General features: G+C 41.6%; 5 protein-coding genes across 15 annotated transcripts in view; 1 reads left to right on the top strand and 4 right to left on the bottom strand.

Annotated features, from left to right (window-relative positions):
* The window catches only part of RASGEF1B (RasGEF domain family member 1B), a 141686-nt gene extending 29773 nt beyond the window's left edge, over nucleotides 1-111913 (bottom strand). The window contains exons 1-4 of one of the 3 annotated variants that reach the window (XM_065837788.2): nucleotides 111480-111913; nucleotides 110333-110406; nucleotides 54421-54508; nucleotides 27670-27750 (exon numbers count right to left, since the gene is read on the bottom strand). In XM_065837788.2, coding sequence (XP_065693860.1) covers nucleotides 27670-27705 — 36 coding nt within the window. In that variant the 5' untranslated portion in view covers nucleotides 27706-27750; nucleotides 54421-54508; nucleotides 110333-110406; nucleotides 111480-111913. Of the gene's footprint in view, nucleotides 1-1528; nucleotides 1657-27669; nucleotides 27751-54420; nucleotides 54509-110332; nucleotides 110407-111479 lie in introns of those variants that run through there. The other 2 variants (XM_071807937.1, XM_065837789.2) reach the window with 2 other exon arrangements.
* Nucleotides 111914-119456: 7543 nt separating this feature from the next.
* Nucleotides 119457-390744, bottom strand: LOC136101433 (cilia- and flagella-associated protein 299). Of its 4 annotated transcripts, XM_071807926.1 has the most exons (8): nucleotides 390635-390744; nucleotides 388528-388649; nucleotides 311430-311520; nucleotides 193825-193967; nucleotides 165741-165870; nucleotides 144679-145207; nucleotides 131679-132589; nucleotides 119457-124220 (listed from the first exon to the last, which is right to left on the bottom strand). In XM_071807926.1, the coding sequence occupies exons 1-8, from the start codon at nucleotides 390725-390727 to the stop codon at nucleotides 124029-124031; spliced, it is 2211 nt and encodes a 736-aa protein (XP_071664027.1). In that variant the 5' UTR covers nucleotides 390728-390744; the 3' UTR covers nucleotides 119457-124028. The 4 variants fall into 4 exon arrangements, with proteins under 4 accessions (XP_071664027.1, XP_071664028.1, XP_065693330.2 ...); XM_071807927.1 differs by lacking the exons at nucleotides 311430-311520; nucleotides 390635-390744 and having other exon boundaries at nucleotides 388528-388737; XM_071807928.1 differs by lacking the exons at nucleotides 119457-124220; nucleotides 131679-132589; nucleotides 144679-145207 and adding an exon at nucleotides 162033-163396.
* Nucleotides 390745-394353: 3609 nt separating this feature from the next.
* Nucleotides 394354-404609, bottom strand: FGF5 (fibroblast growth factor 5). The gene is made up of 3 exons (XM_065837429.2): nucleotides 404281-404609; nucleotides 401332-401435; nucleotides 394354-396606 (listed from the first exon to the last, which is right to left on the bottom strand). The coding sequence occupies exons 1-3, from the start codon at nucleotides 404549-404551 to the stop codon at nucleotides 396265-396267; spliced, it is 717 nt and encodes a 238-aa protein (XP_065693501.1). The 5' UTR covers nucleotides 404552-404609; the 3' UTR covers nucleotides 394354-396264.
* Nucleotides 404610-413082: 8473 nt separating this feature from the next.
* PRDM8 (PR/SET domain 8) lies at nucleotides 413083-418512 on the bottom strand. Of its 3 annotated transcripts, XM_071807924.1 has the most exons (5): nucleotides 417625-417737; nucleotides 416246-416537; nucleotides 415865-416085; nucleotides 415358-415589; nucleotides 413083-415127 (listed from the first exon to the last, which is right to left on the bottom strand). In XM_071807924.1, the coding sequence occupies exons 2-5, from the start codon at nucleotides 416373-416375 to the stop codon at nucleotides 413722-413724; spliced, it is 1989 nt and encodes a 662-aa protein (XP_071664025.1). In that variant the 5' UTR covers nucleotides 416376-416537; nucleotides 417625-417737; the 3' UTR covers nucleotides 413083-413721. The 3 variants fall into 3 exon arrangements, with proteins under 3 accessions (XP_071664025.1, XP_071664026.1, XP_065694049.2); XM_071807925.1 differs by lacking the exons at nucleotides 416246-416537; nucleotides 417625-417737 and adding an exon at nucleotides 418189-418512; XM_065837977.2 differs by lacking the exon at nucleotides 416246-416537 and having other exon boundaries at nucleotides 417625-418131.
* Nucleotides 418513-449034: 30522 nt separating this feature from the next.
* On the top strand, nucleotides 449035-574388 carry ANTXR2 (ANTXR cell adhesion molecule 2). Of its 4 annotated transcripts, XM_071807931.1 has the most exons (18): nucleotides 449036-449428; nucleotides 450327-450398; nucleotides 453466-453537; nucleotides 461897-461978; nucleotides 462988-463095; nucleotides 463198-463266; nucleotides 464127-464207; nucleotides 481378-481438; nucleotides 482445-482540; nucleotides 487964-488033; nucleotides 505629-505707; nucleotides 510440-510535; nucleotides 516377-516418; nucleotides 517439-517534; nucleotides 522135-522302; nucleotides 524184-524264; nucleotides 525171-525172; nucleotides 528180-528252. In XM_071807931.1, the coding sequence occupies exons 1-18, from the start codon at nucleotides 449289-449291 to the stop codon at nucleotides 528235-528237; spliced, it is 1473 nt and encodes a 490-aa protein (XP_071664032.1). In that variant the 5' UTR covers nucleotides 449036-449288; the 3' UTR covers nucleotides 528238-528252. The 4 variants fall into 4 exon arrangements, with proteins under 4 accessions (XP_071664031.1, XP_071664032.1, XP_071664030.1 ...); XM_071807929.1 differs by lacking the exons at nucleotides 525171-525172; nucleotides 528180-528252 and adding an exon at nucleotides 536785-537201 and having other exon boundaries at nucleotides 449037-449428; XM_065836686.2 differs by lacking the exons at nucleotides 525171-525172; nucleotides 528180-528252 and adding an exon at nucleotides 572527-574388 and having other exon boundaries at nucleotides 449041-449428.
* The last annotated feature ends 2328 nt before the right edge of the window (nucleotides 574389-576716 follow it).

The raw sequence follows: 576716 nt of genomic DNA, 5'->3' as shown, positions 1-576716 counted from the left end.
TCACGTTCCTCTACTGATGGGGCTCCAGTGTTGAAACTGTGCCTGTCACTTCCGACAGGTGTGACAGCAGCTCACTCTGCAGACCACAAACAGGTATGGTGACTCACTGCACTCCCCAACGACTGTTTAGGCAACTCATACAACTGAGGCACAGGTAACAACACCCTGTTGTGTCCCCAAAAACCTCAGCAGAAAGAAACTACGAAGAACGTGGACTAAAGGGGATTCATTGTACCATACAAAAATAAGTATTTTAATCAGTGTGTAATACCATTGGGAGCTTAACCTCTACTAAAGCACTACTTTTATATCTCTTTTACAAAGAAGTAACAAAGCCTACAGTGGCTTGTTTCAGTCCTGCCCATTCAAGAGTGATATCAATATTGCTAATCCAAAATTAGAGCTGGGGCTTACCTATCAGGTCTCTCCAGCACAGCTCACTCATTAGCTGCTTGTCTTGAGCACACTTAGCATTAATTTTCTGCTGATTACCAGCTTCTCTCCAAGACATCTCACTTGGAAGCTGCAGGACAAGCCTGAGGGACCCATCCCTTAAATGCTGTTAGCTGCTTTCAAAATCAAGAGACAGGCTAGATACCCGGTCCTGCCTGCCCAGGTCCCCATTTCCCACAGACATCGCATTATCTCAGCCTGCCATGACTATAATCTCACTGAAAGCAATTCCCTCAATACTACTTCTTTAGACGAATAGCTGTCTGTCTGGGATACGTTCTTCCCCTTTGAGAGGAATCGTGCCTCCTCTGCTCTATTCAGGGGAACTCCATCAAAAGAGTTTTTCTCATCCCTCACTGCTATATTTAGTTTTACACACAGGAAGACAGGAAGGCACTGCTTCTTGTTAAGGCTGCCTTAGTTTACAGCCTGACCTAAACACAACACAGTAGACATATCTGACGAGCAACACTTTGAATTTGGGTCATTTAACTGCAGTTACCCTCCTGCTGCCCCTGAACTGCTCCCACTTCACTCAGCACAGGGGCCCCAAGTTTTATCACTGTCACAGGCAGCAGATGCCCAGAAAAAGAGAAGCCCATAAAGACACTTGGATGACACCAACACACCTATCCTGCCCACACACCCATTTTACGCAGCCCCTACAACCACAATCCAACTACTTAGTGCTTTTTCATCCCTCCCATCCAAAAAAGCAGCTATTACTTAAAACGATGGGCTATAGGGAAAACCAGAGAAAGCTTCTCTGAGCATTGTAGCCACAGAAAGATCAAGCTATGCAGTTTTAGGACCCTGTTGCATCTTAACACAAGGAAAGAGACAGGGAGAAGGACCCAACCACCGCACGACCAAGTGGTTTTTCTGCTGACATGAAGTCTCTCTCCGTTCCTCAGTATGCTGACTCCCCCGAAACAAGCAGCTCTGGCTGTGCGGAACTGAATAGCTCGTAAGGAAATAAACACCAGGAGGAAAGAGACCCTTTTGCCGGGACTAGTAAGAAGATGGACGGACGGACAGACGCACACTTCACCCTGCAGAACGCCCCGGACCGTACCTGGAAGTGGTCGCAGGCGGTCCCGGTCCCAGCCGCTGCTTTACTGCCCACAAGCACACATTGTCCCCAGCGCGACTCGGCTGCCCCACACCGCCGTTCCCCGACCAGCCCTTCCCGAGCAGCAGGCAGGCAGCGGGCAGGCAGCGGGCGGCGCCGCTCCCCGGACCCGCCCCCAGCCCGCCCCTGAGCAGCGGGAAGGGCGGCGGGCACGGCCTGTCTTCGGTGCAGAGCTGATGGAGGGGCTGTTGGAGCGGGCCAGCTAAACCCGTTTCGGGTGGCACCAGCGGGCAGATGTCGCAGGCGCTGGAACCAAACCCGGTGTCACCGGACCCGACTGAGGGGGCCCGAGAGCGGCTGCTGCCCAGCACTGTGCCCCTGGCAGAGGGCATCAGCAAGTGCTTGGGGCAGGCAAGAACAGGCCCTGCAAACACAATGCTTCCTCTAAGCAGTCTCCCAGCTGCTATTTTCAGTACAGGGGATTTCCTGAGCCTGGTGCTTGTTCGTCTGTTCAGTGACCTGCAGCAGATCTCTATTCCCAGTATTCACCCAGTTCCCCTTGCAGGCCATCCATGTCCTTTGAAAAGGACTTCCATGGATCCACAATGACTCCTCAGAGAGCCACCATCCTTCATTTCACTTGAACACAACTTACTAGCTTTCATCTGATGTCCCCTTGCTCCTGCACAGAATGCCAGAGCAAACACTTTGGTTCTACACACTCTCTCCATTTCTTGCACAGCATTCTCAGTCACCGCTTTTCCAAGTTGAAAAGCCCTGGTCTACAGAGCCCTTCTAGGCACAGTGTCCAAATCTCTGATGATCTGGTTGCCTTCTACAGACCTTTTGGCAGTACTTGGAAACCTTCTGAGATGACAGAAACAGAGCTGCACATGCACAGCTTGAGGTGCAGCTGAACCTCATATTTAGGGAGCAGTACACCAACTTTTCCTGTTCTCCATCCCCTTGGAGCAGTTCCCAATATATGCTTGATTTTCTTTTTTTGACTGTGACTGTGCACGGAGCAGGAGCCACCCATCAGAACACCCATGATCTTCTAAGTGGCAGCAGTCAGGTCAGAATCCATGCTTTACATGCAGAGCTAGCTACATGCATCAGGTCTTACACTAATTGAAGAAAAACTGTCCCCAGATGTTAAATGTTTGCAGGACAGGTGCCTCTGTCTACTGTTTCTGCACACAAGCATAAAAAGAGCACATAAACCTGAGTTCCTTGAGGCAGGATGATTGTGGAGGCAGTCACAGAATCCTGCCTATCTTCCTTTCCCTTTCTTTAAATTTAGTCTCTAGAAAAAAAATACTTAAAAAAATATTTTTAAAATAATTGAGCTGGCAAGGTAATGAATAGTAAAGGGACCCTAGTACAACTAACTCCCTTCCTGGAACTGAGACTTAAAGCTGCATGTGATCTCACTGCGGATTCCAGAAATTTCTTGCAAGTCTTCCACTTCTGGGTTCACACAAAAGCCTACTCTATCCCTTTGCATAGTGTCACATGTAACATGAAGTATAACAAAATGACATTGCAATGTTATTTCTAAATGAATACGACACATGCCAAGTCAGAGGTCACAGCACTTATACAATGCATCCCAGTCCTTTTCCCACTTTGGTGATTAAGTCAGAGGATGGTGCTACGTATCTTCCTCAGGCTCTGCTCTGTGACAGGTTTCCCAATGCAAGTGACTAGCTTTCTTGATTCCTGTTTACCCCCACAATTCTCTTCCTCAGACAACTCTTGTTGCCACACCTACAAGAAGACTACTAGAAAAATATTTAGACTTCATCCAGGTAAAGGGATGCCCCTCTCAGATTTGAGGACAAACATATATTTTTCCCTCCTCTTCTGTATTTTTGATTAAAGCAGAAATATTTTACTGAAGTAACTCCAGGTACTGACACATTTATGCTGGTTGGTTTTGGTGCAAGTTGACTAGAGCGAAGGCAGCCTGTGGGCTCCCTGGCAGAGGGGACAAGCCCAGAGGAGTGATGGGTGGTGCAGCAGATGCGTGATTCAGCAGTGCTGTGCTGCTGCAAGACCGGTGAATGCTACAGCTCAGTGGGCTGCAGTCAAGTGCCGCGGTTAAGCAAGCGAGGTAATTTGTCTGCTGTGCTTGGCATTGCTCAGGCCTCATTTGCAGTAGTGCAAGCAGCTGTGAATAACTTGGCGAGAATTGAGAGATGAAAAATTGTAAGGAGGTAAAAAGTACAGTTATGCGTCATTTCAAATGCAGAACATGCCCAGTCCGCATTGCTCAGATGCTTTATTTTTTCTTCCTGTTTTTGATATGGTAGTGCTCACAACAGCAACAGAGATTAGGGAATTAAGCACAAACAAAAACTAGATGGGGGCCAACTAAACCAATGAGACCAATGCTCACTAAATAAATTCTGTGTAGGGATGTTCTCCTAAAATCCAGGCCAGGGTCCCATAGCTGGATCTGATGGCATGAAACCCAGCATCTAGGCTGGGCTTTAACGTGTGACTCTCCGTTGTGACAGAAATACAGACTATAGAATGCAGCTGCAAACCAGGCCTCTGCTTTGCCTGGGTATTTGAGTCGTGGAAAATTTAATCAAAAGCCCCATTTTATCTCCATCATTATTACTATAAAAACATATTTTTCACCTGAACATGAAAACTGAATTTGTTACTTCAAAACAAACTGGATTGTAGGAGAGATTTTTGTATCTAGTAGATATCGTAAATCCCTGGGCCCACAGATGCAAATAAATTACAGTTCCAGCTAATTGTAATCAGGCTCCTGGGCTTTCAGACCCACTCCAGGAAAGGCAGGTTAAACCAGCAATGCCAATACCAGCTGCTGAAGAAGCAGAAGTTTAACTCCCAAAATTTCAATACTTACATGAAATGAAAAGATATTTATAAAACAGATTTCTGTTTAGTTTTATGGGCACTATCTGTGCCAATAAGCTTCAAATCAACATATTCATACTATCCAATGTTTCTCCAAGAAATAAGAATTATAAGCTAAAAAGAATGGTGGGGGAAAAAAGGATATTTAATGGCATCAGATGACTTGAGGAAATAAAGCTTTAAAAAAATCACCAAGCCTAGGAGTACTAAGTGTTGTTAATTCTGTGCAACTTCTGTTGTGGACTAGAAATTTTTTGTGGACTAACTTTCATTACGTGGTTGAAAAATCTATCTGCTGATAAAACAATGTACTCTCTGCCTGTTTCAAATTTTCAACTGTTTTTGTCTTACCCATGAAGAAATTGTTTGACATTAAAGAGAAGTCTATAGATACAGTGAAAAATTCTTAATTTCAGTTCAAAAGAAAATCACCTGCAACTCTACACAAGAAAACAACTTAGTTCTGATGTAGCTGCAAAACCACAGTAAGCTTTAGACTCTAGCTTGGCAGGGCTGGTAATATCACTAGCCTTCTCCACTCCTTCTACTTCTAATAGCAAACCTCTCAGCTTTTGTCCTTCCAGTTCCCTAACCATTCATACCCCTGTTTGCCTCACTATGCTGTGGGCAATTCTAGCACTAAAAATATACATCTATCATGTAGGACCTCAGGACTTTTCACTCAATATATGCCCATTTCACACATTTACTACTGCTGGTCTTCTTTGTTTTAATTTAGATCTTCCTACATTAGAAAATAATTACTGATCCTAAGCCATTCATGAGGAATAAGCTAGTAATTTACATTTCAGGTGAGTATATGTAGAGAGCTGAAGCTTCATTTTCATTAATTACTATACATCTGCATTTTGGGTTTATCCTGATCCCACTCAGTGTTGCTTATGCTATGTTCCCCAGCCAAATACTCATTATTTCCAAGTGATAAACCAGAAACCACTTTCCTCAGTTCACACAGTAATTTTTTTACTGGTTAGATCATGCAAGCACAGTCTGTAAAACAGTTAAATGATATTAAATCTTAAGCATAAAGAGAGAACATTCTCTCTGGTTTCAGCAAGTAACTGGATAGTTCTCCATCAGAGCAATACAAAATAATGAGCTAAACTAGCTGCTCACCACCTGTAGCTCTAAATGATCATCAAAAAAGAACAATTAAGAGAAAACATCTAAGACCCATTCTTTTTTCATTTTAATATTTGCTGCTGTGCAAATACATCAACCCTTACCCTGTAGTTTGTAGCACTTCCTCGCAGAAGGACATCAGGTTTCATTTAAGCCCTATGTTTATTCATTTTGAACTTGAACTAGGATCATATTAAAAACAGATTACAAATCATGTAAGAGCTATTTGTGCTTGCCAAAACTAACCTGTGGTTTTAAATAAGAGGAAAGTCAAAGTAAATGAAAAGTAGCATTTAACTCACTGTGGAGGAGTCATATTACATGAAAAGTGTACAACATATTTGGCATTTCAAAAAGTACTCAGCACAATCCAATACGCAGAGAATACTCTTGATAAAAATGGATAAAAGGGAAAGATTCAGAGTTTGAAGTCAATTGCCTGAAATTCAAAAGTAAGCACTAATCTGGCAATATTAGCACACATTTAAACGTGCACAAAACTGCTGAAATCATTGAGACACCTGCATGGGTAGAAGTGTTTGCAGAACCAGATACAAAAACTCTTAATCACATTGAGTTTTCAAAAAATTGCTTGAAATTCAGTTCACACCATAACATTAAGATTTGAGGCATCAGTCTAGCAGAGCATTTAAACCTTATCTTGGCCTCAGGTTTGAAATTAAGCATATACACTTCAGTGATTTGACAAAAAAGGATGCACGAACAGTCTTAATTGTTCACATGGAGTGGTGTGACAGTGGAATGGTTGTGTGTGAAGATCAAGAAATGTACAAGCACTCAGGGCACTTGACTGGTAAGCAGATAGTACTTCCTGTAACATTTTTTTTCTAACAAAACTTTGATTTTAGCTCTTTACAACTTTGTCAGAATTTAAGCAACTGGAGCTGGAAGTGTTGATGACAGGTTCCTTCAGGCTAGGACAAATTTCAAATTATTTATGCTCTTATGAAAAGGTAGCAGACAAAAAAGAAAAATCTACTGTTTTGCTTATGTTTCTGTATTGACTGCAGCTTTTTTGTTACTGTTAGCTACTGAAGGAAAACATTCTGTGACAAAGCCTTGGACAGGAACTTGAAAACTGAAAGAATATGCTGCTCCTTGTAATTTACCTTTAACATTTCTGTGCAAGAACTGCCCGAATTCAGACAAGCTCTTAATTTCTGAAAGCTCTCTCCCTTACAAGCACATGTGAGAATTTATCAGCATAATTCTTACAAACTTTCTCACAACTGACATCATCAATTCCAGGCTTCAGGGGTTGAGTTAGGCTTGCAATGAAGTGACTCCCCCCTTCAGCAGAGCTGAGAAGATGGAGAGAGTCTTCTATATTCTCAGTACCCTCCATGTTAACACCAAGACAGCTTGAAAAGGAGGGGAAAAAATGGAAAAAAATGTGGAAGGATCAAACACTACACACACTGGGGAGAAACAAGATGGGATACAGAAATTGAGTATTGGGATAATTAGTTAGGGAGAAATCTTACAGAAAAAAATAAATCTGCAGGAGGCATCTTTCAAATGGAGCTGTCTGCAATGGAGCTCAATGCCATTTGCAAAGGAGATAAGCACTGCCCAGATGAGCAAAGCAAAGTAGAAAAGTATCAAATCCTGTCTCATCTGGCAAGCCAGCCAGAGGAACATGCGACTCCTGAATCCCTGTCCACAAATCAGTGCTTCGGAAAGTGTGTTTTGAGGGAAGCACCAAGCCATTTAGTCATTCAACATGCCTGAGCTTGACACTTCTGTCCCTTAAGTAGGTGACAATCAACATGTAAAAATGGAGATCAAATCTTTAAAGCCATTCACCTTTGAGAATGGCAAGGCTAAGTACTGACCTGGCTGGGGAAGAGAATGGAAATACCAGACATTCTTGAAGAGTGTGATTTTCTCTCCTAAATGACATAGGAAGCCTATCTGAAGCATCGCTCCTGTGTCCTGAGGCTGTCCCTTTGTAAGGCACCACACAGTCCTGCTTTCATTCCTGGGAAGCTTCTGTGTGAGGCAAGCAGTGAACACGAAAATACCACTGGCTTGTCACAATGTCAATATGAGGAGGATGACCAGCTTCACTCTTTCTTCCCATCTAACTGTGGATTATCTCTACCTTTCCGCAAGTCTGGCCAGTGTGAGAGTGAGGTATGTGTAAGTTACCGAGCCAGATAAGCCTGAAATTATTCTAGAAAAGCATCTTCAAGCTCTCAAAGACAAGCAGCAACTCTTATTTAGGACAGTTTATATGCCACTTCATACCCAAGAGTCTTACTGAATCCTTCAATGTTAATGCAGTGTGGGAACCACTAGCCACAATAAAAAGTGTCAGGATTTGGCCTACCTTAAAAATGTATTTGTACAAGGAGAAAACAGCTCCTCTCTGTCTCCTTTCGAGGGAACATAATTTTGTCAGTACTATTGGGGTACACTGCAAGTTCAAAACCATCAAAACATGTGCAGCTCAGTGCATGATGTTTCATTAGTTCCTGATGTCCCTTACAAGCTGGAAGATACATAAAGTGGCTAAAGTTCATCCCAACTCAGTATGGTTTAATCCAAATTTCCTCTCTAGGAGAAGCTGTTGACTCATTGCAATCACTTGCATTATTAATGGCCTCTATTTAACTGTCCCCAAATGAATAAACTATCCAGAGTGAAATAATTAAGTTTCTCGTTTATTTACATAAAACTTCACTGAAGTATCTTAACTAATCAATCTTTCTACCTACCTGCAAATTTGAAAAATATTCCACCTTGTCTTAAAGACAAAGAAACTGAGGCATTTTCAAAGGCAGATGATGTAGCACATGAACACCTAACACCAAGAACAGAACCGAATCCTGATCCCCACGTCCTCGGGGGCTTGGAAAGCCAGAACCCTGGGGACTGGGACAGACACCTAACCACAGACCAGACCACCCAAAGTCAGTAATATACCTTACAAAATTGCTATGTTTTTAAACTATGGGTAAAAGCTGTCATTTAGGATCTGTCTGATGGTATACATGTGATGTATGAATACAGGAGAAACAGGAGTACTGATGACTGTAACCTGGCTTCTGCTCCCAGTGGATAACTGCAAATGCTACATGCTTTAGGCATTTAGAGCCCCAAACCTCTCCTTTAGTAGCATTATTCCAAAGCCAGATGTTGGAATCTTTCTGTTTAGTTATCGATTTACATTGTCTATTGCTGGAGGCTTCTCCCTTGCCCAAGACAAGGAAACCTTTACAACTTCTCCTCCTCCACACTCCTTTCTTCTTTCAGCCTGACATCCTCTCAAGTGCTACCTGACAGACTGCAGCAATCACCCTCTGAATGGTAAGTAATTTCCTTATTGACAGCCTCCTATTTACTCTGACATCTGCCAGCACTCCCTGACACTTGAATAAGCATTAAGACATTAACAGTCTGGCACAGGTTTAAGGGTCTGAATAATAATGTTCTGTGGACTCACTACACTCACACAGGCAGAAAAAAAAAAAACACCCTTGTGCACTAAACTTTGCCATCCCTGGGGCTGGAAAAGGCTGCTGGAGAAGTGACTGCAGCGACAGATCACCTACACGGATCAGCTCCCACTTTTTGCTATTCCAGGAGGCCTGCTCCCAGGCTAGTGAAGCTTTGAACGTCTTTCCATGTACCGCAATACAGCTGGGATCTGGGCTATGAGAAACAGACTCACTGGTTTGGAAAATAACAGGAAAAAGCAAACAGAAACAAAGGAAATCTTTGAGGGGTATACAACAGCCTCAAATTACAACAAATAAACTAAACCTTCCCAAAGCCAAAACTAATCCTTCCCCTGAATTTTGTAATGTTCATAAACCCTCCCTGAACTGCTGAACTGGAACTGGAGAGCTTTGAACTGCCTTTGGTCTTGTACTGCAAGTACCATGAGGACAACATAGTGTCCATTTTAATGGATTATCAAAATGAGAAAATGATCCTACCATGTTTGCTTGAACTTTATACAAGCACTTGGTTTATTTCTCTTGTGTGCGTGCTCAGCATGTAGCCAGTCTGGCACTCTGGTGCAGTGATCTATTAGCTTGAAAGACATTCTCTTCTGTCACTTCCAGCCTTGCCAACCATGTCAGGCTATGTCATGGAGGAAATTAATCCTTTTAATCTGCAGCAGTGATGGTTCTTAGACAAACCTCAAAGCATTGGTTGTAGTAAGAAGCTTCTGTACCAGATGACTTGCAGAAAACCTGGTCTGCCTCCCAGATGTTTAATAAACTTGACAGTGCCCTCTCAAAGTCTTTGGCTAGAGTTCAGTCATCTTGGCCCACAACCAGTGCACAAAAGATTCAAAGGCTTTACAAACCACAACTTTTGTTTTCAAGTATGGATAAAATATGAACACACATTTCTCTCTGCTTGCTATTTTGTGAAGGGAGCTGGTTTATTTTCCACCATTATGTGCTGCAAGATAGGCTCACAGAATAGTTCAACAGAAAAGAAAAGAAAAACGAAAATATGGCCTGAAAGCTAAGGAAATAATGTCTATAAGTACTTAGTGTTAGTTCTTAGTACTTAGTACTATAGTGTTAGTTCAGTTGCAGGTCAGTGAGGAAAAAAATGAAGGTGTTATAGTTTGACAGCCTATGAGAAAGGAATTTGATGGATGACCTCTGTCAAGCTAAAGAGAATGGATCCACTTTTTCCAAACTGTCACCACAGCATCCAGCAGCTGCATGGGGAATGGCTTTCCCATTCTGCAAGTATTTGTAAGATTTCAAAAATCCCTGCTCAAACAGAACACAGATTTGAAATCACACCTAAAAAAATGCATGTTCATTAACCAACAATCCCAGACATTTCAGACTGCATATTTTACATAGTTTTTAAAAGCTAAAATTTCAAATTCAAAATTTTATATTATTTAAAACCTTAATAAATTAATGAACATGTGAAAACATAGGTTGGCTTAAAAAGAAAACTACAGTTCTTACATTCAGAAATAACTAAGTAGAATATCTGAAAAATTTCAAATCTTCTTCAATTCTTCTCCCTGGAAGAAGGTTATCAGATTGTTTTTGCAAAAAATACCCTTTTCCCTAACAGTTTTGGGGTTTACAAATTTATCTGGTCAAGAGGAGGGAAAAATGTGTCACTGGAAAATTTCCTACTCTCTCCACTTAATTGAAAGGTTGCCTGCTGTATCCCCAGCTGTCCCCTTCCAGCTTGTGGTGGAGAATAAAAACCACAGAATAAAACCTTCCTGGGGCCCTCCCCCCTGCACACACACACACATAACAGAGCGCAACTACTGCACATAAAACAAGAAAAATACCTGGCGCTCAGCCTTCAACCCCTATTTTAGCATCTCTCCAGGCTGCTTGGAACAGCAGCTCGTGAGCTCATAGACTGCAGGAGGTACTGGCCACCAGGCAGGATACACAAGGCAGAAAACACAACTAAGCAAAACAAACCCTTCCCCAGCTACAGGTAGAAGCCCTGGCTATATATCTGTCTCTTTTGATAGGTACCTCACCCTGCAAAAATCTGCTAAGACTTTTCCTTCCTAAAAAAAAAAAAATTGTGGGGTAGAGGGTAGAAACTGTTACTATTGATGTTTTTTCTGCTGTTACTCTGTGTAACTGCAAAGACTTGCCATTGCGTCAATACTTTTGATGGACAGAAAATCAACACGTGTCTCAAAATAAACAAGGCCGGCTCAGTAGCTTATATGGGCACCATTTGATTCTTCTGTGTTTCATTCTATTAAGCAATTAAACTGAAAATTGTTTAAATGATACTTCATGCAACAGAAATGGCTTCAAAACAGTCATTCTTGAAATAGAATAAATAGTGCAAGCTTCAATTCTTGTCTAAATATGGGTTTAGCGCGCATGTTGTTATACCCATGATAGGCTACAACTCTTGTCTGCTGTGTCAGTGCACTGGCCTTCAATGGCAGTTTGCATTTTCCCCCTCTTATAGTATAATAGAAAAGAAAGGCACCCTGCCAGAAACCAAGATTCAGATTCTGCAAACTGTTGTGCACACACTCAGCATTAGCAGGAGCTGACCTGAGAGAGAGTCTCATTAAACATTTACACAGTCCTTCAGACAAAGCACATGAAGAGCACAGTATGTAGGAGGCAGGCTGAAAGAGAGGACATTTACACTAAAGAGGGCAATTTCTTCCTCAGATTTACAATAGTGTTTAAGTATTATTACTTTATTGTTGTCATCCACTTAGCATAGCTGTACTAGTTTATCAGAGCATAATCTCAGACAAGATGTTTCTCATCACCTCCAGGCAATCAGGAGGAATTTATCAAAAAAACAATTTTTTTTTTTTTTTTTTTTTTAAAGAAAGAGGTTTTCAATCTAATTAAAAAAAAAAAAAATCCTGCGTCTTTCTATACGTACAGTGTCAGAATTTAGAAATACCACAGTAGCTAAATGCAGAAGTTATTATCACAGGATCTGAAACCAGGTCTCTGGAAATCAGTTGTGTCACAATTTCCAGTCTTCTGGGTTATTGGGGTAACACTGTACTAAGCCTTCACATTTCAACGAAAGCCAGAATTATCCTATCATTTTTCAGCAATTCAGTTCAATTTCCCAGCTCCAAAGATTTTATCAGAAACGTTACAGCATGAAAATATTTGTTCCCTACAATGAAAGAAATTTTATAAAGCAAAAAAACTCTAAGGTTTCCTTCATTTGGTTTTACCTAAGTTTCATGGCTATAGGAAGAAGCATGTGTAGATGACTCAAATGTATTTTTAAGGCTCAAAAAGGCACGTAAAAATAACCTTATTTTTACATCAAGTTATTTCAGCTCATCTGTCAATTGTTTGGGAAAAAGAAGAGGCAGAGGGGGAGGTTGTAGGTGTTATCCACAATAGCTGTGTACCTCTCACCATCTATGTACGCCTTGTTTTAGGAACAGGAAGGTGCAGCTAGCAGAACACATCTACTGTTGGTTTTTTTGTGGACCATATGGGGAAAAGATTTTGTGATTTATTTTTTTTTAAAGTGATTTCTATTTCACATTTCAAAGTAAATTAAATATTTTCATGAAATAATTTCCATTTGCTTCTAACTAGATAATTTCAATACAACACTGATTTTCACTGATTAGTCAAAGAGTCAAGTATATATCAGCATAGCTCTCTCTATTGCTGCAGAATGAACGTGAATTACTGCATCAAGAGCCTGGCCTGTACCTTCCTTTTTGCAAAGGGGAGAATTTCCCTAAATTCAGATTAAGAGATAAGGAATTAAGAAATAAGTACAGATTACTACGAATAATCTATGTAAGAGAGTCCTCCATCCTGCAAAATTAATAACCATTCCTTGAGGAGAGGATTAATTTAACAGTAGGCTTAGATGCAATTCACAATGCCAAACGAGCAGGTGGCATTCTACATAGTCATGCAGAAGTTTCTGCCTGTCTTGGCAAACACAAATGGTTGATGTGATCAAAGCCAAAAGGGGTTTTGCTTTTGCTCAACAGTCAACACTGGCTCCCATTTCCAAGGTCTCCTCTGTCTGCATACAGGCAAGGACATACAGCCATTGTTTTGTGTTACCCACTTACACAGAGTAGAGGTTATCCTTAAAAGTATTTTAAGGCAGCACAAAGCTCTAAGAAGGTTCCTACTTCTTAAGAAATGCCCTCAAATATTATGCTTTGGAAAAGGGAAGGAGGGAAAGCATTTGGAAATACAAGAGTAGACTGGCTAAAAAATAAGTCCAACCACAAAAGCAACAACAAAACTCCAGGCTGCAGAAGAAAATTGAGGAGGATTGCAGTTCCTATGAGGAAATAATTATGTAGAGTTTTCACTAAACCATTTTATTACAGTTTAAGCTCTGTATAGGTGTTCTGTAATCAAACAGGAAGAACGCCAGCAAGGAACTGTGTGAAAACCATGTGCATGGAAGTCTGCTAAAAGCGTCTGGGTTGTTCACATTGAAAAGCCCCAAGCCTGTACTGAGCAACTTCAAAAGCAAAGGCAGGTAGGTGATTACACACTGTTTTCCTAGAGTATATGACAGATTAGCACACTCCAGTTTTAAAAACTTCATGGGCCTCCTCTACCCTGCAGAGGATGTAAATCAGAACTGCAGAAAAACACAACCAAATGGTATGTGTCTGTCAGGAAACATGGACAAAGAAAAGATGTTTCATGAAACCATGGAGATAATGTTGCCAATGGGTATTGATAGCTCTATTGAACTAGAAAGTAAGGAGCAATGTTCTTTTCCTAGTTCTGTCACTGATGCTTTCTGTGGTTGTACATACATCATTTCCCTTCTATGTCCCGATTTCACTTTTTCCATTTCCTACAGAGTAAGCTCTTCAGGGCAAACCCAGTGTATTTCTATGTAGCTGACAGGTACCCACAGCTCCAAATCAAGAGCATCATCATGCACACTGAGAGTTTGGTGTGCTTTCAAAAAATAGAACCAGAAATTAAAAACACTTCCCAAGGCAGCTTCCAACAGCTAGGAGACCATTTATGAGCATCCTTTACAACTGCAACCACCAACCTTCACAGCATCACAGTGAGCTGCAGATTACTGGTAGGACACAGCCTCTGAAAATAAAAACAATGCTAGCGAAGCAGGGAGGTGATTATACCATCAGTTAATGGTCACCCCAATAGCTTTAATTATTTAACTTGATTAGAAGAGGAACTCGCTCTGGATTCTGGTATTCTATAATGCCATGGAGTTGGAGGTGAAAAAGCAGAGAATTTGTACTTCAAGAAACATAATGGAGAAGAATACAGCATGACTGTAAGATGAACCCACTGGCTTGAGCCCTATGGGATTTCTTTCTAGAAGTGTTTACCAACAGACCTCCTAACCATTCTGCAGAATAGATTCTGCTTTCATCTACCTGCACGCGACCTCTGAGCTACAAAACTTATAGCTTTCCCATCGCCAGTTTTGAAGGCACACAGGTGATGCACATAAATTAGAACTCAATTTGTCCTTCTGTAGTGCTGAATAGCATCATATGGGCCCATCTGGACTGAAATTTCAGTCACTGAAGAGTGACCTCTTGGTAACTCCCATTTTTAGAGGCTATTTCACAGAAGCCACAGGTGTGAAAAATTCCACAAACCTGAAAGCTAGAACCCCTACTAAGATGTAAAGAAACTCAACTGGTGTTAAAACTCATATTATAACTGAGTCCTGGGGCTTGAAAGAATATTCCCTCCTCCTTTGCCTTGCATAATTCTTCTATGCACAAGCATTACCCTGCCTGAGCAGAAAAGATCCTGCAAATGTGAAAACACTGACAAGTAGAAGAGCCATTGCAGGAGCCCATAACTTTATATTTCAGTCAGTGCTTCAGCAAATCACCCATCTGCAGTGTTGACAATACAAAAATTACTGCAGAGCACCAATATTCAGGCTAAAAATACTAATGTGGCTGCCAGAAAGCACTTCTTAAAAATTCATGAGTCCAGCAGCTGGTCCTAGTTACCATGAGACTTCTTCTGTGTTCTTCTATGGAAAGCAGAAAAATCAAAACCATACTCCATGTCTCATCAAAAGAGCTGTGTCTGATTTTAACTAAATTGAACAAGACATCACCACCTGTTACAGAGGTGGCTTTTCCATCCGCTGTGGCTCAGGTGCATCATTCCAATCTGCTCTACTCACAATAGGACCAGGCAGCAATGGGCTTTACACATTATGATCAGACCCAGCAGAAGTAACCCAGAAAGCTTTAGGGGTTTTGTTTCATTCATCCAAAGAAACAAAATCCTTAGCGGGGCACTGCTACTAGTACTGATGTCTTAAAAAAAAAATTCATTAAAAGTTTTTGCTCAACAGTAAGCACTATCTTTACTGGAGAATATAAAAATAATGTCATATGGTGGTATGAAAATAGTTAATTTCTGGTCAAGGCCTTACAAACATTTATTTTTATACTCCTCTGAAGTTGTCAAATTGATCTGCTTTAAAGGGGAAATAAAAATACCCAGGTGAAGCAGGGGGACATAATTTTGCTCTACTCAAACAAGGAGAAATCAGTGATAAAGTTGAATTCAAGTTTAGGTCAGCACATTAACCAGCCCAGCTGTCCAAACATTCTTTAGAGATTACAAGTCACTATTAACACAGTGAGAAACTAACAGCCCATAAGGGGAGTTAAGCCTATAGCTTCCACACCCATCTCCTTTAGGTCCTGGCAGCAGCAGTCACTGAAGGTGCCCAGTTACTTCCTCAGAAACACACTGCTCAAGAGATCAGTGCTCAGTTAAGATGCTCTCTTAGCTGGAGCTCTCAGAACTAGGTATCTGTATCAGGAAAACACCTGTGAATCATTTAAGCATTTTTTAAGCTCTGGTCTTCTAACACTGAGACTAACTTGCTAATGACAAGATCACCTTCCGTTCCAGAGACAACAGAGGGTCACAGACCACAAAAACTGCTGAACACAATAGCTTAGCTCAAGACATGGACCATGAGTTTCTACAACACCACCTGATGACAGGTAACTTATTACTCGCAGAAGGCAGGCAAAATTCCCAGTTTTCCTTCTGCCTCGTATGTATTTCCAAATCCGGCTTGCATCCAGTGTGAGAGTTTACCACACTGCCTTGGATAGCATGACTCTCTTCACACACCTCCCTGTCCCTCCTTTCCTCACCACCACATGTTACTATTGCACATCTGTACAACAGCTAATGGTGCATTTCTGGGGGGGAAAAAAAAAAAGAAAAAAAAAGAAAAAGCAAAACAAAAAACCCCACTTTCCTGCCATTTTATTGGAAAGTGCAGCTGAAGCAGAAAGAAAAGTGAGGCAAGACAACAGGATGGCTCTTAATTTTCAATTCAGTAGCTGGCAGGTCAGAAAAGTTGCTTAGATCAGTAGGGGTATCCTGGCTGAGAACTGGTTCCTGCCTGGAAGTGTTGCCAGAGTACAGCAGGGCTGGAAGACTAGGATGGCTTTGTTTTGCCCTCCCAAACCACCCTTTTCACTCTGCAGATCTCATGTGCCTTTTTAATAAGAAAGATTTGTAATCTGTGGAGAACAATTTACTCCTGTTTACACCAGCATTAAAATTCAAGTAGACAGACACTTTCAGAGAAGGCTTGCTATAATTACAAGATTGCTTTCTCCCACTCCAGTTTGTGGCATTGCTGCAACAATAGCTATTACTGTTAATACTGAGCTACTGAACAATAAACAGAGATTTCCTGTCTCTAGAAGTGCTTTCAGCTGATATAATGCACTCGTGTAAAGAACTTACTACGCTGGGATTTAGAAAAGAACACGGGAAAAGAAAACATCCTTTTAATTGACATTTTACCGTTTGTTAAGTAGCTATGCTGATCAGAGATTCAGCATAATAGTTTTGGTTATTATTTTCCTGATGTCAGTGGTACTGATTTTTAGGACTTTGGTGGTCATCCAGCTACTATTTCAGAAACAAGAAAATCTTGTTATTCTGTAGAAAATATATAAAACTACATCTGGTGGACTTCCTATGGAGTTATTTTCATTGAAATATGACAGCTAATTCAAACGCATTTGAAAAAAAAAACAAACAACACACCTAATCTGCTGGCTGGAATTTTTCAAAGCTTTCTTTAATTGACTGTAACTTAAAAACATTTTCATTTGTAGTAATTTTTTTGTGTGTCAAAATGGTATTAAGGACAATGAGATTTCAAGTTACATAGACATTTCTGATCTTAAAATTCATGCAGCACATGAAAAAAATGAGACTTTTCAAACTGTGCAAGAATAATAGAAGCAACTTCAAAAACTGCCATCTTTTCCTATGTAGTTCTTCTCAGTAGCTCTAAATGGAACTAATTGGTTTTCTGTGGCATATGCAACTAAGCAAAGAGAGGCGCAGGGGCTCATAAAATGCAGTATTTGTTGGGATATATTTTTCATTGATATACACCAATATAAAATTTGTTCTCTACTCCACTGTGAATCAGCAAAGTGAGTTAGGTAGCATTTCTCTTGAGAAGGCTCCACAGTGAAACCCAAGTCCCAACCCTCCTCTGCCTCATGTCTTGCAAAGTCATTACTGCCTTTGCAAAGCAGACAGACAAACCATTCCTTAAGCACAAAAAGTTGCAGACTGGAGTTCTGAAGCTACCACAACAAGTCACATTGCCTTGTACAACTATAGTGCACACTGCAACAGAATGCCAGGTCCTCCACGTACAACTGCCTCCCATGTGCAGGAAAGGAACTCAGGAATTCCTGGCTAAAATTGTACCACAGAACAGAAAAGGTCATTGCTTTGCTTTCAATGGGATCACTGTCTCTAGCTATTTCCTGAGACCATGTGTAGCCATGCAGAAGTAATGAGAGATAAAAAACAAGAAAAGGCAACAAAAAGAAATCACTGAATCCTGACTGTGAGGTGTTTACATTTGGTGGCCTGTAGTCTGCAGAACGCACTGGGGAAGGTTTCTGTCTAAGGGATTACATGAAGGCTTCCAAGCAGTTAGAGGGAGTTCCTTGAGAGATGAAGCTGAATTCCTGCTTCTGAGGGATGAGGATCTGTGTGAAAGTCACACTGGGTCTCCCTAATGCTGCAGCTCAGTCTGCCCATACTTGAGCAGATTTCTTTCTCTTACTCTCTGTTGTGACATGTGAATCCAATCAGTGTCCTGATCCCTTCTGGATATCACATACTTGCTTTGCTTCAGTTTTACCACCCGACCACACACTTCCTTTGAAAGCCTGCCTCCTCCATCGCTTACTTCCTTTCGTGTAATAGTTCCCAAACTCTGACTGTGTTCTGGGCATACAGGCAAAGCTTTATTCCTGCAACCCAGATCCAGACTGAACGGCACACTGTGATGCTACAGCACCAGTTGGCTCCCAGGATGCAAGATGTGGTGCGGTTTAATGCCTCTAAGCCCCGTCATTAATGTTTTATAGACTTTGTACTCAATCTTGGGCATGACTACTGTCCTTTAGCTAATGCCAGAGGGAGATGAACCTGCATCTATAGTAGTAATGCCCAGAACTGTGGGCTCTGACAGGTTCTGTTTTGCTCAGCCTCAACACCTTCCAGTCCTGCTCGGGGGTAGGACATGGCAAGCTGCTCTGCCAGTGACAGTGTGTGTATGTCAGCACCAAGGTGAACTGTGCTTTCCCTCAAGGTACTGGCTCAGTTTCTCTCTGGTCTTCAATCAGCAATTGCCTCCCAATAACCCTGAGAAGTCCTGTGCCAGCTGCCACTGCTATTCATAGCAAAAAGAGGAACTCATGAAAGAACACATTGGTTAGCAAATACACTTACACCATAGAAAGCAACGGAAAAATTTGCTAGACGGCATGAAGGCAACTTTCAGAATTTTACTGGGCACGTCCCCCCCTCTCCCATGCAACAATTTCATTTCCGCCTGCGAGCTTAGATCTACATCTGCCAACATATGGGCTGGATACAGATTGTCGCATGTAGGCTTAAGGTGCTTTAGCAAACTCTCCAGCTCAGACCAGGTGCTTCTTTCTAATGCCCCTTCAAGTAACATATGGGCTTCCAAGAAAATCCAGCTGGGTTTGCAGACCTCACTCTTGAAGTTATGTCAAGTCAGACCCTGTAACAAAACCCATCTGTACCAGCTCCCAAGTTCCCTTTGTTTTGTATTGCAACTACTGTCATGACAGTAACTACCACAGTGCAGACTAGAGCTCCCATTTTGAAGTAGATATAGGCTCCATCTACCCCTAGGACTCCCAGGATATAAGAAGGTTTCCAGAAATTTTAAGAGTAAATTCAGGAGTTAATTGCTTTGCATATGTCTAAGACTCTCCAATGCTGTTTAGAATTGAAGGACAACAATTTCTTGTCACACTCTTTACTCCTCACCTTATTTTCCAGAGTTCAACTACAACAGCTAACTGGATTTAGCAAAAACACACATAAGTGTCTGAGAAGGCTTCAGAAATCTTGTCATGATGTGTAAGTTGATGGCAGTTGGATTGTGGATCCCCACCATGCAAACTGGGAAAGCACAAACTGGAAAATTAAATTCAGACTTACAGACTATCTGATCCTGTCAGATCCATCTGGCTTACAGGCATGTAAATTCAGTGATCAAATCAAAATACCCAGCCTAGAAGGACTACTCTTTAGTTCTCATTCCTACTATACTTACTGGTTCCCAGGCTCCCCATCTTCACACATCTGCTGGGCAGGCATTCTTTTTCATCTAGTTATTATTCCAAAGGTAGGTGCCCCTTTTCCCAGAGATAAGGAGTTTGTTTTACTCGCCTCCAAGCAGAAACCACTAAACAGAAAGTAAATAATGCTAAGTTTATCAGAAATCAAATTTAATCAAAATTGAGTGGTCTAAACTCCAAAATAAACTAAGCTATATCACTCAAAAAAATTATGTGCTGCATCCTTACCACACTGATATTTTTTGTGTTCTGTCATTGGAGAGCTTCTCTACCTATACAGTCCCTTGCTGTCCATATTTTCTTTCTCGAGTAGACTTGTGTAAATCTGGCAATCAGTGAGTTCCCTGGAGTGAGTTCACTCCACTAATTTCAGAGGCAAAAGTCCTAGATGAGTTTCCTCATCAGGAATATATATTGAGTTTCCTAGATGAGTTTCCTCATCAATATATATTGAACGAGCAGATAAAAGACAGTACTGAAAGACTTTATCTCTGTAGTTCATATCACCAAAGTGCGATGAAAACATCTCGCTCAGGAGGGTAAATGAACTGTAAGTCACACAGAACTTCCTGCAAACAGTCACTGTGGGAGTGTGCTCACATATTAAGGAGATGTCATGCAGTCTCCTCTGCTGAGATTTAGCTGAAGTGGCTTGAACAACTGCTAAAAAAATCCAGTAGGCAACAGGAGATCAACGCAACTTATGAAATGGGATCTTCAAGAGCACACACCACCAGCCCATCTTGATGGTAACAGAGTCAATGAAAGCATCACTACAGTAAGGCTATCTACCTATTTCCAAAAGTCCTAAGCACAACACTTACCTTCCTAACCATGCTAATTCAAATACAGCACAAGGTGTTGGGAAGCTCAGGTGGCTTGTAATGAGTTGAGTGCATTTCAGCACATCACTGAGATGCTGTGGTGAAAAGGTTGTGTGTGACATGAGACGTTTTCAGGATTCATCTAAGACGTCTCAGAGGTAAAAAACCAAAGGTATCAGTTAACAATATGCTTCAAAGGTTTGCATGTGAGGGGCTACTCACAAACACCACTATAAACACACTTTTCAAAGTCATCTATTTGTCCTTAAAGGTATTTTTAACAACACAGCATTAGCCAAAGTTATCCACAGATAGTAAATTTTCGAGAGTTGACCTTGGTGGCAGCGTTCTTATTTTGCACACCACCACCGAGCTGCATAGAGTGGTCATATTCCCACTGCACAGGTATCCCAGGGGACAGCAGTGACCAGCCTTCAAACTTTTTTCTATCAGTAGGCCTGTTAGGATCCTCTGGATCAAGCAAAGCTTTTTTTTTTTCCCTGCATGGCAAGAGTGGAGCCAGAGGCCATGCTCAATGCGGCACTGCAATAAGGACAAATTGTACATCTGCTAATAATTCAGTTCCACAAAATCATTCAGTGAGAGTGCCTTGGAAATGTCAGGTTTTCAAGTAATTCCACAGCATCCATCCCTTCTTTCAATGTTTGCCCCTCTTAGCTGCTGAACTATGAGTCAGAACAACTTGAACACCAGAGGAGACAAAAGGTTACTCTGAATTTCACTGCAAATAGATGCAGTGACAAAATAAACAAACTATCATTCAAGCTCTGCTTTCAGTTCTGCCACTGAAAATTAGTAAAGATAAAACAAATTTAGAATGGTGTCAATTGAAAGCCATTTTTCCACTTTGATCCTTTTGCATAAACATAGAGTTGATCCATCAGATAATCTGGTGGTAGCCAAGAGACTCAAGAATTCCATTTTGAGGAAGTCCCAGAGAAAGGCTGTTGCATGAATAGGGGTAATGCTCTCTTTCACTTCAAATCAAGTCTGGTGCTCAGATTTTGGGTTAGGTTTTCTGTGTCTTGTAAGTTACCTTACTTCAGCAACCACTGGACCTGATGCTGATGGCAGGGCAATCTCAGAGTTGGACATTTTAGAATCAAACCACTGGAAATGTTTTGTCAGTTGTTCACATTTCTGACACTTAAATGCAAAGAGAAGTCAAGGAGCTGGTTTAACATAGCCTTCACCTTTCAGAGCAGCACCTTATTACTAATTTTCTTCGATTAGATTTTAATGATTGACCTCTTCAAGCATAGAATTTGGCAGGGACTTCTGCAGCGGCCAAAATGAAGGAGAGTATTCCAAATGTATCAGTGTTTCCACATGAATTTTGACCCAAGCCTCTAAAGACACTCTTGCTAGCTTTCATGGAACAGGGATATGATACATCCTTTTGCATTTCAAAGAGAAGCTAAATGTTTACCAGAAAGTTCTAATAAGTTTTGAATTTAATAACATCCAGAACTGTATTGCAACAAATAAACACAGACTATCAAGCAATCTTCACATTGCTCAGAGCATTGTCCTTGCAGTAGACATTCTCGTGCGTGTATGAGGAAAACATACTGTCAAGTAAGACAGCCTGCAGCATTCTCCACTTGTTATTTCACAAGAATACCTGTGGACATAAGGAGCTTTACATCAGCCTCCACGCTCAGGAGATTTTGGAGATCAGAACTTTGAGATAACCAGCAAGCCTAGCTGTATGCAACGCTTGTGGAAAAACAGATTTGGAAACTCCTTGGAGTATTAAACACTAAACTGAACACACAAATACTAATCATGAGCAGGTCTTGCTGCTCAAATCCTGAATCTGGGAGGCTCTCCTTGTTTATTTACACTTGCTTCAGAGAGCTCAGGATTAAGTTTCTGAAGGGAATCCATTTGCATAGGTATGCTCTGAATATATCTTCAGAGCCTGAAAAACAGATAACATTTCATACAAGGAGAATAATACACCCTTTGCTATGAGGCATCTGGCAAATAAGGCAGAGTTTCTCAGGGACAATGAGGCCTTTTCACAAAGGAAGCACAGCTGCATGGAGCACTGGAGAGCTGCAGTAATGCCTGTACCAAAGACTTCCAGTATAGGCTTGTTAGAGGGAAGAAAAGACTTGATACAGGGGCTATAATCTAATTTATCTGAACACATTCTTGAAACATTGCAACCTCGGTTAGGTGGGATGCAACCCATCATGGACCTGAAAGCCATGTGAGATTGCAGTGTGGGTGCAAATACCAAAACTCAAATAGCTAATGAGACAGAGGCAAGTACAAGAGCTCCTTTCAGCAGTTGATCTAGCTAAATAAACTGAGTTTTGCTCTCCAGCCGTTGAGCTGTCTTCAGCTAATACAAATTCACATAGCTTTGTGGAAGTCAATAGAAAGGCTGCAATTACAATCTTGTGCATAAGAATTACCAAATTTCAAAGTATTCAGCAAGATTATTCATAAATCAAAACATAACTGCATGTACCCCTGTCCTGCATCTCAACTTCCCGGCCACCTCCCCCTCCCATCGTCCCCCGGCCACACACACACAAGCTTCACCTTCGGAATCCCCTCCTATCAAAGAACTAATAATCCTGCACTCGTCAAAAAGTTTTGGAGAGGGATGTCTTGAGGATTATTTCCTAATTATTTCTGCCAACAAGTAAGACTCAGTTCTGAGGAATCCTTGAAGAGTTGAAAGAAAGCTTGGAGGAAGAGGAACTGAAAAGAAAAGGAGATTCTGAGAAATATAAAAGCATCACAGGCTGAAAGTTATGACAAGCTGTCACTGAAACAACAATGCCAAATGCCTTAGAGAAAGAGAGCTAAAACCAGCCAAAATGTTCCTTGGTACAAGAAAGCTAGAACTAGAACATTTCTACCTTTAACCAGTCAAAAACAATAAGCAATATTGTCAGAAAACAGAAGCTGGAGCCCAATAAAAAAAAAAAAAAAAATTCTGTTTCATTTCCTTACAAATCCATTTTTTAAATACATCTAGTCACCTTAGTGTTTTTGAGGCTTGCTAGCCAGTAGTTTGGAGACTTTAAATGCCTTTGCTGCTTCAGAAAAACAAAGCAAAAATGTAAACTAAGATTCTCATGTAAGTTTATAATTTCAGAAGATAAGATTTCCAGAAAAATAACAGTTAACAGGAAACATGAATTGAAGTCAATAGAGCATGCATTGCCTCATCATCAAGGCAAAGAATTGAGGCCAGAGTAGAAACCCAGAGGACCAGAATCTGGTTTTCTTCTTGTCCCCTCAACTATCTGACAAAGAAATTCTTGCCTTCAGATGAACTGAATGAAAACGTACAGGCTGCTTTGCTAAGCCTCCCACATTACAGCTTGTGAGCCATATAAACAAATTACCTTCTACAGTTAAAGGTACAAGGGGAGAACTAAGCTCTGCAGAGCACTTCTCAGAAAACAACTCTACCTGACACGGTCTCAAATTGCCCAGTCCTCATTCCTGCAGCGGCAGTAGCTCTTCTCCCCTAATAACACCACCAGAATTTGGGCAGGAGAGCGTCAGTTAGGCAGGAGTTTGCACAGAATCAGTGTCCCTTAAACTCTGCAGACTTAGTCTGAATCAGTCCAGATCCTATTAATTTGACAATTTTCAGTAAGTGTCCATGGGTGTTGGGGAAAAGTACTGAAGTTTTTCTGCTTTTGCCCAGAAAAAACATATAAACACATTCTTAATGCTAGAATGGGAAAAAAATACATATTTCTGCTCAGTATCCTTCTTTGGTTATTTTCACAAATAATAATGATCTTTCTTCTTGGCAGGCATGCTATTTTTATGCTTGGAAGTCTGTCTCTTTCAAAAGGAAGGATTTTCTTTAACAACATATAAAGAAGCAAAAAGACTGAAGAGAAAACACATGGCTCACTGGGATCGATACTGACATAAGCCTTCAAATGAACTTTGTCTTAGGGTTGTTTAATCCTTTATACAGGAAATTTAGTTCTATTTTTCCAAAAGTGTCTTTGGGCAACTACACAAATCCCATTCCTTTAGTGCAATTGTACTAATTTTAATCACAAGCAGCTTGAAATCACTGAAATACCTTCTGACTAAAACTATTAAAGCATTTGACAGTGATGCATGCAAAACAGCATCCTGTGTTTAGGTTGTATCATTAGTGGGAGATGTTTTACCTCATATGATGATTAAATCTTGACAGTTGGTATCACATTTACCACAGCTGTTTGACCATCATTACTCACACAGATGACAGCAAATCTGCACTCATTCAGCTGAGGTCAATGGTAGTCTAGCACAGAAATACTGTAAATAATAGAACAAGCAGCCTTTTATTTGTGCACTTGGAGCAGATACAGAGGAAAGAAACCCATCTTGAAACTCATGAAAAGAGCCGAGAGCCTTGTTGCCACAGCCATTTTTCTGAATGCAAATACCAGTTCACAGCATTCCCAGCTCATCCCCGGCCTGCAGCTGTACCAGTACAGCTTGTCTGGGAAAGCGGTGGCAGGAACACTGCTTGGGCATGGAAAGAACTGACAAGAAAACTTCTGGGTCAGCCTCCCAATCCATTTCATCCATTCGTCTCACCAATAGTCATACTGTTTGCCACAACTGAAGATGAACACCTAGCCTGAAGCCACTTAGGTGGCAGATCCACTGAGAGGTCCAGAGCTATGAGCCTTTTGGCAGCAGCATATACATCTAGACTAATATACGGCAGCCACAAAATCACATCTTTAAAGTGATGGCAGGGATGTGAGGACAAGTTGTTCTGAGCATGTACACTCTGATGTTCAGTAAGCTGCTAACTGCCATTTACATCTCCCTAATGTCTGGCCAGCATCCTGGTATAGTTGGCTATTCTAAATATCTCTGCCAATACAGCCAAATCACAAAGGCTGTGTGGTGGTGACATCCACACTAAGCCAAAAAGAAGCCTTTATTTAGGCACAGTTATACTGGCATAAGATGAGTTTTAGAAGCACAGACTGCACTGGTAGAGGATGGAGTAAATCAAATTTGTTCAAAGCACAGATTTGCTTTCCTCTGAGTGTACCAGTCTTGTCAAAGCACTTCGTTAAATTTCCATTACGTACATGGCACGCAACCACAGCATGAGCAGGATTTTTCCCTCAAAACCATAAGCTGTGGCACAAGGAACTGCTAAGTCCATTCCCACTGTGAAGCAACTGTGATTTGAGAAGATTTTTGTATCATCAACTTATTTTGAGGAAGTAACATACAGCCAAAAGGTCTCTACAGGCAACTCCACTGCATGTGCTGTGCAGAGATTAAAGAGTTGTAATTCTGGAGGATGCAGATATCAACAGGTAGATGACAGTTATCCTGTTTATTTGCACTCAGCAGAAACTTTCAGCTATATGTATCACCCCATAAACTTCCCCTCCCCCGAAGTAATACCTTAGCAGAAGCATCCAACCAACAGTAAACTTCAGGCATATTTTGGTCTTAGGGGTTTGATGTGAAGAGTAATGTAACACGATCACAACCACCATCCCTGAATTAAAGGTATACCAAGATCCTGAGAAGATCACTATAGGCAGGTCAGTCTCCTCAAACCCCTTGTCATGTTAAAGCAACTAGTTCCATTTGGTTTCAGCCATGAGACAACATTGAGCGAAAAACACTTATTCAATTCAGACATTTACACCGAGTATGTTAAAGTGCAGGCTGACAATATTTACTCACCCAGAAAGTCCTCACTTCCTCCTTTTCACTCAGTCTCCAGCATCCCTCTGTCCATTGCTGAGATCACCAGCAGTTTATTGAAAAAAAATGCATTAAAAAAAAAAATCTTTATTCCATCCTGATTCAACTTGCAGTTGTGATTCTGCCTTTTCTCTATGCACATAAATAAAACAAGCCAACACTTTATCCTCCAAGTCATTCAGCATTCAAGCTTCACTCCAGCCAAGGTTATCCCTCTAACCTAGGAGTACAGTTTCTGTCTGTAATGAAGTTTCTTGGGTATTTTGTGTGTTCCTGGACTATTTTGATGGATGGAGGCCAGAATGTCCAGCACCTGGCAAGACTAATCCTGACACAACCATTCCAGGGCAATGGCTCCTTTTGCCTGGTCAGATGTCTGCACCTCAGTGAAGATCACCAAGTTGCCTCAAGTATACTCACAGAAAAGACGGCCTATCCCATTCATTTCAGCCCAACAACAGCATCAAAGCTGATTTGTATTGAACACCAAATATTCAAAATAAACAACCAAAGTGCATTTTCTGTTGCAGAAACTTTCTAAATAGTCAGAAAACAGCATAGCACCAGAGAAGAGAGGGAAAGAAAAAAACCAGCAACTGCTTCATGTTCTTGTGAAACAAGGTTTTGGGTTGCTCTTTGCTTTTCTTTGCTCAAGGGGTGATATAATAAGGATATTTTACTACCACTTCCAAGCACAGAAATGCTAGTTAAATCATCAAGTTAAATATCCAGGAGGTAGAGAGGGAACGTAACCAAACAGGTGTTTTCCACTACATGCTATGGTTCAGTTATAACCCTGAAATTCAGTCCCGTTTCAGTGAAACTGCCTCAAAATCTGAGCCCTATTTCCCATGAATGTTTACTGAGTTTCAGAAGAACCGTAATGCTTTTGGTTCAAAACCATGGGAAATATGTTAACTTCATATGATCAAACCACATAAAGGATGAAAATGAGCAGTGTAATTTGAGCTTTGTTCTGAAAGGTTTGGTTTCATTCAAACACAAAGCACAACCCAGCTAGTGGGAGTTCACATGATGCAGAAACAGAAATATAAAATACACAAAGCCCCTCAGAAATGAAAACTAGTATTTTACACAGTGGTCCCACTTCCCTTCAAGTGTTCCTAAGCAGAAGTTATAGTATTGTGCACTGTTTTCTGTGCTTCTTTTTCCACGTTTATACATGAAAACTCAGGTCTATCTCAAACACTACACCTCTGCTGAGATATCATGGTGAACAAGCATTGGTTTGAGTTTATATATTTTTTGCTTGTGTGTTTTGTTAGGGTTTTTCAATTTGAAAAAGTAAACACTACAAATGTTTGCTTTGCAATTGGAATGACTGTTTTTGGCAAATTCAAGTTGAACATTGAATACACCATGCCAATCTTACCACAACCAATATTCCTGATCATAAGACAGGAAACGGTGATCTGGTTCCCACTGCTTGTACACACAATCTGCAACACAAGCAAAACAATGTGGATGCTCATGTTATACACAGTGCTACAAATCCTACACCCATGACATAACAAAGTGCCACATTTAGAGGAAGAACACACTTCTGGATTTAAAAATACAGCCCCCAAGGCAGACTGTGAGAGGCTCCCTTTGCCCAAGCTGTAAGTCAAGTGGAAATTTGATCATTATCACGTTTTACCATATCAAAGTCTCAGAAATAAGCGCCATTAACTCATTCTTACTTCTGGCTGGTTGCATTTAGTCTTATAACTGATATAAATATTGATAGAAACATATGACACACTGTATTCTCCAGGAGAGAAGGTGTATGGAGTGAAACAGAAGAGAGAAAGTTTGATCCCTTGTTAAGTCAGAAACTTCTTAATACATACAGAAAATGATAGATGATATTTCAGTGAAATAGTTAGATTTCCGAGGAGGTGTCATAGCCCTCAGCAGCCAGAAAAGAACAAGGTCTACAGAAAAAGGATGGAATATGAATGGAGCCTCTGGAAAATTTTCAAAAGACAGAAGGACTACAAAGCAAATACGCTGCACCAGTAAACAGTCTTTTGTGAGAACTCTAATTATACTACAGCTAGGCCATCAGCTTCCAGGGATGCAGGGCCAGAAAGCACTTGCAAGACAACAACCAAACACAGAAGGGACATTTTTTTAGGTGTTATTCTGGTATAAGCAGATAGAACTCTTTTTTTTTTTTTTTTCCCCCTCCCCGTGGGATTTGTATTTTCTACACTTGAAATAAATACTTTTATTTGTATTTAATCTAGTTTGAATTAAGACTCATTGCAAGGTCAATAGTAACATCAAAACATTACACAAAGGTAACACCTTGAACTACATCTGTGAGTAGGGCTGGCTGAAAGCTCCTGAAATGCTGCACTTTAAAACAGCCAAGGAGTAACAGGACATGGCATCACACCAACTGCACAAGACTGGCAGGGAGCTAGTGCTGTTGGAGTTGGGCTAAGAAGAAATGTTTCCACAGAGGCCAGTAATTAGCAGAGATCTCTGGCATACAACCAAGTCTTCAGAACATGCTGAAATCCCAAGGCCCAAAGAAATTTTTGACAGTATACAATCTGCTGTGTGGAGAGTGCCTCTGGAGCTAAACATCTCTTTGGCTGCAATTTCAGTACAAGTTGGGCTGTCCCTGCCTGTTTGCAGCATTTCAAACATTTCCTTGACATCATGTGATGGCCCTATCTACGTAAGCGATCATCTTAAAATTTAGATGCCAAACATGCCTCAGCACTCTTACAAGTCCTTACAGAGATCCAGGCTGAGACCCAGAAGTCCCCTTGGACCCATGTCTGTAACAGAACAAACTGACACTCAAAATCTTCTCAATCTTCAAACATAACTGCTCCACTTCATGCATCTTCTCAGTCATTTCCAGGTGCTGAGCGCAGTGTTACAGCAGGGTTCAGTGAAAAAGCACATTTCAAATGCACACCCATTAGGAGTTATGCCTGATGTCTCCTTTTGCTATGTATTTACTTGACTTTGTAAATATCCAGTGCCCAAGAGTAACCCTCAGCTAATAATAAAACTGACTGACACAGTCAGTACACTCAGGTTTACTGACCCGAGGCTGGAACAGCTCAATGTTGTGGAAAAACAGAAACTAGACACCAGCTAAGCCAGTACTTCCCCCTTCAGAGTCACTTGCTGACATGCAGTATCTTTCACTCAGCAGCCACCAGGGTTTTATAAATAAATTTGCCAAAAAGAACCCCCACTCCTAGAGATTCATTATGCTTCACATTTCCAAGTCAAAATTCGCAGAGACCTTTCACACAGAATGCTATATACTAGAAGTCAATTTACAACAAATGGTGTTACCAAAATCTGTGAAGTTAAAAGCCCATCGTGACACTGAATCATTTTTAAAGCACTCAGGAGACTTTGCAGCTCATTTTGACTGATTTTGTGGCAAAGAGCAAGAGTGCTCTTTTGTTTCAGCCTCTAGGGTAACACAATTTCCCCCCATTATTTCTTCATTTTCATACGGATGGAGGCAAATTTATTTTCACTCTGTTTAGTTGTCTGAGTGGCCTTCTGCTTCATGCAGATGGCCTTTTTATGGAGAAACAAAGGACAAATAGCTCTTCATGTGCTTTTTTTTTTTTTCTCTGCTGAAGGACCTTTCTATTCACCAGTTCATCTTAGCAATCATATGAGGCACACATAAGTTTCTGTCTGACCACCTTCCTTTTTTACACATGCTTGGTCAAAGCTTGCAGCTTCACTTTTAGCCTGTGAGAACTTCCCTGTAATACTCTTTAAATTAGCAGTTCTTTCTGGCTGCAGCTCTTAAGTGGGCTAGTATATCTGCATCAGTGACAGATGACTGCTGCTCCCAGGCCACTTCAGTCACATTTCTTTTGTGTCACAGTTGACACTCTAGGTCAAATGACATGGCAGCTTTAACACTGCAGTGATATTTCACTTCATCTGTCTCTGGGGGTTAGGTTGTTCTTGACTGAGCAGCACGGGGAGAAGAGCCTGCCACACTTCATGCCTTTCTGACTTAGGCGGGATCGAACACCTACCACTCTTGTCCAGTTTATTATTATGCTGGTGTCCCACTATATTACGGATTACTGCTTCTTCCTTTGACGATCAGTGCTATTAAATTCTTAGGACAGAGTTCTCTTGTGCTCTTGGAATCAAAAGCTGTGTTATTTTCTCTAAAGGTCACATACAAACTAGACAGATACATTCCTTTAACTTCAGCCATGGCTAATTTCTCATAAACTATTCTACTGTAATTCTGGCTGACAATCTATTTACTTGCTTGATTTAAACATCCTGTTTGCAGGTTTGATTCAAGACCTTTTGCTTCCTGAAAATCTCTAGCCTGTAGAGAGCAGGTTGTTAGATGTTCCTGGCTTTTCAGGTCAGCTCTCTACATAAGAGCAACAGCATCATTACAAATCTGACGGATAAAATGCAGCCTGTCAAGATGAACAAAATCCATCTTCCTTGTTGGTTTCCATTTAGAGTCCCCTCTAAGCCCACCATTCAGCATTCCTGACATGAACAGCTGAAGTTCATTTGTATTCCATAAATGGTGTTCACTTTTACCACGTCTTTCCCTATCACAATAAGCTGTGACAAATTCGTTATCATGCAACCTCCTTTACACTCTCTAACCCTACTTAGAGAATCTCACAGTTTGTTCCATTCTTCAGGCTGAAGAGCAAACCAGCTGAGAGACATGCCTTCCAGCAATGCACTTTTGTGGCAAGCAATCACAGAATGTTAGGGATTGGAAGGGACCTCAAAAGATCCTCTAGTCCAATCCCCCTGCTGGAGCAGGAACACCTAGATGAGGTTACAAAGGAATGTATCCAGGCGTCTTGAATGTCTCCAGAGTAGGAGACTCCACAACCACCCTGGGCAGCCTGTTCCAGTGTTCTGATACCCTCACTGAGAAGTTGTTTCTTCTCAAATTTTGAGCGGAACCTCCTGTGTTCCAGTTTGAACCCATTACCGCTTGTCCTCTCATTGGTTGTCACTGAGAAGAGCCTGGCTCCATCCTCATGACACTCACCCTTTATATATTTGTAAATATTAATGAGGTCACCCCTAAGTCTCCTTTTCTCCAAACTAAAGAGACCCAGCTCCCTTAGCCTTTCCTCATAAGGCAGATGCTCCACTCCCTTCATCATCTTTGTTTCCCTGCACTGGACTCTTTCCACCAGTTCCCTGTCCTTCTTGAACTGAGAGACCCAGAACTGGACACAATATTCCAGATGTGGTCTCACCAGGGCAGAGTAGAGGGGGAGGAGAACCTCTCTCGACCTACTAACCACCCCCCTTCTAATACACCCCAGAATGCCATTGGCCTTCTTGGCCACAAGGGCACAGTGCTGGCTCATGGTCATCCTGCTGTCCACCAGGACCCCCAGGTCCCTTTCCCCTACGCTGCTCTCTAACAGGTAACTCCCCAACTTATACTGGAACCTGGGGTTGTTCCTACCCAGATGCAATACTCTACACTTGCCCTTGTTATATTTCATGAAATTTTTCCCTGCCCAACTCTCCATCCTGTCGAAGTCTCGCTGGATACATACAACCTTCTGGCGTGTCAGCCACTCCTCCCAGCTTGGTGTCATCAGCAAACTTGCTGATAGTGCACTCTATTCCCTCATCCAGATCACTGATGAATATATTGAATAATACTGATCCCAGTACTGACCCCTGAGGCACTCCACTAGATACAGGCCTCCAGCTACACTCTGCCCCACTGACCACAACTCTCTGGCTTCTTTCTTTCAGCCAGTTCCCAGTCCACCTCACTACCCGATCATCCAGACCACACTCCCTCAGTTTAGCTGTGAGGATGCTGTGGGAGACTCTGTCAAATGCTTTACTCAAGTCAAAGTAGACCACATTCACCACTCTGCCATCATCTATCCACCTCGTTATGTCCTCATAAAAGGCGATGAGGTTGGTCAAACACTACTTCCCCTTGGTGAAGCCATGTTGACTGCCCCTAATGACCCTCTTATCCCTGATATGCTTTGGGATGGCACCAAGAATAGGTAGTTCCATCACTTTCCCAGGGATGGAGGTGAGGTTGACCGGTGTATAATTACCTGGGTTCTCCTTCTTGCCCTTTTTGAAGACTGGAGTGACATTTGCTTTCCTCCAGTCCTCAGGCACCTCTCCCATTTCCCATGACTTAGCAAAGATGATGGAGAGTAGCCTAGCAATGAGTCCAGCCAGCTCCCTCAGCACTCACGGGTGCATCCCACCTGGATCCATGGATCTATGGATGTCCAGATTGCTTAACTGGTCGCTAACCCAGTCGTCATCAACCAAGGCAGACTCCTCCATTGTCTGACTTCCTCTGGGGCCTCAGGGGTACGGGGCTCCTCAGGACAGCCTCCAGCGGTATAGACAGACAAAGAAGGCATTCAGTAACTCTACCTTCTCTGTATCTTCTGTCACCAGGGCACCCACCTCATTCATCAGTGGGCCTACATTGCCTTTGGTGTTAGTTTTATCTGCCATGTATTTGAAGAAGCTCTTTCTATTCTTCTTGACCCCTCTTGCCAGGTTTAATTCTAAAGAAGCCTTCGCTTTCCTAGTTGCCTCCCTAAACCCTCTGACAACAGCCTTATATTCTTCCCAAGTGGCCAGCCCCGCCTTCCATGATCTATAAACTCTCCTCTTCCACTTGAGCTTACCTGGCAGTTCCCTGTTTAACCAAGCAGGTCTCCTGGTTCCCTTCCTTGATTTCCTATGTGTTGGGATGCTCTGATCTTGAGCCTGATAGAAGCAATCCCTGAACGCTAACCAACTATCTTGGGCCTCTTTACCTTCAAGCAGCCTTGCCCATGGGATTGCCCCTAGCAATTGTTTGAAAAGGCCAAAGTTTGCCCTGCTGAAGTCCAGGGTTGCAATTTTGCTTGCTATTCTGTTCCTGCCACAGGAGATCCTGAACTCTACCATCTCATGGTCACTGCAGCCAAGGCAGCCCTCAACCTTTACTGCTTCAACCAGATCCTTCTTGTTAGTGAGGATGAGGTCCAGCAGCACTCTCCTAGTTGGCTCCTCCACCATTTGCATGAGGAAGTCATCATCAATGCACTGGAGGAACCTCCTGGACTGTGGCTGGCTGGCTGAGTAGTCCTTCCAGCAAACATCAGGAAAGTTAAAATCCCCCATGACAACCAGGGCCTGTGACTGTGAGGCTGCTCTCAGCTGCCTGTAGAAGGCCTCATCAACTTCCTCACCCTGATCTGGTGGCCTGTAATAGACACCCACAACAGTATCACCCCTGCCAGCCTGACCCTTAATTCTCACCCACAGACTCTCAACTCGCCCCTCATCCGTGCCTGGACAGTACTCAGTACACATAAGAGCACATAAGTCTCACATCAAGAGCAACTCTATCACCACGCCTGGCTGGCCTGTCTTTCCTGAGAAGGACATAGCCATCTATGATCACATTCCAGTCATGTAAGCTGTCCAACCATGTCTCCGTAATTGCCACCAGATCATAATCCTAACATAGATTTCTAGCTCCTTCTGCTTATTCCCCATGCTGTGTGCATTGGTGTACAAGCATTTCAGAGAGCGAGCTGAGCACACCGATTTCACCCCAGGGGTATGGGAGGCCTCCCAGCCTTCATCAACTCCGGCATGCTGCCCCACTGATGCAAGCCCAGCCACAACCCCATCCCCCTTCAAGTCTAGTTTAAAGCTCTCCAAGTGAGCCCTGCTAATTCCTGTCCCAGCATCCTTTTTCCCCTGCGAGATAAACCTTTCCCACATATCACTGTCTGGACTGGTGTCTTGTAAAACCAGCCGTTATCAAAGAACCCAAAGCCCTGCCTGTAGCACCAGTCTTGTAGCCAATTGTTTATGGACTGAATTTTTCTATTCCATCTCATGTCATCACCCAAAACTGGAAGGACTCTCATCATGATGACACAGATGGTTACATTATGCTGTGTAGCAGAGAATAAATTCCCCCCTGCTCATCACAATTTTTGTTCACTAAAATAAATAAGGTGAAAGTGACCCCACTAACATATGTAAGAACTGATACCTATAGGTAAAGGTTTTTGCCCAGATTTTTGTTTTAGGAACAACAGCTGAAACACAGCATGGCATTTAAAGTCTCCCTTTCTCCCACTGTGGGCCTGCAACTTGAGTAAGGATTCACTTCAAAGTCTTAATTCACTCTCTTCCCACACCTGGCAGCACAACCTTCCATAAAACCATCACCTCTACTAAAGCTGTCCACAGCCCAGAGGGATGCTTGGGGTATGCTATTTTGTAAAACTAAGTTATTTCATATCCTAAATGACAGACAATGCACACCCTTTGTACAGATCTAACAGTACAAGCATAACCATATATAAAACCAAAGATAAAGCAGCACTGCCTGACAGCACAAAACCCATTAAACCACAGAGTTTTTTCACTTGGATTTTAGGAAAAGAAACTTATGCCAATGTAAGATATATTTGTATCTTTGTGCCTAAAGCCTTTCTCAAAAAGCTAATGGAAGCTGCAGCAGGGATGGGGAAATCAGAAATAATTATACCTCTGGAGAAGTTATGGGGAAAGTAGATCTGCTTACGATTTCACAAGTAGGCATCCTACTGTCTGTCTTAGAAAGATTGCTGTCTATCTACTAAGGGGCATTAACAAAGATTTCTGTGTTATATCTGATGGGAACAGCTAGATTAGTAAGCAAGAGCATTTTATCTTTTAGTTAAGGCATCACAAGCTTCAGGAAAGATCCCATAGGATGAACTATTTCCTCTCCATTATACTTGATGGGAGAATCTGGTCTCCTGCTCACTCCACCTTAGCACAAGATACTATCACAGCATCTTTCAAATCTGCTACTCTGCCCTGCAGCCATTCCCAAATGCCACGGACACAACCACATACAAATGGTGCTGAGCTAATGGGACTGTGGCCTTTATAACTTGTGTTACACAAGCTCACTCTTACCAGCCCTCCAGGCAGCGAGACAAACTAAAAGGAAAAATGGGTTTTCAGCTTGACCATTTCTTTTCATTTAACACCAATGACTCAAATCTTTGAGTCCTGTCTTTCCAACAGGACATGCATCCCTATTAGGAAGGGAACTTAAGTGATGTTCTGAAGGAGAGGAAACAGCTGCCATTAAACATCTTTTCCTTTCTATATTGCCATGGGATTAACAGCCACATGCCCAGCTGTGTGTGTGCCCAGTGCTCACTTCCTACTTTCTCTCTGGTGGTTTCTCACTAGATTTTTCTATTCACATTTCAAGAGCTTTCTTCTGTATCAGGAGGAGACGTTTACTTGCCAAAACTTAGGGAGACAGGAAGAGAGAGGAAAGCAAAACACATGTCTGTAGTAAGAAAAGGATAGGCCAATGTCTTCTCTGAACCATCACATTGGGTTATTCTATACAGATAAAAGCTTGAAAGTTGGTTGTTTACAGCTTGCCTTTTTTTTTTTTTCATATGCAAGATGTGAAGCTGCTACCCAAACTTGCCCAAACTAATCTGTTCTGTAAATAGATGCACTTGACTAAGTTAAAATAGCAGAGAGCTATACTGACTAGAGCCAAATACACATGCTGCCTTCAGTTAATATTTATCTTCTGTACTTAATTAAGAAAAGCAATGTATTGAGAATGAAAAACCCATTCAGAAGAACAAAATGCTCCCAAAAAAGCTTCTTCAGCTTCCTCTAAAAGGAAACAACAGCTTTCCAAATTAGAAATTTTTCAACCCGAAGTGATACTCAAGCACAATCTCATGAAACACAATACCTTACAAGTATGTTAAAAGGTTTATCTGGAAAATAGGGACTAAATATGTGATGAATTCAGACCACCTCATTCAGAACAGCAGTGTGCCAAGGTGCAAGTTCAACAACAGCAAATGGCAGGTGCAGTGCCAGGATTTCACAGCAAGGCCTGCCGCACCTCACGCCAGCAAGGAAGTTGCTTTGCAACCACCTTGTTGACACAGGTGTTTACCTGCTTTCTGCTGCAGAAAACTGGGAAAGGAAGAATATTCACCTTATGTCTGGCACCATGATTTGGACAAAGTGACATCTCTCTCACTCCACAGAACTACTGCAAGGATTAGCCAGCACTTGGGTAATTATGTTTAAGAATAGTCCTAGAAACAAGTTGTACTGCATACAGAACGAAAAAGAGACAAAGCAACACTTTCAGTTTACATAACACCATAAAAAAAAAAGTTGATACAATTCAAAACTGAAGAAAACCAAAACAAAACAAATATGACAAGGACATAAATGGCTTCTGGCTACCCCACAACAGTCACCTCAGCATCTTCTGCAGCTTTAATTGTATTTTGGTTCAAAACCTTCAGCAAAACTCAGTAACAAATAAATAAATAATAACAGATGACCACATCTGTGCCTTGGTAAACACAAGAGAAAACCATCTATACAGCACTTTACCTATCATTTCAATAAAATGTTTTGAAGCACAATACATGAAGAAAGGCCATTTAAAAAACAAAGCCAAACCATGGCATTTGAAAACAGAATACACTTCTATTTGGCTGAAGCTTTGTTGTTTTTTTTTCCATGCCTGAAACATTTGTTCTGCGATTTGAAAACATCTCCACTTAAATCTGCTGTACAGCTCCGTGTGTGTATGCACTGTGTGGGTACACGCATACATCCATTTCCTACACCGGGCACATACTTGCCCACGTGGCAGCACATCAGCACATACACACACAGCATCAGTTCTGCTCTCTCAGCCTCTGTTGCAGGCAAATAAGAGAGAGAACAATTGACATTTACTTTAGGAGTCCATCTTATCAGTTAGCACAGAATCTTCCTTTAGAAGGCTTCTCTTTTGAAAACTCATTTCATTCAATACCATTCTAGTTGCTGTTTTTTCAGCTGGGTCTCCTTTCATTTGATCCATTATACACCAAAATAAATTTATGTAAGCCAAAAATTATCTTTTTCAATAGCACTAGTTTCTTTCTGTTTCTGTCTCTTTCTGTAATCAAACATTTGAAATGCCCACTAGCAAAATACAGCTTCTTCTAGGGTTTAACACTGAGTCTTTTTGTACTAAGATGACATAATACCTCTTTTCTTCCACTCCAAATGGCAGAACAGAGAAGTAGTAAATGACAAAAACCAGATTATTAAAATCACTTGGAAGTAGTACAAAATAACTTCTCAAATTCCACTACTACATGCAATATACTCCTCCTACTCTCTTTTCTACTCAAACGATCTGGTTCATTAAAGGGACCCAGAGTATGGAATTGCATCTGTCCAACCCATTCACAGCAATCCTGGCAAAGATTTTCTCAAGTGACTAATATTCTCGTGTTCTTTAGCTTTTGATACTCACTATGTGGTATCTTCCAAAAGATGGTCAGAAAGCATTGTACGGTAACCTCCTTAAATTGAATCCTCTTTGTGGCTTTTCAAGGTGAGCACTCAACATCTGAGCTAGTGAAAAGAGCATGACATTTCTAACTGCCTTGGCCATTTTGTTCAAGGTCTGCCCTTTTGGTGTCATGAAGGTCTCTGAGGTTTAAAACCACAGTACTGAAGAAGGGACCTTCCAAGAGAGAAGCCTCAGTATGCTGTTTGCACATGAGCATAGAGACTATGAAACGCTGTACAAATAACCAAACCATCATCCCAGGAAAAGCAAGAAGAGAATCAGGCATGTCAATCACATAAAGCACTCTGAAGAACTAACTGCCAGCACTACCTCTATTAGACTTCAGTTCCTTTTGAACTGACCTGCACACAGACAGTGTTCGTTTCTGACAACACACACAGTTGTCTCAAGCCTTTAAACTGCCATCTTAAGCTTACATTTGGCCCCAAAATGGCATGTTGAATGCACAAAAAAGGCACTATATAACACTATATAACTTGACCAATGTATTGTCAGCATCCTAAAGTAAAAACTCTTTGAGAAAACTGTTCCTTAACTAGTCACTACAGATATTTATTTCTTACGGGAATTAAAGGGTTTCCTGAGTTGTATGCCCTGTACGTGGCATTTAAACTTGATTAAAATTGACAAGAGCATAAAATGGGTTTTTAAAAATTAAAAGAGGGCTCTACTCAGAAATCTGCGTTTCACATCAACTTTGATTCTCAGCAGTTAGGTTTGAGGTCTACAGAGCAATCTCAGAGGGCTAAGCCACAAATGCCATAGAAGGCTTTTAAATACACAGCTTCCTCACTGATAGTCAGGCTTGCTGAGGATTATACCTTGTCAGCCAGGGTTTCAAAACTGAAGAAAACAAAAAAAATAAAGAGCTTCTGAAATGAGACAAGAACAACTCAGTCCAAGGGGCAGGACTGGAGATTCCTAAGACTGCATATCATTGCTGAAACAAAGTAGGATTCCTCTCACATAACATAAACACTCTCAGTATGAACTCTGTAGCTCATCTTTGAGACTCCCCTGGTCATCCACGGGCAGACATGCACACCTCAGGTGTGAGCCTTTGAAAACAGACTCCTAAAACAGATCACACACCTGGCACCTTAAATGTGCCTCTGCACCTAACACAGGGGCAGTCCAGACACTAGCTAAGATATAGATTGCTCCATTATAGCCACAGAGTATAGGTAAAACGAACCAAGTCTGACTTCCTGCTAAGTTACACCAGTGTATATCAAGAGTAATTTCTGTGAAGTGGCTCATTAATAGAAGAGCTCATTCAAATATCTAACACTGCTTTGAGAAGTTAACCTCTGATAATCATGCCATTTAGATCAAGAAGGGGAAAAATGGTTTCCTATCCAGTTCCACAAAGCCGTTTTTCAGAAACTGATCCCTTTTATTAAGGAAAACTTCAATTACATATTTTAGTTGTAAATTAAAATTGGAGTCTTTCAAACAGGCTTGCCTTTTCATTTCCAAATTCTGTCTTTAATTTACTCCAGGCACTTCCATTCAAAAGCACAAGTACAACCCTGACAGCAAAAATCAAGGGCCTGAGAAGTACTTGCTTTATCTCTTCCTGGTGGGGAAAAATGTGTTTTTTGTTTACCCTGCCTCCAAATTTCCAAAAATCAATTTTAATGTAATCTAATAAGACGACATAAAAAAAAGTCCTCTTGTCTTAATGCTGCTGACCCTGTGGCAGAAAAAACACAGAGGTTTCAGGATAACTCTGATCCATAAAAATTGCATCTCATGTTCCTTCCCAGCAGCCAGATGTATATCCTGCCACAGAAGGGAACTACTAGATATACAACTCTTCTTCATATGATTTCAGTGATACCATCCCTCATTTTTAAATGAGTAAATGAAGTCAGGCAGCAACACTGCACTCAGAGTGCTTTAAGAAAAACAGGTTTCAAGAGTCCATTGACTTCTAACCCTATAATGCAGGAATAGGCTTATTCCTAATCATCATCAGGAGATGAGAGATATATTTAGAATCCTCTGGTAAACAAAACCACAGATGAGGAGAATTAAATTCTTGCAGAAGAGGCTGCCAGCACATTTTGTGCCCTTGCAAGGGCTCTGTTTATGACTTCTCTCAACTCCAGATGATCTATCTGCTTTTTGACACTGCTCTAAGTAAATACTGCAAAGTGCAGACACTCACTGCACAGAGTACAAAAAAACCACCAAGGCAGCTCTGCCATTATGCATGCAAAATGTCAACAGCCCTGACAGGAGAGTGCAAGGGCTTGAGATTTCTCTCTCCCATGGACACATGCATGCACCCACACACACTCCTCCTCTGAAATCCTGGCTCATGCTGTGGCATCTGACAGCAACTCAAACAAGCAAGAAACTCTTCAAAGCAGCCAAGAAGCTCTCATTAGCTTTAACTTATAACGAGGTGTATTGTGAGCAGCAATTCCTGCTGCTGCAACAAACATAATCCATGAAGAAAACAAATGCTTTTTTTTTTTTTTAGTTTTGATAACTTTAGTGAAAATATAAATAAAACCTCAACTATGATTAACAAATATCTCTTCATGTGTTGATCATACAAGTCAACAGGTCTGGAGAAAAACACAAAAACCTTGAGAGGGATGCTGAAAAAGTGTAAGCTGTTTTCGATTTGAGTCTTTCCAGGGATTTCAGGATTTTCAGAATCAATTTTTAAATCCTTGGTCAGAATATATACTCAAAGCGAGTGATCATGACAGCTTAAAGAATACCCTTAAAACAGATGCCAAGGATGCACAGAGCATCTGGGCCAGTCACAATGGGATGCTTTTGCCAGTTTTTCCCAGTTAGGCTCATTTCAGCCTCTACTACAGTCAGTTCCTGAGATCCTTCAGTCACTCAAAAAATACTGATGGATTGTGTTCCTTTATAGTTTGAGGGGATTATCGTGCACTGAGCACCAGTGTCTACCAAAGCTTTGTACTCCTGCGGGTCTGTTGTACCAGGTCATCGTATTCCCATGGTCCAGTAAACTCTGTTGTCCTTCTCCTCCACCTGGCTGGAGGCAGGGCCCCTCTCAATTGTGTTTTGCACAGTCTCTGGGTATGAAGTAGAGGTTCCTTCAAGAGGATCAGAATCTTTTCTGCCCCTTCTGGAAACTGGAGCAGCCATTTTCCCAGGAGTTTTTCCTTTTAACTCATGTACTCGTTCCTGAAGTTGTGAGGTAAGTCTTCCACCCCACCTCCTCATGTTTTCTCCCTGGTCACATAGGAAGAACCACAATGTGCCTCTTTTTGTGGACTGCTTCTGTCCTCTCTTTTAGGGATTGCTATATTTTGCTATAAGCTGAAAAATAGGTTTGTACAGGTCCTGAGTGGAACTTGTTTTCTCTGAATACTTTGATTTCTTGCAACAGCTTTTCAAACCAGTCATCAGATTTTTCACACAGTTTCTCCACAGTTGAGACACAAGCCTGTAGAGAGCCAGCAAGGCTGTCCTCAAAGTCCTGAAGCTGCTTAAACACATCAGAAATGCTTTGCCTACCTCCAGCTGTCCAGGTCATTGCTGCCAATGACTTAGCATATGCAGGTGGTGCGCTTTGTACAAGCCTGCGCCACAAAGGTCGTGTACAATTGATTCTATCTGGGTCTGTCTCCTCTTGGCTGTTTGGCCCAAAATAGATGATCTCCCGCACAGCTAATTCTCTAAGGAACTGGATACCTCTCTCCATAGCATTCCATTTCCCTGGATTACATATAACATCTTCCTTGAAGGGAAACCTTGCCTTCATGGCTGTCAGGAGTTGGCTCCAGAGGGTGGTGGAGTTCTTCTCTCTTGAAATTGCCCTATCAAGAGTGGCATCCCTTGTCAGAGATCCCAGCTGCTTGGCTTGCCCACCTTCTAGTTCCAGACTGTCAGCTCCATTATCCCAGCATTGGAGCAGCCAGGTTACAACATTCTCCCCTTCACAACGACTAAAGTCTTTTCACATATCTCTCAGTTCACTTGGAGAAAAGGATCGAATGGTCACTTCCTCTCCTCCTTGGGTTGATGATGCCCCCTGGCCATCATCTGCAACACAAGTAGTCTTTCTTGTGACTCTCTTAAAGCCAGCAACTGATGCTGATATGGGCTCACCATCTCTTGATTTATTTCCAGAGTCTAAAAGACTGTCACTAGCATTGGCATAATTAGAGTGGCTGTTGTGGTTACAGCAGCAGCAGCAGTGCCCAGTGTGGGGGGGTGCAGTAGCTGCCTTGTCAGTCTTCGAGGCTGAAGAAGCAATAGTATCTGTGGCCAGTGAGGCAGTGACTTTGGTAGCTTCATTCTGCATGGGAGCTGGAACTGCCTTGGCAGTTGCTTGAGAAGCCACAGTGTCTGTGTTGGGGGGGAGGGCATCAGAAGCTACAGGGGCTATAGCTGTAGCTTTTGCTGCCTTGCTCTGTTTGGAGCGAGCAGCTGTGCCTTTTGCCGAGGTTTCAGCAGATGCAACGCAAGTCTCAGGACTCAAAGATGCAATCCTCCTATTTAACCTCATCTCTCTTATCACTAGCACAAACTGACACACATTCAGCAAGCCTGATAATACCAACAAAGTTCTATCAAAGCTCCAAGGATATTCAAAGCTCTCAAAGACATCTGTAATCTGTCTCAATGAAAAAACGAAGGTATCATTAGTAAGCCTTTCTATAGATTCACTTGTCCATTTAACAAACATGTCGCTGCATTTCTCTTTAATCTCTATGGAGGTTTCTCTAAGTACAACAGTGACGAGTATAAATTTGTTATCGGCTGCAGTATAATGAAATAAACTAGTGCCAAACCACACAGTAAAATCATCACCATCGTCCAGTTTCCAGATATAATACAATGCACGAACCTACTAGTGAAATATGCCCAGAATAAATAAGGTACGGTAGAACACACTTTAGAGAGTAACTCATATAACTTACACCATAGCATCTTTAAATCAATGTAATTCAATCTGCTTTAATACTACTAGATTATGTCCAAAGCACACAGACCCATGAGTATCACAACTCTGAGTTGGCACCGTGCCAAGAAAATTGAAAGTATGTCACAGCAGTAAGAAAACAAAAAATTTCCAAATTTTACCCCTTTTTTGTGCCAAATTTTAACACTTTTGAGCCCCACATTGGGCACCAATCAATCTGTCACTGTTTGATTGCAGGGCAACAATAAACCGTGGCAAATGCTTTGTTAACCCTCTCCCCTTCTCCTCGCCCCCCTCCCCACTAAGGAAAGGCAATAGGAGGGCAAAGAGAGGCACAGAGAGAGAGGACTTGCAAGTTGGAAAAAGTTAAAAATGTTTTACTAATGCTACTAATAAAATAGAGAAAATAATACAAAATATACAAAGCAATCTTGAATTTCCTCGCAAAGCTCAGCATTGCTCCACAGCAGCTGCAGGGTAGTCACCCAGAAGTCCTGGGTTGGACTCTGCAGTGAACCGGAACTGGATTCAAGGATGCAGGGTCTGTCACTAGGCCTCAGATCGCAGGGACAGCAGATAGGGTCCTACCCAGATGCTGGCCATAGAAGAATGAGACCCTTGTGATCTCCCACTTTTATACGAAGTATCACGTGGATGGGATGGAATACTTAGTCGGTCTGTTTCAGTCACCTGTTCAGTTCGCTCCTCCTTGCTTACAGGACGTGCATTCTTATCAGTGACCTTGCATACCATTGCTATGTCTACCAAAACATGTATCCAACTTCAGAAAAGTGCAGTTACTAAGAAGAACTCAGCTGAAAGGAAAATTCACTAAAGGAGAAACTGGTCTTGTTTTTAACCAAAACAGGACAGCTTGTTTTTGTTCAAATGAAGACAGCAGAACTGTTACCAGTTCTGCACTTTCCACTGATACAGAAATTAGTCCCTTAGAGTACTGATCCAGCAAATCAATTGATCTACAAACAGCCCCAGCAAAGCATGCTGCTTTCAATTTAAATAGTAGATATAAAGTTAGATTAAGTCAGATTAAAATGGGCTTACGGCTTCAACCCTCTAGCACCTTGAAACACCACAGTACCGACCTGATGCTGAAAAGCTCCATCTTCCCTACAAACCTCATGAGCCCGTCCCTAAATGACAATAACATCCCAAAAGACTGCACTTCGGATGGAGGAAGTGATTGTGCTAGCTTATTTCTTTCAACTTGTTTCCTAAAATCAGTTAAACCTTCCTTGATTGAGTGCCTAAAATAAACCTGTGAAACAAGTGTGTATAATTCTCCTTTCAAGGGAAAAAGTCTCTCTTTCTTTGTCCACCCCATCACAGGAGAAACAGCATCAACTGCATCAGGTACATATGCCTTGGGAGGCTTGTGTATATTCTCCACAGCCCAGTTCCTTGCAACTAGGGTGAATATTGGAAAGCATAACCGTGGGCATGGGTTTGGGAGGAGAATGATTAAAAAAAAAAATCCTCCTGTTATTTTCATTAAACAACATATTTTAATGACTATGCATTGCAGCACATTTGTTTTAAACGAAACACTCTTGAAGTCCTTGGGTAAATTGAGACTAAATGAAGCATCCATTTAAGAATGCTTATTTATTTATTCAAACTTCTTTACATTCAGGAAAAACAAACAACCACCAACCACCCAGCATATTTCCTGTATTGGCTGGGTAACAAGAGTCTGAGAGGGTCACACACATTCAAAGCTGCTCCTTAAAATAGGAAAGCATCAGCCTTGCCCAAAGCTTTCTGTGCATTTTTGCAAGCAGCAACAAGAAGAAATTATTGTAACTAATAGACATAACAAGCCTGCAAACGGTCTGTGAAAGACAAGAGACTGAAAATATTCACGTGAGGAAACACCACAACAGGAACAACTATACTGCCCTATTAGAAATCTAAAGAAAATACATATGACTTAAGCTGTTTCTGGAAAGATGCCACAAAGTCACTGTGGTGTGCATTGAAAAATCATGAAGCAGTGCCATGAAACCAGTTGTTTCCAATTTGCACGTCTTAAATAGGCAAGTAACTAAAAATGTTTTGCTTTTTCCCCCTCAATCTATTGAGCAGAGTTAGCTCTCATTAGACTACGTGGAAAACCACGCAAGCTTTAGCATCAATGTGAAGTCAGTCCTTTTTTTGCCACTGTACTTCAGCTTTTAGCACTCAGCTCTAATTATTTTAATTGCGTGTTTAGCTGGAATTCATACATACTTTTATCAACTGAGGCATTTAATATTTCCATACTGCAAGTCCCTTGTTGCGTGAACTACACTGTGAAACACATAGTATCATGAAGGGAAATACGAAGTAGACAAAAAGACACTAACTTCAGACCCACATCACTGCTTGAGACCAGATTACATTCCCAACTGCATGGGAGGGAAGATATAATTTTAAATCCGTAGCGACTCTCCCACTGAAGGAAGTAATTGTCTCCTCAAATTAGAGGGTAGAAGATCCTTAGAGAGAGCATTTTCTGCAGAAACTAAAAACACCGTGCTGAAGGTTAAGAATGGGGTGATCATCTTACAGAATAAACATAGCATTTAAAGAAAAGGGCATCTAAGTGCAGGTAAACATTCAGGGCTTGTTCAAAGAGATGCCCAGAGAACCTGAGGGCAGCAGTGTGGAAAAAAACAAACAAACAAACAAACAAACACCACCACCACCACACCAACAAAAAAAAACCCAAACAGACCAAAAAACAATCCATCACTGACTTCTACTGCTGCACTGTTCCACAAAGTCTCAATACTAAGAGGGTGCATAAGCTAGATGTGTGTTGCCTCCCATAAGCCACTGACCACTGCCAGAAAGCACAGAAGAGGAATGGTGCACCTTAAGTCTTACTCCCTACAGTTGCTCTCATGCATCTAGGGTGCGCTGCACTCGTACTACAGGGACACTGATGTGCACTTGTTAGTTTTAAACGATTTTGTTTATGGAAAAACAAAACAAAGTCTATAAGCTATGATGGCTAATGAAAAGCCATGCGCCCGCTTATTTTAAGGCATAGGTGTCAAATTCAATTCACCACAGGCCACATCAGCCTTGCAGTTGCCTTCAAGGGGCCGAATGTCATCTTAGGACTGTAAAAATATAGGAGTAGCTGAGAAGTAGTGAGGCTGATGTGGCCCCTGGTGAAAATGAGTTTGACACCCCTGTTTTAAGGAATACAGCAAGTTCTCTAAAAGGAAGAGAACATGTTTGCCAGAAGCTGGTCACCAAGCAGAATATGCTTTTGCAGGGTTAAGACTATAACTTGGCTAGTCAGAGCAGAAATTAATGTTTGGCTTTGAAGTCGGTAGCAGTCAGAATATTCATGAGTCAAAAGGGCTCTTCCTTCAGAGCCAAACTTGTTTGCTGACATCGGAGCTGAGCAAATTAAGTGAAACAAAAATCAATGACTAAACAAAACTCAGATGGGTTTTAACTCCCAACCCTGAACCATGGTCAAGATCACAACATTTCCACAGAATTGCTACTTACACACTGAAACTGTAAGGTCCTGCACTCAGGGATGTTGCCTTCCCTTGGGATGATTCTACTGCCCCATAAATAACTCAAACAAGAATCAAGCCTAAACAAGCTGATGCTGGGTCTCAAAGCTGTGACTGATCATGCTGCAGGTTTAGGTCCTCCACTCATTTCAAAAACCTCTTGAGGGAACCCAAACATAACTTCTCTGAATTACCTATATATTTGCAAAGACACACCCTCTGAAATCTCACGATGTTCACATATTTTGAAAAACAGGTCAAATGCAAACTACCAACACTAGTCTGACCCAGATCCAACTCCACCATTTTTATTTGGATTTTTTTTTTTTTAATTGCAAGGCCCAAAATACTTGGTGAAAAACTTCATTTTTGTGTGAATTTAATGCATCTCAAATTGGTGGCTCAGTTCTTTACTCAGTGTAGCAACATACTGCATTACTACCCAAACCTATGAAACCAAGCCAGTGTATACCACAAATCAACTTTTCTGTAACCACAACTAAGCACACCTCCATATTCTCTAGGTTAGCACCATTTTCTGTTGTGTTTCACAGGGAAAAGCTGTCTAAGCTACAGGAGCAGAATCTTTTTCTGCATGTCAAAGTTGCCAAAAAAGACACACCACGTCAAACATGGAGAGCACAGAACCCAGGCAGTTTCTCCGTGCTGCCACAGGGGCACTGAACCAGAGACCCCTGGTACTCCATAAGCATGCTAGTGGGGTGTGGGGACTGATACTGCTTGCAAACAGACAAACAGCAGGGGCTCAGCAGCTGGTGGAAAGGAGTACATGGCCTCAGAGCTGATGCCACAATACGCAAAGGCAGTAAGAAGCAAAGCACAGTTAAGAGGAACTGCATTTTCCCTACCAGCCTGAGAGAGAGGAACAGAAAGGTAAGGCTGGCAGAGTGACTGAGCAGCTGTTGTAAAATCTTCTGTAGGGCACAGACTCAGAAAGAAATGTGCCTGGCATGGTGACAACTCCTTATGCCTATGATGGCACTACAGGATGGGAAATACTAAAAGGAAAGGCAAAAGTGGCAGAGGGGGCAACAGGCACTCCCTGTTTCTGTGCCAGTGTCTGTGCTGGTGGGCCATGAAGTAGTGCTCCCATCTTGGTCTCTCTGGTAGAGTTTGTAACTCTACAAGCTGGGTAGGGGGCAGGGAGAGGAGAAGGGGGAAGACGTAGGCAAGGAAACCAAAATGGGCACAGCACTGAATCACTCTTCTGTCACCAGACATTGCATTCTTTCCACAGTCACATGGAGTGATCAGCTGTTTTGGACACGGACACTTGTACTACATGGATGCTCATACCACCTCTCCCACCCCATGCAAGCTGTAAAGACGCTCACACATGGCAATCCCAGAACAGCTATTTCTCTGCAGAACGCACTACCTTCTTGCTTTAAAAGCATCATCTTTAACACAATCACTTCTTATTCTGGTCTGTTAAAACCCTTCAAGTAGCACAGTAGTCCCCTATAAATATACTTTTTGACCTCCCTGTATAGGTTTGTTTATTTGTTTGTTTTATAGCTACTTGAGTTTCTTGTACTGGATTTAGCAATTCTTTTGTTTTTACATAGCTCTTGCAGAAAAAACAAACTGAGGGAAATAACAACACACACACAAAAAAATCACAAAACCAAAAACAAAGTGGAAAAAAAACCAACACCACACACACAAAACCAAACAAACCTCACAAACAACTCACAAACTAAACAAACAAAAAGCTCCCAAACAACAACCAACCAACTCCTTTACAACAGTAGAGTTCAAAAGAAATTAATAATATCCCTGTGATCAGTAGCATTTGGGACTCTTAGAAGTAAATTAAATCCAGCTCACCCACAAAATTTCTTAAGGAAACCTACAGAGTTCTGCAGCTACTAAATACATATTATGCTGCAACACAACCCCCTGCTTTGGTCTCTCCACTTCCTCCTCCTGCTGTCTTTGCTTCAGATTGCTGTTTCCTTTTTATTTTCCCAATCTCGTTAAACCAGAGTGAGGGTTTTCATCACTGTGAATGAGCAATTTTATTTCAAGCCTGTTTTATGGTGCAGGCACTACTGTATTTGGGCAGGCAATGGGCAAACATGTTTGTTGCATTGCAGCCAGCATTCTGCTTTCATGTCTCTGTGGCAGATCCATCACCTGACTAGTTCTTGAGTTTGTCAAGCCAAGTATTCTCTGTAATTCAAGAGCTAGCTAAATTTAGCTCATTCTTCAAACTTAAAATAAAAAGAATAAAAACTTCTTAATTTGCAGACTGTCACCATTTTGGATCTCTCAATGTATCTCTTGAAATGGAATAAGGCAACAGAGTCTACTTGGTCTGATCCCTGATTTGGAGTAACCCCATTTATAGCTGTGCCAGACCAAAGTCCCAAGCTTTCCAATGTACTATCAGGTATGAACTTGATAGTATAAAATTAGGTTTAAGGATTTTCAGCCTCTTTAGTAACCCTTCCCTAGTGCAGCAATCAATTGCAGATGTGCAAAAACCACAGAGCTACATTTCCCAAACAAATAACCCATATTTACCCTGATTTCCACAAGAAAACAGTACTTCTACTTATCAAGGAAGACCAAATACAATTAAGCTGATCTTTGAAAATAATCCCCTCCTAAGACTCCACTATTATCACATCTGTCTATCCAGGACAAACAGCTCTGCCCATCATACCTTATTCCTAGCATGACTCCTCTCAGAAAACTGTCTATGGTCAAATTACAATAACCACCACCTGTGTGAGCTTTCTGTCCACCCTCTCTCCAAACCTCACAGCATCCTAGCAATGCATTGCCTTTTTTTTTTTTCCTTGCACTGCCCATTACTGGTCAGGTGTCTTCATGCTCACGTACACTCACTGTGTCCACCACTCTGTACTCAAGTCTGTGTCACATACACTGTTTAACAAATAAGTCAAAACAAATGACAGCCCAGAGGACTTCAAAGACAGCCTGAAGCCCAGAACTGGCTGATAGCCTGTGTGTACTGGAAAATAAGCATTTTAATTAACCTGACTCTGCTGTAGTTAAGATATATTAGTTATTAATCTGCTACACCCCAACACAGATGCTTTACTCAGTCTTGTGGGATAAGGTGGGCTATGAAATCTAAGAGAAAACTAACTTCTACCAAAGCATGAGATATAAACAGCACAACTTCACCCCTATCTTTGATGAGAAATAATATCACAAGTCCAAGAGGCATTCAGTGACGGGCCCTAGGCCCAGCACAAGCTTGGGGCATAATCAGAAGGTAAACCCACCTATCCTACATGTTATTTCTACTAATGTAGAAAACACAAAACAAAAACAGAAACTCAGAATTGAATGGTCTTCTCAGCCATAGCTTTGCAGAAACAAACTGTCCTTTGAGAGAAGCTGTCCTGCCATGTAATAATGTTAAAAATAAAAAAATTAAAAAAAAAAAATCCAATAAACAAAACCAAACCAAAACAATAAACTCCTTAAGCAGAGAACAAGTAATCCTCTGTGAATTCATTTTGAGAGGCTGTGTTCCCATGGGCATCCTCTGATGTCTAATAATGGGAGATTTCGTACTACAACCTTTCCTTGTGGATTCCCTTCTCTGCTGCTTCATTCATGCGCAACCTGAATTTCCTTAATTCCTCTGTTCTAGATTTTTTTTAAGTTACCTGTTGTTGACAGAGTGAAGAGTCACAAATATATACTAGGCACCAAAAAAGCAACAAATCTCATTTCCCCAGAAAAACAAACTGAAAGGAGACACCATCAGTATTGCTGTTACATAAAACATGTTCAAGTTCGCACACAGTTGCACTCAAATCCAGCAAGTTTTTGAAAGGCTTTTCCTTAATAAAGAGACCAACCAGACATCCTGAAAGAAATCCTCCTAACCAATGGAAGCATTCAGAAAACATTAGAGAAACTTATTTAATTTGAGTCCTCAGAGCAAAGTCCTTCAAAATTATGGAGTGCTGTAGGTAGCAGTCATCTCTCGAAAGATCACCATGTCAAATGATCCATAGTGAACTTGTTTACCGTACCAACCATTTCACAGTTGTCTTAGAGGTCATTCAATCAAACAGAACTGGATATCCCGGTGGAGGCAAGCACCAGAACCTGCGAACTACTACTGTCTCTTGCGTCTGTGCAACTGAAATTTTATTTTAATTTGAGCTTTTATAAGCCACCACGACTATGTCAAAACCAACCACATGTAAATCAGGTACAATCACTTATGTCAGACAACAGCAACTCTAAGACATCTGTCCGCTCATTTGACAAGCTGGAAGACAACCAGTGCCATTCAGGGCTGTCACCAAACTAACACATCCACTGTGAACAGAGGTGGTGCTTTTAGAAACAGAGAGCTGTGACCCAACATCCAAGTCCAAGGGAGTTAATCAATGTCACCAGGGTGAGGCCACTACCAAGACCAATTCTGTAAGAATAAGCATTTCCGGACCATTTTTGTAAAACCCTCTCTCATTCTTGCCTGGAGAGCCTTGCCATCAAAATCTGTAATTTCCACAGTTAATCTCATAACACAGTTCACACATTTTCTGTAACAACTTGTGCACTTTCCAAAGCCAATACGGCACAGACTGTGGGGGTAACCACAGGAAAAGCAACCACAGGCAGAGGAAATAATAATAATGCATATGGTCTCCGCAATTATATGCCTACAGATAAGATCTGATATAGAGGGGTAACTTCATCTGCACTAATCTAGACAATGTTCTTTCCCTAAAGAAGTGAATTAGTACTAGAACTGCAGGGTCAAAGCTATGAGTCAACAACTGTACATTAACTAGACACGAATTTTAATTAGTATAGGAAATATAAGAAAAAAAATGAAAAGCAGATGCATGTGAATTGAGAAAGTCTATTTCCTCTCAGTATAGATTGTCCTTCTGCTACAAAAGCACTAATTCAGAGTTGCAACTAGCATTTCTGAAACTGTCTGCAATTATTCTCCCAGGAACTTGCGCTTAATGTCAGCACAACTGAGGTGGAAAAGGCCTTAACCAGTTAAAGAATGGCTCCTGAGGCTGTTGGCCAGATCAGCCTGTAAACTCTTAGAAGGGTCTCAATACCAGGAGGTATTAGATTCCACTACAAATGCAGTTTTATTAGGCCAAATGCTCAGACAGTGCAACACACAACTACCACTTCAACTTCAGACGAAGCTGACAAGTTCTCCTCACCTGTGAGCATCTGTCCCAAGAGACTGTGGTGGGTTTTTTGTTGTTTTGGAGCAAGGGATCACACACCAAGTAGTGAACATACTGTTTTGTAGTCCTAGTACAGAATCATAACTGACTTGCAGGTATGAAGTTTGGGTAAAATCAGAGATTTAGTATGTACCACACAATGTAGCTTACTCTTTAATTATGAAGAAAGCATCAATCAATACTTTTCTGGGACAGTGGATGCAGGAAAATACCTTTTCACTATTTCTGAATCATTACCTTTCAACATCTACACTGCTTCACTACATCATTTAAACAAATGATCTCTGAATAGTGCTGCCAGTGACCAACAGTGACAAACCCATAAAGCACAAACCAAGGTCCTTTAGAGCATGTACAGCCCACCTTATGTCTGTTAGGCCTGTCTCCTGCTGTTCAGTAAAGACCAGAAACTAAGACCTGCTGAGCACCTTCTGTTCAATTTAGCACAAGACTCAGATGCTTGTCAGCTTTCAGGATTTAGCTCTGAGCTAAACTCTATTTTTTAATCCTTATTAGCACAGAAACTTCCTATCTTTCATGCCAGCAATGCTTTTCATAAGGATATGCCTGATAGTGCTAAAAAATAAAGGTTTGGGAAGGTATTTTGGTTTGTTCATTTTTAATTTCTAACAAAACATGCCTCCTGTTAGAAAAAGGAGTTGTGTCAGAAGTGACCTTTTCTAAGGGAAATTATCTATTCAAGTGGACTTCATCATCTGGAAAAAAACCCAAGTTTTTTAGCTGGCAAAGGTCAGCATTAGTCTCTGTGCCCGAGTCAGCTGCTGCAGTGTTGCCCCCATCAAGCTCACATTATCTCTTGCAGGGCCTGTTCTGTGTGTGGAATGCAAATAACTTGGTGTCTCTCAGCTGACCTGCTATAGTGTATTGTTGAAGGCCACAGTAGGTGATACACCATAGATTGCCTGTACTAAGTCCTTCATTATTTGATCTCAGGATGAGATTTAAGAAAGAATTAATGTTCTGTGCAGCTGCTGCTTTTTCTAGGCTGAAGAGTAAGTGCACAGATGAAACAGAATCACAGAATCATAAAATCACATAATCATTTTGGTTGGAAGAGACCCTCAGGATCATCGAGTCCAACCATAACCTAAACTCTAGCACTAAACCACGTCCCTAAGAACCTCATCTAAACACATTTTAAACCCCTCCAGGGATGGTGACTCCACCACTTCCCTGGGCAGCCTGTTCCAATACCTGACAACCTGTTCTATGAAGAATTTTTTCCTAATATCGAATCTAAACCTCCCCTGGCACAACTTGAGGCCATTTCCTCTTGTCCTATCACTTGCTACTTGGGAGAAGAGACCAACACCCTCCATGCTACAACCTCCTTTCAGGTAGTTGTAGACAGTGATAAGGTCTCCCCTCAGTCTCCTTTTCTCCAGGCTAAACAGCACCCACTTCTCATCAGACTTGTGCTCCAGGCCCCTCACCAGCTTCATCCCCCTCCTCTGCACTCTCTTTAGTATTTCAATGTCCTTCTTACGATGAGGGGCCCAAAACTGAACACAGTATTCAAGGTGCAGCCTCACCAGTGCCTACATATTGTACAGTAGCACAATCATTTCCCTAGTCCTGCTGGCCACACTCTTCCTGATACAAGCCAGGATGCTGTCAGCCTTTGTGGCCACCTGGGCACACTGCTGGTTCATATTCAGCCAGCTGTCATCAACACCCCCAGATTCCCTCTCTGCCAGGCAGCTTTCCAGCCACTCTTCCGTGAGCCTGTAGTGCTGCCTGGGGTTGTTATGACCCAAATGCAGGACCTGGCACTTGGCCTTGTTAAACCTCATACAATGGGCCTCAGCCCAATGATCCAGCCGGTTCCAGATCCCTGTCTATGGCCATCCCACCCTCCAGCAGATTAACACTCCCACTCAATTTGGTGTCATCTGCAAATTTACTAAGGATGCACTCAATCCCCTCTCATCCACATCATTCATAAAAAGATTAAACATAACTGGCCCAATATTGAACCTTGGGGAACACCACTCATGACCAGCCAACAATTGGATTTCGCTCTGTTCACCACAACACTTTGGGCCCAGCCCTCCAGCCAGTTCTTTATCCATTGCAGAGTACACCCATCCAGGCCACGAGCTGCAAAGCTGCTCCAGAAGAATGCTGTGGGATATGGTGTCAAAGGCCTTACTGAAGTCTAAGTACACAACATCCACCTTTCCCTCATCTACTAGTTGGGTCATCTTGTCATAGGAGGAGATCAGGTTGGTCAAACAGGACCTGCCTTTCACAAATCCATGTTGACTGGGCCTGATCATATGGTTCTCTTGTAAGTGCTGTATGATGTTACTCAAGATCATTGGCTCCATAACCTTGCCCAGCACCGAGGTTAGACTGACAGGTATGTAGTTCCCCGGATCGTCCTTCTGGCTCTTCTTGTAGATGAGCGTTACGTTAGCCAACTTCCAGTCAACTGGGACCTCCCCAGTTAGCCAAGATTGCTGGTAGATAATGGAAACTGGCTCAGTGATCACCTCTACCAGCTTCCTCAGTGCCCTTGGGTGTATCCCATTTGGCCCCATAGACTTGTGGGGGTCCAAGTGGTGTAGCAGGTCACTATTTCCCCTTGGATTATTGGGGCTTCAAACTGCTCCCCATCTCTGTCTTCTGGCTCAGGGGGCTGGGTACCTGGAGCACAACTGTTCTGACTGAGGTGAAGAACACTGAGGTGAAGAAGGCATTTAATACCTCACCCTTTACCTCATCCTCTGTCACTCTGTTGCCCTATGCATCCATCAGGGGATGGAGATTTTCCTTAGATTCTCACACACTATGTCATCTTTCTATGCATTTGTACCCTGTGAGAGCAATTCCATCAATCAAAGATAACAGAAATAGTTCTATGCAACAGCTTTCACAAATAGGCAGGCTCCCATCCCTATCCTTAGGAGCATTTGTAAATGCTATAGCTTAATTGCCATGTTAAAACTGTACTGAACCAGCTTCAGCTATGATCTGGGCTAACAAAGAGAGTTTACCTTCAGATTGCTGGTCCACAGTAGTCAACAGGAGGGTTTCCACTCAATGCAGTGTGATTTGGATGACCAGAGAAAGATCCCATATCATCTGGAAAAATGGAGGAAACAAGCTAAAAATCGAGTAACACAGACTTTTTCTCCTCTTACATAATCAAAACATTACACTGTCTGGCTCAGATTGCACGTCACCTACTGATGACAAACTATGTGTTTTGCCCTTTCGGCACTTAAAATGCACATACCCTTCCACCCCAATTACAGCCTCAGTCCTATCAAGGACCGAATATTCTCTCAGATCCTGCTGTTACGCAAATTCCCTTCAAAGCCATCCCTCTTTTTGACTGCAGACATACACAAGACTTGACCTCTCTCCCCAGGGCCCCCGTGAACAGGAAAACATGGCCAGGCAGCGCACTTGAGAAAACAGACCAACTCCCCTTGCCTTTTATCTTATTACAAGGGAGGTTCCAACTAACCAACTCAATCACCACCTTTCAACTACTCAGCCTTGACTGTACACCACACAGTGACACATGTCCCACAGCCCAGAAATCTGGGAACTATCATTTAGTTTATTTAAGAACCTCAGGGAAAAACAAAAAAGCTCCAGCAGCAGCCAACTATGACAGAGGAAATCCAAGACTCCTCCCAGATGACCCAGCCCTCCCACTCACTCTCATTTAAGCAGCAGCATCTCAGCTACAGCATAAATTAACTACCAGAGTGAGTTAGTAGGTTATTAAGCATGGAGAAGCAGTCTAGCCTATTAAGTAGAGAGAGACAGAAACAGAGGCAAAGGAGCAGGTGGAACACAGGCTGTGTTGGGTTGCCAGTGCCCTCCCCAGCTGCAGGGCCACCTTCCTGCCTGGGACCAGCCAGGAAACTGAGCCCTGACTTGCAGAACTCATCAGGGTGTGGTAAGGACATGAACATGGTACAGTCACCAGGGAAACTTTTGCATCAGTGTTCAGTGAAAAGTTACAAAATTTAATTGTCTGCTGAACTCTTATACTGAAATTAGACTTGCTCTTGTGTCTAATAAAAGAATGTCAATATTCACTGTATTTATTGTACAGAGAAATACAGTTCCATTTTACATTTTAAGTTACATTCATAAACTTCTATAATGCTGCTGGTTAAAAATCTATTGTCTTTCTCATCAGAGGTTAAAAAGAATGTCCTGCACACCAAACCAAAACCAACTATGAAGGGTGTGAGATGGTTTAACTGGTTTAATTGAGGCATCTCAATGTTGGAATGAATGCTCACATTGCCCCAGCTTGGCCTATGTCACAGCTGCTGTATCCGTGGGACGTGACAACATAGTTTAATTTAAACCATTTCCAAGTGACTTTCTGAAGATAACGCTCTTTAATACTATGCAAAACTCTGTCAGACAAGGGCATATAAGAAGAAACGAGACAGATAAAATCCCCCAATGCAAAGATGTCTTTCCTAAGTCCTACATTTGAAGTTGCATTTCAAAGCAGTAACAAAGATCAGCAGCAGGTTCTCACACGGTAAAAACTAATGCAGGCTTGAAAATAGTTAGGTGTCAGAAATACATGCTTGACAGGCCAAAGGCTATCAGACTTGGAAAATTTCAGACTTTCACCTTGGTTTGAAACAACCAAAGTGTGATAACTTGTTTGAAAGGCCCTGTTCAGTCCAAATTGAACAAATAACCACTCAAAATACATAGGTAAAGAAAACCTTTGGCATTGTTTGGAAGACAGTAACCTAAAATCAGATTAGAAACTTCTGTTTGTGGATTCAATTGCTGAAATTTCTAGAAAGCACAAAAGTTAAAGCCTAATGTGGAGAGGATTGATCATATACATAGAGCTCCAAAAACTAGGCAGAAAATACATGCATGTGCGTTCTCCAGATGAAGATGGGCTAGAATTGGGAATTAAGGCAGGTACTCAGATGAAGTAAATGAAAAATTAGCAGACCTTCTGTCATTCACACTTTTCTGCTTAATGTCTGTCTGTGGTCTTTTAACATGTTTAGAAAAAAAGATCATGTAGAAACATTGTAAGTACTTTCATCAATTGAAGAGCCAGCAGGAGACTTTATAAGGAGACAGTAAATGGAGCTCATATGGAAGAGTTCGAGAAAAAAGCTTAGCTCAGAGAATCTAAAAGCTCTAAGTATATTCACATGGCTTCATGGTATTCCTTGTCCAATTTCATTTTTTTTTCCACTACAGTTCTCAACGTGACATTAACATCGAGTATGTCACAAGGTGTGTATTTATGATTCCTTTCCACCCCTCAATTAAAAAAAAAAAAATAGCATGACTGCTCCTGTGCCTACAATCTACTTGAGCGAGTCAGGAATGCAGCAGGGAAGGGATAAACAGACCAACAGAAGAAGAAAGGATGAGATTTTTTGTTCCCCTCCTTTCTAACCACTGCAGAATGAGGCTAAAAGAGAAAGGAACTTTCTCTAAGTGCCTGGGGTATCATGCAGATATGAAAAACAGGGCTTCTGACCAATAAAGCAGAGTAAATGTGAAAAGTCATCTGAGAAATACACAGGGCCCAATTCTGACAAACTCTGGAGGAGCTGTGATTTCTCCATGAAATTTATGGTGGGTGCAAGAAACAGTTTTCCTTTTTTTTTTTTTTTTGTCTCAACAGGAGCCATTTCAAGCTGCAGACATGAATGCAAAGTATGAACTTCCTTATCTGCATTCTGCACAGTTAAAATGTTTTGGGGAATCTGAGCCTTGACTACTGCTGCCTGAGGCCTACATGTCTGTGGGAAAACTCAGAACAGAGGAAACCACACCATCCCCAAACAGGTGCCTCTCACCCTGCTTACTGAGCATTCCAAAGAACACTTACTTGACAGCAATTCCTACGCATTTTTCAGCTGTCTTAAGTCTATCCATCCCTCTTTTTTTCCTGGCCAGAAAAACCATTTTCTCACCTTCCCACACAACCCCAACAACATCCCAATAATTCTTGCTTGAACGCAACAAACATAAGTCTATGACTCAAAAAACCCAACATGTGCATATTTACAAGTCTGGATAACAGCCTATTATCTTGTATTTCAGAGTCTTCAGTTTCCAGGAAACTTCTTGAGCTAAATATCCCCATCAATCTTCAATTCAATAAAAGGACAGAATTGCACTGAAGTCCATTCGAAAACACCATTAATTCAGTGACCCCACAGGAGAAACCAAAAAAACTCCAACTTTATATTCCTTACTGTCTTAGTTTAGAGGTCTTGAGATGTTCAAATGAAATTCAAGGCATATGCAGGTGTTAAAAACTAGCAATAATTGCATAGAAATTAAGAAAGCAAATACAGTCTCTTGAGAGGTGCAGCTGTTTCTGGGAACTGAGAGATATTATGCATTTGAAACAACATTAAGAAGTTATTTTACCAAGAGGGGTGATGTTTACGCAACCTATTAGAGAGATCTGAGCACTGGGAAGTTTCCTTTGATGTCAACAGCAGCTGTCAGATGCACCACACCTCTGAAAACAAAGTGCCTGTGATGCTTTGACTTCTGGTGATCTTCCCAAGTGGCCTGTTCAGTTAAAAACTGTCATTTCAGAACAGGAGTTAGTTCCACAGCTGAGTGACTATTCAGATTTTTAGTAGGAACTCTTACATTACAAAACTATTTGTCATGAAATAAAAAGCCAAATTGATTTGTCTGGTATTACTGAGACTAAAATAAGAGACACAGTATGACTGTAGTGCCGTAGCACATATTTGAGCAACTAAAGTATTTTGATTTCGCCACATAATTATGCATTTCATTATGTTGATCACAACAAGGGGTTAAAAGAACTGAATCCTCCAAGAGGTTATTTCTGCGAGTGGTTCACACAAACCCAGTGCTGTTACACCCTCCTCCTCCCTCCACAAAGTGGAAGGTTTCTGTGACTAAGATCCACACTAAGATTGATGAGACTGGATGTTATCTCTTGGATACAGTGAAGAGGTTATGCATGAAGTCAGGAACCACAGATTGGATCCAAAAGCAACACATTCATTTCAGTGAGTCTGAATTGGGCTTTTAGTTAACAACCATCAGAAAGTACAAAGGCCAAGTTCTGCCAAGCCAACACTGAGTGCTACACCTGAATATAAAATGACATTATCAGAGGAGTAAAAAGCTACAACTTTACAGAGATATTTTCAGAAGAGAGCTGCCACATTTACACTGAAATTTCACATCATTGCCACATGTGCAGAATAGAAAAAGATTAAGTATTCAAATGAGATTTTTAGAAAAAAAAAATCAGAAATGCTCATATGGAGTAAAAAGAGTAGTTTGAAGTGAGCCAGAAATGTCTTTAAAGGCTGCTCCTACAAATCCACACAGCTGACTGGACCCTTCCAACATTGCATGCTTCAAGTCACTACATTTATCCTTAGTCTTAAGCAACTGCCCGTTCAGGTTCCTGCATGGAAAACCTGTAAGATTACTGCTATATGAGACAGCAGATGTACAAAATCATAACTAGTTAGAGTGTGACAGTTCACAACCAAGAACTGGCAGACTGTTAATCAAACTACCAGAAGTCAGGTCAAAAAAAATCAACAGGAGAGCATGACGCAGAAGAATACCATAGGGGCTAAAAGCTGACTTGAGTTCAAACGGAGACTGAGCAATGTCATGGAAGATAAATCAATCTCTAGCTGAGGAAAAGCCAGATACTGAAAATACTTCAAAGACTCAAAACTAGCCAGAGCCAGTCTCAGATACGGATACTGTATTTTTACCATTTTCTAGGTGTTTATATATTGGCCACTAAATTGGTTAATGGACAGGTAGCAGACTACAGCCTTCTTGGGTCTTAGCCTGTATGGATAAAGATAATTTTTATTCTTTTTTTTGCACTTACCCATACTCCATACCCATAATAGGCGTTCTGCTCTTCAGAGCTGTTTTTGTCAGCCCATACAATTCTTTCCTATGCTTCCTTAAAATCAATGAAGATTCACATAAAACAAAAGACTGATTTGGACACATGCGAACACCTCAAATTAGTCATAGAACAAAAGGGCTGTGGCAAGGCTTCCCATGTCACCGCACAAACAACATTTACATGTTGCTAAGTAATGGGTTGTGCAAACATAATAAACCCAAACTTCATTTTCCTGGCATTCCTGAGAACACAGACAGATAGCATCTTGAAAGGCAATTTTCACGGTTCACGCATTCCCTGGTGGGCTGGCTTTAGCATGCCCTCAATCACGACAGCTGTTATTTTGCTCACATGGAAAGTGTGTAGGATGCAATAGCTTTGCTACCGAAAACCATTCAGAAATTAGCTAGTGAAAGGAAGCATTCTCTTTCTTTTCACAGCCCACATACAGCAAGAAGACCTCACTGCCATAGAATCAGCATGTAACCAACTTGGAAGTAGTTTGCCTTCACTTTAATAGCAGGAATGCTTTACAGTGCATTTAATATAATCACGCAAATATCTATGTGCAATAATAGAGCCTCAGGACATTCAGAGGGAAAAAATAGGGCCAGTTAAGGAATGCAAATTCCATGCATGAAAGAGTGAAGGACATTGAGTATTAGCAGCCACAGAACTCAAACCCTATATTTGCAAATCAGCTGTGTTTACATGGATCTACAAAGTCAATCAGAAATTACAAAATAAGAATTGTAGCCCAAGTAATGCCACAAAAAGGTTATGAGTTGAACATTTAACCCTTAAGCTATATTCACTCCCTCTGCCTAGGCACTCAAACTGCTATAAAGATAATAACCAAGGTGGCAATCGCACTATAGCTCCTGAAGCTCCTGCTGATGCAGCTACAGGCTGGGAGGGAGCTCATAACTTCAGGATGCAAAGGGTGATAGTAGAAATCTGTGTTATACCAGCACAAATCTGAACATAAACGCTGAATATTTTGCTTTGAAACTTAACAATTAATCCTGGCATTAATTGATGCATCAGCTGAAATGAACATAACAGGAATAAATATAAATTTCCATAACAGCTAGGGGCATAAAACTATGGTATGTGATAAAGAACAGCTGAAATGAAAATGGGGAACATTTTGTGTTACATAAGTGGACCTGAACCCTGGGCTTCTGTACTAACCATTTACCAGTTTCCATTACTAGGTATATCTCTGAATTCAGAGCTTTATACTTCATGCACAGAACGGCCAGCTCCTCAGAAGCACACAACCATGTCTACCTCAAAGCTCTACTAAATGTCTATGTGCCAGAGAGCATGGCACCCTTGCTTGGACTTGGTCTTAAAAGTCCTTGTTTGAAAAGAGTTGGAAGACAGGGAGGGGGGGAAAAAAAAAAAATTAAGGAAAAAAATCAAATTGCCACTCAACAGCCCCTTACCTCTGCACCTTCACAGAAGCTGCCTAGTCTCTGGGGTGGCTGCAGGCCAAGCAGAGCTGTGCTGCAGCAATCTGCAGCTGTTCAAGAGAAGCACAGCAGATGCCATCAAAAAAGCACAGTACCAGTAATACAGCAGAAACTATGATTCCTAAGCAAGCTGGGACTGTTCTTTTAAAAAACCTGCCCTCCGGGTGGGGAAGAGATATCAGAACAGAAAGATAAATCAATGAACACCCACCACTTAAGTGTGGGAGATCAGAAAATCTGTGCTAGTCATCAAGATTGTCTGTCTTTTTGGGAATCTGCCAGTTCATAAAACCAGATGAATGGCAGCCCAGGACACAGCTGAAGCTCAACTGAAAACATGTTGCTTACTAACAGCAACCTGAAAGTTGTATTGAAGGAATTATTTTTTTTCTGTAATGTATCTCAGCTAGATTAGCATCATTAATGTGCATCATCGTGCATTTTACTGGTCACCAGCTTTGACATGGCCTAGATATAGACTGTTTTTTCAGAAGCTACCTTCAAAAACTAGGGGAGGTAGAATCAATAAAGTGAAAATATGCTTAGAAAGGAAAGGATACATGAAAAAAATTAAAAAGAGCTGGAAGAAGAGTGGGAAGAGCGGATTCATGATCAAGTCAAGGCTGGAGCCAAACAGCCACATATTGACTGGGAGATGCACATTAGGATCAAACAAAGCAGCAGGAGAATGCCACAAGAGAAGGGGCTGGATGGGGACATACACTGGTGACACAGAGCAGGTCAGATCAGACAGGTGTGCACGTGGCTAGTGAAGGCAAGTGTGCTGAGAGGGAACAGAGAGAGCACCTGGAGCTGGGCTACTATGAGAGCAGGGCTGAGGAAGGCGGTGGTGGAGACGAGGAGGTCCAGGGTGAAGAACCTGACCGGACAGGGAGCTATGTCAGGTTCTACTTCCACCCAGCCACTGTAGATGGGAATGCCCCAAGCATTCATCTTTCTTTGTCTCTTTCCATGAAGAGGATCACCACAGTACTCTCTAGATAAGAATATAAACTCACATCAAGTATTTGCCACATTTCTAAGTCTTTTACATTTCACATTCCTTATATGTCACTCTTATACATCTTCCCTCTCTGTCCTAAGCCAGCTGCCTCTCTCCCTGTCTCCCGTGCTCCAGTCTGCTAAACTTTTAACACAAACAACCCCTCAGAACTCCATCAATCCTCTCTCCTGTCCCTTATCCCCCTTTCTTAATAGGCTAGGTGTAAAAACTAGGATTTTGTGCCATTAAACCCATGTTGCCGAGCCACACATGTGGAAAAGGATGGTTAGTTAATCTTTGGGAGCAAGAAGCAATTTCACTGTTTACAACACAGTAGCTCATGCTACAAAACACATTAAAAACTCCGTTATTTGAAGCTCTGACCTACATTCCAAGGCCACCTCCTCTTGACAAGTTCAATAAGAATTTCACTCCACACAGAAAATTTCCAAGACAAGATGCAGAAATTTTAGAAGAGTTGTTATTACGAATCCAAAGCAGCAGGAGCATGAGAAATGAATTGCTACTGAAGAGTTAGCTGGAAATAGCCAATCAGTGAAGCAAGACATGAAGTTGGGCAGTGTATGTATTGCCTACATAACTTGTCTACGGGTTGGCCAACAGAAGGATACCAACGTCCTCCACCGCAGAAATTACATAAACTGTCTTCATGCCTTTATTCAAAAACCAAATTTGTTATTGCAACAATTTGGGATGCTGCCATAACCACTGAAGGGAGCACACTGCACTATTTCAGATGAAGCAGCAGAGATTGCCAGCTGTATCAGACTGATTATGCCCCCAATCAGATGACCCTGTACGCATCACATGTGTCAGAGGAATAACCTACCTCACCTGATAAAGCACACCTGGATCCCTAGCAGGATCTCTCTGTCACCACAAACATTAACTGTACAACTCCTTTACTCGTTTCTGTAGTACCCAATACATTGGAATTAGGGACCATCTCATTAACTGTGTAAATATGTAATTCTCTAACCCCTGCTATGCAGTGAACATCTGTTTGCACGGAACTGCCAAATTTAAAACATCACTCTTCTTCCTAGCTGCTCACAATCAAGTTGACCACAGGAGTGCTATAATTCTTACTTCCAACATGCACTACCCAATTTAATCTCATCTGCTACAACTCTTCAAATCTTTGCAGTTCTGTGAGGTACTGCCGATGCACTTCAAACTCTCTTCCAGTTTTCGCTAACATATAATTGTGTGTAACTTGCAAATCCTGCCCCCTTGCTGTTGACTCTGTTAATCAATACATTAGCAGATGAAGAGCAGTTTTTTTTGTTTTGACTTGTAGTCCTAATCTTGACAGCTCATGTCAAAGGAAAAATACTAAGAATTCAGATTTCCTTCCCAGTGCAACAGCAGAACACAAGATAAGCAGGAAATCTGTGACGTGGAAAGACAGACGAGAGATGCAAAAGGCACTGCTTATAAGCATGAAACCAGTAACTACTTGAATTGTCTTCTCTGGTTTAAAAAAAAAAAAAAAAGTAGGTGTGAAAAATATGATAATGATTCATGCTAAAAAGATGGTTAAGTGGAAAATTCTACTAAGCTGCAGAAATGACTCTTGTTGACCAAACAGGCATGACACCTGTTTAATTTAGAAAGATTGTTACAGTTGGTCATTGGGCAAACTGTTGTGAGGGGGGCACTGAGGAAGAAGGAACTCTTCAAACACCAATGAGAAAGAGAGAAGACCCCTAGTGACAACCAACCACGGAGTATGAGTGCAAGAAGGACTAGCCAACGCAATAAAAAGAATTCATCAGAAACCTAAGGTGTGCATGTTGGCAGAGCACAGACTCCCCATGCACCCAGTGCTGTTTTGCGCACCCAGCACTGTTTTGCTTATGCTTTAATGAACACGTTTTTAATGAGCTGTATTAAACGTTGTTACTCATGAGGAAAAAGCCTGAGTTATTTATTTCAGTAGGCAACATACTTTCACCCAGGAACATGCAAGATTAATCAAGGAAAAATAATTTTTAGATTTTTTTAGTGGTTTACTTTCAAATAGCTTTAGTACTTTGCTTATCTTACATTTAAGGAAAGCTTAAATCCTGACTTCTGTGTATGGCACTGACCTTGTCAAAACTAAGCCAGGGATCTCAGGTAATTCCCATAGGTAACACTCCAAACTTCATTAGTATAATCTAGAAGCAAATAAGTGTCAGTGTTTTCAGAGCAGGACCCTCCCATTATTTTCTCAAGGTGAGCAGTCAGAATCCTACAGTTTTATTTTTTCCTTATTACTCACCCAATAATCATTCTCTAAAATACATAATTTAAAAATGGTAGTTAGCAAGCCCCCAGCATAAACCAGCAAGAAAAGGAGACCATTTGAGTTCCTCAGATTTATTCTATGAGTGCGGTACACACAGACCCCAAAACTACACAGAAAGTGGCAGAAACTCCCTCAAGACTGTAGCAGCTTTTCGCAGTCCTTGTTCACTAGAAATACAGAAATTTAGCTTTGGAGGATACCTTAATGTCTAAAACTAGGGAAAAACTCAGCCCAAGTAGGATCTTTATGAAAGTCTGTTGTGGTGGTGTTTTCAAAAATAATATTCACAAGAAGGTATTTGCTTGAATACTATTCCAAAGAATAAACCTCCCCTATTCACAACTTGACAACAATACCTTAGTTTGACAAGGTTATCCTTATTTCTCATATACTAGATCCTGGGATCTTACTACATCCTGGGATGACCTGTGGTAGCTGTTAAGGCCTGTTAAAGCCCAAGAGACAAGCATAAAGAAAAATTACTTTAAAGCAGCAGAGACAGCTTACAAAATCTCACAACACCTCTGAAATTTAAGTGCATTCTCTGGCAGCCATTTAAAGCTGGGGCTTTCAGCAGAGATGCAGCTATCTACCACTAAGCAATTACATTGGAACCTTCTCTGTTTTGTGTCAAAAGTCAGTGGGCCAAGGACTCACACTGGCTCAGAAGGTGTTTACCTGTGAATGTGTCTCACTGGTAATGCTCATGTTGCTGTAGCACTGCAGTTGTTAAGAGCAGCCATTGGTCTTAAGGAATGGAGAAAGCAATCACATCAAAGCATGCTACAGTGGCTTTTAGAAACCACCAGAAATATTATTCTAAGGATAACAAGCTCAAGTCAGTCACATTGGATCCTCTCTCCCACAGGGAAGGGACTGACTACCTAGTGCAGCTCTGAGTGTATTCCCTTCAGCTCTGGTACATCCACGGGGAGGATGCACACTCTAGCCCTAATTAGCTGATGGCTCCCACTGAAGGCTGTGCAGCTAGGACGTCTCATTAGCAATTAGCATCCATTTTAACCTAAAGACAATGGCATCACATATGTTACATAGTCCACCTAGGAAACAAACCATGTTTAAGAAGATAGCAAAGACATGAAATCTTTTTCACTATCAGATTACCTTGATTGGGCCTTTCATACTACACGCTCTCTCAAGTACTTATTGAAAAACTTCATAAAATAAACAACTGTTTTATCCTGTGTGAAGATGTAAGTTCTGTAGGAGCCCTAATTATGGTTTTCCAACAGGTCAGCCAGAACAAGCAGCATTTTTTGTTTGCAGACATTCGCACTTCCTTCCGTGTTTCCAGTTCTGCACAGTGCTATCAGGGAAACAGCAGCTCTGCTCCTTGGAGCAATGTGATGGGTACACCTTCATTACAGGTTCTATATCCCCCTGGGGTCCTCCAGTTTCAGGCTGCAATGGTCCCTCCTGTACCTGGTGGTCAGCACAAAACAAACACTCAGCTGAAAGTTGCAGCCTCCTTTGTCAACACCATGCTAAGCCAAAAGAAACTAAAATATCACACCTAGCACTCACAGTCTCAACCCAAACAAGATATCTACTGGGTAGCACTTGAGAGTGCTGGTAAGCACTCTCAAGAGAGCAGTCTAGCACTGACCACAACTAGGCACTTACAAAAGAAACATGGAAAGTGTATCTAAAACTTCAGGTAGCATTATGCCCACTTCGTGCCTTCCTAACCCAAATGTACATCCTGCTCATTAGCCACAAAGGCAGGACTACCTGCTGTACGCAGGGGAAAAAAAATAATTCTTTCTATTCCATATACACCCATAGTAGTTAATTTAAGTGTCCTACATGCTCCAGTATCACCCATGATTTCTGCTATGATTGCTTTTTCATGCTACTTTTTTAGATACCTTTTCTTGCCTGTCTGCTGGCAGAGTCCATAAAAAGGACAATTTAGCCTTTTCTTCTTCTTTCTCTAGAGACCCACATATACATTTTCTTTGTGGTGGCTTTGGTCACCCCTGATAAAAGTTACTCTGAACTGAAAATATGTACCTTGCTGTACAGCGCTAGATATAACTTTTCAGCGAGATGTCAATGCTTCCTCTAAATGTGATCCAAACAGGATGCATATATAAACTGTAAGGGCATGGCAAGGAGTCAGGTGATGAGTTTTTAATGAGCAAATTACTGTGCTGGATACGAATTCACAAGTCTAGACCTGTCAAGGCATCTGTGCTTTTGCTACACTGACTAAGGTATACAGAAATTGCAAGAGAACTGGTTCCCGAGTTTGACAAACAAAATAAAACCCAGCCTCAGCTTTTGACAACAGTCAGCCAATTCAAAACCAAGTACCATTTCCATATCTATTACAACATATATTTATTGTTCAGTTCACAAGATTAAGGTCTTAGTTTTTAAGGAGCTTTACCTTCAAGGCTTACAATTCTCCTGTCCTTTAGAATGGATTTCTTTCTGTTATGCAAGGCGACAAATTCTATATGCAATAAAGCTGATAATATAATGCACACCAGCACACGTCACAGTAGTTCAGGGGTGCATCCTCATCCTTTTTTCAAACCAAGAACTCCATACAAACTTTTTTGTGTATGAAAAAAAGATCGTCACACACACTCAAAATTTCAAAATCTTTTAACAAATTAATTATACTGTAAAAAAGCTTTTAATAATGTATTTTTAAATCTTAAATACTTGTCCTATGGACAGACTGCTTTAGAAGTCCATTTAATGTATCACACCACCATCTGCATACTACAGATGAGTAACAGCCTCCAAAAAGCAGATGCTTTTCTGTTACAATCCCTGCGGGCACATCACAAAAGCTTTTCCAGGGGGTCACATTTACATAAACATCACATTCCTTGTGTTGTGTTTGAAAACGAAAGCAAAACACTTATGATCCCTCTCAGATTTTTGCCTCTGCCACCCAGAACACCTGAGCAGTCCAAGGAAATACAGCTAATCCAGGAGTTAGATGTGGAATGGAAAAGCTCCTCTTCAGAGGCAAACTGCCCCTGATTTCCAGTGACACAGTCCTATTTCAGGCCTCACCTTCTGCTTATGAGACAAGCTTTCATTTTCATCAGGAGATAAAGACTCTCCCTCTTCCTTCTCTACTTCCTACCTGTCAAGTGACAAAATCACTCACATTTGCAAGTCTGAAGGCAGAGGGATCCAGGATGCGCTTTTTACAGGCTGCTATGTGATTATTGATACTACTTCAATCTGATGGTAAGCTTTACTGTAAATGGATGTGGTTTGGTTTGTACTGAGCCCAGTGAGCCTCAGGTCTCTCCAAAGTATCCCTGCATTAGATCAACGGTCATTCTAGTATTAACATCTTGCATGACCAAGCACTTAGAGGAGATGGTGGAGTTCAGTATCTTGTGTGGCAGAAACAGAATAGCAAGTAGAATTGCAACCCTATACTTTAGCAGGGCTAACTTTGGCCTTTTCAAGCAATTGCTAGGGGAAATCCCAAGGGCAAGACTGCTTGAAAGAAAAGGGGCCCAAGAGAGCTGGATTGCATTCAGAGATTGCTTCTTCCATGCTCAGGATCAGAGCATCCCCACACATAGGAAGTCGAGGAAGGGAGCCAGGAGGCCTGTGTGGTTGAATAGGGATCTGTTGGGTATGCTCAAGCAGAAGAGGAGAGTTTACAGGTCATGGAAGCAGGGGCTGGCCACTTGGGAGGAATATAAGGCTGCTGTTAGAGGATGTGGGAAGGCAGCTAGGATAGCCAAGGCCTCCTTAGAATTACAGCTGGCGAGAGGGATCAAGGACAGCAAAAAGAACTTTTTCAAATACATAGCAGATAAAACTAATACCGGGGCAATGTAGGCCCACTGATGAATGGGGTGAGTGCCCTGGTGGCAGAAGACAGAGAAGGCAGAATTACTGAATGCCTTCTTTGTCTCTGTCTACTCTGCTGGAGGCTGTCCTGGGGAGCCCTGTACCCCCGAGACCCCAGATGAAGCCAGGTCAATGGAGGAGTTTGCTTTAGTCGATGAGGACTGGGTTAGGGAGCAATTAAATAACCTGGACATCCATAAATCCATGGGTCCAGATGGGATGCACCCACGGGTGCTGAGGGAGCTGGCTGAAGTCATTGCTACATCTCTCTCCATCATCTTTGCCAAGTCTTGGGTAATGGGAGAGGTGCCCGAGGATTGGAGGAAAGCAAATGTCACTCCAGTCTTCAAAAAGGGCAAGAAGGAGGACCCGGGTAATTATAGTCCAGTCAGCCTCATCTCTCTTCCTGGGAAAGTAATGGAACAGCTTATCCTTGGTGCCATCTCAAGGCATATCAGGGATAAGAGGGTTATTAGGGGCAGTCAACATGGCTTTACCAAGGGTAAGTCATGCTTGACCAACCTCATAGCCTTTTATGAGAATGTAACAAGGTGGATGGATGATGGCAGGGCGGTGAATGTGGTCTACCTTGACTTCAGTAAAGCATTTGACAGAGTCTCTCACAGCATCCTCACAGCTAAGTTGAGGAGGTGTGGTCTAGACAATAGAGTAGTGAGGTGGGTTGCAAACTGGCTTAAAGAGAGAAGCCAGAGAGTGGTGGTCAATGGTGTGGAGTCTAGTTGGAGGCCAGTATCTAGTGAAGTACCTCAGGGGTCAGTACTGGGGCCAATATTACTCAATATATTCATTAACGATTTGGACGAGGGAACTGAGTGTACTATCAGCAAGTTTGCTGATGACACTAAGCTGGGAGGAGGGGCTGACACGCCAGAAGGCTGTGCTGCCATCCAGCAGGACCTGGACAGGCTGAAGAGTTGGGCAGGGAATAACCTGATGAAATTTAACAAGGGAAAGTGTAGAGTCCTGCATCTGGGTAGGAACAACCCCAGGTTCCAGTATAGGTTGGGAAATTACATATTAGAGAGCAGTGTAGGGGAAAGGGACCTGGGCATCCTGCTGGACAGTGCTGGATGACCATGAGCCAGCACTGTGCCCTCCTTTCCCTCTACTCTGCCCTGGTGAGACCCCATCTGGAATATTGTGTCCAGTTCTGGGCCCCTCAGTTCAAGAAGGACAGGGAACTGCTGGAGAGGGTCCAGCGCAAGGCAACAAAGATGATTAAGGGAGTGGAGCACCTCCCTTATGAAGAAAGGCTGAGGGAGCTGGGGTTCTTTAGTTTGGAGAAGAGGAGACTGAGGGGTGACCTTATTAATGTTTATAAATATATAAAGGGTGAGTGCCACAAGGATGGAGCCAGGCTCTTCTCAGTGGCAAACAATGATAGGACAAGGAGTAATGGGATCAAGCTGGAACACAAGAGGTTCCACTTAAATTTGAGAAGAAACTTCTTCTCAGTGAGGGTAACAGAGCACTGGAACAGGCTGCCCAGGGAGGTTGTGGAGTCTCTTTCCCTGGAGACATTCAAAGCCCGCCTGGACACATTCCTGTGCGACCTCACCTAGGTGTTCCTCCTCCAGCAGGGGGATTGGACTAGATGATCTTTCGAGGTCCCTTCCAATCCCAAACATACTGTGATACTGTGATAATTTGCCCCCAAGGAAGCTTTGCAGCCTTGAAATCCTGCCTCAAGTTAACTGCTTATGCTTTTTAATATTCATTGCACTAATACAAGGAATCCCTTACACCCTTTACTATCAAATCAGTTTATGAATTCTGAGAGTGACAGATAGGTTGGATATTATCTAAGAAACAAGTTTTGAACATTTTTCTATTTAACATGAGAAGACAATCCTGAATCATCCTTGCCTGGACATTAGTGAAACCAAATCCTTTCATTAACTCAAAATGTAGTATAATAAGATTTTAAAGTACAATTTAACCATTATTTAACTAAGATTGCATAAGTTAAGCAACATTTTTCTTAAATTTTCCCCAAAAGGTAAGGTTTGGAGGTTCACTGTTAATTCCCACCCATGCACAGTTACACTGCAGATTTAAGAAGATAAACTCAGTTCACAAAATTTATTTCAAGAGGATGTAACTGAGCTTTCAAAGTGTAGATGCAGGTCAGTTATTTAACCATCTGAATAATCCTCAAAGCTAGCTGCAAAATTCCTGTTGGCATGAAGGAAGCATGTAAAATCCTCAGAATCTGATAATGCGGTTCCTCCTGAAGGGGGAAAAATATTCCTATATAACTTTTCAAATGTGTTAATCTATATATTCTGATTCTTTTATTACTGGAGCTGAATTTTAACACAGCTGATCTTCAGCTGCTAATATTGGAACCTCCCTTCTCCCCAGCCAAGATCCAACTAAGCTCTCTTTCCATTCCAGAAAACTTAAGAATCAGTGCTTCGTAATAAAGTGCCTGCCAGAAAAATGACCAAACATCCACTCCTGTGATGTACAGGGTTGTTATTTACAGTATGCTTTGGAGTTCTGGGCAATGTGGATTTAAATGACTCAAAACACTGGGGCTTCCACTACTTCCCTTGAGAAATTTCACACTTTGTTTTCACCATTACAGGTTTTTTTTTTCCCCTGCCCCATGGATATATCTTTCTCTGCTTGCTCAATTTCATCTTCATTTTAATTCACTGTCCAACAGCAAATATCTTAACTGTTCCAGCTGCTTGTGGAGACCATTCTACATGGTTTCCCATCTACATAATTTGCCAGTTGTTTTCCTCTCCCCAACAAAGTAAACTCTCTCTCCAGTTGTCTTAATCATTTTGTATGCCCCAAAAGATAATGAAAAAGGACAACAATGATCTCCTGTTACCCTGTGTTACAGTTCTTCTGCCTGGACCCTTGGTCATGCTTTAGAATTCACTTCTTTAGCCTCTCTTCATTGTTTGCAGTTTGGATTTTGGTATTCTGTTGTTTAAAGAATACTGTTGGTTTTGATGTGATTACAACCCACAAGAAGCACTGCTGCCTTTACTAGTTTGGCAGTGATATTTTTAGCCCTACATAAGTTTTCCAATTAGCTGAAATAAGGTAATTTTGTCTTGAATGTAAGGGCAGAAAACTGTCCTATGGCAGGTGCTCAGGACTCTCAGAATAAGTCCCTTCAGTTAGCCAATAGGAAAAACAATAAGCAACTTGTATTGATCACACCAGGGCTCTGTGCAGATCTTTACTTGGTCTCCAGGATTGTTAATATGCAGATACTTAGAAGACAACTGAGGCAAATCTATTTGAAAGCCTTCCCAGTAAGGCATTTGGGACATTAGAGTGCACATACAGAGTTTTACCAAGTTAGACAGGGATTTCATGTGTTCAGTAACACTCAATGGATTCCTTTTTGATGAAATTCTACTGGAGGAGAAGTAGGACTGGAAGTGCAAACTTTCACTGTCCAAAGGGAGAAGGAAAGCAGACCTGACCACTTTTATTAGAGAATTATTAATGCTAGGCTGAGCAGTTTCTGTCCTTTTCCACCTCATGCCTGTGGAGTGCCTCTCTCCGAACATTGCCACATGAGGTTGACAGGCACTCAGAACAGTCACCTCAATAAAAAAGAGCTAAGAATTTCTGCTGGGTTTTCTATATCTATAGGTTCCTTTCCATGTACTTCTCAAACCTGAAAATATTAACATCACCTACACTGCTGTTTCATTACAGCTAGTCTTCTCCTCCATGCTAAATAGTCTGAACTCACAGCTAGCTCCAAGGCTTAAGACATGATATATTACAAATATCACTGGGAGGATATGCCCGAGTCAAGTTTACTTTCTCTTATTAATATTTTACACCAAAGATTTTGTTGGTTTTGCTGTGTTAACTACTTCCATTAGTGTCCAGTACCTAAAATATGTACTTACTACATAAACTACTACATCAGTCAATACGGTCTTCCTAGCTTCCAGAAAGCTGTAAGCCCAGCTATACCTTCAGGGCAGGTTCCTTTCAGGCCTTCCATAAGCAGAAGGCAGTACACGAGCCAGGAAAGCTATCATATATTAAAAAAAAAAAAAAAAAAAAAAAACAAACAAACAAACAAAAAACAAACAAAAACAATCAAAAAACCCACAAACAAAAACCACAAACAAAACTAAACACAAAAAAAAAAAAAAAACCACAAACCAAAACCAAGCAAACCACACACCAAACACCCCCCCCCCCCCAAACAAATAAATACCAACCAACCAAAAAAGAAACACAAAACCAGGGATAACATTGGTCCTTTGCTTGGGATATACGAATATCCTGTCAAATGGCACACCTTTTCAACCCATTTATAAAGCACACAGCAGTTATTCTGACTTACAAAAACAGAGCTAAGTGCTGCATATGGCACTGTATTTAGATACAAGGAATAGCATTAATCTGTGGAGGCAAAGAGGAAGCTGTTTTCACTTTTTACACTCTTCTGATGTGCCATGCCTCCACCTTTTAAGAACCTGTTTGGTCTGACTTACCTTGCCTTTGGCACTCAGAAGGCACAGTGCATTCCCATCAAGATAAGAAATGAGATACAGGTATCCTGGCATTCCTTATTTATCTCTTCAGTTTCCAGGTCACCTTGACATGGTTTCTCAGTCAAAAAGCAAGACTTGCAGTCCAGTACTCAGAACAGCAAGTTCAATCTGAGCTTGGAAGTTGAGTACTACCTATTTCTTTCCTGTTCCCATATCAGGATTGGTCACATGCTTGACACTGCACATCTGGCACTCAAAAAGCATGAACATCTTCCTGTCTCAATTCCTTCCTTGCATAGGGGAATATATTAACTAGTTCAGGCTTAGGAACATATCAGCAACCCAGGACATAAGGAGGATCCAGACAGACCTGTTAATTGTTACTGTGCTCTAGGCCTCAGTGTTACTGTGAGGCAGGTACAGGTCTAATGACGTGCTACAATCACAGATGTATTTTTCAAACCTAACTTTAGAGCCATGCCACACAGTCAAGACCCCAAAAAGCAGTTTAGGTGGGCAGGTGCTTCATCCCATGGGGTCTCCAAGCAGAGACAACAGTACTCTGCAAAATCAGGACCTCCAATTTACAATTTATTTGTAGAAATCAAATTACATCTACAATGAGTGTATGTCAAAGGAAGTCATAAATTAGGATCTCAGAAAGAAAGCAGGGATGCAAGCTTAGATTTCTTCAAACCAGGCCATTTGTCAACTCAAATGCAATAAAATATCCTTGCCATGGCTATTAAAGAAACACTGCAGTCTTAACTCACCACTGATGTACCTCACTTTTACAGCAGTATAATATCCTTTGGCAATGAATCAGGCTGCTGTAAAGCTGCCAGTCCAAGCCAAACATCAGCAGAATGCCATCAGAACAAGTAACTGTTGTAGTATCTTATGCTGCTATTTTCTCCTCCAAAATAGTTATTCCCTTTTTAGGAAGTCACTTTCATATCATGTATTTACTTTTCAGTATAAATTAATGAAGTAATTTTTACCATATTCTTAAACCTGGAGTATTGTGTCCAGTTCTGGGCCCCTCAGTTCAAGAAGGACAGGGAACTGCTGGAGAGAGTCCAGCGTAGGGAAACAAAGATGATTAAGGGAGTGGAGCATCTACCTTATGAAGAAAGGCTGAGGGAGCTGGGTCTCTTTAGTTTGGAGAAGAGGAGACTGAGGGGTGACCTTATTAATGTTTATAAATATATAAAGGGTGAGTGCCACAAGGATGGAGCCAGGCTCTTCTCAGTGACAACCAATGGTAGGACAAGGGGTAATGAGTTCAAACTGGAACACAGGAGGTTCCACTTAAATTTGAGAAGAAACTTCTTCTCAGTGAGGGTAACAGAACACTGGAACAGGCTGCCCAGGGAGGTTGTGGAGTCTCCTTCTCTGGAGATATTCAAAGCCCGCCTGGACACATACCAGTGTAGCCTCATGTAGATGTTCCTGCTCCAGCAGGGGGATTGGACTAGATGATCTTTTGAGGTCCCTTCCAATCCCTAACATTCTGTGATTCTGTGAATCCAAGGCACAGGATTTTAAGTGAAAGGGCTGAAGAAAGGCAGGATTTCTGCCCTCAGAGACATGCTGCTATCCATGGGGACAGACACTGGCCACAGGGAACTTGAAACAGAAAATGTTGTCTCAGAGCTCCCCAGTAAGTGAGCTGGCAAGCAACAGTAGTTGGAAGTTCCCATTTGACAGGCTAGAAAGCTCAATGAAGATACCTCTGTTATCAAGCTGAAAGCTGGCAAGTAATTGCTTTTAAGAACTATATACTGTTTCTCTTGGCAAAAGCACTCATTTAATGAACTGGTAAGATGCCCTTCATTTGTTGCTCTGACACCATCAGTACCACAAATTATTTTTAAAAAAGAAGTTTTGTCATTTGCCATTTTAAATAGGTCTTTTTATTATTTCCCCAGATACTCCATCAGAAAAAAACACATGTAGAAGATGACAAGCAAATCCCAAATTGTTGAATTCAGTTACCCATTTCCTCAAGGGGACAATGGGAGCTGCTTTTGCTGCCCTTCAGCACATAAGGCAGTACCTTATTCACCTTGAGCTCAGTGAAGCTCCTGAAAACCCCACTAGCCTCAATACAGACTGTCCAGGACAACTGGGAGAAGCACATTCAGTTCCTCAGGACTGAAATAGTGCTGTCTCCAAACACGTGACCACCCAATACAACCAAACACTGTTAGGTCCTAAGCGCTTTCAATTGTCCTGGTAGTAAAGTTTGCAACATTATTTCCAGAGATGTATAATAGCAACCCGCACAGTATCTCCAGCTGAGAATTTGATCTTCATTCACACAGTATAACTTGATTTGTTTATAAACAGGTTCAATACTAGAGCATTGACTTTTCACCACTTTGGAGGAGTCTGTGCTGTGTTCCCTCCATAGAGAGCACTAAGAAGTCAAGACATACACATGTGAGAAGTTTCTAAAGCTAGCCTAGGGTGACACACAAGAAATAGATCAAACCATCTCCTCTCTCCAGGCTTTCAGTGGTGTTTACACTTCAGTTTTCCACTTCAACACCACTATTACATCAATGACCTTTTTAGGATTGATGATTTCATGCTCCCCACCTACCACAAGACCTCTGGGGTCCACGAAGGTCAGTAAGGTCTGGTTTAGTCTAATTCACATGAATAGTTCCACTGAGACTAATAACAAAAAGGTAGCATATAGTGCTTTGCTGAATCAGGGCCAAAGCCTCCTAAACCATTTTAACCACAAGAGAGACAAAAATCAGAGCCTCAAGCTTTTACTCTTGAGCATTAGATCATATTACAGAGCTCCCAGTTTCCAGATCCCTTCCTTCTGAATTGGAGCCAACAAGCAGATATAGGCTTGCCCAAAAAATAGCAAAATGTATTACTTGTCCAGGGTTTTTCCCATGTCTTGTGCCATTTCACATCCTTCCCTTTGTTTATATGATATTCTGACATTGAAAGATCAGCCCCACTTCCTTCAAGAAAAAAAAAGTAGGAAACCAACACCTTAGCGTCAGCATCAGCAACTTGCCCCATCTACGTCAAGTCAACTATAAATACTTTCTATTTTTTTTTTTTTTTTTTTTTTTAGAGAAGCATTAGCCCATGAACTTCAGTAACCATACTCTCTTCTGACAAAGCATGTCACCAGCCTCTGGTGTCTATTTACACCAGAGAGATCTAAGTGGATTTATAGTGCATACTGAAAGGGATCTGACAATTAAAAGATTATTTCCAAACCTGAGCTCACTCATTCTAACAAGTTACTTCCTCCACACGATTTGTGTTATCTTTAGAACTGAACAGATTTTAAATATGTTTACAAGTAGAGGATCCCTGTCCTACTCTTTTCACTTTTGAACCTGCAGGATTTCCAGGCAAGATTATTATTTCAGGATTTTTCAAACAATAATCACATGAGAAACTGGAGTTTTCAGAACTGTATGTACTTAATAGTTGTATTTTGTCAACATCATTCAGGAGGCTGCTATTGTGTATAAAACCTCACAGTTTTAAGCTATTTTGTAAAAAAGAGAATAAAAAAGTTGCTTGAGTTGACTCTTCAGTGAGAAACATTACTCAAGATAGCAACTCCTGCCCTATTTTCAATGCTCTGATGAGCAGTAATAAAAGCAGGGCTTTAGACAACAATGGGGCAAAGAGGACTCCTGCCATAAGTGATCTTTCAAAGGAATCTCAATTGATAGCAAAAAAACTTAGGCTTTTCCATTGTCTACTACTGGCATCAAAAAGTTGTCCTAGAGACTGTTGGTAAGAATCAACATCAACCACTGAAACACATATGAATCCAGGGATGCACACATGTGGGGAAACAGCCAGTCCCATGAGCCAGAGCCCTCTTCAGCAATAAAACTAGGGTGCAGCACTGTAACAGAAAGCTCAGAAGACTGAAGACACAATTCACTTTCTAACATTCATAGGTGTTGTTTCAGAAAACAAATTCTATGCTTAACTGTAAAAAGACTGTACACTTGAAGGTCAGAGAGAGGTTGTAGCTCTGAGCACAGTCACAATCTCCCTTTTATATCAAGGAGGCTGGCCAGACCCCTCTTTCATTTGCCGCATCATCACTACTCAGACTCCAACTCTGTGTTTCTACACCAGTTTACAAAAGTGGACAAACATGAGGTGTCTGGAACAAGAAAGTGTAAATTGCTCTCCACGTACGGGCTAAAATAAGCCACTTAATACATGGATCCTGCCTGAACCTGGGAACAGATCTTGATGCTCAACCTTAGTGAAGTATTTAGGTACAGAAGTTCTGCTACCTGAAATGCTGCCTAACTGATCCAGTCAGTGATGCTGCACTCTGGCACTTTGGGAAAGGTGGGGTGGAGGAAATCAGAGAGATAAATTACAGCTGGGAAAAAAACAAACACAGGACAACAAGGAACAGAAGACAGAGCAATACAAGTTGCTTACAAAAAAAAAAAAAAAAGTACCTACCCCCTTCCTGCTCATCTGTGGTTCAAAAGCATCATTTCAGTCAAGGGACAGAGGCACAAAGAGATTAACCAGAGGAAGCAAGATATCTGCACACCCCTACTTGCCTCTCCCAGCCCTTCTCATGCAGGCTGCTATATACCTTCCCCTTACACAGAGCAGCAACTCACTCCACAGGTGCTTCCAATGCTCTGCAAACAGCAGCACTTGCAATCAGGTTCTTCAGATTCAGACCTTTCTATCAGGTGCCTGTATTTTCACTGAGCACTTGAAAACAAGTACTTTTATGTGAGACAACAGCCACCACACAGTGAAATCAGCTATATGCTTTGTACTCATCTTGGAAGCAAACCACACACCTGTGGTTCAATGAAGAGGCCACTCATAGTTCAGGACACGTAAGAAGTAAAAATAAGCAACATCCAAATCTAATTCACTGTCTCCAAGAGATAATTACTTTGGCAGGAAGAATACACAAGTTTGAGGAGAGCCATGTTTGTCAGGAACACAGAAACCATGCCAAATTTCCCTTTAGTTTGGCAGCAGTTTTTCAACAGATGACTTGTGGGAATACTGTGCAACACCCTACTGTAAACTAATAAGTAATCAAGCAGAGCCTGTTTCATCATTTGAGGCAAAGATTTAATAATTTTTTTCCAAAAAATAATATATATATAAATATATATAAATATATAAAAATATATATAAAAAATAAAACCCTTCTACATTTCAGGTAATAAATAAGGTTTATATAATGGACCATCTTATTCAGGGAGAAAATGCCTCTCTAATGTCTTCACAGTGAGATGATTTAATAGGTAGCACATACTTTATATAAAACTAATTTCTGCAAAGAGGTACTTTCAATCACCTCTTCAATGAGATCCTCTTTGAATAGCAGTTACAAAGTGGAAAGCTCCAAGTGGCCACATAGGAAGTCCATCCCTGGGCATTTAAAAAGAGTCTGTAGGTTCTTGAAAATCAGGCAAATAACATTGTATTAATTAACACACTGATTTTTAAACTGCTGCCAAAGAGTAACAACAGCGAGCCATTCAGATCATCCAAATTAGCGAACAATTTGATCTCTCTTATTTTTATACATCACTGTTTATTTTGCCACTGCTTCTCAAAGTAAACACCTGTAGCCATTAAACTACAGCCTACTGTCATTTAAATGCATAGATTATGGCAAACCACCTGACACAGGCCCTGTTCTACCACTGAGGCACTTCAGAGAAATGATACTTATAAACTACAATGAATAAGACCAAAGACACAAAGTTAAACTTGAAAATTTAAAGTTAAAAGTTCAAGTTTGAAAATACTAATATTAAGATAATCTGGACATTTAGCAAGGCAAATTTCAGCCTTCAAGTTTGCCAAGTTCAAAGCAACTAAAACCAGCCTCTATAGAATAATGTCATCTTGTCTAAACAGGACTAGATCTCCACTGTGTGTTTGGAAAACATGCCTGATGTCAGTCAGTGTTAATACACACCTATATTATCAAATAAACAAATATACACAGATATAACCAAATAAAAAATAATAAGAAGAATTGGAAAGCCAGTAATAGTGATATTGCATTAACAGTTGTAGAATCACCTGTTACTTGTTCACTGATCCATCTTCTATCACCAAGAGCTCTGGAAAGAAGTGTCTAACATCTATACAAGCCATTTTGGCCATATACACAATGAAACAGCACACAGAACAAAAAATAATTATGTGGAGGTTGGGGGGCGTGTGTGTGTGTTTGTTTTTTCTTCTTCTGTCTTTCCTATTTGGTTCAGTCAGGAAAATTATATACTAAATACTTTCCATAGTGCAACACTATGGATATTTTAAGGTTGCATGCACCACTGACTCACCTAAGAGAACGTAAGTAACACTGGACTCATGTTCTCACCATATATGTGACTGTCCAAGTTTAGGACCTGAACTCATTTCTGAGTCTTACAATCTCACAATTCCCTTTTCACATATACCTTCCCTTATCTCCTTGGGTAATCAAGCAGCATTAATTAAAATAAATGGATGCTGCCAAACGTAACTATTTTTTGAGTAACAGTAGACTACTGACCTCACAAAAGGCAAGTTTTGCATTAATTGGCAATTTATTCCCCCCACTGTAAGAAAATGCTTTGCATCTGATCTTCTTAGCTCCCCTCAACTCCCAGAGAGTTGTCAGAGTACAAGGACAGATTTCTAACTTGTAAGCACACAAGCTTCCAAGCAAGGACAAAAGATCCAGGTAAAAACATACCATAGAAGAGCCTGAAGACAAGGGAAGCAGCTTGAGTGACTCTGGATCTGAACTCCTAACACCCAATGCTTTGAACTTCCAAGTAGAAAACAAAATACACTTCCAGTTTTTCAAACTGAGCAAGAATTTACACTCAGATACTCACACAAACTTAATTTACAAGTTGATTTTTCCAAGCACCAATTCTAATACTGCACATTCAACCAGCTACGATTCAGTGCGCAAATAGATGTAGAAGATCCAGTATTTGTGATTGCTGCTGCAGCATCAGTTCATGATCACAACATGAATTAAATAAAATATGTGATGCATTGAAACCAGATTGTTAAAAACAAACAAAACAAAAGAGCAGGGAACCAAAAGGAAAACTCTTCTGCTCCCACCAATCCTCCCCATTTTACTTGCTGTGAGCGACCCACAGCTTTACCAAGTTTGTGCATTGTTTTTTACAGATATCTTTCAAATACCCCTTCCTCAAAGCAGGAACACAATCAGAAAGAGCTAGTAGAAGGCAAGGCACAAAGTGCTAGTTAGTAGCTAGCTAGGCCAACATGATCTTCTTGTTGGTCTTGCGTTGTTTTGGTTTATTTTATTTTTACCACTAGTCCCTTGCGTTGCTCTCAACCTAAGCAATGAATTGAAAGCTACAGACTGCCTCGCAACAATTACATAGCAAGCAGAAATAGTGCACACCTTTGTAATGTTCCTTTAATATGCCAGAAGCAAATTTTGTTGCTGTCAGTGTAGTACACAAATGGTATTTAACCAGCACATCCATACGTGCAACAAGTGTTCCAGACACAATTAAAAAAAATGAAAATTATAAGGATTGCAGGCTTACTCCCTTTACACATTTTGACAATGTAACATATGTTTAACAGTTCTTGAAGCAGTTCAAGAAAAATCCCCAAATTGTGTAGAATCAAACTGCATAGAGACACGACGTGCATTTCCCTATGCAACCCTGCAACATGAGTCGCTCACTGCAGAAATAGGATCACTGCTACATTTTTGGTAAAATAAACCATTGGCTTCTTACAAGACATAGCAATAACAGCAAAGTGGTCACTTAGAACAGAACCGCATGTGCTTCTGCTCATCAGTCCAAGTACCCAAACCTTCATACCACTGGCCAGGAGACCAATGGTGCATCTGAGTTTGCCCAAGCTACCTCTGTCCAAGTTTTGTCACCACCAAATTCCTTTCTGAACTGTGGAAGCAAGACATACAAATGCCCCAGGCCTAGACTTCACTGCGTTTATAACAGCACAACTTCAAAGTAAAGATAATTAGTTTGAACCACTATGAGCTGAGGACCCAGCCCACCATTATTTCAATGAATTCTAACACTGAAGGATTCATTTTTTGGTTGCTTCTTGTAGTGCTCTGTACATATACCTTTAACCATATAATACTACTGTGACTAGATACACTGTAACAGGGTCTCCTGATTGAACATTTCACATTTCCTGCACTTGTGCAGTTCAACCTGCACAGAAGAACAAATCCCATTCTTCATGAAGAATGTTTGCTCCCAAGCAATAGAAAGGACATCACTGCCAACGCTCTGGAAATATACCAAGGTGACACCGCAATAGATAATTTTTAAGAGCTTGGACAACACATTGAGTATAAAGTACAAATAAATTATTTTATTTTGTATACAAGTATTTTTATGATCTTGGGATGTAAATTATTGAAGCTCTTGCTGTATGTGTGGCTATGGTACAGTCTGGTCTGTCCAGAACTGATGACCATCTAGGGAAGAGATGGCTTTACCTCCCCACATCCTTAGGTTAGTCCTCTGAAAGGGAGGAATGCTGTCTTTTGTCGCATGCTTAAGACTTTGTGACTGCAGTTTCATCATGCCTTTCTGTCAAGGTTTTCCATCTCTTGTCCGAGTGACCAGGTAACACACATGCTGCCCTCCAGGGGTTAAGGCATGTCTTAGAACCAGGCAAGCTCCTCTCCTCCAGGATCTAGTTTTTCACTTCATTTATTTAAGCTTGCACATGTCACATGAGCAATAGTTCACCAGCTCCAGACAAACAGCCTTTTTGCTTTGAAACCAGTCCAACTAGTTCAGAGGCTGGAACTACAGGTAGTCCTGTAAATAACTTTAAATAAAGGTCCCTTCAATAGGAAATTAAATACCAGGACCGTTTAACAATGACTAGCACAGCAAACATGGATTTCACTCCTCTGCCTCCAACACAAAAACAGTGTTCCTACCAAGCACAACTTAAGCAGGATGTGCAGCACTACAAAAATTATTGTTTACAAAAGGATCCTTCCTCCTTGGTCTCTCAAAGAGGAGACTTATGAGTGGCATGATGCATTTTCTCCTGACAAAACAATTGCTCCCAAATGGAGAAACTGCATTAATTCCCTGCAATTATAACCACAGCCATTAACAACCTAACCACATGACAAAGCCTAAGGCACCCACAGACCCTGCACTAAGAAGATCGCCTTTTGAATAGATCAAAGGACCAGATGTTGCTGCTGGCTGAGGGCTGCTCAGCTTGGCTCCTCTGAGCAAAATGCTGAGACAGTGGGAAGCAGGTTGAGTGTATTTTTCCAATCAAGTCCACCAGTCAGGACAGGCATCTGCAGGGAATACTCCATACAGTAACTCCTGTAAGGACAGGGAATAGCTGTCCCCCTCACCTGAGGAACACATTCACTGTCATGGCTGCACCATGGTCATGCACCAAGTCCACCTTCACCATGGCTTAAGACAGGAATATGAAGCCTACTTCAGCTTCTCCTTACCTTCATCAGAAGCTGAACCAATGCATCCTATGATTTTTTTCCCATTTTTCAATTTATGAGAATCACTAGAATAGATTTCAGTCATCTAGACAAAAAATTAAGAGTGCTCACTGAACACAAGGAAAAGAGCTTTTAAAACTTGTTTTCTTCAAAAGCTATATGTTCAAACGATAGTTAAAAAATAATCAAGAGACAGGCTGTCATTTCTGTGTGTACAACTTAACACTTAACTGAAGGCAATATAACATTTTCTTTCATTAACATTTTTATATCTGGTTTGCTCCTCCTGATCTGTCTGTTAGTGCTGCAATCAAGTAATTAAAACACTGAATACTCCTGTCTTCATTTCTATGTATTAAGCTTCACAGAAGCAGCTGTACCATTTCTTTCCCAGAAAATTATTTCCAGATTTCATTCTAGTTACCCATACAGGCTGAGAATTTTTTTTGAGATACAACTGACTCACTGCCTATAACTGACATTTTTCTGGCATAAAGCTGAAAATTAAGAGACTATCTCCTGCCATCTATGATGAAGAAAAATAGGAAGGCCAAACCATCCCACTTCATATCTCACTGTAAAAACAAGCAAAAAAAAATGTTACCTAAGCACTTCTTGAACCTGACATTCTCAGTTCAAGAGGCAGATGCTTGACATCAAACTGCTACATTAAGAATGTCCATTCAGCACTCCTTGCAAGGCATAGAGTTGTAACAAGTAAAATTCAGAACAGACTAAAAAGTTATCAGCAAAACGAAAAAAAGAAAAGAAACTTGCACTGAGAAGCCTTTGCTGTTATTGTCTGTAAATAATCTGGACAATGCCCCAGCCCCGCATTTGAGGACAAGCAATTAGTGATTAGGATTTCACTGCTGCATGCATGCTGTGAGACTGATGGACATAGAGAGAAAGCAACAGATGGAGCTGAAGACTTGGTGAGATTTAACCCTCTTATTTGCAAGCAGGATTATAGATTGAAAGGGACTGCACTTCTCTCCTTCCCTTCACTGCTAGACAGATTAGCATAAAAACGGTATTTCAAACAGTAACAGCACTACAGTTTGTCTGAAGGGTACATATGCAGTGATTATTACAGAGGAATATCGCACAGCTGAGAAGTAGTTGCATTCTACCCTTTATACTGGAAAGATAATGAAAAATGTCTAGCTGTGTAGGTGTGTAGAGAAACTACATCTGCAAGCAATGCCCCAAAGGAAACAATTTTCTAATGAACATAAACAGTGTTGTGACCAGGTTGATTCTTAATGCTCTTTCTCTGACCCTACATTTGTAATTTTAGGTACGCACTTGGGGCAATCAGAGACATTTCAGGATAGCAGCTGCCTTTGAGTTAAACACAACACAAGAATCCATCATGGACTCCCTCGATCAAGACCAGGCCCTACTCTTTTCAGAAGAGGGCAGATTGTGTGAAATAAGGAAGACCCCTCTGTGTCCCTGATACTTGCCCAGAACACTGAAGCAAAACTTTCTCTCCCCTTTTCAATTAAATGGTGTTCTTCAACATCTTTTAAACTTCTAGGCTTCCTGCAGAATCTTCTGGAGAGTCAAACCTGTAAACAGTAAGTTTCAAGTGGGATGGGCAGCATGCACATGCTTATTTTCACAGATCATTTAGAAGCCAACAGACCACCACGTGTTCATAAGTAGGAGACTAAAGCCTGTTTTTCCAGACTGGGATAGCGCAGTGGTGCATTATAAAGTGCTAATAACATGTTTAGGGCTTCACTTGAGTCCGCAAGTTTGCTGTGTAAGAACACTGTCCAAACAGGCATTGCAAACCCTGCAGGTCACCAAGTGAAGGAAGGAGACTTTTTTTACAGCCATGAAGGTGGGAAGAGAAAAGGCTGTGTTCAATTTGGCTTAGTAGCATTGTGTACCTAAATGCCCTGACTTCATGTCCTGGTTTTGTTAAAAAACAAGTTTCTCTTTTAGTGAATTTTTGCCTGTCAGCTAAAGCCTTCATATTAGCTGCATTTTCCTGGAGAACCAGACACATGTTTTGGTAAACATAGCAATGGAATGCAAACTTATTGATAAGCATGGATGGACACCTCGCGAGAGGGGCAACTAGAAACTGGTGACCAAGAAACTGACCAACCGGTGTATAACATTCCATTTACGTGAATACTTCATATAAAAGTGGGAGATCACGAGGATCTCATCCCTTTTTCCTTCCCTTCTGCTTATGGCCGACATTAGGAGAGGACCTTGCTGGTCGTCCCTGCGAACTGAGGCCTAGTGAGAGACTGAATCCAGCTCCGGTTGGCTACAGAGTCTAATCCAGGACTTTGGGTGCTGGCTCTGCAGTTGCTGAGACTTTCAAGATTGATTTTGTATATTTTGTATTATTTTCTCTATTCTTATTAGTAGCATTAGTAAAACATCTTTAATTTCTCCAACTCTCTTCTCTCTGTCCTTCTTTCCCTCCCGATCGCCTGTCCTGAGTGGGAAGGGGGGAGAGGGAGGGGCAAAGGGGGGAAGTGGCGGGGGGAGAGGAGGTTAACAATACATCTGCCAGGGTTTGATTGTCACTCCGCAATCTTAACCCTCGACACTTCAGTAAAGTGTATATCCATGAGACACTGCCATCCTTCTCAGACTGTCCTCCTTCAGATAGCAATCCTCCATTTCCAAAGCCACATTCTCAAGCTGCCTCAGTTGAATTAGCAGTTTTAAAACCAGTTTCCATTCAGCCAAAACCAAATTTATTTAAAACAGCCATCTCTGGTCAATCAAGAAACCAGTTAAACCAGTGAGGCCATGAGGATCCATCAAGGCTTGGCTTTAAGACAAAAAAAAATTTGGGAGTTCTGAGCAACTTGATATCCTCTCTACCGGTGCTTGGAAATGGCAGGTAACAACTAGAAACAGCAATCCATGAAACTTAGCCTGTGTTATCACACCCTTACAAAATAAGTAAATAATATCCCACCAGCTTTCTTTTGTCCATGGGAGACAGCAACAGCACAGTGTTGAGAGCTAAGTCACCATAAAGTAGTGACAGAAATAAAATCCATCTATCTTCCGGCTGTCACTTTCATGTTTCTACCACAAAACCACCCTCATCACAACCACACTGTGTGATGACAGATGATCTGCTGCAGTTCATTCCTGTTTCAGAGCTTCCTTATTACTATTAAAAAAAACCCTAAAATAGCTCTAGACCTATAATGAGCAATTTCCTGTCTTCTCTTGCTCTGCTCTTCCATGCTTCTACCCAAAATGTAATTACTTGCAAGACATCTGTTTAGGGCTATTCTAGTACTTAACTCCACCCACGCCCAAAGGTACCTTCACCTTCCAACTCTGAAGCTGTTATGTTTCCTTCCTCGTATGTGTATCCCTCAACTCCACTTTCCTAAGCCTGACTTCTGTCTCAGCACATTCCCCTTAATTTCAGGCTTATGTAGAGAACTATTCCTTCTTCCTTCTGACAAGCCTTCTCCTCCCCCTGTTATAAAGCTACTAGTTTACATGTTTTTACTGTTCCCTCCTTTCTTCAATAACCATGCCTACCCCAAGAAGGCACTTGACTTGGTATTACAAGATGTTTGATTAAATTAGAACATAAAGTGTTTTCTATGATGCATTAAGAGTGGGATTCAGCTTCCAGGCTACCTTGTCTCCACTTCAATTACAAAATGTATTCAGAATAAGCTCCATTGTCTTAGATCTCCACTGACTATAAGCAGAACCAAGATGGTTGTCTGTAGCTCACATGCCTATACATAGTGCCTTACACTACAACCTGAATCCCATGCAGAGTGTCTTAAACACTAGCTAAGAGAGAGTTCTCAGAACATAATTATGAGCAGTAAATAATCACCAAATGCATTTAATTCCATAGCAGGGGTTCCATAGAGATAAAATTTTGGCCTACAGTTTCAAACACCAAAAAACCCCAAGGAAGCATAAGACTAAGTCATAATAAACTTGCAAACAAGTCAAATAACAGGGAGCCTCATCACTGGCAAAAGATTTGGCAAAGATTATATGGCTTTCTAAACTAAAAATGCTGCTGTAAAAACAAACTTTCCAGATGTTCTAGGGCTCGTGTACTACAGACTAGATTACAGTCTTCTCAGCCTTACAGTGCACAAAGAACTCATGTTACTTCTGAAAGACTTTCCTTAGATTCCCCTCTTCAAACCCCTTCAGTACAGCAAGTATACCTTCACCTGCCTCTGTAATGACCTTCTAAGTAGATTCTCTTTCTACCCCTGTTCCCTCCCTGTCTTGGCACATTTCCTGCCCACTCCAGGGAAGACTCTGCTGAACTGAGTTATCTATTAGCTCTTCCCGCAGCATCATCATCTTCAAACTTATTGTCTTCCCATCCCTCCATTATGAAGCTCCACAAGCCCTCTCACCTGATCACAATCACACAACAGGCTGAACAGAACACTCTTTATGTTGGAAAATTATCTATAAACATCTAGCTTTCTAGCATAGTTGCTTGCAGCATGACTCAAACTGCAGAACTCCCACACAGCAAGAAAATAGCCTTAAGAACAGGATTTATATCTGACACACCTCAGCATTTTCTCAGGCTTTAATTTCTTCAGAACTTCTTTTTGAACATAGCAAGTAAAACAAGCCTCATCATCAGAAATTCTAACACACAGGACTAATTTCTATCTTGTATTTCAGAGTTTTCTTCAGCAATACAACCTATGATGACAATAGCAACCTCTCTCTCCCAAGTCTCTTTGACAAACTTATCCTATATCTTTTTGCCCCCCTTATTTTCTTAACACATCTTCTGTCCTTAAATCTTCTTAGGAAAAGATGTAGTTGAATGACTTGTTAGAAAAATGCTTACTGTTTGATGACAGCAGGCATCCTCAGGAACCTTTATACTTTTCCGCATCAAACAAGATAGCCAAATGATCTTTTCACCATAAACACTGAGTACAGACCTTCAAGAATTACTTTAATTCTAGGGATACTTTTGCACTTTGTGTAGAACATACAAACTCCCTCAAAGTCAAACAGGAAAAAAGCCAGTGCAGGAAAGCCTTCTCTCTGTACCTGGTAGACACAAACCCCAGTCAATTGCACTTGCATGTTGTTTGTTTGGCAAGACATCAGTTGTACTATTGCCATGACTTGCGGGACAGGGTTTCAATAGAAACGTGACCATTTGTCCAGAAATCCACCCCTCTGGCAGCAAGAGAAATATCACTGGTTACAAGACACCTGAGGCTACTGCCAAATCTGTCAGGAAATCACGGCAGTGGGCATGTTTTCTCTGCAGCGTGAGTTATGCTGCAGCATAATTGAACCATTGCCTTTTTAAGGGTACTGATTTTCCACCCGGGCGCAACACAAATGTTAGCTCTTCTTTTGGGCATAGACCTAGAGTGGAAAGAAAACACAAGACAAACATGCGGAATATCAAGGCAGCCTGATGTTTTTACCACAGTAGGGGCTCAGTAAAAACCAGCAAACAGCATTCAGGAAAAGCATTTAAAGAAAGTTCCAGCAGTAAATTTAATAGAGTATGTCCTGCTTAATCCTGATAAACCTCCTGGTAAGAATTTCTGGGGCATTTTTGCTCTCAAGTGTCAAAAAACAGGTTAAAAACAAACGGAGATTAAATACTGACATATGTGCATTTACATTCTTCTACAAGGAAATACTGATATATAATAAATCTATATATGGCAAACTCCCTCCAGCTATGCATAGGTAAGTTGCTATACTGCGGTGTTATTCCAAAACAGAAGTGCTTTATCAAAAAACAGAGGATGATGTTTCAAATAGTCTATTGAGACTTCTCTTTCCTCAAATTTGAATTTGTTTTAGGTATCTCAATGTAGACAAGACAGTAATATTGTATGCAGTTTCCCAGTGTTTGCATCTGAAGCACAGCTAAGTTTGTATTTGGCTGAGGTCCTACAGCAAGGCTGAAAGCGTTCCAAGCCACTATCCTGCAGTAGTTCCAAGAGGCCATTTCTATAAATGTTCTTCCAGGCCTCAGCAGCAATAATGCACTGCTCTACCCTGTGGCACTAACTCAACTATCTGCTCCACGTTAACTGGAAGCTCATTCAAAATTTTCAGACCCATAAAACTTTTAGCTAAAGAACTTAAATGGAAGTTTGACTGTTTCCTACTTGCTTATCTTTCTGCAACCCTCTGTCTTTTCTTCTGTGTCTTGCTTTATTTAACAACTTATTAATGTGATGAGACTAAAAGCGCAAGATAAAGCTTTAACTAGGCATGAAGAGCAGCAATTGTGGTTCAGGGCCTGAGTATTTTATACTCAGAAAAGGGCAGACAACTCACTTTTGGTTCAGCCAATTTAAAACAAAGTTTAACCTTGGAGTATGAAGTGTGTCAGGAAGGCATCCATCCCTTCAAACCTGGGATACTGCTCTAACAGAGGTAAGCACAATCTAGCAGTCAGCATACCCATTGTTCCACTTTTATCCCAGCTTTCCTGTAACTACCCAAACAAGTGTGTCAGCCCCATGCCCTGTGTGCCACCAGAAAACCCCCTTCAAGCACAGCTCTACAGTGCTGAGCTATTTCCTGTTTCTCATCTTATTGGTACAGAGAAAGGACTCCAAAACCACAGACTACACAATACGTTAAAAAAAACCCAACCAAACAAAAAACCAAAAACAACACGTAATCCTTGTGACAATGAACTCACAGCAACTCTGCTATTAGTTCAGTTACCTGCAACATTTAAGATACACTGTGATTGCCAAAAAGGACAACAAAAACTGAATTGTCTGACCTGATACACAAACTATGGGTCCTAAATACTGAGCCAGATCTTCCTACTTTCTCTCAATTACACTTTGGTAGTTTGCTTGTAGATAGCCAGTTTACATCTATATTACAGAAGCTCACTTGGATAGGCTTACCCATCTACCCTTCTTAAAAATCCCACAGAAGTTCAAGTACTGGAGTCTTTATTTTTCTCTCCTATCCACCAATTTCCCAGGGCATATTTTCTCCTATTGAAGCTCCACTAGTACACGTAGTTGTAATTCAGTCAATTTGTCCCTGCAGTCACAAGGCTGGAAAACTCAGTTTACTTGTATCTGTTCTAATCTTGTGACTTAACAGCAGTTACAGCTATAAAATTCTAAATTCTAATTTAGCATTTCAAAACTGGAAATACATAAGCTACCTTCTGAAACAGAAGGAATCAAGCTATGTCAAAGAGGGAAACTATAACCCTCTCTACATAACTGTTCCTCACTTTTGGTAGACATTTGTAGAGAAGATCATGGGTTTTGTTATCACTGTCTTGCCTAAAGAGAAGTCTTGAAGCTTAAAATAAATTGAAGCCTGAAACAAACCCACCAGGCACCAACTGCCAGTGCACTTCTCTGCTATAACACATTTTTCTCTGAAGTGCATCCAGGAAGCTGTCTATAACTGCAAACACCAGAAGAACCACACAAAAGCAACTGACCCCGAGTATTGGCAAAATATACTAAAAGCTTGCAATGAAGAGCTGAATGCTTACAGGCTCAGCCACTCAGAAAGTATATCTGCACCTTGCATCTACCTCTTTACAATATGTAAATGAATGGTTTTCATCAAAACATGTAAGCCATCTTTCAGCAGATTAACTATAGTATTTTAAGAAAAATGACCTCTTTAAAAAAAAAAAAAAAAAAAAAATCCATTTTTCACCTAAATCTGACAGCAGACTGTCACATAACCCAGTATGTGTCAGGCTCAACGTTAACAAGTTCACAAGCAGAACCAAGCAGAAGGAGGATCTTATCTAACAATATGTGCATATTTTTTGAAATAGAAGAATTTCTTTTTGTTGATCTTAGGAAACACCAGTTATATCCCAGGACTGTTTCTAGAAGGTTTAAAGAAAAAAAAAGATTTCATCATAAGTAAAGCCAATTACATATCACAAAGACATGTTTTCAAAAAACTATACACGCTGTTAGGAATATACTTTATCACAAAATTTAAAACAATCAAGCCCTTACAGAAGACAAAACCAAACAACTGATGTTATTTTATGTTGCCAACATCATATGATCATACAAAAACCTGAGCAGCATTTCTGATGGAAATTAGCACTCTGTGCATCAGTCAGACCATAATTATGCCTTTGTTTGAAAATCTGGGAGCATGTCTCAGTTTACACAATTAAACACCCCATGTTTTCCCTTAGGTTAAAACTGAGGTTGACATTTTATGTAAAGGAATCTTGCATGAAAAGATACTGAAGCATCACCAGAGGACGTCTGCTGCTTCAGAGCTCTAGTTTGACACAACTGCCTCTAATGTGTGTCAAGCCCTCTTTTAATTGCTCTGTCCCATACCAAGTCACTCACAGCTGCATCAGGCAAGCAACTAAGAGTTTCCCCACTGGTTTCAGAGGCTGTTCACCTGTCCACATACTCAGGGGGTAGCTTGGGTTTCACTATAGCCTTGGCTTCCTCACACAGGCTGCTGCTTAAAAGGCAGCTTTACGCCTGATGTTTAGGTGATTACAAAGTCAGTCGGTTCAGCTCACTAATCCAATCAAAATTTTTGCCTTCTTCTCACTCATTGCTGTCTGTTAGAGCAATAAATTGTTAGAATTTCCTCACAGCTATGCAAGTCCTATCTCAGATCAAAGAGAGATGAGGGAAATAAAGGAAGAGATAGAAAAAGCACATTTACCCCTTTCAGCAGCAAGATTGGATCAAGGTCATATTATATACCCTCAAAATCATTGGTTACTTTCCAAAGGAAAATTTTGATAGAGTATAAGAGAAGAGGAATGGCAATAGCATACCTCGGCTTTTTTTTTTTTCTTTTGAAGAACATATGTGGCAGGTTCAGAGGCTAAGCGTAAGAGTTGCAGAGTTCTGCCCTGTATGCAAGGGCTGCCTCTGGGCCCATTCCCCCTCTCCCAGCTCTGTTGGCAGCACTTTCATCCACCTTTCTCTGAAGCAGTATGGCCCTTAGTTTTTCAATGAAACAACCTCTCTATACTTATCATATGCAATGCTGTGATGAAGTAAACAGGAGCCAAGCCATCAGTTATGCATCAGACTAGATCCACTTCACCATACTTTAAGATCTTTCATCAGAAACCATAACATTAATGACATTGGGAACTGAAAGCCAATTAAAAAAAAAAAAGAAAAACTGCTTTCAGAGCAGGCAGGCAGTATACACCATTTTGCAGCCCTCTTCTGTGTGGGTAAACAAATCAAAATATGAATGTTTTTGACATTCAATGCTGAATCATTGACTAATATCTAAGTGAAAGGTAACTTGGATCCAGGATGGTTCCTACTGCTACTGTTCCTGACACTGGGATAACATATGCTCCTTCAAAAAAATACACTTTTCAGGCAGATGGGGTCCTCGTTCTTTAAAAGATTTAAAAGGAAAGAAATCATGGCAGCAAAAATAAGTCCTGATGCATTTTTCCTAAATGGAAAAATGACTGTCAAGAAAATAACAAGTACCATTGATCTCACTTGGTGGAATCAGAAAGAGCAAGCTATTTGTTTTTAAGATGTAATAAACACATTGAAACAAAACCTCATTACTGCCTTCCAATGAAGTTGCTACAGACACAGCGAGCTCTTGATCATCACATACAGAGCCTCTCATTTGTATTAATTACCTGCCTATTAAGCTCTTTCAACCAGCAAGTCCTGTTGAGTGAGACAGTTCTTCAAGTGATAATTCCACAAAGAAACCTAGTGATTGTTACTTAAATTAGAACAAATACTGCATTAGCACAAAAGTCCACCAGGTGTCTCAGGCACAGAGGTTAACTCTCCTCATTCGACTCATTCTGCTGCTTGGTGACCTCCTCCTTGCCGTCTCTGGATACACTGGAAAGTGCCAAACCTCACTGCAGTGTTACTGCTCCAAGGTAATGAAAATACTACAGTCTAAATTCATAGCTCTTTCCCCATCTTCACACCAGAGGACACTCCTCTGAGGCAAGAAGCCTTGATTCATTATTGGTGACACTGACAGCTGCAAGGTCAACAAGTCATAATCACTCTAACATGAGTACAGCTATTCATATAGTGAGCAAGTAATTACACTTTTCCCAAAGGGTGCCAATTTAATTATTAACCACTATTTACAATCTGTTATGTCTGATTACCAGAGACCCTTCTTCAGAGAAACTGCAACAATAGCATCAACACTACCATTGCACAAGTTCTCTTTTTATGCTTACACTCTTTAAGGACACATCAACAGTACTTAGTTGAAGAAAAGGTTTCACAAATGCTTCCTGTAAGACTATAAGCACACGAAATTAAGATATCCCCATATTTATGATGAATATTAGTATCAAAATGTAGCTTGTCCATCTTCCAGAACACCAACCTAAGAGATTAAGTGGGATAAAAATCCAAGAACTCACTCGTTGATCACAGTGGTGACTTAACCTTCAGATTCTTCTTCCTAGATTCTTCTGAGTTTCTGTCTCAAGGTAGTAATTAGCCCAGGCTGCCCATCTGTCAATAGCTCTGATCAAATAGCAATCAATTACTCAGAGTAAATTAATTTCCAAGCATTCATTAACACAGAAAATTGACAGAAATAATGGCTCCACAGCATCCCAGTCATTTGAACAGCTAGCCCTTTCCATGCTGGAAGTTTGAAGTTTGTTTCTCATGAGAGGTAGGCACTAAAGCACCTAACAGCTCATCACAGGTGATTAACTGGCTTATAGAGTATTAATGCTTAAGGGATAGATGACTTTTCTGACCAGCCATGCATGGCCAACGTTAATGGTGTTCCATCTTTACCCAGTAGTATAAGATGTCCTGCATTTTCAATGACTACATATTTGGTCTGTATGTTTCCATGCAGGATTTACTCCTTGTGGGGTACAGGACAAGACAAAGAACAATTCAGGAGGCTGGACCTTGGAAAATCTGAGCTGGATCCTGTATTCTCCTACTACATCCTTAGGTCTGCTGGGCAACAAAGGGTATATTAGCACTTTCTATGCCTTTGAGCTCTAAATTGAGAACCCTTAAGGATTTAACTGAGGTGCTTAAGATTTATTCCAAGTTATTGTCACCTGTCCAACCCAAACATAAAACAGTCAGTGGCAGTAGTGAGAGAGAGATGATATTCTGTAGCTCAAGGTCTTTATCCTAGCACAGATCATGGTGTATATAAGAGGGGGCAATGAGAGGGAGAAACTAAATACATAAAGCAGTTCCCTGAAGCAAGAACTTGCCACATGTCAAGTTTTGCTGCTGGGGTTGCTACAGAAACAGTAACCTCTGGCAAGAGCAGAGAACCAGGGACAGTATCACTTTCCACAGCCCCCAGCACATTTTCTTGAAACTTCAAGTCAGAGCCCACAGTTTCTCCTTTGGTAAAAAATACTCCAGAATTTAAGCCTACCAGGCATGCTTGTCCCATTCTGTTTGCAAATACACATTCAGATCAACACATGTTAACAATAAAAGTGATATTGTCTGCCAAGTCCTCTGAAAAAAATCATCCATTGTTTTAAATGCTAAAGAGAACTTATTCAAATGCAATCCAAAGCTCAGCCCTTTTTAAAGGGCAGTGAAAGTTAACACTTAGATGTTATCCATATCTTTGAAGTTCCCCCCTTACATGGTACACTGCATAGGACATCAGTTTGCCTCAAGAGATGAACTGGAATAGCAATTTGACATCTTATTAATGGGAAAAGTTGAAAGAGAGTAAAAAAAAAATCTTGAACTGAAGAACGAAGTCCCTCACCAAAAGAGATCTTTTGAGAGGGCTATGCACCCCTGAATTAGCTAGTAGGGTCAGGCATAGCCAGGAGCCTTTTTTTTTTCCTTCAGTCAATTCCAAGGCACTTACTGCCCAGAAAGGTACTTTCATTTCACTGTGACCACCTATATTTCTATTAGCTGAAGCCAATTATGTCTACCACAGAATTTAATAGTTACGACATGGAATCATGAACAGGGTTCAAAAAAAACCAGAGAATAAGGAAGCATTCTAAGAAAATTACATGAAGACTATCAAGTTTTACTCATTGTCAGTGAAGTCCTTGGTTCTGTTTTCCTCTCCAAAAACTGACATGAATGTCAGGGAAACATTAGGAAAGCAAAATCTTGGAAAGGAACATTATTTAGACAAGCCTTGGCCTGTCAGCACACCAAATGTCAGACCTGTTTCCAGTAAACATAATATAAACATACATATTGAAATTGCCATCTTCCCAAAGGAAACTTGGCAGGCACTTCTTAGTTTCTAGTGCCCTTATGGGTACCATTGCCTAAATAAACTGGCCACTAACCAAGTCACAAGCTGAAACCAGTTGCAGCAGTTTCAAGCTAAAATCAGGCTGACTGCAAACATGCTGTTTTATCTGTCCAAAGTACTCTACCAGGTCACAGCATCAGTACTGCTTTTTACTATTTCCCATAAAACTTAAGACAGCTGAAAAAGCAAAGTAGTTGATGAAGCTCTAAGATTAGGTTGCTTCTCTGTTTTCCCAGACTGTTATGCAGTGTACATAAACTACCAAGCAGCTAGGTGTTTATAGGTGCAAATCCTTAATGCATGCCATTTCTTGTTCTAGAAAAGGTCCTCCACAATCAGCTATTAATAAAATGACAGCTTTCAGGGAGAAACTTTATCCTTGAAAGGTTCACATTACAGAAAAAATAGCATTTAGAGACCCATCCTTGACTATAAGCCACAGTAAACTTCTTCAAGATAGACATGTTTACTGAAATACAGCTTCAGGACTTAGAAGTTTATTAGAAGAACAGAGAGCTCAGAACAGTAGTGAAGGATTGTGTCAAGTATTAGCAGAGTGCACCTTGTGTCAAAAACCCTTTTCTAAGGCTGAAGAGAGAATTTTGAGGCAGAGTTTCCCAGCTACTTAGCACGTCAGTTTATTTCCCACCACCATCATCTCACCTCCAGGTATGTTATTTAAACAAATATTAAAAAAAAAAAAAAAAAAAAACCCAAACACATACTTATTTTAAAACATCTTAGGGAGCCAAAAAGCTTCACTAAGACAAACCTCGTGGCATGCATGAAGGCTCTGGGTCAGCAAGAGAAACATGGATGAATATGTCTCAACACTTCATTTTCATTCAAGGAATAATTATGTGCACATCGCCACTTATTTGCCATTTAGTCGCACACAGCAAGAATCAATTATTTAATACAAGAAGCACATCTGCTCAGTTTTATCTCATCTTCCTGGATATGCAACTGAGTTGTGCTGTCTAAAAGACAAATGTTACTTATCCTGTTGGTAAGCAAAATATTCTCATCCTAGTAATTATCTAAATTCTTACACTTACACTGAGCATGAGTGGCAAGCTGCAAAAACAGGATCTTTCCAAAGGAGACAAAATGAACCGCAACAGAACAAATCCATTGAGAAGGTATCTTAAGTCTATAAAAAACTTCTTTCTAACCCAACAAGAACAATATGGAAGGAAAGGGATATACCAGACCATGACACGAATTCCAGAACATTTGCCACCAGCATGAAGCCAACACCCTACACTGCCACACAGGTAACTCTACACAGAGCAACTTTGACCCCCTCTCCCAAGTAGCATCATGAGGCAGGTCCTCAAAAGCTCGCTGGAGTCACTATCTAGCTGAGTCCTTTACCACAGCGCATCCGTGATTCCCTCCTGTAAACACAATCCAAGCCACCTGCATTTCTGTCGTGGTTGGAAGCAGAAACAGTCCTGCGGTCCTTCCTGCAAAGATCCCGGCGTGGGACGCTGCCACCTCGTGGGTCCTGCGGGTGTGACACCAGAAGCAGAGAACCAAAGACAGTTTAGCGACGGTCCAGGTAAAATGGCAAACCCCGGTTCAGAAGTATTTCGGTTCCTGCATTTATTAAATCAAACAGCATTTCTCTGAAAGCTAAGTCACAGACAAGATTCAAGTAAGGTCAAACAAAATGAATCCTTTCAACTGGAACAGCCACAATTTCTGACAAAAATTGATTCACTAATTCAAGTCTTGGACCGGCTTTCTAAGCAAGACACCACTACGTTTATCATGCAGGCCACGTGAGAAGCTATTCTGGTGCTCTGCAAGATTTTTTCCCGGCCTCCTTGACTGTGTTTGTGACCAGGTACCTGCAAATATGTGGTTAACTGGGAGTCTAGTGGTTAGGATGGGTTGAAAAGATAGCATTTGACTTGCTAAGAAGTTTATCAAACTGATTGCCCTTCTAGTCTTAATTTCTCAGTGTCATTAGCACCTAATTTAAAGGTTAAGTGGACTTGCCGAAACAAAAGCGCTCTTCAAGTCCATTGAACAAAGGTTTACATCACATGTCCCGACAGGATTTCACTCTCCTCTGGAGAGTCAAACTTTATTTGTTTTTATGAAACCCACAAACATAATGTGCTAATTCTTTTTAGAAGTGATAATTTTGCCCTTATTTATTTCTACAAACTGATGAGCTCTCAAATGCATTTTGCACTGTGCTCTTCCTTGCTTTTAATCATAACACAGTGGGAATGACAAATCTGGTCTTGTTTGTTTTGTTATTATATCCACTCAAGAGAAGCACACTACAAGTGATCAGTTTGAGTGCCAGATAGATTTAATGACAAAGGTGTTCTCCCCTCAAGGATCACTACCTCTTCTAAGTACACGGGTTAACAAAAATTTACAGAGAATCCAAATCAGAGCTGAAGAAATTTACAAGACATCAAAATTCTCTTCCCGTTTCTGTTGCTCAATCTTTGTTTCAAAATCCTAGCTACATCACGATACTCACGAGTTTCATGTGCTCATAATGCAGAGGAACCGGGCTTACTATGGAGAGAATCCACACTTAATTTTTACTTACATAGTATACTCAATGAAAACAAGTTATCTGCACCAGGCTGATTTGAGCTGGCTGATTGTTCCTAATGAAATACACCCTTTTCTAAGATTCATGTGCATTCACTTTTAAAAGCTTATTGGAAACCATCTTTTACATTAGAATAACTTTTTAATTTAATCCAGTTTTCTTAGCAGTCAGTGTTGCCACCTTGCCAAAAAGCGAAACACAGGAGGATCTTACAGGCCTATTGACCTCCAGAAGGAGATCAGTTTAATAACTTTTTCACTGCTACTATCAATAGTAATAAAACACATGCTGCGACAAATAGCACATACTTTTCCAATATATGTAACTTTCAGGCCTAACCTAAGTCTGCTTCTTTGCGTTGGAACTGACTTCACTGCAAAGTCAGAAATTCTGCTGCCGTTTACCAGGGCTTGCACAGTAGCTCCTGTATCACAAAATTAATAACAGTACAAGCTGCTCTTTATACTGAGCAACACTGACATGCTAAGAAGACCTGTCAGTAATATTTTGTACAACAGCACCATCTGAATATTCTTATCATAAGCATGTTTGTTACTTACCACACTATTTATCTTTTTTAGTGTGAATGGTTTGCACACTCGTCTTTGTGCTTAACCTGAGTTGAGTTCAAAACCACAGTAACACAGGGCCAAATCATGAGGCAGACCATGATCCATCCATTTATACAGATTGAGCATCTGCCTTGGATTTATTTTTCCTGCCATCCAAGGTGCACTCCCTCCATTTTTCACTTCCTCCACCCAATCATTCAAAGGGTCCAGTGGAAGAAGGAAGAAACCTACCAATATGTAGATTCAAATCTGTAAGGGTACTTGTTTTTGCAACTCAATTGTACCAACTCAGCTACATTGGTAAGTGGAAGCCTATTCCAAAGCCTGGACTCCTGCCTGTTCTTTGGCACAACCTAGCCTGCACCACCTAGGGATAACAAAGACTGAGGTACCATGCTTTAATTGCCAAAACTGCCTACATAATTGCAGCAAGCTGAATTAAACTGTTGCATGGTCAAAGAAGAGGCTTCCAGGCAATGTTGCTTTGCATTCTTACAACACATTACTCTAAATCCTATGCAGCTAGTGATAAAAAGAATGTAGATGTCCAAGTTCCAGGAATCGATACAATTCTAGTAAAATCCCTTCCTTTTCTGCTCCAGGAACTTTAAAGTGAATGTTTCTAAACACCTAATCACATGACTTAGCACTATTGCAGATGTGGCAACCGACTAGAGGCTTAACTGCATCAGAAGACTTGTTTTATTTCCTGTATTTCTAGTTATTCTTTACACAGTTATAATAACAGACTTAGCAGTATTTCTTGTTCCTTCCCTTCCTCTGTGTCTCCTACGTTCTGAAGCACGAAGCCAATAAGTAGCCAAAGGCTGATACTGAAGAGAAGCCGCTAAATTAATGTATACTGCAATTAAGTTATAAAAGACATACCCATCATTAACCAATTGACATGAGACAAATGTTTTCTGACCACCTGCAAAACAAGGGGTATTTTTCAAGGTTTAGATCAGGGACAAGAGGGAGACAGAAGATTAAGTGATACATTAGAAGCAGAGTGCTTAGTTTATATTTAACTAATAATTAATAGATGTATTGTAAGTAATAAACTGCTAAACAATTATAACTAACATCATCCATTATTTCTTAGTATAGATGTATTGTGTGTCAAAATGTTCAAAAAATGTAATGCATATGTAATAATTATGTGAATAGAAGCAATGCAAGAGCATCTAGTCTTTGGAACACATATGGAGGATGATCCCCAGTGTTCCCCAGCACTGATAAAATAAAGAATGCTGCTTAACAGTATAATTGACTCTGCTGTTAAGTTTATTTCTCCATTTCAATACAGTGCAAATGAACCAAAGTAGTAACATGACCTTGGCAGTCATGTGGAAGCAACAGGTACCCCTAGTGTCACACCAAGAGCAGGTTGTGCTGTAAGGACAACCTGCCACAGTCCCAGCCTCTCCAAAGCTTACCAGCTCTGCTTTAAGTCCCAGAGGAAAGTTGAGGGATAAACTGGAAGGAAGAAAGCAGGAAGAAGGCCTGCAATTAACGTTGCCATGAAACAGATTTAGCTTGGAGAGGTCCCCAGCATGTTTAATGTTTTAATCAGAGATGCTTTTGAAGGTTTGTGTATATACTAGAAACTAAGCTGCAATCGGGAAGGTTAGAGCTATGCAGACACAGATGGGATGACCCCAAAGCCTGCTATTTCCAAAGCAGTCTAAACCCTCTCCCTTTCAGGCCACTAACACTGTATCAGGTATCACCCACTGTCAAATCCATGTAATCTCTTCCAATTAAAATTTACAATGAGACTTTCTCCACAGCAATAGAGGTGCAATCATGGGTGGACTGAGAGACCACAGACACCAGGCAAAGCATCGAAGAGCTCATCCCTTCCAGGTCACTGGTCCAAACTCACAGATTAGAAGGGCACAGAAAGCATTACCATCTGCTGTCCCTCTAGCATGCAGTACAGCATGAGCTGGGTAATCCTAGGCCAGATTCTACAAGACAAGTATTCACAAGGATACTAGCATTAAATGCAGGCAATCCAGTACATGTCAGAAATCTTCCACATCACCATGAAGTCCCACTTCAGCAGTAGTAGCAGGTGGCACCTGCCTCTCTCCAGCCAGACTCAGAGCTGAGAATCCACCTGTCATGAGGAGACAGGTCACACCATCAGACATATAGATCCACCTCTGGTCTCAAGTGTCCAGCACACCACAATGCTGGAGGAAATCTCCAAAGCAGAGTAGTCAAAAAGGCCACATGCCATTAATAATAAATGAAATACAACATGAAACTCCAGCATCAAGATGTAGACAGAGGGACAACTACTACTGTGGAAAATGGGAACAGGTATTAAGAAAAATTTACACACACATAAACCAGAACCTCATGAGTGACAGTTTTGTGTACAAGACCCAAGCGACTGAAGATGAAGGAAAAGCAGGAAAATGAGGACACATGGAGAACAGCTTGGGTGTATATCTCAAACCTCTGCCTGGGATGCCTTTGGGATAGACAGAGAATTTCCCCTACTTAAAAAGCAACTTCTCCTTCCAGAACTACCCATCTGGCACCTTTCATCAGAACACAAATTAAAAAGCAACCCAGTGCATTCCCGCAAGCAGCATCACAAAGAGGAAACTGCAGCTTTGTCACAATGCATTCCTGCCAGGAAGGTGCGGGAAAGGAAAAGGTACTATGAAATGCAGTCTTGAGGCAAAACACAACCAAGTCTTCATTGCTCTAAACCCCATTCCATAGTATTTCCCAACAGCCATACAAAATGGCTGCAGCAGAGCCCCAGCACACTGGTAACACCACCAGCTACAGGCTCAGCTGCCAGATTTTCTATGCAACTTACACAATTCATCTGTTCCACACCTTCCTGCTTATTTCACATCTTTAGACATCTTTTCTATAATTGACTCAAACCCAAGAAAAATAAAACAGGCAGCCAAGCACTTGGCTGGAGGCTAGTGGAATTCCATAGCTGAAGGTGGTAAACAGCAGCTGAACAAGAAAAGCTGATGCTGCAAGCAGAGGAACAACAGAGAAGTACAGGCATTTGAGTGTGACAAGAGGGAAAACAGCGAGGAGATGTGGAGAGCAACTGAAAACAGTTTTACTGAAGTAACTATATTTGTGTGGCATAGAAGAGCACAAGATTCAGAGGAGAAGCTGGGACAGTCATGAGGGTTTATCTAAGTGGAGACCAGGCTTCAGCAGGCCTGGGAAAGCAGAAAACAAAATAATAGGAAGAATTTCAAAGCAGCTATTACCTGGGTGCAACTTGAGTCCTGCAGAGGTTCAGAAGAGCATTTTGAAGATCATGTTGTGGTAATACCATAGGTGAGACAGGCACCCAACACCAGCCCTTCACTGCTGCTGGTACTCACTGTGCGGATCCAGAAAGGGAGGAGTACAACAGATAACCAGTAAGCAACAGAGGGCTTGCCAGAGCCCTACAATGCAATTTAACTGCCTGTTCCACACTGAGTACAGGGTCCAGAGACTAACCTAGGGATTAAAGCAACAGCTTTTTTTTTTTAATTTGAGCCATGAACCAAAGAAAAGGGACATCTCAATTTCTTCTGTCTCCCTGAAATAACTAGGACTATAAACAGCAACTAAGATGAACTCCTATACTGCAAGGTTAATCAACAAAAAAGAAATCATGACTTAACTGGATATGGGCATAAGCAGCACAACAAGTGCGTGCCATGGAAGGCAAACCTCTTAAATACCTTAGGAGTCCACACAAATCTATACTTTCTGGCTAGCATCTCAAGCAAACCTGATCACACTGCTGTCCCTGCTATATAAATAACCCATGTGAAAAAGGACGTGATAGGTGCTCCACAGCAGGAATAAAAGTCCATGCATGTTCCTCCTTACTCCCTCCCCAAGGGGATATTGTATAGCAAATATAATGCAAAATAATCTACAAACATATACGAACTACACCTTAAACTCTTACTCCAAAAATGAAAAACATTAAGTCCTGGGCATCACAGAAGTTCTCACTTCTCCCTCACACTCTTCCTGCCTTCTTCCTCATTGTCACATGTCGAGGGTTAAGATTGCGGGGTGACAATCAAACCCTGGCAGATGTATTGTTAACCTCCTCTCCCCCCTACTTCCCCCTTTTGCCCCTCCCTCTCCCCCCTTCCCACTCAGGACAGGCGATCGGGAGGGAAAGAAGGACAGAGAGAAGAGAGTTGGAAAAGTTAAAGATGTTTTACTAATGCTACTAATAAGAATAGAGAAAATAATACAAAATATACAAAACCAATCTTGTAAGTCTCAGCAACTGCAGAGCCAGCACCCAAAGTCCTGGATTAGACTCTGTAGCCAACCGGAGCTGGATTCAGTCTCTCACTAGGCCTCAGTTCGCAGGGACGACCAGCAAAGGTCCTCTCCTAATGTCAGCCATGAGGAAAAAAGGGAAAAAGGGCGAGATCCTCGTGATCTCCCACTTTTATATGAAGTATTCACGTGAATGGAATGTTATACACCATTGGTCAGTCTCTCGGTCATCAGTTTTCTCGTTGCCCCTCTCGTGAGATGTCCATCCGTGCTTATCAATAAGTTTGCATTCCATTGCTACGTTTAACCAAAACATGTGTCGGGTTCTCCAGGAAAATGCAGCTAATATGAAGGCTTTAGCTGACAGGCAAAAATTCACTAAAAGAGAAACTTGTTTTTTAACAAAACCAGGACATCACACTAAACTGCTTTTTTCTAACTCCCATGGCCATCCCAGGCTTGAAAATAATTTTCCCCTCAAACTGAGGAAGTCTGCCCATCTTGGGCATAGACAATGGGGTTAGTGAATAGATGAAGAATTATCTGAGAGAACTTCTAAACAGTGCATTCAGGATGTATCACAAATTTTTATGTACCAAGCACATAACTAAAAAAACCTCCTTCATTTTATGCGACCCTGCAAAAACTCTATTTCATTTCAGCCTGTCAGCTATTTTTTTTTCACCTCTGTTTTGCCAATTTACTACAGTAAAATAAACTGGCACAACACAGTACTTAACATAATATGTTTCTAAGTCCTAGAAGGCTGCTGCTGCTGCAACCACCACCTAGAAGTGTATACAAACAGGTTTGGCTGTCCTATTAACAGACAAATGCTCCTACCAGCTTAAAAAGTTTCACTACATGAACCAGCTGGCAAGAATAGTATGTAAGTACATTTTATAATTTTTTTTCTAAGCCATATTTCTAGTGCAGGATAGTAATTACATAAAACCACCAACACGCTTTGTATGAATAATTTTAACTTCTAGACATTCCTCCTGGGAGTTAACATGTTGTGATTTGTGAGCAATCTCCTCTTCATGGGCCACAGTTCATCACCTAACTGCACAGCAAGATTTTACTACCACGTAGCTATAAAGTTTCTGCTTCTGCTTAATGGGTAGAAAAACAGGATAAGTATTCCACAACAACTGCATAAAGCATTTAAATTCATATTATAATTTTTAGACTTAAGGTTCTGGCAAAAAATCCATGGAGGCTTTTCCCCCCATGAAGCTTTCACCCTCAGGTAAAATGAAGTAGGATGACGAACAACTGTGATTTGAGATCTCCACCTAGAAAGGTTTTACTTCAATATAGTTAGTATTCCATTTAAAACAAATTGTCCATAGCCCCTAAAATTGAAATACGAAGGACAATAAAAACGAAATGGATTATCGTAGCTGTTTCTTAGCAATGTGAACTGCTAGTTTAAAGACCTTCTTGTTTGATTCACCTCACTTCTACCACATTGGAACACCTTCACCTGCCCCTTTAACAGATCATCCTTCCTACTTCATTACTTATCCCTCTGTGACCAGTACATCCAGAGGATTAGTCCTATATATGCTCCCTGCATATGCTCATTATTAAGAGACTGTGTTAAATGCATAATACATGCTGATCAAGTGAACACAAGGGACAAGTTCGGAGATTGAATGAATCATTATGATAATCACCAGCTATTATGCTTCTTTTAAACCAAAGCAGAACAGTAATGATTGCCTCAAGTAACTAACTATCTGATGGGTTCTTAAGATCTAAGCTCTGATGCTAGTGAGGGAAAGCTCATTTGCTACTATCACAGCCACTGTGACAGTTTGACAAGAAATCAATAGTTACACTACCCACTGGATAAAAAGAAGAAAGGCTGGTTTGCTTTCAGTGTGCCAACTTCCTTTCAGGATTAGGACACCGATGGATAGACCTTCCAATTACTTCACTCCGTCTGCTTCAAAACATTTTCATACTTCAGCTCCCCACAGGCTTTCTCTGTTTCAACCACTCCAGATAAATAAGGTGGCACACTTGAGCATTGCAGCTGAAAACTCTCTTCTCCATCCCACAGAATTTTCACCCATAGACATCACACAGGGTCGAAGCATAAGCTCCTCCAAGAGCACCGAACATGCTCCTCCCATGTTTTATTTTTCTTTAAAGGCTGCACAAAAAGTCCTCTCCAGGAAACAGGATGGCAATAAGAGGCAGCTGCTTTTGATGCATTCATCAGGAGACGCAAAATAACACATCTTGTGGTAAATATCTTCACAGAAAAATACCTTCTCAAAAGCTACAAATTAAGAAAGATTCAGCTCATGACAAAAATTACAACTTTTGTTGGAAAGCTTATGATTTTCAGGAACCATTTTCCTTAACTGAAGATACTGCCAGATAAACATATTTAGGGAGAAACACTTAAAAACTGCTCAAATACCCATGTAAGCTATCTCAGGAGGCATACCTGAGCTGAGCACATTCCTCTGAAAGTGGTCTCCTTTCTTTGTATGTGCAATGCCTGATTTCAAGCAAAGAAGTTTAAAAATTGATTTTTTTCTCATCTGTATTAAAATTATGTCCTTTGCTAGGAAAGAGCATCACTTCTGCCCAAGCAGTGTCTGTGACAAACTAGAGGAATACGTTCTCCCTAGCAGGAGAGGCCATAAAGTGAGTAACAGGCCTGAAGAATAAATTGTTTTCACAAGTCAAGAAATCATCAAGTAGTGCAAGCTGTAGGCTCCTTTTAGATTCATACATGTCCAGATTCACAAGTCAAATTCATCTGCTGATCTCAGTGCCATAGGTCTGGTCAGCTTCTTACAGTATCACATTCTGCCTGGTCCTCCTGCCTGCTATTAAATTGTTAGTATTAAAAAACTACATGGAAGAAAACAGTAAACATGCTTCAGTTTTGAATCTCATCATTTGTAACGTTATGTTTTTTCATTACATTCATTTTGCTTAACACTTCACTTTTTGCTTACATCTCACCTCTACAGGTTAAGAGCAACACGAACCTCTTACCACTTCCCCTGTTTACCAGTCATGTTGTACTCCCTTTCATACAGTCAAGAAATCTCCTAAGTAACAAAACAGTTTTGCTACTGATGGGGAAATCTGACAAAGCAGCCTTGATGAGTTCTATAGTCTACTTTCACTGGTGTTGAATTTGTATCTTCTGCATTTGTTCCTAATACAACAGTAATTGCTGGGACTAACGTTCAAAATCCACATGTTATAAGGGGACTGACTCAGCTAAGCCAGACCAGCAAATATTAATATTTCTTTGAAGACAACAGCTCTGAAGAGCTAATTCAGCACCAGGCTCTGCATTATTTAAATCACAAACATGACAGGAGTTGTTACAAGGGAAAGACAAGTTATCTACTTGTTCTTCTCCATAAAAGAATTAAAATAGAGAACATAAAAAATTAAGTATTTAATTTGTGGTCATGTTATGTGCCAATATCCTTATACAGAAAAATACAACAAAAGAAATAGCAAGGCAAAACATGCATTCTAATGGCAGACAGGTCTGATAAAGATTATTATAGAGCTTAGCTGATGACTTCTTTCCCTTTCATTCCCTAAAGCATTTTACTTGCCTTAAGACTGTACAAACAATGCACAAGACACGTGGCATCTTTTCAAAACAGAAGGGAGCTGATCTGTAACAAAATCCATGACAAAACCCTTCAGCAATAATTTCAGCCACAATCTGACCCGACAATCTGACCTGGAATAATTCAAAATAAGTTTAGCTTTATCCAGAAAAAGAAAGCATAGGGACTTTAAGGATTAATTTTACCTCCATGGTTTTCCCCATCTTTTAAGATAACATACTCCCCACTTCTTAACTCCTCTTGATACATATTTATCCTACTCACCTTCCCTTTATCTTCCCTCTAAGTATTCTACATATTATCATCAGCCCTAAAAGTGGACAAGATAAACCTACTTTTACAGATCATATTCACTGATGTAACCATTTGATGAGGGAGATATGGCTAAATAACTCAAACTTAGCTTTCTGTAGTTGCCACTTGAAACTCTGGGGGTTCTTCGCCTTTGAAGAATAGCTTTCTCTCCTGTGTTACAACCCACACATCCCTTGTACTTCTATAGGAATTTGATTCATGAAGGGGAAATGCTAAGTGAGCATCCCAAGTCAGAGGTTGAATACATTTTTTCTAACAAACCTCTGAAGACAAGTTATGGGTACAGATGGTCTTAGAGCAACACAGTGCTAAGGCACACTCAATCTCATCCTTAGCATCAGACACCAGCAATCATATTCTCTTAGCATTTATCTTTTTCGTTCACAAAAATACACTCAATCAACCTTCCACTCCAGAAAACAGAGTGATGGAGTATTTCACTGTTTAGTGTCCTACTCACTTCCATCTTTAGTTTCACACAACATTTTGCTTCAAATACCATTTTGACAGAGAAAAACTTAATTTAAGAAAATGAACATTTCCTGTATATAACTGGCCTTTTCCACAGCAACCTTGAGGCAGAGACTTTTCCGTCATGTAATTAGTCTTATTTTGACATCCAGAAATTCTTTACTATATAGGGCTTCCATCTCTTATGGAACTTTAATTATATGAAGACATTCAACAAAGTTGACTTTAGGCTACCAAAGGCCTATAGAATAAAAGGATCTGCATTTAAAATATCATCTCATATAACATCCAATTCAAGCAGCTTAAGCACAACTGCAGACATTAAGATAAGCAAACTGCTGATGTCTGCTTCCAGTTTTTACAGACCTGTGGTCTTAGGCAAAGTCCTTCATCAACCCTATTTGCTTTGCAGCATTACCTTTGACAAAATGGAATAAGAAACATTTTTTAAGACTTAGTTTATAGCTTATATTGCACACTGGAGCAGGAATGAGCTAGGGACAAGGGTTTATAACATCCTCTGAAACTTTAAAGCACTTACCAGTATTATGAAGATACCTGCAAAACTGTAATTCTTTTTGAAAAAGGCTTTTATATTAGAGACAAGCTACTAGCTTACTCTAAGTATGAAGTAACACTACCACACGACATATTGTATATAATGAGACACACCATAATGTCTATCAAATTAAACAGTCCATTAAGTAATACATCCATTAGAGAGTAATCAGGAATTAAGTGTCAGACATCAAATTACTCAGGCAATGCAAGCTCTGCAGTTTGCTGGATCTCCATAAGCATGCTCAGCTTTACCCTATACCTATTACTATAATTGTGTGTTAGTAATACACACATATATGAGGAAACAGTCTTCTAGATTCAATGAACTGAAGCTGCATAACCAACTTTTACTCTAGGCTCTGCTCATCTAAAAAGTGTAACATTCCCAGTGCTATGCTCAGACAAAGATCAGCTTGTGTGCTGTAATAAAACAGTTCAATGATGAGATAGGCAATTCTCAGATGCCAGTCCTGTTTCCCAACAAGTCTTGTTTCTAACTTCAGTAATTCACTGTTTTAGTCTCCATGAACTCTTTGAAAGTCCCCATTCTCTGTAACACTTCATTTTCTGCTTACTCGTAGCATATTTATCCTGTTAGATTACCTATTTACAAATAAAACAAACAGTTAAACTCCCTTAATGGGCAGAGTAACAACTTTCTAATAGATCTCTAACACAAGAAGATTCTTAAGAAATGGGAACATGGCAGTGAAAGCACTCCACCCCAGCTGAAATCTGAAACTTTTATGACCAATATATTTTCAAGTGAAACATGGCCAAGAAGCAAGTAGCTTCTATTTTCAGTTCTCTGTTGTAAGAAGGTTTACAGTTTCCAGCATAAAAACTTATTGCCCTCCCATGCTTTTAAGCAGGGAAATTGTTATGCTGATGCTGCACCTCAGGTGTGTCTACACTTGGGGGTTAACTTTTAACGGTCCAATGGTACAATGGCCTCTCCAGCTCTGGGGCAGAAAGGAAGCATTGGTCAGGTCCAATTACTTTGTTGGTGGGCACAGATCAATAGTCTAGTTGCTGACATGCATCTTTCGTGTTTTTCCAGTAGTTCTATAACCTGCTGCCTCATTTCTTGAAAGTTTCAACTGCCCTTCCTCTAGTTCTTCCTGTCTCAGGCTAACTACTTACTATACTCTTTCTCACTACTTCAAACTCTCCTTCACTTGGCCTCTACTATTTACAAGCAGGCTGTGAACAGGTGTTCCTTTTCTCCCAGTAGGAGAATATCTCCTAGATCACATCTCTCTCCTAAGCAGTGTATGACTATACATTTGTTCAGGCATTCCTTTTCTCTGAACAGGAAAACATCTAATCAAACATCATGTTTCTCCTCTAACACCCCTGAATCAGGAATTGAGATCTACTCAATGTAACATCACGTACACACGTATTAGCAGTAGACAAAAGAACTAGCAGTCTGTCTCGGAGGTCACTCTTGGTACAGTAGCTAATACTGCAGTAAAGAAACAACGAAAAGGTCACCACTTTCTCTGGGGAAGTAAACTTGACAAGGCATAGCATTTTCAGTTGAGTCCTGCAGGCATGTGAGCACTGTAAAGCAAATAATGAAGCATCTGGAGAGCCTGCAATGGGAGCACTCCAACACTGCAGCTCATTACCAGTCCATTACATTTTCATGAAGCATCACCCGTCAGAACATGGACTGGCTAGTGCCTAGTCTTTGAAAAGAACCAAGTTAATAAGATTAGTAGGTGGGGAACAGAGAAGAAAACCCAGAATTAGAAAGCATAAGGAGATAGTAAAAAAATAAAACCAAGAGTGGTGGTGAGGAAAGTACCACAAAATATAATTTGAAAAATTCCTAATGAGGAAGAAAATACGAGGTCTCAGTACTATATTAAGTCAAGTTCTAGCATTCCCTCCCTCCCTTGGTATCTACCTGACAGTTGGCCAGCACTACCCATGTCTGACTCCAGCTGCTCTCTTGTGGCCAAGAAGACCAATGGCATCCTGGGGTGTATTAGAAGGGAGGTGGTTAGTAGGTCGAGAGAGCTTCTCCTTCCCCTCTACTCTGCCCTGGTGAGACCACGTCTGGAATATTGTGTCCAGTTCTGGGCTCCTCAGTTCAAGAAGGACAGGGAACTGCTGGAGAGAGTCCAACGCAGGGCAACAAAGATGATTAAGGGAGTGGAACATCTCCGTTATGAGGAAAGGCTGAGGAGCTGGGTCTCTTTAGTTTGGAGGAGACTGAGGGGTGACCTTATTAATGTTTACAAATATACAAAGGGTGAGTGTCACGAGGATGGAGCCAGGCTCTTCTCAGCGACAACCAATGGTAGGACAAGGGGTAATTGGTTCAAACTGGAACACAAGCAGTTCCACTCAAAATTTGAGAAGAAACTTCTTCACAGTGAGGGTAACGGAGCACTGGAACAGGCTGCCCAGGGGGGTTGTGGAGTCTTCTACTCTGGAGACATTCAAAACCTGCCTGGACACCTTCCTGTGTAGCCTCATCTAAGTGTTTCTGCTCCAGCAGGGGTATTGGACTAGATGACCATTTGAGGTCCCTTCCAATCCCTAACATTCTGTGATTCTGTGATTAATTTTGTCACTGTAGCTTTGAGCTACCAGCACTTTTTGTCACTCCAAGAACCCTTTATCTAATTCTCATGTGCAGGTACAATATAAACAGCCTGAGGAAGGCACAGAGCCTGTAGCAGGTACAGTTAGGGACAAATTATAGAAGTGACAGAGGAATAGAAATAGAGACAGAAGACAATGCAAAACTAACTAAGGCTCAAGAAACACAATAGAATATCCTCTGTTGACTCTCCCCAGTGTTCAAAAGCCCTCAGCCCCTTCTCATGAGTGGAGACCTTGCCCTAAGCCAAAGGGCACACAAAGAAAATCTCTACCAAAGTCTTTGTTGACTGGTAAGTGAAGAACACTTTATACACAAGCTGTTAAGCACCTTCTCAGGAGCAACTTTGTTTAGCTCACCAGTGAGTCTTCCAAAAGAGAGAGTGGTACAGCCAGCATCCCCTTCCCTACTACACCTGCCTAAACTATTACCTGGATAGCTACAGCTGGGTACTGAGCTGGAGAAAAGTCAGGGAAGAGCCCTTCCTCCAGGCTTCAGAATTCACAGGAGGATGCTCCCCTATGTTGTCAGCTCTGTGGTCCACCCAGGAGGTGGCAGAATTCAGCAGCAGAGAGGACAGGGGAAAAATGGGGAAGGTTTGCTCAAAAACTGTTGATAAACCTTTCTTTTGAGCGGTTTTAACTATCACATACCAAACAAGCCAGAAAGTACTCAAAATCGGTGTCCTGCACAAAAAGGCAGCTTAGTGTTAAAGCAGGTTTGTTTTTTTGGTTGTTGTTTTGGTGGTGGTGGTTTTTGCACACCACTCTTCCCTCTCCCCTCCCCCCCTTTTTTTTTTCTTTTTGCAAAGGGTTTGGGGGTGGCAATAACCAAGTTGCCTAGGACTTGTGCTTTGCTGATGCGTTTGTTGCCCAGAGACTCCTTTGGGGTGTAATCACAAAACCTCAGCCAACTTCACCTTTCATTTGTTGCAACCTTGCAAAATTGGTTTTTTTATATGGGAGTTAACAGGTCAATATTCTGCCAAGTTTTACTACTCACAGTACCAGGTAAGGCTCAAGAGGTGCATGCCCACATTGAAGTAACTTACCTCAAGTTAAGCAGTAAATCAGTGACGGTATCAGAGACTGGGGCATTGTCTTGCTTCCAAGACAGATCATGCCTCTAGGAAAAAGGCAAGTGTTACTCAAGCAATTAACAAATTAGCAAATTACTTTAGCAAATACCATCATGGTTTGTGTACAGAGGAAAAAAAGAAATTTTTTAAAAGTTGTTAAAAAAAAAAAATCAATTGAAGTTACTCGCTTGTTACAGCAGTGAGCTTCATATATCCTTGCATAGTTATGGATTTATCAGAAGAAGCAGTTTCAGATTCTTTCAGTTCCCCCAAACACTTGTGAAAGCCATTGTTCAAAGTCCTTTGCACTTTTCTTGTAAGAATAAAAGTAACCAATGCGTAACCAAATATTTTAGGAAGATTAAGCCAGACGTTTTCTAGGTACAGAGAGCAAATTCTGGAGCTGGGCAGCGCTAAGTTAATTCTCTCCACAAGCCATGTTGCACACTTTTGCCAACACATGCTTGGCATAAATAAAGCAAGTTCCTGATCAAAGACCCTAAGCACTCTCATGCCTTTAATAGTACGGAAACTGGCCAAAGACCTAAAGCTTTAGGCTTCGACTCCACTAGTGGTAGGAAGAAGAATCAAACATCCTCTCCTCAATGAGGTGGGGGGGGAGGGGAGGGGAAAAAACCACTCCTCACACACTCCCCAAATCAAATCAAGAAACAGTCATGCCTTTAGGCATTCTAGAATTGCCATAAGCAATGCTAACCAAAAAGCAGACGCCTGACTTCTGAATTTCAAAGGTACACAGGCTCAAAGTGTCATCTAAATTTTCATATTCTCCATAATGAGGGCCTAGGTCTACAAGGTTGGACTGGGATTCCTCTGAAAAACAGCTCATTTCAAGTGCTTGATGTTCCTGAACATGCCAAGAATGTCATAAACTTAGTACTCTTCTTCACAGCATTTTGTCTCTGATTTTCCGCACCCCACCCCCACTCACCCGCCCTGCCAAATATACCTGGCCAAAAGGTTTTCAAGTAGCCTGAAGCACCGCTATGTGAAAATGATCAGGGAGTGACCTAGATTTGCCAGTCTGAAAAAGTAAAGGATTCCTGACGAGTGCTTCTTTGACATGACCACAGACCACTGGCAGCTTCCCCACAGTTACCTGTGTCACTGTATGTGCCACATTGCTCCGTCAAAGAGCTTTCCAAGACAGCTGACTTGCCAAAATGCTGTGTCTTCAGCAGGACCCAGATGAAGTGTCTTCCACTGTCAGCTCCAGCTTCCCCAGGTCAAAACCTGCCTGTGCTCCAAATCCCTCCCCAGGGAGGGATTTTGTCTTCAAGCAAAATAAGTGGCAAACCCACACCAAGGGTGCATTGGCAGCACCCCACGACGTGACTTGTCACCTCAGGGCCTGGGTTTACTCATGGGCACAGGCACGGGCACCACCACCACCACCTCGTCGCTTTCAGCCGCAGCCCCGAGCGGGCTTCGTTGGCCGCTGCCCCGACAGTGACGTGCGGGCCTGCAGAGACGCCCCGGGCTCTGTGACGGCAAAGAAACGCCTCACGAACCGGCCACTTCACAGAGCAGCGGCTCGCGACCCGCACGTCCCACCCCGCGCCGTGTTCCGCCAAACCCTGGAGCGGCCGTTAAGCCGTCGCGAGAAGGCCCGTACCCCGCCCCGCCGGTGGAGCTCCAAAGGTGGAGCGCGAGCGCCCTCCGTCGGTCAGTCCCAACCACGGACCCGCTTCCTCAGCTCGCGAGCGCCCCGTCCTGGCCGAGCCCGACAGCTGAGCCTGACATTCCGCGCTCTGTCCGCAACCCCCAGCCCCGCTGCGCGGCACCGCCGGGCCAACGGCAGAGCGCACGAGCCACTCCCCGCCTCGCGCTCCGCCACGAAAGCCGGGCCCAACGGCCGCCTGTGAGCGCACGCGGCCACCTTCAGCGGCCGCCCCGCGACTGCCGCGGGCTCTCGGCACATCCTGTCAGCCCGGCACCGCGGCTGGCTGCCGCCCGGCAGGACCCAGCCTCATCGCGGCTGGGACCACAACTGTGGGGTGGGGCACTCGGACGTAGTGGCGGCTCTGACAGGGAGGCTCGGAGCTGCTCATTGCACAGAGGGCCAAGGGGCGCCGGTGACAGCTCTCCACAGTGAGGGGTGCCAAGGTGAGAGGGGACACACATGACAGCGTAGGCCAGAGTCACCAGCTCTTTTGATGGTGAACTGGCAGGAAAACGTTGCAGTTCTTGTTTATGTCCAGGAAGAGCTGATGCATTCCTCAAAGATCTGCTGAATATTACTGCTATCAGTGACAAACACTGAGACATTGGGGACTGAGCAGAAGAGGCTTATGACCTCCAGCTGCTGGCCACATGCAGGGGAGCTCAGGCATGTGGGGCTGCCTCAATGGTTTGTGGCACTGCAGCATACCAGTCTGTGATTTGTGATCTGTGATAGCAGTGTAGGGGAAAGGTTCCTGGGAGTCCTGGTGAACCGCAGGATGACCATGAGCCCTTGTGACCAAGAAGTCCAATGGCACCCTGGGGTGTATTAGAAGCGGGGTGGTTAGCAGGTTGAGAGAGGTTCTCCTTCCCCTCTGCCCTGGTGAGACCACGTCTGGAATATTGTGTCCAGTTCTGGGGCCCTCAGTTCAAGAAGGACAGGGAACTGCTGGAGAGGATTCCAGCATAGAGCAACAAAGATGATTAAGGGAGTGGAGCATGTCCCTTATGAGGAAAGGCTGAGGGAGCTGGGTCTCTTTAGTTTGGAGAAGAGGAGACTGAGGGGTGACCTCATTAATGTTTACAAATATACAAAGGGTGAGTGTCACGAGGATGGAGCCAGGCTCTTCTTAGTGACAACCAATGGTAGGACAAAGGGTAATGGGTGCAAACTGGAACACAAGCAGTTCCACTCAAAATTTGAGAAGAAACTTCTTCTCAGTGAGCGTGACAGAGCACTGGAACAGGCTGCCCAGGGGGGTTGTGGAGTCTCCTACTCTGGAGACATTCAAAACCCACGTGGACACATTCCTGTGTAGCCTCATCCAGGTGTTCCTGCTCCAGCAGGGGTATTGGACTAGATGACCTTCTGAGGTCCCTTCCAATCCCTAACATTCTGTGATTCTGTGATCTGGGGGGCTAGCCGGTGTCTGTTGACCAATGGGTACCCACAACCAGGTGACATGATGTTAGTCACAGCCTGCTAAAAAAAAAACCCTGAAGCATAAGTTGCAAGGTCAATGTATTCCTTGGAAGTGGAGGTATCTGGGCCTGGCCTCCACCTTACCCATGGCTGAGTCAGCAACACACAGTGTGTGACATCCAAAGACCAGGGATCCCTTGTAAACTGGTTTCTGTGTGTAAGGTATCGCATTTGTTGAATTAGCCATGGGAAAGGAGAAGTATACTAAAACAGACAAGTGTAACTGTGTTATATTTTGACACATACTGCTGCATGGGGCAACACTTTGCCTGCAAATAATTTAAATGCTCTGTATGACATTCGGTTGGAGTAAAGGCAGTAGAAGATTTTCCACTGATTTTAATGAAGGCTGCATTGAGCCCGCAGATTAAGACACCACGTGGTTTGCTGGTTTGCTTTTTTTTTCTTTTTTCTTTTTTTTTTTTTTTCCTCCCTGCCTCATTGTAAACAGTTGTGGAACCTTGCGGCTAGCACAGCCTGTACAAACTGATGATAGCCATACACAGCTGAAGAGGGAGCAGATTGCAAAAGCAGACACTCGTGCTTCAGTCTGTCCACTGGAAGCTAATTGTATTTTGCAGCATCAAAGAGTGGATTTTCTTCTCAGGGTTTAGATGAGCATTAAACATTATATATGTGTGTGAGTATATATCTCACACAGGTTTTTGCCATAACCGCCCTCCAAAAAAACCACATTCTATGATATAGACAGTATTTTTCCATTCTATTTATAATTCCTTACATAGGGGTTTAAAATACAGAAATAGCAATATGATAGATTTAATACAGTGAGTAATTAGATGAGTGTATCTTTAGACTGTCAGTCATTTACAAAGTAACCATACACCTTCTTTAACTCACAGTTTAAATAAACAGATTCCCAGTGTGTTATATGTGCATTTTTTCTCAAACATTTTCCTATTTATGCAGGTCCCATGTACTTTGGTTCATTTTTTTTCTGGGCTGTATGCACAGGACTGATTTCCAGAAATAGAAACTGATTCTGTATAGTCTAAAAATTCTCTGAACTAAATCAAACTGTCTTTATTAGATAGCTGTACATTACACACCGCCTCAGAACTAGAGAACTCACACTCTTATAAAAAAGAGGAAAAACAAGGCATTCAGGCTGAGGTGGTTTAGCAGAGTGCTGGAGATGGTTGGAGACTGGAAAGAAACAGCAGGACCTGGACAGGCTGGAGAGTTGGGCGGGAAATAACCTGATGAAATTTAACAAGGGAAAGTATAGAGTCCTGCATCTGGGTAGGAACAACCCCAGGTTCCAGTATAGGTTGGGAAATTACATATTAGAGAGCAGTGTAGGGGAAAGGGACCTGGGGTCCTGGTGGACAGCAGGATGACCATGAGCCAGCACTGTGCCCTTGTGGCCAGGAAGGCTAATGGCATCCTTGGGTGTATTACAAGGGGGGTGGTCAGTAGATCGAGAGAGGTCCTCCTTCCCCTCTACTCCGCCCTGGTGAGACCCCATCTGGAATATTGTGTCCAGTTCTGGGCCCCTCAGTTCAAGAAGGACAGGGAACTGCTGGAGAGGGTCCAGCGTAGGGCAACAAAGATGATTGAGGGAGTGGAACACCTCCCTTATGAAGAAAGGCTGCGGGAGCTGGGTCTCTTTAGTTTGGAGGAGACTGAGGGGTGACCTTATTAATGTTTATAAATATATAAAGGGTGAGTGCCACGAGGATGGAGCCAGGCTCTTCTCAGTGGCAAACAATGATAGGACAAGGGGTAATGGGATCAAGCTGGAACACAAGAGGTTTCACTTAAATTTGAGAAAGAAACTTCTTCTCAGTGAGGGTGACAGAGCCCTGGAACAGGCTGCCCAGGGAGGTTGTGGAGTCTCCTTCCCTGGAGACATTCAAAGCCCGCCTGGACACCTTCCTGTGCGACCTCACCTAGGCGTTCCTGCTCCAGCAGGGGGATTGGACTAGATGATCTTTTGAGGTCCCTTCCAATCCCAAACATACTGTGATACTGTGATACTGTGAAGATGATTAGATTGTGCTTAGTGTTGCAAATTGTGCTATTATTTTTAATTTTGAAGTCTGTAGGAAATAGAATCTGACGTTCATTTTTTGTGTGCTGTGTGAGTTCTCGGCATTCCTGTGTACCATTTTACCTCCATGTCTTGTCAGCTTTGCTTTTGTTTTGTAGCTCTCTGAGAAATCCAGCACTAACTACATCCTCCCTGTCCCTATTGCTAACACATACAGCTCTAACTCTGCCTTTCTGCCCTTTTTTTTTTTTTTTTTTAATGTGCAGGGAAAAGACTGTACTTCTGACGTTAGAGAACATGTCTCAGGAGGCAAGACAGATGATGATTCTTCTGGACAGAGGACAGAAATTAGGAGCAGCCTGCCTGGGCTGAGTAAAGTTGAGTAAAGTGCCTTTCCTCAACTCCCTCATGAGGGCAAGAGATGCAGGTGAGCACTGAGGAGAGGGAAGCAGGCAGAAGCAGCAGGAAAGTTAAAGAGAAAATGCCCAGGTGTACACTACTTACATCTAGTTTTTAGTGCAAGTGATATATTTTCACCACATCCTTGCAGCTGCCCCTTTGGGACTTAGAGAGAAGGGGGAGATGGCCAACTAATGCAGCACAGCTCTGCTCCCCTAAATTGTCGTACTTTTTGGTTGCTGCCCTGATTTGACTGATAGCCCTGGAGTGACTTTGAGGTTTCTGCTGTCTCTTCCTGTCAGCCACAAACCCTGCCTGCATTCATCAGAGTAGTTATTGAATCATGCCCCCTTTTTCATCCCTGGCCATCTTTTCTCAGCTCACTGGCCATTCATTTATCATTGCCAGCACTGATCCTGACTCCATCATGTGGGGAGGTGCAACACCTGTTAGACATAACACCCTGTCTCACCCTGTGACCAGCCAACAGTAAGCTCCTGAAGTATGTGTGGAAGAGACACAAAAGTAACCCAGCACAGGACCTCTGGAAACATCTTATCTAGCCATATTCATGTCAGGGGAGGAAAAAAATGGAAATTACTTAGGAAAAGCTTTTCTTCCTAGGGCCCCATCTGTTTTTAAAACTAGATAAAGCTTTTGGTAAAAGAGGCTGGAAAGTGTACAATATGAAGCTCATTGTTCTTTACAAATTGCTGACTGTGGAAACACCTGTACTGTCTTTGATAAGTGAAAGAGATAAGGGTACCTTTGCACAGTGAATGGGGCTCTCTGATGACTGAGTAATCTGAAACAAAGTAGCTGAATTGCTGAGGCTAATAATATTTACTTTAAAAAATGCATGCAAACTAGTGATAATCAGCATGGTATAAAGTTGCCTGAATCACCTGTTAATCAGTATTGTCTGTAAATAAACAGGGAAAGAAGTAACCTCAGTGCCCCAAATGTCTGAATTCATACAAAAAAGTGTGTGGCAGTGGGGGGATGTGATAATGTGTAAGCCTATAAACTTTTTGTTTTGAATGAGAGGAAACATCCATCATGACATTTAAAGAATCTCTGATTACGGGCAGGTTGGATTCAGCCAGATGCAGATGGCGTATTTTTCTGTCCAACAGGGTCTGTCCATCTTCTTACACTAATAGCTGCTCACCTTCTGGAGGGGCCAGCCATGTCCAGGCAACTTATTCTTGACTGGGGGAAACTGTACCAAGCAGAGGGACAGATGTGCTCTGCAGCAGATGAAATGTGATTTGTTTTCAGGTACACAACCCTTCATTGATTTTTGCCCAGATGTTGGGGTAGTGTGAGAAAACACTGCATCCCTTCCTCCCAGATTAGTCCCCAGCTTTCAAGACAAAGGTCAGGTCTTCATCCTGGAAGGGAAATGGATGGGCTTTTCTGTCTATAAATTGCCAACAACATCAGGAGGAAACTCAGGATTTGACAGGTCTTATTTGTGATGAAAAGCAGCTGAGACCCCTTTCTCCTCCCACTATTCAACAAGCTATCTCTGAACAGACATAGCACTAAAGGTCCCTGCCAACCCAAACTATTCTATGATGCCCCTGCTGTGGTCCTCAAGGACCCTGTGGTGGAGTGGGGAGAAGAATTCTTACCTTTTTTTGACAAAGTGGGAGCTGGAGTCCTGAGAGAGTTAAGCGCATTAGTGATCTTTGAAGGCCCTCAAGAGAGCTGTGGGTAGCTTTGGGTTTAGACACCTCTGACAGTTTGACAGTTTGACTTCCTTGGGATTATGCAGAAGGTGTGGGAAGGAACAGAAGATTAAAGCCAGCCTTCTCAGCTGTAGCGTGGCACACTGCCCTAAATTCATCCTGCCTTCCCATTTTTTGCAAGGCAGCACAAGACTGGTACTCTGTATCCGTTGAGTTTCCTTGTGCTTGAATGTTGTAGCACAGTTATTTTGCTTCCTGGCACAAGTTTGAGCATTTCTAATTGACTTCTTTACTTCTTGATCTAGGGCTGAAAAAACAGGAATAAATTAAGAGATACAGACAGGCGCCTGTTACAAAATGTGTTTCCCAGTTTAATTTCTCACCATTGTAGTGGCTGCATGTCCACACTCAGATAAGTGATTCCTATGGATGTGGTACTCTTAAGTGTCTAAGATCTGTTGAGGTGAAAGGCCAAGGAAAATGGATTTGCACCACATTATGATTAGCATATTTTGTATGTGGTGTAGTTTTAGGGAGAGAGGGGAGGCAGTGCTAAAGAGGTAGAATGCAGCATGAGTAAAACCAGATAATTCCTCCCAAAGGTGGAAAGCAAGGAGAAGGTTGTGGAGAGAGCAGACATGAAGATGTGAAATTAATGAAAAAAATTTGACATTGTGAAAAGCTTAAAAAAGAAATATTCTAAATTAGATCCAGCCCTCTGCTCACTATGATGTTTCCAATTCTCTTGGAAATCAGGATAACCTGGAGCTCACTAAAAAGGCTCATTTATGAGAATGGGATTCTCTGTTCTGTGTTGCAGTAAAGGAACCTTGAAGTGAAATCTGAAACTGAAAAGAAGGAAGCATGTTTTCATAAAGACCTCATGAAAATTCCACATGGCAAGATAAAATGTGCATTTTCTGTGCAAGCTTTGTACACTGAAGTCCTATTTCTTTGCAAGCTTTGTACATTGAAGTCCTATTTCTTTGCATCCTTTGAAACACATGCCAGATAACAAGCCTGAACTTTGCTGAGATGGAGGGTGTTAGTGTTTTTATATGGAAAGTTTGATTTCTGAAGGATTACCAGTAAGCAAGCACTGCTTGGGTCCTCTCAATGCAGCCACGCTTTCTTGTGGCTTTGTGTAGTGACAGAGTTCATATTTACCATGGACTGTAAGCCTCTCTTCGTTAATAACTAACATTGCTTTAACAGGCAGGGATCAAAACACAAGGTAAGCTTGGAGTAGCTCTCCAAGCTGCAAAAGAGGAAAGCACATGCGTAAAACTCAGGAAAAAGTACTAATCATCCAAAGCCTTGAGGATGTTGTGCCCAGCCCACCACCCTCGTTTTGCTAGACCAGAGGGAAATCAGGAGAGCATCCATTCCGTGTTTCAGTTTGTACCAGCGTGCTATATGCAGAAAAACTGCAGGAATAACTTTGCTTCTTGGTTTTAACAAAACAGCCTTGGGTTCCATCCACATCAAGAAAGCCATTAGGGCTGCCTTTGAAATTTCTGCACTATTTTTGTGGACTGAAATGAAAATTCAGTAAAGAAAATGGACAGAAATCCACTGACACCTTGGGCCTTGGGTCAGGTCCAATAACCTTGGTAGCTTATTACTGTCATATAGCTAACCTTTAACTGAATCCATAGTACCCACTCACCAGCCACTATGTACTTTGTTCTATAAACACGATTTCTGTTTGAATTGCCTTTGCAAATGAGCTCTTGAGATGGATGCATTTCCAGAGTACTGAACAGAGAAAGAGTGAAGATTTAATGTTCTTGGAAAGACCTGAATACCACACACAGAAAAAAATGAGTTTTCATGTAACAAATGATTTTATTTTATACTTTTTCCAGAGTTCATAGTAAAAATTTCCCATTATTGAAGGGAAAGAAATACAAATTAGGCAAGCTTATACATCAGTAGTGAAACATGCCCTTCACGGTGTGGCTGTGACCTGTCCTTGTGAACTTGACTATGGTCCTAACATTTCATCTTTGCAATGACAGAGAAAACGGTAGTGTATAAAGAAGAAAACATTAAAAGGACACATTGGGCACAGATATAAAATAAATTAAAAGCATCTGTAAAAGTTTATTTCCATATACAAAATACCTTTTCCTTTTTTTGGGTAATTTAATTTTTTTTTTAAAAATTGACATTGTCTGTACAAACATTAACCTTTCAACAGAAATCATTTACAAAGGCTGTTTTTACAAGGAGAAATGGGTTGCTGAACAAAATATCAGTCTCCTGCAAACTGCTGAGCATCTCCTCAGAGATGAACATTCAAAGGTTTTGGGCCAGCCCTGCAGTGAAGCATCATGATTTGCAACCCCAGGGCTGCTTGGCACCTCATGAAAGGTGCTCTGCTCCTTGCAAGTTTGGGGGCCCTCAGACAAAGGGAAAAACAGAGCCTGCCTTGTAACCCTTTTCAGGGGAAGTGTCATGGCTTCTGGCAGGCAGTTCCCCTGGGTCAAGGTGTTGCACTGCAGGATAAATAAGCTTTATTTTGCACTCTGTGTTTTGCACATTTACCATGAGGTTCCCTATTCAGCCTCAAAGAGTGGGATTTTTCCAGAGCTTTCTGCAGTGGCCTCCTCACAGTCTGCTATTCATTGGGGACTTTGGTCCCAGAAGAGCCTATCTGATGAGAAAGCTTGAGATGTTCTCCTGTCCATCTTTTGAGCCAGCCATAAAAATAATGTGCAGGCATTAGATACTACAGAATTAGATGGGAAGCAGAGCAATTTATCGATTAACACTATATCAAAAACAGAACAGGTGAGAAAAGTCCCCCATGCTGATTTGAGATTAAAATGTTGATTAATAACACTAGTTGGAAATTATTTTGAAGACCCTACTAATACAAAGTTATATACACAAGTCATTATCTATATGATTAATAAATTATTGACACCAGACATGGCTTTACTTAGAAAGTTTCCTTTAAAAATACAAATGCAAAACAAGTTGTGTGCATAAAATGTCCCACTTGTATAACTGACTGGTTAACTGAAGATAACACTCAGTGTAGAGTTGGAAGAGGCAGATCACATTTTACTTGGAAGATTGTACCTATTCTACATGATACAGTCAACAACAAAGTCTGGCTGTATCTCAGTGAAAACCAAGCATAACATATTAATGCTTGGTTTTGAGTGATGCTTTTAAGATCATTTCCAGGGTGTCTCATAACAGCGCTGGAAAGCATTAACTATAGCTTTGAACTCGGCTTCAGTCCCAAAGAGTGACTCAGCGTGGTTGCCCCAGACTGCTGTGCTGGCGAAACACCTATATTTAGCGAGCGCCTCTGTTTTGGAGTGCACAAGTTGGGAAGCTTGGTTGCCAACACCCTATTCTTATCTGGGTAACTCTGCTACCATTCAAGGGGTGGGCCAGGGCACATTTGACCTCTGCATTTTCCTCTGAGGAGCCCTATTTCTGGCACTGCTTGTGGCAGACCCTGTTCACAGACTGAGCTGAGATAGGCTCAGTCTTGGCCTTCTGCCCAAGAGCCAGCCACTCCAGTTCATCTCCAGCAAGCAGGATGCTGGGGCTCAGCATCTCCCCACCTTGCGGGCTCCCAGTTCCCCAGCATTTTCCTGGGGGACTGACTGCCCTTCTCGAAGGCAGCAGTCTTGTTTGCAGTGTGATGAGCCCTCAGTCCTCTCATGGGGAGTTAGAATGCTGTGAGGTATTTTCCACTCTGCACTGTATTCAAGAAGGTGCAGCCTGGTGCTATTCTAAGAAAGGAATATGCTGTAATCCTAACACAGGGTGATGTGGGGAGAAATTTCACCCTTGAGGGCTACTGAGCATCTCCCATCTCTCTACTGAGGATAAGAGGTATGCACCCCAAGAGCATGCAAGATGCTGTAAAGGAAATTACTTTGGTGATGGAGTGTTACTAGTCATCACCAACTAGCTCAGCCTGAACAAAGCAATGGGACGTATTGGCACAAAGCCCAGGTTGTCTTGCCAAGCTCTATGGAATCTATTTTGCAACAAGCCCTTTACAAATTGAAGATTAGATTTAGTTAGGTTTATTGTTTGAGCTTGTGTGGTTTTTAACAGTCGCCACTGCCAGGCCGAATTGTGTAAACAATGGATTTATCTGTGCGCCTCTTACAAAAGACAACTATCTGAAACCACTGCATCTGTTTTTGCTTGCAGAGCCTGATGTCTACTGAAAACCTGAGCCTGCCTCCAGCTTAGCCCAGCAGCATCTCTCACGTGTCCTAATGTCCTAGCAGTGGATCAATGAATTAAAAGGTACTGGCAGCTTGTGCACATCACTACTTCTGACCGTCCTTAAAGCCAAGAGAAAGGCACAGCTTTTTTCCTCCAGTTTTTAAGTCCATCTGATTTCCATACAGTGTCTGACCTCCTGCATACGGAAGTGGATCAACTGATCCTTGATCTAAATATACACAGCTTCACACTTAATACCTGGTTTTGATGGCGGTTCTGCTCCAATATACAATAACGCTGCTACAGAGCTCTTAGAATCCTAACATACAGCCATCAGGTCAGATAGCTGTGCTAATTAGTGTTGTTTAATTGGAACCAATAAAAAAGTATTAAGTTGCACTCTTTGGGGATATGACTGCAAGGGTATGCTGCTCAAGCAGAGCAAGGGATGAGCCGCAAGCGTAACTTGCATTTGGGTCTAATCTGTGTTCTTTTTTCTAAATTAAACTTCTGTCAGCTTCCACTGAGACTTCATGTAGGTTAAAAGTGATTGCTGAAAGGATCCCTTGGGTACCTGTTATACCTCCACACCTCTTAGAGCCTTGCACATGCACATAACTCAGACTGGTAAACACAACAGCACCACTGACCAAATACAAAACCCAAGTGTTTAAATTACAAGTGTTTAAATTAGCCTCAAACAGCTATGAAGCTGCAACAAGGCATTTACATATGAACATTGTTGTCACCCTTAGTAGACTGTGGACTGCTGATTCCAAAGTAGAGAATTCAACTCTCATGACAATGGGGAATTAACCTATTCTTTATGAGTATTTGCCCTTTAACTGCACTATTTCAGAGAGTCAGTTATGTAGATAACTTATGGAAAAAGGTTGTTCAATGTTTACTCTTAGCACAAACTAAAACATTGCTCTTACATACCAGAAGTGCTTTAAAAAACATCATCCTCTGTAGATCGTGTTGCTGGAAATGAAACCAGGTTTCTGTCTGAAGTACTGCTGTGAACATCTACTCCATAACAGAATTAAATTTTGCAGCTGTGTCTGAGATTCATAGATTTTTTTTTTTCCCTGCTTGCAGTTTCTCAAATGAATTTTTCTAGTGGATAAACTAATTGAAAAATGTTTTATGTTTTTATTGTGCAAAACCTGCTGGTAAGAAATCTTAAATTGGCAACATAGGTATAACAAATTTGATTTTCAGAGTAGAAGCAAATTGATAGAAGTCAAAAAAAGCTACTATCTGATTAATGTAACAATCAAAACTCACCAACCAGAGCCAGTTTTGATCAAATAATTACAGTGAAGGCCTACAGATAAGAATTATGCACCAAATAATTTCACGTCAGGAATCAACTACCATAACTTACTCTGATTATCTGCAACTATGTTCTACAATATCTGTTATGAACAGGTCGCTTTGCCACTTCACTAAGAGTGATACCTGCATACCCTTAGCCTGCTGAGTTTCCACAGTGGCATGAAAAGTCTTTCCTTTTGAGATATCACAATTTTGCATGCAGTAGTAATGCATTTTGTGTTCTTCAGACCAATGGCACTAACATCTAATAAGCTGAATTATGAAGAATATGTTAATGAAAATGAATACACACATGCAATCAGTGACATGTCATACCAAGGAAATAGATCTATATCTACGTTGGATTATCTAACACTTTTAGAATGTCAGATTTGTTTTCCTTACTTGCTGCAGTACTCAATAACCTAAGGCAGAAAGCTTAGCTTTAAAATGAATAATAGTACATTTCTAATCTCCCTCTCCATTAAGTCACCATAAGAACAGAGACAAAAATTAACAGCTACTGCTGTTTCCAAAATCTTGTACAAAAATAGAACAGTATGTCCTTCTGGCAGTTTCAAAAATCTTAGAGTCTTCTGTAAATTCCTCTTCCAACTCTCAATTTCAACAGAAACAGTCCCCATTGCCAAGACTTACATCTTGGTTAAATTCAGAGATGAATGAAGTTCATATTCTTTTTCCTTGGAATTGCTATTTAGAATCCATTCCATTTCGATCCTCTTTGTTTCATTTTTTTTTCTTTTTGTCCAAAGGAAATGCATTGGCAGTGCAAACAAAAGGTAGACATGAAAAAAACCTCACAAAACAGCAAGTGATCACTTCAGCATTTCTAAAGGGTCTCCTGAGATGTTATCTGCATGCACAGGATTCCACTGTCATGTTTGGGTACACCTTAAGAACCACATTTTTATTTTCATCGAAGAATAAGATACTAAGAGAAGACATTTTGTCAGGAACGCAGCAAGGCTCAGGAATACCCGGGATGACCCCAACGGCTCTCACTATGCTCTGGATGGTGGCATGGTTGGATGGCTTCAAGGCCTGCATGAGAAAGATAAAGCAGAAAATGTAACTGCACCCATGTTAGCATGGACCTGCATACCCTAGAACAAACTTCTTTCTTGAGGAAGGGCCCACTGGAGACTCCACAGCTGACTAGCTGTAAAAATCTGTCTTCTACTCAACCATTTCCAGCTGTCACCATAGTTGCCCTGAGCCAGCAGCAGGGAAATCTGCAAATCTGGTCCAGCTCTTTTGGCCACTGGATGCCCCCTGTTGCTACACTGCTTTCAGCTAGAGCATCCTGCTGGACACAGGGCCTCAGGCTCTTCATGGGGCGTGCCTTCCAAGGAAGATGCCCAGGTAGCAGACTTTGCAGCAAGATACCTACACATCAAGGTAGTCTCTTCTGACTCTATTAAGTTACATGTGAGCTGCAATCTAGTTTAAAACTTGTATGTCTGGCACTGAAGCAGTCAAAGTGCCATCAGGCTGAGTCATTACAGAAGCAAAATAAACATAACTTGTAGGCTGGGAAGTTTGACTGGTGGCATGTGAGTGCACTGGGAAAAACAAATGTAGATAAAATACGTAGAGATGAGAGAACAGAAGTACTTTACACCATGATGCTAATTGTTCCAGTTTGCTCTCATGCCAGGTTAGGTTGTTTTGCTCATTCTTCCATGACAAATCACTTCTCATCTGTGTCATTCTCATCATTTGTTAAAACCCCCCAATATATTATACATCATCAGTGACATTCTGAATAACTGAGCCCCCAAATCTGATGTCAGTTGTACCTCATATTAAGGTGAAATTTTGCTCCAAAAGACAATGTTTCCTGGATTTATCCTCATGTAAATAGAAACACATTTTGGCTTGATATGAACAAAAAGTGGATCTACCCACTGGGATAACTGTATTTGTTAAAAAACCCCAAAATATATTAGTACATTCACAAAATTTAAAAATGTATTTATAGAAATTAAAAATTAATCTATTACATTTCTCTTCTGAACCCCCCAAACCCTTCCAAATCCAAGTATCTGTATGAAAGACAGCTGAGCATGAAAAATGCAGAAGATACAGTTTTTAGGCAAAGACTTTTGCTTTTGTAAGAGTGAAATTTTAATGATGCTTTTTAGAGTTCTTCTTACACGTAGAACCTGGGAATCACGTAGTTAAATATGCTCAGCCCGATGTCACTGAGAAATATACGCAAAAAGCTCATTTGGGCCAAATTTCCAGTTTGAAGTTTTGCTGCGATGAGAGATTATTTGCTTTTGGAAAAATCAGTCTTATGGGTTAGATATCTAACTACCTGAGGTGTAAGTCTTTGCAAAAAGCACAGGAATAACTCTGAGATTCTGGGCCCTTGTAGCATTTCTGTAGCATGTTAGTACATTTAGGAGTAACCGCTTCCAATTCTGCTGGAAATACACACGGATGTCTAACCTGTCCTTACTTACAGCAACCTAGCTCATGACTAATGCCAACTGTATTTTTCTTCTTCCTCATGGAGACAGCTGTTCCTTGAATTCCAACACATGAATCAGAAAGGACTTTTGCCATATCATGCTATTGAAACTAGTCTCAAGAGAACTGGAACCATTTGACACAACTGAAAAGGATTCACTGGGGAGCATTCAGCTATTCTTTATTTACCTGCTAGACATAACTTGAAAGTTTTTTCTCCATTCAATGAGGAATCTACTTTGCATGCAGGAAGACTGAGCAACAAATGGTGCCAGTCCGGCACATCACTTGCTTCTGTTTATCCTGCAAGAGACTCAGAAATTTCTCAAGTATATTCAGGATCCAAGTCCATTTTAAACACGAATGTTATACAGACCCTGATCTTTTGCCTCAGTTGCTGTTTAAGTTTACAATCGTAGCTTATCAGATGAATGAGATGCAGGGGTGTGGTGATATTCTGTTTAAAATACAAACGCAAAGCTTGTTGCACCATCCTTCTAAGGGCTATAAGTTTCCCAGCATGGTTACAAAGACATTACTCTCAATCTAGGTAGCTGATCTCAAGACAGACATTTCTGTTTGTTTATAATTCAGTGGTACCTATACTCATCAGCAGTAGATCATATGGATTTAAAAAATGTCTTAGATTAGTATACAATCCACATTTCTGTATAACTTCTGCCCACAAAAGGAAGTGAAAGCTCTGGTAGCATCCAGGCTCGTTTCCTTACTACATTGCAGTGCAGCATTCTCCACAAAAACAACTGGGAGACAAATAGATCTCCTAAGCCTGCTGATCAGCCATCAAAAGGTAACTATTGAGACACTGTTTCCCATTGCCAACAGTACTGGAATATTCTGGTCTCAGAATATACCATGTTAAAGTCTCACTGGAAATGCTTCACTTCAGACATGGAATCTGTACTACTAGAAACATTAAATCACTAAATTGTACAGAACTGATTTCAAGTATTGCCTTGGATATCAGTGGGAATAGCCTGGCTACATTCTGTCATTGTATGATAAAAGAATTATCTCTATTTGATAAGAGTATCTTACAATACAGGACATCCTCTGTACTGATTTGAAGTCTGTCTTGAATACAGTCACTGGCCCTTAAGATGCAATTTTGAAGATAACCAGCTTTGGCATAACTCTGCTTCCATCAGTGGAATTTAACTGTGACTGGAGTGAAATCCGAAGGCGTGTGCTTCTCAGAAAACCAAAATCTACCTTGGAGTACTGAACTGGCATAATGCCCTGCACAAGGGGGGTGAGTTAGGTCATTGCCCCAGGCTGCCTATGCTCTGTTAAGCACATGCTAATGAAAAGCAGGCAAAGATTTACTTTTAGGAGGGGAGAAGCAGGGGAGGATGAGAGGAGCAGCAGGAGGGAAAAAATGCTGAGCTAACTCCAAACTGCCAAATCTGTGAATGAGTCCAGCTGTGGCTAAGGCTGCACCTGCTAAGCTGCATGTATCCTTGGGAGATTTGCTGCCCTCTTCAATTTCATTAGAGGTGTATTAGAAACAGGGCAAATGATGTCACTTATGAGCATTCGTTCCTGACCTGCGAGAAGGTCTGCCTGGCCTGTATGCTCTGCGGTATTATGCAAGCTCAACACATGGGTTTGACAGCAGTCAAACCAGTTAATTGAAACCAGGGAAAGGGTAGGGCTAGCAAATTTGGAGGTGGAAAGGGAGGGGGAAGAGGCACATCTGTTCTTAAATTACTCAACACGTCAACTTTAGGAGCTCACCCTCAGCAAGGGAATTTTATATACCCATAGGCACAGATTAGTTTGTTATTGCCTGATGGTTATAGTATCATTTTGCAAACATGGTCTTATTAGTAGCACCAGGTATTATGCATGGCTCAAGAATAACACATGGCTCTACAAAATGCTCGCTTCACCTTTTTATATAATTTAGCTTTTCATTCTCTTCGGAAAACAATATGATTTTGGGTTTTGTGATTAAAAAAGCACACAAAAGCAACAATTTCAATTCAACATGGACAGAAATCTACCGATTCCTTTTAGGGAACCAGACTCATGATGGGTTTCAGTGACCTGCTCTCTTAATAAACTAGTGCTCTCTGCAGTACATGGCAGCAAATAATCAGCTTCACAGTGTCTAACTATAATGCTCTGCTGCCACATTCTTCACCCAACCAAGGTAGTAGGAATTTTTAGAAGAAAACTGGTATCCTGGTTATGGCACTGTAGGCCTGTGCTTAGTTCATAGCAATCAGACCTTCTGCTTCATGTCAAAGTCATCTAAACCCTGTGCTTTATCTGCCTATCAATCCCTTCTGTTTATTTCTCACCTTTTTTCTACTATAAGCTTTTTCCAGGACAGGGACCACTTCTGATTGTGTGTACATTCCTATCCCAGGCAGAACACAGGGCTGAAGAGGAGGAAGAATCATGCTTCTTTCAGATTGCTAGGCTTAGTTACCATGGTAGTAGCCAATACTACAAGTTTAGTTATTTGAGAAGATGAAGCTAAACCACAACGTATTAGAGGCCAATGCTATTATTTGCAGGAAAGCAGAACCTGAATTTGGCAGAAATAAATTTGACTTTATGTTAGAAATTCTTTTGATGCGTAATGTAATACCTCAGGGGAATTAGCTAAAAACAGGAAACTCACAGATAAACTTGGAACTCCGTTTTCACCCAAGCAATACCTGTTAGCTACCCTTCAGCTGTATGCACCATTTGTACCCCCTTGTCATGCCTCGGAGTGTCAAACATAAGTTTAAACTTCAATTAAACTTAATTTTGCCTCTTCAGAACCACTGGTACTAAACTCATATTTTTACATTTTACTTGCAGGAGCATTTGTATGGCACATTGTGTTTCTTTCCAGAAATTCACTCTGGAAAGTATTCTGGGAATTAAGCCCTGAGTTTATGGAGCATGTTAGGGATTTTCCAGGTGCAGGTGCTAACAAAAGCTCTGTGTAAGGAATATGAACCTTTTTTATTACAGTGCTTCTTTATTGTCCCTCTACTTGTGCTTTCTGAAAGTTTCTTTATCTTCAAGAAGATACATTATGCTTTTTGTTAATGGAGAATCCATGTTCTCAAAGTCTCATATTGATTTTTAAAGAGAGACTTGCTTTCTGTCTTAAACTGGGTATTTCCCATCAGCTTTAGGCAGGATTAGGTTTCAGTCAGATTAAGGAGAGACCAGTAACAAGGCTTCTAAAACCACTGCATTCAAAACTATTTTTGAGAAAGCCTTGTTTGCTCTTGAGCATGCACAGTACTGAGCAATTTTAGGTTTGATCCAGACCCTCTTACAGACAAAGGGGGGGTTCTTCCCAGTCTTAAGGCATTGGTTAACCCTGAAATACATGGTATGTATTGACTATTAAAAAGAGCTTTTCTTCAAGCCCTTTCTGCCTCGGAAGGTTAAAACCTATTTTGTACATCTGAGAAATGAAAAAAAAAAAATAGTGAATTTAGTGACTGTTTTGAAATGGTTATTCCCTAGCAAATACTAGATCCTGGGAGTTCATAGAATCATTTTGGTTGGAAGAGACCTTTAAGATCATGGAGCCCAACCATTAACCTAACACTGCCAAGTCGACCACTAAACCATGTCCCCAGGAACCTCACATATACATCTTTTAAACACCTACAGTGTAATTCAACCACCTCCATGGGCAGCCTGTTCCAGGGCTCGACAACCCTTTCCATGAAGAAATTTTTCCTAATATCGAATCTAAACCTCCCCTGGCACAACTTGAGGCCATTTCCTCTTGTCCTATCACGTGTTACCTGGGAGAAGAGACCAACACCCTCCGTGCTACAACCTCCTACCAGGTAGTTGTAGAGAGCAATAAGGTCTTCCCTCAGCCTCCTTTTCTCCAGGCTAAACAGCTCCAGTTCCCTCAACTGCTCCTCATGACACTTGTGCTCCAGGCCCCCCACTAGCTTCACTGCCCTTCTCTGACGTTGCTCTAGCACCTCAATGTCTTTCTTGTACTGAGGGGCTCAAAACTGAACACAGGATTTGAGGTGTGGCCTCAACAGCACCAAGTACAGGGCACAATCACTTCCCTGGTCCTGCTGGCCATAGTAGTTCTGATACAAAACAGGATGCTGTTCGCATTTTGGCCACCTGGGCACACTGCTGGCTCATATTCGGCTGCTGTCCACCAACACTCCCAGGTCCTTTTCCACGAGGGAGCTTTCCAGCCACTCTTCCCCAAGCCTGTAGGGTTGCATGGGTTTGTTGTGACCCAATTTCATACGCATCTCAACTACAATTTATTTCTTTGAGAAACACAAGAGCCAAACACAATAACCTTAGGAAATGGGAACCTAAACTTTTTAGAACTTAAAACAAGACACCCTGAAGCCTTTCTAAGGAGCTGCTACACATTTTTTTTCCCTTATCATTAGAAATACAGAGGAGCTCTCGAGGAATTGTTCTCCAGGAGAACCACTGATTGTCTGATGCATACTTTACTCTTTTCTTTGTTTCTTCTGTAATACTGACAGTAGCCCATAGCAGGCATCTCAATTCAAATGAAGAAATGAAGAATATTTTAGGGGTCAGGATTGGCTGAACTGAAGACACTTTTTCTTTTGACTCCTTTGAACTGAAATACTTTAACTCTTCTGGTTTAACTATCATGTACTGTTTTCTCCTAAATAAAAATCAGAGCAACACTCTTTTATACTTAGAATGAAGTTTTTATAACTAAAGCAGCAAGTGGAAATGCTATCCCAGTCTCAAGCAGAGGGATACAGCAGGATTTTTTATAATTTATGTGTCCTTAAAGGTATAATGGAAGAAGTCCAGGTCCAGCACTTTACAAATTTCTAACCTGTACACGGAATTACTTTTATGAAAGAGCAAAGTTCCATTCAACAATAGAGTAAAAGGCCTAATGCAATTTATTCAAAAGTAATGACTCTATCTCTTCCTGCTCCCTTTCAGTTTTTTCCTTTGATCCAAAACCTGAGAGCCTGCCATTGCAGTTTGAGGTAGTCATGTATCTCCTTCAGAGACTCCTGCCCTCGTCAGATTCCTTGCTTTCACCTCCATCACCTTTGCTACATTTCTCCACGTCATTTTTAAACGGTGACTCCCTTGGATCCCTAAGCCACTGAAATTCCACATTAATTTTGGAACTAACTGCCAAAGCTTGAAGACTCTTGAACACGAGGTAACAGTGAAACCAAAAGCCCTACCTTTACTGAAATTTCCTGTGGGCATTATTTGTGCATAGCCCTCATTTTAGGCCAGCCTTAAATACCACATCCTCTTTTCAGGTTTTGGTAGACTCCAGGGGGGTACATATGCTGCTAATAATGATGTTGGGCATTTGATTTTAAGGCGCTGAGTTCATACACCTAAGTCATGGGGCTAGGAGAACATCACCCTTTCTGGCTACTCAGATGCAACAATCTCATAATAACCAGAGGATATTTCACAAGACAGTTGGTCAGGATCTACTGCTTTTGGATCCACCTGGTCTGTCATAGAAATGAATAATTTGACTCTTTTGCTTCAATTTAGAGCATCCCAACCACTCCTATAGCTCCACAGTGTCTCTCTGTCATTGTGACAGTAATGCTGCCTGAGGCACACATTTTTCCTAGCATGTGATATGTTGACTGACCCCAGTGTGGGTCTGGCTGCAGAGACTCCTTCATGGCATAACAACTACTGTCTAATAAGCAATTTTCTGGGTCTGGCCTGTATTATGTTTATTAAACAGGTTAACAACATGTTCACACATCATTAACACTATTCAGGAAATATTTTACGGCAATTTGGGTTCTGGACAAAAAAACCAATACCATGTAGTATTTTTAAAATTATCTTTACAAGCCTGTCTTTTCAGTAGCTGTTCCAAACCACTACTCCTTGCAGCACAAGACATCACTTATTTACTATGTCCCAATATGTAACAGGTGACCAGCTGTGTTTTACTTATGTAGGAGAGAAAACACATAGCTTACAGTAACATATACAGTGTGAAAGAATCAACAGAGACTGTACCTTTGGAATAGGGAATTGGCATTCCCCTGAGCAGTAATAGGCATCAAAGGATTTTGGGGAAATAATCCATTCGCTCCAGCCAATGTCTGCAAAATCCACCTTGAGATAGCGCCGGGCGCAATACCTTGGTTCATTCCACTGCTTCCTCCTTGCTGCCTTCAGTGTTTGCTCATCAAACTGGAGAGTCTGGCTCTTCCGGTGATGATTCTTCCTCTGCTTTTTCTTACTCTTTGCCCTCTCTGCTAACTGTGGCTGAAAGGTTTTGTAGGGTTTTCTGTCTTCCCATCTCTCCTCCTCATTGTACTGGTACTCGGCTCCTGGTAGCTCATTATTCTGCAATGGCAACAGGACATTTGTGGAGCGTTTTCGCCGTCGCTTCCCAAAGCTGCTCCTCACATGGTTTTGTGGCCTGGGAAAGACCCTTGCCAGAGGATTACGGTGGCCTTGCAAACTAGAGACAACACTCTCTGGTTCTGAAATAGCAGAGTCATTGGCATAAATCAGAATGTAGGGTTCATAGTGAGAAGCTGCCTTTTTCCAAGGGTGATGGCTGGTCAGATCCATTTTGAGGCTGATCAGGAGCTCATTGCTTTCCTTTGCTTCATGTAGCAGCTGAGTGATATCCTTCCACTGCCAGGAAAGGCCATCCTGGTAAGCAGTGGAGACATTTATTAAAAAATGTCCCAGGCTCCGAGTTTCGTTCCCAAAAGAAGGAAAGGTCCAAACTGAAAGATGTATCTGAATTTCAGGTTTCCTGTGCCTGTGATGGGAACAGCCTCTGGTTTGGGAACAGTTCCCCTGAGCATTCAGCAGACCACCAATATAATAATACACCGAAGCTGACAAGATATTTTCAGACTTGGTAAGTGATGTCAAGTTAAAAACATACATCTCCTGGCTTTCAGGGCTCCCTAGAAGAATAAATATTTACATAAGAATATGGAAATTTCAAAATCTTATAGAAACCAAAAGGACCAAGTGCATTGCTTTCCAGATTACACATTAAGTTCATGGAAAATTTTCACCCAGTGCTGTGGGAATAAGTTTAGGCCACTATTTAGAATAATAATCAAATAGGTAAGCTGGTGATTGTAAATCACATGCTTTCAATCTGGTTTCCTTGTACTACCTGTCTCTATACAGAAATATGTATACATTTACTACTACTCCCCTGACTTCAGGAAACAAACTAGGTCACAGGAACACAGCCTGATAAGAGATGCACTAAGGACTGTATCTATCATCCAGAAAATTAAGTAAGATTTTGCTCTTTTGTTTTCCTCTTTTTGTAACATTTCCAAGCCCCCTCCCTCTCAAAATGCACTTAGGTGATTATGGCTGCCCTGTCCTGACTAAAGAATTGTCTTTCTTTGTCCAAGACTATTCAGACATTAACGGAATATCAATGGCACTGAACCATGCCTTAGCTCAGACCTAGCTGAAGCTGGAGAAAGGATCCTATTAGCTTCACTAGACACCGGATTGTCGGTATACTTCCATTATACTGTTGAGTCACAGCCTCAGTCAGAAAACCAAGATTTGTATCCTTACTAGTAGAGGCTCAAAGTGGCAGTGAGTAAGAGGAAAAGCCTGGATTCAAGTGGGACATGATTTTCAGTGTTGCCACAGGCTTTCAAGTGTACTGCCAGTTAAGTCACTTGAGCTCTGATTCCCAAGCTGTTCAATGCAAAAAAAGGCCTGGCTGGTTCCTTTAAACCTTCCACTCTGCTCCACTCTATGATCCAGGTCTCAGCTACAAGACAGGCTTTAGGGCTTGGGTGGAATTTCCTCTTAGCTTCTAAAATTGTCAGAGACTATTAAAGAGGGAGCCAAAACCATTTAACACTTGGTTCAACTACTTATGTACATCAGGATGCAAAACAGGCAAACAAACGTAGAAAGTACTAATTATTTCAAAAGCTACATGAAAAGACAAATTGAAATCTTGTGTTACAAAGGACATTTTCTCTTGATATTAACTGCTCTTCCATTAAAATAAGACCAACCTACTGGCCCCTTTGCATGCGCAACTGGGTCTTCATGACCCAGAGTCCTTCACAACAGCACAGTTAAGAGTTGAGCAAAGAAAAAAATGAATGAAGTTATTGACAACAGTCTTGCACAAAAAGAAGGAATGTGGCTTGCCTCTGAAGACATGGGGAGAAGAAACACCAGGACAGAATCACTGTTTGATCATTTTTAGGGTTTGGATGTCAGCTCTGGAGAAACAGACAATTCACCATAAGCCAAAGACCCACAAGCTTGTCTGACAGTCTTTTGGCTAAAGTCAGACACTAATCACAACAGAAGTTTCCCTCTAGAATAATCAGGTTCAGGACTGGTTCAATTACACTGGATAGATTTAGTCATTCCACCAAGGACATGTCATCAATTTTCATGACAGTCAGAAAGCATTTTCTAATATTGCTGAGGGTAGGTGGGCAGTACTAGAGCAACCCCCAAAAGCAAAAGAAAGCCAACCCAAATGTCATTTTTTGTGGTGGTGGGGGAGTGTGGTGGTGGTGGTGGCAAAATTCAGCAATTTGCCCTGGTGCAGAGGGAAACAAACCAAGGACAATACTTCTGCAAGACTGGGGCATTACTGTATCAGTTTAGGAGGGATGCGGTGGACAGTGGGGTTTCCACAGCTGTGGAATTAGAGAAGTCAACCTAATCACAGGTATCTTGCACAAACACAAAGACACACTCCTAACTCAGGCTGATCTGTGAAAACATATGGCTGACTACTTTAATCCCCTGTAGGGTGCAAGAGAAAGGCTTGGGAGTAAGGTTTATGTTTTGTTTTAAAATTTCCTGGTTGGACTGTAGTTACGCCTGTCCTACAGAGTGGGAAAAATATAGATCCAAGTGCTAGGATGCCACTGAGAGCTATAAAACCGGGCTGTATGGAAAAGTCAAATATATTTAAGCAAAGTTATGTTCTACAGCCCCCGAAAGGGCTGGAAACAACCCAACACATTAGGAGAAAAAGGGAACACAGAGGTAAATGCTTATTTGACATCATGGTATGTCAAAACCCTCTCCTGAGGCTGAAGTTATAGTTTACAGTGGGGATTTTTTGTTGGTTTTAGGTTTTTGTGTGTGTGCTTGTGTTTTTTATTTTTATTTTTTTTTTATTCCAAGCAATGACAAGTATAGACATGCCTGTGGACTAGGGTCAAACAGCCTCCCAGCTTCCACCTTCAAAACCCTGTAATAAGTCCTCCGCCCAAGCAAAAACAAGTTATTTCCAATACTGATCTTTCATGTATTTTGACAGCTTTATGTTCTCAGTGACATTCCGTGCTTCCAGGCACTGATACCACAACTGCTAATGCCATTCAGATAAGTCTGGGTAGGAACAACCCCAGGTTCCAGTATAAGTTGGGGAATGACCTATTAGAGAGCAATGTAAGGGAAAGGGACCTGGGGGTCTTGGTGGACAGCAGGATGACCATGAGTCAGCACTGTGCCCTTGTGGCCAGGAAGGCCAATGGCATCCTGGGGTGTATTAGAAGGGGGGTGGTTAGTAGGTCGAGAGAGGTTCTCCTTCCCCTCTACTCTGCCCTGGTGAGACCACACCTGGAATATTGTGTCCAGTTCTGGGCGCTTCAGTTCAAGAAGGACGGGGAACTGCTGGAGAGAGTTCAGCGCAGAGCAACAAAGATGATTAAGGGAGTAAAGCATCTCCTTTATGAGGAAAGGCTGAGGGAGCTGGGTCTCTGTAGCGTGGAGGAGACTGAGGGGTGACCTCATTAATGTTTATAAATATGTAAAGGGTGAGTGTCACGAGGATGGAGCCAGGCTCTTCTCAGTGACAACCAATGATAGGACAAGGGGCAATGGGTACAAACTGGAACACAGGAGGTTCCACTTAAATATGAGAAGCAGCTTCTTCACAGTGAGGGTGACAGAGCACTGGAACAGGCTGCCCAGGCAGGCTATGGAGTCTCCTTCTCTGGAGACATTCAAGACCCACCTGGACATCTTCCTGTGTAACCTCATCTAGGTGTTCCTGCTCCGGCAGGGGGATTGGACTAGAGGATCTTTCGAGGTCCCTTCCAATCCCTAACATTCTATTATTCTGTGAAGTCCAGCAAAACACTGGACCTTCTGCATCTCCATCCCTACCCCAACAACCTAAGTGTCCTCTTTTTCTAAACTTTTTTTTTTTTTCTAACTTCTATTCTAACCAACACATTAAAAAAGCAGGAATCAGTCTCAGTAGAAAGACAGAACTCTTCTCCCCAATATATTACATGCATTGCTCAATGAAATTAAGGAAAAGACATCATACACTTTTCTCAGCGAAACAGGAGAAAAAAAAAAAAGTGAAATAATTTATGGCAGACACCCTTGTTTACACATTCAGCCTAAGCTGATGGGGGATAACATAGGTTCTGATAGGTAAGGTCTCAACAGCTGAAAACTACTGTATGCAAGCCATCCAATTTCTAGCTATTACTTATGCTTGGGGAACTAGATTTTCTTCAATTTTGATCCTACTTTTAATTCCTCAAGCCAAAACCAGCTATTTATTATGTTTGTACTAAGCACACATAAGGACCTGACCTCTGCTTCGTTCGTAATCACTAATATAATAAAGTTAATATGTAATTTGGCAGAGCAATAAGTACATCAGTTGTAGGAACCAGAATTTATTATGTCTCCTGAGCACCTGTTAAGTAAGTTATTATTTGTATCACTCTTATATGTTGAATGATAGGTTTTGATTTTTATATTTTAGTAAGAATTCCACTTAACAAATACTGACTTTTCTAAACTGCATATTGTAGTGGAACACAAACCAAGCTGCTTTTGTTTATGAAGAAACTCTAGATGGTGTGAAACAGACACAAGAGGAATAGATACTTTAGATTAAAAGCAAAACTCAAGAAGCCACCCTTAGTATTTAACTCTACACCAAAGACAAAGTACTTGCAGTAGGTGGTGCTATTTTCTCACTGAATGACCTCCAAACTCAAACCGCTCAAGGATTTTCAGCTCATTCAGTCTGCAAAATCATCTTGAAACCAGCTGCGAGTGGCCAGCACAGATGTCTATGGATTTGCTGGGTTCTGGCTCAGAAAAACCCAACTGTGTGACTTGGGTTCCTGTCACAACTTACTACACCATGTCAAATACATCCTTTGTGTGACAATAATACCTGACTCTTGGATGCGAGCAATGCACTGAAAGCAGCATTCCTCAGGCTAGCAATTACCCTGAAAAATGACAAACACATAAAGGAAGATTCAGCTTTGAAATGTCTACACACGCACCTTTTCCTTGGGACAATTTAATTCCATTTAAGTGAAACTTTGTCCTTAAGCCCAGAGGACATAACTTGACAAAAATCTGTCCTCACAATAACATAATTTAAACTATTAGCCAAGGTCAGGAGCATAGTTTAAACTTTTAATCAATGTCAGGAGTTATTTAGTAGCATTCAGCAATATTTTATTGTAACGTGGGAAGCTTTCCATGGGCCTCATCCAGCTTGCTCTGCTGACACCAGTGAAGTTTTACTGACTGATGTGAGCTGGGGCTTTAGTCCTTATAATTACTTACACTGATAACTCCTCATATAGACTCTTTGATTGACTGATTTCCCCCCTTGCTAGTCCCAAAGAATCCCAAATAAAAACCCAAGCCAAACCTAGGTATTGCTTTAATACCTTGTCAATATAACTACCTTTAATACTTTGTAGATGTTCATTAAGTGGTATTTCCTAGGATGCTGCTATCAATAGCTCCATTTTAAATACAAGGGAGGAGGGGGCCAGACTGCAGGGTGAAGTCTATCCACAACTGCTTAGCAGCCAGTGGAAAGAGCCAGGCTGACTAAGCCCAGCTAAAGCCTCCAGTCAGTTTGTCCTCTATAAAAAGACCTTTAAAGCCTTAAACATAACAAGATCTACTTGCAACAAAGTCTTCTATTTGGTCTAGAAGTATAACGTCAGCTTTGCAGGTTAAAGGAAGTAAAACACAGGCCCAGAAACCTATGCCCTAGAAGATCAGGGCATCACAATAGCTTTTTTTCTTATACTTCCCATATCAAACAAAATCAGTGAAAACAGCAGCTTTGCAGCAGCTTTCTTTCCACTGGTTGCCTAGACAAGAAATGGCCTGTTGCAAACATATGCAAGTATCTCATATTTCAGCAAATATGACCCCTCAGAGCAATGCTGGATGGGAGTTTGCCCTCTGCCTGGGCTGGCTCTCAGGATACAGCAGCGGTGGGAAGATCTTATGAACCCTGGGTGTCCTTGCACTGCAGGCAGCTGCTGGAGGAAACTCACAGTCAGATCCACCACCTTACTGCCTGGCAAAATTCTGCCTGCTATCCCTGAGCAGCTGTACTTGGTAAACCTCACACTCATTCACAGCAGTATACAAGGCAATTCAATGGCAACTCAGTATTATTTGAACAGCAGTAACTTCCTGGCTCACTGTATGTACTTCCCAGCTCTGTGAGCAGCAGGTTTCTGTCAGAGCACCACTACTTGAAGTAGGCTTTTAGTTGTTTCTTAAAGTGAGTTCTGCTTACTCAGCTTCACTCTTCTAGTAAAAAATAGAAAGTGCAGAAGACACCTCAGCAACAAGGCATGTAAGAAGGAGAAGATTTAAGAGGAAACAAAGGAAAATTACATGGAACAGAACTATATGCAAGGAACACGCTGCTACTTTCCAGATACTCTGAGGCCAGATTTTAATGGCTATCTCTGCTCCCCTTTGTATGTTGCTGCCAGTCTGATGAGGAATTTTAAAGACGAACCTCTGCATGACAGCTCTTTTGAACTGTAATAGCTAAGTCATACCATCACTGCTTTTTTTGTATTTCTCACTTATACAGTGTAGAGCTTTGGTGCAGCAGCCATGAGCTGGACAGAAAGGTACTTCACAGGGAGAACATTTCATTGCTGGTATTCGTGTAGAATATAATTAGGAAGGTACATGCAGTTAAATGGATAGGCTACAGCTTTATTTGCCTCCTCAGCACATCTGCAAGTCATTATTCATCTGTGTGCTTAACTGAATGAAACCCAGACCCCAATAGTACCATGGCAAAGCTTGCACTGGGCCAGTGTCACTTCCCCAGTCTCCTGCACAGGTGACAGCAAAGCTTTCTGGTGCGGGGGAGATGCGAGGCACTCCAGGCCTAAAGCAGAAATGCCTTACTATATCACACAGGTGGTTGTGGCCCAGACACCAAGTCAGGGTGTGCTGTCACTCAAGGTTTGGGGTATTAGAGATGCCAGCTTATTTACTGACAGTTCAGACTGGAAAGCAACCCAGCTCTTAGCACTGCAACTGAAGTACTTGTACTCACTGAATCTCACAGAATCTTCCTTGCCTTCCTGCAATAGCACACAGCTGTATGGATTGCCTGTTACTGGCATTACAAGGATATTTTAAGAAAAAGCAGTAAGTCTGTAGAGACTGACATCATCGGCATGAACATATTCATGTTAAAATGGGCATTTCCAGGCATTAATAAGCTGGAACAAGCCCGCTAACATGTGGTGTTTTTACCTTTATAAAGGATGCACTGACGTTTTTATGGACTGCCAAATCTATCCCATGGGTGAAAAAGGATGCAATAATGAGGACTATTTATAGTCATCATTAGCCATAATTTAAATAAGATATTAAAGGAGAGCCCTTGTGCCACTGCACAGTTAAGAATATATCAATGTTTCTGTTGTAAAACTTTGTATTCACGGGTTCATAGTCCAGCTACTAAAGTTCACTCAGAGCTGGAAACACAAACTAGATCCAGAATGGGAACACGAATTTGGAAGCCAGATGATTTCTTCTTTTCCAAGGCTTTTGCTCTTGACTGCCGCTTCACCCCTTACCAAGTTGAGTATTTTGCAAAGGAAAAATACAGCATCTGGTTCCCTCTTTTTAAAAAGCACAGTACTTGATGCAAAACTGGTTTTATTAATTCTTTTAGCAAAGCAGATAAGGTTATAGCAGCTAGTAACTTGATATGAAAAAGTAAAAATCCACCACCGATTAAAGCTATCAGCTACTTAAATAATAACCCTCAAGAAACAGTGATGGTACATGCTCAGGATCTCAGGATCGCAGGACATGAAAAGCACAAATAAGCACATTGCATATTATAAATGTGCTGCACAGTGGGTAAATGATCTCTCTTCTATATATTTTAAGCAGAAAGATGACAGCAGGTCTGAAAACAAAACATCATTTCAAACCCAAAGCTAGCATAAGCTAACCAAATAAGGAGGTTGCATCACTAAAGTACACAAATCTGAGAAGGGGGACACAAAAAGCTGACTCTTCTCACAATCATGATTAATTCCACTTTAGCTGGTGGCAGTAGGTCGGCTCTGTGAAAACCAACCAACTTGTGCACAGCCTGTCCCCCTTGAGGCCAGAATTCTTCACACAGAAAGACGTGCTATAGAAACTGTGACTGAGGGGGGACTGTGAGTACACAGTTCATCTGCTTGCATGACAGCACAGCAAGACAGGTAGTTACAGAAGCCAGAAAATTAAAGGGCTGTTTCTGATCCTGAGAGGCCAAATCTACAAATCCTGACCCTTTGGCTTAGACAAGGCTTGCAGATTTGGGCCCAGTCTGTCCAAATCATAGCTGAGTGGTTTTCAAGTTCCTTCTGCCTAAAAATTACCAGGATGCTGCTGCTTGCATTTTATTTATAGGGCTACAGGAAAGAAAAACAAACAAAACCCAAATCGAAATCAAACAAAAAAACCCCCAACCAACAACAACAACCCACACTCTCACTGTCTCCTGCCTGAATGCTTTTAAAGCTCTCATTACAAAGGACTTAATGTTGTTACTCGAGCCGAAAAAGGGTAGAATTTGGCCCGTACTGGTTTTCACAGGCTGATGGCGGCTGGTGACTAGCTGGTTTCCCTGTGCAGTACTTGGTTTCCCCTGTTTGCGTGGGCATTTCATACCGCAACAAAGGAAAGAAAGGCATTTTGAAAAGCAGGAGAACATAGTTCTTAAACCACAAGAATTGGCCCAGGGGCAGGTGTAATACCTAAAATTACTGGAGATTCAGTCAATAAAAAAAGAGTTTAAAGAAATTTCTGACCCTATAGCTTTACTATAACATCATTAGAAGGACCTTCCAATTAAAGTTAAGTTCTCTGGATGACTCATTTGGAAGACATGTTCCTTTACCAATAACATGATTAAAAGTATTTTCAAAAGGGAACTGAAAGTTTAGTGTTTGAGGCTTTTATGTTTCCATTCTCTTTTATTTATTCCAGGTTGTATCTTTCTTCCAGATGGAGGGTGTCAGAAGTTGCAGATCAACACACCTCTATGGGAAGCACTGAAGGTAAGTGGCTTTATATCAGCTGGAGGTCTGGTCCTTCAGTGGTTTCACTAACTGGCAAGAGAAAATAATGGTTGTGTGCAGAAACTGATGCACCGACTCAGTTACAGTTTGAGCACGCTTGTCAGAACAGTCAGAGTGTTTGGCTCTAACTCACGCATCATCTGACCTTCTTCCCAGCTTTCTTTTTAGAGTCATAGGGAATGGAAAACCACTCACTGTTCTGGTACCTCCAGGCAAAGAACTGGAAAAGGCACTGTCTTAGGATTTTTACTTAAGTAGGGCTCACTCTGAGACCTGGGCTAAGCCAGACAAGGGCTGCTAGTGTAATCCCAGAAACATCCCGCAGCAATGACCCAGCTATCACAGATATCACAAGCTGAATATCCTTTGACTCAAATATGCAGAAGTAAATTAGAACTGTTATATCAATGAGGGAGAACAGTGCTAGAATGTAACTGGATATATTGTGAATTACATATATCCTTCACTTGGAATGGATTCGGGGCCTGGGGTTCCTTTCAGCTTTGTCACGGGCATTGAAGGTTACTTTTTTTGGGTGACTCAGACTGAACAATTATGTTTTGAGATAATTTAGCAAGATTAATGGAAAAGAAATTTGCCCAAACGGAAGATCACATGAACATTCATCAAAATCAAAGGCCAAAAACCCCAGCCCAAACAACAAACCACTAATAATCCAGCCTAATTGTGAAATCTGGTGTGTGAGATTTCAGGGCAGCGTGGGGCAGAAACTTCAGAGGTGCTCACGCAGGGCTGAAGCTCTCATCCTAACCCTTCACAGCACTGAGCCACAGAAAGAGAAACTTGCATTTAGCAGTTGTTAAGATGCATCTTCTGATGCTTATAGAAGTGAAACTTATAGATACTTATAGAAGTGTCATGTCTTAGTTTTTTCTTGCTGGCTGTCCATTGCAAGACAGCAGCTGCCACATGCAATACTGCTTCTTGGACGAGAAAGAGGGATGAGTTTCACCAAATCCTGCCAGTTCTTGGTCTCATCACACAACACTCTTACAGGGTCCCAAAAATGTGTTGGGTAAGTTAACCAGGAAAGGCCTTTCCCATGTGCTGCAGAACAGCCAGAAGCCCTCCACGGCAAAAGCAAGGACAGAAAGGTTTCACAGTCACATTTGAAAGTGGTGTTTCAGAAAATAAACTGGTCGTCTCCTGGAAATAATATGGTTAAATTGCAAAATGTATGGTTAAACTGCACAGGAAATCACTAAAGATTTCCTTCCTCTTGTTTTAGGTGCAGGAGAAATGGGCAGATTCTCAAGCAAGTTCTGCTCATCACACCTAAAAAGTTGTCTCCTAAAGTGTCTGGCATAAGGAGCTGAAGGAGTAACAGCAACATAATTGATTAATTTAACTGATGCAGTCACATTAAGGACAAGGGGAAGCTGAGGAGTGCAACAGTCAGAGCAGAGGATCTAAAAACAAATCACCTTGAAAGGGAAATACTGTGGATGAGCTGTTCCCATCTCGGGGCTGGCCAGGCAGTCAGGTGCAAGGGAACAGTCAGAAACCAGAGAAAAGCCTTTTCACTGCCCCCACCACATTAAGGAACATTTGATCTAAGGGTTTTATGGAAATACACTTTTCTGCCATCAATAACCACACAAATGAGCTGCTGCCGCCTACAGGGAGAGAAAGACAACAGCTACTTAGTTAAATATTTTGCAGAAATACTTATAGAAGTGTCAAGAAACTTATAACCACTTCCAGTTTATTGCTTTGGCACTTTAACTGTGAAAGTATTGGCAGAAGAGGAAAGGGATTAGTAAACAGTGTGTTTATAGGACTGCTACCACCCAACATCAAGTGACAGTATAAATGTAATAAAAGACCACAGAGATGGGATTTGAACCAAAGGCCTGCTAGGTTTAGAACAATAAGTATCTTTAATCAGATATGCCTAAAGGAGCAAATATCACTCTGCTGGGGTTATAGCTTCCTCCTGCCCTTTTAATTTTAGGATTATGTCTTCTACTCCTTCAGTGAGGGAACTGTTTATTTCAGAACAAAGCAATGTACATTAGACTTCTTATTGAAAAAAAAGGTCACGTTAGAAATATGACAGAGTTCCTCTGTAGGAGTAGCACCTGGGGAGTCCCCACTCTTCATCCTCCCAAACCTGGGCATTTAAGCTTCTAAAGCCTCTCTCATGGACAGAAATACTTGCAGTAACATGTGATGGAGAGTGTTTGTAGGGCTGAATCCTAGCACGTCAAAGCTATTCAATTACTTATGGTATTTGATCTCTGTGCAGAGCTATCCTATAACAGACATGAATCAGAAGTAACAACTCACAAAGAAACCTAAAGGTCTGGCACCCAACTCTTAGTTTTCTGGGAAAGGAACGAACCAACGCAGGTCACAAACTCCCAGACAAAACTCAGTTTAACTGCTAGAGGCTTGTCTCTGAAAAAGCTGCTAGGTAAACCCACTAGTGTGATGAAAAATAAGAGACTGGCAAATCAGGCTGACATGAATGGCACGGTAGCTGTCATACAAGCAGCAAGTTTTTGGGATGCAGTGGACTTGGGAAGCATATTCCCAGTAAGGGTCATGTTTGGGCTCTGGCATTTTTGCTTAACCCTTGCAGAGGTCAGATGCACAAAAAGCAGAACAGTGGAGCTGGGGATGCAGCACTAAGACAGTGCCATCTTCTCTTTCAGCTAGGACACAGTTCTTTTGGGATGCTGCCATGTTAAACACAAGCCTCCTCCCTTTATATAAAACGATTTTACATTTTCATAAATCTACCTGTGCATGCCAGTCTATAATCATGCAGAGATCTAAGTGCCACTGCCAAAGATGCTGAGATGCAATATTTACCATGCACAAATTATGCTTTAACTAAACTCATTTGTCATTGCCCCTAGTTACCAGTACTGTAATCAACATCTCAAAAGGAGTACTCTGTAGATAATCTAAAGGATTGTCAGGTCATGTTATTGCTCACATGCAAATCATCCCTTGGTTTCAACAGAAGCTAAACATGCAAAACAATGATAAAAGGAGACTCCAGAGAGGATATGTTAATTACTCCACTTCCCTCATATGGTGCTCAGATACCATACGGCAGAGACGCTGCATACAGAGTTAAAGAGAGAAACCAGTAATAAAAATACGGGAGGCAATATAAACATTATATCCTAAAATGCAAGACTGCTGCTGCAGGAAGCATAGCCTTGCTTATCCTTTTGTCATCTTTTTTTCCCACATCAAGTTCCCTGGTCAATAACGCAGACCTGCTGAAGGAGAGAGCTGCCGCTCAGGACTGGCACTACTCACAGGCATATCGACAGACCATGACGTTCCTTTTTGTAGAACTGAAGCCTATTTATTTGTCCGCACAGATTCACCTGAAAGCGAGCTGCTTCTGAAATCTCGCTTGGTCTGCACAGCAGCCAAGGTCTCCCAGCCGAGAGCTCTTCCCTCTGTTGCGGAGGCGCACCCGTGGCCGGGTCTACCGGCTCCCGGCCCCGCTGTACCGTCCTTGCACGCCCAAGGCGACACGGGCAATTCTCCGGGCTCCCCGAGGGGCCGCGGTCCCACTCGGCCCCCGCAGCAAGCCCCTCCTCACCCGCATGGCACCCCGCTGCCCACCCCCGCTCCGCCCCGGGACTCACCTGCTCCCAGCGGGCGGAAGCCACGCACCGTGTTGCCCTGGCGCGGGTGCAGCTTGGGCAGCCCCGACGGGTCCTGGGGCCGCGGTGCCGCCGCCCGCCCCTCGCGGCTGCCGCTGTACTGGTCGTAGAGCCGCAGCATGTGCTCCGAGACCTTGTCCCCCGGCTGCAGCCGGTCCTGCTGCTGCCCCAGGCCGTAGTCACCTGCCGCGGCTCTCGCTCGGCCGCCCCGTACTCCTCCCGGGGCAGGGCGACGCTGCAGCCCGACCCAGCGAGCCTTCAATACGTCTCCCGGCGCCAGACACAGGCAGCCCCAGCCCAGGCACAGGCACAGCACCCAGCGGGTCGATGCCGCCATCCTACTTCTTCGACTCCACTGCACGGGCTCCGCAGTCCCTCTCGTCTCGTTTGCCCCGGCCGGCAGGCAGACAAGCGAGACCGAGACCCCCAGCGAAGTTTGCTTCGGCAAGATGCAAACCCCGGCGGCCACGAGTGCAGATGGGGACGCGTTAAAAATCGCAGACGGGGTTTCCTTTTAGGAGAGAGGAAAAAAAAGAAGAAAAAGAAAAAAAAGTGGGTGGAGGAAAGCGCCACGGCATAAACCACCCGTCCTTCCCGGTCCTGGCAGTGAAGGTGTTTATTCCCCTTGCTGCGCAGGTTGTTTTTTGGCAAGAGGTGAAGGTGTTGCTCTCCTTGCAGCTGGATGCTCGTCCCCTGCTTCGACTGGTGCAGGCGCAGCCCGGGTGAGTTTTTGTGGGGTGTGTACGCGAATGTGCGTGTGTGAGCCAGTGGGAGTCCCGGCTCTCGGGGCTGATATGTGGAGTCAGCAGCCAATCACACCGCCTTCTCGTTCTGCTACGGCTGCAAGCAAGAGGCAAAGCGAAGGGGAAACCACCACCCAAAGGAAAGCGCACACACACACGCAGAGGTAGAGGGAGACTTGACCCTGGAAATGCGGACACGGGCACTGACTGCGACCCTGAAGGCAGCCGGGGAATAGGGTGGTGGGATGTTCCCCTTTTCCCACCTCCACCCAGCCTCCAAAGGCATTAAAATAACATGACTGCAATAAAACAAATATCACGACTCAAACTGTGCTCAGCCCTCTGCTACACAAAAATCTCAAGGCTTGGCTGAGGTCACAGCACAGTCTATGGCAGGCAAGTGAAAGGGATGCTAACTGGGCTGTGATGGAGTTCCGACCACCTCTCCCCAGGGCCAGCCAGCCTCAGTGGCACTTTGCTTCCTTCTCTGTTACCCTTAACATGGTCAGGGGTGACAGCAGTGTCCCCAGTAGCCTGGAGACCAAAGGAAGGGACATGCACCATGCCAGGGTGAACGTGCCCTTTAGGCATCGGAACCCTTCTGTGGCCAGTGTGGGATGAGGCTGGGAAATCGTCCACTACAGCAGGGGACAGCAAGGTGTTCCTCATTCAGCCAAGGGGATTTCACATGCCTCCTGCCTTTCTGCTTTTCACCACCAAAAGCACGGGAAGGTCACAGTCGCTCTTGCCAGTGCCATAGCATCAGACAACATCCCACTGGATGTGTTACATTGTTCCTTCCAAAATATGCTTTGCAACACAAAGGGTGCCTTACCTCATACATCTGGGGCGGGAAAACAGAAGGTGGATGAATCACAGAATAACAGAATGTTAGGGATTGGAAGGAACCTCGAAAGATCATCAAGTCCATTCACCCTGCCAGAGTAGGAAAACCTAGATGAGGTTACACAGGAATGTGTCCAGATGGGTTTTGAATGTCTCCAGAGAAGGAGACTCCACAACTCCCCTGGGCAGCCTGTTCCAGTGTTCTGTCACCCTCACCGTGAAGAAGCTTCTTTTCATATTTAAGTGTAATCTCCTATGTTACAGTTTGCACCCATTGCCCCTTGTCTTATCACTGGTTGCCACTGAGAAGAAGCCTGGCTCCATCCTCGTGACACTCACCCTTTACGTATTTATAAACATTAATGAGGTCTCCCTTCAGTCTCCTCTTCCCCAAGCTACAGAGACCCAGCTCCCTCAGCCTTTCCTCATAAGGCAGATGCTCCACTCCCTTAATCATCTTTGTTGCCCTGTGCTGGACTCTCTCCAGCAGTTCCCTGTCCTTCTTGAACTGAGGGGCCCAGAACTGGACACAATATTCCAGATGGGGTCTCACCAGGGCAGAGTAGAGGGGAAGGAGAACCTCTCTCGACCTACTAACCACCCCCCTTCTAATGCACCCCAGGATGCCATTGGCCTTCCTGGCCACAAGGGCACAGTGCTGGCTCATGGTCATCCTGCTGTCCACCAGGACCCCCAGGTCCCTTTCCCCTACACTGCTCTCTAATAGGTCATTTCCCAACTTATACTGGAACCTGGGGTTGTTCCTACCCAGATGTAAGACTCTACGCTTTCCCTTGTTATATTTCATTAAATTTTTCCCCGCCCAAGTCTCCAGCCTGTCCAGGTCTCGCTGGATGGCAGCACAGCCTTCTGGCGTGCCAGCCACTCCTCTCAGCTTGGTGTCATCAGCAAACTTGCTGATAGTGCACTCTATTTCTTCAACCAAGTAATTGATGAATATATTGAATAATTACAGGCCCCAGTACTGACCCTTGAGGTACTCCACTAGATACAGGCCTCCAACTAGACTCCATCCCATTGACCACAACTCTCTGGCTTCTTTCCTTCAGCCAGTTCGCAGTCCACCTCACTACCTGATCGTCCAGACCACACTTCCTCAGTTTAGCTGCGAGGATGCTGTGGCAGATGGTGTCAAATGCTTTACTGAAATCAAGATAGACCACATCCACTGCTTTGCCATCATCTATCCACCTGGTTATGTCTTTATAAAAGGCGATGAGGTTGGTCAAGCATGACTTCACCTTGGTGACAGCGCCACAGATAAGTTGTTCCATCACTTTTCCAGGGATGGAGGTGAAGCTGACCGGTCTATAGTTACCCAGGTCCTCCTTCTTGCCCTTTTTGAAGACTGGAGTGACATCTGCTTTCCTCCAGTCCTCAGGCACCTCTCCCATTTCCCATGACTTAGCAATGAAGATGGAGAGTGGCCTAGCAATGACTTCAGCCAGCTCCCTTGGCACCCGCGGGTGCATCCCATCTGGACCCATGGATCTGCGGATGTCCAGATTGCTTAACTGGTCCCTAACACTGTCGTCATCAACCAAGGCAGACTCCTCCATTGTCCTGACTTCCTCTGGGGCCTCAGGGGTACGGGGCTCCTCAGGACAGCCTCCGACAGAGTAGACAGAGACAAAGAAGGCATTCAGTAACTCTGCCTTCTCTGTATCTTCTGTCACTGGGGCACCCAGCTCGTTCATCAGTGGGCCTGTATTGCCTCTAGTGTTAGTTTTATCCGCAATGTATTTGAAGAAGCTCTTTCTGTTGTCCTTGACCCCTCTCGCCAGGTTTAATTCTAAGGAGGCTTTAGCTTTCCTAGTTGCCTCCCTACATCCCCTGACAACAGCCTTACATCCTTCCAAGTGGCCAGCCCTGCCTTCCATGATCTGTAAACACTCCTCTTCCACTTGAGTTCGCCCAGCAGTTCCCTGTTTAACCAACCAGGTCTCCTGGTTCCCTTCCTTGACTTCCTACGTGTCGGGATGCTCTCATCTTGAGCCTGGCAGAAGCAGTCCCTGAATGCTAACCAGCTATCTTGGGCCCTTTTACTTTCAAGTATCCTTGCCCATGGGATTTCCCCTAGCAATTGCTTGAAAAGGCCAAAGTTGGCCAGGGTTGCAATTCTGCTTGCTATTCTGTTCCTGCCACAGGAGATCCTGAACTCCAGCATTTCACGGTCGCTGCAATCAAGGTAGCCCTCAACCTTTACTGCTTCAACCAGACCCTCCTTGTTAGTGACGATGGGATCCAGCAGCACTCCTCTCCTAGTTGCTCATCCACCATTTGCATGAGGAAGTTACCGTCAATGCACTGGAGGAACCTCCTGGACTGTGGCTGGCTGGCTGAGTACTCCTTCCAGTGAACATCAGGGTCGTTAAAATCCCCCATGACAACCAGGGCCTGTAATTGTGAGGCTGCTCTCAGCTGCCTGTAAAAGGCCTCATCAACTTCCTCACCCTGATCTGGTGGCCTGTAATAGAGTTGCTCTTTACTGAGAGAGCTACTACAATGTATTGAGTACTGTCCAGGGGCAGATGAAGAGCAAGTTGAGAGTCTCTGGGTGAGAGTTAAGGGGCAGGCTGGCAGGGGTGATACTGTTGTGAGAAGCCTTGTTGCATTTTCATGGTGTATAAATATGTTGGTTCATGCTTGGATAATTACTTAGTTTCTAACCTGAAGAAGGGAAATAAGAAAATTAGCTTGCAGATTAGTATATGGAGTTTAGCACACATTATTTCCAGTGTGGAGCATTCACATTTTCAATGGGCTACAGAGAGAGCATCATTATCAAGCACTAAATAAAACACTAAAATACATCACAGATTGGAGAATGAGCTTGCCTTTCAAATTCCACTGAATTTGAGATATGTGTAACAAATACCATTATGCACTTTTAATATGCACCTGTAACTACAAGAAGCAAGTGCCTCCTGGCAGGTAGGAAGAGAAGATTTTCAAAAGCAGACTAATGATTTTTGTATGCTTCTATATTTGAGTGTTCAAATACTCATTTTCAAATAATGTTGAGGCATCCAATTTGCCATATGCATATGAAATCATTATCCATATATGTACAAGCACACACAGTTTCAATATTAATACTAAGTAACTATACTTTCCACTTCTCTATGTAAGAAACTGCAATACAAAAATTGTGCCATTGAACACATGTAATTAAAATATTAAGGCATGATTGGGTTTTTGGACAGAAATAATAAAACCAATGCAGATGTCTGCAGGAAGAAAACAAAAATATTTTAATCGGTAACTAAAAAATTTAGCACAAGAAGCAATCTCGGTCTTGTATCCATGGCAGAACTGTCAATCTGAAAGAAGAATCTTCAGGCAACTGAAATACTGGAATTGCTGTTTCAACTTCAGCTATGTAATTTTCTGCTGGTGAGAGATGTGATTTAAAAAAAAGTATATACCACAACTCTTTAAATAAAACAAGCATAACTGAATCATTTTTTAAACCTACAGTGCAAAAAAATGGCGATAAGAGTGCATATCCAACACATCTTCCAAACTGCAGCCTGAGTCTTGAGATTGGACCAGTGCAAATCAAGAACTTCAGTAAAAAAGAAATACTCGGAGACAGCATGTATCTAACACCATACTCCAGCAAAGGAGGATTAGACCAGAACTAACTTAAGTTCAACATGATATGAAGGACCGTATTGCTAAGCTTTTATTCAAAATCTTTCAAGTGTTAACAGAAAGCAATGTTTATGCAAAATTACTTCAGAATTTGGCTCCCAGAGCCTTGCCCCACTGCTTGACCGCAGTTATTTAAGTTAAGTGGCTAAAATAGAAAGCTAGCCCTATACAATTGTATTGTAGTCAGTAAGAAGAGAGAAAGAGGACACTTGGTGCAAGGCAGAAAGGAAAAGTGACTTCTCAGGGCATTAGGTGTCTTCTCTGAATCCTCCTTTTTAAGATAGTCATTGCAGTTTTTTGAGAACACTGCAGAAGCACCCACTGGGTTTCAAATACACCTTGCTTTATGGATTGTCACTGTGACATGGTGGGACTCTCATCACAGGCAGTTCTGAGGCTCCCAAAGTTAAATAATACCCCTAGCTTGAACTGGACCTGTCATTTTAAAATGCCAGAGCACTGTGGCTGCACAAATCGAACCAAACCCAACTAGTACATGTAAGGAGTTACTCCTCATTAGTAAATAATGGTTGGCAAACTCTCAGACCTGACTTCTGAGATAACAGTGCTTTTGCACCTCTTTTTCTTTTCCATTTCTTCCATGATAGTGCTGCAAATCACTAGCAAGTTTAGCATTGTTCAGAGAACAAAACTTTCTGCGACCCACAGAGCTTACATTTCAACCCCACAGGTTTCAAAAAGAAGAAAGAGGCCCTCTGAAGCCATATATATAACTGTATCGGTACCCATGCTGTGGTGAAGCTGCATTCCTAGCCTTGACAGAGGGACACGGTGCTTCTGTTATAAATACCACAGAGGTAAAGGTGCCCATAGGCTCACCCTCACAACAACAGTTCTGACAGTGACACTTTTTAACTGCAGGTATCAGGGAGTGCCACTGAAAACAGCCTTTCTCCTAACAGATGCAGTATTTCCAACCAGGAGGCACACAGTTTTTCAGCTTTGGAAAAAGAACCTGAAAGATCAAATTCAATGGCTTTTTAAGATAATGGTCAGATTGCAGCTGCTTCTGTGACCCTATAATAACAAGTTTGCATATAGCATTTATGATACAGGACGGGAAGTCGAAAGAAGTCATTCACAAGTGGATTGGGACAGTGATATAACAGGAAAAGGGCATGCTGTGACAAATGTGCAGGCTGCTGAGCTTGCCCAGCACAGTTAGACTGAACACCCAGAGCAAAGGACTGTGCAACCAGTATTGCAAATGTGGGTGTGTTACGCTGTTGCCCTACCAAATCTCAATGGGAAAGGGTGGGAAAAAAACCCAGAACCAGTTAAAACAGATCAAGAACATAAGGAATGAGATGCTGACTTCAATTTAATCTTTCTCTAAATTCTTCATTAGTGAGTGATAGCTCCATGACTTTATCTCTGTGCTTTTTTGGGTGGGGGTAGTAATACATGCGACCTCACTTTACATCTCGCAGTGATGCACCATTCCTAACTTAGAGCAAGGCAGCCCCTGAGTCAGTGTCAGCTTGCAGGGTCTCTGGTAGGAGGAAAGGGGGCTATAAGCTTTACAGCTTCCCACAGCCATCCCAGAGCACAATGCAGACAGCAGGGAAGTACCTTCAGGCACTCTGCAAAACAGGGGAGAAGCTTTGCGCCCCAGCATTGCAGCCCAGTGCTCCCCTCCCCGCAGGTGATCCTCCCTCTCTCAGAGGTGCTCTCATGGGGCACTGGGTGGCAGATGAACCTGCCCTTGTTCCAGCCTTTAGTGACTGTTTTCACAGTGGATGAGATATTTCCTCCTGCAAGATTCCTGTCCCCAGGAAACCCAGCAAGATGGTTTAACACTCACATCAGTATAAGCAGATTCCAAGCTTGCAATTCTATCCTGCTCCCTCATGTGTGCTAAAATTACTCTGTAATTCTACTAATAATAAATATCAGGCTTACCATGCAGCACTTCAGCAATGTTCTACACAAATCTAGAGCTTACGCTGAATTGAAAGGATTATCTATCTTTTTGGGATGGTTTAATCTTCACAACACCTCTTTTTCTCTAAAATTTCTGTGGCTGACCAACAAGAAACCAGCTAATCTCAGTTGTCATGGTCATTTTGCTGGTGTGACTGCCTCAGAACTGGGAACTGTCCCAGTATTACTGACTGACACAGCATTACTGTTTCTGTCAGGACAATGCACACACAGCAAGCGTGCTACGGATATAAGCTTGGACAGTGATGCTGCACTGAAAGGACCCAGCCTACCCACCCTCAGCTTTCACTGTTCTGTGTAAGAGACTATGAATTGTGCAGTCACAGAATCACAGAATCACAGAATGTTAGGGATTGGAAGGGACCTCGAAAGATCATCTAGTCCAATCCCCCTGCTGGAGCAGGAACACCTGGATGAGGTTACACAGGAATGTGTCCAGGCGGATTTTGAATGTCTTCAGAGCAGGAGACTCCACAACCTCCCTGGGCAGCCTGTACCAGTGCTCTGCCACCCTCACTGAGAAGAAGTTTCTTCTCAAATTTAAGTGGAACTGTTTGTGTTCCAGTTTTTACCCATTACCCCTTGTCCTATCATTAGTTGTTGCTGAGAAGAGCCTGGCTCCATCCTCGTGACACCCTTTATATATCTGTAAACATTAATAAGGTCAACCCTCAGTCTCCTCTTCTCCAAGCTAAAGAGACCCAGCTCCCTCAGCCTTTCCTCATAAGGGAGATGCTTCACTCCCTTAATCATCTTTGTTGCTCTATGCTGGACTCTCTCCAGCAGTTCCCTGTCCTTCTTGAACTGAGGCGCCCAGAACTGGACACAATATTCCAGATGTGGTCTCACCAGGGCAGAGTAGAGGGGAAGGAGAACCTCTCTCGACCTACTAACCACCCCCTTTCTAATGCACCCCAGGATGCCATTGGCCTTCCTGGCCACAAGGGCACAGTGCTGGCTCATGGTCATCCTGCTGTCCACCAGGACCCCAGGTCCCTTTCCCCTACACTGCTCTCTAATAGGTCATTTCCCAACTTATACTGGAACCTGGGGTTGTATCTACCCAGATGTAAGACTCTACGCTTTCCCTTGTTATATTTCATTAAATTTTTCCCTGCCCAACTCTCCAGCCTGTCCAGGTCTCGCTGGATGGCAGCACAGCCTTCTGGCGTGTCAGCCACTCCTCCCAGCTTGGTGTCATCAGCAAACTTGCTGATAGTGCACTCTATTCCCTCATCCAAATAATTGATGAATATATTGAATAATATAGCCCCCAGTACTGACCCTTGAGGTACTCCACTAGATACAGGCCTCCAACTAGACTCCATCCCATTGACCACAACTCTCTGGCTTCTTTCCTTCAGCCAGTTCGCAGTCCACCTCACTACCTGATCGTCCAGACCACACTTCCTCAGTTTAGCTGTGAGGGTGCTGTGGGATACTTTGTCAAATGCCTTACTCAAATCAAGGTAGACCACGTCCACCGCTCTGCTATCATCCATCCATCTTGTTTTGTTCTCATAAAAGTCAATGAGGTTGGTCAAACACGACTTCCATTTGGTGAAGCCATGTTGACTGCCCCTAATGACCCTCTTATCCCTGATATGCCTTGAGATGGCACCACTGATATGCCTTGAGATGTCTACTGGTCTTGATCTATTATAGCAAGTGAATAAAATCTGTCAGGAAAAAGCTGTGCTTAAGTGAAACTAAGCAGCTCAGAATCAATGAGGGTGGTTTCCATCCATCTTCTTATTGCTGTTTTTGAAGGATGTATTAAATGATCGCTCAGCACCATGCAGAAAATATTCCTGGCTACAAGCTCGTGTTGCGATTCTTAGTTCACATAGCCAGTACATGGCAAAGATGCAAGGAAGTACCAGCTTTTAAAGTGGAATAAGGTTGTTTTTTTTTTTTTTTTTTTTTTTTGTCCCCAAAACTCCTCTGAAATACTACAGCAGAAGTGCAGGGCCACATGCCGAAATGGGAATCAGTGGACCTGCTCTTCTCAACCACTTCAGGTACTTCTGGAATTCTAACAGAGGGCTACCAAAAGAACTCACTATTATGAATAGTGCATATTTGTGGAGATTAAACCACCTAGCTTTAGGTGTCTATATTCCAGCTGGGTGCCCATGACTCCCTTCTCATCAGTGCAGGGAGAAGGATCCAAAGACCTATTCACCCCACCTGACAGTAGGCTTTTAGCCAACCAGGATGCTGTCCATACAATTGCAAAGGCACTCTTGGAGATGTACTGCTGTGACCTTCAACTCCAAAGGTTGGAACAATATTCCTGAGTTAGACACCGAGCTCCCAGGGTGATTGTGTACCCCTCCTCTTCAGCCATGTAAATACATGGAGAAGAGGCTCTCCAGATTAGTTCCCACTTTCAAAAATAACTATATTGGCATACAAACAGCAGTCTCTGCATCTGAAGAAGTATCTGAATTTGCTGATTGTGGGGAGAAAAATCTTTCATCAGTTGATGAATAGTCATCACTACTGGTTTGAACACTTAATGGCCTTTGATGAGTTGGCAGAAGCAATTCGGCTATTCTGTCAGCCATGGTTTATTTTCTTTCTATCTTATAATGTTTATTGCTAAGATATGGATACATTAAAACATTGTGAGGTAGGCAAGAAGATTTGGCAAAGTGAGAAAATAGTTTCATTTAAAATGAAATATTTTGGTTGAAAAAAATTGTGGTTGGTTAGTTTGCATTCTGACTATGTCCCCAGCCGAAATTCTCCATGGGCATCTTTTCAGCTCAGTTTCTTAAATAACATTTTACAAACAGCAATGAAGGCTATGGAAAGAACCTGTGGTTTGGTTTTCAGTAGATATTTTGACACTGGTGCTACTTCCAGAATGGAAATGTAGTTCTGCAGATTTTCTTTATACACTTTGTGGCCTGAGTCCTGCTCCAAGTGAAGCAGATGGGTGCTCTTGCCTGGAGCACTGATTGGTCAAATATCATGCAGCCAATATACTTAATAACACAATGAAGTCAACATTTACTGATATATTTTCTACTACATTTCATTATCTGAAAAAATGAATATTAATTTTAATTGAGGCAGCAATTTCATGTGTTTCCAGTTTAGTTCTTGGTTAAAAAAGGAACAAGTTAAACATCTATCTTTCAAAAAGCAAATAGTGAACTTCCTTGAAAGAGAGTCTGCTAGTTCTGTTTTGGAAAGGAAGAAATAGGATGGCCATGGTGCTTCTTTGGCATTTAAATATTTTCTACAAAAATGGCCAAATAGCAAGGTCAGATCTGAATCTCTTCCCAGAATAATGGGAACTCCAGACTCAGTTTCACCCAATGTGACCTCCATCTACACAGTAGATCACTGAGTATCAGAAACTACTCACCGTTGCTTATTGGTGTTAAGCTTCTCACTAACAGCTGAACTGTACCCTTGTATAAGAATGACAAGGGACTGTGAGGGCACAGGAGACAAAAGTCTCCTCCACCAGATCTGTCAGAGTTACATTGTCAAGAGGAGGCACACCAACAGCTGAGTACCAGACAGTCTCACTTCAGTCTCCAGAAAAATCATAGAGCATGTCCTCTGAGGACACACTTCTAGGCACATGAGGAAGAAGAAAGTGACTGGGAACAGTCAGCACGGATTTACCAAGGGTGAATCATGTCTGTCCCACCTGATTACTTTTCGTGACAAATTGATTGGACTTGCAGATGAGGGAGACCAGAAGATGACATTTACTTTGACTTTAGCCAGGGTTTTGCCACCATCTCTGACAAAATTATTGTACCCAAGTAAGGACATTACCATCTGGATGGCTGAAAAAACTATTTAAATTATCAGGCTTAGAGGGCTGACATTAATAGGACATATTCCACTTGGAGGCCAGTAATAAGTGTATAACTACAGAAGTCTACCCTACACTTTCCCACTACCCTGTCCTACACTGATACGCCTCTTGGCAACTGACTGATACAAGACAAAAGCCTGTGTTTGCTTTGTATCAATATGCAGTCAATCCTGAGGTCTTTTCTTTGGGCCAAATCCTCAGTGGACACAAACTACAGCGGTTGACTGATTTCAATGCTATATGCACAGCCAAGATTTGCTATATTATAGTATTCATGCTTAAAAGATTGACAGTGTTTTCTTCCACGACTCTTAAGAAGATACTTATTCGGTAAGTAAACTAGCATTACTTTATTGATTTAAGCTGTAATGATTTTCCTGATATAAGCTTTCTGATCTACAAAGTGCAATAATTGTTAACAACAGTTCTTAAATTTAACATCTTGGCTTTTCAGCTGTCAGCAGAATGGATCCCATTTATGCCTGAAGAGAAATGCAGGGGAATGAAACACCGGAACTCCTCCCTGAATGTGGGTCCATCTGGTGACAGATGATGTGCACCCTGATCTGCTTTTTGAGTCTTCTGTTAATAAAGGCAAAACAGGTAATTTAGAAGGCTAAGAAGAGTTAAAGAATATGTTGAGCCCTAATGTTGATGCAAGAGCAGTAAAAATGGTTTGTACAGAATGAGATCTAGTCTGAACTTGGTGCAGAGACACACTACAGATTTTGCATTTTTAATGGAGATGACTAAATGTGGTGTTAGTTTCTTATTTTTCTCCTTTGCTGTTTTTTCTGTCTTAGTTTGCCAAACGTAGCAGCTCAATGGCATAATCATCAAAACAAATGTGGAATAAAAGCTTACCTGCCTTTCCTGTGTTTATAAAAACAAGACAAACATTTCAGTATGATATACTGACAGGCTCCAAATCTCAAAACACTGTCCGACCCCCTAAATCACTTCTCCTGGACTATCCAAATAAACTCATCTGCCTTTCTGCACAGCATACAAATCACTTTGCTATAAATGTACAAATCAGGTCTTAGCCAGTCTGGAGGGCAAGTCTCTACACAAAATAGCTGCAGGGGCATGAAAAGCTACAAAACATGCAGACAGACAAAAAGAATAACCATCACCACATGTGACAAATTCTGCACACACACTGGTGTGATTATGGAGTGACTTCATCCTGTCCAGTACAGTCACTCTAGATCTCCATCTCCAGAGCTGAGATAACCATTTGAACTGTTACAGATAACCTAGTATTTTTTCCTTCCCAGTTCCTCACTTATAAGAAACAGGTAAAGTGCAAATAGGTCAGATAATTCTGCTCTAGAAGTAGGCAGCAAACTCCAACTGGTGCATGCATATGTGTGTGTGTGTGTGTGCAAGCAGCTATTTGAGGTAGAATCAAACTGAAACTATATCTGAAATTCTGGCTAGGCATAAGAGAGCCTTACTGTTCTTTTCCTCTTTAATAATAATACAAAAGTTAATTGCCTTGCAATTGGGCAGGACTGGACTTTCCAAGCTGATCACCCACTTATTCTGTCACAGTACTACAGAAAGAGAGGGTCAGCAGGTACAGCTCATTTGTTCTTGTGTACACCAGTGGGGACAGGTTCTCCACAAACATCACCCTTCCGAGCTACAGCCAGAGCAGCTCCATTCAGGTCTGCAGATCCTGCTCCCTCCCTGCTGGGCCCTGGCAGCTCCTTGCTAGTACAACTCCATTCTGATCCACCAGAGTGTCTCTGGTTTGTGAAGCAACCTTTGTATTCCTTAGCCCCAGGCATACAGTAGGCTTCTATCTTAATTAAGTTTATTTAAATGATGAGCAACTCCTGTGCCACTGTCAGGGTCAGCCTTACCACGCTCCAGCAGTACCTTTCAAAAGAGGTGTTTAAAACGTCCACCAGAAACTTCCGGGTTCCTACTTTTTCAGAGCTTGCCATGTAATGCACATACCTGGTAACTTCACAGTTACTTGTTCCCTCTACACAAGCATTCCGAAGTTCTGGGGAAGAGAAAACCACAAATACTCCTTCTGGGGGAAATGAAATAATTACATATTTGCATAACAAAGTGATATAAGCAAAATCTGTTCAGCATGTGAAGGCCAATCCCGCACTTGCTCCTATTAGTTGCCTGGCTTTTAGGCTTTCCAGAGTTTACTTAGGAAAGCAATCTCTGCTGCTGTGGCTCCTATATCCATTTCTCCTCACTGTCATCTAGTGAATACCCCCTGCAGCCTCACCTGGGCTTGGTTGTACCAGACTTCTGTACCATGTGTTTGCCTGTCTCAGATGGGCTTCTGCATGTTCTGCTGTGGCAGGGCTCCTGCCACCAATTCTTTGGGTCAGTGACACCACGTTTGTTCCCACCAGCATGACTCCAACTCCACAAAGACACTCCCACTCTTACTAGACCCAGAATCTCTGGCTAAGGCATCTCTCTTGCCCAAAAAGCCATCTCTGCAGAGCAACCTTGTCTCTTCTCACTGGATTCAGCCTTGTCACCTAGTCAGCAGAATCCTTCACTGTCACCTGTGACTTGCTTATCCTAAGCCGTATCATTCCCTTACATGCCTTATATGCACACATTCCCATGTACATTACAATGAAGTTCATAACCAGCACAGGAGAACACTAAACAGCACATCAGCCAGCAGTGCTTGGAATCACACTACACAAACCACATCACGCAGAGCTGGCTCTCCCCTTGCTTTTATTGGGGAATGAAGTGGCAGTCGCTCTCTTTAAATCTCCTATTTCTTGGTCTGAGAAATGTGTACAGAAAATAGCCTTTTGCTAGGGAGGGTCGTGGGGAGAAGCTTTTACCAAACTGTTCCTGTGTACAGCCATTACAAATATTCATTACACTTGTTGTTTTATGCTTGCTAGACACGGTGTTTGCTCAGGTGGCCAGCATCAGGCTTCCCGTTGGAGGTGCCTTCTCAGCGTAATTTCTTCTCTAGGGCCCAGAGATCATATGTTTCTCTTGTCACAGAGAACTTGTGCTGTGGGATCTGTAACAACTCTGCTTGGAGTTGAGCTGAAATAAAACATGCTTCAAGCGAACAACAGCCAAATCACAAGAGCGATTTTTTTGGGTGTGTGTGTGTAAAGAGCATATACTGCACACAGGGCTAATCTGCAGGGCTTCAGTACATTCAGCACCTGTGTTTTTGTTTTCTTTGCAGTGGGAACAGTGGCTTGGTCTGCATTGCTTGTCCCTGCCTGCCTTGTAGAGAATTGCCCAAAGGTTTTATTCATTTTTAATCTGATTTCTTTTCTGTATGTGGGCAGTTTGAGTTGATAGAGGATTTTCCCCTACAACCTCTTTCACTGACGGACAAAAGGAGAACACCTAATGACCAAGTTGTATTCTGCCTGGAGGTCTTCTTATTCTTTACGTGAGATAGGCGTCAGCTATTCAGGTGGCGCTACCATCCCCTATTTCCTTCTTTCAGGTTTGGAGATGCAACTAGATTGGTGAGGCTGTTGGTGAAATCATGAACTTGAGAGTTCATTAAGTGCTGCTGTGTTTTCTGAGCCTATACCTTGCTATACGGCTATCAAATTCAAAAGTGAGGCTTACTTACCACAATTGCTTCAGTTCCTCAGACAGCTGGCCTTCCACAAAACTACTTATGTTCAGAGAATGCAAAGCTGCTGATGCTTCTCCATAAAAATCACACTGAACTCACCAGAACTCCTTTTCATGTAATACAAAAAGTTTCAAACTATGTCAAAGCATCCTGTTGTGATAGTTTAAGAACAAAGAACTTCAGATTTTAGTGTAAAATGACTTTTCTTTACAAAGCATTGTGTTTTGTACTAAATAATAACTCTTCCTGTGATTCTGCTTGTGGCTTGGGATGGAGCTGTTCACCACCAATCTTGTGCTACTTTTTAGCTCCACTCTATTATCCAAAATAACAACAGTTCTGAACGTGTAAGCAAGACCAAAGATCCAGACTCCACATAAAAAGAACAAAAGTATGATTTTGGCAAGGGAGATAAAGATATAGAAAAGAATCCAAAACATATACAGGCTAATAAAACCTGTGAACTGCAACTCATGTACATAGTTTAAACATGCTTGAAAAAAAAAAAAACCCACACAGCCCCCCTTGGTGGTAAAATCTAGAGTTCTGGGGATCCTTTGCAAAGATGCACTTTCTCATCAATACCTAAAATCCATTTTCTTACGGCAGTGTGTGAACTCTATACCTGCAGTAAACGTCATGATCAGCAACAATACCAGAGTCTCTTTTCAGAACAGAATGGAGAAATTTCCATTCACCTGACGTTTATAGCAGGCAATAATTTCAGGCTGGACAGTTTGTATTTGTTTCTGCTAAAAAGTCACAGAGCAGAGAAACATATTCAGGGACCTTTCATGTGGTTATCAGTCCTTGGAAAGCTTCTCTCTTGATTACCATATGTTTTGCATGTCCACTTTGCTATATGTCTGTCCAGGACTGAACAGTGACAAGATGCTGGGGAAAAAACACCCCTGACATTTTAGAGAAACGGAGTGTAACAGCAGTTAGTTGCTTTTAGGCACTATCTTGTTTGTACAAGGAAATTAACCTTTTCTTTAAAATGTAAGCCAGATTGCACAAGTATTTAGGGACAGATTTTCACTTACGGTAGATGCTGGATATTCTTCCAGTTGGAAACAACAAAGGACTATGACATATAACTCAGGGGCTTTCATTTATGATAATGCTGTGGTTCTAGCTGTTGTTTGCCAGAAGAGACAGGGCACCAGGATATTAGCTCCTAGGCAATGACGGGTGGGAGGGAATCAAGTAAATTTACTGAGCAGCCAGAAATTCTGTGAAGTACTCAGAGAACACCATTCTTTTATTGCAGATATTACAGTTTACGTTTTGTCACAGATTAAGTCTATCGCATAGACCAAGTCATAAATAGCATTAAGTTACAGCTCCATAGGTGCTCAGCACCAAGTGCAAAAGATGAGACTTCCTACATCTTTACAGCCTTTCAGCTCCCTACCTTTAGGGATATACAGTGCATTGATGTGCTCAGTGACCTGACAACATATAAAGGCCACTTGGATCCAAACTTGCTTCTGTTTTCCTACAGATGTAGACATGGGATGCTCCTAGACTTCAAGCTGTCGTTTAGAATCCAGACCGCTGATTAACAAGATGAAAACAAAGGAAGCATAATTTGTAGAAACAACTTCTGAAGTTGAAAATTTACTTCTATTAAGTTCCACCTCGTGACATTTATTTATTTATTATTATGATTCTGAGATTATGTTCTCCAAACTTCAGGGACCACTTTCTAACTTAGGCTTTTTAACATTACTTTAAAAGCCCATTTGATTGAGAAAGAAAAATGACAATTCATTTGTCAAGAGGAATGAAAACTATAATTCATACCCTTTCTACCAATTGTCCCTTCTACCAGCCTTCATCATGAGGATTTATCCCTCTCTGGTGTTCAAGAGAGGCAAAACCTAATATTTTCAGAATGGCTTGGGAGTTCCAATTTTGTCTTGAAAAAAAATATATCCCAAATGCTAAGCTGTACTGTAAAGACAGTTTGCTTTAATGCTATAGAAACATTTATAAGTTGATCTCTAGCCCTTTCCTTGAGATGCCTCAAGATACAGGGGCAGTAAAGAAAAGCTGAGTCAATCACAGAAGCCTGTTTTTCAGGTAAGATGCAAGGAATGATGGAAACCTTTATGTTTGATTCTGCTAAACGAGGGGAACACCTAGAAGCATCAAGGTCAGGAGAAGCCTGCCCTAGCAGCACAAGGAGATACACATTTCCAACACATGGCCCTCTGCAAAATCAAAGAGTTACCACGGTCTTGGGCATTTGTTCTTTTCCTTAATAGCCCTGGGAAGAGGCATCATTTGTCTTTGCCTGTTGTTCTGAGCAGGCATTTATCTTGGTATTTTCACCTGCTTTGGTGTGAAGGGTGGCCCAGTGGGTGCTGAGCTCCTTCTGCCTGCATCTCTGGGAGACAGGTGCTGCCCAGAGCAGGCAGGGAAACTCCTGCCGGCATTTGCTCCATTTACACTAGAGGGCTCTGCTGACCCAGCTATGGAGGCAGAGGCTTGGTGGTGGAGACCCAAACCCTTGAGCAGCCTTGCCATGCTCTGGGTGCTTCATCTGCAACCTGGCTGCAGTTCAGGGACGAGGAAACTAACCTCCAGTTTGCATATCTGCTGCAAAATTTTCAGGGTTCTATGGGATGGAGTGCTCTATAAAAAAAGCAAGACATTGCAGTAGAATATTTTATTATATTTTGGAAATGGCAAAACTTCATAACATTGAAAGCTTTATGAGAAAGAAAACAAGGCTTCTAAGTCCCTCCCAAATTATTGCAGCTTTGAAGTAACAACTTTCACTTTGTAATTGTTGGAACACTCCCTCTCCTTGCAGTAAAGGGATCTTTAATGCGCCAACTGCTAAGATCGAGGCTCTCAGCCTTTTCCAAAGGGAACATGCTTGTGATGAGGCTGGCAGATAAACCCCACCCTATGGTAAGCCTAGCAGCGTTGCTACCATCTTTTTTTTTTTTGTCTAAGTTACCTCCTTTGTCCTTTTCACAAATTCACAGTACTGAGGCCAGAAAAGATCATTAAATCACTTAAAGAATAAGGTCCAGAGAATTTTACCCAGCTATTTTCTGCCTTGGTTTTCTCTGCCTTCACCTCCACATCCTTTTTCTTTTCTCTGTAACTGCTGCTTTTCTTTCCTGCTCATTCTTTCTGCTGCATAGCTTTGTACCATTTTCCAGTTCTCCAGTAAGCAGACAGCTACACTGGTGGCTATATCATGTAAGTACGGGCAACTTACCCAAGTGCCCTGGGAATGGAAGAGTCCCTTGGGCCACTGAACTGCTGCCTGAACTTCTGGCAAGTTGGTACTAGAACAGCAGCAAGAGCAGGAATCGATGAAAAGTGGCCTTTAAGGAATCACTAATGCCATCAAAGTGCTGCAGATTTCTTTACATTTACCAGTCTATTTACTGCAACTTCTCTCTGCTACTCTGTGAATGGCTTGGTCCATATTAAATGGTGTTAGCTGCTCAACAGAGGTCCAGGCCTACCTGAAAAGTCTCCCAAGAAGATTTTAAAAACATCCTGTTGCTGAGGAACTATGGGACAGTAGTTTCTTCTTTACTCCAGGAAAGAATGCAGCACCTCTGTTTGTCCCAGCCACGCTGCTGCCTTTGGAGTAGTGGGAAAAGTTGGGTCCAAACCTTCTGTCTTCCCTTTAGGTGCTTTTGCAATTCATATACCACACAGACTTCACAGAAGACAATCAAGAGGCCCAGGTAGACGAGGACTTTACAGCAGTATGGGGTCTTCCTTCCACTTTATCTCCCTCAAGGAACCAACTCTAAACCAATATGAAATTCCCCCTTCCTACCCCTGAATACAAGATAAAGATCTTTCAACCGTTTATTTTTCTTCCAGATGACTTTAAAATAGCTAAACAAATCACTGGGAAAAGCACCACACAGATAGACCTTAGGTCCCTCTTCTGATTATATGGTCATAGATAACAACATGGTGATAGAGATCTGTTTCAACAGGTGTCCGTGTTGTGTTGTCTCCTGGGTAGCCCTGAAACACAGGATATTACAGATACCCAGTCAGGAGAGAGAAAAGGCATGGTTTTGATTTCATGAATCTTCTTCTTCCTCCCTTGGAACATCAAGTTTGATAAATGCAACAACTGTGAGGGTGGGGATTTCTCAGTGAAAATTAATGTCCTGACACCAGGGAGTCTATTTCTCCTGCAAGGCTTTTAGCAGGTGCAAAACCAGTAATAGTTCTTTTAGCTAAAGAAAACCAGGAAGAACTCGAATATTGACTTGTAAAAGAGAAGGTTCACTTGCAAAGATCAGGGAGTTGGTACTAAGTCTGTTCAGGCTGAACCCAATGAGAAAGAACTTGTGCTGATTTCAGTTTGGCCCATAGCAAGCACTTCTCAAAAGCTTGTTCTCCATCAGTGAGTGTTACAGAAAAGCCAAAGGCAGATGGATGTCATGGGGCCTCACGGGCCAGTGACCTACAACCTGAGAGTGGACACAATGTACATGCACAAATGCTTCTTAGTATAGCTCTTGGCACACAATAATCTTTCACGTAGACACTAAAGAGCTGGTTATTTGGTACAGATGTTCTGCAGCTGCAAGAAGTTGGATTGATGGTCCACTTTCAATGCAACCAAACACATTTTAGGTATGCATTTTTGAATTTCTAGCAAACCAATGCACTTATTTTGAAATGCATATAATTTGATATTTTGTACTGTTACTATTCATATGCAACCATCTTTCATGGGAAGCACATCAAAGAAACCATCATCCTAGATCAGTTCTGTAGAAACTCAAACAAATTGCCCAACTAAGTTCATGTTGGTTTTGAGAGTAACCAAAGCCTGGGTGTGTTTGTCACATCCAATGTATAGTCCCAGAACTTCAGTTGTAAAGTTTAAAAAGTGCAGCTGGCACCAGAAGAACACTCTTACAGAGGGAAGCTGGCTATAATGTTATTACCCATTTGGCTTTCAATATGAAAGATAAAATACCCATAGCAATTTAATCAACTTTCAACTATGGCTGAAAATAGGGTGTCCGGGTATGACCTGAGCATTTGCTTTGTTTGGATCCAGCTGCTATGTAAATAAATGGCAGAGACCAATCAACTTGAGCAATAATAGGATCAGAGTCATTTTTAGGTGAAAGCAATTGATACATTTGTGCTATCAGTAGTATATAAGAGACACAGAGTCCACAACATTCATCCAGTTCATAGCACTACTGAGGCACAAGTATTTTCCTTTTATTCAACTGTAAATCCTTCTGAACCACTTACTGTGTGCTAGAGAAACACAGTTCTCCACAGGAAGATGCATCTGGTGTCAGATTACTCTTTTGTGAGAGACAGGGTTTAAAATCCAAGTTTGACCCTTATGCCAGTGACATTCTCAATCTGCTGTAAGAACTAAATGATCTTAACTGCTTTCCTAAGGACTTTTCAAGGCTTTTGTATGAAGGAGGCAGAATAAGCATTGCATGCAGTTAGGAAAGGAATTCTGGAGGTTTCAGTTGACCACCACGGAAGTGCAGGGGTAGAAGATGACCCACACTTCAGATACAGGAACTGATTCTGCTTTCTGGATTTGCTGGTGCTCAGCAGGCCTTGACAGGATTTGGGATATTACAGTTCCTGCAAGTTGCAGCTTTTGTTTCAGAGTACCCTAGTAACTCTTCATTTTCATCCAATATTTGTTTATTTTTTATCTAACTGCAGGCACGTTTCATAATAGAGATCTGTTTTCTAAGAGGAGGTGAATACAGGGACCAGCAGCCCCAGGATGCCAACATTTTAGCAATTTTTCCTTTTAGCTAAAGACACGTGTGTCATCCTCTGAGTAAAACACAGTGTCTTTCCACATCAGATGCACCTGCTTATACACTTCCTGCTACAGTCCTCACATCTTCCAGCCAGTCCTGCTTTCCTCCTCAGCCTGTTTACTCTCCCACACATGCCTTTCCTCAACACTTGCAGGTAATTAAATTAATAGGATATAGCCTCAGACTGCAGCCCATCCTGGCAGTAATGGCAACAGTTTCTGGTTCTGGTTGGGAGTGAAAAGGGCATGGTATAAGAAAAACCCTGCTTCAGAGATCTTTCCATTTTATCCGTCAGGTCAACTTCTGATTTCTGTCATGACAAAACAAAGGCCTAGACAGATGCACTCCTAAACTAACTGTGCTAAGTTTATCCTGACAGGGACCAGAGCAGCTCTGTTACCAAGGGAAACAGCATAACTGAGTAAGCCTGAAATATTAGGTGTGTATTAATAAAGACACTATTTGCAATCAGACTCGACAGTTTAGCAGTCAAACTTCAATACATAAAGGAAATTCAGAATATTGAAAAAAAATATGGTATTTACCTTGGGATCCACATTTATTATTTTCCTGTCACTTTTGTTCTTGAAGAGTAGTCCAGAGTCATCTTCTGCAATCACTTCGTAATTTGGGCTGGAATTTGAAGTGCTGACATTTCTATCCCAGTTGTAAAAGCTGTGAAAATGTGAAACAGAAATACTGTACTTTTAATGAATGTCAATCTTCCAGCTTAAGGGGCAGATTCTGACCTCCTTATCCATGCTGAGTAGTTCCACAAAAGCCCCTCTGAAAGCCAGACACATTCACTGAGGAGCAGAATTCTACTAAATATTAGTAAACCTGTCCAAATGTGGTCCCACATATCTGATCTCTGGCAAATCAAGCGTGGCTGTCTTTGTCTTCCATTCAGTATTAGCTTTACTAAAAGAGTCAGCACCTGGGTAATAACTAGTGGGAAGTGGTAGTGCTTTAGAACTACTACTGTGAAGGAAACAGTTCTGGAGACAACTCAAAGCGCTTCCTGGACCACCACAGACCTGCAAACCAGATGCAGGAACTGACAGCTTTCCCTTTGGATCTCACTGGAACTCTCTTGCTGCCTCAGTCTTTTCCTTTCTCTTGTTTTTAATATAATGCTGGTAGCAAGGAGTTTTTGGAAGTCTCCTTGTGGTCCAGATACAGTGGGAGAGACTGAACTCCAGCCCCCCAAGGAAAATCCCAGCTCCCTGAAGAGTTGTATGTGTCAGCCTGGGATTAATTCTAGAGCAAACAGGTCAGTCAGGCTGACTGTGCTCACTAGGTTCCAAAATGTCTGGCACTAAACAAAAAGTCAAAAGGAATCATCAGCCCACTGTGTCGAATACAAAATAGGCATGGAAGGTTTTCAGTCTTTCTCTCAGGACAGAGGGGCTGGAATTCTACCAGATTTCTCACACTGAGTTTCTGAGTTCCTAAACTTTTTATCACCTGACTTAGCCCTTTTGGGCTTTGTACTTGCCACACAGCCAGCTCACAGGCTGAGATTTGCATGCTTGCTGTTTGTATTTGTTTAGAAATCTTTTCAGCTCTGATGTTACTACAAATTGCACGATGTGTGATGACACTGCTACATGTACCTTGTCTGGGATACTCATTCGATTGCTTGAGTGGCACATTGCATTTCTGCTACTGATCAGATCAGTGTATCTGTTGCAAAAGCAGGAGGAGATGGGAAGAAGTCAGGAAATCACTCTGTGTGTAAGAAGCGTTCAAAAATTTAAAAAAATACATTTTCATTCTCTGTCTTCCACAAGGATACTCTGTTACAACTAGATCAATGGTTCTGTTTTTTAAAGTGCCTTGATTTATTCCTCACTTTAAAAGACTGCAAAACAATAGGCCTTACCCTTATATATACTAAATCTTTTTGCATCCTAAACACCTCTGGTAGGAACAGAACAATGCACAATGACTTGGAGATGAATTTACAGTGTCCTTATAGAATTCATCCTGGCATCACTGAAGTCCATGGGTGATCTGCTACTGAAGCTGATAATGTAAAAATGTTGTGCTCAGCACAAAGTTACGTCCATGAACAAGTGAGTTAGTGCAAGCAGAAGCTGCCCTCTGTGCAGCCTGCCACTGGGATGTCTGCAGAAAATGCATGAAAGGTGAGTGGACATAATTCATTCAGCTTAGCAATAGCAATGGCTTTGCTTTGATACACCAGTTAGTCGCATTAATTTGTCATCTACCGAATTATTTAATGCTCCTGAGCACTCATGTTAAGCAGCAAGCAGAAGATTGTTTTCATTCACTGTTTAAGAATAAGAATATGCACAAACTTACACACAAATTAAATACACAGATTCTTTTAACTTCCTGCTTCGTTACCGTATTTCATCCATACAGCTTTTCCCTGTCCCCCAGGACACCTCTTGATTAATGAATCCAATTCCACCAATGGAAAATGTTTCTGCTGGAAAACCAATACCAGATTAGGAAGGATTTACCCTACATTATCTTAGGGGGTGCTGAGGGTGTGTGCCTCTCTCCAAAGACTTCCCCACATCCATTAAAAATAAATTAAACATCCAAAGGCAGAAATAGTCAATTAGCTTCTGGATAATAACTTCCTGTATTTTGCCAAGTTTCCAACCCCACTCCTACCATACTTCACCATTTAAGCCAGTGGGAGCTTTGGATGTCCAGCCAAGACAAGATCACAGCTGACAGGCTTTATGCTGGGAAATCTATGCGTAATGCAAACAGTTTTGTTAGGGATTCTTATACTGCATGACGAATTAATGTCCATCATGTGCTTAGATGTGAAAGATAAACCCAAAGTCCACCAGCAAAATTAAGTGAATACCTCTGAACCCTGTACTGAGGACTAAGAGAACAGCGCAATGCCTTGTGCAGCTCTCCAGCTGCCTTTTCCAAGTTCAAGCCCTACACTTTTTTGGCATTCCCATATTCTCTAAAGTGAAGAGCAGCAGACAGGGAAAAGGCTGCTGCTGTGAGGAAGCCTACATGTCTGGCCACAAAAGGAAATTTCCCCTGCATACCTTTATTCATGTTCTTCACTGAAAACTGATGCAACTGAAGATATCGAGAGATTTGAGTAGGCCTCACAGCCAGCTTCAGCAGGTAGGATGAGAAATGCTGCTGCAGCTTGAAGACAGTGATACTGGGAGGACAAAGTAATATATGCCAGCTGCAAATACTCCTGATACTGCCTAAATAGGCAGGAGGCCAGAAGCACATTCTGCCCAGAGGAGCCAAGGGTTGGAGAAGGCTTCTCTGGAGCAGCTTCTTCCTCTGCCAGTTACTGTTAAGGTGAAACTTGCTCTTTATAATCAATGCATGCTACTACAAGGCTGCTGCAAATAAGAGGAGCCTGGAAATCAAGACCCAGGGAAACCCAGCTCATCCATGTTTCTTTCCCTAGAATAAATACTAAACTAAACTTCAGCAGGAAGTGCTGTTTAGAACTTACTGTAATCCCAGCCTAACCAAACCAATTTTATTAGCAGAATTCCATGTGGCTTTAAATTTTTAAATTATCCTGAGATAAAAACACAATGTCAGATGAACATGATCAAATACCCAAAACAAAATTTGCAGCATACATTTTTTCTATTATTATTTTATTATCACGTGTTTTGGAACAAATATAATAGTTTCAGCACAGCACTTAAGTATGTGGAGCATGAGAGACTTAGTAGTGACCACAGTCCAGCTGCAAGAAGAATGCATCTTAGGTATTCTTAAATTTATTTTGGGGTTTGGGAGGTGTGGTGGTTTGTTTTTGGTGGTGTTTTTTGGGTTTCTTTGTTGTTGTTTTTTGTTTGTTTGTTTTTGGTTAGACAATGACTTGTAGATGCACTGGTTTATAAAAAGTAGCACAGTTTGTTTAGGAATACAGAATAAAATATGTGAGGTGTTTTTTTTTTTCATTCATCAGCTAATTCTGGTCTGAGCAGATTTTCATTCTGCAGGTAGGCAAATACCCTCCCAGAACAAAAACCTGTATTCAGGCTCCTGCGTATCCTTAAAGTTATCCTTCAGGTACCGAGATGGCAGTGCATCAAACCACATGGTACTTACAGAACGTCTTTCATCCAAAAAATCTCTGTCTCCTTTTGTAAACATGCATGAAACCACTTGACTTTCTTGTGAGATGTAAGGCAGGCTTTATTACAGCTTATCAGTGACCGGGGGAGCCAGGGCAGAAAAAATGTTGGAGGTTTTTCCTTAGGATATGTGGGCCAACAGCAGAGCAGTACAGTGTCCCAGTTGCCAGCTCCAGCCACACAGCCAACTTGGGTTGGAGTCCTGTGGCTGCTAACATTTGAGGAGTTGGATAACCCTTTTCCTAGAGGCAAATCCTTGGCAACATTACAAACTGGACTTTGATGTCTCAGTCTGTGATCGTCCCTCTTTTCCCTTATTCTGCAGTGGGAAGTGAGCTGTGATGGAAGAAGGACTCACACACCTTATTCTAGTGGTTGAAACACCACCATGGTGCATCAGGCCTGGATGGACCAGGGAGTGCTTCAGACACCAAACAAACTATGGGTTGCCAATCATGATCTGACCAACAGAAATGAAGGTGTGTATCTGCAGGGTAAGAGCTTTGTTTTCCCAACTTATTATTTACTCTTTAAATCAGCAAAAGCCAGGAGAGAGAACATTTACACAGAGTGTAAAGGTATTTATGTCTGTGTTGGCCCCACCTTTGATCCCATGGGGTTAGATTATACTACCCCATTCTTTCTTCCCCTCAGGATAAGGATTGGTTCCTTGATTCAGTTCTCTACTTTTCTTTTCCCACCCACACATACACAAAGATAAAACCATTCCCTATAGCAGACTGGGACTTCAGTCAAAAACTAATTATAAACAATGATGGCTCAACAGTTTTTTTCAGTTTGTGGTTCTACGAATTTGCGATGCAAACTATCTGGCTTCAGACCCCCTCCTGGTTATTTACAGACCAGCTTTCTTTAGTTGGGCAGCAGCAGAAGGGTGCAGACAAAGGAGACAGGGGATGCAGGACAACAAAAGAGACTAGAAATGGGAATAAAAAGAAGCAGCAGCTCCTTTATCCTGGCATTCTTTTTTTTTCTGCCCTCTGGTAGAAGTGCACTGGTAATCATTCTAATGGGGAGGAAACCGGCATTCTGCATATGCTTGCCAAATATGACAAAGTAGCAACCTATTTGGATGGGATTTTGCCCGTCAGTCCTTCCTCAGCTTTCTGGTGCAAACGAGGTCAATGTCTCAGTGGGACATGACACAATATAATACGGCACACATGCCAGACTCCATGTCAACCACTTTTTCTTAATAACATGCATGTCACAGACCTCTGGTTAAACAGGAACAAGCTACTTTTTTCACCTAAGAGATTACAAGATGCTAAGTTTTCTTCTTCCTCTTGAAGCAGATTTGACTGAAATAATTATATTTATCAAAACAATTGCCAGGGTACGGTAAGATTTGTCACAGCACTTCGGAAAACCAAGGCAGTTTGATTTGTCCACAGCTACTGTGCACAGTAGCTATTTTGGTGATTTTTTCCTGTTTACCTGTGCTATATTGTCACTACTGGATTAAAACCCTATAACACTTACCTAAACTCCCACAGCTGATTATCTTGCAATCTTGTTGTAAACCACGAGTAACTCCAATGGACCCCTGTATAAAACTGGTAGAAATTAATGTCTGGCCCGTAGGACCAGCTCAAGCCTTGACTTCCTACAGGCAGTGGAAAAGCACAGCACTACTTGCTGTGCACGCAGTTCCAAAGCAGGAGTCACCACAGTAAACAGCGAGTGTCTGATACAGCATCTTCATACTCCTGGCACTGGGGGTAATGAGGATGTCTGCCGCTAACCTGTGGCCAAACTTCCTGCTCAGAACTGGCATGGTGAGAGGATGCTTAGCACCGCAGCCAGAATAATCCTTCAGACTGTTTTAGCCTTGCCTTGGCCATTTAGCTGATGTGTTCACTGCATCTCATTACTGAACTTTGGAAACAGCCACATCAGCAGCAGAGTCAGTAACAACATTTCATCACTGCAAGGCAGTTCTACGGATGAACACTGCGCCAGCCGGTGCTGGATGTGTCTGAACCTGGCAAAGATGCAGCTTCTGCCTGGACAGCTCCTGCAGCTGCGCTGTGCAGCCAGCACATTCTCTCTCTCTGCAGTTCCTGAATGCAGCCCTTCCTTTGCATCTCTCCCAAGCAACAGCAGAAACCCTGAAATTTGGCTCAGCAAAAAACAACTGCAGAGCTGCCACTGGTTGCAGGAGTTGCTCACCCAGTATATTCAACAAGCACAGGACAAGAACTAACATATCACTGCTAGTCATTGGGACTACTGCTACCCATGGTAATGAAGCTTGTGAATAGCAAGAGACTGAAAAGCTCTCCTTGAGCTGTTGACTCCTCCTTTTCACTGTATGACTTTAAAACCAATTTTCTTTTCCTTTTCCCTTCCTTCACTTTTTTTTTTTTTTTTAATAAACATAGGTGCTACTTCACAAGAGCAGCTCTGAAAGGAGCACCGTCAGTGCTGACTTGTGTTAGCTTGTGATTCCATAGCAAAAGGAAAACAAGTTCCACACTGTGGAAGGGCCGAGATCCTGACCAGACACCACAAAACAGTGCTGTGAGGATGCACGGACAGCCAAGCCCTCTGCACAGGAGACCTGCCACAAAGACCAGTGATGAACGCTACACACAGTGAGTGCAGGGAGGTGTCCAGTGAGGCAGGGAGACTGGCTTTAGGCCTGCTTGCATACAGCGTTGTCAGTGGTGTGCTGGAGCAGCTCCAAGATCAAAGGGCTTGCAGAGCTCCTCTCAGTACTGTAGCCCCTTTGATCTTACCCTCTCCTCCTGATTTCCCCCACGCCACATGGCTGCTTCACCTCCCGCCTGGGATATGCTGCAATGATAGCCCATTTTTCCCCTACATCAAGGAGGAAAAAGGAGTGTGATGTGCAAAAACGATGAGCACCTGCAGCTTCCATTAATCTGATCTGAAACTGTGCCTGCTCAACAAGCCTCTAAGTCAACTCTGATCATTTTTTGTGGTATCATGAAGGGCAACGCAACGAAAGCAGGTGAAAATAAATGCAAGGTGGCTAATAGGAGTGATACTCTAGCAAGAAGCTTCACCGCATTGCCTGGGAAAAGTACATCTACACTGGACAAAAGCATAACACAAATCTCAGTCTTATGCTATAAGCTAGAAGTGCCTCAAAGATGCTGTGTGTCTGAAGTTTTCCTACTTGTATGCAGCTCTTGGTGAAGCATTGAACTCAAAATGTACCATTTAGTTATCACAGCTTGGCATATTTGTTGGTCAGAATGGCAGCAACACAAAGAGGACTTGGAAAGCAATTCTGTTACACAAGAGAGTTAGAATTTCCACAACGAAAAGATGCTATCATCCTGTGATGTTGTTTTTCACCCTATTTCTTGACAGAATAATAGCAACCTCTAATTTTTGTACAAAACAGTAATATTTATATTTAAAATCATAGTTCTATGTTCTCAGCTACTGCCAGCACACACCTTTCCCGCCTGTACCCATTAACAGTTGCTGTATAGTTCATTTAGTCTACCAGCATCTAAATCAGATTTTCTTCGTCTGTTTCACACACACAGAGCTCTTGAACAATTTGTTGGACAGAGCTTACTCATCAGATAATTCATGACTGGAAGAAAACTTATCTATGAATCAAAGATGATTTCAAATATACATAACACAACGTGCACTCTTATCTACATACACACCCCCACATGAGTATTCTACATGCAGAATGGGATCCAGATGATCTCTCATGCATACATCTTTCAGCTCTCACCAACTGCCTCCTCTCCCGTCTTGTCATCCTGTTCTGTCACAAGCCACTGCACTTCACCTTCCATCAAAGCCAAAGGACTTCAATCGGGCCACATATTTCAGTCCTCATAATCTAGGGATGTGCCTCAAGTTTGCTGCCTCAGCAGGATGTTATTAAAATCACCAAACCCTACATTAGATTTTCCCTTTCATTTCCAAAGTTCAGAATTCTTCCTTCCCAAGCTCTCCTCACCTTTAGCAGAACAGTTCTATATGGGACCTTAACAAACACAAAGAAACATTTGAAAATTCATCCAGGAAAAAAAGCCCAGTACCTTAGCTTCCAGGACAGGAAGGTACAGATTTTATCAGTGTATCATCCTTGATATGACAGTGTATTGTTGACCGAACGTACCTTTGAATGTAAAAGATTTCATTTCCTTTGTTTGGACTGAGAAGTACAAATGGGAAATTAAACAAGAGAATTTAAAAATACTTAGCCCACAAAATCCTTCTGCAAATATCTGCATGCAGAGACTACGTTACTGCCTATCAGGGATGATCTATGTGCATCAGGTGGTGTTTCAGAATTTGGAAATGGTGCTGTTTCCTCAGACTCTGGCAGAACTTTCTATGATATTTATACTATACCTCCAGGCACTGGAGTTTACAGACTGACTTTCTGCTGCTGTATACTGCTGTGTGCTTCTGTGCAAATAGGTACACAGCAAAATGAGTCTTTTATCAGACAGAAAACATGAGGTGAAAGCAAAACTATTACCTGTGTACCTCCATCTCTTAAACTCATTCCCAGTTCTGAGAGTTGTTTATCACAGATGTCCAAGCACTGCCAAAGAGAGGGTTGCAACTACTGGAACATGAATCAGCTGACATCCTTTTCTTAAACATTAACAATGTGGTTTCTACTCACTCTGTGTTCCACTATGCAACATCCCATATCTCTAACCAAATGCTTACAGGCATGCCGTGGGCTCTGGAGCCAGCAGGAAGGCACAGGTGGCAGAATTGTCACAGCTGGACCACATCTGGCATCTGAGTTTACCTGCGCTCATCCTTTTTGTGATGCACCCTGGCTTTCCACCACTGCCAGCACAGGCTGGAGTCTTAAGAGTTCCAACTTGTAGGTCTGTGTCCTTTTGTTTTCAGTGGGTGTTAGCAGACACCCTCAGCACTAGAGCATCTAGAAATGTTTCTCATACCCATGATGTTTTTTTCATAATCTGCTCAGTACTCCCAGCACTGTTTGAACTTCAGCTGAGTACACCTTTTACATTTCAGGATTAAGGCTAAGATTAATAAGGAAAAAAAAAAAAAAGAAATAAAAGCAATAAAAGGAAAAGAAATTAAGTCCTCAGGGTTATAGGCCCAATCCCAAGAAATGATGAAACTACTGTCAGACTCCAAAAGTTGTGCAGTTATCACTCAGAATGTATCACCTCATTAGTTCTCTCCATCTTTAAAAGATTAAAACCACGCAACACAGTAGGATTTATGGCCAATGAAAATAAAAAGTTTTATCTTGAAGCTACAACAACGAAGATAAAAGAGAGGATGTAATTGTTGAAAGAACAACAGGATGAATAGCTTATACATAATGTGCAATTAATAATCACTGAAGGCCTGTTGGTAGTTGCATATTGCTAATAGATCAATGTGCAAAATTAGAGTCCCTGTTCTTTTGCATACCAGGAGCTGGTGAATAAACACCATTTACAAAAACATGCACGCACTGGTGACTGTCCCTGTTCCACACCAAGTGGTGCAGCCAGCCGAGATTCTGAACAACAGTCTCTGATGAACAGGGGACCTCAAATTCATCCACTACGGATTTACTGAAACCAGTTCCTCACCACAGCAGACAAAGAAGTAGGTAATGATCAGCAGCAAGATGGGAGAGATCGCTGAATCTTCCTCCGAAAAGAACCAAGTCTTAAGGTAAGATTAATTATCTGATTATCTGAGGTAAATTTCTAGCAAAGGCCAACCTAGAAATTAAGAATCATGTCACAGCTGAACGTATGTTTGGTTGTCCATACGTTCACTTACTAGCTTTCCTCTTTCACTAATGAAAAGCCAGAATCTGATGAAAAACTGCAGCCCTATGCTATCATTTAACTAATTGCTGCAGGTGCCAAAGATGCAGGTAAGTGCCAAGACACATTTCCAAAGCCTGATGTTTTCTTGTAATAGGCGGGGTGCATTGCAGGGAGCTTCCAAGGGTTTTTGAAAATCCCTCTGGGCACCTGCCTACGCCTTTAACACTTTTAAAAATATGACCTTCAGATGTGTGCCAAAGTTGCCCTGAAAACAATGCTTAGATGCTTTGTTGGATCAGAGTCATAGGAAGACATGATGAGCAGGAAGACCTGGAGGAACTAAATGGCAACCAGACAGGCAGGTGAGTTAGTAAAGGAAATGTTAAAGTATTGTTGCATATTGATTTGGATATGTGTATTTGTAGAGCCAGGCCAGCTTCTCTAGTGTCTTTGCTTTTGAAGGAAGCAGGATTAACATCCATGAATAAATTAGCCTCTTGATCAAAGTTTGATTAAGCATCTGAGATGAAATAATGGACTTTTCTGAAGGCACGTATTCAAAGCATGCTTATTGTGTGCACTTATCCCTTTCTTCCCGTGGTTTCTTTCAAAGGGTCTTCTTCCTTTCCATCCTCCTTAGGCAAAGAGTTGAATCCAGAAAGAGAATTAATCTATGAAGCCATGTGCTCAAACTTCTAATTATCAGCTAAACAGATGAAAAATAATACTTTCATTAATAATGAACACTTTTTTTCCTAGTGTTTTACTCCAGTGTTGTGAGGTAAAACCAGGGGAGACAGCCAACCTTCAAGGCTTGAAAAGCATACTTTGCTCCTTCCCAGACCTCACTAACACAAGTCCTTTCAACTCCTAATGGCTTGTATGCTGAAGGAATGCTCAGAGCAACCAGGCTGCTCAATGATCAAGGCTGCAATTTCCAAGTGACTTGAGGACATTTGGATGCATCTTTCCCACCAGAAATGGAAAACAGCACATTGAAAATCTCAGCCCCTGAGAAAAGCTCAGTTCCCATCACACTTTAGTCTGCAAGACTGTGAAATAGCTGGGCACTACCTCAGGTGCTGTGGACATGAGAGACTGGCCTGTGTTGCTGTTTCTCACAAGCTCTTGCATAACAAGTCTCATATCCTCCAAACTCTGCCAACTATACAAACACTTAGAAGACAAATCTTAAATATTTATGCACATTTTCAAAATATTGCTCTACAGCAGCCTCCTGCCTCACTACTTTTCTGCAATACCCTCAGGATTTCATCTATATCTCAGTGACCTCAGCTATTAAATACAAAAGAATAGGAGAGATTAGAATGCATCAGTGATTTCCATCTTAAGCAACTTCCCTTAAAGTGGCAAAGCTTTTCAGGAAAGGACTACCTTGTCTTGAGGAAAAAGGTCTTCAGCAGAGTTATTCCTAAGCTTTTTAGATCCAAAGGGCTGTTATAAAACACACCGTCAGAGAACCTAGATTAGAGTACTAACTCTAGGTTCAGGATGGAAAATTGCTGCAAAATGGATGTTGCAGTTTCCAGCTTGACAATAGTAGTTAAGAAAAAGATGTATTTTGCTAGGATTTCGTGTGACCAGAGCATCCAGAAGGCTGCAAAAGTCTGGGGAGAATTACTAACAGCTATTATTCTAAAAATAAAATCCTAAAAAGTAACTTACTTAGTTACTTAAAAACAATAGGTGTAACTTCAGGCACCACATCTTGCGAACACTGGCCTTGTTATGATCCATTAGTTTCTTACCGAAACTAAAAGGAAAAGGCAGTGCTTGTTCTCTTTGCTGCTAATAATTTTATATAACCCATTACTACACACATTTCAACTATTGGTGTGACACATAGCAACTTATAGCTTGAATGGTTCAAATCAAGAGAACTATTGAAAACATTTTTTTCTTAATGCTTTCAAATCACAAACATACTACTGATCTGGGAGACTGACATAACTAATTTAAATGTACTTTAGCAACAGAGCAAAGAGATGACAGGGCATCAGGCAGGCAACTTTTCCATTTCAATCCAAACAAGGTGGCAAAGCTGTGATATGAATGAAGAAAATTGGCATACTGAGTATTCACATTCCTTATCTCTTCTCTACAATAGGTTCATAGCTTGTAATCTGACTGCAAAGCTCATGCAGATGAGACACACATGTATAACTAGACAGTCAAACTCTGTCATCTACTTGCACATTAAAATGAGAAACAGTCTGTAACCAGAACCTCTTTGAAATCTGGAGGGATAAAAAGGATGGAGGCCCCAGTTCCTCAAACTACATTAATCACATTGAATACAACAGGGCTACAACAGTGCACTGAAAGCTCTGCATATGCTTGGGTCAAATAAACCATTTCAGGAAGAGGCTGTATCAGTAGGAAGAGGTTGTACATGTTAGAGTAGACAGTAAGAAAAGTAGGAAAAAGACAAGTTGAAGGAGAACTTCATTTGGTTGCAGAGGTGCTGCATATGTGAGAAGCCAGGCCAAGCAGGTTGAAAGCATTTGCTGGGTCTTGCAGGTGAAGACACAGCTCACAGGGATCTGACGTGATGGAGAGAGGATACCAAGAAAAGCTCAGGACGGGAGTGAGTTTGTGAGGTCAATGGTTACTCACACATGAGCTGCAAACAACCTGAGGTTGTTTGAATCACAGGAAGCAAAGTACATGTCCTCACACAGAATGACAGAATCTATTCGATACAGGATAAACTGATACGTAGAACTACTGAGGTTGTACTTACTAAAACTGCTCCAAAACAGACAGTTTAGATAAACAGCTGAAAATGTGAACATTACGGATTTCTGTAAGATTTGAGGAACTGGATATCCACACGGTGTATGCTTCATATGGCAGTTTCAATGACTGTGTGATCTGTAGCCCTATAGACTAATTCAACAAACCAAATTAGCAATATAGGTTTCAGGAGAATCACTCTCCCTGTTTCTTGTCAATATGTAGATGTAAAGAAGATGTTACTGCATACTATAGATAATGAATAACTGCAACAACCTTCTGAACAAGATACAATTTAGATGCCATTTGTTTTAGCTTACGTTCATCAACATTTTATGCCTACTACTCACAGACTGCAAGAGGGGGGAACTTTACTCTTTCTGCATATATGTCCACCAAAATGTACCAATCTGTAGTATCGAGGGTATAACACTGAAAATTTGAAGCTACTTAAATCATCCAATCCAAAAAGAGGCTCGGTGACACTAAATGGCTGAGATGCCCCAATTGTACAGTTTTTATTAGACTTTCCTGTATGATTTTGCTGACTTTCAGAATTTTACATTGCTTAATTTCATTAACTTTCTGATAGAGTATTACTTTGGTGTCTTGAAAATTCACATATTTTCCATGAGATATTAACCCCAGGACAACAGCACAAGATGATAATCACAAATAACATCAAAGAAATAGATTTTGTTACCTGCTTCAAAACCTGCCAAGTCTGATACACCGAGGTGGTTCCTGTTGAAACTGCAAATGTAGTCCCACTGGAATCAGTGGCAGATCTCCCAAGGCTGTTGTGCTGCTCATTAAGGTCTGTCACTCTTTCAAAAGATGATGCAAAGTTCTCTCCTTATATTCTTATGCTTGTTGCTGGGATGTTTACAGTTACTTGAAACAAAATGTTTAGCAGTGTTTGTTAAAAAATAAATTGCCAATCATTTGCATAGACGGTAACACACTCAGGAAAATGACCAGAACAATTAAACTGGTGGGCATAGGAAATAAATGCCAAAAATTTCATTAATGCTACTACAATGGCAAACTGGGTCTGAGGCATCTGGCAGAGACACTGCTTGGGGTCAAACATCAGCGTGGTTAGGAAAACAGATTTGACAGAAGTTATATGCAAGTGCAATGATCAAAAGCCAGAGATGGAAAAAAATACTGAAATAACAATGCCAGTTCTCCACTAACATATAGATGATTTTCACAAGTCAAAAGATAATTTTTATTGTTAGTTCCAAATGAAAGCATTTCAAGTGAGGATCAACAAGCCAATGGTTTGAATTTGTCCAAACCATAACAAGAGAAAAAAAAAACCCAACAGAATACTTACTAGGGAAAACATTACCAAGGTAATACGGAGAAGTAAATCTCCTGTAAAGCCGAAAGAGTAGATGGTGGCTTCCTGGAAACTGGTTCAGTTCCCTCATCAGTTTGACAGTGGAAAAAGGTCTATTGTTTTGAATTTTTGTCCTATGTTTATCACCTTTGCATGTTTTAAGAAATACTTTTAAGGACAGAGTGTATTGGTTTTACAGTATTCATAGAATCATAGCATTGTTTTGATTGGAAAAAACCTTTAAGATCATCAAGTCCAACCGATGGTGTCCAGCACTGCCAAGTCCACCTCTAAACCATGTCCCTACAAACCTCATCTACGTGTCTTTTAAACACCTCCAGGGATGGTGACTCCACCACTTCTCTGGGCAGCCTGTTCCAATGCCTTACAGCCCCTTTTGTGAATAATTTTTTCCTAATATCCAATCTAAACCTGCCCTAGCACAACTTGAGGCCATTTCCTCTCATCCTATCACTTGCTACTTTGGAAAAGAAGGAGTGGATCCCATCTCCTGTGCACCCTCCAATACTAAGATGCTTTGACATTTGAAATAGACTGTGATTCAGGTCCAGGACAAAGCTCCACTGAGAGCAGCCTCACGTGTGGTTTACATATCTGCATATCACACAGGAATAAAGCCCTGTTCCAGAGATGTGAATGCAAAAATTCCCTTTTTATTCCAAGCTGCAGCTTCTTTTTGAAATAAATCATCATTTGCAAATCTTGGGAACTTGTCTCTCATTTAGAAACAATGCAAGAACGTCTCTTATTTAAGTATGTTATGTGTTTCACAGCATAAAACCAGACACAGCAAAGTCTTGTACCTACTTTGTAAAAGAACACATCCATGAAGTTCCTTGAGAGCTACAGCAAGATTATTCTGATTTTAATTAATGGGTAGGTAACAACATCTGTAAGACTTCAAGAAAACACAACAATTGTTGCTTAACAGGAAAGGATTAAGTGACAGGGGACAACCACCTAGCAGGTGCAACAGATAGCAACATTACAAACTGCAATGGACAAAAGATAGAGACCAAAATAGTTACAAAAAAATTTAAAGAAACATCTCTCTTTGAAGACAGTAAATGTGGGGCATACACCAGAAAAAAAATGAAGATTAATTGCTTCCCAAAACATTGAATAGCACAACGGTTTGCCGATGGGAAAATGTGACTTATAGCAGATTAATAACTTTCTAGCAGTTTTAAATTAAAAAAAACATAGATAAATTGTTCCCCTCTCTAATGTTTTGAGCTCGATTCTCAGATATTATGATTTATAACTGATGTAATCATTGTTTTTCCACATGTGCTTAATGTATTTGAATGTTTTAGAGTACTGGAAATAATGGCATGTGTTGTATATAGAACAGAACATTACCATGTCCAACGGTAAGAAAAAGAGATACACTTAACCAAAAGTTAAGAAAACTTACTGGTTCCAGGGCATTCAACTCGAGCTGTATGATACCACAACTCCTACCTCCCATACACTTGTTTTAAAATTTGTCACCTGTCTTCTTCAAGACAACATTTCACGAGTGCAGAACACAATATAAAATGCTGAAGTATAACATGAATTATCATTTTGCAAGAAACACATCAAAAGATGCTTGCCGGCATGTATTGATATTTAAGGGGAAATGTGAACGCAGTGGAAAATCACTGTAGAATTAATGAAGAAAGCCTATCAACACCCATCTATTAAACCTATGCAAATATGCTTTGGCAAAACTGCAGGCACTCTGGGAAAAATCCCAGCCCCTAGGAATGTGAAACTGGTCATCAAATCTGGACTCTCTCAGATGCAGGAATGATGGAACAGATGTTCAGACCAGAGAAATCTTCAGAACATGTGTTATGCATCACCTAGTCTAAAGATTTCAGTAGTGTATTTAGATGTGAGATGTCTTTTGATCATTCTACTGACTGGTACAGTTGAGGCAGCTTTTGTTGTTGGTTTTAGTAACATAAAAGCAATTACTTTGCAAACTTTTTAAAAGCTTCTTTAGGGTGGCAGCCCAGCAGCAGCAGTGGCCTCAGCTGAGTACTGCAGCCAAACCCGTAACACCCCCAAGCTGCCCTCACACCCCTGCTGACAGCATGCTCTGAAGCCAAAGGCTGTCACAGTGCCCCTGACCCGCAGATGGGGGAAGGGATTTAATGGCAAAGGGCCTCCACCAAAACATCCTCCCCATCCTCCCTGTCCCCAGCGAGACAAATACGACATGCTCACGTGGAGACTGTGCCTCTTTCTCTCAAACATGCAGGTCTGAAGCCACACAGGAATTTATACATGAGAACTAGTACTGCCATTCTTTACCCCTGCTTTGGTGCTCAGTGTAGCATTATTTAAACAAGTAATGCAACCTTCATTATCAAAACTTTTTCTATTTACTTGTTTATTTTAGCAGATGTCAGAGGTCAGATTAATCAATTGTGCTTTTATTATTAAAAGTGTCAAATGTGAAAATTCTGACTTCTGTATCAGTTTGGGACTGAAAATGTTGAGATGATATGTTGTAACTTTATAGGATAGGAGGTTGTAGCATGGAGGGTGTTGGTCTCTTCTCCTAAGTAGCAAGTGACAGGACAAGAGTAAATGGCCTCAAGTTGCACCAGGGGAAATTAGGTTGGACATTAGGAAAAAATTCTTCACGGAAAGGGTTGTCAGGCATTGGAACAGGCTGTCCAGGGAAGTGGTGGAGTCACCATCCCTGAAGGGGTTTAAAATGTGTTTAGACGAGGTTCTTAGGGACATGGTTTAGTGCTAGAATTAGGTCAGGTTATGGCTGGACTAGATGATCCTGAGGGTCTCTTTTGACTGAAATGATTCTATTATATATATGGGATTATATGATGTGAGAAATCCTTTGAATGTTCCATTACAAAATAAAACAACCAAACAAAAAAGCAACCAAACAAAACCAACAAAAACATCCCCCACAACCAACACACAACCAACAGTGTTTTCTTCTTACCTAACTAATTCTAGCAAGTGCTTTCAATGGTTCCACTAGCGCCAAAGAGCATTAGGAACAGAATTACTTTTCCTTCCCCACCTTAAATGCTAGTCCGTGTTTCTCCCACCCTTTTTCCTGCTATTCTTCAGGAAATATTTTCAGTGTGGTTACAACATGTGTGATCTGCCTGTGCGCAGAAGACCATAAATCTATACTACCAAATGTTTATCCAAGCTTTTGAACATCTTGGAGAGCGTGGTATCAGTCTCCCACAAACCTCAGGGTACACCAGCACAGGAGAGGGAGCTGGCCAGATACCGTGTCATTACAAAGAACATTTTGATCTGGGGATGTAATGAGAAGCAGAATTGCAGGAAGGTTTCCTCGGTGGCAGCTCCAGGGTGCAGGTGCACTGCCCAGACAGAGTGCTGAAACAATGCATTTCTGGCATAGCGAGGACTCCATCTTGGCTCAACGCTCACAGCTTTCACATCCAAACCTTGTTACTAGATCAGCCTGGAATGTCATTCTAAATCCACAGTCTCCAGGCATTAATCAAGAACGGGGGCCAGCAGAGGGGGGATAGCCTATTGAAAACTCATAGCAAAGGAAAAACATACCCTCCAAAAATGCCCTATCAGTGAAAGGAATTAAGTCACTTTCCTAGCTTGTGGTCATTTTCAGAGACATAATAAAAATAACCTGTGGGACCCATAGAGTACCTGCAGTTAAGTTGTCATCACGTGCAGATGTATGGTATCTTTACTATAGCAGTGCATTACATTATTTCCGTAAATTGATCTCATACTTCAACCCCTGGAAAAACACCAGAAGAATTTACTGGGGCTGCAAGACTCGGATTGTGCTGAACAAGCCCCACTGGGCTCACTTGGAAAAGCATGGGAACTCCCTGCCACTTGACCATTAAGCCTGGGATAAAAGGGAAAATGAAAAGCTACAAGAGTCGCGCTGAGCGGCCACCGCGATGCGAGCTGCAGGCTCTGAACTGGGGAGGGCTGCTCTGATGCTGCTGAAGCAACATCGTGGTACCCCTGGGCAAGAACTGTGTCACTGTCACACCACAGGCTGGCATCAGAGAGCACGTGATGGGGCTTTGACCATAAAAGATTCTTGTTTCCATGAAAAACACAGACACAAAGAATTGTTACGAGGCTTCCCGCAGGAACGTCAAATTTTGTGAGCTCTCAGTAAGCATCTGTGAGAGAAGAAGAGAAGGTGGGGGAATTAAAGAAATTCAGAAACCAAGAAAAGTGGGAAAATATTTAAAACAAAAGTAAAGATGAGGAAAACCAAGTCATACACTTATTTCTCAGAGAAAGAGAAGGGAGGTGTGTGTTGGATGATAGGAAAAACACCCCACAACTGTCAAAATGGACACGATGCTCTTTTTAACATTCACAGGGTTTTTACATCTGAGACACATTATTTCTCCTTGGCACAGGCCTGTTGGCATTAAGCAAGCTGCCATGTCTTGAAGGAGACGAGGCTGAAACACAAACCTCAGGTTTTCTCCTGAAGGCTGACTGACTCATGAACCAGACTTCCATCTGCTCCCCATAAGCGTGGCTGCCTTCAGGTTATTTTCAAAATAAAATCACTATTGTATATCATATAAAGATTTTTCACAAACATAAATATGAACTCTGTAGTGCAAACAAACAAAACAGCCTGTCTCGCCCCCTCCTTTTTTTTTTTTTCTTTTTAATTAATCAGTGGAAGCAGAAAGAAATATAATATTCATCCACACAAAACTCTGCTAGGGGCCAGGAGTTTGGTTTCTTTACCTTCCTGATAGCCCTCAAGACATACAGATTTAAAGCTAATAAGTACTGTGGTACTGTGGCATGAAAAGTGATACAGTCAGTGTGTGTTGCTTATAAAGTGTGTTCCTTTTTAAGAATACTTGTAGAAGGAAACTAAAAATGACTGCAATTATACTAACTTGATTGTGATGAACTATCTTTGACATGACCATTATGTTCAGAAAAGAAGATTCTATAAGATACTGTTGACTTTTATGTACTTACTTTTCACTTATGAGATCTAAGTACGAGCAGTTCAATGATCAGAAGCATAAGATATTTCCATATAAAGAAAGATGAATTTGTATCATGCAGGAGAAAAGAAAAGTACATGGCATCACGATAATAAAAGAATAATAGAACAGAGTATTTTTACTTGGAAAGGATGTACAACCATCATCTTGCCCAACTGCCTGACCAGTTCAGGGCTGACCAAAGGTTAAAGCCTGTTATTAAGGGCACTGTCCAAATGCCTCAAACAGTGACAGGTTTGTGGCATCGACCACCTCTTTAGGAAGGCTGTTCCAGTGTTTGAGCACCCTCTCAGTAAAGAAATGCTTCCTAATGTCGAGCCTAAACCTCCCCTGGAGCAGTTCTGAACCATTCCCACGTGTCCTGTCACTGAGAAGAGCTCAGTACCTCCCTCTCCACGTCCCCTCCTTAGGAAGCTGCAGAGAGCCATGAGGTCACCCCTCAGGCTCCTTTTCTCCAAACTAGCCAAACCCAGAGTCCTTAGATGCTCCTTATAGGACATGCCTTCTGGCTGCTTCACCAGCTTCATTGCCCTCTTCTGGACATTCCCCTGACAAGAGGGTCCAGTCTGCAAATGGGTGCTTCTATTCTGTACAGGAGGGAAACACCAATGACCATAAGCCAGTGTTTTTTCTTCTTGGTGCTGGTCTTAATGCAGGTTTTGTTGCGAGGGGCTGGTCTGTCCAACCTTGGCAAGACGGCTTATGCAAGTTCCTCCTCCCATCATGTGCTTTAGCTACCATACCCAGGGCCTCATACCTATTCTGTATGGATATTTCAGAGGGGAAGAAGGGGTTTCTCTTACCACTCCATGCTGTAACCTTTTTCTACTCCTCCTTATCCCTTGTAAGGCTGCCAGGAAAACAAGAGTGATACTGAAAAAGAACTTTAAACTGGAAATATTTTTTGTACACGATCAAATTACATGCAGACCTCTGCCGCAGCACAGGAGATAAGTAGATTCAGTTTGAGGTATGGAGAAATTTTTCAGCCAAATGTTTATTTCAAGACCCTGATTGCTCAGGTCTCACCAAGAATGTGGGAAATCCAGTTGTGTATCTATCCTTTATCGGATCTTTAATTATTGGCATAGCTCAGACAGGAAAGCTTGCAAAATGCAGCCACAAAAGCCAGTAATCACTGAGTTATCCTGAGCTCATTAGGGGTTATTTTCTGTCTCTCCCCGCTCCTTTCCCCTTCTTGTTTCCCCTTCCACCCCACCCTCTGCCACCCCTGAACATTTTAATCATACTAGGTCTTTTCCAAGTAATAGTTTTGGAAGCTTTAAGGAAAGTTTTTCCAAGGAGTTAAAATGGATCCCTCAGCAAATCCCTCCCTTAGTATTAATTCTGGTTCCTGCAAGATTATCATCAAGAAATAACCTCCTGTCTTTTAGGCTGTGCAAAGGTATGGCCCATGTATCACAGGAGCCGGGGCTTCAACCTGCTCCATGTTGGGAAGACATTCTGTTTATGGCAAGGCATAGCGATTCTCCAGGTAGACTTTATCTACCACAAATGCACAACTTCACTTACAGCAGCTGGCAACCAAAGCAATACTTCTTGCTTATCAAGGCAGTGCAGAAGAATTTTGCTATAATTTTCACTAGGGTATAGCTGGCAACTAAAGAAAGTACTAGTTATTCCATACAACCATCCATTAAAAAATCTGGACATACCAACTTTAGCCACAGCTATTTCCTGGTCTAACTAGAAGGAACAAGTGGTTTCTCAGACACTCATGTGTGGCAAAAATCACACACAGCCTCATGATCACCACGTAGTGCTCTGGCTGACATTTATAGAACAACAAACGGAAAACATGAATTTTCCAGAAAAGTATACAAAACTATACAACACTGCAGCTTCATTATAACCTTCCCTTCGATGGACATTACTAATGAGCAATACCCCGATCAGCCACCACAACGCAAGCTAAAGCTACACTTGCAGAGTCAGGGCAGATTTGTCCAGGTTACCTTGCAATGGCCAGGCCAGCTGCTCAAGGTTGGTGAAATGCCGCACTTGTCTCTGTGCTACCTGAGTATCTCTCCCTCTGCACTTCACACACTCATTCTAACATAAATTTTAAATAAAAAGGGCAAGTAATCATGGTGCATGGCATTTTAACTTAGATGCTTCTTAATATTTTATGTGCAAACACGTTCAGTAATTAAAACTCAAATCCAGGGTCCTTATTCTGTTTTCTTGACTGGAAAAGCATGTAAATGTATGCTTTGAGTGTTTCACTAAATAAGGAACAATTAAGTGAACACCTAATTAGGTCTCCTACTTGGGACCTAATCCATTAGCTGCTACTGTTTCTAATATTATTAATTACCTTGCAGCCATGCCAGGAAGCCTATTTTGGTGGGCATCTTAAAGAGGCCTTTAAAAATGCATCTTGAAAGGGTTTGGCACATTCTCCAAACTGTGATGTGGGCTGAGATGTGGCTGGTTTTGCAGCACATTGACTGACAGATCTTAAACAATGGGACGATTTAGAAGAGCTTGATATAAACCAGTCTGACAGCACCAGCACACATCTATTGTCAGCATTGCAAAAATTATTTCAGTATCATTCTGGTCCATGATAAGAGAGAACTGAGGCTTGTGGGAAGATCCATGGCTAAGTAAGGCATAATAAAGAGTATTTGATCTTGTAACCTGCAGCGCTCCCTTTGAATGAGTGAATGCACACGGAAGAACTGCAAAATACTTCCCTTTATTTTCAGGGAATCAGCAAGAGGAGACAGAGCTATCGTGTTCAGGTCTGATTATTTTATGCACCTGTCTGTACATCATAACACTGTCTTCATGCAAGTAAACAGTCACGAATAATTTCTGCTTCTTAAATTACACACAGAAGCTCCAACCCAAATCACATTCCAGACAAGCGCTTGGCCAACCTGTATTTTCTGAGAGATTTTTCCTCCTGTTCTGTTCTTTCCAGTGACAGCGCGACTGCACTGACAAAGACCGAAAGGCAGCATTTCCCCTACATTACCATTTTGTTCTCTCCTAGGACTTTTAGCAACTTTCCATTTCCTTATTTCAAATGTATACAGTTACCTTGTTCAAAGTTGTAAAAAGCCAACCTTTCCTCTTAAGAGACTTCACCTTTCTTAAGAGATTGAAGTTCGAATTGCAAAAAAAGAGAGAAATTAAACATGGAAAGTAATATTTGCTATATGTAAATACAAGCCAGATGTGGAAATATACATCTCCAACTTAAACATTTACTGAGTTGTCAGCCATGGAATTTTCTACTCACACATGCAAACATCAAGTCTGAATGTACTTTCATTTCTACCTACGCATCTCTCTGCCACTTGCTCTCTGTTGCCTTGCATGCTAAGCTGCGGTTAAAATTATTCCCTCTACTTCTGCACAGCCACTTCTCCTGTTGGCACAATGGCATCATGTCATCTCCCAAAGGTTTAAAGACTATGATGAAAAATCCCAGGTGCTGAACACAAGACAGCAACGTGCCTGAGTAGGAACCTAGCAGGTGACTGATTGAGCCATAAATATCGCTGAAAGCACCAATAGCTGTAGGTACTGAAAATATCTTCAAAAATCAGGCCATGCTGTTTGTAAGTCAGGATACTAAGTCACATATATGATGAATACCATTATACAAGGAAAAGACTCTGGAGTCACAGATAAACAGCAGCTAGAGAAGGGTTCCAGCTGACACACCTGGAGTGACACTGGCCTTCAGTGGCTTCATTCTCATTCCAATTTACTCTATCAGTCATGGCAGAGTCCTTACGAAACTAGGATATCAAACAGAGATATATTTTTCTCAACCCTGAATTTTTTCACACTGTACTATTACTAGTAGTTTGGTACTCCCTGCAAATTAGGGGGTGGATTCTGACTAATCCTCTCCAAGACTGGAGACTGCACATTTTGGAAACTTGGGATGTTTTTCTGTTTCCCTGCAATGAAGTCTGGATTTAACTCAGGGTCTATATCCATAGCATCTGATCACTAGAGACACTAATGAGCTTCTGATGCTCAGGCATTCAACGTAACCGAGAAGCTGACTTCTCTTCCATTAGCTAGGGTAGCCAGTGTGACATGCCAAACAGATTATGAGTAGGGTCAGCAGATGTACACTTGGGACTAAATTACCAAATGATTTCTCTTTCAGAGTCAACTGAAGTAAATGCACCACCAGAGCAACTGGAGAAATGGCTAAGATCCTTGTGTGGATCTTTCAACACAAGGACAACGTCCTGTTATATTTGCAAACCTCCCCTTCTAAGCAACAAAAAAAATCCAGCCTGTTTTCCTCTAAGATCCATTTCACATTCTGCTCTCTGAAAGGTGGAAGGAGATCCATAGTAACAAGTGTCATCAACTATAGGCGCATGCTGCCTCTTGGAGGTGACCTCCTCCTACCTCTGTCTCCTTTAATCAACCCATTTACAGGCAGCTGCAGAGTGTGCCCAGGGAATGGAAGAAGCAATTCCAGAGGCTTCGGGCTGGATTCTGGGATTACCACACCCCTGTCTGTGGGTTGCAGCTCTCGGAGCGCAATTGGGGCTCAACAGGACTCCTCCTGCCTGCTTTTCAAGGGAGAAGTTCTTTGCACATCTTCTGTCAGGCATGGTGAGGCTGCCTATGTTGCAAAGTGGGAAAATGCTACTTGTTCCCTCTCAGTTCTCGCTTGGCTAAGCAGGGTAGTAAATTGCTGTAAATTGCTGTCAGACCTGCAGATTTTGGAGTACAGCAGGGAAAGGAGAAGTTGCCTCATGCCCCATGCTTGGGAACATATTGCTGGCCATGATTTAGCCTACAGGTTTTTACAGATTAACAGTTGGTATCTTAGAATATTACCTGACAATAAAACGGGAGGGAATTCTGACCCAGTTAAAGAATGACTGCCAAATGCTGCGCCCACTTGCAGCCAAAACAGGGTGACTAAACGACAAGAAGGGCAGAACCCAATGGGACACCGTGTCTGAGAGTACCCATGTGTCACGATGCACTTCTGTCACAGACAAGATGTATTATCACAAAGCCCCAGATGCTGGACTTCCCGTGCTCACACTGAGGTGCGCCAGAGCCAAAACCAAAGTTTCACTGCTGATGAGTAAGTGATTTCAGACCATTATTTTAGGGGAAAATCTAGGACCTGTGTTCTACAGTAAATGGCTCCTTACCTGGCTCTGTTTTAGAAAAGACTGTGCACACTAGTAAGACTAAATGAAAACACTGCAAACAGAAGCTAAGTGTGGATATAAAACACTAAAATAGTATCATAAATACTATTATTTAGCACTCCGCCGTAGAAAACTAATGAAAACCCAGGGTAGGAGTTCACACAAAACTGAAATAGTACAGTTCTACTGCAAGACATTAATTTCATCCTCGTTCACCAAGATGTTCAAAGTACAGCTGATGAGACAGAAGGCATTCCAACTTTCATCTTTTGCTGTGCTTCCTCATTCAGAGCACTTTTTGGTATGGTTCCATAGAGTGAACATTCTCCATTTTCTTTGAACAAATTGTATTACACTTGTTTCTCATCAGATTACAAACATTAGCTGAGAGGGAATGGATTAAATTACAGACCAGGTTTCTTAAGAACTTACTGCTTAACACACTCCTTTCATTTAATAAACTGGAACCAAATGAGGATTATATCATATAAATAATACCCCCTTGATAGGTCAATGCAATAAAATGGCAAAAATACTCAGATCAAATACAAGATCCTCTGATATTACCCACCAGATTTGAAGTATGAGCATCACATAAACTTAATTGTTCAGTATTTTTACTTTATATCGTGAACAAGAATCTGATTCAGATGGTACTAAAGCACAAGCTTAATAGCTTCTGACAACCTCAGAAAAAATGTGCTGCAGCAAAGTATAGATTTTCATATTTAAAAGATAATTTGATAGCTTTGTACAAGACACTAACCTCTCCTACAAAATCCAAGATTTACAATATCACAAGTGAATAAGAGTAAATACGACCAAGAGTAAGGGCTTTGCCAAGCTCCGAGTGAGGCAGTTTCCCAAACCGACTTGTTCTTTAAGAAGGAAGGCCGCATTTTGGAACAACTTCAACTGATACACTGACTTTTAGGAATGACCACTGTTGATTCAAAGACTCATCCATTCTTTGGGCTTGCCCTCTACACTAGAACATTTTTTTACCTGCCTAAATGCATAAGTATTCAGGGAAGAAACGTGATAAAAAGACTTAGATTCGGAGCTGAACAAGAGATTCAAAGCTGAAGACACAAATGTATACATACAGTCAAATTACCTCTATTCACAAACAGCATTCTTGACGCATTGTGAAGAAGCTGCATATAAAATGAAGAGGCAGAGTAACAATGCTGCCAAGATAAGGGATGATCACTAAATGTACAGTTAACTGTATGAAAATTCTTTTAGATTACTGAAGAATAGGTGAAGATAGTTTTGATGCCAGCCTATGTAATCATAGCTTGTCTAATCCTAAAGCTGTATTTAATCTGGCGCACAACTACAAATAGAGGATCCAGCAGGTGAAGATCAAATTTAAGACTCCAACCAAGAAACGGGACATTTTTATCTATTCAATAAAAAGGTTATCAGGGGACACAGTTAAGTTCTCTGCCAAAAAGAACCTTCAAATAATGACTGGATACCTTTCAAAACCATTCATTAATTGTCCAGCCATGTGCTACATTCAAGATTTCCTAAATTTTATGGAGTGTGTTCCTCAGGAGACCAGGTTAGGTGGTTCTTGTAGCTCTTCCTCCTGGGCTTAAAATCAAGCAAATTTTAGACAGAGATGAAACTATAGGCAGTGCTATATACTGAATAGATAACACAAGAAAAACAAGACACACAATGAAACCAGAAGTAACTTAATTTTAAAAGAAATATTCCAAGCAAAGAGAAAACACTATTAAGAATGTGTGGAAATAGGAGACACTTCCTTAGAGAGATTTTTACCGGTTTCTTGTAGAGAATGGATATGAATTTAGATCCTGTCTGCTTCTGTTGTGTGGAAAACAATCCAAACTTGGTGTTCGAATTTTAGAGGAACCCAGGTTGGGATGCCCTTTCATTATTACTACTGTGGACAATCTTTAATTTCAAAACCGAGGTCTAGAATTGATCACTTTTTATCTGGGAGGCACAGCACAGTCTAGTGATTGAAAGTACCCTGCGGCACAGAGCTAAAGTTCAGCAAACCACATTAATTTTGTAATTAAACTTTTTCAAGGTCAAGTTACAATTAGAGGCCACCACTTCCTCTGCCCATTGCTTTTCCAAAAGAAAAGCCGCTGGTCACCTAATGGCTAAATGGGTATCACCACACAGATTCCTGCCTTTGCTGACCATCTTTGCCAAAGAGGGATGAAAGAGAAACAAACCATTAGACCAGAGCCCTCAGCCTGCCCATTTCAGCTTACCTCAAGAAAAGCTATCTTTGAAACATCTCTTGTAACAGACTTATTTTGAATAACCAGAAGAACTTTTGTCACATTCACTAACACAGTCACTGCCACGACTCTCCTGGGTTTGTCCACCTGAGCATGCTCCTTAAATACGTGCTGAGCACTGGTACCTATGACAGACCAAGGGCACTTGCAGTGACTTGCAAATGTCTCTGAGAAGGCCTCTGCTTTTGTTAGTTGAATTTATAACTATTAACTAGGGAATAGTGGTTAAAGGGAACCCATCAGTTTCAAATGCCTACAGTACTAGACAAGTGTCTCTTCCTAGGCTTCTTCATACCTGTCCTCCACCTGCCCAATAACATTCCCAGCATTAACTGTGAGAGACATGGTGGGAATGAAAGGTGCTGATCTGAAGACACCTAACTGATGCTAAACAGGATGCTCGACAGCTCCAGTGGAGTACAGGATACATAAATGTGGTTAGTGATGTTCTGTGACATCAGGAGGCTGTTATGAAAAGCCAGTTTGTACATGTAATGCATCAAGAACCACATCATTTAACCATAAAGTGAAGAGTTTTTCTTTAGCCAGTGTACAATCTCACAAGACTTCAGTATATACAGGTATAGTGTTATATATATATATTTATATGTCTGTATATGAACCTAATTAATGACAGTGTGTACATTCATACTTATATTTAAACAGAATAAATTAGCCTTTCTGGCACTGCATATGCTTTATCTGAACTTCCCTTTATGTTCAGCTAGAAAGTTCAAGTACAGTTTTGCATGGGTTACATTCTAGTTATAAATCTCCATGTAAAAGTAATGCTCTATGCTCCCCCGCCCCCCCCTTTTCTTTTTAACAAAGAGGAAAAATTATATATCACCTGAAGTTATAATTCTGCCACTAGAAGGAATGAACATGCTGAACTGTCCAGGAAGACTTTACAGTGTACCCTAGTTTTGATACAAGAGAAGGAAAGAGACATTGAAGCGTACATTAAACACTTTTTTCAACTCAGAATAATTAGGACTAAACACAACTACTGGATACAACAGTGACATTTAGGTATGACAACAATGATCTAAAAGGCATATTTGTGAGCCCTAATAAAATCCTACTATGTAGAAAGGATGTAATAAGCAAAGTAGACACAATGCTATGTTCACTCCTGGTCTTAATTCAGTCATTATTGACATTTGCTGTCTCAGGAATGAGTAAGAAAAAACCATCTGCCCCCTCCAATACTCTTTCTTGCTTTTTCTTTCTGTAACACATACAGGAATTTAACTGAACAGTATTTGCAGCAATTTCTATTAGAGAAAATCACTCTCAGAAAACAGAGAAAATGTGGACATCTTTTTACCAGGAGACAGTAACTGCACAAGATATTGCAGCTAGTTGCTGACCATTCTTACCTTCGAACATGTGGGTGGAGAAGACTCCCCTAGTAATTCACACCACCAGCCCACTGGAAGTTTTACCATTTCTTTGTCCATGTCCAACAGTACCACATCACATACTGCTTAAGTGCTAAGCCCATCCCCAGGCTCCCATCTGACTGCAGGCTTTGCTGCACCAAGCCTCTTGAACTTGGCCTTCATAAAGGCACACAAATACACCTCAAATTTATATCTCTGGGCACTCAGACACAGGATATATTTTAAGGAAAACATGTTCTTCAGTGAAAAATCTCACTGATTATTTTTCTCAGTAGTCACAGGTAACACAACGTCTTATGTGCCAGCAGCAGACCTCTCCACATGGTGCACTTTTAAAGAGTAGCAATCTCCATAGACTCTGCGGAGTGCAGGGAAAACTGGAGATGTTCTGGCATTGCTGACTGTAGCTGTTCCTGACCTGTTGTATCTCCACAAGTACACACTTACCAGTCAAAACATGTTGCTATTTACAGACTCCTCAGGCTAATGAGATGCTCAGACAGGAGATGGTTGAAATGTCCTGGTTAAGTTTTACTCCCTGGACTAAATAAACATCACAGGGTCATTTCTTAGAAGTGTTCTCCACAACTGATTCTGATCTATGGTGCTTGTCTTTCAGCGAAATCCACTTTCATAAGCTGTCTTCCTACTCAAAAACATTTCAATCTTTTTCTATATATTGCCTAAATGCAAGTATATGAAAACCAACTCAAGCTAAATACCTCAGATCAGTGTTCCGAGGTAAAAGCCTTTTCTTCCCACTGAAGTAGACTTCAAAATCATCTGTTGTCAGTCTGTGTGCATAGTCGATGTATGCAGACACCTCCTGGCGATGGGAATTTCGGTCACGAATGAAGATAATGGACTGGAAAACACAAAGACAGTCACAAATGAACAGAAACATACATATGTTCATAGATTTCTGTATAAAAACATTTTTAGAGATTATATAAACATTTTCAATTTCATCTGAACCAGGCTTCTGTCAGGAGTTAAGACACTTAGATTACAGCGTATTTTTAATACAAGCTACACAGCATTTCAGTAAAAATAAACATAAACCCTGCATCATGCAACATGCACTCCTGCACCAATTACAGGACCAAAGCAGGCAGGGTGACAATGCTATTTATTTTGGGATACACCTCTACAGCCAAAGCAAAGCCCATTCAGCTCAATAATCCCAGCACATTTTTAGCTTGTCAGAAAAATGATGGACTGGAAACTGGTTACCATACATCTCTCTATTCTGTGCTATGACTAGAGAACAGAGTAGACTTTGCCAGTCCTCTCTTTCACAAGGCAACTCCTGTACTGTGTCATTCCTGACAGCTAATGAGTTCCAGAGCAAAAATCTGATCATTGAAATACAAGGAAAGAAACAGCAAAACAAAACTGATGCCTAGAAATAAAGCTGACAAAAGCAGGATGGCTACAAGCAGAACACCAACAAGAGGAGAATGACTAGTCCTGAATTTCTGTTCATGTTCTTATAGCTCCATAAATTACGCATTTAGCTTTTGTACCTACATATGTCAGAGGTGACTTGCAGGTGGCAGTGAAGCACCTGGAGGACAGTGACACATTCAGCAGCAGTTCTGGCTGCAAGAGATCACTTTCTGCCTTAGGGCTGGAACACTTGGAAGAATATTGCTGCTGAGGTGCACGTCATGGACAAAGGCACTGATGGGGTGGCTTCCTGTACCACCCATTGCTGGGAAACCCTGTTTGTCATTTACCCTATACTCCTTCTCTGTTTCTTCACCTTTTACTCTGTTTATTTTCCAGCTGAACACAGAACAGGTTGGTAGAAGGCAATTCTTCTGCACACGCTATCACAACACAAAAAGCAAAAGGAACTGGTGGGATGAGGGTGAACTTGCAAGACAGAAGGGTTCTTGCCTCCTGAGACCCCCATAAGAAAAACTAAATGCTGAGTCTAGAGGTTATTAGGTAGGTGAGTTATAACAGTACTTGTTAGCTGTACACGTTTGGTTCTACTCAACTGAAACCAAGCGCTTTTTTTTTTTTTAATTTTTATTATGGGGGAAACGGAAACAATACCACATGGAACACTTTTGAAAAACTTTTTTTTAAATTTTAACAGCAGTAGATTTCTATAGTGTAATGGTTTATCTGGCAATGTTTCCTTTTCCAATTTCACATTTAATTCTATCAAAACATGTGTTACTCATTTGGCAATTTCGTACCATCAACGCTGCTGATAGGAAGAGCCAGAAGAATCTCCTGCAATACATCTGACCATCTTGAAATACACATCTCCTCCCTATCCCCAGCAGACCTTCTTTTGAACACCTGATTTACGTGTCTGAAGAGCCAGGCAATGGTAGATATGAGGCAATGAGAAAAAAAGACTCTCCCTAGCACACAGCAAGGCAATGGCACACTGCACCCACACCTAGATACACGACCAGCTGTTTGTCGTGCGTGTGAAAAAAGGATTCATTGCCTTTCAGAAAAGCTAATTTTAAATAAACACCTTGACTTGTGCAGTATGATCCGATCATTTAAGAAAGCTGGCAGATGTTACAGTATTATTTGCAATGTTAAACAGAGGGCTACCTTTCAAGGCTCTTCTGCTTATAAAATCTATCTCCTAAAATAATGTTCATCTATCATCAGCTATAAATCAACATGGAACTACAAGCAAGGATAGAGACTACCATCAAAATTGCTTTATGAACAATAAGAGAGTAACCAGAATGTCTAAACAAAAACTTTCTATGTTAAAAGTACACTTTCGAGGCCTCCTCCTCGAAACTAAAGGCCTTTGATCTGTCGACATTGTTTCTCTTCTTTGCTCATTTGTGATTAATTTCTAACCACCTGTGAGCATTCATTCATTAAACTATTAATCAGCTTGAATTTTCTTGTTATTCTGAATTTTTTAAATGTGTCACAGCTTACAGAAGACTTGTAAAAAATTGCCCTCTTTTCTCCCAAAATTATAAAGCTTGTGACTTAAAAGTAGCTTGAGGAGAGAATAAAAATACCGTAAAACCCCTGAAAAGGAAAACCTTCTCCTAAAGGTGTCTTCATTTCTCCTCTGATGTGTTTCTAACACAACAAACTCTATTAAGCACAGAGATTGTGCTTTAGGTCCACCTGTAACATTTCAGAAACTCATTACACAGTGAAAGGTGGAGAAACTCTAAGATGGGGTTTGAAAGTTACGCTTACATATAGCTTTGGGGTCTAACAGCTGAACCTACTTACTACTAGGGTAAGTTGACTTATAATTACTACAATTTGGAGTAAAATAGAGTAGAACATTATCCTTCAGTTGGACTAGATCTAGCAACATGGAGTTCCTCCTCCCGCTTTTCTCATCCGATGCTAGAGGCATGCAGAAGTGGGGTTTCATGAAGGACCAAGGAGTTCTTGTAGTTTCAAGGGATTATATCCCAGCAGCAAAGTTGCCTTCAGCACTGGCACACAGACGTGTGAGTTTGCGAAAAGCCACAGAGTTGTGCCTAATCGCTTCAGCCATAAATTAGGTCCATCAAAGTCTGCACATCCCTGCAGAAAACAAGCAGTGATACCGATGCTTTTGAGAGCACCACAGGTAACTCATCTCTCTCGCTGGACATAAAACGCACATTGTACCAGTCAGAAAGTGCACATGAGGACACGTTCCTTCACTATATGCAACAGGGACACAAACTAAGGGATTCAGAAAGCCTTAGATGTACTCAAGGACTGTGACTCACCCAAAAGAATAAGGAATACATATTTTCTTCTGAAATTTAGATACATCTCAAAAATATGGCCACTGTACTTGGAGTGAGGTCAGACATTATGCTCCTTCCAATATTGAGGTGGAGGCATATATGGGGCCAGCGGTTTGAGGACTCTTTGCAGGTGAGAAAGGCTACTGGTAATGCTTTGACAGCCATCAATTACCAGCTAGGGTTTTATGTGGAAGGGGAAGTGAATTTACCTCCTGCAGGTCCAAATTCAAGGAGATGATATGAGAAAAGCTCTAGTTCTTCACAGGTGGCATAAAAGAATGTTTAAATCAACAGAGAAGGGAGATGAAGGATCTATAGGGGAGAAATACAAATCTCTCCACGGCGAAACATCTGAAGAAGTAGATAAAGTTCAAGACGGGAAAACTATGATTTGGAAGAGACTAGGATCCTACACTTCTCTGCCTGTCCTTCTCACTTCCACCTCCAGTGATATGTTTTTATATTAGACAAATACTGTGGGATGCCAATGCTCTGATTATTCCAGACCCATTTGCACTGTCTTCTTCCTATAGACAAAAGTATAAAATGTATAAGAAACTACACTTTGCTCTGCTCGAGATAGAATACTTTCATCAGAAGCCTATGTATGTGAACCTTGGAAAAGACTAATACCTGTCATATTTCAAACCACATTAAAAACCTCTGACAAACCACTCTGAATAACTAATTCATCCAAACATTTATTCATCTCTTAACTACATGGAATATTTGTACAATTCTGTTTCCACCAGTGTTTTCCTTTATTTTGCAGCCTTTCCAGAGTATTCCATTAAGTTTGTCTCTCCCATGCAGTGATCATCAACCCCAAATCTGCATTGACTTTCCTCAGCCTAAAAACGAGTCCTATGCTATCAGTGAGAAACCTTTGAAGTAGGGCAGTTAGATGGGGACGAACATGGAAAGATGAACTTCTGAGTACTTCCAACACAGGGAGAATCTTGAAGCACTAAGGTGTTTGATCGTGAGTTCAATGCCTGTATTCTTCCCCCTGCCCCCAAGTACTACAGGTTCAGTCAAATTGGATGATATTTGGAAAATATTTCTGTACTCAACCTAAACTATAAAACTTTTGCAAGTTGTACACCATGGTAGACATTGCTTCCTATAAATCCATATACTGATAAATATCGTATGTATTGAACGGGCCTTCTTGTTCATGGCTCACACTCAATCAACCATGAAGATCCACACCTGCCTCTGGCATGTGCTTGTACTTCGGACATCAACCTAAGGACTGCTTCATCCAGTCCAATGAAATAGATGTGTCTGATCTTTGTGTCATTAAAGAAAAAAAAAAGAAAACCAGAAAAACTGTTCAGGGCAGGAAAAACACAAACACTGCTGTCCTTTGGCCATCAAGCATGAAGACTGCAGATTTGATTCTCACATATCTTAATGCCATTATATACTGCTCAGAGAATATCAAAAGATTTTAGAAGAGGTACAAATTACATATAGCTCTTGCTTACAGTTTGCTTATATATCACTGGAGTTAAGGTGAGTAAAAAGTCAGGCCCAAAAGTAGACTGATTTTATACTGGGTTTTCCTGGGTGTTGAAGCATGTTCTTCAAACTTTGCTTCAAAAGCTGCTAAAATCATCTGGTTAAAGGACAGCACTGTGCAACCACGAAGGCCTTCCAGCTTTATCTTTTAAGGAAACAAACTATTCTGAGAACAACTACCACGAGAAACCTGAAAAAATATTACCTATTTGAGGTCTAGTTCCATTTGTTAACTTTAAAGTTGTAAAAATCAAAACAAACAACACCAACAAAAACCCAAAACAACAACAAAACACCCCCCCTCCCCAAACAACAACAAACACCAAAAAAACCCCACCCCAACCACCACTTGCCAATGATTCACTCCCATATATGTTACTTCACCCACTGAAGCACGTTTCCTAAATCTGGTTTTGATTCCCAAACGCGACCTTACCATGGACACCGAAATGCCAGGACTTGCCCATCATTTGGAGTATATTTGTATGCATTGTGAGACAGGTTCAGCCTTCAAAGACAAGAAGACTGGTTGCAAGTGACACCAGCGAGCGCTGATCAGACTTGCTGGGTTTGTGGAGAATTTGCATTTTTCCCTATTTTGTTAACATAACCAGAAAAAAAAAAAATAGGCTAAATCTGGCTCTTTGAAATACTCTACACCTGATGGATCATTTCTCTCTGGTTAGAGCACCAGGGTGAGAACCAAGGGTGCTGCTAAACACATCATTCCTCCATGCCTCTTCAAGGAACTGGTATGAGCATTTTCCCTGCATTGCCATACTGTGGGGACAGCCTAACCTGTGGTATTTAGTCTGCTGAGTAACGCTGTTTATGAAAGAAAAGCTATTGATACAGATAAGCCTCCTGAGAAAGACCTCACATTTGTGAGAACTGCCCACATACCAGAAGGATGTCTTCATGTTTTCACAAGGTGAAGCAGCAAATGCTTTTTCCTATGCTAGCAAAGTGTATAGTGAGGGTTAACATTGTTCATAAAGCCAGTTAATATCCCTGGGAGGGGGAATAACAACAGGTACATTTTAGGGATTAAAAGGTGTGGGTGTCAATTATCTTAAGAGAACTTTTAGCTCTCCCCAAACCCTTACCTCGCCTGTATCCTTAGAGCAGAACATTACTACTCTGAAAGAAAAGATCTTAATACAGGGTTTTCTTTCAGCACCTCTTCAGCACAATTTGTGAACACATCCTAAAGATTAATTACAGCAGGTTTTTGACTGCATCCAAGGGTTTTGCTGGACTGGGACCTACACGATGGCAAATTAACTGGAACTTGCCATGATTCAGCTTTCTTTGAAATTCTTGCAACGTGTGTGTGTGTGTTTGTGTGTGTGTGTGTTCAAGTGTGGTGTAGCTGAGGAGACACAATATATAGGGATATAAAGAGACCAGCTCTGCTGTCTGGTGAAAGAGTCTCATAATGCAAGTGCTTTAATAGCATGCCAAACTGAAGGCAGATGACAGGGAAAGTAAAGACAGACAATATTTAGGAATTAATTACAAATTCACAAGGAAGTTCTTTTCATGTGGACAATATCACAGGTGGGGACCCAGGGGAATGAGCACAATTAAGGCTGAAAGGGACAGACGTAAAATACATTACCAGTTGAAATATATTTTTAATGAGTAGCAATTTATTTTTGTTGCATAGTGTTTGGACTTATTTGCCACCTGCAGATCATGTTACATCTAATAGAAATACCAGTGGGCAACAGCAGTCAGAGAGAGAGCCTCACCTCTGTATCTTTAAACCAGGTGCTATTACCATTTCTGCTTTGCAAGTAGAATTAAATCGCTGACCTGTTCTTTTGGCTAGCTGGGAGTGGAAACAGCATAAAACATAGGCTTACAGATTGGGATTTTACCTTCTGCACAATTTGATTTTGGGTGAAGCGGTGGGTACAGCAGAAATATGTTGTCTCTTAGCCAAGAGACTGAACCACCACCAAAGCAAGCCTAGAATGCACTCTGCACACATTCCTGTATTTTCATCTGGAAGTACCATTCTCTTACAGACGGTAACTTTGAAATGTTTCTAAAACTTGCAATACATCTGAAATCACTTCGGTTTCCTTCTCCCGTGCCCAAAAATGCCAAGTGGGCTTTTGGAAAACATGCATCTTTTACCTGACTATTACTGTACAAAAATAAAAAAAAAAGAGTTTGAGAGTAAGCACAGAAGCCTTTAGTCCACTTTGTGGTCTAAAGGTAAATGTAAATTTAAAAAAATAAATAAAAATAAGAAATCCTTACACACAGTCATACGAATAAAAAAATATACATTTGCCTTGTTTTTTTTCCTTACTTAAACTATTTTCAAGCTCTGACCATTCGAGTTAGATAGCCTCTCTTATACACTTCCCATGTTCAGCACCTAAATGCTGCATTCCAGCCCCACAGAGCACTGTCTGGTACTAACCTGGGACACCAGAGCATGCAGAAGTACTCTTGGATATCTTATGTAGTTATGCAGACACAAAAACAATGCCATAATATAAAGCAATATGTACTGTGCCTTGTATCAAACAGTAAAATTCTTCTGTGGTTCACAGAGACCTTGTTCATACTGGTTGCACAGGAATAACATTGAGAGCAAAACACAGAGCTGCTAAAATAATTGCTCAAGGTCCAACACTACAGGTGTGAGATAAGGTAAAGCTTTCACTCAGGTCAACAGAACACTGCTGTGCTGAAGGACTTGAGAATTTTATTAGCGACCTTCTGTACTCTGTGAATTTACATGCCAGCCAAAGGGCATCAGATGCAGCATTCAGGGGATGTTTTCAATGCAGAGGCACTTAGGAAAGGTCTCAGCATGAGGCTGCTCTCACCTGCCCAGTACTCATGTCTAGATTCACCCCTAGTACTGCTATGCACAACCTGTACCTTTTTTATTTCTATTTTTTAAGACTTAAGCAGTGCAAGGATTCAAGAAAAGCAGCCCTCTTATTACAATAATTTAAATAAGCAACTGAGATATGGAAAATGTGGTGCTTTGTCACCAGGGGATAAATTCTTTGAGAAGTCCAGACCATGAGTGTCCAATATTCTCACCTGTCCCCTCCATCTTTACATCTTGTCAGCAATCCCTGGCTGTACAGATTGCCCAGTCTTTTCACAGATGGGTACCCTGTACCCTGTCTCACTGAATTTCCACCTCTGGCCACTACCAGCACTTTCACACCAACAGCACTGCAGAAACAGTTGCGGGAAGTGCAGCCTGTCTGTCATGCTACCTACAGTGACAGCACTTGGGGCTGGCTCTGTGGGACTCCCCAATAGCAGCGGCTTGGGCACGAATCAACAGATCCACAACAAAGTTTGCCTTGTTGAACAGTTCCCCGTATTTCCCCCAGTGTGGTTCTGGGCATATTTCAGAAACACGGGCATCAAGATGCATACACAAACAATAACCTAAGTTTTTGTTCAGAAGAAGTGCTTGTGGGAAAGAATGGCTGGCCAAGATGCAGATGTTCTAGTTTCCAATTCTTCAAGAAAAAAAAAAAAACCCAATCAAAACTGGTTACTCTTCAGAAGAAGAAATGTTTGCTATGTGTGTGAAACACGTGCTTTCCAGTCCTTACTGTTAAGTGTTCAGCAGCTGCTCCCACTGGAAGAAGCTCTATGGACTGTGAATTCGCTTATCTATGTAAACAGGGTCTTGCCTCAGTTTGAAAACAATATTCTGGCTGAGAACAGCCTGCTGAGAGTATGAGGTTAGATTAATTCTGTTAGCATTAAAATAAAGGAGTTTATTAAAACCAGAAATGCACACAGAACCTAAAATTTGCTCTGACAAGACATAAGAAGTCAGCACCAGCAGTGAGAAGGTAGCCACAGCATTTGGCTTCAGCATTTTTCTTGCACAGGAGCATTAGCTCTCTGTGTTGACGAGTAATAGTTCCTGCAGGTAATGCTGTGAACAAAATGAAGAGACATAAGGAGGAAAGAAGCAGAAATATAAAAGCACTTGTGTATGTGTAAGGAAAGGCGTGGAGGGAGTGGGAGGGAGAAGAAAAGCAAAAGAAATTTAAGTGTAGGATTGGGAAGAGAGCGTTTGCTTTTTAATTGAGAACTATCAAAAAAGAGAATTGCAGACACTTCTGGAAATGTATTTGGGCAAAAAAAGCTTTTGTTTAAGCCTACTGAAAACTACAAGCCTTTTAGTAAATTCAGAAACACAAGGTCAAAAATAAAAACCAAATCCACCATGAAAAGAGAAGACTGAGTGAAGAATACCTGAGGCACCCAGCAGAGCTGCCTTCTCTGCCTGTTTACACTCTCTCAAATGAACAAAATCTTTTTGAGTCACATTCTTTGCTTGAGTGCTGGATGCTTTAAGGGAAAAAGCAACTTACTTGAGCCCCGCTGTGCACCACAGCAGGACATTGCATGTCACTGTATGATGACTACCATGGTCCCATAGGAGGCAAAATGAAAAATAGTGGTTTTCTTGCTGCTCAGCAAGACGCTTCATGCCTGCTACAGAAACTGAGTTCCTGGTGCTTCTTACAAATCCCTCTGCCAAGTCCCATCATACAACTTGTCCATGGTGTCTAGTTGGGAGGCAGCACAAAGGATTTAGGGAATGTGGGGCCACCACAGCTCCCTGTTATGGGGAGATGGGGGGAAAAGCACATTTGAGTACCTGTTCCATTGCTACAGCCACAGATGGCCTTGCACAGAATAAGTCTGGGAAACTGACTTCAAAGAACAGAGAAAATATCACAGAAAAGATATTTTGTCTATCAAAACCTTCCACAACATTTTGTTCCTTTAAAATAGCATCCTTGAAACTTATTTTGGTAAAACGAACTGCCTAGCAGGTAAGTCCCTAATGAAACCTACTGAAATGGCCGTATAGTTTCACCGTTTTCTCAGTATTTGCCCCATCGCTGATCTCTGTTTGAGCTCTACTTATTTTAAACTTTCACCAGTTCTTGTCTTCCTCAGTTAAATGCCTTTTTTGGGCATTTCAGTGCCAACATTAGTCTAGCAGTGAAACAAACTAGAAGGAAAAAAGCACCACTAGCTTCTCCTCTCATTTAACTTCAAATACATCAGCTCACGCTGTGTTTGATAGCCACAGATTTTACTGTCAGTAGCAAGTCAGTGGTTCTTGCATGTCAACAAATATATATTCACACATATTCCAAATAATTGTTACAGCTGATGTTCTATCATAATAGTAACTTTGATACGAAACCTCAACTATGCTCAACTGAAAAAAAATGGTCTCAACTCAAAAATCATAGAATGGTTGGGGTTGGAAGGGACCTTAAAGATCATCTACTTCCAGCCCCCCTGCCATGGGCAGGGACACCTTCCACTGGACCAGGTTGCTCAAAGCAGTGTTCAGCCTGGCGCTGAACACTCCCAGGGATGGGGCATCCACAGCTTCTCTGGGCAGCCTGTTCACCACCCTCATGGGGAAGAATTTCTTCCTTATGTCTCATCTAAATCTGACCTCTTTCAGTTTAAAGCCATCACCCTTTGTCTTGTCACTACATGCCCTTGTAATAAATCCCTCTCCAGCTTCCTTGTAGGTCCCCTTTAGATACTGGAAGGCCACAATAAGGTCACCCCAGAGACTTTTCTTCTCCAGGCTAAACAACCTCAACTCTCTCAGCCTGCCTTCATAGAAGAGGTGCTCCATCCCTCTGATCATTTTTGTGGTCTCCTCTGGACTTGCTCCTACAGGTCCATGTCCTTCCTATGCTGGGGGCCCCAAAGCTGGACACAGAACTCCAGGTTGGGACATTACCAGGTCATGGAAGGAATCGCTGGAAGAAAAGCCGACTGACACAATATCTTCCAAGTTTTCTTGAAGACGTATAAGAAAAAGTGTCCTTATTCCTGCGCCTGAAGGAAACCCAGACAGAAATCCTCCCAAGCACATAGTGACAGCAACCAGTAAAATACATCAGCAACCAGCAAACCGCTCCAGCCCCACACTGTGCTGCATGGGGCCAAGGGGCAGTAAGGGATGTTGTTATTAGGACACAAGGCTGTGCAGGAGCCCATGAAAAGCCACAGCAAGACCTAGAGAGACTGAGATAACCCCATTACATGCAAGCAACAGGTGTGGCAAGGGCTACTTGTTTTTAACACAGAGCCCAATTTCTGCAGCTTTTAAGTGAATTCCAATAGCCAGGCCTCATTCAATGAGGCAGGAAAGGCATCTTTCCCAGATCAAGACTACCATAGCCATGACATGTTCACATATACCAGAGAAATTATCTTGTTCTGTACCATGTCTTGATAGAAACCCAGAGGACTGTACAGTAACAGTAAGCACATCCTACCAAGCCTTTACAAGCTCCAGTTCTACAAGCACACGATCCACTCACAACAAGGAGATACAAAGGTAAAACACCACTTGTTAAAGGGCTTTGCTGGCTGATGATAAAAGCAGTGATCTGATCCTGGGAAAACTGTCCATGAGTCACAAAACCAGAAAACTGTCGCTCTAAACTCCACCAAAATCTGTTCTTGTCTCTTCCCTGAAGAGACCAGCAATAGATGCCTGGGAAATTACAGAGGAAGATGGCAGGTGTCTAATGCTGCTTTTCCAATGCAGCATCCTGATCCCCATCAACCTGTAGCTCAAGCATTTCTTGAAACAAGGATTTATAAAACTAGGCTATTAATTTTTGTATTTAAATCTTCCCTGTGAGTTAGACAATGTGCTGTGTGTCAGAGAGCAAAAGCTATTGCCAGCAAACCTGAATAAAAGGTCAGTTCAGAGTTTGAAAAAGTTATCACGGTTTTGCCACTCACCCATTACACAGCAGAAAATGAACATGCAGAAAGAAACATAGAAATGCAAGTCACTTTTCTAGCTGGTTCACTGAAAACATACATTTCTATTCATCCTGCTAAAATGTATAAAAACTGTGCAACTATCATACAGGTAAACCATTAGATAAATTAGGAAAATATTTCAGCCTGGAAAATATGTGAAAAGAAATGCAGCTTTTTTTTTCCCAATAATCTCATCTTTCAAAAGACTATGAATATTGATGAATAAGGGGTTTGGGGTGGTTTTGGTGTTGGATTTTTTTTTTTTCCTTCAGCTTGCTCTCCTGTACATACTCCATCAGAAGGGCATCAAAGTATTTTCCCTGGCAAACACTTGATTTATGAATAAATAAGTAGTGAGGCTTGAGAAACTAGAATAATATAAGTAAGCCTTAAAGTCAGTGAAAGGGACTGCTCAAAACTTGCCCAAATATTGTACCACCTCGATATCTCTGAGCGAGCCTGCCTCCGTGACAACAGGAGTGCTGCATAAAGGCCTCCTTTATTCACATGTTGGTCATCCTTGCTCTTCCTCTGACAGAAAGAAAAAAAAATATTTTTTCTATTAATTGCCCAAGAAACCTTTCAGGGCCCCACAGACCTGTCCTGGTTGACTTTCAGACTGCGTGTGTCTGGGCAGATATCAAGGCAGGAGAAGTCTTTACCCATCGCTCCTGGCCTCACAGGCTCCTGCGGGATGAACAATCTCCCAGTGTTCAGCATGCTGCAGGTGCCTCGGGGTGTCAGCTGCCTTCTATTTATTATTAGTTTGCTGTGTACAGGGAGGCAGGCCAGGCCATCACTAACAACTCTGTGCAAATGGGTCAGGGAAATGAAAATAAAGCCTGTGCAGCAGGAACCTTTAGGGGCTGGGGTTTTGCTGGCAAAGGCCTGGCCTTGTTCCTCTTTAGGTGCTACTTAAAAATTGCTACTTGTTTGACTTGGAAGCGACTTCACATAGCTGAGGCTGCGTGAGATATGTGTAGCAGGGAAACCAGCTGGAGCCAGGTGTGCCACTTTTTTATTTCAAGTTGTACCAGAGGAACACTTCCTCCTGCCCAGTTCTGAGGGGTTTTCTTTTTAGAAGTCTGTTTATATAATTTGTTTTCCAGTGGAGAAAAATTACTGTAAAAATAGTAAAGGATTCACTTGCATGTCTTTGAACTTGGGGGGGCTGTTTTGGCTTTTTTGTTTTCATTTTCTTTTGACAGAAAAAAAAAGAGAAAAGACCTCTTACGATCACATGGAAAAATATAAGCAAGGAACTCAGCAAATTCCAAATATTTTCCTGTTTTCCACTGACCTAAGAGTAAAACACAATCTGTGCTGCCCATTCAGTGCTGATAATGGTTAGAGAATCTCTTGTAGTCACATTTTTTTTTAGTGGGATTATAAAACAGGACTCATGTAGATTTGAAATTAGACAAATAGCTCGACTTCAGCAAACCAGATGTCTCTAAAGCTGCTGTTTAAGACGTGGCTGAGAGAGCGTGCTGGCAGTGCGAACAGAGTGCAGGCAGGCTGGTCACAAGCCTGGGGATTGTAGCTGAGGGAAGGTCACAGAGGCTGTCAAAACAGCCTGGGAAATTAAATGAGGAAAACAGATCTCCCTGCTTATGCTGCTGGATGAGCAGAGGCACCCTAGCGTGTGCGCTTCTATGGGGCTCTAGGTAGGTGTGCATGACACAGTGGAGCAAATCTGAGCGTCTGCTCCCCCCAGGCCAAAATGTCTCTCCACGATCAAGGCTTTGTCTCACAAGATGTGGAGACCATCTCAGCCAGCAAATCTACCAAACTCAGCATTATTTTGTTCTCATCAGACGTAACCTGTGCTTACACCAGGATGTTCCACTGTCTTGGCAAACATATTGTTTTGACAACCTACAGCGCTAGTCATTAAGGCAAACCACAGGGCCAGGGCTACCTTGGACTCTTCTGCTCTTTGGCAACAACCCCCCAGGGTGATCTGTGCTAAGAAACTCTGTTATCTGGGTAAGTCCTCCCCCAATGACATACAGATACACAATTGACAAGGATGTTAGAATGTCCTTATTTTATACCAGACTACCTAGCTACATGAGAATCAATGAATGCCTTAAGAACGCAACAAACTGCATAAAATTTAACAGCCTTCCTCTTGCACAGCAAAGAATGCAATGAATACATCACCCTCTGTGCTCTGGGGTCATCTTTACTTCCATAACAACAACTTCAAGGCAGTGATCCTGCTGACACAAGCAAGTTGTTTGCTTTTCTAATGCCACCCCTTACTAGTCCTTGGTCTTTCAGCCAGCTGGAAAACTGGCTGTGTTTGGCAGGTGCAGAAGGGCTGGACGGTGCAGACATCTACAGCCACTTTCTTTTCCAAAAGGAGCAGAATAAGCTCTTTCCTGACTTTATTCACAAGATACAAATGGGCACAGTTTACTACAACAGATAAAATGTCACTTCTCATGTCGCCAGTTCTGATGGAATCTAGGAGAGACAAGAAAGGCAAAGGAGCAAGCAGAAATCAAAACCGCAAGTGGAATATACTCTGATACAAAACCCAACAGGTTTGAGCTCCAGGTATGATGACAGCGTCTTCTGTCAGCTGCTGTAGGGTTTGCAAACAATCGCTATGCAATCACATACACACTTCAACTCTCCTTAAGTTATGAGACCTGAAGGACCACTGCAAAAATTCCTGCCAGACAGAATAAGCGTTCACCAATGGCTCAAGGCTTATACAATATGATTAAGAACCGACATTACTGGGGCCAGTCAAAACAAAACTAAGACCCTTGGCACAAAATTTAAAAAGCAACTGAAACATCCACCAAAGTCCTCAAGCCTCCGTAAAGTGGTAGGGGAGAGGGGAAGCAAAATGAACAAAAAGATGAAAGACATGAAATGCAATAAAATCAAAGCAAAACTATCTTGCTTTTAATGCACCAAACTTTAGAGATTTTTGATTGCATAGAAGTGTACTCATTTTCTCCTCTCACCAGGCACAGAAGACAGCTGGGCAGTCGATTCTGAAATTCTAATTCAAAACAGGGTTTGATGTACACCTGCCTAACTTGACATGATCTGCACAAGGCGTAAGACTTCCCCAAGGCAGCTCTCTGATTCCCGTGACTTCTCCCCACCTGGAGCACAGGTCAGTCCCAATCTGTGCTGCTGGCTCCTGAGCCCCATTCTGCACACCCATTTCCAGTACTTCCCTTGCAACCACACTGCTTCTCAGAGAAGAGCAGCACTTTTAATCCTAACACTTTTCTCCTTTTTTTTGTTTGTTTGTTTGTTTGTTTTTGTAAGGAGTGACCTTTTAAAACAACCCACCTGTCTAAAGGACACTCTTTCCTGGTATTTGTGAAGGATATTTGAACAGATTTGGCTATAACGAATGTCATGTCCCCAAACACTGAACCGAACTAGGAACTAGCCCTTCCCAGACTTCGTTTTGGTTTTTTGTTTGTTTGTTTTTTATTTTTAAAAATTATGTTTACTGAAACATTGATAAAATTCACTTGGCAACCTCAGGGCTTGAACCTCAGCTGTATACCCTGTGTGTACTTCACACTGGCACTACTGGAAGAGACCAGGAGCATTTTTCACTTTTGCATAGGATCAGTTACTGATTCATTACCCAATTTCTAGGGAGGGGTCCATGGCTTTGCACAAATATAATGGGGGGCAGTGCCAGGCTCTGGAAGGACTCAGGAATTTGCAAACTCATCAGGAAAGGGAGCCTTTACTATCACCTATTGGTAAGCTGCAGAAATTGTTCATGGATTTTTATTAATAAGTACCAAATTCAACACCCAGAGAAACAGTACACAGAGCATCTGGCAGATCTTTCCTGCTGCTTCCCTTGGGCAGAGCAACCTGGTTCACCTCTGCTCAAAGCGATTGCTCAGATGCTCTGAGGAAGGCATCCACAAGCAAAGTTGGCTTTCAGGGAAGTTCATTTCTCTGCTAGTATTCCTGCTAATAAGATTTTTAGTTATGTAAAGCCTGTATTTAAAAAATATATTTTTATTACTTTTAACACCACTGAAATCCACCTGTGTTTGTTGTGGGAGGAGAGAAACCAACCTATCAACCCAAAAAGGCACTGGGAAATGACAGAGGACTTAATTACTCTAGGAGCAGCTTCTCATATGGTGAAAGCAAACCAGGATTCGTCACTGAGCACTTTCTGACTGGTGCAGTGCCATTACTCCCAATTTAAACACATCCTTTAGTCAGTGAGATGCCAGTGTGGCAAATCCATGTGCCCGGTTAACAATGTGACCTGAGACACAGTACAGTGGTTGCAAAGTGGAGAGGATCCGTAAAGGTGATAAATCCTTGAAGTGTAAAGCACCACATAGCAGCAGAGATTGGATCGCCCTCCCATTTCTCAGTTTGTGGATTTGTTTCATCCAATTCCTACTCCAGCCAGGGCTGATGCAAAAACCAGCCCCCCCTCAGAAGAAAGCCTGGCAAGTACCTCTACCAGCAAAATCACAAGCCAGAGAACCCTTCCCATGTAATTACAGGGTGGTGCCACTGTGCAGATGTCTTTATGCAAAGCTTTGGCAGCCCACAATTAACGAGAAGAATCCTGCAGCAAATGTGGTTGGAAGGAAGCGAAAAAGACAAGTTTACCCTAAATTTGACAGAACTGCCTATAAATAGCTATAGGGCCTTGTCAAGCACATCTTGGCTGTAATCTCTCCTAAAATATAATGTCAGTGGGATTTAGTCCCACATGTATATTTTCTATTGGAAAACAGCCTCACTAATACATCTCAAATATGTCTCATTGCTCTCTGCCTAGCATCTGGAAGGTATGCACATGGATTTATAAGGCTTATGTGAAGCATAAGTCAGCGGTTAATCCATTTGATTGTAAATCATGTGACTATGTACTGTGACCACATTAAAACTCTACCATCAACAAAAAAAAAAGGGTAAACTATAGCTAACCTATAATTTCGGTTGACTGGATCAAGCCTATTCCATGGACTCACACGCATTTGGTCCCAGATCTGCCGTACAAAGGAGATGCTTGTCAGTCACATATTTAATGACTTACATGTGCAGCTCATGAGGCTGACAGGCTGGAGATTTTTCTCCCCCTTCAATAGTTATTTATGTGACAGAAGAAAAATAGACAAAACGCAACACTGGCATCACGAAGGGTGCTGAAGTGGGAGAGGCGACTTTTATCACAATTGTGGCACTAGGCTAAAGATGGAGCACTAGAAATAAAGATAAGGCTTAAACATCTTTGGCAAGACTTCTGGCGATTTCATGCCCAGGAGGGCCAATGTCACCCTGAAGATAAATTTCAAGCAAACACTTTGGCCCACAACTTCTACTGTGTGCCAATACTCTCATGCTCATCAACCCTGAAGACTTAAAGAGGCAATCTGATTATCAGTTTTCCTGTAAGCCTCTATAAAGTCAATCTGCCCACTGACCAAGCAAGTGCAAGGTCACCCTTTAAACACAGGCCTCCCAGCTCTCATGTGCAGGATCACAGCTGCTTGATAACCCATGAGAGAAGATGCTGCTGGGATGATTTGCCTTGTACAAGTCAGTAAAGTCCGACGGGCATAACTCACAGCTCCATGCTGTGGCCTGTGCAATGCAGTATTGGCTCTTCCAGAGACCACAGATCATCTGGGATTTGTGTGGGGCTCAGGAGATCAAAGTCCAGTCTTTCCATCTACAGGCCTCAGCTGGACTTTCTCTTCTGTGGCAGACCAGCTTCTTCCAAGTCCTGCTGGTTGACCATTACTGCCTACTGGGCTGGGAAAGCCTGGAGAGGCAACGCAGTGACAAAATTGCTGACAGCAGAATCACATCTTGCTGCCCTTGGAAGGGAAAACTAAGTTTTTATAGGAAACATGCACCACAACTTGCCCCCACCTTCAAAGCTGCTTCTCATCTGAGGTTCTGCAACTGGCACTGACAAACTTGCTTGTCCGGGCTGAGTAGCCTGAAGTGCACCAGAAGCAAAAACTGACATATCTGTCTCATGGTCTTGTAAGTTATTTGCTTTCACAAAGTTCTCCTGCCCCTGTTCAAATTTCAGCACTCCACCTCCCCAGAACATGTATTTCTAGGGAAGCTACAATCAAAAACTGCAGCGTGTCTTGTGTTGCCAACTGGTTTTACTGCAGAAGTAGAAAGTGAATTCCTCTCTGCAAGGGAAGTGAGGAAGGTGGTGGGAAGTCCTCCCCAGAGAACTTGGTTCTGAGGGTTTCCCTTCACATCTTGATGATTTCCTCAGAGGTTCTTCCAAGTACTCCAACATCAAAGCCAGAGAAACCGCACTGCTGTGCTTCTGTTTGGCTCCTTTATCAGAGCAGTAGAGCACTGCAGAATACTCAGAGCCTCACATTAATTAAACGTCAGTGTCACTAGGACGGGAATCATTACCTAAGACTCCATCTATAGAAACACTGTTGTTTCTCCATAGAAAAGATGCACGGCTGGAGAGGGAAGAAAGAGGAGAAGGAGAAGAGATAGCCATTACCCTACATAATAACTTTAAGATTTGTTTCCATGTATTTACATGACTAAAGTCTCACCATCAAATGTCTAGCCTCCATTAGCTGCAAAGAGATGGGCTTCTTAGGGGGAAACAGGCTTTCAAATACACAAAGAAACAGACCCACACCACCCTCTCTCACAAATTACACCACAGCCTTCCTTTTTTATCGCTTTTATGATTCAGTGAAATATGTCCTGATTTTTCAGACTTGATTAATAGTCATCATACATATGGTTGCACTGCCCCAGTGCAAAACAAGGACGGGCCTCTGTCCTGCTGGGCGCCGTATGCATGTGCACAGGAGCAGGAAAGCGTTGCCCTCCTGCCATTTCTTCCAAGTTAATTCACAGATCTGGCCCTTTCTTCCATGCCTCTCCCTCCCTGGAAAATCCCTCGCTCTCCCCTTGTTTCTCTGTTGTGCTGGGGCTCCCTTTCTCTGATGGTAGCTTTTATGTGCATTTCCTAGTCAGCCACATTTTCTAGAGTGCAGGCCCAATTTGCATAGCACTGTTCCCATTTTCTGATGGCTTCTTTCATTTCATGAATTTTCCAGGCTCTTTTTCCAGTCCACTGGAGACCTGGAAGACGATATCATGACGCCAGGTTTCACAATTCTGTGGTGAGGTCTGTGGTACCTTCATGTTGCCCCAGTGCCTACAGCAGTGAGTAATAAAACTCTCAGATTTCACACGAAGAAACCAATAACCTTCGGCCCTGGAAAAGACAGCTTGAAAACTTAAACTCATGTTAGTGGGTTAACAGCTAAACTATGATTAGAAAATATGTCAGTCCCAGGATTTATGAATATTTGGGGTTTGCAATTAAAGCAAATCTCAGACATGCAAAGTAATGGCTCTGATTCTGGAGAAAGGTGTATGTGAAGCAGAGAAATGTTCATTAGCTGTGACAAGCAGACTAAGCATACACATACTTTATCTCTTACAGTGCCATCCTTGCCTGTGATTAGGGCTGCTGTGCCATTTACAACCACATCCCTAAATCATAAAAGAGAAAAACTTCATTGGGACAATGAGTGGAGGGAAGCAAAACTAACTTCTACACAGAAGTTGGACTACAGGACTCTACCACAGCCTTTAACCCCTTGCAAGCATAACATGGAAGAACCCAAAGCTACTGAAAACCAAACGATTCTTCTGTCTCCGAATTTGTCTCATTAGACAAAGCTGTCCACACAAAGCTCCATCTACATGCCTCACCCCTATACTGTTTGCATATATGAAACAATGCATTCAGTCTGTATGAACTCCACACATTTGACATCTTGTTCAGTTGGTTTGTGTGGCCTGTCCCTTATATGGAAGAAAGTATAAGTAGACCATAAATTGTCTCAATAAAACTATCTATCTACATTTCTGCTGAAATCTGACTGGTAACTCCACTTAAGTACACCTTGCTTCCTTATATCAGTAAAACTCCTCAGTCAGTAACCTCAGTGTGAAATGCAGCTTAAAATTAAAAAATACACATCTGAAAAGACAAGCAGACGAAAGATATCCTAAACATCCCAAACTCCAGTGTAAAAAGCTGATTTAATTAGATGTTCCCAAATGTTCCAATAGCTTACAGAAATACATCCGAAACCAAAAAGTTCACTTTTCTCATCTCCCTTTCCCCATTTGTTCCTGAGAGATTTGACTTGGCTTTTATTTTTCACATGAAGTCATAATCCACTTGTCAATTTGTGCAGGCTATTATTTAATGTGAAAAACAGAGTGTTTGAAGTCTCATCTGAAGAATTAGCATACCAAACACTAAATATTCTAGGAGCCCCAAGGAGCAAGCCATGAAAGATTATAAAACTAACCAAGTAGGACAGAGTGGAAAACAGGCATCTATCTCCTGATATTGGGGCTGATATTTGGCCTGATATTTTTCAGAATGGTGGTTATGCTGGAAAAAAGAAAAAAAAAATGGTCTTTTTTTGCAGTTCCAGTTGCCTGATTCTTAAGTATAAACATTCAGAAGAAATGCTGAAATAGCCAGATGGGTCAGAAAACTGTTTGGTTCAAAAATGTTGGGGGCAATCCTGCTGGCCACTGGCACTGGCGTTTCAGGGGGCCGTGTTTTCTCAAGGAAGCTGGGCAGCATGGCTGATCCCCCCGACAGTCCTCCAGGCCCTGGGAGGACATGTCTGTGCACAGACAGCACAGACAAATTCCCCCTCCTCTAGAGGCTTGATGGGTGTGGAACAAACTGGAGGCTAAATGAGTGAGGCAGGATGGGGGTGTCCAGGGTGGGAACCACTTGATGGCAACTGCAGGGAATAGGAAGTACCTCGATGTTCATGGGAGTAGTGAGTTTTGCAGATTTGTCAATAACTACAAGAATCTGCCTGGACAGCTGCTGCAGAAGTTTAACTGGACTGCAAACAGCTGAGTTCACTTCCTTTCTGATGTTTTTTCCGTGCACTCACAACTCTACATTTGGACCTTTAGGGTGCTTCATGCCAGGGACACACAAGCATTCAAGAAGCGGCTTGGTTCCAGCACAAAGGGCACTTGTGCAAAACTGAGCAGCCATCACAACACAGGTACTGCAGGGAGTGCAGGATACAATAAAATAAATGGCTGAGCTGAAATAAAAATATATCAAAACAGAGCTATTGGATCCTGAGCACTTCTTAAAAACTGTCTTTAGGTAGAAGTTAAATTTCCTTAAGCACCACTTCTGATCGTTTGAAAATTGCCCCATGTTGACATTACGAGATGTAGCTCAGAGCAAGCTACCTGATCCTACTTTCCTTTCTTCTTAGAACTTCTTTAGTTCTTTAAAAAGTGCATTAATTGCTGCACCCTGACAGTCATTCCCAGCAGTACAATACAGAAGGCTTAATCTCATAGAGTAACAGCAGGAAATGCCTACTGTGGGATTACACACCCGGATGTTCTTGATGATGTTCTCTGATAGTGCCCTGGCACCTTCTGAATAGATTTTTCACATCAAAGAATCACTAATATAAACACACTTTGTTTACACCGCTCCTCAAAAATCCTTGTTCAACATCTCCTAAACAGCTATAAATCACTGATCAGGCCAACTTCTACAAATTCTAACCCATCTGCATTCCAAGTTCAGAGTTCAAAACACACTGTCCGATTCTAGTTAAATCACTAACTCTTAGATCAATGTAATGCTCCAGCTGTCACACTACTGAAGTTTTTAAAAAGAGTACTATGATAGCTTTAAAAATATTTTAGTGAGGAAAATGCCAAGCAGTTCACCACTCTTTTAGGTTCTGTAGAGAACTTATAGTTCTGTAGCCCTTCAACTTTGAAAAAGATCCTCATAATCTAATGCATTTGATTTAAAAATACGGATGTTTAACTAAATCACATATAAATAAAGATAAAGTATTGCAATGCAGCTACAGTAGGAACACATACCTTTCTGTAACATGGTCACAGAAATAAGGAAAAGAAGCTAATACCTGTGCATCCACCTTTCCATGATAACTACTAAACATTATACCCCACACATTTTGACCCAACGTTGCTTTTTACTCAATAGCTCTTAATAGACAGGATTTTCTTCCTCAAGAAGAGTAGTTGCTTGTGTTGACAGAAGGCACACTGCTGGAAGGTTTTGAGCAGACTACTAATTGTAGAGGACAGAAGAACATCACCTCCGGGAGAGGAACTGAATATATCAGTCATGATAGAATCTGGGTCACAACCACGTAATATACGGTCAGCAATGTATGGTACATGTAGCACAGACACACACACGGTGGGAAAACAGAGGGCCTGCAACTGTTCAAAGATTTATTCCGTGACTAGTTTTGTACAGGAGTGCTTCTCAGTGGTCGAGAGCAATGTATTAATTTCTCATACTTTCAAATATTTAGTTGACTCGACTGAGGGTGCAATAAAGCAAAAGCACATTTTTTTGATGGAAAGTATTTTGTTTCAATATATTGCTGTCCCCCATGACATTGCTGTAGTAAGGTACAGCATGGCTATGGAGAGAGAAGACACTCAGTACACTTCTTCCTTGGTCAGGTGTGCCAGCGTAGTATCCCCAGCCAATCTTACAAACGTATAGGATCCTGAGCTCAGTGAAGAATGTTTTGATTCTGGAAATCAGGCAACTATGCAAAGAAGTTACAATTATAACAGGAACTGTGGCTAAAAAGGAGTCCTTGTCCAAAAGCAAAAAACCCATAAAGCTTACCTACTGGAGGAGTCCTTGTTAAGCTCTCCCTCCAGACAAAGCAAACATACACAGAACCACAGAACATTAGGGATTGGAAGGGACCTCAAAAGATCATCCAGTCCAATCCCCCTGCCGGAGCAGGAACACCTAGATGAGGCTACAAACATACAAACATACACAGAAAATAAAAAGCAAAAAGGCCTCACTGACTGCTCAGCTGGCCTCTTGCTTTCTTATCCACCAGCCATCTGGTTTGAGATTAACGTACAAATGTATTTTGAACTTGTTGTTAATCCAAATCTAAATATGGAATCTTTACCAGGATCATCCATAGTAGAAATTCCATATTCTTGTTGTAATAAATGGTTTTTTTCGAACTTAAGTAGTACAGTGGTAAGTGAAGTGCTATATGTAATTGAGTTCTTGCCCTGAAATCCATGAACGTATAAATGCTGACAGTTTATTTTTTTCCCCCTCATCATTTTACTTTGAAATGAAGTGTGGTTCTTGATCAAGAACACACTTGTACACCTGAGCGTATGTGTGCACAGGCTCATGGGATATGTTAAACACAGTTCAAATAGCTGAAGCATGGGGATTTCCTCTTCACTAACTCTATTAGCCATGTTTGCTTTTTTCAAGCTTGATTTTCCAGAGGAACCAAAATGATTAGGTTGTCACTGAGCATGAAAGCCACTGGTCACACAGCAAATTTAAGGCAACCTTGTCTACAAAAATTTACACTTCATTTTACAGCCAAAAAGCATCTTAAAAATAAACATCAACTGAAAAAGAGACAGCGTAAGTGAAGACAACTGTAGAAATGTCTGACGGTGCCAGCACACTTCCTGGGCACTGCTCAAACAGTAAACCTAGTGATAAAAAGAAGGGTTATTCCTGTTGTCCCTTCCCTAAATGGAACTGCTGGAGGAAGGGGAAGCAACATTCCCACTCAGGAAGGTCAAGTGAAGCAGGTTGAGAGGATTATTTTGTTGGGCAGAAAAAAACCTGCAAAACATTTCCTGCAGCTGTAGTGCTAAAGCTAACGCTGTAGTGCAGGCAAGTGCCATGGCTCGGACTGATACATAGGAGGTACATATGTGGAGAGAGTGGAAGGCAAACATAATCAGAAGAAAAATACCAGTTTTACAATCAAAATGGGGTTTTCTTGCCTGTTGATGAAGTTCATCAACTACAGATAGGATCATTCCCTCAACGTTGACACAAGAATAATCACTTTGAACTGAGAGTTTTCCAATTAAAAAAAAAAAAAACAGAAGTGGTGTTTACTGGCTTTGTTTATTTTGCTTTAGTTTCTAAAAGCGAAAGACTAATCATGTATTTCAAAAGTATGATATAGAAAATGTCATCTGTTATTGTCACCAGTACATGGATTATCCAACTTCTTTCTTTGCATGTTCTATCAGTTTCCCTGCACTGTGGGCAATGAGCTTCCCTTTTCCCTCTTGGAATCACTTTATCAAGTAAAAAATCTGCCTGGCTCTGCTCACTGCATCTGGGCACTTGCTGCAGCAGCATTAGGCTATGAGCAGATGCATATGAAGTTCCTGGCGCAGAGTTCAGCTCTGAAGATCCTTCACTCTCTGCTGACAGCATTCTGGCTGCATCGTGGCCAAGCTCAAATCCCACCCGTGTCTTGCAGGAGCCTTCCAGCAACCCTGCATGTGTCTAAGACTCTGGCGGCCAGCAATGCACAGCCCAAAATATAGAGCTTACAGGCCATCTGAATGCAAATCTGGGTATTTTCCACTTCTTTGCCTGACTACTCCTAGCTGAAACATAACATGCTTCTTAGGGTTGAAAGAGAAACAAATGCTTCATTTCTATATGAAGATGGTGAATGGGAATCAAACTGAAGTGCACAGAGGCTAAATTGAGAGCACAGGTCTAAGTATCTGATAACTGACTGAAGACCAGCTTCTAGTAGTCCAAAACAAAATTGTAAAACCAGTGCCAAACACTTCTCTTGAAAAATTTCATTTAATCTCTGAGATTGATTTCAGCCAGCTGAAACCAAACTGGTAACCTAAACAAGCAACTGTATATGCTAGCATTTATATGCTCATTATTTGGACACAAAATAAAACTTCAAATATAACCTATTCTAGCCCTTTCTTCTAAGAACCTGTTATATGTTCTACACGAGTTTGTCAAAAGGAATCTGAAAGAATTTTCTGTAACGTACAGAAGACTTTGAAATGTCAGTTAAGGACCCCTCAAGAAAAATGCATTACTTCCGTCAATTCCACAAGCATTAATGCACGGTCACCAAAAATTCTGTCAAACATCCATGATCAAACAACTGATTGGAAAAAACTACCCTAACCAGAGCAACTTCCGATTCTGGCAGTCATTTCTGTGCAGGTACGCTGCTCGGGGAGGGGAGCACACGGCTCCTTTCCCTTTGCATGCTTCTGCTTGCATCTTGCCAAATTCATGTTTCCCACAACACCCAGGTGAATGAGGAGCCTCCTGGATGGCTACATGGAAAAAAGACAGAGAATGCATTTCCCAGCCCTGTGCACACAGGCTGTCCTAGCACAGTCCCTTTTCCCTGTGCAGCATCCCACTGCAGGTACTGCTACTGCCTTTGCTAGAAACAGTTTGGAAGGTCAGGGCAGAAGCGCAAGTGTAATGTGCATTCATAGGTTTGTCAGCATCAGCTGAAACTTTCCTTATAAAAAAACCTCATTAGCTCTTTTAAAGTTGGTTAGCTGCTGTACTCAGTCATTCACACCACTATGACAGAGAGGTGTAACCTCTTAAATATCAGCCGGAAGTGCCTACTGTCAAATGAAACATGATGATTTCCTTTGATGATACCCCGCTGTGCGATAAGGTGCATTTTTGCATCAGAGAATTCACACTCATTTCTCTCATACTAACTCCTCGGGCAGATAAGCCCAAGCCCCATTTGCAAAACACAATTCTTGACCTTGAAATCAAGGACTCATTTCAAGGTCATACAGGATCAAACTACTTTTTTCAAAGTAAGAAGTGGGTTCCTCAGTCCCTACCAAACAATGTGGTAATCCTGATTAACAGTATTTTCAAAGTAATTATACTCCTAAAAATGCTCTTAGTAAAAATAACAAGTAGGAGGGTGTCTGGGATAGTTCTGTTGTGCCTCTGTTGAAATTCAAGTAAAAGCTTCTGGAATTCATAGCAGCGCACAGTTTAAAGTTATCTTGAACGTCAGATAAATCAAAGCAAAAATTATTCCCCTGCAGTCTGATCCAATGTCAGTTGATGCAAATGAGCGTTAGTTGAGAGAGTGAATATCTGAGCGCATCCAGCCTTGGTGCCAACATCACACATGGCATAACTTGTTGATGAACGTGCCTGTATGGGTCATCAAGACAAATATTTTCTGCTTCTTTGTAGGAATAACACAGGTCATTTATCTCCCAGAAAAAGTTATCTATTAAACTATGATAGCTACTATGCAGAATTTAATTAATTCTATTTTTTTCTTTTCCAGACATAAGTCACTGTTAGACAAAAGAGCCAGTACCACAGATTTTCTGGGAAAGGCTGCAATTTATTAAGGTGAACATGGCATCCACCATTCATGGTTGCATCACCAGGAATATCTTTTACTCTTTTTTTAATTAAAGATCCCAGGTGACTCAACCTCTTGCTTTAGCAGCCCTCTAAAGAAAGGTGATTTTTGGTTACCTCGAAAGACTCCAATTTTCCTTTAATACATACTTCAGGGAAGGTTGTTTCTTTTAAGTATTCTCTCAAACCTGTTGCACATGTTCCAAGACACCCCAAGTATGGAGTGCCATCTCCATGTGATGGAGAGAACTTACAGTCCTTCCTTCCTTCCTGGGTTTTGGTTTGGTTCTGGGTTTTTTTGTTTTGGTTTTCTTTTGAGTCAAAAACATGGCTCTCTAGCATGGATATGTACCACATGATTCCCCAAGAAACCAAAGCCATGTGCTTTCCTCCCTGGGAACACACTCATCACATGTATACAGGTTTCTTCAGTATTCCAGAAATTCACCTTATCTTTTTGACTAGTCTAAAACTGCACCTGGGATTATGACAAGATGCCTCGATAAGAACCTTTACAACTTGTGATGCCCGTGTGCACGCAATCCCCTGCACATGTGCTCATAGGCACTGAGAGGAGGTAACCGAACAGAGCAGCACTAAGACAGAGGGCAGCCAGATACTTGTTCTCTTTTTCTCCCTGGAGGCAGCCATGTGCACACTGTGTTCATCAGATCGCTCCCTCAAGAGATAAGGTGATAGCAGTCTTGACTGTTTCTGCTCCCTCGACTGTGTGATTCATCCACTGACCCAGCTGCAGATGTGCTGCCTCCTGCAGCCTTCCATTCCCACCGCTTACCCAAAGAAAACATACAAGAACCAGCAAGTCTGAGGCCTCCATCACACAGTGCCCTACCCAGAAGATAAGGCGAGAAGACTGAGGCATCCCTTTGGTATGCTTTGGCTTCTGCTGTTGCCTCAGGAGGAGAGAGCCGGGGCGCAGCTGCACTGTGTGGCCAACAGAGCAGGAGGCAGCGACTATCAGACACTGCGTCAGTATTTGACAAGGGCAAAGATAAGAGAACCAGTGCAAAATGGCAGGGTTGACAGAGAAATGGACTAGATTCTCCTTCACAGGTATAGCATTTACAGAGCGAAGCAGTTACCTCAGACCTGAAACGGTCAACTTTTACATCTAGCTGCAGCAGCTGCCTGAGCCAATTTTTGAGTTTGTGTCTGAAAACCTCTCCCTTTTGTCCCTCCTGTCCTCTTGTTTTGCTACATGCCCTCTCATCCTGGTGTGTTTTTGTATTTACAGCAGTCGTGCAGCTCAAGTGCCTAGAACCTCATTCCTTAGTCTCTTCAGGAATAAAGTTTGGGGACTCGCATATAAGCAGCAAGAAGAATGGGAGGAAGAGGGCGCAGGGGGAGGGAAGTGTTACAGATGAATTTTGTTCACTGTTTTAACTGCCTCATCTGCCATTGGCCTATTGATCATAAGTATAACAACGAACCTACCATGCCAAATCTTTAAAACTAGAAAGATCTGAAACGCTTCTCACCTACTGAATGTCTCCGGAGAGTTTTTCTATGTGCCAAATTATGGTATAGTTTCATGCTCTACAACTTCAGAAAAGCTTCTGAAAATGGCTTAGAAGCCGAGCTAAGATGAGAATATGCTACTAACCATTGCTATAACCGTGGCCCAGCCAAACGCACAAGCCTTTTTGTCTGCTGGCTATGCAACAGCTACAGATTTTGTATTTGTCCATTTTAAGCATTTCAAAACATTTTTGTGAGGAGTCTTGACAATGTTCCAGTAAAAAGCAGCTGTCAAAATGTACCGTAGAATATACTAGCAGATCTCCCCAGCACTGCTGCTATAATTAGGTGGTGTTTTGTTTTGTTTTGTTTTTTATTTTGGCTTTAAAGCAGCTTGATGATAATATAATTTTCAGTTTGACTAAATGTTAAGAGCACATCACGTCCATAATTATATTTCAATTTGAGAATAATGTGTTCAGTTTAAAAGAAAGTAAGCAGCAGAGTTGGTGGTAATTTATTTCACCTTTCACAGCTTCAGAAAGCCAAACCCTCAGAGTAACTACAGCTCACAAAGTGTGCAGGAATTTGGGACCTCCTTCCAAAGACATCCCAGCCATTTCAGGGCAGTACTTTAGAGGTAGAAGGTCTGAAGATTTACCCTCCAACTCTCTTCTGACACTTTCTTGACTTCAGTGAAATAAGAGAATTCAACTCCCCACCCCAATGGACATGACAAATTACAGAGAAAAGGGCACATCTCCTATTAGGGTCTAACTGTTTGTTGTGCTCTTGCAACACAAAACACCAATAAATAAGGTGTAACTGTCTTTCAGGACATTCTGTGTTGATAGAATTATGCTAAAGAGTCAGAGATTACTGGGAACCCTGGCTCCAAAAACATTAGCACATTTTTGACAGCCCTATTTAATAGAGGTTCTTTTTCAAAAGCCTTGGCCTAACATGCTGAAGCCAAAGGTCAGACAGGAGTGAATCTGACTCTGTGCTGCAGTGTCTCACAGCCTGTTTTCAGGCCAAATGGCCACTAGTGTCTTGTGAAGTTTTACCCGAGGCACAAAACAAGCTTCAAAACGCTATTGGTTTTTCAATATTCTTTAGGTGCGATGTACAACTGTGCCTTGCCAGGATCAGGACAAGAACTATACTATGACTTGGAGTTAAAATTTCTCCCACTTACACCCAAAAGAAAGATCTGGGGATTTTGTTTCTTCATTATGTTCCCCCAGTCTCCAGCCCTGAAGGATCCCTGGCTTTTACTTACTCCAGCTTCCCATCTCCCACTCTCTTCCCTTTTTCTCCTCCTATGTTCTCTTACATTTCTCTCATGGTTCAGACAGCTGCTGTCTTACATTATAACTGAAAACACACTAGCTTCTTTCTACTTCCTCCCGTTCACAATTTCTTGCTTTGAAAAATTAAATAAAAGGAAATGAAAGTCATTCATCCTTGAAAATTAAAAAAAATGATTTTTTTTCCACCTGTGATTTTATTTGTTTGTTTGATTTTGGGGTTTTTATCACTCTCTTTCCCTTTCTGGAGCTCTTGAGTGCAAGCCTCTGAAAAACTGCACTGGCAAACTAGAGGTGACATGCTTTTGTAGTAATTTATCAGAGACAGGAGGAGCATGATAAACCATGAGGACCAGCAATATTGCCTTTCTCCATCCAGGCTCTCCTCTTTGTCTCTCTTCCTCCTGTTCAGCCCACCAGATCATTGTTTCCCACTTCTGTACTCTTTAAGCTCTGTTTTTTGCTAGCTTTTGTTTTTTTTTCTCCAACATTAGATCTGTTCAAGGCATTGATTTACTCCTCAGTACCAAGTTTCGGTGCAACTTTCACTGGTTCTTCCACCCATCCATTCCTCCTCATGAGGGGAATATCACAGTTTGTGTGAAAGTTTAATCTCAAAACTTTCAATACCTATCCCACAACATCAGTCTAAGTCTTCACTTACTTTGGACAGAGCCTTTCCTTTGCTGAACCACCCCAGACACTGCTGCTGCTGTCCCAAAATACTTCCTTTGATTATTCAGACTGCTAAACAAAGGACTCATGATTTACATTTGCTTAACAACATTTAACACAAGTGCTCAATGGGACACACACACACACAATATAAGGGTATATTTTCAGACCAGACCAGGAGAAAACCTTACACTGTAGAAAAGCCCAAGAAAGGCCAGGTGCCACATCATTGAGACTGTGAAAAGGGCTTTGAACAGTTTGAGCCAGACTTTTTAGAAAAGCAAAAGGAGAGAGATTTGAAGAACTGATTACGGCACCTCTGACACCAAACGCACCACTTCATAGCCATAGAGAATGTGCAGGTGTTAAATTCTGCAGAAAGCCTTGAACTGGATATGGCTATAGGCTCTACAATCAACTACCTTCACCTCTCCTTTTAACAAGCTAAAAAGGGTCAGCCTTGATGGTAGCGCTTATAGCAACTGATTATTTCTAGTTTTTGGTTTGGTTTGGTTTTTTTTTCCATCTTAAAGAGAGACAAGTGGATGAATAATGCCTCCACCCTCGCTTTTCCAAGGACACACTCTTTTAAGCAGCTGCACCAAAGCAGCGGTATCTGCTCTCTGCATTAATTCTAGCAACAAAACAGTCCAAAACCAAGGAGTCGGAAATGTGAAGGGAAGCTGGCCCCTGTCAGGCTGTTTCACATTGGCAAAGGTGGAAGGTCACTGGTGGAGATAATGGATTTTGACCCAAAAAAGGATGGCTCTTTAGTTAGGATAGAAGAAGAAAAGCAAAAAGAAATGGTTCTCTTCTAATGGAGGAAAGTTTGGGAGTTTTTCAGGGCTCTGTGCTAGGATCTGTGTGATTAAACTCACGCGTAGATGCCCTGGAAGAGGGGGTGATGTGAAGTGCTGATAAAGCCTGCTGGTGAGACCAACTCTACCTTCCTCCAATAAAACACCAGGAGATAAATCACAGATATGAAATGGCTTCTGTACAAGGACTATAAGAGCAGACAAAGATGATGTGGAATAATACAATAAATGGCCTAGAAAAGGTTTTATGTTTCACTACTCCAGGGAAGAACTAGTGACCATTAAATGTGACTGAGAAGTTGAGAGCCAGTAGAGGGAAAGGCTCCTTGTGCAAGGGATAAGGAATCTGTAGCACTCCCTGTCACCACATGTGGACTCCAGAAGTTTACATATATTCAAGAGTCGGCTGGACAAAGTCAGGGAAAATAAAGCCACAGAAATTTACTGAATCTCCTCTGTCTCCCGGAAACCTCTATTTACCATTCAGATAAAACTGGGGACCGGCAATAATAAAAGAATTTAATTCCCTGAGTATCAACTCCAAGTTCTTCTAGCTGGGCAAGAAAGTAAATACAGAAAGAAAAAGAAGAGGACAGTGAACGTCCACCTACAACGTGAAAAAGCCAGCACCAAGCTTATTTTTTTTTCCTAGCCTATTTATTTAAACAAGTTGCCTGAAACAATTAGTAGTTTTGAAAAGATACATAAGAATCTAACCAAAATGAGCTATGTAAACATGTTAAAGCAGTCCACAGCCACTTTGAACCTCAGCGTGATCCTGCATAATATAACAGCACTATATATATTGTACAACTCTCCAATCTTGCCAGGTTTTATTTTTAGGCTGACAAATTGGCATCTAATAAGCTTTCCTTCATACTTAATGAGATAATTTCCCCCTCCATTTCTTCAGTTTATTTTTCATTCTGCATAAAAATATCCCATATATTCACGCTTCAGTTCCTCTGAACTATTCTTACTCTTTCACTAGGCAAAACAGAAAAATCAGTAATGCACTGAGTAAAAGCTTGTTATACACCAGAGCTTTTTTCTTGACAGCAAGTGTGAATCCCTCCTAAGCCAAGATTCCCCATACCTCTGATCCCCACTGCAAAATACAGTCCTGTTTATCAAAGGGTAGTTTGTGAAGTAGATGTGACTTCGATCTTCATTTGGATTCATCACATTTAGTAATTTCTTTCTGACAATAGTATTCAATATCCTCAATACTTTTTATTTACAAATCTGATACAATTTTGAGTTAGATGGCTTCAAAAGTAATTCAAAAGTCCTCAACAACTTTATAATGGCTGTTGTAGGGAGACTCGTGATCTTTTGTCTTGCTCTAGCACATGAATATACAAAATCAATAGAATAAAGTATTTTAGTAGAAAGACAGGGAATTTTCAGGAGATTACAAAAGGCAGGCAGCCTGTCACTTCAGAGAATATGGGGAACATAACTCTTTTCTGGTGGGTTTGGAGTTTTTTTGTCTTTTGGTGGATTTTTTTAGTTTTGTGGTTAGTGGTTTTTGGTTGGCTTTTTTTGGGTTTTATGTTTTTTATTTTAGACAGCCTGAGTACCTACATTGTGTATCTTGAGAGGTGGTCTTGTGACGAAGTGTCACAGTAACATCATAAATAGATTCCCACATTCCAAATCTACAATTCAACTCTCACTTGTCATAGCCAATACATGCCAGTAGTAGCAGCTTCTTAACATAAGCCTTGTAGTCCTCTGATGTGCTGTCTAATCACTTTGATAGTTGACAGAAGCTTGACTCTGTGACATTATGAGCTGCTCTGAGGCATTAGGAAGACCACACAGACCTACAGTCATATATATTTTAGCAAATATTGTAGCATCATTGCTGCCAGAAAGCTTTCCAGTTCAAAATGACCATGATTATTTCTTGTGCACTGCAGGCAAACATGATCACATCAACTCTGACGCATCACTGGTCACTTTGACATTGCTGTTGCTTGCACAGTAATGGCAGAAAGCACGAATAAAGCTACCTCAGAGGCAACACACCACTTTTCACCAGCTGAGTACTTTTTGCACCTCTTATCATTCCAATGGGGTAGTTCTGGAAGTGCAAAACAAATATAATTTGACAGGACGTACTCAGTCTAGTAAGGATTGGTCTAGTGTCCAACAGTGAAGAACCATCAGATTTGCAAATAAAATATGTAAGGTACAAACTGCTACCCTTCGGATAAAATACATGCCTGTTCCTCTCAGCTGAAGCAGATGTGTATCAAAACTGTAAATGCTGTTCAGTAAGAACCTCGAAAAGCCATTCAGAGTTCCCAACCGATTTCACGGCTTATGCCTTTTCATTGGAATAAGATCTGTTTACCATCATGTATTGGTGGATATGCCAGGCATTTCTGATATTTGAATTTCACAAGGAATGTGTTCAGAAAACTAATTGTGATTAGTCACTTTCTTGGTTTTGCTTTTAAAATATAGATATACACATCACTGTAGAACACTCAACAGGGCAAAATATACCTTCACAGTTTTCCTATGAACTGGCTTAGTTCAACCATTTATCCATAAGAACAAGAAACAGCAGCAAATGACACAATTCTTATAATAGAGATTTTTAACTAGGGCCCCATAACAAATTAGTGTATCTTCTGTGTGTAGCCTAATAATTATGCTACATTTATATGATGCCTCATGTATTTTTTTCTTTTAAATTAAAAGTTTTCTTTTGAGGGTGAGGAAAAAATAAGAAACATTTGCTCACTGGTATCAACGAGGAAGGAAAAATAAGTGCTGGCTTCCCATTGAGTATTAACCCAAAACAATATTGGAGTGCACCGTCAAACAATAACTGAGCTGGATTTATACATCTCATGTGCTCCTGAAAGGGATGATAAACAGCCAGGAGGGTCTCACAGCACAGCAGTACTAACAGAAACATCTACTTGATAATTAACTCCCATTTTCCAGGTTCAGCCCTGGAGCTCTTGGACATAAATGTACAGGGAAATTCCTGAGGTCTTTGAATGAGGAAGATAAGAACTTATCTTGGGTTTTCACTAGCATAGCCCTAAAGCTACAGGTATTTTATGCCTATGGAAACTGAACCACATGCAAAGTCTAAAGCACTCCATCTATTTTGACCCCTTCTGGGAACACGATCAAGAAATTGGCACCTGTTTCAAGTGAAGACCTCAGGACTCGTTCCACAGGTGAATATGGCAGATGAGCAGAGCATGAAAATAAAAGGAATTGCATCGTTCACTACCTCATCCCTACAACCAACCGTATGGAGACTAAGGCTGCTGTGGGAACAGAGCTCCTTCAGCACAGACAGGATGCTGCGGATTAGGGGAATATACCCCAGATCACTGCAGGTTCTGGTCAAACATTTCCTATCCTCTTTTCAGGGTGAACATAATCTACACCCTGGTGACCTCATTTGTCACTGGACCAAACCTGTGTTTTTTTTCCCGCCACTAAAACATATTCATTAACTTCAGAAATTTGCAACTGTTGTGCATTCATATGTATCAATATTCCTGCTACGGATTAGTTTGCAAAATAATTAGGGATTGAGTATTAAAGTTTCAGTCGAGTTCCACTGAACCTAATGAGAATTTTACTTGAATAAGGGTGAAACCTACTTGATTTAACATGTGGATTTCACTATGAAAAGCTTGAACTGATGTCCTCCACCTCATTGTGCATGTCCATCATGGCCAGGCCGTGGGCTTCGTGACTTGGGAGTGACTCAGCACAATGCCAGACACAGGCACATCGTGAAGAACAAGCGTCTGGGCAAGTCGATATGGGTCTGCCTGGAGTTAGGAGAGTCCTGTCACACCAGGATCAGCTGTTGTTTTCAAAGACGCTTAGGGTTTAAATGACTTGAGAATTTGCAATTACTGAGCATGAAATCGCATCTTCACGCTTGGCTATTACAAGGATTCCAGTCGGGTTCCAGGAAGCAAATGCTGGAAAGGCAGGGCTGGTTATGATGAGCTTCACATGCCATTTGCAAGGCCAAATTCACCCTTGTTATAATTCCTGCGACTTTACTGCAGCTACACACCAGAGATGACCTTAGTTCAGTGAATTCCACAGATGCATGAGATAAAAAGTGTTTTTATGCAAATGATAGCAATCATGCCCTGTGTCTGACTCTGGGCATTTTCTGAGGCCAGGAATACGTGGCGAAGTCTGCAAGGAGCGTTGCTAATTATGCATGTGGCAGAACACCTTGCCAGATCTCGTATATCCAGAGTGAGAGCAGCAAATGGAGCCCAGGAAGCTGAAATCAGGGAGGCAACAGAGGCTACTGGGTCAATGGTTTCCCTTCTGGTTGCTATTTTTGCACGTTAAAGGGGAGGCAAATCACACATCATCTATAGAATCATAGAATCATTTTGGTTGGAAGAGATACTCAAGATCATCAAGTCCAACCATAACCTAACTGTAGCACTAAACCATGTCCCTAAGAGCCTCATCTAAATACCTTTTAAACACCCCCAGGGATGGTGACTCCACCACTGCCCTGGGCAGTCTGTTCCAGTGCTTCACAACCCCTTCCATGAAGATATGTTTCCTAATATCCAATCTGAACCTCCCCTGGTACAAGTTGAGGCCATTTCCTCTTGTCCTATCACTTGCTACCTGGGAGAAGAGACCAGCACCCTCCATGCTACAACCTCCTTTCAGGTAGCTGTAGATAGCGATAAGGTCTCCCCTCAGGCTCCTTTTCTCCAGGTTAAACAGCCCCAGTTCCCTCAGCCGCTCCTCACCAGACTTGTGCTCCAACACAACAGCATCAACACCTCATCATTGCAACTTCTCTGCCAACTCATTTGTTGCTGCACAAGTGGGAGCAGAGAGAAGATGCATCCACGCTCTGCCAATTCCCCTTCAGGGAGCCTGGGGAACCACTATCCCCTTCTGCACCTACCCAGGGACACCTCTGTGGATCCCGTGACCGACTAGGACCCTTACCACCACCACAGAAACAGCCGGTGTGCTCTGGGTGGTGGGTGGAAGAAGTTAGCTATCGGTAATTCACTTGGCATCATCCTAAATGCATATGAATGCAAATCTTTGACTTACGAGCAAAGCGCAAAGATGGGGAAAGGCAGATTGTATGGATAGAGTTCCTTGGCGTAGAAGTCAGCGAATTGTGTAGTGCACCAGAAGGCTCTAATTATGCAGATCTCTTTCAAGGTCTGGTTTGAAAGCGGACAAAAGCTTATAGGCAATTGGGAGGTATTCTCTTTGTGCAAAAAGTGTTGATAATATCTGAAGCAAGGAAAACATTTGAAATATAAATTAAACCAAAACTGCTAACCCCACAAATTAGGTCTTGTCTTGTCTATTCATTTATTTCTTAATCCCCTCCCGCCCCTTTTTTTTTTTTCCCCTTTGCATCTGCCTCTGACTCACTATTATCGTTTTGCTTCCACAATGCTTTATTGTGTTTCCCCGGAGCTTCTTTCTCCATGATTTTCCTTTATCTATTTTACTCCCTTCAGTTTTTGAAAACAGCATCTCTTTAGCCTGAACTATCTGTTCTTGTTAACATAACTCGGTGTCTTTCCAGATCAGAGGATCTCTTAGTTCTGTCTCCATGTCTCTCCCACTTTCCTAACCACATGCTCATCCAAGCTTCCTTCACTCTGCACCCGATGAAGAGACGGGCCCCGCAGAGCGTGTAGGAGCCAGCGGGCAGCTCAGCTAATGGGGCAGGAATGGGACACTCTTACTGATCAGCTTCAGAAGAGAAACTCCCTTCAACATAATCTCCATCCATCCAAGAAGCCTCGAGTGCAGCTCAGCTTCTCAGGCCACACAGGAGAAGAACAAAGTGTTTTTAGAGCAAAAAGAGAGAAAAACGAAGCTGTTGGAAAGATTGTCATCTTCTCCTTTGCAAGATATCAGCCCTTACCACCACTGTGCCAGGACCTGCCATGGCACCATGATGGGAATTCTTTGACACAGTGTAAAAAACACACCTCAGAAGCTGGGACAGCATCTGTTTCCTATTAGTCCCAATAACAGGAATAAGATGCACTCTCTCCAAACCATCAGGTCCCTTATCTTCCTCTAGAGCAACTGAGACATTTTTATCAGCTCCTACACCCCTCTCCCTACGCACCCCACCCGAGGATTTCCTTATTCAAACCAAACCCAAGTCATGTCTAATGACTTATAGATGTACAAACTATGGCAGTGTTTTGTTTACATGGACTCTATAAGTCAAACATATCCTTCTCATTCAAAAGAACTAACTTCGAGTCTGACTATGGCAATGCTCAGGCCTCAGCTCCAGGTACGTTGCAGCACTTCCTGTTAATTTGAATTTCTAGTATATTGTCATGGAGTGTTGTGGTTGGCAAAAGTAACTTGGCACTGGCAGAAATGGTCTTGACTGCAACATTTAAAAAAATAAAACATCCCCGTCCAGAACCATCCTCTATGCCTACAAGTCACAAATTTTCTCATAGCATGCCAATGTGCTCAGATGGTATAAATTGTAGTACTTATTTTGTTGACTCAGCGTGTTCATAAACTCCAGTCAACTCACTTACTAGAATATTATTGATGTGTTCCAATAATAAAACTGCATATTCAAACCTCTTCTCGCTCTCCTACATTTCTAAGTTACTCAAGCGAGTATGCTTAATTATCAGGAGCAGACACTCAAATTCACCATAGCTTCTACTCCTGCTTATGGGCAAGCCAAAAATCTCTCTTGCAGAATGCGGTGCCAAAGCATTAAGTGCCTGGAGGAAAAGGGAAGCAAGGTAGAGTCATTCCTCATCAGCTAGCTGAGCTCTTTGGAGTCCTGATGCAGAACAACTCACTTAGAAGATTCACAATGATTTCACAAGTCTGCTTCACCTGAATAGAGTGCAGCTACCCAGCCTCACAGGCACTGCCTCTCTGCTCTCTTTTAAAATACAGATATATTGTCATTGGGCATCTGTTCTCTGAGATCAGAGGCCTACTTCTAAATGTCAGCAGACCCGATGGTAACCTTTTTAAATGAGCTACATGAAAACATACAAGAACATTTTTAAACTTAAGTCCGTCCTGGAGGAGATACCATAAGCAGCAGATGTTTTCAAATGTCTTGAAAGAGAGAGAAATGAGCAGTGATTTCCTGGAGGCAAAAGAGCAAAACTCACAGCTTACTAATGTTATTCTGTCCTGATGACTGGGACCAGAGCTATGTTTTCATGAGAACAGTCTAAATAAATATTTGGTTTAGACCTAGTTTCAAAATCCCCTGATAACGAGAGATGAAAGAACATGATAGACCAGGCATAAAATGCAGGTGCTCTTTGGGCTTGCAGACTGGCATGGAAATTCAACAGGAGCAGCCCGCAAGAACGGGAATGGTGGAAGGCAGGATGCCCTTCGTGGAAGGAACACCTCTCATCTGGCTGCATGGAGGCAAGACAAAAAAAGATGGCTTCAGGAATATGTTCATGGTCACCCTTTTACTGGCAAGGCAAAAATGACCCAGCTCGAACATTCCCTGTCCACAATTGCTGCATCTCATGCACTTTTCGAATAGGTTAGTACTCCATGGATGTTAAAAAAAACCCAGGCACCTAATACTCAGGAAAATCAAACATGCTGTAAAATGGCTGTTTAGTGGGTCGCCTGTCTCCAAAAATCACCAAGCAAACTACACAGAAGAACACCAAACTTAGTAGCTACAAAATAAAAGTATCAGTGTGTGAATGACACTCAGTTTTCCATCCATACAGAAGAAACAGAAGCTGGATTTGATGCTTCGGGGTTGAGTTGTGCACATCTGTCCATTTGTTTTCTCCCAGAATGAATCACTATCGGCATGTCAGACAATACCATCTTTTAGCTGTACTATATTCTCATCAAGGATGAACCTCAGAAGTTTAATTCATTGTTATTCATCGTAAGCATAAAGAATGGGTGACTAAGCAAAAGTCTTTTATTTTTCTTTAAAAAAACCCCACATAGATCAGATCTTAGCTAGTGTAAATCAGCTTATCAAAGGCAATGAAAAATCACCTTACACAAGCCGAACACATGATTCTGTTCTTAAAAAGAAGGAAAGAACCATATCTATTAGTATTACAGAAGTGCTTGTTTTTCAAGGTATCTTTCCTACTTTACATTAAACTCACAGACACAGGGTTGGTTGTTCCTGCCCCGCTGGGAGCAATCACAGAAGCATATGAAAAAGAACATGTAACAGACTTCAAAAAGGAAAACCTGCAGGAGGTTATTCCCTTTGTTATGGAAGAGGTCAATGGAGATGAACACAGTTGTCCCTTTTTTACTCAAAACCAAAAAGAACAAAACTGCTCCTGTTTTTTCATAAAAACTCTCCTTTTTCCTCCACATTCACACTGTGCATATTCAAGCTAAAGCAGAGGTAAAAAAATCATGCCTACATCACAGCCATTCACCCTGAATGAAGCTGACATGAATTATGGAGAAATAGGTCTGCAGAGCTGGGAAGAAGCAAGTGAGCTTCATTGCTATGTGCGGGACTTAAGACTTGAGATAGATATCCTTCTGCATTAGGGCAGATTTCCTGTCAAGGAATAACCTGTTTATTCTCAAAATCACCCATCACCAAACCCGCCCTTTATATTCTACAAAGTCATAAAAACTACTAATCTAGTGATAAATATATATATATATTTTTTTTTTTAAATAAACCACCATTTTTCCATGAAGCTAGGACATATTTTCTATCTGAAACACCTTCCCACTTTCACATACTGTACATAATCAGCTTCCCACTTTTTTTTTTATTACCAAACAAGTAATTTTTTCTACAGAGTGGCATCTCATAGCAGGCATGAGCACAGGATCCACAGTGCCATAACTCCTGGTTGACATGCAAGTCATGGGAGTGTTACCAAAGTATGTAATTGTACTGACCATGGTGCCCTGCCTTCCTCTGCTACATCCATTCCCTGCGTTAATTTGTCATTTGCCCATTTCTGATTCAAAAGTAGGCTGCACAGAAGCAGAGCAAAATTTTGCTTTTACTCTTCTTAAAGTAGACATTGTACTTAATCCATGTCTTTTGATTAATCCTCCTAAGTTAACAAGTCCACAGGTTTAAATGAGCATTCATACCAGTCTCAGAGATGCTAGGCCTATAGCTCATAGCACAGCTGCTCAACAGGAGCATCTCCCACGGGGAACTGGGATATATGTTCTATTATTGGTGAGAGGGTTGGTGTTCAACATATGAGTAGCTACACTCCACAATAATTTATGTTTCTGAATGCCTAACTATATGGTGTACAGTTAAATACTGTGAATGCCTGCACAGGACATTAGAGTCATCAACTTTGGAAGAGATGAATAAATAAGTGCTGAAAGATCACATCAAAAGAAAAAAAAAATTCTGTCTTCCCAACAAGAACAGATGGAAAGAAGTGCTTCGGCAGATCTCTTTCATAAGCAACACAAGCTGAGTGAGAGCTCAGATTGTGAACACACATCAAAAGTGGTAAAGCACATCCTCTGTCAAGGGTGGACAGTTAATCCTAACCCGATCTTTTCTCAATATCCCCAGCCTGAACTCATTCAGGATGAAGCATTATGTCAGCTGCAGTCCAGTCTTTTTTCTCATAGACATTGTGTCATTCAGTCTACGGCAGCAGTAGAGATAAAAAAGCAGTAGTATAAAAATAGAGTTCGTTAAAATTTGCAATTAAAGTCTCCTTACCCTTTGAAGACTAGAAAGAAATGAACTAAAATCATGCCCTGAAATGAGAAGATCACAACTTATTAGGCTTATTGCATGCTATTAATACAAACTAGGTACAAGAACAAATTGATCTAGATCTGTCAGGCCCAAAAGTATGCAATACTGATAGGCCCTATAGCCATTCCTCTATCTCAATATGTTACCAGGAGTAACTGCAACTCGAAGAAGAGCAGCACCTCCAAAAACATGGATTTGATGTCACGAGGTCCAGCTCTGAGATTCAGGATCCCTAAACCACAATAGGGACAAGGCAGGTTCACACTATAGCACTCAGGCAGGTCAGAAAGGCAGATCTGGAAGGAGTCATCGATACTTGTGCTATTTTGAACCCAAACAGTAAATGCCATTATGCAATGTGGTTTGGCAAACTTCAAGCATCAATATTTAGGCAGGTTGGATTTTTATTAGAACAATTCACATGGCACTGACCTAAACCAGAGTCTGAGTCTAGGGGCACTGTCATGGTAGAGTTCTCTCTTAAAATTGTCAAGATTTTTCAAAGAACCACCTCTGAATTATCTGTCTGGCAACTTGAGCCTTTTTGGACCTCAACAGTTTTCTTCACATGAAAAATTGTGCTGCAACACTTCCCCCTTCATGGGGACCATTGAGGCGGAGCAAGCACAGAGGGATGTGGCCGCAGCATCTTTTATGAAAGTAACGCTGGCAATACAAGGAACAATCTTGGCTGTTTTACCCTGAAACAAGTTTGGCTCAGCTTATCTTGACAGAAATCAAGTCAGATGGGTAGGGACTGATAAGAAGTAAGAGGCACAATGCAGCATTTTTGTATTTCCTTTCAGTGTTGAAGGATTTAATAACTCATATTTGCCACCCATGCTCAAATTCAGAGCCCTCAGCCCTCACAAGAGGAATGTTACCCTCTTCCTCAAAGTAATTTCTTTTGCTGTTTTGAAACATATCCAAAGTTGTCACTGTAACAAGAGACCAATTTTCTTGTGCTGACCACAGGAAGAGATGGGCAACTGCAGTAAGAGAGTTCAAATGTCTTAACTGCAAACAGGATTCCGTCATATTCTTATTTATATAAGACAGGTCCCACTATATATGTATAAAAACACTCAGTAGTATAGTGACCACCCAGAAGTAAAGAACTGAATTCCAAGAGGTTGCAGGGGGGGAAACACAGTTTAGTTACATACGTGTTCTTGTTTATATACTTTTTTAGAAAAATTAAATTGAGCTTTAAGAAAATAAAATTAAATATTGATGTAAATAAAATACAAGTTTCTAGAACATCTGTGTTGGAGAAGTATAATCATGCTAATCAGAGCACTGGATTAAGCTATAATTATAGTAGTCAGATTTAAACAGAAAGGAGAACACATATATTTTTTTTTTTTCAAAGTGGAAAGCCCTGTAAGACATGTTACACAAAGAAGTAAAATATACTGCTTTTAAGTAAACCAAAACTACAGAGTAGCTTAGTCTGATCTCATCACACCAATCTGCACATGCATTATCATTACTCCATTCAAGACAGTATATTTCCTTTTGTCTGAGAGGAGAACAGTTATTCCCTGTTGTTTGTAGTATGGTGGTGGATTGAAAAGACCTCTTACATACAGATGCTTTTAAAATCTCAGAGACAAAACTGAAAAGGTAAATGTAGCTCATCCCATTTCACACACAGTTACACACTAACATCTATTAAACTGCAATAACTATAAGTGGATCTAAATCCACTGGTTTAATGCAATACTTTCAAATCATATCACCCGAGAAAGTCACTTTAATCAACTGGCCATGAGAGCAGCAAGAAACTGGGAAATGCTGTTAGAAACTAATGGGTGAACCCAGCTATCTGCTGGTGAGGGGATTTAAGTAGCCATCAAGACCATATTTTTATTCCTAATTTGATCTAGTGTGCCGTCAAATTGAATAAGATGCCCACACTTTTTTCTATCAATCATTTGGTCAAATAACAAAAGAAAAAGAAGCCTGCATATGATTTTCCTATGTACTTGAACTCCTTGCACTTGTCTGGAAACAAGTTATCATAGATACCTTTGTTTATCTCATTATCAGAGAAGCTGACAAATTCTTGTACCTTAACTTCTTTATTCTCAGAATCATTCTGGTACAAACTCACTTAAAGTAGACATAGGTTATTAACATCTCATTTTACAGAATAAAGAATATAGCCTAGATTTACGTTCCTAATCCTTTAACCCAGTTTATCATTATGTGACACAAAATACTGGAGAGGGAACTCAGTGCTTTTACATGCTAGGAAATTAAGAAAAAAAAAAGGAAAAAACCCAAGTTTCTATGAAACGTTACTTTGGTAAATGTTACATGCTCTTTTCAGTACTACCCAAGATTAAAGATTAAGACTATGGAGTAATCAATGGCAGAGTGGGTCTGCAATTCTCAGAGCACCAGAAGACTGGTAATAAATGCAAGTTTCATTCACTCTGCAGGTGCTTATCTGGAATTACCTGTGGATGCCCACCTTGGCCCTCAGCATCCTTCCTCTTCCACTCAGCTCTTTGCCCCTCATCAATCCCTCAGACATTTCTATCCTGCTTGTTTTAAGAAGTAAATTAATCCAGTCTAGTGTGTTAACAGCCTGTTCAGTTTTAGCACGGTTTCTTCCTCTCAGCCACACGAACCTGTGTTTTTACAACATACAGCTCTCAAGGGCCCCAGCCCTTGATTCGGTGCCACAGTAACACAAACAAGAAATAAGACACCAGTATTACCAACCCTAAACAGAACCCAACCTGCGATGCTGTCATAACATTCGTACACTTGTCCAACGTCAGAAAAAAAAAAAAAAAAGACATTTACCTAAAAAACGGCACTGGAACACAGAAAACACTTTGTTTTGCAGCAGTCCGTTATTCCCATCAGAGTTTATGAGCTGCTGCTGTAATGGCAATAGTGCAGCCATGGCATCAGGCCTACAGGAGACCACTGAGATTCGGTGTGTGTACACAACTTCTCACTGACGCCTGGAGCAGAAAACAGAACGGTGGTTCTAATCCCACATTCAGGCAACATTCCCATTGACGTCAAACATAAATATTGGAGAGTTCAGCTGTGTAAGCCTTCTGCGGTGTTGAGAACAAGTATATTTTCAGTACTTAAATGCTTGGCATGTTTTTAAAGAGAGTTCAGATGAAGCCTAAAATGCAGGTCCTTCCAAACAAGAACTTGCTGCTATACCAACCTGTCAGCTGAAATGTGTTCCTGCCTGTATCAAGACACCTGACTACTGGGCCAAGGTACGGTACAATGAGCATTTCCTCAGTCATGTAATCCTTCTCTAATCAACTGTGGCATCTCAACTGTTAGCTCTGTGGCACACAGGTGAGTAGTACTTACATACAAAGCCACTGCAGGTATGGAATTAATGATTTTGGGCACTACTGAATGAGTTACCCCTGTCTGCTCCACAGAAGGCATGAATGACTACATGCTCCTCCTCTGTTAATTACATTAACTGTTACATACTTCTATATGTCAGAGAATAAAAGGCAGCCATAAACAAAGTACAGATCTGTCATGTTTATTTGTAAGTTACATACACTGCCAAATTTTAAGCCATGGCACATTCACTGTGCATGGGCAGACCCTGTACCTCTGCCATGTCCCAAGCAGAGTGGACATGCCTGTAACAGCCAAGTAGAAGAAAATACATCCAGGCTCCTTTAGGAGAAGTCAGAACAGACTGTTAAGAGTGCAGGCTCATTTTATACTCCCGCCCCGCCGGCCCGCCCTGCTCACTCCTATTTTCAGGGGCTAAAACCGATAATAGAGAAGGAACAGCTCCATTGCAGCAGGAATCACCACTGCTGATTATATGTGCAGGATGGCAGCGTAGCTCAATTTCTGTCTCTGGTGTAATGCAAGTAGTGGTAGGGTTGCACATGTCTGTTCCAGCCAGGGTAGTTTATATTTATTAGTGCAGAAGTGTAAAAATATTTGATGGTAAAATGAATCCAGTGGATGTTTTTGCTGGCAGAAGCCTCAGAGTGACAACTGTACTACTCATTGTGAAAGAGTAACAGCTGAGCATGTGTTTGGAGTTGCTTCCACATTCACAAAGAGGCATCCAGTACTCTGTGATTAATTGAATTACAGTGGCTTTCCACTTCCCACCCAGATCAACTGGCATTTTAAGTTACTCACTTATCACCCTGGAGGATGAAAGGTTGAAATTAATAACTTCAATAACAGGCCTTTTGCAACTGTTTAAAAGATTTTTCCTCTGCCCTTCCCTGCCATCAGCTCACTGCTTTGCTACATTTTCACAATGCTCAACAATAGCAGTTTTCTTCTTTGGCAAAGCAATCAATTCATATGACACACAATAAAACAGTGGGACACTAATATAAATCTTCCCTCCCCCCCCCCCCCGCCAAGATAAAAGAAAGCAAACATTTAAAACTCTTTGGTTTACGTGAAATCAGAAGGAACGTGCTCAGTGAAACCAATTTCCAGTATAACTTGCAGTAGGATTTCAATGGTGGCATGAAAAACAACACCATGCCACAGGATCAGTCTAAAAAGTTGCCTTCTTAGAAAGATGTTATTCTGCCACTGCTGGGGTGTTTCTTATAAATTTTGAAATTAACAGTAAATGTTTTGATCTTTCTTTTTACTCTTTGCAAGAACTACGTGATCATTTTCAGTAAACCATTTTCCTTGTCATGCCCTGGTCTGGAGCTTACAGTTTGGTACACCTTGTTTGCATTTGAGAGGCCACAGCCATAAAGGGTGAGATCCCAGACAGATATTCCTAGAGTCAAGACAATTCTTCAGAGGCCACACAAGAAGTCCAGGTAAAGAACATACAACCTCTCTGCCTTCACAGGTCCCTATGAGATAAATCAGAACTTGGCCTGTGGTATTTACAGACTTGAAGTAAAGGTAGTAGAAGTTTGATGTTTCTCAGAAGCACAGAAAGAACTTATTTGCGGCACTGAGTCACAGCACAATTCATTCACAAGCCCGAAGCCAAATGGGAACTTCCTTGAGTGAGCTGACAAAATAGACTTTTAAATTATTATTATTTTTTAACTGTAAAGAGGAAAGAAATTGAAGACTAAGTGAGAATAAAGTAGCAGTATCAGATCATCCCATGAAATAAAGTGCATGCTACCAAAATCTTCGTCAAGAAGGCAAATGATTTCTCCTATATTTTATATCACAAAAGCTTTCTACCTCAAAACTGTAAAACACCTACAGTCACCAGGGGACCAGCAATGAAAACTGCTATAAAAATAAGCTAAGTGCTTACTAGTTGCTTTGCTGAGAAGACATTAAACTTTCTAGGTTAATTGTGCATGTCCTTTGCAGATATAAAGTGCTAATGATCATTTTCATAAAACATAATGTTTTGGATAAGCCAATCTTGACAAACACTGTCATTCTGGCATGCCAAAGACTCTGTTTTTCAAATGGTGGTGTCAACAGTCCATTCTGTCTTTTAAATTGTCAGAATGATCAAAGCTGCATTTTATTGGCTTGATCAATGTTTAGCATTACTTACATTGCTGGTGCACAACCCTGTGCTGTCAGCACACAAAAGGCAGCTATCATCAGGCTATCTGAAGAATTAATCTTAGCAGAAGTATTGTTTAGACATCCTCTGTGTTTTCTCTAACCTACTGGTACCACTTGGCTCCACTGAGTGATGAAACCGCAACCTCTTGCCAATGTCATTCACAGAGGAGATTCAGATATTTAACATGACCAAACAAATCACAGGCAAAGCAAAGTCAGCTGTATTATTAGGCTTAACAGTTCCAAACCCACAGAATACAAAAAATAAAGGATGTAATTAATGTTTACTAGGGGTTTTTAATCTTACAGGATAGGTGCTCCCTTTCTGACTCCTACTAATTGTGGCTGGATGCCAAGTGCACAAAGCCACAAGTGGAATCCAACTAATGCACAATTTATGAATCCCAATAACTGAATCAGTGCTTGCTGTTAAAGCAATTAGACAGGTGATGCCAATAATTATCAGTCTCCAGCTGAATATTGTACAAGTAACTAAATGAAGCTAAATGATATGAAGGGCAAGCAGTGCACTCCATCCACCCAAGCTCTGAATAAATCGTGTCCATCCGTTCCTGAATACAACTCAGAGACAGCACCTTAAAACAGCAGGGACCCAAGAGGACAGCAGTGAAAATTCAGAATATGGTTATCTGTCCACAACTTAAATAACGTGTGGCTCTTCAGACAGCTATCTCCACAAAACAATTTGTCATGGAGCTAATGAAAAAGCAAGAGATTTTGTTTACTGCACAAGTTGGAATTATTTTGTCCCATCTTGATGCTCAGACCCACGCTGTTTTGCATCTTGGTTTGACGGATCACAAAGTGACAAAGTTCTCCAGCCAGATACTTATTTTTTTTTCTTTTTTTTTTCCCCAGGAATTAAGTCCTTATACCAGATGCTGAACGAGCAATTTAATCAGATCTCCATGAAAAGTTTAGGCCTCCTATGTTTATTCTTCTCCCTGCAGCAATCACATTTCTGAAAAGCAATGTACCTTAAATTGCAGCTCAAGAAACATCAAGAAATGTACTCCTCAAGACATGACTGACTCTTATCACAAAAGGCAGCCAAAATTAAAGGCATCTCAAACACAACTCTAAGAAACAAGAATATCTGTGCCTGTTCAGTGGTTTGCGAAACACAAAAATCCAATTAATTGCTTCAAAATCCTGAGATGCCACTTGGAATGTGTTCAGCAATGTCAGTACTCCTTCATACACAAAAGCCAGCCCACAAAGTTGAGAACAGGAGAAATAGCAAAGAACTAATTCCCCAGGTGAAAGACTGGAATTGACTGAACATACTTTCCCTCAGCTCAGCTGCAAGTAGATGAACAGGACCCTTCGAAGGCCACAGCACAGGGCACTGCTGCTCCCCATTCCAGCACAGCACATGGTTACCAACTCTCAAGTTAATAATTAATCTCCCAATTACTTTGATATCGTTCAGGAGAAACATCTGGCAGAATAAGTCCTGTATTTTCACAACCTGAAAGAACACAGAGAGCTTTCCAAGTGCAGCACCATTCATGCTCCCTCCAAGCACTCTTAACACAAAAGCCTGAATTCTTGCTCCCATTTCAGTGTGAGTGAACCAGAGAAAAAGGGTAAATGAGCAATACTGACATTCGCCATCAAGTCATAGCTCATCCTCTTACAAAGACAACAGTTCTGAAAAATCCAGCCTTTTCCTGATGGGGGATAATTAGCCCTCTGGACCTGAAAATGACATGCTGGCGTTAGTGTGGTTGCCACAAGGAGTGCATGCCCTTCTCCTGGCTCTGTAATGAGCTGTACACCCACTCATTTTTAATAAAAAACCTTGGCCTCTAATCATATGGCTGTTTTCCTTAAGATCACACCACGCAACTTTATAAAAATCAATCTGAAAACTCAAAATAAATTTCTTGTTCTGAGTCAACTTTATCTACAATTCTATTAACTGAAGGGTCTATGAGGCATGATTTTCCCTAGGAGAAACCATCAGAGTCTGATCCACCTGGAAATACTCAAAAAAATGTTATTCTATACTACTCTACACTTGGTTAGAGGTTTGTTTATTTCTGCCATGCAGCTGAATGGTGCACAACTCCCAGAATTTTTCTGTCTCATGGTTCAAATAAGCCTTGAATAAGCCATTATATAAATGTATTTAAGTTTGTTCATCACTTGTGTTTCTGTTTATGGTCTTTCTAACAGTCTCGTACTTGAATTCATCCACATAATCCCAAAATAGTTCTATCTTCCAGACTCGTATCTAGAAAAAATTAAAATCCATTTATTTTAAAGAAACACGATAGTTCTAGTACAATATTGATCTTAACTGCTTAATCAGGCAAATTTCCATTGACTTACTGGAAGTTTTAGGTTCCATATAAGGACTGGTACATAATTTCACTTAGTGAACTGGATGATGCCTTTGAGTCATAATTGAGCAGGGTGGGACTTTAATTAACTGAAGCTTTTCACCACTGCAAGTTTATACAAGTTGTGGATGAGCTGCCAAGCACTGGAAGTCTAATTCCGGAAATCTGGTCCACTTTCTTGATCACTTCAATATCCTCAAATGTTTCTAAATGACCATTACATCACTTGAGAACCCTGTCATACAATTCAGAAATGCCAAATACACACAATGCTATGCAAAAATTAATCATGTCATGTCACATGTTAGTATTTCAAATCCACCTGCTCAGAAACATTGGCTCTCACAGATAAAGATCATCTGAGCAATAGCTCCTTGATATGCTATTGTTATTTCATGCTGCAAGATGAAGTTTAATTGAAAAGACGTTATCTACCCAGTGCAAAAGCAAACAACAGAGTAAATTAATTATGACAGTATGTGTATTACGAACATTCAGATTTTTTCCACTGAAGAAAAGCAATACTGTTTAAGCATGCCTTTAGCATCTGCTTTACCACAAAGTAAGCTCATTAACCATATATAAACTTTTTTTTTTTTTTGCCTTAGGGATTTCAAACATGAATTCCAACCATATAAATATTTATTTATTTATGAATTATTTTCTTAAGTGAAGTTTAAATTTCAATTGTTTTAAATGATTTTTAAAAATATTAGATTCTTATATATTAATTACATCAAGTAAAATAATTAAACTTAAAGTCCTGGTATAAATCATACACATTGAGCATTTGCAAGATATGTATTAAAATCTGTCATTATTAATAGTTTTTTCTATGTATCTAAACACATGTTATAGATTCACCATTAAGTTGAGATTTATTTCTGTAATGCTTCCCAAAACGGACACTTGGCCTCTAGATTGCACTGTAAATGTACATAACAATACACAAGCTGCTATACTGGATCAGCCAGCAATTTTTCTAATACTGTATTTTTTCTCTTCCTAGAGACATCAAATCATAACCTTTGACCTGTAAATTTACATCTCAGAATACCAATTGCTTTTCCTCCACAAATATTAAACCTTACTACACTTACAGGGCATATTTACATCTTAACACACAAGTGGAGAGCCCATATAAGATATGAATGTTGAAGGGCAAAATAAAGAAGTCACAGATCAGATTTATACCGCAGAGTAACCCGACAAATTAAGGATGCATCTGTAAAAACTGTCAGAGCTTTCCAGGCAAATTAGCAGCTGCTAAGGGAGAGAAGGACCTGACTGTGCACAAGGGAGAAGTGAACATTACAGATGCAATTGCTGAACACGAACACGATGGAAAACATGCTTTCCACATCTAAAGCTGCTCTGAAAGGCAAAAAAGCTCTTTCTGAAGACTGACACATGAAAACCCAGGCCCACAAGCTGGAGCAAGCAGCTCCTGGTTCCCTTTGAGTGTGTTCCCTTCAAGTGTACAGTCAACAAGGTTGTCAAGAAAGCAGTTGTCCATTAAAAAGCAGCCTGATCTTCCCCCATTGTATCCTTAATGGCACACCAGGATGATGGAGAAACCTCTGTGCACTTGGAAAACATCACTCCTTGGCAGTGCCATCCTGTGACAGCCCACAGCTAGGTAAGGAGAGGATGTGAGATGGGGGAAGGCAGCAAAGAGGGACAGAATTCACTGTCCCTTAACCTATACCCCAAATCTGAAATGCAAGGAAGTCCAGTGCAATGACAGCTCTAGTTACTGCTAGGGCTGGACTGGTAGGAAACCTTGACTTTAGTGGTGAGCCTACCTGAGGCTGGGCTGCTCTGTGTCAGCTTACTGCTTTGAGTATCTGGCAGCAAAAGCAATATGCTTCTTTAAAAGTCTGGCTTCAACAAGTAGCATTTATTCACATCAAATTTTTATAATGCAGATGCTGATCTCAGCTACAGTAGTCTTCTGCAAATATATAATTGAAAAGGTGTTTAATACAGCTGAGGTCTTCCCTCATTCTCACAGCAAATCACTGTGAAAACATGCCATATCATGCCACAGGTGGAGTTCAGCCCTTTGGGACAAGCTGTACTCTGTCTGAGACAGCATTTAAAATAATCATCTAAGTAGCAATGCTTCTGTCACTCAAACTAATGGTAAAAGCAAGGTTAAATGTCTGTGTGTGTGTGTGTGTGTGTGTGTGTGTGTGTGTGTGATACAAAGAACAACTTGCTTACTGTCCTGTTTTGTTACTACAAGCTATTATCTGTTGCACTGTTAAAGAGAAGCAATAATCTTTTATAGTAAGGATCTGATAATTTACAAGGAAGTCCATAGCTTGCAGCCAAATAAATATTTCACCACTTCACTGAATAGCTCTATCATTTATACAAAAAACTCCACAAAACCAAAGAATGTTCTGGAAAAGAAACTAGACAAACTCTCCCAGAAACACTTTTCAATGATTTTTGAAGTACAATATCTATACAAACATTCGTATCAAACCATAAACTTTATGGGACACAAAGTCCTCCTCAGTTATCATTAGAGTAGGCCAATCAGTTGCTACAATACAACAGATAAGATGATAAACACTTTTCTCCAAGCACTTACTTGTTTGCTATTGCAGAATTTAATACAGTATTGATAATATGTAACTTACACAGATAATAAAACCTTGATTAAAAAGTGTCTGCTTTAGCACCTGTCCAGCAACAGGGCCTGTGTTGTATGCCCACCTGGCAAGTTAGTGTCACAAGTGATAGTTCAGAGTCAGATCCCACAGCCAGTATACACCCCAGGTGGGAAGGACCAGGCTCTGGGTGCATGGAGACAAAGTCGGAGGAAGCAATCTTCCTCGCACTAACTCTATGGGGACCATAAAATCTCACTGGTTGAAGCAGTCAGGTCAGGCAGAGCTGCTTGCTGGGCAAGGACAGGAAGATGAACAGCCCAAAGCTGGGCCACGCCCATGCTCGTAAAGCCTCTGCCCTGCTGGCCATGGCAACCCCCTTGCTGCCTGGCCATCCAGCCCTCAGGAAGCATCATATGAAGATGCATGGTATCATTAGAAACTGATACCCGAAGGTAAAAAAAAGAGGGAAACGCCAAGAAGAGTCACATAGATACTGAATAATGATAATTATAATCAAATTTCCCCACCCTGACTGAGCACAGAGAATTCAAGAGTCTCAAAGTCTCTTCCACATGCAGTCCCGATTATTTGCCCAAGACATTATCTCACCTTTCTATTATCTGAGTGTGTCATAATCTTCATTTTATATTATGTTTGCAAGACAAGGGTGTGAGGTTGGCGATATTGTACAGGAAGCACAGGGATGCTCAGGGACATGGTAAACTCTACCTAGGCAGTGCTGGAGGTCTGTAAAAAGAAAGAATTTGCCTTTCAAGTCCCACCACTGATTGATACCTCTTTCCTGTCTTCCCTTCTGCCATCTTTATACCTGCATATTTCCCAGCAAAGACTTTAAAATCAGAAAAACAAGCCAACAAAAAACCACCACAAAAGAAACCAACCCCAAAACTTTCCTTATCAAGAATCATGACACAGCTACATAAACAAGGCTGCTCATGACAAATGCAATACCAAGCCCTTTCAAAACACCAACAAAACATCTCAGGAACCAAGTGCAACCAGTTCAGCTCTGGACACTGCCATGTAGCTGCTAACCATTTAGCTGCCAGCAGAACTCCTGGAAAGTGGCATCTACCTGATTTTGTGAGGAAGAACTGCTTATTTTGTGGCTTCAAGGGAATAAATGGCAGGAGACAGCCCGCACCTCTAAAGGGCGTACCTAACGGTACAGCCAAGGTGCCTTGTTCTTTAAGCAAGTTCCTGTGGCAGTTCTCCAAAGTAGCACAAAGATTTATAAGGAAAAATCCTGAAACTGAATCATTTCTTTCAAGTCTTCTGCTTTTTTTGGCTCTTTTCCAATCAGATTAGCCTCCTTCACAACTTCCTGTTCCAAGTGTCTGTGCGCCACACACCACAGAGATACACGGGGCTCTAACAGGCTGACACAGGGACATTCCTAGAAAATCAAAGCATTTTTAGTGAGCATGTTACAAGAAGGAAACATGATGTGGAGGCTCTTTCTGATTAAATATAGCAAGATGCTTGCAAATGGGAGATTTAAAAGTGTAATAATAGAGTGAAATCAATCAGATGTTACCAATTGCACTAACACACACATAACCCGAAAGGATGTTGGCTCACATACAAAAATATGGTTGACAGCACTGAAAAAAAAAAGAACAAAAAAAAATTCAAAAACTTATGTTTAGTTGTCTCTTTTGATTCACCAGGCACAGGAATCTAAAAATACAGCATAATTACCTATCACTGTTTCCTTATTGCAGATCCAGTGATTATTGGTTTTATCACAGCAGCTGTAAAAGATTGGGAGGATGCGGAAGGGAGTTGTCATCTGGAAAAGCCAGTAGTGAATATTTCAAGTCAAACAAAAAGCTTGTCAGAAAAAACCTTAGGCATAAAGACCTTCAAGTTTAGGAATGGTGCACAGGTTACTGATCTGCGATCACTGAAGTCTGAAACCCATTTTTTAAAATCCACTGTCGTTTAAGTCTTATATACACACATCTATGCCCTGGGACATATTCAAGAACCAGTAAACATTTGACTCATGTTTACTTTTTTCTTGTTTACATTCGTAAGAACTTATATTAGTCATGTTCATTTAATCAGTTGCCTTAAGTGCACTTCACTGTGTGGCATGGTTTTTAACAATCAGAGCTATTAAATATTACTTGAAGTACTGAACAGTAAACAGAGTTTAATTATTAAACTCAGGCCTACAATAAACATTGATTTTCACGAGCTAAGTAATTCAGGCATTTCCTCACACATATAAAATCAGGTGCATCTCTTTAAAGAGCACAGACGTGGGGAAAGGCTGACAGATACGGTCAAATTTTGACTTTACAAAGACAAAGAAATTACGAAGCTGGAAAACTGTTCCGTAGGCTGCAATGAATATTTTCAGGTTAACTTAATACAAGTTGCCTCATGTAAGGGAATGCATTTTTCATGTTGACTGTGGTGATCATATTATTACTGTCAATGTTGTAGAACACATTATCTACAATATGGCCTGGTTTTATGCTGAAAACCATGATGCGCCATTTCCAGGGAGCTGGATCTCTGACCAGAATGAGTTCCAGAGGCAAAGGTCAGAGTGGACCCAGCCAAAGCACTTGGTAAAGGATGATGTTTTCAGACACGTTCAGCACTGACTTGCTCTACTCTTGCTGAAGTTAACGAGACCTTAGTGTCAAGGTTTCCAGACTGATGGGTCTTCACAGTGCCCCATCCCGACAGATGCGATGAGGGATGAGTTAATTCTGAACACAACATGCGCCCTGACTCAACAGATGAGACCAGGTGTGAGTTAACTCTGGGTTAATTCTGCATGGTTATGTGAAGTGAATGGCAGACAATCACTCCCAGAGTCCAATTCAATTATGAGTTTTACTAAAAGTATGTGTTGGAATACCAGTTACAGCCAATAGTGACTTGGCAAAAGTATAACAGAACTTATCAATACATTAACAGCAAAAGTCCTCCTACGAGCGAAGTATTGGCAACCATTAGTAGCTATATTATGAAATTTAACCAGAATCAAACAGCAGAGCTTAAAGATAATGTTACCCGTGTATGTTCAAAAGGGAAAGAGAGAAAGAGAGTGGGAGAGAGGGAAGGAAAACTAAAGTATAAGAGAGAGAGAAAGTAATATATCATGGAAGAAGAGACAAAGAAATAGGGATATAGAAAAAAGGAAAGAGGGAAAGAGCAGAGAGAAAGGAAGAAAGAAAAAAGCGAGGGATCCAGTCTTTCTTACAGCCCTGCAGTGTGGATGACAGGACTTGTATGATGATTTGTGGTCTTGGTGTTCCATGGCGAGGATGCTGGGGTTTGCAGTTCAGGAGCGCAACATCCTCTGATGTCTGGTTCAGTTCCTGAGGCGAGGCTGGTGGGCTGAGGGTCCTCAGTGTGATGGATTCCCTAAGAGTGCTGTTTTAGGTGAGCTTTTTTATAGCTCTCCTAGTAAAGTCTGGGGGGGAAAGGGGTGATTGTGAAAGAGCTACAAGTCTGAAAAAGCCCTGGGCCATGTTGAAGGGCCTCAGCTTTTCCCCTTTGTTTGCCAAGCTGGGCATATCAGAAGATGGGGCTATGTGCCCTCCAGCACATCCTTCACCTCCAGTATCGGTCAGCCGGCCTGATCTGTGGCTCCTTAGCTTGTCGTTGATATGTAAACCGCAGTTCCCCCTATACTGAATGTGTTATCTCCTGTGACTGGCTGAACTAGTTTCCCCACAATGTTTCCAGCCATGATCCTTATCAATACACAACACACAGGCCTTTGGTTTTGCTAACACCCTAGCAGTGGGAGACTTCTTCTGGTTTAGTCAGTAGGTCTATTTTTGATACTGCTCTTAAAGTAATATATTGCTCTCTATTTCAGGCAAGCTGCTTCCTAATTTAGCCCACTACAAGCACGAGAAGAATGAGGATCAATGTTTTACTGGAACATTTACTGGAACATAAAGAGAAATTTAACAAGCAAGAGAGAGAGATTTATAAGCACACCAATAATTATAAGAAACTTAGAACATAACTTCAATTACTGAAAACGTATATGACAGCTGTAAGGTCTGCACTGTGCAAGGAAGCAGTGTCTGAATGAACTGAACCAGCTGCAGAACTGGATAAGGATGGTTGTTCTCAACAGTGGCACTTTGAAATCCATGAACAGTTATTTTCCTGGATGCAGCAATATCCTCCTGTAGCAGCAATGCTGTCCCATAGCTCCTGTAGCCCTGTCAGTATTTCTCTGTATATGGCACCGTGCATGATGGATGCACCAGCTTGCTTGCAACCCATGGAGAAAACTGAGCTGGATCCTCTGCAGACACACATGGTAGAAAGTCGTGGTGCACAATCTCTGACAAGTCTTAACCCAGGCAATGGAAAGGGCCTCCCACCTGTAGTGCCCAAAAGCTTAGTAACCTGTCCACGTGCAACACTGGCACCTTGGAATTTTACATTTAAATATCTCATATTTTCTATCATGTTCAGTTTCTCTTTCTCTCCTGTCTTCCTGTCTTTTTTTTTTTTTTTCTGTTAAATAAGGTAACTCAGAAGTCCATGTACGCCATCAGCTACTGATACACTAATAAAATTTGATGCACCTCTCAACATCCTTTGTGCAACACAGGCAAGCCAGTGGTTGTTTTTCACCCATTAGGCTGGCCATGCTCTGGAAGAGACTGTCCAGAAAGCTTGGGCAGAAAGTTTACAAGTCTCAACAGGACAAAGCCCTTAAAGCAAGTAGGTCTGAATCCAGTGTTGAACATGCTAGGAGGTTGGACTGGAGAGCTCCAAGGTGCCTTCCAACCTGAGTGACTGTGATTTTCTAAATCCATATCCCAAGCCGCCTCCTGAAAACAGCTGGAGCAAATGCATACACCTCTTCATGCATTGCAGTCTGGCAGGAGAGGGCAGGATGCCCCAAGAACATGACTTGTAGCATCAAAAATTGTTTGGTTAATTGAACAGAAACCTACAAATACTTCAGACTGACTTACTGCTATTACAGTGAAAGAAAAATATTTCTTAGTAGTGCAGGTTACCTTTTCTTGGGGGATGACCCAAAGCCCAGATGTAGCAGTCCCTTTCCCTTGACTCCATGGAATGTGGCCACAGTCCTCAAATTTCAAGGACAGGTTCCTGGTTGTCTGATCCCAAGCAATGATATGGTTACACAGAAGGTGACATAGTATCAATCCATCATAGTTCTTTGAAGAGCTGAGGGTGATGGGTTCTGCTTTTTAATTGCACAAGGTGAATGCTTTCACAGACTCCAGTTGATACAGTTAGCCTTAAAGATATTTTAGTATTATGGAAAAATACAGGCAAATTACAAAAGTGAACATGAGCCTTGTCAGACCTACAGTACAAACCACGTACTAACTGCTTAACTCAGATAGGATAGAGTCTATACTGGTACATTTTTTTCCTTCATTAATTAATTTATCTTACTCCCTTTTTAATATTCATTCAGCCACGATACTGAACTGGAATGTAGCTTGATTCAATGCAAATTTTGGCTTTTATTTCTCTAGCACTTGTTTGTCCAGCTTTTGCTGAGACAACATCCAAAAATCTAGGGATCCCACCCAACTAATCAAGGTAAGTAAGCATATGGTCAGTTTTGAGAGAACAGTCTCAGAAACATCCATAATTCTGTCTGTACTTCCTAGGTACTTATGCTTAAAGTCCAATAGACAAGTGGGCAAGCTAATTATGTCCACGTGACTTGTAGGAGTAGAACTAAGCCTCAGCCAACCCTCCTTTATACCTATATCCCCATCTGAGCATCAGTTGGCTCACACCAGGTTTGGAGCAATATGCAGACTTGCATTTAGGCTATGCGAACAATCCTGAGGGTTGGGCTGAAGACCAAAAACAACCCAGAAAGGCTAATTTCCCAAAATGCAGTAAAAAAGAGGAAGAAAAAAAAATCCAGTGTAGAAAAGGAACAAAACCATCAGGATACAATGCCTGTGAAGATCTTTTACTGAAGGATTTACAATTTAAAGACTCCATTATCTACAGGTAATACTCAAGCAAAATCTGTCATGTTTTCCCCCTGCTCTTTCTCATTTTTGAGAGAAACTCATAGAATCACAGAATGGTTGGGGTTGAAAGGGACCTCTGGAGACCATCTAGTCCAACCTAACTGCTAAAGCAGGTTCACCTAGAACGGATGCTCCCTCTGTTCTCTTATATCCCTTTACAAAACTCAACATTTTGCCAGGCTTGCAAATATTTTTAAAATTGGAAGCTGCTTTGATGAGTCCTGCCACTAATACTGGGTTCATGACGCCTCCAAGTTTCCAGATATTCCCCATCTGCCAGCATTCATCCATAGCTGATATTCCTTTTCTATGCTTGCAAGGGGTTTTTTTGAGAGTGAAACCACTTTTTCTGTATTCTTGAGTAAAATAGAGTATGCCATTAGCATGCTTTATGGAAAGGCACATAAATATATGACTGAGGATAAACATTCAGAGACAGAGAGAGGAAGGAACTCTCAAGAAAATAAAACTATTTTGCTAACAAAGTTCACTTCCAGAGACGCCTCAAAATCATGCCAATACTATTACTTCAAGGACATTCACACAATCATCAAGGAAAATGAAAGCTTGAAGAGAGCTCTGAAAAAGTCACAGATAAGGGTAGCATGTGCAGTACATCTTTCCAAGTGAAGAGTGTAGCAAGGGACCGACTTAACAAGACTCTCAAAAACATGTATATTAAATCCTGTAATATTCTCAAGTAGCAAGTAAGCACAGAAAAAGCAACCTTATTATCAAAGTGAGCTAGGTCACTCTTAAAGAAGCTTTAAAAATAAGTTATTTTCATCTCCATGAGGGAAAAAATCTCATCACCATAGAGCTAAAACTACAGATGACTAAAACCAGAGGTAAACAATACCTCTGCTATGTTCAGTTTCCAGCAGCAATGCACAGATTTCTCTGAAGAGATCAAGGTTGATTTTTTTTTTCTTACTAGTCAGTGCTGAAACAAAGTTGTTCATTGACAGACAGTAATTTGTGCTTTCTTGTACTAGACTGTCTAACCAGTTAATACAGTAGAGTTTCAAGGATGCCATATCCATAACTTAAAATTTAAACCACTCATGTCCTAATCTCACCTGATCAGGACATCTTCAAAACATTTGCAAGTTTTGGTGCAGTGCCCAGGCATCATGATTATTTCTGAGGAGGAGAAATAGAGATTTATTGAGTAAGACAGGGCAATACCTGGAAAATTATGAATCTTAGGAAAGGTATCCTATTGCTAATGGCATTTCAAAACTTGATGAGAGTCAGCACTGTGGAATGGTGAACTCCAGGCGTATTTTTAATTATGTTTTTGATTACACTCCATTTAAAAGAATCAGCTGTCAACACTGATCATTTCCTTTTGTATAATTCATAAAGTGGTTAATTTCAGAAGCAAAAATATTACGGGTTTGAGTAATTGGCTGTTGAAGCACAGTAGGTACTAGGTCTCCACATCTGGTGACTGGGAGCATGTGCTTAGTCGGCTACATACTCACACAAAAAACGTACCGTGTCAAGGAATGTGCTTCCACACGCAGGCTTTCTGCCTGAAGCAGGAGGAAAGAAAACCTCCCCAGTGAATGCAGAGGCCTCCAAACAAATGTACAGCTCTGCATACAGCAAGTATCATGGTCCTGTCCTCCTCTAGAGGCAATATATCTATTGAGGCTTGGAGCAGAGCACGCAAGGGCGTCATGTTATGGTGAACAAAAATGCACCTCCTTGCAGCGCTCGCGGTTTCTATCTACCACACCACTCAAATGTAATAATGCTCTGTCAAGGGTGTCAATCAACCCTACCTCGTAATACTACAATGTGATGCCATACACAATTCAGAAACTTAGACCTGTGGTCTCTGAAGTACTAGTTTTCAACTTCTTCTGTTTCTGAGAGTCTAAACATTTTTCCAGAGGACATGGAAAATTGACTTCCACTCACAAACTGGTTCTCATTCTCACTACACAGTTTGCAGGTGACGCCATGAGGTCTCAGCCAAGCTGAGCACTGTATTGGCACAAGGCTTCACATCTGTAGGTTATTTTCCCCAATGTCACAGCCAGCACAGAGTGGTGACAAATGCATAACCTATAATAACAGCTGAGTGCTGTGGCAACCAGTGCAGTCTTCTTGCCTTAAAGTCAGGGCGTTCTCTTTGCCAATGACACATAGGGATATCATAACAACACGCCTTCTATATGCCCTATTTTTGCTATTAAAACATAAACACTGATTTTTTGCATTTAACAAGTACGTTTAATAAAACTCTGATTACTGTGGCTGTGGCACTTAGCATTCCTGCTGAAGAGCCAGGCTACATTCTGATGTTTCCATAAATTTCTGATCTTGAGTTCTGAAAGCTCGTGGTGATAAAGCCAGGGGCTATAAACGCACAGAAGTTATTTGTTTTCTCTGACTTGCTGGTGGCACATGACACTGAAAGCCAGAGAACACACGTGAAACAGGCAGATATACATTTAAGAGTAATTTATAAATACACTTTGTGGTTATTTGTTTGGAAGGTGGGTTTTGTAATCACAGTATCTTGATAAAGTTGTAATGTGATTATTTGTGGATTTTTTTGGTATGTGTTTGTATATTTATTCCTCCACAAAGAGAAACACATGATTGAATTCTAAACACAAAGAATCAATACAGTTTAATGAGGATAATCTCTCCTATACAATTCTATGCCTTATACTAAAAAGCAAAAACAACAACAAACCATCCCACAAATCAGGAGTGTAATCTTTCATGTATCTATCTGTTTATATAAGTTATTACAGAAAGGATTGTATTGGTCTTCTGCTAAATCCCTATCCACTAATAATTTACTCAAGGAAAAAGCTTAACAATAAAAGCAAATCTTTTCTCATGCAGCAATGCTCTCACATCTAACGTTCTCCATTTTTCAGTGGGTACTTGTACAACAAACACATTTCCTAGTTACCAACCCTGCATGCCCATCTGGTGGAATCTGAAAATCAAATCGGGCCTTTTTCACTGACCACCAGCAATAGAATTAAAGAAATCAAACTCTTCTCTGTGCAAGTTCAATTGTTTTCAATGGGGTTAAAAGCAACAGTTTATCTTCCAAATGTACTTTAGTTAACAGTTCAGCTGGAGATCTCAGATATGGAATATTTTACAAATCATTTTCTCACAGAATGTCTTCGGATGATTACAAATAAATGTTATTTAAAACTTACTTATGACATGAAACAGATGGAACACCAAGTTTCTTCCTCTGAACTATAAAAAGAAATTCTGCTCTTTCTAGAATGCTTCAGGAACTCCAACTTGATATTTGACTTGATCTCTGGACTCAGGCTCCTCACACACCTTACTTCCCCTGGCAGCACTTTCGCACTGCCCTTAAGTTCCTACTTCAAGCCTAATTTTTGAAGTATTTCATTCCACAAATATGAAGACAGCATTTTTCCTAGCAGTAGGTCTTTGTGGGAGGGAGATAGCCACTTTGTATAAAAAGGTGTAACATCAATATATATACTTTTTCTTCAACTTAAAATGGTGGACTGGGTTTGGGCATTAATTGAAGCGTGCTGTACACTTTCACAACATCAAAATGTACCTATTTTAACCAACAGAAGCATCTAATTAGCCATTGTTTAACTCATTTCTTATTGCTGAATACATCAAAATTGACCACAATTATTAACAAATATCTCAATAGTCCCCGTACCTGTTTATCCAGTTTTTGGTGTTCCTCAGGCAGGCCACACAACTAGAACTCCTGCAAGCCAGTCTTTTTTCAGTCTGTCACAGCTGGAATTCTTCCTTTCCAGCTGCCACAAAACTAAGCAGACATACTGATGTCAAGTAGCAATGTGGGATGCCAAGGTGAGGAGTTTTCTCCACAGAAACACATATTTCTTAGATTTGTCCTGCCATTGTAGGGAGATTTAAGACCATTTGGCTACATCCTCATCTTTTCATACACTACCATTCCGTGCCATCCATTCCCTAAAAACACATCCTCTTACTCCAAGCCTTTCTCATGAATGTGGCATCCATTGCTAGTGTTTTCTCTGTTGTTTCCTCCATGAAGCACTCTTCCCTAAGTGCCATCTATTACCAGAGTGAAGCCAATGATACTGCAGGACTTCCACCTGTCATGTCCATGGAGGGGCTGAGAGTGAAACACTGAGCAGAGAAGAGCAAAGTGACACATGTACAAGAGCTGAAAGTAACCATGCAGTTTTATCAGTGCTTTTCCTAGAACTGGAAAAAGAGATAGCATTACTACCCTCTTCATACTCAATGCAAAATGCTGTCCTATTGAGATTGTTTGTAAAAATATTATAAATTCCTTCCTGGCTTTAAGTGCCAAATCTCTGAACTTAAGCAATTAGAAAATGGTAATTAGTTAATTATATAGAGAAGTCTAACATTTACTACCCACAAGTAGCCATCATCACTAGTTAGTGCAGAACAATTATTCTGAAGAGAAGATAATCGACCTCAATTTCCACGGGTATGTGACAGCAAAAACATGTACACTAACATCATAATAGCAGCATTAGCCCATGATAAATTAAAGTCTCCGGCAAGGTTCATTGCCTCTGGAAAATACTGTGTAAAATACCAAGAGTTAGCGATCCAGTAAAAGGTTTTAGTAATCAACAATTAGCTTTTCCTGATAATTAGAGGCTTGGGAAGAGGCATGCTGCTTTCACCATGTTGGGAATGTTTGATCTGTAGCCAGCCGTAGTGCTGAGTTACACAACACTGTTCATTAGCAGCTCCATCAGTCCCAAACACCATCGTACACAAGAGACGAGACAAGTCATTAAAAATAAACAATTAGAAGGAAATAAGTTACAGACAGGACCGGAGAGAGATCCAGATGCTGCCTCCAAATCATGCTTTTCTTGTAAAGTTTGAAAATTCTTTTGCAAGCATTAATGTAGTCATCCAATAATGCTCTCCTAGAGAAACAAAAACAAAAACAAAAACAAAACAAACAAAACAACACCACAACAACCAAAAAACCAAAACCAAAAAGAAACCCAAAACACACCCAAAAAACAAAGAAACAAGCAAAGAAACAAGCAGACACACAATAAAGCACTTTCAGGGAAGGAGTAACTTTTGGAGAAACAAGAATATTCTTTTGGAAGTGCTGCCTGTTTGGTGCCTAGCTTGACTGACCTGCAAGTGACCAGAACAGCCACAGCTGCTCTGAGTCAGGGCAAACTGCAAGCTCTGAAGGGGGCACCTCAAAACAGGGCATCCCTAAAAAAATGGCACTGCAGCAAATGCAGCTCTGAGCACCTCTCTGATACAGATCTCCAATTCTTTGCTCTGATAAAACACTAGCGAGGGAGGGATTGTTGTTACTTGATTCAATCAGGTGCCAAAAATCCTGTGACAACCAAGTCTAGAAACACAAGAGATGTGGAGGCAAGTGGGAGCAAGCCCCACATCACACATCTGAGATGATCCCCTCTCCTAAGAAAGCTTTTAAACTCCTATTTCTTTTGGATCTCCTTTCCTCTGCTTCAGCACCTTTGCAGAGCCAGAAGTGCTGTCACCTCTTGAGCCAAGAGGACATTTCTGAAAAGAACACTAGAGAAGTAAATGTGCATTTTTTGAAATAATTTAGAAGTGTCTGTTTCCAAGTTATTCAAGCCTGCATCAAAATACTAAGTGAAAAAGTCTCTGAGCATTTCATTTTTCTAAATAAACAGAGTGATTCACAGGAACTTTCTGGGATGGGAGGTGAGGAGGCAAAGAAAAGCTGAGAATTTTAGTTGTGTAAATCAGCAAACAAACAGGATGAAACTGGAGGAAGAGCAAGCAAAAGGTAGGGCCCATGCTGCCTCAGCCATAAATTATACTAAATCAGCTGCTCCGGTAACATTCTAAGTTGTCAGTCAGAACAAGGGCAGAGGAAACCACCCCCCCAAAAGTGTATCACAGTGCAAAACACCTCTTTATTCCACAATAGCTCTCAGTGGAGAGGGGAGGTGAAAAAAATACGATTTCTGAATGAGTGCAATTTCCAATAAGGCCCCAACAACTTGTCCAAGACCTGTCACTCATTTTGTTAAACTCCCGAAGCTAGCAGCATAGTGGGTCAGGGGAGAACTGGATTCCTCTTCTGCAGGTGCAATTTTGCATCTAGAGAATGAATTCCAGATGCAAAACAGAGTACTTGTCCATGTCTATAATACAAACCTGTAGTCTGACTGACGTTTGCTTGCTGAAATTCCCACCTGCAGTTCAATTGTGGGTTAAAAAAAAGGGGGAGCCCTCTCTTGAAAATCTGTACCAATCTATCTCTGTTCTGTTCCATTGCCACATATATGGTGGTACACTGGGGCATGAAGAAATAAACCTACATCTTGACCATCAACAGAGTATTTTAGGCATAAAATTATTGTACACCAATTATTTGTGGTAGATGAAAATATTTTTAAACTTATAAATTAAACTTAAAGGGAAGAAAAACATCTGGAAAGGTCTTCTGTGTACTTGCAAATATGGAATTTCAAAAAACTATGAAGTCTTTGGGGATGTCAAACTGGTTTAAATTCCTGATAAATCACATTTTCAATTACTTTTTTTTTTTCCCTGGTATGCACAGCATTGGAATCTGAGGAAAGCTAAAGACAAAACTTTCATAGAAGCAATCAAATGTCACAGCTGGCTCTAAAATGATGTTACAAGCTATTGAGGTTTTCTTTCTGGGATAATTTCAATTAGTTTACATCATTACTAAACATCTAATACTTTTTGAACCGACACTTGGCACGAGGAGCAGGATCCCAGTTTGGTGATGTACTGCGCAAGCTGTGTTGCGCACATAGATCACCTCAGGCTGGATTTTTCAAGGAGCCACAAGTGCCCTGATCCCAGCGGTCACAGTCCTGGGCATGTTCCCATGAGAGCTTCACACTCGGCCACAGGAGCTGAAGGAACATTTTCTCAAACAGGCTAAAATTTTCTATTTAATTATTTTCAAAATGAAGCTGAGGCAGAAAGTTGTGAGGAAAAAATCGTTACCAGCACTCGTAACTGCAGGAGAGTAACCTTTTGCTTTTGCCAAGAAAGGTTGGACCAGATGATCCTTGATCCCTTCCAACCTGGTATTCTATGATTCTATGATTAAATACAACGAACCTTTTGTTTTACAGAAGGAACACTACCAAAAAGACAGGTAAATTGCTATAAAAAGGGTCTTTATTTGCCACCATCTGAAAATGAACGGCACTTGGCAGCCATAATAACTCCCTGCAGTTCATTAAACCTCACTGGCCATATTTTCCAGTGTTTCAAGCCCAGTTGTTCCGGAGAGCACAGGGATGCTCCACGGGAAGTCCTGGGTATCTGCTCTGCAAAGAAGGAACACTACAGTTTCCGTCACCAAACCTCCACTTCATATTTGCTATTTAAACATGCCAGGAACCACAGCAAGTCAGAAAAGCAGCTAAAGCATCTCCAGCTCTACTACACTTCTCAAGCTGTGCTCTATGTCAGGCTCTCAGCTTCCACAGGCACACTGCTGGTGGTTGGTAACACAACCAAATTCCAAACTAACTTCAGCCCTACCTTGCACGGGGCTAAGTGAAGCAACTAAGCAGGTGGCAGTCGGTACAGGAAAAAATTATTTCTTACGTTGAAGGGAAGCTTCAGAATTGCAGACTCTTGAAATAAGTGCAGGGAAGTACAATTTGGCCCTGCAAAAACAGATGGGTCTGACTGGCAACTCAGAGCACTTTTGTGAAGATGATGAGGATTGCTTTCAGAAAGCCTCAAAAGAAGAATGAGAATTGCTTTTTCATACTGAAAAAAAAAAATCTAAAAAAACAATAAAAGGGCTAGCAAGCTAGAAAAATACTCAGATTAAGAAAATTGTAGATGCATGTCGAGGCTTTAGATTGCGGGGTGACAATAAAACCCTGGCAGATGTATTGTTAACCTCCTCTCCCCCACCACGTCCCCCCTTTGCCCCTCCCTCTCCCCCCTTCCCACTCAGGACAGGCGATCGGGAGGGAAAGAAGGACAGAGAGAAGAGAGTTGGAAAAATTAAAAATGTTTTACTAATGCTACTAATAAGAATAGAGAAAATAATACAAAATATACAAAACCAATCTTGAAAGTCTCAGCAACTGCAGAGTCAGCACCCAAAGTCCTAGATTGGACTCTGTAGCCAACCGGAGCTGGATTCAGTCTGTCACTAGGCCTCAGTTCGCAGGGACGACCAGCAAGGTCCTCTCCTAATGTCGGTCATAAGGAAAAAGGGACGAGATCCTCATGATCTCCCACTTTTATATGAAGTATTCGCGTGAATGGAATGTTATACACCGTTGGTCAGTTTCTTGGTCACCTGTTTCTGGTTGCCCCTCTCGAGAGATGTCCATCCATGCTTATCAATAAGTTTGCATTCCATTGCTATGTTTACCAAAACATGTGTCTGGTTCTCCAGGAAAATGCAGCTAATGTGAAGGCTTTAGCTGACAGGTAAATTCACTAAAAGAGAAACTTGTTTTAACAAAACCAGCACAATGCAATACAGTGAAACATATCATGAGTTAGGGAAAGAGATGTTGGTTATACACAAAAAAGGGAAGAGGCTTCCTCCACCACAGCAGCAGGTATCAGGCACACTAACTGACAGCCTGGTTTGAACACATTGAATAGAGCAGTATCGTACAGACGACCACACTGTTTATTGTCATTATATATCATGGACTTGAAAAAGCTGCAGGCTAGGCTTGGTTCATCAGGAACTCAGCAAGACTTCATGCACACTTCCCACCAAAACACAGCCTAGCCAAAAAGAAGGTGGGAGACCGGAGGCGTATGTTGGAATTACAGAGGCTTTCGAGCCCACCAACACCGCTACAAATAAGAGGTTTCTGCTAACAATTATTCACTCCATTACCCGTATTGTTTTTTGTGGACAAAAGGAAGCCATATCAGCAAATCTCATGTTTCCTGGCTCAACTCTGTGCTGATCAAACAGGTCAACAAGTAATAGCATACCACTTTGTATTTTATGACCGGCAGCAACGTTCCTTCTCCTGAAGCTGACAAAATACACAGCTCACACAGCTTCAAGAGCTAAGTATCTCTTTTTATTCTTCTAAATGGATTAGAAATCCCCCGGTGCAGTGAGAGTACATTTAAATGACAGCGTTAGGGCTGGAACACATTGATGAAACACTGGAGGGAATGGGGAGAGAGGGAGGAGGAGATGGCTGCACACGGCAGTAGCTGCTCTCCCATGAGAACAGGTAAATTACTACTGAGCAACACTAATAGGGAGGTACTGTTCCTCTCCCTCATCAGGCTCCCAGTGAAGGTCCTCAGGGTTCCAGGGATTTTATGTGTGAAGTCTAAAAAAAGAGATCACTTCAAACGTATCAATTTCTGCAGACATTGTGGTTATTAGGCAAGAATATCTGTATTATCCTGGGAGCTACTGTGCATTAGTGCTCAGCAAGTGGCAACTTTTTAAAAACAAAACCACTCTAAATAGATGGTATTGAAAGTGGCATCCACACTACTTGAGTGTGTGTGTATGTATGAATACATCCTAAGAGATGGCTCTTACTCCACTGAGCTTACTAACTGCGTAGGTAAGACAGACAAAAGGTGGAGGGGAAGCAGAAGCACAAACCTCTGAAGCATCTTTGCCAAAAATCATAGGACAGCTCAGCAAAAAAGTCAGTAATAAAATCCTGGTCTCCTGATTCCCAGACAAATATTCGATCTGCTAGACCATACTGCTGCCACTTATTTGGAAACATTGTTTGTATCCGTGGACCAACAAGCCTGCCTACCACTGGACAGGGCACTCCTGTCAAATTACAGTGTTATCTATAACAGGCAGTAGACTGTTAATAGTCTAATATTTTTCATCAACTTCAGGTTGTGAAATCATCTGAGCCCTCTGTGCCTCAGTGTGCCCAGGAATGATAAAGCCAAGTGAGTAATATTTGCCTGCATATTTTAAGCAGCGGTATGCCCACAAATTCAAGGCCATTTTTAAGTCCTTTGAAATTCTTAGGTGCTAAGATTGAACATGAGAATGATGACCAAAAAACTGAGAAAAAAGACTAGGGGCATCACCTTGGCCACCAGGTCCAGCCCCTCGTGATTATCCAAACACATGATGGATAAGATGGGCTGACATGTGCCTGATGCATATGCAGTCCAAGAGTGCTTCAAGGGCAGCTGCCTCACTGAAGCTAGGACACTTGGCCACCCATGAAACCTCTGGGCTTTTGCAGGGAAATACCCATCTCCAGCTGCAGCTGGAATTAAGATGGGAAAAGCTGCCAAGTTTGACCCACCAGGTTGCCCAGGGATCGAGTTCCATCACAGCCTTTCTCCCATGGAGTCACGTCCCTGCCAGCAAAACCATCACAACTCTTTCCTCCACCAGCTCACTGCTCCAGGCTCTCTGAAGACCTTTTCCTGCACCTTGCAGATCCAGAAGGGCTGGCAGTGCCTGCAACACCTGTGCCCCAATGCACTGGCAAGTACCTTCTTGTTCAGTGCACCACCACCACCTCCGCACACACGCATGCTCTCCTGCATCATCTCAGCGGCTCTGGCCATGTCCAGCCAGACTGACAGAGACAAGGGGCTGACAACAGGAATGTTACTGTTCTGTCCCCTAACCCAACACCTCAGGGCCGAGGGCTGAGCATAGTGTGCCTGCTCCCCAAGCCAAGCAACCACCACAGCCTCTCCGTAATGCAGGGTAGAGATGGGCTGGGAAGTGCTGTGGTCACACCCCAAAGTGCAGGCTACACATACCTGGGAACTGACCTAGATTGGGACTTCAGATGCAACCCTGGATCTTTCAGTTTCGATGCAGCATTTAAGATGTGTAGTTCAAAAGATCAGTCCCTCGTAATACCCACAGCGTACCACCCAAGGAGATCAGGGGAGACCAAGGGTATTTCCAGCATGTTCAGAGCATGTCCAGGCTGTACAGAGACTTGTAAAGACCAGGTAGTGTTTTCTCCACAGTATGTGCTCATCAACAGAGAAGCCACAATCATAACTCAATGCACATTTATATACAGCAGACCAATGATCCAAACATTTGAGTCTTTAATGACTGGGGCTAAAGGGAAAGTTCTGCTTCTCAAAAGTGTAGCTACATTGTTTCCAAAGTGCATCCAGCCAATTAAAAGCAATTTTAAAAAATTTCCTAGCCGTATTTCTGGTTAAAAATGAAAATATCAACATGGAAATCCAATCTCCAATTCACCTTAATAGTATCAAGATGGACCCCTGAATTGTTGCCATCAGTGACAGCAGGGCTAAAGCCCACACATACACGAGAAATACATTAGCAACTCTTATCAATTACACTAAATTCTTCTTAAAATATACAGCAGATTTGAATGGTTTTAAAGATGCAAATTGAGAATAACAAGCCCTTGTCTTTAGATAAGGGGAGACAAAAGTAGCATTAGATCAAAGTCAATGTCTGAAAGTTGGGTTATTTTTGACAGCCTGTAGCTCTAAAATAAAACAAGCATTTTAAGACACATAATTTGCTTTAAGTGTAGCAATTTTCAAGTTTAATCATTTTCTCAAGCTGAAGTTCTAGAAATGTTGATCAGGAATGCACCTTCAGTCTGAAGAAACTACTGCTATTCATAATATGCCCGTCTGATTTCAGTGATATGTGTCACTTTTTGCTCATGGTCTCTGGTTCCAAAAAAGAGAACCTGACACAGCTGTCCCTATTTTCTGTTTAAATGCCCTTACTGCTTTTAGAAAGTGTACATTTTCTGGGAAGTTTTCCCTAAACATGCATTTAAATGAACACTTGCAGATATCTCAGACAAAATGTGTTAACAAAACATCTCCCATGTAGCGGATTTCAATAGGATACTCTCTTCACTTGGTAGCACTGATGCTAGAAGCACATCATGTCACTGATTGTAAGACCTTGCCTCTCATTTTCTCTCTGCCCTGGCTACACTCAGGAAATCTTGAAGGTCGGGGTTTTCCTGCTTTTTGTCCGCTGGCAGCTCAGAGATAAAAATATAGTTAAACCAGGACTCACTCAAAATAAAAGCGCACTTGTGATGAAGATGGTTTAGTGGTTTCAAGTCATCTCATACTAACTCAAATGAAAATAAGGTATCTCAGTTGGGAATGGCAATGCCAGACATACTCTGAAGACATCTCAAGAAGGAGTTCAACTCAGCCTGTTAGATCATTGAAAGGATTTCTGGGAAAAGTGAGAGCAAGCTGGGAGCCACAGCTCCTTCAGAAAGTACCTGTGTTCTTTAAAACATGTGCTCTGTGGGCTGCAATATTTACATTGATTCTTCCAGTCAGAGACTGGGCTTTACTGCTGGCTCAAGGAAGGCTTGTTTTCTATCCTAGATCTTCATACACAGTGGGGAACTTTGGAAACTCCCTCCTTTGCACCCCCTTCCCTCCTGGAAACCCCCACAATGAGGAATTGTTTTTCCTTATTATTTCATTCGTGTTACTGTACCTGCTCACCTGCTGGGAGACTAAGCACTGATATAGTTCAAAATCAAGAATTCTACACCAATCTCTGACCAAAAGATAAGTAGTAAACACCAAAAAAAAACCAAAAAACAAACATTAAACCAGAACATCCCCAGAACACAGTCACCCTTGTGAGCCAAGAGCCCAGTGTCAGAGTACGCCTGAACGCTCCCCCCCCAGCCATGCCTGGGCCCTTCTCCATGTGCCCTCTGCCCAATGAGCCTCAGAAGCTCAGGCCATGCCATGGTCCAGGCTATGCTGTATTTGTGTGGTGCTTGGCCTCATACCCTACTGACCTTCCCACCTCAGCCTGACCTGCCTCATCGATTCAAGCTGCTCTGGTGACCACAGGATGGTGGCTGACCCTCGTTTTTTGTCACCAGACATGCTCTGCTGGTTCTGCTGGGGTCCTGTGAGAATATCCAGTCAGTGCCCTGCCTGCTGGGCTGTCACCCTCAGCTCCAGGCTCCCTGCCCTGGCAGAGGTACTCCCAACTCCTGCTGCTCCCTGACATCTAGGGGGAATCACAAAGGGGAATTTACTAAGCTTGGAAGCAACCCAAATTAAAGATTTATTAACAGCTCTAAGCGATTCACTCTTGGTAACAAGTGATACCTGTGGCAGAACAGGAAAAGCAAATCTGAGCTTTTACATCTTGAATTTCTAACACATCCTTTCTGCTCCCACTCCCCTCCCCACCCTCACCTTCCCGCTTTGTAGCTTTCTGCTCTTCCTGCTGTCACCCTGAAGCCTGCAGAGCTGCCAGATGTTCAAAACCACAGCAGGCTTCACAGTAGGGATAATTACTTGATCACAAAACAAAGTTTCATTTGATTTGAGATTGTGGATTGGAACATGATCTGTGTATTTCATTTTTTTTTTTCCTTTTTTTTTTTTTTTTTTTTCTTTTTTGTCATGAGTTCTCTGTGCCTGATGTGTAAACACAGTACTAGTTTTCTGGCAAATTCCTTAAACAATTGTGTAAATTCTGTCTTTCCAACAGTAAACATTCAATCTGATACCACCTGTTTCTCTCAGCGGTAGTATATAAACTTCTCTGAGAGAAAGGATTTCAATAGGAAACTTTCCAGTGATCAAAGGTAAACTTCCATCTGCTTCCATCTGCACCTATGAATCCTGCCACTTAAACCTCCCCAAACTAAATAAAGCTTCAAAATAAGCAGCCAGCAGAAGCACACTGCATATTCAGATGGGCGCACTTAAAGTAACAAGTCTAGTTGACAGTCCACACCCCAAATTCACACCTGAGCAAAGTCTTCTCCAAGTATATAGACACGTCAGCCACTATACAGCAACCTGTCTCCCCCTCCTTTGTGCCCTAAAGAGAAAAATCTGCAAGAACTGTTCAGAGATGATGCAAAGTGTGGCACACCATTCCCTTCAGTAAACTTCATATTATCTGATGTGAGGCTGGTTGCTATAAAACCCTGATTGCTCTTGCTAAGGTGAGCCAACAATACAGCACATATGGCTCTGTGTGCAGTCAAAAGAGGATGCACAGGGGAAAGGGGAGCTCAGCAAAAACACGTAACACTTGGGGCTCTGGATTACTCACTCTTGCTGGTTCCAGGGGAATGGAGTGTTGCTGTTGCTAGATGAGCCCTTTTTCCTTTCCCTTCACACCAGATATGACATGAAGTGATAACCTGCTGGAGGAGAAGTCCCAGGGGCTACAAGAGATCGATACAGATTGGATGGTGGAGCGTTGGACTTCGCACAGCTCACAGCATGGTGTCCCTTCAGTGCGGCTGCAAACCAGCCCTGCCCTGCAGATGGAGAACATTTCAGACTCCTGGGAAGAATTCATTGTCTCTCCCGGTTCCTACATGAGTGACAAGACCAAACAGTCCAAACCCTCCTTAATTTACAGCTGATGGCAGCCATCTTGCTGGAAATTAATCTCCTTCCTCACTCCCCCTCAGCCAGGAATTCCAGCATAAACAACTTTTAAACTTGTAGTGTGTTTTGTTTTTTTTTTTTAAATAATTAAGCATTTAATGAAATAGTCTGCTATGTAAACACAAGAATTATCCTGAACTATTAAACATAAAGTCCTTCGTTTTGTTAAAGAAATACCAAAGCCAAGTACAAAGTCCCTCGATAGGCCTGCAGGATATTCCAAGTGATTAACCCCTTTGTCAGGCTTCCCTGACCTCCAAGATTGATCAGCCACGTTTTCAGGTATTTCTTCAGAGGCTCTGGCAACACTCATGGTTTGTTCTGACCCACAGGAGTGGAGTTCTGTGTCTCTTCTGGGACAGATATGTTCAGGTTAGAAACGACGGTAATAAATTGCCCTTTAGCCTTAGAAAAGTCATATCACTTAGCTCAATGCTTACCCACCTGCTGGAAACAACAATGCAGACCACATCTATTTCACAAGCATCTTTTTAAGATCATTTAGAAGCAAACCCTGGCTGCAGTTCCCAGTCCAGCTCTCAACAGTCATTCTGAAATGTTGCATATAAAGGGATTATATTCAGGAAACCTCAAAGAGCCCTCAGAAACTGAGCAGAAAGACCCCAAATACAAATACTGGACTTTTGCTCTGGAGAAAGAATTGCTGAAAATTGGGTAAACTACATTTTTTGATCAAGGAAACATTTCTATTGATACTGGTCCAACATATAAGACATCAACACCTTCAGGCTAAAAAACTGGAATCTAAAACTGAAATCTTGGCAGATAACAAGATAAGGAGGACCACACCCTCAGATAACATAAATCAGCACAGCTTCTGAGCCACAGCTTCCAGTTTTAAATATTTCTGCAGATTTTAATGCCAAATTTCCTCATATATATGGCCGAGAGAAATATGTGCATAATCTGAACTCCAAAACTGTGCATGTAGTTACCCTTGCTGGAAATCATTCTCAGAAGCCATTGGTAACATCTAACTGGACAGCAGCACTGACCAACAGCTCTGTCCATCACAAATAGCAAATGCACAGAACAGACGGGCAGCTACACTTGTGCTAGTAGGTTTAACCTTTGCTAATAGTCAGGTAACATATAACAGTTATATAGACTATGTGGCCACTTCAAAGAGTTGATGATTAAAAGCGACTGGGGAAAACTTTGCTGACCCTACTTCTGGTGTGTGACAGGAGAAAAGCATTTCAGAAAGAGCAAGCTTCAAAGATAATTCACAGGAAGAAAGAAACACAGGGCCAAAATTAATTCTGTCCCCCAGCAAAAGCTGCAGTAATTTCAATGAGAGCTCAGCCTGGGCTCAGGAATCCAAAACCTGTCCCACAGTGTGGAAGCAGTGTCCTGTACCTTGCAGTGTAATAACTTCATCTGGTACTATAAAAGGTCTTCATTGTGTATCACTGGTCATCATTGCTAGTCCAGATTTGGAGGCTACATTGCTCTCCTTATGAGGTTTCACATTAGTGAGATCACGACTAAAAACAATGGGGCTGCACATAGCAAGTCTTGCCATTGAAAAATCAATGCAGGAAGGTAAATCATTCTGCTGCCGGGCTGTGGCAATTTATTTGCCAGAATTCTGAGCTTTGCTGAACAAATTTTCCCATGTTAACGAGCTCTCTGCTCTTTACTTGGTGACCATGAAACCCTGCAGGACTTTGCTTATGCCTATTAAACTTGCAATATTCAACAAGGCTTAAATAAACAAGTAAATAAATAAAACCAAAAGGCTGAAAGCGCCATCAGAAGAGTGAGATAGAACCAGGATGACACACAGGCGTAAGGAGAAGTACTAACACATAACTTGTGTGATCACCTGCAAGAAGTACTCAGAGTTGGACCTAATCTTCTCTGGGGCTGGACTTAATGCAATCACCTTAAAAAAAAAAAACAAAAACAAAAACAAACAAAAAAAAAAACACCAAACACCAAACATGCTGATATTGTCACTTAGGTACAAGGCTTGTTAACATGCTGGAGGCCATTTCCAGCCCTTTGCAGTGTGCAGCCAGGTACCTGAGGAAACCCATACTGCTTCTTTGAAAGAGCACTACTGAGAATGATTTTATCCCACAAAGATATATAAAGAAATACGTTTGTCTTAGAGGAACTAAGACAGATCTGAGGTCAGGGATGATGCCATCCCTTGCCCTTCTGCTTGTAGTCACTGTATCCTCTTCTGTTAGACTGATCCTATAAGACAGTAGTGTATATATCTGATAACATCTTTATCATAACCTCTTACTCTGTATGCACATGTATTTGACCTGTTTGAAAGCAGTAATTTTAAGACTTCTTCCATAATACTAGTGTGCAGGAGGTGCAATTTCATGTTTTGGCAATATATCTTGACTAGTACAAATGTCTGGTCTCCATGAGAACAATGTAGAAAAAATAAAAAGCTTTGGCTCCTAAATCAGACTTCAGCTCAGCAGTAGGCAAATCATGTAAGCCCCAAAAGGCTCCACAGCCAAGACCATGGAAATCTGGCTTATGTATCTGCTTAGACTTCTAAATTAAAGAATGTATTTGCAGAGCCATGGTGGGACTACACAAGGAGGGTTTTTCACTCAAACAGTAACAGCTACTCAAGAGGAGGGAAAAAAAGGTTAAAAAAATGAGACGTGTAGGGAAGATGTTACAAATTATATAGAAAACATATTTCTGAAATAATTAAAGCATTTCTTATCATTCTAACCAGCTGAGAATAACTTCCAAGGAAGGTATTTTCCTCTGTCTAGTGGTCATACGGAAATGACAACAACCGAACCATAACTGTTAAGAGCTGAAGCTTGTGCACTTGCTATTGGGCATTTCTATCTTAAAATATCAATTAAATACCGTTCTCCTTTTGGAAAGAATAATTCGCTCTCCCAGCCAGCAAGCAGAAACTGGCAACTATACTGTACACCTGTTATTATGCATTACAATGAAATTAAAATATTTAGAGAATTTTGGCAAGTCAACACTGCTAAAACTATGCTGGTAGTTGTAACTGTGAACTGCGTAGATAAATGCTGTTCCTGCTCGCTAGAAAAATATTGCTGTGTAGAAAACCACTGGTGGCCAGCAGCTGGCCTTTCAAGATAAATATCAAAAACATGCACTTTGTGACTTTTGGTCAGATGGCACGGGTGCCAAGGCTCTTGTTATTCAGCAGAAGCGGTAGGGAAAGAGTCAAAGAATGCCTCCCTAGGAAGCCACGTGCACTGACCTCAATGAGTGAAGTGCAGAGCACTATTTATTCAGGTGCAATAATACAAATCTTTGTGGGTTGTTCTGCAATGATAAACCAAAGAGGATTCCAAAGAATGCACTCCATGTGTGACTTCCCAAGCTCCACTGTAAGCACACCATATTTGTGATATCAAGTGACAGCCAGAAGCAAAATTATTGTCATTTGGGGCTGCTGAGTACAGAACTTGAGCAGCTTTTCAAAATGGGAAAGTTTTATGGTGCTACAGTGTATAACTGGGATGTGGGGAATAACACAGGGACATGATAGAGATAGGCTTTTTTACCCCAAGGTCTTATTTCAGCTGTCCTAACCTTTTCACGTGAAAATAAACAGGACAAGATGGTAATAAAAGGCAATTTATGTGTACTTCTTTTGTCTTGATCTAGCTGCACTGTTAGGGTACAAGGAACCATGTGCATTTAAGCACAGCCAGTGACCATAGCTTGCATCATTAATTATGATTTTTAAGATCAGAGAATCTATGCTCAATAGGAAACACCATGAGCATACAAGGGAGTTAGAGTTCTAGTAATTAAGGAAATTTATTTCTTATCATGAGCAACAGAAACCAGTACAGACACCTCAGCATCAATAATACCCTACATTTGAAAATTAGTCTAAACATAGCTTAATGCACAGGGGCTTTACCACATACACACAACTGATGCTATCTTTATGAAATCAATCATTCTTTCATTTCTGACATGACCAAGTAACTGCAGTTTTCAGTGTTACTAGGTTATTTTAACCTCATCCATGTGATGAATATAATCTTTGTTCCAGGGTTTTGAAAAGAAAGCACCTAAAGGACCTGTGATTTCCAAACAACACAGTGGTTATTTCAGAAAGAATATGTAAATTAAACCATAACTGAAAATTTGCAGAGAAAATTATATTCCATAATCTTAGGCAGCTTTTCTATAAACAGATCACAGAGACATATACTGGATTTAGGTAAGTTGTTGCACTACATTTGGCCTATTGCAAGAGCATGGAGAGAGACAACGTGAACTCACGCCACCTCCAGGTATCCTTACCCCTGCCCACCCACAAGGTGGGAGGGAGCAACTCTCTGGGTGTTTTCACTTTGGTTCCCAGTCTTGGAAAATGGCCATCACTGGTTTCCACAAGTGTGGCATTTCTTCTCTTTCTGCTTGTATTGTGACTTTCATGTGCCCCTTGCACCAGACTCTTCATGGTATCAAGAAGGTGGTAACAGATGGTTCAGAGAAACAGCCCAAGTCAGGTATTGAACAGAACTCATACAACTCACAGAAAAAGGAGATATGAACTAAATAAACATGGTATGTTAAAGCACTCTTACTCAGAGCATGCCAGAATTTCTGCAATGCCTGGATCCTTCTACTTTCTTCTACTTTCAGAGTTATGCATCTAAAACTATCTAAGATGGATACTGACCATAAACACTATCACTGCTATTTCCTGACCCTTATAGTTTTGGATTCCATCTGGCAGATAAGCACTTTTCTTAAGGACTCAGTTAATTGTAACTCTGATATGTTGCTAGAAACACCTGACTCCTTCAGTTCACAGCTTTTTCTACAGGAGCCAGGTGCTTCCATATACATTCTACTCTCATTCTTACTCTTTGTCTGCAGGACACTTGTCCCCCACCTGTCATGGAACATCCCAACCCATGCTACGCTGGTGTATGTCTCTGCCTCAGTGGGTACCTTAGCCTTCCTTGTCAATACTTGTCACCTGCTTTTAACATCTGACAAGACCCCACACAAGATTCTCAAGCCCAATAAATATCTCAACCCCAATAAATAACTGTACAATGAGCAGGAAAGTCTCATTGGAAACCTAAGACATACATGTTGGAACATTCACTACTTCCAGAGAGAATACCGGAATTTCATGTTTCATGCTCCATTTCTTGTTTGGATATGTGCACATGTCCTAATTTAGAGGTCCATTTAGTTGTCTTTTCAGTCCAACCACACAAATCAAAAGAAATATCTAAATCTCAACTGTGGCTGATTCTTTCCAGCTCTGCTGAGAATAGGATGGAGAGACATCCTCAGGTGAAGAGAAGAACAGAAGAGCACTTCTACAAAGTGAAAACAGTAAATGAACCAAAGACAACCCCAAAATCAATTTTAAGGGTTAGAAGCAAATGCCTGTAGACTCAAAAGTCTGAGGTTCCAAGGAGGAACAACAAATGAATTATATTCTGCCGTGAACTTCTCTTTCAGTAGAGAAATTCACAAGTCAAAGGCATCCCAAGCTAGCTTTTACCTAGAACAGATTCTTTAAAGACTATGCATAAGTATTTACCCATTTTCAACTGTAATGAATACCAATTAACTATCCACTCTCCTTCCGCCCTCCAGGAACAGAGAACAGTCTCATCCCTTTTACTCATCTTTTCCAGCTGTGTGACTCAAATAAGGTGGAGAAGGATCCAGCTGAGAGAGGCATCTCCTTTTTCTTCTCCTCAGGAAGAGAAGTCATTCCACCTCTGACTTCACTTCCTACAACTGAAGGCAAACAGGATGCAAAAGAAGAGCTGATCCTGTGGTTCCTTGTGCATCCTCCTCACCTAAGCAAACTTAGCTCTTGAGCAAGCAAGCACACTTCTTTGGAAAACAACATGAGGGCAGAGAAGGACTCTATTCCTATTTGGAAAATGTATCAGTATTTTGGAAGCGAACAAGTAGTTCTGAGGAAAACAACAAAACCAAAACCAACCAACCAAAAAACAAACAAAAATATATACAAAAAGAAAACAAAACAAAAACAAACCAACAAACAAAAACCCCAAACACACAAACCAAATCAAAAACAAACAAACAAACAACATTTTCCTAAACTTTGTTACTGTTGTTTTACAGGGATTGCGTTTTTAAGCATTTGGGAAATCTGCCAAACAGAAAACTGCTTATTAAGACTGTGGAGTCATTTGACTCATTTCATTTTAACAACTGTTTAAACTAAGCCCACAGGCAGGCTGAAAGCACAGATCCACCAACCAGCTCTGGTCAAACACCGAAGCAAAGCCTCAACACCCTCATCTGAAATCTTTTGGACCAACTGCTGCTTGGCCAATACCTGTTTTTCTAGAAACGCTACAGAGTAAGCTAACAAGTCATGCATACCTTCATTCTGTTATACACACAAAAAGCCCAGACAGTTCAACTGTAGATCTCCTTTTTTTTTTTTTTTTTTTTAAACTCGAGGTCTGGGGTTTTTGTGTGTGTGTGTTTTGTTTCTTCTTGTTGTTGGGGTTTTTTTTTGTTTGTTTGCTTGTTTTTGTTTTTTGTTTGTTTGGTTTGTGTGTTTTTTTTTTTTCCTTTCCAAACCCCGGTTATGTCCACACAAAATGCACAACAGAAAGCTGTTTTCCCTACAATTTTATTTCAAATTTGAGCTGTGGGGACATAAATTAATACAATCCTTTAATGTTCTTTTTTTCATTAGTTCTTTGCCATGAACTTCAGCAAAAATCAAAATTAACATCAGTTGCGGTACGGTAGGATTCGGTTTGGTTTTATTTCTTTGTTTGGTGTTTTGGTTTTTGTTGCTGTTGTTTTTTCCCCCCTCAGAAATTGCTAAGGACACAACTGAAAGACAGCAAGTAATATAAACTCTCAGAGTTGAATGCATTTTCTTGGGTAACTTGTTAACTAGTGATCAGATTGAGATCATTGCATTCCATTCAAAACCACTACTGCAACAGACAAATAATTTTAGGAAAACTGTAATTTTTTTTTCCTAACCATCTGAAGAGACAACTATAAGCCCATCATTAACACATGACTGCAAATTGGAACAGCCTCCGATGCAGTAGCTGGGAAGACAGAATCAGTGTCACTTGCGTGTGGTGACAATATGGAGACATGCTACATGGCTCCAGTTTCATCCTCTGCTGGTCTACCACTTCATAAAGCTATCATAGTAGCTTAGGTTAAAAAGGACTGAGTTGCTTCTTACTTCTGCATTCACTGCACTTAATTGTAGAGAGCTGTAGAAGGCTTTTGTATAGATGGGGCTGCCCCATCCTTAGATTTCAAAACACCTGCCAGATATGAAATGTTTGCAATGTTTTCACAACATGTACTCATATTTTGGCAATAGCTTGGAGTTCTCTTATAAACAGTTTGCATATACCGAGCCATCCTGGTAAACTGTGCATTTGAGGATAACTTGTTAGAGAACAGCAAGTATCAGTCCCCAGCTCTCCCAGTCTCCCGCTGGTAGGGAGAGGGGTTTGCAGCCATAGGGTATGGCAGCCACTCACCTCAAGGATCAGTCAGGGGCTCAAGCAGCTTGGTTAGGACTACAGTAAAGCCCAACAGAAACTGATTTCAAAGTAAGGTTAGAACACATTAAAGAAAAATAGTATGATTAGCCACAGGAATTTTGAACACAGTCACGGACTAGGTTAAAATCAAGTCAAGTTGCCATCCTGAAGAAAAATGTAAAAGATACACTGGTACAAAAGCTATGTAAAAATACTCATAAAAGACATTTTCCCATTTGTCTATGTGAATATGCCTTTTGCTCCTCAGCCACACATCCATTGCATTTCTGAGTAACAGTGGAATTCAGGCACATCAATCTATCCCAATAAGAAAACTGCAGAGACAACAGACACGGCAGGACGCTGTGATCCTGGTTTTGAGACAGAGCTTGTGGAAAAGTTGTCAGATGAACTGGATGTTCCTTTGTCGAAGCCGAGAGGCCACAGTACCAGGAAAAGATGTTCCCAGCTGGAAGCTTTTAAGAAAAAATAAGCCTTCTCCTGTCTTATCTTCTTGATGGCTGTGAGAAATAAGGGCATTTGAAGACAAGCCCGGGGATCCCTCTGCTTATATCTAGTATAAGAAATTTGCCAAGGAATCAATGTCTCCCTGCAGGAAGTTTTCTAATTTTACTTACTCTACTATCAATCTAGGTCATGAACACCAATGTGGGTAAGTAACATCAACATGGGCTTGAGAGGTACCATTCTCTGACAAATGTTCTTGAGGTGGAGGAAATGTTCCTCAGGCGTAAGGAAGGTTTGGAAAATTATACCTATGCTATTCCTGCCAGAGTCTGAATTAAGCCATGAAATTAAATACATTCTTGTCCAAAAGATTGAAACAAAAAAGCAGAGGTAAGATGGAACTGGTACAGCAAGGTTCAAAATACACTTGCATTTTTATCAATTTCCTTCTAATAAAACAAGACATTTCTTGAAAATGCAACTCACTGGTTTTCATAGTGTGTTTTTTTGTTGTTGTTTGGTTGGGGTTTTATTATGATTTTTATATTAGTTTTATTTTGTTTTGTTTTCATTGGGAAAAAGAAAGAGAGGCCCAAACTCCAGTTCTATAGTGGTCAAATTAAAACTGACACAAGAATGAAAAGTAACTCTCTGTTTCATTCAGACTGAACGGTCAACTGTACATGAAATATGGTCATTATCGAGTCATTGTTCACACATCAAATGTGTACACACACCTGAGAGCATTCGTCAAAATAAGTAATACTAAAAAAGCACACAACAAAGTAGGTTTTAAAAGAGAAGAAACTGTATACTTCTCTCTGTGTAAATCACACTGACATTGGGAGAAGATTACTATAGTTGTATGACATGAATTCAACACACAGACATTTTAATAATGGTGTTTGGTGAAAGTTTACATAACCCACTACATGGGCATTTAGACTTCATTTCTTTCAACTCTGCTGTTGAGGGGGAAAAAGTACATATAGATGAAGACAGCAACAGAACTCTTGGAATTTGAAGACTAGCTATTATAGCTTCATAGCACTATTGGGCCATGTGGAAGGTGCTTTCTCTACATCTGGATATATGAAGAGAGGTAAATCACAAAGCTAAAATACCTTCCCATTGATGGTTTGAATAAGTGCAACTAATGTCGGCCTGAGCACATATTCTATCTTCATTAAGTTCATTGGCTTAAGGATAAGTTAACAATTACAGTAAATTAAAAGCACTTGTATGGCACTCTCACCTCATCACTCAGCTTCCAGTTCTTTCAATAATCACGCTGCACACATTTGACAGAAAAAAAACCTAGAGATTCCACCCTACTAAAAATACTTCCTTTTGCCTATGGAAATGACAGCTTCTATGAACTGAGTCTTCTTCACTGAAAGAAAACAAAAAAGGGCAAACCACTCATAGCAGAACAACCTTCACTACTGCCCTTAGCCTCTTCCTTGCAATTTTAGATGACTTGGCAGAAACTTTGATTCATAGAATTCATAGAAGAACATAACTTACATTTGAAGTTCATAATTTCATATTTATCTGCTGGTGACTGATGCAACCCTGAGAAGTGATTAAAAAACACCTCTTGGATAACTATTAACCACTATTTCAATGCTTCTTTTGCATACTCTTATGCAAAAAAAGTATACTTGACACCAGTTCTGCAGGATTGAGAGTTTCTGGTCCTAACAGAACACCACAACTCCATTATGAAGTGTAGCTCACTACAGAAGACGGAGCCTCTGCAGAGAGCTGAGGATACAACCCGGTACCAGATGAGAGGGCAATTCTGTAGTTATTAGGGGAGACCTGATATAAGTGTAGCACGCAAGGTAAGTGAAGGAAACAGGAACAGGCAGGAAACAGAATAGTTTCTCACTCAATAACTGGAACATCACCAGAACCACAGTGGCTGCCTCTGCCTTTAATATTTTTTTTCTTTAAAAAGAGAGAGTACCATGGAATGAGCCACATCCAGCTCACAAACTGAATGGGACAACCAGGAAATTAAAGGCTTGAACACAGGATTGGCCACAAATTATTTTCTGAGACGCTGAATTTGAAAGGAAACTGAGACACTGAAGATTGATTGAGAGCTCAGACAGATAATAAAACAAGCAACAGAAGGTAAAAAGGAGCTTGAGCCAGAGACAGGCAAAATGCATGTGGGCAAACGAAATCTGTAAATCTGTTCTTATGTCAAAAACTGGCATATGAATATGGTAGAAGCTTACTTAATTAAAAAAAATGCAGAAAGGTTTTCCCATCCTCACAACCAGGAATATGGTGTATGCATTAATTTTATAAGTAGCTATTTATTTCAGACAAAATGCCAATGTGTTGGGTTTTTTTTCCTGTCCCCCTCCCCCCACTTTTTTTTTTTTTTTCAACTAGGTTCATTAATTTTGGATATAATACAGTGCCTTCAGATCTGCTCACATGCATTTTAGGTTGAATTCCCCCAGTGCATATTTTAAAGGATATATTTTACTCTGGCTACCCATTTCTGCAAGCCTATTTTGCATCTCAACATTTTAGCTCTAAATTGATTATATTATCACAGCAAGACTATTGTCATCTTCTGGCGAAACTGATTTTCATACCATATAGCAAAATCACACCTATTTTAAACAAGTCCTTCACATACGTCTATGTTTTTGCTAAAGCACTAACAACAGCTCAGTTCTAAACTGTATTAACTGCTGTAACCCTGCTGATTTGGTCAATTCAGGCCCATCCTGGAAAGCAACCTTGCTATTTTTAATTATTCTGGGCCCCATAATGGACTCCCAAATGAGCAATGAAAAAGGATCAGTGAAATTCTCTGCAGGCATTAGTGTAACTCTCGCTATTATGCTGTGCAGCAACAGCAAAATAACATCCCTAGAACACAGAAATATTACGAATTAGGAGAAAAAGAAAAGATGAGCAGAAGCCCAGAGGAAACAAAGCACTCTATTGATTTTAATAGGTTAACGTTTATCAAGAGTACAACTACCTCTTAATGAGATTCAAACTCATGAGTATGAAAACCTCTTAACACGTTACTAAGCCAAAACATAACATTGTCAATCCAGACTCCAGGTGTGAAAATATTGCTCAGAGCAGTCATGTTGAAGACTTGCTCCAGAACTTGTCGATAATCTATCTGCAGGTTGAACATTTTAATTCTCCCAGTGCACCAGGGAAGGATGGAATTGGCAAAGCACAACAAATCATAAACTTGATTGAAATAAAAAATGCCAATCTGCATTAAGTCCTTACAGGCTAAAGAAGAATTTTCATAATGAAGCCTGCAAACCTTTTCTGCTCCTCTGGTACAATCGTTATGATGCCAGGTCTCACCTTTAAAGCTCTGATGTCAAAGTTGCACAAGTTCACCAGAGGTAATGGCTCACTCCATGTTATCCTATGTTACAGCACCAATGGATCCAATTGCAAAGGAAATACAATCCTGAGCATGGCATAACCTGGATGTGTGGAAGACAATCTTCTTCCTTCTCTTCACTATCTCAGTGAACGTGGAATGTACTCTTGGACTGGCCATCCTTGCACACCAGCAGCAATGTGCAGCTTTCTGCCCCTTGCATGCATTAACTTGAAATAAAGCAAATCATGTAAATACTCAAGATTTATTTCCTGCTGTCTGAAGAGATGCAAGAGAAAACTCTATCCATAAATTCCCTAATCAGGCACAATAATAGCATAAAGGAGCTACATTTCAGATGGGGTAGCTCTCTCTCTCTCCATATAAAATTGACTTAGAAGCACAGAAAAGGATATATAGATACGCATCACCTACTTCGCACTGGCTGCCCAGCTCATGCCTGTATTGCATTGCAACTCCTCATGGAGTTGCTCCTATGCCCCGAGAGGGACTGAAAGCATTGGGACTACCTTGGTCTATGGGCACTGCGTGCTAGAGTTTCTTTACATCGCCAAACCTTCAACTCAGTGAAAAGACACTCAAGGCAAATGCCACTGACTCAAGGGGGAGTAGGATCTGTTTCAGCCCAACAACTTGCTGCTACTTCGGTACTAACTGAGCCTCTCCCAGAAATGTTTTCTCAAATGAAATAGAATCAAGAGGGCTTATAATTGATGGAGGAAATAGAGGAAGATAATTTTTGAGTGAAACCAGAACAATAGAATTCAAGCAATATAGTATATACCTGCTTAAATACTTCAGTAAATAAAGGTTAATCTAAAACTAGCCTACTTTCAGCCCCCTCGAAATGCAAGGCCATCATTTCATTGTAGTGTAACAAACTTTGGCTTCAGCCTCACGTACATATGGTTCAAATTAGCACCTGCATACTTCGAGTATTAAATAAAAAACAGGTCTCTCTACATGACCTTGTATACAAGAACTTATCCAACAGCATTATGTCTTCCCTTATCAGACGTGTGTGGTATGACATAATGAATGTAGCACTGCAGCGCAACTGGCACAAGTTCAATTCCCAAGCATTAGGTCACATTTCCCATCACGTTGTTTTAAAGTGGATGGTATGGGCTTAGTGGCTAATGGATGGATCCCTGGAATTTTACCTCAGATCCTTCAAATTTAACCTAAGTCTGATGCACTAACTTCAATCTCTCGGGAAAAATGCATCTGTCAAAACCACCGCTCCCAGCATATGGCTGAATCAAGAGGTATGCACCAGCAATTTTTATCTTGATTTGTTGCACATAAGTTAAGGTGTCTGCTATGCAAGCAGGATTTCAAATGAAAAGTTGCTGTTCTAGATATTTTTCCAAAACAGCACTTGGGAATTTGGATGGTGGAAAACAAATTGGTTTATTGTTCAAGCACATATCTTGGTGTTAAGGAGACATAGTTTCTATTTCTGACTCTCTCAAGCATACAGTGTGAGCCAACACAATTACTCTACTGTCTCTAGATTTCATCCCTAATCTAGCATAGTGAAAACAGTGGACTTGCACCAGCTGAGGATATAACTGTTGATTTCTTACTGCTCTTGCATATAAACAACACTTTGCTTAATAACATGGAGCTATGTTTACGTACAACCATCAGCAGATTAACTTGAGAACTTCAGGTGATGTACCCATCAACACCATCCTGAAATACCAGTGCTGCCTCTGGGCATCACACAGGTCAAGTATGCTGCAGCCCTTTAAATATCACTCAAAACCTAGTTGCCCCATAGGAAAAGGACCTTCACTGAAAACAGGCTTTGCTAGAGAAAATAAAAAAGGGGGAGAAGGGAGGAAGAATGGGTGGTAGATAACTTATTTGGCTATTTTTTGTTCAATATAGAAGAAACCTTTGAGGCAATAGTATACAGGATGATCACAACGTAATATATATTTATACATTTAATTGCCTATTAAAGCATTCTTAGTCCTATCGATAACTATTAATTTTCATACATTTCTCCAATCTTTCAATAGGCTGCTGTAGGCTACTGCCTGACAGGTTTCCCTAAAGACCAAGTCTATTTCTCAGAGAAAACTCTATGGAAGTATATTTCTAGCACAAAGACACCTCCTCACATTCTGAAGACCCTGCAATGAAAAACACTACAATGACCACCCCAAGCAGAAACTAATTCAGCAGATAAAAAGAAACAATGCAATAATGACTTTCAGGAACCCAAGTGACTATCTGTTAGTTGGTTCACACCTCAAGCTAGACTTGGGCCTCTGTGCTGAGCTGAGAACTTATTTCTTCTCAGATCTGAACTTCCTTCATGCCTTGATGCAGGCTCAAGTTGTCAAAATGGACCTAACATAAAAGATTTGGATCTAGTTTTTCTGTATTTCACGAGGCTGATGTCCTGGTCTAAACCACGGTTTAACAAGTTGAAGCAGCCCAGCACTTAATTTGCAGGGTGAAATTTCCTCTGATATAGCTCAAATCGATACTTAAGTGCAATTTTGAATAATGATTTTTTTTTCTGCTTACTGTAGTCTACAGCAAACAGCTGTTTAAAATATGCCTCAAGAATTTCCTAGCAATAATGATTCTCAAAAGGTCAGTCAGAGTCAAACTGTAACATTAATTTGTTCTGCACTTGCCCAAAGGCTGCCTAAAAGAAAACTTTCAAGTGCAAACACTGAGACATTGAAGATTAGATTAAGTGTCTCCCTTTTCATCTCAGATCAACACTGGCCAGTAAATACTCAAAACAGTGTTGGACAACTTTATGCAGCTGTTCATTAGAGCAGACAAGTGGAAATAATTAAAGATAGAAGCTTCCAGCCACTTGACTTCCACACCAAAATAGAAGAAGCAAGTGGACACATCCGTGACCTGATCTGCATGCTCACAAGCAAATTGTCAAGCATAGCTTTGCCTTATAACGCAAATGTGTGTTTTTCTCCAGTGCAACTGAGAGCTTTCCAGTTCTGTTTTGCTGGGCTCCCATGCTTACAAATCCAGTAGCTGGAATTTACATAATTGCAATTTCACTTTGCAAATATTATTGGGCTTTCATTATGTCTGACTTTCTCAACAGCTGCTTTTTGGAATTAAGTCTTTACTAATTATTTCAAACATTTAATGGAAAAATGCAAACCATATTTGATACAATTATTACACCCCCCCAAAAAAAAAAAAAAAAGAAAAAGAAAAAAGAGGAGAAATTCTCATGGTTAGGAAGATGAGGGGACTAAAGGGTTTTATGTTGGGTTTTTTCCCCTATTCATTCTCCTTTGCTCTTTAAGAACAGCACATGCAAAACATTTGTGAAGCCAACACAGCTGCAGGGCCCACTCACCAGACCAGTGCTGTCTACTTAGTATCCTTTCTAACTTTTTATAGATACAACTTAAAAACACCGTGAAATTTATTTCCTATAAAAATAATCCCCAAATATTTTCTTTAAAAGTCAACATTTCAGCAATAACTCTACATTCTTGGGAGAGTATGCGTTTACATCGTGTTAACGTAGCCCTTCCCTCCCTGCTTCCTTCATTGTTCTCTTTCCAGGCACTCTTACGTGCTTTGTTTTACCTGTCTCAGTCTTTATGGTAGGCGAGCCCAAGCTGGTACAAACATCTCTGTACATAGTTACTGAACAACTAGCAGATCCCACACTGGAGAGGAAGCACAGTCCAATATACAGAACTCACATATGGGCTCACAGGCTCTTTCCCTAAATTTCTCTGTTTCCTACCATAAATTCCCGGGCAGATAACTTCATAGCTCATTTTCCTGTTCTTTACTTGGTTCAGGCTTGCTCCTGGTCTCCATCTCCACATTTTCAGTGCCTAGCCTAGCCTCAGGAAGGAACCTCTAGAAGCTGTTATAAACTAAATATTATTATTTTAAGCTAATAAACATAAGATCTCCTGGCCTGCATACACAATCATTCCAACACACTGATATAATTTCCTTATGCAGCACTTGTTCTTTCAACAACTATACAGACTTCCTTCCATACCAGTAACCCTCTTCATAGCTGAACAGATACAAGCAATATATGCCTATACACACCACAGTCTCTAGACTATGCTGTTCATCTGACCCTCTGGCATTACATGCAGCCACTGGAAAGGTGACGTGGAGAAGAGCAAGGGACATTGCTCAGAGTATGTCAGCATTTGGTTCCAGAAGCTGGGAGAAGCTGGGGAGCACTGATGAGAACTGCATCAAGCAGCACAGGCTGCTCCTGTACCAGCTTCACTTGTTCATTCCAGTAAAGCAGCTCTGGAATTTGTTACATGGCAAACTAGATAATGAATATGCCACAAGGCAGCAGAAGGGACAAGAACAGTTTGCATGCCTGAAAGTTTACTTGTTTATGATAAATACATTGTTCAGTCTAATAAATGACACTGCATCTCACCACACTTAGATCCTTAGCCCATGGTGGGTAAAACAACATTAGAAAGCAATAAATATAAAAATACTCCCTCCCATGCAAAGCCCAATTAATAATAGTTGTTCCTAGACTCTTATTTACAGCCATAGTTTGAAAATGAATGTGTTGAAAACACATGCATGAACCCAACATACGTGGAAAGGAGCTCCTGCTCCCAAGACTGGAGTGCACATCCAGGTAAGGATGCAAGGAATAAAGAGATGATGGGATGTACATAGCAAGGAATTTTAAAAAGGCAGAAGCTAATGGCAATTCTGGCATGTTTTCCTCCTTCAAGGACTTTGCTTTATCATATTCGGAGTTATGGTTCAATAGCTGTAGTGGTTCTACCCTGAAAAGATACTCAGGTCCTTGGGGCTGCATCCTACAAGAACCTACACAAGCAACTGGCACATCAGGCCTAAGATACTCAACACAGATTTTGTGTTGTTCATATGGTTTTCTTTTTGAATTAGAGGCAAATCATTACTTGTATTTTGCAGACACCTAAGCACATCTAGTTACCTACTGTGCAAACAGAAAGAATAAATCCTAGATCACACAGCATTCACAGAATATCCTTAACAACACAGAACACAGGCATAACAATACCCAACCTCAAATAGCTAGACATTATCCAGAGAAATTATGCAGATTCAGTAGCAAGACACAAACTCTTCTGTATTCTGTGCCCAAGAAACAATTCACAGACAGTTGTGACTAATCTAGGCCTTTTAATTGCTTTAATTTTATATAGTCACAGTTTTCCTGTAAAATCTTTCCCTACAAAAGCCACTTTGTGACTTTACAGCATTACCTGCAATCTCAGGTAAGGCTAGGTGAGGGTTTGGCATTTATTTAATAAAAAAAGAAAGGGTGTCAAAGGTTTCATGTTACCTTCTTTTCACATTTGACCAAAGTTTTTGGACTTGTTTTTCCAAAAAGCATGTGGTCATCTTTTGCTCACATACTCACCACTGAAGTTTGAGGCTACACACCTTAATGGGGAGCAACTATGACATGAAGGCAGCGCAGGGTCCCGGCATAGCACACTACCTGCCTTCTAAATTTCTTCTTGACTGTGGCCATTTGGGATGTTTGCTGTGAAGGAGGAGGATATAGTCATCTTGTACTGTGATTCATTTTACCTGCTGATATTTAGGATCTGTAGTGAAAGGCAATTTGTCATTTCACTGCCTGTTTTTCTATTCTTACCCCATTGGTTCCTATCTTAGACAATGGTTGCTATAAATTTACCCTGTAAAGTTTGGTTTGACAGTAATGTCTCTGCTTGTGATATGTTAAAAATAACCCCACAAAACAAAAACACCCCCTCTCCCCCAACCGTCCATTTGTACAAATTATTTCAGAACTGGAATCTGAAAGTGTTTGTCTGTCAGCTCATTATTCTCCCTTCTATTGGCAGCTTCCAAGGAACCTCCTGGGAAAAGCCATTCTCTAAGCCTGAGATGTCAGAAATATTTGCTAAATGGAACAAGCACGGTCTTAAGACTCAAGATCATATTTCATCCCTAAGGTTTATGCTCCTTTCTTGTGTTTTGATCTGGGGGGCATCCAGCTCTGACTTGGTTTTCTGTGCAACAGGCAGGTTGTATTTACAGCTTCTGTTACCCAAGGTATCGAGTTATTGAGATGAACAGTCTTCAACATTCTGCAACACGGGAGACCTAAACTAGGTGGCAGTTCCTATTGACAATACTCCTGAAGTGCATTTCCATGACAGCAGCACTAATTATTTGACCCAGCAGCGTTTCTGTGAAGCACTTCAGCCTGTGCTGAATGTTAGATTTATACACACTGGAGAGAAAAGAAGGCAACAAAACATGAGGGGTCAAGAAATAAGCATATTCAAATTCAAAGGACACAGCTTAATAGTCTTTGCTTAATATCCAAGTCAATACAATCTACTTTGGCACACATTTGTAACTTTGCTAGGTTTCACCAATGTTCAGAGCCAATGATGAAAAATGAGTGACACTCGAAATGCTATAAACAGATCTATCTAATTTGATGTGTCAAGTGACAGATAAAATTTGGTTTATTTTATCCCACCTTATTTTGACAACTCCAATTGTCAACACTACCTCAGAGTCATACAATAAAGAATATTTTATATTGATTGCCTGCAAGTGCCAGTTGAAAGGAAAAAATATATCCTACAATTGTTACAGTTCTGCATGGAAAATGGAAGTTGCTTTGTCTGCAATCATATCATTTCACTGCCACTAATCTCTAGAAGCAAGAGTCCGTTCCCAACATAGTTACACTATTGAGTGATTCCTCTTGTTAAACAAAAAGGGACTAGTTACCAGGAAGCACAGAATATGTTATAGAAATCCCCTCTGAGCAAACTTCTGGGGAAAACCCTCCAAGGGGTGTGTGAATGTCAGTCCAGTGAGTGGGCTCATGGCAGGCTGCAGTGTTACTGCTGTTTATGTTTTCTAATATCTTCTCCCTCCATCTTGTTCTCCACAGTAGACCTAGAGTAATTAACTGATGTGAGAGTAGAATAAGTCACAACTAAACATCAATTTAAATTGAACACAGGTGGTCAGGAATAGTTACTGTGCACTGAAACTGTGGTGGAAGCATTTCCAAGCTGACTAAATATCCCATCTGTATGAAGCATTTCCAACCTTCACTTTTTTTCTTCTATTTCACAAATATTGCAGGGGATGAAGGAATGTCAGGGCTGAACTCTCTGGTACAGATGTAGAACACATGTATTTGCATGAGTTTAAAGCAAGATTACAGACACTGGAAAGCAGTTGTGGTTTGGCACTAGAAAGCTTCCATTTTAATTAACTTATAGTGCAAATGATGTCTAGAAAGTCTTCCTCGCGTTGAAGGACTAAAATTACCTCTATCGCGACAGCTTTACCAAGGAGATTTTCATCGGGGGAAACTATGAGGAATAATTACTTCAACTCGACAAACTCAATATAAGACAAATCAGCTCACAGATAAGCAAGTTCATGAAGTTCTGTGGGTTATGCCAGCAATAATCTCAAAACCACGTGTGTGACTGAAGCCCACAGAATATTATCCACCACATGTAGACCACATCCAGGTGTGTTTTGAGGGGATCTTTCCATACTTTCCAATTTTCCTGATTTGCCTCCTATACATCATATGCATTTCTTCCTAACTCAGCTCAAGAAGACTTGACTTGAAGTCATCAACTCAGTTAATAGGTGACTGTTCCATTAAATCCCTCATCAGGATCATCATAAGTCAACAGGAAAAGATTTTACTCCAATGCTTGGATGTTGAACAGGGCTACTTTAGCACAGAAACAGGAATTCAACTAGATTTTTAAGACTCTTAAGACTGAATCCTTAAAGACTCTAAATGATACATCCTTAAAATAAAATCCACAATTGTGCTGCTGTCAATAAGACCAAATGTCCCCTTTATTTTTTCTTACTAACAGGAACAGACCGTTGGCTGCATTACAATTAATAATTGGGTTATTCTGCTGCTGAAATTTGGATTGATTAAGCTTTCACTATCAAGAATGTAGAATAATTTTAATCTCATAAATATTGTCTTTTTAGTAAGTCCTATTCCAAAGATTTTTTTCTACATATTAGCACTGTTGCACCACAAAGATTAAATACAGTGTTAACAAGCTGAGTTTCTAGTTATGTGATATTCTGCTCCATCCTGAATAAAAAGAAAAAATAGTATGAAAGATTGAAGTAAGAAATACAGAACTATCCAATATATTAAAGCTTGTGCTTAGTATCTAAAACACTGTTTCTCTTGTTGAGGGTACAACTGCTAATTTACTGCTAAAACATAATTTGATGGATGGATTTTAAAATCAGTCATTTCCGGTTTTTGTTGGTTTTGGTGTTTAGTTTTTAAAAAACAACAAGCCTAAGAATGTAAATAAAACAAACTGCTTTATTTAAGGTGTTAAACTGTGATTTTAGCTTTGAGAAAACTACCTTTAACTTAGAAACTTTTTTAAGAAAATACTAACTTTTGTAATGATAACAGAAGTAATGACTTGGGAATTTCAAATCTGACATATCCAATCAGATTTAATGTTTCAGAATAGACAACACATCTTATTTTTTGTAATTGTTTAAAAATTATGGTATACATAAAATACTGACATATTTTTCCTTTTTCTTAGTGTAATCATCCATTCTATGCTATATCAGAATTAGCTTTATTGTAGCTACATAGCTAATGCATTTCTTTCTTCAAATCACACGTAACTCCTGATAACTTGGTATATTACAATGAACAGTGTATGCAAGAAACATATTGATATGAAAGAAGGCTAAAAAAAAAAAAAGACTGATCCTAAGGCTATTTGAAATCAAAGGCGTGGCTTTGGAAACACAAGAAAACTGCTTACAGACAAGCTTCACAAAGCCATCAAAAATGCAGCTTCCCCTGGAACCACACGATGTCCTTAAGCCAGTGGGGTTACATTACCTGCTCCTTTTTCAGTAATGTAATGACAAATGGCAAAATTTGCCCAAGTCATAAATCATAGAATGATTTGGGTTGGAAGAGACCTTAAAGACTGTCTAATTCCAGCCCCCCTGCCATGGGCAGGGACACCTTCCACTGGACCAGGTTGCTCAAAGCCCCATCCAAGCTGGCCTTGAACACTCCCAGGGATGGGGCATCCACAGCTTCTCTGGGCAGCCTGCTCCAGTGCCTCACCACCCCCTTTAAGGAGTGAGAGAACTTCTGAAGTTCTTGAAGGAAGTTATACCCTCAACTGTCATTGATAATCAACTATTTTCCAATGTATCACATCCATGAAACAATAAAAATCCTGATTATTAGGGTGTGCAATGTAAGAGACCCACTACTCTGGCTGTCATGTCACTGTTTCCCAGCAGGCTTATGAAAACCAGATGCCTGAACCAAGTACAAAAGAGGCAAGGGCTGAAGGTGACCTCACAATTACCATAGCCACGTTACAGACATACAAGCAATTGCTGTCTGAACAAATGCAAATGTAATTGAAAAGCTTGATTTCTACTGAGCCTAAAGTACCTCCCTCACTGTAGAGTCAAAATAATTGCCGTAGCAGTGGTGAACCCTATGTGCATAGCAGTGTGGCTGCCTACCTGAAAGCTAATAGCACCCTATGGGAGTTCTACCAACTCAAGATATTCATAAATTCACTTGTATTTGATAGGAAGTACCACTTCATCTGCTGCTTGTTTAAAAGCATTTCTTCATGCAGTTTAAAGAAAGCAGGTCTTTCATTTGGGAGTATGAATGTGTCTTGAGGCCAGGGTTAGCTCGGGACAAGATACCATGTCCAAACTATTCATCTGCAACACTGACTACATTTACAAGTGTCTGAAACCATCCTCAGGCTCTGAACAGAGGACATACTGCAGGGAAAACCCTTGCAGCCCTTGCACACGGGAGCAAGTCTACAAGGCTCATACGCCAACAGACACACAAGGGAAGCTGTCAATGGTACCCTGGAGGGAGATGCAGTTCAACACAGCCTACAAAGGCACCAGAAAGCATTCCTCTGAGTAACCCAGACATGGGCAGGGAGCTCACACAGCTGGGAGGAGTATAGCTCTCAAATGTACATAAACAGTACAGGAAAGGAAAGGAAAAATCAGAAGAGTTTTGGGTGCATTTTAATTGCACATAAACAATCACTATTAAGTATTCCTAAAAATTTCAGTGGGAACACTGCATTCCCAGTACCAATCGGGTCACACTTAATACAGTAAAACATAAATAAAATGCAAGCTGAAAAAATACCGCAGCCTGCTATTTTGCTACTATGACATTTTCCATTCTGTTAATTCTACTCAGTTACACAAACTTCATAGAAATATACTCTTGAAGCCTGGCAAAAAGTGGTCTCAATGCAAACTCATTTAGGAACGCAGGACGGTGGGCTTGAATACAGTGTCATCACTTTTTAAATGCTATATTCCCCCGGCCCTTTTTTTCTTTTTTTTTTTTTTTTTAAATACTAAGTAGACTAAGCTACAAGATAAAGACCAGATAAAGTGTATACTAAAAATACGACATGCAATGCTGTCAGAAAATGCCAGACAGCCTTTGAAAAGAGTATACACATTTCCAGAGTTCATTTCAGCACAAGCCCTGCCAAGCTCTGGTATCAGTGGCTTTTGTGCATTGGATTGTCTCCTCTTCTCTTTGGCTGATGGCTCTTCCACTCCCCTGCATCAAGTGAACGTCAATGCAACCTTCAACACTGTGGAGCATTCCTGCCCCCTCTTGTCACAGATCCATTACTACCGCACTATTAATACATTTCTATTTCCAAATATAGCTTTACCTCTAACTGATTATTCTGCCTGGTTTTACCCTAGAAACTTCAACTGCTTGGCCCTCCGATCTTTCTTGGGAATCCTTCTCTTCCTAGACATCCAGTTTTTAATTGCCAATGTCCCTTCTTTGGTTTTCAATGCACAATATTTCCTGCAGACTTTCTGTCTGCAGTTTCTATGTGGTTTAAATCAATGTATAGTTCCCATGAAAGAGAAGATGAGACTTGTAAAATCCCTGTTTATACTGTTGAAAATTCAGGTATCTTTTCTCTTTCGAATAGCTCAAACCTGCACGACACCGTTAAGTAATTTGTGTCCTCCAATGCAAAGCCATTCAAATGCTCCCCAGTTACTGTGACCTTCCAGCTGGACGTCTCATCCCAGCAGGGCACGGGCCCAGCACAGCACTCCGCTCCCAACACCAACCCGTGCAGCTCTGCCCGACACAGCAGCACACCGAGCCACTCCAGCCATGTCACCGAGCTCAAGGACAGCTGGGGGTGCTACCAAGCACTGCCCAGAGCCAACTAGAGACAAAGAGGAGATGGCAGAAGGAATCCAGCTCTGACAAACCCCAGCAGGCTCTGCTGGAAATAAACCATCCAAAAAGAGCATGAACTTCACAGAGAAAAAGGCCTGCATAGAGGAGGGTGGCTGCACCGATTCATCCTGAGGGATGTACGACAGGTGAAGAGCAAAGTCAGGACCCTGAATTTTTGGCAAGCAAACTTCCAGCTCTTCAAGGAGCTAGTCAACGGGATCCACTGGGAAACTGCCCTCAGGGGACAAGGGAGCAAGATTTAAGACAGTGCACATCAACCTCCCCTCCTGCCTTTGGTGCTCATGCCAAGGGCAAATGGTCAGGCAGTGGAAGTCTCCACATGAGGTTGAAACACAATAGTGCTGGGAATTCTTCTCAATTTTTACTTTAAACTTGATCTTTCAGCTGCATGACTGACCAGGTTATTACCTCTGCTGAGCAAGGTCTGCCCAATGCTGAATGTTCTGGGTTTACAAACCAGAGACAAATGCTGCCATTGTGTAGTACATCAGGAAAACGGAGAGGCATTGACAACCATTGCTTTCCAAATTTGAGGAAAGAAAATGCTTGTCTATCAATTCTGCTTGATACCCTACATTACACTGTATCCATTACCAACTGCTGACAATGACTTTTTAACATTTCCACTTTGATTAGATGAAATAAAAAGCAGGTAAGAATCCATTTTTGTTCTGATGTCTCCTGTGGTATTTCTGTCTTGAAGAGCAAGAGACCACTTTCATTCATCATTATTTATGTAAGATTAAGGAGTTTTTTTTGCTCTTACAATCCATCTATTTTCACATCTCCTAATGCTGTACAGAATCTGTGGCACAATTCTATCAATATCAAAACCTTCACTTGTAACTCAGAAGAGTAGCTTCATCACAGAAGCAACCCAGAAGAGAAACCAAACTCCCTTAGCAGAAAAGAAACAAACTGCAAATATTCAAAGAGACATTTTACCTTTCTGCTGCATTTCTCACACAAACATAACTTCATTCTGCTACCTTTACCTGCTTTCTCCCTCAACTACAAAGCAATCCGATTTCTCTTGAATTACTTCTGCTAACATCCAAGTATTATGGCAGAAACTGACTCTTCATCCACACAACTGCCCAACCTCTTATTGTCCTACACTTTTATTCCACATGTTACATTTAATCTAAATAGCCCACACAATTTATATTCCTCCTTACTCCTCTGGGGAAGTTTGTGAGCTAGGTCAAAACCTGGTTCTAACACTTCAGTAACAGATGAATATACAATTTCCTATTTAGTAAGAAAAGTACTAATATCACCCAAAAGAAAACCTTTATTCCCTGTTACAATTAATTCCCTCTTTAGTTTACTTAGCATCCCAGTTTTCAATAAGTGATTGTTCTAACAAACACACAGAATTATTTCACAAACAGAAACTTGCTCTTAATTACAGAGAAAGGAAATGCAGGAAGGAGAGAACTGATATGCCTGGTTATGTCCTCAACATCAATCTTCAGTAATAGTGAATAAGTATCTATCAATCACATCTCCACCAAAACAAACAAACAAACAAAACAAACCAAACAAATGGCAAAAAACCCCAAACAAACAAAACAGAACAAACACCACAAAAAAAAAAAAAGCACACAACAAACCCCAAAACCCAGACAGACCTCACCTTTCCAAGGGAAGAAACAACTAATGACACAGAAAAATGAAATGTTTCCATCTCTTTCAAGACTATATTTAAGTTTATAGAAGAAAAGTGAGAAATTACTTGAAATTAAGTAGGATCAACTGAAGTGACCCAAAACCAACAGCTAATGTTACAGAACTTACTCATACTACATAATCCTCACTGAGAACCATGTTCACTATAATTCCCAATGCCAATCCCCCCAAAATGGACAGGAACTGCCTCCGGGCTTGACTTTTTTCCAACCAGGACAAATCCATTTCCTTTCCATTTACATAACTATCAGTAAATGTAGCACAACACTTTTTATATTCTATTCCCTTTCTCATTTACAGTGCTTGATCTGTTGGGAACTACAAGGCAGTGAGTTCACATTGTACCACTTTCTGGGTCCTCTTTGTTCAAATGGACAGCAGGAATTTTGTTGAAGATAAATAAGGACCACTGAAGGAAAAGGATAACTTTCATTACATACATTACCTATCTACAAATCAGCATGATGCTTATGCACATGCCTGACTTTAAGCACATGTACAGAGCTGGCTGCATACAAAGGTCTGTGTGCTTATAATTAAGCATGCTTCTACGGGCTCTTCTGAATTTGTGCTTAGAAGTTAAATATGCAAAAGCTTTGCACACATGGAAACAGAGACATTCAGCATGCTTTGATAAATGTTACTATTTATTGAATGTCCAGTATTCTTTTTGTGTAGTAAGGTTTTTCACAAATTGCAAACTTCACTGCTCTGCAATTAATGGAGAGGTCCTGAGGAAAAAAATCTAAGAATAAAAATAACATCCCTCAGAGTTAAATTAAAGGAAGGGAAGCTTTTCTGCCATGTTCTGTGCAATGAAAGACAACCCATCATTCTGATGAGGCTGAAAAATTTCTTTAACATACATCAGTGGTCACAGTGAACTCACTCCTAACTCTTTGAGTTATAAGATTTATAACAGTTTAGATCTTATATTTTATCTTTTTTCATTAATAGCAAAAACTTATGCCATAGTTACTGGCTAAAAAAATAACAAGAAGTTCACGTTATTTTGCCTAAATATGATGTGCAGCCATAAAGTAATTTCCCAATGTTTTTATTACTATTTGTATGTAATGCTAAGTTTACAAACTATCACTCAAAGTGCCCAGTGTTCTTTAAGGGCAACTCTCATGAAAAACCAAGAAAGCACTATAGAACATTTTCTTAATGTAAACTTCACCTAGTTGATTCTGACACATTAGCTAATTTAGCAAATCAAATATGTAAATACATGCCATGGATCGACTTCTTGCATTTGAGACAAGAAATCCAACAGAAAAAAACCCCAAACATACAGGGTAAAAACTTGTTACTGATATAAAGCAGCTGAATATGGTGCTGTTTTTTGCTGGAAAGACTTCAAGAAATGTGGTTTGCCCCACAGTAATCTGAAATTTTGCATGCGCTGCTTGAACTGCATTTGCCCTCACCTGCCAATGTAATTCTGCACGTTGTGCTGGAGATGTTTGGACAGCTCTTGAAAAATACCATCCACTATACATAACTCTGAAGTACTTCAGAGCCATCACTTTCTTAGCTCTTGCTGACAACAGCTATGTAACAATAAATTATTTCGAGCAGAAGCAGAATCCCATAGACCAGGCAATAGAAAGTCTGAGAATTTTCTTGAGCTTATTTTTGGCAGACAACCTGAAATTAGTGGATCTAATAGTAATATAAATTTATAGGAGGGACTTGTACTTATTTTCCTCTACTTAAGAGACCCATTTCTGTGCCAACAATGCATTTTAATACAACTCTTAAAATGACATAAAAATGTCATGCAAGTCAGTGTAAGGCAGGTCAGGACTAGCATGTCCTTATTGCCTCTAAGTCATACTTCCCAAGCCTGCTGATGCCCTGTTTAAATTCCTGCTAGGCAATTCAAGAGAACTAATCCTTATTTTTTAGACCTGTAATTGCTACAGCTGCCTCCAACACCCCATGGGGAGCCCTGAGCTGGCTGACCAGAAACAGCACCCTGGATGAGCCTGCTTGGATGGGAAATGCCTTAGGGTGTGCTGACTCAGCACAAATTCGCTGACAAAGCAACAGCAGACATAATGCATGTTCATGGCTTCAGCAGTTAAAAAAACAAACAAACAAACAACAAATTTACAAAAGAGACAAAGAAGATTTGGGGGAGGAATAAAAGAAAAAAAAACCAGGCAATTAAAAAACGAGATATAAGATTTCTAAACACTAGAAATCTTCAGAAAAAGTTCGGCCCAGCCAACTTTTTATTCAGCTCATTCTTTCTACTGACATCAACACTGAGAAAGTGTCTTAGGTTTAAATCCAACAAATATTAACGACATAAAAAGTCTGTGTATCTGAAGAAACCCCTTCAGCAATCAGAATTTCACTTGCAATATTACCAACAGCAGAACGGTTCCCCTTTTGCTTGTCTCTCCTGCAGCTCAGGCAAAGACCATTTTCATCTCAATTTCCTTTTCCACTTTTTTTAATAATCACTCTGAACAATAATTCACGTTATCACAATTTAGCTAAGGCACACATGAGCTACTTAAACAAGTTCTTCTAGCAAAATTTAAAGTCCCTTCCACTAATCTAATTATAGATGGATTCAACAACATTTTTCTGCACAAAATTAAGCAAGAAGCTAGGGGCTAAAATCCTACTCACACTAATGTAAATAAAAGCCAAGAGTTTTAACACACTATTTGAAAACAGGTGTTAAGCACAGTACTATTAACACTTTAAAAATTATTCTTTGAAGGAATAAATATGCTTCCCGAAAGAGAAGCCACCTCTTGAAGCATAATGAAATGCTACAGACATGAGACTGAGATGTAAATGAAGAAACTGAAGAGCAAAATCATGAAACAGGCACTAGCCTGGAAACCACAAGACTGGTGAGTCAGGCAAGTCAGAGACATCATAGAGAAGTGTAACACAGGAGGAAATGAGAACCATTAAAATTACATGGCGAGAGGCAAGAACTGCTGAAAGTTGCCAAGACCATTGGTGAATTTGAAACTTGGCTTACTGTTTCTCTGCCACTGCCCTTTTCTAAGGAATTGTGCTGACACTAGAAAATATAGCTAAATACAAACTACCTTTATTTGTGGAGCATCCCCACTCTTCCACGAGAAACTGTTTTGTGCATGTACGAGCAGAGCAAGAGGTACTTCCTGTCACAAACAACTTCCATGCTCAGCAGGCAAATAAAGAGAGGGTGATATGAGATATACGGAAGAAAGCGTCCCTGAGGTGCCTTCTGAGTATGCAACAGCCACTTCACCAAAAATAATTTTTAACACAGCTTTATAACCACTCATGAGGGAACTAAGGCTTGGGCCTTACCGAGATATAAATTGAAAAGGGGAGAGAAAATCAAGAGGAGAAAAAAATTTTAAAATAAACAAATAAATAAATAAATAAATAAATATTCTCCTGTTTAAGAAGCAACGGCCTTTTCTTTTCCAGTGTGTTCCTTTGCTGGACCCCAACAGAAAGGGCATCAAGACTATGCCTTGCTCAGGCAGAAAAGCCTGATAAATGATGGTTTACTTTGGATGACAGCCCTGCCCAGCTTCCAGACCTACACAGTGAGTTTGTCTGCGTGAATATTACAATGAGTTTTTACACGTCACCCTGCACCTATGGCTCAACAAGTTTTGCTCTTTACTTAGCACTTCTTTCCCAACCTTTAGATCCCTGCTTCACAGAATACCTGTATATTCATGTACATACTCTATTAACTCTTTTCTGTCATTATCTTGCCTTTGAAAATCAGTGTACAGTTACTATGTCACATGGACCACGTATTCTCCCAACACAGACTGCACACAAAGGGAAGTAAGGGTTCTCTGCAGTGCTTGGAAATCAGGTAGTACGAGCCCTCAAATTAAAAAAAGTGAAAGGAACCCAAAGGAACCCATAAAATGACAACTATTCACACCAAAAAACCTGTCAGCTTGTCCTTCAGCTGTGCATGACTGCAGACACAACTGACAACAACAAAAACTCTGAGTTTAAATCAATGTGTATATTTATGTGTTCTTTGTAGGGCTTGCACTGAAGCTTCTCTGCAGATTCTAGCAGGAAAGTAGTATTTTCTCAAGGTACCTTTTCCTTCTTTTGTGTTTTATTTTGCCAGTAAGCCGAAAATACTATTGCACATTATTAATGTTGTTCTCTTTTCATCAACAATGTATAAAAGAGTTTACTAAAAGATACATTATCAAGAGTACTAGTTTATGGAGAAAGTAACTAATACATTCCTACATGATAACTGGGGCAGTGATTATGAACTCAGGGTTACTTGGTTTACTTCAAAGCTATTAGATAGCTTTTTCCCTTTTAATTCAGGAGTTTCAGTACTCAGTTTCCCACCTGGTTTGTTTTCCACATGCAACAACCACACAGAAGCTGACATTTACTTCCATTTTAAGTATAGATGCTACAAATTCTTTCAGCAAACACTTCACAAATATGTGTTGACAGGAACTTCCCAAAACAATGATTAGAAAATGTATTTGCCAGGTCTGTAGATTTTCTTAAACTGTCCTCATGCACACCTGGTTTCTAAACAAACATAAAAGCAATATAACATGACACTGTTAAACAGTGATACACTTGAATATCTGATACGTATGTCTGTAGACACCTGTAAAATTAGATCAGGTTTCCTGTGTTCTCTTTTCAACCTTGGTAGCTCAGCTTATTTAAAGCAAACATTTCAGAAAAGGGCAAGTACTTTGGATGCTTCGGTGCCAACTGAGACATTTTGCATCTTCCCAGCAACACAAGTTTGACTTGATCAGTCCCTTGAACACTGAGTGTTACATTTCAGACTTATGGTGGGGCTAAATAAGATTCTCTGTAGTCTCCAGACTTCTGTGCTCCAACGGGTTGGCAGGAGACAGAGAGGGAAGTCAAGGAGCTGACCCAAAGCGGGCCCTGCAGGGCGTCTGGCCGGAGCCCAGCTCTCAGGCTACTGCCCTCCCACTGTTCCGTTCTGAACCTTGACCGTCTTTCCTGGCTCCCAGCACAGGTGTGAACTGCACCTGGTAAAGCATTAACTTTGTTCTCTGTGTTAACAAAATAGGAGCTGCTCAGGTGCACCTGTTTGTGCAAGGTTACTGGTACCACAAGGCTATCGGACTATACCTAAGAAAAAGACGAACTATGCTAAGGGGCAAATTCTCAGCTGGTACTGCAGCTGAGTGAAATAATACAGAGTCCAATTTTCTCATGTTCAATTATCCTTTGTTGTGGTGGATTTCTTCTTGCAACACCTGAGGTCTCTTGCTCAGCTCAATTTGCAGTCCCTGATGTGTTATCTGTTAAACTTATAAATTTTTATAATGCATTTGAAGTTTAATTTTTCCTGGATTTTGTCTTATGTCACCTTTTACACAAACTGTGGCCCCATTCCATGCAGTCTGAAGTCCTCAGGAACTGATCTCTATTTCATTTCACTAAGAAAGTCAGTGTAATACTTGCTGACTCCTAGAGAGCTAGGATGTACTTTATGGCTACCTATATGTTCTTCATTAAGTAAAATCTGCATATATTTCAGCTCAAGTTGAAACAAATTTGAACAAACAGAATAACATAGAGACCACAGTCAAAAGGAGGCGACTGTTCCTCCTAGTGTCTTCTATGGCCTCTCCATCATGAGCTGAGAGTGGAAGACAGACCCATCTAGCATATGACTGAACAGCCGGAGAACACAATATCTAGGTGTTGCTGACAATGTGTTTCTGCTACATGACGGCTCAGACAACATACAAGTCAAGTCCAGGAGCACACCAGTACTGCAAAGAGAAGCAATTTGTCATTCTTACAAAGCAAATCTGAAGGAGGAATTAAAAACTCCCTTCTCAAGCACTGGAATTTATCTACCTTGTTGTAAAGCACAACACAAAAGAATAGTTGAGAAAGGTTGTAAGAAATGCTACAGACTTACTGAAAAGGTCACACTATGAACCTCCGTCTCAAAAGTTGCTTATGCCTTAAACCACAGAGAAGTAAAAGATGGAAATCTCTCAAACATGCAAATGCACTGAAAGGAGACACTTCAGAATAAATCTAACCTTTCCTATTAAAAAGATGCATGTTAACAAGTCAGTGGAGTCCAACAACAACTACTATCATGTAAGTCATCTCGTAAAAAAATCATCCCAGCCTGCATTAAGAACAAAGCCTGGTCTTTGGCAGCAGTGCTCCTCGGCAATCAGTGCAATATATGGGGAAAAAAGAAAAAAAAAAAAAAAGACTAAACATGTAAGTTTCTCCATCCCACACTTTCCAAAAAAAACTTGAGAGTTTTACAGATGCAGAAAACAAGCCAAGAACAGTCCGGGACTGACAAGAACAGTGTAGTCTTGCTCATGCCTAAATTCACATCTGATGGCATGGGAAAGATTCAGATGCAAAATTTAGTATTTACATTCAAGCACTAGCAGAGGGATTAGATATTACTGTGCCCCTAATGACACAGGCATGCGTGCACTCCTCCTGCCTGGTCTTCCAATATGGGTGACATCTCCTGTTTTTACATTGGATAATGAAAAAGAAGATTGAACGTAGCTCAAAAGAAAGCAAGTGTTGGCTGGTTTGTATGGTAGGACATACCTCCATGTAATTCTTTCTGTAAAATCATATGGAGTAACAAGAATATGCATTACTGACAGGTGTAGTTTCACCCGTGCTTAAAAGGTCTTTACTTAAAAAGGAGATGAAGGCCTCAAAATGATTAATAAAGATGGAAAAAATCTGACAGAAATAACATTCCTGGTCTCCAGTGAGTCACATGGGTCATGCAGTTTTCCATTTGGCTAAGGAGTCATACTGATTTACAACAAGCTCTGCAAGGACCTGATCGAAGTTTATTTTCATTTGCATCCAGATGGCTTCTGGAACACTTTGGGGCATTTATAAAAACGACCAGGGGCATGGCCAGAGAACTCCACAGCAACAGCGTGCCCCCCTCCCACCAGCAGCGGTAACTGCTATTAAACAATTCTTTTACATTCATCTCATGCTAACATGCATAACCCAGATCCCACTGTGGTCAGCAACAGTTTCACAGCTGACCTCTATAGCAGCAAACTTATCTGTTCTTGTACTCCGTCTTTTAAATGTTATTAACTACTGTTAGCATAGTAAAGACCGTCAGGTCCTGCCAGGGCTCTGTCACAACAAACATTATACATTTACCTCAAGAAAAAGAAACAAACAAACAAACCACCCAAACCAACAACAACTCCCCCCCCCACCACCATACCAGCTTTCTAGAGGAAAGATAAAAGGTTCACAGCATCACCCTCCAGCTCCCTGGACATGGGATATAAGCAAGAACTCCTTTGAATTTTGTTTCCTGCTAAACAACAAAACCCACTGTGATCTCTGGAATACGTACAACTGTTTTTTTTCTGTTCCTGAATAACAGAACAATTATCTCCACTAGTTTAGATTACATTATTTGACTGGATTTGTTTATTTGATCATCTATTGTTGTAAACTTATATCGCAGATAGCACCTCACTGCTGCAGCTTATCACAGCAAGAATCTTTGCTGGAGACACTTGTGTGTATCTGCTTCTAGGTCATTTTTTCAACATACAGGAGAAAGGTCATGATCATGTTACACAACATGAGTCAACAGACAGCTGCCTCCTTGGATAGGTAGTTACAGAATACAAAAGAAGAGCCAATTCCTAATTTTAAGAATGCAAGTATTATCAGAAGTACTAAAAGACTATTTTTGTTTATAAAATACAAACACATAGAAGATAAAGCCAAGGTCACCAGCAGTAATGGTTCTGTTATATCTCTCTGCAATGACTGGATCCAAGGCCCTGTAAGTGCTAAAATGTTTATGACTCCACAAGCTGGTATTCATTAAACACTACCATACATTTACCAGAGAAGTAAATTCTTGCAGCATTTTCACAGTGCAAATTGTCACCCTTCTGGTTGCAGTGATGTAAAAACCAGGTAATTTAAACATCAAGGAACGTACATATACTTCAAGAAAAAATGCCAGCCTAATGAAAACGATCTGATATCTGGTTCTCTCCTTCGACTTGTTTTCAAGCCAGGGAGGAGGGAGAAGGACTGTTTTACCTTTGGTATTTTGGTGTACTTTAGATTAACAATTTGTTTTCTCTTGTATTGTTTTATTTGGCATTTATGCGACACTTACATAGCTGTTAGGACTATATATGCCAACACATACACTTAAAATTTCAGTAAGGCAGATGTGACTCTCAGGTGTTTGTTTTTACATGTTGCAGTTTATGATCCACGATGACCTAATTGAAAAATGTTATTAGAACAACAATACTGACTGCACATCATAAAAATAGAAAATAATAAAACAATTAAGAGCAAGAGGGCTATATCTATTTAAGAAATAGTCTACAGGCTCTGTGAAAGCTAAGTAGGGTAGAGTTTCTCATACGCTGTTAAGAGGCATTACTTAAGCACTGCAGACACACAGTGATCCCATGATCAACATGTCTGAAGAGAAGTTTGTTCCCAACACTGCTGCGAAGTGCTTATGGACTGCTGCAGAATAATTTTCTTGTCTCATAACAGGAAAAATGCATCCCTTCTCCGTACTTGCAGGATGCTGGTCAAAAGCCATTATGATCTCTTCTAACTATGCAATACTTAAGCAAAAAAGGCTTCTGCAATGCTCTTCTAAGAATAAACAGGTATTTACAAGTGTTATGCTGAAATTTAGATTCACTTCCTTTTGAAGTTGTTCATTAAATTGTAAATTCTTACATTACTCATAGTTCTCTTGCAGACAGCTCATGACACTATGCAGTTCTGTGATTTTGCTGCTCACAGTGAAAACAGTTTCCTAGATAGACACCAGACTGGAAATGTGAAAAGTATGTTTTTGTGGCTTTTTTCTTGTTTTGTTTTGGTTGTTGTTTGTTTGTTCCCCACCCCTCCCCCACCCCACTCCACCCCCGCCCCAGGAAGCCATTCAGAACTCATATACTGCTGAACAAACAGGCTCTGCTGGCTAGCAAAAACTACAGTTCAAATAAGTTTCATACAACTGGAAAGAAATTTGTAACTTAAACACCTTTGAGATGCTTACATCTAACACACCAATACAGCACTACTTATCTGCAAGCAACCCAAATTTTGCTTCAAGACATACATCAAAATCGACTTCCTAAAAATACCCACAAATGCTAATCTCTCTCACTTGCTTTTTCACTTGTATGGAGATACATACTTGTTATTCTCCCAAATTGCTGAAGAGAAAGCAATTCATTTTAACATAATAGCACATAAGAGCAATTTTCAGGACTGCTTGCCTTTATATGAGCTTTCAGTTTCAAGACAGACACACAGAGAATGTGGATTTCATGAAACACGTATCTACACCTTCCTATCCTCAAAGACAGTGTGTGCCATGGCACTGCTACTACTGGTCTTTGTCCCAATGCACATTCCCTGATCGTGTGAGTCAACTCTCAGAGCAGCCCCAGGGCCAAGAGTCTCCTTCAGATAAAACACTAATGGAATCAAATGGGCACAATGACAGCCTGAAGCTCTTTGAAGATAGTCAGCTAGATAAGAAATGCCCCTGAAAAGTTATTCAGTGGTTACAAAACCTTCAGAGTTCCCAAATCTGCTCAAAAAGCAGCTGTGCCACACTGGAATACCTTCTGCTAGAGGGTGCTGTAGTGAGATTTTGGTTCCGTTGGCTACTGTATAATACAGTACACACAGTCTGAGCTCTCAAGGTCAGTTCTTGGCTAAGTGCAGCATATTGCAATGAGGAAAAGAAACAAAGAATGACGAAAAAAGAAAGATAACCCCTCTTGCCTGTTTTAGCTCATTAGAAAAAATATTTCTGCTTAAACAGATATGCTTTGCAACGTGACTCTCTGCTGGCACACATTTGACATCTTTTACAATCAAGTGACAGACCAAGTCCTCATGTAAATGCTTGATTCAAAAACTCACCTGCATCATCTGCCCAAAATGGTGCACACTAACGCCCAAAAAAAGGGATTAAATCAACCTTTGCCCTGTGTTCACAGAAACTAAGATCTCCATCTTGCCGCTCCATTCCTTTAATCACTAGAAATGACAAGATCCCACACACCCATCAGGTCTTGTCACTCATCACCACTAACATTACGGACATCACTGTAGCATCTGTTCAGTTCCTGCAGGTATACTACCCGAACAGCTACAGAACAGTAATGTAAGAGGACATCCATGTTACTGCCAATAAAATACAGAAAGACAGAAAGCGACTTCAGCAAGGACAGGCAGAGAATACTGCAGCAGAGGGACTCCAAGCATGGTGCCTGGCAGAAAGCAATATTCTGGAGATGTATGTGCTTCTCGATACAACCTCCCAGTTCATGTGCATGATTCTTACACCACTCAAAACCTAATACTGGAATCCCTTCCAGCTGAGAAGTATCTCATCTTGAGGGAGGCAGAGGGGAGGTTACATCACTTTCTATACCCCGTGGCCACATAACAGATCTTATTAAACTTCAGCCCTTTAAAAAGATGCAATGATGATGACCTGTGAACATTACACAGCACAACAACAGAGGCCCAGTTCTGCTGTCAATAAATTGCCTGAAATTCTCATTGGATTTCCTAAAAATTTTCCTCTGTAATGGGACAAATCTACTTTGGTCTTTAAAATGAATAAGCCTCTCTATGTAAAATCTCTTGATGGCTCTTTGGTAGTGCTGTATCACCATACATAGTGATGCAAAAACATTTTACAAGTTTTAAGGAAAATTACATAACAGAATGAAAATGAGACTGTGAGGCCTGAAGCCAAATCATTATCCTATTCCTTTTTTGCAAACAAATAAAGAAGTTGTGTGCGAAAAAGACACTGATAACTCAGGTCATATACAGTGTGAGAAACACTCCTAGTTTTAACTGATCTTTTAAACCCCACTTTTTTTCAAAGTACAGCTGTTCTTCCCAAACACACAAATGCAATCCTCTATAATGCTACATCTATTTGAATATTCAATAACTTATTACCCATGGGTTTTCTATATCATTTTGTTTGAGCAAAATCAATGACACATCAAGCTTCTTTTAAATCACTCCCAAAGCAGACCAGATATTAGCTGATGTCAAAGTTTCTAAGTAACACAGGTAACCTTACAGTATTTTTACCTTGCTGTGTAACATACTGAATAAATCCAGTTCTACTAGCACTGTAGACTTGCCACCCACACTGTCATGAACAGTGCCACTGAAATCTATGGCATTTTTCATTAAAACTCCCATTACAGTCAGTGGGACTACTCTAGGTAGTACATTTAAGCAATACGCATAAATATTTTTAAAATCTGTGCCAAAGTCCTATTTTAACATTTTAGTGTTAGACAAGAATTAGTAACTTTGTTCCTAAATCAGAAATATTCGTCTTAAGTACAGAGTAAATAGGCTTTGGGGTGATTTTTTTTTCCTACAGTGCCTGCAGTGAGAATGGGAGCATGACTTGGAGGGTACTTCATTCTTTTGGTGAGAGGACAGCACTTAACTCCTTCAGTCCTTTTGAAAAGCTAGAATTGGAAACATATTCCAGTACATGACAAATATTCATCTGTGAATGCATATCTATCTGTTGATATTTGTCTAAATCTATAATGGGGCTCCACACAGACATCTTAAAAAACAGGCAGAATATGTTTTTCAACTCAGAATCAGTCATACAAAATCTCAGCTTCTTCCACCTCTCAAAAAAGGCAAACAACAGTTCCTAAAGTGATAATAGATGCTAGAAATTCTCAATTATTTATAACATATTGTATTTCAACTGCCATCAGTATGATTCAACACGAAATGTCGAAATGAAACATTTCCCACTTATTGCAGTGACACCACATTTGAAGTTCCTGTGAGATGAAACCAATGTATGTTTTCTTTGTCACTCATGGGGCAGTTGCATGTAGTTGACCTCAACTTTTTTCTGGGTCTACAAGAAACAACCTGTAGGCATACCTTATGCAGATGCTAGTGTCATTTTATTATGCTACAATTCAAAAAAGGTATACATCATAGTGAAAGCATATGCTGTATTGACTAGCTCTGTAATGGTTTGAACTAGGAGGCCACTGGGTACCTGGCAATAATCCATATGACTATGTCATGACTTGTTGATTCTATGCCATCATATCAGGTGTCCTGGTCTTGTTAAAAACAAAACCAGTTCTCTTTTAGTGATTTTTCTTTCAGTTAAGTTCTTCTAGGTGGCTGTACTTTTCTGAGTTTTAGCCTGCATATTTTTTTCCTAGGATGCTGTACTCAGTGCTGATAAGAAGACCAACGGAATGCTGAAGAAGCTCATGTTTAGATTTATTACTACGGTAGCCAGGAAAGACTGATAAGTTTTCCCACGTTCTTTTGTGAGAGGGGCATGTTTGAGGAGGGGTGGATGGAACAGGTGACTAGAACTGACCGACTGAAATATTCCATCCCATAATCGCCATACCCCCTATATAAGAGGCTGATCATGAGGGTCAAGCTCTCTTCAACCACGGCCGGCATCTAGAGAGAACCCTGTCTGTCTGCCTGTGATCTACAGGCCTCAGGCCCTGCATCCCTGCAACCAGGTTCTGGTTTGCTGTGAAGTCCTGTCCCATGACTTATGGGGGCCTGGCCTGCACCTCCTGGAGCCGCCAGCTCCACACACCCAGCTCTGCTGGGGGAGTGACACCAGCTCCACACTGAGCATTCGAGATTGGTTTTGTATATTTTGTATATATATTCTCTATTTATTAGTAGCATTAGTAAAACCCTTTAAAACTCTCCAACTTGAAGTCTAAGTCTCTCTTCCTTTCCTCTTATCTTTCCTATCATCTTTTCGATGTAAAGGAAAGGGGTGGCGGGAAGTGAGGGGATAACAGGGGGCGTCTGCCACGGTTTATTGCCATCTTGCCTTAAACCTTGACACCAGGTGGCTCTGTCAGTAAAAATTCACAGGGAATCACTTCATCAAAGAGCAACAATTTCCCCTCATAACAAACTCTGTTCTCAGAGATGTCCAACAGTCCACAAACCTGTACAAAGTACAGCTATAAAGTTGTTCACATTAACAGACAAGGTGCCCAAGAACATCACTCAAACTCCAAGTACGGAAATATTTCGGAACATGGCTTATAACATATCGAGCCTCCTTAATGCCCATTAGTTCACATTCCAGCTGTCCTATTATGCCTCTTTCAGTAATACTTTGAATATCTTTTCTTACAGCTGGTTTTCACCGAGTTTCACTTATCAGACTATTAGTTAATTTGAGCAAATGAAATGATCTGCTGACAGAATAGCTGCTTATTTCATTCGTTTCCACTAAAAGTTTTTATGCATCAGCTCTCTCCCCTTTCTCCATTGTTTCCTTTAGAGATAATCATTAATAATGTGAAACTCATTGTGTTTGGTAACATTAGGCAGCCAGATGGTTTTGTTTTCTATAGCTAGGAAAAGAGAATTACTCCTATTGTTGAAGTTCAAGAGCTGAAAATACTAATGTGGGCATAATGATTTTTAAAAGTTGGTGACCAAAAAAGAAAGAGGAAGTTATTCTTAAAGTATCACCATTTTTCTATCAGTACCATCATACTTTATTGAGCTTACCCAGATATCTTTTTATTACACTGCTTATTTGTTTTAAACTAACATTATAAACCACATGTAACTTGAAATATGATGCCCACATATAAACACTGAAAGCCTCTTAAAACATGTGCACACTAAGAAAAGAGGTTTCCCAGTTAAATCACATGGTATTAGTTATTTACTGAGAACAGATAATGTGTTTCATAAAGGCGCTCACAAGATTAATTTCTTATGTGCCCAGGAGTGGTAAAGAATTATCTCCTGAGTTCCAGAAGTATCTCCCAGCTACCAATGGGGATCTTGCACGCAACCAGTTTTAATTTCTGTAACACCCACTGGGCTTGCATTTACACCTGCAAAAAGCTACTGCTGAGAGCATGAAGTAGACTACAGATAAAATTCAGCTACCCATTCAATACAGAATGAACGCAGCTGAAAGTAGCAGAGAAATACCAAGATCAGTATGGAACCCAAGGTCCTTATTCACACAGAATACTTTTTTTTTTTTTTTCCATAAAATAGTGCTGTCTCAAAGAAGAATAGAACTCAGCAGCAGAAACACAGAAAGCAGACAGGGGTTCTGGCTCCTTTAGCTCAATGGTGTCAAAATAGCCACTGACTTCAGCAGGAGCATGACTTCAACCTCCATTTCCAAGTAGACAAAACACTATATTGACAGATGTGGTGAGCAGCCAGCTAGTACATGTTCTCTGCTTTGTCAGAGGATTCTACAGAAAAACATCCCAGAAAACAAACACACACTCTTCAGGGTACACCTGCCATTTTACGATCTAAATTCAAATTTTTCAAATTGGTATTTTCTGACTTTAAACATAGCATTTTTTCAAAATATTTAATAAGCTAAGCGTTACAGAAGAAAGCAACTTCTGTTTAGAGAAACAAATTTGTGACCAAGTCAACATCAGAGACCAAGAAAGCTAGCTTTAAAAACAAGACAGGCTAACAACTCCAACAACATTTAAGCATAAGAGACAGAAAACTGCAGTGGTTCAGCCTGCAGCAGCCACACTGCCACTTCTCACTGCCAGAAGAGGTTAGAGTTGTCCTGCCATCAAATCAGGACTCACACTCCACATCCCACACTCTCACCAAAATCCCTTGAACCTCCAAGTACAAGTAAACCATGGAGCATGAATCACACATTCAAGTCACTAAACGGTCATGTGTATTTTAGTCAAGAATTTAATCTGAGTACATGGAGTCTCTAAAAACATGTTTTCTAGCTAAAGCATTTATATAGTCACGTACATTGCCATCCTTATGCTTTTTTTAATATGTACAATTGACAAGAATGCAAATGAACACATGACAAATTCCTTCCCATCAACAACTTACGCACACAACTGACATTCTTTGAAAACAAAATATTGAGAAATATTTCTTATATTAGTTGTTAAATTATATTCATGCAAGTACGCTGACATTGAGGATCAGTCTTCTGAACTGATCAATCATAGCTACTTTAGGAAAACAAAATGGTTAGGTTTGGTTTAATTTACCTATAGTCTGTGATCACCTCTTTGTCTGTGTTTTAGTGATGCTCTTTGATGGTTCAACAAAACATTACCCACTTCAAGGAGTTTTTTCCTTTTGAGAAATCTACTTCTTCAAGCTGATAGGCCACGATGGAAGTTCTCCATTGCATGTGCCAGTGCTTAACACAGCCTACTGTCCTAAATACAGTAAGATGAACTGCAATGTATGTTTGATCTATACATCTATAATTGCATTTGTAATGCAACCTATTTCCCCAGTTATTCTTTACTGGGTTTGCACTCATCTAGGTCCTATTCAGCAGAGACCTCAGGTTACATTTACACTGGAACATGTCTTCAGGAATCCAACAGAGACCATGTGTTGCCACACATGCATCTTGGGATCACAGGAGCACTAGTCTTATCGCAACATCCGTAAGAGGATGGTGCTCCTGGAGACCAGCTTCTTGTATAATGTTTCTTTTTTTTTCCAGTTAAAGCCAATTAGTGCATTCCAAGATTGCTCAGTGATGCAAGATCAATGTGTGGTAAGTGGGACACACTGAGAGACTTGTTGCAAAAATCACTCTCCTGATCTCAGCTCAAATGCAAATGTAGACACACCCTCGGTAGTATGTGTATGTAATCACTCATCAGTCCCTTTCAAGCTGTCTTTACAAGGAATCGAAAACTACTGCTGAGACAAATAAAACAAACCACAAGGTCTTTAAAAGGAGCTTAACTGATCTTGGATTAATAGCAGTTAATATATTTATGCATTTTGATTGGAATTCTAAGTTAACTTAGAGGTCTTCTGATGACAGCTAAAACAATTCAAGTAATACACCACATCCCTTGCTGTCAGCTGATGTGAAACATGACCATTTGCCACAGTGCAAATAACTTGCAGTTATTTGCAGTTGTTGCGTCAGTGAAATTATACAATGAATGTAATCTATAAAAAGTACTCAGCTTTCCTAACTTTTGTTTCACTTTCAATAAATTACAGAAAAGATCAAAGAAATATGAGATGCTCTGTATTTCTCCTCTTTTCCGCATTCTTTTCTACGTGCAGTATCAATTTTGCAGCCTTCTGATGCAAAACACACTCTATCTAACAATGCAGTTCTTAGGCATTTAAAACAATCTACAACCCATATATTAAATTAGAACGATTTTTTACATGATACTGCACCTACGACTGATGGAGAAGGAACTTGGGGAAAAAAAAAATTAACTTGACTGATTCTTTTTACAGATATTTCTCCGGAACAGATTTGATAAACACAAAGAAAAAACATATTGAGTTTAAGAGCTGTCTTAGCGTGCTGTATAAACACTTCAAGTAACATTCTTTGCTTGCTTTCTTATCCCTTCTCTTTTGCCAATACTTCACGATCCTACAAGTGAAATAACAGAAATAAAACTAGACCATAAACGTACAGCCAGAACCCTTACAGTTGTTTTTGAGTTTCAGAGGACTCTGGATTCATTGACTCCATTTCTAAGCATTCCAAGTGCTTTTATACTTCATTACATCTGTTGCCAAACATTCCTCAGTATGCAAACAGTAGCAGAAAATCCCACCTATCATTTCTGGAGAGAAAATATAAGGAAAAAAGGTTCCGCTTGTCATCTGCACAAGAAGACTCATCAAGTAACAATTTCCAGACGTTCCTACCCCCTTTTAATTGGGGAAACATGCATACTAGGCCGCTAAGAGATGGAAGACAAATATTACATCTAAGTACCAGAAACACTGTTTCATTTCTTTCATACTACACTCTTTCAAATGAAATTGAATCCGATCTATATTTTGTATTTCAAAGCCAAAAGTGATTTGTTTAAAATGATGTTATGATTACCTGCATGACTTATCCGATTTCCATAGGGATTAATTAAATAGACAAACATAGGTTCAGTTAAAAGGGAAATAAACATTTATATAAGACTCTCATTTTCTTGACAGGGAACCTTTCACAGATGTTGGGAAACAGTAAAGGGAAAAAAGATCACGTCAGCACAATATTGTTGGTAATATACAACACAATGTTACGCTTCACTGAGTTTTGAATACAAGAAACAGGTATATTAGAACATGCCTAATTCACAAGTTTTTCTGAGTCAGGAACGGTGGTTTCTTTGAATGGGTCTAAAGGAACAAGCTGTAACCAGTACCTTCATACAGCTTCAATAATACCCATTCAAAGACAAAAAGGCCCAGCTACCTAACTCTTTTCACAGCCAATACTCAGCACAGAAAAAACTAAACAAACTCCATTCTCCTAGGCATTAATTTTATCTGATCTCCTGGTTGTAGTTCTCATGAAACTGAGGACAGGAGCATCAGGTTTTTGTTTGTTGTGGTCTTTTTGCTTTCATTTGGCTTTTGCTTGTTTGTTGCACCCTTTTTTTTTTTTTTTTTTTTTTTTTTTTTTTTGTGGGATCTACTTCTTTTCCTCGCAAATCAGTGGATCAGGGGGAGAAGGAATGAATCCTTAGCTTACTAATGTCCCTAATTTCCATCAACAAATTCCACCTTATTATTTGAAGCACTTAAATACTTTTGATGGTGACACCAATGCCTTTGAGACCATAACTAGAACTTTTTCCCATAGCCATGAAATTCAAATCGAGGCTTACAGCGTACCTACGCTTTCAGATATCTACTACAGTGTAGCTGTAGTCTTCCTCTCTGCCCCATTACCCCAAGCCTCTCTCACAAAATATCAGCCTCAAGGTATTCACATAGTAACTGTGAGACTTGCTCTGGGACACAAAAAGGAGTTCCTAAGTCTTGCATAATTTTCTAAGGCTTTTGTAAATACAAACTATGATATCCACAGAGCCTTTATCACACTGAATAAACAAGTAATATTTAGTGCATACCAGAGTATAGGTGAGGGCTAGATAGGGTAAACATACACCTGTGTAAAGAAGTCAAGACCTGTCTGCTTGCCAAGTTCATCTGATCATAAGGCTCACACTGAATTTCATGAGGACATGGAGAATTCACCAGTACTGTCAAAATCCATCAGGAGTCAGTTGTTTCCTTACCCCACAGCCTCGACTAATTTTTTAAAACTGGCTTCTACCTCCTACGTCTTGTTTCTCCTACAAACTCTTCTGGATCAAATTTTCGAATGGAAATTGTTAATAAGCAAATACAAGCATTGCACACTCCTGTCACGACAGGCTCATTTTAAAGAATTAACCTCCAAGACCAACTTGACAAATAGATGACCTGCAAAAGCTGATACGGAACAGAGAGGACATAAGAACCTCGGTTAATGAAGACACACAGAGTGACCAAGCACAGCTGAGAATTTTTTTCTTCCAGGTACAGTAAAGTGCAGTTTCTGAGACTGGATGCTTTTCAATCCTCCTCCTCCCATTCTATGTGAGAAAACGAAGCCATTTTACTCTGTTTTTCTGCTTCTTTTTTGTTGGATTGATTTTTAGTTGTGTTTTCTTTGGTTGGGTTTGATCTGTCTTCATGTTTTTTATTGTTGGGTAGTGGGTTTGAGGGTGGGGTTTTTTTTGGTCTTGTTTTTGTGGTTTTGGTTCTGGCTATATATCAAGAGAAGACAAAGAGAAAACAACTTTCTGGCAAAGGTTGATTTCTAAGGGTCCTCACATACCAGCAGAGGTCACACCACAAACACCAGATGAGAGCATGGATGCTATTCACTACATCCAGAACTGGTCTCCTACATGCAACATCCCTGTCACTGTGACATGCAGAAGTGCTGCTAACCCTTAAAAATGGCCAAGCCTTGCTGTAGATGATGCTAGAGCAAAGTATGACAAAAAGCTTTATCAAGATCACACTCATTCAGCTTCTGAAAAGATTTTTAGACATTTCTTTTTCAGCTCCCATTTCTGCAGTAACCCTGAAGTCTAGCTCTGAAGCAGGTAACCATATCAAGTAGCATTAACTCCTCTTGTGCCGAGGACCACCACCAATCATGGCAGATAATCTCATCCTGACAATTATCACGTGTGGGGATTTCTGAGGTAGACCACAAAGCCTCAGAAAGCCCTACCTGGATGGACTACAAATAATTAGTTTTACGTTGACCAGTCTTTTGTAGAGAATCCCAAGGATTTAATGAACATGCTCATTAGCTCAGAGAGACCCAAGTTGCTATTGTCACGTGGTCCCATTCAAAGGAGAATGGGAAGCCATATGATAACTCCCTGCTGCATCTCTTTATTTTATTACACCAACCTGTGGGACTTGTAAGAAAGCCCCACGGCTTGCACTGCCCTCATCTCAAAAGGAGGAACAGGTTCTAGACATCATCTACTGAACAGAGAAGCACAGAAACCATTCAAGTGCCTCACCAACTAAGCACAGGCAGGATCCTGCAACATAAGCGTTGCTTGGCAACAGTTTTAGCTTTCCAAATAGGCAGTGTTTTCTTCAGGTAGGTTCATCTTCTCAGCAACCAGCCTACATGGTCTTAGAGCCCACGTGCAACCCCTAAAAATTTAAAGAATAGTCTAAAGTGGTAATAATAATACAGGTGGCACTGTCGAGATAAAAACGAATGAACAAACATAGTTTCACACAGGAATGCCTTCTCTCTGTTGGTTCATTAGGTATGCAACAATTAAAAAAAAAAAAGTCTTCTGTGTGCATTTATGATTGCAGCCTAGAAGCCTATGTTCTGAATCACTATTTGAAATGCATTCCCACACTGAAGTGTATTAAGAAAACATTATGAGTTCTCCTGTAAACCAGCAAATTGCAGGTGGGTCAGAGTTGAGGATGATATTTCATGCTTGATATACTTCATTATGCCTAGTTATGTATTGAATAGCTGGTAATAACACTCACTGTTCCAAAACCTTTTGATACATAACCAGAGGCTGTTTTGAGGGCCTAGAAATTTTATCGCTGTAGGAGGCCTGGGAACTTGGGAACTGACACCAGCTGTCTTCATTTTGGTGGTACCTTTACTATTTATTTTTTATTTTAATTGGAAAGGCTAGCCCATAACTTATGTACCTTTGTGTTTTAGAGGTCCACACGTAACTACACGGGCTGAGTACTAAAACCTTACTAGCTCTTCCCTGAATCCAAGCTCTGCTTAACACAGTGGTGGTGGCCCCTGCCTGCTTGTTCCAATATCCTCTTCCACAGCAGCATAAGGATACATCACATGAGAGCGGAGAGGTGGATCCAAACTAGCCCAGCATATAAAGACGTGTCTCAGAGCACCAGAAAAATGAAACAAACAAACAAAAAATCTCTGAAAAAACTCATTTGTTTGTATAATTTGGGTTTAGAAAATCCAAGGAGTTTTAAAAAATCATTTTAAGCATATGAACCTATTCTACCTGTTGCTGTCCAGGTTTCTCAGGGCTAAGTTTCACTCAAAGAGAGGAATCTCTAGCAGAAGCTTCCAGGAGTTCCCAGACTGCACTGGATCCAGTTTCAGGTTCAATGAATGCTACTGCACTGTATCCCCAAGACTGAGATGCCTACTACCAACCACAACTCTTCTGTTTCCTCCTTAGGCCCCCTAAGATAACAGAAGAGCACATTTCATTTCCCACCCCAAGATCCATACAGCATCCTGTCAGCACAATGAGGGGTCTGAGGTTTTTCCTCCTCCTGACCTATGGTCTAGGGCACTCTGGCATCAATCTGCAAGAAGTTCTCAGCCAGCCTGAAGTCCTGGATTCAGCCCTCCTGCTTTTACATAAATTCAGAAAAAAACCTGTCAGTATTAAGTGATAGTGCTTTCCTACGCTGAAAAGGGTTCTGTGTAACTCAGTAGTGCCCCCAACTGTAAGCCGGAGAAATTACATTTCCTTTTACAGAATGCTCTGAAAACTACAGCCAGAAAGGGACCTGTAAGAATAAGGTGCTACAAATAACAATTGCCCCTCCCCGCCCCCCCCCGCCTTTTTTAATGGCAAATCTATGGAATAAGTCACAGAGTGCTTCCATTTTCAAGGCTAAACCATCATGGCAATGTTCCACCCTGTCTCATTTCTCCCATATATTTAACCTTTTGTGTCACATACTTACCCTGTAGAAATCTCTAAATATCCCAAGAAGCACAGTTCCCAGGATATTTGTCAGCCAGCTGAAACCACAAGGTGCTTGAAGCTACATGAGAAAGCTTGCTCACATATATTGTGGAACCACACTTCAGGCAGCATTTCCTCTGCAAATTCTGGAGGATAACTAGCTAGCCATAAAATAATAAATATTGACCTTAGAATTATTTTTACAGAGGGAAGGAGAGGAGTTATGCTTTTATTTCAATTAGGAGAGTTGAAGGAACACAAAAAAAAATCATTAGTGCATACCTGATCAACTTTCTAAGCAAACAGAACCATGAAATAAGATCATGATCACTTCTGACTTCCACAATGCCTTTGCAGTAACTTTTATTATTTTTCTTTAATGAGAGGCAATCTAACAGCCAGAAATCCAGGCTCCTGCTACTCTATAAAGAAGGCAAGAAACAGCACTATTCTATCTAAACACAGCAGCAAGACCAGGACGACCATTCCAGGCTCATTTTCAGTTGTGTTATCAAGTTTACATTGAAGCAAATTGAATCATGAAATCCGAAACTTCCCTCCTTGTACAGCATGCAGGCACAAACTCTTCTTCGTGCAAAGCCACAGCTATTGAAAAGCCAAGCATATAGAACCATCTTCCCTTTAAAGTGAAGGATATTGATCTAGCAACATTTAACAAGTGGAAATTCATAAACTTCAGCAACACTGTCCCCTGAGCACACCTACATCAATGTGAGGTAATGACAGACACATCAGGAAGGATTCCCAAGTGGCATCTGCCAGCACTATCCTGATCAAGTAAAGCATGGGCAAGCACAGCACAGACAGCTCTGCCAGTGTGTATGAGCTGGCTGAGCTGGGAGGCACATGGCCGTATTCGTGTTTTAGACACAACGTATCAAGCACCCCTCCAAAACTCAGTGGGGAAATTCCAATAGCACTGATGTTAATGAGTTTCAAAGAGCTTCTCCTAACAATCAGGCTGCATCTTCCTCTCTTTTAAGCACACATGGCAATTAATTTTGCAAGACAGGAATCTACAACTTCCTTTGAAATCAAAATATACTTCACTAGATGTTTTTCCTCTTGTATCCTTCAGCTCATCACTTACCTTTGTAGACTTCTGGGCAGTGTTTTCATATGCTTTGCTTATTTAAAAAAAATTAACATCAACAAATTTCTAGGTTCCAAGGAATCTCTTCTAAATCAAATAAACTTCTTCAAATGTTCCACCTGAAGTTTTCCTGTCAAATACCTTGCTTTCCTATTCGGATTAATTTTTAAGCTGTTAAGAAGACTGTGATCTCAAAAGTACTCACAGAAATTTTTCCAGTCCAATTGGCTTCCTCTCTTTCTGCCAGGGCCCGCAAAAAGTTATCTTTCAGTTCTTTTCCTGCACTTGCTAGTGACCTAGGGGAAAAAAAAAAAATAAAAAAGGTACAATTGCTACTAATAATTATCACCACACACTTTGGGTTCGCTGTTGGGTTAAGTGTTCCGTAAACATAAGGAGATAGTCCTCACCCTATTGTTGCTAATTTGTCTACTGCCTATTGCCTGTTCTGTTTTTACATATCCTTAAACTACTAATCAAAATTCATCACTACTGCAGATGCGCAATATAATAGCAGTTTATCAAAAGGTGACTTCTGCTAACACACATTTCCAATTATATATCAGGAGTAATCTAAGTGCTTATTTTATTTGTCCAGAATTACAGTCAAAGACATGTTTACCTAAGAACACCAAATTATCACAGCGTACTAACATAAACCACTTTTATACCTTATTCTTCAGCCAGCAACTAACCAAATGAACTACTACATACTTACACTGCTTGGTAGGGTCCATATAGTTTCTGTACCCTTAAGCACAAAGCATGAAAAGCAACAACAATTTTGGTCCACAAAAACTGGCAAATATCAAACACACACAACCACACAGGAAAGGATACCATACACTAACAATTACTCATCAGCCTTTGAACATAGCACCCTACAACTCCGCCATTAAAAACAGGACACATCTCAGATGGATAAGAGCACTGAATATTGGACAAACCCCCTCAACAAAAGTGTGATACTTTAAAATGGTTTCTACAAATCTCTTAGCCTAATCTAAAAGCCTTTGCCATCTGCAGGGGTCATTGCGCTCACTCCAGTGTACTTTGCAAACACAAGAAGGAAGTGGAGACCTTAGAAATCCTACACTAAAGTGGCTTCACTTGGAATTTTTATCCTTTTAATGCCTAAAGTAGTAAATGCTGATCAGAAAGTTCTGTATCAGGTAACCCAAGGCAAACCAGTGCTTCTGAGTCCAGTACAGATCTTCCTGAAAGGTGAAAGATTATTACGTTCCCCCAGTATCTCTATGTGAGTATTTCAAAAAAAGCAGCAGCATCTGTCAATCTATTAATAAGCAGACAGAATCCATCAAGTGTATACTGCATCAAGCTTCACATAAAAGAGTGTCACAAAAACTGAAAAACTCCCTTCGGAGAAAAACTCTCTATTATGTCTTTAAACTGAGTGAAAAGTCTGCATCTAAGCTTCAAATCTCTGATATAGGGCTATCAGGTCATTCTCTGGCCACTTTACTGGTTGTTATACAGAAGTATGTTTGTTCGAAGTTGTTTCAGAAGTGCATCTGCTGCACCGTAAAAATAAGAAAAACAAAGAGTAACATCTGGATTTAAACACCTCAATTACATACAAAAGAAGGTTAAGAAATGGAGTCTCAAATTTTCCTTTTCCTGTCCATTTAAGAGTCTAGATTCCCGAACTTCCTTTCTCTGGCAGATTTTGATACTAAATCAACAGAAAGTCCATGTTTAACAACTGTTCCAACCAACTTCAAGTTTGTGGCTCCTATTTTGAACCAGAAGAAGGGTCAGGTGCCTAAAGATTATGTGCCTTTATCTTCTTAAATCTTATGTTCCAGCAAGAAACTTCACCTTTCCTTAAAAGCTTTGTCTTCCTTCCATCCTTCAACAGCCAGCTAAATAGTCACTGACCATGTTCTGAACAAAACTTGTACAAAACTTCTTTCGTAAATACCACTACTTCTGCCACATCTGAAATCACTATTTCTGAAAAACAGGAGGTATCACTGGGTGGCTCTGTCTAGTTTAAAAATCATAGTGTTAAAACACAGAGTTAAAATAGCGCAGGCGCATCACAGGTGTAAGATAGAGGTTGTTCACAGTCCTTGAGATAACTCCAAAAGTGCACCATTGTGCCTCACTTGCCGTGTTGACTACTTGGGGTCTGTTTCAATGAGTCTAACTTCTGAAAGATGCAAGATGAAAAAATAAATCATCTGACATATATGTATTTTCTGTACACTATTCTCAGCGACAAAGGCCCCCTTGCTCTGTAGATGTTTCAACATCTACAAACATGAGGAGAGGAAGACGTCTGAATTTTACTGAAATAAACTGGCTCTACTACAGCCTGCAAGAAAAACCATCAACTACAATATTATGGCTGAATACAACATGAGCAATGCAACAGATCATGATTGATGTGACCAAACAGCAAAATCACAGAATCACAGAATCACAGAATCACAGAATTGGCTAGGTTGGAAAAGACCTCAGAGATCATCAAGTCCAACCCTTGGTCCAACTTCAGCCCATTTACTAGATCATGGCACTAAGAGCCATGTCCAATCTCAGTTTAAAAACCTCCAGGGACGGTGAGTCCACCACCTCCCTGGGCAGGCCATTCCAATGCCTGATCACTCTCTCCGCAAAGAACTTCTTCCTAATATCCAGCCTAAACTTCCCCTGGCAGAGTTTAAGCCCATGTCCCCTTGTCCTATTGCTAACTGCCTGGGAGAAGAGACCAGTTCCCACCTGGCTATAACTTCTCTTCAGGTAGTTATAGAGAGCAATGAGGTCACCTCTAAGCCTCCTCTTCTCCAGACTGAACAACCCCAGCTCCCTCAGCCTCTCCCCATAGGTCTTGTGTTCAAGTCCCTTCACCAGTCTTGTTGCTCTTCTCTGGACCCGCTCCAGCACCTCAATATCTTTCCTGAACTGAGGGGCCCAGAACTGAACACAATACTCCAGGTGTGGCCTCACCAATGCAGAGTACAGGGGAAGGATCACTTCCCTTGTCCTGCTGACCACACTATTTTTGATACAGGCCAGGATACCATTGGCCTTCTTGGCCACCTGGGCACACTGTTGGCTCATGTTGAGCTTCCTGTCAATCAGTACCCCCAGGTCCCTTTCTGCCTGGCTGCTCTCCAGCCACTCTGTGCCCAGCCTGTAGCGCTGCAGGGGGTTGTTGTGGTCAAAGTGCAGGACCCGGCACTTGGCCTTGTTGAACTTCTTCTCATTGGAATCAGCCCATTTTTCCAGTCTGTCCAGATCTCTTTGCAGAGCCCTCCTGCCTTCCAGCAGGTCGATGCTGCCCCCCAACTTGGTGTCATCAGCAAATTTGCTGATGATGGTCTCAATCCCCTCATCTAAATCATCAATAAAGATGTTAAACAGGACTGGACCCAACACTGACCCCTGGGGGACACCACTAGTGACTGGCCGCCAGCTGGATGCAGCCCCATTCACCAGTACTCTCTGGGCCCGGCCCTCCAGCCAGTTCTTAACCCAGCAGAGAGTGCACTTGTCCAAGCCACGGGCTATCAGCTTTTGCAGGAGTATATTGTGGGAGACAGTGTCAAAGGCTTTGCTGAAGTCTAGATAGACCATGCCTACAGCTTTCCCCTCATCCACTAGGTGGGTAACCTGATCATAAAAGGAGATCAGGTTGGTCAGACAGGACCTGCCCCTCCTAAACCCATGCTGGCTGGGTCTGATCCCTGGTCCATCCTGGAGGTGCTGTGTGATTGCATTCAGGATGATCTGCTCCATCACCCTGCCAGGTACCGAGGTCAGGCTGACAGGCCTGTAGTTGCCAGGGTCAGCTTTGCAGCCCTTTTTGTGGATTGGGGTAACATTTGCCAGTTTCCAATCATTTGGGACCTCCCCAGTGAGCCAAGACTGTTGGAAGATGATGGAGAGCGGCTTGGCGAGCTCTTCTGCTAGCTCCCTCATCACCCTAAGATGGATCCCGTCTGGTCCCATAGACTTATGAGGATCCAGATGGCTCAGTAAGACACCAACTATTTCCTCTTGGAATACAAGGGGACTATTTGGCTTCCTATCCCTGTCAACCATCTCCAGAGGCCAGTTATCCTGAGGGCCATCTGTTTGGTAAATACTGAGGCAAAGTAGGTATTAAGTACCTCAGCTTTCTCTTCATCTTTGTTAACTATATTTCCCTCAAAGTCCAGTAGAGAATGGAGGTTTTCCTTGCCCCTCCTTTTGTTATTAATGTACTTAAAGAAGGACTTTTTATTATCCCTAACAGAATTGGCCAAATTAACTTCAAACTGCACTTTTGTTTCCCTGATTTTTTTCCTGCACGATCTAGCTATTTTCCTAAAATCTTCATAGGTAGCCAGCCCTTTTTTCCACAGTCTGTAAACTCTCTTTTTATTTCTGATTTCCTTCAAAATCTCACTGTTTAGCCAAGCCGGTTGTCTTCCCTGCCGGCTAGCCTTTCGGCACACTGGTATAGTCTGATCCTGGATTAGAGCTTAGTATTAACTGACTAATTTTTGTAATGAAGAAGAAACTGGGACAGAAGACCTCTCCCAAAAAAAGAAGGCAAAATTATTCTTCAGAATATCTGAGAAATGTATGAGACATTTGTTTACTTAGAAAAGTATTTTTAGAAATAAATCAACATCATTTTACTCCTGCAACAATGTCCCTAATGGCCTAAAAGTATAAGAAAAGTTCACGGGACCAGTGAGTGCAGAAACAAAACATGAGATGGGTCCTCTGTATCACATGTATGCACTTTTAACCTCTTATAAATCTACAGTTTTAAATATATACTATTACTGGATCAAGGAAAAGCAGAAGGTTAAATTCGAATCACAAAGAAAGCAGAAATAGGCTCAGGCTATTCTGAGGTAAACCTTCATAAATCTGGAAAACAAGGGTAGTGTTAGAGGGAATGCGGAACCTAACTTCTAAAGCCTGAATTCTAAAACTCCAGGATCTGGGAGCATTCCCAAGCATCTAAGCAAGCATTCACCTTTCCTGAGGTAGGAACAGAAATCTACTTGGTAGACTTACCCCTTTTTTTAACTGGCAAGGATTCACTCCTTTATTTACTGTATGAATGTGTATGTTATTTCTTTGAGTGCTGGCCTTTACCAGTTCTTAACCCTTGAGATATGCACTCTATGCCTCACTATCCCAGCTCAAAGGTCTGTGTCTCAGGACCTGCCCACACAGAAAAAATGCACCCGTTTGCCTTCAGAGAGATTTTCATCTAAGGTGCAAAACAGTAAAAAAGGTCACATGAATATTCTTAAGACTGCTTTAAACCAGGTTCATTATGGTATCAAACATAATCAATTACTAACTGACCTAAACAAACTCTCCACAAAGAACTGCAAGCTTCTGCAAACATTTATTTGCATTGAACAGGGCTTAAGAAAACCAGTTTGACTTAAATAAACTGTAGATAAAGAATGGGAAGCTTCTGGAGATATAAGTGTGCAACAAATTGGTTTTAAAAGGTTCAGTTATACGAGGTTCTCACCTGAAGAAGGCCACATATTCACTGGGAAGATGCAGCACCTGTGGGAACATTCTATGAGAATTTGTTACTAGCCAGCCTTTAAAAAAGGAGATTTTTCTCCCCCTGCCACAGCTGGATGTACATTCTCTGCACTCTCGTTTACTATTAAAGCAGGAGACTGAGAAAAAAGATCAAGGCATTCCACTCCGCAGAAGTTCCCCCACAAATAAACAGGCTGAAATTTTGGGGTGTGACTAGCTAGGAATTCAGGAAGGCCACGTAAATATTTGTTCCAGCTTCCTGCAAGGCAAGATGAGGGAGTTCTCCAAACAGGGAGGGGCATCAAGTAATTCTCTAGCACCCACTAAACACTACTCCTGTCTAATGAGGGTTCCTTAATTTGCCATGACTTCAAAATTGCTGTTTAAATCCATTTTTTTTAAAGCTACTTCCTAAACTCTGGGTTGGGCCCCTCATAAAGCTAAAGGATTTCAAATTATACACCAGTACAGAAAATATGCCAAGAATGCCTTTGCTTTTTCATACAAATGGGCAGCTTACAAGATTCCTTGAAAAGGACAGCACAGAATTTTTCATTATTAGCAGAAATTCATGCATCTCCAGCAACACACATGTAATTGTAACATTAATGCACTTACCAAAACTACTCCCACCATTCCGTTCATTCTTCAGCACACTTCCTGGAGGATGATTTAGAGTGTAAGCCCTATTTATGAGGCAGAGTTATCTCTTTCCAAGGCAATGATGCTAACTGTAGTTACCTGTACTTTTCATTACCAATGATATTTTGAATTATCACCTTCAACACATAGGTACAGTCCCACACTGAGAATAGGATGTTACTGTGGTAGGTGCTATACAACCCTACTGTCTGGGTGAGCTTTGAAACCAAACACCCAGACACAGAAAAGCCTGGTGGAAAGAGAAAAATACAGAAGAACTTTACTATTCACAAAAATAAAAGGGCCGCTTTTCTAAAGGAACTTGTTTGGGTACAGAAACTCCAAGTGATGTTAACACTATTAACTGTTGGTTGCTGGGTTTAATTGCATAAATTCAATTATTTCTTTATGATGCTCCAAAGTCTCACTTTTAAAACAGTGCATTTACACACTATCTTTTTCCTTCCAACCTGCTTGCCTCCTTTCAAGAGCTTTTGCAGTCTTCCACCATCCCACACAACCTTCTCACATTCCCAATTCAGATGCCTTTTGCTTGCAGCATGCTTTTTCGGTCTTCACTGATAGGTGTTAGTGAAGCAGAAAAAAGGATAGGTCTTTTTGAACTTGGGTTAGGGCTCCTTGATTTTTATTTTGACAGGCTGCACTGCTTTTTTTTTTCCATTTTGTTTTGGTTCCCTAAGGCTTCACTTACTTTATTTTCTTACATCTCCTACTATGTGGGCTGTTCCTGAGAGCACTGGGCTCACAGTCGGAAACAGAACAATGTAGTTTAACTTTTAGAGAGCCGTGTTGACCTGAAGAATGCTTTTTATCAAACTGACATAATGGGAAGAACATTTAACAGTCACACTGTTATTCTTTCAAAAATACACTCCATGTTCCAGTTTAGCAAAAAGCTGCACTGGAATGCACATTCTCTCCTGACTTCTGCAAAGCAGCTGTGTTTTGCAAACACCTGCCCCAGGATTAGTGGGGAGACAAGCAAAAGAACTCAGTCCCAAAGTTTCTCCCTCATCTTGAGACACATAGTTTCTATTTTAAAACATTTGAAGTTTCAACCTCCCAGTGCCATGTCCTGAGGCAGGACTATTACTTGAGTACTGTTCCAAGATATCAGATACGTATTTGTTTTCTTTATGTGAAGTATCCACGCTTTATAAAGAAGGGAGAGACTACAGTACAAGATTATACCTTAGAGACCAGCATGTAAGGCTGGGACTGGAAAGATCCAAGTTCATCACCTTGTTCTGTTACATATACGTGGGGCAAATCAATCTACAAGTTCGCTTCCATTTTAAAGAGGAAAAATGAGACAAGCAAAAAAAAATATCTTTGATGTACAATTAGCTGTCTGAGTCTGACCCCCAGGGCCTGGTCCTCTGCTCCCCAGCAGTACTCTTATTGTGTTCAAGTGATGAGGCAAAAACAGGCACCCAAAACATGAACTGAAACCACACGGTTGGGTTTGGACTACTGCACATACAGATGCCTCTACCTAGAGATAAACAGAAAGGACTTCATTTCTAAATAAGTATTATATGGGGCTGCTTAAAGAGGAGGCCTAGATTAAAAACAAAAAAACAAACAAAACAAAAAAGCCCACGACCAAACAAAAAACCACAAACAAAAGCAACAACACCACCACCTAAGAAAACCCCATAACTTTTTTAGTTCAGCTCTGTCAAATAAAGTCTGCTGATCCTACTATCCAACTTGACATACTGTGTTAACTTGCATTTCCCTGTAGCTGCTGTAAAGCTGCTATAAGCAACACCAAAAGGTAAAACCATCACGTGAACTTTCTTATATTTTACAAAGACAATGATACAAGGAAAAAAAATTATTTAACTTTCTTTAAACATAAAATAACGGCATCAAATGACACTAGGCAACAGCATTTGTATAAATAGCCTCTGGCTGACAGTCTGCAATGTTATTACATAAGGTGTATGGCATCACAAGAGCAGAGGACCTAAGCAGCAAGGTATGGCTAAAGAGTAAAATACAAATGAACTTGTTGTATCCCCATCACAACCTTGTGTATTGTAAAAGTGTCGTATCTCTAAAACAGAGTGAAAAATCTTCAGTTAGAGTGAGAACAAGCTGGCTGTAAGGACACAAGAAGCGATGAGTTTAATGCTGATCTCAAGAGAAGGGAGTGAGTGCATCCATGGCCAGAACCGGGTCCAGTGTGACTGTGCCCAGTTTCACAAGGTCCTTTTAATTTTTTTGAGATCTCTACAGCCTAAATATACTCTCATACAAGCCCTCTGAAAACTCCCTAACCCGAAGATCTTCATATGAACAGTTAATGGCATACTGACATTGGGGTGCACAGTATGTACTATTTTGTTAGTTGTACAATTTCATTTTTAAAATATTTTTACTGCATGTGTGTCTGTGCTATAAAGAATGAACCCAGTCATCAAGGATTTAGATTAGGAAGTTGTATAGAAAGAGAAGATTAAACTTTGAACTATTTTGACATTTTGAGGCATGTAAGCGTTTGTAAAATCTGCTGTAAATTTTTTCATTGCTGGTTACATAATCAAACATACAGGAAATACCTTTCTAAGGACCTTAATACCAAATATTTCACTGTTTAATAAAATGAACAAGGAACAACTACACTTATTACATGATATTTGAAACTCCATGGAATAAATTATCAAAAAAAAAAAAGAAAAATTTGAGTTGCTCATGCACCCGCCTGAACACCTTCCTGTGTAACCTCATCTAGGTGTTCCTGCTGCGGCAGGGGGATTGGACGAGACGATCTTTCAAGGTCCCTTCCAATCCCTAACATTCTGTGATTCCCTTGAAAAGTTTCCAAAGCTTTTGCAAATTTGGTTTGTGTTGAGATGCCCACACCTGACAAAACACTGGCACCAATATTTCAAACGGTTCAAGCTACTGGCAACACGGTGTCACATGGGAGTGATTTAGGCTTCTGGTCCTGTCATCCAACAATCACAAACTTAAATAAAAATAAATAAATAAAAGCAAATAAATAATAAATAAATAAATAGGGATAAATAAATTTAGAAGTTCCTTTATCAAGTCTGGTTAAGGTGCTAGAATACACTGCTGCCTATTTAAAACAAGGAAGGGAGGAAATTCTGGGATTTTTCCCAGTGCAGCTGTCATCGCTTACTATCTATCAGAAAAGGTAGGTATATGTCCTCTATGTTGTACCTTTTGCATGAAAGAATTGGAGTCTAGCTCACAAAAGAAGCTCACCTGACTTTGGGAGGCATACTGAACACATGGGCTGCAGCTCATGAAAAGGAGATTTATTTTGGTCTGGCTGGGGATCTCTTTTTGCTGATTCAAAGCTGGACTAGACACAGGCCAAGCCAGTCTCCTCACACAAGTCAGAGCAGTCATGAGACCTTGATTCAGATGGCAGCACCATGCAAAAGAGAGATTTGGAGAAATACAACCATCTCTTCAGGTATCATGCCATGAGCGGTTAGGTCCATATTGCTGTCAGTTTGTATCGCAAAAAAGGTATCAAAAAGCTGCAAGAGAAATACAGCCTCCCTTCATCATCAAGAAGTGAAACTGGCATCTAGAAGACTTTGTAGTATCACATCTGAATCACGACTGTTGAGGAGTGAAGCTGGATTGTTATTTTTCCACCTTCACAGGCTCATTTTTCTCAATGAGCAATAGCTCCTCCAAAACTCATGCCAAATGGATACAGAATGAGACACAAAACCCAGCTGTAAAAATAGGAGAAAAGTCACTCTACCTTCTTTTTGAAAATTACAACATCTTAGGGAAAAAAAGGTAACATTTTGTAAAAAGCAAAATGAGAACTGCACATGGAATCTTACAGAACGACTTTATCAAATGGGAAAATTATACTTGTAGATTAGAAAAACAATATTTTTTTTTCCAAACAAATCTAAAATTTGTATAGCATTGCAGGGCTGTAGAACTTATCAACAGCACCCATGCCAAAAGTAGACTCAGTCTGCTGAATTTACTGTCCTGTATAGCTGTTATACCCTACTCTTGTACTGTACAAATGCTACAGTTACTAGTACAAGAAGTAGTGCTTAAGGTTCCAAGTCTTCTGCTTATGAAAGTAATCAGAAAAAAACAGAGCTTTTCAAAGAATGTATAGAAATAATTACATTGCCCTTAAGAAAAATGTTTCTTTCTGGTTCTATGTTTAATGAATAAGATGAAAGTGAGGTAACTTGTCCACATAAACCATTATGTCACACACACAACCAACCAGAAAAAGGGTTTTGGTTAAGGTATGACTACTTTTGTTTGTTTTTGTTTTTTTTTTTTTTTAAATCATTGTTTTTGTTTGTTTTTCCCCTAAGAGAGACAAGATTATGACTGTAAGGACTCTGCAACATACAGTTCAGTCTCCAGGCTAGGTACAGCCCTTCGGAGGATATGAATTTATAATGTGTAGTATAAAAATTAAAGCAGCTGGCAATTTCCCAGCAAAAAAATCTTAAGCCTAAGCTTGGAGCCCTATCTGCAGCAAACTACAAGTAGTATATCTGTAAAAAAGTTTACCACCTTCTCCACTGAAGGACAATCAAAGCACCAAGCACAAAAGTATCACTCTCTGCTTTTCCCATAGACTACATAAGGTCCTTGCCCCTTTTAAATAAATGTTAACAGCCTTGCAAGTTGAAGCAGTTCCCCCTAGATCTAACCAGTGCTTTAATAAAACACATGGAGGAACTTGTTGCTCCCCTTCTTCCTTCACTATCTTAGCAAAAACCACCTGGTTTAGACAGAGAGATGTCACAGGAGAATGAGGGAGGGAGGAGGAAGGGTTGAGAAATATGAACAAAGGCCAGAGGCTGCTCCCAGGTTCCTCAAAACAACTGACAAAAGCAGAGTCTAATGCTGGAGGGAGCAATGGCTGATGGACACAAATACCTGGCAAATGCAGGTTCAAGTGGAATGGGGAGAGCTAGCACACACCTGCTTGTTCCACCTCACAAATGCTCCATTTTCGATGTACAGTTTTTCTGAGGGGAAAAAAATATACTTCTAAAACAAAAATATTTGAGGCAGTGCACTTAAATGAGGTGCTCTTATCTTTTTTGTGCTTCGCTGGCTGACCATTCTCCACTTCAATTACTTGGCTGCTATTATGCAGATGAGAAGGAAGCCAGAAGTCATGCACCTGTGTTTGCCCCTGTATTCAATATTCCTATTAAGTCCTAAAGCCCCTATTATGTGGTAGACAGGCATGTGGGATTGCCAGCTCATGTTACAGTAGGGCAGGGGAAGGGCTTTCTCAAGCTCAGACAATCTTTACATAGAATTCAAGACAACACAGTGGTTAGACTTGGTCTTACAGCTTGGAAGAACAAAACCATTGAATATTACTGAAAACATAGCATTTATTACAGCTGCTACTCTGCACCCAGATACTTTATGTGCAAGAAAAGAATAAGCAAGGTCCCAACCCGACAGGCCTACCATCAAACACAACAAACAAATCCAACTCAGACATTTAACTAAGCTTATGGACAACACAGTTTGCTGCATCAAGGCTCTACACATTTTCTAGTACAGTTCACAGTGCCAAGAGGAATGTTCTTCTTGCATTTTGGGAGATCTGCTTCACTGTAAAAGTTGCCTCAAGACTAGGTCTTAGCTGTTCTGATTTACTGTTACTGAACAGCAGCTTCCACTTCAGAACCTCTCTTGTCAACAGGGTCACTATAAACACGATAAACACTTGATTTTGCCCTGTGCATGCAAATTATTCTGTACAGAACTGGAAGTCTGCAGTAATAATTTCCCAGGTTGGAAGAAACCGTGAGCAGTATTTATACACCATTACACATATTGAATGTTTAGCTTCTGAAGCAGAGATTAACAGCTATACCTCTACAGATTAACTTTATGAGTTATCATTAAATTGAAAAAAAAAAAAAAGTAGAGTTGGAGTTCCAAAGGCATAACAACCTGACCTTCAAATTTGGTGAAAGTAAAAACTTTACAGGAGGCACCTGCCAGATTAACTGTTCCAAGACAACAAAAGAAAGTTTTTTGGGAAAGACAGAAGTTTAGAAACCACTCGGATAATAGAGTGTGTTATCCAACTGCACCTCAACTGTGAGTGAGGGAGCTTAAGACAGTTCATGGAAGCCTTGCTACTACTTGAATTAAAACAGGCAGGAATAAACAAAACATCAGGCACATATAACCAAAGAGAAATTGAGATAATAACAAAGAGTGTGGTTCTGCTGCTGGAAGGCTAGTAAGTATGGACAGAAAGTCACAGGGAGAGCAGCAACATGCTGTCAGCAAGGAAAATCTCAGGCTCAGGTCTCACAAGAAGCTCCCAGCCCACAAAGAAAGATCTGAAGTGGCAGAAGCAATCGTCAGAAGCAACAAGCAGGCAGGCACTGCTATTTGGTCAGAGTGGCCCATGCCCATCTAACCGATACCGCATCAAGCTGTTTCTCTGGGCTACTCTCAGGATTGAGGTTTTAGGGGAGTGGAGAGCAGACAGTCTGTTTCGTCTGGATACACTTGAAAACCTGGTAGTAAAAAAAGACCAGAAGCATGATCACCAACACACAGCATTTCAGTATTTCTGGGCACTCCACTCAGGAGGTTAGGCAGTTCTGCTCAGCTATAGAACTTCAGAGTGAGTTTTCACTGAGTGCAGGTACCAGGGTAGAGATTAGATGGACATGTACTCCTTTTCTACTGGCTGCCATTCCTTTAGCTGTTTGGTTTCCTTTGAGCTTCATCAAATGAACATTTTGTTTCTGAAGGAATTCTTACCTCTAAATTACTAATATGTTGCCTCAGCTTTCACCTATGTACAATTGTTCAGCTGTGACTCTGACAGTTAGGAAATTTCTTAAAGTCTAGAGATGAAGGAGATGAAGAGATCTCTGGAGAGAGGAAGAAAGAAAGAAACAGGGTTTAGTCGAAACTTAAGTAAACCTTCATTAACATCAGCAAGCATCCTCTAGCAAGACTAGGCCGAGTTTCACCCAAGTGTTGTGAACATTTCAAAGGACCTTATTTACCTGCAGATTCCAACTTCCATTGCTCTGAACAATTTCATTTCTCAGGAACCCACTGATGTTTTTACCAACAAGACCTGCTTTCATAACCATTTCAATTGAAGAGATTTAAAGCTGTCAGTCCTAATTAATTATTACAGGTACTGTTGCATTGATTTACTGGTGAATTGATATTTTGTTATTGGTACAATTAAGAAACAAGAAACCACTAATATAATATACGGGATAAAAAATAAACACAGGAGTGAAACACTGCTTTGTACTGAAAAACCAAAAATCCTGACCTTTTAAAAAAAGCTCCCCCCTCCTCCTACCTTCCAATTTGCCAAGGAAAGCAGTTTCTAGACTCAGGAAAGTCAATGGTTGAAGTCCAACTAAGGTCCTTGATGCACAGAAACTACCTAGGGATTTATAAACTTGATATTAAATGTATCAAAGTTATGAAGTTTATTGCCTGGAGAGCTAGAAACCATCCCTTTCTCATCTTTTCTTCTTTTTCATACAATAAAATAGAACAGAATTTTTCAATGTTTCTGCCAAAAAAATACTCCACAAAACTGCAAATGCTATATATTTTAGGTGTGGGAATGAGGAGGTAATATTGTATCATCATGTTTATGGTAGGAAAAAACAAATGAAAAATTAAAATCAGTAATAATAACAGATCTTGATTCCTTCCTTTTCCTCCTCAGTCTGACGGGAATACTTTTAGAGCCATTTTAACTCTCAGTATGAGGAACTAACAGAGCTGGCTTAAACCAATTCCTTTGTAGGCAGATGCTACATAAAATTTCCTAGTGACCTCTGTTCCATACTTCATATATAGTGTCCAAACATATTTGCCATTTTGCTATTTTGGCCTTTTTTATATGGCCAATTGCCAATTCTGGCAAAACAGATAAAGCTGAAGGATATTACCACACCAAGGGTTTGCCATTGCCGCTTCCTTGCAATACTTCTGAAGAAAAACCTGCACATTAGCTGCAACAACATGTACATCACCCTTTCCTTGGGGACATCACGGGCTCTGTCACCTCTGCTGAAGGCTGGCTGGGGCTGCAGCAGGTGGTGGTGCTGCTGATGGAGATGCTGGCCCTGCCACAGCCACCCATGTGTGCCCAGAGTCTCCAGCCAGCCCCCTGCACTCAGCACCCTGCAGCCCCCATGGCCAGGGTGCCCAGCTGCTCCGTGCTGGGTCCTGGGGCACAGCCAGCAAAGGCTGGGGGGTTCCAAGAAATCAGAAGCTTTCTGCTCTAATCTGACCTTGCCATGCAACCTATGCTGAAAATGGTATATGCTACGGGTTACTGCTTCTACAGGCCACACAGTCAGCAGGAAATGGTGGGAAATTACTCAGACTCCACCTTTATAAGCCAAAATTAGGTTGCCAGACAATAGAAAAGCCTCTTATGTTGTAACATATATATAGTATCACAGTCTAAGCATCAGCAGGAGTGTAACTAACACTAAGTGACAGTAACACAGAACATACTCTGGTATTTAACAGATATTTAACACCCAAAGAAGCTATCACTAAGGCAACACACATTAGAAATGGGATGAAATGCAAGCACTTAAATACTAAGTCAAGCCCAGACCATGGTGATGTTGAGGTAAGAAAATTGTTCCCTAAAGAATGGTGTGTTTGTTTGCAAGCATTCATCTAGTTGCTCATCTGAAAAATACCTAAAGTGCTGACTTGAAGATGGGTAGAGAGCAAAAGACACAGATAAACAAGTTTCATTATGATTCATAGAACATCAGGTTGGAAAGGACCTCAAATATCACCTGGTCCAACCTTTCTTGACAAAATAGCAAGTACTCCACACTCAGCAGAAAGGGGGCAGCAACTCAGAGCCACAGCAACATGCAGCCACCCAGATCTCAGGCTGCAGAGAATGCCAAGAATGCCAGAGCCTTCCACTGGTATGGAGTGGTAATACAGAAAGCAGCTGTATGAGATGTGAGCGGGTGGATGTCCTGCTCAGCCTGGTAGTAGAGCCACGAGAGGAGGTGGAAAGGTTGAGAAGTATCAGGGAACTGGGATCAAGCTCTAGCTGCCCGGAGGCAGATAAGACCAGCAAGAAACAAAGATCAAGGGATTCCTGTCTCCTCCCCTTGCCTCACTGAAGAAGGCAGGTCAATGGAAAGGGATGAATGGGAGCAAGTCCACACTAGGGTGGCAGGAGAAACATCCCCTACCCACCCCACCTTCCCACAAGCAGATTGTGGTTGTAGGAGACTCTCTTCTAAAGGGAACAGAAGGCCCTATATGCAGGCCAGACTCACTTCTTAGGGAAGCCTGCTGCCTCCCTGGGGCCAGGGTTAGAGATGTTAGAAGGAAACTTCCTGCCCTGGTTAGGCCATCAGAATACTACGCACTAATAATTTTTCAGGTAGGCACTGATAAAACTGAAAAGGGGAAACTAAAGATGATCAAGAGGGACTTCAGGGCCTTGGGACGACTGATCAAGGGATCAGGAGCACAAGTAGTGTTCTCCTCTATCCCCACAGTTGCAGGGTATGATGAGGAAAGATACAGCAGATCAATACCTGGCTGCAGGACTGGTGTCACTGGCAGAATTTTGGGGTTTTTGATCATGGGTCAGCTTACATGGCACCTGGTTTGCTAGCAACAAATGGGATGGACCTATCTCAAAAGGGGAAAAAGATCCTGGGGCAGGAGCTAGCAGGACTTATTGAGAGGGCTTTAAACTAGATTTGAAGGGGGAGGGGGAGGAAACCAGATGTGGCAGAGGCACAACCAAGGGCGACATGCTGGCATCTGAGGGTAGCACTAATGACACCCTTGAGTCTGCCAACCCAGTGGAATCAATGGCTCAGCTGAAGTGCATCTATACTAATGTATGCAGCAAGGGCAACAAACAGGAGGAGCTGGAAGCCCTAGTGAGGCAGAAAAACTATTATTTAATTGCCATCACAGAAACATGGTGGGATGACTCCCATAGATAGAGCACTGCAACGGATGGCTATAAACTCCTCAGCAGGGATAGGTGAGGAAGGAGAGGAGGTGGGGTAGCCATGTATGTTAGGGAGGGTTTTGATTGTCTCAGACTTGAGAAGGATGATGATAGGGTTGAGTGTCTATGGGTGAGAATCAAGGGGAAGGGCAACACATAGATTTGGAGGGAAGGGTAGGAATACGGGAATACAAGAACTCTGTGAGGTTATTCAGGGAGAAAATCAGAAGGGCCAAAGACCAACCAGATTTGAGACTGGCCACCGCTGTGAAAGGCCACCACTGTGTAGCGACTTGCCACACCACTTGGACACTCAAAAGACTATGGGGCCAGAAGGGATACACCCAAGGGTGCTGAGGGAGGTGATCACTGAGCCACTTTCCATTATCTACCAACAATCTTGGCTAACTGGGGAGGTCCCAGTTGACTGGAAGTTGGCTAACATGACGCCCGTCTACAAGAAGGGCCGGAAGAAGATCCGGGGAACTACACACCTGTCAGTCTAACGTCGGTGCCAGGCAAGGTCATGTAGCCAATGATCTTGAGTAACATCGCACAGCACTTACAAGAGAACCATATGATCAGGCCCAGTCAACATGGGTTTATGAAAGGCAGGTCCTGTTTGACCAACCTGATCTCCTTCTACGACAAGGTGACCCAACTAGTAGACGAGGGAAAGGCTGTGGATGTTGTGTACTTAGACTTCAGTAAGGCCTTTGATGCTATATCCCACAGAATTCTCCTGGATAAAATTGCAGCTCAAGGCTGGATGGGTGTACTCTGCGATGGATAAAGAACTGGCTGGAGGGCTGGGCCCCAAGAGTTGTGATGAATGGAGCCAAATCCAGTTGGTGGCTGGTCACGAGTGGTGTTCCCTAGGGCTCAGTATTTGGCCCAGTTCTGATTAATCTCTTTATCAATGATCTGCACGAGGGGATTGAGTGCACCCTTACTAAGTTTGCAGATGACACACCAAACTGGGTGGGAGTGTTGATCCCCTGGAGGGTAGGATGGCCATACAAAGGGATCTGGACCGTCTGAATCATTGGGCTAAGGCCAATTGTATGAGGTTTAACAAAGCCAAGTGCCGGGTCCTGCACTTGGGTCATAAAAACCCCAGGCAGTGCTACAGGCTCAGGGAAGAGTGGCTGGAAAGCTGCCTGGCAGAGAGGGATCTGGGGGTGTTGATGACAGCTGGCTGAACATGAGCCAGCAGTGTACCCAGGTGGCCATAAAGGCCAACAGCATCCTGGCTTGCATCAGTAATAGCATGGCCGGCAGGACTAGAGAAGTGATTGTGCCACTGTACTTGGTGCTGGTGAGTCTCCACCTTGAATAATGTGTTCAGTTTTGGGCCCCTCATCATAAGAAGGACACTGAAATGCTAGAGAGAGTACAGAGGAGGGCAACAAAGCTGGGGAGGGGCCTGGAGCACAAGTCTGATGAGGAGCAGTGGAGGGAATTTGGGCTGTTTAGCCTGGAGAAAAGGAGGCTGAGGGGAGACCTTATTGCTGTCTACAACTATCTGAAAGGAGGTCGTAGCATGAAAGATGTTGGTCTTTTCTCTCAAGTAGCAAGTGATTGGACAAGATTAAATGGCCTCAAGTTGCACCAGTGGAGGCTTAGATTAGATATTGGGAAAATATTCTTCATGAAAAGGATTGTCAGGCATTGGAACAGGCTGCCCAGGGAAGTGGTGGAGTTACCATCCCTGGAGGGGTTTAAAAGGCATTTAGATGAGGTTCTTAGGGACATTGTTTTGTGCTAGAGTTAGGTTAGGTTATGGTTGGACTCGATGATCCTCAGGGTCTCTTCCAACCCAAATTATTCCATGATTCTATGAAAAGCATGGTCTAGACAATATGGCCCAGCACTCTGTCCAGCTGAATCTGTGTCTGATGTTGGGGAACATACCACTTCCCTGGGGAGATTATTCAAAAAGTTGATCTTTCCCATAGTGAAAAATTTCCCTCTTGGGTCCAGTCAGAATATGGGTAGTGTAGAACAGAATAATTTTAAAGGACTTACGACCTGATGAAAAAGTCAGACCTTTCAAGGTCATTAAAGGAGATTAAAAAAATCTCATGGGAATTGCTCAGCAGAGGAGAAAATGGATAAGGAATAAATCACTCAGACTTGGACTCCTGACTCTAAGAGATGCAGTCACCTGCACTGCAAGTGTCATAGATTTGAGGCCAGACAGGACCAGCGATATCTGTGCTGTGCCTAACATTCCTCTTCCTTCTGCGCAATACAGGATTACCCACCAATTTCTGCATTTATCATCATGTCTCACACAATCTTAGCTGCGTATCATAGACAGAAACCCTTTTCCTTTAGAAAGTGTTCTCTCTTTCTGGCACGGTTTGTAACAAATGAAGAAGGACAATGCTGGAACCAGCTAACTAAAGGCTTTCTCTACTATCACAATATCATGTTTTCCAGTGACGCTCTTGTGAAAAAAAAAAAAAAATGCTTTTAAGGCAATGTTATGCTTACATTTTTATCAGCAGTCTTACACCACTAAGTGAGAAAACCAAACATCTTCTGCATATGTGTGACTTACATTAAAGCAGTTTGGGAATCTCCTCTATCTGTAACTCACACCTCTGAGTGATTCTGAGAGCCTGCCTCTGATCCAGCATAAGCTATAAAGCCTCCACCCTTTTCTTCTATTGCTGCTGCAAGATTTAATGCCTGAAGCAGTAACAAACCTTGACAGAATGTCTTCGGCTGTCTGCAAACTCTAACAGAATTTTGTCATAACAACTGAAACCAGAAGAACTAAGAAAGGACAGCTGAGATGTTTATCTGAAATACTAAAATGAAATTTAGGGAAGTCACCTGTATGTCAAGCCTACCTAGGCCTTATCCGGCTCTCTTGCTCTGGGGCACCCCTCTACATTACTGCAGAGAGACAACCTGGAAAATGCAGGTCAGCGTGCACCTTGTCTGCAGGAGGGTGGTCTCCTGCCCATGAGCACCAGCAGCACTCGCCAACACCGCCTCTATGGTGAGGCTCACGTACTTGGACCATGCACAGGAAAACACAGTTTGAAACAATGTTCTGCAGCACTTGATGTACGTATATGTATGCACTCTACACCTCCCAAAGCCTTATCCCCACAATAACAGACAAAAGTGAAAATAATAATGAATCAAATGAATTGCCCCAATGTTACCGACTTACATCATGTTTTGTTCAGGATTTTCAAAGATCACATGTTTATATGAATTGGCCTTTGTTTTTCCTTGGGTGTCAAATCCTCTTGAAAGAGATGAAAAAGGCAGGGGGTCCATTTTGGAGTGGAGTTAGCAGCTAGCTGGGTTAGAATTTACCCTTGAGTAAAAATAAGATAGATTTTCATTTTGAAATGCTGATACTCACATTAATTAAACAAAAAGAAGTTATATGAAAATATGAATATTACCTCACCGTAGGGATCTCCCTCTAGCAAATGGAATTTACAGAAGTAAAAATAAACAATAACAGAAATAATACCTTTATATGGACCTGCAGAAAGTGAGGCAAGTAAAGGCAGGCAAATCCCAAGTGTTTTAGGGACAGAAGGAGCTATAGCATACTTTCATTGGATTACACCGGCAGAGTCAATTGCTCGTAAAGCCTTAGCAAGTACATCATTAAAAAGAGACTGAAATAGGTCCAAATGCAAGATATTTCACACATATTTATTTAAATCCAGTGGGAATTGCAACCAGACTACATGCTCTTATCTAATTGATAATACTTTCCTTATTTTTACTACCTTACTTGATAACTGCTAATATATGCCATTCTCTTTTTCTGGTATTATGCTGTATTATTAGTTATTTTTATTATGAAATATCTAAGTAACTTTGCTATGCAGTTCTAACTGGATTTATTTTGTGATGCTTTCAGACTTCCTGCCTCCAAGCAAAATGACCACAGAAACTGTCACAGTCAATTAATAAGCTAATTTTGCACCTTCTCTCCAAATCTCCAAGCTACTCCTTAAGCAAAGATTAAAAATAAACTCTCTCAGAGACTACAGGAAGAAGGAGGCACTTCTAATAGCCTTCATTTCTAACCTAACAACACCAAGCAAGACAAAAGCAAAGGCAGAAATCTCACTTTAAGACATTGGTTATCGGCAGCCCACATGCCTGAAGCAAAATACATTAGTTTGCTGTGGATAATCTAAACTTTGTTTCAGCCCCATACAACTCAACTATGACTCAAACACCCAATTACAGGAAGTCCTTCTGGGCCAGCGCAGAGATGCTTCTGATAACAGCAATTGAGAAAATGGAAAGCACTGTGCACAAGATGATGTTTTCATATTTAAAAATATGCTATGCAGTAGGCTTTTGAGCTGAGAACAAATGTTACTCATAACATTACATAAGCTGACTTCAAAACCTAAATAACATTGCACTTAAAAACAACAAATCTAGTTATCTTTTGGCAACATACTTGGATTTAAAGCTACAGCAGACAGCACAGTGGCGTATATTTCTTAAAGCAACTATAGATTGTTAACTCAAGCTGTTTCTTGTCAAGTGACCCTGATTTTCAACAAGTGCTGAGCATTTACCATGTGAAAATCAAAACCCAAGACCAAAAAATTTTGGTCCATTTTAGAAGAATTAAGTTTGCCAAGCCCATTCACAAAACTGAATTCAACACTTCTATCTGCATGGCTTCTCAAGGCCAAGTTCCATGCAATCTAGCTGGCATAGCCAAAAAGATAACATACAGCTGAGCTGCTGATATTTCCAACCAGCACTACACACATCAATCCTCATTATTTCACAAAATTGGTATTAGGATGGGGTTTGTGCAAATTACTAGGTTATCTCTGGACTTGAGCACTGTAATCAGGGGCTTCTGCTGTCTTAGTTCTCTAACCCATCAACACCGCAAGAAATCTGTCTTACATGCTGAAAATAGTTAGAAGACATTGAATCTCCTTCATACCACATGGAAGTAATATGCTATTTGGCAACTGGTTCTCCACCAAAGTGATAGAAAAAAAAAATCCAATTTTTTAATATTTGGATCAATAACCTACATATTTTTTAATGGCACAGCAATAAAATACAGCTCTAGGGACTGTCTCTTGCACCTAGAATGGGGAAGTGCTCAGTGAGTCTGCTTCCCGATGCCAGTAGCTTTTGTCCACGTAAGAAAATGAAAGACTGCTGACAATATGCAAAAAGGCTGGAGCCACTCCTATCTTATCCCACTTCCTCCAAACATACTTTTCTCAAGCTTTCAGACTGAAAAGAATTTCACATTTTCATGCCAAGCCCCTATGGCAGATGGAAAGTGCAATGGCATGGTCACTGAGAAGCTTAAATACAAAAGTGGTGACCCAAGAAGACAGAGAGCTGAAATTGGCTCAAGCACTGTAACAAGTGAGGAAGAAAGCTGCCCAAAGTAGCAAGTCAAAAAAGCAACATGAAGAGCTGAAGAGCAGCATGATGAGGCACGAGCAGGAACCAGCCACTAGGACCTTGTCTGAAGTTCTCACCATGAGGGAAAAAAAAAAAAGAAAAAAGGGGACCAAAAGGTGATATCTGTAATAGTAAATAAAATAGTCCCAGCAGTCAACTGGTACAATAGCACATATTATCAGTGAATCCAGGTGTCTTTAAGCAGTGGGTCATTGCATCCAAGCTGCCTACTGGGACCTGTTCCAGGATCAGCTTAACTCTGGAATTGTGACTGATAAGTCTTTGGTCCAAGGACCAAAGGACCAGTACCAAGGACTAGTCTAACATTTTAAATACAGAATAACACAATTTCTGGACCAGCATGAGGGCTTTTACACTGCTTGATTGCTTAGCACAGAGATAACCAAACAGACTGAACCAAATGCAATATCCCAAGGTATGAGGATGCTAACCAAGTTTCAGCTGCCAAAACACGGCAGAGCTAGGTCAAAGCCAAAGGATCCACTCCTCATGCCAAGAGGTCCTGGGTCCCCAAAACACACTGTAATCCCTCTAATGAGCTGGCACAACCTCCAAACACTGAGGCTGCTCAGAGAGTCCCAAAGCTGTGTGAAAGCCCTCACTCCCTAGTTGGATGCTTTTAAGGACAAGAGTTTATTTGATGAATTCTGGCCTACCCTAAGTTCTTCTAAGGCCCGTGGACACGCTGGCACACAGCAGTCAGGTGGTAGGAACTGAAAGCATCTGGAGCTTGCCAAGAAATGCTCACGATCACTATGAAGGGTGGGATATGTGACCAAGACTTTCAAGAGAAAATGCTACAGCTATTTGCAATCTGTCAAGTGGGAAAAGCATGGATACCCTCAGCACATGGACTTAACACTATAACAACAAAACAGATTATTTTAGATGGTGGGCTGAATGCTGACCTCATATACAAGTAACTTTGTTATATATTCACATTTTAAGACTATGAGCAATAACAGTTTTTTTTCCCAAGGAGTGCATCAGTTAAAGAAAAACAATAGAAAGATAAAAAAGAGAGAAGAAAAAAAAACGCAGTAAGATCTGTTGGGAGAACAGACTGAGCAGGAATACCAAATTGTGAGGTGCAATTTAATATAATTACCACCACTACTCAAGGCTCACAGCTGCTGCCCAAAGTGTTCCAGAAATTTCTGAAACTTTTGAGACTGCTGCCAAAGCAAATACCATCCACTGCAAGGCTTGAGAGTAGTTTTGTAGGCAGGATACCTGTCATTACAAGGGAATTCAGAGCAGGTTGACTTTGTTGTTGTTTTTGTTTAGAACTGAATTTCAAGCTACAAAATAAAAAGCTTTTGGCACAAATCAACTGCAGAAAATGTTTCTGTGTATGTATTTAAGAAAGTTTTTGCCCAACTATAGTTAATTAGCTATTACAGAAGAGGTTTTCTTCTGATGGCCAGAGAATGCTGTGCTTACACTAAAATAAAGCTTTGCATTTTCTCTTCTGCTGAGCTATTAATCACTTTGTTCAGTTAACTCCGCTATCTTCCCAAGAGATAAAAATCTCATTACCTGAAAAGCACACTGAAGTTAGACCAAGTCAGAATCATTGCACTAAAGCTCTGTACATGCAATTGACCTGTCAAAGCTAATGAATGAGTGGGCATCATACCCATATCAGAGCCTGTGAAAGTTATCTTAATTTGGACACAAAAGTCACTGAATTCTTTATTGAACTTAAGTTTTCAGGGTGAAGAAAGACTGAATTTTTTTTAATTTTTTTTTTTTTTTTAAACTCCATGGAAAAACTGACTTACAGGGAAGAAAATAAATATATATTAGCTGAGTTGACAATGTAAGAAAACAAGATAAACATTGCTACGGCTGTGCTTGAGGAAAAATGGATGAACACTTTTTGAAACATGTCCACTCATACTGAAGAAGATTTTAGTAGGTAACAGGGGAATACGGAGAGCATGAGTAAAATCTTTTAAATAAACTATAAGTGTTCTCTTAAATATGATAATATCTTCACCTTGGAATAATCAACTCCTTAACCTTTGGCACTTGAGTTTAACTCATGACACAGTAATTATTTCATTAACTGAAAACCCTTATGTTGCAACTTACAAGTATTAAAATGCTTTTAGTCCTAATCACACATGCAGGGAAGAATGTGACCTGCACTTACGGAAATCTAGAGTGACACACATTTCCGGCTCTCACACAGAGATACATACACAGAGGTGCCATGCACCTCAGCAAAGCTTCATTAACTTCAGTAGAACTACACAAATTACAAGAGTTGTGGGACTGGCTCAACACCTTAAATATATGACAATAAAAAAGAAGACATTAAACTAAAATTCTGTTATTACGAATTTACATGCTGCTACACGTGGGTTTGCAAGTATAAAATAATAGTTTTATTATGTTTGATGAAAGGTAGCACAGTATTCAGCTTCCATGTGTATCCCCAAACAAGCTCACTGGCAATTGGTTAATCCAAGAATTTGAAATTTTGCCAAGTAGTAAATCTTGTCCTAATAGAATATGTCATACCTCATCCATCTTACTATGACCATGGTTCTGAATTGCTAAATAGCAGTGAAAAGTGCTCTGTAATTTAGAAAACCTGCAGCATTTTTAAAATGGAAAGTAAAAGTTATAAGTCAAGGTTCTGTAGCATATGGTTCCTCTTTACAGTACTTCAGCCTTCCTGAACCCATTTACAAGAATCAGAATGAGGTTAAAATGTTTAAGCAGAAAACAAACAAATAAGCATTGCCCAGACAAGCAGTGTTCTGCTTTGTTTTACTCTTAGGTTACTCTTTCTTTCCCAACCTAACCTGATATTGGAAACTGCACAATTTCATGATGAAATCAGGGAAATCATGCTCTGGGAGCCATACAAATCCAAATGTAGCCATTGTCTGTTGGTTCATGTAATTTCTATGAGCTTCTCAAAGGGCTGGTTGAAAAGGAAAGACAGGTTTCTACTGCGACAGAACTAAAGGAAGAACCAAAGAGAGTTATACCCCTAAAGCCTTGCAATTTCCCCCAGCACAACTCAACTCCTGCACTCACAGGAGTAATGCAGAACATGGGTTTTACACCAACATCTCCTCATGGTATCTGGGCACTATGCAGGGATGTTTTTAAAAAGGGTTTAATATTCTTAGAAAGCCTAAAAAAACACTAATTGGATCTAAGATTCAGAGTTAGGAACTACAGCTTTAGCTGGGCCTGTGAGAGGACAAGTTGAGCTTTATGCCTTCCTATATTTATCTTTAAGGGCTAGCTAGAAAAAAACAAAAAAACAAAAAACCCAAACAGTTATAAATGCCAGCACTAGAGTACTATTCATTAGAGTTTTACTAATTAGCCCTTTAAAACAGGTTACTGATGTGTGTGCATTGGAACTTGATACTGACAAATAATTAATGGATTATTGATAACAGGCTGGAATACATAAATAGGACAATACTATCTAAAAAAAAAATACTGGATTAATAAGTTAATGAAGAATTTGGGCTTTTTTTCTTTCAAGCACAACAGTTAATGTATTTGTTCTGAAACAGTACCTGTTCTTAACAGGATACATCTGCTATATTTTCATTCTAAATTTTGTATCTCCAGATAATAATTTAAATGGTATTGTATCAAGTTACAACTTATTACTTAAAGGTATTTCTTTGCTTCATTCCACTTAAATGTAGCACAGACCAAAGGCCATCTCTTCTGAATGTAGATTTCCCTGTTTTGGAATGCAATGGTGGGGCACTTGCACAATGCTCAATACACCTTATCTGGGCAGCAGGAAACAGAGAAACAGAAAGTGAGACTTTGACATGTAAAACCTAAGCACTATCAAGTAGAGGCAAGAATGCATTAAAACAGAAACCTGAAGTGAGAAACATACTGTCTATTGGAAGGAAACAGAACTCACTGCACCTGTTTACTTGTTCTCAAAACCCCACAACAATAAAGGCTAGTTCTAGTGTTTATGTCATTAAAATCAAAGTGAGTGACAAAGATACGAAAGGAACAGGAGAGGTAAAACTTAATGAAAACAGCAAGGCCTTTCAGTAACACGTCCACTCCAGTGAGACACTACAGCAGGAGTGCAACTAATATGAAGGACCACCCTGTTTGGTTCAAAGCACACTCTGTAAGTTCCCTGCCCCACCACATATTTACACAGGACCTCCTAAAGCTCCCATCTCATTTTCAGTCACTTGTTTGTTTCTGTCAATGGGAGGATACAATTTTATTAGCTAGTCCAATACAGCCTGCCATTTTACTCCTCAGTGCTAATACAACTTCTTGTGGACTATGATGATTCCTCAGTGTAGTGCTTATTCTGTTCGGTGAAAAGACAATAGTTGGACATGAAATTTTTCTTTTTTTTTTTGCTTGACAATGTCTTCTCTGCTCCAGTACCTTTTCAGAAATCCCTCTTCTAAGAAGTATCCATGATCATTAACTACAAGCAAGTTTAGTAGGATGCACTGATGTATCTCCCATCCCATTTATGTGAAACAGGACAGGCTGACAAAAGCTGTCACAGTCACGGTGAGGATTCCCGATGCAGCAGACGTCAGACTCACGTCTGCTTCCAACACTTAGCAGTGACTAAACTCCTCATTTGTTCCCTCGGGTTCTTCTTTTGCAATTCTGATGGGTGCAAAAGGGAATATGGATTAAAGAATTAATAACCCACCTAAAGGGTTGTAACAAGCAAACACTGTAAGCGTGATCTGCTGGACGTGCAACAGTTTGACGGCAGTGAAGTAAACACACCCTGCCCACTACTTTATCAAATACCTGAAAACTATAATAGCAGTCCTACACACTGGAACATCTGAAGTAGGAACCAGTGTCTATCCTGCAACTTTCAGAGACAAGAACAGCATTAGATTATTTTCTCTCTACGAAAAATAAAGTGCAAATACAGACCTAAGCTTGTTATGTAGCAGGTGGTTTGAGCTAGCAATTTTCACACTGGATCTCAATGTAGCTTAGAAACTCTCATTCCCTTTTAAGTTGAAAAACTGCCCACAAAAATCACTTAAAAGAAGGAATTTGATTATAAAGCAGTAATTTCTTAAATCTTGCTGATAAAATTGCCTGCAGCTCATATTTCCTGATCTACTTTTGAAAATTATATCAAAATCAATTCACTTATTTTGTTTACTTTCATTACATCATTAATTATGAGAAAAAGAATAATGCTTTTTGAAGCTTCCATGTCACTCAATTCATATTTTCCTTTGAAGAGCTTTTGAAATAAGCCTATTATTTGCTTTTCATAACTGCTTAAGTGTTCTGCTAATTTGCTGCTTTTCTTCTATGTGTTTTAACTTTGAGTTGAAAATAAGAACTGAATGTAAAGACTTACTGAAAATCTAGAAAACACAGACAGAAGAGAGAAAATATTTATTTGATGGTGAAATAATTAGCTTTTTTAAACAAGTAATATCACAACTCATGTTGCAAACATATCCATTAATGCATTTAGTTATATAAGAGTTAAGGCTACAGAGATTTGCAACTATTTTTTATTCTAAAACATGCTATACAGCTAGAAGTGCATGACTACAAATAGTCTCCATTTCAATTGGAGTTGCTAACATAATTCAAGTTGTGAACCTTGACCCTTGAGTGTGAGTATTGGTTCAGAAAACAGTTCATCAGGTCATAAATAATTGGAGGGACATTTAATTCTATGTGGAATAATATTAATTACATTCCTTAGAGAATTACTGCTGCCGATGTTAATATCAGCAAACCAGTTACAGAGCACTCTAAATATTTTGGAGGAAATTTTTAAAAATTCCACCAGTTCTAGTATGTGCAGTTTGTTTATGACAGAATATGGCTTGAAATCAGAAATAGAATGAAACCTCCACAAATTCCAGGACCTTCCACAGTTTTGTTAGCTGGCCTAAGAAATTATGAGCCAGGTGTAAATCTGGACTTTATTACTACCCTGATATCAAAGGTCAAGGAATGAGAATATCTCAGTTAATGTTTCTGTAGCCCAACTCTAGCTTCTAAGTGCTTGAAATGCAAAAAGGACTGGTTTACAAAAATACAGTTTAAATAGTTCCATGTTTCAGTACAAGGATTTTTTTGTAGATTATATGTTGCAGAATTTAAAAAGCATCGCAAGAGTAAGATTTCTTGAACTGCATAGTGCCATTGGATCCATAATTCAAGCTTTCCAAATCTAAATAAACAAAAAAATAATAATAATATTTCCAATGGCTCCTAACATTTTTATACATTCAGAAATTTTAAGGTGCTGTAGTGACTGCTTAGAGCATTTAGTTATGCCTAATACTTTCTACTGTGTGTCTTCTTTACAACAGCATAAACATTTCACAACCAGTATCATTAGCTATATATGTTTTCTCCCTCAAGATCAATTTTTGAACACGTCTGATTTGAAGAGGTGCAGTTGTTTTCAAGAGAGCAGTTAGTGAAAAATACATAAGCTTTTCTTGGTTGAGCCTTTGGCTTATTTAAAACAAACCAAGGTGGAGTAGGTTCCAGGGAGTGGGAAACACTATCTGCGTCATTGCATTGGACAGTATTCAGCATTCACATAATTATTACTTTGAGGTATATTGTACTTAAGAGAGTATGAGATGTCATACAGTAAGCTCCTGAAAGATAATTTCAGGCCTAAACCCTTTAATCCCTGCAATTTAAGACAAACTGACAAATGCTCAAATATTAAAAAGCAGCACCAAAATTGAAGAGAGCTCTCTCTGTTGTGAAATACCCATGCACACAGTCTTTATGTATCCTGAGTGGAAAAAGAGTTTGAAAAATTGCTAGATTATCCAGATCCATGTATATGGTCAGTGAGAGAACTTATCCCCTCCTCACCATTACTATGGTTTTCAGAAGATCTGTCTTATCACTGCATAAGCAAAAAAGAGGCACTTGATATTAACAGAGCCACTGAATGTCAGACCTGACAATTCATCATCATTAACAAGAAACTGTTTCCTTCCTACAGGCTGGAAGTGGGAATTTTTGGATTGGCATTTCCTCAGTCACTAAAAACGCTAGATGTACACAGACGAGCAGTATCAGGGCTGAATTATCTTCCTGCTTCTCCCACCGGTTGCTTTCCCCCATAGCACTAGCACCAACTTGCTATGTTGGCTACATCTTGTGATAATCTCAAAGCCTCACGTAAGTAAAGGAGCAGAGCACAGCATCAAACCCTCCCCACCTTTCCCCGCTGAGGAAAACACAGCCTGTTTAACACAGAGTTCCCTAACTCCATGAGAAAGTGTTTGTGTTATCCATTCCCTCCACTTACACAATTGTTGAAGTTACTCCCGGTATGAAGTTTCACAAGAGGAAGAACAAAACGGACTGCAGGAGCCAGAGCCAATACAAGGAGATTTTCAACTTGAATTGCAATATGCAGCACGTCCAACACAGAGAGGTGCAATGTAAACATGTCCACCAGAGGCTTTGTAAAAATATCACTGCATCTCAAGGTGAAAAACAGCCCACCTCGCACAAGAGCTCCATTAAGTGCCTTTAATGAAGAGAGATTGACAACTGTCTTCAACTCTGCCGAGCCACACATGATGGCTTTGGGATAACTTCTAGAGATGATAAAGACCAGTTTCTGGCCAAACTATATTTACAACAAAATTGCAGCAATTTAATTCTGCATCATATTCTGAAATTTCATGTAATGAGATGTACAAAATAGAAAGCCTGAAAACCATGAAGAAATTATTCACATTTTTATCCAGCTCAGGAAAGTATCTGGATTGAAGTGCATGCTAAATTAACTGTCTTCCTAAAGTGAAACCGCACCACTGGAAATGCTCTCATGGAACACATGGTAGCACATAGCTTTGGTGGGGAAAAGTGTAATTCAGTTTCTATTTTGCTCACTTGACCAGAAAGCAGTGTTTCTGGATCAGATTTAAGCTCATTCTGGCTCATTCTGGCTGAATGAGCTTAATTCCCCTGCAAATGCTCAATATTCACTGCTTTTTACACAGTGTTTTCTGCATAAAACTATTTGAAACAGTCACCATACAAGCAAAGACATTTTCTAAAAAAACAGGATAAAGATACAGCTCTCAGATAAATAGATACTGCATCTAAAATCTCTTATGTTTTCATTACTCAACATATTTTCAATTATGAACAGGAGCTAAAAAAGAAACAACAGAAAAGCACAAAACCAAAAATTCTCAACCCCCCATAATATCCTCATTCAGTACGTCAACAGAACTCAACAGCTTACCTGAGGGCAAAAATACTTGTATAATTTTAGCTAGTGTATATGAATGGCTTTTTCTACCCACTTTTTGGAAAACACTGTATAAACAGTAGATACACTATGGTAACCAAACCACCTTAATTTATGTGGTTGCAGTTTTCTTCAAAGAATTCTGACAAACACATAAGGCAGGACTTCCCTGTACAAACACAACATTTGTTGTTCCCCAGCACAATCACACTTATTCAAACCTTCTAATTCCATTCTTCATTACAATTTCTAACAGTTTGCCTCGCACAGTTGTCCCAGCCTTACTAGTGAATAGTTTACTGACTCTCCCCTACAAGATACTTCTAAAACTATTGTCATATTTAACACTTTGGAGTCCCCAGGCACTAAGGTAGTTTAAGCAAAAATATTCCCACCAAAATAAGACAGCTAACAGTTAAATTAAGGATTTGCTTGAAAAATTCAGGGAGAATATTATTTTCATCTGTTTATTTCACAAAAAACCAAAATTAAACAAACAAATTATGGGAAATCTAACAACAGCTATCACCAAAACTATACTGCAAACATCATTTAGGCTAAGCCTAAATAATTTGTGTCCCTATGGATTAAAAAGAACAGAAACAAAACAAAAATAGCTCTAATAATAAAATTCAAACAAAACAGCATTGACTGTAATCTGTCTCTGAAGTTGTCACATTCCAAACCAATTTTACTCTAGGATTAAAATGTAAGCCCACAAGCAGATTTTTTTTTTTCCATCTGAAACTTATAGAATAAATGTCCACAGTAGCCTCAAACATACCAGAAAGGTAAACACATGACTTTGTAAAACAGAACAAATAGAGGAAAGCTGCTCTGGTGCCTGACTTTACCAAATCTTCTACCAGTAGGTGAGATTCATCGCTAAATCATGAGGCCTGTTAGGGGGCAAAGCTCTTCATCTCTGCTCAGCTGGTGACTGGAAATGTACTACAGACTTAATGAACCCAGTTATTCCATTCAGAGGTTTCTGAAGAAGACTTGCCCTTATTTGGTGAGTCTAGCATCCTACTTAGCATGGTTAATAAGAAATTACTCCTAAATACAACACGTTGATAGTTTATTGAAAGCTCACCTATCAGTAAGGCAGCCAGGTCTGATGTAAATGATGAAAGTTAACTGCATACACATTATTACTAATCCACCAAAATGTAAATTATCTGTGTTAAAAACGTGTTGATTATTTCCAGATGGAAATAGGTTTCTTCCATATTCTAGTCACTGAGTTACAATGCTCAGAAGCACATCAATAACACCTATAATATGCTTTACATAAACATATTGTCATCTATCATTTAGATTGAACTGACTTTTTGTTAAACTTCTTCGACCTGTCCCATATGGTAGCAAATCCACAGACACTTCCCTTTTCCTCAGTGGCTGAAGAAGCACTAAACTTCAAAGGGCATTTTCCACTCTTTCTGTTTACCCTCTTCTTTTCATTTTCTTAGCAGTCTTACCATCACATACAGCCATGTTTCATGTGTAGGCATAGGACTAAAAAGTCAAGGCTGACAAGTTTAATAAAGTTGTCCCAGAGAAGCTAAAAATAAAAGCAGACCCCAGACGTCAAAGGAAAGGCTGTAAAGCTTCTGCATTACATTAGCTACAGACACAATCATTGCTTATATCAGGTGAGCTGCATCCCTTCCTATCACAAAAAGAACTAATTATGATCACTACTCCAACATCATTAGTCAGGCTCAGAGCATAGGGATCTGTGAATCCCCGACATACAAAATACCTACATCAGCTGATGCCTGGTGCCTCTAAGTTACAGAGGGGGAAAAAAAAATATCAAACACAACAAAGCTTTGGCACTTGAGACATCTTGAAGATATCAACCTATGTATATTTTCATCAACATTTCTCTGAGTAGAAACTTGGAAGAAAATTCCAGGGCAGGAATCTTATAAATTAAGAACCACGTGTTAAGAAATACCATCTTACTCAATGAACTTGGCTGAAGAGACCAAAACAAGTCAGATTTGTGGTGGTACACCAAGCAGCTGTCATTTGCATGCAGAATGCTTCCTAGCACTCCTCCATCAGAAAGCAGCTGTTCTCTGTGTAAGAAGTTGTTCTCAGGTTTGCGCAGCACGTGGGAGAAGACAAACCCCTCTCTCCAGTTCCCTACTGCTAAAAAGGGTTGGAGATTAGATAATATGAACAATCAGCAACCTCTGACAGGCAGCAGCATGAGACCAAAAACCTCTTTTCTTTTAGAATTGTATCACTGCCATTTCCGAAAGTGGGCAATTACAGTAAAATCTGCAAAAATAGGGGTGATAGCTTCAAGGATGTTGGCTACTGTAAGTTATAGTAAATCCTCTTCACAGAGCAATCATAAGGGACAAGGGAGAAAAAAAGCCCAAACTGAATAAAGACTGGCAAAGGCCCTTCTTCAAGAAATGCTTCCTCAAGAACAACCAAGTCACTGCCTCAAAGGAAGAATATGACTACTCTTTTAACATCAGGATTATCACCAAGACCCACAGTACGGTTGAAGAATGATGTTTACAAACCAAGCAAGGATTACATGGCAGCCTCATGAGCAATAATATAGTGAAATCCAATGTCCCTAGAACAGCTTGGGGACTCGGGGCTGAACAAGCTACTGAATCACCTTTTGTTCCCTCCTGCCCCATCAAAAGCAGGTTGAGATTAAGGTAATTCTTCACAGTGGAGCAACCATTACATGCCACTCAGTCACAAGCAGTCTGTGCTTGCTTAATACGCTGTCCTATCTAAGCTACTGCCTCCAAGCCAGGCCCAAAGCACAAGCCAGGCCCAAAGCACGAGCCAGGCACACGGAAACGGACATCGCTGTTACAATTGAAGGAAAATCCATTGTATGTAATTGCATTAATGACCAAGAATTACAAGGGTGGAAAGAAATAATTTTAAATCAGTATCCAAAAAAGCATAAAGGGACTTAACAAAATAAATAACCCTCCCAGAAAGTGAGTGACTTCTATTATACTACACAAAACTTCCATAAAGGCCCAGAGCAGTTAGAGGTTAAAATGCTAAATAAGGAACTCAAGTCCCAATAATAATTCATAAAAACCTACATCCTCTGTTGAAATTGAGGACTGAGTAAGCAAACCTCATCTTACAGGCAATTCTCTGTCAGATGTGATTAAATTCTCCAATGTTAGCTTCTAGGAAGCTTTACTTCATCATTTAGAAACAGATTGAAGTTATTGACAATGACAAAATACTGGTTTACATTTTCCACTGCACATTATGAAATCAATTTTGTCAGCTTGTTTTCCCAAAACTACAGCAAAAATTTACACTATGTGTAAATTACAGCAATGAAGGAGCTAGGTCTATCAGCTTCCCTGTATTTCAGCCTACTTCAGCCAAAGTAATTCCCAACAAATCTTTAATTCAAGGAACTCTATTCATTTACTGAAGAGAATCATATAGCAAAAAGATGCTGATCATCACACATAAAACATGTAGCCAGCGACTGCCTGAATGCCTTAAGACAATGAAAGTTTGACACGGTAACTGGCAATTCCCAAAAGTTGCTTCTACTTCCCCTAACTACTCTTAAGGGCTTAATTCTGACTTTCATGTAAATTGTACCATTGAACTTGCTGCATAGATCAGCCAAAAAGATAAACCTCGATGTTTTTTTTTCCTGCTCTTTTTGCAAGTTGAAGGTTAATGAATAGCTTTGGCATAGAGCACAAGCCAGCTGCTTTGTGATATCATCCACCCGATTCTTTGGCACAATGAAATACACATTTCTGATCCAACTTACTCCACAATTGCTGACAGCTAAAAATTTACAATCTAAATATTTTTACTCATAAAAAATTTATTAGTAGCTCTATCAGGGTATTTGTGCACATATACTTTAGCCCATATGGCTATAATGTGAAATCCCTTTTGAGTACATGGAATGATTACTGAAAGAGATCTGATTTTATTATAAATATTATAAATAAATTAAATTTATCATTCTAGATTCTGTCCAGCAGACAGTAAGTTTCATGTTTTGACTAGTAAAGCTCTGTGGCTTTGCATGGATTAGTTTCTTTAGTAAGGAAGGACTCCACAGCTGATCTTGCATAATTTAACTACAGACTCCGAGATCTTAATGCTGAATACCCACATGCACAATGTGCAGAGCCCATTCTACTAAATAAAGGGTAACAGTTGCTAAAGCACCACAAACCAAAAGTAAGATTTAGAAATTCTTTTACAATGAGAACTATGTCACAGAAAAACAATTAAGTGTGGATTCTTGGTTTAATAACACCTCTGTTTCTTACCTGAAAGTACAAACTATCCATCTTTAACCTAGGTGTTTCTTACCCTGATACTCATCACTGCAACATGTGAATACTTTGCACATGAGACTTTCTGTAACCACTAAAGCTCTGGCAGACTCCACGGTCTTGGACTGCCTTGCTGCACTGTCTTACTGTTTCACAATTTGAAATTTGATTATACCTGAATGCAGGCATACAGTGCTATTTTAGATATCCTGGAGCAGTTTTGAGGCTGTGAGGTATGACACAAACCTGCCAGAAACTTGAACCTGTCAGGAGCAGTGGCTAAAATCCAGGCAGGGACTAGTCTGTTACTGTGCAAGGTGGTGGGAACTTACCCTATTACAGGACTCAACCTATCGCCCAACTTCAAAACATTGGGTCACATACTGCCTATCTGCTTCACAGAGCAAACCAAATAATTGTAGGATAAGAAAAACTTACCACTTCTTTAACATGTGTGAATTATCCAAAACTGCTGGAGTCCTGCATAGTTCTGAGCTTTGACAGCAAGGAGCTTGCAGGTGAAGCAGCACTTTGTCAACAACTGGAAGTAGCCCTAGTTTAGTTCGTGAAAAAAAAAAAACAAAACAACAAAACACCACAAGCTTCTCCATTGGCTTCACAATAGAAATATTTCCTAGAATTATTATTATGTGATAATCAAGACAGCAAATTAACTACTGAAAACCAAATAAAACTATTGTGGAAGTTAATGCCTGTTATTTCTTTACCAATAAAAAACTAGAGTTCTGCCTTCTGCTTATCTGAACAACTTGATTAGAGAGGTCATTCCAGGCCCAACAAAAAAATGCACTGAATAAAAAAGGGGCTGGTCTTGGGAAATAAGACATTATTTATCTAAGCTTCAGTGATGATCATTATATGGGGTGCTAACATTTTTGTAGAACTGATGTGAACCACTTGCTCTATGCTTTTTCACTCTTGGGAGCCTATACTTGAAACATATCCAATAGATCCTTGATGTACCAGAGGCAGTCAGATTTTTCCCAATATTGGGGAATTCCTGCGAATCAGGCCATCCAAGGAGAGCAGAGGACCCAGCAAATCTATGAGTGGGTGGGCAATGCAATTCTCCAGTGCAGAGCCCCAGCGAGGCAGTCGGAATTTGCCCTGGAGGCACAGGGATTGGCAGGAGAACACCAGATCCTCTTGGAGGCCAGATTTCTCTGAAGCCACTGCAGCACATTCCAGCTGCATTCTCTTGATGGGAGAAAAATCTGCTAGTGCCCTCATTAACTTTGCTGCTGCTCCAAGCCTTTTACCTCTGCTTTCCATATTTCTTTGGGCTCAAGGTCTACATTTCTTCTGCAGACCATTTTCAGTACTCCCATGTGTACTGTAAACAGAACTGGACAGCTACAGTATCATTAGCAATTTTCCTGTTTTCTTTAAAGTCACCCCGATCCATTTTAATTTGGTCTTTCAAGAAAATTAAAGGAGGTTTTTAAAAGGAGCTCCAAAACCTAATGCACCACAATGAGCATGTGGGCGGGTTGGCGGAAAAATAAAGGGGGGTAAGGAGAGGGCTCAATTGCTTCCTGTGGTTAAGATGTTAAAATCCATTCCAAAAGAGTCTGGCTTGATACTACGGGTTTTGTTGGTATCTTATTTATGAACATCGGAAATAAACTTGCATGTGTGCCCCACTTTTGGTAGAAAGCACATGTTAAACAGATGGAATTCGGTTTTATTTGCATCAAATACAATTGAAGACTCATATTGAAGATGCTGCCAGATGCCACAAAAACTAAACAGTTTCCAGAAGAACAGAATTTGCTGTTGCAGTGACAGCACTTTCCAACAAAATAACAGGCTATACTATCAAACTGAAAGAATTTGGCTTATCCACAGAGATATTTCTCTTACTCAAGTAATTTATAGCTTCTTTTTACAGATCAGACATCCATTTATTCCAATTAATTTGGGGCAGATGTATTAATAAGCCAGATTTGAGGCTTCTTTAAACACTTTTGTAAGTTCTTTCATTAAAGAGCAGTCAGAAACAAAATATACTCCAACTTGGATGGTCTGACGTTCACACTGAGTCTGCATTGTGTAATGTGTTATCTGTATGTCAGCCTGTGTTATTGTCCGAGTCTGATATCTGGCCTTATGATACAATAAACACCTTAATCTTGGCTTTTTTCTTTTCTCATTCTTGTCTGGACGCTGTCACATTGTTTTGGATTTTGTTAGCATCCTTCTTCACTCACACTACACTGAAAATGGTTGAATATAACACAATCTGCACTGAAAAAGGAAGATCTTAGTGATTTCTTATAAATACTAAAAGCATAAAATCATTGTCCACTGAAAGGAGCTGGAGAAAAACAAAGTTATTCCTTAATTATAAATGCCTCATGTGATAAAACACAATGAGATATTCATGAGTGCTGTGAAAAAAAAAAAAAGCCAGTAAGATGAACTTTTTTTGTGCCACAAATGTAAGCCCATGGCAGAAAATCATATTACTGCAGAGGGGAAAAAAAAAATTTAAAAAGTGTCTACTGCTTGTGAAAGGAAAAAACCCATGTTCTTCCATGTTCCTGTGTAAACTGGTGTCTTGTCAGGTCACTATCTTCCTTGCTGAAATGCTTAGGCAGGGGATAAGCCTGATTTAGAGAATCCAGCTTGCAGCAAGGCAGACCACCCTGGCAGCACCTTCTGAGTAAAAGCATCATTTTCTGCTAGAACTCAACTTTTTAAACATACTGTAAACACTGCTTCACGCAGGTTTTTGACAGGGAAAGAATGGGTGGAGGATAAGACTGAAGACAAGAATGTAACACTATGATTATGGGAGTCATTTACCACTACAATGGGCAGATATTATTGTATATATCAGGGTTAGGCTTTTATTCTATATCTTGTAAATATAGTGGTTTACTACTATTTAAGGTTGTAAAAGCATCTGGACTGAGGGAGATAAGTAGACCTTTATAAGCACATTAAATAGCATAGGAACTCATTATTAATTACATGATGCTAGTAAGTACTGGATGAGCACTGAAGGGCCCTGATAGACTCTGTGCTTGCTCCCTCAATATAAAACAGTTAGCAGTGGTCAAGAGTATTTTGCGGCAAAGATGTACTTCAAAAACTGGTACATGGGTACGGTTGGAATCACTTATCAAAGTGATGAAGCAGTAATGGAGTTATAACTATCTTCATGTGGATAAAATGCCGGATATTCTCAAGCTTGTTAGTTCAGCAGGGAAGGACCCAGCCAAAACCAGTGGCTCAATATAAAACTGTTAGCAGCGGTCAAGAGTATTTCACGGCAAAGATGTACTTCAAAAACTGGTACATGGGTATGGTTGGAATCACTTATCAAAGTGATGAAGCAGTATGGAGTTATAACTATCTTCATGTGGATAAAATGCTGGATATTCTCAAGCTTGTTAGTTTAGCAGGGAAGGACCCAGCCAAAACCAGTGGGTAGCAGCTGAAGCCAGGCAAAGCCAACAGTTTCAAAGGTACAGCACAGCACCTCACCAAAGTCACTCACGTCACTTCCATTTGGGAATATAGAGGCAAAGCTAGTTGTTTGAATACAGTGTGTTTAGCTATGTTTTTTGAAAAAGTAAACCAACATTTTCCCATTGAAAAAATTATCTTCTATGAAGGACTGGGTTCAAATGCACCAAGGCAGCAGATGGCTGGTCCTAAGAAGACTCAGAGTACTTTTCACCAACAGAGAAAAGAATTCTTGAACTTACCAAGCAGAAAGAGATTCAGCTTCTTCAGGTTTAATGAAAATGTCATTCCATTACTGTAATCAGAATTGAGTACATACTCCATTTGGTACAACGATAACTGAAACTCTTTGTGATCTTTTGATTTTTTTCACATACCAGCATTGATATTACACGACAAATTACTTGGATTGATTAGTGAATAAGAGTTATTATTTTTACTTCAGCAGGTTTCAATTCAAATTTATGTATGGCAGCCTTTAAAACACTAGTAGCCTCCAGGCTGTGAATGCAACTAAAATATTTAAAAAGCAACATGCTGAATCACTGAAAAAACAGAATGCATTCCTAATGCAACAAAAGGTAAATGTTGTAAATCCACATGTTCAAACATCCCTCGGTCTTACAGATTGTCTATAAATCAGTTCTCCCTTATTGCACTGGAGTAACACACCTGAGTTCTCTGTAGAACCAGACAGAAAGAAATCTTGTCAAGTCTAATTATCAAAAACATGTTTATGGACAGGGGGTCTACTTGAAAATAAACCTGTTTATTTTGTTGCTCTTTTGCTTATAATTCTCGTTGAAATGTTTCAGGAAAAAAGAAGAAGCTTTCTTAATATATTTTCAGTGGGACTCTTCATTTCCATTCTGAAAGAGTGGCAAAAGGCCCACATTTCCTTCAGGATTTTTTTTTTTAACCTAATTATTTCCTCCCAGTAAAAGAATGGGAAAAAGTTAAAAAGGCAAAACACTTTATGGAGTGTTATTTTTCACTTTTTAGAAGTAACTTTTCACCTCTAAGTGCTAACTGAACACTTGAAAGCTAAATGAATACATCCCCCCATGGCACTTGCAGCACAACAAAGTGGACTGCTATTAAAAAAGAAAGACTCCTGTGGCAAAGTCATGAAGGAAATGCAGTCACCTCAAGTAACCTGAATGGTATGTTGAGAAATTCTCACAAATAGGGCACCAGTCATTGTGCAAGGACTTTTCCTGGGTGTGCAAGGATGAAAAATATCACAACCACTGTTGCTTCTAAACACTCAAAGATTTCTCACAAAATCTAAGATCATTTTCACTTCCATAGTGAATTCATAATCAGGGAGAGATTTCATCACTAACCAAAAGTAGATAATTCAGTAATCTGCTCACATCAGATTAAACTGGGAATGGGACGGGGGAACACTAGACTAATGGAAATGTGAAATCTGGCTTGTTTGGCACCTTGACCTGTTACATCACTACAAGGTTCTCTCTACTTCCACCTTATCTGTGTCTTGTAGACATTATCTCTCAAAACAGTGACTTCAGAAAGGAGCACTCAGAGGAACCTCCAGGCCTGGGCCATGAAGGAGTTTGTGGAGAGCACTTGGTTTCAGAATGACCTGCGCATGAGGATGCTGACTGGCAGCCCTGGCTCCTAAAGCTGAGTCGTTGTGTGGTGGTGCCCTCTTCAAGAGACCGAACATCACATTCCATGTAGGTGAGGGGTGCATGGATGGAATTATATACCAGTCACACCAAGAAAACAGCATGAAAGACCACAGAGCAAATAGATGGTCCAAGGCCTGAGATGCTGTCTATAATTACAATAATCTCATCATCATGTTGACTGTTCATAGATGTAATGGTCTGTCTTGTTTTTGGCAATCAAGTTATTTTATAAGAATCCAAGTGTAACATCACGTGTACCTTTGCACTTACCATTCTGCCATTAGAACTGAACTAGGAAAAAACACATGGAACATCTTAATTTAGCTTTATATAAAAATTGTCTTGTGTATTAGGTTATAGCCTGTTCAGAAAACCCAGGCCAAGACCAATAACACAAATGCTTTAAACAAGGTATCAGGTGGTGTGGTCATGAAATAACACTCCTTGGTAGAGAAGAACTGTGGCTTTTGATCAGAGCTGAAACCTATTAAAAGCAAATGTTAGAATGTGAATAAAAAATTTAATATTTTTACATTGCCTTTAAGCTTCTATGAAGGCAAGAGTGAAATCTGATTAAGTGAAGCCATTTGGAGGATTACAATGCAACACTGAGTGGCTATAGTTACACACAGTATATTGTATCTACCCAGTTTTGGAAACTTGCCACCACAAGAACTCAAATCCAAGCCACCTGGCTATAAAGTGCAAGTGCAAACCTCTTGAAATTCAAATATTTAATCTTTGTCTCCTAATAAATACAACATAAATGCTTAAGGAATGCATGACCATCATTTTGTCTTATATTATTACTGTGAAATGCTCTGATAAAATATTTTCTGATGTAGTGCAATCCATAACTTGTCTCTTGACTTCCCACAATGAGCTAGCCATATGCATAATGTGACATAACAAAAATGAGAAAAGGACATTCTAGGGTTAAGCTAAGACAAGAAATTATTCAACAGTTCTCTACAGCTAAGAAGCAAAAGAGAGGACCTCAACTTGATGACAGTCATATATCTGATATTACTAGGCAATGCAATCGACTTCAAAAGAAGAGAGCTAACAGCAAAAGGACAGATGCTGACCCTTCACAGACTAGTCAGTAACAGGAGGTAAAAATCACCTGAGCAAAGAAAAATCTTTGCTTTCTTTGACGGTCAAATCCTTTGCTTGCCCTGTGATTTGCACAAGAAGAAACTGAAGGTATTTCAGATGCCTGTGGCTAGCTCACAAAACACAACACACAACACAACACAACACAACACAACACAACACAACACAACACAACACAACACAACACAACACAACACAACACAACACAACACAACACAACCCACAGATGACTTAGGGTCTGGTACCTGAGTGGTCCAAAGAATTTCCAATTCAGTAATTAGGAGAGTCACAAAAACATTTTATGATCAACTCTATCCCCCCAAAAAGATCCAAATTCCTGTCTTCCCTCAGACACATCTCACTAAACCTTACTCTCTGCCCTGCGAAAAGCCTCTTCCACAACCTTTACCTCAATCATTTTTGCTGAAGGAATGCAAATTGAGATCAAGATCTCAGGTCTCTCAAGACCTCACTTTTTATAGCTTCATCTTCTTAATTTGTACTTATTAAGAGCTTACAGTATTTCTGTGATTCTCATAGACATTTCTGAAAGCTTTCTTGTAAATAAAAAAGAGCTACTAAGAAATTTCCTTAAATTATGAAATCTAGAAGTCAAGGTGGAGAGTTGTCTTCAGATAGTTTTACTTACATGTCATATGTTCTCATACAGGTAGTTCTGAATGTGTAACTGGCAACATGTTCCAAGGACTTCGGTTCACCATACCACCAACTTCTACTGCATTACAATATCATTTACATTATTTTCTTCCACTAAGCATGTGCATCAGAAGGCAAGAGCTGTAGACCAATGACACACTTTATCGTACATCCTCATTGCAGTTGCATTTCATGCTATGCCCTAGCTTCTAAAACCCTGCCAGCGTCTGAGTGTAATCCACTTACTGTGCCTCACATCTACCTACTGGTTTGCAGCTTGCACTGGTTTTATGGTACTTCTTGACTATGGCTGAAAGTCTTCAAAGCTAATGATTTCCAACTGCAAGCTGGTCAATTTTTCAAAAGAGAAAAGAAGGTGACATCATCTTCAAAGGTGCAATGATAGGAATTTTTGTGGTTTGTTTAATATTAATATATGGATTTCTGCCACAAAAACCAAGGCAATCATAAAAGCAATCAATCGCAGGTAATACTGGAAATACATAAGGAAAAAAAATGTATATATTCTATATTGTATATTTTACATATATCTATACATCTATCTATCTATCTATCTATCTTATCTATCTATAATGTATCATTAAGGAAATGCTGTTGAAACATTCTCCAAACCATATGCAACTGCTCTTATTTCACTAATAAAGTTAATTTGTAATAGTACTTTATAGATTCTGAAGATAAAATCCTAGACTGGTGTCTCTTCACAGACATCGTTGTTTACAAAACCTCTAGATATTTTTCCATACATGTGCAAGATTCGGAATGGCAACATTTCTGATACTACCTGCCTGTTTCTATCATAGTTTTCTGATGATTTTAAAACAGTTACAGTGCCGGAAATTGTTCTTTTTGCTTTCCATTAAAAAAAAAAAAAAAAAAAAAAGTGTGTTGGTCTTTGTTTTCCAACTGATGGCTTGCAATGAACTCCTGAACACAATCTTAAATGTTCCTTTGGTGCCACCCATTAGATTTTAAGTGGCTTTTTAAAGATTTATAGATTTTAAGTGGGCTTTTGCAAGGTCCCAAGCAAACAGCCCAATTCTGATTTTTTTTTTTGCATAAGCTTCTTAGGAAGTTGATGTTCTGGGGGTTTCTGTAGACCTTTTGACTGCAAGTTAAATTCTTAAAAGCCCCAGTTGAACACTGGCTCCCTCCTTCTCTTCACAAGATCCAGTCTCAGAGGAAAACGCCTTCTCATGTCTGCTTATAACCTGGTCCTTCTTTGGCTAGTTTTCCTTTCTCACTTCATCAGTTCTACATGACTGATCCCAGCAGGATCACTTCACTGCACTGAGAGGTTTTAATACACATTTTCATTGAACTTGCACACTTTTAATATAATCTCGTGTCAATAAAACACTTCTGGACTTATCTTAGTCCAAAGGGATCCTGCTCAGTGCAGCACAGATGCACAAATTTTATTTCTGTCAACTAGAGCTGAAGTACCTGGCATAGTCAACTTCAATACAAGTCCTCCCCATCTGTAAATCCAGCCACCCACAACTTAAGACTAAAATGTTCTAAACTTAGCTGCACTGAAGCCTTCGCAGGACTGTCTGTGGACAGTGATGGCTATAGCTCTGAAAATGAAAGGATAAAAAAGGAAAGATGGACAGCCTCAGATGAGGAAAAACAAAACCACAATCAACAACAATAAAAAACACAACAACAAAACCAAACCAAAACAACCGCCCCCAAACACAGCCACAGAACATGGGATAGACTTCACATAGCTTACTTGTCTCACCTGCTAAGTTGTAAGTTCTTCAAAGCAGCTACCAATTCATGGAAAATTGTAATATATATCCCAACTGTTATCCTGACAGTACATAAAAATTCACTCAGCAGGAACTTAGAGTTATCAGGCTTAACCAGTTTGTCATGATAAGGTGAGCACCACTTCTAGAGTGACTGCTGTAATGAAGTGTTGTGGGTATGGAGTCACTTCCTACTACCGTGAGACACCAAAGGTTACAGAAACCACACTTGGCCTGAGTTCACTAAATGCATCTGATGAAAATTAGTATCAGAAGCAACTGTGACAGGCTAGAAAGCATCATCTCTGTCCAAGAAGCAAAAGCAAGAACCAGCTGCGCAGCAGGTAAAAGAGTGAAAACACAGTTCAGAAAAAGGGTTAAAGTGAACAAGATATCTGAACAAACAGAAGCCACTAGATGTTTATATTTTCTTCAGTTGTTCACTCTACTGTATCAGTTACTTGGGCTTCAAACAGAACAATTAAAACACATCTGAGAAGCATTACAGAATTCTGGTGCCCCACACAATTATCTCTAGAGCAAAACTCAGGGCTAATGTGTTGCAATATGCTATTCAAACACCACACACTTCCTTTCCTATGATAGAAGATAATCCAGGAATTTAATTTGTGAACTCCCAGGTGGCTGTCTTCCACATTACACATGCCTCAGGGCAATAAATCCTTTAATACTTCTTGCACCCTCAGGTGAATGTTCCAGACATGTTCCAGAAGGAGCTCTGCTTCATGTAACCACATCACACAATAACGAGGAAGAATTCTTTCTGAAGCCACACTACGATTATATTAAGAGTTACTTAAACACATTATGGTTTCAATATTTTACATGCATTTTGTACTCTTTCCATTTCTTCCACATATGTTTGAAAACATATAATGGGTAAAATTCTGCAATCTGCTCCTACAAAAAGGATGCTACTGCAAACAGCAATGAAGCACTTCAAAAACACGACAGGAGCCAATACTTGGTGCTGGAGAGGAAACTGTTCAGTGTAAAAAAGTGCCTTTATACATAGAAGGGATTTTGTGCCTGTTAGATTAGCACCATTTGCAGTACTGTAATAAACCAGGTCTCATCTAACACCATAAGTGCAAAGGAGGTTCTTAACTTTATCACTCAGCTTTTAAGAAAACCATCAAGTCCACTCTGGACAAAAGGTTTTCATATGAGTACAAGAAGAAGCAAACATAGCTACTAATGCTAAATGAAACAGCAGCTTGAGCAATGAAATATACTAAAGTGCAGAGTAAGCTTTTCACAAAAGATCAAAAGGTTCCTTAAGTTATAAGGTACACTCAAAGAAGCATCAAATGTATGAGGTTTTTTGTTAAAAACAAGTTGGAAGTAAAAAACATGACAATTTTAAAAATAATCCTTTATAATTGGTTGACAGAGCTCCATCTGGGGTTTTGAGTTTGTTTGTTCATTGTTTTTGCCTTTTTTTTTTTTTCTTTTTACAGCATTCAGAGTGTAGCCCAATTTTTATTTTTCACATTAATTTCCTGGGAAACCTGTGTAAAATACATTCTATGAGTCCAGTTGTTGCTACACATGTGCTGTGCTTAACCACGCCAGGCAGAGCTCACACAGTTGGTTTGGAGCTTCCTGGATGCTTTGGACACACCACCCACCTTGAAGACTGACCTGCACGTATATGCCAAGATGGAAAGTAGGAAGGTACACAATACTCCATCTATCCAGACAAAATGTCCTGCGAGAATGAAACAGGATATGTGGGACAGCACACTTCGCAGCAACCCTTGCACTCAGAGAGCCTCTGTGCTAAAGCAGCAACGCCAGCAGAGCTCACTATTGCGGAGTGAGAATGAGCCACCTTCTTAATGCTAAGTTTATTTCTGTCCCCACATCAAAGTGTCTACAAAAGAAGTCTCCCCAGACGTTGTGATGTTCTTTTTCGGGCTTCTAGCCCATACTTGCGAGCTGTATCACCAAATTATCTAGCTTAGTGCAAGCCTCTATCATCCCGAAACAGCTTTTAAAAGCCTAGCCTTAACATTCTTGCAGCCCCAGAAAAGAAAAGTTTTGTTACACTGTCTGTTCAGTCTACGTAACACACAAACACACATTGCAATGTCAGCTGATTTCAGAGAAGTGGCAAAAATAGCCCCGAACAAGCAGTCCATTCCAACTGCCGCGACATGAACATTTGACCACATCTTTAAGAAGATGAGATTTACCAAGCCTGTCATATTGGCAGTTCTCAAAATGCAGACTGAAAAAACCCTAGGAGTGTGGTAGCATAATGTGCACTTAACAACCAAGCACTCCTCTTTTTTCAAGGAATTACGATTCATAGCAAAGTTTACTTGACAGTTCATGAGATGGCAAGAGCCTCATTAGATGCCAGTCTCACCTGGAGACACAATACTGGATCCACTTCAGCCTGCCTTTCATTGAAGTGCTGTGGTAAGAACTTTTTCGTTTGTTTGTTTAATTCTGAATTTTTCTATCTTGGAAAATGTCACTGAAATGGAAAAACAAACAAACAATGTCTTTTTTCATTTTTCACAACGGTTTCATAAAAGCAAATTGACAGAAACAGGTAAGAGCTAAAATCTACAGTTAATATAATTTTTTCCTTATTTTTTCATTGTAGTCTTTACACATTAGATCTAAAGTAATGTGGGACCTGTTCTTCAGCCATACTGTCTTATTTCACATGTACATTCCTAGATCACCACACATACAAATTATAGAAAGAGATTCAGAGCTCCACAAAACCTCTCATATACAAGAGAAAGTTGCCCGAGCCATAAGGAAATAAAGTCATTTCTTAGATTCGGATACTTCTTAAATTACCATGCACTTCACTACCTTTCATCTTGTCTATAGCCTACTACATCCAAATTGCATAAACAGGCCTGCACATAGGGCTGCTATTGCACCGATTGTCGCGGATGTTACCATTTTCCTTCAGTTCCCCAATTTACCCCAAAAGCAGCTGGAACCAGCTTGCATTCTTTTTTTGGTCAGCTTCTCTCAAGGTTACAAGACAACTGCCTCTTCAGTGTGGGACCCCACAACACCACTGCACCTTAGTCACTTCTGGATGAGTTTGGCTTAGTGTGCTTTTCATCAATAATCGACCGAGCTGTCTCAGCTCACAACCTGACATATAGAGAGCAAACAAAACAGGATTCATCTGAAGGTGAAATTCACATCATTGAGTGAAATTGGACCCCAGTGAAAATCACCAAGGTGATCATCTCCTTCTAGAAACTTAAAACAGTTTCCAGAATTAAATCCTGACAGCTGTGACAGGATTGTGCAAGGATAAAATTAGTGAGGGCTACAATAAAAGCATACAAGACAGACTTCGAGAAACAATGTGGACACTTGAAATAACAAAAATTATCACTTGCTGCAGAAAAAAGGACTGCTTACTGAACTGTCACATCTGCTGTTCTCAGGATCTTGCTGTACAGCTATGAAAAAAAATCAAGTAGTAATAATTCACAATTATTTCTTTAAAGAATATGCACGTAATTCATAAGCTTAAAGAATCTGTATAGCATTGACTTTGCATGTAACAACAACTCATACCTGTGCATTGTTTCCTAAAAAGGGATTTAAGGCCTTTTAAAAATGCACTTTCTTATTTCTAATTTTATCTAAAAACTGTGCAAGAAGCTTATTTCTGCTTAACTGAAAAGATCTTCAACAATTATATTCATAAGGATGAATCTCGCTCTTTGAGTTAGACTAATCACCAGGTACTTTAAAAATCACTGAATTAGTAAAATGGGAAGAAACAGGTCAATTCTAACAAACAATAAACCAGTCATATATGCAACTCATCTTTCTCATGGATGCAAAATGAAATATTACTTTTACCATAAAGTTTAATGGAGCAATCAAATTTAGCTTTCAAGTCCTTCAGGTGACAACTTCTATGCTCTGTAAGGTTCCAGGAAGAAACATGTCTTTGGATTATAAAAGGGAAAATAGCCAAACTTGCAAGGAGTTTTCTGGTATCAAAAATCTCTCCTAGTAGATGTGTGACTAAAATTAAGCAGCAGAAAAAGTATTAGCTTTCATTTTCCTTATTTAGAGCAATATATCAACAATACCACTCTTCTATAACTCATACAATACAATTGTACATAAAGCCACAATACCACCCATCTGCACCCTCAGAAAGGATGTTTGCACTATTTTTGGAAACTACTCAAGAGCCAAGAACTGTATCTGCATTAGCTCATTCCACATAACCACAGGACAACTGGGACAATTGCTTTGTATTCCTGTCCAGACTTTCTGAACCCACAAGACCTATATTTGGCAAAATTCACAGAATGTGATTATGTCTTGGCTGAGTGTATTCACACACGGGCATACACCTGGCATTGTTCAGCAGTAACAAATTAAGTAGTTGCTGCTTCAGTTTGCTGCAGGCTGGTGCAGACTCACCACCCGCTTAGCAGCTCAGCACATGTGATTCTGAAAAAACAAGCAAATAAATAAAACAGTCTCAGTGATACAGGTCCACCAGAGCACTTCCTGACACTGCAGCAGGACTCATCTAGAGTTAAGCAAGGATGCCCATGTACAAGTTAATATGAAGACTAATTAAATGACAGGTCAATAAAGAAATAATTTGCTTCTCTTGAGAATGATATCTAGAAATGCCTAAGAGAGGACAAGAAAAAAAAGAACACACAACCATTCTCTCTGTGTTCATTTTACCTGCAGCTTGTCCCTAAGTGGCAATAGTTAGAAAAAAGTCAACCAGTTTCTATCTGTGGGTGGACCATAAATGCAAACAGACTAGCACAGCTGGCTGAAGTTGCAATAGGAAAGAACCTGGAAATGACCACTGCCAGATGGTTGGCAAGGTCCCACAGCCCACATGGCTCCTACTTACAGGCTGCCCACTACCATCCACGGCCTTTCCCAGTTTGCTCATGTCAACGGTGTGCATGCTGCTGAGTACAGTGCCTCCATTCAAACAGGGCCAACTGAGGGGCTATTTCTATTAAAATCACAGCTGGGTTCTGCAATGATGAGATGTACAGTGGAATTCTGATCAATTCTGCTAAACATCTCTAGAGACCTAGGCTCCCAGTCACACAATGCCCTGCAGCAACAGCAAACCATGTAAACATATTCAAGCTCATTTGTGGCATGTGTTTGGGAAGGAAGAGTGTAGATATTTGTTAAATTCTTAAATCCCTACTCTGCTGGTGACCAAGTGAAAGGAAAAAGCTATGTAGCTCACAGAATAGCTACACATCAAAATAATTTTTGTATAGATTGTCTTATTTATAATATCAAGCTCAACGTGGCAGTAACACAAAAACAGGGACTAAGAAGATGAAAAACTCAGGGCCAGACAGCCAAGTCAAAAAGGACAAAAGTGGATGTCCAGTCCAAAGACCTTGTAATGCAAACAGAAAGAGACCCTGAAGCAGTACAAATGATAAAGTAAAAATATTTATTATGGGAGATGAGGACAGAGATGGCCATTATTTGTTTTACCTACAGGTAGTTTCTTTTTTCGTGTTCACACTCTAAATCTGTCAGGTAGTCATGCCTCATCCATGCTGAAAAAACAAAGATTTTTAACCCATGCTTTCAAATTCCCATTTCTGAGGAGGAGAAGAGCCTGCGGAGTGGCAGGAACCAAGGGTAGTTGCATTCTTCAGAGCACATCCACAGGTGAGGAAGGGCAAACTCCCTTTTTCCATAGCCTCACAGCCTACCAGGTCTATAAAGTCTAACCCACCCAGCTCCTGTAATAAAGCCAGTGCCACCCTCAACATGCAAAAGCAAGAACAGCAACTCAGGGCAGCTTGTCTGCTGGAGTCATCCATTTCATTAATCTGTTGGGTTTTGGGGGTTTTGTTTGTTTTTTTTTGACTGATAAAGAGAAAAAATGAGCCATCTGTGTTTCTTATACTGCCTTTTTATAGTAGCTTTCAAATTTTATCTTTCTCTCCACATCAACCTGACAAATGGGGTGGGGGGGAACAAACAAACAAGCAAAACCAACACACACACAACACAAAGGCTGTCCAAAGGAATTAACGGACAGGAAATCCCGTTTGAAAAGAAGGAAAAAGTTTAACACTAGCCCTAATACATAACTGACTGCAGGTCATGATTTCAGGAGCCAATTGTAGCACATTTCCAATATAAATAAGTATTCTGCAAGGTAATTTACATTACCTTCCAAACTGAAAACTCCCAAATCACTAGCTTATCTGTGCTCAGTAGTAAAAAAAAAAAATGGGAAGAGTGTTTCTTGCCACAGCTGAGCACAAAGTCTTCTGTGTGAAGGATATCTGCTAGGTCATGTTCTGCCAAGGGTTACAGGTAAACACAGGTGATACAGGAAGGAGTACATGCTGCTCTGCTCTCATACAGCTAACTAAAACTGGTCAATTGTGCTTTTTAAATCCAGCCAGAAGAAGGGGGACCCAGGGAGTAGGGGGAGTCATTGGTAAATAAAATCATGTCATATACATTCAATCCAATCATTTAATGATCTTTCAGTTTGCTAGTAGTTTGTTCATGCCCTGTACATCACTTTTGTGTGTTCATGAACAGGGGGAGAAGGCAAGCAGTACAATCAGAGAAAAATAAATTAAGTTAAAGGCTTCTCTTCTACAGACTGTTTTTCATGCAGCTACCCTGTCAGCCAGTAGAATTTAATAAGGACTCTCATTTCCTTTGGGAGGGTGAACTAATACTTGCATCTCCTTCCCGTTTAGCAACCTATTTTCCTGTACATTAGAAAACTTAAAACCTGAAAAGGCATATTTCAAATAAATGTATACAGACCTTACACTTGTCACTTGCAAGAACCTGTGAGGCAGATTCTACACAACTTAACTAATTAAAACAACATGAATGAGCAATTTTCTATGTTATTATTAGCATGCACACGTGGATTGTGGTTTATGGTTTTTACTCCAATATATTCCAGATCTTCAGCAAGAGTAAAATCTGTGTTACTGTACAGACATTTTGGGGGTCATGATGGCCTGCTAACAGCACCTTTCCCCACATAGCAAGCCGCGGCTTGGTGATCAGCCCTTGCTAGAACTTTGCAAGCCATGATGTAGAACAGGTTCTCAGAGCAACAAGCCTGCTCACTTTGTAGACAAAAGGGGTGACGTAATTCTCTTTGATCTCCAAGGATAAGGATCAGATCTTAGGCAAATGGGGTACTGTTCAACAAATAAATACATCTGAAATGGCCAATAGCTGAGAGCTATGGCCAATCCCTGTTTCTTTTTATTGGAAGGTAAAACTATGCAGACAAAAGCTTGCACCTCTATTAGCTTTAGGAGACAAGTTGCAAAACTGAAAAAAAAGAAAAAAGTGATCTGAAGTAAGAACTAGGAAAACTTGTGGTTTGGTCTTTTTTATTGTCTACAATGTGTCGACCTTGACCTTCCCCCCTTTCCTGTGGCAGATGTCTGACTGGATTCAAATGAAATCCTGAAACACTAAAACAGTTTAAGTTCCATGGCTATCTTTCAAAATGGATTTCACTAAAAGATAACTGCGTAGATGAATGAAGAAAAGGTAGTCTATTAGTACACCTGCACTTTGAGCAGTTATTTTATTTCTCCCTTTGCATCCACAGTTACAAGCAGTGGACTTTTCCAATTGTTTTAGTATTTAAACAGAGCTTTGATTAGGTTACATTTAGACACTATTCCATTAACACATAAAGATATCTAAGGAATTCCATATATACAATTGACCTACCAAAAAAAAAATATATAGCAACACTCTTCTCCAATTAGAAAAGCAGACAAAACCAAACCTAATTCGAGCCAGATTACTGTTGATTTCGTGTGCCTTCATATCACGAGCAAATTGATTTTGGAATGACTTTCCTAATCTGTGCAAAAGCATGCGTTTGCACAAGTATGATTGCTAAAGCCTGAAAATACATGCCATGTTAGAAATTTGAGCAAATTCAATGGCTAAGATCTAAGTCCCCAGAAAGGCCTGTCTACAAGATTCAACTGACACATTAACTCCATTGGTCTCTTCTCCCAAGTAGCAAGTAATAGGATGAGAGAAAATGACCTCAAGTTGCACCAGGGGAAGTTTAGATTCGGTATTAGGAAAAATTTCTCCCTGGAAAGGGTTGTCGGGCATTGGAACAGGCTGCCCAGGGAAATGGTTGAGTCACCATCCCTGAAGGGGTTTAAAAGACACAGAGCTGAGGTTCTTAGGGACATGGTTTAGTGCCAGGGTAGGTTATGGTTGGATCTTGAGGGTCTCTTCCAACCGAAATGATTCTGTGGTTGCTTTCCCCTGTTCCCCGCCATAAACAGGAACCAGAAGCATAATGACTTTGCTTTACTTAGCAGATAGATGTCATCAGACTCCATTTTCTGTTTGCAGATGGGAAAACAGCATCTGTCAGAGTACAACTTCTATCAGTGGAGGGAAGAACTCTTCACATTAGTCACTTGCAACCTTTTATCAATCAACAGCAACAATTTTTTGCAAACTTCAGCCATCTGCTCAGTACCCAAACTTTTCTCTCCTTACACGCTTTCTGAAAACAGCAGTCATTCTCCCATACAGGCAAAATGCAGCCTCTTTTAAATTCTACAGAACTTTTTAAAAGGTATTAAAAACATTACCACAACCTATCCAAGTGTTATGGATCAATAATACATTCATCATAACTCAAAAAAAAAAAATTTAAAAGGTAACTATAGTACTGTGACATACATTGGGGCTATAGGGGTAGATAATTCATATGTTCTACAGTGACAGGAGTCAGAAACATGTTTCCAGCTTCTGTTGCTGAATTATTATTTCCTTAGGAGTCAAATTTGATCCTGTATTTTCAAACATCAAGTCCTTGAACTTGATGAGCCAGTCTAGTCTCTGAACAAATCTCTTGTGAGAAGTCACACACATTTATAACAGCAGAAAATCATGTCCAAGCACTAACACCTCATGGATACGTTATCAATACTTCCTAACTGAAGAATTTTTTTCTTCTTGGTCTTACAAACCCCTACACAGTCTCATGCGCTGTAATCTCCACATCATACATTTGAACCTTTCACAGACTCTTCCAGAACTTCTAATCTTCGAAGCTGGAAAACTCTCTCATTTTCCCCTTAACTTTGGAAAAAAAGAGAAGGAAGGGGAAAAAAAAAAAAAAAACAACCACCACCAAACAACCAAACAAACTGCTGGAGTCTCATATTTTGCCCACAATTCTTTCGCATCTTCAGTGGTTGCCTCCAGTGAGAAACAACTTCCTAAGGGACAACTGCCCCCTGCAGTCTCAGTTCACTATTGAACACGGAAATTGTCTTCCCTTCACAGAAAGTCTTACCGGTCCAGATCCCATTTTCTTGATTCCTTTTGTGCTACTCATAACAATATACAACACATATTTTACACACAAGTGCACTCAAGTTTCCTGTTAAACAACTCAACTGCTTCTAGGCGTACTAGGCTTGTAATTCAGGGGGCAGCAATCTTTACATGCGCCACTAGTGACTTCTGAGATAATTTTCCATAACAGCACAGGACTGCAGATTACACACACTTGATTCATCATGGTCAACTACAGAAAATTACAGGACAGCCTCCAGCAGTGAAGACAGAGACAAAGAACAAAGACAGTACTCAATACAGTGTAGTTGTTCTCTCATGTAAAGAGCAACTCCATCACCATGCGTGGCTGGCCTGTCTTTCCTGAAAAGAACATAGCCATCCATGACCATGTTCCAGTCATGTGAGTTGTCCCACCATGTCTATGTAATTGCCACCAGATCATAATCTCCTGACCGAACACAGGTTTCTAACTCCTTCTGCTTATTCCCCATGCTGTGCGCATTGGTGTACAGGCATTTATGGGAGCGAGCTGAGCACACTGATTTCACCCTAGGGGGATGTAAGGCTTCCCAGTCTTTATCAATTCTAGAGTGCTGCCTCACTGATGCAAGCCCAGCCACAACTCCATCCCCCTTCGAAACTAGTTTAAAGCTCTCCAAATGAGTCCTGCTAATTCCTGTTCCAGCATCTTTCTGCCCCTGTGAGATAAACCTTTCCCATGTATTACTGTTTGGACAGGTGTCTTATAAAACCAGCCATTATCAAAGAACCCAAAGCACTGCCTGTAACACCAGTCTCGTAGCCAAGCATTTGTGGACTGGATCCTTCTATTCCATCCGATGTTGTATGGGGATATAGCGGAAGATTTGGCGAGGAGGTTAGTTAAATGTAAATATGTTCAAGTGACTTGCGCCTGTCTGTAGAAAAAGCACATACATCATACTAATTGTTTTACTGACCTTGTGTGCTTCACAAGTAGAACCTCTGTGTTAGATAACATAGGCCTGTGAGGAACTCTAGGCACCTTATCACTATGTCTGAGATTCCTGCTTTGTTGTGAGACAGAGTGGGAGGCTGTGCCTGCCTGAAGCCTTGAAATACAGGCGAGCTCAGCAGGCCCAGTGATCTTCCAGCAGGGCTGAACTGACCAGCGCCTGCGTCCCCACTGGTGTCACCTCTGCCTGGGAGCTTAGGTATGGCTTCGGAGATCCCCCAGTAGAGAGGTAACTAAAATACAACTTGCTCTTTGCAAATGTATCCGTGGCCTCTGGCTCTTCTTGTGATGTGCCTGCGTATGTGTACACACACGTCATCATCCGAAAATGGAAGGAGTGAAGAGAAAATAACTTGCGCCCCAGATTCTTTCACCAACCGTCCCAAGACCCTGAAGTCTTTGGAATATCTGGAATAAATCCATGCCAACTTTGAACCACAATCTAAGGTTTCTGTAACTGCCTGACAACATCCAACTTGTCAAGTTTCACAATCCTGGGTTATTTTCTTCTGGTGTGTGTGTTCTTTCAAGACAAACACAAATCAGTTGTAGGTCAGTTCCAGTTCCTAGGGATCTTCATGGAAACAGTTTCACACCACTTCATTCAAAAGCCACAGGAATTACAGGTTTTGCTGTTTGTTTCAATTCAGTTCTAGATAGGACACCTACTACTCTCTTTTCCAAATATATATTCGGAGACCTCATGTTCCCATGGTCCTGCAGCTTGCTAGCCAAATTGACTACAACATCATCTTGTTTCTCCACCAGCATTTGTGATCTGCTCTGTAGCTTGCCTAGTTATCTTATTTCTTCCCGTTCTTCAGTTTTAAAAACAAAAAAGTACCTACCAATGGTCTTTCCTGACTTTGGGACTTGGAAATTTCATTCCTAATGAAAATCTGCTCTTTCATTAAGAATCCAGAGGCCTAGACAAATGCAGCTGTATAGATTTTTTCCACAGAAATTCATTCAACAGCTTCTTATGCTCCCCATTCTTAGTCAAGTTGGCGTTTTTCAAAAGCTTTGCACCTCTTTGGGATGCAAAACTCTTTACATTCGTTACCATTTCTGGTAACTGACTTAGCCTTTCTTGCTTAATTCCGTGGTTTCAAGAAGTAGAGTACTTCTGTTCCAGAAGTAGTCAAAACAGCTGCTTTGCATTCATGTTCTACCTTGCTTTCCATCATGAAAAGATAAAAGTTCATATTTCATCTTCCTCCAGGTGTCCCCAGCTGGACTTCTTAGTTTCTTCAGGATATTATTCCTTTACAACTTCTTCCTTACTCTATATCTCCAGTATAGCTGTAAGGAGTTCACTGGCATTCCTCAGAGAAGAGCACCACACCAGATTTTAATAACTGGAAATGATGATGCTGCCAATGCAAAGCCCAGAACAGTAGTGAGATATTCTCAGAGAGGTGACCCACTTCATGCATTTCAGTCTTTACCAGTGTCCCATATAGACCAAAGGCACTTTTTCTCAGTTCAGGTGCAATACTTACTTCAGAAAAGAAAAAAAAAATTATCCATGTGGAGTTTGATACTGTTGTTCCTGTTCAACCTTCATCTGTCCAAGCAAGCATACAAGTGCTATTTTCAGTGTTAAAATTAAAAAGTAAAGTATTACAAGATAATTTCCACTAGCACTTTTATTTTTAGTCCTGTTTATATAATGCAGCTCTTTAATGTGCATATTTAAATCAGAATCTTTAAATTACTAAAGGGGTACTTTCTCCCTATCTAACAGAAAGAGCTGTCTTCCTCAAAGGAAGAAAACAATGGAAAACACTAGCACGACACACCCTGAAAAGTAATTCAAAATATAATTCCCTTAACACCTTGTTAGGACATGAAGTTTACATTCTGTGATTTAGCAAAATATACCTCTAAGAACATACAACAAAAATTGTCCTCAATTATCTTATGGTTTTAGAAATTCACACATAGGCCTTCATGTATTGAAAAAAGGTTTTAGGAAATATTGCCATTTACCAGTATCACAGGAGGCTTTTCTAATGGCAAATACATCTGAGAACGAGTCACTTGGAGTGCAAGGAAAGAGTCCTGCCTACAAGCTTTGTTTGAAGTCACTGAATCACAAAAACCTACTGCACTGCGGGAGATGAGAAACAAACTTGGCAGAAACCTACTACAAGTGTTTTCTTTCAAAATAAAATTCCTAGTACATCTGGCAACACAATTAAAATAAATACATGTATTGACAATCCTCAGGGAGAGCTTTTTAGGGGAGAACAAAAGCAATTTCAGTGGCTTAGCTCAATACACCTTCAGAAAAAGCAAAATTATCACAGACTACTGAGAAGATCCTTTGTGAAGAATCAGGTCCTTCTAGAGACACCTAACACAGGAGTCATTTGAAAAAGAAGAAAAAGACTAAGCTTGTAGTGCACAAATAGGAAAATATAGATACGCAAGCCTATAAAAATCTATCACATTTTGAAACTAGGTAACAGTGTAATTTTTTATTTGACTTAATATTTCTGTAATCACAATAAACAAAAGCTAACTGAACAGAATTCTCTGAAGAGAGAAAGAAGATTTTACGTGTCTTCGCTTTGGAAGTTTTATGACACCCATCAAAGTTTATATCACTTCTTATTCACCTCCTACCTCCCATTTTCCACAACTCTTCTTAGGAGTTTGCACCTAACACTATTTTCCTATTGCAATGGTATCGCATCATAACAAATCAAGACTTTGGCTTGAACTCACAGTCTCAAGGCAGATTTTACAAGAAACTCCTCTGCTTTTCTGTGCATTAGCCAGGACAACATTTTGTCAGTAAAATAAATATTTTCCGTAGTGAAATGCAGGTGCAAGGGAAAAAGTCAAGTACAGCGCAGGAATATTTTTCAGGCTAAAGACAAACATAAATCTTTTAAGTTTACTTACTCTAGTGCAACAAAAATGTTTTTGGGCTGTGCAACCAAAAATGCTTTGTCCCTCTGACCAGACTCATAGCAAGCCATGGCTATAAACATGCAAACTCAATTCATCTGTTTTATCTTTGAACTAGAACATCAGTAACACAGAAACTAAGCTGCAGTGTGAAACAATCTCGCTGTTCATACACCCCTCTGAACTAGAAGACATGAGCCTTTCAACAAAGCAGTGTTATACCTGCACAGACAAGGTGCAGCATGTCCTACCTTTGCATAAAAACCTGTACTTCAGATGGCTTGGTCACGGGTTACCATCACATGACACCAGCTCTCACTCATAAGGTCTAGGGCCATCCCGTACTGATATACAGTCTTGTGCTTCCTTTTAAAAGTAACTCCTCCACCTCATAACATACATAGACAAGCAAGGGTTATACACTTGGAAATAACACAGTTTAAAACTCTAAGCTTGTAGGTCCACAAGCAATTTCACCAAAAGACAGGTGAAGAGGAAGTTCTCAAAAGCATACCCCTGAAAAAACTCGATATGTGTCAGTTCATTGCCTTTGGGATTTTCAAAGCCTTTTTTCAGAAGTCCTACAAAGCTTCTGCTTCATTAAGCATTAGATTGCTTTTAAATCCTAGAGCTCCCATAGCATACAAAGTGAAGTTTCAGTTTGCCCTCTCAACTCAGATTCACAATGAACATAAACTCTTTCCCTGGTGCACCACTCCACAAGTGGACCACAGAAAGGATCCTTCTGCAGCCACTCTGAGTTAGTCAGTGTGGCAAAGATGGGAACAAAATAGTTTTGTTCCACTAGAAGGAGGCAGCAGCCCTGAGCAACACAGGTAATCTAGTTATACAGCTCTCTTTGGCTAGAAGTACTCCAAATGAAATCACTCACTGTTTTATTACGTCGTACACTACAATACTACAGATTTATGTGCACATCAAGATTCATCCATAAGAACCAATATCCTTGTACATCCCAACTTTCATGCAAATATTGCATTAACCTTCTTGGTTTCTTTCTGTAGTGCAATGACAGGGCAAATTGTTTAACCACTCTCTATATTTATGAAATAGAGTGCAGAGCTTCAAACAAACCTCACCGTTTGAGGTGCACTATCTGTCCAAAAAGAGTAACTTTGTGCCCAGGAGTGAAAAACAGATGCATGGACTGTTGTTGAGTTTGTACCTGCAATTATCTCAATTTCTGGCACTGTATTAACACAGCAATCAAAAAATTTGGCCTGAAGATCTCATTAAAAGCATGCAAACTCTTAACACTTTCTAGAAGGCTTCAATATCATTATTTCAAGGCGTGGCTCAAAGAAAAAAGTAAAACTAATAAAAACCACAGATAAAAACCTTGGATTTTGCTGGTTTTTTTCTTCTTTCAAAAATCTTAGATATCTGAAATATGTTTCTGTAATGCAGGTGAGTTCAATCTGTCAGTTTCTCTGGAAAATGAGTCAAGTATGTCTATGTTCTATGATATAAACAGCAATATACTAAAGTTGTGGGACACAGAATATCCTTTTCAGGCAGAAAGTCAGCAAAATTTTGAAACAAAACCAAGAAGTTATTCAAAGCATTGCTTAAAAATAATAGTTGACCAGAACCTTCAATCACATACACACTAAGTACTAGTAATCAAGAGCTTAGGTAGCTTAAATTTACCACATGTAGATCTGCTTTTCTTTTGGAGAGCACCAAAGTACTTGAAGCTGCAGTATAAAACATATCTAAGCACAGGCCAACAGCCAGGTCTCAATGCAGTACTACAACATGTTGAGTTCTCTGTTACTGTGCTTCTTGCAGCTAAACAAAAAAGGCAGTTCTAAATCCAAGATACTTGAACTACTTTCACATGGCAGATTCATAAAAATAAATTTTATACAAAATCTATTTTGTTTTGCAGAAGTATTTAATTAATTTTCAAGAATGAAAAAGGGTTCAATCAAAACCAAACGTTATATAATCAATTTGCAAATAATAATCCCGCATCTTGCCTTCATCCTTCTACGCTGACAGCATATGGCTTTGATTGCAAAGTTAGACAACTCTCTTCAACTTTTGTTAAAATCCCTCTAACCTTTATTGTGGTTCTCCTTTGCACAGAACCTAGTAATGAATGCCTTGTGGTGGCTCTTGCAGACAGTCTTTTCAACGGACCTGCTCATCTCATCCATGCTGCTTCCTAGATCTAACCCACCCACAGGCATTTGCCCAACTGTGGATACCACCATCACTGTCCTCTCAAACAACAGAATTTAAGCCATCAAGATGAATGATCACTGTTCCAAGAAGCAAAGCTGCAGATTTTAATGGCTATTAATACAAGAAGTGGCAGTTAAACAGTGTCATCTGTCTCATTTCAGTGAGACAAGACCCTCTTCTCTCTAAAGACAGTGATTTAGCATGCAATACTGCTATTTCTCAGCCATATGCTTAATTTATGCACTTAATTAACTCTTAAGCACTCAGTTATGTCTGGGGGAGTACTTACAGGGCCTAAGATCTAACGCTATAATGTGGCACACATACAGTAGCTCACTGTGTGTCTACAGAAACCATCATGCTACTATGGAATGTTTTCTTCCAGAAAACTCACCCATTTTAATAGTCACACATCTGACAAAAAAAGCAGCAAACTACCTCAAATCCCATTATCTTCCTTCTTTTACCACATCCACTTTTATAGGAAAAAAAAAAAGTCTACAGTTCTTGGAGTACTTCTTGAAAATACAATAAAACACCCTTTCCTTGGAATGCGCTAGGGTAGGTATTGAGGGCACAACACAGCCCGTGCCCCAACCCACACATCATGGGCCTAAAAAGAGCACAGTCTTCAAACCAGGTAAATACAGCCAATGTCATCTCTGTGAACAACTGGAGGACTAGCACTGCAGCAGAGGACTAGCACTGCTTGTTCCTAACAAACAGCAAAGTGTGACTCACCATGTGTTTCCCTCTGACATACCCCAGGAAAGTTTCTGCCAGGCAAGCAACCTTTGGCAACTTCAGTGCCTCAGCATCAACATGACTTCCAGCTACGCTTGCCAGAAAAATGACAGGTTTTTTCTGCACGCAGGGTATTGCTGTGGCTCTAGTGCCTCTTCACAACAGAACTGAAAGGACAACTTCCACACTGCAGTTAGCAATAGTATTGCAAAATAATCAACATTAATGCCACATGCAACACTTCCACTCTCTCTTCATTGAGAAGAAGTGACTGGTCACTACAGTCAAAGCAGCCCCTTGGGTTTAGCGAGAGCTGAAACAACCTCTGCTGCTGTGAAAGTTTATCTGTAAACATCCTTTCAATACCTTCAACACCTGCAGCCTTGGAGTAACAATTGAGTTGTTTTATGAAATGCTTGTACCCTTCTGCAACATTTCCTCTAAGCAAGCAATTAATTTACAACTATGTCGGCTCACTCTGAGCCTTTTCCTCAATCGTTCTATCTAGCATCCTGTATTTACATGCAGGATCTTTTGTGAGTGCAGGTGTATAAATAGAATAGCTTCAATTAATTTCAATGTTGCCCATAGGATGTCTCTGAGCAGAGGCTGTTGTGCACCTGCAGTAATAAAATACCAAGAGAGATAATGTGCTGAATTTTAATCACATGTTGCTGTGTTACGTATTCCACTGTTTAAAAACATTTCCTTTACTTCTGAGCTGTTTGTAAAAGGGTGTTACCAATTAAGCACAAATAGCCTGGTGAGTGATATTACAGTTCATGCAGTTTGATTATAGTGACTAAGTGGAAAAAAGCAGCTTGATAGAAGCTGGTATTTTTCTTAAATGGCTAACATAATAATAGGATATTTTTTCCTGACCCATTGCAAGGGGAAAGGATCTGGGGTGGTTTAAAAACTCTTGCCACACTGTAAGGCAATATTCTTGTGTAGCCCAAAATGATTCACAGTTCAATATAGAAGCTAAAATGAAAACAATCAGTGTGCAGGGAAAATGAAATTAGGATGCACATTAGTGGCAAGATGTTCCCAGAAAAACAATGAGATATTTCAGTCCTGCTTCTTTGTATATTCATGGTGACAGCCTGTGCCACTGCACACAGACATGTAATCTGAAAGAACACATAAAGGGGAAAACTACATGCTGGCTTTAAAGGCATTGCTTCTAAAATACCACCCCATTTCCACCAAACACTTTTTTCCAGTCAACACCAAGTACATGGGCTGAATTTAAGGAAATACAAGTGTGCACTAAGGGCCTTTACTGAAAAGGAAATACAGAAGGAGAAAAGACATGCTTTAGCATCTGGTTATAAAAGAGATGCCAAGCTCCACACTTCCTCTCAGTTTCTTGATTCACTTGTGAAACCTCAGAGCACCCCTGAGGAACAGTACAGCTGATTTTGTTGTGCTTTGGCAACTTTGTTGACTAAGATAGGAGGCTGGGACCAGAGCAGGTCTAGTGCTAGCTCCCCAACAGCAGGAGGAAATACTACTGCTAACAGCCTATGCAGGAATATACTGGAGAGTAAATGCCCAGCACTCTATTTTCCTCCTTCAGTGCCACAAAATTAGGACCTTTACATATTGCTCTTGTGCTTCTCTTGGTTTTCTGCAGGTATATGGTAAGCAGGGATAGGTTGTTCATCTGCAAATGGATCCATAGAGAACTTTGCATAAGCATTGAAAAAAAATCAAGACAAAATAATAATTCAAATATGAGATACTCTAATGCTTGTGAGGTTAGAATGCCACACTGTACAAGAATCAGTATCCACTTCAACTATTACAGTGCTAAATGGAACACAATTCCAGTATGGTCCACATGTCTTCAATCTTTTTCTATTGTAAAATAATAAATGTAATGTGACTTCTAAACCTAAAACAGCCATTGAAAGGGCTTTCCCTACAATTATTTGGGTCATAAATGCAAAAATAATGGTTGTTTAATCAGAACAATTTATTTGGACAGCAATTCTTGAGCTGTGGATGCCACTTATTATGAAGTATGGCAACCAAAGAGGCAGGTTCATGGGCACGTGCCTCTGTCCCCAAGCATGGAGATGGATGTGAAAACAAGCCATCACCATCCACACCCTTATACTGTTGCCAAAATACAGTCAGTGTAAAAAAAAAAAAAAAATCACTAAAAAGAAAGCCATTGGATTTGTAGCATACATTATTTCCTCTGCTGGGGGCTTCAGAAGAGGTAAAAGTGAAGTTAACAACAGGGAAAGCATGTTAAAAATGAACACATAAATTGAAAAAGACAATGAATGCTGGCAGCAATTAAACAAATACTTCAGGAAACAGCACACGAAATTGGAAGAGATTACAAAAACAAATTGTCAGAGAGAAAACCACATAATCCAGCTGTCAAATCAATGCAAACGTATTCATTCCCAAGCTGGTTACTCAGGAAATAATGCTGATAGACACTCAAGAATGCATTTCTCAGAAGTAGCTTTCCTAACCACTTCCACAGCACAATGGCAGCTTGGAGAGAAAAAAAAAAAAAAGGCACTTAAAAACTAGTAGCCTACTTTATTAGGGATTGGCGCTACCAATGGAAATTTCATTCTAAGTCTAATGGTTGCATAGAAACAGCTGCTAATAATAAATTATAAACTTGCATTCATCAGAAAATGGGAAACTTCTCCAGCTGAAAGGTTTTGCTAGATACAAGTGATCTTTGTCGCAACACAAGACAGACCTGTTCTTCCCTGGTTCAATTGACTCTGGAAATAATGAAAGGCCACATAATGGTGATGACACCTTCATCAGAAACAGCAGTAAGTCATCAATCTAATGTGCTGTGAGGGATCACAAAATACAGTATCAAATAGGTCCAATCAAGTTTTTCATTTTCACAATCACTCTTGTCCTTACAGTTACTGGGTTTCTAATTTTCTGGGCCAGTGTGCACATGACTACTGTTTAATTAATTCCAGACCTGATCTAATCTTTTCATATGCACCCACTAAAATAACTACTCAAGTTTGCTACTACAGTTAACGTTCCCTTCATACAAAAGACTTAATGCTGTTTTGCACACACTCTTTAGACCAAACTATGCGCTAGAAACTTCAAGGTAAACTTCAGCACAGCGTAGTAAAACTAACTCACTTTAACAACAAAAGTTTTAACTTACTATTATCATCATAACTATGTTTAATCAACAACCTAGAACTTACTTCTTGTAAGGTCATGTAATGTATGGCTCATCTTGTTACCCCCTTATATGGAAAATCATCATCTTAAAAGCACCAAAACTCTCCTAAATTATGTCTTTTAACTCCTGTCATTTGTGTGGCAACATCACATCATTCATTGATTTCAGTCAGTGCCTGGAAGACATATTAAGGAAATTCAATCTATAAATAATATCTGTACCTCACACAATATAGTTGATTGCACTCTAGTAGATCCAGTGACAACTTGCTCCTTAAGCGAACGCTAATTGTTATGTATGGCAATTCTCCTTTTCTCCTCCTTTTCTTGTTCTTTCAGGACTTCATAACTATTCCTGCTGCTACCTGCAACTTAGCAGTTTTCAGCACTGAATTTCACCAGTCTCTGTAGTACCAGTCCATATAGTCTAGTTAAATTCTTCAGAGATATTTTAGCCTTTTCAGGAATTAACAGATATAACTAAAGTTTATCTGAGGAGTAAGGACTGAGCCACCATGCTATTGATCTTTTGCCAAGATTAAAGATTGTTCTCCTTGTTCTTCTTAAGTTGGTTTAATGCATATCAAGAAAGTCCTTACTTTACTAACCCCAGAGAGACTTATTGTCAAAGACATTAGGAAAGTTTAAATCTATTGTGTCAGACCATTTCTTTCCCTCTTGGCAATAAGTTTGAAGAATGGCAAGACATTAAGAAAATCCAATTTGTGCTTTGCCAAAACCATGTTGTTACGATATTTCAGGTGTTTTATTATTTCTTCTGTGACCAATTAAACACATTCCTACTTAAATACTCATAACGTGCAATTCTATGCCTCCCCCTAAAAGCATTTCTAAAAAACACAGTATTTACTATTCTCCATGGAGGCCGGATAAAAGCAGCTTTTAATGAGGGATGCCATAAGCTCCATCACTTCATTAGTGACTGCTCTTAGAGTCCCAGGAACACGGATTGGACTTCATGATACTGTTTCGTAACATTTGTCATTTGTTTCCAGCACATTTTTTGACACTATCGCCCATCTTCACTGCTAGAAAAAGAACATACCTTTCCTGTTGTATTCTGTAGGGAAACACTGTGGGACAGACTTTATTAGCAGTGTGTGTTACAACAGGACAAAGGGTGATGGTTTTAAACTAAAAGAGGGGAGATTCAGTCTACACATGAGAAAAAAAATTTTTACAATGAGGGTGGTGAAACACTGGCCCAGGTTGCCCAAAGTGGTGGTAGATGCCCCATCCTTGGAAACATGCAAGGCCATGCTGGACAGGGCTCTGAGCAACCTGATCTGGTTGAAGATGTCCCTGCTCATTGCAAGGGGGTTGGACTAGATGACCTTTGAAGGTCCCTTCCAGCTCAAACTATTCTATGATTCTATCAATGAAAAAAAACATCATCTGCCACCTGAAAATTACTAGTTTACTCATTATTCCAACTGTACTGTTCTGTAGCCTATTATTTCCCTACACTAATAAAGTACATGGTTTATATCTTTCCCATTGGCTATTCTCTTTTAAGCCATATTAGCCTCCTTCTGATGTACCGACTGCTACAATTAAAGCTTTTGCTCACCAGCTTCACACATCCAAATTCAGGTGATTCTCCCTATACTGAAAAAGCCCTCAGATAACCAAATAAGCCCGTTTTGCAGGAACTTCAACCCAGAGAACTGCAAGAGGCTTCAACCAAGGCCAGAGTCTTCTCTAGCTGCTGCTTGTACTACTGACAACCCCCTAGATCCCAAAGTGAAAGAGCAGGGTCTTTCCAAATATTCCCCAGGTTTCTGTAACTTCACCTCACTTCCAAGGACACCCCAAAGGCAGGTTATTGCAGGTAACTGGAGCAGTAGATTTCCCCTCAGCAAAAAGGCCAATTACAAAGCAGATTTTTCTGATGCCTGCTGGAGAGTAAAGACAGGTAAACACTTAAGTATTCATTTCTAAGTCTGAGGTTACCATACAAATTAACTCTACTAAACACAGTGTAAAAACACTCAACAGCCTCGCATTTAATATGAAAACATATACTCAGAAAGCTTCTGAAATAATTCACTACATGGCACAAAATAGAACCTTGTTACATTGTGAATATACATGGATAATCTCTATTAACCAATATTGCCACACCAATATTCCCACTATTTAAAAGGAACTATTTCATTATTAATAGCACTATGTCAAATCCAGATTTCAGGTCTTTGTGGGGAGAGAGAGAGGGAAAAAAAAAGCTACTCCAGCTACCTAATCACTGACTAGTTCCCTCAGGCAAACAAGTCCCATGAGCGCTATCTGAAAAAGCTGCCTCTAGTAAACTGCTTCAAAGAAAGCCTGAAGGTGGATGAGGATGGATCTCTTTTGCTCCATAACTGGTCAAAGGTTACTATTAATAAATCACTCTTACCAAAAATAGAAAAGAAAAAATAAAATATAAAGACAGACCTCCTCAAGTCTAGAGTGCTAGAAGTTTCAGGCTAACAAGTACTTCCTCAGGTTTTGAAAACCTACACAAGCAAAAGTAAAGAATACAAGACAAGTGCTTTTAGAAATTGGACTGTTTTACAACCAGGGTTGAGTGGACATAGCAATAAAAGTGACAAAAAACAAGCACTTAGAGTCAAGTGCCACACCACAGAGAAGCAGACAAAGATCTCTAGCTATGTATGAATTAAATCAGTACAGACTGAAGAATTTGTGAAGAAGTGCACAAGCATGACCTGTTTAAAAAGAGCCAATGCAGCCTCTGTGAGGGGAATCCTGCCAAATGTCAAGAGTTCTCTGAAACAGTGTCAAGCATATGCATAAAGATCATCTGGTTGACACGGTCTACTTGGATTTTTGAAAGCTCATCACTAACGACTTCTAAGGAAACAAACTAGAAGTGGAGTATGATGAAAGGTCCTTTCTAGGACAAATGTTGCAAAAATTGATCATTAACTTCTACCCTCTGTTTTCTATCTTTTAAACAAAAGGACAACAACAGAGTGCTGGTTGGAAGCGTGCTGTTAAACCTAGGGAAGATAAAGCTTAAGGATGTTCAGAAATTATTCAGTGTAGGGATGAGCTGACACCCTAACAATCTATAGAATGACTTGATGAAACTTCGTGACTGGCCCAAATGACAATCAATGCAGAAAAATATTAACAGATGTCTATGGTGGAAAAAAAAGTTAAACCCTGCCTTCACAGATGAAACTGTAAGCTTCAAACTATTATCGGTCAGGAATGAAATCTCTAGATTATGATACACAGTCTGGGCTGTTGCAACTACTTCCAAGTCAGTCTTGTTTGTTTATTTTAATTGTTTTCATACAAGTTTTAGATCCTTACTTGGAAGCCAACCAAAACCAAATAACTTGCTGGCACACCACACCCTTAAGAGTCCAAAGAATGTGCAACTCAGGTATTTACAAATTTATTACCCTGATGTAACACGGACATTCATGTTTCATGGCCTTCCAGTTACCAAACTGAATCATAATTCAAAAAAATGTAAAATTTTAGTCTTCGAATACTATAACTAAAAAAGTATTATGAACACAGAAGAAATAAGCTAAAAAGTTTTGGAATTTAAGTTATCTTGCTAGAAGAGAAGCACAGCATCAATGCTATAGACACCTTCCTATCTATATTTAGGAAAAAAGGTAGCAGGGAATGTCGCTTTTCTATAGCCATCTTTTGTAATTTGATTCAAAGAAAAATACAAAGTGTTTGGCAATGACAGATTTATTCTCTAAACTGTAATGACTTAAATCCCTCAGTTACCTCCTGTCTTCACTGAAAAGGGCACACTGAGGTCCTAGGCTTTTAACATAACACCAGACAGAAACCAACCCAATCTTTGCCTGGATTCAAAGAGAAGAACAACAATAGCGACACAACAATTGGAGGCAACACGAGTAGACAAAATTCATTTGGGGCATGGGAATGTGTGAGGAGGAAGAATCCAGCTGTAACAAACACCCTGCTGCCAAGCCCTCTACCTCAAAATGGGAAGGATATCAATGGCTGTTACCACAGTTCAGCATGAGACGATAGGTGCATGAACACTCAAACAGCAGCAAATGCCCTGCAGGAGTACTACAGAGAATCTCTGTACAGCACAATTTAAAAAGCACGAGAAAATCTAGCCACTGAAGCACTAGATGAAAATTTCCCTCATGATTACGTGTGGAAAACCACAGAAAACTCAAGATCAGTAGGGCTCCTAAAACACCTACTACCAGCTCTTGTCTACTACAATTCAAGGGTTTCACACACATACCCTAGCTACTGTTTTCCTGTTTGTTTTTATTCCAAAAAGCTTTAACAGCAAGTTTAGGGTTTCTTTTTAAGATCGTTCATCATAGTAACCTTGTTATTTTACTAAACTTAAAGGTAAGAATCCACATGCTGGTGTCAAACCTGTTGATTGCTTTAAGAGAAGCCTGCACACAGTTAGATCTTGGATATGGAGACAATTACAATCATATGCCTTTTAGAAACTAACATATTGAATTCTATGACAATTCAGGTACTTCAGTTGGAGTGTAGAGAATTATACCGTGTGAAAACAGGGTGTTATTTGTGGTACACAGTGCATCTCAAATTTGTACAGAGACTAATACAGGTAGTCTCCATTTTGATGTTACTATACAATATACACGCATCTTCCACATGCGAGCCAGTCCAATCTGACAATTCACACTGTTCCCACCAACTTTGCAGCCCTCTACAGGGGTGTAAGCCATAGAAAAATATAGCTTTTTTTAGCACAGCACTCATACATATACAGTTTGAAGAAAAGCAGCAGAATGTCTTAGAGCAGATTTAGATCCTAGAGGATAAACTAGACAAATAGGTTGAAAACATTCCCAAAAGCATGCATAGCTGCATTTAGGTGTTTGCTGTGTCTAGAAGACACATGAAAATATCCAATTCCTCTTCCAGAAGGCAGCACTAACCAACAGGTTGAGTTCTCAGGTGAGGAAGCACTGTTCAGTTCGAGCGCTACATCCATTCAGCAGGAACTGACTGACTCTAGCTACTATACCTTTACAAGGATGTGCCTCAAGTAGATGCCAGGTCTCGCATGTGAAGAATGCAAACATACCATCAAGCTTTGAGCATCAAAACCTCTCAACATGAAACATTGAGGTCCCTGATATCCTTAAGCAGATCTGCATTCCAAAGAAATTCAGGGTTTGTGCAGCCAAGACAGCCAGACATTGAAACATTTAAGTGAGTAGCGTTGGCAGATCTTTAGCTTCTGTACATGTATTTGGGAAAGCCGCTTCCTTACCACAACAGAGGTCCTGACAATACCTTTTTCACAACTTGCCATTCACTGCATTGGAGGTGGCCAGGCAGAAAATTCTGTCTAGCCCTTATTGTGGGCCTGCAGTTCTCACTTTACTTTGGTGCAGAGAATCATTTCAGCTCAGAACCACTGTTTTGCAAAAGATTGCAATCCTTGATATACTACAGAGGAAAGCTGCTTTGTTTTTTTACTTAATACAGAACTCCAAAAGTTGAGCTCTTTGAAGATGTGTGTTCACATAGCACATTAGCAGGAAGAAGCTGGAAGAAGGTGCAGATATTTGAGCATCCCTACCTTAGGCAAAGTTATACCAAAAGGAAATACGTATCAAGTTCTTTTAAAACATTTCTCTTTTCTAGGTATTTAGCTCATGTTACCTAGAGCTTATGCTTTTTTAATATCTATCTTGCCCAAAAGAAATCCAAGCCAGCAGATTATGAACTGCAGGAGTCCACAGGCAAATCCAGTTCTCAGAATGCAGTTTCATTTGCTTGAAGATTACCAGCAAGATAACAAACCATCCCTCTACAAAGAAAATACTTTTCTGCACCTACTTAAAGACATGTATTTAATTCAAATATTTTCCCCAAACTATCCACAATTTATAAAGAAAAAATTGTAACAAATATGAGGACCAATTGATTTTCAAGCAAAGAACGTTGATTATTGCAACAGAATTCCAGGTGAAAAAACACTTCTGTTAGTGTAACAAATTAGCTGTGTAGAGTAGAAAGCTACCCAAACACACCTGGACCTCTTAAAAAAAACATTTAATATTGTATTAATGACATTAAAGATGTAACACTTGAAATTATCAAAGCCTGCCCCCAACTTGGGGGACGACTTTCACACACAGTGAACTGAACAGTCCCCAGATCTAAATACATACTACTCAAAATTTATATTAGATATATGTTCAGCTTCTCAGCTTTTTCAGAAGCTTATGCGATGGCCTTCATAGTTAGGGCTGGAAATCCTTACTTAGTCTTCTACGCCATATTTTGATTTGCTGGAAAGTACATGTGCTTATTTCTTTGAAATGTCAGTAGGAAATCATGTGACCTATCAATTTGTTCCTCACTGCACCACTTAAAAATAATTTTTAAAAATAAATAAATCACAAAATAAAGAGCTTATTACAGTATCATCTTAAAATGTCCAGTGATGAACAGAAAGATAGAAAGCTCTTGTTCTTTCTGTTTTCCCAATTCTGGACTGAAGATTTTATGAAAGATAACATGTTGTCCTTGCTTGCAGCCATCAAGGCTCCTCTCCTCCCTTCAGCCTGACTGTCTGACTTCTGAAGGACCAAAGGCACTAGCGACTCAAAACTTTCAGTACTCATGCACCCAGTATCAGTATATACACCTTCATGTTATATTTTCTGCCAAACATATCCATGTAGACGTTTTCACTTCCCTCCCAGGTTTAGGATATTTCCTATAGGTCTACATTTATCAGGGAGACCAACCAGGTGACATCTGTTGAGAGAAACGAAAATTAATCATCTTTTTGCTCATGATGATTCAGATGTTTCCTAGATCTGTGCAAGAGGTGTACACTGAGGACACTTCTTGGCACATTCATTTCCTATGGTATTAGACACACCAGGGGAAGCAGAAAGAAACTGGTCATTAAACTAATCTCTGCTGTCTCAGATTACGTTCTGTGTCTTTTTCACTTGAGTATGTAGCCATCACGAGTTTGGAAAAAGCCCAGGAAGAATGACTGGAGCTAATTTAAGTGTCTACTTGTGCCTGCGGAATCCCTAATAAGCTTACTGATGCCTGTCCTATCCCACTCAACTTGGCGCTAATTAAACAAAAATAAGGACAGTTAACAAAGTGTCAGCATTTATTTCTTTCCTTAGCAGGACATATAATAAAAGAAAAAAGCAGCATTACGGTTACATGACCATTTAGAGATTTAGAGTTGCTATTTGCACCAAAGTGAAGACTGGAGGTAGATCAAAGAGGTTTTAGTTTCCTAAAGAGAGCCCTTGTTTATCAGCGTGTGGAAAATCACTAGTCAACAGACAGACATAGGTGGCAAGATAAAACAGGAAATGCAGAAAAGTTTTAAATATCAGAAGGGAAGAAGTCCAGGATTGTCAGCACCTAGAATTGTACTAGTTGGTAGCATCAACACTAACCTAACCAACTAATTCATCTCCTAGTATTTTCTGCAAAATATCACCTTGTGGGTAAGCAATTCTCAAGCCCACTCCTTTCTATGGCTGGATCTTAGGAGTTTAAAAACATGACAGAAACAGAAGGAGCTACCAGATCTCTATATCATGAGCAAATCACTGTCAAAGAGTCAGTCTTCCAGTAAGAGTGGGAGTTGCATTTGTCTCCTTCCTTCATTAGTCTGAGAAAGCACAACTTCACACTGAATTGACGAAAAAAAAAATGCTGCTATTTTAACAGTAGAACAAGCAATAAAAATTCGGAGAAGGGGAAAAACCTGGTCTCAGTCCTGCTGTTAGGTTTAGGGTCAAGAATGGGTCATCCTCCCCTTCCCACTAAGGTATTGGTTTAAAAGACTCCAAGGCAGGGTGTGAAGAAGAAGAGAAACAAAGAGAACACAAATATGTCCAAAAAAGCTATTTTGCTGGGCCAGAAGGGCCACCATGGAACATTCTTAAGGCAGTTCCAGTTTGCTTTGAATTACTGAGACATGTGCAAGCTTCAAGAAAATTTAGCTCAGAGAAGCCTTCCAACATTGATACCAATCTAAATGTTATCTATACATTATGGGCTTATAAAAAGGGGGAAGAAAAGTAAAGCTCTAAGATATTCCTGCTGTGGATTTTCTTGCACATTTTCCAATTCTTGCTCATTCCAGTTGAGGCAAAAAGCAGACTGTCAGCCACATGACTCAAGCTGTTCAGCCTCTAGTCCCAGCAAGTGCTAAGAGCACTGAGGCATATTAATATGAAATATAATTAATGATTTTTTTCCATAACTTCACAAAAAAAAATACCATGAGTGCTTAGTAACAGGAAGTGGAGGAGATCTGGCAGAGGACAAAACCAGGAGTGGTTCTAATGCATTTGAAGAGACTTGGTTCTTCAAAGCTCAGGAGGAAGTTAGCTGGTTAATTCACTGGAAACTAGGTGCCCAACTGCCTTCAATACCTTTCAGCATTTCAGCCTAGGAATGAGTAGGTTCACACCGTATTTTTAATGTTACCTAAAAAGCCACAAGTGCTTTAAACAGCTACTCCTCAATCCAACCTTGGCTGTTAGACACTGGCCCACCCATCAATCTGAGAGCACCACACATTCCCCACATCCTTTCACTGAAGTGGTTTGGTGCACTTGCTAGTACAGACTGTACCTTTCCCGCTCCTCTTCTCAGTGGACGTATAGTCCATGCCAAAGTTGAAATTCATTTTATAAACTAAAATGGGAAAGGTGGGGACTAAAGTCATGCAACTTTCCTCCAAGATTCTTCCTGCTTCCTACCTCTGAAGGAATATCCGTGTAATACTCAGCCACAAATGGATTTGTACAAAGGAAGGATTCTCAAAGAACTTTCAACCAATAGGTTATTATTTAACTCTTGAGTGTCTTCCCTGCAGTCACAGCAAAGCCCATGAGGCTTGTGCTGGGTACAGAGTCAGTCTAGCAGAAGAACCACCAAGAAGATTTGAATAAAAAAATAAAACTGTAGATTCAAAACCTAGATACTGAAGGAAGGCCTGCTTTCAGCAGATTTCTTTTTTCTCTTTCTATACACAAGGAAAGCCTTTAGACCACATGTACATACATGTTAAAACCCCTAACCAAGGATTTTACTTTAAAGATGTTTCACTTAATATTGTACACATATAATTGCTTTGGGATTTGACATTTCCTGCATCTCCAGTAACTGAAATAAATTAAAAGAATTAGGCTACCATTTAGTGCAAAGCCTGGAAGTTTAATTCTTTCCATTATATTTCAGTGGGATCACTTACCATACCAAAACCCAAAGCAACACTATAAAAAAAAAAAAAAAAAAAAAAAGCAATATTCTGTCCCTCACTTTTAATATTTTGTTTTATTGGCCTGATAAGAACACATTAAAGAGAGACAGGACAGCCAAAGACCTATTATTGACACATGTACCAAAATAACCTGTTTTCCACATGTTTTGTAAAATCAATATATTTTAATTAGACCTGATTGCTTTTCTAAGAGAAACATCTGTACACATAAAGACATATCTAGAATACAGAGTTCTTCCTGAGCCCACGCCCTCTGGGTAAATGATCAGAGTAGCAGCACAAAGGGATCAGGTGCCTGAGAGAGACAGGTTGAAGTTAGCTGTGTTAGCTGTGGGATACTCAAGGAAGATTTGAAAGCAAACTGCTCTGCAACTGTCTGAAGCCTATAGTTTGCAGAAATGAAATGAGCTCTCCCTTCTGCTTCATTTTTTTGCTTTCTCTGATAAAGGGGCAGTCTGTAACCTGAATCAGCTTATGCAGAATATAAAAGAGAAGATGGTAATATCTGTCCAATGGTTTAACAAATGCCCCTAGGAAGACTGGCACCAAGGTATCATTCCCTCCTCTGGCTGATGAAGGTTAAAACCAGGCTTTCTATAATACTGCCCAGGAGCGAAGCCCAGCTTTGCCACTTGCTGTTCTGCTCTCACCCTTTCAGGCCACCCTGTGGGGCATTTGCATGGGAGGAATACTTCTGGGTTCCTGTCCATGCTCCAAATGCCCGCGCTGGTGTCTTAAGCCACAGAAAAGCAGCCCTGGGAGTGATGCTGGAACCTGGGACACCCTCCCCTTCTCAAGCAAGCATCCTGATTGACAGGCTAACTAGTCACCCTCATACTTCTTCTAGGAGGTAAAAAAAAAAAAAAAGAAAAAGAGAGAGAAAAAGGGAATTTTGTGCATGAAATGGACCTATTTCAGAGGACAAAGATGCAGCATTCCATTCCAGAGAAGCTTGTAGCTGGCCATTACTCTTGGATTTCCCGGGACAGTGCTGTAAATATCCCTGCATACCTGCACAGAGGTAGTTGAAGAGCATTTCTAACACCTGCCCTGATATTCCAAATTTAAGCAGCAGCCCTTCTGCAGAGGAAAACCTAAACAAGGATGGTTCCACTTGTTTGGTTTGGGTTTTTCCCTTGTCAATCTTCTCATACCACTGTGCAGCCAGGCAAGATCTCAAGGGCTGTGAATCTTAAGTAGAGAGAGGCCTCTCCTGGTTACATTAGGTAAAGCACCGAAACACTGAAGCAGAGAGAGCTAAAATATCCCCATCCTACACATCCTCCCAGTTTCGGCCAGTGCTCCTTTGACTGCAGGCTCTACTAATTCCCTGTGCAGAGACAAATCATAGCTACAGAAACCATGCCAATGACAGGGGCAGTGCCCAAGACATCTGTTCAACATAGACATCAGTAGAGCAGGAGTTGAAATGGAAGTGATGTACAGTATTATTGGTGTTGCTTAGTACTAAATCTTGCAGGTAAAGAATACTCGTATGCCATTGAGAAGTCACTTCAAATCCATGTTATAAAGTACTCTAGCTCCCTGGTAAACAGAGGCCATGGTAATCCCACAGTAAAAGGCAGGTATAAGTGTGATATAGATGTCAGGGAGCCCATGGAGCCCAGACCCAGGCTTCAAAATACGAAAGCAGTTATGAACTGCTGCTACCTCAGATAGTTTGATCAGAAAAGGAGCTTAAAGCACCATAAGGCAATACTGGACAATTGACAGTTGTTTCATTATATCAGCCAAAGTTTTATTTATTCTATGCATGCTCAGCTGAAAAAAAAAAAAAAAACCACAACAAAAAAACCAACACAGCTCTTTTTAAAAATCAGTGCTATACAAGTTACAGAGAGCTTATGCAGAACATGAGATTTTTCCACCTCCATCATTCTGGACAACAGAAAGAATAAACAATCTTGCACTCATTTAGAGATGACCTAATAAAAAAATACCCTTATTCTTTATTTCCAATTTGCTTCTGTCAAAGAAAATAAAAAACAACCCTGGGCTCAACCCCCTTCATTTTAGATCCTGAAGAAACACACATATATCCTTGTTGCAAAAAACAGATGGTGTTTCGTGCTTCTGTCTGACTCTCGAAGTCTGTGGTACCCTGTTTTCTATTATCTTGCTTCTTTGTTCTTACCAAAAAAACCTCATACCTAACCCTCTGATGGTGCCACTTTTTCGTGGAAAAGCACAAAGTATTTTAAGGAAACTAGTCTTACTTCTATTTACTTTATCCTGTCAACTTTCACTTGACTTCAGATGCATCACTAAGACCAGAAAAGTTAAGACTGCTTCACCAAGTGTCAAGAAGAGGAACTAAATGCACTGCCTCCAGCCCACCCAAATCCATCTTCTGCAACAGGTACTCAACTTACTTTTACCATTTCTAAAGGAAGTGCTACCAATTCTACCAAGTACATGCCTTAATTGCTAACACTATTTAGCTAAGCAAGAGGCATTTGGAAAACAGAGGTAAGGATTCAGGGGAAAACCACACTACCATTCTAGGCACTTGAGGGGAAAAATTGGCCCTTCTGATCAGGAGTTTTGCAATATGGTGTAATACGTAACTAGTCTGAAGCCCATGTTTTCAAATATTAGTCAAGATGAGCCTTCCCACACATGAAGACAACTTTGTTCTTGAGCTAACCCTGACCATTACATTTAAGCAACAACTACAAAAACAGAGAGGCACTGTAAGAATGACCACCTTCTTTGTGCTCACCTTTACTACTGCTCTCAATCATCTAGTGAATTCGGTCTTGTTGATTTGTTGCTACTCCATAGGAAATATTTTGTTGCAGTTAAGAGGACACTTCCCACTTACTAATCTTTCCATAAGGCTATTGAATTTCCTATAAATTACAGGTTTCTGTGATACAGTTGCAGCAGCAGAAGGCATGGCAGTAAAAGGCTGCCAACTAATACAGCCTGTGTAAGTTAAATATTCCTGATCACTGACAGATGAATTTTACACATAAAAAGGGAATTATAGAAGCCTACAGCAAACATGGTAGCTATGCATAGTACCCAGTGGCACCCCATGGAGGCAAAATGCAGCAGATATATGTATATATCATGGTTTTTCACTTATTTTAATACTTTTCAGCAACTGGAGCTTGAAGTTGTTGCTGCACAATACCAATGGTGTACAGCATTCCTTATGGCTCAGTGGGGAAAGCACTCTAGCTGTGGGAACACCATTGCTACGAATATCAGCCACTTCCAGGTATTTCCAAAACCACTAAACACGAGTTTGTTTGCCAAAGAGAACACAAAAAGTCACCAGCTAACTCCTCTGTGTTTTAACCCAAGCAACCCCTCACCATATGAACCTCCTGAGCCATATATCCCAACCTTCTAGTTTAAAGGCTCAACATAGTTTTTCATTGATGGAGGAGATTATTGTGGAAGGGAAACAGCCCTGTCAACCCTCTTGTATGGGACAGCAGTGTCATGGCAGTAGGTGGGGGATGGAGAGGAGCATCAAAGCAGAAATCCTGAAGACACCTGCCTAAGGAGTTTGCTTTCATATGCAAAAATAATTTAGGTGGTCAGAATTCACTGTGAGAGGTTCTGAAATGTGTGCAGCCAAGTCCAACTCAAGGAAATTTTTTTTCTGCTCGGAGAGAACCACAGAAACATTTCTGCAAGCAGACAACTCAGAAGCCCTAACAGCAGCAACATCTGACATGTGGATAATCTGCTCAGCTAAATGCAGTTAAAATAGCCCACTTAACCCTATGAATCAGCCCTGACACCACCACCTACAAACTAATGGGAAATTTAACAAAGAGTAACCAAACAAAAAAGGACAGTAGGACAGAATACCCACTCAAGACATCAAAGAGAGCGGTAACTGACCTGAGAGCTCTGGCTTTAGTTCTTTTTCACTCGTCTCTGCACGCAGAATTGGAATTGCTATAAGAGTAACTAAAAATGTTCACTGGTTTAGAAACACACTTTACAAGAACATTACAAGACCAACCAGTCAGTCATTTGAGCTCAACTCTTACTCTCTTGATGTCATCAGCACTGTCACCATCAGCCTCATCTGGTTGCAAAGTACATCTCGGCACGAGCTACCAAATCTTACAAGTCTAAATATGTATTCAAATCAAACAAACACGGTCTTTTTTGTCTTTATTCGAATAATTAAGTCTTTGATTTTGCAAAATTAATTTATCCATACAGTGAGATGAACAGTTAATTCTTAAAACAAAAGTCACCTTATGCCTGGAATTGAAGTTTGATACAGGATTGTACATGAAGTATAGTAATAACTACACAGCCCACATGTTCTCAGCCCACAAATATTACGAAATACATTTGATACACGTTGTTAAACTGTTAAATGACAATTCCACAATAGCAGGAAAAGCACCACAGGAGAATAATACCCCTCAGTGGCTATACTATTCACAAACCATGCTGATAAAGTATTGTAATAATGTTACTTAGCTTCATGTAGCAAGGCACCAAAAAAATGTTCCCTACCCCCGGGGGCTGTTTATTTTTCTCAAGAGGCTAAGAAAAGAGGAAACCACAAAAGTAAACAGCTAAATGTTTTAAGATCTGCAGAATGGTTAAACAGAGTACAGAAAGTGTAAAAATAAAAAGGTAGGAGAGCTTTACTGCAAAGCATTGAATTATCAGTGGAGTTTTTGTGAAAAGTGCATGGTGCAGCTATATACGCTGTAAGAAGTATGAGATTAGCAAGTGACAAACTAACAAAGAGACTAAAAAAATAACATATACATATGTTTCAACTCCCTTTGTCAGAGACATTTGGAGAGAAAAATCGACTCTCCCCTCAAAGGCTTTTGGAAACAGAAACAAAATAGTCCACGTAAAAGAGCAGGCACCTTGTAACACTGTCCAAGGAGACCCTCATCCTGTCTAAGCCGTTTAAAACTCTTTCCAAGTGCTAGTTCTCACAGACCCTTGCGTGATTTGCTTCAGCTACCGTATGTAGCATGCACTCTCAAAGCAATCTCAGTCTCCCTGACCCCAGCAAACACTTGCAAGGAACCAAGTACAAGCTTACCCATTGCTGTTCACAGGAAAAGAACTCTAGACTACATTACTCAATAAACTCAGTCCTCAAAGTCTGAAAACTGATCAGCAAAGAAAGAATATTCTCCATTCTCATATGACACCCCTTTTCCATCAGTATGTTCTCCGTCTTGTACCCATCAATCCCAGAATTCTCAAGTGTTATAAAACACATATTTCTTGGCTATAACTTCAAAAGGATGATCCAAGTACTAAAGTGCACTAATTTGTAAACAAGTAGCAGTATTTAGGTGTCTCAAACACATTTACCACCTAAGAACACGGTTGCCTCATTTCTCTTAGACATTCATGGTACTGGAGCCTAGGTGAAGGGTGACAAGGAAAAAACAGCACTTCCCTGACATACAGAACTCAGCTTTCGAGGACTAGTAGCTCGTGATACAACACTTGTTTGACCCTGTGAAGGAAATCAGTGGAGGCTGCAAGGTCGTGGTGCAGACACGGTTCCCGCTCCTGAAAGCTCCCGGGCAAGTGTCTAGCAAGGTGCACCGAGGGTGTGGAGGGCCCCGGGCAGGCAGGCACTTACTTCTGGGGGGCCACCGCCGTGAGTTCCGCGGCCGGCGCCCTGGCCTCGAACTCCTCTCGCTGCAGCACGTTCCCGGAGCCGCGGAAGCCCAGTTCCACCAGCTGCCGCCCCACCTCCTCGCTCTGAGGGAAGGAAAACACAGACAGGGAGCTCGGTTAGCGACGAGACACCGGGGACGCGCCCCCCACAACTCCCGCCGCCCCCGAGCACCGGCAGCCAGCGCCAGCGGAGGGCGCCACCTGGCGGCCCGGTGGTCAGTCGGTCCTGGCGCCCCCCGCGGCTCCAGCACGGTCCCGGTGGTGCGGGCTGTGCCGGGACGGCCCCGGCCCAGCCCCGGTACTCTCCCGGGGCGCGCGGACTCACACCTCCGCTCCGAGCCGCGGCTACCCGCCTCTCCGCAGGGGCCGCACCCCGCGCCGCAGCCAGCAGATACTCCCGCCTACCACCGGCTTTGGTGTCACAATGGCAGGTCGGACCTAGCGAGACAGTCCTGGGTGACGCGACCCGAGAACGTAACTCAGGAAAGGGGAAGGTGCATCTGCATAACACCTGCTTGAAATCAGCTGTGCTGGGGCAGCCAGGAGCTGCTCATCAGGTGGGGCTGCAGCCACGTGCAGGCTCTGCCTCAGGCAAGCCTAAAAACGACTCACATGGACAGCAATGCCAGTTGATGACAGATGTCTGGGTACCATTTCCCAAGAGGGGTTTGGGTACTGGGGATGCTCAATGCTATTGCAGCCCCTGGCATCCCTGCAACATCGCAGGAAGCAGCAACCAAAGCTCAGCAGCTGAAGCCGAGCAGTTTCTTTCCCATCTTCCTCTACCTGCACCACACCCAGGAAAGGACACGTGTTCCTCTTTTTATACCTCCAACTGGAAACCAATTCATGAGTTTTAAGTAACATCCACACAGGAGAGTAGCACTGACAAGTTAAATGCTGGAGCAGGAGGTGGCTGAGCTGGAGGTGAGGTATTTCCTCCCAAAGCCAGGACATCTGATGAGCCCTGACAGGTGAAGCACCCCAGGAAATAACACCTGCTGCTTCCACCCCATCCAGGCACTCCAGCCAACTCTTCCCAGGCTGCAGGAAGGCTGCTAGACTACATCCTGATTTTTTAAAGCCAAATGGACATAGGTAGATGCTTACTGAGACCAAATCCGTACACTATGGCAACTGGTTTCAATACTACCTGCCTCCTAAGACAGAAAACCTTTTGTGACATTTCCCCAAAGTGTTTTCCACCAAGCAATGTACACTATCATTTTTAGAGGTCAAAATTTTAGTAGTCAGCACCTTTCAAATATCATTGTGATGTGACTTGTTCAACTATACACATCCCTTGGAACGATTCAGCCTAAAAATCATGGTTAGTAAGCAACGGACCCATGCAAGATCTTCCCAGTTTTGGTTAACAATCAAGCCAGCGCTAACTTGAAGCTACCTTTATACGTCAAAGCCAGTCCTACCGTCTTCATCTCATACCTCTAGACAGACAGGATGTTTGTTGCCACATTCTGTTTCCCTGGGTGAGTATCAACAGTAAACACTACAAATCAAACAGCTCTTCACATGAAAGGCTTTCTAGTCCAGACCTGCACCTCAAAGCTTTCTCATGAGCAGACCCCTGCTCCAGCTAGCCCCACTCAGTCTGTCAGGCCAGCCACACACAAACGCCACTGCATGTCCCCATGCTTCACAACCACCACGCTGTTCACTGACTTCAGCACAGTTACAGGGGGTTTATCTGCATGTGAGAGCTGCGCCACTTTTCTGCGGAGATAGTTTGTGCAGGGGGAAGGAGGCCAGCTCATTCCCTGAGGATGTGGGTTTTATTAACGAGACAGTTGCAGTTAACGAGCACAGAAAGCTGCACAAGGTAACAACGTGCCTGACTCCCCTCAGGAGCTAATTAATGACCTGCCACGTCAAAAATTCAGACCTCTCCCACTGCGACTGCTTCCTCCCAGAGCCCGGGCCCGCGGCCCACACAGGGGCCTTCGCCACCATGGGCACACCGGGACGGGGCAGCCTACCCCAGCTGCTCTCACCGGTGGAGACCTGGACCCAGCGGGCAGCACTGAAACAGCGTCCCGCCTCCCACTGACCTCCAAATAGTACATGTCCAACGCCGTCAACTGCGACTCCAGGTACTCTTCGTAGGTGCGGAAGGACAGCGCGGGAGGCGCGGCCGCCGCCATCCCGCCCGCTGCGACCGCGTCCGTGGTAACGGACCGCCCAGTCTCGCCCAATCAGCGCTCGCGCGCGCGCGGCGTTCCCCGGGCCGTGGAGTTGCAGGCGGGGGGATCTCGGCAACACACACATCCCCCCCGGAAAACCCCACCGGGTCACGGCAGCGTGTCCCCGCCCGGGGAGCGGGAAGGGGATGCTGCTTGGGTTTTTTGCTTTGGTTTTGTTGTTGTTGTCATTGTTGCTTTGGGGAATTGTCTTTTTCGCGGGAGGAAGGAAGAGTTGACGCTGCACATCAGAGTGGTGCAAGCTGGGCACCCTGCGGTTGGGCGTGAGGATACGGCAGCTGGTGCTCAGCCTCTGCTGCACCATTGCATGGCCGAGGTGTCACTGCCAAGCAGTGCAGCCACAGGACATGCAAAAGCAAATGAAAGTGGGAAAAACAACTTATCCTGCACCCGGGTTTCCCTCCCTGCCCTGTTAATGCAAGCACATGCAGCCTTTGCTGGAAACCTCCAGAGGCCCACCATGCTGCAACTCGTACACTGATTTTTTTAAGATGTGTGGTTGCCTAGTTTTAGGCCACTGTTCCAGTGCAGAGTTTTTTCGATCATCCCCCTTTGAAGCAGCAGAAATGAAGCCATAATAGGGCCCTTTGCGAAGGCAGGTGACAGCAAGGCATGTTTGCAGCTGACAGCTCAACAGATCCTGCACCCACATCACTGGGCTCCGCCAAAGGGACCCGAGCTGTCAAATGTTGCAACTGGGGAGAGTAGGACCTTAGAAAGTATTTCTGGGGAATTGGAAAATGATGCACCTCTGCAGCAGCATCTGCAGAAGTTAAAACAAAAAACAAAAAAGGAAGAGGGGCAATATGGTTTTCTTTTTCCTTTCAGAAAAAATACACCCAACAAATGGAGCACAGGCAGGGCCTGCAGCTCAGCACTCATCACCCCAGTCCCTGCAGTTCCTTTCTCAGCCCCGCACAGATTTGCACTTCCTTTGAAGATGGCAGTTTTTTGAAAAGGAACTTGGGAATCTCCTTAATTTGTTTCATTTCCAGCTTTTTCTTCCCAGCACCACAGTTATGTCAGGTAGGAAAACAACAACAAACAAACAAAATAATAAAAAAAACAGATGAACAAAACAAACAAAAAACCCCCACAAAACACCAATATACCATGCCAGCCCCCAAATTCTCAAAATACGAGGTGTTTCAGGCAGTCTTTCCACCACTGGGTGATAAGCTTAATTTGGAGCTACTCCCTTTGGGAGACAACATGCAAATAGTGCACCCTGTGGTGGACACCAGCCCTGCCTGCCCAGAGGAATGCATGGCAGAGCAAGCTGGCTGGCATAAAACACCACCTTTGCAGAGCAAAAAAGAAAGTCAGGTGCTCCTGGGAGACTTTATATTTGTTTTAACACTTTCTAACATCACGCTTTGAGGTGCATTTAGAGAGGCGCCACATCTCTCTCCATGCAATACTTTGCCTAATCACAACACCTGAGACTTTGGATCTAGAAAGCCTGCAGGAAAAGATTACTCAGAAAGCAAATGGAAGGGGAAAAAAAGGGCAAATTTTAGATATTAATACATGTTGTGCAGTGGCACCATTTTTAGCCTTGCTGACAAAGAGCTCGGAGGCATCATGCTAGCATCTGACAATGGTTAACTTCATACATCTGTGTTATCTTCATACAAAGCAGCTCCCTTACCACTGTGCGCTGCCAGGCTCATACCACCCCTGCTCTAAGCCTGCTCCATGATTAAAATTTCTTTAAAGGCCTCTGGTCCCTCACCCAAGGCCACTGGGCAGGCAGATGCAAACCACCACCCCCACCACACTATAATTCCAGCAGGCAGACCTCCCTGTGATCCTGAAATGTAGAACTTCTTCCCTGACATGCCATGGTACCCTCAGCACCCCAAAAAGAGGGATAGGAAAGCTCCCCCCGACCTTGATTTTCACAGCAGATTTTTGCTCCATGTGCAACAAGATTTAAAGGCAATATGAAGAGATTTTATGTAATATACATACAAAAATATGCTAAAGAGTGCAGCAATTAGTGCTGTTGCTGTTGAAGCCAAGATGATAAATCCACTTGGATGAAACAGAAGTGGCTGATAGAAAGTTTTTGTCTTTCAAGCTTCAAAGCTTTCTTCTTTTTCTGGACTGTCATAGCAATTTTCCCTCCCTGAAGTCAGGAGCAATACTCCCACCAGTATGGAAGACCAAGTTCTGTGAACAGGCATGGAATATGAAGAAAAGCGTATTGCTCTCACATCCTTTTTTGTGGTAAATCCCCATCTGCTGAAGTGCAGTGGAAGTTTGCCCTTGCCTTGGGAGAAGGATGGCAGAAGGCTCTGGCCTTCTGCCCCAGGTTTTGGGCTCCTCATCCTGCTCAGAGAGCATCTGGCCCATGCAATGTGGCCTCTCCACTGCTTGGAAAAGCAGTAGCCAAAAACATTTAAGTGCAATCAACAGCTGTAAATAAAGGTAAGCCAATAGCAAAACCACTTCAGAAATGCAAAAAACTTAACACACTGAAAAAGTTACCTTTACTCATGAATAGTCTCTTAAGTTGTCCACAGGCTATGTTTAAATTTAACAGAGATATTTACCCATTTTTCAATGCTGTCAGTCTTCTCCCAGTAAGCAAACCTATTTAATTTCCTTGCAGAAAAGTGGCCAGAAAGGAACAGGCAGGGTTTGTCAGTCCATGCCACTTCAATTAACTTGCATTAGGCTCTGCTGAAACTGTGAGCAGGCTGCTGCCTGCTGCAGCACAGACCTCCATTACAATAGTGCAATTGCATTTAAATAATTACTGTAACATTAAAGCACCAGCCTCCCCCAGGAGCTTCCCAGGCCTGCTCCTAGCTGCCAGAAATCCCAAGTAAAATATCCGTTTTTCAGCAGCAGCCCTCAACATGCAGCACTACAGCCCACACATCCCTGGGGATCTAGGGTGCGAGAGGGGAATGTACCCACATGCCTTTCAGCCCTTCCCAGTCCTTGCCTGCTAAATTTCACCCAACAGCTCTGAAACATGATAAATGTTCCGCTTCTTCTCGGCAGGAACAGCAAAGGGCATCACAAGAAACACATCACAAACAGACCCACAAGCACAAGATGATGCCACTGGTGCTTCATCCCCTGCAAGCACAGGGCTTACTGATGGGGGTAAAACCCATCACCAGCACCACTCCTCCATCCTTGGGTGAATCACAAGGGTGACATGCCCAAAGCATGGCCCCCTACACTTCTGTCCCTCCCTGCAACCACACCAGAGCAAGCTGTATTTCCCAGTAGTTGCTATAGCAAACACTTTCTGCTGCCATCGCAGCTCAGTTCGGGATCAGGTTTTGCTCAGAAATACAGTGATCCAAGCATTTTTTGTCATACAGGCTAGTTATCAATAAGAATTTTCCTACAAAATAAGAGTTAAAAAATACATTTTCCCTATGATGGAAAGCAGTGGCAGCCAGGGACCAGCACATTTGCCCTTCTCTTACCTGCTCAGGGAACTCCAGGTACCCACCCTGGGCACAAGCATGCTGGGCTGAAGCTGGCACCCCCCGAGGGGGCTCCTGAAAATGTTTTCATTCAATTAGTTCATTTATGTGGCCCCATGCTTCACTGAACATTAATTACACCTAATTGTGTCTGACTGCTGAACAGCAGATAAGCAATATTATTTGAATTTTTTAAATTTGTGGTCAGGCTTTCTCACTGGAAATGGCAGGGGTGCAGTGTTTGGCTTTCACTCCCCTGCCATTACTCAAGCCCAAACAACTGCACCAGAAAAATGATTGGGAGGTTTGTCTCAGCACAAAGTATGCAGAGCATATAACACAAAGGAAGCGCATGCACCGATTTTGCTCCACTCCATCCTGTCACTTGATAACATGTTGGCCAAACCCACTGACAAAAACATGCATAGCAGCTAATTTAGCTGTGTTCATTTTTCACCTTCAGGGGAAGAAAAAAAAAGCACGGACAGCAAACAGGCAAAAGATTACACAACTATTTTATAAAATGAAGCATGGTTATATTTTATTCTGGCATCACCGTCCATCCCTGCATGTGGAACTCACACCCTTGTACAAAAATCATTTGTTGCCACTTGCAGCTGATGCATCTGGACAGAGGCTGCCCAGAAGGACAACGGGTGGAGAACCTCACTTTAAATGGGAATAATGTTTTGTATGATGATCAGATTTTAATAAAAGGTTCAACAGTTATTGCTAATCGACAACTAAAACACTAGGAGGGCTCAAGCCAGGAGGGGATTTGCTGACATGAGCCTGCCTGGGCTTCTATTAAGGCTTAACCAGTGAGGTTCAATGCTACCATTTTCTGTACCTACACAACACAGCTAAATGCTGACTAAAAACTCCATACTCATAATTGCTCCACAGGTAACACCATGACGAAAATACAATTCTATGGTCAGGACCATAGGACAGCCTGGGTGGGGAAAAAAACTTCTGAAGATACAAGTAGCTGTAACAGCGTTTATTGCCACATTGCTACAGCTGCTATAAAATGAAAACCTTCCCCTCCCACACCCAAGTGAATAACAAATCAGCAGCACAAACTGTCAGAATAAACCAGTGGGCTCCCCCTAGCAAACCTGTCCCCATCTCCAGGGAGCAGTGGCTTGGAGGGGCTCCCCCCGGCCACCAGCCGGAGAGGGCTATTGGCACGGTTCCCTCCTGGCACTAGCAGGAATGCCACAGGGCCAGGACAGAGGTATTTTAAACATAGATATTGAAGCAATACTTTGATGGACAGAAGGAGACTCGGTCATCCAGCTGTCCAGGAAAGAGCAGGAGAGATCACCAGGAGCACGGCTGTGGGGCTGCAAACAGCCACCCTCCCCAAGTCTGCAAGCCTTAAAAAAAAAAACAAACACCACAAAACCATCTGTCTGTATTATTGCCAACAAAGAGTTTTAAGACCTTCTTGCACCTCAGATGGTAAGGTGAATGAATTTGTTGGGCTTGGTCTTGTTACTTTGTTGTGGAATCGAGGAGCTGGTTTGTAAGCAAAGGGGAAGGGGCGGACTTGGGTGTCTGAGGTATGGTTGGAAGAAAAAAGTGCAGCAAAAAGGAGATGCAAAAAAACCCAACAAAACAAAACAAAAAAAGCACTTAATAGGTTGGCTCCAATAATATCTCTTGTATGAAAATGATTGTCAGAAGAGTCACTAGTGAAAATAAGGTAAGAAAATATGTTTGCCATAGAGGTACCTTTCTGCTTCTTTCAACAACAGAAAATTAACCCAAAATCCATAAAGTGTTTTCTGTTCACCACAGGAAATACTCTTTGGAAAACCCAAATTATATTGTCCCAGTGCACACCTCCAAGAGTGCCATCTGATTTACAGGATGAAGAGAAAACCACAAGTCCAGCACCGCTGCCTGGAGCCTCCCCATGTCTATTAAGGGAGAAGGGATGCAGGTGTCCCGCAGGGTCACCCCCGAAAAGCCACCCAAGTGTCCGGTCTCTCCCATGCTGGCATCCCCATCACGGTGCATCTACCCAAAGCGGAACTTCAGACGGTACTTGACAAGGCCTGGGCTCTTTCGAGGTGGCGACGGGGCAACCTTCAGTTTTGGTGGTGGGGGCTTCTTTTCGGGAAGCGTGACAGTGAAGGCGAGCTCAGGAGGCTGAGGCTGCCGAAATCGGGGGAGGAAGTGTGTGGAGACATGCTGGGGTCTGGCACGGGGGCTGCAGCCCCGTTTGGCTTTGCCCCGTTTGTTGAGGGCCACGTACCACTCACGGCCCGACCGCGGGCTGCGGTGCACAGCCGAGGCATAGGTGTTGTAGCTGTTCTCCTGGAAGCGCTCCCGAAAGTGGCAGTCCGCCGTGAACCGGGCCTGCAGGGACAGAGAGCCAGAGTGCATCATAAGCAAAGGGCTTCTTTTACCCATCCCCTGCCATGCCATGCTTCACGGATTTTTAAGTCTCCCAAACCAGGTCCAAAGGGGCGAGCAGCAGCACAGAGGCACTCAGGAAACCCACTCTGAGGCCAGCAGGCACCCTACAATTTGGAAAACCTCTGAACACAGGTACTTTTAGTGGCTGCTTAGCACCGAATTTTGGACTTTCTTGGAGAAAAAAACCAGGCTGTGAGAGCCTTGGCCTGCTCCAGCGCCATCCTTCCCACCCCAGCTCTCCTCTTGCCCTTCCCACCCACAGGAGGGAGGACAAGGCTCCATAGCCCTTGTGCAGCAACCTTACTGAGGACCCTTGGGTTGAGCCTCCGCTCCATCTCCATTCCTGCCCTTACACCCCTTGCTTTGGCACCAAATCGTCGCTTAATAATCTGGAAAGGCAATTTGCATGCATATTTTCATTGCTTCACTGAACATGGGTTTGATTGGATTGGATTTTTTTTTTCTTTCTTCATCTTAAATGAACTTGGGGCATTTTGTCCCTTAATAACCTGAAGAAATTATTTGCAGTCAAAGAACATTGCCTCTTATAAACAGGGTGGCTTCACTGACTCCCACATGGCTGAGGGGAAAGACTTCCCCCAACACAAAGGGATAAGACATCGCTCCCTAAAACATCAGATCCACTGCCACAGATTTGCACCCATGAGAACAACTTCAGTGAAATAGTGATATCCTTACAGGGATGCTGGGTCACAGCCAGCACTAATGCCCAGCCCATGGGATGAGAAAAGGTTTGGCAACAGCTCCCACTCAGGCCAAAGGGAGGCAGCCCCACAGCTTCACCCTGAGACAAGCCACCCCAAGAAAATAAAGTATTTTTCTGCGGATGGATAAAGAAGCAGAGCAAGGGCCTGCCTAGTGAGCAGGCACATGGGGGACAGTCACACTGTTGGCAGAAAATAAAATGTGTGTTAGGCAAATCCTGACACCAGGGAAAGCACGAAATGCTAGCTATCGCCCATTGCCTTAGAGGACAAAGTGAATACTGCCCAGAACAGCTGCTTATTGTTCCCAAGGAGGGGAAGAAGAAATACCACAACACTCAGAAGTACAAAGCCAGAGCCATAATGCCCCAGCTATGTGTCCACAGCACTGTGATACCTGGCTGCGTCCTCCAGCAGTCCTCCTGAAATCCTTTGCCACGCTTTAATCTGATCACAGGCGTGTCACCTGGTGTTCTGATAGCTTCTCCAGTTATGCCTGGTGCACCAGTCTGATTGCAAAGCAACCCTTTCAACTATTGACGTCAAAGGGATGCTGAGCTTTCTAGCTTCAAAACCCACAGCACAGGAGAACAAGACAAAACTGCCAAGCATTGCTATAAAACCACACAGAAGGCCTATTTGACTGGGATTGTTTTTGAACTCCTAATTTAAGTGAGGAAACTGAGTTGTACAACACAACTGACAGAGTCCCCAACCTGCAATTCATTTTTTCCCCCATAACACTTCGAATTAAGTTTTCTTTTGCTCTTCACTTGAAAGAAACAGCATCTTGATGACTCCTTTTTGGTTTCCCCATCTTTTATAAGTCTATAATGCTGCATCATCCATGTATGAGTATACACCTTCATAACGCAAAGCTTTGCTGACCCCTTGTTACTCTCAAGCCTCAACACACACAGTAGTGCTCGGGCAAGACACCTGTGCACCAGCCTCTACATGAGGAGGTTTTAGGACTGACAAAGGGGCTGATGCGCTCCTGAAAGGGTGCTCAGTGCAAACAGCCCTGAAACAGGCCCTATGCTTCCCAATGGGATTTAGGCAAACAGCAAGAACATTTTTGGCATTTGAGACGAAGCTGGCTGCCTTGGCCCAGGCATCACGGCTGGCTGTGGCCACGGATGCACTACTGAAATCTGCTCGAGCAGGCACTGCAAATGCTGTTGTAAGTAGGAGAAGATGCTCGTGCCCTTGCTCATACAAATTCCTGAACAGATGGGCAAGATCACCACTGCTTTTCTCATGGGTAAGCTGAATTAATTTTTTCAATCTGACCCAGCATTTTCTGGGCAATGCCACCCCACAGAGGGAGGTGGCAGTAAGAAGGCTGTCCAGGTCCCCATCTGGAGCATGACAGGTAAAGTTCCTGCTCAGATTGGTTTGGGGGGAACTGCTCCCTAATAGCTGGAGTAGCATCCCCTCCAAAGTGAAACTTGGGGAAGTTTGAGTGTTCCAAACTGGGGACGCAGTGGAATGCCATGGGCTGCTCCTGTCAGTGGTGTGGGGGAACAAGGAAACCTGCAGCCACTGCATGTGGAGGGAAGCCTTCCCCTCCAGACTACAAAGCACAGTGGGAAGCATATCAGCTGTTGGTTCACCATCACTCTGACAGGTTTTCCCCATGTCCCAGCTTCTCAAATCAGCAATGGCACCATTTCAACCAGGGAAAAAGAGGCATTTTTCTCAGCAGAGAGCAGGCAGCATAGCACCATGCACTGGCCAGCAGTCAGATCTACTCTGCAGCAACTCCAGATACAATTGTAAAGAGCCATCTTGAAGTCAGACTTCAAAATTCAGTTCAATGGAGATTTGTCCACGCAAGGACCACAGCATTTGGTCAACTCTGAACAACTCCTGAGAAAGAAAAATCACCTGAGACCCCTGTGGATAAGTCTCACCTTTGAGGTTCCTGACGGCCCCTCCCAAGACCAATACCAAACCCACTCCTGCCTGATTCAGGCTAAAAATGTACAAATATAGGACCGAGGATTTAACAACGAGGAAGAAGCCATCTGTGCACGCAACTGATAATTGCCGGGATTACTGTCAGTTTCTGAAGCTGGTGCCTCTAAAAATGAACCACTTGGTAATTTAATTAAGTTGATGTCAATTAAAAAAAAAAAATAAATAAATAAAAAAAGAGGGCTGCTATAAAGCACCAAGCTTGGATAAAACAGGGCCCCGTGAGCCAGTTTCGAAGGAGCCCGAATTCCTGCAGGAATGACTTTTATCTGCAGTTCAGCACAAAGGCACCAGCGTGACTCCCATATCAAAGCTCTGCCCTGAGTGACAGGCACAGGACTCACTTTGTACTGCTCAAAACTCATTAGGCCATGAAATAACTTTATCCTGCCAAGACAGGAAAGAACAACAGATGCCGGGGTTGCATTATTGGCGTTATTTAGCCCAGCAATCTTTAGACATTTGGGTCAAGTTTCTACAAATTCACGCCTTTCATCCGAGTGGGGCATCACGTGTCCTAACCCCTGGCTCTGACCTGCCTAATTGAGGTCCCTCTCCAGCATTGCCCTTTGTGTGGTGACAATTAACCATACACCAATGAGGTTTGATTTAATTTCTGCCTGTGTCGGGGTATAAATCAAGGCTTCAGCTCAAATAAGGGCTCATTGTATGCTGTGAGGGAGGAGAGGCTCTGGAAGGTCCGAGGATCACGCTCTGCACCACCTGCCTTGCTCTCCTCTCCTTCCTTTACCTTCCCTCTGCTCCTCTCCTGCTCTGTCCTTGTCCTGCCCCACCTCCTTCCCCCGTGTTTTCCTCCATACAGCCGTTCTCCTTTTATCCCAGACACTGTTCCCACTCCTATTTTGTTTCCTAAAATATGCAACTATGTTCTCACCCTTTAGGCATCATTAGGTTGCAGGAATAACCCTCCAATAAGACTCAAGGGAGAGAAAGGAGAGTTCATAAATCTCACCTGAATGCAATTTGCAGACTCAGGCAGTATAAGCACATCAGTAACATCCACTTCACAACCATGAGGTTTGCCTCATAATCACAAGGCAGGCAATTTGCTTCTCCCTCTTCCAGACTATCAGGCCTGAACAGGATCCCTGGGAACAAACTTGGGTGACAGGTCATCCAAGATGCTGCACTAAAAATCCCCTTCTTTGGGTTTTGCATTTATACACACTTTTGAAAGCAAAGAACTTTCATGTAAGCAGAGCAGTTATTTTCATTTCTTTAAATGATCTCTAGAACTAATGAAAAAATTGGGAAGCAGCACCTTTAACTTGAAAAAAAGAAGTGAAACCAACTTACAGGATTCATTCAATGCAAAAAGTCTGGAAAAAGTACAAATAGACCTGCAGGAAACCCAAACCTTCCTGAAAACAACCTGCAGAAACAAGAGTTACTGGGATTTTTCCAAGCTAGCTGCAATACTCCTGCACAGGCTGGACTTCATCTCCTTGAAAAGCTGGGTACAGCTCTATGCTCTCACTGGTGCTGGTTCACCCCCATTGACATGCACTCAGGGTGAACCCAGCCAAAATACCAGCACCGCAGTCCCTTCCCCATGCGTGAACGGGCACAGATGAGCTGCCGGCACTACGCATGCCGCTCTCCAGGAGACATTTGGCTAAAACCGTCTGCGTGATATGCTGCAGAAGTTGCTAAAAATAAACCAGCAATGCTCAAAGAACAAGTACTTTTGATGCGAATATCCAACTCAAAAAAAAAAAAAAAGTGCCACTTTTCTTGGTTAAATGCAGTAAGACGTGGGCTTTAGGGATTTCAGGTCCACCTGTCCCCTATCTGAATGCACAGTTCTGATGCCACCCAGCAGCACAGAGCCCTTCCGGCAACCAAAGTGCTACCTGGGAGCACTGCTGCCACGTGCATGTGAAGTTGTCACAAGGCCTTTAACAAACAATACATACTAATAAGTGGGGGGGTTACTTACACTTGCATGGAGTTTTCCTTTTTTTGACATCGCTAAAAATTTGTTGCTGAAAACTCCTCGTATTCCTACAATCCCCTGAGACACAGCAAATATTTCCAAAATACCTAGGATGACAGAAATCCCAGAATAAATCACAGTTCTTTCCATATTGGTGTGACAAAGAAAAAAAAAGGTCGCATACTTTTGCATTTCCTCTCCACAAGACCCTGCTCTTTGGCTCCCTTATTCCATGCAGCACTCATATTCAACCCCACAAAGAGCCCTGCATTTACTCCTCAATGGCTGTGGGCTGGGTTGTGGTGGTGGTGGGCTTTTTGTTTGTCTGTGTTTTTTTGGGATTTGGGTCTGGCTTTTTTGGGGGGCGGGGGGGAGGAGGGGTTGTTTGGATTTTGAAGTTGTGTGGTTTGGAGGGGTGTTGTTTTGATTTGTTTTCTAAATTTTAGAAATTGTGTGTTAGAGGACAATTTCTGAGTCAGCTGCAGTAGAGCAATTTCACACCTGGGGAAATATCTCTCTAGGGTGGGAAAAGCAGCCGAGGGAGAAGAAAGACCCTTGTGCCTTACAGCCAGCCTGCTGAGATCAGTTTTGCCTGTCCTCCTCCCTGTATGCACTAGACTCTGGAAATAAAAGTGTGACACACACAATTTTGGGCTAAAGATACCAGTAATGTTTTTTTAGGCTTCTCCTAAAAGCAGGATTTGGGGAGCCAGGTGCTACACAGCCCAGCTGTGAAAAAACAAGCCTTTTTCCTCCTCAAATGGGTATTTGCTGAGAAGGATCAGTGCTCTAGCCCTCAGCAGGGTGTGCATGACTCATCTTACAGAAGAGCTTTGACCTCTGAGCATCATTTAGCAATAGCACCAACATATTTCATCTCCCCACACAGCATGGTATCCCCCCTGGCAGATGAAGGGTGTCAGCAGGGAAGAAGACGTCCTCCAGTGTCCTGCCAGCCAGGAAGAGACGAGGTAAGCACCACAACCCTAACGTGTGCTTCCAACCCGTCATCCACGCTTCAGCTCCCTTGGTTTTCAAAGATCTCATGCATTCAGCAGCTGCGGCACCAGCTCTGTTTGCCACCTGGGAAAAAAGCATTGCTACCCACAGCTGCAGCCCTGGGGTGGCCCCAGTGGTCCCAGAGGAAGGAGCCCTGAGAGCATCTCGCCTGGCCCCAGCAAAGGGCTGCACGGATTAACATGCCAAGAGCAAACATGAAACCGCTGTTAAATCCCTGAGGCCGGTGGATCGGATCACCACTTCCCACGTTTATTTTAAGGAGAAAGTGCAGTTCCTGAAGGTGCTCAGGTCCTGGTACAGAGGGCCTGGGGACAACTTTGGGGGGCCTTGTGGTCCACCCCTCCTCACCCCACCTGCCCCAGCAGTAACAGCTGCCAAGAGGCATGGGGTTGTACGACCCCACTGCAAAAAGGTGCATACCCTTTCCAGCACATTCGCTGTCCTCAAGGACAGGCCAAAAAACCTGCTGGCCTTGGGGAGGATGTCTCCCAGCCAGCATAGCCACCACTGCCCCACACTCATTGAGGTGTCCTGGGCCAAGCCCAGTTTACCAGGGGCCAAAGATGGAGTTTCCCTGCCAAAAGTTGACCTTTTCCCAAAAAAAAGGGGAGAAGGGAGCAGATCCTTATGGCACATACCCCTGCGTAGCTTCCCTCTCTGGCACATGCCCCTAGCCAGGGCCGGCTCTGCTCTGAAGTGTAGAGCTGGTGATGCTGTCACCCCATGTGACTTTCCAAGGAGAAAATCTCAGATTAAAGAGGAATGAACTTCACATAATCCAAGTCCCCGCGAGACTGCTGCAGCATCAAAGGCTGTGCATATCTCACAGAGAAGAGTCCTGACGGATGCATACCATCCCGCGGCTCCAAAGGGGTGAAACCCTTTCCCCACACCTCTTCTGTCTTAGGGGGAAGAGTGCAGGCAGTCCCTCCAAACTCGCATCTCCCAAAACAGCACTGGCCTGAATGCCCCATTTTCTCATCCCTTCCCTTTGCAACCCTTAACATCCTTCCCAGCAATGCACATACAGTGCTCCTCCCCTGCTATTGCAAACTGCTCAAAACCCCAAACACAATTTCCAGCTTCACTGCATCCATGCCCACCAACTGCCCTCCTCTGTGGGGCCATGGCACAGACCAGGGCCTGCATAAGTCCAGGTCAGATTTGGCTGTTGCTCTGTGACGCAACTGGCAGCTGAAATCACATGTACTCCCAGGGTCACCCCAGGCTCTTTAAGAGAATTTTTCATCCTGCTTGCCATTTCATTCCCTCTAACAGGAGATCACAGCAACTCTGACCCAAGGGATAAGCCATGAGTTAGCAATGCTTTCTCTCAGGGGAACGTCAGCTCGGTCCTATTTTTAAACTGAATATATCCTATTGCCTTGCTGGAACAATGAAAATGCAGAGGGAAGGATAGAAAAGTTACATGGGGAAATGATGGCAAAGGGGCACAAGGGAGAGCCCTGTGCAGCATCCTCCCACCCAGTACCCCAGCGAGGTGTTGTGGTGGGAGCACAAGCCTCATACCTTCGCATCAATCCTCTTGTACTCATTTCCCAAAGGTGGACAAACCCCACAGAGTGGCACTTCCCAGAGTGAGCAAGGCAGAGCTCAACACCGCTCCCCAGGGTGGTGGCCCACCCAAAGGCAGTGGGACACAGCACCCCGCATGCCCAACATCCCCCAGCCCCAGCCTCCCACAGCAGACAGCACTGCAATGCACTTTTCCCGAGGCTGCCTCTGCCCCAGCTCACCCCAGGTAAAGGCAGCAGGGCGCGAGGGGCTCTATCACCGCAGAGGGGCACCTGCAGCACCACCTCCCTGGCATGGAGGTGCCACAGCCCCGTGGCCACACCAGGGAAGTGCCCCGCTGCTCCACGTGCTGATGCACGGCCAGACGCCCCCCGACCACCCTCCCCGGCCACTCACTGAGCGGGCTGGCGTCGTGGGCGCCGTCCACCCGGCCGTCGGGGTGCAGCTGGAGGTGGAAGCCGATGCCCACCCGGCAGTACAGCCGGCCCCGCCGCCGCCCCGGGCGGCTCCGCGGGAAGCGACTCGGCCTTGCCGCCGAGGAGGAGGAGGAAAGCGCAGGGGCGTTGCGGTCCGCCGTCCCCGGCTGCGCCCCGCCGGGCACCTGCTCCCGCCGGGAGCGGGCGGGCAGGGCGAGGAGGGCGAGGAGGAGGAGAAAGGACGGGCTCATGCTGCCGGTGGGAGGGAGGGCGCAGCATCCCGCGGAGTCCCGGCAGGGGAAACCGGGACGCCCCTCCCCGCCACCGGGGGATTTATAAGCGGGCGGCGGCCCCGCACCTGTGCCCGGCCCCGGCAGCGCCGAGCACCCCCTGCCCCGGCTGCGCCGCCCTCCGTCCCCCGCCCGCAGCAGATGCTGGGGCTCGGGGGGCGCATAAATCTGGGGAATTAACTTGTCCGCTCCGCCGAGACGGAGGAGATGGGGCTGCGCCTCGGGTTACCGACGAGAAATACCTTGTCAGCGGCTTCACCCGTGGTTGGGCAACGGGGCTCGGTGGGGCCCAGCAAAACCCTTGGAAAGGGATTGGGTTGCAACCCCCCAGGCCGGGGGTGTGGGGAGACGACAGCCAGCAGCTGCAAAGCCAGCACAGCTTCAGGCCCAGGCAAGGGACTCAAAAAGTGTTTTGGGGGCTGGAGGCAGCACCCCAAGCAGGAAAGCTGCTTTACCTCCTGCATCAGGTGGCCCTGCTGTGCCTGATCCTAGAGAGCAGCCCTTGGGGGGTACTGGAGGGGGTGTCCAACTGCTGCCACCACTATAAATTCCCTGACCGCATCTCATGGCTTGCAAGAAAGCACCAGCCCCTGTTCGTGCACAACAGCCCCTGCAGCTCCCAGGCAGGGGATCATGGCAGCCCTGTGGCCTCCCACTGCTGGTGTAGTAACCCTGACACATGCTCAGTGCCCCACCAGCACCAGCAGCCATATTTTTTTCCCAATTACAAATACAACTGTCATGCAGCACCATGTTGTAGGAGATCTGGCAGCAACAGCCCATTTGTTGGCCCAGTACAACACCAAGCATATTCTGCTTTTTTGAGCTCCTGGGGACTGTTCAGTGCTCCCTCTGCATCTTCTAAAGCTACAAAGAAAACCTCACCTCTATGGAAGCTGACATCTGTCAAACTTGCCTTGCTCAGTACACAGCCCAAACGCTGCACCTATGTGCCCTTACTGCTCTTGCAAATCTGTGTTTCCCCCCTAAACCCTACCCAGAAAATGCTCTGTAGCTATCACTGGGGTCGGCTCTGGCCAGCAGGCTCAGCCGGACTGCACTCCCAGGGATCAGGTTCGGCAGGAAGGAGGCAGAGCTGGTGGCATGCTGGAGGGTGACCTTCGCCTTCAGAGGAAGCTGAAGGCCAGGGGCACAGGGAAGGACACACACTGAAGGGGCAATATCCAGCCTGACTGACACTTGGCACCATCTGCTGTGAAAAGAAATGATCTCACAACAACATTACTGCGATTTCAAACTATTTATCAGCACACACATATATATATATACACACACGCATACACAGATATATATATATAAAAACATGTAAGTGCAAATATCTGTATGTGTAGATACCCCTATATATAGATACACATACCTGAAGGAGGATCAGAGCACTCAAAATCTTGTTTACTTCTATCAGCTGCAGTGGTTGGCCTGGTAAAATCTATTACTTCCCCTTACCCACCTCATCTTGTTTAATTCGGTGCACACACTAGCTCTGAATCTGGATCCATCAGAAAGACAAGGACCTAAATGGGCTATAAACCTCTTCCATGAAGTTTGCACTGGACCTTATATATCAGCACAACTGAGGCATAGTCACACAACTTGAGGAGGATTTCCCCTTCTTGCATTTTGCTTTAAAGGCCGCACCTCCCAAGGATCAGCCCCTGGGAAATCTCTGTTCTCCATCCAGGTCAACGAGACCATAAACCATTTCTGCCACTGGAAGTTAAGGTAAATGTAAACACATTTATATTCTTTATCATGGGGTTAACTGGACACAGCAACAGCCCAGGAGCAGGAAGAAAACACATGCAAGTCCCAGGGGGAGATGTCCACCCAAAGCTGTGATGCCCGGAGGTTAATCAGCCAGCCCAGCCTCCCACATTTTGACCCTAAGGTCCATCTCCATAGTTTTCACCAGCTTTTCTGGTGCAGGCATCCCCTGCTTGCACACACTTCTGGACCAGATCCCGCCCTGCGCCCCTTGAATAAATCCCTGAAAACCTGAATTCCAACAGGTGAGGCCATTGGAAAGGCTACCAAGAAGGTGACACCTGTCACATTGGCTTGCCCAAGCTGGTCCTCTAGACCTGCTGTTGGTAGCAACTCCACTGTGCTGCATGTTCACAGACCTTTTTGGGGAGCACCCTGAGACAGCCAAGCCCTTTTGGGGCTCACCTGCCACACTGCCCTCTTTTCCCTGCTATGGGATAGGACATGGATGCCCTGCCTGAGAGGTAGTGTCCTGCCTGAGATGGGAGCTCCTGCAGGATGGCATCACCCTCCTCTGGGGACTCCCACATCCCCTGTCACTGTCATAGCCCAGCCAGCTGCACTTGCTCCATACACGTACATCAGACAGTGAAATCACTCGCACAAGGTATTGTCCTTATGGCACGTGGCATATTTTCATCTTCACAATGAAACCTTAAGAAAGAAAACTCCCACACTGTCCTTTGGGCATGAGATACATAGTCTTGGATTGCTTTAATTTGAATCTATTCATTAACATGATGCATTAACTGTAACTTCAAATAGCTCAAGTGCTCATGTAGCATAACACAGTACATAAAAAAAAAAAAAAAAAAAGAAAAAAGAGCACGAGAGAGGTTTAACTCTAAATAAATAAGTAAGTACATGTAATAGCAACTTCCTGGAATAATCCAACATAATTGCCTTTGGCAGTAGCAGCCCTTACATACACACCAGCAGCTCCTGAAGCCTAATGCCAATGTTATGTCACCTAAATTATTCCAGGTTTCATTACAGAGAAAACTTTTTTAAAAAGGAGAGGATAAGTTGGATTTCAAGTGCAGAAATTTTTGTTTGAAAAGGAAAAGGGCTCTTCTGAACCTCTGTTTGATCTGCTGAGTAACATGGGGCAGTGCTCTGCCATGTCAGAAACACCCCCTCCCCTCCAAATGCGAGCTTGGTGCTGTTTTAATTGCTCCTTAACAATATGCAATGCAAAATGTGACAAGACATAAAACAAGCTAGCGAAGCTCTGTTCAACAAGCTTTTGTGTTAAGTTGTAGCCCTTACTGTGCTTGAGCTGCCACACATTCCACCAGACTTGTGTTGGTAGGAGGCCCTGTTTTCCAGCGGGATGCACATATGTGAGTATGATTGCCCCAAGTCAAGCCATACCAGGCTATAGCAGTGTCCTAACAGATGGCCTCAAGGGGAAAGCACACGAGGTTTTTAACCTCACTTATTTTTTCCACTCACAAGGTTTATTTCACAGTAGTAGAGTAATAGCATGCTGGATTGAACTGCTTGGGGTTCTGACAAGTGACATGTGTCCCTATGTTTGTGCAGACACAGTGTTCCCTGGGGAAACTTACTCTGCACCACCCTCAGGAGCTTGCAAAAAACTTTTTGCAATAGGTATTTGTGGCCTGAGACTCACCTGCAACAGGAGGTGAGGGGTGGCTGCCCCCTAGTCATGCTTCCAGGACAGCCCTGCACATGCCTCCAGGAGATGTCCCCACTCCTCAGAGGAAGGTGCAAGCCTTGGCCATCAGAGCAGCTCTTTGCACAGAGCTGAAAGCAGAACATGTTACAAGAAGCACATGCATTAAATGGACTTGATTTAAAATGATAAGCCAGGTGCTGTGGGGGACCCAGGTGGATTATTAAGACAAAATATAGAGTAAACAGTGCAGATGGGAGGTGGACATTACACTGAACACACTAGGCAGTTCCCAGGCACAGGCTGGTCCCAGGTGTGCCACGGCCTCCACATGCCGCCTTGGGCAACTCTCTCACACTTGCCCACTCTTACAAGCAACACAGGAAACAGTGCATCCCTCAAGCACATGCAGTCATCCCTGACACTGATGGACACCCCATTAAAAGAGGACAAAACCCCCATACCTTCTCCCAAACAATATAGAGGGATTTCTGCTGAGCATCTGGTACCAAAGGACAAACCGTACCCATGGCACCAGATATATTTGCACATCAGTGCACGTCCACACACACACAGCACCTTGATTCCTCCTTTTACACAGGAAGTCCTCTTGGTACCATGCAAGTGTCTGTGCCCAGGACTGCAGTATTGTCCCCAGGGAAAGTGAAGCTCTGCTGGGGCCATTGCTGCAGGTACAGGCTGTGCCAGGGCAAGGGCATGGAGACACACAGTGCCATGCTCCTGGATGGCAGTGCCCACACCCGGTGGGGAGAGCCTGGCCTGAGCCTTCTTGCAGTGTCCAGCCACCCTCCTCACGCATTTTGCTTTTTGTGTGTATTTGTTTTAAACCCACCATCAATACCTTATGCACCTAGTGAGATCTTTTTCTAAATAAGACCTTTACAGCAGGGTCTGGTTTTGGCTCCAAAGTAGAGAACAAATACTGTATAGCTTGTACTGTTTTCAAAACTACCGTTTTAGTCTTTTCTTAGATATCCACAACTGAAAAACTCATTTTTAAGATCTGGGTGTTACAATGAAATCTTAATAGCTGATTTTTCAATTTTAACAGCTTGTCCAATTACAGGTTAACTAGCAATACACTCCTTAAAAAGAGGAGCCCAGCCTACTCATGAGCAATCACAGCAAATGGTGTCAGCAACCAGGAAGCACACATTTGTCCCTCCATCATGCCAGCATGCTGCTTTGCATCTTCATGCTGAGCAGAAAACCCAGCAGAGAGATTTTTGGACAACCTCTCTAGGCTGAGATGCAGCATGCAGGCATTGCACCAAGCACTTGCAGTGAGACAGAATGAGGGGAGGTGGAGGGATGCTCCAGGGGAGCTGGGAGGGGGCCAAGCCTCATGGAAACCTTGCTCAAACACCTCTGTCCAGACCTTAAAAAAAATTCTAATCCACAGCTGAGCCTGCTGTTGCGTGGAGCCAGATGCTAAACTCACTGGCTTCAGTGGGGGCAGGATTGGGCCCCAAGGCAGGCTCTTCACTTCAGCCCAGATATTTGTGAGCTGTGGGTCTGCTGTCTGTAGCCACCTGATTGCTGCTTTGTGTATTAAAAACAGCCAAAAAACCTCAAACCGCAGTTTTGTCCATGCATATCACTGACAGAATAAATGCAATTCAGATCTGCTTTCAGATAGTAACTACTGGGGCTGCAAACCTGCCTGTTGCACCCCAATAACAGCATTAATATCAGCATTTGTTGGAATTATTATTATTTGCAATATGGCTGAGCAGCCTCACCTCAAGCACAGGAACAGGCAATGGGCTCCCCTGGCAGTGCTGGGGCAAGATGGAGCTGAAGAATGCCCTTCCTCACTCTCAAGGTGCCCTGCTCCTTTGCAGCACACTGAAGGCACACCTCATGGGGTGGGTTTCAGAGACAGATGCAGCTGTGTGCTCAAATATGGGTGCTCAGGGTCAGCTCTCTCCTCAGGAAATGCCGGAACTCCGCTTCTGTGCTGCCTTTTCTGGGCTGCAATGCTGGGAAAGGATCCCACACAGACAAAAGCTGGGGTGTCCCATAGCATGGCCAGTGTCTGCCTTGCCACAGGCACCAACATCTGCTCATGCTTGCCATGGCACAGAGATGCAGCACAGTGTTAGCCCACAGGCAGAGACAAACATTACCCACCCCCCCCAAGAAACAACAAAAAAAACCCCACCACCACACACCACAACAATAAAGGAAATATTCATTTCCTTCTTTTTTCACATGTGACAACACTGTTAAGTCACAAAACAGCAGGATTTGGGCAACAGCCCTAACTCTGACCCTGAGGAAAGGCAGCACAGCTCTGGGGAGTGAATGACCTGCTGTGGCCAAGTCCTAAGCCCCAACAACCAGAGGGAAACTCTCATCATGCTCATTAATATGATACCCAAGCATGCTGCCTGCCCTTGTTACTTGGCATGCTGCTTGTGCAGATAGCATCAGTAAGGTTTCAAGTTTTATTTATCCTTTCTGATACTGATATCAGATTTTATCAAAATAAAGACTAACACCTTTGATCAAATTTTCTGGCCACAAGTCCTTCACATTTTTCGGTGATTATGTAGAGGAACAGTGTGCCTTTTGTGTGCAAGTGTGCCACAGGGTGCCTGCTGCACCATGTGTGTTCTGTAAGCCTGTTTTTAAGGGGTTGACTATGCAAGCAAGTGCCCCATATCCCAAACAGACCCCACGAGCAAAGCCCTGGGACTTAGCACTGTGTTTGCAGACAGGGTAAAAATGAAAAGATGGAAGAGCAGGGTGCTGCAAGAGCAAGACAGTGCCCCCAGCCCACTGCTGAAGCACATGCAGCCACTTGGCTGTGAGAGGCCATGAAGTATTTCAACAATATTTGAGAAACACTGTATGTGCTGAAGTGCCGGAGACCCCACAGCTGTAAGCCAGCTGCTGTAACACTCACCAATGGGCAAGGTTGAGGGGCCAGAGGAGGTGAAGCAGCAGCCCTCCAGCAGCACCTAGACCCAAAAACACCCCAGAGTTACTATACAAAACTGGGGTGAGCACCACTTGTACCTCCTTTATCAGCCTCCCCGGGCACCAGCAAGGCACTGAACTCCAAAAGAAGTCCCGGGACTGCTCGGTCTGCGGGAGCCCAGACGACCTCACACCCCCAAAGGCAAAACCATGGAGACAGCCGAGCACTCTCCGCTCCCCGTACCGCCGCCGAGCTCGGGCCGGCGGCGGCCCCGCTAGATGGCGGTGCCCGCCCGCCCTGCGCCGCCCCCGGCAGCCCCGCGGGGACTGGGACCGCCCCCCACCAACCGGGGAAACATCTATTACTGCGGCACAGCAACGCTGGGAACGGACGGGACGAGACGAGAACGGCTGCTGCCTTTAAGAAAGGCTCTTGGGGAATATATAGGGGCTCGGCCCCATAGTTAATTGCAAACAGGTGGAGCTATGCATGATCTGATTGCAGTGAGTGGCAGGCAGAGGGTACTGGGTTTGCCGGTTTAGCACGTCATGAGGTTTGGAGTTTATTCGTACAGTCTCTGGGGTTCGGCACATTTTGACTTTCAAGGGCAAGCACACTGATGGACCTAAGAGCATCAGCTAAGAGCCGGAGAAGGGGAGAGACTCCAGCACAGTCTACAAGCGTGTGGGGAAGAGTAATCAGAATGGAAAGTGTACTTTACAGAGGGAAACCTCCAGACTCTGAAGCCAGTTTCATATTAGAGACCTAACTGTGATTTTCTGTTGTACAGGAGGGCCAGTGCTGGTTATTAGCCTGAGCTCTTCTCAGAAAGATACAAGAAGGCTCAAAGTATACAGTGTTTTCAAGTATGAACTATCAGAAGCCCTAGTCAGCTTATCCTGGAGCTGTAAAATCTTTGCAAAAGGTCCAGGTACTTCATGGCAAACTTCAAAAGACGTGACAGCAGACACTGGTGGTAACCTGAGCTTCATTTGCACAAAGTCTCAGGACTCTGGAGCTCTGACTTGGGCTTTCACCTTGCACACCTCTGCTTTGGGTTATTTTACCTGCTGGCAACTCACCAAGCCACAAAGACAGCCTTGTGCTGGCAGAACCCAGCGCCCGCCAGAGTTACACCTGCCCGCATGTGGAAATGGATTTTAGAAACATCACCAGACTTCTCCTTCAGCTTGTTCTCTCCCTTGCATCCTGAAGTACATGAGTCTGACATAACATGCACCCAGTGCAGGTGGTGCCCAGCGAACCAGGCTGTCCCTCTGTGCTTGGGGAGGATCCCCCTTTCCTGAGACCTCCCAGGTTGTGGTTCCATCACCCAAACAATGTACCAGGGCAGAGGGGACCCACCAAGCACACCCTGCCCCAGGACACCCTTGGATGGGGGTGGAGTCCTCTGGGCCCCATCACCCCAAGCCCTGTGCATCTCCCATGGGCCCTGCCAACAGTCAGGGCCCAGGCTCCCCCCACCCTGTGAGCCAGGGACCATGCACAGCCCTGCAAAGTGTGGGGGGCAATAAAGGTTCCCAGTAATGGTGAGGTAGGTGGATATGTGGAGCAAAGATAGGAGTGTGCCAGGGAGCAAGAGCAGGCCTGAGGAGGGCTGTTAAGGAAAAGGAAAAAGAAAAGGAAGAAATAGAGGAAAGGGAAAAGTGAGAGACAGAAAAATGGAGGAGAGAAAGAAGAGGAAGGAAGGGAGAGAGGGAGGGAAGAAGGAAGGAAGGAAGGAAGGAAGGAAGGAAGGAAGGAAGGAAGGAAGGAAGGAAGGAAGGAAGGAAGGAAGGAAGGAAGGAAGGAAGGAAGGAAGGAAGGAAGGAAGGAAGGAAGGAAAATTAAAAAACAAAACAAATAAAAACCAAGCCAAAACAAACTCACAAAACAAAAACAACAACAAAAAAACAACACTGAAAGTAAGACAAAATGAAGGGAAGGGTGAGATGAAAAAAAGAGAGAGAAATAAACGGTGAATAAAACACGGTACAGAACCAAGGCAGGCAGGCAGGCAGGAAGAAAGTAGGATGTGGTCCGGAGGGTGTCACTGCCCCTGCCCTGCAGCCGCGGGGCCACCCGGCTCCCCACCGCTCCCCGGTATGATTAACATCCAGGTGCTTTGAAGAAAATAAAGTCATTTATTGTCAAAGCATCCAACATACCCAGATAAACTATAAAGTTTAATAAATCTTTTGGAGAAAAAAAAAAAACAAAAACAAAGGAAAGGTAACACATAACTATTGAGACATCATTTCACGGGCACCAAGTGACACTCTGTAGTAAAAGGGAGGCGGGCGGTGGGCGGTGGGGACCGGGCAGGCGGGAGGTGCCCGGTGCATGCAGAACCCCAGCCCGCCGCGCTCCTCCTCGCGTTTAGTTTTATATCTAAAATAAAAATTTACCCCCACATATAATTATTATTACATCTAAACCATAAGTGCTTAATAATTTAAGTAGAAACGTATGACAAATGCATCAATATGTTGCAATATATGACATTTTAAAAAATGTATTTTTTGTAAGTAATTTCCTTTTTTTTTTTCCCCAGTGCTTTTATTTTTTTTTTCTTCCTTCCTATTTTTCGTCTTCTTCTCTTCCTCTTCTCCCCCGCTGTCCTCTCCGCCGCTCCCCCTCCACTCCCCGGAAAGTGAAAATGCGTGCATCGAAAGGAAAGGAAAGAAAGCGACGGGCGGCCGCTGCCCTCCGCGGGGGATCGGGCAGGGGGTCCCCGGGGTGGGGTGAGAAGGGGGGTCCCCGCTAGTTGTGCGAGGTCATGTGGCGGGAGAGGTGGTGGCGCTCGCGGAAGGACTCGTTGCAGATGGGGCACTTGAGCTTCTCCTCGCGGCGCCGCTTGACGAGGGGCTCCAGCGCGTACTCCTTCTTGTGGTGGGAGCGCATGTGGTAGACCAGGTCCGAGGTCATACGGAAAGAGGCGTTGCACTTGGCGCACCAGTTCTGGGCCGGCAGGCACAGCGAGGTGAACGACGGCGGCAGCAGCGTCAGCGCCGACGGCAGCTGCAGCTGCAGCGGCCCCGCCGCCGCCGCCGCTACCGCCGCCGCCGCCGAGGTCTTGGGCCAGAAGGCGGTGGCGTAGAGGAAAGGGCTCTGCTTGGGCAGTCCCCCACCGCCGCCGCCGCCACCCCCGCCGCTCGCTGCCTCCCCGCCGCCCGGCAGCTTGACGGCCAGCGCCTCGGCGGCATAGAGACGGGCGGGGGCGGCAGCGCCGTCAGGGCAGGGCTCGCCCAGGCCGCCCAGCTTCTGGCCCAGTACCAGCGGCGGGACGTGGGGAAAGGAGCGGGCGGGCTGGGAGAAGGCGCTCTTCCGCTCCTCCGTTCCGCTGCCCGGACCGCTGGGGCCGCCGCCACTCCCCAGCTGCGGCACGGTGGTGAAGGCGCTGCCCCGCGCCGGGCTGCCCCCCTCCAGGCGAGCGGCCAGCGGGCCCCCGGGGCCGCCCCGCGGGCACAGCCCCGGGTCCCCGCCGCTCGCCCCCGGGGTGGTAGAGGAGGAGCGCTCCTGGCCCTCCTCGGGGCCGCCGTCCGGCTCAGGACCACGGGCCGCCTTTTTCACCTCCACGAAGGCGCTGCGCTTGGCCTCTCCCGTCTCCGGGCTGGGCGGCGTGAAGAGGCGGCCGCCCTCCTCCAAGCCGCAGTAGGAGCCGGCCGCCCGGTACTGCTGCTGCGGGGCGCACACCGGCTCCTCCTTGGGCGCCGAGGGCAGCCCCGGCCGCTCCGCCGGGAAGCGGCCCCGCACACCCGCCCCGGGGCCCCGCTCCTCCTCCTCGGGGTACCGGCGCTTCGCTTTCCCGGCCGACGCCTCGGGGCCGCCGTCGGAGGGCGCCGGTCGCCCCGGGGACCCGCCGTGGCCGCCGCGGGAGTTTTCCAGCTCCCGCGCCAGGTTGTGGAAGTCCGTGGAGGGCTTGGTGCTGGCGGCGGCGCTGCCGCCGTCGGCGACGGAGAAAGGGTGGTGAAGCGGCCCACCAGGCTTGCAGTATTTGCCGGTCTCCTGCTCTTTGCCGGCGCCGTCCTTGCTGCCGGGAGCCTCGGCGGCGGGGCCGGTGTCGGTGCCGTGCAGCCTCTTGGGGCAGCGGAACCGGAGATGGGCGGCAAAGGGCAGCTCGAACTGGAAGCGCTGGCTGCACTCGGGGCAGGCGAAGGGCGCCGAGCCTGCGGCCGGACACACAAACACGGGAGCACCGGTCAGCCAGGGCCGGCAACGAGGCTCCCTAGGCAGATTAAGGAAAGGTGCGGGGGGAGGTGTCCCGATGCCGGCCGCCTCTCCCCATCATACCGGGCGGGGCTCCCCGCGCAGCCTCCCTTCTTCACCCCGCAACGGCGGCCCCTGGTCACCCGGGGCCGTGGGAAAGGGACGCGGGACGGCCGCGGGGGGCACCCACCGTTGCTACGGGCGGGGGCCCGGGCCGGGCTGAGCAACAGCAGCTCCGTGAGCTCCTTTCCGTACCACACCAGCAACTCCTCGTCCTTGGCGATGCGGCGCAGGGAGCGGTAGAAGAGTTGCCCGCTCTTGATGTAGGCCTCCAGGTTCTGCTCCTCCCTCTCCCGCGCCGACTGCACCAGCCGCAGCCACATCAGCCCCTCCGATGAGCCGTTGGCCGCCGACGTGTCCACCTGCAAACTCCACTTTAATAAACCCGCATGGACGGACGGGATGGGGTTGAGCAGCGCCGAGCAGCCGGCAGAAACGGCGGGAGAAAACTTCCCGGCGGGGAGGATCCCGCCCGGCTCAGCGAGGCCGTAGCAAGTAGCGGGCGGCCCGACAGGGAAGCGCTCCGCGGCGGGGATGTGCTCGGGCACCGGCCGTCGGGGCGACCGCCGGCGGCGTGCCAGGCGGGCTCCCCGGGTGCGGGGCGAAATGCTTTACCCGGCATACGAGCGGCTCTTACCCGAAATATGTAGGGAACGGTGCGCTTGTCAGTAGACTTCAGGGCGATGAAGGCAATGCTGTCGTACAGGGACGTGTGGCTCAGGACACAGGGGCCGAAAATGGCATTTTCCGGAATGTCGCAGGTGGTGTAAACGCTGGTGAAAATGTCAGTCAAGCACTGCTGGACCGTCTTGGCGTCCCCATCCCATATTCCCCTCTGGACGCCGGCGTCCTCCATGTCTGCGGGAGGAGAGAGGGACAGAGAGAACACGTTACATCGCGGCAGGGCTTCGCCTCAGCGCTGCGCGGAGATGAGGCCGCGACCCGCAGGGGAACAAAAACCAAACCAAACAAAAAGAAATAACAAAAAATGGTAATAATAAAAGAACCAGGCTTTCACCGTTCTGGAAAAAATAAAGGCGATGAGCTCCGTGAGCGGGAGGCGAGGTGGGGGGAAGCTGTCGCGATGATTTATTTATTAGCAAGCCCGGCTGCGACCTCGACGAAAGCCAGCTCCGGGCAGCAACCATGCAGGCTCAGGGGCGGAAAACCCAGCAGCAGGATCCGGTCGCGGGCAGGAGGTGGACAAAAAGGGGCAGCCGTCTGCGGGCCTCCGCCCGAGACGAGGGGCTCCCGGGCCGGTCCCTGGGCACCGGGGCCCCTGCAAGAGAGGAGCTGGGCCGGTCTCCGGGCTGTGACAGAGAAGCAGAGCGAATGGATTTCAAGTGGCTTGTCATTGTCGCTGATTGCATGTCAGCTCACCTCCCGCTCCGCTCTACAAGAGGGAACGTATGTCTGCTCATTACCATAATCCAGCACTTTCCCTCCGAGACTTTAATTAAAAGCAGCAAGCAGAGGTAATTATTTTTACCTCGACACGCTTATTTATGGAGAGGGTGAGCCTCCGCTCCAGTGTTCTACGAGGGACGGATGCAGGCGGAGGCGAGGCGGGCAGGGTGCCGGCAGTGGGACGGCGGCCGCCGGGCTGCCCGCGCATCCAGCCGCGCACGGCGTTGCCGAGATTGGGGAAGGAGCTGCGCGCCGGGCTGAGGATGCCCTTTCCCTTTCCGACCTGACTAGTTTACGGCTGCTTTCCCACCACCCCATCTGGCATCGAAATAATTCATTTTAGCTTGGCTCAGGAATAAATCTCTGTTTCTCTCGGTGCGCCTATTTACACCCGAAGACGCCCGCACCGGGCACGGCCCCGCCGAGCCGCGCTTTCCCCCACTTTCGGGAGACAACTGGGTTCCCGGCGCCCGCGGGAACTTCGGCTCCCGAAACGGCGGAGCGGGCGGCGGCGGGTCCCAGTCCACCCGCGGGAACGAGGGCCAGGGGGAGGGCGCTTTCGCTGCCTACTCGCCGCCCTCGTCGTTACGGTGCTGCCCTGCGCATCCCATCCCCGAAGGGATTATTTCGCCAAACGAAACAAATGGCAGCAAGCGGCCCCCGCCAAACTTTCCACCCGCTCTCCCCGGGCCCCGCACGGCTCCCCATGGCCCCGCATCCGTCGGTCTCAATAGGTCACCCCCGGCCCTGCGGCTCTGCTTTTCCTCGTCCACCCTTTGTCCGGGCCGGGCGACGCCGGAGCCGCTCCCGGAGCCGCTGGGCACCGCAACCGGTCAGGGCCGCCGCGCCCAGGCCCCCGGCACGGCCATCTCCCGGCATTGTTCCCTCCTCCGGGGCTACCCCGCCGGCTCGGTGCGGCTTCCCCTGGCCGGGCGCCGGGCCCGGCGACGGAGGCGCTGGGGGATGAAGGGCCCCTCCGCGGGTACTCACCAGGAAGAGTGGGAATATAATCCTCGCCCCGACAAGTGGCACAAAGACGGGCTCCTGCCTCCGCTGCCCCCGGCGCTATTGTATCAGTGCCGCTCCATGGCGGGGCAGGCGGCGGACCGGGGGCCGGGGCGCGGGCGGTGGAGGGGGAGCGGGCGGGCGAGGCGGGGAGGAGGCCGGGGAGGCGAGCGGTGCAGATGGACCCGATGCAGTGAGTGACTGGCACACAGACACACACTTTTTGTTTGCTGCACATAATCTGCCCAATGACGCGTGACAGCCCACGTCCCCTCCCTTTAACCCCTTCGGGGGCTGCCTGCTCGCTGCCTGCTGCCCGCCCGCCTCTCACCTGGCTCCACCGCCACGGGGCACCTGCAGGACGGGGCGAGAGGCCGGGGTGGCATGGGCTCATCCTCCCACCGATGCCGTCCATGGCAGCGTGCGGATTTCAAGTCCACCGCTCCTGCCCTGACTGGCAGGGGCTGTGGGGCAGCGAGCGGGGGGCCCATGGACGCCTCCGACCGACGCCGGGATGCCGGCGGCCGCCTTACCCCTCTGCTCTCTCACCTGCCAGCCAGGGGGTAGCTCAGACACGCGAATAAAATCCCTCCTCGCCAGGATAAAGGCAGGCAGGAGTGCCTGTGCGGAGGCGGATTAAACGCCCGCCTTGCTCCCTAGAGCCGACTGTTCTGGGCGGCTGAGATAGGGAAAGCGCCCGGCGGAGGCCCGACGTGCGACCGGTCACCGGGAGCGGGCGGTCCCGGGTCTCCCCGCCGCCTCCGCCGAAGCTTTCCCGGAGCCGCTGTCTCGACGCGGTCCGGAGCGGAGAGAGCCGCCGACGGGGCTGCTCTGGCCCGTGTGCCTCTGCCGACCGGAGACCTCGGCTTTCCCCGCGCCCGGAAGAAGTCTAGGGATCTCTTTTGCCTCCCCGTGCGCGGGGGCAAAGCACACACTCACACACCTGCACACGCGGAGCTCGTGTATTTATCGATACGCACGCGTATTTGATAAGCAAAAGCATCCGCAGATGCTCTGTGCCAAAATGAGGTTTTTACCGCACGGACAAGTGTTTACCGGTTCCTTCCTTTTCGCCGTCATTTCAGACACAAAGCAGATTAAAGAAAAAAAATAAAATAAAATTTAGCCCCCACCCGTAAACTAAACAAAAGAAGAGACAAAGCGTTTTCCAGAGGCGAACGAAGCGTTGTTTGCAATCGGAAAGTGGGCTGATGTTTGGCTTTCAAATTCACTTATCCTCTACATAATTACGATTTTCCTTGCATTAGGATTAAAGGCTGCATATAATATGCTTTCAGCATTTATCTTATTAATTCGACAAAACACAGTGTATCCTAAAACGGAGATTGTAATAATATTAAAAATATGGGAGTCCGTAAAATTTCGGATCTCAATTTCTGCGTCAAAGGGTTTTTTTCCCTTTTCCTCTTTTTTCCTCTCTCTCTTTTAAATTTTATTTTTAACACTGCGGCTCTTGCTATGTGATATAAATTGTCCGAATGATTGTCCTTAGTAGGGGGGGAAGAAAATCTACGCCTTATTTTTATTCACGAGAATTTTAAGGGACACCACGGTACATGAACCATCTCAAAATTGCTTCGGCATTATGTCAGATACCGAAATTCCCCGACACTAAAAAGGACCGTAGAGGCATTTATGAGCATTTATTCAGACTCGGATGCTACCGTAAAAGTGAAATCCAGTCGAGAGCGTCGGCTCAGCCCCGCAAAACAGCACTTTTGCGTACACGAATTCTTTCTTTTAAGTTTATGCTTCCTAGAATCACGACCGGGGAGTGACCACAGCAAAACAAAACCGACTCCGAATCCCTAGAAATGCCCAGTGCCATTGTCTGTGGCGCTGGAAAGTCCGCTGTGCAAAGCAGGCGACATGAAAGTCTACGTAGCCGCACCCCGGCTCACTGAGAAGCCGCACTTGGGATTTTACAGGTTTGGGAAACGGCTATGGCGCGCCCGGGCCCGATCCGGCTCCAGCACCGCTGGTTCGGTCAGGTGGGCCGGGGCACCAGGAAGAGCGAAAGGGCTCCACTCGGCTCTGCCTGGCTCTGAGTGGGGAGAGAACGGCTCCCCGGCCACCAACCCTGGCCGCAGCCCAGCGAGGCCGCTGGGCGCCCACAGGTGCACTGCCAGCCCTGCGATGCCGGACTAACGCTGCCTGCCGCCTTCTACAAAACGCATTTAAAATACCTCATTATATATATGCACCTTACATACGTTAATTCTTTCAGAAAACCTTCCGTGGAGAGCCAAGAGTGACCCAGGCTAATCAGCTCCAGCCGACTTCCCACGAATCCCCCAGCAGCGACCCGCACAACGCTGCCTCCCTGCTGCTTCCAGCTCCCTAAAAGTCCAGCCTCGGTCCCTCAGCACCAGGCGCCTCCGATGCCCCCCGACGGCACCGGCCCGGTGTGGAGGCATCCGCCGGCAAACAGTTTCTGGGGAAAAAAGTCCCTGGCAGCAGCCAGGGCAGGACCGGCCCCAGAGCCCCTGCCGCAGGGCTTTTGCTCAGAGGGGGCTGGGCAGGCAAGCCAGAGTCCCACAGACATGCGGAGATCGTTTGCTGCCAGCCCCAGAGGGAGAGTCTGAAGCTTTGCTGCTCCCCAGCCAGGACTCTGATTAAGGGACAGGATGGCTATGAGGGTCACAGAGCCGCCCGGGTGGTGATGCTTGGCCATCTCAGTGATGCTTGGCCTCATCTAAACCTCTCAGAGGGAAGTGCCAGTTTTCTCCCCATGATGAGTTACCATGGGGATGGCTGCAAAGGATGGCGGATCTGTCTACCTGAGGATGTCAAGGCACCCTCCTGACTCTGCTGGAGGACCCTTCTCTTTCCTCCCTGAATTTAGCTCAAGAAGGCGAGGGAGAAAGAGGCCAGGTCAGGCTGCACAACCTGTGCTCAAACAAACTCCTGAATCCCTTGACAAATGCTTCCTCAAAGCTGGGACACAGTGAGGAGAACATGCCAGACCTACGGATGTGTGGCTACTTCTCTGAGGAGACATAGACATGACTAAGAGACACTCACAGGTGACTCTACTGTAAAGTGACCCATGAAATACAACCACAGAGAAAATACACAGGTTCCCAGGAGCACACAAGCCCAACCACGATCATCCACGCGGTGCCAGGGGACTGTGGGGATGAGGGACAAAGGGATGCCTAAAGCTGCCTTGCTGCCATCTCTGCCTGCTGCTGTCAGAGGCAGGTCTGGCCTGCGGTCCTCAGGGGGAAGCATGCAAGGAGGAAAGTAAAATGTGGAGCATGCCACAAGCTTTCCTGGTGTCTGAACAAATGCAAGCAGAACTGTTCCCTTCTCCTGAGAAACACACAGAAGCTAGGCCTCTGTAATGGAAATAAATCAGGGCCTCAGGTGAATGGATGGTGCCTTTCTTTGGGAGGTCCTGTACCAGGCTGTCAGCAGCAGCACCACCGCACTGCAGATCAACAAACAGCACCATGGAGAAGAGGTATTTCTCACTGTCGTAATCCTTCCAAACAGGCAGAGGGATCCTTCTGGGACTCCTCAGCCCCACAACCAGCCAGGACACTTCCCTCCCACCAGACCCTCACCATGGCCAAGGTACGCCAGCAATAGCTGTCCCATCTTGTTTCCAGCACAGCTCTCAAGCAAACCTGCGGTCCCCTGTACCTTCCCATTTCCACTGGCCCTTCAGCAGCGACTCACTGATGTTTACAGGAGCACCTGGGACTCCTGGGTTATGTCACCACCACACTCCAAAATTGTAAAGCCCCTTTTGCTATACTCCAGCTTTAGTTATGGTTCACCTCAAGAAGGAGCAAACACTTCTGCTCCCCCAGGAGCCACAGGCAGCCATAGCAGGGCTCAGCATCCCTTCCCCACTCATTTTCTCATGGCTCAGAGATGCTGTAAGCACCTCAGCTATTTCTTCATCCCCTGACTGTGCTTGAACTTTCCTTGTAATTATTTCCAAGGAAACATGGAAACTCTTTTGAAATATTAATTTGTAGATTCACTGAAAAGTCACAGAATTTTTTTTTTAACTGGCCAGAAAACCAAACAATGAGTGTAATATAGAGTGGTTAGTTAGCTGGTTAATATATAGCCCCAAATCACTTTTGAGTTTCTATCTCAACATTATTTTTCTCAAATGTGGCTTGCTGTTTTTCCTCCTTACTTGACCGGAAAGTAGCAGCAAGGTTTGTTTAACACCTGTAAAGCTTTCACCTAGCTTTAGCTTCCTTAAAATATTTAACAGCCTGATACAAGATGTTATGGGCTATAAGGGACCAGAAAGAGAGAGAAAGGAAAATGGGAATCCCTCTAGGACTGAAGTCTGCTTCTGCCTCTGGTATGTCCTTGGTCTTTCAGTCCCTGTGTGCCACTACCAGCACCCCACACCAGGGCAGGACTTCACCCTGGTCCTTGGTCATCCTTCAGCTTAGGTGTGAGACCATGCAGAAACTCAGGCTTGATGGCCAACGCCACAGCTGGTGATGAGGACTGAGCCTCCTCAGAGGGCCCTGGGGGACAGTGCAGAGAGCCATTTCTTAGCGTAGAAGGATCCCAGAGCCTCTACCCTGCCCAGTGTGGGTGCAGTGGAGTTGGGCAGTGCTTGGCTACCTCTCCTTTGGGAGATGTGGGCTCTGCAGTGAGCAGCTCAACCCAGGCTATCTCTGGTGACCACACAACCTTGACATTCTCAGGTTTATGAGGACATCACTCAAAAGTCCCCACTAGGACCCTTATGGGTTACACATGCAGATGCCTTTACAGGAGCTCACTGCCCAGCATATTCCCCTGTGGTAGATTGTCTGCATCTGGGGATGGTCTTTTCCTTCTTGGTGTAGCCTGTGGGGCTGTGAAGGCCTCTGCTGCTTCAATGAGTGACACTCCCTAAAGTCTGCAGAGGTTTGCTAACTCTGACGGAGGGGGGGTGGGGAGAGCAGTGAAAGAAAAGACAGACAGAGGGGGAGGGAAGGAAAAAAAGAAAGATGCAGAGGATTTCAGTACTTGCTCTGCTACAGCGACTTGATATGGGGTGTGTGAAGGAGCCTGAAACTTAAAAAGATTTATTTTCTCTAGTCATAAATCTCACCCCGTTGTTCCTCTGACCAACCAAGCATGATAAAGTCCTTTTCCATAAAGTATTCAGTATTAAAGCCACAAAGCTCACCCAATCAGTAGCCATCTGCTTCTCCCATAACTGCTGCTTCAGAAGCAAGGAAAAGCATCCAGAAGAGAAAGGACACCACTGTTACAGCTCCGGGACAAATGAGGAGGCACTGAATAGCAGACGAAACCTTTAGTTTGCCTTGTATATCTGTATCTATAGAGACAGAGAAAGAAAGGAAGCATTATATTGATACAACAATTGTAAAACAAAAAAAGGAAGAGGCATCTAAAGGGCAATATAGCAGGCATCAGAGGGCCCCACGTAAAAGGGATGCTAACAGATTTATGGAAACATTTAATTGGTTTTCAATTGAAACATAAAGAGGTCGACAAAAAAATGGGAAGAGTAGCAAAGTGATCTGTGTTACTCTCGTGCATAGGCGGCTGATCTCATGCAACCAGAGCTTTGCTTTTTTTTTTTTTTTTTTTTAATGATATCCCTGGTATCGACACCCCTGCATCCCCCCACTCCCGAAAGCATCCCAGCCCAGAAAAGCTGCACTGAACTTGACTTTCAGCCGGCAGGAAGGGAACACCCCCCCACACGCACTCAGAGCTAAATATATTTGAACGACAAATCCCAAAAGTCACCCGCTGCAGGCAGCAGCAGCGGGGACACCGGTTCCAGCTGGTGGCCAGTGCCTAGTAGCAAAGGATGGAGGGACAACGGCTGACTCCCAGGAGGTTGTGGTTTTGTGGGGTTTTTCCTTTTTTTTTTTTTTTTTTAAATGAGCACTCTCCTCCAGGACAAAGAATTCACTGCGCTGCTCCCCTAGCTAATTAAATAAAAACAAACGGTCCAGATTATAGTTACGAGGAGGGTAGAAGACGGATGATCCTGACTGAAGGCGCTGCGACAGCGGGTGAATTCACCGCGGATGTGGAAGCCCCGGCCGGGGCAGCATCCTCCGGGCCCGGCGGAGCGGCCGTGGCCAGGCAGGGCAGGTCCCCTCGCCCGCCTTCTCCTCCGCACGCACCGCCGGGCAATTAAAGGGTTAATGAACGCGTTATTTGATGTCGTAAAGGCAGAATGCTTGGCCGAAAACCCCCATCGCATCACACTGATGTCCTGTCCCCACACCCTGCGTGAAGACATCTCCCCCGAGAGCGAGGGGACCCGCACACGGAGCCATGCACACGATACTGGTCGGAGAAAGACATTTGCCTGGGTTCGGGATTAGCGGCCGGCCGCTATAATGCCGCTTTTGGGGATTACTCCCGGGATTAGGCGGCAGACGCGCCGGGCGGACGCGGTCCCCGTCCCCTGACAGTTTGGATGACCGCTCCCCGGGTCGGCCCCACGGAGAATTTAGGCGAAGGTGATGGGGGAACCCTGAGGAGTTCGAAGGAGCCCGGGGTGTCGGGGACTCCTCCCTTGCTTTTCCCCGCAAGGGTGAACGCTCCCTTCCCTCCGATGGAGGGCAGGCGAGGAAAGATGAAACCCATATAAGATGCTGCCGGCGGCAAAGATTTAGGTCCCAGGCACCTTCCTGCAGCAGCAAACTCGGCTGTCGGGGAAGTGGGGGGAGCAAAACTGTGCCTTCCATCCTACCCGACAGCAGTACCCGGGCCAGCCTCGGACACATCGGGGAAGACGAAGGAGAAGCGCAGAGCCAGAGGGAGAGAGGTTGGCAGGCACCAGCTGGAGCCGACACTGAAAGTATAATGAAAAAAAAGTGGTGTTTCTTTTTTTTAAGGTCCACCGGTATGCGAGTGAAAGCAGCACAAATATGATCTATACACCAATTAAAAACACAGATGAGGAGTGGGAGACACCAATATATTACCCTCCCCTGTGCAGGTTTTATCTCTCTCACAGAACAGGAAGGGAAATTGAGTGCTGTATTGAAAGCAAAAGTTATGCCATGGCTTTTCCCAAGCACTATCATGTCCAGCAGCACTGTATTATGTCAAAAATCTGGCATGGCAGCCAGTGGCACATCTGCTAGGTGTGGATGACATTCATTAGCCAAGGTTCTCTGCTAAATGGCCTGCCAGAGTCTCAGCAGTAATGCCCAATGCCAATCACTCAGCTGCTGCCAGCTCAAAGGCAATCCTGCTTCAAGGATGGCTTCTTTCCATGCTGGCAGGAGAAACAGAGGAAACAATGCATTTAGTAGTTTGGGATGTGAGCGAGGTTGCACATGGGAGCAGGAAGCAGATGTAGCAGAAGAGGAGATGAAGTTGTGAAGTGTCATTTAATAACTGCAGCACACAGGAGATGCACTGGCAAGTTGAGATTTAGGAAGGAACAGCATTAACCCCTTTCCAAACCACAAGGCAGACAGTGGTGGATGCTTTTTGAAAGGGGAGGTAGTGAGACTAATATAGTGAATCGCCTGTTTGTGCCCATAAATGATACACAATGTCTTCAGCACAGGGAAAGACTACATGTCAAGACAGTCTGGAAAGCAACTCAAACCCATGGATGTGTGTCGCACCTTTTGGCATCCACAAGCATGGACTTGAAATCAAACAGTGAAGCAGCCAGCATGGGCTTAAAAATACCAATGAAACTCGGGTGTGCAGAGTGTTGGTTTTTTTTTTTTTCTATCCCCTTGCTTTTAGTTTTGGAGTTTTTAGAAAAAAAACACAAATGATGTTGAAGCAGATCTCTTGTGCTGGAGCTGTTACCCCCAAGAAAGGAGCAGCACGGCAGCTCTGCTGTGCCCACCTCTCTGCTGTGTGGGCACACTGAGCTCAGAACTGTCCTCCTGCGAAGTCACTCCATGCACAACTCACTCCCTCTGCAGGGAAACGAGCTGCAGCGACTTGCTTGATAGTCAACCTGACTCAGGTTGTGCTTTCTCTCTGCAAATCTAACCAGCACAGTCTGGACAACTTCCTCATTTGTGTCTCAGGGGGCTCACTGCTGTTTTTGACATCCTGGTTCACAGCCTAAAAAGGGTAGCTGCACAACTGGGGCAGGCTGGGCACTCAGTGCACTCTCCTTTACACAGTGCCTAGGCAAGAGACAGATGAATGAAACACCTGCTCTGCCCCTGCTACTACCATCTTCCTTTGGTATCAGAAGCTCAGTTTCCCTCTGCTCATAGGTCTTGCAATGGTCCTTTTTCCTAAAAAGCAATTAAGATACTTTGGGATAAGACAGATGTAAACGAGGTGCTGGAGGCAGCCTTGTGGCTCCCTCAAAACTATAGCTGGGCACAATGTTGGGAGTAACAGGACTTGCTGTTGGGAGGGTTACAGCCTAGGTGGAGAGTAGGAGGCTCACAGAAGTTATTTGCAAGATGCAACCATCTATTCATGGTGACTATATTGTCTGAAGTGGCAATCACAAGGGGATTAACTCAATCTTCCCTTCTTAATACTTGCACAAAATTACAACCACCTAATGAGGTCTGAATTTGAGCCAGTATTTAATTTTCAATGAAGCCAGGAAGCAACCTCAAAGAAGTGCTCAATGAAAGCTTCCCTCTTCCCTCTGCCTTCCTTTCTTCAGCTTCCACCCCTACTTCTATGTCTGTTTGCTTCCATTCATTTAAGTAGTGGTTCATAAAATGTGCAAAATACTACCTACACACAAGAGTGTACAGCTTTTGCCTCACAGATCAACTTCTATGACAGCCTCAGTGTCTTAAATCTTCCAGTACTTTTGCTCATGCTTTTAAAAACTAGCTTACCGTGCCTTTTCTACTCCTTTCAGCCAGTCAAGAAATTAGTGGGCTTTTCAGCTCCCCAGTGTTGGTCTCTCTACATTTACCCATGCTGTTAAATGTCACATACATTTTTCTGCAGTCACCCAACAGCAGCACATTCAGGGTAGCATGCTTCACTGTGGTGGTGACCATCTTCAAAACCATGTGCGCTTGGCCCAAGGCTTATTCCTATGCCCTGTGGTTGCAACTCCCCTAGTTTCCCCTGGCTGGCCATCTGCGGAGCAGGTTCAACATAGGCCCTTGTCCTGGTTAGTTGGTTGGCCTCGACCAATTAAGTGCCTGCAAATCACAAGGTAGTTCCACAATTTCCAGCTTTTCACAGTTTAACACTTGGTATACCACACCAACATGCTCAGGAGGGAAGTTATGATGGTGGGAAACAATGCCTTGCTCTCCTTCCCCCACCAGCTGTGTACTCTTTCAGCTGCTCCTGGTGCTCTACAGCACTGGCATCAGGCTTGCCCTTTGGGTTTGGTATTTCCGTTGGCATCAGCTATGTGAGTGCAGTCATTAATGCTGCCAGGACTGACGAAAAAAAATATTTAAAAAAACTATTGTCAAAGCAAACCCCAAATTTTTAATACCAGATTGGACTCAGATGTTCATTGTATTTGAAACCATATTTCATTTTATATTCAAGGTGGTTTTCTCATTATTCATTAAAATTGTATTCATTGTCATTATTTTCAGACAACTATGTGGGAGACAACAGTTATCGCTGTTCCTACAATGAGGGCTCTGTGAAGAAAAGCACTTATGCACATGTTTCCTTCACTCCCAAAGCACTTTAAGCATGTACTTAAATTTAAACTTAAGTACTTTTTGGAATAGGGAAGGTCTCTTAGAACTGGGCCTCGATTCAAAAACTGTGCTTCTGTGGAGCTCTGTCTCTTAACTCTTTGCTTCAAGAACTAGAAAAACTCCTGCCTCAGCCATGCAAAACCTTTTGAGACATTTCTTGGCACATGCACATTCTGATTCACAATACTACTGTTTTCCCCCGCCTTTTTTAATAGGTATTTCTTTGGGTGCAATGTATTATGTTTTACTGTATGTACAACTACATACTGCTTGCACAATGTTTTGCATGATCTAATATTCTTTGTTCGAAACTGCAAAAAAATCTAAATAAAGACTATAGTGTGTCGCATCCGTATAGGCATCAGCTAACGTTTTCTATGGCATATGGTACTTCAGAAGCCATATGTACCACTGTTTAGTGATTCTGGCAAAGAGGCACAGAATGGTGAAATCCAACTGCCAGGATTTCTGAAAACAAATATGTAAATGCTCTAGTGCTTTTGTTATTCATAACATACCTCTAACACAGCACATACAATATGCTGTTCATTCTGTAACTAGTATACTACTAAACTATATTTGCTTCAGTTCTAATTTTTAAAGAATTGTTTCTTCTACAGAAGATTCCTCCATCTTTTCTATCAAAATCTATTTAAATTGGAATTTAGAAAAGGCATTTTACATATTTTAAAGGATGCACTTTTAGGGGGAATGGTGTATCTACCCAAGGGTCTAATACCAGAACAAAGACATTATTCCAGCAGTCTGAGAATGCCCATTACAGCTAGTGGAATGAAAGAGAAAAAAAATAAAAAGAGCTAACTGCAGTTAACAAGATCAGTTGTGCAGAGTGAAGTCTCTTCAACCAGGAATAACATCCCAGGGAAAACTGGTTGGTTGGCCCCACTCACAAAAATGCAAAATGAGTAGGGCTGACCAATCCTTTGGGAATACACTCAAGAAAACAATAGTTGGGAAGGAAACAGATCTTTTCAGACATGTGGTCAAAGGTAGATGGCAGCTGCCAAACTCTGACCTGAGCTGGGATCTGTCCTAGAGAGCTGGCACTTGGTCACCAGCTGAGGAACAAAGGGGACATGCTCTGCCACTACAGGTTTCTCCCCAAACGGGGCAGCAGCACTGACAGCAGCATCTTATATGCAGTACCCTGACAAGCCACAGTACAGGCATTAGGGCAGTACACAAAGCTAGGCAGTCTCTCACAGAATCACAATGTTAGGGGTTGGAAGGGACCTCGAAAGATCATCTAGCTCCCCTGTGGGAGCAGGAACACCTCTCACCCATTTAGGTAAGCACAGCTTGCCTAGGGTCTGTCCTGACACTCATGTAAAGCATTTTTGCATTGGTAAAGGCACTTCAGACCCCAACAGTGAATGTAGGAGCATTCCTTCCAGAGCCATTATGGGCAGGTAAACAGGAATAAACACCTGATTCCCATTAACCCTCCCTGGGAGTGCTACTGCACGGTGCTACTCTCTTCTGCAGAGAGCCTGTCATCTTTGCCTGAGATTTTTGCTATGATGAAGCATTTCAAAATGTTGCTATTTAACATTCAGCTTCGCTATTCACAACAAACATTTTAAAATTCCCTGTCACCATGAGTGCCTCTGTCTTTTGGTTTATCAGTGTACATGGAGACTGAAATTATGGGACTGATCAAACATGTTTGCAAGTTGTTCTGCAGATCACTCCTGTCTTGTCTGAAGAAAGGCTATTGTAAATTAGTGTCAGAGCCAACACATAGTATGGCTGCAGCTCTGTGTGACACTAGTGAACCAGGAAAACCTTGAGCTGTTCAGTGAATAATAGGAGGAATAAAAAATAGCAATGCCTCTGAGAAACACTTGCCTTTTCAGTAACTGCCTTTGATATTTACATTTTCAAAAGCAAACAACAATACAATGACTCCCCTGCACAACTTTTCAGCAAGATGTTGTCACACTACAAGTTCTTGAAAAATTTCAGCCATCTCCAGACACGACATTATCTGAGGTACGTGGATGCCCTTATCCCAAGAGATCGAGGCCTACTTTTTCTTTTTTTGCCAGTCTTGAACTACAACAGCCCATTTCAGCAGGCACAACCTTCCTCACTGAGGTCTCATGCCCATTTCCCATCTCTGCTTAACTTTCATCCTACATGCAGAACAGACCTGCTAATTACCTAAAAATCTCTTTTCAGGTCACCACTACATTGTCCTGGACTGCAAACAATCTGGGTACACAGCAATTACTTTTTGGTAGGTTTTTCCCTGCTCTGTAATGTTAACTAGGATCCCGCTTTCCTCCTCTAAAATGAAAAGAATTACTCTCACAGAGATTAAGCTAAAGCTCTATGTGCAGCCAAGTCTTTTGCCTCTAAACATAAGGGGTTTTCTTCTATTCTATTGCAGAAGAAAATCTTAAGGTTAGCTTTTTTGTTTGTTTGTGTGGTGGATCTTTTTTTTTTTTTTTCTAGCCAGCAGGTCATAAAAAGTTGTGTAAGACATTCTTGGCTTTGAGTATGTGTCTGGATTAGAAAAAGAGAAAAATTAGAAAAAGTGAAAAGTGGCAAAAAGCTCCTAAGAAGCCAAAAATAAAAGAACAAACATACAATCTGACTATCAAAAAAGCCACATTTTTCCCTTACTAAAAAAAAAAAAATAAAAAAACCCCAAACAAACAACCACCCACGCAATAAAAATCAACCATGCAGCAATCACAGAATATTTTGAAAGGTAAGAAGTCTATTAGAGGAGGAAAAAGCCCAACAGTCCAATACAGTCAAAGCTCAAGCTACAGACACCCGAGAAAAACCTCTGAAAACAGAAGGGGCTACACTGTGACTGGGGGCTATGCCAAGCTGCAGCACAAAAGGAAGCAGCAAGAAATGCCAGGCAGCTCACACCATGCAGCCACCTGATAAGAGGTTGTACTAATCACAATAAGACAAACTACACCAAGGGAAGAAAGCCAAAAAATAACTTGTTGACTGAATTGGTTCATGTACACCAGCATTTATGGCAGAGCAAAGATCAGTCCTGTGTTACCCCTTGTGAATCCCTCTTGAATGAGCCAGCTGGAGATTTAATGGGCTCAGAATGAAGATTTATCAACATACCATGAATTGCTGGCCCTAATTCTTAACCTGTTGCCAGAGGGTTTATTTTTTATTAAGGGGGCTATATTTGTAGTAGGTGCTTGCGTAAGAGTAAACATGATCTCATCTTGCTGAGCTTGCAGATGTGAATTAGACAATGGACTATTTTTTCTTTAAGCAATCAATAGCACAGGTTTGCAGAAAGCCTTTCTGACTTCTCACTGCCAGAATAGGCAAGGGCATGGAGGGAAGGGTGAGGGCAAAGCTGGAAACTTTATTTGTAGTTGCTGGCACATCTGTACTTGTTGGTACTATTGCACCTGTGGGCGCAAGATCAGCAAAAGAAACCCAAACCATTAGTAATAAAGGACGTGGCAGGCACTCACTCCCTTCCTCCGCAGGCATCCCATTCCATGAGCCAGGTGAGCACCCCAAAGACAAAAGACGGACACCTCCAGAGCGTAATTCAAAGCTTGCATCTGAGGTCTTCATATAACCACCACAAAAGCCAGTCTGTTTTTAAGGGAGGAGAGTCCTCATCTGGGATATAACCCCCTTCACAGACTTGCTCCCTCTCATAAGCCATCACTCTTGATTGAACAGCAACAGTGGCTTGAAAAGGGAAGAGTAATCTGAACAGTTCTGTATTTACAAAAACATATCCTTGCATCTCTTTCACCAACAGTTTGACACTAAGGTCCTCATCTCTACACTTCTGGTCCCTCCATCTGGAGCATCACCTCTGGCTCCCTGTATGTGAACCATTGCATTATTCCCCCCTTCTCTTATTTGCAGGAGTTTCCTGTGATCGAGGGGGCAGAGCTTGACTCCATGTCCTGTTTTTACACTTGAGGTTCTTGCATACTTCACACTTGCTCCTACCTTTTTGTTTTCTGTTGCAAACCAAATTCCACATGGTGCTGAACAGGAGCACAGGGCAACTAAATTCACTCTTTTCCTTCCTGCTGTCTCAGGCAAACCACACAGCTGTCCTCTGCTTCGTTTTCCCCTTTGTGAAAAGGGAGATGAAACTTTCTTACCTCACAGAGGCACTGCCAGAATAAGCTTCCCCACCTGTGTGGGATGCTTAGGCACCCAAATCCCTTTGAGTGCTTGGGCTGCAGTAAGTGCAGCTGGAAGAGCCATGAAAGGACTCAGAGGGATTCCCAATATGTGCTTTTGCAGAACGAATGAATAATTTCTCTTCTGCAGCTAGTGCCAGCACTTGTTCTTTGCCAGTTGGCAGAGGGTACCACTTTCCTTTTCTGAGGAATACTTAACATTCACCTTTTTTCCCCATCAAGGGGGGTCACAGAGGCATGTGCAAGTCTTTTAGAGCAGGCTTCCTCATGAGCTGTAGGCTTGGAGAAGGAATACAGTGAGCAGGAGATGGTTCCTGCTTCAGGTTCTCCTTTTAAAGAAAGGGGAGCAGCTGGTACATCTCTCTCTCTTACCTGAGAGTTCCCATGGGAACACAGAAGGGCTCTCCAACAGCAAATTTTGGAACAGGCATGACTGTGAAAAACTTCTGATATAATATTTGAATCCTCAGATGTTCAACCATTTGCACATACTGCATGAATGCCTTATTTGCATAGAATTTGTATTTGTTGCTATTCACATTTGTAGGAGAACGCATACATTAGATTAATGTCATCACAGTTTATGGAGATCATCTGTGCGACAGTATCAGCTCAAGGTCTGCCTGCATTCAGCACCCCCAAGCAAATTTCAATCCCTCCTGCCATCCCACAGTGACAAGACAGGGCCACTGAGAGCTGGAACACCTGGCACAGGGGTACAGACCTGGAAACAGTCACACTGAGCCCTGTGCTGGGGGACTATCCCACTTTCTAATCTGTGCCAAATTTTCAAAACAAAGAAGCTTAAGGATCACTAAGAGCAACCAGGCAAAATTGCTTAGCCCACACTTCCAAAGGTGAAATTAATTGAACTATTTGGATTTATTCTCCTAAATAGGCTTATATGATCCTCTATGACACTCTTTCACTTAAACCTTTAGTGCCTACACAGGGATGCTCAGCTGTGAAACTGTCCAACTAGGTGGTCCCTTTCCGTCTTGCAACAGCATCTCTCCCTCTCCCCATGAAATGGGAATGATTATTATTCACTCCCTGGTTTACCATGGCACCTGGGTGCTCTTGCCTGCTAGACAGCTGGAAACTGTCACAAGAGATGCTGTTCTCACAGAAGCATTTCTAGGCTCAGTCAGATATTGTTTGTAAAGCAGATGGAAAACCTCCGAAGAACAGCGCTGCAGCAACAGAAAGCTCATTTTCTGCTAGGAAATTTGTTATTGGTTGATGTTTTCGTCAGGTGACTTCACATACCAGCAAGACCACATGCGAGGACACTCTAATAAAGGTTTTTTTAAGTGACTTCCATTATTGAAATCCTACAGCTTTACTTCCCAACAGTGACTGACAGCCCCAGGTCACTTCAAAAATCTATGCGCTCCCAAATTGGATGGCAGAGAGAGCATCTGAGAGCAGTAGAGATCAGGGCTCACACTCCCAGTGACAGCGAAAGCCCCCCCAGCTCTGTCACACAGAAAGCCTTTCTAGAAAAGACTGTTCCATCACTGAGGAGCCACTCACACATGAACGTCACATCTTCACTTGTACATCTGGGTCACTTTTCATGTAAAGGATTGGCTGGATTTCCCTCAGGGGCCACACATCCCAAGCAGCAGCAGCTGGTCTTAGGGAAGAGAATGCTGCACTGCCCTGTGTGCAAGGACTTGGGACCAAACTTCAGAGGATGCTCACACAGGCTGAGCACAAATAATTTCAGTGGCCATTTCTAGAGGAACTCACACAGGTCAGTTAGCAGGAGAGTTAGATTCTTGGTGAAAAGCTGATGGTTTTACTCTGTTTGCTCAGTCACAACAAGCACAGTGCCTACAATAGACTGAAGAGCGTCACACTGGTTTTGAGACTTCTGTAAAGTTGTTCATACCATAATACTGTTTTTCCTTCTCCCTCGAACTGTATGTGACATACCCCACTTCAGGATGTGACCCCCAGCACAAAGTCATTATCTGCTGCTTGAAGGGGAGGTGTAGTAACAACCAAGAGCCAAATCCTGCACAGGCAACAACGTGTTACTGTAAAAGCTGCGTCAGTCTTGATGATGCAACCAAAAGGATGTGGGTGATAGAAAGGAAGAGCGCACGTCTCCAAATCTGTCTTTTAATGATTTCACACTTACCCCAGTAACTGGCGAAGTAACATGATTCTGGCAGTCATTAATAGTTCTGCTATTAAGGATGTGTGCCACCAGCTTAGGCTAAAGCTAAGTGCACAAGCAAGTTGCTCATGTTTCTCCACTACATAAGCACAGGTCTCCCACCTCATAAAGGTCCCATCCTCACTACATCAAACACATGAAGTTACTATATTATGAATAACTTAACAGGAAGGCGTGTCCAAGTTTAACTTGTTTTAGTAGACATGATTCAAAACCATGCCTGTTAGAAGCAGAAATAATTTATTGAAAAGGCCTTTTCAATATTTGAGTGCTTCAGTCCTATTTTCCAAGTGATTTATACAGTAAGAAACCTAGATAGACATTTCCAAATCATAGTTAAACTCATCGGATATTTCAGAAATTTTTGTCCCTTAGTCTTTTTTGTAAATAACATCCTTGTGACAAATAGCTCCCTACTTTGTGTTAGTTCCTACTTCTCACCAACATCTGTCACTGTGATTATGATCTCTAATGAGCTTCTAAATTATATCAGGGCATTCCACATTGATGAGCTACATTCAGTAACTACTTCATTCTTCAAACTGAAAACACCCTGCAAGATGCTGAATGCTCTCAATTCCCACAGCACAAAAGGTGAGAAACTGGTTTGTTTGTTTGTGGGTTTTTTTTTTTTTTTTTTACACTTTTTATTCAAGGAAACCCAGGAACTTTAAGAATGAGACAGAAAGATTTGAGCCCCCCTGCTTCACACACTGAAAATCTTTAAAGATGGGGGACTCTCTCTTGATGCACAGCACCAAAGAGACAGCATGCATTTCTATAAAGTTACAGGACAGTGGAAAAAAGTATAACGAAAGGCCCTAGAGAAACTTAGGGTTTTATTTATCTCAATTTAGAGATAAAAATGAAGGCTAGTTTATGTGATTTATGTAAGTACTCAGGATCCTGTACCAACTTAGTTCCCTCATGCTGTCAGGATCCAGCACCTGCACTTTTTCACCTAATGACCATACTAGAACACTTAAGGCACTAGTGAAACTGGAAAGTTAATACTAACAAGCAAGGATTGCTACCTTTGCTATTAGAAACTGGTTTCACAGCTGTGAAACGCAGTCCTGCAAATGCATGCTTACCTCAGTTGACAATCTCTAGGTAACTTAGATCTCTCAGAGTCACATTCTTTTTCACTCTTCAGGCAGCTGAGACAACATGTAGCACAACAGCTCTGCTCAATGTCCTTATTAAAACTTGCTCATAACATGCACATCTCTCATAACTCACCTTCCCTGAGCAGAAAAGGGGACACTGTATGCTCAGTCAGTCCTCTCTCAGAAAAACAAAGATGGAAAACAGCAGATTTTCGACAGGATGTACAAATAATCTTTCATGAGATTAGCAACAAAATGATGACTCCTTGCTGATGACTCACCTTTACATTTTGCTTCCGTTCGTCAAGGTTCCTGTGACACAGCCCATGACAGTTGAGACCCTTAGGGTTTATTTATAATACATGATTTACAGGGGGTATTTCTTATTTCCTGCAGAGCTGATAAGCAGTTACCACATTTCAAGCACAGAGTAGCTGTGTTTTGCCTGTGACTCCTGTCTATGGCCAGCCTCTCACTCTGTGCCTGGGAAGTAACTTCAAACCTACCAGGATGAAATGTGCTGTGCACAGTAAATATGGGAATAGTTACTGTTGTCGCTGTGACTCTCCTGGTACAGCTGGGCTCCTAGACACTGCTGTAGAGTGGCTTCACAGACCAGAATGCTGCAGCAGGACACAGTCTGAATCTGTGGTTGTCTGCATGGATGGTAAGCTGTACAATTGCTACAGGTGGCAGTTACACCCCTTTGCTGATGCCTGCACACAGGCTCCACAACCTACGCTCTATTGTTTATCTGCAGCAGCAATTCATCCCACCCAAAAGCTGACACCTACGTTTGTTGTGAACTGTATCTCCATCTCCTCCATCACCAAGAAAGACTAACTCACTGTGGATGTTTACCAGCTAGAAGATGTCAAGTCTAACAAAATGATGCAGTAAGGCACACTTCAGCCCCTTCTGCATACACAGGGATGAACAATTCACCTTTCCTAGCCAAAATCTGGAGAACTGACCATTTCTTAATATTACCTCAGCATTAAGAAGTGCTCGGCAGATAGCAAGCAAAATACTGAAAACCTGGGCAGAGACTGCAATGCATTCCTGGAAGGGAGAAACATTGCTGGCACAAATGTAGCTGGTAATGAGTTCTCATACAAACTGTGTTCCCAAGGGTAAAACTGGAAAAAGTAAGGGACAACTCTAATTGCAGAGCAGTAGACTGGTTCCAAATGAACCCTGTTCAACTGAAACATCTGCCTGTTCTTTTCCCAGCTGACAGCATCTCCCATTTCTTTTGGTCTGTGTGGACCAAGTACCTTCCCAAGCCCGTCATGACTCTGGCTCACTCCCTGAGGTGCAGCTGATTGCAATAATTCTTTGCTAGGTTGGGAGCACAAAAGCCTAAATGAGGGAATAAAAAAAAAAAACCACACACAACAAAGAAATGCTCCCAAACAGAGGGAAATGAGACAACGCAATATAGGCAGGGAACAGATAAGGGGTATATGCTGCATAGCTTGTGTGTGCCACAAGGCATCTTTGTGTATGTCTAGGCAAATTGTCTGTGAGTTGCCCAGGTGAGCACACAGTGACTCATCACCATCTCTGACTCAGGAAATTAGTTAGCCAGTGAATTAAATGATATAATCTTTGCAGATCCTCAGCAGGGATTCAAGCACCTCCCACTCTGAACACAAAATCATAGAATCATTCATGCTTCAAAACAGGTATCTTTTGCTATGATGGTCTTGTAATCAAGAGCAAAAGCTGCTTCCAAGCAGAGACCAAGGAGCACTTCTCAGACTAGCCAGGCAAACAGTGGGTCAGTAAAATGAGCGCAAGCTCCCGCTTGCAGCTGGCTGCCTGCACACCAACCTGTTTTCTCTGCTGGCAGAGGGAGAGTTGGGCAGGTGCCCACTGGAGTCTGTATGAGTAGAGATGCTCAGGCCAAGATACTGCAGAGCCATCACAGCAGATGCTCTCTAGAAGACAAATCCACATAGGAATCACATGCAGGACATCACCAAGGAAATACATGCATAATGGAGACAAAGGTATCCTCTAAAAGCGAGGTACACATTGCTAATGGTGCTACAGAATAGCCTAGAGAGATCAGGCTTCATTGGGCACTGTTTTCTAAACATCACAGACAGCAAAGGAATAGAAGATTTCAAGTCACCATCTCATAGATGGAAACCTGAAAAATCAAGTGATCAGTTTCCTGCCAGGTATCATGCAGGAAATAATGGTGGTTTTCACGTTATCAAGTCTTTTTCTGCAATCAGCCTTTGAGCCTTAACCACAAGGTCAGCCTTACTTTTCCAAAGACACTGGAAAGACGCACTGAAACGATCATCCTTGCTCCCATAAACTATTTTGCTTCTTGTTTAGCTTCAATGAACAAAACTTTTACTTCATAATGCCCTTTTTTTTTTTTTTCAGCCAAGAGACCACAAATATCCAACAATAATACTAAAATAATGCAATATCACAATGACAGTTTAGTACCCTAGGTTTTCCCTGTCACTATTCCTGTATGGCAACTGCATATATTCCCCAAAATGGCTGCTTAAGTATGACATTATCTGCATCCTGCTAAGTTGATTTGTAGAGGTATATTCAATAGCAGCTTTGATTACCAGAATTACCACTTCCAAGGCACTGAAATTATCAAACGCTTATAAAGCTTCTTCATCTCCAGGTGAAGAGACACTATCCCTCTTGTCTGTGGTAGACAATTGCATTTACTGCTCTGACAACACCACCACTTGAAATCTGGAATCCCAGGAAACACTGCTCCACTTCTGTCCTAACTATTCAACAATAGAAAAAGAAAAGCATAATCTCTTCAACTACTGAAAACAAGACATTAGTACTACTTGCTATGTAGTACAAGTTCAGCTTCTTTTGAAGTGCTGAGAAATTGAGGGAAGCATAATTCAAAGTCATGAAAATGTAAATATCAGTTAAGATAGATCAACTCTATCTCAGTCCTGTCTGAAGGCCAGTACAGTCACACCAATGCAGAAAACACCACTTATCTTCCAGACAGGTGGAGGAACTGTTCACACAAATAGGGCAAGTAAGACTGACGTCTGCCTGAGTTAGCAGTATGGTTCAGTGGGTAAATAGACAATGACTCAGCTGGCAAACACACCCACAAGCCCTCTTCCTTCCCAGCACACTCTGACAGCAGACAGAGGGAAGACTGACTGTGGTAGGAATCCCAGGCTACATTGTGAACTTGGGTTTTTACCAAGCACAGCCCCCTTGGAAGGTTTGACAGGAGTTGGAATTTTTTGTTGGAAAGCTTTCAGTAACTTATAATTACTCAAGGCAGCAGAAGCCAATGCCACAACCAAGTTTAAACTCTAAGTTCAAAGCACATAGTATCTTTAAGCCAAAGAAGGAAAATGTCGAGGGTTAAGATTGCGGGGTGACAATCAAACCCTGGCAGATGTATTGTTAACCTCCTCTCCCCCAACTTCCCCCTTTTGCTCCTCCCTCTCCCCCCTCCCCACTCAGGACAGGCGATCGGGAGGGAAAGAAGGACAGAGAGAAGAGAGTTGGAAAAGTTAAAGATGTTTTACTAATGCTACTAATAAGAATAGAGAAAATAATACAAAATATACAAAACCAATCTTGTAAGTCTCAGCAACTGCAGAGCCAGCACCCAAAGTCCTGGATTAGACTCTGTAGCCAACCGGAGCTGGATTCAGTCTGTCACTAGGCCTCAGTTCGCAGGGATGACCAGCAAGGTCCTCTCCTAATGTCAGCCATGAGGAAAAAAGGGAAAAAGGGCAAAAGGGACGAGATCCTCGTGATCTCCCACTTTTATATGAAGCATTCACGTGAATGGAATGTTATACACCGTTGGTCAGTCTCTCGGTCACCAGTTTTCTCGTTGCCCCTCTCGCGAGATGTCCATCCATGCTTATCAATAAGTTTGCATTCCATTGCTAGGTTTAACCAAAACATGTGTTGGGTTCTCCAGGAAGATGCAGCTAACATGAAGGCTTTAGCTGACAGGCAAATTCACTAAAAGAGAAACTTGCTTTTTAACAAAACCAGGACAGAAAACCATCCAGTCAATCAGATTTGAATGCACCTCAAATGGTCCAACCTCATGCTCAATGCATGGTAAACATCAAGTTCAGAGCAAAACTCAGGGCTTTGACTCATGATGCCTTAAAATTCTTTAAGGGTGCAAATTGCATCTCCCTTGGTTGCTCTGCCCCAGTGTTCAGCTGGCTTTGTGGTGATGAGGTTTCCCTACATCCTGCTGCCAGTGCCCAGCATGGTGCTACCTCCCATCCCAACCTTAGGCACTCAACCAGGCTATCACACAGTCACCTGAGTAGCTCTTCACCTTGCAAGCATTCCTGCCTGTGGAGGGCAAGCCACTCCCCTCTACCCTTCCCACCTGCCTCTGCCCTGGAGAGCCCACATCCAGCCACTGCAGCATTACTCCCACCTCTAAGGATCCCACACAGCATCCTGGACTAGCATGGACAAGGGGAGGCTTTGCTTCTCCCACGCTTGCTATGCCATAATGATCTGCTCATATTTTTAAGGCAAGCATTCCTCTGAACTGTTTGACTCCTCCTGAGGACTCTGTAGCTGACATCACCCTGCCCTATGGGCTCAGCACCAAGCTTCACTCCACAGTGTTTCTCCCTTCCCTTGCTACCAGGATAGTAGGCATAATGACCCAAATGCAGAGAAAGATACTTTCCCCAGTTGCCAGCAGGCACAAGCTGCCAACCTGCCCCATATTGGAGCCTACATCAACCTCTCATGGCAACTCCATCTCCAGCCATCTCTCCTCCCTTTTTCCCTGGCACTTACCTGCAGGCAGGCCTCCAGAAAACCTCCACAAAAGGTCTGGCATCTTCTTGTCTACCTCTCCTGGTACTAAGCACCCACATCACCTCCTCCTCCAGCTCTTTCCTCTACAGGGCTTCCACAGGCCCAACCACAGCCACACCTGTGCCAGGGACTGGGTCTTCCTTAGAGCAACTTGGGTCCCAGCACCAGCACCTTCTACCCAAGGTTCAGGGACAACTGATCACCAAACCACACTGTAGAACCCCACTGCACAACCCCACTGCACCTTCTTGAAGCAGTATTTCCACCTATTCTTGCTCTGCAAACCTCTAAAATCACTGTGTGCTGAACCCCAGGAGCATGACTCCCTCTCAGCAGAAACACCACATCCCCTAGGTGATAACCAGAAGGGAGCCTCAGGCTTCAGCCTTTATAATCACAGACCCATAATCAGGGAACACCTAACAGCTGTTGCTGGCTGCAGGTGGCCCCAGAAGCAAATCAGAGCAGTCACCACAACCTATGGAATGCAGAATCTTAATGAAAAGATAAATTACCAAATCCCACAAAAAGCTTCTTGGGGACAGAAAGGGAGAAAAAGTAAAAAAAAAATACAAAACATCAAACCCCACAGATGTTTCCTTAAAACATCATGCAAGAAAAAGCTGCCAAAAACCCCAAACCCAAAAGCCTGTTTCAAACTTATAAAAGCCCCCATCTATACAAACAAGATAAATAAACAAACTCCAAAATTAGGGACCCTCCCTGAATCATGCATGGGGAAAAAAAAAAAAAGAGAACAAAAGGAGAAAGAAACATCCAAATATGCTGCCAGAAAAAGTGGAAAGGAGTGAGACTGTTCTCCAAGAACCACAGGGGAAACCAAAAGAAGAAGATTAAAAAAGCACCAGCAATGATGCCATCAAGGAAATCTCCTCTGGTGAAAAAAACCCCATTGGTGGAAAATTCTTCCCCCTCCCCAAACTACCAGCCTCACTAAGCATTAATCTCTACTGAGTTTACCCTTCCTTGCTGAATTGTCTCCCCAGCAGATGAACCCCCATCAGCAGACAATATAACCTACAGGAGGTAAATAAAGCTAAGAAACAGACCCAAATCCCAAATGGGCATTTGGTTGGACCCTAAAATGGGTTATGTTTGATCAGGGTTTTGGCACGCTTTGTTACAACACAGAGCTGTAGGTAACCAGCTGCGAGTGTATCCCTGCTATAGGTCTCTTAAAAGCTTACATTTCACTGAGCCATTTTTAAAGGAGATACATGGGACATCAGCAGCATTTACAGGAATGAGATTCACACTCTAACATGATGATAATGCTGATGGCAGATGGGATCTGTGTGTGGCCTGCATGTTGTTCAGCAGTGCTCAAACCCCCGTGCAAACAACACTCCCAGGTTTCAGACACTGCCTGTTGGTGTTTTGAAGCACAAAGCTCTTCGTGACTGTAACTTGACGACGGTTGCATGCCGGAAGAACGCTGCACAGATGACTTCATGAAACAAAATTAAGAGTCATGCATAAGAAAGGACATTGCCACAGCTCTGGTGTAATTAGGAACCATCATCATCAAATACAGGAAATTGGCACATCTGCTTTTTCAGGCTGTTGATCCAGCAGCGGCTTGTGCATGCTGTCAGGGGGAGTCCTGCTGCAGCTCACTAGTCCTGCAAAGCCGTCTTTGCATAAATATTTACATAATTTCCCTCAAACAGCAGTATAAGCAGTTATAATTTATCCTCCCAATTGTTATTTTCTCTTTCCTCAGCTAGGAAATAAAAACCTGGCTTCACAGCATAATGTTCTCTTTCTCCTTTCCTGTCCCAAAGAGGACAGGCCAGATAGGTGAACATTAGTCACTTTTTAACCAGTATAACCCAAAATAGAAAAAAAGTTACATATCTGCTTGGATGTACCCTAGAAGGGATTTGATTCTTCTCCACTTGGAGTCAATTATAAAACTGTTGCAAACTAGGTGGCTGCAGAATCAAGAGCTATTTTGTACCTGCTTACGCTTTTTTTTCTTCATATACCTACTCACGGAAGTGTTGTCCTTTTTATGGGACACGTTGTTGTCCAGGGAGAGTTCCATTCCTCCATCTCCTCTAGTTGTGTCGTCGTTTCTGGAGAAGACCAAAAAGGGTAACTACAACTCTAGAGCTGTGCTAAAATCCCAGCCTAAGTTATTCCTCAGTGCTGCTCTGCACCCTCCTTGCGCAGAGCGGGAGTTTGATGTTTACTATCATGCCTTTTTTACTCTCCTTGTGATGGTTTGCACCAGGACAGCACAATCTTTCCACCTTTCCTCCTTTGTTTTCATTCACTCTGAGGAAATTAAACAGCTGGGCATAGTGGAAACAAACAGCTCTAAAAACATGGAAACAGCTCTGAAAAAGTGGAAACAAACAGCTCTGTGCCCCTCACAGGGAATCAGGCAGCAAATAATCACATCAAAACATCAGGGAGCTTTCTCCACCTTTGCTGAGACCGGGAATGAGTACCACATATTATCCGTGGCTCTTCTGGTCACATAATAGTGACATTACTCTGTACTCTCACATTTATAGCTTCTCTCATCCAATGTATTGCTAATATTTAGGTTTTCTAGTTCCTGGAATTGAAAGGGTTTTCTTTCCCTGTGTTTCTGTGTGTATTTTCAGTGGGTATTGCAAATTGTTTAATGATGTTGGAAAGAACAACTATTCAGGAATTCTGAACTTGCATAATTTCCAGCTTTTTCTAGGCAGATATTTTCCATCTGGATGATATATGCAACAGAACACTAACACTAGAGTTCCTGTGTTACTTAATGCTATCCTTTTTATTTATTTATGTATACACTAATTTACAGAATGAGCATAGACCACTAGGCTACATCTGTAAAGGGGAAAAAGGGTTTTTATTGCTAACCCTCCAGGAGGCAGCTCTCAGTGGCTACAGCATACCGTATAACACCTGGAGTCATCCTGGTTTCTCTTTCCTTTTGCAAAGCACGAGACTTCCATGTGTTGTTTATATCCTGTGATGGGAGAAGAGAAATAATTTCCTATGAGCTGCCTTGAGTCAAGTTCTGTTTTAAGCTATAACTGCTCAAGTGTTCATAACAGCGTCATCCCTGTCCTTTGGTTCATACAGCTCGGAGTGTCTCAAAGCATTCATTGGCTGGTGCCTGCCACCATGTTATCAGAAGACGTCGCTTTGAAGCAGGGAAGTGGAATGCTGTACTCTCAGCAGGCATCCCTGGAGCTGTGAAAAAGACCACGGTGTCCTCAGCTCTGCTGTTTTGCTCTGCTCCTGTCGCATGTGGCAGAATGACAAATCTGAACCTTAATATTTAGTTAATCAGAACTGCAGCCACACACACATAAGTTTAATCTATCCCAAACAAAACTCTGGCAATCATGGAACCTCCTGTAGGAAGCAGTCTGTCTCACAGTTGTACAGAGGCATCCTCAACCAGAATTAATTTTAACAAGCAACAAAGACCTCCTGACCCTTTTTATTCTATAGAAATGCAGCCCATGTGGTTGTTTCCCACTGCTTGACTTTGGTTAAGCCCAATGGTCCTTTCTTCTCCTGCTGAGGTCATCTCACCCCAGTGATAAAACATTTTCCAACACCAAGCACCATCTTTCTGCTGCCACATTAAAAAGTACCCAAGGGCAGGGCTGGGCTTACAGCCAGGTTACATTGAAGTGGCAGGTTGGCTTTTTACTCAACATATAATACTTCTGAAATACACCGCATTTGGTTTGGCACAAATGCAGTTCACCTAAGGTCTTCCCAACCAGCCGGGGCCAAAAAGGAGGTGTGAGTGGGTGGATCCCCACATGTGGGGAAATCATCTGCAAGTGCTGAAGAAAATGAAAGTTGTATAATCCCATATGTGTTTTAAATTGTACTGTTTACTACTGGGCAGTAAACTTATGTTCATTTGTGCATCAACCTTCCACATGAAAACTTCTGCTTCTATTGCTGTGTTGTTTTTAAGCTGCATTTAAGTGTTCTGTTTTAATTGACTATGGATTTCCCTGCTCTAGAGTAACTAACATCTTCCTTTCATTCTCTGTATTTGCTGCAAGCAGAATAAAAGGATCCTTAAAAAAAGTACAAATGCTCCTTTTCTGCCTTGTGAATCTGACATAGCCAAAATACGACCCTTTAGTATCACGTGAGAACCCCCAAACCAAAAAAAACCCACCACCTGAGTTGTTGTTCTCTGTTCATTTATCCAAGCACGTAAATCCAGCATAGTCTTACATCTTATGATGGATATTGTAATCTGCCAGGCTCAAGCTGTCCACTTTCTAAAGCTTTCTAAATGCCATGCAGCTATGAGACAGGTGATGACATAAAGAATGAACGTGCTTGCTTGAGTAGATTGGTCCTCGAAAGCCAGGATGTGTAAGACCTGATGGTCCTGCAATGGCAAGAGCACGGACTCATCACTGCAGTCTCTTCCTGTGGTGTGGAGCTCTCTAAGGGTTATGTGTCCATAGGACAAATAGTGCCAGAGCCATCTTTCTTTCCCCAGATTGAACAGTGGACAGAAATGGAACAAAACCCTATCATTTTCAAGAGGTAGGAAAAGTCTGAAAGGGACCAGTTGTCATTAGGCACTTCAAGAAGTTTTAAGTATGCTACATTTTGGAAGACAATTATTTTACCTTGCCTCTCCAAATGCAGTCAGCTTTATACATATCAAATGCATCTGAAGACTGCTTCTTCCTGGTTCCTCTGTTTTCCATGCTGTCATGGCTGTCAGTAAATACTGTGGTGCAAAAAAACCCAGTGTAAAGCAGGTCCTTGTGTGAGTTCCACTCAAGACCAAGGGGATGTTGAGTGAGGGGAAGCTGTTGTTACTCCAGTTGTGGAACCAATACACAGAACCACTAGGAGACTCCCATGGCGTGAGTGCAGAGGTCTGCAACTGGCCTTGGTCCCTTGGTACAGATAAGAGCATGAGGAATCCCCTCCCTCTGCTGCAACACGGTCTTTCTCTCTACACTGGCAAGCTACTGACACGCCATTGATGCTCCTTGGATATAAGCATCTCCATACACACTGGAGGGAGCAGCACAAGGGTCCAATTTAAGTAACATCTTGCAGCATTTCTCCGCACAGCTCCATGAGTCTGTTTTTCTGACGGTTTTGTATATAAACAGTTGTCAGGGCACTCACATTTCCCCAAACTGTGCTTCCTGTGTTGATGTCCACATAGTAAAAGATGCCTGCCTTGGTGGGGCTGGGCACTGCAGTTTAAGTGTTACTCAGCTCTGTGGTGGTGAAGAAGGAAGGGAAAGAGGTGAGTGAGCCACAGTCATCTAACGAGTTCTGGGAACTGGGAAAAGAAGACCCCAGGCCATTGTATGTATTAAGCCAAACACATGTAAATAGCTTTGAGCTACTGCCAGGTACTTCCATCCCTGTCTCCCTCTCATCTATCCATTCTGGCAAAACAGGCTGGATTTATCTGTCACCTCAGCAGAAACCACAGACTAAGAGAGGAATTCACACACTTGGAAACAAGAAACGAGCAAACTCTGGCTACCACAGATCCCCAACTGGTAGGGCTAGCTCATTCCAAAAACAGTTGGTCGCATGCATTTGAAGTAAAATTTCCAACAGCTGGATAACATGACACGTACTCCCAGGCAAGGCAAGCGCTCCTGGGGCTCAGGGCTGACTCGTGCAGCTCTGACGGCCAAAGTGCAGCTTGTTTTGGAAAGCCTCAGAATCCTGCTCTGCCATATCACACGCCTCTGCAGGGAAAGGGAGAGGCCGGTGCTGTGCAGTGTTTCTGAGATATAATGTATTATTTCTTGGGCCTTTGGCAAAGCACAGGCTGCTCGGTCCTTAATCTTCCGTGTTTCATGCATCCACGGGGACTGTAAAATATTGCTTACTTACCCTTTAGCCTTGCTAGCTCAAAGACATTAAGAACTTCATGAGCCAGAGCTTCGGCTGACATAAATCACTGTTGGTCCATGGACTTTTGTGAAATTTCCAAATTGCATCATACTGAGGCTTAGCTTTGCACTGGATCAGCGCAGAGGAGGCATTCTCATATGGATGTGTCAGGTCAGAGCTCTGCGCCTGCAGGAAATCATCCAAAGATGGCAGGAAATCAGATGAAATGGAAGGTCTCTGGCAGGTTGCCTTTGACTACGACTTTCCCAGCTCCTCTGGAAGGGATTTAAGATCTTTTTTGGAGCAGATGATATGTGTGATTCACCTACAAGGCCTGTGAGAGCCATATGATCCTCATTAGGTCATTGTCTTAGATAAAAAACAATTGTCATGTGCAGATGAAACTTTCTCTGGTAGACTAAGATTTGCAGATAGGTCAGTACTGAATTCAAAGTGCTTGTGATTTTGTGTGTCTATTTCACATCATTTTTGTAAAGTGCTTTTCAGTCATCCCATTCCAGCTTCCCGACAGAGCCACTTAATCTGTTTTATTTGCACTGAGAAAAACATGAAATTACATAGAAAGGAAAAAATATATTCTAACCAATACATATTCAACATTAAATTTGTTCAGGGCTTAATCTATGACACAAGACTGCACGTGGGAATGCTGAGAGCAATCTGCTATTCTCATTCTTTCTATAAGAAACAGTACTTGTTTAAAGACTGAGGTTGTTCAAACGTCTGCAGCAGGCAAAACAGAAATAATTTGTTTGATCTGACAGTAGCGGGACTGTGTTGTGACCCAATTTAACAAGAAAATACTTGAAAATTCTGTGTGGGGTCCTATCGCTCCAACAAGCAATTCAGCATGGGAAAGCTGTCTGTTGGAAGTGACAAGGAGAAGATGGATGTTAAAGATATCAACTTTGCCAGTTTACCGCTGGCGTGACTGACGCAGGATTCTTCTTCTTAAATTTTATCATGCATGAAGAAAAAAGATGTTGACTGAGCGATCCTCTACAAGGATAACGAATATCAGCCCCCCCACACACCCCCTTGTGTATTTTTCTCACCTATCAATGATGCACAATCTGCCTGGACTCTTCTGAGCAGTACACCAGCTTTTACATCCATTGTAAAACAGACATCCTGTCACAGAAGCTTGCAATAAGCTATGCTTTTCAAATAGCCACATCACTTTAGTTTTGTCAGAGAGAAATACAATGTGTTTCTCCTTAAAACTTTCCTTCAGTAACCCCTTCTGTATAAAAAATGCACTTTGTTTCAATTCTTAGTACAAAGGACCACCTGCTGTAAGACGTGGTCTTGTGGTTTAGTAGCTGTGCGGCTGGAAAATTTATGTATTTGTTATATAAATCCTAATAGGATCATTGCCCAGATTCTCTCCTGTATTCCCCATGTATCAGACCTGCTACAGCACTTCAGGGGCTGTGCTCTGCAATGCCTACACTTAGAGCTCTTCTTGCAGTGAGGTTTCTGAAGCATCCATTACCTCTGTATAATCCCAACATGATGCCCTGCATGGTGAGGAACTCTCTCCAAATTAAAAACAGACAACAGAGCAGTGGCTGTTGAAAGGGAAATGTAAATAAGATTGTCAGCCTAAGAAATGTGGTATTTACTATGAGAAAAAGGAAAAGAGAATCTTGGGAACAAATAGTAGGGTTCCAGGTAATATCCTCTATACAGCCCCATAAAACAGGAATTTAATAAAAGCCACAAGGCCATGACAGCTTACTGCCAGTCACAAACTCATACTGACTCATGAATAATTTATTTGGCAGGTGATGGGGGAACTCGATAATTTCTGGGGATTTTTGTCTTGGTAAATTGCTTACCCTCTGACTACTTCCATTGCAAGCCAGAACTGTCAGATTCTCAAGGAAAAGTTTGGGTTTTTTTTGTCATAAGGTATAGGGCACCTCTGAACTTTGTTTTATCCTCCCACAGCTGGACAGCCTTATTGACTCATTGCTCCTGTGACTGATGTTACAATGGGAGACAGGCTTTTCAGAGCTCTAGCAAATTATTTTGCTAGGAAAACATAACACATTATGAGAAAGACTCCTGAGTTTGGGCCTAACTTGAAGTTTCCTGACATCTGTGGTACTCAAGAGCCCCGTGTCTTGAGCTTCCATGCATCTCAGCAGTGAACGCACTCCACTGTAAATCCAGACTGCTCAAAGTAGATGCTATTAAAACAAAGCACTGGGCACACAAATGGTGAAAGAAAGAATAATCTTTTTTTTTTTCTTTTTTTCAGATCCTCTTAATTGCTTGTCACATAGCACTTATGGCAAAAACTTCAGAAGAGAAACAAAGAAATAGAGGCTAGACATTTATTTTTAACTTACAAGATAATTTTGGTTTAGGCAGTTTGTCATGTGACTAAAATTTTTCTTCACAGAAAATTCAGGCATCTACTTAGCCTTTAGATAATATTTTAAGATTATTAAGCACATTTGAACTTCCTGTGAAAATCTGAAACCACAGATGGAAAAATCTGAAAGATAATATTCTCACAGCATAAAGTGACGCTTTCTACAGTGCCTCATGTTTACTGTGAAGGATCCAGCTTATGCTTCAAACCAAATGTCTGCTCTATATTTAGTTTTGCGAAGTCTATTGTAAATCAGTACGTGTTGGTGGTTACCACACGCACAGTTCCAGAGCAACAGTTTGGATATATTGTAGAAAATGGCTAACATGCAGGGCAACATGGTTTGCAACAGTTTTTTAGATGGCTGCTGGTTTAGAAAAATGTTCAACGTTCAGCGCTTCTGGCAAACAACTAAAATCAACGCTCAGAAAGTGAACAACTGATTTATTAATTTATTAAAAAAAAAAAAAAGTTAAATCTCATAGGGGTAGTTGACACACAGTGACTTAATGGATAGGTTGAGTATCAAATCCCAGTGAGGAAGCAGTTCAGAGAAATGTATGAGGCGAGATGCCTGCCCTTCCAAAGTAAGAAAAGCTTGGAGAGCCACAGGTCTTGTTTTAATTATGAGTTTTCATTGTCAGCATGGAATAACGTACTTCTAGTACGTTGCAAACAGTTTTGTCAGCTCTTGTGGACTTTTAAAATTTGCACAAACCAAGGCGAACCGCGGCTACGGGTGGGCTTCATCCAGCTGCGCGAGTCTCGGCCCCGCGGAGCTGCACGGCGAGTCCTCACACCTCCTAAAGTCCTCTCTCTCCGTCCGGTTCCTAATCGCTGCTCTTCGAAGCTGGGCTGGCCCTGCGGGAGAGGAGAGCACAGAATCACACGGAAAGCAGCCATTTCTGGACCTCGCGCCGGCCGAGAGCCTGCCCCGGCACCACCTTTTCATTGAGGTGGGGGGAGGCTTCCAGCGGGGCTCGGCCGCCGGGGACGCGAACCCAGGGTCAGCCGCGGGCCGCCAGCGAGGCCGCCGCCTGCCGGGGAGGTGCCTGGGGCGGGGGAGCGGGGCGGGGGGGTACACGACACTGGGACGCCGCGAGGTCGCCATTGCCGAAGTCGCGGGTGGCCGCCGCAGCCGGGAGGGTGAGGGGAGGCGGGCCGCGCCACACAGGCGCAGAGGGGCGCGCCGAGCCCGCCCGGCCCCGGCCCCCGCCTCAGGCACCGCCGCCGTCACTGACGGGCGGGGAGGGCCGGGCCGGGCCGGGCGAGCCGCGGCGGCGGACGAGGCGCGGCCACTTCAGCACCGCCCGCACCCGCAGAGCGGCAGGACCATAGCGCTGGGCCCTCGCGTCCCCTCAGCGCCGCCGCTGCGTCCTGCCGTCCCGAAGCCCCATGGCGGGGCCCGTGCCGCGGGGACGCCTCGCCCCGCGCTGCCTGGCACTGCTGTTGCTGCCACTGCTACCCGCCGCCGCCCCGGCTCCAGAGGGGCCGTCGTGCCACAGCGCGTTCGACATGTACTTCGTGCTGGACAAGTAAGGGGAGCGCGGGGGGCCGGGACGGGCCGGCACGGCCGCTACCTCTCTCCGGGCGCGGCTTTTGTTCCCGGCCGCGCGCGGCCGTTGGAGCCATCGCGGGGCCGAGGGGAGCCGGGCTGTGGCGGTGTGCGCGCCGCCGCGGCCGTTACGGGCTGTAACGGTCGCTCCGGGCCGTAACGGCCGTTACAGGCTGTAACGGCTGCCCGGGAGAGCGATGGCGGTGGAAGCGGGCGCTCAGCGGACAGGGGTCGGTAGCCGACGGCGGGACTGTACCGCCCGTGGTGGGGAGGCGCACAGAAAGTTTTCGGCTCTCTCGGTGCCCTCGCTGCAGAGTCGCGGGGGCGGGGGGTCGGGAGTGGGTTTAATTTCCCCGCTACCCGTGTCCGTGGGTGTTGTGAAGTTTCCGGGGAACAGGGTTTTAGCGAAGGTCTGTGTTCCGCCCGAAAGCACATCGGTGGACATTTTTGAGGCATCCCGAGCAACAGGCAGCGTCTGCCACCCCTCCCCCTCAACAGCTGTTGATTATCATGTTTTTCGTGGGGAAGTTTGTGCATAACAGATCGCCATTAGCATGCTCCGCGTTTTCGGGTGGAGTGGGAAGAGGAAAGACTTAGATTTGATAGAGCGGCTATTTGAACTGGTGCTGCTGGGCCTCACAAGAAGTTATTAATGTGTTTTTCCATCTGGTGTGCTGTTTAATGTATGCAGTTTGCCATGCCTTAGCTTGACAAACCCCCCAAAAAATCACAAGCAAGTTCCACCACGAGCCAGGGTTGGTGCTAACTTGAAATAATTAGAAAAGCAGAGTGCTGTATTGGCTAATTTCTCACTGAAATTGTCATCCTCCTTGCTTTCCTTAAATAAGGCCTACTAATAGCTTTTGTTTTCTTTTCAGATCTGGAAGTGTAGCACAGAACTGGCACGAAATATTTGATTTTGTAAACCAACTGACAGAAAGATTTGTGAGGTGCGTTCTTCTCCTTGTGACATCTATAATACTGGGATATGTTGGAAAAAACCCCATGCTTTTGTAAACTCAGTAGATATGTTGCATAAACATGTTAAGAGTTTGGCTTCTAGTGCCTAAATCGCTGGAAAATATCGGAAACTTCATATTCTCATGTTTGGAACTCAGTAAAAAGGTGGTAATATGCATCTTTAAATACTTAGTCTCTAAAATTACTCTCACATGTTATTTTATTTTTAAGGTTTTTTCCTATAAGCCACATGCCTCATTTCCACTAGAGTATTTCTTGTTTATTGCTTTTAGACATCTATATAAAGAAGGCAATCTGAATACATAACCATATATTTGTAAATATATGGTGAAGGTCAAAAGGGAGTGTTTTTCAAATGTAGACAAACATACAGGAAGTTTGTCCCATGTTAACAGTATGTATGTTATACATATGTGTAACCAATTTTGTCTGTAACTGGCTGGCAGTATTGCTGCCATCAAAATAGCTGTTGTAAATACAGGCTAACTACTCTGTACAAACAGTTGAAAATTACTGTGATACAGCATTTTGCTTTAAATAGCAACAAAACCTGCCCCTCCCCCCCGCAACCTCAAAAAAACCAAACCAAACAAAAAACAAACCCAAAGGAAGACCCCCAAAAACACACAGGCATAGATGATGTGGTACTTTTTGCTAAGGCAAATGAAGTGCAGCAGGCAAGTATAATCTTGGCTTGCTAGTAAAGGGATACAGTTAGGCTTGTGTAATTAAATATTGCTTAGATCCATCTTGTAAAAAGCAAATCTTCTGTAAACCAAGTGGGTAACATGAACATTTGAAAGTTATTTTATAAGCTTTAGAATAAAAAAACCCCACAAACAAACTAAGGAGACCAAAGCAGCACTTCTTTTCAGCGAGTAATGAAAAAATGCATTTACCCCCACTGAAAGGATGCTGCTAGTCCAGGGTAAATCTTTCAGTTCATTATCTCATAGTTCAAAATGACATCAAATGACACTCCCTTTTGCAATAGTTGTTGTGTAGTGGTCTGGCTGCATTATCTGAAATAAAGCTATTGAACTGGCAAGTTACTCCACTGACTTTTCACACTGAACGAGGATCAATTATAGTGCTGAGCCAGACAGCCCAACCTAAGAGCATCTTGCTTGGTGTCTGCATGCTGAGAACTCAACCTTATGTGGCACAAACCCTTCACAGCATGACTGTTTCTGGGCTCTTGTGGGAGCCTGAGCAGTATACCTACAGTGTTTGCCTGATGGGGCTGGAGCACCTTTGAAGGCTGATGAGGCCTTTGTCCTGCCTTCAGGCCTCAATATACTTTCAGAATAGGGTACAGAGTCATTCGACCTTGCCTTTTCTTAAATTGAAAGAGTAGTTGCAGGAAAAAGGCAAAGGACCAATTGGTAGCAGTTCGCTTCAGCTCTCACCTGAAGAATTAATTCATGGTCATGTGACCTGTGCATCTGCTCTCTGTTTTGGCTCATCTGTAAAATGCATTTTTGCAGTAATAGCAGTGTGTGCTGATTATCTTAGTTCTGAAAGCCCTGCACCTGCCAGAGCTGTCAGGTCTAATGGGTGCATTCATACAGTCCTCTGCCATCATCACATTTTCCGAGTCCTGGGAGAGTGGAACAGAAATGGGATGTCTTGTGAAGGGGACAGTGTTGTGGTTGTCCTAAAGACAAGTTAACTAAATCGTAACTTTAAGGTTATTAAGTACAGAGAGTTGCATCTCAGACAGGGAAGTCCCATGTTACTTGGGCTAGGTGGTGATGTAATCCAAAGAGATCTGGATTGCAAGTACTTGGTTTTTGTTTGGCAACTGTTTGCAGCAACTAAGATTGATTATGCCATGTCTTAGATTATAGTTTAATTAAAATCCTCTCAGAATTTTGTATTCAGAGCCTTAATGGATAGACTGCAAGACTGGATTGTAAATCTAAGATCCAGATTTGCTATCTGAGCAAAAACTTGCCCAGTACTTACATTTCTAACATGTCAATAATTTTAAGTTGCATTGTTGACATAAGCAACTGAAAGTTTATAGTCATTCATCTTTACAAGTGTTACATCTTTACTAGCATCAACCCAATAAATTAATGGTCATACACATATATAGTGAATTTTAAAGTTACTGAATATACTGAAATTGTCATGAATAGAAATCAAAAGCAGATAAGAGAAATGTTGTTGCAACTTACATTAGGGGAGTTACTGTCTTGGACTTCCAGAGCATCAGTTCTTAAGAGATCCATTTTCCACAGATAGTTGGATGTAATTCCTCTTAGTTTTGCTGGAAGAGACAGGTGGGCCTCTCCAAAACAAGTCTAAATTCCTTAATAAAATAAATTTGTACAGCGTTGCTTTTTTATAATGACCTTTCCCCAGATACATTTATGGAAGTTGATCTTAAGTGTCACAATTTTATGTCACCATAAAAAAACCCTACTCATTCTGAAAGAGTTTGTCTTGCTCCTTTTTTAAGAAATGAACCAGTTGGAGGGCACTGTTTCTTTGATGTTGATCATTTTATGACCGTAAAGCACAGTTTGAAATTTACATTGTGTCAGGATCAAACTATAAAAAGGGGAAACTGACCTTTGAACTGGTCCATGTTTAATAGCCCAGAGCAAGAATGTACTGCAAGTCTACGTCCCTGACTTATTTTTACACCAGTAACTATGAAAATATAGAAGGATGTGTTACCTTTTGTACTTTGGTAGATCATAACCTGTGAAGTTCATTTTCAGTTAGGTTGCATGAGATCTTAACTCTTAAGTTTAGCATGTCGTGATCTGGAGTCCAGTCAGGCAAGAAAGAATAATTCTGCTACTTCATTCTTGAAGTATCTCAGTAAGGAGTAAATGGGCAGATACCTTTTAATTCCTCTCTCATTCTGTGTTTGTAGTTGAAAGTATGTTCTTTAGAAGTTGGAGGATAAAGATGATACTAATGAAGCGTGAATAAGCAAATGAAATGCTATGCATCTGTGCATTTATTTTAATTTGTTTAAAATGTTGTTTGTTTGTTTGTTTGTTTCCCTTTTTTTAAAAGCCCCAAGATGAGATTATCGTTTATCGTGTTTTCCACCCAGGCACACGTCATTATGCCATTAACTGGAGACAGGTCAGTGCACTGCTTTTTTAATTCTCCCCCTCCCTCCTCTCTGCCCAAGGACTCTTATTAAATCAGAGGAACAGTAACAGCTACTGAAAAATAACCAATACCTTTAAGTGGTGGCCAGTCATGAAGCCTCTGTGTAGGGCTGGATTTGATTTTGTGAACGTATCAATGGATATCTAGTGAAAAACTAAGGAGAACAATGATGTGGAATAAATTCTTGATGTGAACTCTGCCACTGCTTTGCAGAGCAACTAAAAGTAATTTTTTCATCTCTGCATCTTCCTTGGCACAGCAGGAGAAACATGTCTTGCTTTTGCTTTTGTAAAAAAAAATCTGTAAATACATCTTCAGTATTTTTTCATGTCTAGGTAAAGCATGCAATGGTAAATTAACGAGTCTCATAATCTCATATAAGGTTGGTATTTAGTTTTGTATTTTCAAATTAGAACTTCAAAATAGGTTTTAGACAGTGGAGCTGGTGCCACTTGAAAGGTGTGAGATCTTTCTGGCACCATGAGGATGTATGCATAAGCCTGAACTCTTTGTCTCAGTTGATGTTTTTGAAGGTGATGCAATTCAAGGTTGCTCACTCTGATTTTCTAAAGCAAATAATGATTAGCAGCTAAGATAAGTCAAAGACAGGTGGAGAGACGCTGAAGAAGAAAACCAGGTAGAGAAGAGATTGTTGTAAAATTAACTACTAAATATCACAGGAACTGCTAAACAGTATTGCAGAATCACTGCTTTTAGTGGAGGACAGTTGCACTGTTGTCAGACTCCTTCAGAATCCTTTCAGCTTTGTCAAAACCAACACAACCTCCTCTCTATCTCCCTTCTGTCCAGAAGCTACACACACTGAACAACTTTTTGGATTTTGAATATGTGGATAAACCATTCAGGAATCATTTTAATGAACTATGGCAGGGTAGAAGTGAGGTAGTCTGTCCTTTCTGCTCCCTTTAGTAGAGTCAATACGAAAGTGTGGTCTCTCATAGTTTACTGGTTTTGTTTTGTTTTTAATAGTACAGAGCAGCAAGTATAAGACTTACTTGAGTGTGTACTTACGAGAGACCTGTCATGGGCAACACACAAATGTGTCTTGCTATAGAAATATAAGCTGACACCCTAGATACAGGATGTCTAAAGGCATAATTCTAAGCCCCTCCTGCTTTAGCATTTAAAAAAGTGGTCTGACTTTAGAACAGCTAAGTTTTCACTTTCCCCTACTCAGGCTTGGATACTGGATCTGCTCTCTGTGAGGACAAACAAGGTTACAAGCCACTTTTCTAGATGGCTTGAGAGAGGTCAGGAGAGGACACTTAAGCCTGTTCTGATGACTGCTGAACTCAATGAGATCCTTTCTCTCAATTTCAGTAGGCCTTTAATTCCTGTCAGTGGCCTATTCCTTATCAAACAGTGAGAGGCAGTGCTGATAGCATACAGACCACTTTGAGTGCTTGGGCAGAACTCTGGAACCCAGCCACGGAAACACAAATGCCTTTTTCATTGCATGTGTGTGGCACACTTGAAGCCATGGAAAGAGACATATTTTTCTCGGAAGCCTAGTTTAAAGCATAGGAAGAACCCTTTTTAGTTCCAGTGAGTTCTTCTGTGGGACTTTTCTTTAATGCAAGGTTTACTGATGCTTTTGTGAATGTGGTATGGGAAAGGAAATTACTACCCTTATTGTTTAGGAGGAATTGTAAGGAGAATGATGAAGGAGACAGTAGTAACTGTGACCATATATACAGAAGTAAGAATGGATAGATACAGTTGGAACAGCTGTCCTTATAAACATTAAAGGAGTCAACAGTGGAAAATTACTTAGAATATCTAACAGCCATTGTTCCAAATAGAAGATGAGGATGGTAAGTCCAGTGCGGTTTTCGGAATGGGTGTGTATGTGTGTGTGATTATGGGATCTTACTGCTTTGTTTTTTTTAATGTGCATTTTGGACTTGCAGGGATGTTTTTCCTCTCACTTACTTGCTCATTCACAAACGTCATGAAACCACAATTCAATCTCAGCAGTTAGTTCAAACTAGGGAAGTCTTTTTTGTTTTGAATGCCTCAGGCTTCTAATTGTTTGCACAAAGTTCTTGCTGTTTTTTACTGCATAATAAAGCTGTGGATATAAAGAAACCCACACCATAGCACTGAATTGTCCAGATTACCAAATATTTTGTGACTATGCACAGTGCTATGTGAATAGTTCTGGAAACAGAAATCACTCTTAACCACAGTACACAAAATGCTATAATAAATACATAGGAAAAAAACCCAAACAAAACACCCAGATGGAAAAGACCTCTCACAATGATTATATCCTATTTTAGAGATGCACATTTCGCCTGTGAAGTTTAGCTGGAAACTATATGCTAAGTGGTAAACAAAAATTTGTGCATTCACATTTGGTGCTACTAGTTTTGAGAAGTGAGTTGTTTGAAAAAGTGGATACACTTACAAATATCATCCAGATGGCACAATGTCTTCTGCATTCCAGAAGAAATTCTGGTTTCTGTAAACCTAGTTCTGCAGCATTTGACCAGTGCCCATGGCCAGGACTAGCCCTACTGACTCTGCTTAGGTGAAACTCCTATTGGAGCTAAAGAAAGATTATATTAATGAAGATGGGAAAATAGAACACTTAAGCATCTGGTACATGACCAACCATACCCTACTATGATTGTTGATAGTTTGATGGAGTTAACTGACTGTTCCTTTAATGCAGAGAGACATGTAACCTAGCAAGACATTTATGCATGTTCAGACTGTCATGTGAGCGAACCCTGCGCTTTGGTTCAAGAAGCTTACCAAAACAGAGCCATCTGCAGAAAGCATGTTCTGCTGGGTGTATAAAGAAAGGCAGAGCCAGTCACTTAGTTTTTTCCAGCTGGAGCCCATGCAGGAGGCCTGTAGTTCGAAGGAGAAAAATTACTGTAATCGTACCTAGCCCTCTTGAATATTTGAGAGGTGTAGAAAGCAGAAATCTCTTCCAAAGTGTGCATCTCAGGAGGCTGATGTGCAGGGTTTACTTTTACCAGTGCATCAGCTCTTTGTTAGGGATGCAACCATCCCTCTTTTTCTTAAAGAACACTTATTCTTTGTCCCCTTTGTTTCACTAACAAGTGTGTGTTTTCCTATTATTATATTTCCTTCTAAGGAGCAAAACCAAAGTACCTGTTTTATTTGCCTTTATTAGAGATGAAGTATGTTGCCCTGAAGGCACACAGCCCCATTCCTGGTCCCTGGGAATCACAAGTTCCCTGCCAAGGCACAAAAACAGTTCAAGATTCCAGCTCTTCAATAGGGAGAATGGAATGTGGAAAAGAAATATAAAATACTGTCCCCCATCCAGAAGAGCTAAGAAACCACTAATTAAAACTGCATAGATGTTAATGGAGACTCAGCATTTCATACAAGGCCAGCCCCCTGACCAACTGAATCAGCACAACCTGAGGCTTATGTGCCAATTTCAGCTGGTTCTAACCTCTGCAGCTCTAACATACAAGCACAGATTTTTTTCCCACAAAAAAGCAGGGATTTGAAAGGTTTTTAAAATTCAGTCCTCAAACATACTTTGCTTTCTAGCAAGTATAAACTTTTATACGTGTTGAAGATGCATTTATTTCCTTTATGTTGTCTTCTGTTAAGTGTATTTGGTCTCAAAGACAGTATCAGGTCTCTAGAAAACAAAAGCAGCCTGTGCTTTGTTACTGGTCTGTAGCTTTATCATTGGCCCTTTTAAATGGGGGTTTGATCTATACCCTGCTAGTGTATAAGGAACTATTTATTACCTGTCTTCCACTGCCAGCAAATGCTGTGGTGCTGTCTACATAAGGAAACTAGGCAATGTATTAACATCAATAGTTGAACCACTTGCCTGCTCACAATACTGTTTTTAGCATTGTATCAATTAAACTTACTTAAAACAAGAGATAATGTTAAGCAGTACCTGTTGAATTGCCTAAATAAAAGTTGCAGCTTGGTGCAACAGAGCTTATGCAGAGAGAAACCTCCTCTGTAAACTGCTGACAGTTGCTTTGGCGTGCTCCAACTCTGGAAGGCAAATGTTTACATTTAAAGCAGACCTGAATTGTGGAGCATGCTGTCACCGTTTAATGCAGGGTGACAATAAACCATGGCAGATGCTTTGTTAAGCCACTGCCCTTTCCCTCTCTCCTTAGTCCCCCTTCCCCCCCCACTAAGGAAAGGCAATAGGAGGGCAAAGAGAGGCAAAAAGAGAGAGGACTTGCAAGCCAGAAAGAATTAAAAATGTTTTACTAATTCTACTAATAAAATAGAGAAAATAATACAAAATATACAAAACCAATCTTGAATTTCCCGGCAAAGCTCAGCATTGCTCCAGCAGCTTCAGGGCAGGCACCTGGAAGTCCTGGTTTGGACTCTGCAGTGAACTCGATTCAAGGATGCAAGGTCTGTCACTAGGCTTCAGATCGCAGGGACGGCAGACAGGGTCCTCCCCAGATGCCAGCCATAGTCAAAGAAGAACAAGACCCTCGTGATCTCCCACTTTTATATGAAGTATCACGTGGATGGGATGGAATACTTAGTTGGTCAGTTTTAGTCACTTGCGCAGTTCACTCCTCCTTGCCCCTCTCACTTACGGGACATGCATCCGTATCAGTGACCTTGCATTCCATTGCTATGTCTGTTTACAAAAATATGTAGCCAACTTCAGAGAAGTGCAATTACTTAGAAGAACTCAGCTGAAAGGAAAATTCACTAAAAGAGAAACTGGTCTTGTTTTTAACAAAACCAGGACACAGGCTCAGGTAAAGAGAGATTGCTACATTTTAATTTATCTTTAATGGATTTATTAAGTTGTTTGAAAAGCTGGGCTGCTTTGTAATCTCTCTTTACTAAATGGTGTGTTCTCATTTCTAAATATAATTCTATAGTGCCCTGTCTTGGTGAAACACTGATGGTGCAAGACAAGTTCAGTGTAGAATTTGTCCCAGGTAGGGAGCAGTATTTGTAGATAGGCTCATATACCTCACAGCAGAGCTGGCACAGCCTCCCTCATAGCAAACAAGCCTTCTGTCCAATACTGATGCAAATTCCTGTCCTTCGAGACAACATACAGCAGAGTTGCTCAAAGAGACAAAACCAGCAGGTACTGCTGAAGCTACCACCAGAACCTTTCCTGACCTCAGCCAGGCTGGGATTTCACCTGCAGCCCCTGTTCATGGAATAGGTAAAAAGCACCCACAGATCAAACTGACAGAGAGCTTGTAGCCATGGTTGTGTTTCCTGGCTGCTGCTGAAAGAATTATCTGAAGTAGGTACAAAACTTAAAGAGAGAACAGACAGGGTAACTATTAAAAATTAGATGTGCCTTTTCTAAAATACGGAGGTATAATGCAGTGCGTATGCTGAATGGAGAAGAGATATTAAATTTGTAGTCACTGAGCCAAAACACAGACAGGCTACAAGTTGCTGATTTTGTTTTGCTTTTTGCACCTTCCTCCATTGTTTGACTTAAACCACAAAGCCAATGACACTTCAACCTTTATCACTGTTACTGAATTGTACTGTGGTAACGTGCAGCCACCCAGACTGGGGTCACAGTTCTATTATCACAGAATCACAGAATGTTAGGGATTGGAAGGTACCTTGAAAAATCATCTAGTCCAATCCCCCTGCCAGAGCAGGAACACTTAGATGAGGTTACACAGGAACGTGTCCAAGAGGGTTTTGAAAGTCTCCAGAGAAGCAGACTCCACAACCCCCCTGGGCAGCCTGTTCCAGTGTTCTGATACCCTCACCGTGAAGAAGTTTCTTCTCTATTTTAAGTGGAACCTCTTGTGTTCTGGTTTGAACCCATTACCCCTTGTCCTACTATTGGCTGTCACCGAGTGTCATCCTCATGATACTCACCCTTTATATATTTGTAAACATTAATGAGGTCACTCCTCAGTCTCCTCCAAGCTAAAGAGACCCAGCTCCCTCAGCCTTTCCTCATAAGGCAGATGCTCCATTCCGTCGTCTTTGTTGCCCTGCACTGGACTCTCTCCAGCAGTTCCCTGTCCTTCTTGAACTGAGGGGCCCAGAATTGGACACAATATTCCAGATGGGGTCTCACCAGGGCAGAGTAGAGGGGAAGGAGAACCTCTCTCAACCTACTAACCACCCCTCTTCTAATACACCCCAGGATGCCATTGGCCTTCTTGGCCACAAGGGCACAGTGGTGATTCATGGTCATCCTGCTGTCAACCAGGACCCCCAAGTCCCTTTCCCCTATGCTGCTCTCTAATACTTATACTGGAACCTGGGGTTATTTCAGTACAGATGAGTTTTAAAACTATTTCTGTAGATTTTGTAGCTACAAAAAATATTACAAAAACTAGGGAAAAGAGAGTTTTCAGAGCACTGGAGAGATGGAATGAGGGCTTCAGAGTGCTATGGCTGATTGACTAAAGTGGGTCCCATTATCGATATGGTTCAGGCACACATGAGCTCCTGTGCCCACTCTCCAGGCCTGCTCGGTGTGAGTTTTACTATGACTGAACTAACCTCTTGCTGTCTGGTGGGGCTCATTTGCTGGGGTCAACGTCATGCATGTGCATTGGCCTTGTGACACCCAGGCCAGGACTCGCTGGTACCTAATCAACTCACAGCATGGGTGGAGCTTGTTCACACCTGGCTGGGACTATCTGGTAGAGATGTACCCCAAGGGAAAGAGAGGGTGACTAATTAAATGCAGCTAAACAAGCTCATGCCACCAAAGATTTTCCTGGAACCTCTTCTAGTCAGAGGCCTGGAAACATCAGAGACTTCTGTGTGACCGGGTCACAAGACATTTTAAATAAGTAAAACTGAAGCGATTGTACAAAAGCTATTTTTGCAAAATGAAATCTGTTTCAGAAAAGTGGGACTTCACTTGCTGCTTATTTCTTGGCAGCAGAACACTAATGCCTGTGATGTGCTGCCGCTCATTTCTGGCAAGCATGAAGTATATGGTTTATAATCTGCGTTCATACATAATCAGTTTCAAGTTGTTTCTTTAGATGCAGAATGTAAAATATTTGGATCAAACAGATTGTATTATCTTACATAATTTGTTCTCTTCCATATATTCAATGCCACATTTATATTTTTATGTTTTTTTTCTTTCTCTTTTTTTTTTTTTCCCACCTGCTTCCCAATCATATCAGTTGATCCTGTGATTGGAAGCTTATCACAGCTATGGATTGTACTTTGGAACAGAGCTTCTAAACATAGAGGAAGCCCATCAGTGGAACAAATGACTTGTGGGTGGCATTCAGGCAGAGCAACATATGCATTCTTTCTCATTTTGTTTACCCTAAGGAAAGCTTTCACGCTTCCTGTAATGTATTTTCCCTCCATCTCCTCATCCCTGATGGTTTCCTCTGTGTCACCTGTATTTATTATAGTGTTTTATACATTCTGTCCCAGACTTTTTCTCTGCTTATTTTTTGCTTGTCCTTTTCTAGAACAACTTTCCACGAGCTTTACTAGAACTTTGTATAATAATTAAGAACTTCCAGATTTGATTCTTTCAGTAAAGTCTCTCTGCCTTTTTTCCCCACTCATCTTGATTTCACTGGAAATAGTTCCTTTTGTCCTACCTATGTGCTTCTCCAGTCTTAGCATCATAGTTAACCGAGCATGTTGCAGTCAGTGATGGATTTATTTAAAAGCCCATGAGAAATAATTGCACAACTTCATCCTCTGGTTAAATGTAAGTGAGCTGCAACCTGTGTAAGTGTGATGTCTTGTCAAAGGTCACACAGAAAGGTAGCGACAGCTGAAAAATTTAAAACTATCTTTAATCCTGGTCCCTTTCCTTGGATATAAGAGTTGTCTTGCAAATGGTGCATTTTTTAAGGAGAGGATTTTAATTATTGTGATTCTGTCGTACCCCATTAAATACCTGTATATTGACCTGGAAGCTTACTCTAGATATAGAACAGCTGTTTTAAGGGTTTTCCTTTTTAATTGCAGCATGATTGGAAGTGAAGTTTGTTTAATTGAGCAAGGTAGACTTAATATAACAGAATTTCCATTGGGCTATCTTTATGCTGAGGGTTTGCCACTTCTTTGCAATATCTGCTTTGTCTGAAACATTTTACTTGAATCTAGCTCTTTGTCTCACTGAGGCATATTGTGTTATTTAGGTCTAAAATGTCCGTTACCACAGTGCTGCTCCCATTGTGAATATAAAATCTCACTCCGCATGGTATCTCAGCTGAATGCTATATTTTACAGATCTTAATTTCAGACTTCCCTTATGTCAAATACTGATTTTTCCATCAATAAACTAACCCCTTTCCCTGTTTCCAATCATACTAACAGTCTTTTACCTTTTTCTTTTCAGAGAGAAAATCAAGAAAGGTCTAAAGGATCTGGAGGAGGTAAAACCAGCAGGTGATACATACATACATGAAGGATTAAAACAGGTAGGCTTTACTTATCTTCTTGCAATCAAAATACCCTCTCTTCTCACTATCTGAATAACAACAGCAACCTGTAACATAAACGGATTGGTTTCATGTCTCAACCTGTTACAATCAAATCTTCTTGGTTTTCAAAATGGTCTCAAGATTGCTCAGATACTATGCAAATCCCATGCAGAAGATTAGCCATCACAGAAAATTTTCATATTGAATTTATTTGACTTGATCCTTCGCAATAGCGAGTGATTCTTTGTTATCAATCAAACAGCTAATGCAGCATACCAGTTATTACTGGTAAATGGTCACACACAGCTTTGTAGGGCTGTGAGTGTAACCATGCTTTCTAGAGCACGTGCTTATGGAGAGTTTACTGCACAGATCACCATTTTCAAGACAAATGGTCTTAATTTTGGACTATCCTGATTATGGAGTTCCAACTGCTTATATTTTCTTGAGACATACAGTTAAAGTATGTTTTGCAATTTTGCTCAGACTTGGGCCCTGAAGGTAAGGATCTAAACTTCCACTGTTAGGAATAGAAACTAATTTTTTTTTCCTCTATGCCTATGGAGCCCAGTTTGTAATTGTGATCTGCAGGCTGAAAAGCTAGGCAAAGAGATGTTTGTTGCTGTTTAAAAATATATATATTTTAAGCCATTCTTGTATCTTGGAACCTACTGACTGGTATTTGAAATCTGAGGAGCAGCAAAGGAAACCTTATGGTGGATGTAAGGAGAAGTGATCTTGACAACTCACAGGGTATCCATCCTGAAATAATCAAGTGTTTCCAAGGGTTGATCAGTTAGTGACCCCAGCACTTCAGAGGTGGGCTGACCACTGACTGGAAAATACTGATGTAAGTAAGGAGTAAAAGAGGCAGAAGATTGTCACAAGAGATGGGTTTGAAGATGAGACTTCAGCATTGTTTCAGATACTATGTTCGCTTAGAAGAAGTATTTTGGTTAAAAGTTCAAGTGTAATTTTAAGCTGGATAAATATTTTCTGTTTTCAGGCCAATGTGCAAATTGCGAAGCAAGGAGCCTCAAGATTTTCTAGTATCATCATTGCATTGACAGATGGCAAGCTAGATGGTCAGATTCCCTTGTATGCAGAGAAAGAGGTAAGTGCTAGATGTAAATAAATGCATGTTATATTCTGAAAAGCTTGTGTGCTGTCTGTTGAATGAAAAAAATTCTTATTCCTCTGTTCTATTCTGGGGCAGGCAAAGAAATCCAGAGAGCTGGGAGCTAGAGTGTACTGTGTTGGCGTCCTTGATTTTGTACAAGAACAGGTAAGAACATTAGCATTTTAGACTACTAGGCAGTATCTTGTCAGGGTTTTATACAGTTAATGTTAAATAATATATACATTAATTTTACTTACATTAGGCACTGAGGCTTAGAAAGCAGACACTCAGATGTGTACATGGACATAAATAGAATGTGTGTCACCTTCATTGCTGAGAAGACCCACAGGAAATACCCTTGCTGACTGGTAGCTGCCAGCAGGAAAGGATGCAGGCAAAACCCCTTTCATTAAGGTGGTAACTAAATTAAGCTACAGGTCGCATTAACGGAGTAGTTATAAACAAACTTCAAGCAGAGTATATAACAACCTTGGGATAAGAAGGTTCCAGTTCTTCCAGAGCTGCTGTGTCCTAATCGGGGATGTAGCTGCTCTTGTACTGTGAAAGTGACTTAAATGGAGAAGTATACAGAAGACTTGTTAGTATACAAGGGCCATAGAAAGGCTTTTTAATGGAAAGCACAGCAAATAGGGAAGGTAATTCTGGAAACTGCTGCAAAATCACTGTCAAGATACAGGCTCTGAAAGGTTTATTTCATGTGGTGGTTTGACATGATGGCTATCCACTATACCATTTTGTTAGCTGCATTAGGTTGTAGTTAAGTCCTCCCATTTAGAATTATAGAATACTTTAGTCTAACCCCACCCTGCAATGAGCAGGGACATCTGCAAGTTTGATTTAGAAGACACGTAGTTAGCTGTGAGGGAACTAAAAAAATGCCTTCTCTTTGCCGAGTTGATGGGAGTTGTTTTTAGACAGCCATTTACATTTTAAGGCTGAAAAGCAGTGTGATGTATTTAGTTTGCCAAATGACTCACGTGTTTGCATGTGTTCTCTCTCCAAAGCTTGAAAAAATTGCTGACACGAAAGAGCAAGTCTTCCCTGTCACTGGAGGATTCCAAGCACTTAAGGGGATAATCAATTCTGTGAGTATCAGGCAATAAGCTTAACATTTCCTCAAGACTATGGCATACTCTCCAATCCCACTTGCTTTTTCAGGCAGAATTGGTTCTCCTTATCTCAGAGATGCAGCTCTGTAAATTAACATTGCCTGCCACTCCTGCAATTATTGATGCTCAAACCTTGTATGGAGTTTGAGGACTCCATACAAGTGCAGTGAGCTTGTGGGGGTTGCATTGAGGAATGGCTGCTATAGTTCTGGTCTAAAACAAATTGAGACACCCAAAGAGAGTTGAGAACAACTGCTTAAAATCATTAGGAACGGGTGAAATTTATGAATTGCTCAAATCTTCCCATACAGAGAAGCATTTTGAATACATATTTGACTTTAAACACTTGTTTTCCCAGTAAGTGATAAGTTGCAGTTCCTTTTTTTCAGCATACCATGAAAGTCCCATCAGTGAGATGGGGCTATTCAACTGATTACTGTTATTTTCAAGAAGGGGTCAGAGCAAGAGGAACATTTTGGTTCTGATCAGTGCAGGACAGTATTTTAGCTGTGTGTCAAGATGACACTTTTGCTTGTGGAGACCTAATTTATTTGCCTCATCTTAAACTAAACACTGTGTGTTTTATGGGAGGTTAAGAGTGCTGCTGCTGCATGTAAGCACCACAGAGGAAAAAAGCTTACTGTTAAATGTCAAGGCAAAATCAATAATGAAATCCTTTTTTTCTGAGAGAGATCCCATTACAATTAATCCCCCCCCCCTTTTTTTTTTTTCAAATAAAGGATACTGCTCTCATACAGGATATTACACAGTCATGAATTTATCACTTCACTTCAATAGTGTGTTTCGTGTAATGTCATAATTAAGCAACTTATTTTCCTTCTCGTTCCTTAAATGTATTTTCAGAAGCTTCCTTGAACATTCTAAAGAAATATAATCAACCTTTTCATGCAGTAACATTTATTTTCCTGAAAATATAGTACAGCCCATGTGTTACTCCTTTTAAAAAATCTCATTCTGTGCCATTTCGAAGACTTAAAAGAACTGGTTATTCTGCCAGTGTGAAGTGATGTAACGCTGAAGTCACTAGTGATAGACTTATTTAAAAAGAGCTGAATGTTTAGCCCCCGACTGATAATGTTAACTTTCCAAGGATAGTACATTTCAAAATCTCTGTGTTAAGATAGAACTAGATAAAGGCATGAAGACATTTGCATTTGGAGTTTTCACTTCCTACAAAGGTCACTGACCTGCAGTTTGGCCCCTTCCAAGGCATCAGGTTTCTCCACTCTTCTTGCTCTTTGATGAAGCAGCAGGAGCACAATCGCTTGAGATTTCTGAAGAGCTCAGCTTAAGGAGTCTGTAAGTCAAACATACAGAAGATTGGCACATCTTGTAGGCTGTCCCACTATCCCCCATTCTTGGCCAAGGTATTTTTGGGCAGTCTTTGGCTAGTAGCAGTGCCAGTCTGCCTCTTTCGTACCTCCAGGAGCTTTCAAACCCCTTCACTTTTTTTTGTGGACAGAGTAGGGGAAACATTTCTGATAAGATTTGGCAGATGGTGTTTGCACAAGCCTCAATCCAGCTTCTTCTGGCTCTTGTGAAAAACATGAGTGTAAAAGTCCCAGATTTGTGCATATCAGAGCTGTAGCACAAGAAAAGACACACATAATGGCAGCCCTTTGTTTTAAGATAACATCTTAGCACTGACAGGAACTGTACAGAAAAAGCAAACTTGAAGTATACTTTTCTACAGCTTAAATGTGTTATCTTCTTTAAACTATGACTGAACTCCTGAATTGTTTAGGGTTTTATTTAATGACTGCAGATGGAATAGACATTTTAACACTTGGCTTACTGCATATTTCAGTCCATAAAAGTACTCTTATGTGGCTGTTAGGGCTGTGGAAAATGTTTTTGCTGAGAAATAAAAAAGCATGAGAAAGCTTTTCTGATAGGAAACTGTCTTCAGTCTTACCTGTGTCAATCTCACTTGTTGGGATAAAGGATCAAACAAAATCAGTTAGTGCTAGTGATTTCATAGCTCTTGGGAGCTTTTAGGGGCTTGAATATTGTTTACAGCTTCCTGAAAAGCACTGTCTCTAACTACAGCTTCATTTAGCTGTCCAGGCATTTGAAACTCTCATTTTCCCTTCTCTAGTAAGCATCATAAAGGCATTTGGTGGAAGCAATGGGAGAATGATACCCTGCCAGCATTCTTGTTTTACCACTGAGCATGGACAGAAGTATCCATAAATAGTCTCTTTCTGTCTTTCTTCTTTAAATGCATGTGTGGTGGCTGTATTAATGTGATTTTTTTGTATGCTGTAGTTATAACTCAATTTTCTTCGAAAGGGTTTTGACTGATTATGACAATTCATTCTCATTGCATTATAAAATTGATAAGCAGATCTAATTGAACATGAAATAGTCACAGGTTTCCTTTTCGTTCATAATTATAAATCCATTTCAATTTGCAAGTTAGCTAGAGAATACAGACTCAGAGAGACACTCTGTCATTAAAGGGAAACCTAATTTCAAAACAGATAAAAATGAAATACCTACGTCACAAACATGCAGAGGTATTGCTTAAAACGGGGTGCGTAAGGTGCAGCTGCTCAAAGCCTTTGCTACATTTGTCTCTACTGGACTCAGCTGTGAAATGTTTTGGCTGCTACATTGTTACACTTGCAGCAAATTCTGCCAGAGCTGAGCAGTTAATCTTCATTGATTGATGGCAAAAAAAGTGATGAGCTTCATCACAGAATATCTGTTAATACCTGCTTCTGCAGTTGTTTGAGGTCTAAGCAATTACTCCAGTTTCTTTTCTTTGGACATTTTAACTGTGTTTAACTGTGGCCATGGATTAACATTCAAGAGACTTGGAGATTAGCATTTACAGAAAACCTGTAAACGCCAAATTTCAGATGTTGAAAAGCTTGCATTGTGTTTTCACCTCCTTACTTCAGATAAAATCCCAGTGAATTTAGTAAGGATTTAAGCACCACCATGCTGTGTTGTGTTTCTGTTGAATAATATCAACTAACAATATAAAACTCTGTGCAGTCTTCTCTAGAGGCCACTGTTTTATGAAGTTTCCAGCTCTTCTGGCATTGTTTATATCTAACTTTACAAAGTAGCAACTGAACAGCATTGTCAGAGTAAATAAATAAAAGCAGAAGTCTAGAGCTTAAAAGAAAAACGCTGAAGGCAAGTTATTATGCTATCAGGAACGGTTTACTGATGTAGTTTGGCTGATAATTACGTGGAGTGTGGCCTCATGAGCAAGCCATAGCAGTGTGAATTGTAAAGGTTTTGGAGTGCACAATTTATGTAGTATGAAACTGTCACATAGTGATATAAGAAAATGAAATGCATTCTTTTTTTTTCCCTTCCTTTCCTACATAGAACTTTCTTCCCCTCCCCATTTGATAAAGAACTATTTGGGAATTTATCATTTACATTGTTAGATCCAGGTCCATCTGTCGTAACCAATATAGCTCCCTCCTACCTGGCTTTGTGGGTCATGAGGCTGCACATCTCTTGATACAAGAATGCTGAGCTGTAAGCAGTCTGTAAGCAAGCTAACTCAAGAGTGCCTCACTTGTGTCTAACCATAGGTGGTCCTGATCCAGTGCTTTCATCAGGAGAAACTGTGGAAACTTTATACCCATTAAATAGCTCAGTCTGAGACACAATTTCTCAGGCATCAGGTAAATTCTAAAACCAGTATTGGACTCTGTCAAGGAGGGGAGCAGGGGAAGTTTGTAGAAGCAAATAATGTTGCTGTTCTGAACACTGCTAATTTTAACTGTTTGATCACTTATGAAACTATGACTGGAAGAATAATGAGAAGAAGCCATTAAATTAAGGAGCTGGGAGCCAAGGTGCTGCTACCACTTAACTCAAACTCATGGAGCCTTTAGACAAGACAATATGCCTCTACTCCATTGTTGGAGTTGTTTTCTAGTGCCCTGCCTGCTTGTCTGCCCCAACCCAGTTTGATTAACATGAGACTGTATCTTTCATAAGGCAAAAGTTTCTGCAGTGTTCCCAAAACACTCTACTGTAAATCAGTATGTTGTTTTATTTCCAATTTTTCCTTCAATTTTCTCATGTTTTGCCTGCTCTGATGGCATGTTTCTGTGCATGGGGTTTGCACAGCTCAGCACATATGAATCGCTTTTGTGTGCCGTGTTCTGAAAAACAAAACCAGTGAAAGATCCCTGCTTCCCCTTTTGCTTAAGTGAACACAAATCCTACTGATTTGTGAGTGAAAGTTGTCTGCTTGTCTCTGCAGGCAAGGCTCCTGCCTTTTAAAGTTACATTAATGGAACTCACTTCAGTAACATTATTAGAGTATGTGACAGTTCTAAGTAGACTTAAACACATTTTTATACTAAAGTGAGTTGGCAGCATTTATTACGGGAAGTTAAAATATATGTTGCACTTAAGGAAACCCACAAAAACTTATCAGATAAGACTACAGGAACTGATACATGCAGAACTTAAGAGGAAGTAGTCGGTTTAAAAAAAAAAAAAACTTTAGTCCAGAATTGTTTTCTCTTTAATTGTTACAAAATTTCTTAAGAATTCTACCTCAAAAGGAATAGAAATAGAATTATAAAGCACTCTTTTTGCTTATTTTGCAAGTCCCCAGTTTTGAATTGGTCATTTTATGTGGAAAAACCACCCTTAAACATACTGGAAAAAAAAAAGATTGAGGCATGTAAGCTGAGCAGTTGCATCACCTAGAATATTTTTACATTGTTCTTTGGAATCTAAATTGTCTCCAAGTTGGTTGAGCATATCAGGGAAAAACCCCAATCCTTAGCATAAAGTTTGAAGTTTGTCCAGAAAAAATTGCAAATTCATAGATAATATTGCAACAAAATAAGAGACTCATTGAGTCTGGGATCTCACTGTACGCATGAAGAGATAGAACACAGTAGAACAAGTTACTAATTGCCTGTGAACAGTCCCCCTGCAGCTGCACCTTGACTACTGCGTTCAGCTCTACAGATCTCAGTCCAGGAATGGTATTCACAAAAATTGGAGGAAGGTTAGCTAACTGGCCAGCTACAATAGTGAAAGGGACAGTATGACAGAAAGGAATGATTCCTGAAAGAACAGAGTAATACATGCATCAGTAGTTCTTTCTCAGGCTGAGCTTTTTTTTTTTTTTTTGCGGGGGGTGTGTGTGAAAATGCTTGCACTGAAATTAGTAGCACCACTTGCTTCCTGGTACCTTACCCCACATGATCAGATATCTCAGAATCTACTCATATATCCATCTCTCAGTGAAAGGGTAACCTGGGGGAAAAGAGACCTCAGTGTTTGTAGGGTGCAAACTCCAAGGCTGAAGTGGAGTTACTTAGAAGCATAAAATGAGCATACCTAGGAACAGTAAAATTGAACAAAGGATTAAAAGCATCCAGGGTCCTTTAAGAAAATATATTCATAACATAGCCAGTGGCAGAGTGTTGCTTAAGTGGTCTAAGCAGGTAGTGCTGTAAAAATCTTGCTGCCTAATTGTAAAACTTCATTCCAGTAAAATTCTTGTTGATGATAGAGGGAAGTCTGCTCTGATTGTAAAGAACAGTCAGCAAAATCCCTTGAGAACTGAGATTCATTTGAGCAATGGTGAAGGATATCTATTGAATATAGAGGGAGTTTCCATGTCAGGTAGATGATGGTACCTGTATCAATCACTGTACATGACAATACATTCCTGCCTTTGAGTTAGATGGATTGATGACAAGCCAGATCAGTGGGGGCCAAAATGAAGCACTGCATAAAATGTATGAGATAGTGTCATGCTCAACAGCTCTCAGTGCCTAACTAGTCACTTATCTTCAATGTGGTGATAGTCATTGTCACAACACTTGTACCCCAATACTTCAGCAGAAAGTGAAGCCACATAGCCTGTTGACAAGACTTGATGTAAAGCAGGCCTGTACCTATAGGCCTTACAGTCTAACAAAAAGTCAGCAGGGAGAGAGGCACAGAGAGAGAAGTAAGTGACCCATGTTGGACAGTGAGTTGGTGCCAGAGCAGGGAAAAGAACAAAACCTAGCAAGTGGTAGTCAGTTGTGTTGAGGTAGGGAAGAGCTGTTTCAAATTAAGAACAATTTTAAGCTTTTGGGTTTATAAAACTTACTGCAATGACTTTACAAAAGTATGTTCCAGTCTCCCTACATCAATTTTTGACATTGCACTAGGGTGATAGTAAATTACTAAACTTGTAGGAGTCAACATTTCCCACTGTTACCTGCTTTAAGGCAACAAGACAGATTGGCAGAGTTCATATTTATGGAGAATGGGAAGCTTAACAACTGGAACACTTAGTGCACCAATGTTAAGACGTTCTGGTAAATGCACAGTATCTCTAATGTGAATGTTTACTGAGCCACTTGTATCTAAACTCCTTGTGTCTCACTGGCCAAGCTGCAAGCAACTTGATTATTAAGTAGTAATCAGGGACTAAATGATTTTCAAGTAGTCAATATTTTTGCCCTGAGCCAGCTCAGCTCACTAGAGCTGAAATTCCTCCCTAGTCTGCCTTGCTGAGAGTATGTTGAGACTGCTCCTCCTTTTTTCCTTAAATTATGTCCCTCAGCTGCAGATGAGGGAAGAAGGGTCAGGCAACTACTGCATGCTCTTAAGATTTTTTCAAGAGAAAAATCAGCTTAAACAATTCATTATCAATTATACATCAACTTAATTGGATCATTTCCTGTAGGAAGAAAATATGCTCAGTTTATGCACTGGGAATCCAGGAAGTGAACTATTAAACATTTAAGGAGGTGGGGGGGAAAAGAAATGCAACAAGTTATCATTAAAAGAATTATTTTGATTAAATCAATCATCTTTAATCCCCTTGGATGGTCTAATAATCAAGCTGCACTGGGTGCAAGGTTTAGAACTAACGTTGTGCTATGTTTTCCATGTGATTGAGACTGAGTAGATAGTTTTGGGAATTACTGCATGTAGTTGTTAAAAGGAATCAATGGCCTGGAATAGAATGCTTTCTGCTCTACCCTTCACTGCTGTGCAGCCCTTAATTTGACATTCTCTGACATATTACAAACCATATAATGTTCTCCTGGAGAACAGAGCTTGATAAGCCAGCAACATGACTGACATGGTTCCAGTTTGTGTGAGCATGCATGTGCCTTCTGATCTGGATTTAACTTGTCAGTTATCCCTGCATGGCTATCAGTTCTATTACATAAGAGATGCTGTAAAACTTGCTTAAAATGAAGCACTCCCAAGTCCAATTGAAATCTAGTATTTCCTTGGTGATAAGTTTCTTCAAGCCAGATTTTCCTTACTAAAAAAAAAAAAAAAATAAGCAAGCTAAATAGCCCAAACAACTTTTTTCCTGTTATGGAAAATAATAGTTTCTCTTGATTCTTATTTATATTACTTGATAAATAATGGGTTTAGGGTTGTTTTTAATAATTTGGGGGTAAAGGTTCTGATGCTGTTAAAATACACATCTCTTATGACCCACAGTTTTGTCATCTATGTGTAGTTTACTCAGTGACTGCAAATGAGGTACTGCTTAGACATTGTATAATTGGAATATTCTCACTAACCTGACACTGCATCAGGCTTCTCTCTGATGGTTATTTTATAAAAGACCATATGTCTCAGGGATTTTTTTTTCATTTGGATAGGGGACAGGATAGCAACCTTCCCCCCACCTCCTTTACCCTTGCTCTTTATCTAAGGCATTGCTGAGCAGTGTCAGGACATAGGCTGAAACTGGCAGCAAGTTGTAGTTAAGAGCACAGATGTTTGGCAGCAAATAGAGGTGAATCCCATTAGGGACTGCTGTAGTTCCTTTGCCTGGAATTTGATGGAGAGAAACATTAAAACAGAGTTTCCTATGAAAGCATGTGTTTCATTCCAAGTTATCTTGAATTGTTTTCTGTTTAGTGTGAGGTGGTCCTGTTGCATTATTGTTTTACTCACAGATAAGCACTGGGAAAAAAAAAAAAAGGTAAATAATAGGACTTGCTTTAACACCGTAGAGACACGTGATGTGGGACTGACTCATACATGTAGTATGGAATTTCATTTTGCATATGGATCCTTTAAAAAAAAAAAAATGCATTAAGTTCAGATTATAGTGTGACAGACCTTATGACACTATCTGAAATAACACAAGATTTTCCTTTGGAAACAAGTGATTACCTTCAAAGAGTTTAAACATTAATTAATAAATGGAGAAGGTGGCCTGTCTAGAGCCTAAGATGTGCTGTGAAGGTGCTTCTGAGTCAAGGATACTCAAGTATAATCGATGAAATTAAGGGCTCTACTTATATTTTCTCTTGTAACCTGCTCCAGGTCTTTATATTTAAAGCCTAACTCTACCACAGTATAAGGGGGCACAACTTGTAATGATATTGGCATACATACAGCCTAAGTTTTTCACCACCTTGATTTTGCACATGTTCATTTTTACATGCTATGAGGTTCAACAAATGCAGTATGAAAAATACTGATCTGTGGACACTTAGCATTTCATTCTCCAGAACAAAAACAACAAATGAGTCCATTGCACCCATTAAACACCTCTTGCTTTACTTTAATTTCCTTTTTACTGCCTCAGCAATGGTGGGAAAAAAGTTGTAAGTTACAGGAAAAGAAAAAAAGAGGAATAAAGCTGCCAACAGTACTGCTAAATGACTCATAGAAAAACAAAACACATGGAACATGAGTTAAGCCCAGTCCTAATTCAGCCAATCAGCACAAATGAAAGCAAAATCATTTTAGAAACTAAACTAAGCACCCGTGTAAACTCAGTTTTGATAGGTTTTGCTTGACTCACTCCAGCCAGATAGGCTGTCTAGCCCAACCTAGCTCAAAATGACTAAACCAAACAATATTACAACGCTGTTTTCACTAAACATTCTTCTGAAGAGTTTTACAACTTCACACTGGGATGAAGCTCAACAAGATATCAACTTAGCAGAGAAGGGACTAACTCAAGAACATTGTTCCACAGCATCATTAGGATGAGGGACAACAGGCATAGACTGAAGCGTAGAAGGTTCCATCTGAGTATGAGGAAAAACTTCTTTCCTTTGAGGGTGACAGAGCCCTGGAACAGGCTGCCCAGAGAGGTTATGGACTCTCCTCTGGAGACATTCAAAACCCACCTGGACACATTCTTGTGCAGTCTGCTCTGGTGAACCTACTTTAACAGGTGAGTTGAACTAGATGATCTCCAGAGGTCCCTTCCAACCCCAACCATTCTGTGATCAGACAGTTCCATGTGGCTCCTCCCCAGAGTTTCCACACACCACATACACACACTGCTACAACTATGAGCTCAAGCAGCTCAGTTCCTGCCTACCATTAAACATGTGCTCCCAAGGCCCAGTTGTACCAATGTGTGCCATTCCCTGATTAGCACTTAGTGGGAGATAAAAAGTGTAGGCAATCCCTAATCAGGAAACAGCTGACAGAACTTGAATATTACAGCAGGCAATTAAAAGAGACTTGGTCTACATGCACAGATTCAACTGAGACTAGTAATGCTAAAAGTAGTTTTAAATGCTCTTATGTTACCAGGGCCCTTTCAGACACTGTCTGCAAGTTAGCTGTAGTGTGTAATAGAGCCATCTTCCCTTCCTGCCCCCTTCTTTCAGTATATTTTATCAAATGAAGTATCTGTGTTCTGCAGTCACTATTATAGGCTTGTAGGTGGCTAACTTGTGTATATTTACCACTTATCTTGATAAAGGGTAGAATTAAAGGAGATGCAGCTCTTCCTGATGCAGGTTTCATGGTTAACTGAGGTGCTTGGCGCTTAGAGAAAGCACATCCTCTCTGTGTGTCAAACTAAAACATAGCTTCTCCAGTTTTAATTATGTTTGTAGTTTGCCATGGTTCCTAGATGTGCTCTCCTCACAGCTGGTTGAATGTATTTTTCTTACTAGGTGTTTAGTTTATAGCATCCCTAGAGAAAATGATAAATCCCATGGTTGGAAGGGAGTGACAAAAGAAAAGGGAGTGGAAGTCTCCAGAAAAGCCACTGTTTTGAGTTTGTTTTTAAACTAGCATTTAAGGCTTTTTTAGTGCTGTTTTGCCATGTTTCTGGATTGTACAGCACACATTTTGCAGTGAGTGTATGCATGACTGGCTGGCAGTGTATCAATAGGCAGTGCTCCAGGCACAAACTCAAGAGTGCAGTGAGCAGGAGCTAATACTGCTGTAAATGTATTTTTGCACACAAACTGTGGAAGTGATTATATTGCTCTGTCAGCATGTTTGTCACATGTCTTGCCATAGGTGAGTATAGCAAAGAAGATTATTTTTTAAAGGTGAACATTTTATTCCTCTTTAAGATGCATTTGTTTTATTGCGGTACATACCATTTTGTTTATGGAACTGTATTGTCTTCCCCTGTAAAGAGTCAAGCCATCTTATTTGGGATTGGCTTCCAATGAACAATGATGTAAACAAAGAGGAGTATGTTTGAAAGTGAACTGTAGAGTGTAAAGGTCACCAGTGATTCTGCAAATACTTAGTTGTTCTCAGTTATTAATAGCATGCCAAGTCTGATCAAAATGTGTCAGAGCTCTCTTCATCTAGCAGTTTATGGTTATCCTAAACCTTTTACCAGAAAGCAAACACACATCCCTATACAATTTTCTAGTTTCAGAACAGTAGACTTAAAAATTGTTATAGTGATTCAATAAATAATCCAGCTGTGCTGATGACCTGCCCCAAATTCTGAACTCAGCGTACAGTTTCAGGGAGGAACAGATGCCACGGGAGTTATGATTTATGGTGCTGACTGCCGCCAAAAACTTTTGAACTGCATACTGGGGCTAAGCAAAATCAAATGATGCTGTGAAACAAACTGACACTTAGCGTATTTTGTTAATTGTTGATGTACAGTTGGGTTGCTCATGGCTTATTACTACTACATTGTTCTCACAATTTCTTGGAACATGAAATTCATTAAAGTGCTGGAAGGGAAAGTTGTTGTTTTAGCCTGCATATAACACTATACCGCATGGTACAGCTCTGTTCCACAGTTATGTTCTATGTGTACGGTGGTCAAAATACTTTAAAAGCTGCAGGAGCCGTACTGCTTTACTGTTCAAATTCTAACAACTTTTAAGAAGCAGTAGCAAGAGTGAAAAGTGAGGCAAAGCAGAGCTGGGCGCAGTCTGTGTCAAGTTAAAGAGGCACTGGAAAATGCAGAAGGCACATTTTCTATGGGAAAAAAATGTTTGCATAAAGCAGTGGCAAGATTAATGACACGGCAAAATTCATAAACAGAAGTGGAGTTTGCAAAGACTATAAAGCACTAGTAAGTCTTACGCCATCTCATTACTTGGCTGCCTTTTTGCAACTTTTTGCAGGTAGGTCTGCCTTTTGTATGCTAGTGTAATTATTTGTGTAGGTGCTTTGTTTCTGCAGCTTAAATCTAACAAAACTAGAACCTGTTTTTCAATTCAGACACCTAAAGGTTATAAACTGACAACATTTCTGTAAAATATAACTAATTGAATTAAATGTTTATAAAAGATGAAAATGCTAAACCACTTATTTAGGAAGTGGGCTGTGAAGATTATGCAAGCCTTTGGGAACCTTCTAGTGGGAAGTGTGTGGAAATACACGCCACTGACGAAGACTGATATGGATTTTAAGTACTACTTAACAACCAGGTTGCTCAGAAAGAATTTTTTTAGGTTAAAAGTGGTCTCAAACTGAAAAGTTGATGAAGTGGATGGACTTCCTACAAGCATTTTAGGAAAAATTTACATGTGTACTTGTTTGTGCCCAAGGAAGATTAAACTTCCCTTGAGCACAAACTGTCTGTGTCTTGTAAACCTCTGTAATTGCTCAAGAGATGGAGATACATGACAGTAGGACAGTGTAGGACTTAAATAAAAAATCTCAACCAGCTAGCTGGTTCAAGAGCTAAACAGTTCCAGTTTTGATTGCTGCACACTTCCCTGCTGTTAGTGAGCTAGTAGAAAGCATTTGACAGTAACAGTTCAGTACATTGTGAGTCCTCTAAAGGACCGAGCCTCTGAAAACTCTGTGTGTGCCAGACTTCACAGGACTGTTGTGCAAGGAAGATGAATCTAATTTTCTGTATGGGACATCAAAGCCTTGATACAGCAAGGGACATCTTTAACTGTAAGCAAGGATCTCATCCCACCATACTGAACAGAATATTCATGTGGTTAAAGTTACACCTGCAGTTAAAGAATGCAATAGCTGGCTCACAGACAGAACTGGGCAGCCCAGCAGCTGATTTACAAGTGACTTTTTTAGAAAAAGAAAGCTTGTTTGGCCAAATAGCATCCCAGCCTACATCAGTGAGCTTACATCAAAGATGAATCTGCTTTTGAGTGCCCATGGGATATCTTGGATGCCTTTATTCTCATAACTTCTGCTCTCAGAAGTATTCTGAAATGATTAATGCGCATTACTGAGAAATGCTATGGAAACTGTACAGTATCCATTCACTTAATAGCCCTAAGATGTGATTTCACTAAAAGCATCACAGGCTCTTTTGCCTTCAGCTAAACCTCAGAAGCTGTGCTGGGTGGTGTTTTCAGCACTGAGCATAAGCTACATTCATGCTGCTTGTTGCTGAGGTAGCTTCTATAATAACTGTTCGCAGAAAATAGCATAACATTTTAAAAATCCTAGACACTCAGCTGCTGCTGCAATGTGGTAACAAATTCTGTATATGAAGGAGCTGCAGAATAGGCTAGGCTTTCTTCAGAAATAAGAGAATGTTTGGAACCTGAATTTCAGCTCATTGTGTTTGAGACTGACTACCTTGAAGAGCAGCACTATTGCTTTCTCTTTTTCCAGCAGCCACACTTCCTTCCTAACTAGTGTTAAAACAAGCCCACAGCTGTGATTGATGTGATCTTTTCCACTTTAATTAGCCTCTGTGTGTTTTCAGCTGTAATCAGTTGTGCATAGCACAGTTTTGTTTCAGATGTAGAGGAACCACTCCATAGTTCTTCCTCAGTTTTCTATTTCTGAAGCTGTAAGAAGATGGGACACAGGCTGATAGGTTTCAACTCTTTTTTGCACTTTGATTTGTGGGGAAATGTTTCTTCTGGGACAGCTAACATTGAGGGGATTGGCTAGAAGAAAAGCCTTTGTTTGCTTAGCAGAACAGAGCCCTATATTTGGTGTGGAGCTCTGGAAATGAAAGACATCAACTCAATGAATCTCTCCATGCTGTTAAACTAAGCCAATTTATAGTCTTATTTGAATTTATTTTGTTTCAGCAGAATGCTTAACTATCCTATTCAGGGATTGCCTTACAAAGTGGTTATTTCAACTTTTCTTGTGGGCAGTACATTTCTATATAAAGAATTTGCCATGCCAGATCATTCTCTTTGATTTTCCTGAACTGGGATAGAGGGAGCATAGTACAGATTTTTGTAGAGTTCATTTCAATCTTGCTGACTCTGCATCCCAGGTTTCCACAGCAAGATAGTTTAAAGTTAGTTTTAAATTTTTAAAAGGAAGGAAAGAGGCCGGGTAAAATTACATGCATGCTTTGGTTTGTATGTTGCCATTGTTTGAATGTGTTTCCATAACACAACTGAGAAAGCTCCATTAAAAGGTGCTGCTGTTGAGACTGGTCAGATTCCTCGTCTTGGGCTGTAGAAGAAGTAGCAAGATACTAGATTTCAGCTATGTGGACAACTCCCACGCACTGTGCATGAGCCCACCACTTACCCCTTTCAACTGTATGGTAAAGCACTGATATCTTGAAAAGGGGAACTTTGACAAACAACATGCACCTTGGAAAGTCCCTCATTAGCTATTGCAGAAAGATCATTCCACAGGGGTACTTTCTAGTGTGAAACAGGAACAGCCCTGATCTAGAGTTATAAAGGCATATTTAATAATGAACATGCATCACAGGCCAGAATGGCTAAGGTGCTGCCTTGGCATCATTCCTCCTAAAGAGATCAGCTTTTTATTGGAGTACACTGTGCTAGCTTGGAAGAAACAGCTTGCATGGAAAGAGTGAGAAAAAAAGATTAAAAGAGAGATAAGAGTGTGAGACAGAGGAAAAAAAAAAAAAAGAGAGTAAAGAAAAGCCACAAGTTTCTATACATCCTTTCAAGATGTGGAAATATGTTCTTCTCTCCAACATGTGATGGGTGTCTTGGAAAGTTTTTTCAGGTTTTCTTTTGTCATAGTTAAATGCTAGTTATCATATCGTTGTGAGCTAAACCACTCCAACTGACCGTGTTTGGTATAGTTAAGAGGATCTGATCCTGTATCTGGTTTTTACTTAAATGGTGTAAAATTCAGTTTTGCATATTGTTCCAGTGTTGCTTAGAAGGAGTGTCAAGAAGAACCCAGAAAGCAAAGGTTGAGGAAAGCTATCTATATGCTCTTAGCTTGGTTTATTTTATGAGGTTTCTTTTGTTTCTGCCTTTTCAGGTTACTTGGTGATTGTTATTGAAGGGAAGGATTTTAACGGACAAGGAAGATTTCTATAACAGTACCCTTCTAAAAAAGCATGGTCTATTGAGAAGCTTTTGAAAGGGTGGAAAATAACTAGTTTGAATAACTTAGAAAAACAAATATTGGTATCTTCACAGAGTTGCGTGATGTTTTGTTGTCGTAGTTTTTTCTAATATAAGCTTTGTTTGGGTGAAAGTAACAGGCAAGGCTGCTACCCTTGTAAAGAGACTGAGGATCTCTGAAGAGTACAGCTTTTTCAAGCCAAGTGGAGAACAGCAAGAGATAAAATGATAAATTAGTATCAAAGCAATTGTTCATATCTAGGAACCCTAATATTTTCCTGCTTTATGTCAAGAGCAGCATATCTACATGTATAAATATGAATTGCATGCTGCCATGGAGGAAATCAGTGTATCCTGAACCCTATGTTAAAATTCTCTATTGCTCATAAATTGTGGTAATTTAATCTAATTCATATTTTATCTCACTTGGAGTTGGTGTGTGTACCCCCCCAGTTTGTTCTTAAATCCAAAAGGAGTTAAGCATGTCCAAATAGGTTCTTGGCCTGTTTTATATTGCATTTGGAAATAGTATTAGAAAATCACCATCAAATATGGTGCAATTATAGAAATAACTACTTTCTGAGAAAAAACAGATAAATTGTTTGTCATTGTCTTCCCCTCTCTCCCCCTCCCCCAGTTCATAATGTTGCTCTGCTTCGTCAGACAGTGGGCAAACAGGGTAAAAATTCAGTGGGCCTTGCTGCTGCCAACTGCTAGATCTGTACTTCATATTAAAGCAAGTCTGTAGTCTCATTGACTCAAATGGGACTATTCATGTGATTCAATCTCATCAGAAGAAAAAACAGAACATGTTTTTACATTAAGGGAGTAAAGTGCTTTATTCCTTCTGTGTTTTATTTTGCACAAAGTATTTTTTCTCTTTGCTGCCACCCCCGTCCAAAAATAAACTAAGTAACACTTTATCTCTTTACATTGAAATATGAATAAAAAGCTAAGTCCTTTTTTGGAAACAACATTAGATCCTCAGCTAATATAACTGGTCTGCTTGCACTGAACTTGAAGCTACATTCTTTCCAGAGATCTCTATTGCTGTGTCTCATCCAAATGTATGCACCTACTTTTTTTTTTTTTAAGATACTACTTAATGGTTATAAATCAGTTTTGAAAGCACCACAGAGCTAATTTGTGCACAACAGTTTGTGGGAAGATAGGTGATATGGAAAGTGTTAAATGAGGCAGATTATTATCTTGGAACCTGGCATGCTTTGAGTATACAGTGACAAAGAGGTTATAGTTTATACTAGGTTTAGACATGTAGCAACAGAAATCACTAGCAAATAGACAGAATTTAAAAATGCATTGAAAGCAAGGAAAAAGGAGCTAACACAGAGTTACATTTGCTGACAGGTCAGCTCAGGAGCACACAGAGTTTTAGTAAATGGAGGCAGAAAAGGGACAGTAACAGGACTTTCTACTTTGCACGTGGTCACAAGGGCCTGAATTGATTCAATGCAGTATTCTATATGAACGCCTGCTCAAAATGTACCACTTACTAAAGGGAAAGCTATATAAATACATCATGAAAGTTTTCTGAGTGGAAAATTAAAAACCATTGGCAAAAATTGCACATTATCATGTGAGGTTAAAAGGGAGCGAAATTGTAGATTGTGTGTGTTTCATCCTACAAACTTCAAGAAACTTATTCCTCCTGAGTCAGCAGAAATCCTGTTACCTACTGGCAGAGAGGGGGATTAACATTTCAGTAATATTAATAGGTATCACTGCTCCTTCCTCGACAATAACAAGGGAGACACGGGGATAGACATTCTAGCAGTGGGAGAAGTATGACCTCACAATCAGATTCCAGCAACAGTTGCAGTCAGACAAGCTTGACCCATTCCTCCTGAGAAGCACCATTTTAGCCTGAAAAATGGTCTGCAGTTATCAACACCTGGGTGCTATTTATGACTCTGCTTAAGTGTCCATGAATAACTTGATCACTTGATGTATTTGTAAATGATAAAATGTGACTTGGCTGAAACTAAAGGCTAGTGTCTGGGACCTTGTAAGTACAAATAGTTCAAAGGTATCTAGTTGCTCAGTCACCTGTAAGAGTATTGGTTTGTCCCAGCCTTTTAGAAGAATATTCCCTGAATGGCTGGAGAATCAAAGCAGACTGACTGGTATAGCAGTGAAAAAACCCATCCAGCATGGCGTGTTCCTGTTGTGCTTTATGCAGAGCAGGATGCCAGCACTTGGAATAATTTGCACTTGGTTTGACCCACAGATTGTGGGAATACTGCTTTTGACTGGATTAGATTTTGGATCACGCTCCTTGTGACTAATATTTGGCTTACATTTTAGGATTGGGGTTCATGGAAAATTCAGGTTAGGAATCCTGGAAGAAATTTAAAGGCCATAATCAGACCTTAGTATGTTTTGAAGACTGTCCTAGATTTAACCAACTAATCCAAGTCTTAAGAATTATTAGGAGACTTGACTGTGCAGGTGTACAGAAGCTTTACATGGTCAAGGCAATGTCTTACATTCACACTTAGGCAAATCAAGCCTGTAGTTGTGCATGTGCATCTTCTAGAGACAATAACTTGTTTTAAAATAATATTCCTCACTGAAACAGCACTCTGAGGCCTATTTATGACTAGTTTCCTCCTTTGCAATAGGTTTTGAAGCAATCATGCACTGAGATTTTTTATTTGGAGCCATCCAGTGTCTGTGTGGGAGGTAAGTTTTTACAACTCAAAAATATTCAGTAATGGGTCTACGATTTCCATATTTTACCCGAGGGAAAACCCTACAGGTCTCTAGAATAAAACACCTCTATCTAAAAAAATCCTGAAGGAGTTAAGATCGATCAGATCCTTCTCTGTTGAATCCCTTTTCTCCTCAGAAGAGCTGTCTTCCAGGGCCTACTTTTATAATTTAGTTAACTCATGTAAAAGTATGAGGGACATTTATCTGGCATTCTCCCATTAGTCATGCTCTGCACTTGCCTTTGTATTCAAAGCTATGATATTTATTCTCTGACACTCACATACTGTTTTATCTGTGGTCACTGAGTTAAGTTCTGGGAATCTTGTTGACATATAAACCCTGCCCTGAATCTGTGGAGTGTCAGCAGTAAACATTTGATGGCATTTTTGAGCAGCAAGTGGTAATACATTTACTAAGTAGAAGAGTTGCACAAAATTTCAAGGGCTTGTCTTCTTCCTGGGTTTCACAACCCACACATAATTTGAGACCAACTGAGATAAGGTAGTTGCAAAATCTCCTTATTTTGGTGTTTTTATAAAAACAGGGATCATCTCAATGAAATCATTGGCCTTGGTAAACAAAATGTTTTCACTCCTCCTCTGCACAATTCACAAATACTATGGCCCTTATGCAGCTTCCAGAGAAACAGTACTGAGAAGGAATGTTTTCTTCATCTGGCACTTTAAGTGGATCTGATCCAAATTTGGGGACTTGTTTTGTTATGAGAGCCAGATTTCTCATTCGTCACAGTATTCACTGAGAAACTGGTTTTTACTGTGCAACTGAGACCCAAGGAATCCACTTACCCTGACCCTGTTGATCGGCAGAATTTAGTACCAGAGGTCAATTAAAAAGGTGACCTAAGTTTGAAGCATTACTACATTGTGTTTAATTTATTGCAGGCTGTATTCTCCTTGTAAAACTTATTGCATTGCACTAAAGACTGGTGATTTTTTTGTTTTGTTTTTCTCTCCAGAGGAGTTTCAAGTTGTTCTTAGAGGAAGCGGTTTAACCCTTGGTGGAAAAACTGATGGTGTAACTTGTACCTATCAATTGAATGGAACTACAATTCGTAAGTATTGAAGCTGGAGATCATCTACCTTTATATTTCCTAATAAGTGAATTATTTTGCTTCTAGTTACCTCATTTAATTAAACTCTACAAAGAAAACTATGAAAGAGCACGAAAAGAGGAAAGCTCTGAGGATTACTAAGAGGATGCAAGTTATTTCACATCTTGTTCAGTAGTTTGAATTGGCTACCAATTGCCATTAGCTATAAACTGTGACTGGTGTTTGGCAGCCTAGCTGGCTGTGTGAATTAGCATGGTGATAATTGTCTAGCTCCCAATGTTAAATAAGCAGATGAAAAACCCCCATAACTGCAGAACGTACCAACCAGGTGCCCCTTTTTGTAAGAAGACCCAGACCAAGACCCAGGCCCTCTTCATGATCCCAACAGGCACTATTTTCCAAAGTGCACTTTTTATCTCAGAGCATCCATGCCCATTTTGTCTGGTGTACAGATATGTAGCCATTGTGCTGTTGGTCTCAGGGGCATGGCAGGACATGGGGGCCCCTCCATGACATGGAGTCCTTTCCCTGGAGCTCCTGCTACAGCATAGAGAGAATAAGGCCAAGTCAGAACAGCTGGTACTATTTTATGCCTGTATTTTGATGTGGTTCATCAGCTCAGTGTCCCAAGCAGCACTTTACTCCAGGAACGAGTCTCACTGTAACCAGATGCCTAACTGGACTCTCTTTTCCTGACCGGTGGAAAAGAAATCTGTTTCCAAGTGACCATGGCATCTATTACAGGCACTTTCCCTGTAGCTTTTTTTTTTTTGCAGGGCGTGGTCCAGTTGGGTGGTTTTGATTTTTAATTATTAGTACTCACCATTGGCCAGATGGTACAATCCTTAGTTCTCCCTTTGTCAAACTATAAGTGTCATTGAAGAAATTTTTCTGAGTGGAAGGCTGCAGAAGTTAGAAAAGCTCTGAAAATAATTGAGATATAGTGCAGACTATTTTCTTCTGATTAAGTAAGTATGCTCATGGAGAATTTAACTTCCAGCCAAATATTCAGAACTTAGTCTTCTCTTGCTTAGTGTACTAACTCACAGCGTGGCAGATGAAACATCATGGCAGAACTTGGATTAGTCTCCTTTTGCTGCCTTGTTCACTGAACTGACACAAGGTAGATGATGGTGGAAAAAGTGCCATTTATGAAAACATCTGGCATTTTTTATATCCAGAAACTAAACTGGATGGCTTGTATAAGTACATCCAAGTTCTTGTTCTAACCAGTATCCCTTAGAAGCAAGCCAGACTGGAAAATAAAAAGTGGACTTGTAGGGAACAAAAAAAAGCACCCCTCCCCTCCCCTCCCCTCCCCTCCCCTCCCCTCCCCTCCCCTCCCCTCCCCTCCCAGATACTAGAATGTCCTGAGTTGGAAGGGACCCACAAGGATCATGAAGTCCAACTCCTGTCCCTGTATATGACAACTCCACAGTTCACACCATATGTCTGAGGGCGTTGTCCAGTCTCTTCTTGAATATTGACAGGCTTGGGGCCATGACTACCTCCCTGGGTAAAGAACCTTTTCCCTAATGTCCAACCTAAACCTCCTCTGGCACATCTTCCTGCCATTCCCTCAGGTTCTGTCATTGGTTGCCAAAGAGAAGAGCTGGCAATGCTGTGCTTGATGCACCCCAGGACACCACAAACCTGAGCTGGCTCTGCCCAAGTTGCTCCTGGTGTGCAGAGAGCAGGGAGGGCAATGCAAAACTCAGGTCCACCCACCTGGGTCCAGATCATCTAGTGTTGCTACTGAATTAACAAGCCCAGGTAAAGTGGCATGCCTATGCTGTCAGCAATCCTGTGCTGACAGGATTGCCAGCCAGCCTAGCACCCAGCTAGCTCAGTCCTCCCCGCGCTATGCACTGGTTGCATGGGAAACATGCCCTTGGACACCTTAGCCTCAGGTCAAGGCCAAATCCCAGCCCCTCCTGCTAAATGCATTCACATAGCTGGCTCAGGTAGTCCTTGCTCTGCCTTTCCCAGCAGGATTTGAGTGATCTTCAGAGGAGCAGCAGCTCCACAGCACCCTCAGCCCCCACTGCTGCTGGTACCCACTGGCCTGATAAGCAGGAAGAGTTCTGCACAGTCCATGCCTGTAGGTGGTCTGGTACCACTAGGAAAGGTCCCTCTGGGGACAGCAGCTGGCAGGACGTACACATCCTCCTTGTATTCCCAGTTCCTGCACATCCCCAATGGATGCAGGAGCTGGGATTATACCAACAGGAGGCAAGAAAAACAAAGCACCATGCCTTCCCCCCGCTGCCCAAAAAAAAAAAAAACCAACCAAAAATAACCCACCACAAACCAAACCCAACCGACCAAACACCACAAACCCAAAAAGCCTATTTTTTCCCTACCTAATGTCTGATTTTTATATTAGCATGCCTTAAATTCCTACCCAATTGAACATGTGCTTCCAGTTTCTTTCTTACTCTGGATATCATATATGCTTGAACGGGCTGCCAATTTCTCCTGCCTGTTATATATCTAAAATAATTTGAAAGAATAACAGAATAGCACAGTAGCTCTAGAGAAAGGCAACCTATGTAAAGAAATTCTGCTTGTATAAATTTCCCTCCAGTTTCAATTAAAATTGTCACCTTTGTTTCCTATGTTAAACTACAGCTAGCTCATTTACACTTGTTTTGTAAATTAGCTTTATAAAGCTAGAATTCGAAATGTTGTAAACTTAGTGCTGTAGTTGCATATTTATTATCATGTACATATTATCATGTACATTTCTTACTTGGAGAAGTGGGGAAACAGACTAGTTAAGTTCGGGGTAAATAAAATTAGTTTCCCACTATCTAGGGTACATAGTTACATGACCTGAAGTTAATCAGAACTCTAATTTCAGTTTAAGTGTCTGGTTTACAAGTCATCAGGACTCCTCAAGTTCTATTCCTGCTTTGTTCCTGACTTCTTGTTTACCCCAAGCAGTCACTCCTCTACACCCCAGTCTGTCCATTCAGGAAATGAAAACAATAGCACATACCTTCTTCAAGTGAGTGTTTTGAGGCTTCCATCAGTATGGTTATGTTTGTAGTGGTGTTCATAGCATTCAAGATATCCTGATGTTGTGCATTAAGGTACTGGTGGAGATAGAGACCTACAGAATATGAGAGTTAAGGAGGGATTTAACCATTTTCATAAGCATCACACATGTAAACTGCTGTTGCACAGTTGTTTTTTTTTTCTTTCCCTCTCAAGTATGTTATTAGAGCTACTACCAGTGTCACTGATGGGCTTGGATTTGGCCAGCAGTGGGTCCATCTTGGAGGTGACCATCACTGGCTCTATTGAACATGGGTGAAACTTCTAGCAGCTTCTCACAGAGACCACCCCCGTAGCCCCCCCACTACCAAAACCTTGCCTTGAAACCCAATACAGCTGGGCTCTCCAAATCCACTGAGAACAAGAAGCAAACAGCTTCAAGTTCTGCAGCAGGTCTAGGTTAGGTATTGGGAGAAGGGTCTTCACTGTAAACATGTCTCAGGCCTGGAATAGGTTGCCTAGAAAGCCTTTTAACAGCTTAGATGAGTGTCACTGAACAATGTCTGAAGCATGCTGCCTTTTTAAAATGACTTTTTAAAATGTTTTTTAACTCTAGTTTCTCTAGTTCCCTGGTGGTGCAGTCTTTTAAAGCTGTACAGTGTGTATATCTGCTTTGCCATGGTAGAAATAACTATAATGGGACAGGATGAAGCCCCCAAATACTTGCTAGCATCTAATGTGAGAACTTCTAACTAGATCTCTGGGCTGCCTTTTTAATTTTTTCCTTTCCTTTCTTGGCTTCAGGAAAGGGTGTGCTAAAGCACACAAAGGGAGGGGAATGGCAGAGTGATGCATTATATGATAATGATGTGATATATTTATTATTATATAAAAACAATCTGTTGAATCTCCTGTATGGGGTGTCTTGCCAAAGGCCTGCTACAACCCACCCAGGTTCTTGTCTTCAACAACGGACAACTGCAAATGTTTAGGAAGCAGTACAGGAAGAAAATAAGGAAATTTAAAGTGATTCTTTCTTCCTCTAATATGAAAGCTGCTTCTCTACAGCTCTGTGCTGGGTTCAAAGCATTTTTTGTCTCAAAGGAAACCTCAAAGAAAACAGTGGAGCTAGGATGGACAACAAGGTAGAATGGACTTTTGGGCAGTAGCAGGAAGAAGGAAATGGTCCCCGGAAAACAAAAATTGTCCCTTTGTCATTGCATTATCCTTTACAAAAAAATCGCCGTGCTCTCAGCAGAATCCTTATAATTTGAGGCAGTAATGGAGGATACTTGTATGAGAACATATTTGAAGTTAGAGTTCCCCTTATTGATAGCCTGAGCTCTGCTTTGGGACCAGCCTCACAGTAAAACAGTATTTTGTCAGTTCTTCTGGTTTTAAAAGATGCATTTGGCATGATTTTCTTTTTGAATTTATAAAGAACCAATACCAAATGCTAGAAAGGAAACCTGCCAAATGTAGCTGTGGGATAGAAAAATAATCTATGAAACATACCATTAAGACAAAAACATATGGCAATGTGCTAATCCCTCTTCCCCACCTCACAACTAGCCCCAAATCTAGGCCAAGCAGTCAGTGCAGATTATAGCACACAAGAAAAGCTCATTTATGCCAACAGCTCCTCCTTCAGCTGCCCCTGAACTACTTGTATGTCTGCCTGTTCCCTAAATGCAGGACAGAGTCCTCTCCAAGTTTATCAGGCAGATCATTTATCTGCTCTCTCCCCTAAATCAGAAAATAGGGAATGCTTGCAGGAGCAGCTCCAGTACAGAAATGAACAATCCAACCGTGGGGACAGTGGTTCTGCCCCAAAGACCAAAACTTTTCCCAGTTTACCAAATGCATGAGGTAAAATAGCTCCCTCCTCTCCTTTTACAAGTGCAGAAAATGAGTGCTGTGCTGGACTCTGTGTTCTACAAATAGATGCTTTGTAGGCATGAGAGATTTGCAAACAGCTAGAGAGTCAAAAGCATGAGAAACACTGTAGAAACAGACACTCCAATCACAGCTGATAAAATAGCCTTTGAATGTAATGTACATGGCTAGGCTAATTAGAACCAAACTTCAACTTCAAAATTGTTCTCATTCTTTGAGAAAAAAAGCCTTGATTCTAGGAAATTCTCAGCATGAGCTGACATGCATAAAAAGAAGCAATGTAATGTGGGCTCATACTCACATGTAAAGTCAACTATGGGTTTATATGTTCAAGATATGGCCTTAAAAAAAAAAAAACAAACCTCTTTTTTCCCCTAACTTGGGCCTACCTTGTTTGCAAGTTCCAGACATTGCCAAAACAGTACCCAGCATGCTGTGATAAGGGAAGGGACTTTATAGCATGTTCATGCATCAGCTTCTCATTTAAACAGCACACTATATTAAGCTCATGTGATTTGTTTTTCCAGATGAAAAACCAAAAACGGTGGAATCTGAATTTTTGCTCTGCCCTGCACCAATCCTATACAAAAGCAGCCAGTAAGTACTTAAAAAAAAAAAAGTCATTTTGATAGAATTGGACTCGTTATTGCTGATGTTAATCATGAGGGGTTTTGCCTAAAGGCAGTCTTCTGTTGTTTTTGTGGAGGGTGGTTTGTTGTTGCTTTTTTTCCCCATTTTTGTGTTATTTCCCTGGTGTACTTGCCAGCTTTGGAATGGGCTTTAAATAGTCATCTCTGACCAAACCAATTTGGACAGTGCCTTAAAAATGAATATTCAGCCAGTCTATTAAACACTGCAAAGGTCTGGCTTGTCATAAGTTTTATGCAGATTAGCTGTTTTAACAGGGCATAATATGCTCTCTTCTAGATAATCTTTAGGCTCATTGTTAAATAGATTACATTATCATTGACACTTACAAGCTATTATTAAAATTACATGTCAAGATGTGTACCACTGCTCAACATGTAACGATAAAATGAGGCACAAATTTAACAGCAACAGCAATCTTCTAACAGCACTGTGACTAAATTGCAGTTCTAGCCTTATTCTAAGTGTCACTGTCCACGGCTACACGTGACTTCCAGCCCTTTGAGCAAATAATTCTTCTTCCTCTCAAATTCAGACATGCCCTAGGCTTTTAAGATCACTTCAATTTCATTGTTCAGATTCATGAGATAGTAGTAGCTTGAAAAGGAAATTCTAAGCTAATCAGAAGTCAGAAAATTGCACGTCAGATATCAGCCCTGTAGGAGGGAGGAGGCTTTGAGGCTATTGACTTTCTCACTGTTTTGCAAGGAGTTCTTCTCAGGGAGTTATTTGGGATGAAGTTAATATTATTCTGGTAGGAAGCACAGCAGTTCATTAACAGCTCTGCATTATCATTTTGTGGTAATTCTTAGCAGTTTAAGAACTAAGCATATTGCATAGATGATTTTTTTGAATAGTTACTTTTCTGAGGAAAGCAAGAACCAAAGCTGTAAGACTGATAGCAAAACCCCAAATGCACATCTGTTTTGTCGCATTAAATGGTAACTGGGAGAAAAGTTGAAAAACAGAAGAAAAAGCTTAAGTGATTGGAAGAGAATGGGGTTAATCACTGCAGAGGAGCTACATTGTAGCCTCTGTGCACCAGCCAAAGCTCTTCCCTGGGGAGTAAGCACTGATTTATGCCAATGCAGGAAAAATAACCATGGAGGGCAGTTACATTGGAGAGCAGAGGAAGGGGATGAGTTTTTAATTCCATTTTGTTTTCCTGATACTCAAGTTGCCTTCTACAAAGCTATGTGAAAATGTAGATCTTGTCATATGTGCAGCAGGAGTTTGTTACACCTACGTGCTGTTACATTAAACAGTGCAGTTGCACTGTTTTCCATTGAGCTAGACTGAACATGGTTGTGTGCCAGTTGTACAACAAAACAGCTGTAACAAACTGCTGTCTTAGCTAAAATAAATCAGCACCACATATAGCTGTAAGAGAACTAATTTTCTCATCAGGAATATGTACATCAATCAAGTTAAGAACTCCTCCTCTCCCTGCCAAGTATTTAAATGAAGTTACCTTGCAATAGAAAAACCACCACAACAGATTGGGCCCATAATATTAAGCACCCCAAAACCTGAAGCTGTAAATGCTTTTCCACATGCCTTTAGTTTGAGAGTATGTAAACAGCCTATTCTGCCAAATGAACATAAAATGCATAGAATATTTATTTATATAAAGCACAGTGGAAGTTATTTAAGCATCCTGCATTTTTTCTTGTTCTGTGAAGGGCTTGTTTGGCCTGAGAAACATTGTTGAAATAGAAAAAAACTCACCATATTGTAATTGCAGTGTGGATCAAGCACCTAATTACAGCACATTTCTTCCCAGCAGTGTTTGTAAGAATGTACAAACACTACACATGAAATTGTACCACTCCACAGAAAAACAAAACAAAACATTTTGCAAAAGTTAGTATGTAAAACTTACTTCCATAACCTGATATTGAAGTACTTGCAGCTTTGGCCCAGAGATAAACAGTTGGCTGTGCAGAAGACTGACAGCTATGAAAGATATGTACACACTTGAACTCTTGACTTTCCATTGGCACAGCTCAGACTATTGCTGGATAGCTCCCAGTAATTCCTCTAGTGGAGCTAATATTAGTCACTAATGCAGCAACAATCAGTCTGCTCTTTTGCTAGTGCTCTTTTTAGTGGAATTAAGAGCAACACAAGCAACATTAGCTTTGTGACTTTTAAACCTGCAACTTTGTTTCTGGGTAAACAGTAAAGTCCCATGTAACTGGTTTCATTATATTTTTATAATTTGAAACACTCCTTGTAGACGATGAATTTGTACTTTTCACATGCAGAACAATAGAAACCCTACATGGAGTAAGAAAGATGCCAAAGTACCCAAGATCTTTGGTTGGTAAACCCTTGGTCTCCTGGGCTTAGGCCATTGTGTATTTCTAATTTCTTTCCAGCTGCTGACTGCATTTAGTTAGGAGCCTCCAAAATGCCAGCTGTAGATTTAGCCAACCAAGCATTCTTTATCAAAGCCTGCTTTTTCATAGTACCATGTAGCAGACGGATGTGGTGGTATCCTTAGGTTATGTGACAACATGACTGTGCGGCTTGTGCCATTTAAAATACCTTCTTGTCAAAGCCACTTCCAAGGTGCAAAATTAAATAGTCTTCTTACAAAACTAGCTCATTTTAAAAGACCTTTGATTAGCTAAAAAATGAGAACTACTTGGGATTTTCACATGAGCAAGCTATGCATTATTAAAAAATGTTTGAAAGAATGAAAATAATTCAGAAAATATCAAGAACACTCTGCAGGATGGTGAGGAGACAAACCCAAGAAAGTTGAATTGCTTTGCTTCATGTACTTTGAGAGATCATTTATATACTGTGAGGACAAGTGTAATATTACAACTAAACTGAGTTACTAAAAAGGACTCAGGTTCTACTGCACTGACCATTTAAAAACCATATGCCTTTTTAGGGTCTTGGAGTATATTTGAGAAAATTGGTTCTCTTTTTTAGCTCAGGCTTGAATTTGCTGTCCTGCCACAGCACAAGGGGCTGAATCAGATTGCTTTGACTTCTCCATTACTTTAGTTGTTTCTGTAATAATTATACTTTGGAAAGAAAATAGAGCCTTTGTCTCTTTGGAAGACCACTATAAGAAAAAATGGTGTATTTTTAGAAGTCTGCCTTCTTGCTCTACCTTTGCTTTTCTTCATTTTGTTCCAAGTTCTTAGAGTACATGTTCTGAAAATGCATCTGTAGGCTTGACTTCACAAACAGATGGCTTCTGTTCCTCTAAGCCAATGGTAAAATCCCCTCGGCCTATCTTAAGGCACAATATAGACATTTCTCTTATATCCTGAACATTTACAAATTCTTTTATTTGATGAGTGGATGACAATAATGCAAGTTTAACCTAGCACAACAGTATAATATTTTACTGAAATATTCATAGTAAATATTTACCTGTCTACTACTTAGACACCTCAATTTGTTGTTTAAACCATAGTTTCTCTTTGGAGTACTACAGGAGGAGATTTTGGATTTGCTGGTACCTACTGAAAAAATCCAATTTGATCTTGTGCATATACTTATCTAAAAAAATAAAGAAAGGTTTGGTCTAGGCTATCCAGTAAATTCTTCAAAATGAACCAAGAAGCTGAGAAATTATAATTGTTCTTAAAATAGTTCAGAAAACTACAGAAGTTGTTTTTTTTAAATGCAGCAGCAGTTTTGCTCATAAGCTTCTATGTTTATGCATCCTGCACTTGAATTCACACCAAGTGTTTGCTCTAAGATTAGCTTATAAACTGAAGTGAGCATTTTACCCCTCAGTCCAACAAGAATAATAAGTGTATTTTGGCTTGAAACACAACAACCAGGTCTACCTGAACCCATATACAAAAAGTTGGTTGTGTTTCAAAACACCAACAAAAGGCTAAACATCAGGTTAAATGGGATCATTGCTTTCATTTGAGTATCACATAGTTTCCATCTCTCAGTTGAGTGACAGTTTGACACCTTTGTGGTGAATGGCACTTGAATTTACCTATCTGAAGGGTGCCTTAGGATAGAAGTGGGCAGTATCTTTCTCCTTGGGCTTGTAGGCTTAAGGACTAATAAAGCCAAAAAGGACAAATCCAAACATAAACCTGAGTGCAAGTGAAACTTCACTTACAGTTAACTTGAGCTTATGATCATATTGCATACAGAGGTGGCTGCATTACTGCTTTTTAATGACCCTCTATTCAAATCATGTTGACTTCAGCTTGCATATATCTCTTCCTACATCCTGTCCAACATGAACAGCTGGTGGCACTTAAAAAGCAAAGATTAACAAGATTTATTTTTGTGTGGTAGGAAGGAAAATTACACTTGCATTCCCAAATTCTTCATTGCCTCCAGTTTCAAAGTATTCAACTTTAGTTTAGTCCCCAGTATGCAGTTCACTTGAAACAAAGTGCACAGGAATGCAGGACAATCTCTGGTCATCAGATTTTTTTAATGTATTGCTAGTAGTAAGAGCTCTTGGCAAAAGAACAAGTTCAGTAGTTTACTGGTAACTTTAAATGTACTTCCTATCCAGACTGTCCAATACAGAGCTACTGAGAAAAAATTAATCTTATTGACCAAGTTGTATGAGAATCTGAATATAATTGGAGAATTTATAGCACAAACTCATACAACTATAAGATAAAGTAAGAACTTTTGTCCTAGAAAGAAAATATAATGAGAAATGATCTCTAGGACTAAGCACATTGCTTTACGTTTCTGAGCTGCAAATACTACCTTGAAATGTGCTTTTATTTGGCTGTTAACCAGACCTCTGACAGCAGAAGCCTGTGTCATTCAAGTCTTTGTTCTTCCTGTTGATAACAGCTGCTTTGCTTGTTTTCAACTTGTGCATGGGATGGAAGCACAGAGGGGATTCAACAGCATTGTGTGGTTTCTGCACTGTCACTTTTCAAGTCTTTACATTTCAATATTTTGGTTTGGTTTATCACTGATTTCCTTTTGATCCTGTCTTTACAATTCAGAAATCATCCCTTAGGCCTTTGGAATGAAAAGACGAAGAAAGGAAAAAAGTAACCATCTCTTTATATAGTACCTTTAAGTAGCTGATTCCAGGAACTAGCTTAACCACCTATTGCATCCCTGTGTCTTCCTCTTAAGAAGTTTCTCAACTTCCCTACATGTGAAAACATAAATCTAAAAATTAAACAGGAAAAAAAAAGTTATTTCCCCCCCCCCCCCCAGTAGGAAGCCAGCCCTGTAATGTTTAGTAATGCTATTTGGGTGTTTTTGTTTGGCAGTCCACATTACCTGACCTCAGTCTATTTTTGTTTGAGCTAGTGCTAAAACAAGCTTCCTGTCTTGTCTTTTTTATACCTTTTTTTTTTTTTTTTTGATACCCTATGATCACCTAAATGCTGGCAAGAGATTTTTCTCTCTGGTCAAAGTTTGGGTAGTATGATCTGAAGTACAGGTTGAAGGCAGAGTTAGTTGCTCTGCTTTTTGCTGTGGATCACATACAGGGCTGAAGACAATGGGAAATAACCACAAGCTTCAAATTAAACACTGCTTTGGGTGCATTTTTCAGTATGTGCTTCAGGGAAGTCAAGATTCTGTCTTCTGCAAGAGCTTGTAGCTCTGTGCGATTGGGCAAGTTGATTTGTGTATCCAGTGCATTTCTTCCTATGGGTTTCTGACAAATTCATGTAAAGCATAGAAGAGTGCTGCAGGAGTCTCTTTAAAGCGTATTCATTGCAGTTTGCAGGACACACCAAGAAGTTCCTGCTCGCTACTTTAGAGGTCTTGAACATTACTTACAGCAGCTATGCAGGAAAAAACTAAAACCAGCTGAAAACCCAAGAATTCATGCCCAAGTTGTGACTGGCACTCTTACCCTCAGTTTCTGCCTCTCTGGGCAACAATCTCGTAATACAAAACAGAATCACACGCTTCATATTTAATTATAGGTGTTTTCTGATTCAAAAATGTTTCCATGAACACAGAACAGTGTTATATTGAATCTCACCTTCCAGTTTCAAAGTGTCACTTTTATTAATACCAGCACAAGATTTAAGAGGAAGAATAGAGAAACATGAAAGCAAACAGACACAGCGAAGATGAATGGATTGTAGGCTCCGTCCTGCAAATTACCTCATTTGGTTTCTAGACAGCTGCTCTTTTTCAATAGCAGCTCAAAGGTGTTCTACAAAATGGTTGTCATGGCAGGCTTCTAACAAAGGATTCTAACTATTACCCCCCTTCCCTGACTAGCCCAAAGACAGAGCATATTATGCCTTTACTCCATCCACTGCTTCTTGTGACATGAACCTGGGAGCCAGAAACTTAAAAATTACTTCTGAATTTCATCTCTTGGGGAACAAGAACATGTTACATTGGCCAGCAGTGTTTCCAAGTTCATTATGCAGGCAGAATGCCATGCAAGTGCTTGCATCTTCAGGGATATGTATAATACATGCAGAAGCAGTGAAGCCATAATTTTCAAGTTTGATTTGACTATACTAAGAAAGCCTTTTTCTACTGTTAAGGCATTTACCTAGCATTTCAGTTTTCATTAATACACAATGATCAGATTTCATAAATCTATTTTCTACTGCAGGTCCTTTATAGAATCTTTATTTTTGCCCTTCTTTTTCCTGTGGTTGACACTGGCAAAGAAGTGATCCTTTGTAAGGTGACTGATGTTTAATACATTTGCCTAATTAACTTCTGACTAATAATTCTAACCCATTAAGTAGCTAGTTAGTATATGTTTTGAATAAACACATCTGGTCTTGCAATGAGTGAAGATTTTGCCTACGTGTGGGTGACAGATGTGATGGTAGTTTCCCCAGTGCTCTCTTTTAAATAATTAACAGCACACTGCTGAAGTAGCCTTAGACAGACAGCCACAAAACCAGCTGTATAGTTTCAGAGCTGTGTCTGTGGACATGTGCCTCATCTTGTTAGTCTGCTTCATCTATTACATTCCCTTTTCTTTGGTATTTCAAAAGCTATGTGTAGCTCTAAGAAACATCCTTTTAAGTAACTTTGGACTCTTGGCTTCTGGTCTGAAAGGCAGCAGAAGGAATAATGTGTCAGGCCACCCAAGGGGCAAATAGTTTTGAATTCACAAGCCTTGCAGATTGATCTCACTTACCAAACAAAGGGCATTTGAAACAGTCCCGCCCTACTGCTTCATTACTCGGAGTTGCTAAGCTAGGTTTGGAAACAACCTTCTTTTGAAAGAAATGTCATCTCATGGTACCCTACTTCTTTATGTAGTCAATAGCTTCTTAGGCTGCAACAGCTGGTAACTCTTATCGATCTCAAAAGTGAGAAAAGCTAAGATTAGTTACATGCAGAAGAGATCACTCCTTCCAACTCAGCTGTCATTTTGTTTTTCAAAGTTTGCTTTTTGTGATGGGGCTGTTTAAAGTTCTGTTTTTTTCAGACAGGGGGAGGAGGAATTATGCCAATAAATTAAATAAACAACAGGATATTTTGCAACAGACCAATTTGCACAAATTTTACTCCTTAAAAATGTAACCTGAGTTCTTGCTTACCAAAGGGCAAGGTAAGATTTGTTCCTACCTCCAAGGGTCTGTGAACCCTGATCATTTTGTGGCTGTACCATAATGGGTAACATGCAACTGTCATTAGTTCTAGTGATGCAGGCTCACAGTCTGTGACCTTTGTTTTGTAAGGCATCAACAATAGCACAGCTGCCCCTGCATAGTTGAGATCTCAAACCTGCAATTTGGCAAGAGTAACAGAACAAATTGGATAAATATACATAAACACATTGTGAAGAAATGGAAAACAGAACAGAATGAACCAGAGCATCATCCTAGAACTTGTTTGATAGGGATGATTTGAGTAGGCATATGGTATAATTAAATGTGCTTTCAAAAACATTGGCCCGATTCTTCAAGCAAATATTAAATAAATATCTAAATAGAAAGAGAGCTGACATAGTATCATTATTTGTCTCAAAGGAGGCATATGAATGCCTTTGGAAATGTGTGCAAGTGGGGGCTGGGCGTGAATGATAAGCAGATTTACATTCCCACACAAAAATTGTCATTAGCTTATTGTTAAGATTACACAGTTGTACTTTCTTCTAACACTGCAAGCATTAAGAAACCAGGCAGGCAATGAGGTAATATTTTGACCTAACTCAGCATCAATTTTCACATCTTATTAATTCAATGTTGGCATAACAGACCATGACAGCCACTGTAATACCTCTCACACACTGTTTCCATTCAACAGTCATACTACCTACAATGCATATATTCAAGAACTGAAAATCATTGCTCTGCTCATCTACACTATGACCTTTCAATGCTCTGTTATTTAGGAACTCAATAACAACTGTAAGTTAAAATTAGCCTTTGTCTTTCCACATGCCTTTTACAAGAAAATATAATAAGCCACGAAATTCAAAATGTGTTGTTATAAAATAAGTCTAAGTGTGTATTTAGATGATGCCCTTCACAAGTCAGACCAGGTATATTTCCCATATAGGCTGCATGCAAGTACCCAAAACCATGTGATTTCCAGAGTGTGTAGATAAACTTACGAGATGATCTACATATTCAGACAAGCCCCCATAACTTCATCAAGTTTGTTAATGTGAAAAAAAACATTAATTTTTCTGCCTTAAGGAGTATTGAGAAGAGTTGTGTGCAACTTAATGGAGTTGTATTGTGATGTGGAATTAACTGAAAACTAGGTGAAGGTGATGATTACTGTCCTTTTCTATGGCTATGACTGGAATTGCTGTTATTATTTTTATTTTGTCTCTTTTTCCTCCTTTGCTGAGAAAGGTAAAATTGTGGGAAACCTGTTGCAATCAAAGAAGGACCAAAGAAGGGAAGCTCTATCCAAGCTGCAGATTTGACTTGTGTACTCTTCAGAGTCATTTAAGAAAGGATGACTATTTCATGGGGAGTGTTGAGCATTTTCTATTCTCTTCCCTACTAACAAAATACCTACACCTTCTTTTTGTGGCATTGTCAAATGTTTTACTTGTCAAGTAAAGCAAGAGATTAATTTGGCCACAGAACTAAATTACTCATTAATGTAATGAGGGGGTGTGCGCATATGATGAGTACTTAGCCACTTGAAATTTAGGCAAGTTGTTTAAATACTCAAATGTGAGTTTAAGGACCCATTTCCAAAGTCTCATCCTCAGTCTATAAACTATATTGTGACTTTAAATTGCTTGAACAACAAACATCTTGTCCAAAGAAAAGGGGAACACTTAAAATCAGGATTAAAGAGAGTTTCTCAGTTAAGAGGTATCTTATTGACCAAGATACTTCACATTCCAGGTAAGACCAGTAATTGCTATTAAAAAAAACCCAAAAGCACAATAAATCCCCATGACAAGTTACCTCTCAGGAACCTGTTGTGTAGCTGTACCTTAGGAAGTATGTGGTGGAGAACAGGCAGTCTGCTGTTACAGAAGGAAGCAGCAGCCATCAGAACAAACAGGGGACTTCATTTGACTTGCCAGCTTTCCTACATCCAGTTGCTCTTCCCTATGCTCAGTAGCTGAGTGGTTCTTAAATATTGAAGATGTAGTAGTAGCCAACACCAAGGAAAAAAGAAAGGGAGTGAACTCTGTTTGCCTCCTTTTAACTTCCTGCTGCCCTCGTTAACCATGTGACTCAATTGTGCTCACAAATGGGTAGGCTGGATCTTTGAATTAGGTTGTTTTTACCTGTTGTTTTCATTCCTGGACCTCTGTGCTCAGGCGACTGAAATACTTCTCCATCATAAATGTACTCATAGCTCATTAGGCCCATTGATTCGATATTAACATTATGTTTCAACAGAAACAGCTATTCTTCCCCAGAAGCACTGGATAAAGAGGGCTGACATGAATCTAATCCTCTCCTACCTGAACTCATTCCTTTCTTTGCAGAATCACTAAGAGCACTTATTTTCAGCATCAGTGCTTTAGCTTTTTCTTTTCTTTTTCCTGTGCAAACATTTTGTTCCAATAAAAATGAAAAAGCATATGGCTACTAATCACTGGTTACTCATGTGGTACCATCTCTTCCCACCCCTCTTTTCCCATCTCTCCTCCCCCCAAAAAAAGAAAAAGAAAGCTAGCAAAATAAATTCGGGCAGAGGGAAACCAGAAATATAGCTGAATTAGTCTTAATATATGTTATAAATATTAACTTCTGAAAATATTTTAGAAATACATTTAGTTTGACACAATTAGAGTATAATGGGAACTATTCACAGATGGGAACATCCTCAATGAATTGTATAGGCTGACTGGCTCCTAAGACATATGGATCTGATGTTAAGATCAGTAGTAATTTCTAATGCAGTCCTTCACGTTCCTCTATAGGGCACACAGTGTTCCCAGAGCACTGAGAAGGAGTGCATGAGCAGAACTAAGTGCTTAATAATATGCAGTGGACATAGTATCCTGAGCTGAATTAATAGACTAATTTAACATAATAATGACATTTCATACCCTGTTACTGCAGGTTCCCGTGATTCCATGAGATCAGATCTAATTCATTGCTGGCTTACAGTTCTTTCAAACTCAAAAGCACTTTCCAGCAGTGAAATGCTTCTGTCCATTTCCCATGGAAAGCCAAAACCCAATAGACAGTATATTGAATATGCTGCTGAGAACGCTAGATAGTTCTGGAGTAACAAGAGTGGATCCCAGGGGAACTTTAATTCAAATTTATGTCAGTGCCAAGCTACACCAAGGAAGGAGAGAGAGAGGAAAAAAATATTAGAAAATAATTTGTACTAATTCTTACCAAAACCCCAAACACCATAATGATTTGCATAAAGTGCAGATCTTGCTATCCTCAGGAAAATAATTAGGTATTCCATTTTATGCCTGTGTGGTTGGTTGGAGGAAAGCAACTCTGACCATTTATCGTAACTGCGGATTATTAACTGTCTCCAGTAAAATTCCCATTGACTAGAGCAAACTGTTTCCTGTGCTTCCCAGTCAGAGCTGACCCTTGGCAGAGTGGAACTGCACTGAACATCTGGCAGGCAAGGATTGTAACCCTGCTCCAAAGGAACTTGCTGGATCCTTACGCAGCTGGGGCTTTTGATCTAGGAAAAGCAACTAAACCAGAAGCATGGACGTGAAATGCCTTCCTCTGTGGCTCTGTGTTGCCTCCTCCTGTTGCAAGGATGTGTCCCTAGGCTCATATTTGTAGTCCTGGAGTGCTTGTTAACCGAGGCCAGGGGAAAGAATATTCTGTGCTTTGGTTGGTTAGAATGTGTGGGTAAATATTAGTTGTTTCCCCAGCAAATAATGGCAGGTGATTTCAAACAAGCTGGTGAAATGAAACCCCTGTGTCCATACACTGAGGTTGGAGCTTTGGCATAATTAATTGTCCACAAGCAGATCCATCAGAGACACCATCACCTACTGCTCAGAGTCCTATGGCTGTCTCCCCAGTATAGCTGAGCATTAATTGTCTCCTTCTGTATGCCAGTACATCTGCTTTTCAATCCTCAGGCAGAAAAGGAGGGATGGCATGACAGAGACTACCTCACTTGGCACTAAAAATTTCAGTCCATCTCCTGAGGGGAGGTCAGTATTTTTTGGCAATGGAACTTATCCTTCGAATGGTAAACCATGGAATACTTGCACTGAGTGAGACCTTGTATTTGTTCCAGCTATGAACAGTGGTGAATATTTCAGGTTAAAAACCTGGACATGCTGTTGTCAGTCATACTGTGTTCCAGTTTCCCCATCTCTCAGGTGACCATCAAAATAAAGTATGGTCACAGTGGTACCCCTTTGTGCAGCCAGACTGTTGTGTAGGGGATGGTAAGTTACATGGGGTAAAGTGATGGGAATACATAAAAATGATTCTTAAATTGATAGTTCTACTGAAGCCTTCTCCCTCCACTGTTACTGATTTTCCAGTGTGTGATTTCTGTATACACAGCTATATGTATGCAAAATATGTATAGATATATTTAGAACACATAAACACACACACTATTGGCTTACCAATATTAACTTTGTAATAAAGCTATACATTATTTCACAGGAGTATTTTTTTTAGGGGAAAGCACCCTTTTAAGTACATAGATCAATTTTTTTCCTTCCTACTATGTACAGCATTTTAGCTATTTTAGTGCTGGCACTTGATTCTAAAATACCTTTAGTCACCATAATTTTAATAACTTTTTGAGCAGTTGCCAGTTTAATTTTCAGTGTGTGAAAATTGGAGGTAAATTATTTATTACTTCCAGCAAATGTCTTTCACAATTTTATTTAATTTTTTTCATGTTTTTTAATGGGTCATAAAGTGGCACTCTTTTATTGGATACTCATAAAGTAAGGTGCAAATGAATACTTTGCAAGTAGGTTACTGTGGATTGAAATGTCAGCTGTATTTCACAGGATATGAAATTCTTTAGACCAGAGCTATAGCAACATATGGCAGTGGGCCACATTCCTCTTCTGTAATAGCAGTGGACATAAAGGAAAGAAAGAATTGCGATTGCTGAGTCTTCTCAAGTTACATTTTTTGGTAAATTATTTGTTGGAATGGCTAGTGGGCCATGACTGATGCAATTTTGAATGGCAAGTCTTGTGAGTAACTTTGGTCGTAAATAAGAACATTTTTTAAAAGCTCTTTTCAGACTAAGTTTTCCAGGATTGATTCCCATCCAAAAAGTGATACTTCACAGATAAAATATAGGAAAATCCTTTCCACATTAAGCAAGGACTGTGAACTGTAAATAAACCCCACAGTTTTTCCTATTACAAGGAAATAGCTTAAAAGGTATGGACCACTGGAAAATGGCACATTAGACCTGTGGTACCTAAGAAGCAATTGAGTTTGTGACTATCTGGACAGCATGTTAATTACACATGCTTATTAGCTCAAGTTTGCAATCTTTTTGATTTCACTTTACTCAAGTGCCATGTCAGAAGTGATCAAAGATACAAATGAGTGTCCTGGAGAAAAGCCTTAAAAGGACACTGGATTTGGGCACTGCTGTGGTTTTGAGGGACAGTGTGAAGGGATGCACTCGTTTTTCCCTGGAGGCTCATTCCTGCAGCCATGCTTTTTTTCCAGCTAGACAGAGAAGCTGGCCAACTCCTTGTGTTCTTGGGTATAACTGCAAGAAGGCCTGGGTATTTGTGCATGGAGTGAGTGGGCCTTGATGAACAGAACCTCTGATGATTATCTTTGGGTTTTGCTTCCCCATCCCCAGTGCACAGATGTTAAGTCCACACTGTAAACCACACAGAATGTGTCACACAGCAGAGAAGAGGCTTTAGCTGGGCATTGGAGGACAGCTTCTTGGGTTGCTACAGCAACATCAACATTTACACTTCCTGATTCTTTGTGGGTTTTATTCAGGGTTGACATGAAAAGATTTGCAGCAACTTTCAAGGGTTCAATGCTTGTTTTTTTTCTGTGTGGGTATAAAACTAGTGTCGATCTAACCTTTGCTTGCAAAAATACAGTTATGTCAAAAGGTCTGGTTTACTTCAGTGATAGTCTGCTCTTGCATGCATAGCTGTGTTGTTTGAGTGTGATCAGATCACAGTCAATCAAGCACAGTAAGGATTCAAATATGGGCCTAATACATGCCAGAAGAGTCTTTCTTTGGATGGGTAGGGCATTGGTGCCTCTTCTCTTGTCTTACTCTCTGTACACACCTCAGCAGAAGGAGAGACAATTTTCCTTGAGTGTTCGGAATGCAATTGAGATATTATGGATGTAGTCACGTGAATCACATAAATAAATGGTGGGAGATCTGACCATACGGACTTCTAAAACCAGGTATTTAGTGTCTGTGGAGATATTTTTGAAGCATTTCTGATCACTGCCACTACAGAGACTGAAGGTATGGTCTTATGACCAGCTGACCAAAATCTGTGCTGCCCCTTCCTTTGTGATCTAAGGCTGTTATAAAAAAATTTATAAAAAAAATATTTATAAAAAATTTCTTCATTCTAATAACCCTTATAATGGTATTCCTTCAGTCTGCTGAAAAAAATATCAGCAGGGGCCCAAAGATTTAGAAGTGTTATCTGGTGACATAGGCTGGTTGAGCTCTCAGCTGATTTGAGCTTTACTGAAGGAACATGATAACAACATACTGACAAGCACCTGTGGGAAATGAAGGTACTCTCAAAATATAATCAATTCAGAATTCCATTTTATTTTCTAAATATTTGCAGTTTATGCAGAGTGCTGAGCTAAAACCCTCACACATGTGGACAGTTATTAGCAAGCACTGGATGTATTTATCTATAAGTCTTTCTCTTGGATGTTTGTGAATGAGTAGAATAAATAGCGTGCCTAGTTTTTGGAACTCCAAATTCGAAGAGGCAGTGTTTATATGAATCAGAAGTATGTATAGTCCAACAAACAGGTGTATGCTAAAGAAATGAAAAAACCGCATTTCTTATACTCTACAGACATGACGATTTCAGGAAAGAAGTGATTTTGTATGTTGACAGGTTCATCCTTTTGAAGATGAGGTAATTATCTGTATGAGTTCACTTTGTGGTTTCTAGAACTGTACAAGTATGATCAGCTCCTATGAAAATCTCAAATGGTTCATCCCTGCAGCTGTGTATCAAAATGGAAGTTGATACAGAAACTGGTTGTTCTTACTGCATTGTATCTGTGTTGATAGCTGATGTGTTCAGTGAGCCCATTGCTTGAGATATTTGTCAGCTCATCTGACAGCTAAAGGTTAGGGGAATGCAAAGCTGGACAGTAGCTATGTGGCACATGGCACCAGGGACCTGAAAGAAGCTCTTACTGCAGTCAGCGGGAGTTGCAGCTGTAGGCCCAGTTCTCATTTAGACACATGCTTTATTGGTGCCCTTTTCTGGGGCCGGAATGGTGTACAGAGGCGGTACTATGAATGAGGATCTCACTGGCAACAGAGATTGGTCCCAGAGAGGGCAATAAGAGCTTACTCAGTGGTACCTCCTAAAAACAGGGGTAAACTCACCCTTGTAAGAACTGTCTGTAACAACTGGCCTTTAGTAACTGGCTTAAGTAGACTTTGCTGTTCACTTAATGGCAAGTTTCTTCCTGGGCTATGTTGCTGGACTGAGAATTTTTTGCCACTTTTGAAGATCTGTTTCCACTAACTCACACACTGTAATAGGAATTGTTTACTTGTCATTTACCTGGTGTGGCTGTGTTCTGAAGCTAAGAGTCAGGAGAAAGGATGATATTGCCAGGCAGGAGAGGGAATTGGTTGCATAGCAGAAAAAAACCCCAAAAAACAAAACCCCCAAAAATAGGAAATTGAGGATTCACATTCACTTTCTTAAAAAGAAATAGGAAAAAGTGAGCATCTGAAAGCACTTTGGAAATTTGACCCCAGGAGCTGGCAACAACTGTAGTCAGATGTTACTGGCCAAATCTAGCAGTTCTTCACTGGTGCATAGGCAGAGCTATTTCTGATCTCAGTGGGAGTTTTGCCCAAAAAGAGACTACAGAAATGGTTCCAAACAAAGACAAAAGAGCTGAGAAAAATCTAAAATGTATTTAGATACAGTTAAAATATGATCAGAAATAAAGTCAATACAGGAAGTATATAAGGACTTGGATTATTAAAGAACATGATATGTTGATTAAAATATCAAAATTACTTGGTGTACTATATTTGAATTTAGTGCAGTTGGAAGGATTCTTACTGTGCTACTAGGCTTCAAACCAAGCAATGTAATGCCAATTATGGCATCAATCACTGGGAAGGCACCCATCATTACTTAAGAAAGTTCAGAAAAAGTAGAAAGGCTGAATAGCTTTTATGTTCAGGAAACAACCACAATGAATGCTCTTTCTTGGGTAACCATGTTCAAACTTGGTGTGGAGCCTGTGGCATGTTTCTCTAAGTCATACGTTAAAAAGGCAAGGCTAATGGGGAATAAATGAAACATTCAAGAGCTTAATCTTTCCTCTTTGAAATTGTGCTTACCTGAAAAGTTGCCATCCAAAAATACAATACTTCTGTGTGCTGTGAGTTCTTTGCTACTTATGGGTTGAATTCAGTTTTCAGTTACACCTGTGCGGTCATAGTTAATGCAGTAGTATGACCAGGGTGCAAAAGGATGTGACCCCAGGAGACCAGAAAGGGTCATGTTAACTTACTGGGCTGTAGGTTTGTGTCTTGGAGAGAAAAATGTGTAACGTGATGTGTTTATGATGCGCAAATCTCAAAAAGATTTGAGAGTTTGAACATATAAATTTCTTCAGGGACACCTGTCGGGATTTGGGTTGTGTTTCAACAGCATAGTATGTACCTAAGTCCTTCTCTGATCAAGAAATGGCACAGAATGAAACCCTCTCCCACTGAAGTCAATGGCATTGTCTTGCCAGTCAAACTCCAGCAGAATTGTCATGCTGAAATTTCTTACAGCATTTCTCAAAAAGTCGCAAAGTGAAACACTGAAAATTAAAAAAAACATATTTAAAAATTCACATTTTGAAAATTCATCACTAGCAAAAATTTTGGTATAGTTTACTGTATTTAGTGACTTGGGAGAAAATTGAATTAATTTTTTATTTTTATCTGTTCTGATTCACTTATTCCAGTAATAATTAGAAGTTATTCTTACTGTTAGATCAATTATTGATAATACAGACCATTTAATAATGAGTATAGCAGAAGCAACGTACATAATTTTTACTAAAACTGAAAACGAAATTAGCCAAATTAATTAAAATAGCTTTGAACTCCATATTGACTAAAGCATTTGTGCCAGAATAAAAATACATGACATAGAAGAACGGTATAAATGATTAATCATTTTAGTTCACGGATATCTATATTTTTATTTAATTACATCTATGGATAATATAAACTGTCTGAATCTTGGGAATCCAAGCCAGAGAAGCTGAAGAGTCTTCTTATGTTTAACATTCACCATGTGTTGTTTTCTACTAAGGTTAATTTGTAAAATGTAAACCACATACTATTTGTATGCAGTGTTTGTGTTCTATTTATAGAAAGTCTTGACCATTTATAATTATCCGACATTTTTATCCATAATGTCTGCATATAACTAAAGAGATGTTTATGGAACAGACAAAACAATGTTATTTTTACAGTTGAACTTCAATTTATTTTATGTAAAACTTTTTACAGCATTTTATGCTACGTGGAATAGAGAAGAGAGATTCTCTATTCAGATAGCTCTCTATTTAGAAGAGTAAAATTATTTCTAAATAGTAATCAACGATACCCACAGGAGACTGCATATATTTAGTATCATTTATTTTAAGCAGCATAAAAATAAGCTTGGTCTGAAATAACCAAAAATTGGTTCCTGGAAGCCACAAGATCCTCGTAACAGCCAAGTACCTTGATCACTTAGAAGTCATCAGAAGTTTCTAGAAATGGTAACACAAAGTAATCATGTTAATTTTATGATTTCTGTGAAGATGCTTCTCACGTCTAGTGCCACTCAGAGGCACCAACTCCTGTTTTCCTCTCTAACAACACTTTCTCTGTTGAAGTCTGTGCATACAAGTGCCTCTACACTATGTAGGTGCTTTTATTGACTCTTTTATGGCTGCTGACTTTTTTTTCCCTCTTTCTTTCCAGAACTCTAGAAGTTTTGGTCAGTTTGAATGAAGGGCAATCATTCATGTCCAGCTCATTAACAATTACCGCTTCAGAATGTGTAAGTAAATGGCTAACATCATTCAATGTAAAATTGTGAAATCCAGTTCCTCTTTTGGTTTTACTATTTCATGACTTCTCACTGCAGAGAACCTCAACGCATGGCAAGCTGCATTAGATGTTTAGAATGCACGAATCCACCTACCTGAAAAATACACCCATGCAGACTCATCCGGAACATATGTAATTTAATGATATATTTCTTAATATGTAGGTGCTTACATGCATAGAAGTCCTAAGTTGCTTTCTCTGTATTTTGAGACACACTTGGAATCTGTTTTACAACACGTTTATACACAACAAAGAGTTTTCAGCTGTTTTGAATTCCCTGATGGGGTGTGTGTGTGGGGGGGTTATAGACAGGATTTTTTTTTCTCCTGTTACATAAAACAGTTTCCTTAATTCTTCATATTAAGGTAGCAAACAGCTTTATTTTAGGAACATATTTTTTGCAGGATTCCACATAAGTATTACTATATGTATCATCTGAGACTTTCAAATATATGAAAGCCATTTCTTACGTGGCAGGCTTTGAGATTTACTTTTGCTTTCTGACATAGGCTCTGTTATAAGGGTTTCTCCTTTCATTGCTGCTGCATCTATTTTGCTGGCTGTTTCAGGAGCAGCTCACTTAGTACACAGAACTACATGTAGAGGGAAAGCCCTGGAATTCTCCTCCTCTCAGGCTACCTGTGCTGGCTCTGCCCTGAGATCCAAACAGTGTATCTGTGTGTTCCTTATCTTTGCTGGGCTTACATTTTTCTATAGCTTGTGAATTGTATTCCGCTAAATATATTACAACAAATTACTTTAGCACTGTGTGCAGCTGTGACTTTCAAAATATTGGGAAGCTTCCATGCCATTAGAGACATGCTCACTATAAATATAATCATGTTATAAGAGGCAGGTGTTATACAGTCACCTAGGGTCCTGTTCCAGCCCAGTTCCACTGAAGCTGAGCAGGCAGAACCTTAGATCTTCAGACTGGGTATGGAAGGTTGTTACAATCCTACAGGAGGGTACTGCCACCATGTAACTTTAGTGCCTAAATGAGGAGTGTAAGCTCTCAGCTCTGTTTATTAGGGGAAACAGTCTTCGCCAAAGCACAGGCTAGAGTGCCAAAGTTAAGCCTAGGGTTAAGGTAGTAATATTGTCATCCTCCTATGTTTTTATCATAGGCTTATAGGAAAGAGTTAAAAGCAGCTCGTAGGATAAGCCACATAGGCAAGCAGTCAGTGACTTTTCTAACTTAGTATTTAGAACTTCTAATCTCACATTTCTGCTGTCTGTTAATTTCTTCTATATTACATAGGCAGGACAGTTAAAATTCTTGCAGTTAGACACAAGACCACTATGTAGGGATGGCAGTTTTGAAAATGTGCTGTGCTTGGATACGAATACAATGTTTCTTTAAACTTGTCTCATTTAGAATCATAGAATCATTTCAGTTGGAAGAGATCCTGAGGATGATCAAGTCCAACCATAGCCTAACCTAACCTAATTCTAGCACTAAACCATGTCCCTAAGAACCTCATCTAAACACATTTTAAACCCCTCCAGGGATGGTGACTCCACCACTTCCCTGGGCAGCCTGTTCCAATACCTGACAACCCGTTCCGTGAAGAATTTTTTCCTAATATCCATTCTAAACCTCCCCTGGCGCAACTTGAGGCCATTTCCTCTTGTCCTATCACTTGCTACTTGGGAGAAGAGACCAACACCCTCCATGCTACAACCTCCTTTCAGGTAGTTGTAGACAGCAATAAGGTCTCCCCTCAGCCTCCTTTTCTCCAGGCTAAACAGTCCCAGCTCCCTCAGCTGCTCCTCATCAGACTTGTGCTCCAGGCCCCTCACCAGCTTTGTCACCCTCCTCTGCACTCTCTTTAGTATTTCAATGTCCTTCTTATGATGAGTGGCCCAAAACTGAACGCATTATTCAAGGCGCGGCCTCACCAGTGCCAAGTACAGCAGCACAGTCACTTCCTTAGTCCTGCTGGCCACACTATTCCTGATGCAAGCTAGGATGCTTTTGGCCCTTGTGGCCACCTGGGCACACTGCTGGCTCATATTCAGCCAGCTGTCATCAACACCCCCAGTTCCCTCTCTGCCAGGCAGCTTTCCAGCCACTCTTCCCCGAGTCTGTGGTGCTGCCTGAGGTGGTTATGACCAAAGTGCAAGACCTGGCACTTGGCCTTGTTAAACCTCATACAACTGGCCTCAGCTCAATGATCCAGCCGGTCCAGATCCCTCTCTATGGCCATCCTACCCTCCAGCAGATCAACACTCCCACTCAATTTTGTGTAATCTGCAAATTTACTAAGGATGCACTCAATCCCCTCATCCACATTATTGATTATACAGAACTGGCCCAAAAACTGAGCCCTGGGGAACACCACTAGTGACCGTCTGGCAACTGGATTTGGCTCTGTTCATCACAACTCTTGGGGCCCAGCCCTCCAGCCAGTTCTTTATCCATTGCAGAGTACACCCATCCAGGCCTTGAGCTGCAAGCTTCTCCAGGAGAATGATGTGGGATATGGTGTTAGTGTGACTTTAGTGCAGCTTTCCTGTCAGGCATAAAAGCATACAGAACAGTACCTTCTGCTCATCAGCATGTATTTTTCCAACAGTATTTTTGTTGTTTGTAGGCAACCTAAAAGAGGAATAGAATTTTTCTTCTATTCTTTTTAAAACTAAACACTTGGGTAACTGTAGAAATCAACATCATCTCAGTTCAGCTTTTCAGTTTCAGGAAGAGAGCCTGAATGAATTGACAGCTAAAGAAACATGCTACCCAAATCATATTTCTCTGTTTAAGGGCCTCTGTCATTCAGAACCATTTCAATCTTATACCACAGCATGATGAACCAACCCCTCAGTGTGATAACTTAAGGACAGTACAGGCACAGGAGGATGCTGGAGACTAACAGTAGACTGCTTTTCTTGTTATCTTAAGTCATTCCAGTGAGAAAGCAGTGCAGGTAAAGTCTGTCCCCATGCCCTCTTAAAAATGTCTAAGATTGCACTCATAAGTAAAAAAGCACTGATGCAAAGCAGATCATACTAAATTGTGAGTAAGCCTGTCTTCCCTCTGCTGTATTTTTAAAGTGCTTTTCTGTGGTCAAAAGTTTTCACTAACAGGAAACAGAAGGAGTACAGATGTGCATTGACAGGAAAAACAGTAGTACTTCTGGTATTTTTTTTAATTTTTGCCTTTCATACATGTTGCAGCAAAGACAGCTCTATACAAGGAGACTGCTGTTTCCATAGTAGCAGATGGGCAACTGCAAAAAATGGGTCACTCCTAGAATTGTTCCACTAATTCATATAAGCTGAGCAGCTGATGGCTAGTTGGTATGTAAGAGTTATAAGTTCCAGCCTCCCCTAGCAAACACACATTGCTGCAGTGAAAACAAACAAAAAAATATGTTTCATCCAGGCACCAAGACATGGATATTACCTGTCTCTTGTAAATGTGTATGCCTTGTTGCATCTACATATACGTTGAATAAAGTTGTTGCACCTTTCATTTGTATTGGTATATCTCCAGTACAAATTTTGTCACTTTGACAGAATTGCACTATACTCCAGCCTCAGTGATTACCTTGATGTCCCCCCTTTCTCCCCGGTTTAAGTCTGAATAACTTCTATTTTCATAAGGTCCCCATTGCATTTTTCTCAGTGTTGCTCTAAACCAGCAAAGCAGCACAGAACACCAAGTGTAAGAATAAAAGCATCTACAGGATATGGGTTTGAGGTGGTAGGAGATGGGCTGCTCATTTCTTCATTAAAAGCAGTATTGCTGGAAACAGTAACAATCACTTAGAATTTCTTAGAACAGTGGCTTCAGGTTCAAATAGCAATACTACAGGGATTTATTGTGCTATAATCTGTGCAGTGAGAATGCCCCAGACGTATGGGCCATAAGCATGAACACCTGACTAGAAAATATGTATTGTTATTAAAGATTCCTTAAGATTCCACCCACCCACCAATCCATACTGACCTGTGTCCTCATGTGAGGAGAAGGACACCTCTCATCCACAGACCTGGGAGAAGACTTTCCCTGTCTAACAGCTCATTTCTTAGCAGTTAACGTAGCCTGTCGTCAAGCTAGGCCTCATTCTTATCTTAAGGATATAAATTTAACATAACAATCAACCCAGTAACTTGAGCAGAAATAATCCTGGCCTGCACTGGGGCAACTTGGGCCTGTTTCCCCTGACTGGGCGACTTAATTTGAACATAGGTTTACAGGAAGGCAGAATAAAGTAGTATTCAGAGTTCTCTCATTTCCAGTTGAATACGTCCATCAGTACTGCTGTTCAGTCCCTTAGAATACCTGAGACTTGCAGGCCCAAGAATACATAGGGGAAGGAGAAAGATGAATAGCATTCTATCACCTCCTCCTCTTCTTAGTGTTGATACATCATTCATTGTGATACGCAGCTCCTGCTGAAGTGTCCTAGCTAACCTTCTGCATAACTCATCAAACTGAGGAAACTTAAAATGGAGGGAATCACTGAACTTGTGCCAAATATGGGTTTGGCTAAGATACCCTTTGGGATCCTCTGTGAGGAGTTTATCTGTTAGCAAAAACAGAATCTGATGAGTAGGAACAATTTGATTGGGATTTGTATCAGTCAGTAGGAGGCTGTTTTGGGGTGAGTGGGAAAATGAGGCAGCAATTATTTGCAATATCCACTGACATTATCTTTCTGCTTTCTTCGCAGTCTAGTGGAATAGCAGCACTTATTGCTGTTCTTGTGCTGTTATTGTTGGCAGCACTTGGTCTACTCTGGTGGTTCTGGCCCCTCTGCTGCAAAGTGGTGAGTAAGGACTATTAGAAAAAGTAACTGGATGTGTGACTCAGGTTTATAACTCATACCAAGTTGAGAAACACAGATACTATAGGAAATAGGTTAAGTAACATGAGAGCTACATGTGACATAAGCCATCTGTTGAGGAATTTTTTCTTTGTTAGTAATGCTTAATAAATGGAAGAAGAGACCAGCTTCAACACCATGGACTGCACTCTTAGAAGTACTGGCTTTCAGAGACCTGCATACACATGAACCAGCATCAGCACGCTGGTGTGCTGCTCACTGGCTTTCTACTGAGTGAGCAGATGTGTTATATTTCTGTGAAATCTTTGATAAAAGCCTTTTTTCTATTATTTGAAAGTTGTTGGCCATAATGGTATGCAGATTTTATCCTGAAATCAAGGACCATTTCAAAAGTACTATCGCGAAAACTGGAATCTGTAGTCCATTATAGGCTATCAAGTTGGAAATCCCTTATTGTCTGAATAATCCCTTACACACATTGGATCTCTTTTCATCTGGGTACACTCTTTATCCTTCTAGCAGCAGTCAGCAATGCTGTTTCACTAGCTCTCCTTCCATCTCCTCGTGTGTTGAGGTTTTTAAATTGCCTCTTGTTTTCTTATTTTAAAATAATTGGATAACACTGATTCATAGACTGCCTTCAGACTTCTTAGTTTCTACACTTTCTATCTATAGAAACAGGCTACAGCTAGGCATTTTACATAGATCTGTCATCTGAGGCAGAGTGAGGGGGAGATGGAGGACATGAAGGAAATATATTGCAACAGACTGGAAGAATAGCAAACAATTTTTGTTTCAAAACCTGGTTATTTTACAAATAAGCATGTAAAATACAACTTAAATCGTTATGTGAAGCCAGGTAATATTTTTTTCAGTGGCTCCTGTCAGCTACTTCCAGGCATCCACAGGATTCCAGGATTCTTAATAAGGAACTCCTGACTTCCTAATGAGTTGTTTCACTACTCTTTCACAGCTGTTGAAGGGGATCATCATCATAATCAAAAGTTGCTATGCTGAAAGCAGCTGCTTTTCTTTTGTCCTTTCTCTGACTTTTCAAGTTGTGTTTTTGTTTTTGTTTGTTTGTTTGTTTGTTTGTTTGTTTTCCAAGACAAGCACACTTATCTTTGAATTGACTGGTATCAGTAAACCTAATGTTTCTTTAGTTCGTCAGAGCTCTTAGAATGAATTACTTCACTAAAACTGTTTTTTGTCACTAGCTGAATATGACTGTCAGAACATAATCCATGCACCTCTAATTTATGTTAGCCCAGAAACAGTCTTTTACAGATGGAAGTGCAATCAACTGCATCATATTCACTTGCAAATGAAGTTTTAATTGTTTGCCAAGTGGATTTGTTTTTCAGCATCAGGTTTACACATGTACAACCCAATATAAAAAATTAAAATACTCTTCACATTGGTCAGTGTTCAGAAGTCAGTGCTTGTCGGTGGTCATTTCCCATGGAATAGTAAAGTTCATCTACTATGCCTTTTCCTTTCAGTAAAGAGTTATTGCAGTATCTTAGTCCCTAGAAAGCAGGAATTCTCTTTCCAGTGTTGGCTCTATAATGACAAGTAAGATGCTTTCTGGATTTTTTTAATGTCAATGTCCGACATTAAAAACAAGTCAAATGTACAGATCTATAATATTTATTTCCAGACCTTTTGGTAGCTATGCCAGTATAATATAGTAAAACCTTAGCTGCACCAGCCTATGCCTACGTGAGAGGAGTTCAGTTTACCTTACAGGAGCACATCAGCGCATCATGCAGAGCTGTGGAGGGATACCTAAGGTAGCACCCAATTAACTAAAATAGATACCCTTTGTAATGAATTGCAGAGCAAAGATACTAGCTTGGGTGCTGAAGACGCTCTGTGGCATTAAGGCAGGGTTCTGTCTGGGCTAACCTCCTATGTCGAGCTACATCTCCACAGAGAGCTGTGCTGAGCCCTGAGAAAATATCCCTCTGTTCCGATTCACCTTGTACTTAAGTCTCTTCCTCCCTGATGTTTACTTTAATGGACAGTAACTTACCCTGAGCATATTTTCTGGATGTAGTGCTTAGTACATGAGTAATTGGCTATTTCTAGGGAAGTTTTGAGCTGTAGATTACTGTTTTGAGCTGTTATTACTAAGAAGCAGCCTGAATTCTTATGGGAGCAATAAAACTACAGCACTTTAAATGTTAGTGCCCTCTGTTGTTTCCTCCCACCTCTCACAGATATTATTTGTTTCTTTAAAAAGAAAGGCTAATTTTAGGACTCATTGCCACAACAATAGTGAGTTTCAAAACCACGTACTTTTGTACTGAACCCGTTACCAAATACTGATTTCCTTTCTTTTTGTTTTAACGTCTTTTTCCTCAGATCATTATACTGTGCCTCCATTCTATTCCTTCTGTCTTGCATCTGAGATTCTCACAGTATGTGTTATTGCTGCTTCTGGTTAAGTACTTGTCTGCTTTGGTGTCAGAGTCCTTGACAAGAAAGGCAGCATAACAGGGCCAGGCCCGGCAACCTCCTCCTCTGAGTCCACTTCCCTGGTAGAATGGAGCATCTGGTTTCATGGGGCAAAGAACCAGGAGCAGGGAAGAAAGCAGCAGCCCTCACGCCTTGTAAGCAGTCCATGTTTCAGAATTTAATGGAAGACAGAGAGGCAAAAGGTGGTGTGGGCAGAACAGAATGAGTGCTCGCAGCCACATGAGCCTGTAATCCCTGTCACCTATGAGCAGAGTGGTGAGCTTCATGTGGTTTGGGAACTCTGCTTCATCCTTGCTAGGACTCAGTCTTGACAATGTACTTTGCTATGAGGTCCATGTACACTTACAGGCTGGGGTAGGGGACTCCTTTTTCTACTTTCCTTCCACCCCCCCGCCTTTTTTTTTTTTTTTTTTAAGAAAAAAAAAAAGCAGTTTACTGTTGACAGTTCTTTCACTCTTTCCTCAATATCAGAACATATGATCGCATCAAGCTGGCTTCAGGCTCTGGTGCTGACATTTCCTAATGCCCACATCATGTGAACATTTGAAAAGTGTTAATGAGCAGATCAAAGGGACTGTTGCCTGAAGCAACTAACTTTTTTTTTTAAATCGGCTCTCCTTCAAACTGAAGTCTCTATTCTTTGCAGCTAAATAAGTGAGATGCAGCCTTGCCTGGTGCTAATGATAATAAACCAAAACAAAATAAATTTAGGAAGTAATCCATCTCTACACAAGGCTAATAAGACAGCAGCATTATTAAAAGTCTTCTGTATTTAAACAATCTGAATCAAATTCAAAAAAAGTAAATTTGCAATATTGTGACCTTCAGTATGTGCAGTTTCATGCTACATTTGCATTGTTTTCTGACAAAACTGCATGGGCTCCTTGATTTTCTCTGTTTTAAAAATGGCTTTCTAGTGATTTCACTTGAAATACCACACCAGACTGAAAATAATCTTTGTGTGCCTGCACATGAGAGTGTGTGTGTGAGGACCCTGTGGAAACATAAGGATGCAGGCATTTACATTCCACTTCTGTCAGCAGGGGTGAGTATCTGCTACTCAAAGCAGATTATTTTCTCACACCACTGTCACATTTAAAAGAAGTTTCATTTTCTGAAGCTATTAGAAATAGCAGCTAATTAATGTATTGGTTAGCTTCAAATCAAATTTGCCCTATAACTTCAGGGAGTTTAGCAGCTGGCATAGGATTAAATCATTTGCTCGGGGAGTCAAACAAAAACTGTCATTGATGCATGACTTTTGAAGCACAGTAGGGTCAACAAGTAGGGTTTTCCTCCATTCCCTGGGGTAGAAATTTTGATTCTGTAAATATCAATAAGTGTAAGGGCCCAAGTGAACTCTAGCATGCATCACAAGTAAGTGTACTACACACGATTGTCTTTGCCTGGGAGAGACTGCAAGACTTAAGAATTGTAGAACTATAGAAAGTGGAGTGATAATACTGTGTAATATATATTCATATAAATCTGAAACCTAGCTAGGCCTTTCCCCTCTGTGCAGCTTGTAGTCTTGGCAACAAAATACATTTTTTTGAGATAATCATTAGAGACAAGCAAAAGGGAAATAAGAATGAGAATTAAGTAAGATAAGGTGACCCTCAGTATATTGAAAGTACTGTTTTACTGCTTCTAGTCTTTTAGTTGCTTTCAGAGAGAATGAAGTATCTTAATGCTCTGGAAAATCTTGCTCTGCGCCCAACTATCTCTCAGAATCTGTCCCATGATTCTTCTATGGTGTTGTTTCTGTAAAGTTAGGGCAGTAAGTCCAGTCTGGCTCTCAGGAATGCTTCACTAATTAAATAATTGATTTCTGTTGTCTTCTGAAAATTCCTTAGGGGTGGGAAGAAAAAATATACAGAAACATGTAAAGAAAAGTAATTTTGGGCATGTTTTTACAACATCATAGCAGCAAAGGAGTTTCTGGATAAAAAACATAGTTGACTTTCCAATCCACTCAAAGTACCCTAAGCTTGCTTGATGAACAATTCAGTAGCTTAAAACTGAACTGCTGGGGAAGAATGTTTCCAAGGGTGCAGTAACTTATTTCTCTGATTTGATATAATTGCTGTATCCAGTGATAAAAGTCCATAGCTTGTTTACACAGTAACTCATAACTATCTTGGTGGCAATGTGACTTGAAATCTAAATCAAGAAGGAAAACTCTTGATTATTAATAAAAAAATATTTCTTTTATATATGATGCTATACATCTGTGCAGTGACAGATTATTTATAGGCAGTGGTAGAGTAAATGGAAGTACTATAATTAATAGCACCTGGCGAATAAAATAATACATACTTCAATTAAAGTACTTAATTCTGTATTTGGAGATGTAAGTGTTTGCCATTATGGGCAATTTTGGTTATGTTTGTATACTACTAAGGCATAGCAGAAACAGACTCCTTTAAATTAATGGGGTATTTTTTAGTCATTTCTATACAATATTCAAGCATAAAAAATGACTTGTGATCATGGAAGTACTTCGTTTTAGCTTACAAACCTGTTTTTCTTGTGGAAGAACACCTGTGCATTTAGTTTTCATTTTAATCACTGAAGAGGCTTGCTGCCTTCCTCTTCCTCTCCCTGTACTGTTCAGTGGACTCTTGTCAGTAGCAGGGAACTCCCTGAGATTTACAAAATGTATGTGAGAAAGAAAAGAGGAAGAAACTGTAGGTAGAGGTTTAAATATAGGTGTCAGTGAATTATCCCAAGAGTGGGCCTTATTCGTAAACAGTTTAAGAAGCCTTGTGAATTTAACTCTCACTTGCAGGCACTCCACCCTCAACAGTCAAGAAACTCTATACTTAAATTATGAGATCTGATATGCGAGATCTGCGGAAACGGTCTGCACATCTAGAGGTGAAGCCTGAGCTACCAGAAGGCATTTCACACTTTTCTTTGGGCCAGAAATTATCTAGCAGCATGGCACAAGGAAGCAGGCATCTTAGCCCATGATTATACAAGACCTCACATAAACCTTGGGATGCTTTTCCTCCCAGGCTTGCTAATTAACGCCATAGGATTTCATCACTGGCTATTACTAAGAATGACTAAGTCTTATCCGGCCAGGAAGCAAAGTGGCAGACATGTCTCCCCAAAGAGTGTCTGCCAGTCAATTGATGTTATTTTCTATCAGACGAATGGTGTTAATTTCCAGAAGGCCTCGATAATCGATACCCTAGGGACTCAGCAGCAGCGGTTGCCAATTTGCAACCAGATGTGGGCAGGCCAGATAGAAACAGTTCACTTTTAAAATTTTCTGTTGGCTTTCGGATGCTGCCAGTGCAATTCCTTATGCTTTTATTTATTTGGCTTTTTCAGGTCATCAAAGATCCACCTCCACCTCCGCCACCTCCAAAAGAGGTAGGGTATGATGGTGCTCTGCTCATTGCATTCGTTACACAATAACACTCCTCTGTGCTTTCCTGTGTTCTGTGAATCCGTCTCTGTCTGAGCTGCTGAAGAAGAAAGAACTGCCCTGTGGGAAGCCTTAAGCTGAGAGTGGGATGGACAAAGTCCAAATCTCTGTTCTGTCTCAGTGATCTCAGTGTGGCATGAATTAAGCCACTTAAGCCCAAATTCACAGAAATATGTAGGGGCTTTATCTCAAGATAGCTGAACATTATTTTTCACATTCTGCAGTAAAACCAGAAAGACTGAATAGCTTTTGTGTAACAGTCAAAAGATTCATGTACAACTTAAACAGCATTTTCCCTCAGCTTTGGCATTCCAGACACTAAAAAACCCTTATAAGGAAATTTTTCTCCCTCATGGGCAATAATGCACTAGAGGATCTTCTGGTGTCTTCAGTATTTTTGCCCCTTGGTCTTGATTTAGCCAAGTCCATGGTAATGTGCACTTCATTGAGCTGAGACAGCCAAAAGTGATTTTGACAAAGGTTGGCTCAGGAAGTGGTGATCAGCTGTGTAACTTTTATCTGCAGATCTGCTGAACAGCGCTGGCTGAATCCAAATGAGTAGGGCTGAGGATCTGGCTCTTTGAAGGCATTCTATGTTCTGTAGGAGAAGCCACTGCAAATTCTTTTCTTTGTGTACATTTTGCATATTTTTAATAGTGGAAAGGAAAAGGATGAAGAAAAGCAATGATGGTCAGTGGAACACACAGTTGGATTCCCCACCTGGACTTCCCTAATGGTCACCAAAAATGCTTTTCCTGTGCAAAACAATAAAAGTATTTCCGAACATGACCAGATTTTGTTTGGAAATCGGTAAAAACTTGGGGAACTGGAATATCTGATCTCTCACACTTAACATGGGAAAACTTAGCCTCTGTGAACTCTAGTGAAATATACTAAAAAGACACGTAGTTGAGTGAAGAAAAAAGTATATTTTTAAACCAAATGTTTTTTTAATTTAATAACAGGAAGAAGAACAAGACCCCTTGCCAACCAAGAAATGGCCAACAGTGGATGCTTCCTACTATGGTGGACGAGGAGTTGGAGGAATTAAACGGATGGAGGTTTGTACAATATGGAGATGCAAGTTCACTAAACTGCAAGCGCTCTCAGGCTGCAAATGGTGGAAACAAATACTTCTAAAGTGTAATGAAAATACAAGGGCATAATGTGTGCTTCCTTTCCAGTGACATAAGCCTTATATAATTTTTTACCATATTGAATAATTTTGACCTTGCGTATGAAAGAACAGCTTTCAGTAGTGCCATTTGACTGGAACTTTAAATAGCTGCCTGAAGACATGCTCTTTCCATCAAGCTAATGAGAAAGAGAAAGTGAGAGCCTTTTCTGAATGTTTTGGAAGAGATTACAGTGAAACATAAGTCCTCCAACTGTGGGCCCGCCAAATGCACTGACAATGGTGACTCTAAGGAGAGGCTTGATCCCAAAGGAACTAATAGCGACAACAGTGCCTGTCTTTGAAGAGACATTATAGCATCACGTTAATTAAAACAGAATGGAAAAATGTGCATACTTATGGGCATGTCCTTACATCAGATTTTATAGTCAAGTCAGCCTTTATGGAATTTGCAAAGTAGTTTTCTGCAATTTTTAACTTCCATCTAGGAAACAGTGTCTGTCTGAAATACCCACCTAGGTCATACTGATCTATCTTGAAACTTGAAATGTACTGGCCTAAGAATCAGCTTTGCTTGAGTTCTTTTTAAATGTAGCAGAAGAATATGCACATTTAAAGCTGTGTTGGTTGTATGTGTTTCATTCAGCAGTTCAGAGTTGCTAATTGGGAAGAGCTTCAGATTTTAGAAAAAGAAACCATTTTGTGGAAAGCTTTTCAGAGACAATACTTTCCAACATAAAGAATTACAACACTGGATTTCTAACAGGACCCATTATGAGCTTCCAGGAGGAGTTCCAGGAGGGTTTCCAGGGTTTAAATCATTACAGTTTGTAGATGGGTTCTTGCCCAATGAAACACAAACCTGATAGATACGTCATGAACACAAGTAATATCAGTACCATAAAGAAATGCAGATTTATCACATAGCAAAAATACAGTATTTCCTCTTCAAAGAAGAGAGAAGGCGGCAATGATTAGGTTAGAAAACTTTTTTCACCTGTGCTAGGAATTTTGTGCAGGACTTAGGGCTAAAGATACAAAAGAAATGAAATTGCTGACAACAAACATGGGCTTTGAAAAGCACCTCATTTTGTCAAGCTCTGTCTTTGTCCTTCTCTGTGACTCGAGAGTACTCACAAATTTCAGGTTTGGGTGCCCCATCATAAATGCTTCAGCATTTGAATATGAAGCTTTACCTCTGTCCTGTAATAGTGAGGCTGATGGAAATGCTGGTTTAACAGCCCATTCCCAACTGTTTGGACAGAGCCGTATTGGTCCTCATACCTTTCACTGGCTCAAGAAAGCACGTTGCTTATCTGGTGAATCAGGGCAGAGCAAGTGTGGAAATGAGAGAAAAACCCACAAATTGTCTAAGGTGATGCAGGTGAGCAGGCCAAAGGGAGGTTATTCCCTACCTGACAGTTAAATGTGGTTTCTGTGCTATGGCCAGCCAAAATCTTGCTGGACTTGTCATGACATTTCTTCACTGTTTTTAGTTCATGTGGTCATGCAGTTGTTTATTTTCCTTTGCTTTTCTCTGCTCTACTTTTTTGCTGGTTTTCTGGCAACTTGATTCTTCTGGCAGCTTCCTTGCGTAGAAAAAAAGGAGGAAATGAACCAGTAAACTTCCAGTTAGCACTCCTGCTCTATTTCTCTTTGCTTACTATATTCCCTTTCAGAGCAGTTATATTCACTCCTGCCTTCTCCACTAGTTTTACCCCTCTATGACAGTCCATAATAATTTAGGCAGTGTCACTCACTCTTCCTACATCTAACTTTTGGCATTGCTTTAAAGTTTTATGATGTCATTTCTATACCCCACCCATTGCAGGTAGTAAGTTTTTATGTCAAAGCTGTGTTGTCAGACTCCACAAATTCTGGTTTCTTCTGGGTGAAGCTACTTTAGTCTGAAGGAGAAGGTCATTTTATCAGTAAGGAACCCACCATCTATCTCTAAATGGTTTTAACAGTGTTTAAAATACATTTTAACAACCTCATAAAAAACACCATAAAAGTACCATTGATCACAGTGAAAGATACAGATGCATTTTAATGACTCAGCAGGGTCTACTTGGACATGAAAGCCCATTCTAATATTACGGAGAGAATATTCCCCAGCGAGAAAAAGAAATTACTAAGCAACCCAAACAGTAAAGTTCAAAAAAACAGAAAAGTTCAAAACAATCCCCCTCCTAAGAAATGATGGTCTGTATTTTACCAAGGTGAGTTATAGTATTACAGACCAAATTAAGCTCTGTCCTATTTCACTGCTGTTGTTCTCTACATTGAGTGGTAAAAACACTTGGTGGTGGTGATAAAACGACAAGATTTTCCTCCAAGGTATTTAATTTTTCAGAATGGGGCTAGACACTGTCTTGCCTCTCTTTTCCTCATATGCCGTATCAGCACATTCTGCATATGGCACTGATGAGGATCAAGAAGTCAGGCTGCTTCCTTCTCCCATCCCACGGCATAGTTATCCCAGCACACTACTGTGTCCCCAGCAATACCTGGAGCAGTCTTCTCCCTCCCTCCAGGTAGGAGAAGGAAGACTGGGGAATGTCTTTTCCTGGTGAGCAAAACAACGTTGTGCCCCTTTGCCGTGGGAGAGTTGTTGCATCCCAGTGTTTTTCTGCATACTTTTCAAGTGCTTGAATTGGCGGGTAGCAAGATAAAACTGACATTTACCTACCACGCAGTGTGCAGTGATGCTCTTAATTCTTTCCCCCAGCTGGAAGGTCAGTCTTCTCTCATTTTTCTTAGTTTGATTCTTCTGTTTTCATGCCTGACATCTCCAGTCAGGAGGTCCCTGAAAAAAGCAAGTGGAGTCCTTCAGTAATGATTATCTGTTTTCCAGTAACAGTTTCATGACTCATCAGCGCACCACATTTATCCAAGATGTAATGTCAGAATTTAACTTGCTGGCTTTAGGTGTATCAGGTCCTCCTTACAGACTGGATTGTAGCAGATTGCATGATTTAGAAGTCTTGCACTGCAAATAATCCAGGCCAGTTTTACTAAGAATTTTCAAACTTCATCCATAGCTTCTAGATGTTCTTTTGGATGATAAAGTAACAGTCTTGTCTAGGTTTGTTTCTTGCTCTAATTGCTGCACAGTGTTTCCAATTACAAGATGAAATAAGATTATTGTAGCAAGACAAATGATCTCTCTTGGAGGGAAGGTGTTTTTCTGTATCTTCTCTTTACAGCATAGTAAATACGACCTTTCATGGAAGTGGAAATATGTGTTTGTCTCACCAACAGCAATAATCCAGGTTTCCTTTCTCCTTGACCCCCTTGTATGTATTTTATATACTGTGGCAGTGATAAAGTATACATTGTTACATGTTTTGCATTTAATTATTATGCAGGTTAGACTGCTTCATCTGTGTTTTCTCCAGTATATATATCTTTTGGCAGAACTACTTGAAAACCTGAGCAGTTTCAAGGAGCTTCTGCTAAAACTTGCTCAAGTATTGCTTTCTATCTGAACTGGGGTTCTCAACAACATGCTGTGTTAGGAAATCTGGGGTGTCAAAAAATCTAGTCTTTCATCAGGGCCAGATCAAGGTCTGCTTCTAGGATAGAACAGAACTGGAAATTATATCTTTGCATCATTAAGAAAAGAAGATTTTGCAGATTTCCTGTCTTTTTTACAGCCCGTGTGATGCATGGTAGAAGTTTCTTTCAGTATTTCTCTTGACTTCTTGCTACTGAGACACTCATATTTACAATTGTATTTAACTGTTGTGGTTTAACCCTGCCCAGAAACTAATCCTCACACAGCCACTTGCTCATCCCATGCCCACCATGGGATGGGGGAGAGAATTGGAAGGGTAAAAGTGAGAAAACTTGTGGGTTGAGATAAAGGCAGTTTAATAATTAAAAAGAAATAATAATAACAACAACAAGAATAATGATTTGTAAGGAAAGAGGAAAAAATAACCACGAGAGAGAAAAGAAAAATAAAACCCAAGGAAGACAAGTGATACAAATGAAAACAATTACTTACCACCACCCAACCGATGCCCACCCAGTCCCTGAGGAATGGCCCACTCTCAACTTCCCCCCTAGTTTTATATGCTGAGCATGACATCATATGGTGTGGAATATCCCTTTGGGCAGTTGTGCTCAGCTGTTCTGGGCATGTGCCCTACCAGCTTCATGTGCACCCCCAGTCTACTCACAGGTGGGGTGGTGTGAGGAGCAGAAAAGGCCTTGACTGTGTAAGCACTGCTCAGCAGCAACTAAACATCCCTGTGTTAGCAGTGTTTTCAGCACAAATCCAAACCAAGGCTCCGCGCAAACTATTATGATGAAAATTAACTCTATCCCGGCCAAAAACATCGTATTAACTAATACTTGTCATCACAAATGAAGAGTGAACATTTTCCTCAGTACCTCCCCCTCTTGTTAATTTAGAACTTCTTCCAAATTTAAAGTTTTTCAGCTTTGTCTGTTATTTGCATCAGTTTCCTTGTCCTTTTCTTACAGCACATTTACATATGAACTCTGGTTTTACTTAGGTTCGCTGGGGTGATAAAGGATCCACTGAAGAAGGAGCTAGATTAGAAAAAGCAAAAAATGCTGTGGTGAAACTTCCAGAAGAACCAGAAGAACCTTTTCATCCTAAACCACCTAAACCAAAGCCTACCTCACCAGCCATTCAGGAGAAGTGGTATACACCAATTAAGGTAATGTTTTTAGTCTTCAGTACAATATAATTTTGCACTAAAGGCTGACTGGCATTTGTCTGCCTTACCAGTCTTATGCATGCTGAACTGTACATTATTTTTCAAGTATTCCCATTCAAATGTAATATGCTATTCTCAAAGTTAACACCTACTCAGGATGGATAGCAGGAGCAGAGTTTTTGGCCCTAAATGCACTACTTCATTGTTACATGCAGCATTCTGTTATCCTTTCACAAAAAAGGGACGCATCCTACAGTAAGAGTATTAAAATATATGGAGGCTTTTTTGGCATTTTGTTTATTTCCATGTATTTCTAATGAATCCTAAAACTACAATGTTTGTAGCTGTTATACTGAGTTTTAGACATTGAATTAAACGCACTACCAATCAAGAAAAATAAAAATTACAAAGCCTGACAAACAAGTGAAACACAATAAACAGCATAAAGACATTTTCCTCTGTAGATGCCATTGAGTCACTTTCAAACCCACAACAAGCTCTTCTTAAAAACTGAAGTTGGGTAAGAGCACAGAATACATAGGTTTAGCTGGGAGTATGGACAAAGCCTAATCTGTCCTCACAACTTCTTATCAGAGGTCCTGAATATATTGTTGTCGAGGGTTAAGATTGCGGGGTGACAATCAAACCCTGGCAGATGTATTGTTAACCTCCTCTCCGCCCCCACTTCCCCCCTTTGCCCCTCCCTCTCCCCCCTTCCCACTCAGGACAGGCGATCGGGAGGGAAAGAAGGACAGAGAGAAGAGAGTTGGAAAAATTAAAGATGTTTTACTAATGCTACTAATAAGAATAGAGAAAATAATACAAAATATACAAAACCAATCTTGAAAGTCTCAGCAACTGCAGAGCCAGCACCCAAAGTCCTGGATTAGACTCTGTAGCCAACCAGAGCTGGATTCAGTCTCTCACTAGGCCTCAGTTCGCAGGGACGACCAGCAAGGTCCTCTCCTAATGTTGCCCATAAGCAGAAGGGAAGGAGAAGGAAAAGCACGAGATCCTCATGATCTCCTACTTTTATATGAAGTATTCACGTGAATGGAATGTTATACACCGTTGGTCAGTCTCTCAGTCATTAGTTTTCTCGTTGCCCCTCTCGCGAGATGTCCATCCGTGCTTATCAATAAGTTTCCATTCCATTGCTAGGTTTAACCAAAACATGTGTTGGGTTCTCCAGGAAAATGCAGCTAACATGAAGGCTTTAGCTGACAGGCAAATTCACTAAAAGAGAAACTTGTTTTTAACAAAACCAGGACAATTGTCCACACACACACATGCACACTCTGCAACCCATTTTTGCAGAACAGGATGCTTCTGACAAGCATCAGAGCTGCTGCGCATGTTCCTGCACAGGCAGTCTGAGCACTCCCAGTGAACCTGCTGCATTCAGTACCTGCTAGAATCAGCACAGAGCACAAGTCAGCTGTATACCATGTGCTGAGCAGGTTTGAGCCTTCCTGGGAGCGACAACCTTGCTGTATACATGCTGTAAAAACAAACACATTAATGTGGGAGAAATCTCAGCTGGACATGTGGCAAAATCAGCCCCAGGTATTGGCAAATAAACATATTACTTCTAAATCACTCCAAAATAAATGTGGGTTAGATCACAGCTACTCTGCTCTCAGTGGAGGTGATAGTGGATTACCTTGCATTCACCAATGGGAAAAAGCAACACCACAGCTATGTGGTGTGGGTGACACAAGCCTAGGTTTATACTTTGCTTATCCAGCTCTGAGGAACTGGTGTTCAGTTCTGCCAGTAAATCTCTCCATGGATCTCCTTGGACATCAACTCAGCATGTGTGATGTACTCTCTGTTGACTGATTTTATCACACTCAAAGTCCTGTTGCTCTGTTGCCACAGGGTCGACTTGATGCACTGTGGGCGCTGTTACGAAGACAGTATGACAGAGTCTCTTTGATGCGACCACAGCAAGGAGATGAGGTTTGTATGTGGTGAACGTGTCTGCTAGAGTCAGCAAAAGAGGGGCATGTTACAGCCAGGCTTTAGCAGCTGCTGAACATTGGCAATTCTTTGACCTTAACTAAAGCAAACAGTGCAGCTGAAAGAATGGCACAACAAGGAAAATAATGCATTGGGAAAACAAAGTATATTGAAAGATGCATCACGCTCACCAAGCAAAGTAATGCTGCAGGAACACGGATCTCCTGAACACAGGCTGTTTTTTGTGTGTTCAGCTGGAAAACAGTAACATAGCACAGACTTCATGCAGTGTCCACTCTCTGTAACAAATACCCAAATCTTTCTTATTTCCAGCTATTTATAAGAGTAGAATTTGACTATCATAATACTAAAACAAAACAAAATTTCATGACCACAAATAGCTTTCATGCAAGTTGCTTCACCTACGTTTGCACTTACATGCCAAAGGTGACTTTCATAGAAAAAAAAAGTGAGGAAACTTGTTTCTTAGACAATCCATTCTTCTAGAACACTCATGACCCATGAAAAAGTGGCCTCCACTACAAAGACAGCTATGACTGGGAAGTAGAGGAAGTGAGAGTGACTATTTGAACCTTTTATAGTAAAGCTAGATAGTGTATTTCTGATTGTTATTCCTTAAGAAAGTATTACTTTAAACGTTAACATTTATCTCAAGAACTGATGTATCATTAAGGTATTTCAAATCTACTGGAACCATTCAGATTCCTGTTTGTGGCACATCTAAAGAGACATAGGAGCAAACTGTTTCCTCTGAGATGGCAACCTTTTCTCAATAAACTGGCCCCAGATGGGTGTGACAGATCAGATTCATAGCACAAAGCAGCAGTGTCCAAGAATGCTTTTTTGCCACATATGCATCTTTATGATGACACATAAGAATTAGAGAGGTTAGAGAGGTTAAAGAGGTTAAAGGGAGGGAGTTACCTTTGAGAAAATGAGAGATAGTCGGTATTTAGATTATTTTCCTGATGATGGGGATGAAGTTTGGTACTGTTCTAATGGAAGAAGAAAAGGTAAGATTTCATGAAGACAAGTGTTGGAAGAAGCAGAATGACAAAAGTGCAATAGTAGAAATAGTGAACACAGTCAAATCCTAGTGTTATCATTCCATTTGTTACCTTGGCAAGTTATTTACTCTGTGTGTGGATAATACATACTACAAGTAACTGAATTAACAATAATAAATCTACATACAAAATATACACTGCAATATAGTTTAACAGGTGAATGGAATGTAAATAGGAACGTAGAAGAAATGGTGCCTGAACAGGCTAAAAAATTGTCAGTCCAGCCCTGTTTTGAGGATTTCTGGCCATAAAGGCAGGTAGTTACTGTAAAAACTGCCATGGCGGGGAAGGCTTTGTTGAGCCATTGTGAAGTCAGGCATCTGTCTTTTCTGGATGTGACAGGAAGACACCAACGTCTTGGTTTATGAAAAACAGAGAACAGAATCTCTGGTATCCCCACTGAAAAAAGGAGTAGAATTGTACTGATGAATAAAATCTAAACCAACGGTCATTAAACCTGTAACACTCTAGGAAGGCAGTTTCTGTCTGGCACAGTATTTCATATCTCGGGGGAAAAAATAGTTAAATCTTTGCTAGGTACAGCTCCTGCACTGTGCCCTGACGGGTTAAAGTCAGTGAATGGATGAGCAGTCAAGTGTATGTACAGTGAGATATACATAGACATACTGCAGAAGCATTGTTATGGTAAATAGCAGCCACCTAGTTGTCTTTTCTTTTCTCTTTTCTTTTCTTTTCTTTTCTTTTCTTTTCTTTTCTTTTCTTTTCTTTTCTTTTCTTTTCTTTTCTTTTCTTTTCTTTTCTTTTCTTTTCTTTTCTTTTCTTTTCTTTTTTCTTTTCTTCTTTTATTGTTTAAGAACTTGGTAGTTTACATTTGTAGAATTCACTGCTGAATTCAAGTCCTTGATCAAGTAATTGAAATTTAAGCGTGAAGTATCAAAGCACAGTGAGATTTTTCTTCCCTCTCTCTCTCCTCTCCCACCTCTTCCATGTTGCCAGGTAATACCAAGGGTGGCCCAGTTTGAGGGCTGCACACAGTTTAGTCAAGAAGCTTTGATTGTGGATGGAAGTCCTTGGAGTCATAAATTTTTCAGCTAGCAATCCATGAGGTTAGAGAAGCTTATACAGGTGTGAGCTAGCAGGTTGCTGCTGACATCTGTTTCGAGCAGAGGCACAGGTCCTTGGCAGCCTGCAGCGAGGCTGCAGGATTGTCAGCAGATGTAGTTAAGAGTGGCAGAACAGTTTTGGTCTCACATTTGCCGCCTGGGGGCTGAAACACTAAAGGTAGAGTGGGGGTGGACACAGCTGTGCTCCCAAACATGCCTCAGGCACAAATAAAGAGATCTAACATAGTTTGACTCTGTTGTGGTGGGGAGATGAGGACACAGAGCCACTTCAGAGACAACTTAATGCTGCAACATCTGCCGCCAAGTTTCCAGGGAGTGACAGGGGACAGCAGGTACAGATCGAAGTCCCCACATAAACAGCCTCCATTAAGCCATGAACTCTTTTGAAGGGCTCCCATCAAACATAGTAGAATCTGCAGCAGGAGATTTTGTTTTCAAAGCTGTGTTTCATTTTCTGCACTAACAACAAAATCTATAAATGATGCATTACCTTACTTTCATACTCCTCTTTATATTTTCTTTCCTTTTTTTAATTAAAGGGGTAAAGAAGATTGAAGCACATTAGTTTTGGGGTACTTTGACAAACCAGTTAACTGCCTGAGGGTTTTAACTGAGGGTATGGCAACCTTCAGTCCTCAGCGTTCCATTCAGCTAGGAAGCAGAGCTGATAGTGGGTGCTGTTAGGGTGGCATGGTGGAGGAGTATCTGCTGTTGTTTCTCTACTGAAATATCTTTACCACCAAGTTTTTTACTACATGAGAAGAAAACTTGTCACAGGTTCACAACATGCATGTTAGAGTCTTGTTCTTTTATCCAAATTCTTGTGTTTATTTTCTGAGTTGTAGGCATTTCAAATTCTTTACATGACCTTGTCGCTTTGTGCAGCTTGATACTGGCTGAGATTCTGATCCTGTGCAGATTTATGCACATAAATAGCTTTAAGTCCACAGACAGCCTATGGCACCTGCATTTAAGATTTTGTGCTATCAGGATGCAAATACCACGACTGGTAAAGGAAAAAGCCCTGCAACTAATTTTAGAAGAATTTCTATAGTAGAACTATTGAGTACTTTCAAGCTTTTTTAATGTTACAAAACAGCCTAGTAAAAAGGATGACTTTTTTACTTGTTTTTAATTTTAAGCCTATTACCATTTACTTGCTTTAAAGATTCATTTATAATAATGGCCTCAGGATTAATAGAAACATCTATTTAAGCTAATGTTACTTTGTGAGCATCTCAAAGCACACAAAATAATTATATTCTGCATTGTGACTCTGTTAGCATCACAAAATTTACTCTCTGAAATGAGGCTCATGTTACTGTTCCCTTTGTGTTTCTTCAGTAATTCCAACACTGGGCATAAGCAGAAAATACTACATCAGCAGCACAGTCTGTCAACTGTAGAGTGCAATAGTAATGGGTAGAAGGCTGAGGCTTCAAGTGCTTTACACTGAGAGAAAACAGACTGTTTTGAAACGAAAGACTAGCTGCAGTGCCTAGGAGTACCCCAACTGTCAGCTCCCCACAATGCTTTAACAGGGTTTAGCTGGCAGCTCGTCATCCACCCTTGCAGCAGAGATGCCAGCGCTATTACCAACTTAGTGCTTTCTAACTCACTTAGCCATGTTTGCTTGCCTACAGCGTAATGGCAACAAGAACAAGACTAGTGATAGCACGATTTTTTGTTTACTTCTGTATTCTCTAAAATCTGAATGGTTTGTCCGTTTTCTAACTGCGGAGGACCTCCTTCAAGAGAATGAAGGTGATTTGGCTTTTTTTAGTCACTGGAAATTGTTGAAATGTGTACAGAAATAACAAGTTACAGTTAGAGAAAGATTACCGTGGCTACTTTGAAGCAGTGCACTTTATTGTTTAAAAGTTTTAAAAATCAAACTGCACCTAGCAAGAAGTTGTATTACAATGCAAAACTCAGTTCACTGAAGCTCCTTGTTAAATGATAGTATGGTATAGCAATATTTTAGTAGAACATGGAAATTATTATGCTAAAGAAAATTGTTGACTGAGAATTTGAAAAAGAAACTTCAGTATCATTCATATAGCAAAGTTTATGTTTATATTGGATCTTCTAAATTCCTGCAATGGTAAAGAAGATGCAAAACTAGTTAGGAAGTATGAAAGATTAAAAAGCAGTTAAAGAGCATCTCCTTTCCTTAAGTGTTTTCTGCCAAAATATACCTTCTGCCATTTCTTCCAGTGGGAATTTGTCTGTATAGACCTGAGAGCTAAAAGCTGAACTGGAGCCGAAGTTTTTCTTAAAACTTCCAGAATAGACCCATATTACCATTACAATTATTAAGTTCACTGTTACAGAAAGTGGAAGAAAACATTTAAGAGTATTCATTTCATAGAATAGAATCCTAGACTAGTTTGGGTTGGAAAGGACCTTCAAAGCTCATCTAGTCCAACCCCCTGCCATGAGCAGGGACATCTTCAACCAGATCAGGCTGGTCAGAGCCCTGTCTAGCCTGGCCTATTCAGACTGAATTCAGAGGTCAGTCTCCAAGAGAAAGCAATGCATCCTGGTGAGTAAAGCACTGAACAAGACTTCAGAAAAACAATCGTCCCTTGGCCTTCCTGAAAAAGTATTTTTTTGGAGAGCATACTTGCCCCTTTTGTTAAAATGGCAACTGATAGCAAAGAACCAAGCATGATTATGAGCTTACTGGAATTTTCTTGTGCTGATGACCCAGAAGAATATTCTGCAATTAAAACATGTCAGTAGTAGTAATTCCTCCAAAAGGATGCTCATCGTAAATGGGTATCACAGCTTCACTTTGTTAAAACTGGATTGCAGGCTGACATCCAGGAGGGTCCAGCCTGTCTACCTCTCAGGTGCTCCATCCTACCTAGAGTGGTTATGTGAGGTAATATCTTAATAGTTAGATTTGCTAGCTGTCAATCAATGAAAGCAGTAATCATCTTTATTAAAAGATGACGTTGCGCTGATGTCATGAGAAATAAAGATATTTTCCCATCTAGGTAGGCAGTCACTTTTGGCACTCCTTCCCTTTGTGCAGATGAGCACTGTTCCTCTCTTTAAAATAAGCCTTCAGAATTCGTAAGTGTGAACACTTGTATGAATGAAATAAATCTACTTGTCAGGGTTAAGGTTATGACATTTTTACCAATTTGACCGTTACTCCCACAGAGTCTAAAAGACCTTGTGCATGTCCTTGGCGGCAGTACCATGCTGCTAAGCGTGGTTCTTCACCTGTAGTGTTGCCATTGCTGATACCCTGTTTTCCTGAAAATAAGACAGGGTCTTATATTAATTTTTGCTCCAAAACTTGCTACTTTTTTACATGTATAGTTACCTGGACACTATTTAAATTGATTTGTTTATGAACCGTAACTAGGGCTTATTTTTGAAGTAGGGCTCATATTTCGAGCATCATCAAAAATCCTGAAAAATCATGCGAGGGCTCATTTTTGGGGAAACAGGGTAGACAACAGCAGGCTATATACTTGGGTCATGGACCTGATGGAAGTACTGTCATGCCAGCATAGAATGTACTTTTTGTGAAGCAATGATACACTTTAAAAGAGCATTTTAAAAAGCTGAGTTGCCAGGAGAGTGTGCAGCCAGAATTATTCTTGCTTTATTAGTTTACATCTGAAAGATGAGTGCCTTAGACCTCCTAAAATGCAACAAATAAACCATACCTGCCATCATGGTAACCTCACCTTTGCTGGCAATTGGGATAATGCCTATTAAGAATGGAAAAGTCAATCTTTTCTGGGTGGAGTATGAATTTGCTATAGCTGTCAAGTACCACTCCTGCTACCCTAAAGAGCATTACAATTCTTCCCCCGGTCCCAAGCTGTACTAAAACCAAAACATTTCATTTGGCAGTTCAGTTTTTTTCAATAACTGTTTGTTTCACTGGGCATGATTCAAAAGGGAAAAAACAAATTTGTTTTCTTAATTCTGCAAAGCATATTTTTATGGCATGGTTTGCAGTGACACCAGTTAAATCACTGTCTGGCTTCCAGTGAAGAGAGGGCAGTATATAGTGAACCAAATCCAGCTATAAAACACAGCTCCTAGCCTGGGCACAGCCCTTACGTATAGGGAAGGCCGATGTAGTTTATGTTAATGTCGAGTATCTCATTAGTCCGGCTTACAGAGAGACCGGCTACCTTCAAGAAGCAGCAAGAAGCAAGCTGACAGGTTAATTCGGTCACCGCTCTCCAGAAGAGACGTGACAGCTTTAACTGTCTTGGGCACCCAGATTTATGAACTAGTCCTGTGCTCCTAACCAGATTAGTTCCTTTTCCATTAACTGCTGAAAGTAGGGCAGCTGTCCGAGCGGCTGGTTGTAAATTCAATAATGTCTGCTGTGTTAATCTGTAGGCTTTTCAGATGAAGAAAGCAGCAGATAACAGGATTAAAGTTTCACAACCCAGGGTTTTCACAGCCCGAGATGCGGGTGGAAGGGGATAGAGAGTGACTTCTGTCATTAATCTTAATTGATTGCCAAGAGGTTTTAATCTGGGTTATTAATTAGGAAGGTCCTTAACACACTGTCTACATATCAACATCAGATGCTCTTTTAGGACTTCTGGGACATATGGCCTATCTTATATTTACATTCACACAATTTACACACACATACATTTCTGTATGAAAAACTCTTATATGTATATATGCATACAAATATCTGTAGAAGCATCTGCATGCACAGAGGCATCACACACTCTTTAACAAAATGTGATTAAAATGAAACACTGCACATGGGTTAAATTTACGTAATAAACATATATACCTCTATTTATATTGATATGCATATCAATTTGTTTCAATTATATACGCCATTTATCTGTATTATCTTTCAAATGGAAATCTTTGCTTTGCAGATTTAAGTAATGTTTTAACTTCAGTGCAGCACACATCGCTGTGTGCCTCTGGCCATTCAGACACATACATGTCTCAAACAGAATCATTATCATTTTTATCTTTCACAGTTTTGATGAGTTAAGGTTCAGGCCTTCACTTTTCCCTTTTCTTATTTTTTAAAAAGTTACTGTAGGGCAGCCAGAATGGATAGAGGTCCAGCTATCCATAGCTGCCTATGTGATAAATCCCAGTTACACAGCTTTGACGTTTACCAAAGTACTGTATGCAGGAGCAAATACTGAATTATTATTTAAGCATATAAACTTGGGAAGAAAATGCTGTGACAGAGTCCTGACATTTGAATTTTGTGCAGATTCAAACTGTGCTACAAATTTCTGCAGTCTTTCGTTTCTTTACAGAAGATTATTTACATGATTAATCTCATGTATGGAAATAGAGCTGAGGCTGAGGAAGCCTTTTGTTTCAAGTCCTCAGTGACAGTGGAAGATCCCTGTTTCTTACTAAGCATGCTAGGCCACACTGTGTCTGGCTTTCCAAAGCAAAATGCAGACATCATAAGAAAGCAACTGCTTAGTTACTCAGGAGCTGAAAAGTGTGCTCTTAAAGCATTCACAACAAGTAAGACTGGTTTGAGATAACTCAGACTAGAGAAAAGGGCCTAACTACTGTTTTTTAGGAAGAGGAAAAAAAGGCCTATAATCAAGGAGGACTTCCTGACAACAGAGTCAAAGAATTTCCCATTTTTTCCTGGGAAATGGAGATCTATCACTTGGCACACCTAAAACTAGTCTGTACAAAGGCAGCTGTAGTGCTGTAGGGATCTCTGTCAACGGAGGAACACATAAAACAATCTGCAAGCTATTCCGTCATGTCCTTCTTGGGTATTGTGTTGCCTCTTGAACCTGTTATGTGCAACTCTTGCTCATCTTCTGCAGTAAATTGCATCCAGTCTTCCCTAATTAGAGATATGCCAACCATTGCACCATCACCCAGTGGCATCCCATAAAAGGGCCCACCTGCCAAAGACTTGCTGTGGTTTTCTGCTTGAACTTGGATTTCACAGGAATTAACTGCTGGCTAGTTCCAGAGTATTTTGGCGCTTAAAAAGGAATTCATTTCGACTCATTGTTAAGGCATTTCTTTATCAGAGTCCTACCTGTGGAAAACTTATGGTATATGTCCTACATCTTCTTACTCTTGCAACACATTCATCTTGAGCAGCCTGTATAGTTTCATTCGGACTACTGTGCTATGTGACTATTAGTCAAGTCCTGCTTTGTACCTGGCATTCAGCAGCTACTTGAATCAGGCTGTAATTTTTCCCTTTGCATGTGAGACGCTTTTGCTGAGAAGGAACAGCATGGTAACAAAAACATCCCGAGAAGGTATCTTACTGATATGGCACTGTTGTGGTGTCTTGGGATTTTTGGTCTAAGTCAGGAACACCTCCATGTTGGCAGATTCAAGAAGAGGTCAGAACTTAATTTCAGGCAGTGGCATCATTTTTTTCACCCTGTCACAAATTTGAAGTCCAAGAATGAAATTAATTTAATGACCATGTTTCCTTGACATAGCTCTACATCTGCCTTTCCACTATGAGTCACAGATAAAGAGAGAGAACTAAAATAATTTGAAACTATGTTGTAGGCCACAAACCCCAAGAGCGGGTGAGAAGCTTTTCGATTGCTCACACAGAATCAGCAAAGAATTTTCTTTAGCTCTGTATCCGTACCTCTGTGAATTTGCTTTTTGACAACATTTAAATGAAAATATTTTATTTTGAGCAAAAATAATGCGTTAATCATTCAAATTGCCCAAGATTATTAGGAATGGTATAGTTTATCAGAGATGGGATTCTCCATAGCCATAGGAGTGAAAAGTCCCAGTGTTCTTCAACAGTGATTTGGCATGTTTTAAAAGATTCAGACTCATTTCACTGCCATTTGGAGGAAAACTAGTACAAATACTTTATGTCAGCAGGGATGAGTGACGATGGAAATCAACTGACCAGGAACTAGAGAGGAAACTTGGTGACAGAATGAGGTGAAAAGAAATAGGCTCATTTTCCTTTGACTTCATTGTGCTCTAATTCTCTAACCAACAGGGAAGACTCAAGAAAACGTCAAGGCTATTTTTACAAAGTGAGAGTTTATGTATCACCTTGAAGGTGTTACTATCACCTGCAGGTACCTGTGGCAGCCTCAAGGAGGTTTACTCACTTAAGATGAGTTTATTATAAGCTTGTGCTAAGTTGTAGCTGAGTTCAGAGTACGCTCAAATAGGCCCAGCCAGATACTCACTATATCGACACAAGAGGATCTGAAGCCTGAAAGCAGGTGCGCATGCTAATCATTTCATGCATGCAAATTTTTTCATTAGCTTTAATACAACATTATCAAAAAGAAGGCGGGGTGAGGGAACTGTTCAATTATCTTGACATTGATTGCACAGTTCTTGCACAATGAAGGAATGAACAAGAAGATAAAAAGTTGGGAAGGACTACAGCACACATTCTGCTGAATGGTGCAATTATATGTTAGAGGCAGACAGTGGGGAGAAAAAGAAAAAAAATTATAAAACCCTATATTTATTGCTTCTGATCTTTTTACTATATTCCTATAATTCAAAATTATTTTTGTTCTCAAATGAATTTTGGCAAGTACATTATAAACTACAGATCCATTAAGAATTAGCAAAAAGCCCTAAACGCTCAAGCTATTAGCATTTTTAAATGACTGAGTCTTCATAGGCCATAATATTTTCTGAACAGCTCAACAGTAATACCTTTATGAAGTACCTTCAAGTAACATACACCTCTTCATCTGTTTGTAGGCTTTGTCTAAAGGGGAAATTTCTACTTAGTAAAAGAAGTGACTGTGCCATATGTTGCCAAACCCATTATACTTTAAGGCTGACGCTGACATCCATCCATAAATTAGAATGTCTCAGTACAGTTGATTTTTGTCACTCAACAGTGTGACATAATGGCATGCCCTCAGCCTTAACATTTAATTTTAATATTGAATGTGCTGCTTTTTGATGGCTTGCGTTACAGCCTTCATGTAATTTAAACACAATCTTAAGAAAAGTTAATTTAATTACAAGTAATGGAGTTATTAATGCTGCTTCATGTCACTAAGTATATATGGATGCATACAAATACGTTCCTTTCAAGTCACTCTGAAATGAACTCTGATAACTATGGCAGACAAAAATGCTAAATGAACATCAATCACTTAAGTTTAAATGAGCTAATCTCACCGTCTGTCTTAAACAGCCTCTGTCTGACTGCTAGCCAGATGAAAGGGAACAGTTTCACTGACTACAGCCTTTGAATGTTTGATTTAACCCTCTAAGGACAGTACTACAATTACCATTGTGTTGCTTGTACCCTAGGACTCAGGATTTCTCGTTCATATATAAGGACTACTTTATTTTTTATACACATTTCTATCTGTAGTTTTTTAACACAAAATTTAACACAAAATCTTTAATACTTAGTCTAGTAATCCAAACCCTGCAAGTTAAATCAGTTTGGTCAAATTAAAAATTATTAAATTTTCTTGGAATTCATTATCACTTTTTTTTTTCCCCCACTGGAAACAACAGAAATTCTTTAATGGTCTGAAATATAAATTTCCTTGCTGGATGCAAAACATTACTGGCTGATCAGAGAGGATAGATTCAAGTGGAAGTGCACAGTAGCTAGAAGCACATTTTATATCTTTCTGTGCCGAAGTAGATGTATGATATTTTATTTTACATCATAGTACAACATAAAACCTGCTAGAATTTGGAATGGTTGTAAAATGATGGACAGGTATCTTTAGGAAGTTGTAGAATACTATCCCAGAAGAAAGTTGATTATTTAGGGCCGAACATTTTCAGAAGAGCCTCACGGCTCTTAGGATATTACTCCGTTCTGTGGAAAGACTTTCCTAGCAAACCCAAATATACCCCAGTGTAACAAACTGTAGCAGGTCTCTAAATCATATAGAATTGCCTCTAGGAAACAACTGCTCATCCCAGGAGAGAGATACTATTTTTTAGGGGACATTCTTATGTCAGTGTTGCCTTTTTACCCTGTTCCTGGCTCCATTCTCCAGCTAGCGTGGACTGCTGCACTTGCCCTCACCGCTGGAGAGCTTTGCTTGCCTGTCTTAAACCCAGAGTCTCTGTCACAGTTGAACCACAAGTAGTCACAGGTCATTTATTTAATTTCATTAATAAAATAATAACATCATAGGATAAGACTTCTGCCTGCTAATAGTCAGTTTGTATCTCAGGCAGTGGAGGGGAATGACCTTTTGTTTGTGCAGTCATCTTCATAATGATATTCAGGGTCAAGCCTAACAACCTGCCAAGCATGAGTAGTAGACATCGGTGCCCTTTGGTAATACGACATAGATGTACCCCAAGCAGATGGTCAGAGATCATAGGTGGCTAATGAACTTGACAGAGCATTTTATTGAGATTATGATAGCAACCAAGTATGGTTTCTCCCTCTGGTAATGACATTTGTAACAAAGAAAGGCATGTAAAGGAAAAACGGAATATAATGGACTATGTTTCCGTTGGATCTAGGAGTCTGTGAATTAGAATTCTGTGATATCTCCATCTAGTTTCTCAAATCCTATGGCTTTAAAAGTTCAGTGGTATACACTGTCTTGTGGTCAGCAGAGTGAAAGAAACTCCTAATGGATGTAGGTACTAACTGGAAAGAAACTGGCATGATATTAGCTCCACCATGGTATTTTTGTCACTGACTCTACCCTTTTTAATGAATTAGCCACATCAGATATTTTAAAGTAGTTACCATTCTCCCCACTCTGGTGAAGAGAAACAGAGAGAGAAAGAAAATGAAAAGCAAATTTCAATAGGTTTGGCCTTGCAAAGGCATATCAAGGACTTGCATATATAGGGGGCTGTTAATACCTACCTGTCTGTTGTGGATTTGCATTATTCCTTTAATCTTAGTGAGCACAGCACAACATTCATACTTTTTGCCTTGAAAGTGCTTCCTGCTCCTAGCATTTACTTTTTTGGTGTAGAAGCATTTTAAAGGTTTCTGGCCTATCAAACTAAAATCCAATTTATCCTCCCTTTTTTCCCCTCCAAATTGATTGTATGCCTTCAAGTCCAGCTCTCCCCATAAAGTTTTAGGCTAGTCTCTGTGGACCTGACCCTAGGAGTATCAAGGCTAATTACCTTTGATTAGCACTGTTCCTAGTCAGGGCCAAATCAATGACCAGCACAAAAACATCCATCTTGGAATAGCACCTTATACCATTTTGTGTTTTAACTTCTTACCAAATGTAATATGTTTTTACTGAATAAAAGCCAGTTTCTCTGTGCTAGATGAATGTTTCAACTGTGGATCAAATTGCAAGTGAAATTCTACGTTTTGACTTTTAAAAGTTGGTCTGTATTTAAGAAACCCCTTTTTTTCCTGCCATATTACTCTAGTTCAGCTCATGCAACCTGTTCCCTCTCAGCCTGTGTGAAGTGATGTGAGCTGGAAATTGACTTTCACAGCAAATCGCCAGCCTTCCATTTGCCTTCCACTTTGGATTACTAAAATATACACCTAATAGTTTTCAGTGTGGACTGCAAAATTTCCTCCAAGGGCTTGTCTGAGGAGTAGTAAACATAACTAGCCTTCAGCTGAAATAATTATTTGCTATACCTGGTTTATAAGGTGGTTCCATGATAAAACTCAACTTTCTGGGTAATTGTGCCTGCTGCTGACTTACATCTGTGGTTGCCAATGCTGCACTTAAGACTGAGTGGTGGCAAGGGTTTGGTAACAACTTGTAAATGTAAGCACTGAAAAATTCAGTTTTAATATATCTCAATAGCCCAAATAAAGTAAAATGAAATAACTCTTCCTATTTATTTAAATTTATATTTCCTATGTTAATTGTAATTAAAGCCCTTTTCTTAAAAAGTCAGCCACACGCTCAGTTGGCACTCTATGAATACTCTCTTAGGCATGTTTTGGTGCATGTTTTATGTCAGTCTTTCCTGATTTATAAAACTGTAAATGTTCTGCGTAGGGGAAAAAATAGGCATTAGCTCAGAAAAAGTCAGGAGAAAACCAGAATACTTTATCACTATATCAGGGAAGTTTTGTTGATGAGAGCATGCTTTACCATCACATGTTTTCATGAAGGTAGAAGTACAGAAATCTGCCCCAGTTGTGCATCTCTGATCTAGTCACAGTCAGTTGCTCCCTACTGGAGTTTTAAGAAACATTTGGATGAATGAAAACTGCGCCCCTTGAGTGAGGGCTGCAGGACCGGGCCTCTCAATGGGCTCTGTGAACCCTGCTGCCATGGTCGAGATGGTAACTGCCGTACCACTGAGGTGGTGGTGTTGATGTGTGGAATGTCTGTTAGCTCTTTTCTCTGGAGTACTACAGTACTTTGTTTTTTAAAAACTCCTGTTTACTTTGCACATCACCTCTGATTTTCAAGAAGATAGTTACAAAATAGAAACATGAGGCTGTGAACTGTCTTAGCACACTTCGTAGTGTATGACAGCAACACTGATCAATCTCTAAGCAAGAAAGACCTCTTCTGTTTATTGAACTTGCTGTCACTTCATGCTGCAGCCACCTCACACCACCTTTGCTGTTCCAAAGACCAGCGTGTATGGGCCCTGGTGCCTGCTCAGAAGCAACTCTGGTGGTTCTCTCTGTGAGAGCTGGGCCGAATCCTTATTGTTATTGAAAGCACAAGGACAACTCACAGCAGAAAAGGGTCTGCCCACTCTCTTTTCCTGCTCTGGATGGTGCGGGATTGCACTGACTGACACTCAGATGTTTTCTGACATCTCTTTTAATCTGCTTCCCGGGCTAGTGTCTCCAGCAAAATCACAACAGAGATATAAATGCTGCTAATTAGAGTGGGAGTATAAGAGACACTTCAACAAAATCAGGAGGAAATTATAAGAGAAACAGCAAGCATGCCTTTCAACTGGGTATTTTTTTATTTCCACTCAGCACTTGCCAGCAGCTGGGCCACTGCCACACATACAAGTCGCAGGTTCACTAAATGCAACATGTCTTCTCTGGGCAAAGCAGCAGTGCTTTTCCCAAGTGACAGTGGTGGCAATTAAGACACAAGAGATAGGGCAGCAGGTTTTTAAGGGTTACAGTCTCTGAGGACAAGGATGCAATAAAGAATGAAGCCAGTGATAGCATTTGACATTTCTGTAGAGATGATGTGAACACCAAATAATGAATGCGAAGCCAACTAGGGGATGGGAGAAGTAAAGATGCCTCTAGTGAGCTCTGAACAATGGCTAGGAACTGAAGACTGCTGATAGGGGTAGTAGAGTTCACATTCCGGTTTTAGTGGGTGAAAATGGGAGAGTTAGACTCTAAAAGCAGAGACAAGGACATCTGGTGCAAAGGAAATGCAACATAAATAGCCTTGTTCCCATAGTTCTGTTAAGTGCAACTGAATGTCACTCTAAGTAATAGCCAACTGGTAGTATACTCCAGTCCCAGGGATCTTACTGCTACACCAGGGTCAATTGGTCACTAGATAATAGAAGCAGGTATAATTTTTAAATGCTGGGATTACTGGATTACTTCTATGTGATAATAACACACATGTGCAACACCATGCTGGTAAGTCTTGTGTAAATGCTTAATAAATACATTCTTATTTACCATGGAGCTTAAGGCACAGACATTTTTACCTTGTACGCAGCACAAAAGTCAAATGTTGTGCCAGACTAGACTGATCTATAGAATCACATGTATTTATCAAAGATGTGCACTGCTTAGTGTTAGAATGAAAGGTTTTATTCTTAAGATGACTCTGAACAATAATTTTATTAATATCTGCTTTACCTACTGTATTAGACCTAAGCCATGTGTCTTCAAGCCTCCTTGGAGACAAGATGGTTGCAACATCAGCCCACTCAGGAGGGGGCCAGCTGCTGGAGCTGATTGCAGGCCTTGTCAGCATTAATGACCTGCAGTTGAGACCTCATCCCAGCCATCCTTGTTCCTTGTATAAGTATCCCATTGGAATAATGACTGCATGTCATCCCCTATTTCACACACATTCTCCTCTTAGCCAGCCCAAACACACAAGTGACATGTGACCGGATGCTAAACTAATGTTGACTCTCTTTGTGTTTGGGCTTCTATGCATGTACATTTGTGTGCAATAGATACACACACAGCTCACCTCTGCATGCACACATCAGTGCTCAGGTGATAGTTAAGTTACATCAGTGAGAATCAGACTGCCCCATTGTCCTTCCTGAACCCTGTCAGATGTAAATCATCATCAACAGGTAAGGTGTCTGGTTTGGGTGCTTTCATGAGCTGTACCATGCTCCACAGCTCTATACAGAGAAACCTCTTAATAGGTCTTTACCCAGTTCTTTCCATCTCTTTGGATTTGTGGGTCCTGTGCCTGGGACATCTTGATTCTGAGAGCTACATAGGTGCTACACAATTTGTCACTTTGTGCCTTGCTGGCATAACTCGCACTTTCATAACCAGTGGATGTCCTTAGCATGTGCATACTCTTCACCAAATTGTGAGATAACTCTCAACATCATTTTAACAGAGGATTGTTTTGCAGTTTGGAATAGATGGCATGTATTTTCACAGCTCATTTTCTCCATCCATCCTTTTATTCCTCTAGTTTAATGGTAGAGTCTTAACAACTCCTGGACCACGTGCATCTTCGCACAGATTGCATCCTGTGAAGCTCACCTGAGTGGGCAGGAAGACACTCGAGGTAGAACATGTGTGACCAGTGTTCTTGCTCCATCTTTACAAGGTTTATATGAAGCAACTAACAGTTATAAATTAAGTTTTTTCTTTGGCTGCTAGACCAGCTGCAAGATCAGTATTGAAGAGATGAACGTTCACAAATAGAAAAAAAAAAAATCAAGTCTGATAAAAAGAGCTGTCCTGGCCCCTGTAGAGCCTCAAACTATCATAGAATCATAGAATGCTAGGGATTGGAAGGGACCTCGAAAGATCATCTAGTCCAATCCCCCTGCCGAAGCAGGAACACCTAGATGAGGCTACATAGGAATGTGTCCAGGCAGGTTTTGAATGTCTCCAGAGTAGGAGACTCCACAACCCCCCTGGGCAGCCTGTTCCAGTGTTCTGTCACCCTCACTGTGAAGAAGTTTCTTCTCAAGTTTAAGTGGAACCTTTCATGTTCCAGTTTAAACCCATTACCCCTTGTCCTACCATTGGTTGTCACTGAGAAGAGCCTGGCTCCATCCTCATGACATTCACCCTTTGTATATTTATAAACATCAATAAGGTCACCCCTCAGTCTCCTCTTCTCCAAACTAAAGAGACCCAGCTCCCTCAGCCTTTCCTCATAAGGGAGATGCTCCACTCCCTTAATCATCTTTGTTGCCCTACATTGGACTCTCTCCAGCAGTTCCCTGTCCTTGAACTGAGGGGCCCAGAACTGGACACAGTATTCCAGATATGGTCTCACCAGGGCAGAGTAGAGGGGGAGGAGAACCTCTCTCGACCTACTAACCACCCCGCTTCTAATATACCCCAGGATGCCATTGGCCCTCTTGGCCACAAGGGCACAGTGCTGGCTTGTGGTCATCCTGCTGTCCACCAGGATCCCCAGGTCCTTCTCCTCTACACTGCTCTCTAATTGATCATTCCCCAACTTATACTGGTACCTGGGGTTGTTCCTGCCCAGATGCAATACTCTACACTTTCCCTTCTTATATTTCATTAAATTTTTCTTGCCCAACTCTCCAACCTGTCCAGGTCTCACTGGATGGCAGCACAGCCTTCTGGTGTATCAGCCTCTCCTCCCAGCTTCATGTCATCAGCAAACTTGCTGATAGTGCACTCTATTCCCTCATCCAAGTAATTGATGAATATATTAAACAGTACTTGCCCCAGCACCGACCCTTGAGGCACTCCACTAGATACAGGCCTCCAACCGGACTCTGCCCCATTGACCATGACTCTCTGGCTTCTTTCTTTCAGCCAGTTCCCAGTCCACCTCACTACCCAATCGTCCAGACCACACTCCCTCAGTTTAGCTATGAGAATGCTGTGGGAGACTGTGTCATATGCTTTACTGAAGTCAAGGTAGACCACATCCACCGCCCTGCCATCATCTATCCACCTCGTTATATCTTCATAAAAGGCTATGAGGTTGGTCAAGCACAACTTCCCCTTGGCGAAGCCATGCTTACTGCCCCTAATGACCCCCTTATCCTTGATATGCCTTGAGATGGCACCAAGGATAAGTCCTTCCATTACTTTCCCAGGGATGAAGGTGAGGCTGACCGGTTTATAATTACCCGGGTCTTCCTTCTTGCCCTTTTTGAAGACTGGAGTGACATTTGCTTTCCTCCAGTCCTCAGACACCTCTCCCGTCTCCCAAGGCTTGGCAAAGATGATGGAGAGTGGTCCAGCAATGACCTCAGTCAGCTCCCTCGGCACCCGTGGCTGCATCCCATCTGGACCCATGGATTTGTGGATGTTCAGATTACCTAATTGTTCTTTAACCTAGTCCTCATCAACCAAGGCAAATTCTTGCACCGTCCTCACTTCCTCTGGGGCCTCAGGGGTACGGGGCTCCTCAGGACAGCCTCCGGCAGGGTAGACAAAGAAGGCATTCAGTAACTCTGCCTTCTCTGTATGTTCTGTCACCAGGGCACCCACCTCATTCATCAGTGGGCCTACATTGCCTCTGGTGTTAGTTTTATCTGCCACGTATTTGAAAAAGGTCTTCCTGCTGTCCTTGACCCCTTGTGCCAGCTTTAATTCTAACAAGGCCTTAGCTTTCCTAGTTGCCTCCCTACATCCCCTGACAACAGGCTTATATTCTTCCCAAGTGGCCAACCCCTCCTTCCATGATCTATAAACTCTTCTCTTCCACCTGAGCTTACCCAGCAGTTCCCTGTTTAACCAAGCAGGTCTCCTGGCTCCCTTCCTTGACTTCCTACGTGTCGGGATGCTCTGATCTTGCGCCCGGTAGAAACAGTCCCTGAACACTAACCAACTATCTTGGGCCCCTTTACCTTCAAGCAGCCTTGCCCATGGGATTTCCCCCAGCAATTACCTGAAAAGGCCAAAGTTTGCCCTGCTGAAGTCCAGGGTTGCAATTCTGCTTGCTACTCTGTTCCTGCCGCACAAGATCCTGAACTCCACCATTTCATGGTCGCTGCAACCAAGGCAGCCCTCAACCTTTATTGCTTCAACCAGACCCTCCTTGTTAGTGAGGATGAGGTCCAGCAGTGCACCTCTCCTGGTCAGCTCCTCCACCCTTTGCATGAGGAAGTTATCGTCAATGCACTGGAGGAACCTCCTGGACTGTGGCTGGCTGGCTGCGTAGTCCTTCCAGCAGACATCAGGGAAGTTAAAATCCCCCACCACAACCAGGGCCTGTGATTTTGACTCTGCTCTCAGCTGCCTGTAGAAGGCCTCATCAGCTTCCTGATCTTGATCTGGTGGCCTGTAATAGAGACCCACAACAGTGTCTCCCCTGCCAGCCTGCCCCTTAATTCTCACCCATACATTCTCAACTTGCTCCTCATCTGTGCCCGGACAGTACTCAATACATTGTAGTTGCTCTCTCATGTAAAGAGCAACTCCACCACCTCGCCTGGCTGTCCTGTCTTTCGTGAACAGGACATAGCCATCCATGACCATGTTCCAGTCATGTGAGCTGTCCCACCATGTCTCCGTAATTGCCACCAGATCATAGTCTCCTGTCTGAACACAGGTTTCTAGCTCCTCCTGCTTGTTCCCCATGCTGCGTGCATTGGTGTACAAGCATTTCAGGGAGGGAGCTGAGCACACTGATTTCACCCTAGGGGGATGGGAGGCCTCCCAGTTCCCATCAATTCTAGAATGCTGCCCCACTGATGCAAGCCCACCTAGACCCCCATCCCCCTTCAAGTCTAGTTTAAAGCTCTCCAAATGAGCCCTGCTAATTCGTGACCCAGCATCCTTTTGCCCCTGAGGGATAAACCATTCCCACGCATCACTGTGTGGACTGGTGTCCTATATATCCAGCCATTATCAAGGAATCCGAAGCCCTGCCTGTAGCACCAGTCTCAAAGCCAATCGTTTACAGATTGAATTCTTCTATTCCATCCCACGTTGTCACCCAAAAATGGAAGGAGTGACGAGAAAATCACTTGAGCTTCAGACTCTTTCACCATCTGTCCCAGAGCCTTGAAGTCTTTCTTTATTCCCCTCATACTGCGGGATGCAGCTTCCTCCCCACCTGTCTGGAAGATCAACAGTGGGTAGCAGTCTGTTGGGTGCACCAAGTCAGGGAGTGCCCTGGTGATATCCCTGATCCAGGCCCTGGGTAGGCTACAAACTTCCCTATGATGAGGGTCAACTCTGCATATTGGGCCCTCCATCCCTCTCAGAAGGGAATCGCCTATTACAATCACCCTTCTTTCTTGTCAGAGGCAGTCTTGAGGTGTGGAGTTGACTGCCTCTTTCTACATGTCCCTGTAGGTGGATCTTGCACCGTGTCCTCACCTACCTGCTCTTCAAGCTCCAGGGCTTCAAACTTGTTATGGAGGGGCACCTGGGTAAATAAAGCAGGTAGGAGGGGGGTTTCCCGTGACACCAAACAGGAACTCGCTTCCAATCCTCCTCATCTTTTAGATCACTTACCTCTGCGCAACAGCGACAGGGCAGGGGCTGTCGTGGGTCTTCCACCTCTGCCCGACAAGGCAGGGGGTCCGCCACCTTTTGGGGGTATCCCCCTGAGGCCTTTCTGACTGGCACACCATGGAGTTACTCCACCAGTCTATCTCCTTTTCACACTCCCTGATGGTCCTTAGTGTCTCGACCTCCTCCTTGAGTTTGGCAACCATGCTGAGCAGATCCTTCACCTGCTCACACCTCACACAGGTCAAATTCTGGCCTCCCTCCCCCAGCAGCAGCAGGCTCTGGCACTCCCCACAGCCAGAGACCTGAACAGCCACGGTTCAGGGTCAGGTCTCTGTTTGAGTCACCACAGTCTTTTTCAGGCAAGCTCTCTTCCTGGAGGAGACCATGGCCAGCAGCAGTCTAGGACACTGCTAATAGATGAGATATCTAACAAGCAAGGATGGCAGAACCTCTGTGCCCTACTGCACGAGCAACCACACCTGTTGCTGCAACACAGTGTGGGTGGGCCTCACCACCTCACAGGTGCTTCCCCTCTCAGCACCTGATGAAGCACCTCCTGAAGGCTTTTTCAAGACGAGGGTGGGGGTGTGAGCACTATCACCGTGGTAATGGCCACGCCAGGTCAGCCACCCCTGCAAGGACTGCTGTGGACTTCCGAGTTGTAGTATCGAAAACGCGACCAGAAAACCCTCTTTCTTACTGCTGTAGCTTCAAGATTTTGCTCACGGCTCTGGCTGAGCTGGCTCAGTCAGCTGATTCCCAGGAACTTTGACTGTCTCCTCTTTGCTGATAAACCCCTAGGGAGATGGTATGCCTCCTCTTCACCCCTCCAAAAGGGCAGCCTGAGACAGAGGCCAACTACCTCAGTTCTGTGGTCTGAACCTTGCTTCCGATGAACAAACCAGTCACCTGCTGGCTGAGCTAAATGCAGATCCCATCCAAATGATTGTAGAGTTAGCAGAAAAACAGGAAAAGCACTGAGAGAAATTACTGATAACCGATAACCTGTTTGGTGGTTTTTTTGGTGGTTGTTGTTGTTGTTTTTTCCCCAGTACATGCTCAGATATAGTATTTTCTGTGCTTTTGTCAAACATTGCTTGCACTGGAAATCACCTGAAACAGCTAGTTTGGCAGTTATGAAATGACTGTTAGAAGTAAATAGAGTAATGCCAACAGGAAATCAGGCTCTGTGTTCACTAGGACTTTTTATTTAGGATCTCTCTCTTCCCCCATTGTGATTCATGGTCTGTCCTCCGATAAGAGGCATCTTCCTAAGTAACCTAACACTTGTGACATTTACTACAGAACCTATACATGCAGTAGTGAAATTAACAGGCGATGTTGGTATTTTCCTACTCAGAGCAGATTATATGTACTAGAGTGACTGTACCTTCTCAGGCCTGTAGTAAAATAATACTGACTGGAAGAGAGGAAGAGCTGAATTTCCTTTTGGCATAACTGGAGACAGATCTCCTTAGATCAGTGTTGAGTTTAGTCCTATGCATTTCGAGTTTTTGAAGATGATCTTTTCAGGCATGCTGCTCAAATTTATTTTAAGGGTTCCTCATGCTGTAAGTTTGTGAAGAGCCTGCATTAGAGTTTTAAAGCACTGCTTTGGGAAGCTATTATCAATAGATATTAATTATTTAATGCTATACCTTCTGGAAAAGTTGCTTCATCACTAGAAAGTGACCTTGTTAGAAGAGGCAGAGGGAAAGAGAGACATATAGTGCCTCCTGAGATCAAGTGGAGTGATGCATATCAAGAGAAGACACTAAAGATTTATTGTCTGTGGCAAAAGAAACACAGATCTCTGCTTGTGCAGTAAGTGTTTTTGACATCATACACCATAAAGAATGATTGGATACTGTAGGTTAAAAAGTGTTTCACTGAAGGAAAATAATAGACATTTTCATAGTGCAGTTTATATTAAGAGGTCTCACTGCCTGGCTGGGTAGCCTAGTTAGTCCTGAGAATGTTATGGGATCTTAGGTAAGTCAATGTCATGTTAAAAGACAACTGAGTAATTGAAGAGAGGATACTGAGAATTTATCAAAGTAAAAGAAATGCAATTTAAATAAAAAAAAATCCATGTTGCTTTTGTTTTGCCTCTTTTCAATGAGGCCTGCAGTTAGTGAACTAAAAAGATTACTGTAGCCTTTCACAACTGGCCTTAGAAAAGACACTGGGAAAGTTTAAATGATTACATTGCTCACAAAGGCAGCACAAACTGTATTGCTGTGATGATCTTATATATTACATTTGTGAGATTCTCTGTCCTACAACAAAAGCTGCCATCTTTGCAGCTATTGTTCAACATTTATTGGAAGAAGATCCCTTCTGACCTTGGTGATTGCTGGTACAAGTTCCTACTGCATGACCTCCACACCACTAGGACAGTCCAACATCAGCATCGTTTCCAAGCCTTGCAATAGAAATTTCATTTATTAACCTCACCCTGGCCTTTCCCCTGGAATTTTTCTTTTTTGTCTTTTCTTTTTTTTTTTTTTCCCAGAGCTCTTTGTGCAGCACCATGCTTGTCTTCCAGTAATACTGCTGTTTGGAGTTCTCCTATTGCTCAGCCAGCTCAAATGGTTTAAAAAACTTCAAGATAAATAGGAATTCAATTTGAAATAAAAGCTAGGGAAAAGCAACCCCTCAAACTCACCTCTCACTTTTATGAATACCTCTGTTAGATTGGAGAGCAAGGCATTATGGTCAGAGAGCTTTTAGATAAATCATAATTAGATACACGTGCAAATACATCAACTAGGCTTAGGCGCACAATTAGGCACCTAATTATGTTGAAAATGCAATTGCACACTTAGCTAAAATGGCCATGGCTTCCTCTGAAACTGTCCAGTTGTTTCTGTCTCTTCCTTTGACGAGACTCTGGACTGCCACTTGTTGAAAATGCCCCTGCAAATGGAGGTGGAGGTGTTTTATGCAGACCGAGCATTCACCATTCCATACTCCATTCCATATCAGCCATTTTGAAGAAAGAGTGGCTGCTGGGGCAAGGTTTCCAGGAGGCGTTTCCACCGCTGTCTTCCCATGCAGATTCCACATTTTGGCCTGGTTTTGCTGCCGAGACGGAGGTGATGGTGCTGAGCAGTGTTGGAGGGGACAGGTGTGGCATGGAATGAGTCTGGCACATTTTACAGCAAAGTAGAGGTTTCACAATGTCACATTTCCTTTAAGTTTAATGGAAAAAGTGGCCAGGTAGAAAAAGATGATGTTACAGTGTTTCCTTGGAAGGACGAGACCCCTGAGGTCGCACTGAAGTATCTGTGCTGATGCGCTCTCAGAGTATCAATCCATAGAGAACTGGGCTGTGCCGAATTGAAATCTTGTGGAACTGCCTGTTTTTGAGGAAATGAATGTGGAGTCATCAGAGGGTATGGTAAGAGTGGAGGAACTGGTAGTTCCCAGCGTCTCTGGCATCAGGCCATCCTTGGCTTTTATTTAGCCTTTTTTTCCTCTTTCTGCTGTGACTTCTTTATCTTTCTTTTAACAAGGAAAAGAGAGGGAAAAACCCAGCCAACTGTGATTTGTGATTCAGCTGACAGACAGTGTGTGATTGAAATTGCAACCAAGTTGATTCCAAGAAAAAAACAGTTTAAAATAACATTGTCACTACTCAGGGACAGCATTTTCTTTACAGAAATGTCTTATCTGAGAGTATTGTTAATATTGCAATGCACTCAGGGCCTAAGTTTTCAGCCACTACTTTGTCTGAAATGACTTCTCATCGCTAAGGATCATATGTGAGAATTAGCATTTTAAAAGTAACAGTGTGCAAAAGTAGAAGGTGAAGCTCAAAAGTGGGGAAGAACAGCTTTAACTTTTACATTAATACTACATAGATTATGAGTAATTGTTTGGCTTCATTTCTGTTTACTTTTGCTAAAAGTTTTCAACCTGGATTATAAAACATGACCTAAGGGCAACCAGTTGAGGTGCCCGATTCTCAGATCAAGAAAAGTGAATTGCATTTTTCATGTGCCTGTTCAACACGCTACAACCCATTTTCTTTATTCTTAGTCTTTTCATTACTTGCTAAAAACATCCTGGCTTCACAGTAGTGCCTCAGAAGTCACTAATAAGTACAGAATTACAACAGCGTTTTAATTGCATGATCTCCAGAGATGCGTACAGAATGGTAAGAGCCCCTTCGGTGTAGTATGAAGGGGATACCTAAAACATAGTTTCAAAACCTGGGAAGGCAGAAAACATAGTATGTCTGCCTGGCAGCTGAGAGCAATGAACAGCCAAGCCCTAGTTTATAACCCTGCTGGAGACAGAGATCACCGTGGAAGAGAAGGAGCTTTAAAACAGCACTTGAGCCAAGAATGCCAAGCCCTAGATAAGCGACAACACTTAATTTTGCCTGGTAGAATAGCAAGAAGACCAGAATTACAAAGTTATGTGTTTCACTGAATGATATTAGAAGTTCAGAAAGAAAAAAGCTAGATATTTATAATGCTGAATGTGTATCTATACTCACATGTGCGCACACACAAAACCGTGCTTGCCTTTAAGGGCAATGACTGAATGTTTAGAGTGCTGGGAGGTCAGAGTCCCCTGTGGGGCCCCAGAGCCTGGCCAGAAGCACCAAACACTGAAGTGGCAGAGTCCAAGACATGAAAGATTTTGCCAGCAGTGGTCAATATGCTTAATATTTTTAAGAGTTTAACGGCCTACTGAAATTAAACTGCAAATGTATTGTGCCGAAGTCTTCTGTCTGCCAACAGTCCTGTGAACTGCCTTTCCAAGGTACCAGTTTGCTCTCCTTGCCTGGTATTCACCAAAGTACAAACCTGTCCTTTATTTCCTTGAGCAAAGTATTTTAACCTTGCCGTTTACCAGGGCCAAATTGTTGAGGGAGATTGGTACATGTGAGGATGATTTTGCCTGAGGTTAGAGATACATATCCATATTTCCCCCTCTTTCTAATCCTTGAAATGTAATATTGTAATACTCAGATATTTTTTCTCCTACTGCAGCATTTTTTTAATGTTCAGGTGATATAACTTTTTAAATTATTGTAATATGAGTAATTATTCTTGCATAGTGCTCAGTATATTAAGCATCCTGAATAAGAAGGAAGTGGCCCTTAAAATAAAGCAATCATTTCTCCTTTTTAACACTATGTTAATTCCTCTGAAAGAGTATCTGGAATTGAAAACTTCATGTCAAAATCTGAGAATGAGACTCTTTTCAAAGAACAGCCATGGAGTGACGATAGACTACCCGCCACCCCCTTTTCTTAAAAAACACTATCAAACCATAGAATTACCCCTTAAAATATTTGTGGTTTTTACTTTTAAAATTAATATAATTTGTACAAGCTGAGATGCTACTCAAAGATACTTTGTGTACTTTAGGGTATCTTAATTAGCTTGATTTGAATATGCAAAAAAAAAAAAAAAGGTTTTTACACAGATACTGGAAGATACTGTCTTTGCCTCACCTTCGTTCATTTCCACCCCACTTGCAATGATTAAACCATGCAGCTCTGCAGAGTTTGCATTATCATTCTTATGTTCACAACCAGTACTAAATGCTAAGGAAAACTATTATTATGCTTGGGAAAAAATCCAATGTTTCACATTTTCCCTATTTCTTTCCTACATTTCCAAAGAATGTGTCCATGTTCCAAAAACCCACAAAAAGTTCTAACAGTCATTCTGGTTCTTGTTAGCACTAGAGTTAGGAATCATACTTGTATTTGAGGAAGTTAATTTTTCTGCACTTTGATCCAGATTTTGTAGATTTTGGAAACATGGGGTTAACTGAATTAGAGAAGCATCTGGACCTTTAAATGCTGGTCAGAAATAAATATGTAAACTTTTAATGGCTTCAAAGAGAAATGGTAGGACTTGCAGTAAAATACTTGTCCCGCTTTTGGTACCAGAACTAGTTAAATATTGCTATTAAGCACGATGTGTCACAGTACCTGCACACCTCGATACAGAGGAGCAGGGGAGCAGACATCTAGGAGACCTGCTGATGCTCAGAAGAGCTGAAATTCCTCTGTGGTCTGTCAAGCCGTGTGGCATGCCCTCATGTGGTCCAAAATGTCTGGGATTCCTTTCAACTATGGCTGTAGCTCGGCAGCACCAAGTTGCCAGCCTAGGTGCAAATGGTGTGTTAGTTCTTGGCTACAGGGGGACTGTTCTTCCCCGGTGGTGGGCTGAGCAAACCAGATGATTAAAATCATCCCACTTGAATATTTGAGCTAACAAACGTAATTTCTTAGAAGCAGCTCTGAAGTTCTGCCTGCACGCAGCCGCTCACACACTGAATCTCTTAGGGCCTCTATGTGGCTATTTTGGTTAGGTACTTGGTGATGGTTCCACATGCTGCTATGTTCTGTTGAGCTCCTGCTGCGTTTTGAGCACCATATTAAACCAGGAACAAGCTCATGTCCATTTTTGAGATAATGCGTCAATACAGCTGGCTTCTTAATTCCTTACAGAATTAATGCATATAGTACAGGACATATTACCTGCTCTTTTTTCATACTTCTCTCAAACACAAGCTGGCCTCTTCCTCCTCCTGTCCTTTTGCATGTTGCCAGTTGCAGAGCAGCCAGGAGACAGAAATGTATGAGAAAGGAGGAGTCACTTGAAGACACTACTTCTGTGTCCCAGGAGGGGACACAGCATCCCATCCTGAAGACACGGTTACCACAGGTGGTATCACCTCACTGTGGTTGTATCTTGCCTGAGTGGGCTCAAAGTTGGGCAGAAGCTCTTGCATCCCTTCCTCCTCTTCAGGTTTCCTCATCATTTGTTATTATCTCTATTATAGAGGAAGAATAGCTACTGTATTTTCTTATTGTCACTTTCAGGTGTGCAATGATTTATTCCCATAGTCTGTCACTGAATTAAAATCTTAATTAAGCTTAGGCCGCTTTTTTCTTCTTTTTAATTAGGTTTAGCAAAATCACTTGTCTGTGCGAAGACATAAGAAAAAGATAAAGAGCAGAAACATTTTTTCCGGATCTATATTTGTAGTAGTGAAAAGTCTCGGTGAAAATACCCTCTAAAATGATAGGAAAGGTTTGGTTTTTTTTTTTTTTCTTTTTTATTAATGTTAAGAATTTATTCCTGCAAAATAGTTTAAGGCTGCTATGCAGTCATATCCTATGTCTTTTACCCAAGGAATTCCTGATAAAGATTCAGTCTTCTTTCACTGTGATGGACAGTGCAACTGGGTGACCTGTACTCTTGGTAGAGAACAAATGCAAGTAGCAGCATTCACAGTGAAGGCTTTCCCTTTAACAAATACAACGTCTGTCAGGTGGCAGAGTGCTTGCTATCTGACTGAAAAGGAGCTAGAGCCAGAGAGGTGGGGAGTGACTATACTAGGCCAGATCAGTAACACAATACCAGTGTCCATTCTTCACACACAGATATATACCTCTTTACTTGCTTGCCCTCAGAAACTTCCAAGACTCCATGACATATTTCTGGTGAGGAGAAAACGATTGCCAGTACCCCTCTGTAATACCAGGTGCTGCTACTTCGTTTCCTCTCCGCGTTTTACTTGCTCACTAAGAAAAAATAAGGGAGCATGGATGAGCACAGCTACAACTGGATTTTGCATTTAGGTCCTGATAAGAATGAGAAGTCACACACAAAATAACAATTCTGGCTATTCTGATTTGAAAAGCCCATAACCACTGTGGTGTGGTACTTGAGGAAGGGGCTTGGCAGCCAGCTGAAAAGCCACCAGCCGTCTTTCTAGCTCAATGCATAGTCCATGCTTAGCTGTGTGCCCAGAGTTGTTCATCAGGACCAGCAGCTTTCTAGTCAGCTTCTTATCCGGGCTCTTACCATAGTAAAGATAACACATTTAAACAGAGTGCCATTGTACAGGAAACCGCAATAACTCACATAAATATTTTCTTTGAGTGTTTCCTGGTGCTAGTCCCACACCTGACTTTTGTAGTTGTTATTTACTTTTGTAAGACACCAGGAGATGACACATCGCAGCGATGTCTTTGATGCACATAACAAACACTGTTTCAACATAAAACAATAAATTGTAGTAAAATGCAGAATTAGTGGCAGATTTGGCCTGTGGTACACTACAAACGTCTGTCCTGGCTTTGCAGACGCAACTAAAATTCTAAACAGGTTAGGTGGAAAGGGTGAGCTCAGCTGCTCCTCCTCTGAATTGCTTCTCCTTCTTGCCTATGTTTCACACACAGCAAATGTTACAGATTACAGGGTTTTCCCCAAGCAAATTAGAAGTTTGTAATAAGCTCTCCTAAAATATCAAATGCTGCCAGCAGGGAAGTGTAAATCCATAACTTTCAGCACTGAAGGGATTTTTGCTTGGTCTTCCTTCAACATTACCCATTCATTTTACTCTTGCCTCAACTAGCCTCTTCAAAGGCCACAGTTTTGTGGAAGAAATGTAAGCTGGCTGTTTTCTGGGAGACTATAGCCGAGTTAATGTACTCATCTGCAGGGAGGAACGTTTCCTAGCAAGTGCTTTCAGCCTTTGGAGATTTGGATTCAGCCAAAGCTTTTTATCTGGTCTGTGTTGTGTGGGTGTGGGATTTTCATCTAAGTTTACTTCTGACGTTTACTCTGTAATGCCACTTTATAATTCCTATTTGTTACAAAAGTCAGCTTCTGCAGTTTCATTAGTGTTTATAAAACACGTTATTAATTGGGCCTTTATTAATAAGTCCTAGGAAGAAACTCTCAGATCCTCATAAGTGCATGTTCTATGCCTTTCCCTATGGATACACGAGTTATTCCTTTTGCTTGAATCAGCTGTTTACTGAGAAGCTTTTTTAAAAAAGCCTGTCTCTTTAGTCATAACTAAACCCATTTCCTTCCACATTAGCCTCATCATCCGAGTTTAATCTGCACTGTCCTTCGGGAGAGGAGGAGCTCTGGCATGTGATTGTTTTAATGTCCAAGTGGCAGACTTTCAAATATGCAAGCCCATCTCTGGGCTGACAGCTTACTCCAATTAAGGCTGACACTCTGTCCTTAACTCATCCTCTTGTGCGTAGGTATTGCAGCACATATGGTACGTAACATCATGTGCTAATCCGAGACCCCTGCTGTACCTTTGCATGAAAGGGGAGGGAGGGAAGAGGGGTGGGGATGAGTCTGGTCCAACTCTAACCTGATTTTATATCAGGGTGTGTGCACCAAGCTCCGTGGACATCCTCTGTCACACAGGCGTGTGTGGAAGAGAACCATCTGTCCCCATAAATTCCATCTCATCTGATGGAGAACGTACTTCCACGAGCAAATCTGACTATTTCAGTGCAATAGGACTGAGATTTTCAAAAAGGTTTACAGGATGTGAAGTGTTTCAGTGGGACTTGGAGACCAGGTTCTTCTGTAAATCTCTTGTTTAACATTTGCATGTTGAGGTTTTCTACTTAAGGGAACTTTGGGCATCTTTTACATTAATTTATAATGCTGTGATGGCTGTGTTGCAAGCACTGCAGGAAGACTGTTTATTTTAACAAGACTTGGCTTTGAAAGAAGATTTGATTCAATATAGAGACTGACCACATTCCAATTTCTCCTATCAGTGTTTTGGGTTTTTTTTAATAGATTTTACAGATGTATTTCCTAACAAAATTTTCCAGTATCTTTACATTTTTACATATTTATTACATGACACTGACAATATTTTGTACACCTTCCTATGTTAATGGTGTCTTAATGTAGCCCTGTGGATTTTAACAGGATTACTCAAGGAAAAACCCACTTCATTGATGGCAGCTTCTGTTCTGTTAGCTGAGGTATTTTGTTCATACCATTCACAAAGTTTACCACTTTAAGGACTGTGGGAGCAAAAAACCGGGCTATTAATTTGTCTCTTACAGTAAGTAAGATTATATACTAGTATTCAACTCTGAAACTTCAGTCAGTTTGCAAAGGTGTAATTAGAAAAAAGGATTTTTAGAGAGGCGAAGTGGGGCTTAACATGGCTATTTCAGTAAGACCTTACATGCACAAATGACAGACTAGCTTGATTGAATTATATTACAACTGGTACAGGACCACTTACCAACATGCCTGGGTCATTTAAAAATGATGAAAATGATGTAGCAGAAGTCAGCCCTTTACTAACTGCAGCTAAATATATGTAAGCCATTTTAAGACAGTTCACACAGCTATCTTTACTAATTTAACTACATTTGTTTGAAAAAATAAATTGAAATATGCAGCTAATTACAATAATTAATCCTACCTTTTATTTTTGCAAGAGAATTTTTATTTATAAGTTTATAATTTAACAGTGTAGGCTTTTGTTTTATTATGGTTTCAACTAGAAATACCTGTCATCCTCATCAGTGACAGGATTTTAAAAAGGCACCAATCTACCCATATTATAATTAAATTCATGCTTAAATATGTGTGTGTCTCCAGCTTTAGAAGATAATTGTGCACACCTCATTGCTTTTTACTTCTAAATGTTGCTGTGGTCATTTACCAGGTAATTTCAGAGACAAGTTCTAAATTACTGGTGATTTCATAAAGTTTAAAATATTCATACCTAGCTCGAGGATGACTGGGCATTTCCTCCTGCCCTTCCAAACAGCAAATTAAACATTCATGAAAAAGACCTGAAAGAATGGGAGGTGGGGGGAGGAATTACGTACTCTGAAGCGCTCTCAGGCAGCACATTTTCACAGTTTACTCTGCTGTATAATAAACAAGGTGTTACCATAGCAACAGCCACATAACTTCATTTTTATATAACAAATGACATACCTCATTTCCTTTCTTAAATTCACCAATTTGATTTATCACCGGATTGTAAATCTTACCTTGATTTAAACATACTGTACCGTTTCTCTACTCTTAACTAAGGAGCTCTTTTTATTGGTTGTTAATTTTCTTTTTACCAATTAAAAAAATTAAATACCTTAGCCAAGGATATTGAGATTATGAGGATGATGATAATTTCTTTCAAATTCCTTAAAACTTTTTCTCCTTTTCTTGTTGACATTTCCAAGCATCCACTCAGGGAGAAACAAGCAGGCTTGGAGGCTAAGCCTATGTAAAATAATGGTGGCATATATAAAATAATTGATAGTGCATTTCTTCACATTTTAGTACTGCAAGATGGATCAGCCATCTTGCTATGGCTAGACCTGGTTATTGCACATTCAAAACCTAGCATGCAGCCCTGTGCTGAATTTGTTTCACTCCCTGTACCTGGTAAGCAATGAGTACTTCTATATATTGAAGCAGAAGATCAATAGGAAAACCCTGCATAATCACAGATAGGGAAGTAAGAGAGAGGGTCCTCTAGGTCAGAAGGTAGGAACCTACATTTATGTCAGAAGGTGGTAATTTTAAATTTGTATCAGTGCAGTTTTTCAGTAGAGGCCAGTTGAAGTACTACTAAGTATGCAAAAGGTAATCCCTAAATCAAATGGAGGGCCTTCCTTCCTTGATTTCAAAGCTGACAAGTTGATCTCAACCTCTACATGGCAATGCTCTGATAAGCCTTATATATGCCACAAATGAAGAACCAGATGTTTTCTCTCCAAAGCTCTGAAAAGTTAGTTTCACAGTCTGAAACTGTCCTCAAGGGTGTTTCCTTCCCTGCCATGTGTTAGAAAAAAAACTATCAAAACCCAGAAGCTTTTTATAATGAAGCAAACATGTTTTTGTGGTGTGGGCTATTTTTTCAGTCTGCTGCTAGTTTTTAAATATAAAGTATAACATATGCTTAACACACAACATATGGGAAGAAAGATAAAGCAAATCTTGAATTCCAAATATCATATTCTTAGTAGAAGAGATTCCACAGTGTGAAAGTGGTCATTCAGAACAAAACAACAAAAAATATTTATTACAGATAAATATTTCTAAAAGTAGCTCTAGTTCTTCTCTCATATATCCTGATGTAAATCTGACGCAAGAGTGTTCAAGATAGCACACAGTGTAAAGAAGAGAAAGCCAACAAGTATTTTGAGGAATGGATCAGGTCAGTATGCCTGTAAGAGCATGTCTGAAAAACTGACCTTCATGCAACCATCCAAGAACAGCCACTGTTGCTTTTATACCTTCTGTGTCCTCAGCAGACTGTGCTCTCCAAGCTCTTCCCTCCAGGGAATGGCTCCAGAAGCACAAAGTGAATCTTCGTCCCCTGTTTCAGGCTAGTCCAGGTGGGAATGGGTCAGTGCCTCCCAGGGTGGGTGAGTGGCCTGAGGGCCACGTGCCTTTCTCATGCACCACTGCCTCCAAAACCTGCTCTCAGCACTGCTGAAGCTTAATGGCTTCTCTTGTCCTGATGGGAGCTGCTGCTAAGAGCTTACTGTTGCAGACCAGGTCCTGCTATACAAATCCCATAGCAAAAAGGCGGCACATACAGATCATGATTTTACCCTTATATTCCCACACACATTCCTGCCCCAGGAATGCAAACACCTAAGCAGCAAGCACTGGCATGGGAGGTGAGCCCATAAAGGAGACGTGCTGTATGTGTGAGTCACAAGCTCTACTCTACAATATCAGATCTCAGTAAAGATACACTGTGAACGGACCATGCAAACGGCGCACAAGTAAAACTGCCAACATTCCAACATCTTTTCTTGCTGAGAGGGTCTACTGCTAGGTCATCCCAATTTCAGAGAAAGTTTAAATTACAAGTAAGAGAGGGTTCCATCAGTTTTGGCACTGTCCAGGCAAACACAAAGATGAGACCTTCTTTGCAGCAGAACACTTGATTCATCAGCCTCAGTAGGAACTGGGTTTGGCTCAGAGGTGGCTTGTTAGCCCCTTTGCCAGAAGCTTGTGTACTCTTTCTCTAATAAGGGTCAGGCTGGGTAAGGCACATTATTTTTGTTGACAGACTGACATTGCACTGATTTAATAAAAGTAATTTTTAAGCCAGATAATTATCTTTTAAATTCATAGCAGGCAGTTATGCTCAGTTTAAGAATTCTTTCATTTGTATTTATATCTGTTCTTTGTATTTTTTTACCTACCTAGTTAGGACAAATTGATCCAAACTGCTATCAATTGAGAGTATGCACAAAAAGTTATTTTTGTTTGGTTCAGCAAAACTGTTCTTAAACAAAAATATAGTAAACTGAGAAAATATTTGCCTTTAGTTCACAATCTCTTAAATGACCAGACCTTATTCAACTAGATGAGAGAGCTGCAGAGCTAGGAGCAATTTAACTCCTGATGCAGATGTAACTGTACTGAGGGGAAAAAAACCACACAAACAAAACACCAAACCAAAACAAACACAAAAAACCCAACCAACCAAAAAACCCCAACCAAATATAAACAAAAACCAAAAAACCCCCTAAATATTGGAGGGGTGCTCAGGATGATGTCTGTCAGTCTGTGTCCAGAGACGGGTGTGGACAAACCCGGACCATGATGCTTTCATTAGCTTTGCCAGAAATTCCCTTCCCTGCATTAGTATTAAGACTTCCTTGTCTCGCAGATAGACAGAAACAGAAGTTTCAGAGGGCCTTCTCTTGAAAATATCTATAGAGACATTGGGGAGAAGGAAGTCAAGGCAGGAGGCGGTTGAAGGTGGAGACTGCCTATGAAAGCATGGCAGTTAGGTACTCCTTGCTCCTCTGACACAGATAGTAATAAAGCTTTGGTCTTTGCAAAATGCTTCGATTTCTCAGGAATCCTGGAAGAAGGTTATTATACTGCTGCTTATCAGTATTCTCTGACTTGGAACAGGGAATAATGTTTGTTTATTATAACAAACAAGACAACAGACATTTAAAAGCCAGTAACAAAAGAAAATGCTCAGCTCTCCCTTTATTTATAAGAAAGAAACCATAGCAGGCTATTTCACACTTAATTTTTTTTGACCAACAGATGACTCGGAATGGAAGGCAAAATGATACACCCAGCATGGTGACATCTGCATTCCTATATTCATTCAATATTGTAAATAACCTTCAATACTACCTGACAGATTAAAGGCATCACTCTGCCCAAACTGAAACATGATGCAGTGTAAAAAGACCAATCCAAAACTATCCCTCAGACCACAGTAGTTTTTTTCTCCTAAGTCTGGCCAGTTTGTCTTCCCTTTGAACACAAGGGTAGCAGAATTTATCTGAATACCACCACAGAGTGAAGCAGCTCTTATTTAGAGAGAAACACTCAGAAAGGACACAGCAGATTTCATCAGCAGTTAAAATGAGGAACATCAGTGCAGGTGTTCGTGCTCACCAGTGTGTCTTCTTCCCTGAGATCCATTAGTGCAAGCAGCAAGCATAAAGCTCTAGGTACTATCCTTACTGTCTCTCTGTCTCTCTTCCTCCCCCCTCTTTTCTTTCTCCCCCTTTTTTTTTTTAGTGCACTTGCAGATAAATGCCAGTCATTTGGCCAGAGCTAACTCACAGAAGGTACAGCAGGCACAGATGGTACTAATGCATAAATGTAATCTAGCAAAAGGATGCCAACACCAACCCAGAAAAGGTTCCAAATAACTGCAGTGCACTTACAGGAATACAGTGATTGGCAAGGTGAAAGCTGAGATTTGCAAGAGCTTACTGTTCCCAAATCAACAATAGAAATTCTACAACAAATGAGCATATTTATTTATTAATTTATAAGCTGCAGTTAATACCAAGATCTCTGGGCATATGTACAATAAAGACTCATCAAAACCCAAACTCATTATACATATTACACCCATCAAAATAAAAGAAGGGAGAAAGGGTAAGGTGGAAACTGAAAAATAGAATAGAATCCAGTACCACGTACCCACTGCCCCAGGAGAACTGAGAGATGGGCTGTGCAGAGCTGCTTAGAACTCAAGTGATCTAGACAGTGCCTGACAGCGACAAAAGCAGATCCCATTTGGGTAGCTCTGTAGACCATATACATCCTAACCTTCCTCAGGATTCACAGCACAACTCATACCAAATCCTTTTTCCAGTAGTAGCTAGTAATGTACACTTAGGAAAAACATACAGGGAAGAGAATACATGCAATTTGAGTGTGTCCCCATGGGACATTTCTCTTAGCTTCTGGAGAAGATTAACATCTCCACTAAGCACATCTGTAGCAGTGAGGAAAAAATGAGAAAAAATATTCTTCCAATGAGGAAAAAATATTTCAGAGAATGCAAAGTTCACCCCACATACCCCACTCCAAAAGGAAGGAAAGGAGTGCGGTTGCTGAAGGACTTGAGCAATGTCTCCTTACAGTGCACACATCCTAGACACTGCCAGCACTGCTTGTGATGGCCAGCTGCTTGGTAGTCCTGAACAGGAGCCTGTGATAGACACCACACTGTCATAATACCATCTGAGGACCAGCTTCTGATCTTATTTTCATGAGCTTTACACTGCTGACTTTAAAGGAACCATTCCTGATGTACAGCAAGACAACGAGATCAGAACCAAAGCCTAAAAATTAAGCTGGTAACTGTGACACTATGCCATCCAAGGTAATTGTTAACAAATGCCTTTCTAGAACGAAATAAGGAGTGTACTGCTAGTTGTCAAGGTAATCCAGGACAACAGTCTTTCCAAATTACAGACCTCTTGGTAAAGAATTACTACAGAAACCTGGTACATGTGTGCTTCCCACCCTGTCTTGCTTGCTGGAGTAACTTCTTGTACAAGGAAAGGTCTTGCATTCCTCTCTTCCTCTGCTGGCTACCAGTCGATCCTTCCATTGGGCAAGAGCTCTGTTATTCAAAGGCTGCTTTGACCTGTGCTTGCCGCAAATAGCTACAGTTCACCAGAGCACTGTGACTCCATGCCGTGCATCTCATCTATGGTCTATAATGTCCAAATCAGAAGTTATGATTTTAAAATGTATGCAAGGGGTGCAGACATGCAGCTCTCACTTGTAACAGTTTGTATTACTACACAGAACCACCAACTCCTAATTCAAATGTGAGACAGATACGGAAAAGCATAATGGCATTTCGTCTTTGTCCCCATTTATTAGCATCAGAAATGAGCACTTTTCATTGTAATGGACAAATTACAGCAATATCTTTTCCTCTGTTCTCTGAACACAGCGGATTGTGGGTCAATGGCTAGGGCTTCAACCAGTAATAATGCTAGCAACAACAGCAATAAATTAGCACTATTTGAAATATGCTTGACACAAATAATAGACATCTTTGCAAACTGAGAGCAAGGCAGACTGACAGAGATGTGTATGAACACGAATCAGACAGATTCATTCTCCTCTCATAATCCAGAAGGTCTAAATCAGATGCGGAAGATGCCACAGGAGAAAATATCTTATGTGGTCATTTTAATTGTGGTGTTGCATGAGGGTTTGCTTTTCAGCAAGGGTTTAGGCCTTGGTCCAAAAGGATTCTGGTGCTGCCCCTTCTAACACTGCTCTGAATGGAAAATTGTTTTCTTGGGAGAGGGGTGAAGGAGGGATGTCCAAATATCTATGACATTTATGATTTCTAATCCATTTGAATTAAAACAAAAGCCTAATGATGGTCTGTGGGGATTTTTCTGCAAGAGGGAGAGCTGATTCACTGACGCGTGCTCACCGTACCAGGGAAGCCAACATAAATTGAGGGTGGGGAACAGCTTGGCATTTGCATTCTTTACTGGGTCCAGTGGCCAATGTCATTAATGCTGAATTCATTATCACTGTTAAGGATCCAGCTATCAGATAACAATGCACAGACTTCACTTGGTGAAGTGACAGCTGGATCACAGTGGCATCTAGAGGGCTGCTACATGCAGTGTGTGTGTGTGTGCAGGCATTTGCGTGGCAGAGCAAGAGCAAGATTCATGCTGAGGCTCTGTCTTTCCATCTACACAGCAATCTCAATCTAAGCAGTCACAACTGTAGTAGAGATGCACCATCCCACCATGCTGGGGGCTTTCTAGTCTTCCTCCAAAGAGAATCAACTTAAACCTTACCTGCCTCTTCAAATAGATGCACATTTTTCCACAGAATTTCTTAAGTGGATTTTTTTCCTCATCATAATTTTGTTATAATTATTTTAAAATACTTTACATAGCATCCTAAATACTATATAATTGGGATGACTTCTCTTATTACTAGTAATTATCATAGGTCAGTCAGATACTGTAAAAATCAAACAGGTCAGGTTTTTAGTTGGGGTATGAATTCCACATTATTGCTCTGCAACAAGCTGAGAACATGACCCCTGGATGACTTATGGATTTTACAGCTGTAGAGTATCTGCTTCTTAAATATATGAGCTATCAGAAGAAGATGACATCTCTTCAGAAAAGTCTGGGTTGGAGAAGTCTATTAGGAAAAGGAGATTGGGGAGTATTCCTAAAGGAGGGAGATTTTAGGAGAGGCTTGACGGGAACTTTCTTGAGTTGAGGTCATGACAGAGGGGAAAAGGAGTTTGAAGACAGTGGTTCTTTGACAGTTATAGTTTATTTGTTGTTACCTTTGATTTCAGAGAATGATAAATTGCATTCTTCCCATTTTGAGTAGTTGCACAGAAGGGAGCAAGGAAGAATAATGGAGATGTTCGACTTTTGCTTTAGAGATGCCATCTCTAGCAACTGTAAATTTTTTATATTCTTTGCCTTTTTAGATGAAAAACACCCCAAAGTGCCATGTTTTGATATGTACTGGTTTTAGTGGGCTTAAATTTGGGCTCTGTTTCTGATTTTGTGAGTTTTAAAACATGATGCATCTAGTAGCATATATTTCTCTTTCTTTACTTCCTACAAAAAGATGCAGAGGACTCAAGGAATTATTTAGGATGTTTACAAGAGAAAACCATTTGGCACCAAAGATCAGGCCTGCTGTCAGTTTAGCCAGAGTTCCCCCAATGTAAATGGGGTCCCCAGTATTACTTATTCCTGACAAGGACTCATTGTACAAAGTTCTAGAGGAGCTTAAAGAGCCAAGATGCTCTGCAGAGAAATCCCCCCCTCCTCTTAATTCAGCACCCTCACCCCACCGCAGCAATGCATGTGTACCTCAGAAATTAAGGAAGAACTCTCAAAGCTCCACCTGGAAATGAGTGTTACAATCCCACCCCACAGGTTTCTCACTACAGGAGAGCAAACTCTCCCGGTGTCACCTCTGCATATCACTCTAGGGATGATGGGAAAAGAAATGTCCTGGTTATCGTGCCCATGTGAGGGAGCGTTAGTGCTGTGTTAGGTGTGTGCTCGGATGGCTGCCAGGACAGAGATCACTTTCCCTCTGGCAGTGAGAACAAGCTTGATCTGCCTTCCAAGGCATAATTAGATCTGAAGGAGAAGAGCCCTCCATTGGCAGGCACTTGCAATGGGAAAACAATAACATGTCCTTCCCTTCAGGAAAGAAGGGTCAAACCTCGCCAGGCCATGGTGTATTTCCAGGGAGGCAGAAGCACTGCAAGTGAGGGAGGTTTACTGCCCAGGGGTCAGATGGAGAGCAGTGGGCCCTCGCTCCAAAGAATCTGTGGCAGAGAAACAGGGGCTCTCCAGGCCATTTCCACATCCCTTCCTTTTGCATAAGCAATGCTTGCCTTGTACGAGGAAAACAACAAACTCCTGCCCTCTAGAGACAGGAGACCTCCAGCTCTGCTGAATAAAATATTTGCCACAACCTCCTTTTGAAGCAGATGCTACAAATGCATCCAGTTTTATTCTTCCCTAAGGCCCACACAACCGGCTCAGCAGCTCATCACACTCTCTTCTCCCAGACCTGGAAGGCCAACTCGCAGGAGAAGCAGCTTGTCACAACCACTCTTTTTCAAGGCAGTAGTTTATTTGGAGAACTGCTTAATAAAGCAGTCAGAGAAAACTTGGCAAAGAATGATAAATCCCTCCCATTACTAAAACCTGTCTAGGCAGGATGGCAAATGTTCATGCTAGTTTGAGCACTTGTTTCTTTTCTCTTCCCTGGCTGTCTGCATAGCTCTGCAATCCACTCCTCTTCTTGTCCTTCTCTGAAAACTGGTCAGGGCAAGAGCTACCTCTCTGTTATATAAATTATGGAGTGACTGGCACTCGCTCTAACTGATTGTGTCCCCTCCTCGAGCAGCCCCACAGACAAGTAAGTCTGTGCAGATGCAGGTGTGTAGCTGTACAATGCCTGTGCTGCTCATGTTTGACTTCATTAACAGGAATTCAGTGTGAATGAAGCTTTTCGGATTACTCTGTGGAAGTTTTAACTTGAAATTTCAAAGGTGGGAAAACAGTCTTGAAAGTCTACCCCTCCATCTTTGCTCTCAAGTATGAGAGTCTTGGCAGAAGCACCCCTTTCAGTGGCACATAGCATAATGAGCTACAAAATCCCTTCACTCCTGGGTTTCACAAGATTACACCACTGGTAAACGTGTACTTCGAAGATTTTGTTTGCTGTAGCAACTGTGCGAAAATGTCCATATGTCCAGTTACAAAATAAGCATTATTAGTGGGGAGAAAAGCTGTTCTTAATAGCATTTTCTCACAGCTGCCTGTGTACTAAAAATACTACAGATAATACCCCTTGATTCCTCACTGCACAAGTATTTTCATTTATATCTAAGCAAAGTGTGAATGAAGCTGATACCAAGTCCTGCCAGATCACAACAGCAGAATTTTACATGTGCACACTTGCTCTGCATCACTGAATGTTTTCTCCAAACATTTAGCAAATTACATCAAGACAAGATTTACCAACACAAATGCCTAAATCACAAGCACTTGAAAAAAAAACCCACAAAAAATAACTTAGCAACTTTGTTCAACAGTAGTGGACTGCTGAAGTGAGACTATATCAGATACAACATATAAATAGGTTTAAGATACTGGCAGGGCTTCTCCTCACAAATTCTTACTGTATAATACTTGTATGAAGTGAAAACTTTGATGCAGATGGCTACAACTGAGCTGCATATTTTCCTGCAAGAAATACTTATCTAACACAGCTACTACAGACTCTTGGCCATTCATGATGCATTTTATATATTTATATAGCATCTTTAAAATACCTATTTTGAACCTATTACTGGCAGTTTTGGTTTTTGACCTAAACTCTAAAATACAGTGTTTATTTGGTGCAGAAAGACAGGAACTGTCTTTTAGAAGAACTTAGTCCTGTCCTTTTCTGCACCTTCACTTGCCTACAGTTAAAGCAGGACCGAGGGATTAAAGGTGGCTATGAAGTCAGACTCAGCTACCGATTTACCTGTAATTGTACTGGCACATTCTCCTCAAAGCAGACATGTTTTAAGGCAGATACTGCCAGTTTTCATTGTGAAACTACTGTTCTTGAAATTCAGATTATGTGACTTTTGAAAGTTGACCTACAGGACTTTTAGAATGCTTGGAAAGATCATGAGGTTCATGCACACATGCTAAGGAGGCCATACTACATAAATATGTGGATAATAAACAATTTATATATATGCCTTTCCACTTATCTCAAGTTACTGGCAAAAATTGCTAGAGTGAAAAAAAAAATCTAACTTAGGGTAAAAATACATAGCACCATTCATCTGTAGGTTATTTCTTTTTATTATGTGGTTGTTATTTTAGGAAGATTTTTGAGCCCACCCACTGTTGTTCTTGGGGTTCAGAGCTTACTTCATCTCTGTCAGTGATATTTCAGCCATCAATTAAGTAATTCTGGGGGGAAAACCTCCTCAGGCAGCCCTAGAAATGAGCCTGATGTCTGCATCAGTAGTGATGTGTAGTAGTAATGTCAGTTCGGGATAATTCCTCTAAGAGATTAATTGCTGATCTGTTCCATGAAAAATGCTACTTCCAGCAGTGTATACCACTGCAAGTCATCTTTTCCCAGGTGCTAAGTATCCCCCACCATAGTGTGCTTCAGTGATGCTGACTGAGACTTCTTCACTTGCAACTTTTGCAGCTGTCTAACGGTGCTGCCTCAGGATGGCATTTGGTGAGCCTGGAGCCACTGAAACGTGTGGTGGGTGGTTTTATGCAGGTAATAAAGGAGACATATACAAGGATAGGCAATTCAGACAATTTAAAATTATTTTGTTCTATATAAAATAACCACGCTGCTAGCAGCACACTTCTGCAGAGACGAGGTTTCAGCAATAAGGGCTTGGCAACAGACCACATAGGTTTCTGTTGACAGAAGTGTAAAGCCTATTTCACATTCTTAAAATGTTCTGAGCTTCCCGGGTCTCTGGGACAAGGGATTACCTGATCATCGGGGACAAAGAGCGAGCATGAGAAAGAGAGATGTGAGTTTAAATCTCTGAATGCTATGTAGAGCTGCACAGACATGGGTGGGTTAGCAGCTCTTCTCCAAAGTAAACATATAAATCAGTTATCTTGAAAAAAACCCTATATGTATTTAAACTTAACTTCAGTTGTATGCACCAGCTTGTCAATGGATATTTATGAGGCGAGTGTAATATTATAACGGTTATAGCAGTGAAATACATCCCGAGCGGGGAGCTAGTAAAGAAGTGCACGAATGTTAATGCTGGTAGAATTTTAATGCCCAGGAGATGGGGGCAAGGTGACACTAGCTCTAGTTAATGTTGCTTTTGTGGGCTGCAGCGAGGGAAGATCACTGATATCCCTTTCTGAAGGTTGTAACACAGCAGGGCTTGGCTCCTGAACCCGACACTGGTGTGTCGGCACAAGCTGCTGTCTTGTTCCACTCTGTGGTAAAAGGCTCTGCTGAAGGGAAGCAGTGGGATGTTTCCAGAAAGGAGATATCCACTGCCATTCAGCCCTTGTTACAGGACTTTGGGGAAAGTGGTGCCAGTGCTGGCATCTCAGTGCCTTATTTGCATCCCTACCAGTCTTAGGCCTTTAAAAGGGCCTTTTATTGTCACCACCGGCCATAAGTGTGCAAGTCAGGAGCACACATAGGAGTTTATTATCCCCAGTAAGCTCTGTATTGGGAGTTAATGATTCTAAAGAGGTTTGGAAAGCAGGAAATTGCCTGCTCTCTTGCATTAGCAAAGACAAAATGTCCTGTTCTTCACTGAAAAGGATGAATAACTCAATACCCCAAATTTTGACTCCTTATAGGAAGGCAAACTGCTGGCTGGGTCACATGAAAATAAAGTGTAGGAAGTAGAACGAGGTAAACTAGATTCTCGTCTGATGATCCTAACTGCACCAGCATTCTCAGCAGAATGTAGTGGAGAGCTGTTGTGAGAAGACAGCTTTCTAGGGAACAACAAATCTAGGCTAATAGGGGTGCACTGATCACAGAGATGAAAGACACTCTAATAATGCTTCAAAGACAGGGCCAACATAAATGACATTGCTAAATACTTGTCTCTGGAGTGACATTATCTTAAAAGTCTATCCTTCCTCACAGCTACGTGGGCACTTATCAATCGTGCTGGAAAGCACAGACCTCACGTGTGCCATATAAATGACAAATCCCAAAAGGGTATGGTCTCTTTATGGGGACTCTGCAGCTGGGGGTAGCAGCACATGATTCTCAGCTTCTGCTGGTATGTCAGTGACAGACAGTGGAGGATCTTGATTCTCTGAGACCAAAATGAGCCGATCTTTTATGAAATTTTATAGGGGGAAACACAACTGTTCTGGACTCTAGTCACTCGGGCAAGGGGGACCCGAGTAACTATAGACCGGTCAGCCTCACCTCCATGCCTGGGAAAGTAATGGAATAACTTATCCTTGCTGCCATCTCAAGGCATATCAAGGATAAGAGGGCCACTAGGGGCAGTCAACATGGCTTCACCAAGGGGAAGTCATGCTTGACCAAACTCATTGCCTTTTATGAGGACATAACGAGGTGGATAGATGACAGCAGAGCAGTGGATGTGGTCTGTCTTGACTTCAGTAAAGCATTTGACACAGTCTCCCACAGCATCCTCACAGCTAAACTGAGGGAGTGCAGTCTGGACGATTAGGTAGTGAGGTGGACTGGGAACTGGCTGAAGGAAAGAAGCCAGAGAGTTGTGGTCAATGGGGCAGAGTCTAGTTGGAGGCCTGTATCTAGTGGAGTGCCTCAGAGGTCAGTACTGGGGCCAGTATTATTCAACATACTCATCAATGACTTGGATGAGGGACTACAGTGCACTATCAGCAAGTTTGCTGATGACATGAAGCTGGGAGGAGTGGGTGACACACCAGAAGGCTGTGCTGCCATCCAGAGAGACCTGGACAGGCTGGAGAGTTGGGCAGGAAAAATTTAATGAAATATAACAAGAGCAAATGTAGAGTATTGCATCTGGGCGGGAACAACCCCAGGTACCAGTATAAGTTGGGGAATGACCTATGAGAGAGCAGTGTAGGGGAAAGGGACCTGGGGGTCCGGTGGACAGCAGGATGACCATGAGCCAGCACTGTGCCCCTGTGGCCAAGAAGGCCAATGGCATCCTGGGGTGTATTAGAAGGGGGGTGGTTAGTAGGTCGAAAGAGGTTCTCCTTGCCCTCTACTCTGCCCTGGTGAAACCGCATCTGGAATATTGTGTCCAGTTCCGGGCTCCTCAGTTCAAGAAGGACAGGGAACTGCTGGAGAGAGTCCAGCGCAGGGCAACAAAGATGATTAAGGGAGTGGAGCATCTGCCTTATGAGGAAAGGCTGAGGGAGCTGGGTCTCTTTAGCTTGGAGAAGAGGAGACTGAGGGGTGACCTTATTAATGTTTATAAATATATATAAAGGGTGAGTATCATGAGGATGGAGCCATGCTCTTTTCGGTGACAACCAATGATAAGACAAGGGGTAACGGGTTCAAACTGGAACACAGGAGGTTCCACTTAAATATCAGAAGAAGTTTCTTCTCAGTGAGAGTGACAGAGAACTGGAACAGGCTGCCCAGGGGAGTTGTTGAGTCTCCTACTCTGGAGACATTCAAAACCCACCTGGACACATTGCTGTGTAACCTCATGTAGGTTAATCATCTCCAGGAGAGTACTGCCTCTCATTCCCATCCCTCCACATTTTGAAACTTTTTTTTTGCTGAACAGTGTGTCTTCCATCTGTAGTACTTCAGAAGAGGAAGAAAACCCAGCTCAACAGTTTTAAATGACTGACCAGGACATAAAGTTTTATGGTCGTACATGTTTGCAGCTTTAAACCTAAAGAACAGAAAGTCTGCAATTCAGTTTAAAAGAACACAGCAGAGAAGCAAAACCTAATTTACCCTCTAGATCACACAGGAGCTACCCAGTGAATATCGGTACAAAGCTCTGAATGTGGCAGGCCAGCTCTGGCAGAGCAGGAAGTGGGCTCGGCTCCAGAGGAGCCTGGGAAGTTCTCCCCGCTGCCTCCACAAAGAGTCCAGTGGCACATTACAGAATCGCTGGAAGGCGGCATGTGTTTGCCCACACAGGCACACGTACAAATTAAAGTGCTTTTCATACCTATCTCGCCAACATCAACAGATGAGTTCCAGGCTTACATCAGAGTGTGGTCCAAAAGGTATCCTCCTCCAAATGCCGAGTGCTCTGTTCCAGCAGAGCTGTACAGCCTCACACAAGGTCATGCTGGAGGAGGAAACATGGCTGTTTCTGCAGGCACCTCTTGGTGCCTTTTAAGGGGGACATTACCAGGCCCTAATGTGCATTCCAGTGCGAGCATCCATCTCCCTTGAGATTATGTGCCCTGCAAGGAATTTAATTTATCCTGTTATCCCTGTAGCTTAAATTCAGTCAGATATGCAAGAATTTAAGAAATGGCTTTGATGTAATATACATGCCATATTCTTCTCCTGCAGTACCTGCGGTTCATCTTCATGAGTTAAGGCTTGTTTTTTTTTCTTTTGCATGTGGTACATGGAGACAACTCCCACATTCCACATGGAGATCCCAGAATACTTGCATAACTCATTTTTTAATTACTCCAGTCCTAAACCACTAATTTAGTTCCATTTTATACTGACTCCATGTTGGTATTGTTAAGGTTTATGATGCAGTGATTTATAAGGCATGATACAACTGATTTCAAATTGGTTGTATTGATTGTTTAATTGAGTATGGTACATGAGTGTAACATTAACTCACCAAACTGACGGATCATGACAATGCCGCTAGGATGGTAATTAATTGGTGTAATTAGTTACATAGAACAAGCATGTTTTAATTGTGAAGGCAAATAATAGACAGATGAATCTGCTGTTTAGTAAATAGTGCTTCTAGTGAAGTAAATAGCCCTTTTTGTAAAGTTCAGATTAACCAGAAGAAAAATTTAATATTCTGTTTCTAAAAGCTGATCCTAATAATGAAAGAGATGACTTACACAAGTATGCATCTTTTTCCCAAAACCAACTTGCATGAATACTGTGATACTCATTACATCACATACAACCCAGTTTTCAGTTGATGAAAACCTACAGTTCATGTGAGTTTGATCTGGAGGGATAAATCCTTAAAAGAACTGAAAATTAGTCTTTTTACTTTTGGTCTATTTCCTTTTTTGCCCGTCTAGAATGTGAATGGTTTTCAATCTCCTCACACTATTTACAGCATACTTTTTATTATCTATTGTTGTCTTGATACTGACAGCAAATGGTGTTTTGATAGCTGGTATTTCTTAGGTGCTCTGAGATTCTCCCATTAATGGTGTTTTGTAGGTAACAGAATTTGGAGGCACCATCAGAATATTTAGCTGAGCTCTAGTGAAAAAGAGAGAAATGTTCCTTCCTGTGGGGGAGCTCCTGTAACCTGCTTGGCGCTGGAACACCTCAAGGGTGAAAGGGAACCAAAACCCTAACAGATGACACTGTAAGAAAATAACTACGGAAAAGCCTTCACACTCCCCCAAGCTCTATAGTGTCTCACTTTAATGTTACTGCTGAAGTAAATATTTTCCTCCTGCTTACCTTTTGCTAAGAAATCATAATATGAAAAGTATATATGGTAATTGTGCAAGTTAGACTTAAACTGCAAGCATGATAAGAGCTCAAAGGCCTTTTTGTTGGCTTGAAAGCCACTACTTACACATTACATGTGTAGGTATTGTGAAACCATGCACCTTGTCACATCCGATTACCTAAAGGCAAAAGCTGTTCTCTACTATGCCAACACGCAGTATTTACCGTTCCATTAATGACACTACAATGTTCCTGACCTTCTCATTAAATAGCACTTTCAGTGTATTTTTCCAGCATCCTGATTACAGCTCTGTCTTCTGTGAGTATTAAATTGTACACAAAAAATTACTTCTTTTATCAAAGGCCTTGTTTTCATTTGAAAGACCTAAAAATACACTCAGACCCTGTTAACACACTGCACTTACTGACTTCCTGCAATCAGGCCTTGAAGAACTTGTTTTTCTTCCAGTGATTATTTTAGACTCAGGTAAAGCACTGAGCCACTCAAATGCCTTCTAAATGAAAATTGAATGCAAACACCAAGATGAATAATAGTAAAATCTTTTGCCCAAAATGCATATAAATACATGCACTGGTAACTTCTTTAAATAATGGTGGGAAAGCTACAAACAAAGTTAAAAAGTCTGTAACATTGGGTAAATTGTAGTATTAATTACATCATCTGAGAACTGCTGTGATTCCCTCATTACCTGTTTTCCACTGTTGTTCTGAAGAGTGTTGGTTTTCCATTGTGGCATTAACTTGGATGTAAACATCCTTGCTGTCAGTGTTTGTTTAACATTAGCTCTGTTGCCAGAAGTGTTTGAGTTGCACAGCATTTCCAGATTTTATGCTCTAGAAATACTTTGCTTCTACCACAATTCATTTTGATATGCTTACTTAAAACAAAGACTCCACAAAAACAAAACCAAACCAGAACAAAAGCCCCAAACAACAAAAACCCAACACAAAAGAAACCCCCAAACTGTAACAAAACAAGGCAAATGGAAAGGTGCATAAGGATGTACAGACATATTACAGTTTGCCTTTAAAGGAATCTCTTTACATCTCTTCTGCATTTATATGCACTTCTGGTTCATCTCTCTGCATCTCTTCTGCATTTATAATAACAGATGGTGGCAGCTAGAAGTTAGTACAACTACTGTACCCACTTATTCACCACTTTTCTATTGATCATACAATTGCCAGAAGTAGAATCATTAGAAGAGTATTAGGAAAATCTTCCTGCATCAGAACGCTGCCCCTTCCATGCCAGTCAAGGGCAGGTGCCAGCTGAGACTTGCCAATAATGCCAAATAACACTGTGTGAAATCACCTGCCCTCTTAACCAGTAAAACATTTAGATAATAAATGAAATTATAATAAAAGAAATATAAATAATATATTAAAATAATAAATAAAATTAAAATAAAATAAATGAAAGGAACATGAAATGCAGCTCTAATTTCCTATGATAATGCCACTTTTAAGAAGAAAGCAGTAATTTTACCCACAACCATGCATCTTTAAAAAGAAAATACAGATTCAAAGGTTAAGAGCGGCTGCATATTCCAAGACTAGAAGTTAACTTGCTATCATCGTTAGAAGTTCTCTTATAAATTGCTTCATAGACAGGATAATTTCAAAGTCCTCAAGCAGAAATTGAAAGAAACAGAGAACAGAAAACAGGCTCAGCTTTTTTCCTTTTGTGGAGATTTTCAAGTCAAGTCCCTGTAAACTCTGAAATCTGCACCCCTGCACATCTCTGAGCATCTCCCACACAGGACAGAGAGAACCATTTGTAATAGATTTTATGTTACACAGCCCACTCAAATGGAGAGACTTGGTAATTAAGAACCTCACACCAAAATATTAAATAGTGGTTGGTGTTCACTAATCATACCCAATGCATTTTCATACAAGTACCTAATGCTTCCATGTAGTATTTTGGAGAATTACTTTCTCTGGGTGGAGAAGTCCTGAACAAAGGCTTGATGTAAGCTGTCTTGTTCCATCACAGAAAGAAAAGGTATCACTGCTATGGCCAGAAGAGCTGTTTGAAGAGAGGAGCTATTGTGCTGGGAGCACAGCCTACTTCCAAAACTGATCATCAGTTTGGAATTTGGGCATTCAAATAAGCTCCGTGAAGTGACTGGCAATTTTTCACTGCTTATCCCAAATTAATAAAAAAAGGTCATGATTTTCGCTAGTGCATTTGTTTCATGTTCAGCGACACCAAAAGCTGTCAAGATTAATCTGGGACCATTTATGGGAGAGTGGTATTTACTTGAGTATGGCACCAAGAGAAACTGCTTTTCCTTTTAGTGCACAGTGATTTTAAGTGCATAAGAACAGATTTTATAGATGTAGAGCTTGGGTTATTGCTAATAAAATAAAATTTCAAATCAGCAGTAGCTCTGCTAACAAAGAGTTACATCTATCTGTGCTGCACTGCATGAGGACTTGGCTTGAGGGAGATCCCTGGGGAGTATCTCTCTTTGCCATGATCTTCCTTTTCCATGTTGAGACAGGTTTGAGTTTGCTCACTACTCAGATTTGTAAATTATCCTCACAGAAGACCTGAGTGTTCAAAATGTGTCTTCCGTGTCATCGCTGCTTTCCTAACATCATGAATTTGTAAGTCAAATGTAGTGCCTTACTCTGGGTAATTTCCATTAATTCATACAAGGTTTTTCATGAGTATGTTATTTTCATAAACATCTGAATTTAAATTATAGTCTTCTTCTAGCATATAATATTCAGCATTTGAAAATTTTGGTTGCATTTATTACTCCGCCAATAAGAGTTTTTGTCTTTCCCACCTCCCCTCAGGGTCGATGTATCAACTTCACCCGAGTTCAGTCTCAGTGAAGGAGGAGAAGAGGATACAAGGAGGAAAGACAGCCACATTGACACTTTTCAACCAAGCAGAGAGAACCGTGCACTTCCTCGCCTTTCTTGAACCATCTTCAAGCCTGAACTTAGATGGTTTCTGCATTCCCCACTTCCAGGAGCCAGCACTGCTGCACCAAGCTCATGTGTTTCACCCCAGTATGTTAATACTCAGTGATTTGCAACAGCAATGAGAAGCATTGACTTGCATGCCTATGCTTTTATAGAACACCAAAGGGAGAGTACAGACAAACAAAGATGATGACGTTTTCCTATTTTTGTAATTTTCTAGTTTTTTAAGGATTACAAATTCTCAGGACCTAATGTGCTTTTAGCAGAGATGCAAAGATGGCACGTATTATTTAATTAGGGACCACTAGCCAAAGGCAGAGGATAAAAATTCCTAGCAGGCTAAGCAACTGCTAGAGATGACTGCCTTACAGCCATGTCAGATCACAAAAGCCTTCTGAGTCTCTCATCGCATCGTGCCTTACGGGAACCTTCTGACTGAAAATCTTGTCATTCTAACACTGAAAAGTGCACACGCATGACAAAATGTAGACAGGATGCCTCAAGGTATTGGTAGCAAGCAAGACTTTGCCCTTTAGTTTTTGAAGACACCTTTCTTTCATTATGCACCCGGGACAGGAAGAAAATTAACCGAGCGTTATTCTACGGGAAGACAGCCTGTAACCAGAGATTTTGAGCAGAGTTTGAGGGACTGATGCTTCAAGACCTTGACACTGTGGCTGGTGTTTTTTTCCCCCTTTCCTGCATTCAGAGTTCAGTAGCGCATAAAACATCATCATCTACAAACATACCTAGCAGTAGTAGGCTTGTGTTGGTGGCTTTTTTTTTTTTTTAAGATTAAATAAGCAGTAGCCACTAAGCTGGTATCTCAGGGTTCCCCCCGCCCCCGAATCTCCAAGGGCTCTTCAGAGTCACAAGCCAGCAACTCTCTTTGCATGAGAATTTCAAAGTTTAATTAATATAATTAAAGGCAACAGCAAGCAGCAGCCTGTGAAGATTTTGCTCATCTTTTTTATGCCTTTTGACATTGAATGACCTATTACTGTATGTGCATTACTCGGTTTTCAAGGGGGCACCGAGCATTGGTTAAAATTCTGCAGTGGAAAAAGACCTCCTTCCATCAATTTAGAAATTAAATTTACAGGAGCACCAGCCATCACAAAACATTGACAATGTATGAATTATAATTTTTTAGAAAAACCAGTGTTGTGTCACGTTGACGATGCCAAATTATGTTAGCGTGAGCGGAAACACTGTGGGGGAGGAAGGAGGGAGCAGCTGAAGAAAAAGGCTCAAATGATCCAGTCACTTTCGATACTGTACTTCAGATGCAAAATGGATATTCGAGTCGAAACCTGACAAAGCGCGCCCGCTTTGATGGGAACTGGTATAGACAATGACCAGTGGCTGGGTCAGTGGGATGTCTCTCTGTGAGCAGGGAGGCTTATCAAATGACACTAAAAATAAGTTCAACAACCATCACATTGGAGGGGAAAAGGCGAACATTTCACATTTGGTGGGCATGAATGTGTACAAGATGGAAAGAGCAATGCGAAGCATCCTAGTCTAATTATCTCCTTTGTGCTCTTCATTGAAATTGCAAGGGACATAAATAATTCTTTTGGTCAATGTCCAAATTCATGGCACTGCCCAAAGAAGCCTTTACATATATCCACTCGCTTACATCTTTTGCTTGAGTTTATTTATGTTACTGGTAGCCTCATCAACAGCCATGTGTGCACATTAGACTATAAATAAAATTATTAACTGAAGTTTCAGCGATCATTTTCTCCTCCTTCTTTTTCTCCCCTCCAGCCTCTCATTCTTTTCACAACTTCCACCTTCATTTTGCCAGCTATGCGGTCACCCTTGATGTCAGCTTCAGAAGATGAACCACCTTCCTGCGGCACCACGTGGCGTGCCTAGAATTCCTGTCACAGCCTAACTTGGGGGTTTCTGACTCTTCTACAGCGACTGCAAATGTGTCAGACGCTGGCTTGTACAGTATGCAGCATCAGTCATGTAACGAGAACAATAAAGTGCCCACAGAGATTGCTTGTCGCTACTGCGTGGAGCATGATCGCAGTTCTGTACCACTGGCCGTTGGTTGGGGACGTTTCAACACAGTTGCGTACAAGAGGCTGGTTTGATCCACAAAGCCCAACTGCCAACAAGTCTTTGGTTTATTTCAGGCCATTGATTTAACCTCTGTGTACTCTCCAGCTTAACTTGAGATGAAGAACCAAAATTACATAGGTTTTCTGGAACATAGATGAGGTTCTGCACCACTCCAAGTTACTGAGGGAGTACGGGTAGAAACACTGATCTCATCAGACACAAAGTTAAAATAAACTCTGCTCCGTTTTACTTATTTTTCCACCATTTTTAATGTAAATGCAACACTTCTTTTGCAATCTCTCTGGAATAGTCAGCTTGCATATTGAGCAGCATGTTGCATAACAGGAAAAAATGCAGATCAAGAGGATTTTTTTCCCTCACACGTATGTGCTGTCTCTCAAAGAACATTTCTAACAAACAGAGCCACAGAAACATAAATCTAATAATAATTAGATAATAAAAATAGTATTTTCTCCTGTCTATTCATATTCATTAAAAACTGCGGAACACACAATTTTTCACCGAGTGGCTGATACCAAGCAAAACCATATTTCAGGTATCTACATTGATCTTCTCTTCTAATTGTCATGATTCTACAGTATGTTACACTTTCCATTCAGTTGAAGATAATATCCTAAGCGTTTCATTATTATACAGTGTGGAATATCTGTCACAAATAATTTGGGGGGCAAGAGAAAAAGGGTAATAATACTTCAAAATCTACTGATTCAAAATGGCACAATATAAGATATCCTTGGCACAAGAGCTCAAAATGCTTGAGAAAACCACAATCAGTGGGTTTAAGATAGTACATCCCTAGCATTAAGACTTTGGATATCTCCTTTCAAAAAGGCTACATCCTGGTAACTTTGTTTTTATCTATTTTAGTCTGCGTAAGATCAGTAACAGTCTCTTGGAAAATGAAATAAGCACCAAAATGATCCAGAAAACTTTCTACTTAGCAGTATATATATAAACACCACAGTCTGAAATGATTATTTAAGAAGATCCCTGCTCTTATTTCAGTATCTTATTTTCATGTCAAAAATGCCTTTAAAACAGAAATTACAAAGCAACTACAGGTGTTGGGTGGCATAAAACTTGACAAGTTAAACTGGTTTAGGAAAATTCTGATCTCTCCCAAATTACAGGAGAAAGAGCATATATTCAGAGAAGTTTCTCCTCTCAAGAAAGCACAGAGTTTTCCAGGAACACATGCCCTGGGTTTCCATTCTGCACCAAATGAGCCGATAGCTGCGATGGCCCCAGTAAGCAGCCGACAAGACTGCCATTCCGAGCCAAACTCCACAAATAAAACCACCTGTATGGCACTATGAGCCTGTAATCAGCACTTGGGATGCTCTGGTTTGGTCTCTAAAGGGAATAGGGGGTATGGAACCTGCACTTCAAAACCAGAACATGCTTGGGTTTTCAATGTTGTAAACATGAAGATTACACAGAGCAAAGAAAAGAATAAACCTTAAAATATCCTGTGGCCTGGCAATTTAAAAATGCCTTGAGAGGTTGTAATAATTTTTCTCCTAAATGATGTGTTATTTCACTTACCTGCAAATGCCTCATATTGCACAGATGCTCAGCACTGATTTCCTTTCATTATAGTTGAACTACAAGTTCTGCCTCAATACCAGCTTTATAAATGATACACACCTTTCTCACGACGACAGTGTGCTGACAAGATACTGGGGATGTACAACACGATGCGAAGTAATTACAGGGAAGCAAGTGTCAATTCCAGGGGACAAGAAATAAAATCTAAATGGATTCCCACCCAGATGCCACCAGGTACTTCGAAATCTGTTTCAGGTGTAGTATAGCTAAGCAGAAAAAGTCTGAAGTGTTAGGAAAATGGAAAGTTGGTTTCACTGGTTTTATGCTTGGTTCCCTGGTAATTCTTCATGTCTGCAAATGCTGTTCGCAGGCAAGCTGTTTAAACAAAACTGGGTCTGCAATGAGACACAAAT

The sequence above is a fragment of the Patagioenas fasciata genome, chromosome 4 (genome assembly GCF_037038585.1).
Source record: "Patagioenas fasciata isolate bPatFas1 chromosome 4, bPatFas1.hap1, whole genome shotgun sequence".
Lineage (NCBI taxonomy): Eukaryota > Metazoa > Chordata > Aves > Columbiformes > Columbidae > Patagioenas > Patagioenas fasciata.
The sequence above is the reverse complement of the archived record's forward strand: the minus strand, read 5'-3'. Positions and strand labels throughout refer to the sequence as shown.

What these genes read in the sequence shown, in the direction of transcription:
- LOC136101433 (XM_071807926.1), bottom strand. Translation starts at nt 390,727, where the DNA reads ATGGCGGCGGCCGCGCCTCCCGCGCTGTCCTTCCGCACCTACGAAGAG. An exon ending in CCTCGGAACACTGATCTGAG is followed by an intron (nt 165,871 to 193,824) that starts GTATTTAGCTTG and finishes ACATTTTCACAG; the next exon opens with CTTTTACAACTGGGATAGAA. An exon ending in GCCAATTCCCTATTCCAAAG is followed by an intron (nt 124,221 to 131,678) that starts GTACAGTCTCTG and finishes TTTCTCATGCAG; the next exon opens with GCCTTGAAGCCATCCAACCA.
- FGF5 (XM_065837429.2), bottom strand. Translation starts at nt 404,551, where the DNA reads ATGAGCCCGTCCTTTCTCCTCCTCCTCGCCCTCCTCGCCCTGCCCGCC. An exon ending in CCACGACGCCAGCCCGCTCA is followed by an intron (nt 401,436 to 404,280) that starts GTGAGTGGCCGG and finishes CTGTCATCCTAG; the next exon opens with GTATTTTGGAAATATTTGCT. An exon ending in AAGGAAAACTCCATGCAAGT is followed by an intron (nt 396,607 to 401,331) that starts GTAAGTAACCCC and finishes CTGTCCCTGCAG; the next exon opens with GCCCGGTTCACGGCGGACTG.
- PRDM8 (XM_065837977.2), bottom strand. Translation starts at nt 418,054, where the DNA reads ATGGACGGCATCGGTGGGAGGATGAGCCCATGCCACCCCGGCCTCTCG. An exon ending in TTATATTCCCACTCTTCCTG is followed by an intron (nt 416,086 to 417,624) that starts GTGAGTACCCGC and finishes CTCCTCCCGCAG; the next exon opens with ACATGGAGGACGCCGGCGTC. An exon ending in GGCCCCCGCCCGTAGCAACG is followed by an intron (nt 415,128 to 415,357) that starts GTGGGTGCCCCC and finishes GTCCGGCCGCAG; the next exon opens with GCTCGGCGCCCTTCGCCTGC.
- ANTXR2 (XM_071807931.1), top strand. Translation starts at nt 449,289, where the DNA reads ATGGCGGGGCCCGTGCCGCGGGGACGCCTCGCCCCGCGCTGCCTGGCA. An exon ending in CTGACAGAAAGATTTGTGAG is followed by an intron (nt 450,399 to 453,465) that starts GTGCGTTCTTCT and finishes TTTTTTTAAAAG; the next exon opens with CCCCAAGATGAGATTATCGT. An exon ending in ATTGAATGGAACTACAATTC is followed by an intron (nt 482,541 to 487,963) that starts GTAAGTATTGAA and finishes TTGTTTTTCCAG; the next exon opens with ATGAAAAACCAAAAACGGTG.